The 405,676-nt window shown below is 37.7% G+C and overlaps 2 protein-coding genes and 2 long non-coding RNA genes across 7 annotated transcripts; 2 read left to right on the top strand and 2 right to left on the bottom strand.

Moving 5' to 3' along the window:
• Window positions 1-6,440: 6,440 nt before the first annotated feature.
• DACH2 (dachshund family transcription factor 2) lies at window positions 6,441-296,016 on the bottom strand. 2 transcript variants are annotated; one of them, XM_040572461.1, is made up of 12 exons: window positions 295,447-296,016; window positions 146,783-146,898; window positions 100,098-100,229; window positions 71,558-71,713; window positions 68,554-68,726; window positions 57,223-57,358; window positions 55,287-55,367; window positions 23,202-23,347; window positions 22,525-22,672; window positions 20,529-20,648; window positions 17,408-17,473; window positions 6,441-7,415 (listed from the first exon to the last, which is right to left on the bottom strand). In XM_040572461.1, the coding sequence occupies exons 1-12, from the start codon at window positions 295,980-295,982 to the stop codon at window positions 7,378-7,380; spliced, it is 1,848 nt and encodes a 615-aa protein (XP_040428395.1). In that variant the 5' UTR covers window positions 295,983-296,016; the 3' UTR covers window positions 6,441-7,377. The 2 variants fall into 2 exon arrangements, with proteins under 2 accessions (XP_040428395.1, XP_040428394.1); XM_040572460.1 differs by having other exon boundaries at window positions 6,444-7,415; window positions 20,505-20,648.
• On the bottom strand, window positions 178,131-182,946 carry LOC121077310. The gene is made up of 3 exons (XR_005823978.1): window positions 182,471-182,946; window positions 180,921-181,046; window positions 178,131-178,889 (listed from the first exon to the last, which is right to left on the bottom strand). It is a non-coding gene; the product is annotated as an uncharacterized LOC121077310 (long non-coding RNA).
• A 232-nt stretch (window positions 296,017-296,248) lies between the features above and the next one.
• Window positions 296,249-310,692, top strand: LOC121077482. 3 transcript variants are annotated; one of them, XR_005824082.1, is made up of 3 exons: window positions 296,249-296,293; window positions 301,727-301,817; window positions 308,094-310,692. It is a non-coding gene; the product is annotated as an uncharacterized LOC121077482 (long non-coding RNA). The 3 variants fall into 3 exon arrangements; XR_005824081.1 differs by lacking the exon at window positions 296,249-296,293 and adding an exon at window positions 296,547-296,657; XR_005824080.1 differs by lacking the exon at window positions 296,249-296,293 and adding an exon at window positions 298,422-299,963.
• Window positions 310,693-314,429: 3,737 nt separating this feature from the next.
• On the top strand, window positions 314,430-377,768 carry CHM (CHM Rab escort protein). The gene is given in 16 exon segments (XM_040572555.1): window positions 314,430-314,552; window positions 326,726-326,792; window positions 334,512-334,584; window positions 335,715-335,839; window positions 339,260-339,635; window positions 340,837-340,953; window positions 341,626-341,746; window positions 343,292-343,402; window positions 343,405-343,516; window positions 356,035-356,112; window positions 361,017-361,121; window positions 361,982-362,045; window positions 363,161-363,257; window positions 367,056-367,154; window positions 370,457-370,623; window positions 375,660-377,768. Coding segments are annotated over 16 exon segments (1,965 nt in total). The 5' UTR covers window positions 314,430-314,503; the 3' UTR covers window positions 375,864-377,768.
• The last annotated feature ends 27,908 nt before the right edge of the window (window positions 377,769-405,676 follow it).

The following is a 405,676-nucleotide window of genomic DNA, read 5'->3' as shown; positions in this document are numbered from 1 at the left end:
TATCAATAGGTGCCAGCGAAAGGCCACTACAATTGATCTCAAAAATGTGGGCCCCGTGACAATCAAACACTTGTAACCTTGAAAATCTTGCAATCTAGTGCTGAAGTAATTTTTTTCCCAGGTTATGTTCCGCTGGATTATGTTACGATGTGTAATGTAAAGTAACGTGACAAGACTAGACATGGGTCATTCAGTCTGTCAGTAATTCAGAGCTCGGCAAATTGGCCCTCCCTCTTCACCAGTCCATGAACTTCACAGATACTTAACTTATTCATGCTACACTAGCTACCACATTATTTTAGCTGGAAAAGCCACTGTGATGTGCAAAATCTGAGACGCTTTTCTTTTTGAGATTGGGCTGGTACCAGATGAGCAAACGGTGTTATTTTCATTAAGCTATCACATCCTGTCAACACAGCATTGGCAATTACATTTCAAATAATCGCATAGTTGACAAATGTATAGCATCATTTAGACTATCATCCTTTGACTGTGTTCACGATATTTCTTTCTGGGCTTGATTTCCTGGGGTAGGGAAGGGTTTTAAATTCTTTTTAAAAACATAGATCTCCTTTAACTTTTTATGCTCATACATGATATTGCTGACATTCCCCCCCCCCCCCCCCCCCCCCCAACTATTTTAATAATTCTAGAACTGAGAAGTCCACCACATTCCAGAAGGTATTAAACTGATCCATCCCTTTCTCACGTGGATTCCGAACAGAGTGTATTTCTACCTAATCCCAAAACAGTGTAAGAGAGATACCAAGGCTTTAGGGTTTCTTGGAGGTTTTCTTTGAAGAAGCCACAAATAATTTCAGCTAAAACAGAACTTTCATTTGTTGAAAATTTCTGTTTATTTGAAAAACTATTAACTATCAAAAATATGCAATTTACTTACCAGCTCTGTTAGAAATCAAGAGTCTTAGTCCTGCAGTGTTTCTCATCACTATAGCAGACTTCTCATTTTCCTGTGACTCCTTGCAATATTATGAGCATGGCCTGGTTTTGATTTGGTTTCAGAGCCAGTGTCTGTGAATCAGCTCTGTGAATTAAACACAACTGCTTTTCTTTTTTTCTTTCCTTTTTTTTTTTTTTCAAGTTAATGTGAGCAGAACATAATAAATATTAGAAGAAATACAGAATTACAATAAGGGTGTGAGGAATTCATTTGTTCCTTTGGAATGTAATCTCGTTATTAAACTACCAGGAAAAAGCTATGAAAGGAATCAGTGATTTTTCCACTGCTTTGCACATTGTAGAGTCATTTCAACATGTGTAATATGGGTGTCAAATGCTAATAAATCAGCTGTCAAATGCTATCAAATACTTGCACAGGTGTAAATGATCACATAAAATGCTGATCTGACACCAAAAATGTCTGATTACCATTCCTGTTCATCGGTTCTATAGAACTATTAAAAAAACCCAAAAAACAACAAAAAGAAACAGTCCAGTCAGGACAACAGGGAGGTTTTTGGGTTTTTTTTTGGTCTGTTTTCCTACTTTTAGATTTTTTTCCCTATCTGACATCAAGGGAGAGAATGCAACAATTTAAATGGCAATGCTTTGGACTGGTCTACTAAGAAAAACATTGTGTTTTGTAATAGTAAGAATGAGAAAACATTTTTTCCTGCCAAAACGTCTCTGTAAGTGCCCCAGCATCATCAACTGATGGCAGCACAGCTCTGGGAATAAACAGACTTCAACTAATGGCAGGAATCAACAGGGGAAACATGAAACAGGTATTTCCTCCTCATACACAGTGAAACAAGGTTAAAGTTTATTCTTTGTTTCTGTTTATTCTTTCTTCTCAACAAACTCATCGTTTCATGAAAAAAAAAAAAAAAAGATTTCCTTTGTATTTGGCCACTTCGGTGGGAGTCAGGGGCACATTGATTTTCACCCTGTGGCCTTTCAGTCCTAAGACGAAGGTTTCAGGCCAAGGCCAGGTGCTGCAATGAGACTGGCGCGAGCTCTGCAGGCTGCCTGTGTGCAGCCCCCGATGCCAGGTGGGCAGCGTGCTTCAGTCCCCAGCAGCGCATGTGACACCGTGGCATGGGTGCGCACATAACAAGCAACGTGCTGTGTTTACATACGGCTGCATGTTCAGAAAGCACCCAATACTCCAATAGATTCTACATTGCAATATTTATTATGAAGGAACTGTAATGCAGACTTCGTTAGGAAGAAACCATGCATTCACCGAACAATTCAAAATGACTAAGTTTCCACACATTGTCTTATTTCAGACCTTTAGGAAAACTAAATATGTGTACATCAGTTAGGCTGGCTGGAGGACAGAATACGAAATTAGAGATTGGCTGGTTTTGTATAGCTCAAAATGAACTTGCCACTTCTCTAGATGTTTTGTCTCCACCATCCCTCTGATGCAAGGCCTTATCCAACCGAGCTTGTTTTTTAACATTTCACATTTTAAGATAATGGCCTTAAACACTGTTTCTTCATAGAGCTGGATTTGTCTTAGAGGTAAGATCTGCAATTAGCTGGGCAGGTACACTCATCACAGAGAGCACACCAGCAAGTTGTGAAGTCCATTATAACTCTGAAACAGCATGAAGAGCAATTCTATTTCAGGGACAGCAAAAACTTTTCCCACAACTAGCCCCTCTTGTAGACAACCAAAGCAAAGAGCTGTTATATAGTGAAAGGGATCCACTACTCAGTGAATACATATTTTGGCGTCACTTTTGTGCAACTGATGCATGTATTTTCAAAGAAAGCGCCAAATGTCTTTCTAAAAAGTTGAAGTACTATAAAAGATTTTGATTTTTTTTTTTTTGGTATTTGGTATCAGTTATCATAAGAGCATTTTAATATATGGTTCTGTGTTCATGTTCATAATTTTGGATTATGTCAACAGTCACATAATGAAGATATAGTAGAATCTTACTGTATTGTTGAATGGAATTCAGAATAATAGTACTTCTTTATTTTAAAAAATGAGCTCCAATAAGATTTTTTTCCCTTCCGTAGATTACCACACTCCAATTTTCATGCAAAAGATGATCTATTAAGAACAGTGTTAGCTGGCAAAAAGAAGCAGAAGTGGATGATATAATACAGAGGGAACAAGTCGCAGTGTTTGTGCTGTGCTGACACTGAATTTGTTCATTTCAATTGATTTTTTGAGGTACAAGTGTAAAAGTATAGCGATTCGTGTCATCTATAGATTCAGAATTTAAAAAAAATACTTGTTTTTCCTCTCCTTTTGTCCCAACTTCCAACAGTCAAAGATGCCCTTATTTGCAGACAGAACTAAAGTCAAAATTTTTCTTAACAGTGATTTTTACAAGGCCCTAAACATTTGTGGTGCACATAACAAATAATTACAGCACATGGCCTGGCTTTAAAAAAATAAATGGCAAAACACCCTGCAAATCCCTTTCCATCTCCATGCCTCCCCATGGCAGCAGGGGACAGGAGCACGGGCAGGATGCTGCGGTGCGGCGGCAGGAAGCAGCAGTGGGAGAGCAGCAGGAAGCCTGGGGGTCAGGACTGCTGCCAGAGGTAACGGAGCTCCAGCCCAGGGCCAGCGGGACTGGGTGCACGCCCGTGGAGCCCAGAGCCCAGACACAGCAGCGGTTGTGGAGCTCGGCTGAGGCTATGAAGGAAATGTGTAACAATTTGGGTTAGCCCACATTTTGTCATGTTACCAGAAATATTTTGTAAATAAATATATTAATGGGCCACTTACTTGTAGATAGCAATTACTTAAGCCAGCATTCAGCTTTTAATGCACTGCCATGCATTTATAACGCAGAGCGTTCTCGCTGTGTAGTACTATAGATCCAGATTTTAAATTGAGATTGGTCACTATTGATTCCGTTAGTTTATTATGATAGCAGTCCGCATTACACAGGATTCATAAAATTGCTGAAATACATCGTCCATTAACTTGCCTGCATTTAGCCCAGATCACCTTGTGCCCAGCTACCACCACCTTCCTTGGCACAACGCCATCTCGGAGGCAATCCCCGACCAAGGATCTGCTTTGTAGGGAACTGCAGCAGCTGTGGATGCAGGGGGCACCCCCCTGCCAGCTGGCTGTCCCCTGGCCTGTGCCCCACAGCCTCACCTGCTCTGCTCACGGCGCCAAGTGCATGGGCATGGCCATGGCCCAGGCTCCCGTCAAGCATTTGCAGAGTCTCTCTTGGCAATACCCCTTGGGCTGCCAGGTCAGTGGCTGTAGCCAGCAGGGGCTGCTCAGCTCAAAGCGAGCTGGAGGGGTGAAGGCAGAATTTCCTGCTGCCCTGGGCATGCTCTGCCCCGGCTGGAGGATGTGGTTCCCCCTGAACAGCCCCGCTCAGCTTGTTCCACTGCTTAAAAGAAAAGGATGAGCAAGGAGGGTGCTCACTGTAGCCAGATATGAAATTAAGGCCATGAGAAATTTAAGCTGAACATTGCCTGCGTTTGCTGTTCTGTATCACCATGCAGCAATGAGCACGTGGGGTAACACAGCGTGCTGAAAACTGCACGTGCTGGCCTGTACTGGACACAGAACCACCCCGGACAGGGAACGGTTACTTTCCTGCTCTTTGCAGCTTATATCTACACATAAAAGGTAATTACTTCTCCCCCAATCTTGTCTTTGAGTAAACAACCCCATCTCATTCCACCGTTTAATGACAAGAGAGACCTGGAAGATAGGACATGAAAGCAATTTCCTCCTTGCATCCCTTTTTGTGCTCAGTTGCAGTGCCTGGAACCAGCCAAAGTCTACACAGAGGCATTTTACACTGCATGAAGGACAAGAAGACACGTGCCGTGTCGGTCCCGTTCCCCAGACCTCTGCATGTCCGGTGCAAAGGACGTTACAGAGCTGCAGCTTACGAGGGCTCGACGTGGCCTGATGGCAGGCTGGGAGCAGCTCCTCAGCTGTACGCGGCCTCACAGCAGCAACCACAGCCTGGGCAGGCTGCGCCAGGCCAAACACCGACGTGGAAGTCCTAGGGTCAGTGCAAGGCTCAGCTAGGGCCCTGTGCAGGAGGGTGTCACTGGGAGTATTACCAAAGAGACGACAGGAAGTAAAATGAAAGAAAGAAAATTTGCAATCGCCACTTTTTTTTATGTAAAGCTCAGAGTCTTGGTTTGTCAATATTTACCAGGGGCTACCTAATAAGGACTTAACAAGAGATTCAGTCTCTGAAGTTTATCAGTTCCCTAAATCTCATTTGCCAGTACTTTGACATTTAAAACTGTTCTGGGAAGGGCAAATTAGAAATCAATGAAATCATCAACCCAGCATCAATGCAGCTTTAAGAAATGTAGATCAGCCACTCAGGGAAAAAATGCTAAAATTGCCTTTATGGAGACTAAAGAAAAATGTGAAAAATGCTAACAGTTCAAAGACTGAAAAATTTAATTACATTAAATCTTTCTAAAAAAAAATGCAAGATAGTGGGAACTTGTCAAAGAGCTATCTTCAAAATCTGCAATTCCTCAGAGCAATACCAGTGTTCATTCAGTCAATCAATCAGAAACATTCCAGTATCCCAAGGACTGTTTTAAGTCCTTTTAAAAAAATAAGATATCGAAATAGGGCCTAACCCTCATCTCAGAGAATCCTGATGGAGTAGAAACTAAAATTAATAAGTAATCATAGAATTTAATTTCAGGTGCTGCAGCACACTTACTCACGAGCTTTTATTAAGCGTGTGGCAGCACTCACAGTTCGCAGCACTGTTTCTTCATATCATTCAATTTTTGGTCATTTAATCACTAGCAGTGTGATTAATGCAGTTATTAGAGTGCTTGCAATACAACTAACAGGGAATAAACCGTGTTTGTACATTGTGAGGTGTGGTGAACTATTCTGATAATTAGCTTGATCACCTGTAAAATGGCGACCAGCATGTTTTCTTTAACTAATGCCTAGCTAATCTAAAAGGTTTTAGGAAGGAAAAACCAGATGATTTTCTTTCTGTTGTATTATTATATAATGGTTTGAAATTACACTTTTAAAGTTAGGTAAAGTCTGTTAAACGAGACATATAGAAAAAAATAGTGATAAAAATAGAATTTTGAACAATATACACATGTACAGTAGCATGCATCTTTATAGGAAATACATTCCCCACAGATCTATTTAAAGGTGTTTGTTCATTTGTTTTGCTTTAAGCAATAGTGATTTAATTCAGGGTATGTGCATATAAATATAAGCATGCACATACAAACTTGAGTTTATAAGCATTGTGCCTTTGACTCATGAATGAGAGTAGAGAGTGACCAGGTGATTACTTAATTCCACTTGACTCAAACCAACTTTCAGTCACCTATCTTGAGAAAGGAATCATAGAATGTTCCTGTTAATTGCAAAGTTTGGAATTTGTAACATAAAATAATTAGGAAAATGTTTGATACCAACCCACCCTCTTTATTAAGTAATTTCTTCAAGTATTTTTAATAGTGCAAAATATTGTTTTGCATTAGTACAATAACTATGGGAATTCACAGTCAAAAAAAATTCTTAAAAGATTTCCAAAGTCAAACAAAAAAATTTTAATACTGTATTTTTAGCAAGAACATTTTTAACAAAGAATGTGTACTTTAACTTAATATGGTACAACAGAGAAACCATACTTAAAAGTTTCCATTATCTAACACTCTACTGCATATTCATTTTTTCATCTTAAAAGACCAAAAGCCAAGCTGAACTGAGCATAAAAAAAGCATCAATTATAATCCTCGTATTACGTCAGCTATTAGGGTTTAGCTCACACTTTTGAATTGGTCATCTAATGAAAGGACAATTTTTACATCATTCTTTTAAAAAATGTACACACATTTCTTTTTAAAACGTAATATATATCGAGTATCTGCTTCAGTAAACAAAGCTTAATTTATAAACACAATCGAAACAGCTCCATGTTGAACAGTTTCAGTGATAAACTGGACTTGTATGATGTACAGCCAGTGAGGACCTTTGTGGCTTAAAATCATTGTGCCATTGCTTTACAGTAATAGCTACCTCCTTAGGAAAAAACAAAAACAACAAAAAAGAGTTCTTTTGGGGGGGAGGGCGGGGGGGGGGGGGCGGGGGGGGGGGATAATTCCTGTATGTGCTTAAAAATACTAAAACTCCTTTCTATCTCCAGGGACCTAAAAATGATCTGTTGCAACAGGCTTGGTTTGGTATGGTAAGCTTGTAAAAAGTCTCAATATTTCTTAATGACAATACGGCAGTTTTCGATGCAGCAACAGTAAATTGCTTGAAATTGTCCTTCAAGTTTCATGCTACAAATCCTGTTCTTCACACAGTACTGAAGGCATCAAAGGTTGGAAGGGACGTTTTTCATGAACTATATAGTCTTCAAATAGTGATCATTATACATTTTTCAACAATAGGTGTTTCCTTCAGTACATAATAGTAGGTTTGATGTATGTTCTGTTTTCTGGAGGAAAAAAAGAAAAAGAAGAAAAAAGGTCAATTACAGAGTTACACATTTTAGAATTATTTGAAACGTGGGTGGGGTTCCTTCATTTGTTTGTGGAAGATTTTTGTTTGTTTGTTTGTTTTTCTTAAGGCAAATTATCAGATCTACAAGTGATATAAACGGAGTTTACGACAACTTTTTGCATTGGAAAAATAGGCACCTGCTGACAAAGCCTTGCAAAGCCCTCGGTAAGTGAGGTTTGTGTTACACCGGCAAATGAGCCTGTCTCAGTGCACTGGCACTTCTGTCCCAATGGCACAGGTACAGGCACTCAGCTGGGCTGAACTTACAGTAGTTTCTTGCATCAATAAATATTTAAAGGATCGTGTGACAGTAGTTTTCCAAGAACTGATGTCATCCTTATCCCTGCTTTGTGTGTGGCTCAGTACCTGCCCCCGGGGCACTCCTGGGTGCCTCCCAGCCCCGAACCACCCGCTTCCAACAGTGCCAGCCAGCCGGCAGTTGCCGAGCAGAGGCTGCAGATATTTTGATTTGCATTTCCCTCCTTTGTGACATTTGTTTTTGAACTGAGGGCAGCCTGCGTTGCATCACACGCCTCCGTAAGACAGAGTTAACACGGCATCAGCTTTACAGCACGCCGTCATTACATGCGCAACCCCTTCTAGAGAACTGTGCATTAAAATAAAACTGCACTGTGTTAAAAAATGTAATAGAAGTAAATCAATATCTGCTTTTTGTAAGACTCTTCTTTCATTCAGAAACCTATGCATTGCTTTTTAAATTATTTTTCTTTATTTAGGGAAATAAATAGAAAGCCACTTACTTCCTTTATCAAAATATTCCTGGTTATACTACCCATCAACTGTGATTTTTCACATTAAGAAACGCTATGCCCAGAGAAAAAATAAATATTAAAATGCCCACAGAAACTAAAGCTAACAAGAATCCATATTCTTGTTCATTATACAATGAATCACGAATTCACCCAGCTAAACCCACAAGTGCTGATCTTGAAGATGATAGCAAAATGATAATATTGAGAAGCATTTTGTATAATGTTGACATCTATCCCATTACTGTTTTACATATGCCAATACTGAACACTCATAAGGAAAGAACAAGTATTGACCTGCTAACTGACACTGATCCTTGGAGCAATCTCAAAGTTTGCCACATTTCAATTTCAAAATGCATTTCAGCTATAATATGAGTGATTTATCATTTAGCAGTAGCTGTCAAAGTAACCTCCTAGATAAAACAAAAACATCTGGAACCATAAACAGAGGAGTGCAGTAGCTGAATTTTAATCCAAATCCGACATGTTCACTTCATTAGAAACAGGAAACAGCTAATTAGTAATTGAATGTTTCATGGTTTTAAGGAGGCTCAGACTCTCCAAACAGAGATGATTTAATATGTATTTTGGATGTAAACAAGAATAAAGATCGGAAGAGCCAGGGACAGAACATCTCCGAAGGAATGTTTGGGAGCCTGGGAACCTCCAAAGAAGTGACTAAAATTAGTTTCAGGCCTTTGGCTGATTAAAATTATTGTCTTAAGATTTACTGTTGCAAATATTAAAGCCTGGGGAGGGGGGTAAGCAGAAATACAAATATCGAACATTGTTGTGTTTTTGTTTTGTTTTGTTTTTCTTCTTCTGGTTATTAGGAAGTTGCACACAATTTTTTCCCATAGCAGGCTATATATAGGTGATCTAGCCTACAGTAATACTGTACTTCTAAAAATATAAGGTAGCCACTGGCAAAATCTGCAGGTCAACATGTTTGCCCTCAAAAAGTCATAGAAATACTCTACCGGCAATCCAAAGGCTGAAATTCTGCTGAGTGTGCTTTCCTGTGAGTCAGTAACACACCAGTTCTGCATGCTGCACAGAAGCAGCCAAAGCATTACAGGCCCTGAGCATCTTACGCCTGCAAGTGTACGCTCTTTGAGGGTGTGGGCTCAGGACCCAGATGCACAAAAGTGCCTTTTTGCCACCTACAGTGGATGGGATCTAGAGGCATGCTTAGTGAAGTACTGCACGTAATACTGACGGACATCAGCAGAAATTAGGTACATAACTCACTATTTAAGTGTTCACTAGGCATCAGCTGCATTTTCTACTACTGTGTTTGATGTTTGATGTTTGTACAAGCAAGACGGTGATAGAGACCACATATGTGTGCACATTTATGTTGTTCCTTTTGGTGACAAGGACCCTCTGCAAAGATGAGGGGAGGGGTCCACATGTACATTCAAAGTAAGAGTGGATTTATTGGAAGTGGGATCAGTAAGGGAGGATAGGATGAAATTGCCTCTTTTCCTGCCTACAAACATTTTATATATGACATTTATATATTATAATATTTTATATTGTAATATATAAAATATTATATATTATAATATTTATATTTTATTTTATAATAAAAAAACAAGTTTCACAACCATGAAATCATCTTTCATCTAAGGGAGCAAACTCACAATTGTTAAAAAGCCCTACATCTTTATTCAGCCACGTGAAATGATACATAAAGTGATAGGATTTAAAATACAACTCTTTGTGATTCTTTCCTCCAATACTTTACAAATACTTTGAGTATTTAATCTCTGCCAAATACAGTATATTTGGAGACTGAAATTAATACAGATTCAGCTAGTTCTTCTCAAACATTTACAGGGAGGGGAAGATATGAAGCAGCTGATACAATGCTCAGCTGGATGGCTGGGTCAGCAAAACCACCTGTTGGTTATTGATCTTTATACACTTTAATAGTTACAGTTCATCAGGTTCAATTAGCTCATATATAGTTCATATAGTTCAATTAGCTCGAGGAACCCCCAATGCAGCAGTTTTGTTTACTGCTGTCTGGCTCGGCTCCTTGTCTCTTTCTCTCTCTTGCATGCACGCACGCACCTCCCTTGCTGCCCCAAGTGATGGAAAGTCCTCCTGCCTCGGCCGTGTCTGGCATCTCACTTGTACTTGCTGATGAAGACGAAGTTACAGTGAGAGATTTGAATTTGTAAAGAAGCTATGGAGTATTTGGAGTAAGATCGTTTACCTGGCTTATGATATCAAACCTGAAGCTTAAAAATTAGCTAAAACCACAGTTAAATTTTTCTAATATATATATACATGTATATATATATATAAATTGTTGATATTTCATAATATTTTATTTTTAAACTTATTCCTCCAACTAAGGTAAGAAGTGGTCATTGAGGTTACTGTGGGTCAATGGACTGACTATTTAAACTCTGGAACAAGTTTCAGTTTTTCATTCCTACTCCCTTTATTTCTTAAGGAAAGCTCAATCTGTAACAGTTGTAAGAGAGAAGGCAAATGCCAGTGCTCAAGCCACACAGATATTAGTGATTAGTAAACAGAAAGTACATAGTTAAATATTTCCCTTTTTATAAGGCTCTCAACTATTTGCCGGAAATCAAAATACATTTTTGTTGCTGTGCAATAAACTTAACTCTATAGCAGTAACAACGTCATGCAGCAACCACCAATGAGGAATTAAAGTATTAGGAACATCCGTGCTACCACTTATACATGAATGACAATGTGGTGTTGTCAAATTCATTTTTTTGAAGAATATTCACAATCTCCTCTTTGTAGCTGACTGCGTGCTACATACCATTTTATAGCATTTTACTGTATTATATAGCAAAGATTTGAATAAATCTGTGTGCAATAAATGTATTCTTTTATTAGGTTTATCCCTTAATCAAATATTCATTTATGTGAGCTTCATTCTATTAAAAAATGAAATTATACAAAGGTGAGCAAAAGTGTAGATTTACAGTAGTTTAAAGCCTAATCTCATTCTCTAGGGGTAATATTGACAATATAAAAACTGTATAAATGATATTCCCTAACACTAAAATATGCTTATGAGCCCCCTGTGCATGTTATACTGCTTTACAACCTACAGTGAAATGCATGACTGGCTTAATAAGCAAGACATTTAGAAAGGATTTTTTTCCACTTCACAATGTATAACACGAGTAAAGATCTCACCATCTCCCTGTATGCCAGAGCCTGTGTTAATAATTGTAATTCCCCTCAGGATGAGGTTGTCTTCCCTGAGTTGTTAGTCCAGAGTGTACATGCATCTCTTGCACTTTCTTTTAGAAACAATATCAACATTTGTCTCTGTGAAGGTTTTAATGTCTGTATAACAGGACAAATCCAAAGCAATAATTGCCATCTCCCTATTTATTCACATCTTTCTTCTCTTCTCTTCTCAGATTATTTTTTCCCCTTGCTCTCAGGACAATCTGCATTCATCTTTGAATTTTCTGAATGCTTGTAAGGCTTTGTTTGTGTTATCTTTAAGTTAGTAATTCAGCTGTATTTCCATAGAAGTACTTCAAAACAAAATTTCCATGTGTACCCTCACAACTTGCATAAAGAAATGTGGCCTGGTAGTGTTGGTGTGGAAATCCAGGCCAGGAAGGGGAGCAGCGATGTAGCCAGCTTGCTGTGATTAAACAACACAGCTAAAATTTGGGATTGTTCAGATAATTTTAGCATACTGCAAATTGGAGGAAAAGTCATTGGATGAAGGAAATTCACGGTCTGCTCCATAATGAGAGAACAAGGATAAATGTGTTGTATCAGTAATTATAAATGCTACTTAAGAAACAAAACCCAGCACTACGTGTTGCTGAGAATATGGGTTGCAGAGATGAACTAATAAACTCAAAATCCCACTTTGCCAATTTAGACCAAGAAGGAGTGGGGAGAGCTGCTAAAATAAAGGTTAGGTGGAACTGAGACGTGGTTGTGTTTCTTCAGATGCAGACAGTAGAGCAGCAGGAGGGAAGGGCGCAGCCACGTGCCAGACCCACACGCTCCCAGAAGCTTTGCACAACTCTCCTCAAGGGGCTGAACCAGTCTTTGATGATACCATAAGTATATTGGACACAAGCTGATCTCTTCACCCTTCCTAGGCTATCTAAGTGGGGTCACCATTTTGGTTAGATTAGAGCCAGGCTAAGCTTTGGATGCGGCAAAATAAAGAAAAGACAATACTGTAACAATAAATCTAACAGACAAAGATGGGGCTGTTTAGTTTGAATCAGTCTGTCATTAAAAAAATGTATCAGAGAACACAGCTTGCGTTATGCTCTATTATTGATGAAATCCCTCAAAAAAAGCCTTTCCCAAAACCTCTTAGCAAAGCGTGTTGACTAGCTTGGAAGGAGGCTGCATCCAGGCCCCCGATAGTGGGATAAGGACCACAGCAGTTAGAAAAAACATAGAAATGGATCCTTTCACTAACACACACACAAAAAAAAAAAAAAGACCAGGCCTGCAGCTGGTTCTCATGTTTTTGGGCTAGTCATTCAGCAGACTAACAACAGTGAGTGAAGATGACTTCTTTGCTTGCTTTGCTAGTTCTCCAGCAACACTTTTCTCTTCCATTTATCTGTAAATACTTTCCAAATTGAGCAGCGAAAGAGGAAAGATAGCACACTGTAAGCAGGGTATGGTTCCTGCCAGACTCACGAAAGAGCATGAACGAGTGCTTCTGTAAGCAGCAGTACGAATGAAGCTCTGTTCTCTTTCTATTAATCTCTCGCTCCTTCCGATCGCCCCTCTGCCACAGGCGTGCTCTCTGCTGTCCTATGTGCAGCTGATGTGCTGCTGCCGCTGGGAGCACTGCCAGGCCTAGGCCTGGGTGCCTGGTGCTGCGCTGTTACACGCTCATAGACGTGTGCCATTTGGTTTTCTGCCCCACTTACTTTGTGCTTAGGACTATTCACTTGACTCTGTCAAGTATTTCCACGTCTATGTTAAAAGACCTAAAAACTTGTACAGAAAATAGGAATTATAATGAGTAACAATAGCCAAGGACAAGAGTATGTTCACTGAATACTAACTACGCAGATGCTGGATTGCCATTGTCAGCTTGAGTAGGAAGGGAGTTAACATAGTGGTTCCTGCTGAGGAAATACTGACACTGAATTATTGAATTAATGTTTGAGCCCTTTGTAAGAATAGAAAGGTATGGACCTTCACATTCAAGAGTCTCCTGGGGGAACCTTTCCCCACCTTTTGTTTTCAGTAAATCACAAAATCTCAGCTTCCTCCATTTTGTGTGTGGTTACAGAGACAGAGATTCAGAAAAATATTCTGTACCAAAAGCACAAATAACACTGAGATCAAGATCAATGACACCATTATTTTTAAAGCCCTGCATTTGAACACCAGAAGGAGAGCTATGTAGTCAGTGACTACTGTAATCTCATGAGCCGCCTTTTGGTTAGCAGCTAATGAGACAGCTTTCACTAGTGCATTGCCATATCACAGATATGAGAGTCTACTTAGTTGCACATTAATTATTTCAGGAGGTGGGGGTAGGTCAAAAGATTTTTTCTAAAAACACTGCAAAATGGTGCAGCACAAGACAGCTACTAGAGGTTTACTAAGTCAGAGCAGCCAGAGTAGGACATGCATTAGAGACAGCATGGTTTGGACAGGAGAATGAAGAAAAGACCTGAGACTCAAATGAAGCAGACAGTGAAGGACTTGCTCACAGGGAATATATCAGGCCTCTTTAGTTTAATCTCAGATTTTCTAATCACAGGGTTCTGGCCTGTTCTCATGTTAAACTCTAAGTGCTTGAACATTTTTTTCAGTGAAAGGAAGACCAGGACAATAGCACTGTAATTTCTGTGACGTTGAATTTATCTCCTGCAATTGAAGACTACTCTGAAATTCCCTAGCATGGTTGGTTTCAGAGGATTGCAGCATCTGGAGGTATAATTTGATAGAATAACAAAGAAATTAAACTTCTTAAAAAACACTACACCTCCCCCCCCCTCTTTTTTATTGTAGGCTGGATTTAAAAATAAGCAGGTTATATCAGAATATTGAAAAAATATAGCCTGTTTTTCTAAATAAGAAAAAATAAAATATGTCCCAAATGTCAACAGTCCTTCATCTTTGGCAAACAGATAAAAATAAGAAGTTATTCATGGTTACTGACAGTTTCTGTGCTAAATCTCTGCCAGGTTATTTCACAAACAAAAGCAGCAGCAGCCCCATTTGACTCTCCCATTGCATGTACAGTGAACTACATTACCTCTGAAACAAGTTTTCACCTCAGGAAAGTCTGTACGCCTATGCTGTTGCCTCGTTCTTGAAATTTAGAGTCTTTTATTTTTTGTGAATTGTTATCACCAAGTATTATGGTAGCATCTATTTTTTTAAAATTTTAAGATAACATTGCTTTGCTGATTGTTCCAATATCCCCTAACAATGAAATATAGTAATACAAAAGTTAACTAAGGTATAAACATGCAAAAGGAGAAGTCTCCCTGCGATCATAAAATGATGTTATTTTCTGTTCAGCAGTTCATGTTACTGCTGTTCATGCTAATTAATTAAAGGAGCTGTTGCTGTAATGTGCAAACAGGGAATCTGAGAAACTGAGAGGGCTTTTAGGTCTCGGAGTGAAGTTAAGTCAATCTGGGCGCGGGCAATCAAATGTAATGAAATCACTTGTCAGTGCTAAGCTTGCAAAAACTGTGAAGTTTGACTAGGGAGTAAAAGGATTATAATTAGATTTCCAATAGGATAATAACTAAATGGCAGAAAGCAGTAAAGAGAAAATATTACTTTGTTAGCTAATGGTGCTGCTGTTCAGTTTTAGTTTTTATCAGCACACTTGTAGTTGTGCTAATTTAATTTGCTTTTATCAGCAAAAATGCACTACTCGAATGGTACTTGAATGTCATTTGCAAAAATCATTGATCTGAAGGTGCACTTAATGACACCCAGTATGTTTATTTTATGTGAAACGGAGATTAGTTGATAAAATGGCTGATGTACTATCTTGCCCAAGAGTGAGTTATGGAAGCAAGACCAGAAGGGTATCTGTGTGCATGCATCACCCTCTCCTACACCACTTGGCTATGCAGGGGTCTTCATAACTACAGGATCTATTACTTATCTATTTTCTCAGCTAAAAAACTTCTCTCAGGCTAAGCTATGCTGGACTAGAAGATCAGGTGTATAGAGGATGGAAGTATTAGACTGTAAAGTTCAAAAAAGTTTTAGTCTTGTCAACACAAAATTTCAGTTCAATTAATATACAAAGCATAGAGAAAATGACTCTACTAAATGGAAGAGATTTATAATGCATATCAGAATCCCAGTAAATGAACAGCTTGTGTTAATAAAATCATTTTAAGAAATGAGCATAAAATATGATATGACTTAATCACTGTGAAAGATGGCTGTGCCGTATTTTTGCAATTTTCCTTTAAGCCATCTTAAGGAGATACTGGCAGTGAAACTAATTGAATTTCAAAGGAAAAGCACTGTGTGAATGATAGATTTCTGTCCAGCAGAGCTATTGACAACAGAAAAAGGTCTGCATTGATGCTAAAGCTTTTTTCTGTGCACAAGAGAGAGATTTTGGATGCTTGGAAACAGTGTTAGGGACACGTGTTTTGACCCTTCCTGCTCCCAGGGCCCAAAAAAACAAAAGGCAGCAAATGAAGGGGGCAATGGAGGGAGTGTGCTCAAATTGTTAGAGCGCAGTGTAAGAGTAGCTGACAAGTTTTAGAAACTGTAATCAAAGGAAAATAGAATAAAAAGATACTACAGTATCAGCAGAAATAAAAAGGGAGGAGATGGTGCTACCGAATAGAAACACTTTGTAACCTGAACATGCTCTATAGAGTTCTTCAGAAATCTTTTTGATCAGCTGAGAGTGCATAGTGAAAAAAATGGATAAACTCATCACACATTTACATATGAACAGGATTACCACACTGAAATTGTCAGAGAAGCCAATGTGTGCTGTCATTCATTATTGTGGCGAAGACAAGAATTGACATATTCTGCTTTCACAGAGGGGTACCAAATTCAGCGATACTGAATATAATCAGTGAATATACAGATCTCCCTTGGTTCAGGCTTTTAACCCGAACAAAAACTTTGTGACCCAAAGCCTTTTAGAATTGAAGAATGACATAGTTGGGATGAGATTAAAAAAAAATCTGAAATAAAAATCATAAAATCACAGGGCATTCTTTCATCAGTAGACTATGGGAAGTTTAAGGAAGTTCTTCTAATAGGTAAATGGTTATTGGAAGTTGCAATGCATCACTCTCGCCACAGCTGTTTATATTCATTTTTGATGGAAAGTCAGATTTGAGCTAACTGTATTTTTTTCTTCAGTTAAATACAGAAATTAACTTCCTTTTTTTCCACTAGATTCTGTCCAGATGCACCTTTGACTCACAGAATGTCATTGGAAGAGCACTGAGCGCTTATCTCAGCAGATATCATAAGCAGAATTATAAACAGTACGAATAATCTGCTTGTCAAATTTAAATACACATCCCAACTGCTTATCCAATATTTTGACTATTTCAGGCAGAAACAAATTTCGAACTGCAATGTTTAGTGCACAACTCCAATCATACACACACACACATATACAGACGTATTATATATGTATATATATGCATATATAAAAATGAAGTTGTAACTCTCTTTCTTTGTAATGCATAGCATATGAACCGAAAATCACAAAAAGAGACAGTAAAAATATTTGAAAGCTTTCCTATATAGATGACAGATGGACGACAGATGCGTACCAGAGGTATGCAAAGTCAAGCCTTTAACAGTTGAGAAACTGTAGAAGTTATGTTTCTATCTCTAACTGTACTGGTTCTGGCAATACCTAAGATAGAATTCTCTAGAACTCAGATGTTCTTGTAATTCCCTTCGGTATGTGCACATTTATTTAAGATTAATATTTAAGATTTATTTGAAGACCTCTGGAACTTTTGTCTTGCTACCTGTGTAGCAGTAGTAGTTTGTCTTGCTATCCTGTGTAAAATCAGTTTTGGACTAAGCCCATATATCTGACAGCTAAATGTGAGAGTTTCCCACACCTCTATTTAAACAAATAAAATTCCTGATCTCAAAAAGTAATGATGGGAGGAGGTACATACTGCACCTTGCATTGCTGCACTGTCGTGTTGGGTTCCGTTGTGTTCTATTTCCATATCTGGGATTCCAGCATCTGAAAGATGTGACACCAAAGATTAATGCATTCCCCTTTGTCCTTCTCTCATGCATCTTTAGAAAAATATTTATAGCAAACTAGGGTGATCACCAAGTTGCACGGCCTTGCATAAAACATTTGGTCTTCATAGAATTTTCAGTAGTAAATCGTTTTCAAAATGTGCAAACATTGAATTATTTTTAATGTGCTTCACATTTGTCTGATGATCAGATAATAATCAACACATGATAATCTGTCTGTAAAATTCTCTTGGAGAATGAGGGCATCTGACATATGAAAAATAAAAGTGGAAATTAAACTGTGATAATATTAAACCAAATTGGCTTTCCCAGGCATATACCTGCAAAGTAGAGAATTAGAGAATACAGCCAGTACCAGTCAGCATGTGTGTACATGTGTGTATGTGTGAGCGTATGTTATAGATAGGGACTGTTGCAATATTTCATTTAAAAGACTTAGCTCGGGATATTGTAAGAATGTTCCATCACCCAAAGCAAAATTACGTGTGATTTTTGTGAAACATTTCCAGATTTATGAGAGGAGCCTTCCAAAATGGACTGTGCTGTTTTTTACAAGTTGAGAAAATGTCATAATGACATGCAGTTTTGAACTATTTAATTTTGTCTTGATATACCTCTGTATGCACAGTCCTTTGGGGTGGGGCTGAGGGCTCAAACACCCCAGGGTGTTATGATAACAGATGCCATTATCCACCTTGTGCCAACAAGGATTAGCGTGAAGGGTATGTGATTTGAATCCATGGTACCTCGAATCCTGGAGAAACATCTGCTTCCCTTATAATACAGCACTTAGAAATTACAGCAGGAAAGGAAAAAAAAAGGAAAGAAAAAAAAAACTGAAAGGGAGACGTGTACAGTTTTAAAGTTTTTCCGTGTAGAAGCCTGTTCTTGACATTCTCAAGTAGAGAATAACTGTACTGGTGCCTTCTCAGGTCGCTCTAGTTGGACTTGTCAGTGCCTATTGCAAAGATGACATTTTGCTGGTCACTGTGCAGCCTGACCAAACCCTTGTGTCAAAGCAGGGCAACTGATTAAAGTACATGTAAGAGTACTATAAGTAGTATGACTAGTATATCTAGTCATATATGTTTATATGAAATATGTGATATGTGTATATGTAGCCCTGTAAATATTTACAAGCACATAAGTAATACTTCCATGTATATATTTTTTTCTTATAAAATTACAGGTGACTCATTACATAGGGTTCCCCTTATTCAGGTTCTTTTTTGCAAGGAGAGTTCAGGGCACTGGACTATTAATCTCAAAAGGTTCTCTCTTTTCAAACCTTTTAGAGAATAATTCGTATATACGTAAAATGACAAAGTCATCTGTAACTAATAACAGCATCTGTTAAATGAGACAGACCGTCAGAGTTAAATTAAAAATATTCAGAATAGCCCTTCACATTTTGTTGCCATAAAATTGTACCTGCAATTAAATTGTGGATTAAGATGCTAATGAGCTACCTGATTTGCATGTGCAATCAGATTAGCATGTAAATATCAGCTTCTTGCAGGCACTAACATACATATGACTACCTGAGCGTGCCTGCAAATCAAAATGTTAGCAGGCAGGCCCACAATAGCAGATGTAAAGATCTGTTAATCACATTGCTGGCGTGTTGGTACCCTTTAATTTGTGGCTTCCAGAACTGCTGAGTACTCCTAACTGTAGTGCGATTGGCAGGTGCTTACCAGCAATGACAGAATGTGGGTGAATGACCTTACTGGATAGGAGTATTTAGTTTTCATCTGACGTTCACCACAGGGTGCTGGCTATGCCTGTGGGATCTGATCTGGGCTTTTTTCTGATCCAGTAGGGGTGGTAGAAAAGGTCTCTTCTGGCTATGTCCGCTCACTCTACCTTGGGAGACTTTCCCTTATCATGGCGCAACTATCATGCTGTATATCCATGCCTGAATCACCACCGTTCACTGTCAGTACATCAGAAAAACCAACCAGTTCCTGGTTGCAGTGATATGCTGGACTATAAAACCCAGCAGATGAGAATGCCTCTGAAACATGTTGCTCTCATAGTTAAAGAGTTTATATCTCTTAGGTGCTGCAGATAAATCACAACTCACGGTCCATTGCAGAGTGTTGCAATGGCAGTTCATGTAGACAGGCTTGCCCTAGCTTTAAAAAACAGCTTGGGTGCACCTCACAACTGAGAACAAAGGACAGGTTAAACTGATTATTTTCACTCAGCAGTTCTGGCAGTTTTCAGAGTCCGCTTATGTTATTATGGCTCAGTTGCTAGCAGTAGCCGAAGTAGGCAGCACAAAGTTAACATGAAGACTACATGACACACAAAAGCAGCAGAGACTGAATATAACACTGATTTATGAGCCTCTGCAGAGACTTCAGGATAAGCATGCACAGACTAAACCTTTGCTGCAGAACCTGAAATTACTTAAAACTCAGGTAGGTTCATTCTCAAAGATTCAAACCAACATTGTACAATTTGATCAGAACCACATTAAACAGGAGAAGTGAATACTCCCACTACCTGGAACATAATCACCCTGTTTATCAAATTAACTGATTTGATTTTGTTTTTTAAGACTATTTGGGAAGCATTCAAAAACCTAGTCAGCTCATAAAGCTGATACATATTTAACAAACTTAATAGATCCTGAGGCTAAGGAAACTTCAGCCAAACAGCTTTTAAAATGAAGCTCAGCAGTTCTAAAATTGAATCTCCTGGGACAGAAGAGTTCAGAGAACCTTATAGGAACCAAATTTCACATTGTCTTAGCTGGCACTGTAACAGATTTCTCTGGTAATATATTCAGCATTTCTTGTCATGCCTGTGTAAACTGCTCTGTTTCTCTAGTTGCAGACTTTTCTTGTTTTAATTCATGACCCAAAGCACATGGTCCGAAATAGGTTTTTAATTATTTCAGGAAATGATTGTGTATTTTATTCTGGAATTTGCTTTATGCAGCTTTTCACTTAATTAAACATCATTTTAAGTTAACTGTGAAAGGCCAACTAAGACATTACCATTTAACATCCTGAGACCGTCACCTGATGTGGCCTGTTTAAGCGCCTGTTCCACTTGTTCTCTTCTCTTTGATTCAAATTCCAAAGCTTCCTGCAATTTTCTCTTCGCCTTTTTTTCTTTCTTCAAGCGTTTCTGAATTGTTGCTGGAATGCAAATATACTGTAAGAATGGCTGTTAAAGCACAATTAATACATAATGGAAAAGTGATGGCACTAGAAAAGGTAGGTAAAACTAACAGACTAAAAAGAATTTGAGCTCCGTCATGAATGCCATGCTTAACTTACAGTCTATTTCAGAGTCTGCTAGTGTATACACTGTCGCAAACGTTGTTCCAAAATATTGTTAAAATTATAGGTAAATTTACCCTTGCAATATTTTGCAATCCATTTTATTTGTTTGCTTCTCCTGTATATTAGACAAATGTGAATTTCAAATCAACGATATTGTTAGAAAAATTACTAAAAATATGGAAAGAATTCTGGGAAAATCAACAGCATTTACATAACTTTTTGTGACCACTTGTTCATCTGCATTCTCATCAACTTTTACAGATCTGTCTGGATTTGTGAGTGCTCAAGTCAGGGGAATAAAAGGATACCATTGCATGGGCAATCTCTGAGAGGCTTAATAAATTATTAATGCCAGAATGTGATCTGGAAACATAACTTTGAAAAATTGAGTAAACCATGTGGAAAAGCCTCTCTCTGACTTTCTATAATAATGAAGATGTGGATGTGGTGATGACTTAAAAGACAAACAATTCTGAGGATATTGATTATTAGAGAAATTCTCCTTTGAGCCAGAAGCCAACAAAGTTTGTGAATGACTTAAGGTTTTTGTTGACTTAAATGTGACTCAGGAGGTACATAGTGTGCTGTCTGCTTACACTGAGATTAAGTTTTGTTTTATAGAAATACAACAGTCTCATCTACACTTACACTGGGGTGATGCAATGATTTTGAACACCCACTGCAATTGAACAACTTCAATAGTATTTACTGATCCTCCACAATTCGACTTAGAAGTGTCCTTCTTTGTCGTCTCTTACTGAGCCTTGGTGCTGTAGACAGGTCTGTTCCCCACACCTAATTTCAATTCAAAATGCACAGGCAGATAGTACTTGGCATTTATGTTTGTGGTCTTATCTAGCTTTATCTTTCTGATTTCATGGATGTAATCTAGAAGTAGCTTTTGGCACATAAAAAAAATATTTCTCGCCTTTAGATGAAGATTTGAATTTTAAAAAGAAGACTGCCTGCTTTGCAGTATCACAGCGAAAAATTAGATTTACCAATTTAATTGCCTATTATTATCAAAAGCTTCTAAACAGTCATGGTTTTCTTAGAAGGCCCCATATTGGGAGTGCTTTTGTATCTCACTCTTCTGATGGAAAATAAATTATCTAGGGTTATTTGTTTCAGATCTTGCACTTGGGTAGGCAACTTCTTGTACTTCATCTATTTTGTTGCACTGAAGCTATCCACAAGAAAAATTAACTGACTAATACCTAAACTACAGAAATCTCCATTACTCAGGAAGTGTAGGCTAGGTAAGTGGTAAGATGATGAAAAAAAATCACCTAAATACCCAAATTACAGACATATTATCTTTCTCAAAATAAGACTGATCCTCAATGCTTGGAGGATAATAGCAGGAAACAAAAGAAATTAAAGCTGTCAAATGAAGAAATCAGGCTGGGAATACACAGGCAGAGTGGTAATAATGCATGTGAAAGCCATGAAACTGAATCAGCCTTCCTCCACAGAACCAGCCAAAACACTCTGCGGCCAGTTGCCCTCCAGGAAATAATCCTTCAGTCACTGTTCTGTCTGCTTACAGAAAAGTGTGCTTCATTCTGTTTTTATTAAATTTAAATCTTTCATTACCAGTGCTAGTCCACTGCTGCATTACACTGAAGTATGAATGTCAGTTAACTCCGAGTCCTCAATAGCTCCAGCTGGAAATGCCAAAGGGTTATACATTTAATAGATATCTAAACTCCATTTTTCATTCACTCACCTCTGCTTTGCAGCTCAGCTGTAAGTTGCCTTTCCAAGCTCTCTCTTAGTTCTCTCTCTCTACAAAGCTCCATCTTTAACTCTTTCTTTTCCTGCTGTATCTGCTTTTCCTGGACTCTGGCATTGTCCACAGCCACTTTCAGAAGGCCCTAAAACACATGCAAATGTAAGAGCTGAAAATAACGTTTTGTTTCAGCAGTGACGAAATTCATCCATTTGTTTCTTTTACTTCCTCTAGGAAAAATAAAATAATATCAGGAACCTATAGACCTGGAATGCAACTGTGCATTTAAAGTAGCTAAATGTTAGATAAGAGCAAATTTCTGGCATGGTATCATTCAGTATAGCGTTTGCACATTCATCCTACTGATACAGTTTATTGCAAATGAAGTGCCATATCATTGCTGACCTTGGTCAACTGCAGGGAGAAGCAAAGGAGGAATAATGAGACTGGTGAATTTTAATATGACCATTATTGCCGACTATTAAGTCAAATAGACAATGCATAAAACTCTTTCATAATCAATAATGCCAGACAGTGAAAACCTAAGCATTACATTAAATAAAAGAAATTAGAATTGCAGATACAAAATAGTTTCTGAAACTTTTTTAAGAGACTGAAAAAGAAATACATTTTATCTGTCATGACATAGCCTGGCCCTATAGAGAACAATTTACCTGAATGTTGGTTAATAGTGTTTCTACTGATGAAAGACCATCAGCAAAAAGAAATGGCGCAGGAAATCCAGGAGGCAAGGCCTGTCCAGCCAGTTGGACTTTATCTAAGGTTGGTTTCATTATTGGAATGGCAATTTGGACCTCTTCTGTAAAGATAGGTTTAAAAGCAACATCAGAAAGCATTGGAAATATAGGTAAATGTCATTTCTAGAAACTGTTTCCCTGGAAGTCAAAATACAAGCATATTAGCAAAATTGACATTGTTTCAGTCTTTGGGCAGCCATGGCTGTTGCTAAGGCAAGTTTGCAAAATAATTCAGAGCAATAATAAATATACTGAAGACTATAACGTAGCTCTAATAGAGTATAGACTATTATATCTCAAATTCTACAGAATTATACTACAGAATTATAACAGTATTACGCAGTTCATTAAACCTGAACGACTTTTCTTCATTCTATCATGTTTGCTATTCTGCGACGAGCATTTTTTGTTGCTATAACCTTGAAAAAATTCTAATCAAGAAATGTATCACATCTCTTTACCCCTTTAGCATTATCCTTCCCGTACTCAGCAGTAAATAATCTCCACTGAGTCATCCCCTCCTGCTTAGCTAGCACCAACTCCAGGCTGTCAGTAAAGCGTCAGCACAGGCTTTCTTAACAAGTGCCTTGCTATGGTCAGCCTTTCTAGTCACGGGCAGTAGCCAAACATGCTTTGCTGAGTTATCTCTACCGAAGGGGTAAAGCTGGGCGGTGGGGGGTCACAGGAGCGGCCAGGGAGGAGAGGGCACTCCGGCACTGGGCCCTGCTCCTGCGATTTACTGCACAGAGCTAGATTGATGCATCTCTTATAAATTGTAGAATTGGGGCCTGGTAACTTCCCCTCTGCTTGTTGTTTCAGTTAGATCAAGTTGCTATAGATCAAGCTGTGCACAGACAATAGAAATGTGTACACAGAAATAAACAATGATATTAGTAATTATTTTTCAAAAATCTTTCAGATTTTGTGATGAATCTGTACTATCACCAACAAACTCACATTTCTGAATAGACAATTTAATGATATTTTAGGATAATAATAGATATATCTCCTTCTCTCAGATCCCTTTGTGTACTACTTCTCCCAGTATTCGTTTTAAACATCGAGTTTATTGCTGAAAATCATAAAATTAAAATCTGCTAGCAGGCTTTAAAGACAAACTCTGCACACTTGTTTTTCTCTGAAATGTTAAAAATATTGGCGTAACATTCTAGGGAAATCCAGTCCATATATAATACACTCCTCTAATCTCCTTGGCACTTGCAGAAATCATGAATAGCTTCTCAGCAATTGCATTTAGTAAAGTTTGAAACTAATATATTGTCCATAAGTTCATGATGCATGTGTTTTCTAATGGCAACTGCACAGGCAGTCCTGATAGTTTCATTTGTCAAGTGTCTTGGTCATATTAATTCCAGGATTTACAATTGGACCACACTGTATCCAAAAGGCCTCCCTTCTCCCACTTCTCTTATTAATAAATAAATAAATAAATAAATCAGAAGGAATCTGACCACAACAAATTAAACCACAGTGTCTCTGCAGCAGTACTGTTATCTAGTTTAACAACCTCCAGGAGCACCTATTGAGCAGCAAGCGCTTTTTGCTGTTTCTAAAACACACCTACTGACAACCAAGCCAGAAGCATTAGCAGATTTCAAGTATTCTTTGAAATCTCTATTGAGGGAGTATTTTGTTTTCACTGTGTGAGTTCATTAAATGGAACATCTTCATAATGACTCTTCAGGACTAATAACAACAAAAGCCAGTAACCTCTTCACATCTTCATAGCTATCATTTTAGAGCTGTGTTCGTGTAATTTAAACGATCCATTTCTTGAACAAACAAACAAAAACCCCTCTGGTAACAGACTCAGACACAGAATTTGTGCTGATTCAGATACACTGTTTCTCATATTTAAGTATTTTCTATCAGTGACAGTTTTTAAAATGAACTGATTAGTTGTTGCATGTGTTGCTACACAGAAATAATATCTAAGTCACAAAATACTAAACAGAAGTGGCATTTGAAAAATAAAGTAATACATGAAGTATGCATAACAGAAGACTATAGCGGCTTTAAAATCTCTAGAAATCTCTCCTATTTGGAGATGAAAGTAATAACATTAAATTGGATGAAAGGAAAATTACTATTGACTGTGAAGACAGGTTGCATGGTCTATGGTTTGTAATGTTACTGTACAGCAGATTGAAGTTTCAAAATAGTATTACTCTTCTTTAAAGAGATAGACACAGCTAAATTAGGTGCTGCTTGCTGCAGTGAGGATCAAATGCAAAAAGAATCATATTTCATCAGACCTAGTCAACACCAGGAAAATAAATAGAAATATAAGAGGTATGCAGGCAATGATTCATTTTGATAATCTGGCCCAAGAGAGACACATAGAGACAGCACACAGATCTAAGCTTCTACCAAAAGACAAATAGGACACAGAGGGTGGGAATTGGGATGACAGTGTAGCAGAGGTCACATCGATTTTCAGCAGCAGTTTTCACACAGATGAGATAACCCTGGACTCTATTTGGCCCATTGTTCATATCCTACCTGTCCCACAAGCAATAAATTTCCAAGTCCCAGAAAAAGGGCAGTAAAGAAGAAGGATTCTACTTATGACTTCTTATGATTAAGTTTTTGTGCTAACCAAACATGCTTTGCAGACCAAGGTCACATTGCATGTTAAAGTCTGTAATAGCTGAAAACTAGAAGAAGCATATTATGTTTTAGCGTATATGGGTGGAAACTGTCAAACCATTCATCATTTTTTTTCTGATTGAAATCACACTCTGCAAAGATGAATGATAAATGCATTAGAAATCTATTTCAATCTTGTAATAGGTCTTCACATTTGAATGGTGTCTACATCTTGTCCATATTCTGAGTAAGTGCACAGTTTGGCAGAAATTTATTAGCTAGGCTTAAGAAATCCTTATTGGTAAAGCAATTAAAAATGGCATGTGTTGGAAGCATTTTTTGCAGATTGTCTCAAATGCATCACTTTAAAAGAAAAAAAAAAGATGTTGATTTCAGCATTTTGATTTTAAAGAAAACTGAAGATATAAATGCTAAAAGCAGCACTCGCACATACAGTACAACAGAATACACAAGAAATAAAGCTAGGACAAATACTATCTAACCAAGGACACAACCAACCTTCCTATTTATTGAACAAAGTGGGAACTACTTTTATTAAGCTTGTTTGTTAAACCTGCCATGCTTTATAATAGCATTCAGGAATCCATTTAGAGGGCAGTCTTTTTATTTTAATTTCTAGCTGGCATCCAGGTGAATAGACGAAAGCAAAAAGTGTATTTCAGAGGAAAGAAATACAGAGTAAATACTAACAGTGAATTGAATTATTATCCCAGGAAAGCACGTGGAAAGGTGCTAGAAAGTTTCTTGTTGTTAATGCAATATACTGAAGTATTTCATCTTCCATCTTCTGCCTAAATTGCAGAAATCTGGATTGGAAAATTAAGCATCAAGCTATGGACTAAATGCAGCACTGGGAACATGAGTAACACAAATTGCTCCCTGCATGACAGTGCACAGCCCAAACCAACAGGCAATTTTGTTTACCGGCTGGTTTATGTTCTTTCAAAAGGTATGCTTTTAAATCCATCATTCATATACCTGGTATACTTGACACGTCACATCCCTCTCAAAACAAGTTAGAAATATTAAAGCTAAAATTTACAAACTACCTAGCAGTAGTTAGATTATCAAGTTATTTACTCACATATACTTCAAAACTTACCTGTTTGGAGGCATTACATGTAAGCCTCACCTCAAATAGTTTAGACAACATAAGTTATAATGCATTAAATAAATACGTGACATGTAGAGAAAAGCATTAAAAAAATCATACAGAATTTATAGCTATTAATCTGTTACTAACTAAGACATTCGATCTTAGAAAACCTTCAGCCAGCATTAATAATACGGTTTTGGACATAGATGGCACTGGGGTCATTCCTGTTCTCTGCCTATGGCATACAACTTAGAAAGCTAGGGACTAAAATGGTTTATCATAATTATAATTCTTTAAGCTTCATATTTGAATGATGAGGATTACATTTAATGGTCCACAGTTAGAAAAGAACAGCCTAGGTGCTCTAATGCACTGTTTTGACCTTTAATAAAACAAAACAGAGCATCTGCAACACCAGCTGAGTTGTATGTCCTACCCATCTTTGCAAGTAAGATATTATATTTTTATTTGAAATAGCATTATTTGCCAAATTATCCAAACCGATAACCCTTGACTTCCAGTTGTATTTCTAATTCACAAAGACAGTGATAAGCAGTGGTGACGAAAAATGGCTATTTTGGCAGAATTAGGGCTCAGATCCTAATTTTTGACAGCAAGAAGCAGTTTTCCAAAACAAGTGAGATTTCTTATTTGAATTTTAAACCTTGGCAACTTTTGTTTTGCTTAACTAGTAACTAGTAGTCTTTTTTTGTTGTTGGTTTTTTTTTTGTTGTTTTTTCTTTTACAAAAAGTATGTAAATCCTGTAATCTGAAGCACTGTTTATTTCAAATATTTTATATCTGTTGGTCTGCAAGGACAGGGTTGTCTGTCTTGTGTCTGAAAATCCTCCATAAACATCTGCCTGCCTTTCTCACCCTCACTCATTGCTTCTCTGCCAGGAGTTGAGCACTCCTCTTCATCAGTGAGGAGAAATACCTCCTTCTAACCTGGCCCCAACCAGACTTAGAAATTTACTGCTTTAACCTTGTGATTCAGGTGCCAAATTTAAAGTCACTGCTGTTTTTCTTAATTACAGTCCCTGAATGAACAGGGTCAATGAATGCGACTGGGGAGTATCTGATTAATCCACTGCACTAGCTTTAAATCAGACTTTACTTCATTTTCAAATGATTGATACAACTTGATAGCACACAAGCATGTTTCACTACTGAGCTTTGCCATAAAGAAACTTCACTTTAAAAATAGCATCTAATCATTATATATACATTTCCAGGCTGCCCTAAAAGCTTTTGGAAACTATAACAAAACAGTAACATCAACTATCCTCCGCTTCACAGTATCTGCTTCCCAGCTGGTTCTCACCCATGCAATCTGAAATCAATTGATTTTTGTCCTGAAGTGTTTTGTAAAATCTCTTCATTGTTTCCAACACAGGGGGAAAATGTAGAGCATGTCTGTTACATTTAAAGCAATGTGCTGGCTTAGGAAAAACTGAATATTACTGTAGTGAAAAATAGAAGGTGAGCTGCGCAAGCAATGCATAGACTACCCTTTCTATAGACCTGCTCTCAGGAAGTACGAGGGTGTGTTTTCCTGAAAGATGTCATAAAGAAGGCACTTAGTGTTAGAGTAGGAGAAGGAAGCAAAAAGCAGAGAAATGAAAATTTTGGCAGGAAACACTAAAATAAGAGTTTAAAAATTGTCTTTATCTGTGCACTCTTTAACAAGGGGCGCATAATTATACAGCTTTGACATTTTCATCAATGTACTCTCATTAATAAGACAGAAAATTATACCTATTTATAACTTCAACATATTTACAATATGCTCTGATGTTCACATGGCACTGACAGTAAAAGCACCTGAAAATATTTCATTAACTCCAACCTTAACAAGAAAAGGACCTAAGTTAGATGAGATTTGCATTTTACAGCATTAAAAAATTATATGGAGGAGTGCAGTAATTCACTGGGCAGATATCAGAAATAAAATGTTTCATTGCAAATAACTTCAGTCTGAAGTTCAATACATACAGATTAGGAAAAATACTACTGATGTCAATTGATTAAATTATGCTCATTATGAAAAAGTGTAAGTACAATTAATGCTACCAATAAGTGTATTAAAAGCCTTCCAAAGTACTATATTTTATCTGTGCAATAATTATTTACAATTAATTGTTTGTCTGTATTATTATTATACCTGCTTTATGATATGAACTGTTCCTCGGGGAGGTTTTGGTAATCTGGATTCCAAAACATTTGAGGTTGCTCTGTGCTTTATCTCCTAAATCTATGGAGAAGCTTAATTACTGTCAATCTGCATTTTCCATATGGCAATTTAAAGCAACTAGTAACTTTCAGCTAGTAATAGTAACTTGTCATTCCTCACACGGGCAAGAAGCATTATTTCTACTGACAGTAGAGAAAAGTGAAAATGTGAATTATTCAATAAAAGGCTAGTAACAAAATTGTGACATGGAAGAAAGGAAGATAATGAAACAACAAACGACATAAACAAAATCCTGCTCATGGCCATTATCAAGAAATCTTTTTTTTTTTTTTTCAGCTAACTCTCCTGTTAACATTCACAAAGGTTTTTTCATGGTGATTTTTAAGTATCACTGTAGTCTGACTACTCCTCTACTGAGATTTTAAACTGTCAGATGAGGATGGGTAGGAGGAACTTGCCAAGAAAAAAAAAAAAGATTCTTCAATTTTCTTGGCGGATTCAGCTTTTCCCTATTAATGTTGAGATTATTTCTTCAACTATTTTGTTGCAAATATTTATGACTCCATATGGAACAACAGATGTTGAAGGGAAGGGATAGCAGAAAAGACTTCATTTTCAGCAATTACCCTGCTACTTGTTGTCATACTGTAGGTGTTCTTAGTGCATCTATTTTACATACCACCCTGTCCTTTCACACACTGCAAAAATGTCAGTTTGGGTAATTAATGTAATAACTTCAGTCCCAATCATTTCCACAATATTCATTTATGAAAATAAAATAAATAAATAGGACAACAGGAGGAAGAAATCAGGAAGGAAGGAGCTAGACAGGAACTGCTCTTCCAGTCTTTCTGGAATATCTGATCAGGAATCAATTTCTCACAAAGCCACATTAGGTCCTTAGTACAAAACCTTTCCCTTTCTCTCTGAGACAGATTCCAACAATTGCTACCAAGAAGAAAAATCACACAAGAAACAGAAAAACAAATCTATCCAGTAAGCAGTGCAATAAACAAAATTATTGCATAATGCTGGTGTGGAAACATGGGCGGGGTGTGATGAGGATAGTTAGGAACAGGCTGAAGGCCAGCACAGCGGCCGGGCAGCCTGAGCTGGTCGGAGAGCACCAGTCCCCTGCAGGCAGAGGGGGACACCCGCTCGCAGAGAGTCGCGCCCCGCTGCGCCATGTCCACAGGCAGCACGTGCCAGCCAGCTCCTGGCCAAACACAGCCACGGTCAGCAAGGCATGGCACTCGCATTAATAAACTGCCTGAGCGTGCATCCAAGAGCCGTGATAACTCAATCCCAGCACCACAAAGTGCAGTGATGTGGCCTCTGGACAGGCGGCAGCTCGTGGCTGGTGCGGCCTGCAGGGTGGGCAGGCCAGGCTGGTGGCTGCCCGTGATGGCCACTGACACCGGCGGGCCTGAAGGCTGAGGTGTGCCCCGCGAGCAGGCCCCGTGCATGTCTGCTGGCCAGGACTGCACGAGAGCCCTGACAAGCCTGCTGACCAGCCAAAGGAAAGGCAGCCCGTGTCTCCGCAGTCAGCCACGCTCTTTCATGTCCCACTCATAATAAAAATATACAACGTGCTTTTAAATAATTTTCATCTTCTACTCCCTTTATTGCAGCATTTGGTAGTGTAATAAATAATTTGAAACAGATCTCATTAGCAAGATCCCATTTTTTCCTATTCACAAAACACACACAACCGTGTAAGTGCTTCCAGGGAGCTGTGATCAGTGGGACCAAATTTTCACCAGGATGGCAGCTCTGCTTGTATTCCCATTTCACACCTGAAAAGCTCCACCTGCCTGCTTAAGCTGCAAATGTGCCACCAGGAAAGGCTTTTTAACTTGTCTTCCTGGTCTAGGGAACTATTCACATGTCAACCATGCATATGTTAGGTACATGGCAAAGGACATACTTGAAATGGCATTCTTCCCTTCCAAAAGCCTGTGTTCCTAACCCAAGGCAAAACCAGGCTGGATTCAAGACACTCATTGCCTTCTGGGGTCCAGGCAGTAAATGTAGGTCCTGAGTGGCCAGAAGGAAATGTAAAGGCGCACAGAATGGTGCAATAAGGAGCGATGTTATTCCTCGACATCAACGCTTAGTGATCACCAGCAGAGCTGACTGGAAGCCAGGGAGCCAGCCATGGGTGCCATCCGAACACAGGCAAAAGAACTCTAAACCTCAAAGTTAATCAGTACAAATATTTTTGTGAAGTCTTCTGTTAATACTATAGAGAGATTATAAAGTTATGCATTATATGATTTATGTTAACATAGCAATTATAACAGCCAAGATAACCTCATCTCTCTTAATTTGTTTAAAAATAGTACCAACTTAGTATCAGTATTATTACTGTTAAGTTCAATTTCTTGAAGTACATGTGTAACTAGCAGTTAAATCCCTCAAATATTTGAAGCAGGCAGAGTACTCCATTTCCTATTTCTGGATAATTATTCCTGCTTTATTAAGGTTTATTTTACAGCTGTATAAAATAGGTTATAAAGGACAATTCTGCTATTATGTCCTCCCCTGCTTAGGCTTAATAAATATTATATTCCACACCATCCATTAAAGCCAAGTAGTGGAGAAAATAGGAGTGGTAGTAATCTCCTCCACAGATGTAAAATACCTTTAATAAAATAAGGGTGTATAACAGTCAGGAACAAATTACTGAGGTCTGCTTTAATAAAATAGTACCCTTAAAGAAGTATTACTCTTAAGGTACTGACATTCCCACTGGTGATGCAGTGTATCCTTTCAAAGCAGTATAGCTTGTTAAAATGGCAAGATATCTTTTTGCAATAGAGTGTTTGTGTCCAAGCAGATACAAGGTTTGTATAGAATGCATCCAGGGAGCCATAAAACTGGTGGGAAACATATTTCTCCATGGTATTTTAGTACTTCGAAAAATTCAATCACTGGGAAAAAATGTTTTGCTGTAAACATCTGAAGAGCCTTATAAAAGCAATGGCTTCCCACAGCACCTGCTTAAATAATTTTAAGAGGGAGTATGTCTTTGCTCATCTTCTAAAACTTGTAGAAACCTTCGCCTATTAATTTCCCTGGTGCTGTAAGGCCAAGGCACTTTTAATCAGAAATAATTATGACTGCAGTTAGGGGATGTTCACCAGCATTATTTTTGCTCTGTAGAAATAAGACAACTTTCAAAACTGATTGCTTGGAGAAATATGACTGCTTTAATAGGAAAATATACATAGAAAGATGAACACCTTAAAGTTCCTTTTGAATTAATTATGACATTCTTCAGATGTCAGAGAAGTACCCTGTTTATATATCCTAGCATTTCAACTCAGTTCAGTTACACGTTGATTTTATAAACCCTGATTATCAAGAAACATGAGAAATTCATCCTTTTTAAATCTACCTTTTCACTGTTTTAATTCTATAGGTGAGTAGCACTTCCGTGCCGTGGCTGTTACCAGTATAATTCCTGACACAGTCCTTACGTAGTCTTCCAAATAAAACTTTAGTCTCACACCAGCTCCTCAGACCTCCCGTGCTGCACAGCACACATCCTTCAGTCCCACAGCACAGGCAGAGGGGACCAGCTGTGGCATGGCCCTGCCTCCCAGCCCAGCTCCTGCTGCAGAAACCAGGCTCCTGCGCAGAACAAGACTGACACCCTTTTCCCCCTGGAGGGTTCGTCCAGCCCCTGGTGTGCAGCAGCACTCGTAAGTGCTGCTGTTTCAATAGCACCATATCTCCTGCAGGTATTGGAGGTCACAGAACTGAATCTAATGTCCCTCTCGGGCTAAGAAACAGTCAGAATTTGGCTTATCCCAGTCCTCCCCTCTTCGACTAAGAGGGCAAGTAATAGGCCCTCTGATAGAAATGTTGTCCTGGTGTATCGATATTACATCTTAGTGACAGAATGATTAGAGTCACATATATCAGTATTACAGCAGCTCTCGGAGTGGAGAGCTGCATGTCCATAGCAACGTAGCACAACTCTTTGCCAACAAATAATTACATGATGCTCTGGGGAAAGACAAGTTTTCCTAGCACACAGCCAATCTATCAAAAGGGAAAACTCTTTCTGACCCAAATGGCAGCTACGATCACAGCATAAATGTAAGCTAACCACCACGTAGTCCTCATCCACTACTTTGCAACCTAATAACTGTTAAGTCTACTGCTGTCACTTATCCTGAGCTCTTTTGAAAGATCAAATACTGAGGAAAGCAAAGAAAGTGGAAAACTTTCTGCAGAAAGGAGCAGCTATCTGACATTTATCTACTGTATCCTCCCTTCAGATCAGCCTGAGTGTTGAGTGTGGCTCCTGGGGAGGCCGAAACCTGTGCTGCCACACGCTGCAGGTTCACTTCACAGAGCATATTCAGTGACCACCTCGCTACTGCAACTCCCAGTTACATACCCGAGACAAAACATCACTTGCAACAACAACAAAAAAGTGTTAAATAAAGTATTTAAATTACAAGTAGCTAAATCCAGGGTCCTATGCTTTCCTCTACTAGGCTACTAGTACAGTCCAAGAGTACAGTTCCCAGAAGCTGGCCAGCTTTTTTCCCTCTATTCTCTCTGCCCAAGACTTCGGTCACTTCTGCTATCCACCTGAAACAGCAAGACACATGAAGTCATGCTCTGCTATGGTATGTGGCATAAAGCAAAGTTTGGCAATAAAGTCCCGATGTTTAGGCTAATTTCTTTAATAAAATCCTAATATCCATTCATGCCAAAGCACAAAAACCTGAGCACCAAGCAAATGTAGATATATTTATTTTTTCATAGAGCTATGTGCATGTACAATACTGTTCTTTTATTGATTTGGGATTGCAAACCAATCACTCCAGGAAAATTTTCAGAAACTTCACAAATCTTCTGCTTTTAAATCACTATAAGTTCTAGTCGACTTTAAGACAAAAAAATGCCACTAGTGTTATCATAACTAAATACAAATCTACTAGGCAGATTTTTGGATAAATCTCTTGGACTTGCATGCTTCCTAACTGAAAACAAAATACGAACTAAAACGAAATACAAACTCAAACAAATTATGCAGAAAACCAGTACTCTACACCTCTCACTCATTCACAAACAGGCTTCAAACGATCCTTGGACTAGGTTGGATTGCTGAAAAGCCCAGCCTCACAGGCATGCCACTTTCTGCAGCCTCTGGATTTGGCAGCCGAAACCTGGAGAGGTGGTGAAGTGCCAGGGCAAGCTCTGCAGCTGGCTCCCAAGTAAACACGGAGGGGAGAGAAAATAGCTGCTTTGGCAACCGCCTGCTGCAAATACGTAAGTTGACAAAGCAACTGTGACTGAAACAAAACGCACCTTGCCCCTATTCAGTAAAAAAAAAAAAAAAAAAAGAATAACTAAGAAGTATCAAATGGAATTCTGCATATTTTTTTTCAAAATGACAGAAATAAAGGCTGTGAACTCCATTAGTGCATCTGCCATTCCAGTGGGATTTCTACCAGGTCAGCTGGGAGCATGAACTTATTGACGTTTTAAGTTGTATCAAAAAGTCTATAAGCATAAATTCTTTTTAAAATGATTATGTTTTGATTATTGCTACCGTGACTTATGGGTTTGAGTAACCAGAGCATTTTTCTATTAAGACTGGCTTACGCCCTTTGCAGGGCACACTGTATTTTCACTTTGGTTTATTCTACCTCCTTGCTTTGAAACTGTGCATTACTTGAGAGAGTAGCTGACAAACCCATTTATGATAGTGCACAAAATGAAGCTTAATGAATCCCAAATGGAATGTACTTCATGTGCTAAAATCAATGTACATTGCCTGCTACAGTATCTCCCTGTGAAATTGAGGCATTTGCTCAGAAATTTCTCTCTCAACAGGGTCTTTTCTTTTTTTTTGTAGCGCTTAACTGCCTTTTGTCTGCTCTTGTCTCCCTCCAGTGTTGCTCAGATGGCAATCTTTTATTCCTTGTGCAAACTCATTTGGAAAATGCTGGATGGGCTACAGCTGTGTACTGCTACATAAGGTCTAATACATGTCAAGCAGTGCTTTCTATGTGCTGAATAAACACAATGAAACAATGTTTTAATTGATTATTAAAACGGCAGAGTTCTAGACTGAAAGTAGTATTTAAATCAGCTTTAATCAGCTAGTTTTGTAAAATTCGGAAAGGTATCGATGCTGTATAGTCATATCATGCCATTCGAGCACATAAGTTTTCATAAAGGTTATTGCAACCCAAGGTGATAAAGCTATTTCTGGGTGATTTATGCAACCACATAAAGGTAATGAAGAACAAACGGGATCAAAATATTACTGAAGCATGAACCTTACCTGGGAAGGTATTTTCATACATATCTTCTAAGAAATCAAATAAAATATATGGTTTTCAAGAGCCAACCTCTGTCCAGGTACTGTGGAACCTTTGCAGTTCAGTCATTCTCAAACAATAAAATGTGCTCTTGCTTTTATGATGTGTGGTGTCTGAATTTATACTCTCTAATAATAAATACTGACTTAAAATCAACCTGCATTACTTCTGACAAAAGGTATTTAAGTTGGAGGATATACAGTCTAGAACAAGCAAAAATATCTGTATGATTTGTTTAAACCAACAACTATTAGACTGTGTAACTATTTTTTTTTTCAAAGTAAGAATATATATATAAAAAAAAAAGTAAACAGTAATCCAAATAATTATGGATCCCAAAGAGGTGCCTTGACTCTCCTCAGGACACTACCTGGGGAGTCATACATTTTTGAAGGCCTATTTCAAAATCTGGGCAATGATCAGTCAGAAATGAAGCCCACAGACTAAATTCTTCTTTATACCATTAAGTGTATTCCACTAACTATATTTCTCTGCGGGTCCTGAGTGACTCCCTAGGACTCCATGTGAAGAATGCACTGGGAGGTAACCAACTTTTTTTTTTTTAATTCTTCCTTCAAACAAAAAATTCTAACCTTGTCCAGAAATTTAGGTAATAAAAACTGGTAACTTCTGTTAAGTATCAGCATGACATGGATTATCAATCAAACAAGAAACAAGCATGGAGCAGATAAAAATGGCAAACTGCTATAATTACAAATGACATTTTGTGCATGACTGTGTCTCAAGAATTGTTATAGAACGCTGTGAAAAGAAAAAAAATCATTTATATCCACAGTCCAGAATAATATGGTCCATTACAATGATGTACTTTGGGGCAGAAATGTCATTTGTTATGTCTCATATTGTTTCTGTTCTATCCACTGAATTTATATTTAGTTTTATTTTTTAAAAAGGATGAATTCACTTTAGAGAACTGACAGCTTATATGAATATTTTAGTTTTGCTTGCAAGTACCAGAAAAAAAAAATGGAATAAAACTCAAGCTCCATGTTCCTCAGAATGCCTACTGAGAATAAATTCTATGTTTATTTGTATTTCATTTTGAACAACCGCTTTTCCCTTGAGTATTTATTAAAAGCATAAAAAGAATGAGCCAAATTCACTTCTCAATAACATCCATTCAGCATTGTTGAAGCTTGTAAAATTGCAATAGGCTAGCCAAGGGGAAAATTTTACTTACTATTTAGTAAATATATATAATTTTTTCTGGTTGAGAAGATGTATTGTTTTATTTCCAAATTCTGTCTGCTCCTGCTCATCAAAGAAGAAAAAGCAGCCATTTTGTTATACGTTCATCACCTCAGAAAGGAACGGAAATGATGTGCATTCCCTCATTTGGTTGTTTGTTACTTGGGGTCCAATCCTATACATGGCTTTTCCCATCAAACTTCCTGAAGACTTAAGCAAAGTGTCCATCTACTCTGCTACATAAAGAACTAGTTACATTTTTTTTCCTGTATGTGCTCAAAGGTTCCCATAAATGATCTTCGACCTATGTTCCAAAATACACAGATTGAGGAAGTGTTAGTTAGATTGCCCCTAAGTGGATTCAGCCACTGGGAAGGGCTATTCTCAACGCAAGGCTGGAGAAGCGTTTTTATACTGCATGACAGAGACACCTAGTTTTGTTGCAACTAAACCAGGAAAATCCACAACAATTGCAATGAAACAGAAGCTACCATAGTTGGTCTATGACCACACCTCACAATGCAGCAGCCAAATTGTCTCTGAGCCGTGCTCCTCACACCTCCTGCACCAAGTTTCCATGAGGCCAGGCTGAGCTGCCCCAGGTCACTCTCACCTGCCAGATTAGGTGTCTTAAAACCGTCTCGATACCATACAAAATGAAAAATACAATTACCATTACATAAAATGACTTCTTCCAGTGCAGTTGACCATCACTGTGTTTTTAGTACAGTTTGATGATGTCTTTTTCAACAAATCTTGCAGGAAAAGTCATTCAACACTAACAATGTAGCATGCAGCTACCACTCCTAAATGGTGAACGTGGCCAAGAGCTGGGGTTGGTGTTTCTTGTCCGCTATTCCCCAAGAAATTAAAGTTTATAGCTTGTTAGTGGAAAAATGATGTCTTTAAGATCTAAGCCAATGTTTTCAGAAATATCACGGATTGTCTTTATTGCTGGCATAACAAACCCCCAAAATATAATAGCAAGTAATGTGACCATTGCCCTTGGCAGCACCATTAAACTGGGCAGTGAACTACTTCAAATGGCTGCGAGTGTTAAACATTAGTTCTGCCTTAAGTAGGTTGATTTTAACAGTCAAACATGCACTGCAGTCTATCTGAACATTAAAAGCACCTTTCAAACTTAATTTTACAGAAATGTTAATGACCAGAACAAACTACTGAAGGCAAAAAAGAAAAGTAATTATTTCAACAGATGAAAGGAAGCAGTAAATTAACACTCCTGTTTTAAAAGGGGGCTCAGTAACTTATCTGCTTTAAGGAAATACCATTAACTGAAGCCACTATGGATATTTCACTTAATGTGTTTATGGTTTGGGGTTTCTTTTCTCTTTTGGCCTTTAAAAATGAGGTTTGAGGCAAAAGGAGAACTGTAAATCTTTAATCAAAATACAACAAAAGCCAGAAATGCTTTATCAAAATCATAGCAACTGAATTGGTACGTAAATATCTATGTTACAGGCCATGTATACACACGTATGCTTGGTGAGAGAAAGGAGAAAAAAAAAAAGAACATCTTCAACAGCTTTGACCTGTATGTCCATAGAGGCTTCTAAGAACTAAAGAAAGCAGTAAGAACTAGAAAGACTCAGAAGTATTCCTAACATACCACCAGTGCCTACGTACATTATATAAAAAGAGAAAGAAAAATTAGGGGTAGTCAAACTAATCCTATTATTACATTAAAAAAAATTTAGGAAGAAATTTGTCAAAGTTTAGAAAATGTTAAGCTGCTTGTTATAAAATACAAAACATACCAGTTTTTGTACACAAGCTATTATTTGGGGCAATTTTGAAAACTGTTTAAAAATAGTAATTGTCTTGAAAGTACGATTTTTGTACCATATGCGTTGCAATATTGAAGCAGACTGTAGAAATTTCCAAAAGGAAAAAATATATATATTTTAAAAATCTTTATAGCAAAATTTAGATGATTTCCCCCCCCCCCCCCGTGGACATGCATTTTCCACACAATAAAAAATATATAAATGTGGGTTTTGAAAATAATTTATTTAGCATTATCTGCATAGCTACATATGTTTTTCATTCCAAAATCAGCCATTTGCAGACTTCAAATGATGAAATGGTAATAATTCTTGTGATTTATATATGTCCACTTTGAAATATGGCTGAATGTAAGGTTTATTCAGCAAAGCCACACTGCTGATTAAAGTGGCTTTAATCTTGCTTTTTAATTAATAGTCTTTCATAAAGGATACTTTAGTATATAAAGATATGATATTGTATTGCATATATCATGTTGCAAGTGTTCATGCTTATTTCTATAGATACTTACTGTTATATATATACACACACATATACAATCTAAACATATCAGAGGTAAAGAAAGAACTGCATTCAGAATACAGCAACAGTAAAGTAAATGGAGAGTCAGAAGGCCAGGAAAAACTGATGATGTAGTCTCAAAAAACACTGGCTTTGACAGTAAAGCCAATTTAAGTAGTTCCCACGCCCTGTAACACAGCTCATCAGCCCCTTCTGCGAAAATCCTTTGAATGCCTATTTATAATCTGCATCATATAAATAGAGTCTCTTAACTAACACCTCTGGGTGATGTAGGATTATTATTTTGGGCAGACATTTATTTGCTTAAGGTATTTTGATGTGAAAATAGACACAATTTGGTTTATTCTTAAACGTTACTTGTATCATGGCAGTTGATGTCATTTCACACAAAATAGGAAGTGAGAGTTGTTCATAGTGCTGAACAAAATACATTATTTTGTCCAGTGAAAAGAAGAAATTGAGGGAAGACTGGAGAAGCATATTTTAGAGTCTAATGTTTGATATTGGTAGGTGACATCTTGGGGCTTCACCCTGGTGACAGTCAGAAAAGAACCTGCTCTGGAGCTAGCCAGCAGGCTGAATGCAGTGGCTGGAAGCAACGGTACAACGTGACCCAAGACTTCCCAAAGCAGAAAGGCAAGCGTGATGGCAAGTCACTGCAACAAGGCCATGTCAGGAGAGCGGAACATCATGTGGAAGATTATCAGCATCACAGAATGGCTGAGGTTGGAATGGACACCTGGAGGTCATCTTGTCCAAGCCCCCTACTCAAGGAGAGCCACCTAGAGCCAGTTGCCCAGGTCTCTGAAAAATCCAACTGGTTGAGAAGCTAGGGTGGATTTCAAACACAGAACAGTGATGACTGGTTACCAAGAAATAAGGTAAGGCTAGCAGTTTAGCAGCATGAAAGCAGAAAGAGTCTACTCTGCAGATCAGCTCTGCCTTTAATAGCTTCTGTCTATTTGGAGGTATTAAGGGGACAATTCTAGGATAAGCAATAGCTGAAGACAACCTCTTGAGGTGGCATTATACAGTAGAAGCCCTTTCACCTTTGTAGTGGACCCACTCAGAAACTGCCGGAGACACTACCCAAATCATACTGCAGCCTGCCATCTCTATTGATCACCTGCATGTCAGATCACTCATTATTTGGTATTGAGTTGTGATAACTACCACTGTGCTCAAGCCTTCAAGCAATAACTCCTAGTTCTCCAAATACAATATGACAATGCTGTTTCTATAAAAACATCTGCATCAAATATTAGGGTATTTGTGAACCAGCAGTCTAAAATCATACGTGTTAACTGCACGCAGCAAGGTATACACTTATTTAAAAATAAATGTGAAATTCACTCTTCCACAAAAGAAGCAGTGTCATGAGAAAACTTGGGCTTTAAGTTTTGTAAACGCTGCATTTTCAATATTAGAGTGTCAGTCTTCATTCACTCTCTGACAAGGTTGTCAATCAAACAGCAATCTAGTTTTGTAAGACTTTAACCAAAGATCAAAGTAATGATACTGCTGAGTTCACATTACCTTCCCCGAGATAACTACTTGAACACTTTCATAGCGCTGCATCGATATTAACTTTGCACCATTCCTTCCAAGCAAATAAAACAGTACAAAGTTTGACAGCCCTCCTGGCTTCTGCTCTCAGCCCTGATCTGAACAGAATCCCAGTCCCTGTCCCCTCTACCCCTCTGTAACTGCCACCTGGATATTGAAGTTGAGAATTGCAGGACTTGCATTCAGTTAAACTTCCATCAATTAAAAAGAAAATGAAATGTGCTTTCTGTCTCCTTTGGGAAACACGCTGAATGTCTTTTACTCAATAACAATAGTTGGGCAATAAAAAGATGAGTGAGCAAAATGTGGTATATCATCGTTTTGCTTTTGACTTCAGCCCAATGGCAAATGAAAGGCATCCAAAATCAATTTCAAGAAGCTAATAAATTCAGTATGTGAAAGCAGAGAAAATATAACTTTTGCAGCCTCATCATCAAGCTGATTTGTAAGCAAAGCTGGGCCCAGTTCCCGACCACTAAGTCACCCATATTTTCCATATTTTCAGCTTCATGCAGGTAATATACCATTTCTCCAGAGTTTATATTCTAAGGATAAACATATATATATATATATATATCTGTTCTTTCCACAAACATACGTCCTGGTAATATCATAATAAAAATCTGAATGTACTATGCCCAGGAAATCATGTCGATCACTATCAGTTACCTCCTCCAGTAACAGTGAAAGGAAGGTGAAGGCTAATGCTGCACACAAGGGCATGCTCAAAGCAGAACGACTGCTTTCCACAGCTCCGCGTTACTTTCAGCCCAGACCTCTTTATGGCAGCACGGGGAGGGGCTGTTGGGATTTTTATTTGCTTGTTAACTGACTGAGAAGCTTGCCAGACCATGTCCATCTAGAGGCAAGTTTCCAAAGGGAAATGAATTAATGGTAATTACAACATAATTTAAAGTACTCCTTGAGCAATGCTGAATACCTACAATGTACAGCTTCTGATCTCGCTGGGCAATAATACAGGGGCTTCCACTTACTCCAAGCAATTATTTCAAATTTCCATGAGAAGAAAATTTGATCCACAGTTTCCACCATGACACAAGAAACCTTGAGGCATGGTCAAGCTCCTCCCAAAGGATTCAGTGTCCACTGCTCTTAGAGCAGACCGGGCTTTACCAGGGGGCTTTGTACCAGATATGATTTTCCACTGCAATTACGAATAAACTACCTGACAAAAGGAGGCAGCACGGATCTACCCTGAGTGGCTTGGAAGGCCAGGACTAAATCCTTCAACAGCGGTTATGATACACCACCTTTGGTTACATGCTGGACTTGAATGTGCAGCTTTAAAAATGGTCAACAAACAGCAAGTCAAGGAATGGAAACAAACAGATGTACAGCAGCCCTGGGATCTGCAGGTCTACACTGGAAAAAAATCAACATTACTGGGAGCAAAAGTTCCTGTTTCTGACATAGCCATGTTATGTGATGCCTTCTGAAAGTTTTGTTTTGACCCAAGAGCAGGCAGTGACATCACAGAAGGCTGATTACACTTATCTAGGTTACATGGAAGTCATTAGCGGTGATCTTTTTTTTCCCTTGGGATGTCGTATTAATTAAAAAAAAAAAAAAAAGACACGTTAATTTTTTTCTTGAAACATGGTACTTATTGAAAAAAAAAACACAACCAAACCAACCAAACAAAACAGACAAACACGTTTGTGACCCTGGAAATTTCTGCGTCAAGATTATGGATTTTTTTGTTTTCTGTGACAAAAGACAGAAAGAGAGAGAGAGAAGAAGGAAAGAATAAGGCAGGCACGCAGGAAGGAAAGCAAGCTGGGTGCTGGATGGAGCTTGAATTGTCAGTGTAAAACATGGCTAGAGAATGTAACTGAATAATGATGGTATTTGTAGACTGGGGACGTGCAAATCCTAGAAAACAGCAGGTGGAGAAAACTGTGGGATAGAATTATATTTAAAGGGGAAATGTTCGAGCTAGGTGAGAACACTAAAGAGATCACACTCAGAGTGTAAAACACTGCTTTTGTCACTTAGTTCATACTGCGAACATGTCCAGGTTTTTCATTCCAAAGGCAGAAGCAATGGGGAGGCTGTTCTTTCTTATGCTCTTTCTTCACCACAGCACTGTCCTATCAGGTGGCGGTGGCTTTTTGTAGTCTAGTCTGTTAACATGGGGCCTGGGAGAACTCTTTCCTCACACTGCAGAAAACTCAATGCTATTTTTATGTTAGAAATAGCAGAACTTGTTTCCTCTGTCTTTACTTTCGGATTTTAATGACCAGATGAGAATGAGTGACTAAAAAACCTAACCTGAATGTGAATCACACTGTAAATCCCTTTTTCTTTCCTATTTGTCATATCTATTTTACGAGCAAGAAGAAAACCTTTTTTAGTCTCAAAGACTGTTTCTCAAGCTGAAGACAGTCTGTGCTATGCCAGCTCTCCACACTTTCAGCTTTTTAACACACCTCCAGCAAAACCAGAGAATCTAAGAGATTATGTTACTGATATTACTGTAGCACAAACACATCTCCTTTGCTGATAAAGCAGGTTACAAAGTGTGTGTGTTTACCTGCAAGTCACCTTAAAAATAACAATGCCTCAATGCATGTGTAACAGTCACTGGCACTGTCTGAGCTCTCTTTTCATGCTTGTGTCTTCTTGCCTTTCTGAGAGATCAGCTGCACCGCTTTCCACTTTGTTTAGTAGAAACCTACAGACCTGTGATCATACACTGGTTGGTGGTCGGGATTTCAGCAGAATGCAGAAGTAAGCAAAACATACATATGTTTTTATGTGAAAAGAAGTTAAACTGTGAATGCAAGGCATCACCCTGCAACAAGGAGCTATAGTAGAAGCGAGTCCTGTCTACCTTAGCTGACCCTGCGCGTGGCATCTGTGCAACCTCGCGTGCAAGCACAAGGGGTACTGGATGAGCTGGGGTGATCTCTGTTCTCTGGGGACTCCTACACTTGCAAAGCACAACTTTCCTCCGTATACCAGTCTGGAGCAACATATGGCTAAGATTTGTTGCCTACTATAAGCCTAGTGAACTATCAGGAACATTGCAAAATCCCCTCTTTGATGTTAATGTGTTCAAATAGCACTATATTTAAAGAATATGTTTAAAAAGCATATTTAAATTGTTTCTATTTCTGAGCACCCTTAATGCTATGGGGTACTATTCCTTTTCAGACTTGCCAGACTTTGCTCAGCATACAATGATTTTACATATTTTTAAGCACGAATTACCTACACAGTCAGTCCTTCATTCCCATGAGATTTTCAATCCAATTTCAAAATGCAAAGTTTAAGCCATAAACTTTTCTGCATTTCCTTTTATCTTCAATAATTCCACACAAAAAATGTTTCTCCTGAATTCTTCTCCTGTACTGACAGTAATTGCTTCGAGTATTTATAGAGACAGAACTTTTATCAAAACACTTAAAAAAATGGAATATACTTAAAAATAAAACTGCCTAACTGTATCCATAACTAACTCTTCATTTAGTTATAAAGTTTTGATATTATCTCTATTACTTATTCTTCAAAGGAGAATAATAATTAGAAAAGTTCTGCAAATTTGCACTAATGAAGCAGAGAAATCTACTATGAATTTTATTAATTACCATGTACGCAAATAAATACAAAACATAAAAAAATGCAAGTATACCTAGCCCCTTCTTTTTATGATTTTGATTGCAGTTTATTTAAGATTACTTACAGGTTATTCCTAAGTCTTCATAAAAACTTGAGTTGGGAATAATAATTTTGCCACAAATTTGTATTTTCATAGATGAATTTACATTCCACAAATGTTGAAAAAGAGAAGTCAATTAAATATGCAGCAAAATTACATACTGAAAAAATCAAATAGAGGACAGGGAGAATAAAAAGTGTATACAATAAGACAGTAGTACACAGAGGAAAAAAAAAAATGAAGAGATTTCATACCATACATTATGGCCACTGCTTAAACCAACGTAAGATTTAAGATAGTCATTCGGTTCTGATGCACAGGATCAGAAGCACCAGTTTTTCAAAATATGGATGTCTTAATTGCATAGGAGTAACAAACTATGGTGCTAATCCCGAAGTGCAGTGGGAGGGGGGAGGGTCAGTACTGTGCTGTTTTTTTCAGAGCTCCCCCATGCTGCAGCAGATGAATGCTGGTCCAGCCCAAGCAGTATTCCAGGTTGTCTTAAGCTACTAGTAACCCTCCAACAGTCTCTCTTTTGACCCAGGACTTGTGCTTGAATCAAGCACTGAAGACACACCTCTTATCCTCTAATATGTCATCAGTGTCACAGCTGCCAAGATTAAAATGGCTGAGAGCAATAGGTGATTTTGTGTCACTGGGGAAATCCCTGCCTCTTTACACTGTCTTCTGTCCCATGGAGTGCAACACTGTCAACACAGGAGTGTAGCCATGAATATTTAAACTGGAGAGCAAAACATGGTTCATGGACTAAAACTAATTAATCATCAGTCCAAGAAACCAAGATGCATTCAGTGGAGTTCAAAACCCACAACTGAAGTCAAAACAATGTGAGATCTTACCACAGGTGAATACTGTCGAATCTTAAGAGGAATGTGCAACAGTGCTAGGATTTGAGTGTGACCTACAGGATACAGGGATTAGGGAATCTATTAACCAAAAATTGGTGCGGTCTCATTCTAACTGTGAATCCACATCAATACCTCTTTCTGGTTTTTGATCTTTATCAATTGGCACTTGAAAGGAAACCCCAACTCCTTTTTTGATTACATCTTTCTTCCTTCCCCTACATCCAGCATCTCTTCTTACAGTTCTCTTGAAATCTCTCTAAATCCAAGGGAAAAAAGGATGCCGTTAAAAATCGCCTTACTACAGTCTGTGTTAGCACCATTATATGAAATAATTGCGCTTTGGGAGATTCGAGACAGTCAATTAACCCCCAATTCACAACTCAAGTGGCAGAGCAGACACTCAATGAATAGAGGGTAGGGGTTCAATTCTCAATTAGGATGAAATTTTTTCCTTAATAGTTTAATCTTGCGGTCAATTAAATCTCCTAGCGTTGTATTAATTATTATATGAATTCTAGGCAACTTCTAATTTAAAGGTTAGTCATGGTGTACTGTAACTGGACCAGAGTCCTGGACTTAAATTTTTCAAAGCTAAAAGCCTATTCTATCTTAAGGGGAAAAATATTCTCTTTTGTAAAAAAGACAAGAAAATATCCATATACTGTGCTTTCTTAATTTGGGATAATTTAAACATCTCCTGTATTTCTATGCCAGAAATAAGATTGCAGTTATGTCTTACATCGTTAGAAATAAATTTACTGCTGCATCAAATATTCATATCACTAGCGATATTAAAAAGTATTTCTAAGCAGACTTTTAAGAATTAATCTCATCTCTGATTGCTGAGCTTTTTTCCTATATTGTTTGGCATAGCTGCTTGGAATAGTAGCTCAGTTTTCCATCTGTTAGACATACAGAGACTATCAGTTTGTGAAGTACTGTCTCGGTACTCTTTTTGGTAGAATAAAGTCCTGGATTTCCTCGGGGAAGCAAAGGACATATGCTGATGCTCTATGGTTTCTGAGTTGCTGCAGAGATGAATTCTTCTTGGCCAGCTTTCTGTTGAGTAGGTGCTGGAATCATATAAAACAGCCACTTGCAAAAAGAAGAAGTAAAATGGTGAGTTCCCCGGCCAAATTAGTGATCTTTTTTCAACTAATTATTTTTCTAGCTCAAAATGAAGACAGTTTGTCTTTGAAAAGACTGTCTATCATTAAAAAAGAAAACTATTGAAAAGTTTTTGAAACAACTATAACAGATGTCATAGTAGTTGAAAGTACAATTAGAAAGCACAACGCCGCAGAAATAAAACTTCAAACAAAAGCGGAACGAGTTCTTTGTGCACATCAATAATTTAGACTGATTTAAGAACTGTTTTATAGATGCAAGTGGAGCTCTTTCTGTCTATATATAAATTGAATGTGGTCTTTATAGGCAAACAAAAAGGGGATACAATCCTTTTAAATTATTTTTAGGATAATTGTTTCCGCAACAAACATCATTATTTATCAGTTTTGAAAAGAAGCCAACTGCTAACATTTGAAACGCACAAATCTTGGCACACAACATAGAAAATGGTAATCTCACCCCTTTTCAAAACCAGTTTTGCATTTATTTTACACATTTGTCAAGTTCTTATCTCAAAGCCCGTGCAGTGTTACCTATTGCTATCAGAAATCATTGTATTTTATTTCTAATCACCTTCCCATAACTAATTTGGTAACTCAGGAAAGGAAACATTTATTGCTACCAGATGCTGTTACTTTCCTGCTCACTTATATATTACTATAAATTGATTCAACAGCCTGGAAAACAAGGTTTAATATTTATTATTTTGCATTCTGGATTTCTTCTGTTATAATCTTTCTTTTTAGATAAACAGTCCCATTTTAGTGATGCAAACGTTCTAAATTATGCTCCAGCTACCGATCAGCCTGGATATGTAAATATTATACAATGCAGGGTCATATAAAAAGACGTGAGATAGTCTGCATGCTAGAAGCAGGTTAGCCACACTAGCAATCAGGCTCCCACAGAGGCATAGCCAATTTCTGATGTATTATTTCCTCCAGGAGCACACTGTGCTCAGCCAGGCTGCACTACCGCAGTTCTTTTGCTTGGGGTAATTTCTTTAGGGTACATGGTGCACGGTGGGCACTACCAATGAACCTGCTTCTCTGAGGGCTGAGACATAAAATGCCCAGATCACCTTCTTTGAGACACTTAAATCTTTTTCTTTCTTTCTTTATTTTTTTTAAAAGGAAAGCTGGAATAGCCCATGGGGGATGCTGTAGAGTCTGTTATGAACCTGATGATCTCTGTTTGTATATTTTTCTATATCTTTATTTCCATCTGTAAACTTTATTAAGAAAGCAAGTTATCTATACTGTATTTGAAACTAACTGCATTGTTTTTCTGAGTTCTCATTCTCTCTGCATAAAACCCCTGTATACTAAAATGAGATTTTGATGGATAGTTCTGTATACAGAGGGATGAGTTTTTCCTTTTCAGATGAGAAGGAAGATATGGGAATAAATGACAGTCCTTGAAGCTGTAAACTTTCTTATGAGAAAATGGGAACAGATGGTTTTGTAGAGTCACGAAGAAAAGAAGCCAGTTCCTCAACAGCTTCCACCTATACCTTTGAGAATCAGAACACAACTGCACTCAAGCCAACCAGGATACAAAAGAGAAGGCCCCAACCCAGCTATGTCGCTGCTCCTGCAGTGCACGAGACACTGTGTGCTGCCCGTGCAGAGAACACTGACATGAAGAAATCTAGAAAAAATACAGATGTCTAACCTTGAGACTTCAGTTAACTATCCCCAACATTTGCTAGCCCACACATCTACACAGGTTAGCTCTCACCGCTGAAAAAAGAACAAACAAACAAACAAAAACACAAGAACCACTGTTAATTTAGCTACAACTATTACAGAATGATAATTGCGCTTTTCAGATACTGGGGACCATTTAACTGCAGCTTTTTCTGGGATTGATGACACATGAGCTGCTAGTTCTGCAAAATTAAAACTCCAGCCTGATTTGTATTATACTTAATATATGCTATACAGGCGGTGACGCTTACAAAATACAAATCCTAAAATAGGGTGCTGAAAAATTATCTAGTATATAATTCTTATTATAAATAAGACCATAACCTAGAAGTGCCCAACTTCTTTTCTGCTGAGATTTCAATGTGTGTATATAGAGAGATTAGTAACTAATTAGTTCCTGAAACAATAAAACCTTCTCAGTAACTCACTGAATAGTTTTTGAATATTGGTGTTGGTTTTTTTTTCATATTAAGAAGCTTTGCACAAAGAAATAAAGGAATTAAGGCACTATGGGATTATTATTATTGTTCTTATTACTGTTTTTGTGTTTTCATTTTGCAACAACATTATGCTTTCCTTAAAATATGCCAGTTTAAAGAAAAATCAGTGAAAATACACTTTTTTAGAGTAATTTCACAGTTCTCCTTTCCATCTAAATCTCTTCTGCCTGTAATGCCCTAGGCTAAGTAACAGTAATGTCAAAAGTCAAACAGCAATTCTAGTGACTCCTCGTTTAATATGTGAATTTCGCCATGCTTTTGCCTGGAGGGCACCTTCATTGCAAACCCTTTCTAGATTTTAAGATGAACAAAAAACAACAGAACAATAATAAATACACTCCAATCTCCTAATTGACAGCAATTATATGTCTCCAAAGGTTACAGGTGTAGAGTTTACATGTTATTTTCTGAGCAATCCGTATTTTCTGACCTCTGTGAATACATGTGTACGCACACATATTCCATTTTCTGCTCCAGCTCAGCCAGCCACCAGGGATGTTCCTTCATCCCATATACCCTACATCAAAAAGGCATCTCCAACCACACCAGAAGAGGCACTCCACTGAACTGTCATTAAAAATCTTACAGCCATACATCCTTCCACTGACAGCCCTCACGCAAATAAGCCATGGGATATGTAAGCAAATTCACACAAGCCAGATCTAGCTATCAAAGTGTTGCAGTCCAGGTGATGGTTAAAATAGACAGATTCAAAACTATACAATGTTTTATAGATTAGAACATCTCAAAATACAACTGGAAGCAGAATTTTATTTATTAAACTATCTGTATATCCTGTCATGTTCTGTAAACTAGACGAAAAATCTGCCTTGGAAACTACTGTCACACTGACTACAAAATAAAAGAAGAAAATAAATCAGTTGGTATTTTCTGAGCAACATGCAATGGTCCAGCATGACTGAAGGAGCATGCCTGGAGATTCTTGTATTGGATTAGTCACTGCCTTTTTAGCTTAGTGCCCACTTGCTTTGAATTTCAAACTTCTAGCAGATTAAAAAAAAATAAAATTATAAGTGAGTCTGTGTACTCGCAATCAAACTTTTGGGGAAAATTATGTATTTTAACATATTCATTGATAGGACAAAGTATTGAAAACATGTCACAAATTAACAAAATTCCAATATGACTTAGGAATCCAACTCATAGTTTCAAACGTGACTGAGATACTGAGGGCCTGATTTTTAACAGGTATTCAGGCAAAATACAGTTACAGAGACAAAAGTGATGTCTCAAACTCCTAGAAGTCTGGTCCATCTAGCAGAAGCTACAAAGGCTGGCCTAATACTGGGCACAGGTGTGCCAAAGAAGCATTGATGAGTTACTTAAAAACACCAACAGCCAACCTCACAGCTGCCTTTAGTGTGCTAAATTTATTCCCAAGATGTCTCTGTGAAACTTAACCTGGATCCTATTATATTGATTGCTTATTACTGTAGTGGTCCACTCTTTCAGGTATACTGCTTCATTTCCAAAGTAAAGCAGATAATATGAAAAAAGCTACTAACAGAAGTCCGCCAGTGCTATAAAGGCTGGGTTTGCTCTCCGACAGCAGGAGCACACATTGCTGTCGTAATCCAGATTGGTTTTGGTCCTTTCTGTTCTTGACTGAAACAAAGGCTCTGGAGCCAGGACCATGGCTGTGACTGCGTCACTCAGTATTTCAACCAAATATAACATATCTCTATGGGTAACATGGCAAACTCTAAAACTTAGCTCACAATCAGTAACCCTTAGAAATTAAACCTATTTTTTATACAGTGCAGTTTCTATGAGTATCTTGAAGCTCATTCTCAGACACAAATATTGCAAATCTGTCACAATAAACAGTAAGTTTTGTTATTAATTTAAATTTGTATCAGTTTGTATCACTTACTTTGGCTTAAATCAAATGCATGAAACATGCCAAAATTTTCTTTTTTTTTATAAGAGAAACCTGTACTGAAAGCAGCAATTGCTGGCTTCTAAGCAGTTTCCCAGTGAACAAGTGTTTGATCACACAGTCTTTGTTGTCCTTCCTAGAAATGACATGTTTTTCAGTAACATGTACTGTTTGTGCAAGCCAAAATTTCAAGCGGTGACAGTCTAAGACTACTTACTGGATGAATTCACACTGAGAAGAACCTATTCCTTCCCTACACGTACACATGGTTACACACTTGGGCACTCAAATGCACAAACACAATTTCTCAGGAGCAGGTTTGGTACCTATGGCAGGGTCAGAGCACAGGCAGGTGGAGGCTGAGCCTGCATCAGTACATTCCCACAGATCTCAAGGACCTCTGAAACATAAGAAAACCTCTCAGCAATCTTTCAGGATGCATATTTTTTGTATCTTACTGCTCTTAATGAGGACTGAAGGCAAACTTATTAAATAACTCATGTCGATTAAGAATGTCATCAATTGCAGTTAATGACTTTGAATCAGAGGTATTATGAACCAGAGAATTCAAAGGGTCAGTTTTAATGTGAGCATTAACTGTAAGGAAAAGATTACTGGGCCCAATCCAAAAGCCACTAGGTGCCATTCAGCAATTTCCCCCCCTTCCATTTTTATGCCTTTCAAATCTGCTATAGCTCAGTAAGATGGACCTATAGAAAACTCAATTCACAGCATTCAAGGAAAAGTGGAAGTGGTTAACCTGGAGAGACAACCTGACTTTGGAGAGAAGCAACCTTTAGCAAACTTTCAAGACCAGGTTAGATGAGGCCCTGGGCAACCTGATCTAGTGGGTGGTGTCCCTGCCTATGGCAGGGGTGCTGGAACTAGGTGATCTTTGAGGTCCCTTCCAACCCAAGCCATTCTATGATTCTACGTAATACCACATATCTGTCTCGTTTCGTTCTCATTTATCCATTTTATGCCATGAGCTTATACAAATTGCTAAAAAAAAATTTGGTCCGAAGCCTTCTGAGTAAAGAGAATTTCGTATTTCAGCATATTTACCTAGGCTCACCATAGTGTTTAGACAGTAATATACTAAAGCCATAGAAATTTAATAAATAAGACATATTAATAAATTATATATCAATGTAAAAAACTGTCTTGGTCCGTATGCCAAGATAATTACAAAGCAGGTATTTTACTCCAGACAAATGGCATTGTTAAATTGATTTTGAAAATGAAGTGAATTTATTTACTTACAACAACCACTATAAACTTAAAGTAAAAGATGTGACCTTGGAATATTTCATTTATTTATTTATTTCAATTCAATTATTTATTTATCAATTTATCAAATATAAATAATTTATCAATTATTTATTTTGAAGTCTGAAGAAACTAGTCACTTATGAAATTTTCCCACGAATTTTTACTCTGGTTCAGTTAAGGTGGGGTGCAGCTCCAGCTCCCCAGACATCCATGTAAAGGCCCCGTTAAAGCATGTCATGGTTCCCCGGGGACCCTTAGGTCCTGCTTGCGTCCTGCTAAACTCACAGCAGAGGGGCAGGGCTGGCATATGCCTGCATCTCACCAGGGTCAGGGCATGCCACTGGCCCAGGAGGTACAACACTCACACAGCCTGGCAGTATATACCACTCCTGTCTGGAATAACGTAGCTGGGGGAGCTATTGTTCAAAATACTAGGCTCTGGCCAAACTCTGTTCCCATTGAAGACATCACAATCCCTCCCATTGACTTCCACTATGGAAAGAGTTATGCTAGTGTCTTTTATTATTCCATCCTACATGAGGAGTTTGAAATATTTTTTGCCATACAGTCACGTGGAATAATTGTACTTGCAATTAAATCCCACTGGCAGGTATGGCTAAAGACTTTTCTGGCTAATGTAAGATTTCATTAGTATATTTCCATAAAGCCTATGTCTAACAAAATCCTTTCCCATACAATAGAGATTTTTTTCCATGATAAATACAGAAGCAGGCAAATTTAAAATTTTAGTTATTGTGCAATTGTGCAGCTAAAATGTTAGTGTTTAAAAACAGAAATAGCAGGTAAGCACAAGCAGGAAGAACTTGTGTTTAAGTCTCTGTGAACATTTGGGGCTATGTTTTGTGGGGAATTTTCTAACTCTGTTTCCTTTCATTAGCAATTTTAAAATAAAGTACACATTACCTTTCATATGGTTTTCACTCGCACCCTGACACGGATGCACAGGCAGAATGCTCGTGCACCATACTGGTTAAAGATGTTTGCCCAGAATATAATAATATAAAATATTTTGTATAAAATATAAAACGGCTGACCTATAAAGATGTTTGATTTAGTTGTCTTCTAATATTGAGCCTGACTGTACTTCCTAAAAAGATGATGAAAGGATGTGGAGTAATTGAGATTTAATGGCATTGCTCCTTCAACAAGCTTAAACGTATGGTCTGTAACCAGCCTCTAACCCCTCTGCACTGAGACAGCCATTAATTCTGTAAATTTTGTCGCTTCAACATATGCAAACAGCTCAGTATAACTGGAATAACTTCTTATTAACTGTCTTTTTTTAGAAAAACCATTAAGCTATATGCTCTTCTGCCCTGATTATCGTGAAATTACTTTGATGAGAACAAACTGACACATTTTTGTATGATGCTGAGATCACTTTCAATGGGAGATGGAAAACAAAACTGTGTCCTGAGGTCACAGTATTTGCTTACAATACACTAAGTTTTATTGCTCTTCACGCTACACTTTCACATGAGTAGTACTACTGTGAAATTTTAGTTAATTCATTTTCATTTGTTGCTATCTTAATTGTTACAGAGTGCTCAGATATGTAAAGATATAACAAGGTGTGTAACAAAAACATGCTCAATATACACCTTCAATAATTTCTTTGTTGTTTGAAAACTTCCAACTTACAGCAAAGCTGGCATTTTATGGCCTGCAGAGCTATAAATCATTTTTAAAATCATGATGATATTACTCAAAGCAGATGTGAAAACATATGTTTGCCATGGTTGTATAAACCGCTTACTTGTCATACTTAATAAATGTTGATACTTTTATTTTAACTACATTCCTTCTTAATAACTTTGAAAATCTTTTCCATGGTAAATATATTTTGCCTTAGTAAAAGTAATGGCAGGTTTTGAAAAACAAAGCTTGTTCTGTGTTCAAGTTATATGGATATTTTCTGCTGAGCAACCCAGCACACATCACACTCTTCAGTGACTGTCCACATCTGAAAATGAAAATTGTTCAACACATATGCGGGGCAACAGAGCCCAAAATGATTATACAGAGGAGAATACTACTACTATTAGGAACAAAGAATGTATTTTGGACTGATAAAAACCACAGAGGAATAATAACAGCTTGTATGGGTTGACAGGCTGGGGATTTTCAGAAGCAGAATACTGACTGTGTCTTACTGGCGCAGTCCATCATTACAGGGTGCTTGCATCCTATAAACCAGAGGCTCCTAAAGGAGATAAAATATAGGTCTACCTCAATGCTTAACGTGAACTCAGCTTGAAATTGTTGGATATACGCTGTAGATGGATATATGCTGTTGATGCTTTTAAAATTTCAGCATATGTCCCATGATAATGCAGTCATAAGATGCCCAGTAAGATGGTCATCCTTTTCATGAATATGCCCAAATAATTTTTTAGAACTCTGGAACCACAGTGCACATGGAGCCTTCAAATTCTTTTTTTTGAGTAGCTCATACAATTGCTTATAGTTATAGTAAATTGCATTTAAGTTTGCTCAGAAAATAAACAGAGAGTGCAATCATTTACATAGGCCTAAGGATTTGAGTTTGTCTGATTTTATTAGATAATCTAAAATTCCCTCAGCCAAAATAAAAATCAGTTTGCATTTTCATTTATGATAAAATATTCCTATTTTCAGTAGACTTATATAACTACATTTAGCTTATGTTGTCTCCTCTTTCGGACACTTCTCTTACTTTTCTTTCCCATCTTTTGCCTTAAAATCTTAGTATCTTCTTTGGTATATGCTTTTGAAGCACATTTTCTAGTATTCACTTCACACTTACCTTCAGCTTTCTTTCATTTCTTCAGCTATACGTCATCTTGTTTTTGCAGACACTCAGTTTGTATGGTGCTCTCTGTATGTACTGCCAGAATAAGCTTTGTCTACTAATATGATTGATATATTTTTTTGTATTTCTAAGGAAACAAAATGCCTTCTTCCTCTTCTACATGCAGCTGCAGATGCCACAGCTCTGTCTGTGACAGTGACACCTCCCCAGGGCTTACCTGCATACACCAACATACTCATTTTCACCAGCTCCCAACAATCACTGCAAGGAGAAATGAGCAGACGAGGCACTTCCCTGCCTACTGGACAAACTCTATAGGTCAAGCTTCACCTCTTCCCTTGCTGCCTCTCACTTGTGAGCTGATGTAATATTATTAGACGTGAAAAATGTCTAATATTTCCCTCACCTATGTACCAGCATTACAGTAGCTTGCACACACATCCACTGGAGGAAAAGAAACAACACTCTGTGACTAATCAAAGAGTTGCTAGGGAGTTCATAAATAATTGAGTCAAAAGACCAGCAAGGTATTACTCCCATATGGTATAAATAGAGGGAAGCAAAGATATGATTGTTAACACTTCCTAAGAAGAATGTTCCTAAGAAAATTCACCGGATACGTTATTCATTGCAATTAGGCACGTAGTTTTCTTAGATTTATGGTATTATATCACTGCATATGCGGAATACTAGAGAAAGGAATACAACATGTAAGTGCAATTAAATGCCTGAGATGGAAAACAGTTTAATTTTACCTTTCTCCTTTTGCATTTTTTTTAGGCTTGTCCCAGTTTCTTGATCAATGAGTTCTCCTTCCCTGCTGTTGGTCAACATAGCTAAAAAAATCAGAGTGCACAGCTATATAACACTGTCAGTAAAGAAATGTCAGAAAAGAGGAAAATATTAAATTATACCTTTTTCTCAATAGTTTGATTTTTTAGCATTTATTTATACTGTGTAATTTCTAAATCAACTGACCATTTTCACTGTCCATAAATCTCCTAATTCAGCAGTTAGAGACAAACATGTAGCAAAAGCAAATTTGCTCAAGTTGATTAAAATAAGATACCAGGACGGAACTAAAATTATTACTGTGAGGAATCTGATTTCTTATAAAATGTTCAAATTAACAATTTAGAAAAGTACTTCTCAGAAATAATTGTGGGGAAAAATGCATTTAGTAAAACAAAGAATTTAGGTTTTAGCAAGTACCTATAAAGCAGCAAGCTTAATAAAGAAATACAGATACAGAGATAGTAACCCACAGATGAACTGAAATAAAAACATACTCCATGGTGCTAAAAATTTCCTCACTTAAAATTTTCAAAATCAAAGAGACATTAAGTTTATGATTTCAGGATGCTTATTTTTTTTGTTCTTATTTGATTAAAACATTTCCTTTTCTGCAATTACAGAATTTAAAGTCATTCCAGTGAGGAGACTTTTTAAAAAATTGCAAAAATTGTAAGAGTAAAAAAAGCCACATATTTATATGAAGTATATGTACATATCTCCATAACAATAAGCATTAGACTTCAATACAGAGAAATGTGTGGTTCAACATAAATAAAACCTAGCTTTCTTTAAAAAAACTTTTAGCACTATTTCTGGAGCTCAGAGGATTGCAGTATGTGCAAGTTACATATAGCAAGTTACATATAGCAAGTTACAGTAGCTTTCAAAAGCTATAATAAGGTAAAAAAGTCCCGTTTTTCATTGTTGCTAAGGGAAGTTACATTTCTTGTCCTGTATATTTCTAGCCCTATTTTAAATATATGAAAGCTGAAGGGAATCTACTTTCTAGTCCTTGCCCTGGGTATGCAGATGTTAAGGAAAATAGCTCAGTTTCTATTCACTAGTTTTTGTGTATTGCCAACTGTGCTATGTAGTGCAATGGTGCTGTATCATGGACCATAGTCAAAATTCCCAAATCCCAGCAAGCAGCTGAGTAGTTATTTGATGGGAGAGAAGACTACAATGACTTCCATGAGCTGCACTGTTTTTTGCAGTTTAAATCTAGCTTAGCAATGCCTGCATGGGCAGCAGTCACTGTGAAGACAACAGTGTTGACATACACTGACGTGAAAAGATGTTAATTGACTTGCCCTAGATCCCTCCTGGAAGCACCAAGAATAGGATCCAAACTTCCTCCAATCCAGATCTGCATTTTAAACACAAGATCAATAATGCACAGACTGTGAAAACTGTTGTTGAGAGACCCAAAAAAATCAAAAGGCCTCACCTTCATTGCAATGAGGAAACATCTGGGCAAGAGGAGGTTTTTGGAGTCTAAAACTCATAATATAATCTGAGAGTTTTCTGACATGCATTCAAATTAAAACATTTCTTGTTCTTTTACAACTCCAGGTGCTTTCAGAGGCACTTTCTCATGCCAGCATGCAAGATTTAGTCAGTCATACCAAAGAAGGGGCAGTGTCTTCTGTGCATAGATGGATACAGGCACAGAATGAGTCTGAGGGGCTGGTCTCTGCATAGTGATGAACCTAATTAAACAAACTGTAGCAATGAACTTTCTGGCTATTGGGGGGGGAGTGTTTGGTTGGTCCTTTGTTTTTTTAATAAAGCGAGGTCTTTCCTGAGATTCCCAGTAAATAAATATTTGCTTCAATAACCTGATAAAATTCTTAAGGTCAGTAGTTGTCAAGGGGTGTGAGGCTGCAAAGCACTAACCAATTCTGTCTGGGGTGTTGTCCAGCTGGGAGGGTGAGCTGGACACGCTGCTGCTCTGATGGGAGGAAGCGTGGCTCCCAGGCCGCTGACTGTCTTCTAGAGACGGAGCTGGAGAAGGGCTGTCTTGAATCCTTTCCTTGAAACAGAAATAAGACAAGGTCTGTGCAATGTGATTAATGAGCATCAGTGAAGTTCAATCAGAAAATGAAAGTGGCTAAAATAGCAATAACAAATAGTCTTTCCAAGATAAACAGTGAACAGAATTCACATCAAAAGAGCGGTACAGCCTTCTATACTCAAAAGCAGTGGAGTCTTCTACATGCAATGCATCTAGGCACAGTTTTTCATCCTTAGTGTCATGACACAGCACTTAACACCTTTTTTTTCCTTGATAAATCTTTATTTTCTAACTTTTTCACACATAGGAATATAAAGCATGTTTTTACATGCAGTTTGTAGAAACTAATTTTTATGTACAGACATTAAAATCGGCATGTATGAGTTACATTTCAAATAAACAATTCAGATTTGGACTAACTGGCACAAAACACCGTCAAATTTGTAAGCTCCCAAGAAAAACTACTTCTGTGCCTGAAACATTACATCATCTTCTCAGGGTAGCACGCAGACCAATTTTAAAAGTTGTGGTACTGATAAGACAAATTCACTTTTGGATGGAAAGCATCACTGGCTAACAAAAATAAGACTGCTTGCAAATTCTTATGTGCATATTTGCACACAAAATCCTGAGATTAACTTCTAATTTAAATATACCTAGTACTTTAGGGAAAGGAGAAAAAAGAGGTAAGAAATTGTAAAATTTAGCAAAATGAAATTCTTCAGATCTGTGAATCTAAACTTGCAGATTGCATGGAGATATGGAATTTCCACCAGGAAAAATCTTTAGTAACAGGTTAGACAAGCAATAATTCATCTTGTCTTGAGAAATGTGATTGATTATATGATCACTTGAGATCCTTTCCAACCCAGTGATTCCTCATGCATTATTCTTCTGAATTGATTCAAAATTCTAGTCCCCTTCATTCCTGTTCCCAGGACCAACAAAAAAAATGAGAATTTTCTAAAAGGGGCAGATCATGGCCTGAGATGCTCTAGGTACTCTTATTTTAAAACCTCTTCTCTATGTTTTAAATCCTCTGTTACAGCTAATAAAGTCCTTAAAGGTATAGTTCCACTGGAGAGACACTAACAAGTAGATGTTTAATTTACAGAAGTCCAGAAACTGCATCTTTGCAGTTGCTCTCATCTCCTCATCTAGGGCAGTCAGCTGTTCCCTGTAGAAACCTGTGGAAACACAGGACTGAAATATTCCTCCCCCCACCCCCTTTTTTTTAAAGGGAGATCCTCTGCCTCCACCTCGTTAAAAATCACAACTACAGGGTAATCTGGGGAAGTTGTCTCCAAGGAATCTTGCAAATTTTCTTCCTTTCTAACCTACTCTCAAAAGATTTTTCATTAAGAAGTATATGTTCTGGCTACTTGGTGGCAATTTTCCATGTGTTTTTGAAAATAAGCTCAACAGCATCCAAATTTTTAGTGCAGTTTTTGCTAGACTATGCTAAATCAATAATACAGCTTTAGGAACAGAACACTAGATTCTAATAGTTTATCCATTATAAATAGCTAGCATAATAGCTTCTGCTAATAACCTATCTAAGAAATTCATTAATAACACTTGCAGTAAGATCAACATTTTAAGAATATCCTGTTACCCATTAAAGCCATCTCTCTAAAACACACCCATCTTCATATTTACAGACTCATTTCAGAATGATGCACAGGGAATATGAGAACAGATCCTCCTAATAGCAAGGGGTTGTATTTGTCTATTCCAATCACACCAGCCAAAAACGTAGCATTGAATGTGTCTTTAATAGGATAGTTATTGTACATTAAATAACAACTGAGCCTCAAAATCATGTAACAGATGTGTATCTATTACATAGCTGTTAATCCTCAATGGATTCTTCAATTATCTGTTATTTAATGAACACACAATAACTAATAAATCTTACAGGAAGACTTTTAATTGCAGTATTTTTTTAATGATAATTAAAAAAGGTTAGTAAGTTTTAAAAAATGAATCTACTATGTTGAGTCAGAAGATCTTCAAGTTTTTAAAAATGAATGATTTTAAAGAAATTCTCAAATTCTGGGGAAAAAAAAGTTTAAGCTACTGATCTTCAAATGGCCATTGTTTTCTTCTTGGTCTCAAAAGACTGATTTTAAAGATTGCTGAGATGAGTAGAAGAATAAAAGAGTTGCGACTTATTCTGGGGATGGTCTATTTAGTAAACCACATTTATAGGGTCACCCCAAAAATATTCTTCTATATATATGAATAATAATATATATGCAACTGTTGTCATCTACTTCGTCTTGTGCAGGCATTTGACACTGTCCTACACAACTTCCTTGTCTCTAAATTGGAGAGACGGATTTGATGGATGGACCACTCAGTGGATTAGGAATTGGCCGGATGGTTGCATTCAAAGAGTTGCAGTCAACAGCTCGATGTTCAGGTGGAGACCTGTGACAAGTGGTCAGGAGTCCTCAGGAGTCGGTATTGAGACTGATACTATTTAAGATCTTTGTTGGTGACATGGACAGTGGTATTGAGTGCATCCTCAGCAAGTTTGCTGACAACACCAAGCTGTGTGGTGCAGTTGACACTTTGGAGGGAAGGAATGGCATCCAGAGGGATCTTGACAGGCTTAAGAGGTGGGCCTGTGAAAACGTCATGAAGTTTGGCAAGGTTAAGTGCAAGGTTCTGCATCTGGGTGGGTGCAATCTCAAGCACTAGTACAGGCTGGGTGATGAGTGGATTGAGAGCAGCCCCAAGGAGGACTTGGGGGTGTTGGTGGATGAAAATCTCAATGTGAGATGGCAACGGGTGCTTGCAGCCCAGAAAGCCAGCCATATCCAAGGCTGTCCATCAAAAGAAGTGCAGCCAGTAGGTTGAAGAGGGTGATTGTCTGCCTCTCCTCTGCTCTTGTGAGATGCTACCTGGAATGCTGTCCTCAGCTCTAGGGCCTTGAGCATAAAAGGACACGTAGCTGTTGGAGTGAGTCCAGAGGAGGGTCACAAAAACAGCAAGAGGGCTGGATTACCTCTCCTACAATGACGCGGTGAGGGAATTGGGGTTGTTCAGCCTAGAGTAGGAAAGGCTCAGGAGACCTTATAGCAGCCTTCCTATACTTAAGAGGGGCCTACAAGAAAGATGGGGAGAGACGATTTATCAGGGTGTGTAGCGATAGGTAATGGTTTTAAACTAAGAGGGCAGATTTAGATTAGACATTAGACAGAAATTCTTTACTATGAGGCTGGTGAGGAACTGGAGCAGACTGCCCAGAGAAGCTGTGGATGCCCCATCCCTGGAAGTGTTCAAGGCCAGGCTGGATGGGGCCTTGGGCAGCCTGGACCAGTGGGAGGTGTCCCTGCCCATGGCAGGGGGCTTAGAACTGGGTGGTCTTTAAGGTCCCTTCCAACCCAAACCATTCTATGATTCTGTACAACCCTGAGCTTATATATACTGTCTTTTACATTTGTGTAAATAATAGCTTTGTGTAAATAATAGGTTACAGCTAACAGGCTACCACTCTGACTGTAATGCTATTTGTCTGGATTTTAGTTTTAACAGTTCTCTTTGGCACTACTTATTCCCTTTTTATCACAACGAGTACTCAATTTACAATTAGATACAATTTTGAAATGATTAATTTTACAGAAGAGTGCATAGTTTAAGTAAACTTCATTGTCTATTGCAACTACGAAAATGAATAGCCAAGGAGAGGACATGCCAACTGTTCTGCAAAAAAAAAACAAAAAAAAAAACCACAACAACTATGAACTAATATGACGATGAATTAACACTTAGATATCACAAAAACAGACATATATGTCACCTTAAATGGGAGTTATTTGAGTAATTCAAAAGCTGATGATTTGGAAAAGCAAAGTATTCAAGCTCCTTCTGGTAACTGTACTTCCCATTGTCTCTTGCTATAAAATAATCTCTTCTTCAAGTAATTTGCCTTCAAACTCAGGGTCTTAGTTTGAAATGTTCAGGCAGAAATAAATGTGTCAAATAATAATGTCATTCTTAATCACACAGTGAATCATTTTCTAAGAGAATTACTTGATTATGTCATCTAACGTCTTTCTGGTTACAAAAATTTACATATACAGCGAAGATGTAGCTTTCCCTATAGGTAACAAAGGAGCTGAAATTTTCCCTATATTTTATGTACTACAAATAAGGATAGAGTACCGTCATGTAAGACTGCATGTGGATAGAGAAACTGTCTATTTCTAAATGTTTGTGTGGAAATGTAATGCAGAATTTCCTCTACTATAATGAATAACACTACGAACAGACTCTTTTTTTGCAAGTAAACAGATCCATTTTTCAGTCCTGTAATCAGTATGCATCTATTTAGCTACTTAACAGCAATGTGCTCTGGTTCATTAGGTAGCTACTGTTGTGTCTCAGCCTAGTTAAAATTTCACAGCAAGTTAATCTATTTTATTACAAATGAGAACACAAGTGATAATGTCCTCACCATTTTCCAAACACAGGGTTAACAGTATTTGTAACAAATCAATGAGGGCATTTAAATAGGAAAATTGCAAATCTAAAACCTTAACATTTTTTACACATTGATGACTTCATTTTATTTGTCATTTATATATTTTACAACCTTGTTACTTTTCATATATTTTATTTTTTTCTTCTTGAAATAGCTCAGTTCCCACCGGCACACTGCAGTGCAGCTTGGTTCTGCAGTAAGTACACTTACAGTAATAGAGAAGTATTCCTAAATAAAGTAATATTTTCTCCATTTGAATTTCTTCATATTTTATAAATCTGCAAGATTCATAATCCATGTTATAATGTAATGAATTATATATATATAATTTACAGATTGTGAGAATTTTATGAAAAATGAAAACATTTCTCAAGATCTCACCTATTTATCTAACTATAGTACCTACTTCATCTTATCTTTTCTCTTCCCTTTACAGAGCTGTACCATAAATTCTCAAAAAAGACTTTTGCAGTATTTAATCCTTTTGAAGGGTAATATATTTCTGTCTTACTAAAGAACAGTGTCTTGCTTTAGCTTAGAAAATGTAGCTACAAAGCCTGACATTGTTAATTTTAGTTGTGATTTAGGTTAACAGCACTGAAGTCATCCACTCATCCAATTTCTAGATATATCCTTGATTTCACCTCAATATTCCTCTTCTAACCCCTGTGAGGTAGTATTCCACACAAATAATATGAAACACTACATAACAGTTTTATCCACGCTAGTTTTATTAGAAATATATATGAACAGCTTACCTATTTTTGACATTATCATCTTGACCTTAATTCCTTATCTCTGATTTTTTTATGGTATTGATCTTCATTTTGTGTCAAGAATTTAGAGGAATGATGCTACTAGATTTCCCATTATTTTTCTTTATTCTTAGTACTAATGTAGCTGTAATTACTGTTCCAAATGTTAATCTATTAATGAGTTCCTAGAGGATTTAATGGCATTTCGCTGCTGACAAGCAGGTTTTGGAAGTTTGTCTGAGTCCTGGATATTTTATTCAGACATTTATCTTGATATTTCATATTTAATTGAGGTGCTTCTTCTGCAGTGGCAGGAGAGCTGGAATTCAGATCTCACTAATGAAACTGAGAGGAAGGAAAAACGGGGATTCTACTGTATGTATTTAGGTCTAGATTAGAGTTTTCAACTCTCGTAACAAAAAATCATACCTGATCACCATGCTGGTAGAATAAATTTTCTGACATTAATTTGCTCACTAGTTCCCCACTGGAAAATGCATTGTGTCACACCTGATCTTACAGCGCTTGCCAAATCACCACTGAGATTCTCAAAATGGACCACATTGTTAAGCTGAACATGCAAGATGACTAAAAAAATCAAGAAACCAGAGTGTCTCATTTCTCTGAAGAGGTCTATACTGTGGAGTCGAAAGCAGTCAACCAGCAGACTGACTGCAGATGTCCTCACCCCCTATCCAAAACTACCATGACTTTGTGCCTGTGAAGTACCACTGCTCCTATCTATGTGGCTGAAGTCTGTTCTTAATAAGAAAGAAGAAAAAGAAAGAAAGAAATTTTGGTTAGCAAAGAACTGAATTGCTACCTTTTATTTTTAGTTAATACTAAGTATTTCTTTCCATTTGACCTTAGTTAAAACTAACTGAATTCAATTATCAAACACAATTTTAATAGTGTTTACTGTCCCTAACTAATGCATTAGGCTGAAAAACAACACATAATTGGTATTTAGGCTTTTCAAAGAAAAAGAATAATCTTGACACAGTAAGCAAGAGCTATGTTAAATCTGAGATTATGTTGGTCAGATTAAATATGATAGACCACAAGAAATATGATGGTAGAGTTACTGTTTCTGTGCATGAGAACAGTAGTTAGGTATATTTTCTGAGTTATCGGAGTCTGGAAATGGACACATGCAGAGTATGGTCAACTTGTTGGTCTTCTGAGCTAGTTATATCATCTCCAACTGCTGTAAGAATTGGAGAAGAACAACAGAAACAGGTGGTCTAAAAACTAAGATAGGATATGTATGTCTGAAAGCCAGCTGGATCCCATTCATCTTTTGCAGTGTATCAGGAAGTCGTTCACTTTAAAATATATACTCTGCCATGTGAAATGCAATTTTTTTCACTGTGTACATATAGTTTCTTCAGTCATAGTCAACTGGCATTTGTTTTCCCACCAAATTTAAGAAATCATAAAAGCTCTTCTGTTTACTGATTTTTAATACCAGATGTTCACTTGCTAATTCCATTACCTTGTGACTACTTCCTATAATTCATTAATTGCCAGCTGCTCAGCCAAACAGAAAACCACAGCTAATCAGATGGTATTGGTAAACAGCCAAACAAAAGCTTCCTTCTTCACCATTTCTTAAATTAGCAATCACTGAGAAAGCTATGGCAACCTTCACTGGTATATTAAGATTTTACCTTCACATTTTACTTCGAATCTTAAAATATAATACTGACTAAAATTGGACAGACCCTTGCAGTGGAAACTTCCTACTTGAACCCCTCCCATGAATTGCTTCATCCAGTGCTGCTACCAGATGAAAGAAAGGTACTCCCACGACTAATGATGGTAATGCTCTATAGAATCTATGTTACAGCTGTATCAGTTATTAAGTACAAATGCAAATGTTTAAGGCAATACTAAAAGGATCTGAGCCAGAACTAAAAGCTAGTATGTGCTTGGTGTAACAATATTCCCTTGTGAGCTTTGCAAAAAAAGAGATATACTTGGTTTTTACTGTTTTTTTTTTCCCTCCACTGGCAAGTTTAAAATAAGTATTCACTGATTATTCTTTAAACTAGCAACTAGTGTTAACAAGCAAGGCATTCTTCGCATCACAGGGAGAGGAACATGCCTCCCTTCATAGGAGGGGAGACGAAAAGGCTATTTAATGCAATTTGTAGGGACCTGAACATCTCCCAACATAGTAGTTTCTCTGTCAGTGAATAAAAAGATACAAACCTGCACACACAGTTCTTTGCTACAGATAGTCATAAAAATTAGCCTTATAAGAAATAAGCAAACTATGCTGTCTCACACATCGCTCCCCTAATGTATTCTAGTACCCATTTTAGCAATACGCTGCCAACAATGAACACACGCTATGAAACGGGACAGAATAAATCTAATAGAGAAAAGTATCATAAATTTTACAAAAGTTTTGTTTTATAAATCTTGTAATATTCTGCAAACATTTCAGAATGAATTGAATGCACAGAGATATGAAATTAAATATGTTATAAATTCTGTAACTAGAAATGCTTTTATACTGAGAAGAATTGTTTCAGAGTATTCTGAGATGGCCACATTTTTCAGGCTGTCAGGTAAATTTTATGAATGCGAGTTGTATAGCACATAGAAAATAGCACCTCTCAGCAATAATTACACAGCCCATCTGTATTGTCTTTAGGGAATTTAAAATCATGTCATATACGTCCTTTACAAATGCTTTAAGAATCCCACAAAATCAGGAGAAGAACAGAACACAAAGAAAAGGAGATTCAAAAATCTCTACTGCATGTGTAGATCACACGATAGAAATAATGCTTTGTTCTGCTTATCAGTAGACCAAAAAATTCAGATGGAAATCGTGTAGGGTTGATGTGAAATACAAGATTTCAGTTCCTGGGCAAAACATAACATTGCATTTCACCCAAAATGTCAATTTTTTTCGGGGGATTTGATTTGTTTATAAAGTATCTGTAGGTAAAATTCTGAAAGAAATGATTTCAGAGTAAAAAAATGCTTTGAGGTTTTCTGAAACAAAGCATTTAAATTGCATTTTAACTTTTTTCTTTGGGTTTTCCAAATGCATTCAACAGATGTGCCATTTATTCCTAATTGGGACCTGGCTAACATCAGAAAGAGTAAGGTTTCTCCTTTTCCAATGTCTGCCTCAAGCCCCAGACACAGCAAGAGGAGGCCAGCATGTCTCCAAGCAATGACTAATTATTTCAAGACAAGTCAAATCCACACCATGCTTCCACTTCAGTCCCCTCAAGACTAATAGACTCTTCTTCCCCAGGCTTTCTCCTTGCCAGTCTCCTGCCCCTCACTCTCCCCCCACAGACACCCCAAATCTACCAGGTAACAAGTTAGCTCTTGCTCAGTGCAGGTCTATCCAGCATCTTCCTCTCCTTGCCCACAACTTTATGGTTAAAATTGTGTCAGCTAGCATGTTTTTTAGTCACATATGCCCCTTCTGACTTAATCTGTATAAATAAAGACTTTAGGCTTGATGACGCTCCTGATATCATACACAGCCTGAGAATATCCCCAGCTCAAGGCCTCATTCCACTATGGGCAGAGAGTGGTCGTATAATCTGATTATGAAGTTCCAAAGTGCTGTCAGCAAAGAGAAGAGCTATTCTCATTCTTGCTGGGACAGCTCTTTGTTTATTTGCCATCCACATATGTGCTGTAAGGTCTCAACTCCTTCAGACCCAATTCAGTTTACATGAGCTGTTAAGACTCAGACATGTTTTCAGAACTCTATTCAATTTGTGTTCTCAGCACACATCATGATCCTTAATGACAAACTGTATGCTGCAAATGCATATTAATAGTCGTATTCATTTGTTGCATAATTATTTTAGTTTATACCATTTAAATATGACATAAATATCATATTGTGTTCATTACAGGCGTACCATAAGATAAAATTCTAAACATTATGTAGCTATAGCTCTGTGGAGTCGAGTTGTTCTATAAACTTCAGTTAAAAATTTTGTATGGCCCATCCAAACTTCAGTTCTGATGACCTGAAAATATCGCCACTGAGTAGATTTTTCTGAGTTTCAGGACCAACACTTTTGGATGACAATAAACAACTACATTTACTCACTACTTTTTTTTTTAAGCCTACACAATGAATCAAGTATACTTCTGCTAAGTTCCAACCCAGACTAGTTCTCTGCTGGCTGGCAAACCATTTTATACCTAGTCCAGTAACTGGATTGCAGGCTTCATCCAGCTCAAGAACAGCTCTGGGGGAGGGGGAAAAAGAAAAGAAAAAAAAAAAAAAAAGGGAGAAAGAAGGTGGTAAAGTCATCGATGCTGTATTCTCCCCTTCATCTCCTTATCCCATGCTGCACCCTTATTTATGCAGATTCTTCAGAACCATTTGAGCCAAGTTTCAAATGGAGCAAGCACTTTCAGATGAGCAGTAAATCCCTGAAAGCCTGGATTTATAACAGGGGCACTGTCAGAACCATTGCAATAGCACTGCTAGCGGGTGCTGCAATAATCACATCAGATCATATTATAGATGGCTAAGAAGGTTTTTTGAGCCTGGCCGTTGTGCCTGCCTAATTTATAGTGTTCCTGTCAGGAGGAAATCAAGTTTCATAGTTATGACATTTCTTTCTAGAGCACTAAATGTTAACTTTGCTGATCACGCATATTTTGGTAGAACAGCTTATTTCTAAATGGCAAATGTGATATAAAAAGCATAATGACTTCATTCAAAACCTTTATAGAGCAGCTGATTCTCACACCTATAGAAAACAGACTAAGTGGTATTTTAGTCATCAGAGTATAGAAATAGATACACACTCGGTATATTCAATTCATTTTTCCCATTTTAAGTAACGTCATGTTGCCATAATTGCAGTCTATCTAAAACTAGTTATTTTTTGTACTTCTAATAGGAACTTAAACAATGTTGTCATATAATAAAAATCATATTACTGATGGATAACAACCACAGAAATCCTTTTACATATTTCATTTTGTACAAGGATTTCATCTTAATTGATAGTCATTCAGAGCTAGATGATTGTATGTAAGGAAAGGAAAGGACAAAGGGAGTCTCATACTGTAATAAAATTCATCTACAGTCTCAGCACTCAGAACAAATGAGAGAAAGATGCAGCATCACTTGACGGATGAGAGTAACACCACAATGGATGCATGCGTTACCTCTATCATATTAGCTACTGGTGTATTTTCCTCTACATCATGTAGAGGAAATAATTCCCTCTAGGGTGCTGGTGAGACCTACTGTTGGCTGTGGACATATTGCGTATCCCCTAGTGCAGGTGCTGGGGAAAAATCGCTGCAAATGAGTAACATCAACAAAGACCTGCTAAAGAGCCTCCTTAAAATCTAACTGCTTGCAAAAACTGTAGTATATATTAGGACAAACTAGTATTGTTTACAAATACATATCTAATCTTCATTTTGACATACTGGTAGCATTTAAATTATAATCAAAGCTTATGCAGTCTACTTGCTGCTATAAATATTTTACTGCCATATTTAAGTTACCGTTTCCTCAAGAGGTCTCCTGAACACTTAAAGTAAAGGTTACTAAGTGAAACAAATGGAACCTCAATTAATTTCTAACAATTCGGTGACTTGCATTAACTACTTGGCAGCTGGACATGAGAAATACCATGTTTCCCCCACCCAGTCAACAACTGTGCAGACACACAGATGATAAGGAGAAGTTCTTATAGATCTAAACTAGACTAGATCTAATCTAACACTATTGAGTGCTAATATCTGTTTTTAATTATATTACAGATTTGTAGATAAAGCAGAGCATCTTATTTCTTTAACTTCTTGCCTGTACTTTCCTCAAACAGAAGCACTATCAGGACCAAGTGTGTCATATGCAGTATAAGCTCACTGCCTGTTAGGTACTTTCCTTAAAAACTTGCTATGAATGTTTTTCCTAGGAACAAAAATCTAGTCTCGTAGATGACTCTTACCTTTATAACAGAGGCCCCTGCCCTGGAAAGAGGACTGTGCATTTGGGCTGCTGCAGCCATATTAGCTATTGTATTGAGGTGGTTCATCTGATTCATTGCCATTGCAACCGAAGCAGGAGGTAGGCTGACGGGTAGCAGAGGGTGGGGCATCATCATAAACGGCAGGTCTATCCCTAAAAGAGAGCAAGGGCATGTTACGTGTGTCAGTCCCTCATTTTATAACCCTACCCATTATTTTTTAATGTCTATATTCTACAGCATATTGACTAGTCAAACACATTACTATTGTGTGTTAGTAATTTTGAAGTTACATAGTGAATAACAAAATTAATATACAACAGTGCACAAGTTCAGTGATGTCTTTATTGATAGCAATAAAACAAAAACCACAAAACATGCAGATATTTGCATGTTTTCCCAATACAACAGAAGAATATTCATTCATGATTTTATCTGACAATATACTCTACAAAGCCCTCAAGTTCTCTTACTATTATTAGTTTACCTACACAGCAATCTGAGACTTCTATATGAGGACTATTGCTTGACTATAGGAAGCTGTGGATTGGACTATACAACACTACTGTACTACCATACAAGTCTGTCAACTGGAATATGGAATGAGAGCTCGAAATGTGAGATAAGAAAATGTTACAAGTTTTTACAAGTTTTGTTACAAGTTGTTACAAGTGTTTTTCATTTCCAAAAAAGTCACTTTAAATTTTCATCTACTAAGGACATAAAAAAACTCAAGAAGGTGTGAAATGTGTTTGCACGCATTTGCAGACCTTGACATTGCTAGAAAGGTGATGTTACCGCTAAAAAGAACTGGATTTTTATATTTCATTACCAGCTATTCCAGCATGCATATTACTTGTATTTCGTAATGGCTACAATACAACACACCAATCCACTGAAAAACTTTCAGGTTCTTTTGTATTTAAGAGTTCTTCAGAGGGACCACTTGAAGATCTCCACCTTTGGGCATCCAAAATTCTTTTTCCAGAAAAAATAGGACACATTCTGCTACACAAAATGTCTTATAATTTTTCTAAGTGAAATTTTGATTAGAAGTTCTCACAAAAAAAAAAGAAAAAACCCTTCAGGTACATGAAGTAAATAAAAATCATGTAACTAGTTATAACCACGTGCTATTCACATTATTTATTTCTAAAAGATTTTAACTTTTGCCTCTATCTTCATGACTTTAAATCAGAGGGCTAGTCACCATTTTGCTGTATGACAGAACACACAATAAAACTATCATTGACTGATATAGCTTGTTATTTCAGTATAATTTGACCATAGCAATAAAAAGACACCACTGTGTCTACCACAAAAGGCAGAATTGTTTATACTCGAGTTCCCACACTATCTGTTTAGCTTGAGCAAATCATGATCAACTACGATGTCTTATGATTCACTGTGTTTTGTTTATAAGATGATCCATGCCAATATTAATTATGACACGTAATAAGCCATGCCCACATATATCTCCTTTCACTTTAAACCATACTGACAATCCCCTTCACTGCTTACATCCATAAGCCTTTGTTCCCCTGCATATCTCCCTTAACAGCCCAATAATCTCTCCTCATACTCTATAGAGTTCCAAAACTCCCAGACACCATCTGGCCACATTGAGTTGTATGTCTACTTAAAGTCCAATTGACATGCAAACTAAATGCAAACTACAAACAGAATTTAACAGCACATCACCAGTTTTAAGACACAATCCGTCAAACATTTCAGAGGACTATGAAGAAAATATATCTTACACTTGCAAATCATTGGACATAATGTCTGACATTCAATAAACCCTTTAATAGCCTATAGACATTTGCCTACTACAATATCTATTGGAAAATAACTAGAAAGTTTTCTTTAACAGCAAAGAACACAATATCCCTCATGCAAAACATGTACAGATACTGAATTATGCAAGAATATAAAATGAAAGAATAAACCATGGTGAATGAGTCCTATAACCTGGTGATTCTTAATTACTGACACTTAACCAGATGCCCATAATGCTCAGGCTCCTGCCTTCCCATGAACAAAGCAAACATATATTGTAGAAGCCATTTAAATAGTCTGGATTTCTTCAAGTCTGTGGCACTATATAGGTAGCAAGGAAGCATCTGCTCCTACAATTTCATAAAAAGCCAGAAATGCCATTCAACCATTAAAACTAACAGGGAAAATCAACTTTCAAAACTTTGAGGATGAAGAATTTAAACAAATAACGAGGATTCATAAATAATAAGATTTTAATTCTTCATCCATCATCACCTTTCAGAATTACTCTCAGATTACTCCTTACTACTTCTTAAAATATATTTTTGTTGTTTTCTGACTATTTCTTTGAATAATTTGCTAGTACCTCCCCTTTGGGTGTAAAGGAGGAGGGAAACTCCAAGCTTCCCACCTAGCCCCCTCCTAGAGGAAGGAAAAGAGATGGATTTGAAGTGAAGTTTAAGTTCCAAATCCAAACTTTAACTGTGTCATTTTGTTCCAGTTGCTTTGGATAGCTGCATTGAAGAGATGACCTTGCCCACACCTGGCAGGTACAAGGCATGACCAGGCAGAAGAATTGCTTCTACTCACTTTTACCTAGCCATTTTCACCTATGCTTTGCCCTCTTGTATTTATTCAGTGGTCAGCATTTTCAACTGGAAGAGAATTTACTCATATAGCTAAAATTTTAAGCAATAGTATGATTTTTTTTCCCTTCAGCCCAGGCCATGGCATTGTTGACTGGGACTGATATTCCTTAATCCAGCAATGGGTGGCTATTCAAGAGAGTGGCTGTATCCAGTGGGCAGCTCGGTCATGATGCACAAGTGCAGTACACAGCGGAAGGACTGGCCCTTGTGTACCACATGCTTCGATCATCCACTCCCCCAACTTCCAGAAGGATGGGAAGGAGTACAAGCATGGCCTTCAAGCAGAGCTCTATGTACTTTTTTTTAATTTTTTTCCCCGTAATGGCAAGGATACATACTGTTGGTAAGCAGGTGATTCTGCTGGAGAGGACTGAGTGGGTGTGCGCTTCCAAGGCTTGACTGTCCCGACAGTGTGGGATGACCAATGCTGTGCTGGGATCCTGTTGTAATGGGAGACTGAAGCTTGTCTTTATCCCAGGAGGATTCACTCCCACCTGCAAAACAGGGTGCAAAGGGACCATAAGTGGCATACGCTTTTCTTAAAAAGACATTTTGCTTGGTTATCAACAAACTAATAGTCTTTAGCAGAGCTACACACTGCTAGCACAAACACAGCACACACAAATACAAAGAGAAAAATTAAGAAATATGCATCAGACAAAAGGTATGTTTAGAAACTATCAGCATCACCTACCTTCATAACAATAGTCTCTGGAAACAGAAAAAGCTAAAATGAATATCTGTTTGGTCTGAAGCTACTGTGTTCTGCAACAATTGTACAGATTGCAGTTTTCTTTAGCATTACATTTATACACATGAATAACACGTTCCTTTTAAACAGCAGTTAAGTAGATTATGAGAGTGAATTCTGAAATACAAACCTGGTCCACAAAACAAATCACCTTAAAACTTAGGCCGAACATTTCTAAGTAAAAAGCTATTTTATGTACAATCCTTTCTCAGGTATATCCCATGTTTTTAATTAGATTATTGATTGTTATGAAAATATGTAACTGCAGTATTGACTTTGTTTTGATTTTCCGAAGAAGAATTTCAGTTAGAATAAGTGATAGATTACTATGATTAAAGCAAACAGAGGCAGCAAGCAAAAAACATTTTAACTGACGATGAAAGTAACAGAAAAATTCCACTTTTTACAACAACACTTAACTAATAAACATGATTAACACTGCTAAATGCAAAAGTTTGAAAGATCAATGATTGAGAAAAAAGGAAATCACTTCATCATTTTAGCACTATGTATGAATTACTTCCCATAAAAGATCTGTAATTTGTAAAATGATGAGTAATAATTGACAAAGAAAGATACAGTAAATTATGCCATGTGATATAATATAACGTGGCATAGTGTGGTAATTAGAAGCACTACTGCAGTTAAGACCCTGTCAGCATTTTCGCTATTTAATATACAATATTGCAGCTCTTTAAATAACATTTGACTGATATTCAGTGTAGAAGTTGTTCACTTTGACTTGTGATCCAGAGGTATTATTTTTTGGTAAAGTATTTCTCAGGTTAAAGCTGTAATTAATATATGTATATATAGGAGGAAATGATTAGTATTTGATTTTACCAAATAAATTTTATTTTTTTCCATATGCTTTTTGGAAAAGTTAACATTTATACTGTGTTCTTCCTCAAAAAAAACACACAGCATGTAACATGACATAATTTTTTTTCTTATAAACTGATTTTTTACATTTAACTTCACATATCAGGGCAGTGGCCATGAAGACTGTGCACAAGACAGTTTGCTAGAGACTTCTGAATGAAGAGAAAAAATTGCACTCTTCATCTAAAAGTTTCCTTATCCCACTTTTTTTTTTTTTTCCCAACGCTTCCAATCCCAGGAATAGATGGTCAAAACTCTTGGCTCATTTACTTATTTTTGGAAGAATTTACCTCGTCTTTCCAAAGCCTCGTGCTTCCACCCGCCATACTTCTGTGGGCCTGAAGCTGTAGTATCAGAGTACTACTGGCCTCAGCTGTATGTTCTATGTTCCTAAGTGCAATTATTCCTATTTTACAGACAGAGAATTGCACTGGGGAATGTGAAGAAAAGTGACTTTCTTAAGGAAATACAAGAAGCCTGCACTGGAACAGGAAACTGAATTTAAGTTCTGTCACACACTCCAAATCACCAGACCAGTCTTCCTTACCAATGGAGACAATAATAACTTTTCTTCCCGCAAATTCCACTTGTAAATCTGCTCCTGTATTCGGTGCCAGCAACACAAGAATAAATTGTAATACACTTATATCTACAGACCATTCCTGTATTCTTGTTCTGTATCACTTTTCCTTAGACAAAGAAAGAAACATATTGCTGAGAGCATGATGTACTTAAGTGCATCTCAAACGAAACGTACTCTACAGTATGCAATACACCACACAGATAACAGCGATAACAGCTCCACCACTTAATCAGGGCTCCATTATACTACGCAGTAGCAAGTCACTTAAAATGAAAGTACTAAGTAGAATTACCTCTTACCTAGAACTGTTCAATAGTGAAGTGTTTTATATGGTCAGTATGCTTAATTGTCTCCTACTTCTAAGTGGGCAAGCTGAGGTGCAGAACTGCGAAGCAACTTCTGCCAGGTTACCTGGCAGATTAATGGCGAAACTGGAAGAGAAGTCAGGTCTCATGGGTCCTACTCTTATTTCCTACAGGGGCTTTCAACTCAACTCACCCACAGCTAAAGATTTTTACCCTTTGCATAGCTAAAGATAACAGTTTTAAAAGAAAACTTGCATCCTTCCCTGCAGTACCTACTCTCATATAGTAAAAAAAATTATATATAAGTTAATTGAAAGCTAGAAATAGATTCATATTATAAACCAAACATGTTAAATGTGAACCTTCATTAATACACTTTGTCCTTTTAATTTCAAGCAATTAAAAAAAGAATTACTGTTTTCTGAGCATACACATTTTCTTATTTAATGACAATGTCAGCATGTTATATGAGCAAATACATATTTGACATCAATATGTATTTTTGAATTCTGCTTCCATAACTATTAGAAGTTGATTTATCTATAAAAAGTAAATCCTCTTTAATATCTGAAATTTAAATTTAGCCACAACTTTTCAGATTTTTGTTCATAATCATTTTTTGTCCAAATACTTGCCATTAATAAGGCAAAGATGTCATGTGTTGATTCTAAATCCTCTCTTTGGTAATGATGACCTTACAGGTGAAACTAAAAATTAAACTTTACAGTATGAACCATGCATACAATACAGAGTAACAAATTTATGGAAGCCAGAAAAGTTTGTGTTTTTTTTTCCTATCATTATATTCAAAAGGTTTGGTCTTTCAAGAAATTTGTACTGGGAAAAATAATAATTTATTTGTCCGTACTAGGCTAGTGAAGGTTCTCATTCTTTAATATAGCAAATAAGGAGCCTAAAGTTAAACAATGACTCATACTATTGTATATAGAAAGATGGACTTCAAGGAGTTTCTTTCAGATGTATCTGAACCAGGAGCAGAAAAATACTTGAGAAAGAAAGCAAACATACAACAGAGTAAGGAAAAACAGAAACAAAACACCAATGGGACTTATTTTACTTCTTGTGTTTGAAAGGAAACACAACTTTTATTTACTTTAAATGAGAAAGAATATTTCATTTGAAAGCATTAGTAACGTGATTCATAAGTGTCACGAGAACATTAACTGAGCCTTCAGAAGTCTGCTGATTTGATAAATGCCAATACATCATTTCTACACTTTACAAAAAGCTTTACATTTAACACTATTACCACTACCCATATGATCTCCTCTACAACAGATAAAACCAAAGGACAAAAAGGTAATTTTTCCTTATCTTGTTTGCATTCTAGTCGATCTTGTCCCAGAACAGATTGTACTCAGCATTGAAAAAGGGCAAGAGAGGCAAGAACCTCCATCTTCCAGAGCTCCGGACGCTTATCAGAAACAAGCACAGAGCCTGCAGTTTCCTTAAACATAGCTACACCAAAGTGGAAAGAAAAAGGCAGAGGCATTGGCTGTCCAGCCATCCTAAAAGATTGCAGAATGCAGCGACTAGTGTCAGAAGAAGCTAAAAAAGATCTGATCTGCTCCCACCATCCAGTTCAGGCCACACAGAAAATCTGATGCATGGTTCTTACTACTTCTTTCAGATTTGCAGCTAAATGCTCAATATCGATGAAAAAAAAAAAAAAAGAAAAGAAAAGGCCTGATTGTCGACATTGCACACAATCATCTACAAAGAAATACAGAGCAAGTTTCACAGAGTACAGATAAAGACAGAAACTAAATGGATTTGGTAAGAGAAAGAGTTATTTACAATACATTTACTAACTCAAGTCTGCTATTCACCAGTCTTAACACGTTGAGAGAACTTACTTATCAGTGCATGAATTGCACTTATGTTCAACTAAGCAAAAATAAAACTAATGCAACAAATCCCAGTCCATTCTCTTCAAAATTAAAATGTGGTAAGAGGTAAGCATTCCCCTTAATACCATTTTACAGCCCAGTGGCCAAATTCTTTATGTCTCTGTTCCCGAATCCCTCTCAACAGGGAATGCAGATGAGTTCAGATGCGTAGGGATTCAAATCACAGATAACACAAACAAATATGGGAAACCAGCCTAAGCAATACACACTCATACTGTTTATTCCATACACTGTACTCACAGATCTACCAGACACTGCATGGTTACTTGCAGACACATACAGATCTGTAAGCAAAGAGCCTCTGTTTCAGTTTCATTTTGTTTAGTTGAAGGAAATGCAAGTGATAAGCTCAGCTTCATTTTCCTGAAAATGCTGCTTCTCACCCTTCTTTGATTTTAGTAATTTTATAAAATAACTATTTAAACTATATCTTTTCTAGTAATCAACCTCCCCATTTCAAAACAAAAACTAAATTTTTGGGGGCGGTGGGGTGCGAAGATATATTTGTGAAAATTAAATTAGCGTCTTAGCTTTAGGAATTGAAAGATCTCCAGAAAGTAATCAAAGTTCAATTTGGTGACAGTTACTTTTCATTTGGTTTCAAATTCATTTTATCAGCCTTAAAACTGTACGGTCTACCTAAATGAAATCCATTCTGTCAGAGGTACCTTTGAATTGAACAATCACACTGTTTCAATCTATGTCTGTCATTTTATTTTTTGTTGTGATACATTTCTGAAAAATTGAACTCAAATTGTTAAAAGCAATACCACTTTCACTGTCCAATTTTATTCTAAAACTATTTTTAAGCACATTTTTCATGCTATTGGGCATATTAAACATAAGATCAGCTGCAAAGAAGTAATATTCAGTGCATTGCTATTTCGGCACCGATAATTTCAAAGTGTTTATCACCACTGATTTTGTAAGTGTCCAACAAACAGTAGTCCTCTGAAATTTTTTGGCTTATCTAGAAACTCAGTATCCCTAAACTAACATGGGCCTATTTGCCAATACTCATAGCTCCAGTGTTTTCACATGTCCCAGGCTATTTGATTTTACCAACATCCTAATCTCATCTCGATACTGGAAAAGACAGTCAAGTTTTTGGCCTACAAAGAATATCCTCAGCTGAAAACCCTTCAGCCTGCAAACTTTTTGTGAACTCTTTCCATGGTTTCCAGCATCCACTTGAATGTCTGAGGAAGAGAAGATTATGTTGAAGAAGAGTTTTTCAACATCACCCTATAGAACAGCAGATCTCAACATCAACTGGAGGCTCAGCAGAGCCTGTAAATGTCTCAACAATATATAATAATCTTCAGAATGGAAAATACAGCTGATAGCTCTAATAGTTTCATTATAGACATAAGACTTTCATTTGCCAACAGAAGATCACATGCCAGTACAAGTGTCGTTTTTAGACTCTATCCAGTTAGGAATCCACTTTGCCAATAGTAAAAAAATCATGGCACCAAACTACTATGTATTCCCTGCCTGAAAATAACCTTTTGAATAATCATGACCGAAACTAGAAGTCCACATGTCAGTCAGTTGTTGGCTAGATTCATTGATCAATAAATAATTGAGTAGTATGAATCAAGACATGTCCCACAGAGCTTCATCTATCTAAAACATCTGCAAATTTAACTTGCCAAAGTAGAGTGAAACTCAGATTTCATTCCCTGAAGATAATACTTAAAAAACAAAACAAAACAAACAAAAACCAACAACAACACAGAGAGACACACTGGCCTGATAAAATTAATTTGTTCCAAAAGTAGACTGAAATTTGGCCTTTTTGGAGGAATCAAAACTTTCAGAATTCAGATCGTTGAATGTGGAAAATGAAGAGAAGTCATAATTTATAAACTGGGAATCTCCCTAGATTAAGGATAGGAAGGTACCATTTACGCTACATTCCTGATAAACTGTCACTTTTCTGTCAGAAAAATGTAAGACTGTTTTGGGTCTGGATTATGACCTATTTAGCCCTATATTCTGTCCTTCACAGTGGCAGTGGAAGATGTTACTCATGAAGACTACATAAGTCTGTCCACTTTCTGAGGTCCCTTATTACCCCCAAATAAATTTTCATATTTTCAAAAGGGAATGAGATTTGTTTGTTTAGATCACTCTCGAATGTTGGGTGATAAACCAGCCCCTAAAAGCATGGCATCCATCTGAAAATCTAAAGGAAAGATTTGCAGTGCATTTTAAGCTTTAATGCACTGATTTGTTTAGCTGTGTGTATTTGGCTGTATCAACTTCTGGATCATGCCCTAGAAGAAAGCCATGAAAGTGTATAGGGTAAGATATTAAAACTCAAGAAATCCAGTGATGGCTTTACTGGTCTACTTCCAAAAACTTATCAAGTGGTTCAGCAGATGTAATTACTGATTAGCCCTGCCAAAGCTTTGAAATGTGCCCATTAATTCAGCAATTCCCAATCTGTCCATCAGTCAGTCATACTTAAAAAATATGTCTGTCACAACTTAGGTGAAGTAATCTGTTGATAATTATACAATAAGAAGTCATCTGAAATTTGAATATGATTTCTAAACTTTCTGAAAAGTCTTAATGACAGCAAAATCAAAGTTTATTTCACAACCACAAGGATACAAAAGATAACTTAGAATATCAGAGTATTTAGTGGCAATTGACTTAAAGAGAATAATTCAATTAAGTCCACAAAGGTACTTTTTTAGAAGATAAAAGCACAGATGCAGTATTCAGTGACCTAACCATCTCCCCCAGACCATCAATTCCCTCCCTTTAAAATGAGCAAAGAAAAAGAAGAGTGTGGTAAATGCAACAACTTTTAAAGTTCCCAAATGGCAATATATTCATTTAAACATGAAATACCAAACATATCTCAATGTGTCAGCTGATGCACCACAAAAGCATCCCATCAAAGTTAGATTTAGCAAGCTGAAGATTATATTTTTAGAAGTCTTGATACAAACTATCATACTAAATTCCATAAAAATATGCTAACATTCAAAAGCACAAAGTTAGCTACCTGTTCCCATTCTTCTCATTTCTTTTGCTGATTTGGTCATGCATAAATATCAATCAAAACAATTCACTTCTTGCCCATAAAGGAATGTGACAAAATCGCTGATAATTAATGAATGAAGTCTTTGCTTCTTTGTTGCCTGCTATTTAACTGTGAGATAATACAATAAAGGGAAAACAAACAAACAAAGTAAACCGACAAAGAAAGAAAGAAAACCAATAATAAGCCTGTAAACTTTACATCAATAGTTAGATACTTATGGCTTCCTAAATGGAAATCAGTCATGGTATTTCAGGAGGGAGGGACAATATAAATAAAGGAATAATGAGCATCAGAATGCATATAAACACAGTAACAGCTGCAGTCCATCTAGCTTAATACCTTGTCTCTGACAAAGCCAAAAGCAATACTTACTGAATGAATTTAAGTGCAGAGAAGCCTAGTGACAATTTCCCAGAATATTCTCCATCAATTTGTTCATTATGAACTTCCTGAAACAGAGGTACTTTCCTTAAATTTAATAACCTTTACTAGATTTTTCTTCCACTTAATTAAACTGCTGCCAATTTTCTGCATCAACTGTAGTATCCTGTAGCAAGGAGTTCCATAGCTTGACTACGCACTTCCTGAAAAGCTACCTCATGTTACCGGGGCAGGGGGTAACCTGGTATTTGTTGCCTTGCTCTGATGTCTTCTAGCTTTTCTAGTGTATGCAATAATGAACAATAAATGCTTTTATTCTGTTACTTCTATACAGTTTGTAGTATTATTCTTGGAATTAGGGAGTTGAAAGTTAAAACCTAAACATTCTTTTGGATCTATATCAATGTCAAAAGCGTGTGCAAACTCCTTCCTCAGAGCTATTAAGTGACCTCTGTTCTCTGTCGCTCACTTTTTGCATGAACCTCAGCAAGTTTGAGCTACTGGCCAGACAATATGCTTGCATTCTTATTGGAAAGTTGGTTCAGGGAGGCTTCTGACAGCTTACCAAAAATGCTTTTGATATAAGAGGGCTTCCAAAAATCTGCACATATCATTATTCCAACAGACATGATGTTGGTAAACCCAAGAGAGGACAAGCTTTAAATGTTCAATACTACCCTGAAATGTAACCACAGGATTATGGTTCATTCTTGCACAAATGATCCTTGTGCATTCAGAATGATAATTGCTAACATTTTCAGTGATACATGAGTCATTTTATTGCTTTTTATTTTTCTACAGAAAGGTAACGATACTGTACTAGAACGTATCTCTTCTGGTTTATGACCATCAAGAAAAAAAATGAAGTGCTTCCTACTGAAGGACCAAAGTCTGTCTTCAGAAACACGTGTATTTCACAGATGGAAATACGGCCAAATTTGGTCTGTCATGTTTTTATTACAGTCGATGATGCACAAGCCAGAAATAAAACAGCTTAACTTTCAGATCTTGAACACAGTTCGTAGGGCTAGCTGCCACAAAGAATAAAATATACATTCCTCTAAACTCAACTGCAGCCAGCAAGCAAGGAACTAGGATTCATATTACAGTGATGACAATCATTGACACCTTCAGTCATCACAAACCAAGCACTTTGGGGTTGCTTTTTTAATTGTTTAATATTTTTGCATATTTGAAAACTTACTGAAACAATCACAGAGCTACAGGTACTATGTATTTTTAATGTAAGTGCAACTAGCCGGAGAGTTTGGTTTGATTTTAGAGGCTTTGAGAACGTCTTGATCTCCACAGCACACAGGTAGCAGTACTATGGTTCAAGATCAGATCATTGAAGTTTCAACCATTTATGAACAACTCAAGTTAACGATTGTGATATGCTGAGTTACTTTGTAATGACATAAGCAAATTATGTATTTACAATCATTTCAGTAGGAGAGTAGTATTCTAATGCTAGAGGAACTCTGTAATATAAAGTATGGCTTTAAAGAATTAAATGCAGTCTGTGGTACTTCATACTTAAATATTTGTTCAATCTTCCAAACCCCTACCAACTTAATGTCTACACAGAACTCAACAACACTGAAGATTTCACTAGAGAATGGGAGGTTGCAAAAGGGATCATCATTTCATATTGAAGATGGATGACTGTAGAAGTTTTCCGGTGAGATTTACTGCCAGAATCCTGTTTCCATGAAGAATCAGTAAGTATAGACACTTGCTCTTGCACAGCCTCAACAGTTGTGTCAGCATGGGGAACACTGGGAAGGTATATACTAGTTCTGAAGATGCGCAATTTCTTTTCTATCTGGCATTTGATTCCTTGCACTAACTTACTACAGACTTCCAAAAAATTTACATTGCTGCCAAAACCAGGAGAGCCTGTAAGTAAACCTAATTCACATAAAAGGTCAGCAGTGAAATCCATGGTGTTTCATTTAATGTCAGTCTATAAATAACAAGCAAAAAAAATCTTGAACTTCATTAATAGCCAAGCCTGTGCTTCCTTAAGAACTCACTTTCGTTTTTGCTTATAATAATAGCTGAATATATACCTACCACAGCATATAGACATCTTATATGTTCAATCAATCTTTGATTTTCAGACTTCTCATTCATCAAACCTAGCTACTAGGTGCTCTCAGCTAATCTCTAATGCAATTCTCCTCAATGATATGTGAGAGCTTTGCATTACTTTCTCAAAGGAGCAGGATCAAAACCCTAGAAATGACCAACTGTGCCAAAAAAACTATTCAAAAATACATCCTAAATTTGTTGCTGTGTAAGGGATACTCTAGGTCTTCAAATGAGTATTTTTCTGAGATATACAAAGCTATTAACTATCATCAGCACAAACATCATTAAAATGCTGATATTAATACTAGATAAAGTGAAAATATTTCTTTAGAGGAAAAAGTGAGAGGCTTTAGCAACAATATATAATAGCACAGTGCCAAGCTGAACTTAACTAAGCTTGAGGTTTTGGACAGGATTCATTTCTGCTTATAATATAAGTATGCACCACCTTGATTATCATTTAAAAAAATATTGACAGCTTGCCTTCTCATACCAATGCCTAGTAACAAATTCCAAATGTTTTGTCACATTTCTTGTGAGCAATGCCATCTGCCAGAGGTGGCATTTCATGGCTGTTTACCCTGACTCCCTCCAAGAATTCATCTGCCACTATCTAATGCTGCCTGAATAAAGGGGATTAAGACTCTGATGCAACAGAGACTATTGATAATTTGGTATAATTGGGAAGAAATGAAGATAAATGAGGTTGAGGATGGAGAGGCAATTAGTTGAGCTGCCTGTACAGCTGTGTTCTCGGCCTAGCTCCCCTGGCCTTTTCTTTGGTGAGGTATGTGCAAATTAAACATAATGACAAATACACTCTTCCCAGAGCTCTTTAGTTTGGAAAGCTTGAAGATATGATTTTCACTTCTGAGATTCAAGGCAGTTTTCAGTTTAAAAAAAAGTCCTATTCACTGTTGAGCTTTTTAAAGAGAACGCAGTCTCTAACGGCACACCTACAGCACAGTACCTGTTACTTCAAAACACAGCTCTTCAACTGGGAGTAGTACTGAGTACTTTTGCTGTTATTGTGGTTTTGACCAGAAAGATGAAGGCTTCTACCTTCCTCAGTGTCACAGAGAGCCTTGATCACTACACAGCTCGAAACATCTTTGATACTGAAATTTGGCATCTCAATCTGTAAATATCTATCCATTTAATTGGCCAAACAATAGCCCCAAAGCATGATTCCCCTGATATGCGTATTCTTTAAAGTCTAGCTCCAAATATTGCAGCTGGATCTCCATTTTTTAATGTGCTGCCTTTTAAAAGTACTGGTGAAAATGCCTCAAGTGAAATGTCTACAATACACATTTTATTCTATGAAAGACCGGAAGAGTGATAGATTTGTAGTCATGAATATAATAGGAAGACAGCTACCCAGATATTAGCCTTACTTCTAGGCTATATTATCCAGGTAAAGCCAATAATCAAGCCTGAATACCTTGAAAGGTGTGAATGTGGTCACACTACAAAGCTCCAAATTAGAAGGAACAAATCTGTCATAGTATGTAATTAGTTCTTTCAAATATACTGAGATCCATTCATACATATACATAAATATCTAAAAATATGCACTTGTATGGTTTAACATAAAAAAGTACAAAATATACATTTGCCACAAGAAATGCCACTTTTTTTCACGTAAGATTCTAACATAGTTCTTCATAAATGACAAATAAAATCATGTAAGATCCTCTTTAGAAAGAAGACCAGTATTTAGAGGCAGTTTTGCCTTACAGACCTGTTTCCCTAACTACAAGACATATATGAATTTTCTGTTTTCATATATAGGTGGTTCTAACAGAATTAGGTCTTAGATGAAAGACTCTTCATATAAATTGCACTTTCTCCCACATCCATATTGAATTCAACTCTTCTAAAAATTATTTTAGAGATTACTTGAACAATGCTCCTTACATAAAGACACAGCCAAGATCCTGCACATTGAAGGAATTCTGGTGAATTTTAAAAGAAAAATGTTAAATATTTTAAAAGAAAAACAATGGAATAGATTTGTTTTGAAGCATAAATTTTAACATAGTTCCTCTGTACTGTAGAGCACAGTTCTTTGGCATATTTTCAAAGCTGAATTTGGCCCTTTTAGAATTCACAGAACTTCTGCAAAGTACAGCGTCTCCTCCTGTTTTTTCATATCTGCAAAACCTTTCTCAGTCTCAACACTGCACTCCTTCCCACTACCCAGAGGTCAACTGCAATTTCAGTTTAGCCTTATCTAATGTACTTTTTCATTTTGGATTAGATTTCTACAAAAGACTAAAAATAGTTCACTTTTTTTGTGTGGCAAACATGCCAGCAGAAAAGGAGAACATAACAAGTAGTTTGTAATTAAGTTAAATCTACATTTAGTCTTACAGAAGCTGAAAATTTGGCTGAGGTAACTGTTCCTTTTTATAACCAAAGTTTTTAACATATAGTGCAGAATAGTGATTTTTTTTAATTACTCTTCAATATTCTAATTGCATAGATTACACCTTTAGTCCTTTACTGAAACCCTCTTCTCATTAACATTGTAAATGAGCAAAATTATTTGCTGCTCATCTTCTGGCTTGACACTTTATCAGAGTATTCCAAGTTAATCTTTAATCTTGTCATTGACCGTGTACAGTGCACACATTACATACGTCACATGGAGCAGAGCTTAGGCTTTCCACTGGGAACAAATGCCCCTGTCCAGGGTGGAGAGACGGCAGCAGCTCTTTCCAGCTCTGCTCTGCTTTCTCACACCTGCACCACAGCTGTACACACTTACCGCCACTCGTGTTGGCAGCCTTCATCTCCTGGGATCATACAGGGTTGAGTGCTCTCAAACAAAGCAAAAATACGTGTCTCTGTGGGTGCCCCCGACGTGTGTCAGCACTGCTGTAGTCAACAATGCGCAATCCAGCATTTTCTTTTTATTTTGCACTTGAGACAACTGGTGCAAGACTTGCCTGATCTCTTTCTTTGCACCTTGCATGCCCCTCGTCCTTCACCCCCAGCGGCGGCGCCCGCTGCCCTGTGAGGAACAGCTGCTGGCTGAGGGCCACGCGTCCCGGCCAGGCAGCAGGGGAAAGGCTGGGCGGGGGGCTTCAGAAAGGGCAGATGCTGCAACACAGTGGGGAGACCGAAACCTGGAAAGTGATACACCTAAGCACAGGCAAAAGGAGAACGAGGATCAGAACTGTTCCCTGACTTCAGTAGGTTATGGGATACAGAAAACACGGCACTTTCAGTAACACGCCCTTAACCTAAAACGTAGCAAAAGGCAGCTTCTGAGCAAGCAAGCTAGGAAACTAAGGAAAGGCAAGTGGTAAAACAGAAAGAATCAGAAGAAAAATTTTATCCTGTCATGAATAGGAGAAGGAGTTGAAAATGTAATATTCTATTTCCCATGTCCATTGTACTCTGTTTTCCCACTTCCATGATAAAACATTCATTTATGTCCCTCTTCCCTCCCTTTCATGTAGATATTCCTCAGAGGTGGGTGCTAATTATCTGTCTATTAACATCCTCTCCCAAAATCATCACACGTGAGACTCACTGTTACTGCAAGGGTTAAGTGAACCCCTTCCTGAGCAAATACTTTGTGTTTTTATAGAATCCCCTCTTGCTGTTTTTCAAATGCCTCAGCGTTATAGATGTATTACAAGGCTAAATATGAATTCTGCTCCACCTCTTCTCAATTTAAAAACTCAGACACAAAAAAAATGAAAAAAAAACCATCTCTTTCAACTGCTAGAGTTATTTATTTTATTTTATAGTTATTTATAGTTATTTTATTTTTATTTTACCCTACTTTTAAGTGTTTGCTCATTTTCCTATTTCATAATGGTACTCTGCAGCAGTATTATATAATATTTCTAAAACAATGCCATTATGATAAAGTTAACTGTGATTTCTCAAAAATGAAACTGGAAAGCAACAACAAGTATGAGAAAAGTACTTCTACAATTAGTATCTTAGCCTACTAAAATGTTATCAAAAATATTAATTGGTGCTCTTCATGTAAGCTTTTTAAAAATGGGTGTTGAAATTGTATATACCTGAAAATTGACACATAGGAAGTGGCTGGTAATGCTGTTCAAGGACCATCTAAAAACCACAGAAAGTTCTTATTGGGAAAAAAAAATTATATATATATATATATATATATATATATATAAAATCTGAGTAAAAGCTGTTCCAGTCTATAAAAGTGACTTGAAAAGATGGAATCTGTGACTTCCTCTAGTGTTTGCATAAAGAACTAACACACGGCTATAACTGATAATCGAGGAAAAAAGCCACAGATTTCAACAGATCTTCAGAGCTCCATGGTATTAAATGCTGAGAACAACAATATCAAAAGGATCCTCTCTCCAGCACTACTGGTGTCAAGGTTAATGAGCTAAAACTTGTTAAATTGATATTACCAAACTAATGACTTTTTTATAGTATATTGCATGGATTTTAACAGACAGGCTAATGTGGAATATTGCTAGTCTTAATTGAATTAGAAGTTATTGCACGTGTACAATTAAGATAACTAAAAATGGAGGAGCTGGAGCTGTAAGGCAATTGTCTATTTAGTCCATGCAACCGTCACATACCTTGTGTACTGCCACAAATACAATTAAAATTTCAAATTCAGTCACTGAATTCAGAACACATTCGACTGCTAACATACAGAGAAGAGGAAATATTAGCATCTGCAAAGATAGTCTATTGACTGTCAGTAACACTTAAAAGTCATTAATCTTGATCCCCGTAAGTTCCCTCTTTACTGATTCAAACACTGAATCAGAAAAACTCATGTAAACTACAGAGCCTCAGTTCTCGATGATGGAGCAAAGGACAAGCTCAACAGCAGAAAGGGAAAGTGCCTTGTTCCGATACTGCTGTGACTCAGAGCAATTCAATAGTTGCAGTCAATCAGAGAGTAAATACAGACACTTTCTGCCAAGGTATCTTCTTCTATCAGTATCCCTCCTCTGCTGGCAAGTGGAAATGTACAGCTTTTTACCAGCTGCAAAAACTTCTACTGTGTGCTAGAGGAACGCCTATCTACAGGAGGATTTTCTATGTGTGTTGTAAATAGAAGGATACTGAGGATAAGGATTTTCTTGCAATATAAAAAGCAAACAAACAAACAAAAAAAACAGCTTCAGTGAAAATTCCAGGACAAATCTGTAAAAAGTGGATTAGAGAAGAATGGTTCTCCAATTTCAAATGCAACTTTTAAACTAATAATTAAGTATTTAAAGTACTTAAATACTTTTATACCAACCACACCATACATTAAGACAAGAGTAAATAAATGCCTGGAATCTACATTCAAAACAGATAAACAAACAGCAAGAAAAAAAAAGATTTAATGAATGATGTTAAAAAGGAAGGAGCTGATGGAAAATAAATGGCATTTGTAGATGATTAAATTTTGAAGGTGAAACATTGTGTAACTGCACCAACCATTTATTTCAGTGCCACAACTGCATCTAATAAATAAAATATATTTTTAATCCAAACTGAAGATGGAACTATCTGATGACTTGGATTTTGCATTCATGTAGTACAGGGGCAGGGTTTAGGCTATAATTATTTAAGGCAGTTTCAAAGAATGAGGAGCTGTTAGTAAGTTGGATAGAAAATGAGCATCAGTCGCTAACAATAGAACAATGCAAATATTTCTTCTACAGACAGAATCATAGAGTTTAAATTCATTGAGGATCTTTAGAAATTATCTTTCTAAATATCAGATGCCTACAAGTTTGTCCCAAATGCCCTTCTGTTTACTTAATATTTTTCTATTAAAGTTCAATCTCTAACATAGAAATGTTGTTTAATGTACAGTGTATAAATCCAGATACATTCGGTATTTATAAAAAATAAATTAAAAAAAAATAGTTATACTAGGTACTCTAGCATTTCTAAAGGACTATTCTCCTTGGACCTAGAATTTTACAAAGAAGTGGAATTGAGTTGGATTCAACTTCCAAAAAATACCTACTTTGTCAAAATCAAGAATAAAAATAGAAGACATGCAGCAAATGAGGGGGAATATTTCTCAAGGATGAAATGCCAAAATCTCCCTTACATCAAATTCTTTGATAGAGTCAATCAAAAAACACGTCCATAAGAACAGTCTATCCTGCAGATACTTCTACCTACTACCTTTCCAATTTCCATCTGAAATATGAGAAAATAAATCACAGTTTTACTAATATTATCTGCCTTACAGGCAAAGGGCAAAATACAGCCTGTCCTGTCCCACGATACTGGTAACTGAATACAGAGATCAAACACAGACATGCTGGAAGTTTCACAAGTCCCACAGATTATCTTTGTTTCCATCCTTACAGTAGCCTGAGCATCTCCTTATAAAGAAGGAATCTAGTCTCATTTTTACATTGTACAGATACAGAACAGACACAACAAAACAAGTCCTTCAGTTTTCTAGGTTTTAAATATCAATGCATGCCTGATCTTAAAGGCAAGCTCAACATTTATGTCTTGTCTTGGTGATGAAGTTCATGAATTTATAATGAGAGCAGAACAACTCTGCCACTGATTAAATGTCAAAAAAGGTTTTATTGTCAAATATACTGTAAATACAGAAGATATACAACAAAGACTATTAATTGCAGATAGCTCTGTACAGCTCAAAAAATGCACATGATCTAAACAGGAAATGTTGATTTTCATAGTTTCAACTATCACTTTTAATTTACCTTCAGAACCTACCTTCAATCAACCATTATAGCATGAAATGGCCATTATAGCTATAAAATGACCAAACTCTGCTGAATGAAATACTTCACATTCAAGGGCAGATGGAGCCTATACCATGAGCATGCATGGCATTATTAATCTACCTACCCAACACTCTGGACCTTTATTAAAATTTATTTTAACTTTAAGCCAGAGGAGTGTGATGAGAACTGACCAGGGACCTAGAAAATTATCAGGATGAGGCACGTTCAGAAGAGCAGGTTGTTTAATGTAGGGAGGGGATGAGGACAGATAGCAGGCTCACTAATGGTCTTCACTAGATAGAAGACATGATGATACAAGGGAGAAAGCTGTTCTCCATACCTCCAGTGTACAGGACAAGAAGCAGCAAGGTTGAGCCTGTAACAAGGAAGACTCAATATTTAGAAAAACGGCCACGACTGGTAATACTATGTAGTTTCTAAAATAAAGCTGGACAACCACCTCTGTCAGAACTCTTGCTTCATTGGGAAAGTGGATAAGGAAACAAGCCTGAAAGTCCTGTTTTCCTGTGGCATTGAACACTACAAACGGCAGTACAGACACCAGGTCCAGGGGCGGCGTCAAACTGCACGGTGGAACGGCCCATCCTGAATTCACCCTGCCACAGCTAAGCTGCACCTACCACCTGAGCTGGATCTGCATGCCACAACATAACCTACCCCACAGCCTAGTCCCACAGCCCAGAAATCCTACATAGGGTCCCCTCTTCAGCTACAGGAACGGTTCAGGGAAAGCCCTAGCTATTCCTCTCTTCAGAAGCATTGCAGTTAGAAGAGAGAGAACCATTCTAAAATCATTAGGTGCATGCTTGCTGTGCTCGTGAAGATGAAACGTCTGGAAAAAAACAATACACAAACCGGCCATCTTAAAATACATACTAGTTACTTACCAGATAACGTAATATTGGTCACATCTCCAAGATAATAAACACCTGAAGACAACATTTGTAACATGGTAAAAATCCATAGCATTTTCCCTTTATATCATGAACAAATGAGTAGTTTCAAGTGTGCAATACCAACACTTTATTTTTCTCAATGACTAAATGAACCAGGTTTTAATATTTTTCAGTGATCTAATTAATACAGATTATGCTCTTAAGAAATTAAGAATAAGAATTTAATTTGAGAAAAAGATGTTGCAGCCACAGAAGTTAAAGATTGCTAACATGCTCTGGTGACAAAAGTACATTTATTTTTGGTCAGACAAAACATCGCTGGTCTTCCATACTTATAACTAGGATGATCTGATAAATTCTTGCTGATTGTATACAGTGAGAGGGTTGGTGTGGTTTTTGTTTGTTTGTTTTTGATGTGGTTTTTTTGTTGTGGTGGTTTGTATTTTATTTTTTTTCTTAAAAGAGCTGAAAACACGGACTACCCACCTGTATCTATTTTTAATTTGGTAATGTCTGTACTTGCTAAAATTCTACCAAAATGTCACTCACAGTTTTAGATTCCACCTTTTTTTAAACAGAATATGGAGCAGAAAGCATAACCTATTATGCAAAACTGTCATATGCTTACTTTTAAAATCACAGAAATAAATGCATTATCCCAACTTCCTTATGAATCAGGACTTTAATAAAGGAAAACAAAACTTGAATAGAACTATTTAAAATAGCCAAGGTATTCTATAAAAAGTAATAAGGTTTTGATCTGTGTATGTCCTGTTCACCCATACAGTCCCTACTCCAGAACTAAGGAATGCCTCTCACTTTATGGGTAAAGGCAGAATTACTTGAAACCACTGTGACTTCTGTCTCATCAAATTCACAAATCAGCTAGACATTTAAACAGCACCAACTGTTGCAAGTAAAACTGCTAACGAATCTCAGCTGCAAAAATGTCAGTTCAGGGCACTCTGCAAAAATCTAGTGCTGAATCCTTAACTAAAAAAAAACCACAATTTAAAAAATGTTTTTGGATTAATGCTACTCTTTCGAGTGAGAAAATATTCCAAATGATCCCATTTCTTACCTCAAACATAAATTGAATGTATGTTAGGGGATTATTTTTTATTTTTTTTAATCTGATTAAAATTGTAATTCATGAGACTCCTGCTGTTGGCAGCTGCATCACTATCAATGACATCCTTTGGGGGACTCTCAGCATGTGGCCTGCATCAAAGGTAATATCCCAGTTTTCATCCTAACTTACACATGCCTTAACAAGAACAAGAATATTCCAGACTTTAAAATGTAATTAAAATATTAAAGTACTTTTTATTGTTAAAATATCATTGATGTGAGATTGTAGTTCAGTCTCTAATATTAATACGGGTAATTATCATCAACATTTACTTTTCCTATAATACTGTAATTCCTTACATACTGGATTCCTTGCATCCTTATGTACTGAAACTGGAAATTAAAATGCATTGATTAAGCATATTAACAAACCATAGCATTTAAACAAGTATGTTGCATTGTGCAAAATGATAGACAAAATTTTACTGAAAGAGTACACACAAGGCCTCCAACTCCCCGGTAAAATTAAAAAATAAGCTGTATCTGACATACGGTACTTTACTGTTATTGTTTGGTAGCACTACAGAAAATCTGAGGAGAAACAGGCACACTTAGCATTTTTTGGCCTCCAAAATTACCCAAGTTCAGCTGATCACCAGTTGATGGTTCCTGCTCTCAGGGCCAGTTTTAGTTTTATCCAACAATGATTTACAAAAAGGCATTTTAGAGAGGTAGATCTGGAACCACATTTTTCTTTTTCCTTCCTTTTCCCACTGCACCAAGAGCAGAAAGGCCTGGAGATGCCCCCTCACCCTAAGCCTGCCCATAGAGAGAGCAGCTCTGCTTCCAACAGGCGGGATGGAACTCTTCACACCAGCCTGTCCTTCGGCACACACAGGGACCTCCTAAAATGTCTAAACTGGAATGCTTTTTCCTTTTAAAGTGCAGTGCATCCGGTCTGTATTGATCTCAATACAAATTTCTACTGAAAGTCCCAAACTTGGTACATTTGCTTGGTTAAGCATTGCTCCCCACAGTGCTGTGGAAGTTCCTTTGCCTTGCAGAGAAATGAGACCTTGTCATAACGAGAGCCATTTGAGCAACCTGCTTTCCTTCTGCAGGTTGATATTAACGACGAATACCCACTACTACTAACAAATGTGAAAATTATAACCAAGGAAAAGATGTGGCCTTGACTCTAGAGTGGCCAAAATGATTTATGACATCAAGACCCAGTGAAGAAGACTAATGCTCTGGAGAGAGTGTGAGAGCTCAGCCTGCACTCACATGTTCTGTGCCCACTCCTAATTACTTCATTTGTGACTGTAAAAGTGTTTTAACAGACAAAATTAATTATTTTGGATAATCCTTCTGAAATATGATATGCATTTTAATTGTATGCACCCTGTCATTAATTAAAGTTCTCTACCTTTTGGTGCATTAATTCAAAGATCGTATCAGTGACAAAGCAACAATAAGATTGTTTACCAAAATTAAAAATGAAGTGAAAAGGTTAATGTACTCTTGTGATATACTTAAAGTAATGCTAAAATGTTTTCATTTGAGCTTTTACTAGAAATTATTTTTCCACTCTTTAAAATCAATCTCTTTGTTCCAGGAACACATTTCCTGTCAATAAAATGAAAAATGATATAGATTTAGGAGGATAGTGGTCTCAGCGTAGCATCTCTCATATTATTATTCCAGTATCATCTGTTACAAAGTAAGACCAATTCCCACATCTAATTACAAACAGGATTTCAGAGTCATTAAACAAAATACATTTCCATTAGTGCTGCTGTAAGAAGATAGGGGAAAAAATGAAGATTAGTTCATGCTGCACCTCTGTTTTTCAAGCTTTGAAGATTTAGACCTCTGCACTCTCAGACTATAAATTTGTAAAGGATCTGAAAGGTGACAGACATGTGAAAGCTCTCAATTCCATGCAGTTTGGCCATAACATTTGCATTTTGTCATTAGTTTATCTTTTGCTGCACTTAGTTCCGATCACAGATATGGCAGGAATCTAGAGAGGTTACGCTGTGTGCAGCCAGAGGTATTTTACTCAGGGTTAGGAAGCTTTTTGAATAGATATGAATCTTGATTTCTATATTAAGTTTGTTCCAGCAAAACTTAAAAACCATTGTAAGTCATTCTGTCTTTATAGAAGAAAAAAAAAAGTACTTTATGCTCTGAATAAAAGGAACAGCAGTTCTTAGGCTTCAAATAAGATAACAGCCAAAATATACTGAGGAAGCAGACTGTGTGATATGTTTAACTGTTGAAATATAAGCTTACAAGTATATATATTCTCCATTCATAACCATTTAGCAACATCTACTTGTAATGCATCTATGGAAAATATACCCTTGAGAATTACCCACTCAAAAAGCATTCACACAACCCAGAGCTTAGACATTCAGTAAGAACTTTTCTAAAAAGAAGCCTACACAACACCAAAATTTGCTTGACCTTTAGGATGGTTTACATTAGCTGATTTGGTTAAAAGTTTATATAAAATACCAATTACTTTTATCATGTGTAAAATAAGCATCAAAAATCTGAAAAAAATACTCTCAAAGAAGAAGATGCATCAGTTACAGAGAAAAACACAGAGAATGTCATTTTCAAAAGCTGTTCAAAGCTGTATTTATTATTTTTAAAACTACAGCCAGAATGACTTCGCATTTCTCAGAGTTGGGTGTCAGTCAATCTAAAGATATAAATATTAGCCGATGAATCGGCATTTGTGTGAATTATTTATATATCTATTATGAAATATTTAAATTTATTTTTAAATGGATAAGAATACTCTTTTAAAAGTCAGTTAAAGTACTCATATGCATTCAATACGTAACTGCTTAAGAATCTATCTGAAACAGGACCTTAAAACAGTCTACAAGCAAGAAACAAATTCATTTTTGCACTCCACTGAAACTGTGGTTCGTTAAAGCCTCCTAAAATTCTTGGTATGAAATCCTGTCCAGTGGTCACAAAAAGAAAAAAAAAAAAAAACAACCTTGCCAAGGAAATAGACGCATGCATCTTTTTTCCAGACTTCACATAAAGTGACTGGGGGCTCAGGATAGCTAAGAGGGCTCAGGAAAGCGGCACCATTAGGAAGAAATGGAATAGAACACAGCAAAATACGAACAAGGTACAATTGAACCCAGAAAACAGGTTATCACTTCCCAGCTAATATTGAGGAGCTGTATCTTAAAACAGAAAACAGCACAACTAGCTTTTCGTCCCAAGTTATCAGTCTCTGGCTCCAGGAAGGTTCCACTCAGATTTCCTGCTGGGAATTAATTGCTCTGTACCAGTCAGCAGCCACGGGCATTTTCTGACAAGCAGCAAATTGGTAAAGCTTTTCGAGCCCTCAGTACTATGTCAGCGTTTGAGCTCCTTCACTCCATTTTCACTGGAAAAAGAAAGCCTACAACTTCTTAAATACTACTTGCAAGTGAGTTCAGGAAACTTCCAAGAAGCTTGTATCTCCAAACCAGTGTGTGGAAGAGCATCCTGAAAGCCACTTGGTTTCATTGATATGTGAATTTTACTTCAAATACTATGGCCTTAGGATAAACATTCTTAGGCAGAGCTTGTCCCCACAACCACTCACCTACGGGGCCATATGTGCCTTCATTAGACAGAGAAGCCTCATCCACACGTCAGCCTGCCACACACCAAGAGCTAGTCCTGAACAAGCAATGCTGCGTTCAGGGGCTTCACAAGGTGTTCGCATGAGTGTGGAGGTCCTGCTGCAACCTCCAGCCTCCCCCAGAGAAACAACCCCAAACAGCGAGCTGAACAGGAGCCGTGATGCACTTTGTGCTCCCTCCTGATCTTTGGGAAAGCTCCTGATCTGTCTCAGCACGGCACTGAGCACCACTGCCCATCTCCCAGCCTGCTCCCAGCAGCTGTGTAACAACACACGCCATGCCACGAGCCATTCTCACGCGCATCTTAAGGAAAAAGGCACATCAAAAAATGTCATCCCCTCTCGGTACCTACCCTACCCATCCCAGTGCTTGACCCATTTGTGATCAATGGCCTGGGACTGGCAGCTCACTTCACTGCTCAGGGCTAGGCAGACCTATTGGTTCGCTACATGCTATTCCCAATGTCCAGCACGAGAAGCAAGCATCCTCACACTTCACACAAAGCAGGTATGTGTCTAAAGAAATAGCACGGATGTCTCCATTTGTAGGATGAAATGGTTTAATATATCTGCTGCGTCTGGAGTTGAATAGCTTTTGGATGAGAAGGTACAGAAAACAAAATGTGTTAACTCTTGTTTATTTCAAAACTGTATATACTCCTCCTGGCAAAAGGGCAATTAAAGAAAATGAAATGTGTGCTTGACAAGCTTTTCATCCAATTCTAAAAATATTAATAGTAGTTTTGACTGGTTATATTTTTAAAATGGCACGAACGTTTTGTGTTCTTTAAATAAAATGATCATCTTTGAAACAATAGCTCTCTGCTCATGTTACACAAACGATACTTGCTTTAACAACAGGAGAAATGACTTTATGAAGTCTGCACAGCATTCAAGGATTAAAAAATCTGTTCTCTGGTCTTGTCATTTTTACTCTTACAATAAAATAACAGCCTCGGCATCCTGCTTTTTAGAATAAAAGACCTACCTCTTTTGACTTTTCAAGCACTTGAAAATTTTAAAAGAGGAAAACTAAAAAAATGCTGACCATGTAATAGCTGGGTATTCATGGTGGGTGGAGAACATGAAAGGTTACAATATGGATCTGTGCCTACGCGTTTCTTTTCAACTTGAGCAGCATCCTCCTGCTTCTGCTAACTCGGCAATCATACAGCTGACAGATTTCTGGGTTTTCTAAATAATGCATGGGATTTTCTTTTAACATGTCAGTGCAAAAGTATCAATTCTGCCCCTGTGTCGTTTGTGATGCTGATTTTCCTTGACAGCATTCCATTAAACCAATGAGTTTTTTCCCTCCTGATGGTTCCTTAAATATTCCTCTGAGTGATGTATTTGTGGTTTTTTAAACAGATTGTGAAGGATGTTTGCATTTATGAGAAAACTGCATGGCAGGTACTGAAGGGAAAAAGGATAAAAAGATAACACTTTTTTTTTTCTATGAAGAGTTTTTTCTCTGATCCTCATATGCCAAAAGCTAGGGTGTTTTTCCTTTCTTTTCTGCCTAACTTAGCTCCTTGTCTGAAAATTAAGCAACAACACTCTACATACAGAATAACATTTTGACTTCCTAAGGAAATACCGCTGAAACACTTAGTACTGTTTGATATCTCTCTTGGGAAAGCAAAACACATTTATTAAATCATGCATGTTAACTCCAAAAGCCAACAGAAGGAAACAACTGCTTTATTCTTTGCATTGAGGTTTTGTACAAACACGTACTGTCACGGATTACTTTGCACTGATCCTTCTTTGCTTATGCAGCTGGGTAACACAGTGTTGAAGGATGTTCAGGTGATATCACCAATACTGTACTTTGAAATCTGTCTTTCACATTCCTGTTCTACCGCACACTTGTACAAATTACCTGTGACCATGATATTAAAAAAAAAAAAAAAAAAAAGGAAGAAGGAAAAAAAGAGCCCTGCTCTGATTACAAATAAGTTTCAAATTTCCCCAGGCAATTATGTGCTCGTTTCCAGAATCCACTCCACCTAATATTAGTACTGCACGATGATGAAACAGATGATCTTTATAAACACTTCTGTGCAACCAGACAGGTTTTGTTTTGTTCATCTTATTTCTGTAGAACAAGAAAATTGATTGCGTGGCTGGGCTTTGAGCAATCTGCAGACACATCCAGCTACCTGGCTTCAGCTGCCAGCTTCAGACTCCTGATCTCACTCATTTTCCAAAGAGAAATATGAAAGCCACACCACTCTGGCATGTATTATCAGGCAGGCTTCACAGCACGACTTGCCTTAGCTATGGCAATCCCCTGGCCTCAAGGCAGTCTCCAGCTGTGCAGTGAGTGCCATCAGCAGACGGTCTCACCTCTGAGGACTTACATGGAGTAACCAAAAAGGAGGAACAGGATTATGAATGGCCACCGGGAATTTGAGATTTCAGAGGGAATCTTCAAATCTTCCAGAGACCCGACTACTTCCACGTCCCCAACGACAGGGCTCTCTCAGGTCAGCCTTCTTCCACAGATTCTACACGGAGAGAGACGCCCAGCCACGACGAACAGCTACCACAGATCAGCTGGACTGCGGGGCCGCAGAACCTACGGTGCCGGATTAAACATGAGACTTCTTCAGCTGCCTGAGAAGTTTGTTTCAACACTTCATATGATGAGTAGGAAGGTGCAAAAAATCTCTCTTCTGAAGAGAGAGGGGAAGGAGGACATTAATGTTCAAATGTCTAACAACGTTCTTCACAGCCCTGAACTAACGAATTAGTTCAAATAAAAAAATGAGGTAAAATGTATTATTTTGGAGGTACATTTTTTCTGTTGTATCTTGCAGCGCTTTTTTGTTTGTTTTGTTTGTTTTGTTTTAAATCACTTATTTACAGTACAAACCTCCACTATTATCAAGATTACTGCAATATCAGAAAAGGAGGTAGGACCTGATGGCAAAAACATACCAGCTGGACTAGGAGCAAAAATGTGGCACATTTGCTCCACACTTCCTTAAACACTTTTAAGATCCAGTTCCACACCTGTATCTGCTAGAGGACAATACAATAGCTGAAAGATTATAGTCAGTGATCCTGAGTTAGAGTTCAGATTTTAAATTGATAGCTTGAATTCTGGTTTCAGATACAGAGAGTCTTTTGTCAGATACAGAAAATTTCTATCATAAGCACACAAAGAGAGAATGAAACTGCCAAGTGACATTCTAGGCATTATTAAAGACACACATTCAAAATGATCTCATACTGACTTCAAGAGATGCAGATGGGGATTGAAATGAATATGACAAGAAGTTCTCACCACTTTTTGATTATACTAATGACCTGTATACAATGACATACTTCTGAAATATCAGTCAATGAAGTTTCAGTACTTATTACTAAACAATTACATTGTTTATCAAAAGAAAAAAAAAACACAGCAAAACACCAGCAAAACAGACTATTCCACTCATCTATCAGACTATTGGATAGAAGAGGTAGGCACACATCCTGAAGTGAAATATTTAGTGCTGCTTTATCTTACTCTCTCCAAAGGAAGTCAACGTGTAACTCTGAGGTAAAAAAATAAATTAAAAAAAAATATCTTTATAGTTGTTTTTTAAAGTAAACCCACAACCCTTCAAGTCTTTGTTACAGTAAAAAGAAAAAAAAAAATCAAAGCAAAGCAAAGGTCTCCTGTTCTGTATAACTATATTTCTGATTTGACAGCTACAATTATAATCATTCAGACATCTATTTCCCACAAACTCTCCACAACCATAACCTTTAGTGATTAATTATAAAGTTCCAGGAGCAACAGTACACAGACTAATTTCCTAAAACAATAAAAGACAGAATTTCTCATTTGGAGCTAAATGAAACACGAACAGGTTGTTATTCATGCTGAAATCTAGATGCAGAGTCATGTTGCAGCCATTACAGAAGCTATTAAACACAACCTCAAATCAAAGAAACTGTAGGACTCTCTCCTAAAATAAAATGTTTTCCTCACTTATGAGGCTTCTGACTCCTTTGTTCTGTTTCTTTTTTCCTCTTCTTAGTAACAAAAATTTCAAAATTCAATTTTCTTTCTCATTCTGCATTCCCATTTTGTTTTTAATAGTCATTTAAACTGTAACAGTCTAGAGCAAAACAAACATTTGGTAAAGCTTTCATGCACACAGAATTACCAGGCTGTTCTCTTCACAATGAATCAAAGTTTTGAAGTGTATATCAACTTCTAAACAGAATGCCGACCCTCTTCGGGCCCTACCCTATTCTCCAATGAGTTTCTACAGTGAATATTTGATAATTCCTCAGTTATTCTGTACAGTGAAATAAGATTAATTTAGTTAAGCTGTACGTTTATTTATTTATGGTTTTCCTTTTTGACAAGTCCTACTGTACCTACTGTACTGTACCTACTAAGTACCTACTGTACTGTAAAAGATTAGTGTAAATCTTTTTTTTTTTTTAAAAAAGACCTTCCAAAGAAAAAGATAAACTAAGCATCACAAAAATGATCCTACTGCATTGCAGATAATAAAAAACAGAAAAACGATAATAGGTATATTAGCAGTAGTCATTTTTGTCAAGGACTTATTTCTCCTCCTGCAAGCAATACTGGGACTTGATCCAGAGAATCTGCTCTTGGTAGTTTTACTGAATTAGGCAATGAAAAAGGTAAGGAATTGGGAAAAGATCTCTACAAAACTGATATCATATCTATATCCTTGTGTCCCAATGTAACTTCAGTTAAAGTCAGTGGGAATTTTTCCAAATATTTAAATTGGTATTGAGTCAGTTCTGTAACTCATTGAATTGCTAAACTGCAGAGAACTTCAATTTAATATGCATGCTCTTGATGTATTTTAGAAAGGCTGGTCTGATACTCCCCATAAAACCTGTCAATGTACCTAAAATAATATTATTACTGTACTGCAGACTCTCCCCATAATAAGAAAACAGATTTTGCCATAACAGAAAACACACCAAAAACCATGAACATTGAAATTAGCGAGCTTTGTACAGCAGCTTTAAAAAACCTTCATACTAATTCTGCATTTTTTCCATTTGAAGCCTCCTTGCTTTTCAGTAGGAATTCTATCTTCAGTCATAATTCTTAGCATTCAGTGAAACTTCATAATTTCTTTTGAACTATACACAAACTACAAGAGTAATAAGAACTAAATATGCTTTTTCAGTGTTATTTTTCTGAATTCAATATGCACTAATTGATTAGGGTCTGAGAGGTGAATAAGAAATATGTATTCTACATAATAGAAAGCTGGGGAAGGGTTTAATGCATGAATTAGAAGCCAGATTTCTTCAATACAGATGAGTACACAAAATTAGCAAAAGGCAATACCACTTTTGGAAAGACTGCTTTGTGCATAATTTGTCATGAATTCAAAGTTATTCCTTTAGAAAATGAGTCTAAGACCTCCCAGCTGCTGCTTTATTGGTCTAATAAATTACCATTTTGATGGTACAATGCATATACACTATACACCATCCAACCAAGCAAACTGTTCGAGTGCCTTCGTCTTTAGAGACACGTGTGATTTCAGATATGTGTGAATGCTGATGGGAGATCTGAATGCAATGAGGGATCAGACAATGCCTCTGTTGTTGAATCGGTAATGAAAACAAAGGATGTGTGCAAGTTTCCAAAACGTAAAGAGTGTATTGTAGGATTATTTGTGTCAAAAAGAGCAAGTCCAGCTGAACCTGCCCTTATTGTAATAGGTATCCAGCAGCTTCCTGACACAAAACAGCTCTATGTTATTCGAGGTTCTCTACACTATCCAAGTAAAATCTCTTCTATTCACCTGAAAAGGACATTAGAGTAAACAAAGAAGATATCCTCTTCAAAGGATCCATTTCTGACTTAAAAGTTTAACCTTATTCTTGCAGAGCTGGGCCTCAGGGAGCATAGTCCAAGTCCATGCTGATATTTCTAACAGCATAGACTAAACTTGTGTTTAGTGTCAGTGCCTTCTTCCCAAGGTCACTCAAGCCAGGTAGGCCATAACAAATGTTTATCATGACTCCTTCATAGCTGTAGTTGCAAATATCCATTCAAGGAAAGAACAAAATGCAGAAAAGCCAGAAAGCTCGTAATTTAGCATTCCCTACTTCACCTTCCTCCAGTGAACTGTGGTGACTCATACTCAGCTCCAACAACCTGATATTTTGGAAACTTTCCATAATTTACAGGAAAACACTAGGCTCAACTGTATTATTGCCAAAAGAGGAACATTTTGTTACTACAAATATATTTAGAGAACAGTTTAAAATGCCTGTATCCTTACCTAGCAATCTCTCGCCACTATTATTCCAAAAAACTAATGAAGATGGCTGTTAGGAGGAAAATTGGAGGAATAGGAACCGTGATTTTGATTTGATACTGGCAGAGGAAAGTTTACAAAATAAAAGAACACAAGCATTTGAGATAGATTTTGATTTTGTTTCCAATGGATAAGAACAGGTTAGACCTCCCCTACAGTTCACGTGCACAGGATTACTTACCTGCATTAGAGTTGAGTTCTTCATTTTCTGATTCTGTTCCATTTTGACTTCCACTTCCATGGAGGCTATTCATTGCCATTAGTTTCATTTTCTGTAACTTCATAGCCTCTGCCATGGCAGCTGCTGTCAGTCCTGGAAAAATAAAAATAAATAAAATGCAGTATCCAATGGTACAATGCAGCACTGAAAAATATGAAGAAGACGACGACAGTTCCTTTCATTAAGTCACAATTTCAATACATGAACATTATTTCCAAGTCATTTGGGTTATTCCAGTACAGCATTCTAAAGATTTTTTCCCTTATTCTTTTGTGTTTCTCTTTCTTTTTTCACATGTATAGTGTAAAGAAATATTTATTTAATGTTATTCCTTTTGATTATACTTTTAAATATCATTTCCTGTCACTTTGATCACTTTGTCACTTTGATCACTGTCTGTTTGACTTAGCTGCTAAAAATTTCCAAGTATACTAGCAAGATACCAGTATTTCTTAATTTCAACAGCTGGAAGCCAATTAATGTGGAAAAAATCAATGTTCTACTATTCTATATAAAAATATTTGTCTGATTTTTTTTTGATTCAGATTAACATTATCGCTACTGGAAAATATGACACTGGAAATGCTGCTACAAAAGTACAATATAGGTAATTACAAACCCAATCCCACCTTAAAGAGACCATTAACACCATCACAAATATACAGAATTAATAGGGGTAGTGGTGGGAGATTTTCAAGTGACTAAAAACCAATTAACTTCCAATAGTAAAAGAGAAGGAGTACAGTCAGGTTACAGGCTACCATCACCATTACCATGTAATTGTTTTTCTTTTCTTTCTTTTTTTTTTTAATTTAGATCTTCCCATATCTTTATTTCATGACAGTAAACTTTTCAAATTTCATCATTTTGAATTGGTCAATTAAGAGATCAAATGTTCTTCCAGACAGTATCAAATGCCTTTTAGTCTGGGCAAGATGTCCCTGAAAATCTCTTATATGAAGATCATCTGTCCCACAGAAAAATACAGGGGAAAAAGACATGTAAACCCAAAAGATCTCTACAGGTGTAATTGTTTATTCATTCAGTTATGGATTAAACAGGTTTTACTATCTTCCTCTCAGTAAATAATGACTTGCTTTTTCATTTCCTACAAAGGAAGCTAAATGCTTCATATCAGCTATCTTGTAATTGACTGTGCGATAGGTCCACAAACACACTGAATTGCATTTACCAAAAACCATAATTTTTTTGGTTGGTAGTGCATGTTGTATTTACCCACTAACATATATATCAAAACAGAATTTAATAATCTGCTATTTATGAAAAGTATTGCTGAGACATTAGATACCGATTAAAGTGAACTAATAGTTTTCATATCCTCTACCGCCACACATCCATAAATGAAAATATTTTATTTTAAAAGCTACTACAAATTTGACATTTAGATTAGCTGTGCTGCTGCTATAATAGGCTTCACAAAAGTTCTCATTATTTTAATATGACTTAAGTGAGCAAGCAATCAAAAGACTCCAAATGCATGGGAGGGAGGTGTATGTATTATCATCATACACGGCTACAGCAATCCTGTAAACTTCAGTGAAGATATCCCTCATTAATATCAGTAAGTTGGAGATGATAGGTTATGAGATGGAAGTAATACAAGCCGTCCAGTCCTTCTGTCCTCCTCCTTCCATCTCGACTAAGTCTCAACATTCACAACAATAACCTGCAGTTGTACACTCCTGTAATCCAAAAGCACTGGTGCCAGATCTAGTAAGTATTACCTACACTAACTATGCATTCGTTTCACTGTTCTGTCGCTGATACATTCAAAATTATATTGATTTCATTTTTAATATGCACTACCTACAAACATACAAAAGCAGAGTCCAGAAAACAACATCAACAGTTTCCTTTCTTAGATCATTTAAGCCCTCACTTCATGCAGAGGATTGCCATACCAGAACAGTACTCCCGTTTTTCTTTAAAAATAATTTTTTTGGAACACCCTTTGAAGCTCTTTCGCAAATGCTACAGGCTTCTTATCAGGCAAATATCAAACCCTGATGTTTAAACTTCTGTTTTTACAAATTCTCTGATGGACGCCACTTACATTTAATCCATCAAAGAAATAATACATCTTAAATGATAAAACCGTTGGCACTTTCAGAAGAAGATGAAATAGTCTATATGCTTTTCCACCTTTTTTCTAGTGAAAGGAAGTGGGATGGATCTTTGAGTGGTTTTTAAATTATTTTCAGGAAGTTCAAGAAACAAGTATCATTACAAGTCTTCTGAGGAATTTACAATTTTCAGGATTTCCAGGAGCCTGCACCATTTGCATGCCTACCTGCACTTATCCCAATTCCAAGTTTTGAGGTACAGCCATCACCAAAGCATTTTCAGAACTTATACCCACTCACAGCCTGGTTTCTTTTCACTTTATACTTCCAATCCACTTGCAAAGAATTCACATTTATTTTAAAGGTTACAAAAATAAAGAGTCTGAACATGGATTTTTTTTTTATCATAACATTTTATCACTTATATGTGATATATATCCACTCACATAGATGAACCAACAGTCCAGTAAATATTTTCATCTGGGTCAGTATTTATACAGATTCTCGATACTGTAAGTCACAAAACTCTACTTAATTAAAATACAGAAATGAATACAGAAACTATTCATAAGGACATAAACAGGGAACAGAAAGTGATTTCAGGCCTTTAATACAGTGTCCAGTGAAAAGATATGGCAAAAAAATTATCCAGGGCCCTGTAGAAAAAAAAAATTATTCTGAACAGTTGCATCAGAAGCATAATGAAGACAGAAAGGGTAGTGAGGAACAAACAGAAAGGAATAAACACAGTCCCAAAATCACCACAATGCTGCCTGCAGAAATTAAAAGTAATTATTGTCAGGCATTTTTGAGCTCCCTAACCAGACACAGCTGCCATAAGGACAAAAGCCAAAAAACAGTGATGTCTCAGAAATCTATGCTGTGCCATCTGCCACACCAAAGTCACTCTACTTCAGCATTAAAAGTTTAAAGAGTAAAGCACAGTCCTGATGTACGGAGCATGACAGCCCAAAGATCCTGAGCAGGTGGGCATACCGTTAAAGCAGATACGGGTAATATTATCTCTAAGCTCAGTACCAGCAAGGTCTTTACGTTACCATTCACTGTTCCCCAGTCTGTGTCATTTTGTGTTTGAATTGTGATATAGTAAAAGCCCCAGAATCTTACCGTATGAGGCACTAAAAGCACTGTACTATTTCTTCAACATGTCTGACAGCTAATAAAACTGAGACTAAAGCAAATGGTTTCAGCAGTAAGGGTGTACTACTGACTGAAAGGATGGAAGAAAACGTACAGCAAGTAACCAAGTAAGCATAATCTTCAATTAAGACGACTGCTGAGGCTAACGTTACTGAAGCTACTATTTAATTTAACTATTAATAAAACCCCGTTCTATAATTGACTCAGCTCCAGCTAGCTGTGGCAAAGAGGGTTATTCTTCAACCGACTTATCTAAAGATCTACAAAGAACTGAAGAATCATTTCCATCCTGTTGGATGAATCATTATCAGCAGCAGAATCTCACTTGGAGTACCTCACTTTGAAAAATGGACCTGGAAACTGCTGCAATGTATACATCTATCCCTCTACTTTCACCTTAAAAAAGGATCACTAGGAAAACTGACATGCTGGATTACATACTTCAAAGATTTCAGTTTTTTCTCTCCATTTACGCTTGAAATTTCTCTTCCTTTAGCTGTCTTCTCCCAGCTGTGATCAATCACTAAACACCCAGGAAATAAACTGTGTACCACTTATTGTCAAATACATACGGCTCCTACAATGCTAACAAAAAATAAAAATAAAATAAAAAAAAAAGCACGAGTCTCACCGCAGTTGCAATGATTTGTTTTCAAACTTCCAGCAACCACGTGGCTGCTGGAGCTGCTCCTGCCAGCAGTGGCCCGCAGCCTGCCCGCTGCCTGGGCCGAAGGGCAGCGGCTCCTTGAGGAGCTGGTGGGGATCTCAGAGCCATCACCACTGCTGCAGACATCTCAGAGCCACGTTCTGGGTCAGCCCTCTATATATGAATCTTGATTACAACTGCATAACAGATTGTGGTGGTGTGCGCTCAGGTACACCTGCATCGTGCATATGGCAAAACAACCAACTGCCATTAGTAATCTTCAGTCTGTAATTTCGGTTTTGTCAGGACACGCTGTACTCTCCCTTTGACAAGTCTGCGTAACTCTGCAGTACAACACACGAATTTAGCCCTGAAATAACCCTTCAAGGACATGCAAACCAGCAGAGTTTATGCTCCGGCTGCAATGAAGGAAGACTGCAATTGCATTCTGAGCCGGACTCGCTGAAGACAGCCTTCCTGGGGCACTGAGAGGGCATGCAGACCACGGGGGGTTCTCCGTCCCTTCTCTGCTATTAAAGCTAGTGCGTAACTGTTTACTCAAATACACAGGCACAAAGACTACTGAAGCTTATTCCTCCATGAAGTCTTTGGAATTATTCCAGCAAAAACGCATTTTTCCTGCATGGCCTGAAGATCACAACTGCAAGGTCTTTTGCAGCCTTCCCCCAAAGCGAGCCTCCCGGTGCAGGGCAGCGCTGATCTCGCCCACGCTCCTAGCACTGGGGGACAAGGGGACAGCGCCTCATGCCCTGAGTCAGCAGCACAATTTACTGATTAGCAAACATCTTCCTGCAGACATAAGAAACCAAAACTCAATTACATTCCTGCACTGATGTACCCAGGGTATCCTTCTTGTAAGTGAATCCTCCATGTTTAACTTACGTCCAGTCATTGAAAATTAGATTTTGGCGGTAAACACAAGGACTCTGAGCATTTTAACACGACCCTGGGTATCTGCTAATCTTGTACTCTAGCTACAAGATTTTCAGTCTATTTTTCAGTTCCCTAATTAGTTAGACGGTGCCCCTCCTTCATATTAGTTTGAAAGCTTTTCTGTCAAAACTGTGAACAAGTAAATTAACTGAAGGAGAACTATGAGTAATCAAATCTTGAGGTTTGCAATTAATTAAATGAAACGGTGAGTCAATGAACTGAAGAATGGTCTTATATTAAAACAAAACATTTAATTAAATTAACAGTCAACACACTGCGATTAATAATATCCAAAAGAAAAAAACGAAAACCAGTTTAACATTGCCATATTATTTCCGTCTAACAGTCAAGCATTGTGCATCAGCTTGTTTGTTATTTGCATTCAAAGCTGCTATGGGTCAAATATGATGTGCTAAAACGGGAATAATGAAACATCTGGTAGTATGAAATGTTAATGTGAGATACCATATTGCAAACAGTGAAAACAATTTTGAAACATCCAATAAATTAGGCCTTTGAAGACTGAAAAGGATATGCTTTCTTTCCCACTTTCTTCAATAGGAAAATTAATAAATACATATAATGTACTTTACATTTTCAAAATGCTTGCAAAAATGTACTAATTAACTTGAACATTCATATTAGAAAGTAGAGGCTTCTATATAGCTGAAATTAATTATCCTTAGTTAGTGATTGCAAGAGATAAAACGCAGCTACTAACACAAATGGCTGTTAAACCTGCCTTGAATAAGAACATCAAAATTACCACCATGTTAGGGCAGACTGGAGTCAGGTCCAAACACACAAGTCTTCTTATGGCAGATTTTTTCCGTTTCTGTAAACCAACTCAACGAGAAACTGTAGGAAGGTTTTAGCTCTAGCACACTGCTCTGTTTTCAGTAGCTGTTCAAAGATATCCTGGCTACCATTTCAGATAGGTCATAATAATCCATCAATGTGAAACATTTGAGAGACTGTAAGGAAAGAACTTAGTGAGTAATTGGCCACTGCGGGCACAGGATGGGATTTCAGTGTAAGCGCTGTAGTGCAAAGCTTTATCATGGGCTAAGTTGTGTGACTATTCACCCTAGGCCCTGGGAGGACACTTTGGAGCCCAGACCCAGATCCATGCTACAACCATTTGACATTGCCAAGCTGAAATGTAGTCAACAGCCAAGAAACATATTACAGCAGTTGAGTTTCTCTCATCTATTCTGATACCTGCAAGCCTTTTGTTCTGCTACAACAATATTTTTTAAATGTTTCTCTCTCCTATTTTGTAACAAAAAAGCCACGACAAACAACAGGAAAAATGATTTTTAGAGTACAAAATTTAAAATCAGTTATACAGAATATGCTGTTATGTGCTCCAAGTGAAAAAGAAAATTAAGACTAATACTCTAAACCCGTTCAGTTAATGAAACTTAGAGAATATTGAAGATCATCCTCAGCAAAACATCCCAGACAACAGTTAAGATTTTTGACTGGCCTAATTCCTAAACATCACCTCTTTAGAGCATAAAGAAATTATGCTATGGCAAAAGAACCTTACTGAGAGGAAAAAAAAAACAAAAACTCACAATGCAAATATTATGCATATTTTTCAGGAATTAATCTTTCACATTCAGGCTCGGTGAACTTGCTTCTGCAATGCACTGTTATACAGGTTTTACTTGAGAGACCTTATTCTTTGCCTTTGTGCAGCCCCTGCCTCTTGCCTACAGAGCTTCCACTTCTGTAGGAGATAGGTAGGGACAGACCTACCAACAGCTCTCTTAATCAAACAGCCATGCTTCACCGACAGGTCAATTGATTCTCTATCATTAACCAGTTATGCTGGGTAAAAGACAGTATGCGATAATGTAATTTAAAGACTTTGCCAAATGCTTAGGGGATCAGAGTTAGGGGTTGTACAAATGTTTCTGATTTTTTGATGGCTTGATTTTGCAATCCTGGTAATTTTTGATTAACACTATGCACTTGCTCACCTTATTTTAATTCTAAAATATAACCTCAGGCATCAATTCATGAGTATAAACAAGATTAAAACCTGTACACACCCAAATGCCCCTACCACTCTATGGAATAATCCAAGTGGTTGTTGAATTTCACACGTTTTGCAACAGTCCTGATATTTACAGATTTGGGTGTTCACTTTAAAATACAGTTTGCTCACCAGATGCTTTCATCCCAGGTCTGTACCAATCATGTGTCAATCCATTCAAAATTTTCATTCCAGCTCACTCATTTTCTCACAAAATCAGTCACTGCCTCTGTCCTTTAGCATTCTCACCATAATTTCAACCTGTGTTTTGTAACTCCTTACAAAACTTATCCTCCCTGATACCGACCTAAAAGATGGGAAACATTTTTAACATGAACATCTTCAGTGTCATCTTCTCCTTACCTGAGATATTAATAATGATCAAGGATATGAAACATGCGATGACCAAGGACCTGTCAGGTATCTTTTCTAAACCCAAGGGGCTCAGTTTGAAATATATACAAACTTTAATTCCAAATTATGGTTATGTGCGGTAATGTTCATAATGCCTAAACCTACACGAACACAACCATTCATGTTGAAGCTGATACACAGCAATACCTGTATATACTACATATTTTACAGATGGCTTCATATCCCAAAAGGTAGCTTGTACCTCAAGACAAACCAAACTGCATCTTACCTTATTGGAGGGAAACAGAAAAATCAGATCTACAAAGAGCACTGAGAGGGCTACATTATTTTTTCCTTCATTCTAACAGCGTGTCTCATGAGAATTGATTAATTTCGTGACATTTTCTGCTCTTTTTTACAATCTATGCCATGAGAATGATTTGTCAAGACTGTTAGGCGTAATACTTTTAGTGTGCTGCACTACTATGACCTTTACCTTCTTCTATATATTTGATTGACTGACCATCCCACTTTGATCTACAGGTTTCAGAACAAGTAAAAATACACGGGACAGATATATCAGCCATTGAATTATTGTTGAAAAGATCATGATCACTTTATACAGATAATTTGTATGCTCTTCTGTGAATAGTTAATGCAATTTTAGTGATGTCATTTAAATTTTTCAGCATAAAATGAAAACTCTTTTATTATGTATGCTGTATACTCAAAAACTGTGTTTTCATACATAAAAAGAGTGACAAATCCAAGCACTAGGACTTAGATTTCAGTCAGGATAAGACAAATTACACTAATGCTCATAATCATCCAAATTCTGAAACTATCAGTTTATGCTTTTCTTAATGCTGCCATAGACTAAAAATTACAATTCCCTGAGATGAACACCTGAAAAATTAAAAAGGCCTTACAACCTGCACAGCAGGAGTGCACCAGTAACTTCAGTAATTCTTCTGGTATGAAGAGAAATACAGATGGTGGCATGCACTGGCATTCGGACACTGCAGTACACTGTCACCTTGTAAGATGCCGGATGAGCAATGTCAGATCTATTTGGTTCAAATTCAAAACAATTCGGACTGCCCAACGGTGTGGAAAGCTCCAGGCTACACAAACAGGTCTTAAGGACCACCTTCTTGTGGGCTTCAGAGCTCACTGCATTTCCCTTTGATTGCAGGACTCAGGTATCCATTTTAGAATACATTTGGGTTCACAAGAACCTAAAATAGTCATAAATAAATTCCATCATAATAGCCCTCACGCTCACGCTCACCAGAAGTTACACATTCTCTAACTTTGCTATCCTCATTGAAGTCTGCCATGGTACATGCACTGCCACCTGAAATTAGAATTAGCTGTTACTAATTTTTTTTCTCCACCTTTCTTTCTTTCCTCTTAAATCAATTTCTGTGGGTTTAAAGCACTTCTCCATAAGCGATAATCATGAGGAAATTGCTAAAGTTTTTGGAGGTCCTTTCAGTTAAGTACCAAAATGTCTGAAAGCTTATCTGGAGTTGGCACAAATCTCTAGAGTTTGTAAAATTAATTGGGTTGGAAAGTCTTCTGAGAATAAGAATGTCTTTGTGAGTGATTTCAAGCTACTTCCTACTTGCGACTAGAAAATACTATACAAATATATATTTTTTTCAATCAGATGGCACAGCTCATCTATGTCCCAGCTGTCTCGAATCATGATTAAAAAATTAGATATTTTAAGTGAATACGGAGTTCCCTAAATTCATTGTACTATCGTATTTCAGATGAAACCTTAATATATCGTCAAGGTCCCTTCTTCTCGGAATTGTTGTTAGAAGCTGAATTGTTAAAATATTCCATCTGGTTGCCACTGTTCACTTCAGCTGGACAAGCCTGACCAACAGTAAGGGCTTTTGAGGATTGTACTGTGCAGATCCTTTATGCAACCCTTCCTAGAAGCTGAAGTGTTATAGAGGAGAAATGTTACTCCAACCTCTCCTCAGATGTTTGCACTGAACCGAAGCCAAGCAATTATTAATTTCACATTTTCACTGGCCAAGCTATGAACAGCAGCAGTGAGCTCCCTGTTTACTTAAGAAGGCAACACCACCACAGAAACTTTGCTTGCAAATGAACAGTAAAAATACTGCAACAATAAACTGTTCTCTACTATGGTTGGCACTGGCAGGAAGGAAGACATTTCATATTCATCAAACTCAAACTAGCTTAAATTGGAAGCACAGACAAAGTATTCAACCAAGGATACAACTCTGTCTTCTTCATAGGAATCATAATCCCGCAATGCTGCAGCAATCCATCTGCAATCAACTTAAAACCAGCAGGATTACTTGCAAGCATTAGATTCTTCTTACCAAAATCACTGGATACAGACCATCAGTTGGGCTGACAACTTGTGCCAGTTCATATTACAAAATTTATGCTCGGTTCTTCCACTTAAGTAACTTTGTAGAATCATCCCCTATATATTATTTGTTCCATATAAGCAATTTTTCCAAGACCTCTGCCAGAGCAGGAACGGAATGCCACGGCAAAATAGCTACCACTGCTCTTACTTAAGGTTGAGACATTTGTAGCCATTTCACATTTCACAACACACAAAAATATTGTGCTCATTTGAAGCACTAACCTAAGCGATGAGAAGAGGGAGTCCATGCTCCACCTCAAAGACACAAGCTCAAAAGCAGCATCACTTAAGAATTAAAAAAAATGTGAAATATTCTTCTGAGACTTATACTCACTTTCCAGTTCTGGCTGTTGAATAAAAGTGAAATGTTAGCACTTTATGATCATTTGAAATACCACAGCTTATTCGCAGTGAAAAATAGTTTTGGATGGTATCTAGACTAGTAAAGCAATAATGTCTCTGGCAAGAAAGGAAAAGAATCCAGTGAAAATTCAGGAAATTAGTGACCCAGGCTCCAAGCAGCTCTCCAGCTTTAAGGTAGAATCTACCACATTCGCAATTACTATTGATTCGACAAAGAACATAGTGCAGAAATGTTACTGAAACTTTCTGGGAAAGGATGATTCATAATTCTTCCAGCTAAATTTTCCATTAATTGTTTGATGTAAAATAAAGTAACACGTGAGGGAGCATGGAGTAGACTGAAAACTCCACCAGCTATTACTTTATCATCTCTTTCTCCCTACAGTTTTGACATAACGAAGCCTGACTTTATCTATCTATTTATTTTTATTTTTTTTTAATTCAGGGAGTGGACAAAAGCATCCGTCCCAAACAGTTACAACTCAATGCTTCACGCAGTCAGCAGGAATTTTTTGTCACCAATGTCACATTCTATCAGTGATGATTGTAAGCGGGCTTCTGTGGTGAGTTTGCATTGGTGGTGTGCCATGGCATACACATTTTGGCTAGTAACCTGCCTAAGAAGAAAATGAGCTATTTTAGATTCATTTACTTCAATTTCAGCAGTGTTTCAACAGCAATCCAATTCGCCATACTTGGGAAAGGACAAGCTTTCATGCAACTTTCCAGCACATTTCTGTGAGATGAGACCAAGCACGTCAGGTAGCGAATACTGCCCAACAGTTCCTCAGGTCAAAGCCGAGCCGCTGCTGGGGCACCTTCTGTACATAGTTGATGGATTTGTGAATTTCTAGCACTGCGAAGGAAGAATAGGAGGCAGCCCACAGGCTGGAGCTAACCAGATTTAACTTTTAGCTATGTTTGCACCACAGGTAAAGAAACACAAAGAGCAATGTTTTCCCCTGGGGCATAAATTAATGACTATTGATCACACAACCAGAGAGTGTATGAGTGTATGGAACATGATTACAGAGGAGTGTGTACCTTTATACCTTTACTTACTTCCTTTTCTTAGCTTTTTTTTTTTTTTTTTTTTTTTTTTTTTTTTTTTTTACTTCTGATTGTTCTGATCTTCCTGTTTTAACTTATTTCAACATAGTTTTGCTGAAGCTTACTCAGGCACATTTACTTACACAAACAACACAGGAGACAAATAATTTAGTCCCAATGGGCTAATATCTTCTTTGTTTATGAAGTTATGCCAGAATAGCTATTTCTATTTTATGCTATGAAAGGTAAAGACCATTTTTCAAAGTTGAGAAACTGACTGGAAGCCTATTTTCTTGTTCCAGTTTGTGAATAAAACTAACACACAGAAGATGAACTACACCATTTTCAAAATCTTAAAGGATATGTCTCCACTCATTGGTCAAGCTGAATTAACTTGCAGCCTCTGAGCCAAATGAAGGCTTAAGAAGGAGAGGAATAATCTAGTCAGTGAACTGAAACACTTAGTAATCTAAAATTATGCAAATATTCTCTTTGCCCTTGCAAATCTTTCCAGATAAACTCTAGTGGTCTTACTCCTGAGTTTGCATCAGTAAAGCAGTTTCACTTATAAAACTATGGCATCAACCATTTTAGCTTAAGTTTTGTTCAACAATTTCAATAGCCAAAGTACAGTCAGATCTTAAAATACATTCTCAGATGTTATAAGTCAAATTAAATAAATTTGTTTTAAAATTTAAAATATCTTAAATATAAATTATGCCCAAGATGTATTGAGTTTTGTTTTTAGCAATTGAGAAAAATACTGCACATATCTATTAATCTTGTTTTTCTGTAAATTGACATAATATATCACCCCTTGCAATTGTTCCCTCTACAATTATTATACTTTGCAGTCCTCAGCTTTTTATTGATATTAATACTGTGCTCTTTGCAGCTATGTTTTTAGAGCTGAGAGTCTACCTTAAGGCTTTTTCCCACATTGAGAAATTGAGTATCATATATTATTACAAACATACCTAGGTAATATTCCAGTGTGTTTCCAGTAAGCATTTAACTCTAGTTTCAGAAGTTTAATATGTGATACCTTTGAAAATAGTTTAATAAAAAGATACATTTTGTTTGTTCTGTAGATACCGCTTTTAAATAAATGTTTTCAGTATTCTTCTACAATATCCTTTAATTGAGATTTCAAAAACTGTGACACTATATTGATGAGAGTAGCTTGAATAGGACAGTTATTGTGGATGAATTAATAAACGACCATTAGCCAAGTCAGTTCACCATGTTAAATGTAAATCTTAACTGTAATTTTATTCCTCCATATAGTTTTAGGAACCAGTGACCTACTCACTTCACCTACATGGAGAAGTGAATTGGAGACAGTTCCTGAATTCCTTATCTGTAGGAACTTACATACGACCAAAAATATCTTAACAGTTCTATTCAGGAAATATAGGATGTAATATCCACTCTCCTATCTGTCCCTACTTCTTTGAAAAAGCCACTAAATTTCTCATACCTGAGAAGAAAATCAACCTTTTTGCTGATGAATCAGTAGGCAGCTTTGACTGGTGAAGAGAAAATTGTATTACAAATGAACAGCTACCTGTTATCAAATTACAAGGCATTTTCATCAAAGGACCAAAAAATGCAGCACACTGACCAGTTAACATGTTTCCACTGACCTGGGGGGATTTTTCCAGTTAACAGCTTCTGAAGAATGCTTCCTTTTGATTCTTGTCTCTGACACAAAAATGATTGTCCCATTTAACCACTGTTCTATCACATACATCAGAGAATCCTATTTACTCACACACTACTGGAACATTAAAACACAATAGTGTGATTGTCTCTGGAAGAAAATTTTAAAGATTGACTTTTTTTCTTTTTTCTAAAAAAGGGAGTAAGATCAAAAGCTAACTTTAATAGATGTTTGACTAAGGTCATACTCCTAGGAAATGGAACACTGAAGATGAAAGAGAACAAATAGATTTGGCTTTTGATCTCAGCCAAATGCATTTGGCATTGTTTAGCTTTTATAAAATACTTCAACTTTAGGCAATATCATGACTAAAATGAATTGGTTGAAGTCCTGAGGTTTTAATAGTTCAGTAATACTTTAACATGTACCGACATTTGGAAAAACTTCTCCTTTCTGAAGTATTTGGCTAGACTTCTTTCTTACTGGAACAAAGTCAGGTCACACCTACTTATTGGTGCTAATGCTAGATACGTATAAACAATTTTAAGATTATACTTCCCTAACGAGATGAATTTAAGAGTTGTTATCCAACAGGGATGTTAAGTCAGAGCCGCTAGTATTCAAAGCAAGAGATTTTAGGGGAAAGTGCAGACTATTGAGGAAAGGTACTGGAATTTAAAAAAAAACAAACACCCAAATTCCTGTATCCATAGCCAAGACCCCATATCAGGCCATTTTACCGAATTATTTCATAGTTATAATCCTCCTAGAAGTGTAGTGGACATCAAAATTTGGAAACTAAATAGTAGTAAGGGAGGAATGGATTACAATCTACGAACTATTACTTTCAATTTCCTCAGTAGTAATGTTTCCAGGCTTATGACAACTTGGTTAATTAAGGAAAAAGATGGGATAACATTAATTAAAACAGCATGCTTAAATTACTACTATTGTTAGAAAATATTAATTATCATTAGCCATTAGAAGCAGTGCAAAAACCTATAAACCACTTAAGCAGGCTACACAGTCAAAACTTACAAAGGAGTTTCATCAGCCCAGCCAGCTCATCCCTGTGATAAACAACTGTGATAACAGGAAGTGCACCAGCCTCAAGCTTCAAACTACATTTTTTAAGTTTTGATAAGAATTAATTATTTATATTATAAAACATACTACAACAGAAGATATTGTATCTGTACCACACAAGCATTTGGCCTTAGGAACTATACAGAAATTATACACAAGTGAAGACCTTCCTGATCTCACTTTCGTATTATTATATTGTATTACTGCATTATAATAATGGTACAGAACTTATGAAGAGCTGAGAAATTGTGAAAACAAAAAGTCAGGTATTTATCATCATTAAAAGAGACGTATCTGACCACAAACCCAAAAAGTTACCCAGGGAAGGAAGAGGAGATTTCCCATGAACTTCTCTACTCATCGCAGTACCTTTTTCAAGGGACACTTAAAACAAAAAGGCACAAGAAGCCTCAGCCATTTGCTCTCCAAATTCTAGCCGCAAATTCAACCACATGGAGCAATAATTCATTCCTTCTTTACACTGTTTATGTCTTAAAAAGTGAAAATATCACAGTCTTTTTTTTTTAAGGACACGGTTTGTCACTCCTTTTTATATTATTTATTACTTTACATAAGATATTTCTGCTGCTGAGGCAATACATATGATTTGCTGAACCCACCTGGATACTGAAGATCTCTGCAGACTAGAAAACCCAATAAACTTGGATCTGACACTTCCAGGTACAGAACACCTGCACCCAGCAATATTTTAACTGTGTTGTTCTCAAATATTACAAGTATGCACCTCCCTTTATGTACTAAATATACTTGCGAGACCCTGGCATCCATCAAAAATAAAGCTTTTCTTGTTTCTTAGTGCCTGTCGTTTCTGTTTGTTGCGACAGAAAGACTTGCACCTTCAGCCAAACCAGAGCTTAATCATTTATATTCTACCCAACTTCAAATGCAAGCCAGTATTAATCTATCCTGTTGTAAACGTGATGCATAAAATCCCTGCCTTACAACTGAAGGATTAGTAATCAGAAAAAAAATGAATAAATCACAGCATCATTTAGGTTGGAAAAGACGTTTAAGAATGTGGAATCTATTCCCTGTTTCTCTTCTTAGTTACATTTCTTCAGGCATTGAAAACTTACTATTCTTGAAACTACGACTCTTTACTTCTCTAGCCTTAAAACATGAAGCCTGCAGAACCTCAATAGATAATTTCCTTTGTTTCAGGAGCTGGACGCTTGCTATTCTGTTGCACTTGTTTTTGTTGAAGGATACAGATATTTATAACATTAACTATACAGCAGATTTAGCTATCACTGCGGTAGGTCTTGGTCTCATCCATGTTACTGTCCAGCAGCAAAAATCTACATCTTACTTTTTATACATTTCAAGAAGATATAGTTTACCTGCAGATTCAAGTATGGGATTTGTTGTTACTGGAATTTCTGAAAAGAAAAGCTCAGGTTCAGAAAGGATGACTTTTTTATGGAATATATAGAGTTAGAATCATGTAGGTTGGAAAAGACCCTTACAGTCATCAAGTCCAACCATCATCTAACACTACCATGTCCACCACTAAACCATGTCCCTAAGCACTACATGCACACATACAAAAACATAGAATCATTTAGGTTGGAAAAGACCATTAAGTAACTTCTTCAATGACCACAAAAATAGGGGAATTATACTGCTTAATTAAATACCAAAAAATATTTCAGATGTATGATAAACGAAGTTACCAGCTGTAACTTGGAGTTACAGTTTTGAGTTCCAACTGTTGTGCTGTTGGTCTCAAGTTTCAAAAACATCCTGCTTCTTAAATAATGAAAAAAGCAAACACACTCTTCACAATCCTCTGTGTCTGGTTCTATGCAAGAAAATCATTATGTATTTTAAAAAACATGAGTGTATTTATGGATGAAAAAAGAACTTCTACCAAGTAAAATACACAAGAATATACGGCAAAAATTAACTAAAATAGTAGCTGATTAATTTTGTCCTTGGTAACCATGTATAAGGTCCAGCCTTATCTGTTGGAACATATCAAAAGAGAGATTTATATTACGAATATTGAACTATTGAGATATATGCTTATATATCAGATTGTATAAGAGGCATTGCGGGATCACACCATATGGTATGGAGACATCAATAACTCTACCTTGTAAAAAGTAACAGCCAGAGCCCCAAAGTGATCACGAGATTTTCTTTTGTTTTCTTTTTAACCAGGGAAATTTTCCAGAGAGAAACAGCAGCATAGAAAGGTGCGACAGAACTAAATCCAGGCCGTACCAGCAGCACCCACTCCACGAGGGCAGCCCAGGGCTCTCGGGGTTCCAACCTCAGCCCAAGTCTCGCTGCCGGTGCGCAGACCTTGCACTAACAGGCGAGGGCAGACAGAGAATTACTGTGCTGCTGTAATGCTCCGTATGAAATGCCGGTCTTCTTAAAAGAGTAATTTGCACCACATAACGTAATCGACAAAAACAATAAAATAAAATGTTAACTCTCTCCACAATGAAAATAGAACCCTTCCCTCCAAAATAACATATGAACCAGAGGATCATACGCTGCTGTATTTTGCTTATTTATTGCTGGAAGAAATCCAGAACACTGAAAAGATACACTCTCACAGCCACTATATGCATGTCTAGATATAAACTGAATTTGATTTTCAGGATATTCCATATTCAGCAGCACTCAAAACTGCGGTGATGAAAAATAACTGCATCCAATGAATTTCACCACTGTTCTTAGGTGCTTAGCAGGAACACCTCTATAAACTACACGCCTGCATTATGATGACGTATGTGTGACGAAAGCAGCATTCACAAACTTTTCCCAATTCTTCAGACACTGAATTTGACTGGTAGCTTTAGAGCTGCCAAGCCTCTGGAAGTAGGACTGAGAGTCAGGCCAGCCTCAGGGAGGAAGGTTGCTCTTCTACCCGACATCTGCGAGACCCTTTAGGCCAAAACAGAGTGAGAAAGAAAAAGCATCCATGCCAAGTTCATATGTAACTTTTGCCGCCACAAGCAAACCCTTATAATTAAATAAAAATATTAACTCTAACTATTTTAACATACGTCCAAATTATTATTTACTACAGACAGCATTTAAGGTACTCTGCTGTGGATTCAAAGAGTGGACAAGGCTCCCAGCTAGGAAAAAGAGGGACCCTGAGCAATTCTAACCCTGGGTAAACAAATATTCCTATGCACAGAGTAACAAAATTAGATTTTGTTCTATTATACCTGTGATAGCTTCCCAGATTTACTGAAGATAGCATTACATTAATTTTGCCCAGAAGATTAAATATTTTTGTTTTTGAGCAAAAATATTTAGTGTCTTATTGTGAGTGCAGAAAATAAACTCTCTCCAGGCAGAGTTATTTTTCCCTTCGTGGAAGAGCTCATAATATGATGAGTGTAACATCTCCAATAACGAGATGAAATGGTATTGTAAACCACTGTAGAAATAACAAATCTATTATGAATAATTCTCACCAGAAATCTTGGAAACCGGACAACTTACCGTCTGTTCTTATTTTATTTAGTCAAAACAGAAAAATGAGAGGGAGATCTGTACAACTGGATTTCAATTGGCTTTAGTCACAACTTCCAGTTGCATTCACTCACAGATGACTAATTGTTGTCTTCTGTTCTCGTCTTTCCTATTTGGCCAAACTGAACAGAAGGCAAAGATGCCTACTGTCCCCTGACACATTAGTATTCATTATGGTGAAAAGTAAATGAGAACTATTTCATCTTCAGAGCACTATCCTAAGACATTAACATCTAATAACAATATTAAAGTCACATTACAGGTCTTTAATCCATGGCAGTAATAATGCTGTCTAGTTTAATAAAAATACACATTAAAATAAATATTTTGGTTATTTACTTTTCGGATTTTGCAAACAATATTTTTTGCCAATTTGAAGAGACTTCAGGGGAGCCGGAACTAAATTTTGAGCGAGAAGCACTGTTGTAGTTTTAACAGTTCAATTTCTTTTCCCTTGCTTGCCCATACTCTCAAACAGAAAACTGAAAGTTGTTTTATCAGTATTTCTCATGTTAATGTTCTTAAAAAGAAGGGAATCAACAAACAAAATGGCTGTCACGGATTTTGAAATTAGTAACTAAGAAAATATTCGTAATGAACCAAAGATCAGGAATCCTGCATACCTCCTGCATGTTATCTGCAGCACAGTCAGTGCATTGCTTACTCCTGAGAAATTCCTTACCAAATTTTATTGCAATTTCACAAGAGGGACTAACTCTAAGAAAGAGCTTTTCATGCAACTTAGCAATCTTTAATATGGTAATTTTTGTTTAACCAGGAAAGTAACCTTTGAAGAAGGTGTCATCCATGTAAAAGATTCCTGCCCAAAACAGACTGAACTGATTATTTCTTACCAAATCATCTGGCACAATTAGAGCTACCCTGAATACATAGCCATGTTTCATGATATAATCCACTGGTGAGTATATATAAAGGTTAGTAAATAATTTTCATGGCTGTAAAAGCTGATCTTTTAATTTTCTAGGGACTTGAAAATATATCATATTAAGTTCTTACTGTTTTACATTTACAACATTCAGTGTCAGCTTCAAAGTTTTTGGTGCTCTAACGGTCAAACATTAACAAATTCACTTGTAATGCTGCAGGCATAGCATTAGCCAATGAGATATTCATTAATTAAGCCATTTACCAAAACTAAGAAACAAATAAGCATATTCATGCTACTGGCTTCGCACAAAATGCAATCAGCGTTTTCAGTTCGCAAGGTGGTCTCTCTTTGGTTTTGGCTGCCTGATGACATTCCACCGCCAATAATGTGTTAATGCTCGCTCTTCACCCACCCCACCCCAACCCCCCCAAAATTTCTAGATTGAAATAATTGAAAGGCTTCTACAAAATATTTCAGCATTCCCTTAACAACACATGAAACAATTCCCCTAATTTTATTTTATAAGCTATATTTACACACACGCCCTTTTTTTTTCCCCAGCTACTCTCATACTATGTATTGCTTAGATACAGTGGCATACGACAAGCTAGCTAATATCAATTCCAACTGATGGCAGATGAGGTGAGCCACTACAAAGAAGAATGTCTTCCATTTGAAATTTCTGCTCTTTATCTTTCTTGGAGAGATCATTCCCGTTGGCCTGGACTTGTGCATTTGATGAATGGGTCAGCAGCTAGAATCCGTATGAGCAAATGAATAAGATGCACATCTCATCCCTCAAACCATAATGAAAATCTTTATGAGATTGGATTCATGCATTGAGATGACCTAAGAATATGTTCCTGCTTTTTTTACGTATTACAATTTAGTTCTCAAGCGACAGCATGAAGACCAACCAGCACCAACCATTCCTGAATGCTGGGAAAGAAACTCCTACGTGGGTGGATCTACTATAAGCAGACATTAAATATCAAATTAATCCAAAAAATACGTAAGACAGCAGTAAGACAGACTTTTTCTCACCATGTATGTTTTAATCACCTTTTAGAAAGAATACAACAATGCAGAAAAACTTTCTAAAATGCCAAGAGTTGCTCAATCCCATCTTTTTTTTAATTAGCACATAATAAGATTACTGAACTAAACTACAAGAATATAAGCATTTATGCTAAAGGAAGGTATTATTTATGCTTAAACATAATACATACATATTTGGACCTATCTACATATCCAGACCTTTGTGTTGTCAGAATGAGCACATTCCAGTAGGTAGTTTATTTTTCCTCTAGATTTCACTGCTACAAACTTTCTATTAATTGTAAATTTTAGTCATCGTCTGCACACTCGAATACTAGTCACCCTGAAGTTATCCCAAAGGATGCAGACACTCCTTCACACCCTGGGAAAAGCACCAAGGTAGGACTTAAAAACCTCTCCTGTTAAAGATGCCATATAAGTTCCCCTCACCAAAAGCTTCCATTTTCACCAAAACAAAAGTATTTCAGAAATTCCTGGCCAGTTTTTCATAGAGGTTTACTATCTCTGGAAGCTGCTACTTGATGATTTAGTAACATAAACTAAAAATTATTCAAGAAAACAATTCACTGTCTTTGCTCAACCCACATCAACTTTACTCAAGCTTGTGTTTCCTCAGCAAGGCCATTAACCGATATAAATGATATTTAGCAGGTGGAGATTCATTCCTTCATTCTCCCTCTTTCCTGATGGAGAAAGATTGAATTTTCTTTCAATTATTAAAAGCCAAGAATAATGATACCCTAAAGTAGGTGAAAAAGTACAACAAAAATATATATCAACTGTTACAGTCTGGACAATGAAATACCAAAATATGATGAAGAATATCCACAATCAGCACATAATTTATTGATTGCCCTTTCTCAAATGGAGGGCCATCAGCTAGTTTAAAAGTAAAATTACATACTAAAATAACAGCAGAGAGAGATAAAAATTATGAGGGTCATGCAAGGGGAAAAAGATGTATTTTCAGCAAAGATTTTTAAATGAGATGGAGAGTCAATGAGGCAAAGAGATACAGGAAAGCCCTTCCGTGCCAGAAAGAATTGCAGAAAAGAAGGCTCTTTTAGCATTAGCTGTGAAGTGTTGAGTGGCAGCATGGGAAACAGAACTAAAAAAGCAAAGTAGACAATCTTGAAATAAACTGCTGTTATACTGTTTTTTAGAATGTATATTAATTACATTAGCATAATAGAACTTGTCTGAAAGGCCAGACAAACTGGGAAGAAGAACATAACTGACTTGCTAAAAATGTGCTAACAAGTTATATGACTGTAAACATGAGCCTAAATCCTATATAAATCACGAATTGCATCACCTAGTTCTCTCCTGAACCTGGAGCTTTGAAATCCTCCCTCTCACCGCCAATCCCAACGCCTGCCCCCACTGTCTGCAGCTATCTTCCACATCACTCCTGTTACAAAAATTACTGATCTAATTCTCTCTGTCAGGGACCCTCACTTTCCCGGGCTCTCAGTACATCTGCTACCAGCTCACTGAATTCAGGGTGGAGGGAGGGGAAAAAGGCAACAAGAAAAACAGCGAGCACTTGAACATGTAGATGAAGTGCCATGAATATGCAGCAACAGGCAGAAAGTCTGACATAAACTGGGAAAAATGGTCAACTTATAACAGTACAAATAAATTACCCACTGGGACTATTTACTGGGGCATGGGACAAGATGTGCTACTAACTGGATGTGACACTGTTCTAGTTTAGCTAGAAACTGTGGGTTTACAAAGGAATAGCATGATGAAGTTTCCTAACTCAGATTATGGAAGTGGCCTACACAGATTATCAGGATGGTGCTCCAACACCTTACTATTTATTCAAGCAGGCAATCGAGGAGCACTCCAGGGCCACGAGCTGCTGCTTGCACTGCCGATTTACCCCACTGAGCGCATTCCTCGTGGAAGAGTCAGGACCACTGAAAATGGTGACCTCTTCAGAATATGGCATAATTTCATTTCTGTGTACCACAGGTTAAACACACTGTTTGCACTCAGAAATTGTGTACACAGGCTATTAGTTTGTTTTTCAAATATCTTGGTGAAATTCAAACTTAAGAAAAAATTCTCTAATATCTTATTGGTTTTAGTTGTCTATGTCATCACCAAATGCATCTGTTCTTTGGAAATGCTCATTTACAACAGGCAAGAAGAGCTGGTCAAAACCTGTGCCCCTGATAGCTGTGTTTTTCACATCTCTCCCTGACGATTAACAAGCTTAACCATGCCTCATATGGAAATTAAGTCGTGTCCTTGAGGTTATTTTACTTTACCTTGAGACTGACTGCTCTCTACAGCTGGCAAACAACAAGCGTTATGTTTGTATTTTGTACACAGGCTTGTTCTTTGGCTCTTGTTCCACACTTCAGGCACCCGTGTGGAGGACGCGGCTGCGGCACATGCTCTCACCACGGTGTTGAGCCGAGTCCTGCACAACCCAGCGGTGCTCCCGGGAGCGCTGCTCAGCCCCGCTGCCCGCTCAGCCCCAAAACTCATCCCCAGGGCCGTGCCCCTGAGCACCTCCTGTGCTCCTCCGCCTGCGGAAACCAGATCCTTCCTGCTGAGCAGATGCTGCCTCTCGGGCTCTTGCCATAGCATGTCAGGGCTATGCAGAATAGGACTCCTCTTGGAACGCATCAGAATCATACTAACACTGTCACCTCACACATTCCTATGGGCACTTCTCGTCCTGCGCTAACTTGCCTGATTCAGCAGTTAGTGAAAAGGAGAGCTGGTACTACTGGAGGATTATCAACCACAACAGCTCTTTTAGGGTCCGTTTATTTTAATCCATCAACCTGTAAATTACAGCATTTCTGAAGTGGACACACGACGCTTTTGGCCATCTCTGCACAACAGGCAGCACCCACGGCTCGGGAGCCTGCTTCCTCCTTCAGCTCTCCACTGTCAGACACACAAGGCAACACCCTGAGTCTTCCCAGCAGTACTCAGCCCTTCAGAATTATTCCCCACACAGTCTAGCTGAAATCTTAATTCAGATCAAGCTGCTGTACTAGAATTGCTCAAAGTCTGCCCCAACTCTGCTATGGCTCACATAAGCATGGAAACAATGACTGCAATGAAAGCATGGAGGACTGCATTAGCAAGGATGAGCAGCTGATGAGGTGTGCTAACTCATTTCTAGGTCTATCTAGTTTGAGCATCTGCAAAGATTGGACTTCAATCCTTGACCTACAGAATTTTAAGGATCACTTCACTTATACTAGGGATTTTGTGTATAGACAAAATACACGTGTGTACATAAATGAAGTGAGATTGGGTAGCACAGCTTAAGCGTAGTTATAGTCAGACACCAACAGTTTCTCTTAAGAGTCCGTATTACTGCTTTCACAGAGAAAAAATGATCATTTCACACATTCAATCTACTCCTCGCTATCATATTTCATTCAGTTAACAGCTCTTACCTTGTCTTATTTGATGGAAAATGCCTGAAAGAAGAACCTCAAAACAACAAATTTTCACTAGATTAAGGAGAAATTCCAGTGCATTATGAAGTATCAGAAAACAGAGAGGGTTGGAAAGGATCTCTGAAGATTGTGTATGTCAACACCCCCCCCACCCCCAGTTCACTGTGCAGCACCAAGAGGAACCCGGCTGTCTTTTTTACTCCCCCACCACCTGTCTTCCCACATGGCTGAGATGCCCACTTGAACCTTTGCTACTCAAGGCTGAAGAGTCCCAGCACTCTCTGCCTATCTTCATAGGGCAGGTGTTTTAGTGCCTTAATCACCTTCATAGTAATTAAGCATATTTTTGACAAAAAGAGTATGAATAAAGATGTATTGCATTACAGTAGTTTTAGGATGGGAGTTTATACACCCTCTAGGCTCCCCACAGAGGCCTCAAATACTTGCTTTCTATTCACTTTCAGTTTGTCTGAGGTGGATCACCCATGAATGCTGCTGAATATGCAGAGTCCCCTACCATATCTCATGCATTCTAAAAGCATAATTCAGTTCTAAACATCCATCTGCCTCTGCACTAGACCGAGGAAATTCCAGCTTCTTGAAGAACATGTGGGAAGCAATACAGTATCTGTAGCTGAACTATGGCTATGGTCACTGTCTTCATTTTTGTCACCAACTCTGACACATTTACAAAGGTGTGAGCACACAGTACTCGAACCTTTGTATTTTCAATGTTAGCCTTTGAAGTTAATTCTTTCTCTGGTTAGAATAATTAAAAATCTCCACAATTAAAACCTCAGTTGTAGTTGTTTGCAATTGCTATCCAGTGGAGCACATCCCAGCAGGCAAAAGTTTATTTGTGAGAAACCCATCAAAGCCCCAGAAGGAACCTTCTCAAATACATCAATATTGTAAACAAATGTTTTAGGCGATAGCAGAAAATCAAAACCACTCACCCCTTGTTAATAACCAATGGGTTAAAATAATGCCATACATTTCTTATTTCAAGTACCAGTATTTATATGATAAAGTAGGTCATTTAATTTCCTGCACTTAAGTTAAATTATGATTACAGTGTACCAACTTATCCTTACTATGACATCCCTATATCAGTGACAATGGAAAAATGCTAAGAACACATCATGCAGGCAGACCAAGGAGTCTACCAGATACTCAGAAACCAAACTAAGAACGTGGGAATACTTAAATACAGCTCGAGCTCCCTAGTGGTGGGTTGTCGTGATTGCTCACAAGCAAATCAAAATAATTATCAGAATGTATTCTCCTGGGATCGATTGGGAAAACGCATAATAAAACATGTTACATATATTCATATACACGGATGTTTGTATATATGTATGTATACATGTATGAATATACAAAATCTGATCCTTGGTTTTAACCTCATGAAGAGAAAAGAAAGGAAAACAGACTTCAACACAGCTGAGGTCAAAAAAGCCACACTGAATTTATGATGCCAGTATGATATTTCAGGTCAAGAGTACCAAACTTTGTATTTAATTTGCATGACAGAGAAAATAATAAAACCAAATCCACACAGGCTCACTAGAAGTTGAAACAACCAGCAGACCTGTTTGTAACCTGTATCCTATAGCCTCCCCAGTGCATTTATTAGACAGAACTTTCTGTAGTGGAATAACCTGGGTTTATGAAAGGCACACCTGGTTGTTAGAACTGGGGGCAGCAATTAGACGTGCTTATTTCTAGCGAAATTGTACCTCCAGTCTGTTTAGCAATATACATGATTGTTGCAGTTTCAAGATTTCATGTTACATCTTTAATTGTGGGCATTTAGCAGACTGCCTCTTATTATTAAGATACTGCTGACTTTTATTGTCAATGTGGCTGCAGGACAAGGCTAATAATTACTAGCACCAGAAGCAGCTTGTGGTTTTATATTACATTGAGGTAAATTACACTGGAATTAGAGTGGATTACTTTTATCAAATGGGGAATAAGCTGTTAATTAACTCCCCGCTGTAGCAATCTTTTTCTGAGCTTGCAACTGTTATTAGCTCTAGATTAAACTGTTGAATTAATTTCCCACTTACTTACTATTTCAAGAGTTTTTAATTTACCTGGCAGCAGTTTTAATGGGAAATTGTATTAGTGAGCATAAATTGTTTTTGGGAAGGGTAAACAGTTTGTGATAATGTTTATTAAGTCGTTTTGTTTGAGCAAAAATATAATTGCAGTTTTAATTAGTGCATGGTTGTTGGAGTATTAGGTTTGAGATTACATTATGGCATTCTGAGAAAACAATCGCCCAGGTAATCCCAGCATTTAGAAGTGATAGCAAATAGAAAAGCTGTGTCAATGCTGCTGCGACTTGCGTGTGCTTACACACGCGCCCAAGCACAGACATGCATGCTTGTATGCTCGCCCACCCACCCACCGGCATGCTTAGAAAAGGGAAGGACAGCATGTTCGGGGAAGACAGAACACGCCATGCCTTTTGCAGTTAGGTGAAGGCATACGGAGCGCTGCGCTCTGTGTGAACGGATGAGAGAAAAATGTCCGTAAGTTTTGGGTACCCTAGCTGAGCACGTCTCTGACTCTTCAGATTTAAAACGTGAAGAGTTTAGATCTTTTAACAGGGCAAAACTTGCCTTAAATACACTGTATTTTCTAGCCTGGGACTGCTGTGTCAATGGCAAGCCTACCAGATGGCACGAAGTCACCAGAAGATTTATTTTTTTAAAAAAGAAATGCAAAACAATTAATCCACTACAATAAATTGCTACAGATCATTTAATTTGTTACGTATTGGCTGAATCTATGGCAGCTCATTTACTGTAGTTTGCTGTTTTCTGATGTTTGTAAAGTGCTGGAAGGTTCTACCTGCCCTGTGGGATGTCCCAGACAGCAAAGGGCAGCACAAGCAGGACTGGGTACCCACTGTCGGGAAACATGCAACCCCACAAGTGCAACAAAGGCAACACAGCCGCACTCAAATACACCCAAACTGGAGAGTACAGACTGGTTTTAAAACTTAGAGCTTAAATTTCCAGCCTCAGTGTTTCTGGCTGGGGAAGTACCCACCTTGATACCCATCAGGTACATATCAACTTCTGTATGACATTGTCATCGGATGTGTCAGCTGTGGTACTTCTGCGGTTGCTCTGTAACTTATCTAAAAACATGTTAAACTGTTAAACTAACTTGACTGAAATGGGTTATGAAAGAGTGACCCTAGCCACTCAGCCTGGGGACAAGAGAGGGGACCACTGCTCTCCGTAGGAGGGCAGGCAGTAATGAGGACTGCATGCAGATACACCCATTAACTTCTAATGACCCACCGAGAAAACAGACTGCGACCAAGCTCATAAGCTCCAGGTCTGTGAACCTTTCACAGTGCTTGCTAGCATGTAACGGAAGCTGCTCTTGCTTCTGGACTTTTATATAAAAGAGTGGTATGTAGACAATCAAATACAGAGAGTTAAACTTAATTTCAGCCAAAAATTCCAAGAGTTGGAGAAAAATTGGCAGAGTTGCCAACCTTTTTTTTCCAAACCCTTACAAAGCATATATATTTTCTTGTAAAATTTAGAGCAGATGTGAAAACAAAACTGGACCTCCCACTTTTAGGCAACACAGATTCCGATCTTTACAATCAGGATATTCTTCAACTTAACCTCGAGACTGGGTCATCAAGACATGAGCCCACGAGGTTCTTACATGCCCCCAAAGTCAAACGGGGTGGGAACATGATAATACTTAACAGGATTAGACATCATGTTTCACCATTTCCTGTAAACATTGACCACTGCAGCAAAAAAAATTCTTACTTTGTGCCATGACCCCAATTGTTACTGGTTTTCAAAAGCCTAATGGAGATCAATTGAAATGCGAAGACAGCTGCAAAAAAGTACCTCACCCTCAAAAGGAGAGCAAACTCCACAGGGTTTGTATCTGTTTACCTTGGCATCTGATATGGACAGGAATTCACAGATGTAAACATGCAGTAAACTACTTAACAGTTTCACAAGTCCCAGCATCACTTTAAAATGTAACTGAGCAAAAAGCTGGTCAAAGCATCACACAGTGATACAAAAGGATTTCATGATCACCAATTATTTGGTAGCTTTAAATATATATTTGTATTGATCTACAGAATAAAGTAAATTCAAAGATCAGATCATTCAATTTGCCATATGAATTTCCTGATTTTTTATCTCGTAATTCAGTTTAACAAAAGATCTGTGAATGGAAACCTTTTACCTATGTTTTCAGAAATCTTTTAAGCGCTTTGAGAAATGGCACTAATGCATTTTATGCCTTGCTGAGGCCTAGTCTTCAAGTCAGAAATGTCAGGAATCAGTTTTAATGAATTTTAGTACTTTAGAATTCAGTTGTTAATAATATTTTTTTTGCTATAAGCAGTTGTTCTATTTATATTAATATACGTACAAGGAAATACATTGTTTATATAACAATATCCTGGATTTACTGATAGCTTCTAAATTTGTTGCTACAGTCATTTATGCTTTTAAGTTGATGTTAGATTTCCTGAAAATCATAAAACTCATGGAAATTATAGATAAGATGATGAATACTTTAAAAGAACATTTTTCTTCCATTAGAAACAATTAGTTTAATTAGAGACAAATAGATAACATATTTGATATTGCATGTCCTTTAATTAATACCCTTTGGTTATTTTTTGACTTATGGCCAAATGGCTACATTGCAGAGGTTTTCAACTGAAGTTAAGAAAAACGAAGGCATATTCAGAGTTTGCCGTCTATTAACAACAGAGATGCACTAGAAAGGGTAAATAGTACTTAAGCCTCAGTATTGCTTCAGAAACTATAGGAAATGTCGCTTCTAGCTCAGGGACTGAAAAAAAAAAAAAAGATGCTCAGCTCTATCTATACCCAGTATTACAGCACAGGCTTCCCTTGAAACACACATGCCAGCATAGACACACACTATTAATACACCCAGAGTAAGAACTAACTGTTTAGAAAAAACAACCAACCAAAAAAAAACTAAAACCAACACCACACAAGCAACCAATTCCATTTGCAATCCATTTTCATCTACAGATTCTTTTTCCTCTTTTGGTTTCCTGGCCAGGTATACTGCAGTCTGTACTTATGCACATTTCTCCTTCCTAGCCGCCACATTCTGTAGTTACCTTTATTGAATTTCACCTTACCAGTCTCAAGTCACCTCTTCAATTTATCACGATCATTTTGAATTCTGAACCTCCCTTCCCAAGTTCTCAGTTGCTGTCAATCTGCACATGCTGGAAGCAGACGCTAGAGCATCATTCAAGTTATTGATGAAGATACCGCACAGAAGACAACCCTGAGGAGAATCTGGAGGATGGCTAGGGGGAAGGCAACTCCTGTTGAGCATTCATTCACAGTTCACCAGCACACTGAAGTCACAATACATAGGTGGGAGAGAATTCACCCAAAAGCCAAAACCACAACCAAGCCAACCACAGGTTATTTGCCTAAAGCTAGGAGCACCTGTGCAGCAGCAGCATGCTCTCCTGCTCCGGTCTCACCACCGCCTTCTCTGTTCGCCGAGTTCCCTGCGTTACCAATGTAATGCAAAGCCCCAGTTTGTGAGGCGGTTCTAGGAACCAGGCAAGAAACCAATTCAGCTTAAAAGTGACCTAGCAAGAAATGTTACCTGCGCCAAGCCCGTAATCTATTTCTCCAAGTAGCCCTACATGCTGAACTGGTGCAACTCACTGGCTGTCCAGGCTGATAAAAGTTGTAGCTGATAATGGCTCTTTATTGGATGGAGAACTATGATCTAGCAATAGATCTGGGTGTTAATAACTGTATTACTGCTGTAAACACAGCTGTAAATCATACAATACTAATTAACATTTGGTCTTGGTTTTTGTTTTTCTCCATCAGCACTTTCTTCCTGTACTGCACTCGAGGTGTGGTCAATGTCGGAAACCATTAAATGATACTTTAAAAGTCTACAACATGCTTTTTTCAATTCGAACAGAAACCTTCAAATGTTCAGCTGAAGTTTATTCAATTAATTTTAGTTCACAATTTATAAAGATTTTACTATTCATGCAAAGGAAAATGAGAATTAAGATGTAATGTGCTGACATCCACTGTAGTTTTACAGCCTTTTTAATACAAAAGTAATTTTAAAAATAATGGGCTTAAAATAGTAAAAAGAAAAAAATAACAAAAAACCACCAACAACAAACACCACAACAACAACTAAAACTAATAGTTTTGCTAAATTACCTTTTTATTACATGGTTTCAATTATCATTCCCTCATCCTCCCTCCCAACATGAAGATTGTTCTCTCTTTTCTCTGGAGGGAATTATGAGATGATAGAAGTACAGAATAGACTTCAACCAAATGTTGGAACCTCAATTGAAAACACAAGTATAAGATATTCCCAGAATGATTTGTTGCAGCAAATTCTATAAAAGTTAACAGTTCTTAAAGACTTATATAACTTATGAAGCATGTTTCTTGCATATGGTAATAGTGATTATTCTACTAAACTCATCAGTTATTACATTTAATATGCACTAAGCTAAAAATTACAAACAATAAAATGCTTTCAACCTGAATGTGGTTTTTGATTTCTTTGAAGTCATTAGAAAGCTTCCGTGGTTTTAGTTAAGGTATTACGCTGTAGCATGAGGAAAATGTTATACTACAGGTGCAGAGAAGATCTAATCCATATGCTGCACGGTTACATATGGGTATAAACAACAGATTAATCCTCAGTTCCCTTCAATTTTGGCTCTTACAGGTCAGAAGAAGAATGGCCTAATTCTGAAATGATATGGTATTGTCAGCACCTTTTATTTCATGTACAGAAGGTTTTGTGACACAGACCCTAATTGATTATAATTTCATCATCATTTAGAAAACTAAAGATCTCAAAATAAGTAGAAATGCCCATATGGAGAGAAAGAAAAGAGGTCACGTATTAGAGGCAAGCCCAGTACCATAAAAACCACTTGGCCATGTCTACTACTGTAACAACACTGGGTATACCAACCACAACTAAATTTAAGTTAGGTATTTGAGTCAGGTATTCAGATACACATATGAACGGTATCACAGAGCTCAGACTCACAGCCTATTCAAAGAATGCTGTGAATACCTGAGATCAAATTGCAGCATGTTCTAATAAGACCAAATGTAATACGTGCTTGGGTACAGAAGGTATTAATTCTCTTCCCTGACTTAATGAGCAAAGCTTTTAATGCTCAAGGTTCTGTAGGAAAAGTTTGTATTTAGAAATTCCAAATGCCTTTCCAGTATTTTTTAAATTATAATTCACCTCTTTAGGAATAAATATTTTACACTAATAAAATCAGTCCTATTTCCAAAGAGAGTGTATCATAAGCACACTGCTACATAAAATGTGGAGCTTGAGCATTCCACAAAAAAATCTGTTTGTTGCTTCTTGTTCAGTCTTCTCCCTTAAACAAAAAAGGACAGCTATGCTAAAGAGTACTCAGAAAAGTTGGTTTATGACTACTATATGCAAAACTGAGAACTAATTCCTAAAGTCAGCTTGGTAAGGGACTCAATCTGTGCAACTATTAAACACGTGTTTTGTTCTGTTCTGTTTGTTTTAAAGAAAATTAGAACAAATATCTTAATGCTTTCTTTGGAGAATATCGCATTTAGCTATCAAGAACATATATCGTTCACACTATCCTCATATTTTATTCCCTATTATGCCATTATTTACAAAGTATATTAGTCAGATACAAAAATACCATGAGGCTACAGTAGATCTGTGTTAAGGCTAGCTCTCTACCTGATACCAGATTCATCAACCTGAATCTGCTGGACATATCTATTACAGACATAGGTTAAGAACACAAGCAGGTTCAGTCACTTTGTTTAGCATATAAAACCGGCGCTAAAGATAAAAAATAATAAATTATTTTTTAAATAAAGGTTTTTTTTTAGTAACTGCATAGAATAGAATAGAAATCTACTGAGAGATTTATGGAAATCTGCAGGGACCAGTTTGATGTGATGTTTATTGGGTATGTACAAACACACATCAATGGAAATCAGTGCATCTTCTTACTAACATGGACAGCAGTTTTACAGTTGTTTGCCATATATCTAAAAGCAGCAAATTTACACACCTCCATGAAATAATGGATAAACACAATTTAAAGCCAGAACCAAATACAGACATTCATTCACATGAGATATTAATAGTAGTAAACACCTTGGATTTGAAGAGCCTTGAGCTTTGCAAACTTTATCTGGGTTTCATCAGGAAAAAACAAAGTTCTTACATCTGGAAAAAAAGAACACTATTAAAAGCACGTATGTTATTAACACTTAATTTCATCCTTTCTAACAGTACAAACTTCTATTTACTGCTACATGGAAGAAGAGTGATCAGCAGTATAAGAGTTCTAATAAAGGTTAACAAGCAACAAAAGTTCAAAAGGGCTTCTGTAAGTTCCTCCATGTAAGTGCGAGCTCTGTCTGCGTATAACATTGTCTTCACACGTTTAACAGTTGCAACTGTCTCTAGGTTGCAGTTTGAAGCGCAGGAATATTATGTGCAGGAGCCTGCATTCTCCAAGGTATGATAGCAAAGGTGCAGCACCGTGTGAGTATCCACCTCCTCTGAAGGACAGCTGGGAATCAGTGTAACTAAGACTCCCGGTGACAAGTCATCGCAACGCGGAGCCAATACCTCCCAACTTAGCTCAGTACTAGCTCTGTTGTGTCTGAGTCAGGTACGCTGTAAAATTTCAATGATGCCTTTAAATTCTAATGGTTTCAAGCTGCTGTAAACTTCTGCAGCAATCAAAAATAATCTGTCATGGGACTAAGGGGTATGAACATCATGTCATTGCCACTCTGCTGTTAGATTTATTGGAGGGTAAAGCATGTCATTTATGCATCAACTCACAGGAGAAAAAAGCAATCCCTATGAAGTTAATCTAATAATAGACTGGAAAGCAATGATTACTGTTTCATGTGCAGTAGCTATTTGTAGCAGTGGTTGGCCTAATTCAGCAGGCCTTGCCTGTCAGAGCTCTGGGATTAGCAAGTGTTTAGATGAAAATCTATCGGGAAACATCAAGAAATGGTTTAATGAGGAACAAAAGTCTTCATTGTTACATTTAATATTTGCCGAAACTTTTCCATTTGTACCACCACATTTTTAAAAAGCTTACTGGAACTGCCATCCCAAATAGAATGCAAATGTTGATGGACTGTAATTAAAATTAATCTACAATAGTTCACCACAATTTCAACATAAAAGTCTGCTCTCACTATTCTCATGCAGGCAGAATGCCCTGAAATTGAGTGCAAGATTGTTTAAAGACACGACTAATAACCATGGCCTTACTGAAGTATACACATTTTCCATCAACAAAATAACTCATAGATCTTGGCTGATCAACCTCCTCGCTCCCCACATGATACAAGCCAACTGTTGGCATCATTTTAGAGGAGGGGAAGTAAGAAGTAGATCGTCACATGCAGCAAAATGGTACAATGGAGACTGGACGCCAGAAGGCCCTGAGTTAGTCCCCAGACCTATTCTCATGCCAGGAACCATGCACGTCCCAATAGGGGTGCCTTAAGCATCTCTCAATTCTTAAAATGATTTAAACAAACAAACAAACAAACAAACAAACAAGTCAAATCCCTTAATTAGGTTCAAGTTCTAATGTTTAAGAGCCCTGGGAAAGATGTTGCCTTTTATCTTCCTTCACTCACTAAGCAAAATCAAGACTAAGCTTGGGAAGATATTTATATAACCTTTTGCTCATAGATATTATTCGCTGTAAATCAGAAATAATTAAACTAAGAAGCAACGCATTCCTAGCAAAAGGAGAAAGCAGAAACTAACCTGATTAATATATACATTACATAGCTAATTCTCACAAATAGAATTCTCAACAAAGAATGAAGGAAATTATACAGGGAAAAAAGAATTCTCTAAATATGGGGGAAAAAGCACCCCATGTGTACTTCCATGTGCATGTAAGAGACAAATGGTAGTTGGAGGCAGTGGTAACACAAGGAAACTTTTATGCATCCGCAGGTCCTCCTGTTTGAAGACGTGCAGTCATTTCCACTCCCTCTACTAGAAAACGAACTAATCAGCATAACCTTCCTTCAGATAACCATCAGTGGATACGAAAGATCTAGATTAAAACTGTTACTATAGCCAAGCTGTCCCCTTCTCACATGATGCTATATAAAAGAGGAAATACTGTGGACTGGAAAATCAGAACACACATCAAGTCCCTGCTCCATCCTTCACACTTCACTTCCACGCTCTGTCCATGTCCAGCCACCAGCATCAGCCACTGCAGACTACCAGTCTTGACCATTGATTTATGAGAAAGCAACCTCTTTGATTCTATGAAATCAAATATAAAAACTGCATACAGTTGCAGAAAAAAAAAATGTGGCTGAAGCAACTTTATTTTTTTCTGAGCACATTCTGAAAGAGATGCCTGTAGCCCCTTAGCTGATATTTGTGAAAAATGATTTCACCAAGCTATTGATTGCAATTGAATGGCATCCCACAAAATCCACTGCAAAATTGCCACTTGTTATTTCACAGGAGAGGTATAGAAGGAGAATTTGGTGATGCAGAAGATACAAGCATGGGAGTTATATCACTGACTGTCATCTAGCAAAAATTCATGTGGCAAGTGAGTGATAACAGTACGTGTCACAGTTCACCCATTCTTTTAAAGACCAGTATGACCTTCTTGGGCTAGAAAACAGGAAAACAAACAAAACTAACTCACTACCAAAACTAGTTAGCAGATCTATTAACAAAGTGGCTAATTACTTTAGCATTTAAAAATACAGAGGTAGCAAATCTTAAAACTAAGTAGTAATTTTCTATCTAGTAAACCACTTCTATCTTATTATTTTTATTGTATCAGCACAGAAAGCCTTGAGAGCTGCTACATAAACACACATTTTGACCATGGTTGCTCTATGAACATGTCTTTTATGATGACAACACAAACTGTCCTCATCTCCGTCTGGCCACAAGCCAAATATACTTCCCACCTAGCCATTAGATACCAAGGTTTTCTGCTGCCAGTGCAGAAGTCAGACCATAGAATAAATTCCAAAGCAGAACAGGGACATTGAAGGAAAACTGGCCAACACAGCCTTCCATACACAGGGTATGGCATGCAACCATGCGTAGCTGTAGGAGAACTCGCACAAACAGGGTTTGGGGGTTTCTGTCAGAAACCCTGAATGCGCTAAGTCCAGCCGCTCTAATACCTGCCATATCTAAGGTCAAACACGAAGGCTGCCTAACCTGCTCTCTGCCCATTATTTGTCAAATTCCTGTGCTTGATCCCTGGCAGCCATCTTTTGGATCCTGAGAGGTTTGTTGAACTTTCAGGGATAAGATTTATCTCTCTCATCCAAACCTTTCCTAATCCTCCTCTTTTTGCAGATGGCACAGACACTGCAGGCATGAGCACAGGAAACCTACCAGAAGTGCTCCTATGATTTATTGCTTCTGATTTCTATCTCTTTTGTATCACTCCTTCTCTTTATTGCCTGGAAATAAACACTAACTTGTAAGGAAAAGAAAAATGGTCACAGAACAGTTTCTAGGATGCTCTGCTTTTCAAATAAGAAGCACGTTGCAGAGGATTTTGGTGTGGGCCATGCTACTGAAATGGCTCAGCTAATTGAGGGCAACCTCAAGGTCAACACAAATTGTAGTGTAGACATAAAAGTCAAGGACAAAAAAATAAAGAGGAAAGGCAGAGTAATATGATGCAATGAAAAATGGAGATCAAGAGAGACACATCAGAAAAGGAAGGACATGGTCATATCAATGAGCAAAAAAAACTATTCTCGGGATGTTTTCCTATGCACAATGTACACTGAAGACATTCCATCAAAGAATACAAATTCTAAGTAGGATTAGGACTCAGACAATATATAGGATTAATAAACTACTACGAAGAAATATTACCTGTAACTAAAAATGGTAATGAAGAAGCTCCAAAACAGGAAGGCAAAAACAACTTTGGTTCATTTCTATTTTGGTTTTAAGGTTTAAAAAGGAGATTCTGAGGACAAGTGTTCAACAATCTAACCAGCTGCAAGCACGAAATAGCTTTCTGAAGCCTTATACAGACTAAGTTAATACATTTCAGGAAAAAAAAAAAAAAGAGATCGATATATCCATATGTCATATGAGACTACACAGAACACTTTTGTGCTAGGAAATACCGAAACCACTATCTAAATGGCAAAGCCCTCTGAATTGCCATTGAAAGATGGCATGGCTTTCTGGGTCAGCTAAATTTGAATAATAGGGTGTTCTTAGCCCAAATAACCTATTGACTTCCATATATAACAAAATAGAGAGACTCTTTCAAGTGTCTCCTAGATTTAGCAGCTGTTGGTCTGACATTGTCAGCAATGCATCCATCTTAATCACAGTATGATCCTTTCAACTTTTCTTTTTGAGGCTCTGCTTACCTCCTTCCACCCTTCAAGTCCCCTCATCTGCCCAAAACATACATCAGCTCAAAGCACTGGATGAATATGAGTTAAAACAATGTATCTGGTTTCTGCTGAACCATGTCTCTTTGTTTTAGCACATTTTATACATGTGTTTGTGTATAAATATACATATATGTATGTATTTTTAAACTTATGGACAAAGGAAACCTGTATTTAGATGCTTTACAGAAGACACCTTCTGGTTACTTCTGTTTTTCTGTTCTGACACAGTCTGCCGTAGGAACTCCCCTCTAACTTCCCTTGCCCATCACCATGGGCATTTTACTTTTTATTCTCATTATTCTTTTCGATTTTTCTTTGCTTGAAATAAAAGACTCCATATGTCTTGCTCTTCTTTTACTGGAAGATATTAATGCTGTGTACTAGAGGGCACAGTCAAATGAGAGATTGCCATTTGGACAAAATTACATACACAAGTAGTGCCTGGGGTATATCACCTGTATGAGCACTTGAAGCAGATCATAGCTTTCTTTCTTGCAGAATTTAAGGCAATATTGTAATGCTGTAAACAACATTCCATGTTTTTGAATTGTCTGGTTAAGCTTCTTCAAATTAAATGATACTTAATGGCCCACAATTCATAGTGTATGTTTCTAGTTCTTAAAATGAGCCACCTGAATTATAAAAGAAAGCTCAGCTATAAGCACTTTTAGTTAATTTTACATCACATTAAACTCTTCTCCACATTTGAGTCTCATCTGAAAAAGTGAAATATTCCTTTTAACTGTATGGGTCATAACAGGGTTGGGAGTTCCTTAAAAGGAGAGCAGTCCTCGTATTTCACCACTAAAGCATGAGAAGGCTGCACATCTGAAAGAGCTCTGGTATGCTGGGTAACTCACGTTCACTAAGTGGATTAGCTGAAATAAGCATAATAAATGAAAGAGAATAAAATAAAAAACAATTTCACACTAAGTGAAGGCTTGACTTATAGGAAGTGGCAGCTCTGATGGCCCAAGGCATAGAATTAGTTTTGCCACTCGATAATTTGACTGATTCACTCGAGTGGCCAGAAGAGGACATTTTCTGCCTGATTTCAGTGTAATCAAGTCACCTGCTCTACGATTGCCAGGGCCAAGTCAACTGCACTCTGCTGCACCCCGCCTGCATGCCGTGAGTAGCAAGAACAGCGTTTTCTGCATATGTGTGCCGAACTACTGAGCTGTTAATGATAGAGAGGTTAAACAGCATCTGTACGTTAGTGTGTTTTCATTTGAAACCATACATACAATATGCAAATAATCTACCCCATTAACTCCTTTATTTACTGAAAGTTTGGGGCTGCTAATGGGATGTTCTCTTACTTCTGTTACATATACCAGCAAAAAACTTATGCATTACTTTTACCTTTTTTTAAAAAAACTTATTTTTGACAGATGCAAATACAGGGGGAAAAAAAAATAATTCCTAGAGACTGGAAATATAAATGACATTTTCTGTCTTAATTAGACATGACTATGAAATTATTTATAAACAATTACAGCAATGTGTTAAATTCATGTAACACCTTTTAAATATAATTTTCCTTTTCATATATCTATATAAAGACTATAACATACACAGAGAGATTTTGAAAGGCATATGAGAAACTTGGGTGACATGATGTTAGTTTTATTCCTGCCTTGCTGAACGGCGGTCAGACTGGTAAATGCAATATATGTGCTCATCTTTAAGCACATGACCAGTTTCACTGGTTATTATTTATAGCTAACCTTTCAAAGTAATGATTGCATACTGTATGTCAAAAGAACAGTATTTTATATTACTGTGGAAAAGAATATTTTCTTCCCTTTATGCAAATATTAGATCAAGATTCCACCAGTCAGGAGAGATAATCCACTTAGAAATATTATTATTATTAACAAACATCCAATCAATATGCAAATGCGGAAAACAGTAATTAAGCACCAGTGAAAAACAAAATTATAAGGTGTATTGAAATTATTTCACATTTTTACAACTTATTTTCTACTTGACATGTTACTCTATGGTTCATCCACATTTTTCACAACCAAAGTCCATGATCTGGCAAACCTAATCTGTTAATAAAATGAAAAGGTGACCTTGCTTAATTTAATAAGTCTGTGTAGAAATACTCTTTCAACATGTTAAGGAATTACAAAAAGGTTATCATAGCTCGCTTTCATGGGAGAGTACTCTACCTTTTCCAGCTCATTTCTCAGGCTCTTACTGTAATTCATTAGATTACATAAAAACAATGTAGATCATTATATTTTAATAAAGGCTTTCCTTTCCTAATAAAATGTCTGTCATTTACATTCAGGCATGTATTATATAAAATACTTCTCTTTCTGAAGTAAAGCTTTTCATATTCAAGTCACAGGAGGTTGGTAGCTCTAGGGATTATTCTTCTTTTGCAAAGGATTTTTAGGATGAATTCAGATTCTAGACTGAATCCTCCACAGCTATGGTCCCACATTTATCTTTAAAATAGGAACCATACGATAGCAGCAATTCCAGTTGCTACCAGTATGCTTCCCTGTGAACTGAAGAGGTCTCTCTCTTCAGCAAGAGGACAGGGTGTAATACTAGGCTCAATGACAGTTTGTTTTTCTTTACACCTATTAATTTTGACTGTGATAAAATAGTTTATACAACACAAATACATTTCCAGTGAAATCTTAATATGGACCCAGTCTCTTATCGAGAACAATCAGACAGTGAAATCTATTTCAGTTATGCTATCTTAATAAAAAAGTGTGCCTCCCCAAAATGCTCCGTAAGCATCGTTTTCTTTTCATCACGAACCCTAATTTGTGGCGAGCACTTGGCCTCATGTTACACTAGTTGGGGAGGCCTGAAAGACGAGCACATTCTTCTCGCACAGGCGGAAAGGCCCAGTGTGGCCACTGCAGCCGCTGCGTCGCAGAGGCCTGCTCCCCGGCGAGCAGCCATGCAAGCCGCTTCTCCAGGAGGGACAGTGAAGGCCTTCATTGCTAAGCTTCTTTCTCTCAGTTTTCTGCACACACACAGACATTATGCCAAAATCTTCTCCCCCAGATTACCAGGGCAGTTTATGCCTACTTTGCATACCCAGCTAGTCCCCTCTTACTGACTCACCGCAGACTTGGCCTTGTTTGAACATATTTGCCCTCTTGCTTTCAGCATGCCAAGCTCTGCTCTCTGCAAACCCATGCAAAGGCTAATCCAGAAATCATCATCAGCAAACGAAAAACTTCTACTTTTGGTTGTCAGTGCCTTGCACCGGGATAAATACTTCCAAGAGAAGGGAGAACTAGAAGTCGTGCTTTGCAAACCGTCATCCTCAGACAAGCAAGACCTCCATCCATCACCTTGGGCACTGAGCGCCAGCCACTCCCTTAACTCTGAGCTCTTCAGTGTGGCCAGGAAAGAACAAATTAACATCACCTGACAGCAACCACTTGGCTAAATTCTTTTCCAACTTTTTTTTCAAACTGTATGTTGCTTCTTTTCACGATCCCTAGTCCACACAAGACAATAGAAGGACAAAGAACACTAGGACAATCAAAAGGGAATATTGGTTTAACATACAGGTACTTAATGAATTCACAGTTTTGTGGAAGAATCCTTATAGAACGTGATCTCCAGAATATCATAGTAAGCAGCAAAACACTTAGGCACTTGTTAAAGCAAACAACTAATCCAATCCAAATCAATGGGATTACTTGTGTGCTTAATATTAAAAACATACTTAAGTATTTTGCTTGTTTAGGACTCCAGAGGTCTGTATGACAAGGACTGAAGCACTACAGCTGTTAGATTACATTGAAATTACTTAATCCCTAACCAAAATTATAACGATGGAAATACTTAGATTTAAGTATAGCACATGTTTACTTTCCAATCCAGTGAGATTTATTCCTTGTCTAATTTTTCTGAACAACTTGCAATAGTGTTGTTTTACCAAGAATTTTGCCAAAATCCAGCTTTAGGAAGTTTCCCTATGGTAAACTGCACTGCTCAAATCTAATTTCTATCTGAATGCTGCATTTTGAGAGAATATTACTTAGGTAAACATAGCACATTTTAGCACTGTAAATAGGTGATGGATCAACATTTTTCTGCAACCAGAGATGCATCATCTATCTAGTTACAATTGCATCTTTTTAAATGGATCCTACAAATAAATTTTAGTTTCCATCCTCTCATAGACATTACCTCTCAAGTCAAAGGAATAAAACTGTAAGTGTGTGCAAGAATCCAGAGCTTAACAGGCCTTCTGAAATACTGCAGGATATATCTAAAGCAAAGCAGAGGATCAGTAAGGATCTACATGCTCCTTGTCTCTGATGTTGTATTCCATAATATTTAGAGTTCTGCTGTTAGCACAAAATATGCTTCTTCTAAAATGAAGAATCACGACTGAGGCCTTATGTCACCCAAAGTAACAGTCCCGAATCTGAAAATGTTTGATTTGCCTACCAGAGGATTATCACCCACAGTGCATTGAGGAGCCTTATAAACAGCTAAATCAATAAGCCATTCTCTGCTACCATTCATGTAAAACTTATTCAATGACAATACAAATTTTGCTAATGAAAAAGAAAACCAGCTTCCTATATTAAAATGTAAGAGTGTATAATATATGCAGTCAGTCTGGGATTCTTACACAAGCATTCTTAATGCGTTTAAATACATTTGCTGTGATACTGGTTAAAGCTACCAAAAGGAAAACGTTTCAGAATACATTTGTTCAACATAATCATACAACTGTATAGAAAAATAAAACCTAAGAAAAAATAACAATAGTCGTGTTATTATTGTCAAATCAGTCCTCTGGACAACAGAGAGAGTTAAAGAAAACAAATCTTTCATACCTCCCAATACCATATTTGACTGTAAGACATTTCTTAGTGATGATGTAAAAAAGCTAAAATAGCTTTAAAGGCAGTTATAGATGTGATGGAGGGAGGCAGACATATTAGGATCATTACAGACCTCAATGCCATCAGACACCAGGCTAACAAAAAGCTGTTGGGAAAGAACGTCACAGATTATAAAAACAGAGAGATGAAAACTTACTGATTCTGTTAGCTATGTGATACTTAGGTCAGCTTTTTCAAATGGTTCCCTTCCATAGGCAAATCAAGACAAATTCAGAGCAGACCTGCCCTAAGTGGCAAGAGAATAGAGTCTTAATTCTCTCACTGCGAACATTTTGGTTGAACTTTGTCATCTGAAAAGATGTAGGAACTCAGCAGGATCAAGTTTTTAAAATTTTTTTTCGCAAACGCTTATAAATGAAAGTACATTACTGAGTTTCACACTTCTTGGACAATAATTAGTAGCTGAGGCTATGTGTAAATTACATTTACAACAAGGTTAACCATTCAGTAAATTCTCAACAGATTTAAGTATTCATTTGTCAAAACTGTAATGTCCCACACAGATAAAGTAGACACTAAAATGGATCCCTAAAGAAAGATAACATTAAAAGAGAGAAGGAAAGAGGAATCGAGTGACTCATGGTCACTAGGTATAGTTTTTCAGATTATCAGAACTCTACTAAATGGCTGTATTTTAAGGAGCAATGATATGATCCTGCATTCGTCATTCACTCAAATTCATGCTCCCTTCAGCACAGAAATTTGCCAGCATGAGATGGGGTGGTACTCAATCATGCGGCATACGTGGTCTTTAATTTTAAAATCCAGTTAAATAGATGTTCTAACATCATTTTTTATCTAAGAACATTTCACGATAAAATAAAAGAGTGAGCATGTAACTTATTTGTCAGCTTTACTGTGCAGTGGATAACTTTCCTCTGTTACTCACATGAGTTTTCATTTCCCAAAGCTATATGCATTCATTACGACAGTAAAAATGAAGAGTTGCTAAAGAGATATATGCATTTTTATTATTGTTTGAAAAAACAGATCTTTCTACAGTCCTTTGAGCTTCTGAGTGTGTGATTTGTATAAAATATTTCTCATTTTGGGGACACACCAGATGGAGTGCAGGGCACTGTGGGATATGCCATTTATCACAATGACAGTGCGTAGGTAGCACTGATCCTCTCACCACAGGGGGAAGCTAGAGCTGCAAATGTGGAGCAGCATTAAAAGCCTGACGAGCGGAGTTTGGCAACACTTGTACTACTCATTAACTTAATCATATTAATTTATTAGCCATATATATCAAAGTAATTCACTACTGAATTGTCACCAAGAACAATTTATAAACTGTTAACGTTCCCCATCGGCAGAGAAGTGCTGCGGCATCCTTAATCAGTATGTCTGCCTTTGATTAAAAATAATAATTTCTACCAAGCCAGGTAATGCCAACAATGACAAAGTTGTACATATGTTTCTCATTATAAATGGAACTTTAAAGTGACATCTATGACAACTGAAGAAAAAAAGGATAACCATAAACAGTGAAATGAGCCACAGAAATAGGATGTAAACATACAAAAATGCTCAGTTAAGCATTTTGAGAAAGGAAAGGGTTCTTTTAACCTTAAGATCATCTGCTCCGTGCTCTCAGAGGTTCCAGGACTGCTGCCAGCCACGGCAGCCCTACATCTAACACCCCAAGCGGTAAAATCGATCAGATGTTCTGTAAAGTGACCCTGAATGAATGCTTATTCTTCAAATAACTCTTTCTTAAAAGGAGGCTTCACAGTACAGTACAAACACGGAAACCTTCAGAGCCTGGTTCTGGCAATCCCGGTCTCTGAGCCAACGCTGCACATGGAGCAGATTTGCTATCTCCAGCCCTGCTGCACCCCTCCATAAGGGACAGCCCCGCTGCCCCGCTCTTCAGACCCAGGGCACCTCTTACAGGTCCTCAGCCAGGACACCCTGGAGGGCACCGGAGCAGCACCAGTTCCAGAGGGAAACAAGGCGAAGATCCGTGGAGTCGATGGCACTGGGGAGTTCCCACAGGCAGTGGGGCCGTGCTGCCTGACCAGAAGCCCACATTCATAAAGAGCAGCTGGACACCAAAGATGTTGAAAGCCTCTAGTCTCTCTCGTTCCTCTGAAACAGGTACACCAAATAAAAATGCTTAAAGACTACAGCAAATACTATCGTATCCTCTCTGTTCCATGGAAAGACGAAGTGACTGCTAAATAGCACTGCTGAACTCAAGTAACACATGAAGCTACCATACTCCTCTAAGTTACTTTTTATCTTTTTCACTTTTTTTGTCCACTTTTTTCTTTTTTTCCTAAGTCACAATGCTATTATTTGGTATATCTATTGAAATATTAATTTCACTAAAATATTAAATACATTAAACTCTTCAGTTCACAAGTTCTTAACTATTAATAAGCCAAAACTACACATGAAAAATTATTCATGTCTATACAAACAAGTCGATGTTTTAATTATTACATTCTTACAAACACTAGACAAACAGCTAGTGAGACAGATAATGTCTATTTTAACTGTCTGCTTATGAAATAAATGCCTATGAGATAAAAAATGATCACTTCAAGGGAGATTAATCTAATCCAGCTGATAATGAAAATAGCAGTGTATTTTACACACTTGGAAATGGAGATGGTTTGCTTCCGCCACCTGGGCAGAGCACTGCAAGAAAACAGAGGGGACCTGATGATAGCAGTGGGTTTGATCAGGAGGTATTAGCACTGGGGGGGGCTCAGACATCCCACCCCCTCATGGCAGTGCCAGCTACAGTGCCCGCACCCAGGACACAGCAGGAAGTTTCCCCTACCAGACAGACACACACCAGCTGGGGGCCAACACCTGTCTAACCTTTAAACTTCTAAAGCTGCCTGTCTCCTCCCCAGCAGGGTGGAGCATGTATCTGAACATGCCTCGTTTTCCTTTCCTAACACGCCTGGCCAGGCTCCGGCCCACCTCAGGCACTGAGTGCCCGCAGCCCCCAGCCCCAAGCTCATGGCGGTCGGCCTGCTGGTGCAGCACATCAGGCCTGCCAGGCCACGCAGCTCTGGACAGCAAACCTCAGGAAGATAAAATGGCAAGAGACATGTTTTAACAGGGCTCGCATCCATCTTCCTGGCCCACAGTGCCTCATCAGCCTCTGCTGTGGGATGCCTAGCCCAAAGGCAGGCAGAGTGGCCTGCCCTGCCCCTGAAAGCGGCTTTGTGCCCTGCACTGCAGAGTAACCACCTTCTAGAGGCATGATGATTTCTTCCATAAGCCACCCCCTCCGCTACCTTGAAAAGAGTGGAGCTAGATCACAAGTAGGAGGGCTGAAGTCAGCATGTGTAACTATCAAAAGATCCAGCTGCTCTTTCAGCTTCACTCCATATCAAGTTTTCTAATCTACGGGTTTAAATTACATAAAGGATTTCAGCTTCTCTCCACACTGTATGCCACTGCTTCAGAGCCTAAACGTTACAAAAAATCTATTCCATAAGTAAGTCCCAACTGTCTCGTTAAGATACACTGATGACAAAGTCTTGTACGTTAATAGGAGATGAAGTGTTTTTTTTGGTTACTGCCACTTCATCCCCCTGCACTCTTTGAAGAACAGAGCCTTTGATGACTGTCGCTCGCTGACATACGGGACTTTTCCTTTGCCCTCACAGCAGGCAAGGGCAACACGCTGATTTCCATGTTTCCTGCAAGAATACAAGAAGCAAAACACTTTCTCCTAAACTAATGCATAATGGGCAGTACTTAAATATCAGCTCTTGGGCATGGTTATCGTGCTGTTTGCTCAAGCCCTTCCCGGTGGCACGCATCCCAGGCACACCACCTCATCTTTCTCAATCACAGCAGCTTTAAGCGCCCTGCTGCTCCAGTCTCATCGTAAGTCAAACATTCCCATTTCCCAAAGGTGGAAGGTATCTGCAAATATTTTAAAATGTAGACACTTCACTTACAGCTCCTTCACAAATTACTTATAGGTAAACATGGCTGTAGTCCACTTTGCCAAGATGTAAAAAAAAAAAAATTACACTCTGCGCTGGGAAATGCAGTATGCCTAATTTAACTACCTGTTTATTATGTGAAAATGACCATGTAAACTGAGCTGACACAAACCAAATGGGTGATGAAAATAACAGCACATTTCAAGGAGCCGAAACACAGACGGCTCACTCAGGTCTGCAGGAAGTTACTAATCATCGCTCTGTAATACCCTCTACAGACGGATCGGGGTGCTCTGTGGCCAGAACAGCAACTTCAAGAGACCTCCATCTAACCAACTGCAAGAATGGACACAAACTCCTTCACTTGATCGTCAGAAGACTAAAGAGGAGGGGTAACCAGAGCAAAGCAACCAGTAATTAAGTGTAAATAGATATAAATAAAGCTAGTGGAAGCTTCATATCCCAGGTGCTCCATCAAGTTTGCAACATCTTAAGAAGAATTTACAAGGGGCTCTTGTGGCACCTTTCCTTATCCAGTGCTTACCCCAACTTTCGTTACACTGTTTTTTCTTCATGAACAAGATGAAACAAGAACTCAGGAGCTCCGATTCCTGAGCGATGAGACTACAAAGCCAATGGTGTGGAGCTGCTTTGTCACAGGCTGGTGATACAGACCCACCTCATTTGGGCCCTCAACAACTCTGTCACGCTGTGGAAACAAGCATTTTCTCCCGCCTACAAGCTACCCGCAAAACTCCCTTTCAGCAGCTCGAGGCATATTGTCTGCGACTCTTGGCATTCAGTCACACGAAGGTTTTCATACAGGGCTCACAAGGTCAGAAAGGCAGCCACCCTGCGCCTCGGCTGAAGGGCAGCCCCCGGCCCCGGGGGCCAATCTCCTTACACAATCCTCCACAAGTTAAATGAGGTGGGATACATCCCAGTCATCACTTCAGCCTCCAAACAACATAAAACAGTCTAGATATTAAATTTCAACATTTTTTACTCAAATGCTGTGATACTTAAAATATGTGGGACACTGTATGTGTCTATGACTCTATTTTACTATACATATTCAACGCACTGAGATCGAAAATATTTCCCAATTTAAAGAAATGCAATAATCTGCATAATTTGATGTCCTATTTGCAAAAAAAAAAAACGGGGTGGAAAAGTAATACTCAATATTCTGGATTTCTGACAAGAAATTATCAATACAAGGCAGCTTTTGTCCCTTCCTGTCTGTTGGTAATAACACAATACCAAATCCATGACCTTCCTGGGCCAAGAACATAAGCTACTAAAAACCTCATTTGTTAACTGCTCACAAGAGTAAACAGACAATTGTAAATCCCTGCTACACGTATTTACAGTATGTGAAGTTGCACTAGCTTGACTGTGGCATCTAAGTGTAGTAAAACGCTTTATACTTATACTAACCACTACAGCTTAAGAATATTTATTTCTACTTCCACAGTGATAAGAGCTATTGGTTCACTGTGAAATCTTCATGACACTTGGATTTGTTGGAGAAGTTCAAGATCTCAGCTTTGTTACGTCCCTGAACACTGGGACCCACTGAGGCACTTAGTCCCAGTGCAACAAGCTTAGCAAGCAGAGTAATCTGCAAGATCAAGACCAGAATCACTATTCCCCTGAAAATCACTTATTTAATTCTATTTTTCCAGTAAGTTGCTCTGTGACTTTGTATTCTGCTAAATACTTTAATAAGTTTGGTTATTATGGAGATACAATATATTTAGACTGGACTTTGACAGTAATCCTAAAATTGCTAAGCCTCTTGAATATTTAAATAATTACTTTTAGGAATATAGTTAGCTAATACAGCTGTATCCTATTGATTTTATTACCAAAATAAACTTACTTGTCTTTGGCACACATCAATTAATAAAAAATTAAAACACTCATCAAGATAGCACAAGATTTAATTTAAACTCTACTAATAAATTAATGAAGTGGAATAAAATATATGCATTAAATTATGTTCAGGGATTGCTTATTATTTCACATGTTTTTCTGCTGTTTTTCATATTAAAATATTTAATGCAGATTATTAAAATAGAATCCACTGTGGCAATGTGAACTTATCTGCTTTTTGAATGTTTCTTCTACAATTCATACAAGCATTTTGCTATCTTCCCAGCATACATTAATGATGTTACAATACAATACACATTAGCCACACTGTTCATATCCCATGAGAACTAAAATACACATGCATTTGAAAGGAAGAAATGCATGCTATGGGGCTCTCTGAGACAATAGTTCATTTTATCAGGTTTTTTTCTTTTACTAAAATAACACATTTAATGGAATTTCCTGTAAGGAAATTACAATTAATAAAGGACTAAATTACAAATCCATTAGATTTCAGTCACTGCAGCAACAAAACAGAATTTTCATGAACACTCAAAAAATCCAATAATGTAACCTCTGGTAAAGCTTGAAAAAGCCCTGAAGGACAAGGCAGTTAGATCAATATTAGTTTATTTTAACTGCTGTGCAGTATGAAGAGATGAGGCTGATCATCTGATGGATTTTATTACCTGTCGGAGAGATAAGTCCTGGTGATAAGAGACCTGGAACTCCATGGGGCAGAAGACGTGCATTTTCTTGTATCGCAACTCCTAGGGAACGCTTGGGGGGTCTTCCTGGTCGTGAGCTGATAAAATAAGAACATAAATGAAAACACATTTTATTTTTGAAATATTTGCTTACTACGCATGGTATTGATTTATATAACATATGAACATCAACAATACACAAAAATACATTAGAAATTCTTGCCTAGGAAAAAATAAAAATAAGCCAGTCAATTAAGTGAACAACAAGAACTGTACAGATTTCAAATGAACTATCAGTAAACTGCTGAAAACCACCTGTAGTTTACATAATCATGGTTCGGAGTCACACAAACGACTAGAAAACATTTATTTTACCAGCACTAAAACACCAAAAACAAAGCAATCCGTATTTCTAGTCCCACAATGCCACTGCTTTGGTAATTAATATTTGTTTCTTAATATTCCTGCCTGCAAAATGGAGCTCAAGAAATTCACGTGCACATTGGTGAACTCTTGAAAATGCAACTAGATGCATTACTCATCTCACAAACTGTGGTTTATAGGGGTTGTAGATTAATGATGCAATGACTAGAGGGACACCAGAGCTATTCAGATTGGGTCCACCAGAATTTATGTGCTCAGGCTCACATGAATGTAGCCGTGCTCTTTCCAGCAACTGCTATGGGCCAGCTCAGGGCTGACCAGGCATCTCAGCCTGCCCGTCCAGGCTGGCCTCAAGGAGGCACACCTACAGGCACCTCTACAATCCATACACTGGCCAAGCTTTTCCTTTATCCAGGGCTTCCCACTTCTTACAGGTCATGAATGGAGAGGGGTCTCAGTAGTAACTGCTCTGAAGCCATGCACCTGCAGTATCCAAGACCGAAAAGTTACACGGCCTAACGATGAGGAGTGGAAACCTACAATACAACACCATCTTTATGATAATAATTTCCACCTTCTGAATCACGGCAGGTAACAGTCTATTTCTGAAGATGCAGTAGTAATTTAACAGTCAACTTTCCCAACCCTGACTATTTATGTTCTTGGATTGACTTGTGTTTCTGATTACTACAGAAAGGTTAAACCAAGGATGTTAGCCCAACCCAGCAAAAACTCAGCATGCCTTGACCATCTTACGAATTATGATTCTGATTTTTAATCCAAAATGTTAAAGATCTTTATATTCACATTACATTTATGTATTTTCAGCTATCACATTTATCCCTTAAATCAGTATGCATACATGAAATCATCCTGTACAGCTGCCATCATAATACAGATTTACGGAGCAAAGAACCATTTGAATCAACTTTCCCAAGCCAAGTAATAAAAATAACAGCCTCCTAGTGTTTGTAAAAGTATTGCAGCTTCTCTTTGATCAAAACAAATTTTACTTTGTTGAATAATAGAGGATTTGACAAAATACAGTGAAACATTGTGTAAAATAACTATGCTGCAACAATGAATGAGGTTTGAATAGAGAGCATTTCCAAAATGACTTCAAGTCCACAAAGAAATTTCAGTTAAACCTCACTCTATCAACTCACAGTGGCAAAGCCCTCCATCAATGTAAGACAAACTCTGTGTTTAAATGAAGACAACTTCCAGCAACACTACACAGAGGTACCATTAACCTGTTCATTTTTCACACAGTGTGCTAGTGTTATTTTGTTTTACTGTACATCAAAGTAGCACAAAATCATTTTTTTCAGTTTATTATTTTGTCTCTATGAAACTATTCCATCCTTTTTTTTTTTAATCTTCAAGTTAGTCCATTTTGTATTTCATTTTATTCAGTACTTTTTTTCATTTTTCTTTTTTATGCTAAGTTGTTTATCATACTATGATGGCTATGCAGTACAGCCTCCTACAGAAGCCCAGACTCACTAGGCTGTAACAAGGTAAACCTAAAATAAGAGTACATGAGTTTCACGGGAAGTTAGATGCACATATGGGTTCTCTATTAAAATCACCTGCTGAAATCATTCACTTACTTCATAAGAATATTGCCTAGCAGATACTATTAGGCTTGTCTACGGAGCCTTTAAATAAAAAAGAATTGTTACAATTTCGATTTACAGAAGACTGTGCACACACATGCATCTGGAACTGCTTAGTTGGCACTTAATGAATTTGCAAAAAAGTACAAAGGTAAAACACCTGAAGTTAGCAGCCTTCTCCAGGAGAAGAGCTCAACCCAGAAAACTACAAAGCATTCCCTTCTCAAGCTCAAATATCAACAACTCTTTTGCAGAAACCTCTGCATCTTGATATTAAGCTAAAAAATAAGATTTAAAAAAAATAAATCTAAAAATCAAACAGTTTTAAAAGAATTGACGAAGAAACACGTCATTTATAATTTGGGTTTTCAGAGGGAGAGGAGGGGAGACAAGGAGTTTCACTCCCGGTTATGCCACTGTGCGGACGGCTGTTTCCTTCGACGACTCTCGTGACTCTGAGCAGACCATCAGAGCACGCAGCTTCACCGCATCAGGTCTTTAAATTTTTCCCAGCACACACTACAAGCAGAAGTGAAACTCACCAACCTGTGATTATGTACTGAACTGTATGCATTGTCCAGAACTGAAAAAGTTTTACAGGACAGCTAGAGAGAAGTTCAGCCCAGGCCTGACCAGGCCCTTCAGAGCCCTGCCCGACCACACGTCCATCCGGCCTACACACCACAGCACGGCGAGCACCGCTGCAACAAGACAGAGCCGTTTTGACAGGCTCTGGACAAAATGCTTACGTCTAACCTGGTCACACCCCTTTAGCAAATACTTCTATAACACAGCAGCTATCTGGGCCCAGATTCTGATCTTAAATTTACAGTCGTGTACACAATAATTTGAACTTAATTGTTCCCAGCTGAACCTGTTCAAACAAAATCAAAATCCTCTGTCTCTAACTTAAGGCTAGCTTTTAAACCAAGACCTCAAGGCTGGGTGCTACTTACAGCTGACTGACTCTCATTCACATAAAATTGTGGTTTCTTCTTTACTTTTTCCTTTATCTCATTCAAGAAAGCTATATATAGTGAAGAAATGCAGTTTTCCTCATTGGTAACAAAGGAAGCAGAAATCTGAACGATAAGCTTCAAACAATTTCTAAAATTCCTACATAAATATTACATTTGCCATATATATTTGCCTTTAGGAATGGAAAACGACTTAATCCTCAATTAAGATTAGTTAGAAACTGCTAGTTTATAGGTATCACTTAAAAATATTTTAGTGTTAAAGTAGAATAGTTATTGTCACAAGTCAAGACCATGAAGTCTAAAAGAGAATACCATCTCCATTAGCATATTTGGTAATCATATTATTTTTATAACATAAAGACTAATTAGACCAGCTCAAGGTCTATACCGATAAAAATTCTACTACTATCTCTAAAAAATAAAAACACCACAAAAAAAAAAACCTTGTGTCTTTCCTAGAGATGACTGGAAGTTTGGGGTTTTAACCTGTGTTCAGGCTATGGTTATTTAGTTTTTGTCATCCTCCCTCCCCTGCCAAAAAGGCGCTAAATCTGAAAGAGAACAATGAACTACTGGGACAACATGATCTGAATATTGCTCATTTCTGATTTGTGCTTGGAATGAAATTTGTCAGAGAATAAATTACATTTTAACCAGTATATTTGACAGTTAAATATATATAAAGTAAAACGATGAGAAATCATTTATTAGTGTCTGTTTCTTCCTTTAGTTTCCACGCCTGTTGAGATCCAACGTTATTGGTTTTCCTCTCAAAGGTTTATATATACCTTAAACATCCCAAGGATTTTTAGTTTGTACCAAAACACAGAATAAGGTTATCTTTGTGATTTTCTTAAAGTTACTGATCAGCTCCATCTCTCATAACTCTATTTTACTCTCATTATAGACAACTATATTTTTAAAATGCACAAATTGATCAACACTTTGTAAAATATAATTAATCAGTGGAAACATAGAGCACATCACTGTTGATGTATGACAGTACTTTACTTTTGTGCTTCCAAACAGAGGAGATTTACTAGAATCAGAAGTGAATTTGCATATTAATCAAGACAAATAAACATGTGGTGATTTAACTAGGAAACTGTTATTTGGATGACAATTTAATCAGCACAGGTTGAAAGGTCCATCACTGCAGCATCCTGTTTCTGCTAAAATATTGATTGCGTTACTGATTTCAGTAATGCTTTATTTTACAGGGCACAAATAACCATGTAATTACTCTTTAATTGAATGGTAATTGCTTGCTGGCAATTATTTGTTAAGTTTTGGAGTTTAATTACTAGGTTATTTGTGTTTTGTGAAATAAAATGTTATGTATTAGTAGCCCTAAATATTTTCTGTATGAATGGTCTGTCACAACTGAAAAACTAAATTGTGATGGTATGAGTTTGACAAATAACACTATAACATTAAAACTATTATTAAAAGAATCAGATGAATCTTTGAATGCTTTCCCTTTACAAAATTAACATTAGATGTAACATTTGTAAGATAAATGGAGGAATACTGTACCACAGAAGCATGATTTCCTCTGGGGTCTAGTCCACCATTTAGCATAATTTATCCTGATGTTCTGCTTTTCATTCTCCGGGCTTCTTTAGAGGAACTGAAATAGTATCCTATCCTCTTGAGAGCAAAGAATAAACCAAGTAGAAATATATTTCAACAGTACTTCATATTTCTGCAACTGAAGTGGATTACCACCAGCACATTATCTTAGCAGCCTATAAACTTTGTAGAGTTGGCAGTTAGCTAGATAACAAGGGAAAGCATTATGTCTTGCAGTGTCAATGAGATATGACACATTCTGTGATATATTTATTCCAAGTTGTGATAGATGAGGTACCCAATACTTTGATCGTTAAGATTTGAATTTTACCATTACACTTTTCATTTTTGTCATCAACTACTTATGAATTGGCAGTACACAGTTCAGCAAGGACTGCTGATTTTGTTTTTTCAAAAGATATCCTGTTAATAAATTAATTATTGATTCCATGAGACTTGAGCTATTTGGTATAAAAATATGCTACGCTAGCTCTCATCACACATTTCTTCAATAGCAACGTATTTTATCAGGTTTAAAGGAGAAATACAGAAGTACTGTATCACGCATTGTGTAAATTGCCCCGATAATAGTGGCAGTAACTGATGCAAGTGCTTACAAGTAAACCAAAAACCAAACAACCTTAGTTGCCTTTTTGAAATTCAAACAGGAACCACAAATTACAACTTTGCTTTCCTCAAAGACTGTGAAAGGTACTCTTTGAAGTCTTTATCAATAAACATAACATTCTTGATAATTTGAGTTTAAGTTATTTCCTTTTATTACCGTAAGATTTTACTTGTAGCATGGATTAAAAATAATCTCCTTGCTTTGGCGTTTATTACAACATTTCAAAGATGCCAATGGTAGTTAAACTCTACTTGACCTTTCAGTGTTTAAGAGGAGAAGCAAACTCTGACCTCGCAGCAACCTGATTCTGTCTCCTCTCAGCGCTGGCAAACTGATCACTTGTCTAACCATTGCAGGACATTGGATCGCCAGCCACATCAAAGGCAACAAGAGCCAATTCAGCAGGAGGAAAAAAGTCATCCATGCAAAATGGGCAATTAACATTAATCATACATGAAGTTGTTCGAGCTGATAACTAGAACCTGGTCCTCTCATAAAACAGTACCCACGCTGGCACGAGGCGAGCCGCCGCTCATCTCCCAAGGGGCTCAGCGCGCTCCTTTCTCCCTTCAGCAGACAGAAGGAAACTGGGGAGTTTCATATCATTATGAATTGGTGTTACATGTTACAAAAAGAAAAAAAGATTCCTTTATGCCACTGAATTTTTTAGAGACGGGATTAAAGTGGAATATTGCATTTTTATCAACTTTACCATTAACAATGTAAAGTAGCACAGTATCATCGAGTACTTCCTAAAAATCACAGTTTAGAGAAAATCCAACATAGATCTGAGTAATCTCGGAGGCAATTCCCTTGCCAAGAAGGGATGCTGGAGAATACAACACGGCAGAAACAAACTAAACCACCACACATCCAGCTGGATATCTTTTTTTTTTTTCTTTTTGCTAAATACATCAATTCGGCAGTTATACATTGCTGTAAAGCACTGGGATATGACAGAAGCCATCAGTCAGACTCTGCAGACTATGAGGCAACAGCGAAATGCAAGAGAAGTGGCACCAGCCTTTGGGGTGTCAGTATTGCTGGGTTCACTCAAAGACTCATAAAGCTGAAATAGGCCTCAGGAGGTCACCTGCTCTCTCTACCTCTGCCCCAAGGCAGGATCAAGAACACTCAAATCATTCCTGACAAATGCTGGTCTAGCCTGCCTCTGCAAACACTCGGTGCTGGAGGTTTCATGACATCCCTAGGCAATCCACGCCAGTGCTCAGGCCAGCCTTCCTATCAGGACAGCTTTGTGGGGGGAAAGGAGGGTGACATCTACCCCTAGTTTTCCTTTGTTTCATTTGAGCAAGGTACTTTTTGTTATCAGCTCAGCAGACATAGACGCACTTTGTATTTTTGAGGACTTGTTATATTTTGCCATTGTGAGGTTTTCATACATACTGATGGAATTTATAAAATTAGTGTTTATACCTTCATGATCTTCACTCCCTAAGCATATTATACAGATAACACAGGTACATGGCTAATACCCAAATTATAATTAAAAACAGTATAACTTGACCCTCTTTAGGGTGCATTTGTCCTTATTGAACTGAAACATTTAAGAGAACCTTTACATTTTCTCAATATCACTTTGCATCCTAATGCTGCTCTCCAGTGTGCTTGAAAACCCTGCCACCTTGGTGCTCTCTTTAAGATTAATAACCATATATATATATTCATCAAACAAACAGTTACTGAAGCCCTAGAAGCAGACTGAAAGCAGCCCCCATACTTCCAGTTTGATCTGAACTCACAGCAAACATCTTCTCAGCATGGTTTTTCAGTACGGTTGTTTTTTAAATCGCATTTTCATGAGAAGCATGTTCTTTTAGTTTGCTTAAGAGAAAGTCAAGTGACACTGTTTAATAATAATAATAATAAACAGCTTACTGAATTCAACTTGGTCAGTTCCTGTCAATACGAGTCAGGTAGGATGTACTGGTTAGAAATGGCATGGTCAAGTTCAATGCACTTGACACGGAGCCCTCCAAACCCAACGTTATTAATATTATCTATAAAGATGCAGAAAATTGCTCTAAATTATTTACCACAAGTGAGACAAAAACAAAATGTACCTCATGCCATAACCAAGGAACGACACTTGCTTCCAAAACTCCAAAAAGAGAAGCACACTGTCTTGGTTAATAGGTCATATTATGCAATAAGGTGTTTTAAAATGAGAGTTGTAAATGTGGGACGGGCACCCACAGGCTGTGACGAACAGCTCAGGGCACTGCCTCCACACCTTCCACACGAGGTATGGTAAGGCAGAGTGCAGGGGGGGCAGGCTGCTCATCCCAACATTTCCATGTCTGTGATGCTCTAAAACTTGGAAAGGACTTACAGACAGTATTATGCTTGGCAGATACATACATGCAATCAAGGTGAGACACCAAACAGCAGCAAGTTGGTGCCCCTGGAAAACAAGCCAGGTGACTGGCAAACCAAGTCCCTTTACCCTGCGCCTCCCTCAAGTGCTTCTGGGGAGCAGAGAAACCTTCTGTTCCAAAACCTAAAATCTGGCTTTATACTTACTTAGTAGATGCCAAGCTACACCTCGCACCTCCTGGGAGCACTGGCTTCCCTAACAAGCCTGAGAAAGCCACCTGCCCAGGAGAGGAGATGCAATGCGTTGTGCTTTATTCTGCCTTTTTTAGCCCACAGCAAATTCTTGGTGTCTGCATTTTCCACAAGTGAGTCCATATATATCTCCAATTATTAATACCAGTGTTGACATTTTCTTGATAAAGATTCATTAAATTTTTTCTTTGTCAAAGAGAGAAAGGTGATGGAACAGACAATTTAAGGGTTGACTACTCACCTGACAGAAAGTATAACTGTGAAGCTATTTTATACTTCATTTACTTGACCTAGTTACAGTACTTCTAACCCCAAATGTTCACAAACCATGACCTTGCAATCAATGAGAATAAATAAAATTTTAATGTTTTCTAAGTTCCATTTTGCACACTTTTTTTTCTTTTGTAATCTTAATTTTCTAAAATCACACTTCTAAGCTTTTCTTTACTAGAAAGGGCCAGGAAAGACTGAAGAGTGTTGGTTTGTTGGGTTTTTGTTTGTTTGTTTCTCCCCTAAGTTTCACAGCTGACTGCTGCTGAGATTCTCCAATGAGTTGACATCTAAATTTCCCATAAATAAGTAACTGAGTACTAACTATTTTGAGAAGTGCAAAAGCAGAAGTCCCCTCCTGCAGTAAATGTGAATGAGAATTATCATTAGCACTTATCTTTGGCTTTTAGTTTAGTTACAGTATGAGACAGGACAGGCATTTCTTTGCCTACGACATTAAGGGGTCTTCAGGTACAGAATAAATACAAGATTTCAATTTTATTTTAAAAAACAAATATGGGTCTGATCCACAAAAACATCCTCAATAAAGCTATTTGGAAAAATACTGGATGAGCATAGAGAAATATAAATTGATCTAATCTTTAGTTGAACTATTTTTTTGCAAAACATCATCGTCTCTTCAAATATCTCAATGTAGTCTATTATGTACCACTTAAGAAAAGATCACAAATTCAGGACTACCTGTTTTTAACTGTATTACATTTAAATATAGAATTTAAATGAGCACCCTATAACTTTCTAACTAGATATATTTAAAAACCCTGCTAGAGAACTTTCCTAAAAATATAAGACTGAAAGAGTCAATACCTTGATAACATTCTTTGTAAAGCTATTCCAAGTCTTATCCCCACCATGGTCTACAGGACTTTTTGGTTATTTACTGATTACGTTATTTAAAACTTCTGTTTAGGTCTACAGCAGAACATTTATCTTAATTCCTAGTATTCAAATGCTATTATTTTTCAGCTGTATTAGAGAACAGGTGATTAGTTCTTACTTCAGAAATAAGCAGTTAAACTTTTTCTTAAGTCAGGCATTTCAAAGTTTTAAGCCAAAAAGGATATTTGGTTCTTTCGGATTTAAAACTTTGAGTAACTCTTTCTGAATTACTTATGACTGTGCCTGAAGATATAAAAAGTGCTTCAACATTCCTGCTGTTAATTTTTCCCTGTCCAATAACACTTGTCACATGAAAACGGGGAATAAATCACCAAATCTCAAAACTGTGGTGATTCACAGCTGTACACAAGATGGAAGGCCTATAACACACCGCACCAGCTCAATTAAAGGGTATGTCAGTAACGAAATTGAAAGCGTGACTACAGCACATGTACGTATACACACACTAATTTAATATAAATACATTAAATTAGTAACTGTATCAGTCAAGATGCAGTGCACAGACAAACTACAGTTCACTTCGCAACTTGAGATCATATCCAGTGGGACAAAGTTCCTGCTGCTGTGTTTTTTTTACTGCTACTGTTGCCCTCTCTTGCTAGACTAAGCCTAGCAGGAGAGAGCCTGTCTATGCTGAAATCGTGCCACAAACTATATACCCAGAACCACAAATTTAAATTCCAGATTTGTTTTCAAAACAATACTCACCCAAGATGTCCAGCTAAACCAAATGTGAAAGTGCCAGATACCTCATAGATATTGCCAAGTACATAATGATAATGAGCTTTGCAAACCTCAACCTAGCTACTCAGCTAATACTAGTGTATTTTGATCCAGTGAAAGCTGTGAACCACTGGAAATTATAGGCATTATTAGTATGCAATTTACATTCTGTAAGAGGAAGCCCCCTTAAAAACGTGTTTACAATTATTTCAGCTGTAGGTTGGAAGCCCAGCACTGATGTGAATGGACGTCAAGGCAGGAAATGAGGACCGCATGGGAGCAAACGCAGCTCCACTCCAACCAGCCCACATTTTATGTCAGCAAAGGCATGGACAGAATAAAGGTTTTACTTGGCCAAGCCCTTAATGGCTTACTTTCCTCAAAGAGCTACAGAAAATGTTAGCAATCCTCTTTCAGTAACCCTCAATTCCAGCATATGGACAAACGGACAGGACCACATAGGCCTCTGCTACCTGCCACTATTTACTGCGTGTCTGTTCAGAGCCTGATGGGCTTCCTTCCCCAGCTGGCAGCTCAATTTCTGGGCCATCAGCAAGCTCTGCCCGGGGCTGAGGCCATCGCTCAGCCCAGCCATCGCTCCCTGAAGACACAGGTCCCGAAACCAGGACTGCGGGACTGAATCACCAACTGTCTCTTGGGATAAGCAACGTGTGAGGACTGCACGGTGACAACAAACAGTCTCAATCTCACCTACAAAGGAAATACTTGAATGAGAAAATTATCTGCATTAAAAATTCAGGATTTACCTCAGAGACTAAAAAAAAAATAAATATTGAAGTGAAAAGTGAATGATAAAGGGCAAGAGGAAACTCACTTTCACTGATGAAGCCGAACATATACTGTGGTGCACAGTCCGACCCAGTACAAAGATATGCCTTTACACTCAGGAGCTATAAATCCGCTTTCATCTGAGTTAATTTAGCGCCAATTTTTTCAAGCACTACACTATAGTTTCTACATACATACTACTACAACTATTTGCAAGGATACTTTCAAAGCAAGGAATCATCATCTATTACAAACACTCATGATTTGTCATATATGCCTGAATTATATCAGATCCTTACAAGTTTTACTTTTGACCTGTATCTGAATGCAATGCCAATTTAGGGGAACATTATAAAGAAAGGTTTTTGAAATACTGCTGTTTTCCACTAAGCTGTATCTCCTTAAGATTCAATTCAATAAAGCTTGTAAAAAATGTGACTGTTTAAGCCCATTATCTATAGACAAAAATCTAATAGGAAGCACTTGACATATTTACAGCACTCTGTAACAAATAACCCACATAAGATGATAGCTAATTCCATAACAGTGGTATATTGTAGTGCAGCAGAACAATATTTTCATAGCAATTCAACTCTGATGCAATGGGAAACTACTCTTCCTTTAACTGTTTTTAATCTCTGCATTACAAGGTTCAGTGTGCTCACAATTTTGCAAAGACTCTTCAAACTTTAGGCTTAGAAAATAGAAATTCATCTTTCAAAGAATAACAAATGAAAGAACATCGAAACAGTCCTCTACAGCACCCTTTGCACCTATATCGATGTTGAAAAGAAGAATTGTTCACAGCAATCAAAACGAGCCTCTGTGATTATATCCAGAAGGAAACATCTGAAGGTTAACCTTTACAACATGGAAAATCTCCTTTAGTTAGCTGGTGGTCCCGGAACAGTGTGAAATTAAACAGGCAATATAGGTAAGTACCACATTGCTTCACATTTCCAGATTTTGTGGCCATATTCAATTAACTTGCAGGCTACTGAGATAAACAAGGTTACTATTTCTACTGCAAACGTACAAAAGAAAAAGTATTTTTAATCAACAAAACACAAACCTTTAGGACCATGAAAATACATAAAGGGCAGAAACAAAATTTTCAAAACTCACATTTATCTTTATAATCTCCCTGTTATCATAAGGATATCGTAAGATGCTACCAGGACCAGCCCTGTATACTGAGCCCCGTTTGAACAGCCCTGCTCACACGAGCCCTACCTGACCATAAAACCCTCAAAGCACAGGGGGAAGGCGCTGCCAGGATGACCCCAGGATGCAACCACACTGGGTTCTGTGCTCCTTCTGTATCTGCACACACGAAATGCTGTTCCTTCAGTTCAAGGTAGAACTATGCATAGCTTCCTACGTACAGGCACCTGGCGAGGTCTCCAGACACAGAAGTACCTGCTCACATCTGAAGGACAATCCTTGCTACTGTGTGAATTCGTGGGGATGTTCTCAGAACCCGGCTACCTCTCCTTGTGCCCCTTCACATGCCTGCAGAAGGCGTTTTGGTGGATAGCTCTGTGGCAACAACGACCCACACCAGTGTAATTCCCCTCTCAGATCTTCCAGACAATTCTTAGCCACGATTCTCTTTTTGTTTTCAGAGACTTACAAGGACTTCTCTCCTGTGAGCTAAAATCATAAACCCTGTCCTTCTTGAGAGTGCAATCCTGATTCAGGCTCTCACTTTGAGGACTAACTACAGCGTAAGTCTCAGAGGGCCATCTAGTTTTCATTTTAAGGCCTCAAGTGACGGATTATCCACTGCATTATTATTTTTTCTAATAATCGATCATGCAATGACTTTTTCTACTACCAAAAATCGGCCGTCATTGCTGTATCACCAAGGTTCTTTTTCAGCCACCACGTACTGCTTGCCTTTTCCCCCTGTTGTGAAGAACTCACTCAACAGAAAATTTCTCCACATGCATGGAGTCAGACCAAACAAATAACATCTTTAGAAATCAGTAAATTCTGCAGCTAGTCCATCAAATGTTCACATCACATGTCATGGAAGTGACTTAAAAACTATCACTAAGGTACACAGTAATGCCTCTGCTTGTATTAGGGATATTCAAATGTGATTCTCAAATAAATACGCTGACCAACCAACCAAAAACAACTCTAAAGAGAAGATCTTCATGTGTCTTTTCAAATTTTAATGTGGCAATTAATTTAAGGAAAGTACCTGTAATGATTGTTTTCTGGATGGAAAAGTTCTTAATATAATTATTACAAAGTAAATGCCTGAACAATGCAGAATAAAAGAGAAGCTTTTTAAAGCAGTAACAGGATAGTTAAGAAATGCTATGATGGTGGCTGGTAGGTATTATCTCAGTAAGTCTCTGGACTTCAAAGGTTCTGACTTTAGGAACAAGTTTAGGAACAGAGCCTGAAGTCTGAAAAATAGCCCCTGAAGTTAAAAACTCCCCAAAAGAGGTCAGGAACCTTGCCCTCCAAGGTGATTTTTAAACTGCCAAAACCCTGATTAAAATAATATGCTAGTAAACTTCATTTGCACCATTTATCTCAATAATGCCACGTGGCTAGTGAAGAAGCTCGGAACTTTCTCGAAGAAGATGCCACCAGGACTGCAGCTGCTGTAACAGCATGTGGGTCAGCAAAGGGGCTGAGCAGAGGCAGGAGAGGAGTATACATATACACACCTTCATATACAACAGCTTTATCACTGAATTTCCTCTGTTACCTCAAAAAAAAAATACAGTAATATCAATTATGTTAAGCAAGACTTACCCTGCAGTAATGCTAGAAATTTGCCGTATTTTGCATGTGTGCATGTGCACACACACAGACACACACACAAACACACACAAACTTTACCTGATTAAAACTCTTTATAATAGCAGATGATTGAAATGATTGTGAAAACCATGCTGCACCCTACGATTCTGAGTCAGGCCAGGCTCAGAGTTCATTATATGGCAAGGAGCACATTTCAGCTAGAATCTGTAACTCAGCTGGGCACCAAAAACACGGACTCAGTAAAGTCACTGGTTTCTTGACAGGGGATTCCTGCCCGACCTCTCCATGCCGCGCTGTGTAAGCAGCGGGTCTCGCTCCCTCCCTGACATTGCAGCCTCGCTCCTTCCCTTTTGCCAACGTTCCCTCCGCTCCACCAGGAGCATTTACCCTTTTTCTCCCAGGTGGTCTAACAGATGCATATCTAATCTGAGTGAGAATAATTATTCTCGGCTCGTAGTTAGCTTTGAATAATACTGATTTGGCTACGCGACTTGAAGAAGTACTTTTGTGACCAAAAGCTTGTCTGCTTTTCTATTGACGGCTCCCCAGAGACGTAACCCACACCCACGACCCTTTTCACCACAGCTGCAGCTGTTTTGCCACTGACAGAGAAACACAATGTCATTTTGCAAATGCACCTTCGGAAATCATCCAGGCCGTGTCGTACATGATGAGAAAATCTGCAAGAAACGAACTACAGGAAAAGCCACAGTAAGTTCAGGGCACTGAAAAGGCACATAAGTTATTCACAGGTTCAGGGATTTCCTGAAATAAAATATTTCCTAGATTAGATACAGTCGTTTATCACAGAAGTCATACCTGCTGTTGATTTTTTAAAACGATCTCCCTTCAGACTGAGCAGTTTGTCTCTGCCCCAAAGTATGCACTATATTAACCTACTAGCATCCACTTCCTCCTCCCTCAGCACAAACAAACAACATCTAGCTTGGCTTCAAGAAGACAGAAAATATGAAATGTGTGTTGGTTTGTATGGCAAGAGACTGTATAAGTACAGTCCCACTCCTACTACAAGCAAATATAGTCTTGCCACCGACTTCAATAGAACAAACATACATCATCTGCTCAATTCACTGTTCCTTAGTAAAAATGTTTTTTTAAAAAGCTGTTGAAAAAGACTGAAAGAATTCAAGTAAAAGAGTGTTTGTAACCAGATTTCCTGGAGATAAATGAAAGACATACGTTTCCATGGCTGCCAGCCTACTAAATTTTGCAAGCATAAATATTTACCTAGGACTAGGGGGTGGGGAAATCAGGAAGAAAACCACCATCTAGCCCCTTCAAAGTTTAAATACTGTAACACAGAGGTCATTATTTATAAATAGAAATAGGGAGCACATCTTTTCTGTGTATATTTCTATCATGCTTTTCATCCACCCCATGTGCCTTCTATTATTACCATTCTTACACCAGGAAAAAAAAATTCTATGTCACTTGCTCACACTATATGCATTAATTTTCTTTAGGCTTTCTTGTGGTTATTGATTTCCTGCTTTGTTGAAGTGGCTTTGTTTCTTTCTCAGCAGGCTATCCATTTTAAAACAACAGTTGTTCAACAAATAAAAAAAATATTCTAAAATTAAATTAGTTTTATCTTCATTTATTTTTATCTGAGTTAAATGCTTGTGACACATTTCCCCTAATAAAAAGGAAATACTTAATGCCTCCCAGCATGCAGAGCACACCAAGTAAAATTTTTCTTTTCTAATAACACAAATCTATTTTTATGATTGGAAACATGAAAGAAAAAGTAAAGTATAAATAAAGCTTCTTTTGTATTCGTATGTTGTAATCATTGCTGTGGCCAGTGTTTTAACATCACCAAAATTATCTGGTCCAGAGCCAAATTCAACCCTATCTTGCTACACTTGAAATCATTAAAAGAATCCCCCCTTTTTTTTTCTTTCAGTGCAAGTGGGATCATGCATTAGCACTGCAATCATTTATCCCGCTAAGCAGAGTAAGTTTGTTAGCCTTTTCCACAGGACCAGTCCCAGAGATCTTATGCACAGATCTTATGTGGTAACAAGGATGCAGATGAATACAACTTTTATTTAATCAACTGAAAAAAAAAAGGCATTTTTTTCAAAAGGTGACGGGTCTGACATGTGCTAAATGTTGTTTCTACGCTGTATGTTTGACAAGTGCCAGTTCCAGCGTTCTGAGGCTTGTTTTCTCCCGCTGCCCTCCAATGTGCTTATTCACTGACTGAAATCTGGCGAACTACGGAAAAAAAAAATAGGAAACCTGTAGCCTGTATTAAGACACAATTTGTCAAATTTCCTGCTAAACGCATACAATGAAGTGCCAACTATTAGGGCCCCAAAAGCTCCTCTACATTTTCCTCTCCACATTCTGTAATAGATCCTCCTTTGTCAATGGCAGGAATTTGCTGTCCTAGCATCTTCCTTATCATCGTGTCTTTAAGAAAAAGCTTGTATACTACTGCTCATGCATGAGAGTTCTTTCCAAAAGCACTGGGTTTTACATACTTCATCAACCATGTATTAAAGAAAAAAACACACTACATCTCTCACATTGAATACACTGTTCCTTTAGGGATGGGCCATTTTTCTAAAAGATTCACGGAATAATTATGTTGCCAAACAACAGATATGGGATTCTTCAGAAATACATTTAAGTTAGGTGGACACAGATGTGGGACTGCATTTTCCACGGCCAACATGGCGCAGGAACTGCTGGTACCACGACAGTCGAAGATCCAGGTGCACCCTTCGTGCTGGGACTGCACAGGCACATACCTCAAAATTATCGTGTGTGGGCGATAACGAAAGCCATTTACAACTTCCCCTCTTTTTATTTCTACAGCCATGCAAGCAGAGAACAGAAACAGTGGTAAGCAACCAAAACAGCCGTGTACAGCCATACACCGAGCACCGCTGCCCACAGCTTAGGAGCCCTGCATACCTCCCGTTGGTTTGCATGAAACGTGGTTCGCCAGATTTCAGTCAGTGAATAAGCACATTGGAGGACGGAGGGAGAAAACAAGCCTCAGAACGCTGTCAGCAATCCTCAAACCTAAGTGATTCGCAGGAGAGCTGTGATGTAACTTATCCTTGCAGCAGATAAATAATAGTAATAATCTGATTTATGGTAATTTCACCTGTAGAGCTCAAAGTATTTTCTAGAGATCGTTGTCATTACAGACAGATAAATCGAGCCCAACAGGGTGGAAATCACCCTGAACTGCAGGTAGGAATTGTAATCCTGAACCCCCCGTGTTTGCCACTTACAAAGCAGTCACGAAGTCCACCTGATCGCAGTTCTGATACCTGCACGCTGTCTAGGAGACCAAACACAAGCTTGGATCCCTCCCAGAGTCCTAAACCCCCTTGCAAGGATAAGTACCATCAGAAACATTTACAGCAGGGTAAAATGCAGTGCCCAAGGGGCACCCGCTTATGGCACTCCGTAGAGTAACTGGTGATAAGTTTACAAAACTACAGAGGAAAAAAAATGATTTAGAAGTATGCAGACTAAATTTAAAAAGGAAATAGTTTTTGAAAAAGTTTGCAGGACATGGGAAATGGAAAGAAAAAATGTTTTCATTCAGTTTCCTGTTTAGATGTATGGATAGATTTGACTTCAAATAGATGAGCCACACAGAAGTTTAGTTTATAAGGGTCAGACGGTAACAGTTTCTGTTTAATCCTTGATTTACATTAACTTACAGGAAAATTAATGATTTTAAACAGGCATCAAAGTGAGGCTGTTTTTTGCATTTTGCTAACTTTGTTTGAGGAACAATTGTTTCCTTTATCTGGCTTCTACAAAGTTAGCGATTGTGTTTAAATTAAACTACTCATTTAGCCTTCAGGCACAGCATATTATGAGTTGCCTTTAAATGAACATTAGCCCCTTAAGAGTGCAAACTCTTTGACAGCTCTTTTAGATTCTTGCGCTTACCTGAGCAATCACAAAACCACTCTTCGCAACTGCACACATTATAATTTACACATTAAAACAGCAGGTTTTCACCTTAGGTCTGTTACCAAGAATAATCTTTCCAAATCTTTTTGTAAGAATATAATTATAAATGTGTAATTAACATCAAAAGAAAGGTCCTTAAGAAAACTGTAAGAGTAACATTGCCTATTTTAATGCCTCGACCAGATGGTGGTTTAAAGAAAGTGATTTAAAGAAAATAAAAAGTCACATTTTCAGCCTGGAATGATGTGTCAAGTGGAAAATTTGAGATATAAAAGTGAGGGTTTTACAGGTCTGTCTAACCATCCAAAGTGCACTCAGTTCTTTTATTTTGCTGCTGGACAGACAAAGGAGCTGTAAACATCATTACTGATATGCATCAGTACAAAAACATGGAGATACCATGTGCAAAAAGAACTATTTGTTGCATTTTTTCCCGTGAACTGATCCCATCCAGTGACCGATTTTCCCCAAGGATGAATAATATGCTCATTTTTGTCTTTTGTTACGACTTAAATTTGTACAGTCTAATCCTGGAGTCTCTTCCTTTAAAAATACAGGTGCTTCCCTTTTACTAATTAAACGTGAGTTCTGTGTAATTGTTGACATTCTCAAATTGGTGTAATCGCCTTGGAATAAATGGCTGACAGAATTTCCAACTTAGCTTTATTCCAGAAAACACTAAGGTATTTTTTAAAGCTGTAGAAAAATTAGCTAAGAAGTCTCCACTATGTGAAAATGAACCAGCTGCATTATCGGACACCCAGGCTGTAGTACTATAAAGTAGTTGTATTTCTAGTAGTATTCTCTGCTTGAGAATAATTAACTCATGACAATTACCAAATATCACATAATAGACTGTCAAATTTGACAATACACTCAGCTGCTTAACTTAATTCCACAATGATGGTCACCTGGACTGCTATTGTTCACATGGTTTAAATCACGTGTCCCACTATTACCAATTTCTATTATTTTAGATATACATTTCTTCCCTTGAAATTTAAGCGTTTTAAGAGTTAGGTTTTTGGTTTTTTGTTTTTGTTTGTTTGTTTTAGTAACTTTCAGAAGATAAGCAATAGCTATCTTTCCTCTGTGTTACTAGAAAAAGTAGTATCAGCAACTTTCAGAATCAGAACAGAGTCTGGAACAATCAGAACAGAGTCTGGAACACCAGAAACTTAATTGCCACTTACTCTCTTACAGACACCAAAGTAACGCAGGTTTTTAGTTAGCATTTTCTGACATTATGACCTCACAAAACTAAGTTGGAAAGCATTGTTTCTAGTCAAGAGGTGTTTGGATCATCTTTTAAAGCCTGTGTTGCAGAGACTTGCGAACAGACAAATAACTACGAACAGAAAAATTCACTCTGCTGCAACTTAGATCATGAGGGGACAACTTTAATTCCCATCAACAATACAGAAAAACAAATCTATCCCCTTAGTGCAAAACTCAACAGCCGCAAGATTTTTTTCCCCTAATTAGTCTTTTTAACTGATGATTTCATAATAAAATAAATGGATATTTTAGTTAAAGCAATGTAATTAGTTCACAGGTCAATTAATTCTTTTTCCTTAATTTTAAAAATAGCTTTTAATGAAATATATATACATAAATATATATATATACTTCTAAAGGAATCCAGATAAGGTAGCATGAAAATCTGTTCTGTTAGTGTCCCAGTCTAAGCACCAGGAAGTTTCCAACCTGAAGAAGTAACTTCTGCTTCCGATAAACAGTTAAAAAGTAAGAAGAGAATGATCTCAAGCTGCTGACAGCACACAGTTGCATTGCCATTAAGCAGAATAAAATCTTTCTGCAAAGACAGACTTGTAGAATTAATTGATGTATGGGAGAAAAAAGAAGATTCAATACATTTAGACTATAATTTAAAAAGAAAAAACAACTAATAGAGTGTCTTGCTCTAATAAAAGATTAGTATGGATGTGAGCACTCATGGACTGAAATGGAGTGAACGATGATACAGAGAGGAGCTACCTTGAAGATTCAGCAATAAATTGATTTGGCTCTAACTCAATCTAATACTATCATAAACAATCCAAATGGAAAGCAGAAAACTTAAAAAAAAAACTCACAGAAGAGACGTCACTGACAGGAAAATGGAAATATTAGAGAAGCTTTCAAAGAGATGTGAATGAATAAAAACCTTTAAATGGATTCAATTTTATTTTTAAAAAAGCAAAATTAATGAAAATGTAGCTCTCCAAAAGAGAGGCAACATCTGTAATGGTAATAAGCTGAGGGACGTTTAAGAGATTGCAAATTAGGCAGATGTGATATAGCAAGGAAAACATCCAACTTTGTGCTGGGCTGCATGCCTGGAAGCATCATGTCAGAAAAGGAAGAAATTGCCCTAACTCATCTGCTCTTGTATGGTTATACCTGGAACTGCATGTGTATTTCTAAACAACCTAATTACAAGAAAGATTACCAAGCTAGAGAGAATTGAAAACGCAGCCATCAAAATGATTAAGTCTAAGAAAGAGGTGATTTAAAATGACAGATTAAGAATTACATTTCTGTATTCTATCTATGTGGTAAACAGGAGACAAGAAAAGAACGTTCAAAATAAAAGAATAAAATTTAGCAGTTTTGGAATATATCAGCAAAAATGCACAACTTTCCTTTTTGCACTGGTCCAGTGGCACTCTGAAGATCAACTTACTTCTTTTAAATCAGAAATGGTATAAAGGCAGAGGATGTCCCAGATCCCCACAGGCCTCTTCTAGGGCTGAGCTTGGCAAGTGAAATGAAGAGGCTACGATTTCACTGCCCTGATCACGCAGCTTTGAAAAAACAGCCTTTGGGGAGATTTCACCACTCCGTACTTGTGGCCAGTATTTCAGAGTACCTGAAGAGGTATTTTAGCTTTAAAACTTGTGTGGTCTGGATTTTTGCACAGGACACAGTATTTTATAATGACGTTATGACAAATTTGGTTTCCCTTCTCAGAACGTTCTGAGAAGAGCAATGCTAGAATACTTGCCGATTTCTCCTTCAGTATCGCTCACTACTGCTTCCTAGCTTTGATTGTACAGCTTTTCCTAAAGCAAATATTAACAACAGAATAAATTTCTTAGCTAAGTGAAAAGGTTATTTTCCAGTGATACTTAAAAGAGCACAGTCATTCTAAAGCATTACTCTACCATGACTAACTGACATTAGAAGAAGTGTAAAGTACACAACCTGATTCTTTTTCAAATACATCAGAAGCCATTTATTTTCAAATCACATAAAATCTGTCTAGGATGAAATTCTGCTTAGGTTGCACCGTTGTAATCTCAAGGGAAAAAGTACAAGAACATTTTTTCAGTAATTCATTGTAAGCCCAATTTTTTTTCATAACATCTCAAAGTTTGGTGCTTGGTAAGCATGTTCTCATCGTGTTTATTTACCCATTGATTTTTATTGTCATTGGACAGAGACGTTTTCTAGGAAAAACAAAGAAGAAAAATTATGAAGCCTTGAGAATTTTTCCTATTTTCATTTCTTAGCACACGCTTTCCTAAATAAGTGGAAAGGACTTCATTTTTATTATTATATTACTTCCCTACAGCATGCTCATTTTTAACTTTGGAACAGCCTTAAGTGCTTTCCAACAGTGTACGAATCATACCTTTTCAATTAGTCAATAGTGTTCAATTAGAGTTTGATTGTGATCACGCACTTCGAAAACAGAGCTCTTCCATCGTATCCCAAATGCTGCTCTCTCTTAATCCCCACTAAAGCACAGCTCTCTACGGTTTGACAGAAATGTTATCATTTACTTGAACATGACTGACCCCATAAAATGCTGTAACCCTCAAAGCTCCTGGGAGTAAGACACAGATTCTTTTTACAGGTCTGTGCACCAAGGAAGAACTCCAAGATTATCCTTGTGTGCATTTCTTAATGGAATTAAACTTTGGACCATCATAAATTATTCAAGTAGACCTAACTGCAGTACATGCATACTGCCTTATAAATTGATGCTGAGATTGAATCAGTTAAACATATTAGACCTCCGTTTCTGAAAGTCTTTGGGAGAGAGAAGCACTTGTGCCTGCACTCTTTATTATGAGCTTTATCCACATACTATATAAATATCAGAAAAGGAAAGACAAGGGCATCTGAGAATGACATAAAACAAGCAAAATGAAACTGGACATCAATTCAACCTCTACAGCCAAATAATACACAATGGATGACTGATGGGCACACTCAAGTCCAAACAATTTTGCCATATATTTTTAAGATTTGCATTTTTAGTAGATATTTTGACCTATCATATTGTACAGGAGCCTAAAATTTCCATTAATTATCAGGATTCAACGTTACCGAGAGCTTCACAAAGAAGCGATCCTCTTACACAAACCATTTCCAAACTTTGTCCAAGACATTGGACAAAATTAAAAATGAGAGAATCAACACAAAGCTGTTCAGAAAAAAAAATGCAATGGCCTTTTCTCTTTTCTATATTTGAATTTTGTTTATATATATAAGATAAAGATTTTATATATATATATATATATATATATATTTACATTTATATTTTCCACCAATATCACCTTCTGTGTTTTGGGGTTATTTTTTTCTGGACTTTTTCAATCTCCTGATTTAAAATAGCTCTTGATCTACAACAACATTTTGGTTTTAGAAAAATGTCCAGAAAGAAATGGAATTCAGTACTACACTGTTATCTATACAGACATTTTAATCAGAATTTTAGTATCAAAGTTTTAAAAGTTGGAGTTTTAAATGCAGACATAATTACAGGAAACATTAATCTAGTGGAACAGGTCAACATAATTAAATAATGCTGTAATAAACCAACTAACTAACATTATTCAACCGTGTCCAAATGTAAGACATTTGATGATGTAAAGAAAATAATTTGCCTTCAGCTAATCCCCCCAGATTCTACCATGTAAGGGAGATATTGTGAAATATAGGAGGCCCAGAAGGATGCAACAGAGGCTGCAAAAGAAGAGTGACAATTATCACAAAGGCCCACCTACCAAAATCAAAAATTTAAACAATGGTTAAACTTTGGCATTACACCACCTGATGAAACTATTCCTCAAACTCTTGAACTCCTTCCAAGCGCACTTCTGATCCCTGACTAGGGTGACATTTCTCTTCAGCAAGTTTTTTCTTAAAAGAGGGAAATATCGTTATTGGATACCAGAAACCTTACCGAACCGCAGAAATCTCTCTCACTGTTGCTTGCAGTCACTACACCCCTTCCAAAAAATTCTTGGTCCGTAAGTCTCAATACTACAGAAGCCCCATAGAGAGAGATTTTGTTTACTTATTGCCATTAAAAAATATTGCAATTACAGCAACTGTAAATTCGTTCTGTCATCTGTTATCATGGTTTACACAACAGCCAACGCTTTCAGATAGTAAGCTCTAATACAGATAACAAAAATCATTCCAACCGTCATGCACAGAACACAGGCGCGCAGGAACACAGTTGACCAGAGGCTGCAGCTCAGTACTTGCGCCAAAAATCAAAAAACACAGCATGCCTGAGCTGTGCAGAATTTAGGAAAGTGACCTATTTTAAACTTGACCTACACTAGGAGTGAAGAGTAAAGTCGTGTAGCTAAAACCAAAGTTATTTCCAACAAAAACCCTGCATAATACATGGCTAAAATTAAATTTTCCACATTAGCCTTTCTACCCAGCATCTATGCTGACTGATCAGTATTCCACAACTATTTGCCTCAAAATACCTCCCCCAAGAAAGCTCCTGCTCTTTCTTTTACCTGGTTCTTGCCAGAAAGAGCACCAGCACCTTCTTGCTACCCCAAAAAACTCTCTCACAGGAACTGATGGAGAAAAAGACAATTTGGCTCTACCCCTGCACCAGCACCAGGGACCTGCGCAGAAGGTGATGCAGGTGACAAATTCAAAGAGTTCCTGACCCAAAACAGAGATCTGGAACCTCTGGTCTCATTGCAAGGATCCAACCTGCGCCGTGAGGGTAGTGCGCAGAGAACATTTCAGAAACTGGAAATGCTAGATGAATTTTGAGTACCTAAGGAGCATCACACTTGTTGAAAAAAAATATTTTTAGTATAACTTAGAAAATAAATATGTATCTATCTTATTTCCAAATTATCTGCTTTTCCTTTTGTGTGTTTACAGACAAGATATAGAAAAACTGTGTTTGAATCTGAAAAGTGGAAGGGCGCACAAGAAATTTCTCTGCTGTGATGAACCATAATTTCATTTCCTGCATTAATTACCGCTACTGACCATCCCTAGCACACAGCAGGGAAGTCTCAGGTGTATCAAATGTTCTGCCTTCCTTCCCTGCCCTGCCTTCCACAGTGCTACTGGGCCTTCCTAGGCACAATGTGGATAAGAGCATTTTTAATGAATATGTTTAATTCAGAAACGGATCGAAGTACCATGAAAAACAAAACATTTTTAAAACTGTTTAGCAAAACGTCAATCATAAGTACATAGATTTTCACCTGTTTCGAGCAGTGTTTCAGGACATGATTCTACAAATTCATGCTGACATTTGTTATTTACCATGGCTTTCCTTGTTTAAATGAAAGCTCTTCATGAAGGGGTAACATCATTTTGTGCTTTATCATTTTAGACAGTTGATCAAGGTAGAGGGAGTAGTTATTTTGCTTAGCTTAATTGCCTCTTTTTAAAAAGAATTTTAAAAAGAATTTTAAGTCAATGTCACTTTTAAGGTCTAAGTATGCCTTTTCCACACATTTGAATTCCACGCAAAAATCTCTTGCTCTCTTCTGTCATCCTCTTCCCATCACATCGGTTTTGCTTCTTTCAGACGACACGGAAACACAGGCTGAGCTAGCGCTACCTGCACTTCTGCGGACATCAGTCGAATTGCTCCTGTCTGCAACTTCAGCAACCAATTGGCCGAAGCCATTTGCTGGGGCCAGGCCTGCGTAACCTGCCCTTTCGAGGACCAGTGCCTTAGGCATGTGCTATTTATGCTCCAGTACCTCCAAGTGCCCAATCTACGTAGCTAATCCGCAGCTGCCACAAACTTGCTGAGGCAGCCACGCTACGGACTTGGCTCTAACTGCCCTAAAAAGACAGGGTAACTCTAAAAGCCTGGGGTAACAATACAGCAAAGGTAACTTAAAATGCAAATACTTGTTTTCAGCAGTTTAAGGTACCTCTGGAATTTGAAATATTAAACTAAGCATTTACACAGGCTTTTACTTGGACGCTTGCTCATTTTAAGCAGAAAGGAACGAGTGAATTAGTTGCATTAATTATTTTAACTCAGCCAAATCGCATGGCACTTGTATTTGGTAATAGCCATATTTATCTACGGGTCCCTAAAATATACACATCAACATATATCGCTTTTGTTCAACAATGATTCATTAGGAAAACAATAAATAATATGCTTAAATTTTGGATTTCGTCCCTTCCTCAACTCTCATAGACACAGCAGCCAAAAACCTGAATAAGTCAGGGTGCCTTTGAAGATATTTAATTAAAATCTAATCCCACATTCTTAAAGGCTCACATAAATTAAGCTGTCATTCAGGAGATTTATGCATTCACATTTGCATATTACACACAATTCATCAATTACTCATGTTTGAAAGCGATGCCTTTCGCGGGCGCGGGGCTGCCAGCAGCGCCCCACCGGTACCTCGGAGGAGGCCGCGTCCATATGGCCGGGCCTCCTGCACGCCGCCCCGGGCGCGCCTGCGAGCAGCCGGCTTTCGCAGGACGCCTTCCTTCCAGCGCAGCGCGCCAGCTCAAGGCGGACGCCTTGGTCAGCCTTCAAGCAAGCAGCTCAGAGGGCCAACGGCCTCCGTAGCACGGAGGGAAGTTTCGCAGAGCAGCCAGAAAGTCGCCAGTTCTGCGGGGGAAGCCGAGCCCCTCTCCTGGGTTTCCTCAGAAAGCAGCACACTCAGAACTAGGACATTTCCCCAGTATTTTTGACAGCTTTTTAATATACTCTTAATTAAGCCTGGCTCGCACACGTCCTAAACATTGTGTTTTAAAGGCATCATTACTGCTGCCATCTAAGTAAGAATGTATTTATAACAGCCTATATCTACCAGCAGTGTCCACCCGCACCGCCACCAGCACTGGAGCCCAGTTGGCACACCAAAGTGCCCCGCCATGCGCCTGGCACGGCCCGGCCTCTCGGAATTGCACTCCCTCACCCCTGCAGCTGCTTTCGTATGGCTGCCTATACATCGCAGCCCACGATCAGCTCCCTTCTTCATATATATGCAGTCACACAAAAACGGGACGATCAGAGCCTTAACAGAATTTTCCTCTGAGAAGCCACAGGAAGACAACCTGCACGCAAGTCAATCTCTCAGAAACTACAAGAAAAAAAACAACACAAAACAAAACAAAACATTAAACCCACTACTGACTTATATAACCTTCTTCTAAATCAGTTTTATACTTTTTTTTTTTTTTGGGGGGGGGGGGGAGGGGCTTAATCCATGACCATTGAGCATCCAAAACTGCCAACACAAGGTAGCTTATGACCTGGAAAACAATCTCTGAAACATATTCATGCAAGGCTTTTTAAGCAACTGGTTAAATATACACATTTTTAATTAGGTTAGTTTTCTTTACTGTTTGTCATAATGGTGGGTGAAGTTTGAATAAAACCTCCATTCTGCACTTATTCTGTTCAGCCAAGGTTTTGGATCACCGTGCTCTTTGTAATCACAGTCTTTGCATCGAGCCTCCCTGCCAGCCACTTGTTGACAGCTCCCTGCACACCCCACACACTGGCAGCGGCTTCAGGTATGAGCAACAGCAAAACCTAACGCCCCTCCTCTGGCTGTGTTTTTTGTTTGGTTTGGTTTTTGTTAACTTCCTGATTACAAATGCACCAAAGGACAAAACTGACAAGAGAAGAAGGCATTTTGTAAGGCTCTCAGCGCAGCTCTGGCAACTGAGCACTGACCTGCAATATATCTGCTAGCCCAGCCTGAGACCTTTTAGAGCAAACACTCATAATTGCAGCAAGTAAAATGCATGAAACCACTCCACTTCATTAACTGCAGCCTCAACCGGGTCTTAAATTCAAATCTCAAAAGGTGAAAGGCTAATGCAATAACCACTTGTTACCCTGTCTTGTTACCAAGACACAGCTCACATCTTACAGTCATGCTATATATGTTATTAAAACCGGTCTATTATTTACATTCTTCCACCAAATGTTTTATACAATTGCTTTAAACAATTCGTTTCCATCTAGCTATTAGCTTCTATATAGCAATTATAGCAATTGCAGAACATATAAATGCATAAGAATAAGTTGTGAATAGCTGATGTAAAATGAGTTAATGGAGCACAGGATAAATACCACAGCTGATGGTAATGCAGGATCCTTGACGCCTCCCTTTCTGACCACCAAGAAGCGACCCGGCTGTAGCACTGCTCTGAACCCCTGTGCTGACCAGGTAAAGGCATGGAGGCGACCATGGAGAGTGATGCCGTCCACTCATGAACTTGCCTTCAGTAACACAACACGTCAGCGTACTTCCAGCATCCTTCACAAGCATTAAATTCACTGGTACAATGCAAAGAAAATTTCATCTACCTTATGATTTGAGCTATTTCTCAAAATGCAAAGAAAGTAACCTCGCCACAACCGATTGGGAAAAGTTCACACTTTTCAGCAGCCTTGATTTAACTTTCTCTCTCTACTCTATTCTCTTTAAACTTGCATTTTAGTGAAGCTGTTGGGTGGGAACGAAAAGTAGTTGTTTCAACATCAGTCATCAACTCCAATTCAAAATTATAAAGATAACATCTCAGCAAAGTAAAAAAAAAAAATACGTATTTGTATGGTACAATGCAAGAGAAAAGTCTGGAAAAAAAATACGAGATGTTAAACCCATTACAACAAACGGTTTTAAAGCAACTAGTTGAGCTCCACACACGACCAAGAATCTCCCTCTCGTGCCATACCCCGGGGCGAGGAGCACCTTCGCCACGCGACCTCCTCCCATCCACTCCTCGGGTGCGTTCAGCGCCCCACACCGCGCATCGTCGCCAGCCCACCCATTTCAGTGCGTTATGTCACTGCGCCGTTGATTGACTGACACTTTTTCTTTAGCAGTGTTTTATAAACAGAATATATAATAATGGCGTTTCACGCGGGGCGGGGCATTTATCCGTGCTTGTTACGTGATGGCTTGTCACAACACATGAGCAGCACAGTCGCTCACACTGTACGCGACGACATCCTCCCCTACCCCTCGAGAAAGCTTCAGTTCCCATGTGATATTCATATACTGCTCCGTGGCTTACATAACAGCTGCACTTGGCGGAAAAACTGAAGAATGCGGAATGGAAAAATATTTTTTTTTAACAAATTGACATTATTCATTTGTAAAACTAGGGAAATCTAATTCTATATACAAGGAAGAAGACAAAATATATTCTAAATTGCATCCGTAAGGTGATCAGTATACAGAGGCTACAAATACACTAGAGGCAAAAACAGCATTAAAAGCTACGTGACTTTATGCGTTAATTGAATTAATAATATTGACACTCCTGAAAACCTCCCTATCTTGCTGTTGTTCAGTTTATTGCAAAAAAATCTCATGAACATCTGTCCTGCAGTAGCTACTAACTAATTAGTTTATTTTAATTAAAGTTTGATATAGTTTATAAAGTTGGCATCCCCTGGCTTTTGTGTGTGTGCACATGGTAAACTGGTTGACAGTTTCGTTCATCGTGCACAAACTACCAAAATTCTGTAAATCGTGCATGCAGCTGAACAGGAAAGAGCTGAAAAAGCCTCAAGTTCTCAAGAGTTCTCAAAGGAGGGTAAAGATGAAACCGGGCGGAGCGTCACAGCCCCACCAGCATTACACCCAGGCGTTACAGCCTGCCCCGGAATTTCACTTCCACTGGAAGTACCAGCAGGAAACCCTCAAAATGTTCATGTCTTCCCTTCTTCCTAGCCACAAATAATGACTTCATGGGAATTCACTGTCTTTCCTAACTCTAATGAACATAACCTGTGCTTTTGCTTGCCATTCAGAGTTGCTAAATAGCAGGCAGTTTTATCTGATGTTTTAAAAACAGCATCACTCAGACTATCTTAACAATACCTGTTTGTCTTAAATTCTTTTAAGAAGCTGCAGTATGAGCAAATGCCACTGATATTTCTCATTCATCAAATATGTCCATGTGTTGCAGGCCTTTGGGAATTGATTTTTCTTCACATGAAGTTAGGGAGTGTAAAAGAGGGGGGAGAAAGCCATTTAAGCACTCATTAGATTGGAAGGTGACACCAACAAACATCTGGCTTCAAACCAGAAAATAAAAACTGTTCTAAATTAATAGCTTTCCATACTTTAATGCATCTTGCCTTTTACTATATGAACATTAAGCTGAAGTTTTTAAAATTTAAACAATGTTAAACCACACCTACATATTCCTTCTGATAGCTCTAACAGACAGATGGTTCAAGCCACAACTTCTGAGCAGAAGACAGCTCCTCTGGTTCCTAAAGTACCTCATCTTGGAGCTTCTGTCATGAAAATCCTTGCTGTTTTTCACGTTCAGTATTTCTCTCAGGAAAAAAAAATATGCTACTAATGGTCAACCCCTCGGGCATCCTTCAAAGTAACCCTCCAAACTAAGATGTCCAAACTTGTCACTAAATGGGGTTTCTTTTATAGCAACACCGATTATTTGTAGAAAGCACCGTGTCGTTTTACCCGTATGAGCCTAACAAGAAAGGTACATTTGTATGTATTTCAGTTTTCTCTACATTCAAACAAATTACATTTTACATTTTAATTTTCGTTTTTCAATTAAAGACTAAAGCCAAAGCCAGCTATAGATTTCCACCGAGAATTTGAGTTGGCTGGCTGCCAGTTCAAGCCATCAGTATTCCTTTCTGCTGAAGAAAAACCCTATGCAGTAATCTTTAGAACAATGTCTACTTTTGTAATGTTTAATGCACGCAACGGATATAACATACAAAGTAATCAGAAGACGCAGTAGAACTTCACACTCACGGCTATCCATTTATTTTACATATTCCTTTAGCTGAGAAAACTAAAGAAATTAATCTTTATCATCTTCCAAGAATTACTGACTATCTGCTCTCTATAATTAAGTGAAACTAAGTGCAACAGGAAGCTACTGCTCAGGTGGGATTTTAGATATCAAATTCCCTTTTTCCCTTAAAGAAAGGTTAAGCTTTCAGGATTGTTCACACATGCATGCTAAAAATGAACTCCCACCATTTTTCTGCATTGTAAGTAGTAAAAACTTAGTAGTAGAAATGGCCAAACACCAAAAAATATTGCTTCTGTCATATGCAGTAGGCTTTATCTTTTACCCAAATTACTCAAAAAAGAGTGAAATGAGTGAACTAGACACTGAAGGCAAGCAGGGCACCAAATGCTTATAAAAGACAATGTCCAAATAAGAATATGCATTTTTCACTGAACCTGACTGCACGGATGCCATACAGTTGCAATAGCTCTTTTCTCCTTTCTGATTATTCCACTTTCTGCCCCATGTAAGTCCGATGTCTATGTGCTGCACTAAAAAACATCAGAGCTTTCTTGGTAAGGGGTATTGTAATCAGGACAAAATAGAGCCTGCAGTGAAAAGCAGGGTTATTAAGAGAAAACTAAAAAAAAGCCCGAGGTAGTTACTATTACAGCATGTGTGTCTGTACATACATACATAAAATATAAGACCAGGTGGCAAAATCATTCTTAAATCTCTGTACCCATATTTTAAATGAAAGTTCAAAGAGCCATGGAAGTGAGCGTTCTGCTCATGTCCACATCCTGAAGACATCTGGAAGCAGAAAATTGTTTGGACTCTACTTCAGCTTCCCTAATTTCCTCATTTTGCAGACATGCAAAGCTCCTCATATCAGAACACCGGTAGGAGTGGTTTTGTGTGCGCGCTTTTGTTTTGGCTGTTTTCTGTTTTGCTGTTTCAGAAGTGAATTTTTAAGAGAAATTCTTGAAGCTGCAGCTGAAAATATTACAGGCATGTGCAGCTCTCATACTTAGCAAATACAGTACCAAGGAATGAACAGAAAAACTACTGGTTTGTATCTGTGGCCTACAGGCCTCAGTCTCTTTGCTTTTCTATTAACAGCGCAGCCTTCTCCGTACTGTGAGAGCACAGAAAACTGTAACTGCCAATTAAGTGGATGATATTTGCATGTTCCTTACCCCATGAAATACCCCTACTCTGCACGTGCAAGGATACAGCCGTAGCATGGTGAGGCCATGTTAAAAATACTAGCATGAACTCATACTCTCTGCTTAACTTCCAGCTTCAGGACTTACTGCATTTAGGGTGATAACCACATGCTAGATTACCATTTAATTATGATGAAAAAGTAAATTTACTCAGAAATCTAAGTTAGTTTGAAACGAAGGAAGTTTACAAATGAGTAAGACAGGCTGCTTTTCTTGCAGCTCACTGATCACATACCTGACACAAACATATTTACTTGAACTTCAGCAATCTTCCTTCCCTTCACTCCGTGTTTATGCAGACACACACACACACCTGCATGCAGAAGGAAATAATGGCCCCCACCTTTTCAGTGCTTCTTCCAAAAGCACTTAAGTACCTCTTACAATCATTTAAGTGCATCTGAAGTAATACTTTTCCAAATGGGGCACTGCGGTCATTAGGCATGTCAGCGTAACCTGAGTGCTTCCTGCTACCTGAGCAACGCTACTTGACACTTGGGCTTTTCGTAACAGCACGGTCTTGTTATTGCCTTCCGTATGTCAGAGCTTCCCCCCTTACCAGACAATGACAGCAACGAGTCATTAGTTACATTGCAGCACACTACAGCTAATACCGTGTCTCCAATGTTTTCAGTTTACGTGCATACCTACATCGTAAAATACATGATATGTGCATCTGCATACTTTTTCTGAAAATGCTGAAGGGCTCACAGGAACAACAACAACAGAAGGCCAGGAATGGCTGGATCAGATCACAATCAATACTTGCTGATTTGACTACAGCTTCCGTGCTGTAGCATCTGAAATTTGTCCTGTAGCATCTGAAAATGCATTAGCATAGAGTATTTGATTTTTCTCTCCTTCAGATTCATTTTTATCTCCCATTTTAGATATTAAATTTTTCAATCATCTTCCTTTGATGTCTGCTTAGTTCAATTTAAAAGCAATACAAACATGTCTGATTTACAAGATTTTTATTACCACAGTATCTTATCACCTTATTACAGCAATTTGTAAAGGCTTTTGTCCAAGTGGATACCAGAGCAGATTATATTTTCACCTTCACATTCTTTTTTTTTTTTTCTTCTTTCTTTCTTTCACAATATGTTTGTGAGCTGTAGTACCTTGTCTTCGGTTACTGTGGGAAGGTCTTGGCAAAGATACAAGTTTTGCAACACTATAAAAACCGTCAGGCTTGGGCTCAGACTCTCCTTGGCTGTTGACCAAAAATGTTTTTATCTCCAGCTCTCACGAACTTCCTTTGGAGCACATTGAGCAGCATTGTTCACGAGGATTACAGCTGTTTTGGTTGGTTATGAATGAAGAAGGGCCCTGCCTGGGCCCTAAGACCTTAGATGGTTTGCACTGAACTGGGTTGAGAAGCAAACTGGGAACCGCATGCACATGAACACACATGTATGCCCATAATCAATTGGTGATATTTATTTTTTCCTTCAAATTCTGGTGGCTGATCAAATCTGCCATGAAGGACATACAAAAGTGGACGTCTGCTGCAAATCTGATGGCTGATGTGAGCAGTACCTGGTTCACTAGCCAAAAAATCTCTCATCATTATCAGGCAAGGAGGTCCACTTATTCGACACTCAAGCGCGATGCAGATGAACTCTGAAGTATGTGGAGAAGAAGCCTAGCCAAACTATTGGTGATTACTGCCACCCTATGTTTTTAATGCTATCCAGGAATCAGCAGGTCTTTAACCTAGATTCTTTATTCTAAAGCAAAACAGAAGACTTACCTAGCATTAAAACAACACGAATTTATCACAGCAAATGCATGGCCACAGACTAAAAGAAAGGTTCTCCATATTTCTTCTCAGGGATGAAATAACGAACAAAAATTTTCTTGTTGTAAACTTGCTAAGGAGCCAGGACATTATTTGTATCTAAAAACCCACCAAAACCACCAAGAACTAAAAAATGCAGGGCATGATGATGCTACAGGCTCGCAATTTTGTGCAGGATGCCCAATGACCACTTAAAGGTTGCTGAGCCTCACTAGCTACTGTGCAAGGCCCCAGGGCATTTGGAGGGCTCTAGAAATGCCAAAAGTCACAGGTTTCCTTGACCCCCAGGATCCTGGCAAAATATATGATAGTAATAAAGAGTATCAAAAACATGAACCAAAAAATCAATTGCTCAGAAGGATTCCAGTTGAATCTACTCCCAAATACTTTTAAATTAAATTTATAAAAATAAAAATGAGAAATGTGGCATTGGCATAAGGTTAACAAGTCAACACCTTAAGGAAACTTCTGGTGACAGTGCACACATACCACCAGCTTTGTTTTCATACAATCTGCATTCTTCAGAGTAGTTTCAGGTCAACGGAACCTCAACTTCTTTCCAGCTCTTCTGATGAATGGAGCTGTTTGAATAAAGCCAGTTTATCCAGACTCTGGTTAATTTTCTATTACTTTTTTCATCCAAATTAATAACATTCTTCTGAGAAATGAAATAGGGATTTTTTTTAATAGGTGAGGGAAAAACTATTTTCCAGTGTGAAAGAAACCAATGGTAAAAACATAGTATGTCAAGACAAATCTTGATCCTCCTCCCCCGCTTCATGGCATGATCTCCAAGAAAAATCATATAATACTTCTATGAATTTGTAATTTCATCCCAAAAAGCAAAGATCTTAAGATAAACATTTTCTGTTTGTTTTTCACTTTCACAGTAACACCATCCTTACTTGCTTCTAGATGGTCACATTTTGCTGACATTTACAAACATTTCATGTTGATCTTACATGGGTCACATCAATCATCTATACAGTTTCAATGACACTTTGTTAAATAAACTGTCATGAAAGATTTATAGAGAATTTGATAAAAGTAAAGAAGATGTAGTTTAGCTTTTAAAGATGCATTACCCCTTTTCTGAGGTGTAATATCAGGTCTAAAATACCATTAAGTTTTTCTGGCAGGAGATGAAGTGAGAAAATAAAACATACTCTTTCATCAGCACTCACTTATTTGCATCTCTTGTGCTTCCACAAAAGACTATGAGAACAGATCACCTGCAGCTTTCCCGGAGGAAAAGGGAACCTCAGTCCCATTTTGGCTGTTATGTCGGTCTGTGCCAACGCAGAAGCTACTGATGTTCTTAACTCATTATCTGAGCAAAGATGACCTCCAGATTACGAAAAAGAAAATTGTACTTCAGACCAATGTCTGTTTGAAGGTAAACTGATAGTCTCAGGATAGAAATATGGACAATGGCAAAGTCATATAACTACATTTGGTACATTTTAATTCATTTACCATGACATACTCAAGTACACACACAGCTGCCTCCATGTTTATGACAGTACCCTGTTGAGATTGTCTGAACGCTGTGCATAACCCCCAGTACTCTACAAACAAAATTATTCACGTCACTATTTCCTATTATCTTTTTTAGGCAACCTGGTTTTAAAGACTTAAGCAGTTTTTGAGTTTTCATTGGAGAAATAAAAATAACTCCTTTCTAATTAGTTACTGAGCATAAAAAGCAATGCAGGACTGTGCAACTGGCTTTGCAGAGATACCAAGAAATAGTTCTGCAATGCCCTTGTCTTCATCTCTGCCATGAGATGCCTGCAATTCCTGCACTGCACCATAACACAGTTTGTGGATGCCAGACACTTCATTTTACCCACCTTGGCCCACTGGAAGCTGCCATAAAGGGGAATTATTCAGCTCCCTATTTCAGTACCCTGTATTACTGACAGAGCAAAGCTGGCTGAGCCGCTGAAGCTGACTGGAAGCAGTTCCTGCTCCACTTCCTTAGAAACGAAAAAAACAGATTCTCATCTGAGCTACACAGTGAAGGATGTGGCAACGAGCCACAAGGAGAGCACGGCAAAGAACTTCATAAAAAATAAACAACAACGAATTTTAGATCAGCTACTAATCACAGTCAAGTTCATTGTTCAAGTGGCAAAAACAGCACGGGGAGGTATTGTATGCCGATAGCAAAAGTTGTTTTGGCCCAGAAAACTACAGCTACTGGGAAAGGATTTCAGTTCATTGTACAGTGCTGCACTCAAACACAACTTCGCTTTCACTTGCTATCACACACCATCAAGTAAGGTTCTGATGACCTTACAGCTCAACATTATTACATCTATCACCAACACCAAGCTTTGTTCACAGGCTGTCGGTGCAGCCAAGTAACTCGCTTTCATTAAACACCCTTCTTAGGTAAATCAACTGACGTCAAAACAAAACAGCCCACTAAATGGCGCCTATAGCATGACTGCTAAGATGCAGGTACATTTTCAGACTTTAATGTCTGGTATCGATTTGGTACCTGGGAGTGGCCAACAGTGGTTTCACAGTTGGGGTGGGCCTTGATCACATGTAGCTCACTCAGAAGAATCCAAGTTTGTACACATCAAAAAACTCAGTTCACCGATTTCCACCGTTGACTGATCTAGTTACAAAATAAATGATTTATTACATCTTTCAGTTATCTGCAAAGCCAGCTATGTCTGCTACTCCGCAGCAGTTTGGCTTGCTACAAAACACAAGCAAGGAAGTGAACATAGAAAGGTTTTCTCCATTTTACCATTTAGTCCTGAAAAACTTGAAGTGATGAATCAACACTCCCAGTGAAAAACTGCAAGACAAAAACTCATCTCCCAAAGACCACTAATTTTTGTAACAAAGAGGACTGTAAGAGATACATATTAAAAAAAAACAAAAAACAAAAAACTGTAATTAGAGTCAGGTGCCTAACGACCAGGGCCACCACACCTGTGTCAGATTTTTTGCCTCCTCCCTTTGCAGGAGCTTCTGTCACCTCCCTGTAGTTAGCCTACCTCAAAAGTCTCACACAAAAGGTCAAAGAATAGTGGACAGATCTACCACTTAGGCAAATAATTCAAGAAAAAAAAGTATTATGTAGGCAATGAAAGATTCTACACAAGAAATAGCATTACAAAATCACGTTTGATTCAGTACAAATTATCTATGACCAGAGGAAAGCAGATGGAGGTTCAATGCTAGAAGGAACTCAGTAACAAGCCCTAGCAAATCAATCTCTCACCGGTCTGTGAGAATCATTTCCATAAATATAACGCAGTTACTTGGAAGGTTTTCTTCTATACTGCTTTTCTCCTCCCTACAATTTTGGTATAATTAGCATACATATAAAATACTTCTGCATCCAGCTGGACTAGACGTAAACCATAAAATCATCAGTTACCATTATGACTTTACTGTCGGTGTTCCTGGGACCTTTCCCGTAGATATCTTTAACATCTGCCTCACAATAAGAAGACAAAATTGCATTCTTCTGCTAGCCTCACAAGGCTGACCTCATTGTGACCAAACATCCTCTGCTGCTGTGTGTCTTCAGTCCGTTACGCCCTCCACCAGACCCACCATCACCCCCTGAAGCTGGGTGATGGACCCGATTCGCAGGCTGCGTGTCAGCTTCTTGCATCACCGGCAGGGTCCTCAGACGAACACTCCGATTTTCTCTCTGCAGTCGTTATGGGGACCAGCACCTTGATGTTTGACTTCATTAATTACTTTTTAAAAAAGAAACAAGCAAAAGATGCTCCATGTGTGTTCAGAGCTTTATACAGAGAACGAGCTGTGAGATGCCTACTTACATCAATCACAGCTAACACCTCTGACGGGTACAAACCACCCAAACCAACTCTCTTTGTAAGGGGAACACTAGGGATCTGACTTCCCCATCATTTACTGAACTGATTTTACTCACAGTAACAGCTTATTCAGGGTGAATTTGAATCAGTGTTTTAAAAAAAAAAATCCTAACCTGCAGCAATAATCACAGTAATAAGTCGCATATCAACAACATTCATTTGTAGATATTACAGCTACTACATTATCAGTGGTGTTTCTAGGTATTGTGAACTTAAAAAAATGGCTAGGAGTTTAAAGGCAGCAATTTACTCAGTTATTCAACACATCTGTCAAATATATTACTGAGTGGTAAATGAATAAATATTGGATTTCAATTGTTATGACTAGAAATAAATGGCTAGCCATTTTCCAAGCAGCAGCATTGAGCTACAGATTTTCAGTGTAGGCTTATTTAAAGAAAAAACAGAGTGATTAAAGTAATTCCTGTATTCTGAAAAAAAATCGGCTTGTGTTTGATAGATTAGATTGTTACAACAGAATTGCCTCCCTTTCACCACATCATGTGCTCTTCAGAAAACGAACAAAAAAAGAAAGAAAAAAAAGAAAAAAGACCAGCGCTGTGAAACCATTCCTACTGGGTATCCCGAAGAGATCCTAACTGAATTATTCCAAACACCTGGCATCCAAAGACACATTCCATTTTGAAATGATCATTCCAAATGTTTACAAATATTGTGAAAATAAATGTTTAGATTAGGTATCTAGCACAGTAAGCAACCATTCGGATTAAATTCTATCCTGCATAAGAATTTAATAATTTTTCTGTGAAAATTAGTTAAGCCAAACTTGTGCCTATTGAAGATTAAGTAGAAAAATATTAGCTATCAAAGAAGAACTATGGTTAAGAATATGAAAAGATAAGAAGAGAGCCCAGTGCTTTTGATTGTCCTGCCACGTTCCCATAAGTATTTTCTCATAGAAAAGCACTGAAATACATAGGCAGATAAAGAGAAATGAGTGTCTCCTGCATTGACAATGAGTTCATACTCTCTTGCTGGTGTTTCACTCAGATTTGCAAGAGTTAAAAAAAAAATCATCACAGGCTCTGAAAGAGGGAAAGCACTCGAATCACTCAAATTTTAAAGAAGCGCAGCAAAGTCACAATACAAGTGCAGGAACATCCTCAACTTCACCAGATGGAACTAAAACTTCTATCTCCATTTTAGCAGACGCTGTGGATATGCTTTAAACCATCCTCAAGTGACGTGACTCTATTGGGAAGTACTGCTGCAAAGCGGCAGACAGTATTAGCTCAAAAAAGCAGCTGCCGCCTCCTCCTCATGATGGTAACAAAGATGATTAACAGTACGGGTACTCAGCTGGCTCTGGAGTCCTAGCTGCAAGCGGAGGGCAGCAGTGCGAGTCGAGGCTCTGCCTCTGAAACAAACTTCCCAGCCTGATGCGCGAGAGCTCTCCCGCACTCACAGCGCGTGCACAGGAGGTGGCTGAAGTCATCCCTTCCGCAGGCAAACAGCAGCCAGAGGGGAATTCCGACAACAGCGCGCATCTTTCAGCCCCAAAACATCGTTTCGGTTTAGATCCAGAAGTTAAATACTCTGCTGATGTGTTACTGCTATGCCCTTACGGTCAAGATGATCAGAGTGGTCTCTTAATTTGACATTTTGGATTTTCCCAGTCTTTATCAACGTGTGTTACAGACTGTTGAGGGAACTACATAACAGGATTAACTAATGGCAATAACCCTCTTTTGTCAGAGAGGATTACTGTCATTCAGCACTAGGGGAAACTGAAAACCAGGAGTTCCTTTTGTGGTATTCATTTAATATTCCACTCTGTAATCTGTTTGCAACAGTATTAGTGCAAAATGTCATGGGAAGATGTAAACACTCACCAGATTCCTTTTTGTACCTACAAACAAACCAAATGAAAAACAAAAAACAGTTTGTTTCCTGTCGCTCAAACTGTTCCAAGATCCTGATGCTCTATGTTATTTAACGTTTCAGCTGACTTTGGGGACATTGTAGACTGCTCTGATGAGGCATGTTCTAGTGTCAGCCAACAGTTTATCCCTGGCACGCTTGTCAATCAAAATAAAACTAACAGACGGCTTTCTTTGTTTCAAATGAGTTTCCCCTCGTCATTAAAATTCACTTTTTATTACAGAAACTACCATTTGGAGAGAGCAAATTGAAATGTTTACGGTTCCTACTGAATCACCTTCTACTAAAGTTGACCATTGCAAAAAGAATTTGGAGAATATCAGAAACATTTCACTGCCTGCCTGCTACCTATTACTGGTCTCACTATAACCTGTGGCCTACAGAACGGGCATTTCATACAAAAGCCCGTAACCGACATTTTAACAACAGGACGGCATGATTTTCTTTTAGCGTTTTCAGCAGCAACATATAAAAATCTAGACAATTAAAATTCTCATAGGACTGAGCAGCAGGAGTTGAGATTTATCTCTTCAGAATGCATAAAATACATGTTATTCCTCAAGTGTGTGCTTTTCAGAAAGTACTGGTTTTCTTTTTCTAGATATAGAGGAATTAATGTTCTCTTAGATTTGGAAGCTTTTGGCGAAAGCACACAACTCTACAGAAAATTAGATCTAGAATATGTATTCTGGGCAAAATTAAAAAAGCGTGCAAGTTTCTAGCACACACCAACTTCATTTCTGGGATATGTATCAAGAAGCTATCCAAATATATCCTGACAAAACATCACGATTTCCAACAAGCCTTTGTGAAACAGACTGCAACATGATGATTTGTAATAATGTACAAATCATGTAAAGGAAGCCACTATTTTATCTGAAGTTCCCACATGAGTAAAAGTAGAAGCTGCTGCACATACCAGATTTCCTTTTCCTTTTTAATAAAAGTATATTAAAAAACAATAACAACAACAAAAACCCCTAACAAACAAGGTTTCCAAATCATTATCTTTCTTCTCTACAGGGAAATTGTGCATATAGCCTCTAATTATGCCAATTATGAACACGTGGGATTATAGTTATTATAAACACACTTTCCTTCCACTGACAGTGATTCAAATCCCATCCTACAGATTGATTTGCAGCCCTTAAAATCAGACCCTTTCTTTTGTTAACAAGCACCATCCCTTTGCAACTGCCATTGGAATAAGATGGCAAAATTGAAAAAGAGTATCTCCTCTTTTTACATTTTCTACAGACTATACGTTAAACACAGGATGTAATTAGTGTAAAAAAAATGAAATAGTCTAAGATACTGTCCTGGGCAGGGCAGCACAATATAAGCTAAAAATATTAACTACAATTGGGAGGAAAATAAGACAGGAAATAAATGTCCAAAACTTACCCCAAATTCTGTGCATGCATTCTAATCCTTAGGTCACAACTTAATCCTGCAGTAACTGGTAGCAATTGCCCATGAGAAGCAAAAGCCCAGACATTTTACCCAGGAGCTCTAATTTAAGTAGCTTTCCTTTTCCAAAGCCAACACGCTTTTATCACATCTCTGCGAACAGTAATTTTTTGGATATAAACCCAGCATGCTATCCTGTCTTAACCACTATTGCCACTACTCTCTCCTTCATACTGCAGATTCATATTCATTTATGTCCTAATAATAATATTTATGAAATGTAACACTTGGCATATACAGAAAAATGTAACTTGGCTGCTAGAATTCATAATTTTAGAATGCAAATAATTAGAATTAATTACTGTTAGGCAGCCGCACGCAACATTCCTGACACACCAGTAGGGAAGCACACCTGATGTCTCCCCAGGTTTTACGACTGACGTGCGTCTGGATCAAACTCATAGGGATAAATTCCTCCTCATCCCAGTTGCTTTCATGAAAATTGACCTAGCAAAGAAAGAGTCCCTTAAACTTCAATCTATACCCAGTCCTCCCTAGAGATAAAAACTTGTCATATTAAGGCAAGAATAAATTGTCTTTTTATGTTATTAAAAATCTCTATTAAGTGGAGTGACCCCTCTCGAGTATTTTGCAACACAATTAGTCAAGAGAATTTTTTTTAAAAGGGTCTTAAAGGATGCATTGTTTTAGCAATTTGATTGAGCTGTATTCTCTGAATAGAACTTCCAGAAAGAACAAACACTGCTGGTTTTCCTGAGATTCTCTTTAACACAAAAAGCCTGAACTTGCCTTGTACTGCATGGTGAAGCCTGAAGTGTCAGGAAGAAGGCAGTGTGTGTGTGCATCTCTTTTCTCAACCCTCTCACTGGTAAAAGCAAATCCAAGAACAGTTTGAGAAATCATGAGAAACCCACATCCTTAGGGCAAGAGGAATGAATCCCCATTCTGACAACCAGAGTTAAAATGGCCATAAGGAGATAAACTGTGATGAAAGAGTATCATATCCTCTTTGTTACAGAGAGTAAAGGAACAGAAAATAATGAAATAATAACATTAATACTACAGTTTCAACCTGCTGTGTTCCCAATTTTTCTCTTGCTTTTGATTTTGAAAAGAACTGATAAATACTCTCCAAATACAATTTTCAAAGCAGTTTTGCATCTATCCGTATTAGTTTAATCTAGACCATGTTCTTCTCATTGGTTTATGATAATGGTACCTAAGACACGACCAGAAATCTTCCTAACATGAAGACACGTGACATCTACTGCTCCACCTTTGTCCTGTATGGACTGTTATTCTGTTATATAAGGAAATCGGATTAGTTTGACATAACTTGCTCTTGACAAATCCATGTTGTCTGTTATCTTCTGAGCACTTACAGTTTATTTATTAGTCACAGTATTTTTCTAGTTGATCTGAAGTCAACTGGTCTACAATTTCCAAGCAATTTCACCTCTTTCCTCCTTTCCAGTCTTCTGATACCTCACTCATCCCCCCATGACTTTTCAAAATTAGCCATTAATCACACAGACATCTCATCCACCATTATTTAACTACTTTAAAACCAAGGTCCTCAGACCCAGCTGATTTCAAAACATCTAATCTAAATAAGTTCCCTGTCCACCTGTTGCAACCTTTCCCTTTGCATGCATTGCAGGGCATCAACCCTTTCTTTGCTCTGCCCAAGGTGGACGTGTAGACCAATTTCCTGTTACTCTGGAAAGCATCTGCCAATTGCATCTCATTTTTTTCTTCGGCCTTTCTGACACTGTCCCCACATGCTTATTCTATAATGTTTAGATTAACCGAACTGCCTTCACTGCTCCCCCTAGTTGGAAAGGTGCTTCTCATAATCATCATGGCAAGATTGCTAATTCAGCAAACCTGACCTCTTCCTACAGTTGCTACCTTTCATCTGTGATTGAATTGTTTGTATTTATGCCCTCTTTGTATTTATTTATTTATTTTAAACTAAAACAACTGAAAGGTTTCTTGAAAATTTTGCCCTTCCACTACTGTGGAGTTCTTACTTCCCAATCTGAATACATCAGCATGTTTTCTTTTAAAGCACTACTTTCTTTATATATTATTGTTTTTGCTTCTTGTCAGATGGCTTGTAAACACTATCATTTCATAGCCTCTCTCACTCCACTTACATTAAACTTGGACATTCTTAAATAGTTTTTCTTTCTGGATTAGACCCAAGTTTAGAACTTCTCCTTTAAAGCTGCTTTCTCTATCCAATACACAAAAAAGCTTCAAGCATTCCAGACCATACTGGTTGTATGTCTGGATTGGGAAAAATTCCTATTAGCACAAAGTCCTGTGCTTCCCGTGAGTCTACATGGTAACACAAAGCTCCACCCACATGGATCCCTCCTGCCTCAGTGGCCTTCACGAGCTGGCTGCCATCATATCCAGTGCTATCTCCCTGTACAGGCTGCACCCCTGAGCAAGTGCATGCCATGTTTTGAAAGGCAACATCTCTCCTTTTTAGTTGCTTTTGCTTCCTGAACAAGCAATATCCTTCACAGTAATAATCTAGCTGTGTGAATTATCTGATTAACTCTCTTTAATAACAGCTATAAATCATGATCATATATCAAGATTTTTTTTCTTATTTACTTCCCTGTTTCTTGGATTAGAATACACCTTTAAGGTGATCTGGAAGCAATCCATCAGCCTGTATCTTGTACCAGCTTTAAACACATGAACAACCACTTCATACTTCTGGTTTTGTAAATGCTCGACTAGTTGTAGCTATCTGTATTAACCTCGAAGTTTTTCCTATCCCCCTCTAATTCCAATTTAAAATCTTTGTGACCATATTAGCAAGTTAGTATGTAAACATGCACATCAACTTTTTCAAGAGGTGTGTTCTAGTGAACACATTTAGTCACCTCTCATATTACCACTTGCACTTGTTAAGAAGAAATTGGATGAGGAAGAAAACAGCAGAACAAACAAGTAGTTCCTAAATGATACTGTCAGGAGAGTTCCACTAACTGATGTGGGCTGGTCCAATTACCCTGTTTCTTGCACTAGTAACAAACTGGGCAAAGTCTAACTCTACCTGGAAATGTAGCAAAATCCAGTGGATTCAGAGGTATGACAACCTTATCTACATTGTGCTAAAAATCTCTAGATGCTATGATATAATCGAAAATGTAAAAGCAGTACTACCTTTTCCTACCTTGCTTCTCAAAGACTCAATGTTCTTATTTTCTTATACACAAATCTCTCATCCACCCTTTTTCATTTTCATTCAGTACTTCTACTGCAGATTATTATCTGGCTGTTTGTAGTATCAGCTCTGCATTTCCAGAGAAACAAATCTGGAAGTTTTATACAGCTCTCTTTCACAGCCCAAAATGACATAATATAATATTGATCCAGGAACACTGCTGCTGTCATGCAGCTGACACTGTGATAAAGTAGTAAAAGTCATCAAGGGTATACCAAAAATTGTGTGGCAGCATGTCTGCAATGCAGCTGCGAAAGAACTGATGCAGCAGTAGATATATGTGGAGTAAGAGTCTTTGTCAGAAAACACCAAAAAAGTTCTGCTGATTCCAATGCGCAGTAATGTCAATATCAATGACGATATTTAAAAAAACTCCTCCTTACCCCCTTTTTGCTCAGTTACTACCATACCACATAATTCTACTTGTTTTAAATGGAATTAGAAGTTTGTGTCGTGTTTCATTACAGCCACTGACACAAGGAGCTTCTCTTAACTAATGATTTACATTTTCAGGCCACACTAAACTTACACTTGGCTAAAATAGAAACATAAGTTTTATTTAAATAACAAACAGATGAGAGACAAAGTGTTATGTTGAAAGATTTTTCTCTGATGTCACATATATTTTCCTAAAAATTGAGTTAATTCTGCATCTTCTCCAAAAATCTCAGGATGTATCTATGAATTCTTTTAAAAAACAGGGACATTTATAATAGCTAATATTTTCTTATCCATAGAGCTTAGTCTTTGACTTGGAATACAAGTTATTTCACTTGTGAAGTAATAATGGTATACTATACAATGTTACTATTATAACAAGACCAAGCAATAAATATTTGTATATTCCAGAAATTTACCCTGGGCAGGCTTGGTTGCTGTATCTCTTATCAAAATTATATGAATGCAAAATGTAAGACCTCATTGAACCAACTTGAGTACTTGCTCAAGTACTCTCTGAAGACAAGTGCAGCTTCGTATTTCCGCTGCAGCCATTATCAATGAAAAGCACTGCCAAAGGTGCACACCTTGATTCAATTCTGGCTCCTAGAGGAGACTGCATCATGCTCTGGCTACAGTTACTCCATCAGTCCACATGGTAGAGGTCTGGGCAGTCCAGTAGCTCTATGACCCGTAAGGGTGACACTGGCTGCAGATGGCAGAAGTTCTGTGGATTTTGTTTACATTTCTAAAAACCCTACGTAATTACACATACACGCAGTTAATGTTTAAAGAACACCACTGAGACAACACCAGCACCCCAAAATTATGCGAGTCCAGAATGCAGGTTGCTTTATGCAACTGGAGTCCTGCTGTCATGTCACAGCCCATCATCGCCAGCCCAAAGGAGCACAGTCCCGGTGAAGTACACAGAATGCACTACAAAGTAAGTGAATGTCTGAGCACGTAAAGGATCATTTCATAACTCCTTCATTGAAAAACACACATAGCTATACAGTCTTCAAAGTAAAATGTGCCAGTAAGCATAAGATAGATGGGGCAAGGAGCTAAAAGGAAGAAGTCTGGCAAGATAAGATGCAACAGATGTTGGATAAAGTTTCAGATTCAAATATTAAAAAAAATATTACAGAGAACATGAAAAAATGCTCATTTGGTAGTATAATTCATACCAACATTTTAAAGTAAAATCAGGAGACGTTAAAAAAAAGTCAGAACTGTTTTTGTACGTTCTCTGATGCTGCCTCAGCTCAAGCTCTGTCCCTTCACTCACCCCCATGGCATCAGCAGGATAGCAGGGGTGGGATGGAGTGAGCGAGAAGGCTTGTGAAATTTTTATTACAGCTCTGTTGTAAACCACCAGAAGACAAAATAGACAGTTCCAACTAGGAACAGCTGTTATTTTCCAATTAAAAATCACAAGACCAAAATATTAATTTTTCAAGCAAGTGTTCAGTTTGAGGAGCCACAACTACATTTCCTAGCAATATATTATTTTATTTTTTATTTTTTTTAAGATAGGCTGCTGAGATGTGTCTGGCAGAAATAAATTAATGTAGCAAAACAGTTTATTGTCTGCTGCTGATATGCAAACAACTCCATTCCATATTGTGAAATATTGTCTCAATATGTAATGAACTGTAAAGGATTTTCCTTTGGAGGGGGAAAACGATTTGTTGACACTTTTCCAAATGTTTTATGTAGTAAAGTATTAGCTCTGTTAGACTTTGAGAAAGATTATCTTTTGCTATCATAGAAGCAAGTTAATAAAGAGACAATAACAAACTGATGTATCTGTCAAAGTTTATAGATAAGGATGTCAAGCTATAGGTTATCAGCCTACAGTACTGACAGTGTTCATACATCATAGCCCCCCAACACACACACTGTCAGCATTGTTTATTTTCAGTCAGGAGTTAAATAATGACCATGTACTAAAAATGCCTTTGGGAACTGCTTTGTCTTACATACTGTTCACCTGTTTACTTCAGAGTAAGTTTTGAGTTGCTTTTGTTTAATTTTCTGTTTGAACAGCTGGTATTTATCAACTTCAAATGGACTTCAGGTCAATACACAGCAAAAAATTTTGCTGCAATTTCTACACTTGTTACACACACACAGCTTGTAAAATGCTAATGAGAACACCTTCAGCACAGCATCCAGACTCAGAGGAACACAAAAGATACCAACAATGTTGAAAGTACATCAATACCGAAAAAAGGAAAAGAACATATAAAATAAAAGAGGTCTTATGTTTATTGTAAAGGATCCAGCAACAGAAATTATAACCATTTTGTACTGTGCTCAGCAAACAACAGCATTTATTACTTGCCTTCTTACTCTTCGTATTTTCATTACAGTATTCAAACCTGGTTATTCACAAAAAGGTGGATGTTATGGGGTGGTGACTGGGATTTTTCTGTTTGTTTTGGAGCAAGGCAGAGAAAGGACTGGAGCAAGTTCTTCTGAAGCAAAAAGTAAGGCTGCAAGGAAGACAGCCATTAAAAAAAAAAAAAACTTGTTTTATCTTGAAATCACCATTTTTTTTTCTCATACATAATAATAAAATTAAAAGACTCCTATGAAAACTATTTCATAAGAAGTTCTATGACAAGAAACAAGTTACACTAAACACTGGAAAAATACATCAAAATGTGAACAGGTAAGTTCACAATGCTTAGATGTAACCAGGAACAACATAATGGGTTTCCATCTATTTATTCTTTTTTCTCTATATACCAGGCAAGGTGACAAAGATAACATTCTACCAGAAATCTCGTTCTGGAACTGACAGCTCTAATTGTCATATTTGACTAAGTAAAAAAGGAATGGGAAAGATCATGAACTCTTAATTCAAACAAGTTCCTATTACTTTTTTTGGAATTGTTGTCTGAGTAAGAATCTCAGGATATAGGATGAAATTTAACATAACAGTTCGAGAACCTTTTTTCTAATCAGTGGATTTTTTCCTACTACAGTGTTTTAAAAAATTGACTGAAATAAAAAGGGTATATTTGGAATCTCCATTTAATAATGAAAGGGGAGGGGAAGGAATTATAACAACTACAAAAAGAAAAAAAACAGTTTTTCCTCCCTTAACACTAAATTGAGCTTTTTAAGTATGAAATTTAGCAGAACTTTAGCATGAGGGTTTTTGTGCCTTATACTCCCCTGCAAAAGAGCAAATACTATGAACGTGAAACAAATGATAAAAATTAATTTGACACCACCTAGTACTACATGGCCTTCAACCAAGAAGACCACACATCCCAATTCTCCTGAACTTGACTTTGTGAGTAGAGCCGTATCAGTTAGAAAAGCAAGTAATCTGAAAGACTTGAAGCTTTTTTTAAGAAGCATTAGTTTCTCATGAAGGACACAGATACACTGAACCATGAGGCACCTAAATATACATGACCATAAATAAAAGTTTTTTTGTAGTCACTGAAATTACAAGCCAATGAAACATCATTTATTCTATGATATTCAGTTTAACTTAGATACCAATATGCAAAAAATGGGTTGATTTATGTAAGCAATATTTTTCAATCTAAGTATTACACAAAGGACTCTGAAAAGCCAGCTAAACAGCCCAGATTTGTGTCACAGCTTCCAATCCAACTTGAAGTGAATAAAAATTACACAGTTTCTTTAAAAGGTTTTTATCAAAACCACCCTATTTCAACTATGATTTACATAGCTTTTACAAAAGATACTTCAACCATTTAATCCGTACGCTGACTGCAAAAATCTCTGCAATGTTTGTGAAATTCATTTAATACGACCAAATGGAGTAGGAAGCTAACAGACCTCCTGAGCTTCACGTTGGAAACTTTTTCACAGGAGCCTAAGTCTATTGTATAAGAGAAGCCAAGGGGTGCCGAAGGAGTTGGTTGCTATGGTGGCATCTCATAAATCATCAATTATTGTCTGTTATTATGGAGGTGACAGCCTCATAAAGAGATTTGCATTTTCGGCTAATTTTAAGATTTTTTCTGCAGACATCATTTGCTTTGTAAAAGAAATGTCATGACAACCATAGAACACTTAAGCTTGTTATCGGGTAGTCAGGCATTCACTTGGCCCCCGTCACTTTGGCATTTGAGCATCGTAGCCTCTTTTGCATTATTGAGTAGTTTATCTTTACAGTTCATAAATATATTTCTAAACACGGGGACGGCATAATAGGAGAATGGCGGCAAAAGCAATGGAGGGCTCCTGGTTGCCATGGCAACCTAAACTGATCAATTCCCTGTCACTGTTTTAAAAGAGGCACCACTCTCCTGTGGCCCGAAATACTAATTACAAATGCAGGCCCTTCGCTAGCATGTTCAGCTTACAGATTAAAGCAGTTCATGCCTAATTTATCATTTAACATGTCCTCCCACATTTGTAGTGCCGTGCAGAATGAATAATAACTTCACTTGTTTACAGCATTTTCAACTTAATTTCACTAATTAGTTTTGCAGTTGCAGGAATTTTCAAGGCTGCGAACCCTGACTGCCGTGCGCAGGCCCCGTGCAGGCCCCACAGGCCCCGCGTGCAGGCCCCACACACCCCACAGGCAGGCCCCACAACAATCGATACACATCCCATAGGGATGTCCCCCTTTTTTCAAAAACGTTGCTTTTTAAGTGACTGGGATTTATTTTTAATGGGAATAGAAAGGAAATGATGGAAAATCTGATGCAGTTCTATAGCATAACAATTCATATTGTACTGTCTGACACAAAGACAAAATACTGTGCCTTGCCCCTGCAAAATGGGTGTAAATGATGACACTCACCAAGCCTTTGACACTGCACTTCCAGTCAAGCTTCTGAAGCAAAATTTGGATAACATCTGATCATTTTCCTTCTACTGAACTTTAACTATACATACACACATCTATACGTGTACGCATCCATGTGTGCATACTTTTAGTGCATGCGCATGAGCTTCAACACAGTATTTACAAAATCCCAAGCACCACCACCCTGTCCACTCACTCAGATCTTCCTGACAAGCACCTGCAGATGTCCTGAAAAAAACCTTTTCCGCTCTCTGCAATCTAAAACAATACAGGACAGAAAATGAAGTCTTTACAAGGGAAGCCAAACTTGTTGCACCCAAAATGCTTTCAGTTATTATTCTAACATTTATGAAACAGAGCCTACTTAAGACAGTAATTATGAGATCGGAGATTTGACATTCTAATATTGGGAATATTCTCTGATGTTTCTGCTCCAAATAATATTATAAGTGTGCATACTCCAAGACCCTCTGTCGTTTGAAATGGCAAAAAAAGGCACGACCTGTAAGATTCCTCTCTAGTAATACGAACGGTTTTGTGTTTGAACACTGCCGCCCCTGGGGAGCTCAGGGAGAGGGAAGGGATTTTTGGTTCCTTGGTAATATTTGTACTATCAGAGTCACAAAGGAGATCATTTGACAGCCTCTGCCCCAGGCAGCTCCTCCCTGTCATCAGTTTTACAAAAGGGCTCCTTCCCAGAACTCCTGTTAATCAACAAAAATTATACATCCAAAGAAAGTTAAAACCCTTTAGTGGCTCTCAGGGGACTTCACAAGAGGGAGCGACGAAGCGCTTCCAACTGCTGCTCAGCCCGGCAGCTGCAGCCTCTGCACTCCAGGGGCCCCCAATCCAGTCCAACAGCCTGTGCTCACAGGTGCTGCGAGCCTTCCCGCACCAGCTCGGTGGCTGTGCAGCAGGATTTCTGCATTACCGCAGTGTCAAGGTTAAAGCTCCAGTGCCCTTATTTCAAAGGGAAATATGGTCAGCTCGAAGCCATGAAAACTAATCTGCGAACAAGCAGCCGTCGATCAGGAACACTCGCTGAACAGCGCACGGGCTGGAATAGAAGTTTACGCCAAGGTGGTTTTTAATGAAACTCTGCTTCTGCCTTCCACAGTGTTTAGTCGTGTTTCATATAGTCCCGTTCCACAAATCATATTCTAACAAAAGAGCCAGTGGAGGGGGGGGGACAGGAGGAGTACATGTATGCATAAATGAGTCCATAACACAGCCAAGGCAATGCCTGCTAATAGAAATTTGTTTAAAAAAATCAGCAACAACAGAACTTTTTTTCACGTATAATCTACATTCTCTGTGATTTGCATTTGTTTGGTCTTCTATTATTTAGCTCCTAGCACCTGAAGTGGATACTAAAGAGAGCATTAAGCACAACTGAATTTTACGAACATAATCTGAGAAACAGGAGAAACAGCAATTAGGGGCATAAAACTGAAGGGACAGCACATGCCAGCTTAGAAGAAGGACAGGCTGGGCGTCAGTAAGGAGCAAGCACAACGTGCTGCTGCTTCAGAAACAGACGCCCTCGTGGACAGATGCAGGAGACTACAGTAGAGTATTGGCCTACCTTCCCTCTAGGCTCTTAATTCCTGAGGAAACACTTCTCTTTTAAGGAACATCCTTCTCTGACTGCTGTAATACAGCAAAACTTTTATTTAGCCCATTCAATGATAGGTTGCACCCTCTTTCTGCAGAGCATCCTTAATGTTAACACCCACTTCTAAAGACCTTTACGGACAGTCTCCTCGCCCAACCCCTCTCTACAAATAAAGCCAATTCCAACAAAGGCAATTGCATGAAGGTGACACACAAGTGATGGTAAAGAGAAAGTCAGAGCACAAGCATTCATGTCAGTGCAAGCCAACATGAACTCTAGACTCCTTACTCCAGTGCTGCTGCTTGTTTGTACACAATCATACACTAGCAGTCCATGCTAGCTTTTCATGTCCAACTTTTTCATAGTTTGTTGTATACTTACATTGTTCTCCAGTCCTCCAAAAATCAAACTGTAGACATTAAGCAGAATTGAACTACACAATAATAGTTATCAAAAAAGCAGTTCCTATGTGAGTGAACGTAATCTCCCACAGAACTGACCATTCTATCTGCTAGTCTCATTAAAATGCTAATTCAAAACTTAACTTTCAAACAATACTAAAATAAACCGAATTATTCATCTGTGCTCTTGAATCCATCTATTATTGTCTATCTATTATTGTTGGCCATTGACCATAAAACCGTACAGCCCAGGCAACAAGGCTGTGGCCTGGCAGGTGCTGGAGAACAATCTGGACTCCCAAGTAGTAAAAGGCAAATAGCTACTGACTGTACTTGGGTTCTGCCTAAACTGAACTCTTTCAGCTGCTAAGTTGTGTGATACTTAGGTCAAATGTGTTTAAGGCATGCAGTAGACTGTGCACTACTAAGTGCTACTGAAATAAAAACCACCTATACTAAGAAAGATCATTCTATTTTCAGAAAATAATTATGATCAGTGCTCATGATTTGCCTACTGTGATTACATACACATTCAAGATCTTGCTTCTTATTCTGGTTGAACACATAAGGCTGGTGCAATGAGTATTGGCAAACAGGTAGGATCGCTTGACTATTTAAAGAAAAAGTTGTTCAAGTCCTGCAGTATTTAACACTTCTGTATGTTTGCCGTGACACTGTATGTTTTAATTACCATCTCATCCCTACCGTTCCTCTTATTTCATGGACTTTAGCTTTCATCACCTGAAGAAACCCTTGGTCCAGAACATCCATTAGAGTTCACGGAGATGCCAGTCCAGTCACTTTAGGTTTTTGCCTGTCAAACTGTACTTTTAAAAGAAGATGGTATACTGTTAGCAACATTATGCATCAAGGATCTACATCGACACAGAATTTCTCCTGACCCAAACCAAATCTGTTGGTTTTCCGCTGAAAATAACTAAAAGATCCCTGAGAGTTAATATAGTACCTTCACATTATTAAATGTAACATGCAGAACATTACATTATTATGCTACACATGGCTAAGGAATTTTAGTATTCACAGGATTATGGTAATTAAGTCTTCCTTCACTTTGGGTGATGTGACACTTGCTTGACTATAATGTCACTCCACTTAAAGTCTGTGTAAACAACATTATCTTAGTCACTCTGCATTACATTTCCAACTGTGAGCAAAATTACAAGGTCAGAGTGGACAAGAATGTAGGTAATCCCAAGGAAATATCATGTAAATGACTAGCTCAAGGTTCAAGCTGGGTTTTCAAGGGTGGTAAAAGGCTTATGTACTACACCAATATTTTAGTATTGTTTTGTAGAAGGTACTAGCAAAATGCGCTTCTATTTGTAGGGACAGTTAGTCAGTCAGAACACTGCAAACTTTCTTTTGCCAGTAAGGACTCAGCTGTCAAAGATATGCAAGGAGTAAAAGAACTGATTCTGCACAAAAAAAAAAAACCTGTATGAAACTAGCAGATTATTAATTAAATCTGTAAGTGACAGATGCAAACAAAGAAATATATATTTCAACGCCATCCTTAACATAACATAATAAAATCTCCATTAAACTGTCAGTCAGGCAGCTGGGAAAAAAATATTAACCTCATTGTTAAGACCAATTTGTCTAATTCACATAGTTGAATTTGCTTTTGCTTTGAATATCAAATAGGAAAGCATTTACAGTCTTTTTTTTGTGTGATTTTTAACTGTCAAGCAGACAAACGTGCAACTGAATCTCTTTTACCCTAACAACACACAGGCATTTCTCAATCTATATACATTTTGAAAAGAACACTGCTGAAGGGCAAAACGATGCATCGCGTGGCATGGCCAGTTAAGCTGAGGCTGCTGAAGCTACCAGTTACAGTGGCAGCCTCCCTTCAGTAACGCTTATTTGCTTAGCCTAGTTAGTACGCTTTTTAGCCTTAAACTGGATAAACTACCTAAGTTTAAAAGTTGCAATCCTACAATCAGCAGATAATAGCTTTCAAGTCTATTACCTACACGGGTTTGGAAACGTACCAGTTAACCTCTTGTAAGTATCATAAAATTAACTAAACAGAGAAAGTCTTGTTAGCAGGTAAAAATTGCATAAATTGTTCAAACACTGTAAATACACAAGCATTCAAGCCTATATACTTGGAGGCCTAACAAAAACCAGGCTGGGCTGGGATTTAGCTAGCCACATCCATACTGGGGCTGCAATAATTTCTGGGAATTCCACCGGCACAGAAGTGGTACCCAGGGAAATGTCACTGACATATCAGACACTCTGAAATGTCACTTCAGTCATTTCTATCTTAAACAGGAGCTGTGGGAAATTTAATTAATGACAAAACTGAACTGTTTCAAGTTCTCTCAGGTAGGAATTATGTTCGTAAGTTCACTGATAAAAACAGGTCTTTGCCAAAAATCCTACAGGAGTAAAATCTATCCATGCCTACTTTTAAATCGCTACTGTTAAGAAAGTGGATTGCCAGGAAGACCAAAGAGCCTTCCCCAGGCTCACTCCTGATTTTACGCTGCAGACTCACTAGTTTTGGTAAGACTACAAGACAAAGTCCATAACCTGATCAGTGGCCACTCAGCCTGCATTCTTCTTAAAGTTTAAAAAATAATCTCTTTCCACCGCTTTCCGCTCTACTTGCACGATGTACAAATTTGGCTCTTTCTTCTTTGCTGACGTTATCAGAATGGCCATACTGTCAGAGCGGGGTTGGCATCTCACTGAAAGCACAAAGTTGTGCATTTACCTGGCTGCTTTTGGAGCAAGTTCCAGTGGAACCGGTGACAAAGCTCCCTTTTGTAAATTCATGGAGGGCTTTGAAGATAAGACACAGAGACTGCTTCCCTGTCAAACCTACACTAAAAGAGCGTAACTCAATTATACCACAGATTATACATTATGAATTATTTGCAGCTTTTTAAAAGTTGTTTGCAGATCAATACAGTGCTCAAACTTAAGATCCAGAAGCATACATCCTGTCACTAAGGCCAAAATCAAAGTACAGTGCCTGGTGTGAAGGAAACAAGGTGTCTCCCAGCTGGGACTGCTTGGAGATCTACGGACAGGAAAGGATGTGCACGTACAAAAAGCAGCAGTTCTGCTCTTGGGAGCCGATGGCACGGAGAGAGCAAGGGGAAGCAGTGGGAAGGAGATGGTACCGGTTGGTTCAAAGCAGTCCAGAATTCCACGTCATCTGGTAACCCCGTTTGGTACAAAGTCCATAGGGCTCCCAAGGCTTGAAATGTGGGTTGAACAGAAGGGCTGACAGCCGAAACCACAGGCTGAACTGACAGAAAGCTCTGGTGAGTTGAGCGTGTCCATTACGACACCGGAACAGAGCAAGAGATGCTCTCAGTGTCTTCTGATGTCTTTGAAGACTTCTGTCATTTTAGCCCATTGATATAATTAGTTATAACCAGTATATCATTCCATAGATGAAATATTTCAGTATTAATTTACAAATCATACTTGTTATTTATGGTGCATATTAATGGTACTTGTCATATACATTTATAATGTATTCTTACTACAGGATTTAATAGAAAAACAAATAAAAATGAAGTGCATATAATATTACTAACACAAACAGGCAAAATATAGGGATCAGTGACTTGGTGTCTACTTTGGCAGGAGCTGAATTTGGTCTAATGACTTATGGTTCTGATTTAGTGAGGGTTCCCTGTCACGTACGACTTTGTGGCTTCTTTAGTATGTTTTCTTTAAAAAGTAAAGGTTTTTTGTATGAGATTGGAATTTAATTGTTTCCTTTTTAGACAAATATGCTTTTGGATGGATGCTGATGGAAAGGGCAATCAGATGTCAGAAGGGCAGCAGTACAGTGAGATTACGTGCTGAGGTCTAGGGCAGGACAGGCAAACAAGGGGGGGATTTCGGATCACTTGAGCAGATCCTTATAAATAAAATCTCAGATAACACACTGTTTATCCTGCATAAATGTGTATCAGCAGGTCAAATCAACTTCTGTTATGTTAACTACTTAAGTTACTTTCTTATTAACAAATACGCCTGATAACATAACAGAACTCTCATCTGTGAGCATCTGGAATGCAATTTAAAAAAAAATAAGTAATTAGGAATGCGATGTCCTGCATCTAGAAGCAATGAACTGTCCTCTTCCCATTTGGGAAAAAGAATAAAATAAACGGCAGCAAGAGAGCGCTTGTGTGGCAGACAGTCAGCAATGCTCCTATCTCATGGCACAGAAACTAGAAAAGAAACTGTCAATGCTAAGCATGCAAAGAACGTCCTGCTTTGCAGAATGCCGCACTGTTGAATTAGACATATTAGACATTACATATTTCAGTTTCCAAAACATTGCTGAGGCTATTTAGAATGAGAAATATTTGAAATCTCTTTTTAGACTTGATAGCCATGTATGTGACGATGGCACTTTTTCTGTACCCATTAACAAAGCACTCCCAAACATGATCATTAAAATTGTTACTAAATAAAGCTGAAATAGAAAAACACATGAAAGCTTTTGATTCATTCGCCAAATCTCTCCCCCCAAATCAAATCTGTTGTCATCCCCCACCGCCCACCCTGCACAAGCATGAATACCTGAAGGGGGAGCAGGTAAAGATTCCTTCAGGAAAAGACAAAGCAAAACACTCACTTCTCACTGACAAGATTCACACTGATGTACCGATGCCCTATCAAAATGATTAGTTTTGGAAAATTTGACAAACACTGCTGTGATATGGTTCCTTCTCTAACAACCTGATAACGGTCTTAGAAAAAAAAACAACACCCCCCACACCATACACCCGCCCACACACTGCCGAGCAGCAGCTCTCCATAGGCAGCTCTCCCCTCAGACGCCACGAAACTAACGCTGAGCTTCCCACGGCTGCTGCTCATCGCGCTGCTCCCCTGCCCCTCGGACGTCTACGGGTGGATGCTGTGGCCAAGGCCGCTCACGCACGCTTCGGCTGTCCTTGGCCACGGGCACCACGCTGCACGCAGCCGCCCGAGGTGCCCTTGGGCCGCCCGATGGCACCCAGGTGTCAGGGCCGAGCTGGTCCCAGAAGCAGGGAGCCACTGTAACTTCTCTGCGGAGGGTTCCCAGCTCACCGGGGCACCCCTGCAACGCAGAGACTGGCCGGGAGGGCCCCTCTGTTCTGTTTGCAGCACATCTGTTCATTACGCGCTGCACGTTTTCTATCTGGCACATACCAATAACAAAAAAATAACAACAGCAAGCATTGTCTTTAACTGCGTAATGAGGTGTTTTCCGAAAATACGTCCTTCAAGCATATTACCTCCTCTGGCAGCAGAAGTAACTCGAAAGGCAGACATTTTAACATGCAATCCTGGTAGCACACACTAACATCCTCCTTCCCCTGTATTGCAACAGAGGTCTAAGAGGTGTTAAAAGGCTTCAACGTGCCTGAAGCACACTACATTGCTGAACAGACATAAATTTGAAGCATCTGAAAAACAAGCAAGTCCTACTAAGACTGCATTTCTTTACATCGCCTGCCCAATTCTATGTAAGGTAACAGAACCCTGCTTTTTTAGTATTTAGTATCTCTATTTCCAGTGGTTTAATGAATTTAAAGATTCATTCTTTGCGACATTAACCCCCTAGCGGTAGGAGTGCTCCCTCATCATAAGAGTTATTCAAAATCCACCCTTCTACGCCAAGAACATTTCCCTAGGAATTGATGGGACTCTAAGGACCTTCTACTTTTTGAAAAGCTTCAAACTAAGTCCAAATCCCATTAAATCCAATGATATTCCTTTTCACCCTGTACAGTTACCCTGAGACCACCACCCAGTAGCTCACTATTCCTTTTACCTTGCTTTTTGATTTCTTCTTCCTCTGTATGTAGCCTTCCTTAAACAACGTGGAGATTCACCACTTTTACTCCTCAATTTTCTAATAATTTCGTACTGCTTTTATTACAGTCATGCTGCCATCATTACTAAATTTATTTCCTTTTCACATACGCTTGAAGAGATCCTTATGTAAGACTTGTTTGATTCAATGCTCACTACAAAAAATTGAAAGAAATGTAGGAAAGCGGAATTGAGTTTGTTTTGCCAAGTAACACCCCACCCTAAGTCACGCCACTTGGTGTAGGAAACTCGAACAGAGTACCACTCTACCTGCTATGTGCTCAGAGGACTAACTCAGATGACAAAAAAAGAAACCCAGAACTTTTATCTTGCTAGAAAACATGAGTATTTTAGCTCACTGCAATGCAAAGTGACCACACGTGAAGCGATGCCTCCTCCAAACCCCTCTGGGATCCGTTTCCCTGTGCCACTCAGCAGTCCCGCACGCAGACTGCAGCGCATTTCGTTCCGATACCGCACTTCACCAAAGCAGCTCCCCCAGAGATGTGCACTTCAGTTATTCCAAACATCTGGGGGGAGGAAGGGGCAGATTCGAGTCTTCAGCAGCAGAAACTTGTAACAAAAACAAAGATAACGCTATTATAGATGAATTCAGTGTCCATCATGGCAGGCATACAAAATACCATTTTTATGCGTTTCAAAGCACACAGTCCCTGGATTCTCTCTGAATTGACTGACTATAAGTATCGCAATGCAAACAGCAGTCTTAAATATTTTTAGAACTCAGGGTTAGACATTTTTTCCACTTTTTTTTTAAGTTGAAGTAATACATTTTTCAAAAGCAGAAAATATTTCACTGCATTCTCATTTAAACAAAATTTGGGAGCACGTTTTAGAGGTAGTAGAAGGAAAAATGGACATTTAATTTCTTTTCTCCATCTTCTGCACTTCAGTAATATTTTCACTTTTTTTTTTTCGAAGAACTTCTGTTCCAGAATGACAGAAAATAGAAAAACAGATAAATATTTTAAACTTTGAAGTATTCCAAGCTTAATATAATACTATACAAAATGATAACTTCCTCAGCACGTTGTGATACTGAACTGTTTCTCTTCTGTACAGTGTTTCTGAATTATTCAGGGACTACATTCTACAAATGCATCTGCGCGAGTACCAGTGTGAGTCAGTTCCATCTATTTGATTCTTCTACACGTAGTACTTCCCTGGTGGTTATCTAATGAAAGTGATGCTGAGCAGAAATCACTGCTGAACACAACTGGGTGTAATGGGAAAGTCTGGTGGGTTTGAATAACTCCTTTTAACTTTTTTTTTTAACCTCATCCACTTCTGGTGTAAATTGCCGTCTTTATGACTGCTAAGCTCTCTTTTGTGCCTTTCCAATTTCTGGTCCTGAATCGTACATTAAATACATGTCTATGCTGGAAGTCAGAATAAACAGGACAATGAGTGACAGGTGTAAGATATCAGCCCTCCGCGCTGAGTGTTATAGAATGGAAGGTGTAGTCATACATCTGAACTCTGAATACTATTACAAAACATCTGAACAGGACTAAGAACACTAAAACAGCCTTAAACATTCAGGTCACGAGACCCTCCGTTTTGTCCCCAGCACCAGGCACAGCCGGGTGCCTAGGGAAGGATAAGACCTGGGCAATGATGTGCATGATTCCTGCCCCAAAGCTCCCTGAGCCGCTGTGGTTGGGCTGTCTGCTAAGTCCCTGTGCACCTCTGCTCTACGTCCTTGCCCTTCAACATCCTTCAGCAAGGAGTTGTGCAGGTCAGCTACCCAGCTCGTGAAGCGCCATCCTGTTTGTCTGCGTAACAGAGTTTTAAGTGCACTTTGCAAACAAAATAGCAAAGATTTCTGCTTGGAAAGAGTATTAACTTTTATATATCTATTTCATTATGTATAACACCACTTAAAATAAAAAAAAAAAAAGTCAAGTGCAAAAGAGAATTGACAGTAAGCCTGCAGGCCAAAGTACAATGGGTTGGATATCTCTGAAGACCTAAATACTACAACAGTAGTAAATCTGCAAGCTATTCTCCTTCATAGAGTGCTACAGCAATTATGAATGCCTTTCACGGAAGAGAACAAAAAGTGTTGTATTCTTAAGATAATGTCATTTTTCCATTCTTCCTGAGACTGAAATTATATCTAACAGACATAACTTAAAGATCATAAATAAGGCCAAAAGGAAGAGTTTGCAGTGATTGAAACACCATCGAACAGCACTGTTCACTCAGGGGACCTAAATAAAAATCCACATTCATTATTCAGGCTGTTACACAAATCAATTCAGATCTTTAAGTATCTATGTACTCCTCTGGTGGACAAGTTTCTAGCTACTGCATTGCTGAGTTTACTAGTCTTACCTTTAAATAGGTTATGGGTGGTCACAACTTCTTCCTATTTCTCTTGGAAGCAGATTTCATAGCTCCAGGTATGCATGGTAATAGTTTGGACCACAGACAAAAGTAACAAACTTGCAAATACTCCAAGCATAAGCTTCTTCCTTCCATGCTCCGTGAAATGAAATGGGCTGGATATAATAATTATAAGCAGCTCTGTATCACTTACGAGAACATTATACAATCATTTCAGTGGTTTGCACAGTCCTGGAGGGTGTTTACGGACTTTCCTACATATTTTAACAGGTAATTCTCTTCATTTCAAATTCTAAAAATTGTTACAGTTCTTGCAAACCTACTTCCATTCTAAGAATCCAAACCCTCTGACTTGCAGTGCTTTGTCACTGAAAAATACATGAAAACTTCCTTTATTGTGGCAGTACACATTCTTACTAGTTACTTAAGTCTGGCTCAAGCAACTCTAGAAAGAGTTTCTTTTCTGATTTTCAACCTTCTTTTCCACAAGAACAATACAGGAACCAAAAGAATTTAGAACTGCAAATATTTCCAACACTTCTGTTGAGAATTGCTGCTATTTGCCTTCATTTTAACCAGCTTGGATGGGTTCTCCTTTTCCTTGAGGATACTTCACTACTGCCCACAAAGGAAATACACATACATTCCGCTAAGTAGGTGAGCTACATTTATGCTTCTATTGGTGTTATATGCCACAGCTACTGATAACAAAAAGTTGTTTATGTACTCGTACAAGAAAGCCAAAATTGACTTGAAAGGAATCTGATGAGTCTTAATGCAAATAATACTCGCAGACCCAGCCTGCGAAGGCTTCAAAAAGCTTAATGATTTTCTCAGATGTGCTGTAACAACAAAGAATCTCATGGTTCAGTGTCAAATGTCTGCTAGAAGCCAATGTTCATCACTACCAGAATGACTTGTTCATCATAGATTCCATCAATAATTGCTTCAGTATGTGAATGTGATCAATGGAGCTCTCATCAAGTATAAATCAAGCTATGTATTTTCTAATGGGACCTTCACCATTCTCATGGATCCTATTCAACAGTACGATGCAATCGATACAGCAGCTCAAGTGACCAGATAGCTTTCTCAAAATGGCAGTTGTTTACAAATACAAAACAAGAAAAACATCCTAACGTTCTTGGCGTAGGACTCTTAAATAACGTGCTGGCACACTGAAAGAGACGTGTAAGAAAGCACCTGCTTAGCACTAGATTGCATTAGGCCTGCACTTAAAAGCTGCACAAAGTAAACGTAAATGTTTAAATTATCTCTAAACAGTGATGTCAGTGGCAAAACTCTAATGGATCAAGACTACAAGATACGGTATTAATCAAAGATAAAGGGAAGTATCAAGTGACCTACTAGAGCTCTTCATTTCCTAGAAAATTGATTTCATTTCTAAAAGCTGACAGCAAACTTAAGCAGGTTCAGGTGGGTTTTTTGGTGTCACTGGCTGAGCAAAGCCTGCCAAACCAAAGGGTAAGAGATACTGCTGCTTTTTATCTCCCTTTTACCAGTTTCTTGTTTTTACTACGCATTTTAAAACATGGTTGTTGGACGATCTGCCATAGATGGATGCAGACTGACCTGCACCTGTGCATTTTACCACAAAGATTGTTTCTTTTGGTAAAACACAAAGTATGCTTTTTAAGTAAGTTCAAAATCTCAAGCTAGACCTTTATATGTCAAACGTGCGGCCATAAATGCATCTTATTTTCTTGAGTATATTAGTTTTTAAAAAATCAGGCATCTGGAATTTTACCAGACTGTCTTTTTATGTTCATATTTTCAGTAACTAAATAAAGCTAAAATATTATATAATTAGGCAAAATATTTTTGAACAGTGTAATTTTAAGACTCATCTAGTCATATCATCTCTTTTTAAGAGCCTATTTACATGAGTTTAAATTGAATGCTATATTTTGGTAATTCCAGATGAGTTTTATGCTAAGACAGCGCTGCAAAGCTTTTGGCCAGATCTGGCTCATTTGCCACTGCTATTTCAGAAGGAAAATTCCATCTGAACAGTCAGACGCAGCAAGACGCGTACCATCAGAAAAGCAGCAGAAGAGGCAAGGGCCAAAACCCAAGCTAAAAAGTTCCAGTCTCGGACCCTGGCTGCACACTGCAGACGGTTTACCTGACTGAAGTGCTCTGCTCATGCTCTGAGAAACCTGCTGAAGATGGGACACGTCATTTCCATGCGCACACCTGCACGCACCATGACCAACAGTTCCTAACACTGACAGAAGTCTTTCTTTAAAAAGACTAAATATCCATAAGTCTTCTCTGATTTGAAGTTACAATCTAGAAAATTTTAGACATTTAATCCGATTTTGGGAGAAGGGGAGAATGAGATGTCACAGAGCACGTGTACAATGCCAGCCAGCCCAGCGGGTTGAGCAGCGCGCCCTGCACACTGCGAATCCCAAATACTTTCAGGCATGAAGTAAAAGCCAAGCTGCTCAGCCATGCCAAAATGTCAGAAGCTGCAGTAAAATCTCAGGCATCCTCGTAACAATTCCACAGGCAAAAGCTGAGGTGTGCAGAGCGAGGCATCTGAGCTGAGAGGCACGCTGCAGGACCCAGTTATTCAGCAGGCAGGGAACCCCCTCTGCCGAAGGAACTGGTCCCAGCCACATCCTGCAGGCTCTCCCAGTACCTCCACGTCCCCTGGCACTGGTGTGGTCTGTCCCCATGGCGTGGGTGTGCGTACTTCAAAAAGGCCACACGACTATAACCCAAGGCACGCTCCGAAAAACCCCCACAACACTCCTCAGTGACAATCAGTAAGACCGTCTGAATATTGGAGAATAATTTCAGATTTTTTCCCCCATGTTCATCAACACATTTTTACATTGCTAAAATTACCAGAACAGTGCTGATCTGGAAAAGTGAACAGGGAACCTGCTTGTTTTGTGCTTGTTAGACCTTGTGCTTGATAGAGAAAGGCAAAAGAAGCAAGCACACAGAATTGCTCAGTTACTTGCTCAACTGACATATAGTCCTCTTTTTATAATAATTTCTGATATAAAAGAAATAGAGTTATATATTGATATATAATTCAGGAGATTTTATATTTTTCAATTAAATGCCTTTCAACCTTTGCTCTTTAAAGGTTATAGAAATTCATGATTTTAGCCTCTCTTCAGAGTTCCTATCTTTAGTCATAAGGTCAATCAAATTCCCCTTTTCAAATGTTACATCTTTAAAAATATGGTAACCAGAACAAAAACAATATCCTAAGTGAGGTCAGGAGATTTCCTAACCTTCACATATATTCCTTGCATTCTTATTCCATTACTTATTAATGTACCTTTCTTCCCATTTTTCCCCCTCTACGATTCATTTGTGTTTTCAGTGATTTCACTGATGCCTCTACAGGTTTGTAATTATAAATAGATCCAAATCACTTCAGCTCTTTTGGGGGCTGCTTCTTTGCTACAAAAATTTGCAGAAGAATTTGCAGGCTTGCCTGTCTTGCCTTACTCTATAAATACTGCTCATGAAATACTACACTGCTTGATGTTTCAAAGCTATCGTACGTTCACTTTCAGAGGTGATTACACTAAAACACAAACTTTATAAACTTGCATGAGTTACACATGCAATTGTTTTCAAGTTACATATATCGAATTCAGCTGCTCCACTAAAATTTGACTATTTATTTAAAGAAATTCAATCATGCAACTGCTCAAAAAAACAAAAGCAACAACAAAAAACCACCAACTACTGCAAAGCTGCATTGTGTTTCCCTGTTTCAATGAAGACACAGCTAACTGCAGGAAATATTAAAAGTTTCAAAACTTTTTAAGATGTTTCATATTGCTGTGTAGAAGAACAGAAAACTAGATGGTAAACATTATATATAATCCAAATAAAAGAAGTCACCTGAACAAAAATATTTGTTAAGCCGAACTGAACTTTCTTTCCTTTCTCTTCTGATTTCAGTTCAGTTAGAGCTAAATTGGCAGGTCTTCAAAATTGTTAGAAGAAATGTAGGCATTAATTTACAGCCTAAGGAATTCATATAGAACTGAGTCCCACTGTGGTCAGTATCACAGATACTCAACGCCCATGATCTCAGGCAGAAGAATGTAGGGTCAGTTTTGCGAAGCTACGAGACCTTTAACACGTAGTACAGCAAAAGGACAACGTTTATCCAATTGTATGCTGCATATCGTTTTGTGCGATTCAAAGTTAATGAAACGATTTTTCCTCTAAAACAGGAATCAGCATTGCAAAGGCTGCTCAGTTTTCTCATCTTTAATGTTGGCTTATTGCACAACGCAAGCATCTGTAGCAGTGCTCCCCCTCTCACCACTCCCCCACAGGACAAAGGTTTATATTAAAGCTAACAATTCCTTCCCAGAGAACGACTATTGCTGGGGTTGTTTAGTCCAAACACATTAATGCAGTAATAATTTAATTACTAATACTACAGGGTCAGTGCTGGTCGTGGGTCTGGGCCATCTCAAAACAAATGACTCACCAACTCTGCCATTTAAGAAAACGTTTCTCCCACGAGGGCTTTGCGAGCCACAGAAGTATTGCTGCGCGTGGTGCCTCCCCTACCACTGATGTCTAATTTTCTAATCTGGTTAACATATTTTGCTGTCAGGGTTAAGATAAACCATCTGGACAATTTTGCCACTAATTCTTTCTTGGCTAAATGTAGTTTTTATTGTAATTTGCCTCATTTCCCCCTAATACAACAACAGAATGTTGCTCGTGGAGACGCTCTGCTGCCCCGACAGACCTTTGTATCAACTTCAAAATGTCTCCCCACACACCATTTCTTTGTTTCAACGTTATCGGTTTCTTCTTCGGTATCTTCTTATAAACGTGATTCTGGACCCAGCCGCTATGCCAATCCCATCGATGTCCTGCAACAACGAATTCAGACTGTACTTCAGTGGCTTCACTGAATGCTGTACGCTCACTGCCATATTCACCTGTACGATCGGACAAGCATTTCTATCTCTAGGAGCACCTATTGTAACCAAATATTCTAACAGAACAAACAGATCCACACACTACAAATAAAGAGCACACCTTTCACGATACTCTTTGGCTATTTCTTACTAAGCATCTCCTGAAACATGTTTAAATTAGCATAAAGCCAAGGGAACATGGCAACGGGGAAAGCCAAGTTTGATATTCCCCCCATTCTTCTTTTCTGAAAAATTTTATCAATTCTGTGACTCCTGGTCCTTCCAAGACTGCTTCTGTCACCATTTGTCATTAGCTGCTAGATTCACTAACCATATTGCGAGGTTTATTTCTCAGATGCTCTTTTAATTTTGCACTAAATCAACTTATATTCCTCATAATTAAGTGAAAATGCCCTTTTTGTCAAGGAGCTCTGTAATCAAAACTTTCCGATTTCTAAAAGTAATTTAATTCCACTAAATATCGCCTAATGTACACAAGCAGCTCAAATTCTGACATTACTGGTACCACATTACTCTGCACTGTCAGGCATCAGTTTTGAGTTTAAAAGATTACACCCTAAATCCAATTTCTCTTGGGTTTCCTGTCTTGGTTAGTTATAGCTGTTCTTTTCATGAAAAGCCATTTGTCAGAGGAGACTTCAACATTCGTCGCAGTATTCCTCCTGCTCTTCAGGTGAATACAAGATGCCACAGAAGTGGTCAGACTGGAGACTAAATAGAAAATACCACAGAAGCAGCCATGGCACGTGCTTCCATACCACACAGCAGCAAACTGCCTCAGCTCCAGGTTTTGGAGAGACCACCACCAAAGCACTGATGTCTAATTACAAACATGTGGTCCAGAAATGCAAAATGTGGCAGTCTGTTTGGGGACAGAGAAGGAAGGGTTCCGAAATTTGATTTCGTGACTCAAATGCAGCACACTTCTTGTCCATTCTTTCTTTCTTTCTGGAGATTTCAGTTGCTGTCCTTTCTCTTTACTGCTACTATCTTTTATGTGGTATTTGCTGCTATTCTGCCTTGCGCTGTCTAGGCACAGTTTCTTTATTTTTTTGTTACTAAAGTATTTCTGTGATTCCTTATATGTATTTTCCTAGCTGTAATGACTTAAAATGCTATTCTTACAATATTAGTGTATTTCTCATTCCAGGTGAAGATTATGTTCAAAACATGCCCTGCACTCCTTTTTCCCATTAAAGCCTTGTCCACAAGTAGACTGTGGGACTTGAGTTCCTTCCATCAACCTCCGAGCACTGCCACTCACCCCAACGCTACCAACTCTGACAGCCTCAGCTGCCTCACGGGGCCACCACTTCAGCCTGCTTCAAAGTCCAATGCTTATTCAAATCATTTCTTACTCAGTTTTTAAACCCTGAATTCACATTATTCACTGCCAGCCACTTTCTAAGAATCAACTTTAAGTATTCTCAGAGGCATTTGTCAGTCTGCTGTGCCCTCCTTGAAAGCAACTTCTTCAAGGAAGCCAAAGAACACCAAGAAAGTGACAGGAAGAGATTTGTTTGGCTTTTTCACAGATCACAACTGTTCTCTTTTACATCCTCAGCCAGAACCCCAGTCTTTCACATAAAACCGAAAAGGCAATTAATAGCCATGTCACCAACACAGCAAGATGCCCCCCACTGAACTCCACACATCAGAGCAAGGTGAAGGCACAGCGGTGCTGAGGAGAGGAAGGAGCACTGCTTCACCCGGCACAGAACCTCTCCCAGCAGCTCGTGCATTTCTCTAAAAGGCTTTTAAAGATTTTTCTTACTTGCATGATGAAGAGTCAAGTATAACTTCAAGACATTGCCTATAACTTAAAAAAAAATAGGGATTATTCATTTTAACCACATAAAAAATTATAGGGGGTCCCTTCGCACCTGATAGCACATTGAAATCCAATTAACTGCACATCTGATGGTTCAAAAAATTCACTTGCCTGTGTCTGTTCTAGTCCAATATTTTTGTTATTCTTCAATTAAAATATTTCCTGGAACTGAGTTGAAATTTAAACTGGAAGGGACATTCTATGAAAAATAAATTAACAGAATCCTATATACAGCTGTATATAGGATTAGAGTTGTATAAACTAGGCTGTTTTGCTCCATTCTCCCCTCCAGAAAGGCCGGTTTCGCACCACCCGAGTTCTTTCCTGCCGCGGGGAGCCCTCTGTGGTCAGGGCTCACAGTCCTAAAGATGAAAGCAGGCAGTTCTGTGGTCTGCGTAGACGTAATAAGGAAAACCTGACAGGATTGAGTCTCATGAAGATAGCCTCTGAGGTGAACACTCACTGTAGCAGGAACTTGACTAGATCTTGCATTTGATTTATAAACTCACAATTTAGTAAACAAAGACATCTGTGTCTAATAGACAAACGCATGCAATCTTTTGTCAACACATGCATCAGCAAGGACTAGATATTGATAAATTTGTATAAACACTGAAATTGTACTGTATGAAATCTCTTCTGTCTGAACTTTGTTCAAAGGCTTCTTCCAACCAAAAACTCAGCAAGCTTATTTACCCTTCATTTTGAGGAAACAAGCACTGCTGAGCATTTCGGAATTATTTCCCTGTCCCAGGCTGTAAGAAGGCCCAGTTAAAATCCATTTGCACAAAGGGTCACAAAAAGACAAAACAGATGTTAGGACACCGAGTCTTTTTCAAAAATAAATGAATCAATCAATAAATCCCATCTTGCTGAATGTTGTGGGTTGTTTGTTTTTTTTTTCTAAGCAGTGTTAAAACTGCTTGTTTCTTCTAACACAAACCAAATTCATGGATCAGAAAACAATACATAAATAAATAAATAAATAAGATGTTTAATTAGCTAAAGACTGAAAATCACCTTTTTCCCTATAATTGCTAGGCAGATCAAATTTCCTTCTAAAATGCAAATCCATTTCATAATATAAAAATGAATACATAGAGGCAGAAAGGTTTACATGTCAAATGGCAGTTTTCCTCAATGGTTCACACTTTAACTTTTCTTTTTTCCTATCTTTGCCATGACAAAAGATTTAATGGCCATCATCACTCAGATGTTTTGTCAGCATCTCAAGACGAACGCACCCTCCCCACGCGTTACTCAGTTCCCCCCCAAGACTTCTCTTCAGTGTAACATTACCACCACCTCTCGCAGTTAACAATTTGATCCATCACACATTTGACTAATGTCACCCATTAGAGTTCTGTGCGAAGACTGCTTGATTCAGGGAAAGGTACCGATTTAAATAAAATATATCTCTGCCTCTTAAAAATCTATTTTCTTTAATTACTAATATACATTCAACCAGAACAATCCATTACTGTAGGTATCCCATAAGCTGTCCATAAAGGCAAGTGTAAGGAGAACATATAATCAATTAATTATAACCACCCTCGTCCACCTGTGGAACAGTGCTACCTCCTCCCTGAAAATCTCTCCTCAGAACAAAAGAAAGCAATTGTTAACGAAACAACACAAAAGCCAAAGTACTTGGGCTCGGGTCCAGGGTGCGGTGAACGCGTGAGGAGAAGCTGCAGGATTGTGGGGCTGGGGGCAGGTGATACACACTGCCCAAGTCCAGCCTTAACCCATCCGAGCTCAACAGGACATGGATGGAACAGTGGGAATCGTTAGACAACACTACCCCCATCCTTGTCATTGCTTCCCCTCTCCTTTTCCGCCTTGCTTTGAGGAAAGATGCCAGTGGGCAGTGCCACGCAGCCTGCCGGCTCGCCTCCCTGGCGGCTCCCTCCTGCAGCGCCATCCCCTCGCCTCATCAAAACCCTCGCTTTGTCGTCCTCCCTCATGTTTTCCCCTTCTGGCTCCGCAACCTCTTGCTTGCCCCTCCAACCCCACAGATCGAGCCCTAACCCTGAGCATTAGAGGAGGAATGGGGGCGCTACCGCTCCAAGTCAGCACCACGAGCCTGGGAGTTCCTCAGGGCCGAGACCTGGGCTCACCAGCGGCTGCCTGGCACCAAGGTCACTGCTGTGCCAAACGTAACCGTACCCAGGGTCAGGCAGTACAGGAGCGTGTACTCGGAAAGCTCAAAGACCAAGTCCGAATGAAATAAACCAGCACCGAAACCTCGAGCATCGCCGTCAAGGTTACGCTGCAGGGCGGATGGCACATGCGGCTGCAGCACCGAGTGACAAGCGGGCATCCCTACACGCTACAGCCCCGAACCTACCACGGTTTCCTTTCCAAAAATTCCTTTCTGCTTAAAAACCGAAACTAGTAATAGAAATTAGAACACGCATTGGATGCTTGTTCAACTATGGATTGACTTTTCAAGTAAAGTCCCAGTTGACTGTGGGAAATCAATATGGATTTTTAATGGCACCTATAAATCTTGCTGTATTTGACATAACTTGCAAACAAATAGAAAGAATCATCAGGAAACTATTTTGTCTGGTTACAAAGGAGATAAAATAGACAAATATTGACTATTTAGACATCTTTACCATTATGCTCTACACTCAACTGAAAGCATCAACCACGCTAAGAAAATTATTTATAAAATTGTTTAGGATCTTTCATTTGTTTGTTGTTTTGTTTCGTTTTACTGAACTTAGGCAATGGATCTACAAACAAATAAGCTGTTTTCTCTATTCAAAACAATTATCATAGGTTTTATTTATATTTCTTTCCAGAAATGTTTGCATCATGATTTTTTTCAAAGGGTCTTCAGAGGTTAAGACTGTATTAATTGACCTGAACTGCATAAAACTGTCTGAATACGCTAGAATTTACAGTGTTTAGAAAAAAAAAAAAAAACATTTTTCATATTCTGATATATACATCTTTGTTTTCTGACACACACACCAGTATCACAATACCTTTACATGAAACTACTTTGAGAAATGGGTTCTTAGCTTGAGTTCAACTCTCCTTCAAAAATACACTTTTAATTGCAGTTAACATTTTACTTGCACAATAATAATAAAAAGTTCATATTCCCTAGAAATCTCAATGCACTATTTTCCAATATCTGTAATTAAAGATTATAGCATTGAAGCACTGACCATCTATGTTTTCTCCTGTACTTTAAAGTACAAAGTGTTTATTTTCCCTTTCTGTCCTACAAGAATTATTTGAACAATTAAGTCTCACCCAGATCAGCAAAAACTGCTTGTACAAATGCCACAAGCTAGAGAAGAGATTTGGTTTTGAAAAATCCAGCTCATTACATCTGCAAAAAAATGTTTGACTGTTTTTTATATATAGGTGAGGACATCAGTCATTCCATATGAATGAAAACAAACAGACACATGATATATTGCACTACACGAAGACATGAACAAAGCAGGCAAATTAAACCTATTCCAGACAATCACTTAATGAGCTGAATTCCTTCCATGTCACAGATAAGATAAAACCTTCTTTTTATATGTATTAGCATTATTATTCGACTAGAGAGAAAACCAGATGAACTAGTTATACCGAGTTCTTCATTTAGTATATTTGCTTACAGCTTTTCCATGGTTTACTCGTTGCAGTCTGTATGCAATTTTTAAAAGCAAAGGAATTATTCAAGACTAATTTTTGCAGGCAGGCCCCGTTTTTACTGACAGTCTTTATAGTGAAGTGTGGTAGGACATAAATCCTTTCCGGTTCACCATCTGAAAGCAATCAATGGCATGGGACAGAAAATACACATTTTGGTGAAGAATGTATCCTTTCACATTTTGATTTTGAACCCTGATGTAGAGTTCTACAGCAGAGATGTGAGGCCTTTCCCATAGGGGATCAATTAAGTAATTACATAATGACTATGGCTCTAGAGTAAGAAAAACTCGGGCTATATTTTTATTATAAGGGGAAAGGCTGTAAAAAAAAGGGAAAAAAATCCACTCACTGCCACACTCTGATGTGTGTGACAAACTGGATTAATTTACACGTGTCGACATTCATTTCAAACCATACCTCAAAGCAAGAAGTCCATTTTCAAAAGGAGACAGCTGTCTGTAGCCACATCCCGCAGAAACCTGCCTGTCATAAACACTGTACCACAGCCCAACAACCAGAAAAGCGGCTCGGAAGTATGAAAACGGAGTAAGGTTGATCATGAGAAAAAAAAACAAAACAGAATTTAAAAGCTTAGGAAATACCTTTTTTTTTTTTTTTTGCTTTCAGAGTTTGTACCTATGTGGTGTGACTACTTAGCACAAACAAGAATATTTATCCTGAGAACTGCAGACACAGGAACACTTTATGAGAACCATACAGACTCTGAACTCGTTTCTAGACTGCAACTTTCTTTATAGAACTGCCTTCTATACTGAAGAAAAAGATGGGTGTGAAATGTTACAAAAAAAAAAAAAAAAGAAGAAATCCACTTGTTTAGACCTCTGGAGCACTGTGCTGCAACTCTTGTTTGGGGTTTTTGCACTTCCCTCTCTGGGCAAGGCGCTGTGTCTCCACAGGGAAAGATCAATGGGGCTAAGGGGAGCTGTGTTTAAGTGGTTTTCTTCTGAATTTTTTAACAAAGATTCCAGGAGCAGGGAAGCATTTAGTTATCTGCACAGATCAGCATCGATTGCTTCATGCCGAACCAAAAAGCAGACATTTTAACGTGGTATCTTCTTACACCAAAATCCTGTACCAATGGATTTTTTTTTCCCTTTAAGAAAACAAAACAAAACACAATGCCTGTCCTGCGGCCCATGGCATGCTGCACGGCTCCGTTACGCAGGAACAGGCAGAACCGTGGCACAGAAGCGCTGTGTGTGTCAGCTGGGACTTGGGTCCCTGCCACTCCTGTGCCCAGAGCCGAGCGGAGGGACGCGGGACCAGCCCGCGGGCAGAAGCCCCGTAAGAAGCCTCCTCGCCACCGCACTTTCACGTGGCATCGGTGCCAGAGCTGCCCTGGCAGGCTGCGTGGCAGAGGCATGGGGAACGGATGAGCGGTTTCTTCCATGCTCCGAAGAGCTCCTAAATATTCTTTACAATAACTTCACTGAGGAGCTCTCGCTGAATTTAAATAATATCAAGTGCAGGGGCTCCTGCAGTTGCCATCGGATCTGCAGGATTCGGCTGGATTTGTACCCACGACAGAGCTGCGCCCATGAGAGCCGGCACCACAGCTCCTGGCCTGATCCTGAACTGAATCCCCTGCCTTGGCCTGTGAGCCATTCATCTGTCTGCAGTTCATTTATAACCAAACTTAGCACAGGAAAAGGACACTTCAAAGAAACTACACCAAGTATTGCAAAACATTTTAAGGGGTTTAGGGCATTTAGGGAAGAATAATTCAAATCTACTAAATAGGAATATCATTTCGACCTACGTGTGCTTTGTTCAGCTGTCACTGATTTTCTCGACTGTGAAATCTCTACAAACGCAAGATATTACATATATCTCCTCTGCCCATTTTGCATTTCTGTATAGTTCAACAGGCTTGTAATTAACAGTCCCAGGAAAAGCCAGCCCAAGAAATTAAGTGGCAGAAAGCGAGGTTTGTTTGAAACAAAAATACCTATGCGAAGCACAGCGTGATTTACACAGCTTAGCGCATACTTGTTGCAATCTAAAAAAATACTGCAGCCATGAAATCTATGATGAGAATGCTTCATATGAAAACCACCACAGGATTAAGTTCAAGAAAGGAATTTCTCATGCAAACTTTGCACTCCAATCTGAACTTTTACTGTAAGCATTCAGTTTCAGTTCAATTATATTTCAGGGGATATTTAGCCAGATACTCTGGAAAATTTGACTTGCTCTTGTCTACTTTAGGAATTAGAGGAGACCAGAGATCACAGCTGTCTGGAACAAGATTATGTTTGTAAAGTACAAAAATATTAAAGATGGGAATACTTTTAAAATAAACAAACATAAAAATCTCAAAGCAAACACAGATATCTTTCATCTTATTAAGAAAACACATGACTATTTCCTTTTTCATTCTGCACGAAAGAGTCTTATTCAATTGTACAAAAAACTCTCACAAATTCAGCTAGGCTTTCTTCTTCCACATGATTACAAAATTGTTTTGAAATTTAAGTTGTGCAGCAAAAAATGTTTGCTGAATAAATGATGCCTTGGCAAAATAAGATGCACAGATTCCTGCAAAGCGAGGTCTTTAAAGAACTCCAAGATTAAAGGAACATAAAATATGAATTACCCTTTTTCACCTCTCAAGAGACTAATCCTACAGGTCGGCTTTGAGGTACAGATGAAACAAGTGGTAAACTGTTTGGTAAACAGAAGGATTTTTCAGCAGCCCCTTTTAAAGGAATCATGGGAAAGTTTAGATCTAATCACAGCACAAAGATAAGTTCAAATTAAGGTTGGATCTTTTTTACACATCCTGCCTATAAAGCACACAACATGGAAAAACCAGGGGCTCCAGGGGACCCAATTCACATCAGTGTCCTACCAGTTCTGCTTTTGCTTTTATAATGTGCTTTCCTTTTTTTTTAGAAACAACTTTAACATACCGCACACTAGTGCTACGTTCCACTGTCACTTCGAAGAAGAAGAAGAAAAAAAATCCAAATGTACCAAAACCCTCACGAAGCTTTTGTCGCTTCCATGCGTTTCCAGCCCGCGAGGAGCAGGGGTCCTGCTGCTGGCACTGCCCGGAGAAGCCTCCACGCACGAGCCCCAGCCAGGAGGCAGGCAGATGGGGGGCGAAAGCTGCTATTATCAGTACAGGCACAGCTACTGGCAAAATAATTCCAACGGCTTCTGTTCCTTATCGCTCGATAGACAATTCAGAGTGAAATACCAGGTTTATGCACTTAAGGAAGAAGTTATTCCTGAACTGGAACGCAAGACTTGGAAATTCTCCGGACTCAAAACCAGCCAGAGCTTACTCACCCCCTTCCTCCTAAGCAAGCAGAAAGGAGGTTTTATTTTGTTTGTTTTTTAAATATTAACACGGGAGATGTGATCCTTCAAGGGGCTGCGAGTGTATCTGTGGAGCGACTGTATCACTCCCAGCACTGAAGAAAAACATTCCACCTAAGCTTAAAACAAAAATGCTGAACTCTCAGCTGCAAGTAACAGCATTTGTATTTATCTGGAAAGGGATGGCAAGTCTTTAATTATTAAACCAATTGCATTTAGCAGATGGTCAAAGAAAAGTACTTTTAAAAAGTTGCCCAGAGGGTTATAAAAATGAACAAGCTAAAACAGCTGCCAGCTGGTGCGTGAAATCAATAATGAGAAAACGAGTTCTACTGTATCTTTGTTTTCATTGTCTGGCTGAAGACAGTGAGGACAAGGGAAGGAGAACTTCACAAACCGGGTGAATGGATTACGTGCATCTGATTAGAAAAAGACAAACATCTGAAGTTAGGCTGCAACGGGAGAGATCGTGCGAGCGCGTCTGTGTGCCGGGGATGAAGGGGATGGAGCAGGAGGCTGTTACGAGTCCTAAATGTACGCCTTGTTTTTTGCACTGGCTGATTCATCACTTGTTTCAAGAGCCTGGGAAAATTCAAAATGCATTTAAGCAGCACAAGCACTTTGAGGCCAAAAAAGCAGACTTAGGCAAATATGTGAAATGTTTGCATGACTTTCTTGAATTGGTATTCATCTTAAAAAGTAAGGAAAATGCACAAAATTGATGAGCACACTAAAAACTTAGGTTAAAGCTTCCCATATGTAATGACATGAAAGTGCCATGTAGCTAAAGGCATAAATTAATGTTACATCTTAATCTCCCAAGACCAGCGACCTGGTTATCGCTAACTTTTTTTCTCCAAACTGCACTTCAGGCCCTGTGTTTAGATGTTGAGAACGTTTGGGCCTTTCATCAGCTTTAAAATAATGGTAAGTCTCTACAGTAAGACGTCAAGACCTCAGACAAAAATCTAGAGGATAATAAACATTTCCAAGAAAGTGAAAGATTAATTTTTCTGATGAATTTGGTTCAATTTCAAAATAATTTTAGAAGACATAACTTTTGTCACTGCATTGCACAGGAACCTGACTACCTTGTATATAGAAACAATAAAGTCAATAAATAGATCATTTATTAGCAGATAAATCATTAGCTGAACACCGTATCTCATGGCCAGAGGCTGTCCCTGACCCAGCTGAAGCCATCGGTTTGGTTCCAGAAGCAAGCAGGCATTTTTAAGGTTCCCCCCAGAGAATGACCAGTTACTTGATGAAGGAAGGGGGTCAAAGAGGAAAGCAGCCACATGCAGAAGTAAAGAAAACAAGAACTGAGAAAAGCACGTTAAGTAAAATGTCAGCTGCAGATTACAGAGGTATTGCAGTTGCTGAATGCTTAAAACAGACGACCCTATCACTTAAAGACTTAGGTCCATCAAATCACAGAATCTTACTGACTTGCCACATTTTTTTTTTCCATTGAAGATCCATTGATAAAAAGAAAGAGACTAAGAAAGGTGGAATAAATTATTAATTGCTGATCAAGACAGCTAAATAACTCAACACAAAAGCATTCCAAATGTTATTTTTAGCATATAAATAGTACACTCTGTTTTAACTTACATCAGCTGTTTTCTTTATCAGATTTTTATCTTAAGATGGAAACAGTACACAGTGCTCTAACCCCCATCAGCTGTTCTATTTTGTAGAATTTTATCTAGGCAACTGAATAGCACCCTGTGCCTGATCTCACATCAGCTGTTTTTGTAGTTACTATTGACGCGACATATTGAAAAGTTTTCTTGTGCACACAAAGACCCTGTGCCTGTATTAATGCATGGAAGTGATACTTCCTGGGGACATCCGGATGCAGACAAGGTAATTAGCATTATACTATTTGGTTTATGCAATGGAATGCTTCTTTTTGCAAATAAAATTTGGCTTTATTCCCATTCATGAGACAGACAAGCCTTTAAAAACCAGCAACAGTATGTGCAGGTTGGTAGTGGTCTTGCATGCACTGCACAAACACAATTGCATCCATTCTGACACGTAGCTGATTAAAAGGAGGAGGGATGGCTTCTTTGACGTTCTTGGAACTAGAATTTCATAGTCATCGTGGCTTAGTTTGTGTTTAAAAAGAAGAAAAAAGATAGGAAAAAATAGAAAACCACCTGGATTTGTAAACAATGTTTATTTTCAGGAGCTCAGTTTATTTTGTTATCATATAAATTCTGTACAAACAAAGTACAACCATCATTTTTCTTTTCTGCTGCTCACTAAGGCTTACTTTCAATCACACAATATATAAAATGTAGATTGCTAGCACTGGGCATTAATTTTGTCTGTTCATTTATTTAGGAATCCTGAAATAAGCTCCTGAAACATTGCTTACAGCAGAACTGTAAACTAAAAGGCACTGGAATAATAAAGATAAGGCTGTCCCATTTAGAAAGGGAAATTTCTACATTCTTGGGTAAACAGAGTGCTCTCATAAATCGAGCAATGCCTTTTAGTGCTGTCAATGTGACTTGAGTCTAGATGGCCCATTGTGTTCCCTAAGAAACTTAATTAAAATATTTACTGTAGAATTGTTTTAGTAAGAATGATGGATAAATTTAACTCTTTTTAACAAAATATTTTGTTAAAAAGTATGTTTTTCACAAAGTTCCTTTTAATATCTGGATAAACACATGGCTTGTAAGGCAACTGAATCACTGTTTCCAGACTATTTAAATATGTGTACAGAGATCACAAAAATCGTTCCCTAACACTATGATATTTATACAGATCACAATCAAAATTCGCAACGTGCAACTTCCCATCCTCTTCTCAGGCTGGAAATGTTTTGCCGTTCGTAGGCCTAAGAACATTCACCAGTCCGCAATAAAAATTTACATTAAAAAGAGATTATATTCTGTTGTATCTTCTTTTATGTTTATATACACATTTACTTTTCGACACCTGTTTTCTTCTCATGAAACACCATGTCAAAAACAAACAAGACAATACAAGCCTGCCATCTGCATGCTGAACTTCTAATGGTATTACAGATGTACAGATCACACACACAGCATCACACAGAGCCAGGGTTTCAGGAATAAGATGAATTAAGAAGGTAATGGAGAAAGTACTGACCCAAGCAGCAAAAAGCAAGAGCAAAGATCATGAGATCATTTTAAGTCAGCCTCCGTTGTAGGTACAGGTCTGTGGTAATTTTTTTTAAGCCATCTGACAGATGTTTGACGACCAATGAAAAACTCATCAGCGATGTCAGTCCAGCCCCGAGCGAACACAACAGCCCATCAGAAGCAGCCCAGCCATGACCAGCACGCTCCTTGGCAGACTCATTAGAGATTAAGCACTGCAGAGGCACAACAGAAAAATTCATTCTCACTCCTGGAATCGTTCACACGAAGTATCTCGAGTGTGGATAAAACATCACTACTGCTGGTAGCTGGGTGTGTTTTGCTGGTGACGGCAGCCTACAGATGTATTAATTCCACCTTCACAAACATTTAGTTAACTTTTACAGAAAAAATATATTTACAGTAAACCTTCAAAGCTTTATATTTTAAAACACTGAATACACAAGACTAGTCTTTGAAAGGTGATATAATCTGATCAGCGTTTTCTCCAAAGCTAGCACGAACAGCACACTCTTATCAATGCACCGGTTTTAACCATTTACCTCCTACTCAAATTACTAATTTGACTAAAAAAAACCTATCAACTTACACTTAAATGTGTGTGCATAACTATAAACTTCTCAAGGGTCATCTTCTCCCCTTCTGTTTTTATTGCACAAAAGCGAGTAGTTGTGTTTGTGCAAAATCTGTTCTGTGTTAGAAAAAGGAATTTTCAACTTTATCAACATCAGTTACATTCAGCATAGCTAAATAAAGGTATTTAAAACTCGTACATTTAGGTTGTTTTACAATACAAAATGCTACTTCTCAAGTGAATTAAAATGTTGTTTTGAAAATGAATTTTTAAAATTAAATGCCGTATTAGAAAAAAGTTCTAACTAGGCAATTTGCAACAGCTGGTTATGGCATAACATGTTATGATGGTCAGGGGTGAATGGTAAAAGGACAGTGATGTGCGATAATTTCTATTTTTATTTTTTAATTCCTTCTGAGAAAGATTGGCAGAAAGGAATTTAAATGTGAATAACCTGCTCTGTGATGAACAAGGCTACTCTTCTCCACTGTAATTATAAAAAATATAGCTTGGCATGAACTCAGTGACCTCTGTCACCTTAAGTTCACTAGCAACCACCTACTGTGTTATTTCTTAAGGACGAATATAGGTAATTACAGAAATACATGGCACATACTAGCCAAAATGAGAGACCAAAAATAGCATATGATAAAGCTAAAAAGTGGGAATCTTTATCAACAACTTAAAACTTGTTAGAAAAAAAAGTTACAAATATGAAATATTTACCCTAAAAGTGCTATAACAACAGTCCTCAAGGGACTATATGCAACAACTGAGCATCTGACAAATGCAATGAATTTTATGACAATGGTCTAAAAGAAATATTTTAAACCTTAACTCTTTTTTTTGTCACAGAGCAAGTACTGAGGCCCATCATGGCACGCTGAGTCCAAAGAGCTTGCCTTTCTTTTTCTTAACTTGTTTTGTTTTTTTTATAACTTGATTTCTTCAATGACTTCACAGGGGCGTAAAAGGTCAGGAGGTAGAAATTTGGGTGGACCTTTTAAATCCACCTGATGTTGGATGAATTCTTTTCCTAAGAGAGGATTTATACACCGTTCTTCAGTCTTGGCTATGACTAGTTTCAATGGCAGCAGATTGGTTTTCTTTCAAAAATCCAAGCCTCCCTGGGGCAACTTTTGCCTTCTGACTCAAATTCAGCTTCGACAAGTAAAGGCCAGAACTCTGTCATCTGCTGACAATTGTTTGGAGCTATTGTAAAACTACCAGGAATTTAGTCCAACCCTATGTCACAACTCCTGCTGCTCTTGTAACGGGCACTCAGCATGACTCTCGAGTTGCAGAAGAGATAAATGATCTGATAATATATAGTAAAAAGGGGGAAGCATAAGAGGTTCTGTCCCTTTCCTGAGCACAAGAACATTAGCTCTACCTCAGTGCGGAACAAAGAAATGACAGCTTGTTTTGGAAGAGTATAATGCACAGAAGACAGCGTAGGAGTTGCCCACATAAACATGGAAGACGCAACTCAAGTAAAATACACTCTCCAGGACGGACTGGGACTAGCACAAAGCCTCTGAGCAATGTTCACCTTGATTTTCCTTCAGCTCATGTCCACAGCATTAAGGCTCCTTCGCCTGCCCACAGAGCAGTCCTTGCAGAAGGGCTGATGGCACATCCCAGGCGATCGTTACATGCAGCTGATGCTACCTCCATGCCACAGCTGAACGGCCTTCCCAACTCTACAAGGTAGCACGGTAAAAAACTGCACTTCTGCTGCATGTAAGTTCTCCATGGTTCGACCTCAAACAAACAAAATAAAACCCACAACTCACTAGCAAAGCTGGGTATTTTTAAAATATTAAGTTCCTTTCCGTCAGTGAAGTAGTGAATTTCTAAAAGGAATTATGCCCGTGAGAAGGTCTGGAGCTAAAATAACGTTAATTTTGTTCTTCGGGAATGAATTTCAAGAAGGCGGGAGTTTAAACTACAAAGGCGGAGAAAAGTAAGGGTGGCAACAGTCATCCCTACGTCAGTGATCTCAACTTGACAAGGCCACGCCGAAGTCAGCAATAAGTAGACCACGTTCTGGTTTTATCATCAGTATTCACGTTGCAATTTAAAACCTTTCTAAAACTGGAGATTCTTGCTAGGTCTCAGAAGAGACAGCCTGCCTGACATTACACACGTGATCTTTTAATGTAAGGTTCATATATTATTATTTTTTAACATGGAAATTCAAAGTTATGTGGCTTGCTTTCTGCAGCTTTTCTACCAAAACAATGGGCACAGCACAGCTCTACTGAAAACTGGCTTGCTAGGCATTTCATGCAAACTTCCAGTAAAATCGGTGACATTTGAATAGAGGTCCGTGCTCTGTGATGAATTCTATGATGAATCAGTACATTTTTAAAATAAAGTTTCCACTGGATGCTTCTACAGTTCACAGCACTGATCTACTGTTCTTGCCGCAGCACTGAACATACTCTCTACTACCTCCTTATCCCTATGAAGCTATTTCAGACGTTTGCAAACTTTGAGATATTCTCTTCATACATGCTCTACACATAATTTCAGATTAACTGTTCAGAGTTTACTAGTTTCTAACTTGTTAATTTGTTTTTGACCAGAATCCAACAGACAAATGTACTGGAGCTGCTTCCATTAATGAGCTCAAGATTCTTTGATAATAGTGACACCGTTATTTGGTAATAGCGACACCATTACGGAGAACAATAGACAGAAAGACCAAACTAATTCCTCTAACATGGAGTTGAATCATCTCCTTTTTTCTCTCACCTTCTTGAAAAATCAAGGTCTATACTAGTGTAATATTTTATTTTATCTTAAAACATACTTGGATTAAATGCAAATTATTTCTACATCCTCTTCTATTATTCTTAATTAGTCTAAATGTTCACAATTTATTGAATGGCAGTACAAAATAATTGTTCATTTATATAGAAGTTGTTTAAACCTCCCATATCTTTAGAAGGTTTGATTGTTTCGCCCCCAGTTTCCCACTACAAGCATCCAAGAAAGAACATCCAACAAAAGCCCTTGCAGAGAATGAAAATGGGGGGTAGTGGAAAATAAATGGCAATTGCTACACCTTGTGAAAAGCAAACCACGTGCCTTGACCTTTAAGTGGAGTTAACTTTCCAGATGCCAACTCCATCATTGTATTCCTCGATTTACCTGCACTAGACTGTGCCCTCAAAATACTTGTCCAAAGAAGGGCAAACTCATGACGGACAAGTTTCTGATTCACAGCCTATGACATCAGGCACAATACCATTCCTTACAGAGTGTCTTTCACATCATCTAATAGGAGCAAAAACCTCAATGAAATATTGTAAAACTCATTTTAAATAAGCAGTATCCCACCCTTACAGCAGGGTAACAGGTGGGAAATCAGTGTGCCAGGAGGTCAAGGCTACTGCAATTACACTGCTTCCAATACCCAAATACATCACTTAAAGATAGAAAAAGGATCTATCCCTAACCTAGACTTTTTAATTGACTTACTTGGTAAATGTCTTCCCAAAATATTCACATCTCCAATGACAATTGCTGGTACCCATAACTAAATGAAATGGATCAAGAGTTTTCAGGCAGGAACCCAAAATACTATAAATAAATTAAAAACAATCACACAGAGACTTGTGGACTCAATGCCAGATCTCACCTTCTGACTTACTGTAGCCTCTATTACCAAATAATTTCTAAGTAAAAATCGGGACCTTTCAACCTGCTACTACAAGCTCTAAGAATACACACTTACAACAATAAGCACGATACTAACCCTGGCTACTCCTACAAAAGAGTTGCTTTCCCTGTACTTTCAGATCCATTAAAGTAAGAGGAGGCAGCCAAAAATATTTCTGAACCCATGGGTCTGACATGTATCGCTGAGCTATAAATATTTTCCACGCACTCGGCTGCAGCAGCAGTAGTTCATAATAAAAAGCTACATTCCCAACTGCATTCTAATGGCATCTCCAAACTTCACTGCTGTTGATGGGCTATCATCACATGAAAGTCCCATAACATGAACTAAAACAACATGATGGGTTGCCATTGTCCTTGAAACCTGCCTCCTCTTCTGTTCTTCTTTGTAAGCGGGCGCTCACAGAGCCACGCACAGCCCTCTATCCATCCACAACTGCATTCAGAGCTCACCAATACTCATATGCAGCAAGGTCAGAATTTTTTTTTTTAACATTCTTTGATTAATGCTGAGAGCTGCAGCATGTTTAGACAGGGTCATGACCCCAGGCATCCATTTAATCAAATTTCTCTGCTGCTTGTCCCAGTGGAGCCATCGCAACAAGAAACTCTCTCAATGAAAAAAAAAAAGGAAAAGAAAAAGAAAAGGAAAAAAATGCACACTTCACATCTCACATTGTTTACACGCTGTTAAGTAATTATTTCACTCTTCGACCCCCACTGGCCATCAACAGACAAGTCACCTCCTTGGAGATTCTGAAAAGCTTATTCAGCTGTATATAATTCATTTTGTTTCTTTCCTTCATTGTGAAGCTAACTGCTTAGCTTAAAGACTTCTTTGTGAATACTTAAGTACATGGTGTCCATGCTAATGATTCCACTAATTATAAGCGTATTTCATATACAAAGTGTTCTCAGCTATTCTTTCCTAAAGCCATCTTATTTCAACTGTGCCATGCTAGCAGTTTCTCACAGCGTATTTACCCAAATAAATGGACAGCACTCACACGGGCACATCGCCTTTCCATGAAATTCTGTCATTACCTGAGTAACCCAGCAAGTTGCTCAATATTTGCTCAGGAGTTTTCAATAACACTCTGATCTTTTATGCAGCTCTTCTCCAGGGCAAAGTGCAGAAATGAGCCAGGCAGGTAATAAAGAATTACAGTTTGCCTTTATCTAATAGCTCCATCAGTCAGAGTAATAGAGTTGGATAAAATGGTAACCTATTCACCCAGTTCTTCTTAATTGCTATCCTAGAAAGCAAAAAGGAAAGTAGGGGCAAGAAAAAAGTTTATTTCTAATTGCAGTTCAGAAATTAGAGGTGAATGACTTAAGCAAAACCTTAAAGCTAAGCAAAACCATAAAACACCCCCATTTTTTAACTCAAATGAAAACTGACTGGAGACTGCATCACAATCACGAAATGAAAAGTCTGGGAAAAAAAAGTGGGAGCAGTGTTGTTTTGGGGAAACAAAGGGGATGGTGGTTTTACATTCTGCCTTTTTGATTATTTTACTTTAATTATGTCTTTCTCCTTCCAGAAATCAAGATACTCAGATTATTTTATAGTTATTTTGTTTCCCTGGGAAAAAGATGGTTGTATCAGTTTTAATTCTTACTGTGGTCCCTCAACATTTCTAAAAACTAAAGCTGCAAAGGGAACACGAAGTGTTAAGCCTCACATTCAGGAATTAAGGCTTTCAGTTTTATTCTCTCTGGCTTACGTGCGATTTCACCAGTATTTATTTCACCAGCCACAGAAGCCAAGCATGTCTCCATTATCTGCACGGTCCTCACTGATGGGTTCTACATCCTTTCAGTGTATTGCAAGGACTAGACTTTTCACACTACAATCAAAACTTGTTCCCTAAATAAAGAACTATCCAGATCAAAGAGGAAAGGAAAAAAGGGAAATGAAACAAGCAAAATAATAAAACAATAACAAAAAAAAAAAGAAGTGGATCCTGGAAGATTAAGATCAGATGGAAAGGAATGTAGGTAGCAAGGATAAAGTAAGTAACAAGCAGAAAAACGGTTTTACAATAAGAACTGTTTGTTTTTCCTTCTTCCACCCCCCCACCTCCCACCCCCACCCCAAGGAAAGCAATATAGTAAAAGAACAGCACGAAGCAGACTTAATTCAAACTTACTTTGTCAAAGGTTTTTTCCCTTCCCTCCCCCACAAACCTCGTAGGAAAAATTCCACTTCATCTAAAGCTGGCTCGTGAACACAGCACAAGCCATGTCAGGAGCCCAGCGGTTTCAACCAGCAGGAACAGAAGAAGCACGTTGGTGATCCAAGAACAAGCTTACATGCAAGGACAACAGTTAAAATAAGAATTTTTTTTTTCAATAAAAGCAGAGAAAGTTTGCTGTTAGAAAACACACACATATATAAGTCATGAATCGAGATCATTAAGATCTTATATCATAAATGGTTTCATCACCATCTTGAACAGAAAAAAAAGGACACTCCATGGTCCACATTATACATGCACATATTTGAACTCAAGACAAGGAGAACTAAGAGTTTAACACCCACTGACTTCAGAAGCCTCATAAAACTTTGGACACAAACATCCTGTTTCTCCCCTGCAATGGAATTCTTGTATCTGTAGATTTAGATACGCAGCAATACATCAAGTCCTCTGTACATTTATAGAGAAATAGTTCTGAGCAAGATAGGTTGATTTCTCTCCAGTATGAAATAAAAGTGTTTAAAACACATCAAATGTATTTTCTGAAAGCTAATCCCACAATTAAAATCAAAACACACCCATATAAAGTCCTCAAAAGCCGCATTGTACAGGAAAAAACTGGGAGGAAAAACATCACTAAACGCCTATACATGCATCTGACCTTTGATTTCTTCAGAGCTTACAAAAATATGCTTACTGAAATTTGGGTGAAGTTTTCTGTTTATCTGCCTTTGACATGCTCTCTTACAAAACATTCTGAGTACGGTAGTTATCTTAAATCTTTCTTGCAAAGTTGCTTTAAACTGCTAACTGCTTTTCTTGTGAAATTGAAGAATTGCAGTAATACCTCTGTGTAAATGCAGCAAAACATTACCTTCCTTAAAAAAAAAAAAGACACTTTAAATGTGAACAAGACACTACCCACTCAGCTGGTGGCTGAATGACCTGTACAAAGAGGGATCTGGATGAAAGTGCAAGTTGTGACTCACCCTGCGTGAGGTGGGAATGATGCTGACTGGGGGAGGCACTCAGTAACAGCAGCCTTTTAATCTGCCACCTTCCTTGTGTAATCATGGTACCTCTGGAAAGCTGATGTTTAAAGCTATATATACTATATATAGCGTGTGTGTGTATATGTATTTGTGTGCGTACCCACACACACCAAAAATACACTGGAATACACTGGTGAATCGGACTGTAATATTTATTTGTTTTTATATATGGCTGTAAGCAATTAACCACAACGCTTATTAATGAAGTTTCAGGTTCGGGATCTCTCTGTTCCAGGCGGATGCCTGCTTTCACAGATTTTGTTATTATAGGGGAATTCTGTATCCCCATTTCAGGATGGCTATCTTTTCCAACCCACGACACCCTGGCAGACAAAACCATCCCCTGCTGTAGCAGACTCCATGCAGCACATGGGCTTCTTGCCGACTCCAGGCTAAGCTACATGTGGAGACACCAGCCACCAGCCAGCGCAAATTAAAGGAAGACTTCGTCTGTAGGGCCAACGACAGAAGTGCTGCTGAACACCCATGACCACAGACATTAAGACCAAGGAAAACCATTATGATTATCTGGTCTAGTGTACTGAATAATGCAGTCTTAGAATATAACCTAAAATTATAATCATTTTATAAATTGTTCAGCTAAATATTATGGGATTTATCAGCTAACTTACTCTTTACAACTTATGCAACTATTCCACACTAAATCTTGTAATTTCTATAATGTTATCTAATAAAAAAATGCTTTTGTTAAAAAAAAGTCGTATTTGTTTCTTCTCTGAAAGACTATTCATGAGAAAGTGCCCAGCTACAAGAAACAAAACTTACGTTATCAGATGAACAGAAAAATTCCCCCTCAAAATACTCAGCCCTAATTATGACAAGTATGGGGAGGTGTAAGTTTTGGCTCATTTCTGGGTTTGCTTGTTTCAACTTTTGATGGTGGGTTTGTGTTTTTGTTTTTGTGTTTTTTGTTTGGTTTGAGGGGAGACCAGGGGTGTTTGTTTAAGTAGAGTACAAAACCCAAAACACCTTCATCCTTTCTATACGACAGTCAGTAATTCATTCCCAACCAAATTTTATAATCCAGTTGTTGGACTCTACTTTCTTTACAAAGGACAGAGCAAGAATCACCTACAAACAAAACACTTTCTGTCACAGTAAAGGCTATCCTCTGGGGGTCGTTTCTGTTCTTGAGGCATAATATATTACCCCCTTTCAGAAGGAAAGAAATCATAAAAGAGTTTTCAGAAAGAAAAACACTAAGGAAAAATTTTGTTTAAGTATTACATACTATTTACAGACTGCTTGCAAATACACAAAAAAAACTAAGCAATTCATTGTTTCCTGGCTACTGCCACTCTGCATTTCTGCTTAGTATTGGAAAATCTCAAACTCTTAACACTAAGGGGCAAGCCACTTCTTCCCAGCACACAGATGGTGATCTTTCTTAAGCATACCCAAGAGGTGACATAGCTTACAAGGCATAAAGGGAATAGCACGGGACAGATGCCACTGAAAAAACGGTCTGCTCAAAACACAGAACAGGAAGGAACAAACTAAATTTCTGTGTCTGGAGCAGAATTAACTTTCAAACAGGCTACATGTTCATTGCAAAAGCTTTTCTGTTATTACATACAGCTTGGTAGTGGCATTGGCATAACATCTTTACCTGAAATAATGATAATAAGATCCTGTTGTTTTCTGCTTCCATAAAGATAAAATATCATATAGCTGTTATTTTACATCCTTGCAAAAATATTAATAATTGAAATCAAAATTCTCAACATTTGGTATGTGCTTCCATCTTAAATTTATGGTGGAATTAGGGAAAAGCTGGTTATTTTTCAAATATTAATAAAATGTAAGCCTTTCATTGCAAAGCTTTGGCCTCTCCACATACTAAAGAAAGGGTTGAACATTTTGAAGAAACTTATTTTTGATACTGTAAAGATTTTTTAAAAGATCTTTACTCCTCCTCTGCAAGTTCACCAAATGTGATCAAATTTCTTAAGCATTTTAGTAATCTGATGTTGTATATGCTAATCATGACAACTACATTATCAAAATTCTCTACGTGATAGAACCCAGCTTGTATTTTCCTTGCTAAGTTACATAAATTAAGACAAAAGCGAACAACAGACAAAAAGAGCACACCCGAGTTACAGTAGGCTTTCCAGGGAGTCCTGGATTCCGAGGAACAGGAGCAGATTTCCGTGTCCCGTTACGGGACACTGGTACCTCCTCTGCCACTTCCTTCCAAGGAGGTTCCAAAGGGAACTCCAACCAAAGGAAAAAGCATTATTTCTGGATTTCTCTCAGCATTACAGGGCAACACGGAGCGTACCCTAGGCTTTTATTTACTTATGTTTTATGCAAGTGTACAAAGAGAAAAGATATATCTATGTTCTGCCTGAAACATGAAATAATCTAAAGGGCAGAACGATTTTACATCTGTCACCATAGATCTGCGTTACAAAATTAAAGATGAAGGTACAATTGGAGATAAATTGATGATTGGGCAAAACTTAAAGATATTCAAATAGATTAACATTGCAGATATAGACAACGAAAATGATTTGAAAGCCACTCATGGCTGAAAAGGAGTTGCATAAGCAGCAGTAAATAACAATTAGCATTGGACATCAATGCACACAAGTTTAGATGTTGGTATCTAAGGACTACACTAATACATACATGCCTTCTGTTTACAAACAGTATTTGTAAATAACCTGGTCCCTTCTTGGCCTTACTTCTGCTTTCCAAAGATGTTCTCTCTCTAGATGTCAGAAAATCTTTTCTCTCTCTCTGCATAAAGTCTGAATATAAAATATATTTTCTATCAAAACTGAGGAACAAAACTCAGAATCCTATTAAAATATTTCATTAAACAGTACTCAACAACTTATTTCCTACCAATTTAAGTTCCTGCACAGTCTGGGAGGAACCAATCCACAGCAGCACTGAACAGAACACCACTGAACGAAGAACCATGGCATCTACAGCATCGCTCACCTTTCCAGGACCAACCATTTAATTTATCTAGTCTATGGCTAGAAGAAATTATTGTACCATTAACAGTATAGATTACATCTTCCTCAGCTTGACTGAGGAAGCTGAACAAGGCTCCTTTTTAATAAACTGTGTGCCCATGAAGTTAGGAGTGCCAGCAACATGACTGGCTCTCATGAAAATATTCTCCAGCACTTAAAGAAGATTGTCAGTCCTTTGGTGTAAAACGTGCTTTGCGCAGAGCTCCCTAACAGCACTGATGAAGCTATGGCCAGGGGGAGAAAGCAAACCTGGACAAGCAGCAGAAGAAATTAAGGGTGAGGGCAGAACTGAAGCAAGAATTGACACAAGTCACATCCATCAAAGAACAACTGTAGGTCATGAGAACTGGTGGTGTTTTCACGCTGCTGGAAAAAAAAAATAAAATAAGGAAAGAGACTGGACACAAAGTCACATAAAGCGTCATCCACAAAAGCAGAAGTTGGAGCTAAAAGCACCTGGAAACAAATCCATTGTCAGGACAATGCTCTTCTCCGTAGTCTGGAAGAGATGAAGAGCCCTACAGCCTGCAGCACCGCGTTCAGTTGGTCGCCACAACCAGTTATGAAAACGTGGACAAAATAACAAACAAGCCAACAGCTCCGATGAACTTTTCAGAAAAGCAAAGGACAAAGTGAACTTGTCCCTACTGCAACAATCAGCTTGAAAGTGTACAAGAAGTTTATTAATTTTAAGCTGACAGAGATTTGTCAGCATTATGCCAGAAAAAGCTGCATTACCTCTGGAAGGTGCCATTATCACTGCCAGTGGACACATGGGTGAGACTCAATGCTTACAGAGGTAATTCCATCACCACTAAAGGCACAGACAAACTAAACCTACAGGTAAATACTGAATTGAAAAATAGTGGATTTGTATCAGCATCAAAAATTTAGCAGTTTCTCAATCCCATCCTCCTTCCCTGGTCCTGTCCACAGGTGCTTTCCCTAGCTCTAAGGCAAAGCTTTAGAGAAGATCTGAATAAAAAAATGCTGTGAAGTTCCTGATTTATGTCGGAGTGAACATTTATTGTCTGATGGATACGGGGAGCAGCACTGGTTCGTGGGGTAACGTCTTAGATCAGCCGAGACTGCTCTGTAAGTTCGCTTAAGTAAAATGAGACAATTCATTTAACTCCATTCTCAGTGTGGTAGTGGGAAACACAACAGTACCACGAGCTGTCCCTTCTCCACACTGATCTACAGGGTACACCTTAAGCCTGAATCTTTGTGTGTTTTAAGTTTCTTTTTATGAACTGAGGAGCAACAATTTCTGAGTTCATGACTAATTCATTCAGCTTTTTTTTATCCAATACTACATCTGATAAAAGACATTAAATTTTCTTTAGGGCTACGGCTAAAAATGAATCCTAACAATTATATTCAAGTACAAAATTCTTCAATTTCATTATTATTTTTATTATTTTAATCTATAAAAGTAAAGAACAAGTCTTGTCTTAAAGTCTCATTTACAGTAGTTACTCGAACTGCTCAGGCTTTCACAAATTTCAGAAGCCGTTGCATGCGTGTGCTACATTGGGAAAATTTAATACAGTGTAAGATATGCAGATAAAATATGAATTCCAGCCATGTAACAAAAATGCCGTTGACAACATGTATATTATGCAATTATGACTGTCATTTTATTACTGTTATTAATTTATTAGTATAATTGCAATTTTTTTCAATGTCATAATGTGATAATAAAGGACTTGTCATTACTACGTTAACCTCGGAACATCTCTGACCTCAGGGGAGGTAGCTGTACGCTTTCAGTCCAAAATGAGCTGTCAGTTACCACAACGAGATTTTGATGACTACATTATCTTGTAATTAAATGTCTCAACAAACTTCTCCTTTTGATTGACAGGTAGTTAAGACTATCTTTGACCACAGGGCAGTTTCTTTATTTTTCAAGAATAATTTTTCAGCAGTGAAGAAGAAAGACTAGAGTTTAAAAATTAAAGTGTTTTGAACTATATATTAATCTATATTTGGTACTTATAAGACAGTGAAAATTCTGCCAAATTGCATTATCCCCTGCCCAAGCTAGTGCATTTAAATGACAACTTTGATTGATTAAAGGAGTTTATGCTGTTCTTTATTAGCGTTTAGGTCTCTAAAGAAAATAAATTGGTTTGGTTTTACATTTTTCCCCGTTCATGTTCATTTTTTATTTGTAAAACAGCAAAAATGCTTAGATTCAATACTGGTAACTGTAACGAGATCCCACAGGAAAGTAGGTTTAAGCAGATATTCATAAGGGTCCATTTCTGGCCCATCTGGGACCAGTTTGGACAATCTAGCAGAAGACTCAACAGAAGCTCTCCTTAAAACAGATTTAGAAGAACATGCAACTTAAATTACCATCTATCTAACCACACATCTTAAACACGATTTTTTTTGAGTTGGCAAATATACAGCAAAACTGAGGCTGGAGGGGGATCAGTACACGCCCATCCCCAAAACATACTAAGATGAGAAGTGAGACGAGACGCAGAGCAGGAACGCTTGCCTCGTCACCAAAGGTGAGCTTTTTCTGAAAGACAAAAGGTGGAACAACCTTTTGCAGACAATCCTCCATAAACAGTTGCAGCTGTTAGCTGTCAGGAGTACAATGACCACAGCAGTCATTGAAAGCTTGGCCTTCCCATGGAATACTGCAATAGGACAGACCAATCTGACTTCATCCTTCCCCAACCTGGCTACCTTTGCTGTAGCTTAGGAGGACAAAGGAACCAAAGGGAGGATTACAGGTGGCCAACAGACATTTTTACTTCTCTTTGAGTGGGATGTTATCCGCAGAAAGTCTGTTTTAAAGGTCAACAATGAAAGGACAAACCAACAGGTTTTACAAAAACAAATTTGACAATAACAACATATTCTTCAAATATATATATTCTTCAAATTTCAGTAAAACATAAGTCCTTTGAAATGCAAACATTTATATCAATAGTGAAATACAACGAGCAACTTAGTGATAAGAAAACAAAACAAAACAAGGACTTCCTGTGGCAAGTTAAAAGTCCCGCAAATGTGGTATATCTGAAGCACCTCTCAAACAGAGCTCATTGCCACATAACTTCTTACCTGCTTGTGCTAGAATTAATACTGAATTACTCAATGGGACTGGGCAACATTTAAGAATCTTTCAGTAGTCATACATAATTGTCACTTAAACTGCAGATCCTGTGGCTTAATCTTTCAGGAAGAATCCAATGAGTCAGACGTTGAGACAATAACATATGGTCAACAAGGGCAAACAGAAGGTTGTGCTCATCTGCTAATACACTCTGGTTTCAGTATTTCCCCATTTCCCCCTATGGGTATAATGTTACAATCCAAATCTCATAAGAGTTCGGTTACCAATGTTCAGTTTTTTTCATAGATTTCACAGTACGCAGTGTTTCATTAAAAGATCCAAACTCAAAGCATAATGTATTTGTATATGAACCAATTTTCATTTCAAAGAATAAAAACACAAAAGGCTGAAGGCAAATAACACTATCACTGATAACAAAATGCATGCATTTTGAAAGCTGTGTTAATTTATTTGCTGATACCAATTCTTTTTATGTTCCTCTCCTCTCCCGTTTTTCTCATTTTAGCAATACACCTTCCTGTACACTGCTGTGCTGAACCCCAAGATACTGGATTTAGATAACGAGGACATTTTTTAAATGGCCCAGTGAAAACTAGGAAAAAAAATCCAGGAAGCTAGAAAAATGTTGCCCGAAGTATTATAGTCATATATATGGAATGAGGTTCCTTTATACTGTGTATGCAATTCCACTGAACTCCTCAAAACAAGATAATGATAACGGCTATGCTCACTCAAGTTTTCAAACTGAAAAACATTTGCCACCAGGACAACTGGATTTCTTGAAACGTGTTCCACGCTTCTAATAAATTTTAAAAATGTTTTACCTTTACCTGTACCTGTTCTCACACATATGATGTTAAAAAACTACGGAAATTTGTTACTTCTCAAATACTGCGGCTGCAATCGTCTCGCTATTAATTAAATAGTGACATGGTAGCTGAGAGCTTAGTGTAAAAAATGAAAAACTTTGACAAAAGAGAATGAGTGAAGATGATGTTGACAAGTTAAAGAGGAACTTTCCAAATTTACAACATATCAGAATGAAATGATGTAAGATAGGAAAGTAACATAAATCAAAAGTAGAGTGGAGCAACAAGAATGTTAAAAGTTTATTTTTCCCTAGACAATAAAGTGAGTGCAATGTATCTGATTATATCAGCAGACTGACTAATTTTATGGTTGAGATAAAGTTGAGACGTCTTGTGCTGTATTTCGTTCAACCACTGAAGCAACACAAAAGCTAAATTATGCAATTAATTCTGCAATACACTAAAAAGCAGTAAATTTGCTGTTAAAATTTCAGTTTAGGTTTAGAAAATGGACATCGGGAACCTAAAAGCTACCTTCATGTATGTAAATATGACAGGAAGTCTGAATAGAAAAGCATAAACTTTATTTCACCTTATCTATGCTAAAATGTACCACCAATTGGAGGATGCTACTGCACTTTCTTACGCGCAGGCAAAATGAAGCCTACAGAGTTTAAGTCGTCCGTACAGTTTCATACAAGATTGGAGCCAGAAATACCACATACACTAATTAATAAAAACACCTGAGTTCCAAGACATTACAGACTGCCACTGCTTGAAGTTCAGGGTAGTGTCACCACAATTTTTTAATGAGTCCATTGTTGTGGCAAACACAACTCTTAACATTCTTTAACAATGAAACCACTAGTTCCTATTAAAGTCTGTCACCAAACAATTTGTGGAAATGTTCAGAAAACCATTATATGCCTAACATTCAAACTAAATTTCAAAATTTTGGCCACAAGACTTAGTTCGGTCTATACCTGGCAATACATTTACACAACGTTTTCACTTGCATTAAAAAAGAAAAAGGCAAGCTTACTATAATGATATCAGAAAAGACCCCAAAAGTTGAATACTATATAATATACGTATAGTATACAGCTATTGATTCTAGACCAGATAAACATCAATTTGAACCTCCTGATACTGGCTATATTAAAACTGCAGCAGTTGTCTGAGTTATCCCACACAGGTTTTCAGAAATCATTTTAAAACAGATTTTCAGGAAGGTAACATTTTAATTTGAACTTCTATGTAAGTGCACTTCACTGTGTATGTATTCTAATTATCAAATTTAATTTTAAAATACTGTAAAAATTACAGGATAATGTGCCTCACGTGACATTCCAAAATGAAGTTTTTAAGAGCATTTAATTCTGAAACGGTTTTAAAAGAGTACTACATCAAAATATATTTTAAAAATCCCTTGAACTTGCAGAGAAGTCCAAATCCTGATATGTTACACTGCTTGCCTATATAAAAGGCTATCAGGTAAAATACATAGCTACAACATGAGATTCTCTATTCTACCCCTCTGGTGATCTCAAGCTGACCTTTGCAGATCATATTCTTTGGAACAGTGCTGGAATATTTGCAAAGCCAAATATCTCATTTAGTTTCACTATACCCTACTGTGCGGGTTTTGAAGTGTTCTGTAAGAGGATTACTTCCAGCCTTCAAAATATTTTTAGCGAAGAAGATTCTGCATTGTTTACAGCCTGGCATGTTTGTGTATTCTCCTGTGACTGGAAGTCGGGAAGAGCAGTATATTGAGGAAATTTGCCTTTGAATATTAAGACTGAGTACTCTCACTGCAGCCTCACAGATACTCTCCATCAAAGAACTACTGACGCTTTCGGTGACTGCTACCGATTAGTTCAAGTTAGTGAGAATGATTTTATCATAAATGTGTTTCTATCTAGCCAGTATGCAAGGGACAGGATTTTCATATGAAAAAGAATGGAAGCTTTGCTCCCGGTTACAGGTCCGATGCATCAAATTCAGACATTCACTTCTGTACTGCCTTCCTTGAAGTCTGAGAACAGTTTCTACTCAGTTATTCAAGACTGTATCAGTCAACACGCATGATACTATGTGCTGCCTCTGTCTAGAATATGTTTCCTTCATTTAGGAAAGTGCAGTAATTCATCAGTGATTTAACCTATAGACATTTGAAGGTTGGAGAGCACCTCAGAGGGGCTGTTGACCTTCAGCAACAGAAAGAATTGAAGCTCCAGCCTTAGTCAATATATATTTATCTTTCTGTTGGGACTATTACAACTGTTCAAGTAATGCTGACCTTGAAACTTCTGCACACGATGCACTAGAATAATGATCCCTGAAGGAAGAGTATAAAAATACCTAAATAGGATATCTAAATCCAAAATGCACATAAAGATAAAAGAAAGCATTTCAAAATGTGAAGTCACTTAGGAAGAGGTAATATTATTGAGGCTCCTATTAATTATAATTTGAATAACACTACTAAATACCATAATTACACATTTCCAAATATTTTAATGATAGGATATAATTTATGTCAAAGACCTTGTTTATTTCATTGTGAAATCTTCGCCTATTTGTAATTAATTTAATGTCTGACTGACAGCCTTACAAATTGAAATCATCTACGTCTCTAACTTGCTCTGCACAACTGCAAAAGCTGAGTCTTTGCCTTATTTCTTGTGCTTTTCTTCTTTGCTGCATAGAAATCTTCGAGAAATAAAATGGTCGGTTTCATGTAATGTCACAGTTAATTGTTTCCTCGCATTTGACACAAATTTTTTACTCAAACTTGAAATTCAAGAAGCAGCCAGGATGAATTCCATTCATAGAAAATATTATGGTATCAGAGGTACTGATAAAATTAATATACCCTTCACTGCACCTCTTTCCAGGCAGCCCTCTCTCTCACAGCACCAAGCTTGCCTACACCTCCCGTGGACAAGCTGGGCAGCGCTGCCTGGCAGCTGGGCTCCACCTGCCTCCCAGGTCCCCTCCTTTCTGAACCCCTAACATCTAGACTGGGACAGCCGCGAAGTCTTCTCCAAGTAAAACCCACTTGTGGGGCCCGTTTCTCGGAACAGGTAACAAAAACTCCTTCTGACAGCAGTCAAAGTAAGGCAATGTGCCCTAGAGGCAGCTTCTTTAACTAAGGTTCGCAGGTGAAACCCAAGTGCTTCGCCTCACAGCATTGATTTAAACTGTATGAGTAGCTGTTTTCAAGTCCAACGAGGCCCCTAACAGCCTCCTCTTCCCCACTATCCCCCCAGTAGTATCTAAGAATCGACAGCTGCAAACTTACCCATTCTCCAAATTCCTGAAGGATGTTTCAGGGATCTCAGATTCCCATCCTCAAACATGTAGGTTCTGCAAGACAGCCACCCACATGCAGTGAACCTTATCCTAGCCTCGGGACCGTAGGCAGCAAGAGAACTAGAAGCCACGAGACAGAGAGCACAACAGTGGGAGGTGGCTGGAGTGAAGAGAAAGATCATCAGAAGTAAGCTGCCATGGAGATGAGGATCCTGCTTTGGTCATGGAACGCAGTGGCTTAGTTTTACATGCATTCTTCAAGCGACAGTACTCCGTAAGATTATACGCCAAAAAAATTACTTTAATCCATCTATCTATATATATACATATACGCACACGAAAAATATACCCCATGATTTTGAGATGGCTGTCTGACTTCTCTGCAGGCTACCCGCGACTTCTCTTAACAGTAACATAAAACGCTTCAAATTCAAATCAAACTGCAGTTTGCAAACTGCTTTTTGATACATACTCTCCATAAATGCCTGACCTGAGCTATTTACAATCTTTTAACAAAAGAATTATCTTTAAAAAAATCACAGCAAGGATAGCCCTATAGATTTTATATACACTATGCTCGTCCCTCAGTCTCCTGAGGTTCTTCTCTTCTCTGGGGTGCCCAGGGCATTACCACAATGCCAGCCAGCGGCAGCAGACAGAGACATCAGCGCTCAAGGAAGACCCAAAAACACGGCTATCAAGCAATTAGTTTGTTTGCTTACTGGCACAGGGTCATTCTCATGCCCTCCCTTTGGATTTCTCCTCTCACTTCAAAAGACCCGATAACTATTTGAAGAAGAAAACAGGCTCTCATCTATACTTGTTAACACATAGCAACTTATTCTCTAGTGCAAATGTGACTTGAATCAGTCACCAAATGCATAAAGTAATTAAACACGTCCATGTCTTGCAGTTGCTGTCCCGACCTCACTGCAGGTTTCACAATGCTGTCTAGAATTTTCTATCTTCTAAAAGGTTTTTTTAAAAATACGACTTTATTTCATCTTCCCTGTACTGCTGACACATTCTGAAAGAAATTTCCGAAAATCCCTCTGTAATTAATGAAATTAAGTATAAAATTAAAGCAGCCTTGTACTAGTCACAGTTTACATCTAGAAACTAACATTCTACATGAGCTATGGAAAACAAGGACGTTAAATTAAAAGCACAAAGAAGAGATTTTTTTCACTGCTGAGTAGAAATACAGTCCAAAAGACTGCCTTGAGACCTACAGCAATACTGCAGTATTATGGCCTTTTACCTGAGAAAAAAAAAAAGTTATGAAAGAAAAGCAAAAAGAAATAAAAGCACGGAAATCACAGTACTCATACACGTACACCACCTGCAGAGCAGAACAGAAATAAGAACTAGCAGGGTTTAAGTCTAGGGACCCGAATACGTGAAGCCTGAATCAACAGAATTAGTATTCTGATTTAGAAATGATCCTATAAGGTCTTGCTATTCAAGAGGGAGAAGCAAATCACACTCAAACTCCTGCTCTAATTCAGAGACTTGGAATTTGGGATATTTTTAATCTGCTCCCAGCAGCTGTCAGGCTACAACAGGAAAAGAAAAATGCTACAAAGCAGCAATTTTGAGTCTTTTCGTAGCCCAACTTGTGACAGTCTGCCAGGACCTGTGCCTTAGCACCTGCAGCCCCGCAGGCTCCTCGCGACTCCAATGCAGCACCCGAGGAAAAGCCCAGCTGAACGTCCCTGGTCCCCCTGAGACAGCTCCCACACTGCTCCCACAGAGCCTTCCCTGCTGCACCTTGAGATTTTCCAGTTCTTTTCCACATTGATTTGGAAGGTACCTTACCTTTCACTATTTAGGTCTTGCCCCTACTGATCCCTCTAAGCAGGTACACTTGCCCGTGGCAGCCAATAAAAACCTATCTTAAAAAACAGAAGGAAAAAAAGTAAAAATTACACCTCCATAATGAAATTCAACGTGGCACACAGGGTTTTATTTCATCTATATATTGCATACTAAAACGAAGTTTCACAACGTTTACTGCTATATTAACTCTTTTTCATCAGGCCCACTAGATTAAGACTGCAATATTTTAAAATGAATCCTGCTGGTTTGGGAAAAACTACACTCAAACGGGGACAGAACTTCTTCAGCTTTTGGTAACTAGAGCTCACTGTTAAACCTGTTTAGTGAACTAGTCACTCATGTCTGAAGACTGGTTGGGACAAAGAGGGCCAAGACTTTTGGACACCTTCTGCCCTACAGCATAACCATAAATCTTGCCTCCAGGAGACCACACAACTCTGAAATCCAGAAAAAGATGCACACGGGTACTGCTTTACAGAAGGGTATCTCCCTGATAGCCTGGGGAGACCTACTTCAAAGTCACCTCTTCCTGAGAGAGCATTACGATTACTGACTTAGCAGTATGCCACGGAGCTCGGCAGACCTGGATGCACAAGGAGACCAAATCTGACAGATTCTGTCCAGCTTATTCAGAATTTACACAGACAGAACCAGTGCTAACCCAGGGCTTTTGCAGGCAGTCCCAGAAGAGAGAGGTACAAGAGGACAGCTACAGGCATCTGACGAATTAAGCTTTTACTTCCAGCAGGGAAATCACTCACACTCAGGCTATGGAAAGAATTCTTGAACATTAGTTTTCTCAGAAGAGACAAAAATTATTTCTTGATGCCACATTTGGAAAACATTAAACTGACTTCCTAGACTCGTTCAGCACATTACCAGAAGATGACCGACATTTATTTGTTAAGCCAGGTCACAAGCCCCATTTTTTTTCCAACATGTAATTCTCACATCTTTCATGTATAATTTAAATCAGAAGGTGAACAACAAGGAAGCCCTCTTAAAAATTCTAGAAGTAACAACCTTTTTCTATTTAGCCTGCAGAACATCTCTGTACTGTTCTGTTCTTTATTTTAGCTTGGGTAGCAGAGGAAGATAATAAAATTTAATGGGTACTATTATTTAGTTACTCAAAATTCAAGGTCACTGGGACGTTGGGGACCAGGGGAAAAAAACTGCTGATTGGAGAAACAAGTACATAAACAATTTAATTGTTTTTCTTTTATTATATATGCAGTTGTATTAGAATTTGATGCAAAAATGTTGACTCGGAGAGCTAAATATATCAGAAGCGATTTTACAGTCAGCCAGCATAACATATTTTGATATCGTACACAGAATGCCTGAAGCATTCTTAATTTGATAATACTGTTCTCCCTATATACTGTACATTATATGTGTATTATATATACTGTAATTACTGGTGGCATAGATGGTACAGCTATAGGTGGGATAGTAAGTCACGCTTTGCCCATTTTCATTTCTCCAAGATAATAACTAAACCTGTACAAACATATCAACTATGCTACACTAAGTTTATGACTAGCAAAGCAGGTGACGAAGAGGATTAACCACTGCATCCGGGCCTGTCAAACTGCTCTAACCCCATGGTATGATCTATTTATTATGTAGAAACAGCTACAACATATGAAATTTACAGGGTATGATGCAAGAAGTTCCTTAATCAGCAATTCTTTGGCTAAAGAAATGTCTTTAAATACCAGGAAGCAAGTAGCAGTACTGAACTTCAGGCAGCACAGACCTGTTCAAGACGTACCAGAAGCACAGCATCAAGTACGGCTGCTAAAGAATTCATTATTTCTGCCGGGGTCTAGCTCCAACCATGGGTAGAGACAAGCATTTATAACCGGTTCTGTCCTTGGACTGGAATAACTTACACACACTGATTGCCCCAAAGTGATTATTTGAATTTAACAAGCATCTTTTGCAAATGAAATTAGAATGTTTTTTGAAAGAAAATTTCAATTAATACTGCTCAAAAACTCATTCACAAAATCACTTTCCAAAAACAAACACTGAATGGATTCAAACAAGTTCTTTTTTTTTCATTTGAATACATATTACTGATTTGGGGAGGGGGGGTTCTTAGAGCATGGGTGGGATATTTGCCTACCTTTAGTGTCAAGTAAGAGCTACAGAGCAGCTAGGCAGGGGAGCACATCAAACAGTGACGGGCGCTTCCTTGCCAGTTAGAGAGAAGTGTTCCTAAGAACACGGTGTCTTTCCAGGAAGAGACCGTATCGAAGCTATTCTGCAATTGCACAGAATACTGTTTGTCTGCACATGCTCTGGAAACAAAAGAACAACAAGCATTCCAGGCAGTTCCTCAGGGCTGGTACTAAAAGACAGCCCTCCTGCCCTCTCATCACAGCAGACACTGAGGCCACTTCTCCTAAAACACACCAACTTTGATGGACATTGTTTCCCTAAACACACAACTCAAATCAAGACGAGCAGCTTCATTACAAAGAATAATTTAAAAATGCAGTTATATAACTAGCGTATGAAAAGAAAGGGTCATGTTTCCCAAATCTGGCATTTGCCCAGTTACTAAGAGCTTTACTTTCCAACCTTAATATTATGTTACTAGAGATAATTTTTTTTAATTGGGAAGATGGAATATTATCTCTGTTGAACTCCAAATGGCTCTGGAACATAATGTTTTTAAACAAGCTTCCAACCAACATCGTACAGATGGAACACAGCCTCTCCACCCTTACTACAACAAATAAAAATGATGTGCAGTATACTGAGGAGTTATTCAGCAAGCAATTCCCAGGGATCACCTTTACTGCAGATACTGAAAGGCATCTAGAACTCTTTATGTGATGCTGGAGGTTTACTCAAAAGCAACAACACAGTAGACGCAACAGCTCACAGTTATAAAAAGGATCAGCCTGTAAACAGACGTATGTTAGACCTGCACACAGCAAGTCAAGCAAAAAACCTCATGACCAGTATTTTCTACACTGCACTTTGACACTGCTGTAATTGGTCCTCCTACCATCACACCATGCTAAGATTTTTTTTTTTATTTTTTACAGGCACAGAAGAAAAAAAATAACAGATGTGATATCTACCATCCCTCTCCTCCCTTATATAGAAATTATTCTTATTTCGTTCTACTGTTAATTACGCACACTTAGCTGGCTGTAAAACGTCAGCTATGTCAGTGAAGCTATTCACTGTTTGTCTCCCCTCAACCGTGCTTTCTGCTCTCAGAAGACCAGTAAACCCTTCCTTTTATACCCTTCAGTAGGATTCCCCACCACAACACACACACATTTACCACTCACAAGCCTCCTGTTCTCCTTCTAAACACTTAGGAGTTTAATGGTCAGGATACCCATCTTTCCGCTTTTTTCTACCAACTGTCCCCTCCTGCTCTTCATCCTGATTAAAGCTTCGCAGGGTGGAGTATGGCTCCTCTACTCCGTACCTGCATCCTGCATCCCTATAGACTGGGGTAAAATTGCAGCAGCAGACAGCTCTCCGTGCCTACACACAGGAACAACATGCAGCGTGCACAAGCAAAACAGAAGTGACCTATAAGCGGCCTTGCAAAACTAAAAGCTAAAATTGCTATTGTGTATGTCTATATATAAATATATATAAGCTACGTGGTATGCTCCAAGTCCAGGACCAGGAGGAGACAATTAGATACACAGGCATCAATCTTTATCAAAGCCCTTAAGTTTCTCAGTTAAAGCAGTAACCAGAGGCTACATTAAGAGTACTGTACAAAACTCTAGGGCATTTAATTTTTGGAGAAGAAACAGGCTGTATATCTCACATCAATCTCTATAGCTGTATCACTTCAAAACGAACTTTTGAAGATAGTCAAAACAGAGTGGACTTTTCTCCATCAAAATACATATAGTCTAAATACTACTCTTATAGGCAGATGGAACAAATTATCTTCTGTAGACTCTGGTGGAGAATTAAAAAGTCAAGGTTACACTGACATACCATGGTAGAAGAACATCCTTACCGGGAAATAATATTAATTGGCTCTTTTATAAATGATACAGCATGTTTTTGGCATACAGAATATGTTTAGCCTCAGGAAAGAAGCAGAAAAAAGCAGCACTTCAAATGAAAATCACATTCAGAAACCATACAGAACTGGCGCCCCCAATTAAGCTGTGTGTTTCTACTTCATCTGTGCCACAAACCTGAATACTAAGGTACTTCATCCTTGATTGCTATACCTAGAAACTTTCAGGGAGGAGAGAGGACTGAAAAGAGAAGAAACTATTTGGTTTGGAGGCGTCCCTTCAGTGTCTCCTGGGAGTCGTGGGTCAGCCTCAGGAAAGGAATCAGAGTGCTGTGGTTTATCCTCAGGAAAAAGGCTGCACTGAGCCGCACGCCCCCAGCTCGCACCACCGCAGGCGCTGAAATCACAAGACTCCACCTCTAAGGAGAACAACATGATTCTGCAGGTATGCTACAAAAACTCAAAAGAAGAGTTTCAGTATTTTTTTTTCCCCAAAGCAAATATAAAATAAGTAATACAAAACAATATAAGCAGTTTATTGGGCACAGATGCATCAAAATTTTGTTAAATTGGTGCAAAAATGCCATGCCAGACAGACGAGTCTGTTTCTCAAATACATACAAGAAAAAACACATCTAGACTCTGATAACAGATGAAAAACAACGTTTGCACTGTAAGAAAAAAAAGGTATAGAAAAGTTTTATTACTCTCAGGCTTTCTCACTTGAGACAAATATTTCTTTCAGTTAATCCTCTGCTAGTCAATCACTTAAAAATACTAGCAAAGCACAAAGCATGGCAGCCAGCACACCGAGACCGACTTTGCAAACTACGCTGGAGCTGACGGTTTGGGATGAGGGACGACATGATGCACCTTGGGCCTTTCACCGCGGCCCAGCACTTTAAACAGAAAATTTGGGCAAGCTTCCCCAAAGACAGCTGCGCTTCTGTATGGCTTCACACAGAATTGGTGCGTCTTCTTCCGGGGTGGTAAAAAATCCATCTAAAAGCCAATGAGATCTGACACTGTTAATGAACCCTTAGGAACAAGATTTACTAGCATCAAGTAAGCTTTTGATTTAATCTCTTCATTTTGCCATCTCAGGCATCAAGGTGCAGGAAGAACGGTTCATTTGGGTGGTCTCAGGAATCGGGCTCTCTCAGGAACAGCCTCGCACTTCACAGCATCAACCCAAGGGCAGCCAGGCTGTTTCCTCCAGTGGTTACGACTGACCCCTTGTCAGAGCCAGCTTCATGCCACCAAGCCCGCGCTTTTTCCTCACGTATAAGGTACACGATAGCAGACGATCAAGTCGTCTTTGACACCATTTTCTGCTCTGGCATAATGAGATTGATTTCCCTTGCTGCCTTCTGCCTGTAGAAAACAGAGACTGCAACCGCTGCCGCTCAGAAGAGGCAAAGGACCAGGGAGGTTTGACTCAAATGTTGTTTTGGTTTTTGGCGAGTGTTTTTTGCTTTTTGTTTCAATGTTTTAATTGCCTCCTTTATTCAACGCAAAACATTCTGTGATGTGTAGAAATTTATTAGCACACAAGTTTTGTCTCTTGATCAAATAATAAACACACATCTGCAAAGGGGAATCGGTTCCCAGAACAGAACTTTCCACTTTTTTTTTTAATCCATCTTCCTTATTTTTCTCCTTTAAAAAGTGTTCAATATTAAAAAAAAAAAAGTCACTGAGAATGGAGAGCAGGAAAAAAGTGGCTCCACATCCATTAATTCACAGAACATTTCAACTTTATTATTACTTTGATTCCTAAATGGCAACAGTGGCTAGTAAACTACCAGAAAACCATTTTCCCAGTAATTTTGGTATTTTTATAAACAGAGAGTCCAAGCAGAACACTTTGATCCTGCCTGATGTAAGAAATACAGACGAAATCATTTTGAACTCGTATTTCTAAGATTCTACTTATAGAACCTTCTCTAATTTTATGGTATTTAAATGTCAAGAAAAAAACATACCTATCTCAGAAGCCACATATGTATTCTTTCTTCCTAATGGATGGTAAGTCCAGGAACGGTTTTCTCCATAATTAGAAGTGCCATATTAAGATCATGCATGTGTGTGATCAATCAGTTATATAATTCTGCCCAATTAGGAACACTACCAGTTGGAATTCGTTTCACTTCCAAATATGAATTTAGGGAAAAAAAAAATCAAATTCTGTCAAAGAACATTTTTCAGTGTTAAAACTTGGAAACTGCCTCACTTAGAAATGCTACAATCCTTTTCGCTAGGGACTAGAACTTTACATCTGGAAACGGTTTTGCACTGGACTTGAATTGGGTCAGATGACAGATCTTTGTCAGATGGCAAATACTCAAACCCAAAGCCGCTGTTCGCATGAGGTTACGAACTGTAAGAAATTCAGGATTGCTCAAGTGCATAGGAAAACGTCTGGAAATCCCATCTCCCCTGAGCACGCCTAGGCTCCCCATACCTGCTCGTGTTGCTCCTGAACAAGCAGCATCCGCCCCCAGAGCCAAACACTGAATAGTGCTTCTTCCCGAGCATCCCATCGTGGCATCCCATCGCGACGTGCCCAGCAGCTGCCAGCCCCCAGCCCAAGGGACAGAGCTCTGCGTTACCGGAGCTGCCGGCAGCCTCGCGCCTGTGCTCAGGCAGGGAGGAGTGCGGTGTCTCCACAAGGCGCTTTCAGGGCAAGAATAAGAACAAGAACATGGCCTCACTGCTTACCGCTCCGTGCCTCCTGATACCTGACAGGCTACTCACTGCACAGACAGCAACTGCAGAACCAAGAAAGTGATTTTTTGCTAAACTAGGATTAACAAGTCCCTGAAACTGCATATATAGCTGACATTTCTATGGACACTTAGAGAAAATAAAATCCCTAAGCCCTACCATCTTGTCAGACTCCTCATGGCCTCTGTTTTATACTTTGAAAGTGATCCAGAGCTCGTAACACAGACTCACTTCAATTATTCTTGACCATGCAATTATTTATATAGTTTAAGACAGACACTTCTGCAATATATTTTAATCTCGTATTTTTTAAAGCTATTTGAGATAAGGTCTCTTTTAAAATCACTGGTTCTTTAGGTGTTAAACCCAAGTAGTAAATCCACTTTGTCAAATTGCCTCATTTATAATATTTAATCTTCCTTCTGTAATCAGGAGAGCTGAAGTACACATTCAGAGTTGCTTTCCTTTGACACAGTTCTTTTATTACTGTCTCTTTTCCTCACATAATGTCCCACAGCAGCTGTGCCATTATGATGATGCCTTTTTTTTTTTTTTTTTTTTAAACAGCCTCTCTAGCACAAATAATTAAAACATGTATTTACCTTCCATCGCTTGGCTGAGACTACATGCATATTTTGGGGGGAAGGGGGGAAGTTGTTTGTTTCTTTTTATTTTATTTCTGAGCAGTGACATATTGATGTTTCAGATAATAAATCATTCCAATTTGTTCATCCCTGCCAACAATGGTTTTAATCTTCATTTACGACTTGCAAAGTCCGTTTTGTTGGAAGCGTTTGATAAAATACTCAATTACCATTTTTTTTGCACTGCAGTTCAACTGCTGTGCTGATAAAAGGCTCTAGCTCAGAAGATAAACTGCAAATAATTCCTGAAGAACAAATGTCAGAGGCAGTTTACAATGAATGGGATTTTTTTTGAGCAGATTATTCTCCCACCAAAGTGACAGGGCAGCTCAATATTTATTTTGTTGAGAATGTCATTTAAATATTGTTTGACACCTGCTCCCTGCAGTCAGCTACTCAGGGCATTACACTTTCAAGGGGCTTAGAAAGTGAGGTTCCAGCGCTGCGCATCTACACACATATTCCAGGAACTCAGTTTAAAAAGCAGAAATAGCTAATTCAATTGGCACGATTTTGTAACCCTTTCCAGGAAGAAAGGAAATGGAAATAATACCGAAGTGTGTGTGCTTGCAGACATCGGAACACCCAGAACTGAAGTGTGACAAAATGTGTGGACCTGAGAAGAAGTCTAAAGTTTTCAACCTGTCCCCATGTAGCTTCCTCAACATTTCATCAGAAAAACAGATCATTTTGCCTTCTTCCACCTCTATGCAAAGGAAAGAAGGTATCCGAGGTTTCTGTTTGAATCCCCCCCAGGGGCACACCCTAGATGGCACTGCTCAGTGACCCGAGACAGCTCGCGCTGCTACAGCTCCTCGCAGGCAAATGCGGCGTCCCCATCCCCACCAGCCTCTGCCAAAATTTTGGAGTTAAAAAACTTCAGGCCGACAGTGGTTATTTCTCCTTCGCCTAGCTACCTTAAAATAAAGGGATTATTCATACGCTATTTTCACCCAATCAGCGGCTCTTTTGAGTCATTTAATATCAAAGTATTCTTCCCCAAACGATCTAATGAAGCATCAGGTTCCTGAGTTTACCTGGAAGGGTGGCAAGGATGCTGCAGCACGCCCTGAGAGAGCCCAGGAATGCACCTTGAACAATCCCAGGGAAAAGGTCCTTATCTTTCCAAAAAGGGACTAATAATATGCTGTTTAACTTAATGAATTAAAGGAGTAATTATGTCCTTTGTTTCAGGTTCTTAATCTGTTTTCACCTACCCTGGTTTATTTGCTTCAATCATCATCTTTTCCATAGTAACACGCTGTTCATCTACAGGGATTCCCCAAGCAAGGAACTACTTCTCCCCACAGAATCTGGAGCAAGAAAACAAACCTGTTTTAAAACCTGGCATGGAGAAACAGCAGCTTTTGGGGGTAGTCCCTGTAATTCCAAACCCTGAAGTCCCACCTGCAACAGACTGAATAAAAATAAATCCAGCCTTCAGCTCCACGTCCTCTCAGCGGTTGCTCTGAAGCCCTGCTGCAGAACGTTCCTGTGCAGCCACCGCCACCTCTTCTCTCCACGATCAAGTCCCTCATTCTTTGGCTACACCAGCTAACAGGTTAAGAGCTCCTGAAACAAAACTGTGGCAAAAGAATCTGGGGTCTATGTATGTACTGAATAAAATGAACTGTATTTTAATTCAACACTGCTCAAACTGTATCATCTGCTTAAAGGCCAAAGCCTGCTAAATCAGGTCAAAGATTACCTTCACTTCAGAAAGCTTTACACTTTCACACAACTGGAAGCAAGGAAATGTAACTAATATTAATGTGTTTAGTAATTTGTAAGATCAAATATGTCTGTGAGCTTAAGTAGTTACAAACCTAACTATATTTACAAAGTACTTCCTCTACCAATTTCTATATCCATGCATCTGTAATAGCTGTTTATAAAATAAAGTAACACGGCAGCATGCAGGGAGTTTTCTGAAGTTCTTATCTTACCTATGAATACTTCAGTATTCCTGTCAATAGAGGGGACAAAAAGTTATGTGGCAAAAAAAAGATTTTTTTTTTTTTTTTTTTTTTACAGATAACATGGTATTCCTTAAATTCCTTTTTAGAATTATCAAAATATTGGAGCTGCACTGTAAAATAAACGGAGAAAATGCAAACAAGTGTTTTGACCACAAGAAGTAGATATATCAACTTGAAAAAGCCAACAGACATAACCTTAATGTTAAGCACACGTTCACATCTCTGAGAAACAGACAATCGTGGGAGCTGTGCAGTAAGATCCCTGGGATGAAGGGACAGTGACTGGTCTCCTGACTGTCAGGGTTAACACAACTGGGCACAAACTGTCATCTAATGACAGATAATAAGCATTATTCCAGAGGCAAGATGGAGTATCCAACAAAGCATGTACGCGTATAAGCATGTGTACACATGTACATGCGCCTCTCTATATGTGCTTCAGAAACCTATCATTGCTTTTCGCTAGCCTCTTAAAAACTATTGAGGTTAATGAATCATTGCATTTCAAAATCTCTCATTTTTCCTCTTCGCTTTCTGTAGCTCGATACAGACATCATTACTTCTCCGCCAGTACAGTGATTCTGTTCGTCATGCCTGAAACAACTACAGCGCAGAGATTAAATACAATCTATATCCACATAAATCATTGAATAAATGAATCATGAAATTAATATGTAAATTGTGTGTTTAACCTCTATTTATACAGCACTGTCTGTCACCATGTAGTAAATCTAAAACTAATTGCAAATTCACAACTCTGCAAAAAGAACACCATGGTAAAAGCTTGACATATTTATTAACTAAATGGTGAACTACATTGAGTAAGTAATTAACAGTCATGCCAGAACAGGGAGAGGAAATTATATTTAAGCACAGATGTCACCTGTATGAAATGGCTAAAACTATTTTAGATTAGATTTTGATATTAATCAAAGAATACTCCTATTTAATTTTTGACAGACAAATCTGTTTCCATTTATTCATGATTCCATTAAACACTCTGTTTTTAAACCTGAATGTCATGTCCATTCTCATTCTGATATGTTCCTTTTAATGTCCTTTAAAAGAAAACGCACAGAAGAAAAGACTCAAAAGGTAAGGTTAAATGGTAATAAAATCTTCCTACAGTCTAGACAAAAGCCTTCAATAGACCAGGAAAATAATTTTATATTAGGTTAAATTCTGTGATTAAGTTGACACACAAAAAAATTGAATATAAGTCTTAAAATACTATATCTAGTTTCATTCCTACACATTCCTAGTCCTTTCCAACAAACAAAATGCATCCCTAATTGGAGGATCACGGAAGTTCTGTAGCTGCTGGCACCAGCACAGAGATCTTCCCCACGTTTAATTTTGTCCTAAACTTGGAATTATTATGCAGGTTCACGTATTTAAAAGGCAACAAAACAGGTGGTATATGAAAGCACATGCCCATGCGGCTGTTTGCAGCTTCCAACAGACCAGGCAATAAGGTACGAACAAAGAACAAAACAGAAGGGAGACATTTTACGTTCAGGCAGTTAAGACATATTGATTGCATGGCACAAGGTCAGTAATGCTCGTCAGGAATACCTGTTGCTGCCAAACCTGTACCTTATCATGAAACTTGCAACATTAAACCTTTTCTCTTAAAATCCTCAGGTGCTGGAACAGAGCAAATTCCGTAAGAATCAACAAAACCCAAGCAAGCTCTACTTGCCTAAGAGCTATGATTGGCTGTATTTCATCTGCCCTGGCTTTTCCTCTTAAATTTAAAACCTTCAACATGTAAACAGAGGTAGTCCACGCACACAGTTCCCATACAGGATGGGAGCATAAGACAGGTTTGTAAGTAGAAAAACAAACCCTTGCTGAAAATTAGAACAGCGAAGTAAAACTGATTAGACAATAAATATGTAGTTTAAAACAGCAACTGGCCTATTGGGCAAACCTGCGTTCTTAACAAGTGCTGTGAATTTGAAAAATACACCACGGAAATTTGAGTGGATTAAAATGGAAAGCGCATACTGCAAGAGAAGTGAGTGTCCAATTCCAGGGGTAGGAAAAGGGTGAGATCCTGTAATAGCCAAGACTGATGAGAAAGCTCACACAATTTTATGCGCTTCTGTTTCCAGGCTTCCAGTATAGACAAACTCAGGTAAGCAGATAAATTCCACTTCATACGGAATTTATAGACTTCAGCTGTCCCCTCACGGCAAATTTATTTTGTACACAGCGCTTCCCACTCTGCTCCTGATGAAGCTCTGCGAGCATCGGTACACCCATTTCACAACCCGCACACGAGAGGCACGCGGAGGCTGGGTGGCTCGTTCAAGGTCACGACAGGAATCGTTCACGGGGCCAGCAGCGAGACGGAGGCTCCTCCGCTCCTGGTCTGGCAACCAGACCATGATGCCTTTAACTGTATTACAGCAAACTACTCCCCGTGTCATCAATCTCGGATCCAGAAACGCTTTAAATCACTCAAGGATTATGACATTTTTATGGGAGGACAACACTTCATTACTAACCCGGAAACTTGGGGAAGAACAGGAAAACCTCCCGAAGCTGGCGAGGACGGCGCAGCGCAGAGGAAGGCTGATCGCGTACAGCGAGGCAGGGGCTGGCAGACAGCCGCGCATAAAACAGCCCAGATCTCCTTTCCCAAGGAGAACATTGCTTTCCTTCCCGAGTGTTTGAACAACCACCAGCTGTTTGGAAATCTCTGAAGTTACATTAACACTTGTAAAACAGTCGTCTAAAGGGAGAAAATATGAAAACTGCTATTTACTATTCGCTATTTCTTATTCACTTACTCATCTGCTATTGCCAGTTTTAACAGTTTCAGGCACACGGAGAAGAAAAGAAAAATAAACAGCCTGTGGCCTATGCACTACAGATTTAAGAAGGAAAAGCGGCCAGAGAACAGCCAGAAGGGACAGTACGCAGGCAGCTCGGACACAGAAAGCTTCTTCGGACTACTCCAATGGTTTCGAAAAACACCACTGCTGGTGGAATCGAGACTTTCACAAGTCGACTCTTCTTAAATAAATTAAATAGATATTCATGTATTTTCATAGCAAATGATTTCATATAATTTAGAACACAGAATACTGCAAGAAAACAACACGTGTACAGACCCTCAGTCACAAAAAAAAAATAGTCTTACAGGGTTTTTTGTTGTTGCTGTTTTGTTTTCCTTTGGTCCATTTTATTTTTGCCCTTTTTTTTTTAGTAGTTATTTTTAAAGCCAATTGCAAAGTGAATTTGATCAAGGATAGGTTTGCAACCAAGAGAAGTTGTACAAACCATTAAAAATTTTAACTTCAAAACACAGAACCAATACACTTCAGTGTAATTATTCCCTGAAAATATGAAAAAAGGTAACAAGGGAAAAGAACCACACCAAATATAATTCTAGATAACGAGAATTATCTAGATAGGATTAGAGTGGAACTTCCTATAAAAACAACTATTAATGCTCTTGTTCAGGACGTTTGCCAGACCCTACCTGGAACAACTTAAATTACCCAAGTTTAACAGGAATGGATTCACTCTCTCACTTGTCTGTACCACCTCTCTCTCAGGGTCTTGCGTAGTCCCTCTCTTTTCCAACTGTATCGTGTGGCCTAGTGTCTCAGGCTGAGCGTTCCTCTTAAGTGAGTTATTGGCCTCAATCTACTGATTTTCATCCCGTTTCTATTACTCCAGTCCTTCACATCACCACGCTGTCTTTTTAAAATCTCCTATATATTGACAGTATCTCCTTACATTTGTCATCAGCAAATTGCATTACCACACTCCCAGTCTTTGTGCCAAGGTGATCATTAAAAATATTAAAGATCAGCCACCAAACAATCCTTGAAAACTCAATCGGTAACCTCCCTTAAGCCTGATCATACCAAATTATATTTTATATCTCCAAGCCATTTAACTCACCTTACACTTCCTCCACGAGTTCCTCCTTTTTACCAGCTTCTCCTGCAATTTCCCATTCTACATGCTCTACAGAAGTCCAGCTAGGAAACACAGCCTTTCCTATGCCTAGAAAACCAGTAATTTTATAAAACATAACTATCCAATCATCTTAGCATGATCTACCCATGGATAACCACATTTTATTGTCTCTACCAATCCACTTTTCTGTCTGGTTTGAATTATATTTAAAAAAAAAAAAAGTTTCACATTTCCCTTGCAAGCTGGATGAACAATTACATCTACATTTCTGTTTCCTTTTATGAAATTTATACTGATAAACTACCTGAGCTTAATCAAAGCTTATATAAATTTGCCAAGATTAATTATGTTTTTTTGTGTGTATCTATTTATTTAGGAATATGAAGGATCTAAAGTACTTGCTTACTAGCAAAAAACCTTGCAGTTCACCTGTTTTGTCACCATCTCTCAGAAAACAGAACCGTAAGCATTATTTTCAAGACTACCAGAGCATTTAGAGCAAACTCAGAAGGATGCAAGGCAAGCCCTGTTATAAAGCTTCCTCGCACCAAACACAAGATGAAACCAAGTTACACAAAGGATGCAAAAAGGGCAGTAAAAAAAAGAGAAAAAAAAAAGTTTTCTCACATTCACACCTAGCTTTTATAGGCACCCCTGTATTTCCCAAGGACATCAAGCCAGACAAGCAAGAGCTGCAGGAAGCGCTGGCTAACGACACGCGGTCGATTCCTTATTCCGATCTTCGGGAAATAAACACATCTCCTCTTCCCAGCTTCTCATTGCAGCATGGATGGCAGCTCCCTCAGCTGTCACCACCTCGGACCTCACTTTCCACGCAGAAATTTAGAGCAGTCCATCGCTACTGCACCTAGATTAAACGCACACAGGAAGGGAGAGGGAAGATGCCATAACACGGCTTGTTACTTTCCCCACGCAGGGAGAAGATTGGCATAGCGCTGTTTTTCAAATCACTAATGGGTCTGATACTGTTTCCACAAGAGATTTATGTTAAAAAGATAACTTTCCTCACTTTTCGTTTTCATTTCTGTTCCTTTCTCTATCCGACATTTCATTCTAGGAAGGAGAAAGAGCTGCTCATTTCTGTGGCAGGAAAGAACAATCTTAGATTTATAACGCGTGAGGAACCCATCACCGTGATAGAGCAATCTTTCCACCAGACATCTCTCCATTACTGAAGCTGATGTCTCCCTGCCCTGATGCCACTTCTGGACTGATCTGTCAGCCCCAACAGGGGGGCTAACAGCACGCCATCTCGCACACGCATTTTTCATCTTTATCTTAGCCAGCTCTGCAGCTCCTCTTAAACAAACTCTCCAAAGGCAGTTTCACCATTTTTTGAACAAATACATTTGAATGAAACTGCGTGTTTTCAACAGCGCATCTTCTGTGACTTTATTTTCCATCTTATTTTATGATGAAGTTATTTTAGTTTTTATGAAAAGAAATAATGGGTAGAGATGAAGGCTTCATTCCACTGTGCTGACAACATACTGGTTGGAGAAATGGTGCAGTTAATAATGTAAACTTGATGTATGTAAGCACAGCTGGTTTGGGAGCATCTTTTCAGTAGCGCTAATTTATACTTTTGCCTTTATTTTGTGTTTTGGTTTATGATTTTGATTAGCCACTAGAATAAGCTCTCTTAATTGCTTCCTGCTAAACTGGTTAAAAGAAAAAAAAGCTGTATCATGTGACCTTTATTAGTTTATTAGACTTTACTACGTTAATATATTAAAAAAAATCAACACCCAGCCCTAACTGGTTGTCAGGTACCTTCAAAGACTCCAAAGGCAGTTGGGAACGGGGTTAAGAAATGAGGGAAAATCACGCTCCCCCACCCCCCTGTGAGGGAAACCAAACACCCCCCCCGGATCTGTTCATTAGCCATATTCAAATTGTGCATCATGCTAATTTCTTCCCTTGATCTAGTTTGCTTTTTGCATCTCAGTTCAAGGTCTTCTGTACAAAATACATACCGCCACCAGTAATAATTGTCAGGTCTCTTTACTTCCTGCCCTGACAGCACTCCCTAAATTCATTACATGTTTACTTATCAAAAAAAATGGGAGTTGGGGTGGGGGGGAAAGGCAAATACAGCAGGAGAAAAAAAGAAAAATAGCGTAAGTGGGAGATGCCTTTGCGAATCATATGCTACCTCGCAGTATTCACATTCCTGAACAGAAACCACACAAACCTGGTATTAACCTCTTCCCTTGAAATTGCTTTAGAACTGTTTTCTCAAACTTCTTAGACTTCAAATTTAAATCCGATTGCCAGGAAAGGCTTTCAGATTTTTTTGGATTTTTTTTTTAAAAGCATAGCAATCAAAAATAGGATGCACATGCAAATCCTTGTTTTTGTTGAAATCCACATTTAAAAAAATATGAAAAACAATTAAGAAAGCATGGGAACCTACTACCAAAGTCAAAACAATCATTTCCAAATTAGAAAGATACAGTTAAGCTAAAACAAAGGTTTCTACCCACAAACAGTATTTGTATGCACACAGACACACCTCTTACAGCACTGGAAACAGGTCCTATTTCAGAACTTACCTTCTCAACACTTTTTCCCTAAACATGCTAAACTTGAAAAGGTGACGATGGTATTAGTGTATCTCGTCCTTCACAAAAGGGATCGGTGGCAGCCTGTGATATTTCCATGTCAGTTTTCTACAGAGATGACACCAAAAAGATTTCTAAATATAAAATCCAAAATTATTTCTATTCCTATTCCTATGCACTTCAAATGTATTTTCTGAAAATGGTTTCGAACACAACATGACACCTTAGAAAAGAGCAGGATATTCATCATAGGAAAACACTGGAGAAATCCTCAGCAATCAGGAATTTCAGGTCATCACAGACAAACTCCCACTGTGTGGCCAAAGTAGAACCTTGCGAATCTGCCCTCTGTTGAAACTCAGTGGAAAGCTCTCCCTGCTTCGGCACAGATAAGCAAGTTAATCACCTGATTTAAAGGTAGGCTGCTCTTTATATCAACTCTGAAGTAAACTGACGGCCGTTAGGCTTTTACGGTGACAATGTCATGATCAACGGTGCCGTCTCAGGTGTTAATGCTTCATTTACCTTTAAAAGCAAATGTAATAACCCAGAAAGATCAATATTATAAGTTCTTTATTCCATGTTAAATTACTGTGAATTCATTGTGTTACTACAGAATCTCAGTGACATTAACCATAGCCTTAAAATGTTAATGCAAAACAGTGCATCACAGTCGTCCTTATCAGCTCTCAAGCTCCTACAAAAAATATGGAGGAACTACAAAACCACATCTGAAGGTATTTTGGTAATACTGCTCTTGTCTATGCAAAATTCAACAACAAAATAGCTGGAAAGCCTGAATGAAGGATAACTGCATGAGTATCCAAAGTATAAGAAGAAAACAAACAGGACGAGGTAGACACCTTAAGCCATGTACTACTAGTGTTTTTCCCAAAAAGCTTTACTTAATGGAAATAAAAGTATCAGCTTCAGAACAATGCTACACTACAGAATGGTACCACTAACTGTAGTATACCATAGTACTAGCTGCTGATGGTCCGTAGAAGTCTGATTCCTTTTTATTTTATTTTTTTAACACACGAACACGAAGGGGTTCCACTCTCCACCACCAGACAGTCAGAAGCCCAGCAACGACTTTCAGCTGCAACGACAACTGGAAGGCAACGGTCTGGCCCAAAGGGCCCAACGCTGACCGCTCAGGGAGAATCAGGCGGAGCTACTGTTCCGATTTGCACCACCACTCAGTATTTGTCACAGCCCCCAGAGCCACAGTTAAGCCTCTTAAAAATATAGTCTAGTACGGCATTCTTGTCATAACTAAGTAATCTTAAGAGGGTTTGCATGTGCTGTCAGATCAGAGGGATTCTCCTCCCCCCCCTTTTTTTTTTATTATTAAAGAATACGGCTTTTTTTTTTTTTTTTAAGGGAACAAATATACATTTTAATCCAATTATCTGTTTTGCAGCCAACGCAACAAACTTCTGCAAGGAAAACATTATGAAAAAGCAAAGAGCACCTTACATTTTGATTAATTTGATGCTATTATGCATAGAGCCACTCATACATTATGTCCTGCAAACTATTCTTATCCAAGAACAAATATAGAGTGAAGCAGTGAAAATTTTTATTAAAGTAAACACAATCCCAATGTAACATGCTTGTTATGGAAGTAATACTAGCAGGCAGCTAAAAAAAAAAAGGGATCATTCTAGATGGAATGTAATAAATATTTGCATGGACACACATCTACTCTATGCTGAAAGTTTTGAGTGCTTGACTATAAAAAGCTTGTCTTGGTGTCTGCATAAGCAGATGTCAGTCACCTACCAATTTTTAGGCATTTAAAAAGCTTCCCAAGTAGGAAACATGAATGCTACTATTCATCAATGGTAGCAAGCATGCCTGTGGGCTTCTTATCAACCAAACACAAAGCCAATTGCTATTTTGGTTCTCACATTCTGGTACTTCCTATTTAAGGTAAAGCATTTGCAAATAAAACCTTGCATATTAACGTATCAGGAAAGGAAACAACTACAAACAATGCCAAGTGCAGCAGGGCTCTTGAATGATAGATGGGCAACACGGAACTGCAATTTCATAGCAAGTCACAGGGTAGGAATTAATTCATTTCCTAAAACTGACGGATGAAATTCCTTAATATGAATGCTTCTTTCTTTCTTAAGTTGTGCAACAGTTTCATGCTTACAAAACATTCAGGCTACAATTAAGATTTCTGCTTTTAGTATAAAAAAAAAGTGAATAAAATGAAAACCCAGCACTACACTGAAAGTCAGCTGAGTTACCTCAACAGCCAAGGGTGGTTGGTGTCGTCCGCTCTAGGGTTGAAGTCCAGCCACAGAAGGCTCCGTGGAAGCTGGCTCGGGCGCATCTGCAAACAGGGAGCGAAGCAGGAGCACGGCAGAGCGGAGCACAGAGGCACCCCGCCGGTTCTGGGGCAGCACAGCTAGATCCAGCCACCTTTACAGCCTCTGGCACAGCAAGTACTAAAGCTGCAGGTAGAGAAGCATCTTTGGAGCAGAGACACAACACTTTGTTCTGGGACAGATAAGGACCAACAAGGAGCCGCAGACATACCACCTCGTCAGGGAAAGCTAGGGAGAGAGCTGGACTTAGCATTGCCAATCTCTTGTGGAAAAAACTACGAAAATGTCCAAGAACTGTTTTAAAAAAATCCCCCAAATGAGCTTCCCACACTCTGGGCTTTGCTCAACTGAGTGGCAATAAAACCAATACTGCTAATAAACTTTTTTTATTTGGAAAATAACCAAATTTTGTACTCTTCAACTCTTAAAAATCTTTCACTTTTTATTAACTCATAATATTCTAAATTCTCTTCCATTTAGTTTATATTCTTATGCTAATGTTTTAGCTTCCCCACCTCCCCTCCAAAAACACAATACAGATCTTTCACATAACATTAACTAAGTACTAGCAATCACCCGCTGCCATTTTTATGTAATCGAAAAGCTAGGCACGTTACTAACTTTAAAGATGCATCATGTATCTTTTTTGGTTCTAAATATGTTTACAGTAGTACATGTATGTATACGCATGCACACAGTCAAAATGACCTCATTCTTTCATGGAAGTATCTGACCCTTCTTTACCCGGATTTTTGCAAATGCTGCCTTTGTGAAAAATGTATAAGAGTAATGAAATTCCTGGCTGAGGCTTTAATCTCTAGTCACTTCTATAACAGAGGGGTGGATCAGAGAGTATAATTTGCCCTTATCGTTCTGCTCATCTCCTGTGTTGACAATAGAAATCCTCCTGTTAGTTTTTCTTAGACAAACGTGACCCCAACCTGATATGACACTTTATTTTTTCAGCTGTGTAACAACAGTCTCAAACCAGGTGCTTTTTAAGCTGCATTATCCCATTTTGGGAAACTTTTGTGCTGCTATCAGCAAGCTAACACATTTCCAAAAAATAAAATAAAATAAATTCTATTTTGGCTAAATTTGTAAGTACATAAACAAAATACTATACAGTAACTCGACATTTTGACATTAATAAAAATATTTGACTATTTCAGGTTTTTACCCCATTTCAATTCTGGAGTATGGATTTTCAGACTTTGAGGAAATATCAGCAACATCCCGGCATTAATCAGATGCATTAATGTGTTTAAAATACTTGTTTGCCGTTTTGAAAAACCTGATCATTAGCGTTCTCTGGAGGTTTTCTCATAGGGAATGTATACGTTTTCTTGTTTTTATGTCTGCATATTCATCAGTTTAAAACAATTTTAGACCCCAGCCTCTTCGGTATTGTGCTTTAGTACTTGCTGGCACTAGGATTTTGCACCATAGCCCTCGATTTATAGCCCTCATTTAGCCATCATGCTATTCAAAACCCCGACTTTAAATATCCGCCACACAGATATGAGTAACAAAAAGAGACAGAGTATAGCTATTGTGCCTTCAAAGAAAAGCAATAAACCATTCTGCTTGCTCTCCTTCATGTTCTTTAATTCATTTCATTTCATTTTAACTACCCAGAACAATTTCACCAGCCATTAGCCTGGAATGAAACCTTACAAAGGCTGATTGTTGTTGTAAAGATGGGTCCCAGCACTCCCTCCCCCTCCTTTTCATAAGTTTTAGGACAAATAGGCTACTTCATAGCTACAGCTTTGTTTTTTAAAAGAGAATTCTTGCGCAGCAAAGGACAGACAAACTGCTTCACATTCACATTCAAAGGACTCCAAAACCTCCACACAGAGTTGGTGGGGCTCAAAATCGAGAGTCGGACCGCGGGGATGTGAGGGGCTGCGGGGGGCTGGCAGCAACCCGGTGTGCCCCCTGCCATGTCCCTGCCAGCCATGGGGAAGCACCACGCACTCAGCCACCCTGCGTCCCATCAAACTCCCAAAATGGGGAAAAAAAAAAAAAAACACATCAATTTTATGGACGTTTTTATGTTTTGCTCACATAAACCTTCATGGGTGTCAGTTCTAACAGCCTACATCACAAGAAAAAATGGCAAGTTTGTCTTCACTGCATCCGTGTTTTCAAAACAACCAAAAAAAGGAAAAAAAACATACTATTTTCAAATTTGAAAGGCCCTGTGCACCTTACAGCTTACCATATTCATGGAAAGCTGTGAAATGAGAGAGAGATTCATTCCAAAAAGTGCTTAAATGTTGGATTCTGCTTCTTCTAACCAGCTAGTTGCATTTATTCATCAGGGCTGGAAGTCTGTCTGCTCGCACCTAGGCCCTGAACGTGCCACAACCGTGCCGCGACTGACAAACCCTGCACTGCAGCAACAGAGCGCTCAAAACGCTGCGGAATTCAAATCTATTTTCATTTGATCCTACCCAACAAGCAGATCAGAGAAATCTTTTCCAACAAAGTGTCAACAAACTGTCTGCACAGACACCTCCCTCCTCAGTGGGTATACCGTGTGGTTTGTATTATTTTTACTCCTCGGTTAAGTGTCACACTTGTCGACAGAGCGAACACCACTCTTCCACAGCAACACGGCTTTGTGATGAAAGTTGTGAAACCTTCAAGCCTCCCAGCTCCTTCCACAAATTCCCAGTACCTGCTCAGGCGCTAACAGCAGGAGCACGGCGGCCGGCCGAGCTCCTTCCTCGAGCTCGAGGCCAAGCTGGAGAGGAGAGGACAGCAGGAAGGCCGAGGCAGTGCCTCACCAACAGAGCTGGACTGCAGTTCTCACTCATGCCTACAAATACCTGAAAGGAAGGGTGCAAAAGGACGGAGCCAGGCTCTGTTCTGTGGTGCCTGGAGCCAGGAGAAGTGGCATTGGGCAAAACCGGAGCACAGGAGGTTCCCCTGGCCCTCAGGGGGCACCTGTGGGTGCCCAGGGCAGGGCCAGGAGCTGGGCCCCGAGGGCCCTGCCTGCCCCAGCACGCGGTGGTGCATCAAAGCAATGCCTTTCTGGGACTTCTTGTCCTGAATGCTATCGAAAACCACTTCCAAAATTTGGGCTTTTTTTTTCTTCTTCCAAAAACAAGCTTCAACTATTCAACCAGTACTTGTTTCATCATACCACAGGAGTGGAGAAAAAAAAAAAGGAGACTTAAAAGAAATTCAAAGTAATGATACAAGCCAAAAATGACTTTTCATGTAGTGACAAAAAACTTGGAACATAATCTTATGTTGAGTGTGAGGGTGTCTATAAACAGAGCTGCTTTACCCCATCTGAGCTGTTATTGGTGATGCCAATAATTGGAGTATTTTAAAGATCTGCTCTGCAAAATTGCATATTTTACTATTCACTTCTAGATTATGTAAATGAACGCCACATGAAACTATATAATTTTAGAGGTATGCTTGGTAAAACAGACTGATAAATAAATCCTGCCACAATACAGACTCATTTTTATATGATAGAAAATGATAGAAATCTATCAAAACTAAATAAACATTCCTGCTTCTGTTTGTCTTTTAAGTACATATCTTTTACAGATGCCATAAACAGAATTAAACAACCTCTAACCCAATTATGCCACACATTTGTGTTCAGTTACAGCGCTTCTTGCCACGTTTTTTCTCCTCCCTAAGAGTTTTGACATTATTAATTTCAAACTGAACTTGAACTTGGATTTTCTTAAATATGAATTTCTAGGATATCTCACTAGGCTGTGACTTGCACTACAATGGCATTATTGATGCTTGACAATAGAACAATCTATTGCGTGAAAAACTACACACACTGAATCCATGTAAGCTTAAATGAAGTCAGCTATGTACACAAAACCTATGAATAAATGCAAGCTTCGTGTAGGAAAAAGACATATCACAATGGCAAGCACACAGGCACCCACCGTCTCTAGATTGTTTCTTTATGTCCCTCAACATTAATTTCATGTCACTAAGGCACAGCTTGCTTGTTTGTTCTAAATACAAAGACATTTGAAAGTAGAAGTCATCTGGTATACCTTCTACACCAATACAGCATCAAGAGAAACCACTAACTGCAGGTCTCTGCCTCTGTGGAAGGTATGTGAACGAAATCTCTGTGGCATGTAAGAACAGACACCCCATGCTGCCAGCACGGGTAAAACATGAAGAAGAGAACTAGAGAACTGCGAAGTCAAGAAAAAGTTTACCTTCCCCTTCAACAGAAGCAACAAGGGAGCTCAAACCTGAGTGCCAATACACAAGTACTTGTACAGAGCCACATTTTTTTTGTACAGAGACACATTTGATGAAATTCCATTTCCACAAGCAGTGGTTACTCATTTATTTTATATGGGACCGTCTCTATTCAGCCTAAACAATACTATAATTACTTGTTCTGTTGCAGGTAAGTCAGAAGCTGCAAACAGAAGCATGTACTGCTTCTTAGTTTAAGATCAAAAACATATCACTGCCGCAACCCCGCTCCTCTTCCTACACTTGGCAAGGCCACCATTCCCTTTGGACAATAAAAATCTCATCTTGTAACGATGAACAAACTACAATAAAATTTTTCACATTTAACATTGTGATGACTGACACAAAATTTAGGTAAGCAGAATGTATCTCTTTTTATTAACTGTGCAAATGAAAAGTATTCTGGAGTTTACAAAACAGTGATCCACAGGACAATAAAACATGACAGGACATCAGGCATTGCTAGAAAGCAGCAATTCTGCTTTAATACTTTTCTGATTCTACCATTCACAAAAGTTTCCAGAAATCAGGACCAAAACACTAAAGACTAGTTTTATTGTATTAACAACACAACTCACCCTTGCTCTGTTCTGCACAACTGTGAATTTAATAAACCACCAGCAACTCCAGCATCATATCAGACCCAGTTTTGTGTGCGACTGGGAGGACAGGTCAGCTCGTCTGTCTGGGAGCATGTTCAGAGCACTCAGCACCTTTCAGGTACTGTCACACAGAATTAAAATGTCTTGTAACATCATATGATAAAGCGGTTAACACTGCAAGATTAAGATATTTTTCTAAGGAAATATTGCTATATACATTTTTAAAAGCACACTTAGTCCTTCATCTGATACTTAAGTACCAACTCTTCACCTTTCATGCACATCGCGTCTTGCAGCCTCCCTGCTTTGCACTACATCATTAGGTATCTCGATTAAGCAGGACCCATACTTTTTATTGCAACTACCTTAAACCATCATCTCTCTTTCACCTGGAGAAAATACTGTTTACTACCAGTTTTTGTACAGTTTCACTGAAAACTGTTAAATCAAAATACCATTCCATCCCAGATTAAGGGATCACCAGGAATACCTCTCCCTTGAACCAGCCTGGCTGTTTACATTTAAATAGCATCGTGCAATCCGTCAGATGTTAATAATTAAATACACTTGAATATCACTGGTTTTGACACACTTTACATGTCCCCATTTCTATTTGGGTCTTCCACATTAATTACAACAAATGCAATAGCTCACTCCAACGGCTGTACGTTACTGGCTCAGACACAAACAGGTTGGTTATCTGTCTTGTACCGGGCATTTGTGAATTAAACATTCAAAAAAGTGCAAAGACTTTCTTCTCTAGATTGCTTTAAGTATATATGATTGCATATAAACATTAAAAAAAATAATCTAATAAAATACAATAGAATACACGTCCAAATCAATTAGGAAGCCAGAAACATTTTAAAAATAATGACCATAATTAACAGAATCCTTAGGGCCATTTGTAGACTCTCTTCAAGTAAGATGGTGGTACTGAGACAGTAATATTCTAGGTCATTTTGATTATCTGCCTCACAGACGCACTATTGTGGCTGTTACATCCTGCACGGTGTCACACAGTAACAGCAGAACACAATTCCAGTATGTGCATTTAACAGAAAAACATGTCTCCGCACCACCCAGTAAATAGAGAACTCACTATACATACACCTACACCTAAAAAGGTCAACCTATAAAGAAAAGAGGGGTTTAGCACTTCAGTGTACAGTATTTTTTTTGTGTGGGAGAAAACGTGGGGTTTACTTCACCAGAAGTCAAACCCAGGTGCGCAGAAGAGCACACTCTGTTAGAGGGTTGCCAGGAAATTTCAGTGGCAAGCAGTAACATGCGGCCATCTCAGCTCCACCACCCCCAAAAAAGCAGTCATTATACAGACACTCCAAGCCAGATCCGAGTTTGTACTTCTTTCTTGCAAGACAGCTTCTCATCACACCCCATCGAGTGGCCAGGAAGTTTTGGTCCATGCCGACGGCGCCGTTAAATCCCGACAACGAAGCTGGAAGTATTAACTGCTAATCGCAAAGCAGCCCCACAGGGATGAAAGCACCAGCTCTGGAACACAGGCATTGACAGAGCAGAACAGCTTTTAAAGAAGAGTGTGTGGAAATAGGGAAAACGTTGGCTAATTTACAAGGCCCACGTTTTAAGTTATTTTCATGCACACAGCTAAGGCAGAACTCCGCCTGTAAGAGCAAGAAGAAATGCAGAAGCAGACTGTAACCCTAGAGTAAAAACTACATTAATTACCCATAAGAAGAAGAGATTAAAAAAAAAGTTCTCAACAAGCAAAGTTGCTATACAACAGGTTATTTGTCCTTTCCATCCTTGCCACTTCCAGTGACACAAAACATGGACTGGCACTCAGGGAAAGCAGCAGTAAGGAATGTGTCTTCTGGAGCATTGTTTCCTAGTTCAGCCTAGTCCCACAGAAGCTGTAAAAACTTCCAAGTCTGATAATTTTGTTATATTTATTCTGCATATTAAGATGCTACACAAGAAGTGCTTTTAAAAAAAATGTTATAGATAGCATAGCAATTGCTCAAAATTGTGGGATGTAGTTATCTCCTGTTGCCACCAATAACAAATATCGATCGACTTCAGCAGGCGCAGGTCCCCTACCTGAAATAGAACAGAAATGTTACATCTAACTAGGGGCTCCGCCTCTTGAGCCTGTACCTACCACTTCACCTAACCTTAAGGTCACCTTGTGAGCTCTCGACTATGCTGCAGAATGTAAAGGCTGGAAGACACCTGATACAGGGACAGAGAAATACAACCCAGCTTTATTCAGTAATAATATTAAAATGCCAAGTTGAGCTAGGTATGTCAGGAAACTGAAATGGGACCACAAACACTGCAGGTTTGCGATTAATGCAGTCTTTATTAACCCTCTGTTAGAGCACTAATGACAGTTATCTACAAGTGTTGGCACTCACTGAGAACCTAACTGGATTGTACTAACGCCAGCGTATTAGGCATGAACCTCTGCCGTTGAATAGACTACCCAAATAAAAGGAAAGGCACAACAACGCTTCTGCTGTGACCCTCCTATTGTCCAAGTTCACTCTTTAAGCTGTTGCATAAACCTGAAATCTGGCATTTGCACTGGCAAAATAGGCTGGCACGTTTCCATACGCGAAGAAGTCTCTGACCGCAATGAAACTGGAGGCAGGTTTTGGTTGTTATTTACACAAATATTCAGTTTTGCAGGTGCTGAAGTAACAGTTTTAAAAACACATTGGTTTTATAAAAAAAATACATAAAAACAGTAAATGCATAGAAACAATAAAGCATTATTTAATACTTTTATTAACAGCAGCTTGTTTAATTTTGATATTTAAGTCATGAGTATACCTAAAATTGTCAAATCCATTTAATTGAAATACTATCCCTAGAGCTAAACACTGCATTTTTATAATAAGGTATATGTCATTCATGAATAGCTAACTGTTCCCCCTTCATGGAAAAAAAAAAAAAAAAAAGACGAAGAAGTAGTAGTGAGGGACCAATGGGAGGAAAAGAGAGCAAAACTAGAGAACAGGGCGGCAGGGGGAGAGGTGCTTGCTTTGAGGGGTGTTGGTTTTTGGTTTGCTTTTGTTCATTTGTTTTGCTGTGCATTTAGTGAAATTATCTTTGCTTCTCTTTTTCCCCAGTTATCTCAAAATGTCAGTCTTCATTTAAAAAATGAAGAACTATTCTTCCTAGTTCTCCTCACCTTCCCTCCATCTCCACTTCGAATGTGTTTTTAATTAATACACAAAGTTCAAACAAAATCCAATCAAGTCCAAGAAAGACTAAAAAGCAAACAAAAGGACTTCATAAAAAGCAGATACTTTAAAACAAACTCTTATTATTGGACTCAGTTTCATTACTTTCAGGGTTGATAATGCTTTATTCCAGCCTACTTTACTGCCTAGCAATCTCTTCCTGGTTCTTACTACAAGACTCTCAGAGATTCTTAGCAGCGTAGAAGTTGTGGAAGCCCAGCTATTATTAGCTGCCCATTAGTGCATGCTGCAGAGCTATTTTCCCATTTCTTACTCATATCTCATAAAGTTCTGAATAATTGGCATTTATTTGCTAAAGAGTTTCCCCTCGGGTCAGAATAGACGTTATGGCCATCTGCCACCACCTCTCCCGCTAGCCCAGGGATCCCTTCCTCCATTCCACGAAAATAACACCTATGCAGTCTGAACAGACTTTGGTGCCAGCGGGTCAAATGAGTGATGGCATGTGGCTAGGTAAGTCTCTTCACTGCGTGAGGAGAAGCTTCTCTGCTGTGAGGGTTCCTGAGCACTGAGCAGGTTGCCCAGAGGGGCTGCGGAGGCTCCTTCCCTGGAGACGGCCCAGCAGTGCCTGGTCACAGCGCCGGGCCATGTGCCGCAGGGCACCCTGCTTGCCAGGGGGCCGCACCAGATGTTTCCTGAGGTCCCTTCCAACCTCAGCCATTCTGCGGTTCTGTCATTTCCAGAAACTGCACTGAATGGAAATATTAAGTTAACAACTTTCTCCATATTAAATGAACTATTGTTGACAGTAAAACCATTTCTGGATAATACCACTTTTGTTGGGATGCTCACAAAAGAAAAAAGAAAAAATCTTCTACCTCCCTGACTCAGCACCTCCCTCTCCCTGGCACATTGTCAGGTTATTGTATGCATTCACTGAAACATCACCTACAAAATTTTGGGTCAGAGTGGTTTCCTATTTAGCGTGTTTGTTGTTTTGCCTTTTTTTTTTTTAAATTTACTTAAGAGTAAACAGTACCTAAAAACCAGTAAACACCTACAGTACCTACGCACTAGTTCTGCCGCAGTTTAGACAGAAACTGCTGTGATTTACCCTGATGTTAATATCTGCAACTTGCAACTGCAGTACAGCAATCAGAGCAAAAGCACAAAAAATAACATTAGAATGTTACTGCATGTACAATTCAAAAAGAAAAGTCTATTCTACAGAATAAATTTTAAAACAGTGTATAAAAATAACAAGTATACCAGTAACGTTCTGCCCAACAAAAAGGTACATCTTGGTAAAAAATTATCCTGAGACAGATACTGTTTAAAATACTGAAGGCAATAAATTTACTTGTAAACAAGAAAACTGAAAGTTTTTTATTTTATTTTATTTTTATTTTAAGATTTTTTGCCCCTCTTGGTGGTCTGTAAGGAAAACCAGAACAGCAGTAGTAAGATATCCTGTATCAGGTATGCAGCCAGAAGGCTGAGCAACCCAGTAACATATACTTGGATGATTTGACTTCCTGCTCTTTACCTTAAGTTCCACTCAACATATTCTTGTTAGCAACTCTGCACCAAAATTAGTCACTCTCAAGTAGCAAGCGTAGCACACACAGCAATCTCAATGAAAGAGGCAATTAACAACTGCTACAAAAATAATTATATATAAAGATGGTTTGAAAGACAATACTGTATCTAAAATGACCTCGCTGTATTCATAACACTGATAAAACAGTTTTCCTTTAAAAAAAATGCTGCTTTTTTTATTCATCAAAAGAGAAAAGCCCCAAGGTCACCTGTCAATAACAGAACAAACCCTCAGTAAATCACAGTGCTTCACAAATAAATTCCTCATCAGTAATTAAAACCAGGCCTCTCTGGCCCTGTGTTATCAGCTCATCAAATTCATTGCTCATCTAGAATAACAGATCCACATCTGCAGTCATTACAGCACGCCAGATAAATCAATCCTCTCAATGATGCTTTGAGCCATCTCTGCTCCCTTTTAACCAGCCCGATATTTATTTCCCCCTGACACTTCTGACATTCTATTTACTGTAGGCAAATGGAACTCATACGGCACCTTGTAATGGCTTTACCAAACCCCATTGTGGGGCATATCTTCGAAGACTGATGGTCGCAATAAACAAGGTTTTATGGTGTAAGTGTGAGCTTCCAACTTTTTTTTTTTTTTTTCCCCAGGAATTTGACTTCTGCAGTGAAGAAGGTTTATTACATTTGATTGCAGGTGGAAAAGCTATATCCACTTGGAGTCCTGATGGCTAAAAGCATGCAGAAAACTTCTGAAATAATACTATTTGCGTAATTTTATTTTCGCATTGGTAACAATACAGAATAAAGCATCTCCCTGTCAGGGCTCGGAGAGAAAGCCCATAGTTTATCACTCCACCTCCAGCACCTCCCAACCAAATCAAACACGGTCTCCTCCAGTAAACTTCAAAAGCCAAACAACAGCAATATATAATCGCTGCCTATGTACTCAGCACGTACCAGAAGCCTCCTAACAAATACTGTTATTTTCATTCAAATGTTTACGTAGATCCATGCAGATTAACATATGGAATAAGTTACCGTTACTGGAGCATCTGCGCCCAGTGAAAAACACAGGCTTCATCACTTTTCCTGCAGAAACCAAAACTTTTCACTGTTTGGTTACTGGAGAACACACAAGTCTTAGGCTGTTTCCTTGAGAATGAAACAAAGAGCACAAAAATTACTTTTCAATATAAATTCTGATTGTTTGTACACTATCACAGCTGCTCTATTTAATCAAATTGAGTGAAAATCTGTTCAAATGAGAAGAAAAACAATTTATGAAGTCTGAAAGAGCTTCCCAGAATGTAACATGCATTAAAAGGCTCTGAGAAGTTCAGCAGTTTCTAGAATTTGAGCAGATATACCCCTTCTTATGTGAGGGTGGCACACTTGCATGTAGAAAAGCATATTTATACAGCATATGCCTGAAAGCATATGTTATCCATCCAGTAGCTTAACTTTTGTACTGTAAATCTGTAGTTTCTGCGCTGTAACAAAGAGAATTATACTAACTATAATTTGACTACCAAACGAAATTTGCAGCGTAGCAGAGAAGCCAGTGAAGAAAGGCAATCCAGCTCCCAGGACTAAAGCCTACCCTAGCTAGCCAACTGCACCGCTGCTGGGCCTGTCGCTTTACGCAGGCCATCCTTAAGGATGAGCAGTGCTCCACATCACGCCTCTAATTATGCATGGCTCAAAATTGACTTGCATTAAATTACTGTCACAGTGTTAGTGGATCTCTCCTTTAGCATATATTAAAATTTTATTTCTATGTGTCAGCGATGCCACACTCACCGTAACATGAAAAGGCTGTTAAGCCCTTTTCTTGCAGCAAAAATAAAGTTAAAACCTATAGGAGGCTATGAATTCTCAGATCCTCTTTTGAACACTGATTCAAACATGACAGGATATAGTCTTTTCCTTAATGAAAAATCTATATTTATCACTCTATTGTTCTTGTGTACTGATCCTACTGCTCTCTGAGGCCAAAGTTTGAATATATTGGATTTTGAAATAATAGCCCAAGGCTCTGAGACGCTGGGTCATGATACATAAATGATGAGAGGGCTGTTGCCGATTTCTCTGTTTCTCACCACAAAAAAGAAAATACAAATTCTAGGTTGAAAATCATTAGAAGTCTACATTATCTATGGAGCACAAAATTACACCGGGATATTCACGGAACTACAAACAATAAAATCAGAATGTTCTGAGAAAAAATTATCTACCTATTCTACAAATGAATTGCTAATTTGTTCCTTTAAAATCAAGGTGAAATCCCATTTCTACATAGCCATAGATTTGGCCTACATAGCCATAGATTTGGCAAGTTCAATTTGTCTGGCTTTTTATTTTAATTCTATTTGAGTTTGCTCATAATGAAGAAGCAAAATATTTAAAAACACCAACTAATTCAGGAGGAAAATTTAGGGACTGGATGTACTAATTTACTATACTTCACACTTAGATTCTTAGATAAAGCAGAGATTGAAAAAGGAAATTAAAAAAAGATACAGTTCCATACTTCCAGAAAAGTAGAGATTTTTTTCTTTTTAATTTATTTATTTATGGTAAAATTTAAGGCTACTGTTACCATGAAAACACAAGGGGCAGAATCTGGAGAAAATGACAGGTACTTTTCACCTTCAGCCCATAATAACACAAAGCTCCTATTCTATAGATTTCTACAAAGTTGGAGCTATATTTTCAGCATATGAAAAAGAAATGCATCTAGATTTTGTTTCTTGAATGCAACAAACTTTCCTTTGACCTTAAGTGACCCAGACTTAAATTTTCAAAACTAGCAACTGAAGTACCTATCCTGCGTGAATATCCAACAGAATTTCACAGGAACCTGGGGATATCTGATCACGCCTTTTGTCAAGTATCTGAGAAATATCATCTGAAACTCCTGAACCACTTCAGCAGTTTAACATACAGTGCTGCGTGAGGATTAACATCTCAGGGAAATCCTGAAATTATTAAAACGTTAGGTGTCACCAAAATGCAAATAAAATTGTTAGGCTTAATGAAAAATCTTTTTAAAATTTGTTAAATTTATATCATGTATGACATATATAAATGTATGTTTGCGTATATATGTATATTATACACACATAAATAAAAAGAATCATGTATCACGCAACAATCCATGCTATGCCATTTTGCCTACGCATACCAGGCTTCTGTTAAGGTATACAAAGTTCTTTGCTTGCCAGAATCAAATGCAACCTCAGTTTTGCAAACCTTAAAGCAGATACTCCCATCAGCTGCATTCCAGAGCATTCAGCAAGACTGATTCCACATCGATTCAAACAAACCAACAAAAAATTGCTCCCTCCTGCAGGGCACAGCACCTTCTTACAGGGTTTCTAACCAAGAATCAAACTAGCTCATGCTTGATTAGGTGTGAGTTGATGACCAAACGTAATGACACAAGGTTGATGAGCATACATAGGTGCCTCCTGTGCACCCCAACCCCATAGGTCTTCTGAATTCTGGGTTCAAAGACCCAGCATCCAGAACGTGCTTGTGCAGCAGACACAAGGCTGTTGTGCCCTGACATGGACAGGACAGCTGCTCGACAAGTAAAGGAGTCCAGGAATGTACTCCTTGCTCCACCAATTACGTATTTTACATCAAATATTTACATCTTTATCTCTGACACAGTGGATCACTCCATATTCCACAAAAAGCAGTATTTACTTGAACAGAAAGTTTGACACGTTCTCCACCAGTAAAAATGCCTGACAGGTCACAGCCTGCCGGCGGCACAGCCCTGGCAATACCTCCGTGCCCGAGTTCCTCGAGAGTCAGGCACACAACACAGAAGACAAGGCCATGCCGGCACCTTCTCCAGGAAGGTGTGTCATTCTGAGGCACTGATGTCCTTCCCCTTTCTGTTTCAGTAAAGCCAGGAACTCCATTCGAGAGACTTCAACTGCAGAACCAGGGTGGCAGGTGACACCACTGAGCTCAGTCAGCTAATTAAGACCTGCAGACACCCCCTGTCTTCAGCACGCCCTGCCCTCTACGTTAAGTGGCTTCCACTCTGGTTCTGGTTTTGTGGGTCCAGTTCTGAAGAATTAGTTTTCCTGCTACTGCCGTGTCCATGTGTGTCGAATCTACCCAAGCTGTGGCTGGAGCACCCCAAAGCGAAGCCTTTAAGGCCTGCTTTCAGCAGCCCTGTGCAGAGCTGAACCTCCCTGACTTGCAAGAAGATCAAACACCCGGGCAGCCTACGAGAGCGATCAGGCTCTTCTTCCAGCGCTGACCTTGGAAACACACTGCCTCATTAGTCACCATTATGATGGCAACCCTGTGCTAATAAGTATTATTTGTAATGAATACATGATCAGGAAGTCCACCAAGGAGCTAAAGAAAGAAGATGACATTCCCTTTAACTGTCTACAGTAAAATAAATGATCTGAAAAATTTTTAAAGTGTTATGCAAAACCACTGTTTAGATATTTTATTTAATTTCCAAATGCTCAGTACAGAACCTTTTAAAGTTCCCTTTAAAGCTTGTATGTCACCATATAGAACAAATGGTCCGTTCATAAAAATTGATTTTTTTTAAATCTAAACTGGGTTATGAGCAACTCTCCAGCATCAAAATACTGCATTAGAGAAGACACGCATTACCCTTCCAGACTATTACATGTGTACACTATTATACAGATACATGATAAATGTACAATTTTTATCATATATATCACCCTTAGTTCAATGATTAAAAAACATGCATTATCCCATTAAGGGGAATTTTTCAGTGTTGGCAAGAACAAATAAAGATCAAATTGTCAATGCTCTTTTTAAACTTTTCCTTACTGTAGCACCAAAGTAATTTGCTTTTTCTCTTCATTCCCCACTTTTTATCATTCACATATGCATTATGAACCTAAAAATGAGTTTTATTTTTATTCACCTGATTTGCCTTGCCACTGCTAAACTGTAATCATGTCTGTTCAAATAAAATTGATAATTCACTCAAGGACTGAAGAATCTGGAGGAAACCATGATCCCTAACCACTATCCCCCTTTCTTTGCCAACAGAACTGAGAAAGCTGTAAGGTTTTCTAACCCAGGAGAGCTTCACAAGGCATCCCAACACTCCAGTTCTCCCTAACTGCCCAGCAGGTGCTTCTTTGTCTCCGTAAATCAAAAGATGAGATCAAAAACCTTCCCATTATTCAAAAAATTGGTATTACTACTACTTGTTTGAGGTAACATCAGCATTGCATTCCTAATTCCTACTATTGATAACTGATATATCACAGGTGATACATCTTAAAATTTACAGTATTTTCATTCAATAAAACGTGATCTCTTGTTAAAGCCAAACAGAGGCTGTGGCTAGCAAGTGCTGTTACATAAAACACAAGAGAAAGCAAATTAAATATAGGAATGAAAGGAACTCCTAAGAGCTGGCATCGTGTATTTCACTTACAGAACAGTTATTTACCAGTTACTGAGCTAACAACTACATCTATTTATCAAAGTCTTACAACTTTATTTATAAACCAAAAGCCTGAAAAAGAAAGATTACATATGCTGTTAAGTATAGCATTTATCATCCAACAAATTAGTAGGTGAACATGACTTCTTCAGCTTATTTTCTTCCACGACTGTTTTTAATCCTGCCACAGTCATTTTCGAGGATGACCTGCTGGGTATCTACAATGACCACAAACAGCCAGCGTCTCTTCAATTTGGAAGTAAGGGTGGTTTGCAAAGACTTTCAGCCAAATTAGGCCTCCATTCAGCACAACACTAACATGTAATCAGACTTCTTGAAATAAGCAATACTATTCACAGACTTTAAAAATAACGTCAGTGGACTGCTAGATTGGTACCATCAAGAGCAACTGACCACATATGCGTACATAGCACCGCTCGCCATGCACTTCTCTCTGCAGGCTTCAGGTGTTCAGAGAATTTCCCAGTCAACTAACTTCCTACTTTCTTACAGTTTTATTTCTAATTTGCTAAATATTTCAATACAATTATCCTAGTTTAAACCTTCTAGTCCTCTTCACAAGTCCCTCCACAGTTTTCACAAATACATCACAATTAGTAACTAGAAGCAATCCAGAAGACGTGACTCCTTAAAGAAGCAAATATGCATCCCTCTCCCTTCCTTTTCAGTTAAAGGCAGCTGTCAGCAGATGTCCTGAGAAGAACAAGAACTCGATAAGCATTTGGTAACACCTCCTCAGGACACTTACCTGCACTGAGTAACTGGAAATTTTTGATCAGAAGCAGTATCTGTGTACAATACCCTCTCATAGATTTTTTGTTGTGCTAACTTGTCCAGCCTCTGAAATCCACGCACATTCAAGCATTCACAGCATCCAGCAGTAAAAAAAAACAAGTCTGAAAGTTTACTGTATTTGAAGAACCACCTGCTTCTGTTTGTTTTGAATTTAACATCTGTTAACGTCACCTGTCTTCTAATTCTTGCATTAGCACCAACAATGAGCAACGGCTCCCTGTTCACCTTTTCCATGCCCCTTGTGATTTCACACAGCTTTACGCCACCCTGAGCCATGCACATGGAAGCTGCTCTTTACCCATCACCCTCACCATTTTTCTGTTTTTCCTCTGATTTTTTTTTTTTCCAGTATCCTTTGGGAGCTAGCTGGAAGGAGACCAGAACTGCACTATATTCAAGATGAAAGAGTGCTTTGAATCTACACAAGCATTTGCCGATGTTTTCTGTTTGTTCTCTACACTTTTCCAAATAATTCCTAACAATCACTTGCTTTTGTCTGCTCCATGTTATGAAATGCTAAAGCAGATAATTAGCGGAGGTCCTTGCTAACTAGGTAACTATTCAGATGCCTAATTTAACAGGCAAGCTGCCTATACAGACTTAAAAATACAGGGACACAACTCTGATCTCAAAGAGACAAGATCCTGTTGTGATACATCAGATACCAGTATTTTCTGAATAAAAATAAGTACATGAAGAGCCCTCGGGCAGTCTGTGTATATTTAAATTGACTTAAAATTGATGTTCTCCATTACTATTTCATCCTATTTACTGGCAGAGGGTTGGAAGGTTTAGCAACCGACTAAATAAGACACATGTACCAGCATGATCTATAAAGGTGAATATGACTTAAGCAGCCCCCTACTGCCCCTGAACAATCACTGTCCGCTGCCAAAATTAGCTATTCATTTCCTGCGATATTAATAGCAACACCAAACGACTTCTGTACATGCAGAGAACCATTACAATGCACCAATTTAGAAACAGACCAACGCCTTCACTTGAAAAATACCACTTTCCCAATCTCTGCTTTACGTTATATATGGCTAATACACATATGGCACGCGAAGTATAGTACTTCACTAAGAAACCTAATGTAGCAAGCATTAATCTGTACAAGGTAAAGATAAAACACTGCACAAATTCTTCAAAGAGCTTTTGGAATCCTCCTTATGAAGGACTTCTTTTGCCCACTTCCTGTCATGTCCGGATCCACTGCTAAGCTTGCTTGGATGCTCCTCCACTACTGATATATTATGTTAACATAAAATGTACATTAACATGCATGAAGAACGTTTTGTACTAATGAACTTGAATTAAATCACTGTTTTGCTTACTCTTTCTTGCACCTTTTCTCTTTTTCTTTAAAAAGACCAACGCTGATGAATTTATTAACAGCAAATTTAACAGTACAGCTTCCTTCCTACAGGTACGATCAAATTAAAATTGTAGAGCCCTAGTCACGGATCAGATCCCAGCTGAATCATACAAAGTATAATAGAGCAAAAATACACTCCCTTCTACAAAGAATTTACAACCTAAACATCTGACACAGGACAGGAAATAGAAAAAAAATACAAACAGGACAATAGATAAACCATCATGCAGCTTGATAGCTACTGATTTTTAAAGTTTTTTAAAACACTAAGCACCGTCAAGATTTTTAGTCCTCATAACAACAGGCATAAAAGACGACACAAACAGCTCTGTGGATGCTTCTGACGATGCCTGCTGAAACATAATGAACAACATGGATGAAATCGTACAACAAAAATCTGTGAAGTCCACCAGGGAGGTCTGTGCTGTCTGTGAAGCAAAGTCAGGAAATAAAACCAATAGAGAGGACAGGCAGGAAAGGAGCATAACATGAGAGGCAGCAGCTTACCCTGGACACAACAAAAAAGAACAGCAAGCAGAGGGATTCTGAGTGATGCGAACATAGGCAAAGGGGTATCACAGGAAAGTGGCTCTGAAACAATATGCCGAATGGCTACTAACAAGGGCTTGTGAACACCGAAGTCTAATAAGGCATTGCAGAAACCAGAATGATTCCTAGAAACATATTAACATGCATATCTATACAGCTATGAAATTCTACCTTTGCCTTCTTATGCTCCACTGGTTATTTTGATGATTGTTTCTCCCAACTCTTAAAACATACAAAATACAACCAAAAGAGATATATATATTCTGCTAAATTAATGTATGTACAGACACACACCTCTACCTCAAAGGGTAACCTACACACAGCATCTACAGTTTAAAGAGAACACGCATATCCTTCCAAAAGTTCCCACTGTTGTTTTTTTCCCCTCCACCTTCCCATTACATTTTCATAAGGCTGCATTTGAAAGCTATTCCATCTCCTGCCTTGAACAACACTGAGTCACAGCTAGCTAGCTACAGGTCCACAGTAAATCAAGTTGACATCTTTAATGTGAGTCATTAAAAAGTAGAACTTGAGCAATTTCTGGAAAACTAAGAAACTCAAAGCTACGGAACTGTATTAATATGATTACACAAATGTGCTTAACACGTCATTCCATGCTCCTTATCTGCTATTAACTTCTGGAAAGAGATAAAGCAGCATGCATGAGACTGCTACAGGAAGCATGAGAACGTATTGCTTTCAGTATATCAAACTGGAGTTTCACCAATATGGGTGAAGATGGATTGGTCCGTTACAGTAGCTAATTGCTAATGGTATTTGTGTGAATAAAAGGAAGCATCAAGAACATGGTTTTGTACCATACTATTGACAATTCCAGAAACTTCACACTTTTTACACATTAACGGTCTTGAAACATGAATATTTATATGTTCTCCTGTTTCTCAATCTTTGCCCAAAATCTCAATGACAGAATTATATATTTCTTTAAAAATATGGTATCACCCCAACCCACAAGACGACCACAGAAGGGAACACATTTGGATTTCTAAACTAATCTGAAGTTAGCAGACAAATCAGTAACTTATTCAAGACAACCCCCTGCAAGAATTCTCATTGCTCCTAAATAAACGTCACAATTGGCTTAGAACTCACCACAGACAATGTGTTCTCTCAAAATCGTATTAGTGAAGCTTCATAGTGGCTTAGTGTTTTGTGCAGTAATTTAATATGTAACTCAAATTTGATTAATATTGAAATAGCCTTTACCTTAACCACTGAAAAGATTATTTTATCTACCTAACTGCTACTATTTGGGACTCCATTAGTATGAAAAATATTAATAGCTATTGAATAGCACTGTAAGTGCACAAGTCTCAAGGACAAGTGAAAAATATTTTTATCAGTTGTTCTATTAAAGCATTCAAGGAGCTACAGACAGTGCACAAAGAAACCTCTTTCCCAGGCTAGTGAATTTGTGTTGCAGCTTCCTTCTTCCCCTGAACAGTCACCTAAAAACTACTGCCTTGGGAAAGATGACCCATCTTCTCATTAACATTCAGAACCACTGCCACAGAATTAAGATTTAAAAAAAAAAAAAAAATCAAGATGAGAACTCTGAAACTAAGTGCCATGCAATGGACACTCCCCCCCAAAAGTTCATCCCTCACACAAACTGCATGCTAACTGCAGGTGTCCCATTTTTCAGCACTGAAACAGTTTAATTAGGGTTATTCTATGTAATTCCTACTAAACAGAGGGAAAAAAAAAAGGGAGCAGGTATCACATTTCCTCCCTTTTACACAGGTATAATTATTTAATTTCTCAAGTATAGGACCAATTTGTAATTCTAATAGCTGAAACACATGCATCTCTACTTTTCTAAATATGCCATGCACAGGCAGTAAGCAGTTTTGAAATACACAGATAGGTCAAGATTGGCCAAAAAAAAAACCCCTCACATCTGGAAGACCTGACAATTCAATAAGGTCTTACCATATGTCATTGAGTTATGAAAGATGACAGTGACTGAAAAATCTAATAGCCTATCTCAGCACAGAGAATTAACTGCTCTAAAGTAAGCCTTATAATTAACCCACAAAGAGGTAGAACTCAAGGAAATGTACTTAAATGATTTAATACAAACATACAAAGAAAAATCATGAGATAGCTCTACTACTACATCTATCTTTTGTGAAGGGTACAGAATTACAAGGATTAATTCTTTCCTGTCCAGATTCTTGCAAGATCAACAACTTAAATCATAAAATGGTTCAAGATCTACTGTCTATCACCAGATGTAATTGCTCAATGAAAACTGGCCAGTACAGAGATTTAAAAAAAAAAAAATCTGAATGAACAACTGAATAAAGACTTGAGCATGCCTGGACACAAAAAACTAAAAAGATATCTTAATCCTTATTGCACACCACCTTCCTCCAATTTGCCTGTATGTCACAGTCAGTAAATTCAAACTATTGATGACACTTTTTTTTTTTTGATTCCCTGCTGATGCTAAAACCTCAAAATTAGCATTCAGAGATGGTACTTTGTACCAGTTGCAATGAGTTATCTCAGTAGATGCCCATGTAAGATGTCCTGACCTCCGTATTAGTCCTACCATACTACAGCACATCAGCAAAAAGCCATCAGCATTAGGAAATTCAACTGCACGAAGAATGGCAGCTGGATGTTTGTCCCCCACTCTCTCCATTGATTTCTCACACGGGATCAAGATAAGTACAAGGCCTCTATTGTTATCTCTATGGTGGTAAATATCTGGATCCAGCAAATCTAAAGGAAAAAAAAATAACTAAGTCTGGGATTATTTGCTCCTTCAGTATCATAGAATCTCCTACCCTAAGAGGAAAAACGTTTTGCTTAAATTGCCATGAGAGCTTCATCTGTTAAGCCTCAAATGAGCCCCACCACCTTCTAATCCAAAAATAACAACTTCCCACCGAGTCCCCTATAATTCTGGTAATACTTAGCTGCATGTACTAAAATTACTTCCAAAATATTTGTATGTTAAGACATCTTCAGCAAGGTTTTCTCATCTGTCCTTCTGTGAAGAATTTTGGAGTGATAATGATGAACACAAAGACAAATTTAAATTGATCAAGAAAATTCAATCATATTGCTGGAGGGTAGAGAAAGAAATGCAGCCTCCCCATCCATAACATGCTTATGAAAACATTCCACCAGTAATTTATGTCTGTGACAAAAAAATGAAAGCAATGTCAGAACTTGCGTTCTTTGCACCCAAAAACTACACAGAAAAGCCAGATACTTTCTCTTCCCATTCTCGTTTAAACAAGTGACTGAATTCTTGAGCCTTAATAATTGAATTTTAAAGATAATGTGGAAAATTATGAGGAACAAAGAGCCAATAGAATTATGTTCGTAAGAAAAACATTGCTAAACCAAGACCAAAAATAGCACAACAAGCCTTTATTATTGCTTTTTGAACAAATACACAGATTCTTCTTCTACAACTACAGTACCTTCAGCAGTTTCATTGTCAGGTCCCATTTTCTGCTTCCTCCATTCTCCCCTTCTCCTGATTCAAAACCATCCCTTTAACACATCATTCCTAATTAGATGATTAGTGCTTGGAAGGGCAGGAGATAAGTCATTTGCATAATTTAATCATAAAAAGAAGTTAAAGATACAGATTTTGCTGTTCGTTTGTACAATTATCTTCACCGGCCTGGGGGGCTGAGATATTAATGTGATTAAACAGTATTTCTGCAAACAGGCAACTGTGTGTCCTCTATTAAAGCAGAGCTGGAGGCAAATGAAAAATTAATTTTAGAAGACAATCAATTTTATTCTACATGACTGTAATAAATAACAGCCCATCTGCAGACAAGTCATTAGGCCCTGGGAGGCTACATGTGTCACAAAGTCTAAATGACATACAAGGCCGAGTTTTCCACCAAAAACCAAATGAGTAATAAGTGGTCCACCAATTGCCATGTGAGTTCAGAAAATGCATAAGATCTCCCAGAAAATCACTGACCACGATTTAAGCTTGTACAGTATTCAGAAATACAGGTACTTGGTGGTTTACCATTCATGTTTCAGTCTCAGCTTAAGAAGACTAAGGTTTTTCCATGGATATTAGTGAATACCTGCAATGAACAATCCCTTGTATTCTGTAAAATAGCTACTGCTTTGAACACAGAATTGATAGATCTTGAAGAAGACTGAAGATTCTTAGACATCTGATTTCCAAAAAAGCGTATCTGCTAATTTTCAAGTAAACAGTTATAGAAAAAAAAACACTGTTCTGAACACGTCCAGGAACTTGAACCAATGGCTACCAAAAATCAAAACTTTGTTAAATTCTACTTGCAAGAACAAATCAAGAGTTTGCTAAACAGCCGGGATGCTGCCTATGATACTGAAAACATTATGAAATGCATGTTCTTATGTTCTTAAGAAGTACACATAATTCCATTTTCTACTTTTTAACTGTTAAGATGCAGAGTAAGTTATTTTTCCCACCACGCTTTACATGCAGTTCCCTTCACTTAGAATTAAACATCCCTCCCTTGGTTAAAAATAAAATATGATAATGCTCAATCTCCATTAGGTATTTGACACCTCAAGTTAAGGATCTATGAATAACAGCAACATTCAACTTACACATGAGAACAAGCTTATAGTAACCAACCTGTACATGAAAGCTGTATAAATGCTTTTTCTTCCCCAACTACAAAAGAAAAAAAAAAAAGAAATGCCAGATTAGTGTGGTGATCTGTTATCTAGCACTTGGAATTTGTGTACAAAAATGTTGAACATCATTGTCGATGCTTAATTAGAACATAAAGACCTTTTGCATATTTCTTGCATTGTACACTGTTAGTCAAGTACATGCATGACTTAAAATTAATGCAATTTGTTGGCATATAATTTAGCATCTCTCCATTAGTTCTGTAGTACAGAGATGCTGTGTTTGAGTTAAAAAATTAAATATATAAACTGAAAAGAAAACATTGTTTAAATTAAAAACCATTCGTGATGGAGTTTGAGTCTCATCAAACCTACAAAAACTTTTCCAAGTATTATTTTCATACTGCAGGTAATATTTAAGGTAGTGAAGGAACGATTGTAGGCATATTTCATTAAGATAGTCCATTTTGCCATAAAAACTCAAATTGGTAATTTCCTGCATGTAGCTCAAGATATACCTCCTTCTGCTGAAGGAAAAATAAATACTCAAAAACTAACACACAATTTATATAAATTATCCTGGTTCAGCAGATCATCTGCAGTAGCTGGCACACAGTAAAAACAGTCAGTAGACTGCCTCCAAAGAAAGCAAATCTCTTGACTGTGGTGCAGCCAGCAATTTGCAAATTTAAAAGTTGCTTTCCACCAATATTTTTTAATATTCTTTCAGGCTTCAAAACTTCCAGAACTACTTTAACTATGAAATTCGTGTTAGAAAGTTTAAAGAAAACTGTTAGAAATGAAAAATTAAAGAGGAATCCCTTCAGTAGCACAAAAATGCAACCACTCTATGGAAAATATATTAATCACACGCTTTCTACAACATGAAAAGTAGAAATTCCAATAAAAGTTTGCATGAACACCCAATAATCAGTAATCCCCTAATCTTGGCAGCAGTTCACCAAGTAATGCGATCATACATTTATTGAGCCTTACTACCTCTTGCCCACGTAGTGTCTTTCATCAGAAGTATTCCAAAACACAGAAATGTTTTGGGGTTCCACTAGTACTTTATGTTTCTGTATCAGTGTATGGGACTTAAAGAGTAATTAACATTACCTGAATATGAGATCTACTAAATATGCCGGGGATATTACTGACTACTAAGGGATTATTTAATTATTGTACTTCAGAATTTGTGTAAGAACTCTCCTGGTGTGGGACAAAGTGACTTAGAGATTAGCTTATGGATATGCATTTAGTTTTGACTGCCTTTTATGCTCCTGATCTGAAATCCACTGAAATCAATTGAAAGATTCTGGTTCTGCAACAGCTCCATTGCAGAATTTTAGCAGCAGTACAGTCAAAAGGAGCATAGCAATCTCTTCCTTCCAATAAGAAGGAAAGCCTTCATGTTCACTCAGTCTCACAGTTGCTCACTCCTGTTGGATGAAAAGCTTATAGCCAAATACTAACATACTCCTTAGCACTTAAGTGTTAAGAATTCAGTTAAATCTCCCATGCATTTGTCTTGCTATCCACACACCCACCCACCACCAACTGTCCATGTTTTAAGACTCTTTAACAGCGTCACTTCAACCCACAGGGTAAACTGAAAACAAAAACTATCTGCTCTGACAAAAGGGCAGGTTAAAACCATTTCTTTGACAACAGGGCATTATGAAAATCAACAACAGAAAAATTAAGTTTCCAATTTTGCTCACAGTCATGTAACAACTAAGCAGTCATCCTAAGTATTTAACTAAAAATGTGCTTTGCCCCCTTATTGTTGGTTGATTTGTTTACCATCACTCAAATTCTCATAGCACAGCAGGTCAAAGGGGATTATTTTGGAAACAATGTGACATCATCAGATAAGCTACTCTGTATGCATAAGATGTTGGAAAAGAGCCGTTCATCAGAAAGCAGAAGAATGAACATCAGCATGAAAAAACATCCCCCTCCTCCCAGTGTAACGTTTAGAGGTTAAAAAGAAGTTCACGAGTCTGAAACATTCGCCACAGGTAACTTGAAAGAAACAATTCAATAACCACCGATACATCACAGAGTATGTGCAGCAATAAATTCAATGTATTATTATGCATGTAATGCACAGATCATCAGATTTCTTGCAGGAATTCTACCGTGGTCTGACCATACCAGCCTGCTGCACACGCCGCACAGCAGCTTCAGCCTGTCTTGGATCCCCCTGCCTGCCTGTGCAGGTGCTAAAGGACGGAATTCCTCAAGCACGCTGGCTGCAGCCCAGAGCTTCCAGCCCCAGGAATCCAGACATACGGCAGCCACCAACTCAGCCTCCCTCTGCCTTCTTTCTTCTCCCTGTAAATCAGAAACCGACTCCTGGTAAGAGTTTGCACTTTGTGAGGCAACTTCACTGCGAGCCAGAAGTCGGTGGGCATCAGATGTGGTGCGTGATGGCCTTTTCTCCTTCCTTTCTTTCCCTAGAAAGCAGACACGTGGAGCACCTATTACTACCTACTGTGGCATGACAGTAACTTATAGACAATCACGATTCCTTTTAAAAGCATCCACTCATCTCAGGGAATTGAGAGACGTCTGCATTGATCATCCGGGCACTGGGAGGGCCGGCTGCATTCACTTACCTTTTGTAGCACACAGGTAGAGACAACCAGCACAGACAAGGTTTGTATTTTTGTCTGACTGACAAACATTAGAAAAGGAGTTACACTGAAAAAGATAAACATGCTGTAGGTTAGGAGAAGCCAAAGCAACAAGGTTCATCCTATCTACACTTGGAGATGAAATATAAAAGCACAAACCACTCAGACCCTAATACAACGCACTATTTAAATCAAATGCAGTACTGGTTCAATCAGTCCCTAACCTACCTGGCTTTAATGCCTGACAGGGCTGATTACATAACTTTTTTATTAAAACCTAAGTTTGGAATAGGGAACAAGAATGTGGATTTCACAGTATCATGAATTAATGAAATAAAAATCTAGGTGTCTTTCTGAAAAACGTTTTTACAGAAAGTTTCTACCTGCATCAAAATACGCGAGCAGAAGAACTCGGACGCTTGGCTTATCTTCATCTTCCTTCACAGATGAACAAAGCCAAATCTTTTCTGAGGCCTCCTTCTGAAAGATGCACCACGGCTGCAAAGGCAGGCAGCAACGCCTCGCCCCTTCCGCTCAGGTAGAGCCCAGAGCCAGCAGCACGGCGCGCTGCTGTGCTACAAATCTGTGCAATGCGGAGGGGGAGCAAGAAGTGTGGCGTATTTAGCAAGCCTCACAACGAAGAGTACCAAATACACTGACAGATCACTCTATTATGTATCTTGGTTCTCTGCAAAACAGTCAGAACAACCACCCAGCTGGTAAAAATGATTTCTTAATGACAGCATGCTCAACTCAAGGTATTTCTGTATCAGATGCATGAAGTACTGCATACAAAGACTAAATAAAGCCCCACAAGCTTACAAAAAATAGCTACAAAGACATATTTCAATAATAAGCTCATTCAACAGAGAAAAAACGTTATCTGAGCTCATTACCTTAGGTCTTGTTTCAGAAGACAGCAAAATATCCATGCTAACTGCCAGCATTTTGACCATAACTAGCTTTTTCTGGTTTTGTGAGCATTTGTTTTTTAAGATACGTATTTTAAATCTCATTGGAAAGAACTCTGCATTTTTTCCTACTTCTATTTTTCAGTATTATCTCAGAATCTCGAGAGAACTGCTTTCCTTCAGCATAAGACAAAGTTCAAAGTACGAGGACAAGAGGCAGCTCCAGAGACACGCAGCAGCAGAGCCAGGTTCCTTCATCAGCTTTGCAAAAAGCAACCGAGAGAACATTTCCCTGACACAGGACCTTTTCTTATTAACTGTTATAAAAACAGGCCATCAGCTATCACGTGTAACATGCACTAGCTAAAAACAACTGATACATGCCTAAGAAAAAACATAGCACACAGCATTTTAAATGTCCTGCTCAGGAGTACATTTAACAGTTTTTCTTTAAATGAGCATGATCTTCTTAATTAGCAACTCTTAGGTTACTGTAACACTCAGGTAACTAAATCCCCCTACTGGCACAATGTCTGCACTAAGAGCTTTATTACTGCCATCCCAATTTTGTATTGCAAATTAAAAAAAAAAAAAACAAAAAAACTCCTTTGGTAGCACCAGGGAATATGACAAGTCAACTCATCAGCACACGCACGTAGGATTTCAGGAAATAATTTTTGAGACAGAGCAAGCACAATCTAAATGTGACAGGGATGATTCACAGGTTACAACTCACATTCTGCTCCCGCAAGGCCAGGTACGATGGCAGTGTGTCCGTATCCGCCCGCTCGAGTGACGAGCCACTCGGTCAGGCACCGTCTCAGCGGCTTGCTGCGATGTGCGTGCCCAGCTTCAACAACTCCCATGTAATCCAATAAAAGGCTTTCTTCCGCATCATAATTATTTCATTTCTGTAAAGGGGCTGCTCAGAAAGGCTGTGGAGTCTCCATCCTTGGACATACTCAGAACCTGCCCTGACCTGGACAACCTGCTCTAGCTGACCCTGCTCGAGCACAGGAGCTGGACGAGATCTCAAGAGGTCCCTGCCAACCTCTACAGCCCTACGACTCCACTACGTACAACGGCTTTGGAACTCTCTAGAGTTATGCTGCAGAATAATTTTGATTAACTTTATGAATAGAGCATTCTGCTTTAATTTCACTGTCTGCGTACAGGCTTTGAAGCAGCAGAACGAAATGACTCAATGTGCTGCTGACTGAAAGCGGCACAAGGGCATCCTAAGCTAAATGTTATTTTGCTACAGACTGGACAGAATTCCAAATGAAATTACATGCTGAGAATTTCGTGCACTTAATATGGCTGTGGAAAGTATCATAAAATTAAGGACTTTTAGAAATCCATGCAAGTATGCGTAGGAAATTTAGTTCGCGTCTGCAGCAAATAGAATTAAAACTAAGTTTCTGAAGTATTCCCAAGCCTCTCTTCCACATCCTGGAAATCACTCCTAATTTTTGAAAAATTCTATATATACAGAAAGGTGGATATATACCAGCTACGTTGGTCCCATATTAAAATCTAATTTCTACCTCTGCTTACAGGGCAGTTGAAACGTGGTATCACAAGAGGACTGCGATGAGAAGGGCCTAAGGCTGGGACCAGTAGCGAGGACCACTACTAACGGTGAGTGCAAAACAGCGGGGATCAAGAGCATCAAGATTGTTTAAACTGAAACCAGAACTACCTCTGCCCAAAACACTCTTAGGAATTAACAGGGTTCATCCTGTGAGACAGCAAAATGCAGAGGTGGCATTTGAAAGAATACGTGCAACCTTCTGGCATGAAGAACATTTATTTTTCTTCGCACAGGAAACCCTTAGCAGTCCTGCAAGCTGGTGAGGTGTATCAGGTTGAGTCTTGAATAGAAAAACTGAAAGGAAAGTGCACTGATGATGCAAAGCGTGACATATTTCAGTACTTTCTAGTCATAAACAGACTAGACTGCACATACTTTTAGACCAAATAAAATAGGTAACATCTTAATTCTAAAAACACACTTTTCACTCAAAGCCCCCTAAGTAATTTTTCCTTTGTTCTCCTTATTCAATCATCAGGTATTTAATCAAAATAATCTGTTTCACAGAAACAGCACAAACAAAAAAAGGCAGACCACCAGCATTATACATGGTGACCACAAAATTCTAGATCCACCTTACACTTTATATGTCACATGTAACTAGACACAGTGCTGAGGGCAGCTGAACTTGTGAACTGAAGTGGAAAAAGATTTCTAAATATTTAAGATTTTTCACCTGCTTCACTGATATAATACACCACAGAAAGGACCTGCTAAAGGTCAGAAAATTAGTTGAATTGCTAGGAAAATGTGAAGGAACATATATCAAAGATCTTTTCAATACTTATTGTATATTATAAAATTATGTTTCATTTCAGTACTTCGATGTCTATATGCCAAATATGTGTCCTGCTATCCTTAACTAATGCTGTCACCAGAAACCTTCAATTAATGACAATACTAATGGAGCTTTATGTAGCATTGATAAGAGACTGCATCCATACTATAGCTAGATACCTCAAGTTGGTGGTGTTTTTTCTTTTTTTTTTTAAATACGTTACAGCTAAAAAGCCCATTAATAAAGAACAACCTAACAAAAGCAATGTTTGTGATGGTATTACCATACTTTTTAGTATAAGCAAAAATAATCTCCCTTCTACACAACTACTAAATGCTTAGGGTTCTAACATATTGCTGCAAGCTATAATGGTTATAACTGTTAATCCAATACACCTTTTATACAAACCCATAAACACATGAGTGGAAAAATAGCACAGATGTTCATCTCTAATGCAATTTCCATTCAATTTCCTAAGTGCAGTCCCTGTGTGCAAACTAGCTTAACGTTATGTTTAGCTTGCAAATTCTTTTAATAAATAATGAATGCAATAAAACTGGTAGATCAATGGCAAGCTGAGAAATCATAAAAAAAAGCCTTTTGTGCTCATGCTGTTGCCGATTTCAAACTTTAATCCAGCGACAGATCGATACTACTTTTTCTTTTTAACCCATCACATAAATAGCAGATAGACTAGATGTAGGTTAAATGCTGTTACCAGATATCAATTTCCAGAAGCTTGATAAGATCGTCAGACACAATTGCAATTGAACATTTTATACCTTAACATACACATAACAACATACACTGCTAAACAATCTGGTTTAAGACACCGCGTGGGAATAAAGCAAGCGCTATTCATTTGTTTGGGTTCTTACTTTTTGGGAAGTGGTATTTTTAACCAAGTCAATAAAGGCTCTGACACAATATATTTTAATGAGCAAAATGGGCTTAGCAGGTCAAGATGTACTGACAAGGAAATATAAGCTCCCCACACTTATTAGTGACAATAAACTTGCTCTGTGCACACGAACAACATAGCTGTGCTACCAGAAAGAAAGAAAGAAAGGAAAACAAACAAATTTAAGTTTTACAGAATTTGGATATCAGAGCTTTCGGGGCAGGTATCAAAGTACTTAAACTAACAGGGATCGGTGCTTCTTGCAGGCTGCAGAGTGGGGAGGGAGGGCGAACCCCATCACAGCCACTTTGGATACCACGCTTTACGAAGAGGCAACAAAGATCAAAAGCGTGTAGCCCCAAGGGACAGCGCTAGCATCAAGCAGGCTAAACCTAAATCACTACAAATTATTACTAACTAATGTACCTGTGCACAGTAAAACATTTAATCATGGCACACATCTTACCTTAGCTTACACCAAGAACACATCACAGGCTGCGGTACCCTAACTACTTGTCTTTTTTGCTATTTGTGTTGCTCACATTTTTAATACCCTTAAAATACTGCATTTCCATACACTTACAGGGCTTTATTACAGATAATCACATAACTTTCAGAAGGTTGCATCTATTTTCTTTTACAGATATTTTACATGAAGGATTTGGATGGTTTTGTTCATAACTTCAGAAAACTCAAAATTACAGTCTCTAGAACGTGCAGAGGAAAGATAAAAGATCCTACGTTCACCAAGAACAGGATTAGGCCAAAAAAACAGTGCCTGCAAAAATGCCAAATCTGCATACTTCTTTCATTGGTATTTAATAGACCAAATAAACGGAAGGAAATAAATGCAAGTTTTAGGCAAAAGCATCCCACCTTTGACGAGAAGGGCACATATCCTGAACTACTTCCAAGTTCTTTGCCCTTGTTCAGGCAAACTTTTATTGGTAGGAAAATGAGGTTGGCCTCAGCACAGTCAGAAGGGATTTCTCCAGCCCGGATTTCAAGAGCTTTTTAACGCTGATACTGACAAACAGCTCTTACGCAATTCTAGTCTGCTATCAATGACAAGAGCAAGATGCAATTTCATAAACTACCTCTGAATGCTCACTTTGGTAATCCTGCAGAAAATATTTAAGGTAGGAAGATACGAGCTTCTTACTCTAAGGCCGCTGCCCTACAACCAGCCACGATTTTCCAACTCCGTGATCTCTGCAGCGCTCCTCGGTTCTACCAAAGTTCCTTTTCGCCTACCTTGAAAACGAACGCGCAGACACAAACAGGCTGCGTGTCCAACAGCAGCCCAGCGTGAGAACGATTTCCCATCTACAGGGCTGGCCAGTTCTGGAAGCTTGCTAAGTATAATGCTATTGCCACACATTGATATATTGGCGAAAGAAAGGCAATTATAACAATGCTACAGCTTAAACTCATTTGAATAAACTGTGAATTTCTATTACATATATTGTTTCCTTTATCAAACTGGAACTACTGGAGCAAGAATACCAACATAAATCTAGATCTGTTACAGCCAGTTTCTCCACTTTATTCTCAGAAGCCTTAATGACAGCGAGTCAAAAGTTCTTCTGTTCTGGGGAGAGATCAGGGCGAGCAACGTTCTTGATAACTTTTAATGTCTTAAAAATAAAGCATCAGAGTAAGAAGTAAGGTTTAACAAACTGATGGAAACAAGTCACAAAGCACTATTCTACCTTCTAAAGAAAGGGAAGGAAGACCGCAAGTGTTTTAATAAACACTGAAGAATAAAAGGCAATAAAACCTGTGCGTAGCCTACTTGGGAAATAGATCTTCATTATTCATGGCAGAGTACTTTACACTTTGTGCAGTCTTCTCCAGAATTTAAAACCCTTCCACAAAGACACATTCCAGCCTCTTTTATGATTTGCGTTCCACAGGTTCTATCCAAGATAATGGCTACCAGACTATTCAGATCAGAAATTAATGGTGACCAACAACTTTCCTAATATATCTGGCACTAAACGGTAAGTCAGACTGGAAACACAATAAACTGGTTTTCCTATTTTGCATCTAACAGATGTTGAATCTAGATGCATTTAAGTCTAAAAGAAACAGTAAGTATAATAGTTCTTGGTTTTTGTTTTTTGGTGTTCTTTTGTTTTGTTAAAGAAAGCCTTGCTTCAGCCCGTAATCAATTTGGACACGGCGATATTCTATTTATAGTAACACTTTTAACATGTTCTAGTCTTATATTATTTATTCGGATCATTCCTATTGCAATGAAATATTAATGTCGAGAAAGTGGTTACTCTATTAAGGAGCTACCTATGTTTAGATTTTAATATTGATCTCCGCTATTTTGGAATAATTAATCATTCTACGTGAGTCTGTATTTGCGTGACTTTGTGTTGTAATACTGTCCGAAGTTTAGCATCTTCCCCACAATAATGTCACAATTAAATTTATATTCTGCCCTACTCCTAAAGGCGACTTAGCTATTCTAACAGAAGGGGGAAAAGGGGATACCGCCACTTTAAAAGCTTCAATCTCTTTGACATTGCTGGCAGTGTATGGGAACATTAATGCATCTGTCATGATAACAAGCTAAGAATAACATCTAGACATCAAACCGAGCAGAGAATCCATCTGAAGTGATTCATTCAGATCTGTCTCATTGATTTATTAAACACAGGGCAACATCTGCAGCCTCACAGAGCCGCTTGGCAAAATTAATGCAAGATCAATTCAAATGGAAAAAAGTGCAAAAGAGATAAATCAAAACACAATTTGCATGCAGTTCCACAATCAGGCTTATTGGGTGCAAATGCTCAATTTCCCTCCCAAAGCAAATGAGTTTAAATGTTGTTTTATCTTTGTAGAATTGTGTGATTTGAAGTGACAGTGAAGAGTTCTGCAGGTTGAAATGGTGAAAAGAAAAAAAGGAGAAGAAATGCTTGCAAAGACCTTTTGAATATGCAACAAGAATATCATTAATACCTAATTGTTTGGCTTTTTTGTCTTTGCTACAAAAACACAGTATTTTTCAGTTGTACAAGTCTCAGTAGAAAATTACATATGTATTATGCATATACACATGCAGGAAACATACAAATACTCCATCTTGGAGGAAAAGCATGTTACACTTCAAATGGGAAGCTCTATTGCCATGAAAAGAGAAGGGAACGTTAATCAAGGTTTCTCCAGATTAGATATGCTTCTGATGAAAACGTTCAAGTATTTTAGTACTTTTGAAGAAGCGCAGACATGCAATATGTCCAAAAAGAACTTGGGGTGTTTTTCTAAAAGTATAATTAGTTCACTTAGAGAGCGGAAAAATTCACTTCTGCCTCTCTTTACAGAATCCACTATGCTGGTGCTAACTCTCAAGAGCGTGCTTTAAGTAAATCTCTCCTCAGAGGAAGAAAAAGGAAAGGGAAATTGATCATTTCTTATTTCAATATGCCACTACTTCCAAAATCCACTAGTTTGGCTGAGTCCAAATGCACGCTAAATATTTACTTAGGCAAAGAAGTTTATGTAATCAGATGTCCACATTTAAAAATCAATACACACAGGAGCTCTGTGTGGTGGTACATGACTAGATTGCATTAATTATAATCTTGACATCATTCTCCTTATAAAAGACTGAGCATTGCTGACTGTTGGGTAGCTTTTAATAGACAACACAACTAGACCCTCATTAGCTCATAAAATGCCTGCATTTCCTGCTTAACTTCATTTCTAAAACCTTTTCTTATTTGTGAAAAGTCAAAGTAATTCAAAATATTAGCTGACCTGGACACTGTAAATCGTAACAAAAAATAAGCCATGTACTAAAATGCTGCTTTCTGGGAAGTATTCTCTCTCGTGTACTGTTTTACTTACTATTCAATGAACAAACCAGACCGACGTTGCCTTTTTCAGCAGACAACAGCCGTCAAATACAGAAGCCCTGCAGAAGACATTATGATCCTACTCATATTATTGTGATATTTAAGGACTGATATATTTACTGTCACAGATGTTCTCTCCAGTTATGTTTCGTTTTTAAAATGAAACTTGATTGTAGTCTTCTACTTTAAGTAAACCTAATACTTTACTACTAAAATTAAGCATTTGTTCCTCGATTTATGTAAATTTCCAAGATATTACAAATTAGTAACTAAATCCTGGAAGCATGTTGTATTCACCATGCACTTGAAGATGGTGCTTGCAGTGAAATGAATGGCTAGTTTCATTTTACAAACCTTGCTCCCAAGTTAGGTTACATGGCACTCATTAATGATGATCAAAGTTAGAAATATTTTGTTTACATGTGGATGCAAATTACACGCATGCTGTTTACGAAATACAAAGGTCAAAGATGGCAGACACAGGTAACTAGCGTTACAAACATGGAACATACGGAAACTTTGGCTTACACGTATTTCTCTGCATTTCTGAAGAGCTCTGTAGAAAAGCTCAACTAAAAAAATAATCCAATAGACTAAGCAGAACTAAAATCTCTTTTTTCAATTATACATTAATTGATGGTTTGCATTCCAACTAAAAAACAAAAGTGTACACCAATGTAAGAGATAGTGATTCTTAAGATAAGAGTCAGCTAACATACAAAACAACCATAGCCAAAGTTTCTCATTGCTTTTTCCGACAGTTTTTGAGTTTAAAACCACGCTTCTACAGCGTTCTAATTATACATTCATTCATATCAATTAGCAGCAAAAACAGAGATTACAAGAGCAATGCACAATATTCTCAGTTCAAATTAATTCTTGAGTTATGCAGTAGAACAACACATATCTAAAGGTTTGTTGTTGTTGTTGTTTTTCTCTAAAAGACAACATTTTTGCAATACTTTACTTCCCAGATCCAGAATCTAACTAGTGCATACACAGTCAATAGCAGTCCCATCCCACTTTATTAGTTAGGTACGGTACCACGCGCCGCAGTGGTTCCCAGGTCAGCTCACAGCAAATGAGAATTGGATCACATGTATTAAGCTATTTTTATCCAACTTTCTCTACCATGAAATATGGGCTGTTCAAAGAAAAAAAAAATCTTTAAATAAAATGACGAGCTATGCATGGTAGAATACAATTAACATTGTTAGTTACAATACTTGAGAAAAGTTTTTGTATGCGCTGATAACATTTATCATACATTACATCTAAAACCATGAAGGCAGTAATACATTGGTATCAGTAGGTCATTCTAATTAGGGGCATTTTCAAGAGATACAAGCAAAGGTGGAGCGATGTTTCAATAAGCGAGAAACACTCGAGGAAACGTAAAGGGATCTGCTGCTCCTGAACAGGTAGAAATCAGTAGTGCTTTCGTAACTGGGCACGAAGAGCTTGTGCTTACATACATGTGTCGAACGTCTGTCTTGAGCAGAGAGCTTTGAATGCGATCAGACCGATTTCTGCCCCGTCTGACTGATTTCTGCCCCGTGTGACCCCCCCGACAGCGCTCCCACCACATCTTCAGCCTCTGCCTGGGCGCTGGTGGCACCGGCTGCTCCGCAGAGCCCCCACCGCAGCACCAGCTCCTACTCCCCGGCCTCACTTCTCAGCCGCTCTCTGCTTTTTCCTAGCGCGGTCAGAAGTCTTGGCCAAAGGAAAAAAAAAAAAAAAAGTCGTGAAACACACGCTTTAAGCACTTAACGCTCCAGCACTTCTTGATCTCTAAACACCAGCTGTAAGGGAGCAGAAGGCTGCATCGCCAAATCGGGTCCCCTATTTCCCTGAGGAAAAACTTTGGTCAAAGACATTTATCGGTGAGCTTCTTTACCAGCCAACTTGCACGCCAGTCAGGTCTCAGACGCGTTTCGGAGCGGCTCTGGGATGTCGGGGAGCCCCTCGGGGAGGCCGGCAGCGGCTGGCCCCGTCCCGGCTCCCAGCGACGGCCGCGCGGTGCGGGTGCGGTGCGGGTGTCGCGGCGGGGCACGGCGGCACCACCACGGCACCAGGAGGCGTTACGGGCACAGAGGAGCGCAGGGGGGCACCCCTGAGGCGCCCCCGTTAATTAGGGCTAATTAGCGGGGCCGCTGTCCCGGCCGCTGCTCGGAGCCCGCTGAGGGAGCGGCCGGGATCGGGCCCGGAGCCGCTGCCCAGAGCCCGACGGCACCCGGCGGCGGGGGCACCCGGGGGGCCCGGGGGGTTGCGGGGGGCCCGGGGGGGTGCTGGGGGACGTGAAGCTGGCGGCCGGGCCCCCTCATAGCCGGAGCTGGAAACTGCGGCGGTGTAACGGGCACAGGGCGGAGGAACTTCGAGGGAAAGGAGGAGAAAGGGGGGGGGGGGGGGGGAGCGCCCGACGTACCGCGAGGGGAAAAGTTTGGTCGGGGCCGGCCGCAGCCCCCCAGCCCCGCGGCGCTCACCTGGCGTTGGTGCAGTCGTTGTACAAAGTTTCGAAGTCCTTCCTGGTGATGAGCTTGCAGCGGTTGACGCCGGGCTGGATGGCGCCCAGCCCGCGCAGGATGCGGACCTGCTCCACCGTGCACACCACGGGCGATATATCCAGGCGCTTCAGCTTGGTGTACACCGTGTGCAGCCCCCCCACCAGGTGCTTCAGGAAGAGGTCGAAGACCTGCGGCAGGCAGATCAGCTCCTGCCCCTCCACCAGGAACGAGGCCACCTTCACCCCGTGCAGGTCGACCATCTTACACTCGTTGCCGCCGCCGCCCGCCCCGGCCCCACCGCCGCCGCCGCCGCCGCCGCCGCCGCCGCCTCCTCCTCCTCCTCCTCCTCCTCCTCCTCCTCCGCCGCCGCCGAGGAAAGAGTTGACGAGGCTGTTGGTGAGGCGCGGGGAGTCCGCGGGGCTGGAGTACAGCGGGTCCGCCCGGAACAAGCCGCCCGAGCCCCCCGCGCCGCCGCTGGAAGTGGCGGCGATGACGGGCGGCGCGGACACCGCCATGGCCAGCCCGGCGCCCGCCGCAGCCCCTCGCCCCCGGCGGCACCGCTCCGCTCCGAGCCGCGCCGCGCGCACCGCCCGCCTGCCGCGCGCCCGGACCCTCCCCAGCGCCGCCGGGGGGCGGGCGGGGCGCCTGACGGACGGCGCCCCCCAGCCAATGCGCGCCGCTCGCCTCCGGCCCGGCCGCCGCGAGTGGCTGCCGTCCGGCGGGGCGGGGCGGGCCCGGGCGGGGCAGCGCCGGCCGCTGCACCTGGGCCGGGGGCGCGAGGCGGGAGTCGGGGGGGGGGCCGGGGCTGAGGCGGCGCCGCGGGCGGGTGCGTGAGGAGGGGACGGAGCGGGCGGGGGGGCCGGGAGGGGCGGCCGCTGCCCCGCGCCGCTCCCGCAAAGTCCCGGTTCGCCCTCGGTGGTGCTCGGAAAGTTTGGCCGGGCCGGGAGGGGCGGCCCCGAGGGGACGGGGAGGGCGAGGCGGGGCGCCGCAGGTGGTCCCCGGGCTCCCCGAGCGGGGCGGCACCTGGGGGCGGCGGGGCGGGGGGAGGGCTCCGTAGCGCTGCCGGGGCCGGCGGGACGAGGCGCGGCGCGGTTCCCGTTGCGGGTCCGCCCGGGGGAGGCCGGCCGGGACGCGCCGTGCGAACGGCGCCTGAGGGCTCCCGGCCCGGCCCTGGGCCCGGCCCGCAGCAGGTCAGTCGGCAGGGGGCTGCCGGGCGCCCCCCCCCCCCAGCGAGCGGCCCCAGGAGGTGCCCATAAAAGCGTCAGAGCGGGGCGCTCAGCCTGACACACACCTGGCAGCCGGGGCAGGGCACAGCGCTAAGCAGCTTTTCCCGCTGCACCTAGGTTAGACCGCTCCTCCCGCTCGTCCTTTGTACCAGCATCCTTGCTTCCTGCTCGTTTGCACGTTTTCTCACTCTTTTTTCATCTTCCCTTCTTCCCTACTCCTTCAACTTCTCCCTCTTTTTTTTTTTTCTTCCTCTCCCTCTTTTTTTTTTTTCTTCCTCCTAAAGCATTCCGTAAGCAAAGCAAGCAGGAAAGTAGAAACACAGCTTACAAGTGGGTGCCAGCAGAGCATTGCAACTATTTCCAGGACCAGGCAATGCTTGTATGTGCCATCTTCTCCCTCCTTTTGTTGTGCCTGCTCATTTAGGCAACCCTTTGTGCAAAAACTTAACGTTTTTGCGTTATGAGTAATCCCATTTTAGATGAAGGGAGATGACTGCATGCTAAGTTGCTATATTTGTTAAGTGATCTCTCTGGAGAAACCTCATTTTCTCCCCATCGATGGTACGTGCATTCGAGGAAGAGCCCCTGCCCGTTTTAGGCCCCTCGTCTAGCTGGCTGAGACTAAGGCAGAATTTTCACATAACCTAGGGTGAAATGAAAAACTTCAAATAAAATGAATACCTTTCAGTGAGAATACTCAAGATTTCGTAACTTTCTAGGATCAGAACCTTAGATTGAAAGCTCTGTGAGGCAGGGGCTATCTACTTGGGCAAAAAGTTTGGTGTGATTTAGCCCTGAACTTATCTGGGATTTTTACATACCAGAAATGATAGAAATAGCAACTGACTTAAATAGAAACTTTGGGGGCTTAATTTACAGGGCATAATTGCCATTAGGAGATTTAATAAATCAGGTTGAAGCGTTTCTCATTGGCTTTGCCCTTTTGAAGACATTTTTTACTTTTGAGATTAATGTGACAATCAAATTCCACTGTGAGAATTCTTTTTCCTTTTTGACTTTAATGTCTTCCATAAGCTAAACATATTTCTAAATAAGACTGAATTTTTGCAAGGCCAGAGGAAGCCTTGCGCATCAGCACCCAGCAAGTTGGAGTGGCATGAAGCAATATAAAATCATAAAGGCTGTAGTAAAAACAGTACCCTTGAGAGGTGACTATCCATGGAGAGAAGAACTGCTCTTAAACTAAGAAAATGCTCAAGGTTTGAGAATTAATACCAGACAGCTGTCCAGTTCAGCTAAGCATATACAAATCAACTACATCATTGAATATTTTTATTTCACTGTAATTTTATTTCAGAACAAGGGAAAGTTACTAAAGCCTAACAATCATACAGTAATATCTTGTCATTTATAAAGTATCCAGATGGTTTATTTGAATGGAGTCCAGCAGTATGTAATTCGATTGTACGTCTCCCTATAGCTTAAATAAGTATTTTAGAATAATTCTTTAAACTTAAACTTTAAATATTTTTGTTGATTTTAGACTGGTGTGCAACATAGTTTTTTAACTCCGTCAGCCGTAGAAATATTAACGTATTTTATATTATCTGCAAAAATTGGCCATGTACATATGGCAAAATATCGAGCAAAGGTTCTATTTGTTTGCTTTTGTTTTTATCATCATTACATATGCCCCATTGGATTGAAATGTTAGAGAGCTCTTTTTTCTGACGCTACAGAAGAGAGAAAAGCCTCAGTCCTTCCAGATAGGGCCAGTCAACAGCTTTCTGTAAATTACTTGTTGCCAGCTGGCAGAAATGTGGCTAGTGGCTCATGTTGATCCTGTAGGTGAAGAGATGGGTGATGCAACTGACTAGAAGACAATGATGAAAAATAAAGGGCAGTTTTTGAAGTAAAATAATAAGGAAATAACTAAAAATAATAATTTTGTTTCTAGAAGACTGGAAGGCTCAGTAGTAATGTTTGTCTTGCATCTCAGTTTGCTGTAGCCAAAGCTGAGGCAGGAAAATTTAAAAATGAATTCTGTAGATTTATTAGGTTAACATAAATGGTGATCTCTCTCTCTTGTTTTCCCTCTCCTTCTCTTCCTCTTTCTCCCTCTTTCTCTCTCCTTCTCTCCCTCCCCCCTTTTTTTTGTATAAAGAAGTTTTGCAGACTTGATAGAGGCATGTGCAGCGTGAGATTATCGAGAAAATGATAGTTTTTAGCAAAGATCTTGGATCTCCCCCTTGTACCCCAAGGTTTCTGAGACGTAAATGTGAATGTAGACTTAGCAGGGTCAGAGGCAACTGGGGACCCAAAATGAAGGACAAAAAAAAAAAGAAAAATGTGAAAGATTTATTTACAGTTCTCCCAAACCATAATGAAATGAAACACCGTTTTTGAGAGTTGTGGCCTGACTGGAGCCCTAGTGATGATGATACTCTCTTAGTCCTGAACAAAAAAAAATTGCTTGGGGCCTGATCTAAGGCAATCTTTGAGTTTCTATCATGAACATGCAAGCGACTTATGTAGCTAATTCTGAGCACAGCTTTAAAAAGGAGGAGAAAGCGTTTTGTTTTGCTAGATTAGTGTTTAATGCCCTTGGTTTTCAAGGGAAAGAGTAACCATGATTATATGAACAAACGTAGGCCACTGATACAAAAAAATGAAGGGATTGAAATTAGTATGTCATTTTTATTACCCACATTTTTCTAGATGCACTGGTACTTGGCACTTGTATTCAATTTATTTCTGACATTTCAGTCGAGTTTTTTTTGGAAGTGTGGATTAAAACTTCCCACCTAAACATCAAGGATTTTAAATGAAACTGATGAGTCTAAATGTCTTAAGCATCAATAGAAAAATGATCCCTTCTCTTATATAATTAAATGTATTGTATTAATGTGTGCATAATGCAGAATCAATAAATAATGAATTACCACTGATTGTAATTGAATGTTTTCATAATTTTATTGTCAGCCATGATAAATAATCAGTACATTTATACTGCATTAAATTAATTAGTGTGTCATTTCTATTACATACATCAGCAGTGAAGTAATGCAGTGACATCTGTTTCTAATGTTTTAAAGATGTGGTATTCCTTATTAAGTAAAAGGAAGAGTTATTAGAGGTATTTCCTGTGATTGGCAGTTATACTGGTACAATTGAAAGAGATCAAATAAAGGAACTTGCACTCTTGGCACATGCTGGATTTCAACCCCCTAATGGCAGAGAGCAACAATGATTGGAGTGAATTTTGCTTCTCTGGGCTTTTAGGAAGTCCTGCCTGCCTTGTTACAGAAGGTAGGAGTGGGTCTTCTCTCACTGGTGCAGTCAGGGCAGGCTCCAACATGCAAAATAATTAACGCCTTATAGAATAACCAAGCATCCACGTTCGTTTCTGTTATCCGTTTTTCTGCCTTGCTCCTCTGCATTTGCAAAGGAAATGCCCTTACCAGGCACTCATTAAAGAGTAACAGCTTAAGCCTGTTTTCAGCAGTGGACGCTCTTACGTGGAAGCATCTGGGCTTTTGGGTCCGTGTCTTTGCTTGGGAAAAACACTCATTTGGCATATCTCAGCACTTTGACACTACTCGTGCTGATGTACGTTATTTGCAGAGGAAATAGAAAACTGAGTAGTTATTGCAAAGATGAGAACTGAAAAGTAACAGAGTAGAATATGAGGAAGGGAATAAATGCAAAGAAACATACAGAAAAAAATATGTTTTTTTAATGACCCTAGGTATTATCAGTTGGGTAATCACCTAGAAGCAGGGTGATGTGAAGTAAAATCCACTAAGTAACAACAGTTATGGGCTGCAGAATAGGTCTGAGATTCTTCTTAACGCTGCCTTTTCCAAGATAGTAATGGACATCCTTATTTTTTCTTTACCATTACATCATCTTTAAAAAGAACAGTTGGAAAGCCTAATGCTAGGGCTTATCTTGCCCTACGTTCTTAATCCATGAAACAGCTTTTAATTTTTTATACTATGTCATATTTTATACTATGCACAACAAAATATCTAAGGAAAATTAAAACAATTCAGAATCATTTCAATCAGTGCAAGTCTTGCGAACTGCTTTCAACAGGAAACTCAAAAGCAAAATCAGAAATCACTGTCTACCTTTATACAAATTTGAGAGCCACCATGTGCGTGCAGCAATTTGTCCATGTGGGTTGCTGTGTACGCACTAAACTCTAGGCTTGGTGTGTGCTGCCTTTCTGGGTGTGACTGACAGCAAGCTAGCTCACTGGCAACGTTTATACATCTAATACTCTGAACGCTCTAACATTAATGTTTCAGCAGTGGGTGAGTCTGCACCTGCAGGCTTGCTCTCTGCGCCATGGTTGGGTGTGATTTTGAGCCTGCTCTTTTGGACAGTCCTCAGCAGACACAGCCCTAGAGGTGAGCACTCCAGGTCACAGTCTGAACTGAACTCGAGAGTTCAAGCTTCACTTGACACATAAAGAATTTGACCATTTACTAGAGGAACTTAAGAAAATTAAAACACAAAAATACCCTCTCAAACCAGATTCTATCTACTCTTCCTATTCGTTAAAATTGTACTTGACTTTTATAATGGAAGAGGTGTGCCCGTTGATGCTTAGACAGTAACTTTTTGTCTAAAAGATGTGTAAATACTGCTCTCCATGAGAGCAAGTAGTATGTTTGTTGTATCAAAACATGGGTAGTACTTTAAGATAATTCAACTGAAATAAAAGATTCAGTTGTTAATGATTTGCTACTTTAATCTGGATTTTGTTTTTGATTGAGGATAGAGGACAGTAAAACTGCAAAGCCAGGACCTTTAATATAATAAGGCTGTTTTATGTGAGATACAATCATCATTAAAGTTTAATATTGTTTGCACCTTTTCTTCTTCAGGGAGAAAAATTAATGCCATTAGATGTATACTGAAGTTAAAACACACTTTAAAACAAAATGTACTATGAACACAATAATACGTACTCAAATATATTTAGTAAGTCATTATACCTGAATGCTTGTTAATGTCCCCAGAGGAACAAGATTAACCTCATCTCTCATTCTCTACACTTGCAGGTCAGCTAAAGAAAGCAAAAATTTTCTGGCACCGTCTGTTCAAGTATCGCAACCCTAATCTGAAGGCACCACCATCTAGTGGGATAAGAAGGTATTTGATTTTTCTTTACATTTTTTTGGCATTATTAAACATGGACATTGCATTCTACCTCAAGCAACAATTAAAAAAATACATTATTATTATTATTATTATTATTATTATTATTATTATTTAAACTTACAAGGCTTCTGTGGACATTTCATTAGTTCTCATATCTTCTGCCCAACAGCAAAGTACTTTCCAATAAAGATCTTAAGAGCTGTTTCCATGAAAATAGGTTTTCATAAACAAAATTTCATCAATGAGAAAATAATTTATAGCTATCCAGACTCAATCAGAAGTGTAATTGATTTATTGAATAAATATTTTTAGTATTTTATTGAATCTACTTTGTGGAAATCCAATTGACAGAATTATTAATATTGTGTAAGTAATTATCTTGAGCTCATCTTAGTAAAGGTATGTAGTTGCAGTTTTCCATAGAGCCATTAAATATACAGCATTTGGTTGAAAGTGTACTCTGACCATTAAGTCCCATCAAGAACAAATTTCAAAGCCGAATGCAGAGCATTCATTTGGTCTTAGCTCTAAGAGTGACCATTTAGTGTACTTTGCCTGTACTGATATATGGACTGCTACCTGTCCTTATTTGTTGTGGTGGTCTGGTTTGGTTTGGTTTTGTTTTTCATGCACTTAACAGTTGGAAAGAATAATGGCAGGGATTTAGGGGGGCAGGGGAAGGGCAAAACATAAAAGGTGAGCAGTGTGTATTCATTTGTTTTGTTTTTCCAGAGAATGCATGCATCTGCAGCTGTTATCCTAAGATGCCTCCTTGTGTTCAGGTCTCATTGATCTTTTTACAGCATTTCACACGTACAGGGATAATTGATCTACATCACTCTAGACTACATATCTTTTATAAATGTGAGAGTAAACATTAAGAAATTACCATATTTAAAAAAAACATAGATATTTCAATATTTTTTATGTCTAAAACTTAATGAGATAATGAAGATTTAAATACTTAACAACATATATAAGATTTTAGTATTCAAAATTTGGGCCTGCTTCTGTATTTCTGCATGTATTTTTACCACACATACTACCAGACATTTCAAAGTTCTGCTCTTCTCAAACTAATAGAAATCTTGTTGCTGGAAATGGCCATCAATGGGCATTTTGCATTGTACAAAATTTCTGTTTACTGGCTTCATGAATACTACATTTCTTCTGAAAGCCATGCAGTAGCCTCAATCTATGTTGCCAGTTCTTACTGAAATCGATAAGAAGTTTTGAGTAAAAATCAATGGAACTGGTCCAAACTGGTTGAGGTGGTAGATGTCATTTTCACCCTTCAATCCCTAAAACACAAGCTCAGGAATGTTAGAGACATTCCATTTAGAATGCAAATTAACAAATTTATGAATACTCTCATTTGGAATACTGTTAGTAGTTGATAAAGTCCAGGACGTTCTACCTTCTGCTTCTTCTTTAGAAGAACACAAATCCTAAATACGTCTGTAGAAGACAGTCTAGGGTGTACAGAGCAAAGAGCAAAATTAAGGCCAGTAATCTGTAGGACTAGCGACTCCTAATTTCCCATAGATTTTTTAAAAGTCTTTCCTTCAGTATTCTGATCTATTTTTCAAGCTCCATAAGGAGTGAGCCTGGTCCTGAAACCTTTTTGCCACTTTGAGATAGCTCTTCGTCATACTTTTTCATAAAAAGTGTTATCATGTCATGAATTTTAGGGTATCTTGCACCCAGGAAGACTGTAAAACAAATAAATTTCTTCAGAATTTTTCTAGAGAGAGGTGCTGTAATATGATTAAATTATACCCATCATTAGTTTAAACATACTATTATTTTATATATTATTATTATTTTAAATGACAAGTTCTTTGTATTTTTTCACAACGACTATAGCTATAGAATAGAGCATATTTTAATATAGACCTTGGGATTTGAATAACTTTTTTCATAAAATGTAAATGTAGGATATAGATTTAAATCTGGCCTGGCGCATGGGACCCACAGGAGTACAAATCGCTAGTGGACACCAGTGTGCAGTGTACCCTAATGCCATCAGACTACCAAGGGGCAGAACCTATCCATATTTCGTACACATAATGGTACACCCTGGACATTAATGTAGGTTATTTAATGTTGCATCCAATTCTATTGTTTAGCTACAGCCTTTTTACGACCTCCCAAGAAAGATGTACTCAGTACATAAACAACTGTATAAGGGAAGCTTAAGTTCCTGATATTATAGAGTTATCTGCCACTGTAAACTTTGTGCCTCATTACAGGACAGCATAAAGTAAAACGTTAGCTTCCAGTTTATGTATGTACACGGAGCCAACTACACATCGTTGGTCTTCTACTTTGTGGTAGGGAGATAAGTGATTTTTAGTTCAGAAGAATTATTTTCTCTTTATGTTGATAATAGATTCCATTAAAAGTTTGGAGAGTCAAGGAACCAAATAAAATGAATTAACACTAAAGTTTAAATTATGGGAAAACCAAGTCCTCATTTATGAAAGATGCCAAGCATCAAGAATTCTAGCTGTCATGTCAGCTGTGATGATCCTCTGTTGCGAAATGCATTCTTCTAATTGCAATTTCAGAGTTACCAGGCAAACAGCAACTACAAAACTTTTATTTGTATTACTAAGCACAGTATAAGGTCTTTGTAGTCTTGATTGCTCCTCTGTGTTTTGATGTGATATAAACTCAGTAAGAACGAAACTGCTTTCACCTACACATTTTGTTGATCTGAACCATTCATAATTGTCAATACTGATAAACTCACACAATATAGATCTACTGGTGGAAGACATGCTTTTCACTGTAGTAACAATAACATGGAATACATAATTAAATACCACCTCTATCAATAAGTGCATAATTTAAATAGGAAAAAATATTAGTAACTTTGTGTATCTCTAGGAACACAAGATCTACATGCAGTTCCAATTTATTAACGAACTTTTTGAATGGTATCTTTGTCTGAATGCCCTACCACTTAACTAATTTGCACATAACTAACCCTATTTAAAATCCTATATCTGGTCAAGCAGGCCAGACTCAGGTAGAACATTACTGTTCAGAAACTCTTAGGAGCATTTTGAAGTGCAATCACACAGAATCAGTTTACCCTTTTTTTCTGTACAATTTGATTATATTTTATTGAAAAATTAAATGAGCATATGCAATACTTCTTGATTTGACTTCTTTTGAAACATCTTTCCACCTTTTAAAAAGATTACAATAGCTTCCATGAAAAGTTCAGACTGAAAAAAGCAAATGAAAAACCCTAAGCGCTAAAGCACAAAACAGAAAAGAATTGCACTGACATGTGAAATGTGTTAAAATTCTTCTTTGAATCAGTCATTTAGACATACAAAGATAATGATGATGATTATGATGACAATAATTATAATCAACTAAAATTTAAATTCATCCATTTTCTTCTATGCAAATACCAATTATATTTCCTTTCTTTAAAATGAATGTGACCATTTTAAGTAGTTACTCTTGCAAATTTTCCTAATAATCTGCCTCAACATTTACAACTGCATAGCGTTCATCTGGGGGGGTGGATCTGACTCTTCTGGCTTAACTAAGGGGCCAATATAAGGGTCTATATAAGCCATATAGAATTAGTATTCATCTAGCACCTTCAGAATCTGAAGAGATATGACCTATTCTTTCCTTTTATTTACTTTATCAAACAGAGGAGGCAGTGCCACTCAGAAGGTGCTAAGTAGGTACAAAAACAGGGAGTGAACATCATGTTCCCATTAGTTCTGCTTTAGAGTTTCTGAGTCATTTTCGGTGCACAGCAGAATTAAACAAGTATAATGGCTCAAAGTCTCCCTCCCCTTAGAGAGTCTGTGATAGAAAATTGCTCTGAGAGGTATGGTTATATTTCTAGGAATAGTCAGAAGTTGGGGAACAATTAGTAATTATGCTATTGCGGAAATTAACTTATCAAAGAACTGCTACTGTATTGAATGGATCTATGATGTAACCATCCACTAGGACTGACAACCACCAAGCCTAGATCTTACCCCCCAAAAAATTATGCTAAAACTAAAAAGGAAAAAAAAATTAAAAAGGGCTTCTAATTAGTACTATGTATTATGATTTGTTGCATTCCAATGTATAATTTTTTACTCAGACTACAACCAGATTTGACTGCGCCTGTTTTAGCTTTACACATTATCATTGTCTCTATATAAGTGCATGAACTGGAGAACGTGCTTATCGTGGTCATGGTGTTGAAATTCAGGTTTCAAATATTTTATAATACTCAGTTGCATCATCTCCTGAAGACAAATTAAAATGCAAACATCTAATAAAAAACATTAAGTACTTTAATATTGGTGACCCACATAATGTTTACAGTATAAACATTCTTTTCCTAGACACATACAGCTTAATTAAAGTTTAATAAGTGCAGTGTGGATGTCTTAATTTCTGCACAAAAAAAGCTAGCATTTAAGTAGCGTATACTGTGTTTGGATGAATGAAAAATGGATGTTAAATCATAACTGTCCTTTCTGAATTCTCAAAAGCATCACTACGCGTTGTCTGGCACCAGTTTAAAATTTCTGAAAGAAAAAGAAGATCTGCTCTCAGAGGCAAGCTGAGCAAAACTTAATTTCAAATTTCTTACCAGTGAACCACTATTTCTACTCTCTGGCTTCAAAATCCCAAACAGATTTTTTTAATTATAAAACTTCATTTAATTCTAATGTTGTGGGGGAAATGTTTTAAAAGGAGGCATTTCCTGTGTATGGCTTTAGTAAATGTACTTACTAAAAATAAGAGGTGATCACACCTCTTTCTTACAAAGAAGACTGACGGATGGCTGTAGAAGTTGATGACTTTCTTTTTAGTCACAGTCCTTTTAATACTACAAAAATTCTCCCCAAATCACCTTCGTACAAGTGACAGCTATTTTTATATACGTTCTTTCAGGGGCGAATAGAGTAGGAGGGTCTGGCAGCTCCTCTTGTCCGTATCTACCCTCAGACAGGTTAAGAAGTTTTCATCACTGCAGCTGTAAAGCCTGAACCAAATCGCTGCTCTCACTGCAGAGCCCTAAGTGCAACACCAACAGACCCCACACATTTAAACAGAGGCAAATTCAACCTCAAACACTGATTTTCATCGTTTTTATTCATCTGCTTTCATCATTTCATAGTTATCGTTTACTTCATTTTTTTAACTTACTGATACAACTGATAGCTTGCTTTACTAGCAAATTGGTCCCTCTCTGTTATTCATTCCTAACTTGCAGGTGTCTCTTGGATACGTTTTCATGTTTGAGTCCTTAGTGATAAGTGTGTCTTTACAAGAATCCAAGCCTGCAAGAACTCATTTTATCTGAGGCCTTTATAGTCTTTTGTTTATGGTTTCTCTGGTGAAGTCTAAGTAAAAATACTGCATATGAGACACATCAATTCACTTAGCTTTATGGACTACTTTAAACCCTTTTAATTATATGATAATATTTATGGTGAGTTTCCTAAGGGAGCCTTTTCAGTTTCAGAACTTAAAGTCTTGTTTTATACTCTCTTTTCTTTTCAGCCATGTCCCATTTATGATTTTCAAGACTGGAGAAGAATACTGTTTAAAAAAGATACTCAAAGATCTTTTACTTTTTTTATTCTCCTTAAATGAGGAACTAGAGCTTTGCACTCTGTGGGTTGTAGGGTTTTTTGTTGTCTTTTTTTTTTTTTGTGATATGGCATGTTATCTCCCAGACCAACTAATGTTTTCTTCATTATTTGCGTGCACACTTTTAAAAAACATATATACAGTGAGATAACTACTCCTATCTCATGTTCAAAGCAATAAACATTTCATCTCTGTTTTGTTTATCAATTAGAAGAGACCGTGATGTAAGAGGCTGAACTTTGCATGATAAAACTTGTGTTGACTGTAAGGAAGTAAAAAGTATGCCCTAATGGCTAAAGAGTTCGTATTCATAAATTGGCAGCAAGCCTAAAGAAATGAATAAAAGAAATTAATAAATAACAGGAATATTTACAGAGAAAAGAGGTTAGTTTTTCAAATGAGCTACAGTCTCCAGAGTGCTGGAAAAGGCACATTTTTCCTAAACCCTGAGAACACAAGTCTGAAAACCTCTTACTATGCAATAATAGCTGCTTCAAGTAATATTGCAAATGAAACAAGGCAGTAACTGAATACCACTAGACACACGCATTTACTACTCTTGATTTATTGCACCACTTTATATATTCTTTGTAGGGCTATATATCCAATCAGTTTCTTTTTGTCTGCTGTTTACAGGCTATTTCTGAAACACCATGATTGACCAAGATGTTAGAAGCTGGAATATACAAACAGTGGAGTTGCTAGGACGGAAAGCACCAAACTCTGCTTTGTAACATCCTGTTTTATAATTGCATAATTACAGTAATTCTTACCAATTCATGATGTTATTGATACTGAATTTTGTTGTCATTTTCAGCAGATGAAAAGAAACAGAAGGCATTAGTTATTAAAAGAATGATTGAAAAATGCAAAGTCAACACTTAGAATATGTAAAGAAGCTGTAAAAACAATTTGTTACATATACAAAATGCATATATTCTGCAAGAGTTTATAATTTAATTCCTTACTAGCATAGATACGTTAGTAAGTATGTTAACAACTGTGTATGTTTGAATATATTTAACTTCTATTGTTTGCTTTCTCTTCTAATTTATCCTTCATTAGTCAAAAACAGTTCTTCAAATTACCCTTGTAGAAAAATGGCTTACTTCGTAAAAATCCCTTACACTTGTCAGGGATCCTCCTCAAGTTTATTCAGTGGCAGGCAGGCTCTGTTGGTTTAATCCTCTGCTGCAGTTTCTGTGAAGAAGCCTTATGGAACTTCTTCACAGATTTTCTCCAGGTTTCCTCCATGTAACTTGCTAGCTCTCTACTGCATTCTCAAGCTGACCACTAATTTTTCTAGTTTTTGATCAAGGCCCAGAATCTTTAAAACTTGCAATAAACTGAGTGAAAACTTTTAAGTTTAAGTCCTTGTGACTCATCTTCCCGTATGGGGACAGCCGTGTACTTTTCAGTCGCAGAAGTGGTCATGTGTTGGCGGAGGAACTACCATTTCTTAGGTTTAATTTCAGTACTGCTTTTTCTTTGGTTTCAAGCACATATATGTTATAGTATCTGCATTATTTCTGCAGATGAAAAAAAATCTTCCAGCAAACCTGTCTGTTTCTGAATTTATTAGGGGATTGTTCATACGAGGATACCACATTTTTCCAGTTTTGCTGGAGTCATTTCCAAGTTGATGATTTTTCTATCTAACAGCCTACACATTTGATGAAGAATACACAGGGTTTGGCTTATTTCACGTTTGGCAATTGAGAAATCTGTTTTAAGTGAGGAAAACAGAATTGCAACTCATGTCTACATAAATCAATATGATTTACGTGGCTGTGGTTAGACAGTTTCCTTACATCTTTTGTGGTTCAACTGCCATGATGCTTAATCCTAATTAAAAATCCACAGTATTTCCAGAATACATTTTTGGCTTTTACATCAGCCTCTTCTCTAATGCTAGGCAGGAACGGCCTGCTGCACAGTCCTATATATGCAGTGTGGATATTCCACACTTCAAAATTATCTTGACATCAGTGTAGGAAAACTGATTTTGCCATTTTATTGACCGGTCTTAACTTGGGAGTTCTAGTAACGTTGAACACATTTACAGAATCATGACACAATGGTAAGTAGCATTTTTTTTTTATTCATTTGAATAGGAAGAACTGGTAAGCCATATACAGTGTAAAGTCTGAAATAAAAAGGTTAAAAAGTGATGTGCAAACTTCTGCCAGAAACACCACCTTGTCAAGGTAGTCTCAACAACCTCTTACATATGTTAAAGAACATTTCACCAGGGAAATTAAGGAAACTTCTGGAGAGGAATACATTGCTTTAAGAAATTACACGGTATAAACCCAAAACACTGTCACAAACTCCTGATTATTTTTTCATTGACATGTCCAAAAAAAATTTAGTCGTTTGCTTAAGTATATTGAGATTATTTCAGTTTCAATAATAGTTTACACCATTCTGTCTCTATCTTGGTAGTACTACAAAATACATATTTTTTATCAAGAGAAAAGATGCAGAATGAAGATTAGGAAGGTAAAAGGGTGTTTTACAAACATGCCTAAATGATTAAAAAAACAAACAAACCACAAACACTAAAAGAGAAGCAGCAATATTAATTCACATGCCATACCAAATGACTTAAGTCACTGTTAAAGAGCACTGAGAGAAGTAATCTAACGAAATCAAAAACTGAACTGACACCACATACCGCATATAAATGCACTAACAGCATGCTTTTAGGGTAATGTAAATCAAGATACAGTCTGATTCTACTACCAGTAGTTTACTAAATCTCCAATTCCTAAAGAAAGTTTCCTCCGTGTCTCTAAGAGACAAGCAGTAAAAACTGCAGCGTGTGAGTCACCATCCTAGGTTCATCAGCTATTTCAAGCATGAAAGAATAACCTGTGGCAAAAACATTAACTGAACTTTTCAGCCATTGCATAGACCATCTCCTTTATCCTGCATACTGGTAGTTTTAGGACTCCTTAAAAATCCTTAATGAAGCTGTAGTGGAGCCTTTTTTGCATATTCTGCCAGTTGTGCTGGACAAAGCAGACTGATCAAAGCTATGATCCTGTTTCTTTCTCCTCTGTACTCAGTTTGTACAAGAATGTTTTGACTGCAATGAGAGACTGACAGAATTCTTGAAGAATGTTGTTAATTAACAAATTGGCAAAAGAGACTTGTTGCTTTGCATGCTTACAGAAGTAGAGCAAATCTAATTCTCCTTTCCCATCTCTGAAAAAAATATAATTTACTCCTATTTTAGTAATCAAAGTGGAAACTTAATAATTAATTTCAGTGCTCCCTAGTTTGAGAAGGTGGGTTTCATTTATATATGTGTATATATATTCATATTTTGTTCACTGGCCTACCAAGGCCAAGATTACTGTATCAAAGGAATTCATATCAATGGGAATTTGGTATCTACATCTGAATGAGAATTTGCAGTTTAGGGTCTAATCCCAATTCTGTTAAATGACAGGATTCATATGACTGCAATGGAGATTAGATCAGGCCCAGTGTGCTAACACCACTGTACTATCTGTGAAGTGTGGACAGCCTTGCAAGATCGTTATGAGGACAACAAAATGAAACAGACTGTATGATGACTGGCTAAATTACACTTTATTATTATAATTATTTATTATAAATTAACCTCTGATTAAAATAAGACCATTAAATAGCTATCTGAATTTTCAGTTGCATTATCTGTAAAATTTAAGGAGCAGAATCTGTTGATACAAATTATGAGGTTGTAACTATTGTTCTCAGCGTTTATTTTACACACCAGAACTCCTCTAGATTAATTAAACAAAATAAAAAGAAGGAAATAGAAGAGTTTTGACGTGCCGAATAACATTCCCAATTCAATGCCCTTTGCTAAACATATACAAGAGTGTTCACCCAGAGCTGAACAATTTATATAATTCCAAGAAAAAGGAGTACAGCATTGAGTACAATTTGCTCTTACAACTCCCCAAATTATGAATAGCACATCTCTTCCTAAGGAAGTTTAGTGTGACAAAGCAAAGGCAGGTTATCTGTCCTTCTGTGGATTTGATAGTCAAATGATCATTTAGCAAGTATGAAGTCCGAAATCTATAATGTGAATTAGAACAGTGCATGATCAGAACAGTGTCTAATTGTAGAATGTAAGGAATAAAACACAGATAAAGTGTTTTGTGGGCATAATTAGGAGCAAAGACAGACCATTGCAAGCTGTGTTAGGGACAAAGAAAAATTCAGATAGTGGTAACAAAGAAGAAATGTGTATCAGAGTTTAAAAGAAATTTGTAAACAAATATATTTTCCCAAACATGCTTGAATGTAGAGTGGCTGTTCCTGTAGTTAATGAACAATCTAGTTTGTGCATGCTTGAGTGACTGACAGTTGCATAACAGCAAACTCTATATGACAACCATGCATAACTTCAGCAACACACAAACATTTTCTTGCTGCCTGAACTAATGAGCCATTTAGTTGGATAAATCAGGTTATTCAATAGATGTTTCAAGCAGCTAATAGGCCCGATCCTGCTGCTGCTCCTTATTCAAACTGGTACTCAAGGAGAATTAAATTCTATATCCACCGAGTGAATAATAAAAGAAAGAGTGAGATTTCACACATGAAGTCGCTGCAAGATAAAGACACGTAATTAAAATAAATAAATAAATAATCATACTGTGAAGTATTTGCTTTTTGCTTTTAGAGAAGGAAATACTTGATCTGAGAACAGATTTTGAGACAACTACAAACTCCATAGTTCTAATACTGATTCTTCTTGCTTTTTTTCTATGTCCTTGGGCTTCAGTGTTTCTATTTAGAAAACTAAAAACTCATAGTTTATGAGTTTTTTGATAAGATTACTATATTTCAAAAAAGCATTTTGGTAAAGTTAGATATTAACTACACAGACTTTGAAATAAATAAGGTAGCTCTATGAGTAAGTGAAAATCCAAAATAAAAGTTAGGAAGCAAAAATCCAGGTTTTTATAAGGTAGGCGTTTTGCTTGAAAGCAAAGCAAGAAAAGTTGTTTACAGGAAAAATACTTAAAACTACTAAATGAGGTATCTTAAACTGATCATCACTTTCCAGTATAGGATTGTGAATTATTTCATAAAACAGAAAAACATTTAATACAAATGGTTAAAAAATAAATTTAGTCTGATCAGTGTGCATTCTTCAATGCGTTTGGTGACTAATTGATGAGGCCTAGTTTTATAAAATATAGGGAAATTCTGCAATCAGACCACAGGATGTGCAGTTTAATTATGTTGGTGTGCATTTCTATTTGTTTCTAATGTAGAGGATCTATTGGTAAAATGAATGCCCATTTTGTGGTCTGTTATGCAGAAAATGTTTAATCCAGTGTTTGATTTACTCTGTTAAATCTTCTTTATTGAATGTGCTTATTCATCCATGCAGAATTGGGTATGCTGCTTTCTGTTACTATGACATTGCAATTAAATAGCTAAAGAGAAAAACATGGCAAGACATTTTCTCAAGGTCCGTGAAATTCTCATAAAAATTATTCATACTTACATATTTTACTTTTACGTTTGCTGATATTAAAAATGGAAGGCGCAGGAAAATATTGCTGTGTTTTGTGGGCTGACAAACCTTGCAGTTAAATATCCTGAATAATCCATTTTGTCAAATAAATAGTACTAAGAAGAATTTCTGGTCCAGTGGATAATGATTGTCATCATGAAATAGGATCGTACTGATTGCATCTTATGAATGAAGCTAACAGGAATTCACAGAACCAAACAACAGCATTGTGGTGGAATAAATACTTAAGAGCTTGAGAAACAGTAAGACATTGACAGTGAAATAACTCAGTTCTAGTGCAGTCCTAGAATTACACTAAACAATAAAAAAAGGTTTTCACAATGAAATTATATTTTCATGAGTGTTCCTTCTCAGTAAGGAATGGATGTGAAAGGAGAATTTGTCTTATCTGAACTAACCAATGTAGCGATGCTTTGTTCTTCGACTCCAGACATCCAGGTCGGGATGATACAACACTGCAAGAGTTCTGGGGCTAAATAATTTGTAACAGGTTAAAAGGTAGACGTAGCAGCCCCGTTAACAGACTTGGACTACAGAAGCTGCAAAATGGATTTTTTTTTAACATTTGTGTGGGACAGTTGAAAGCATAAATATAAGGAATGTAAGTTTTGATCTTACTGCTTTCACATCTGAATCCATAACTACTAATTTCCTCTGTTATTTAATTCCTAGCATTGTAATCCGGTACCGATGTTTAAATCCGTATGTATATATATTATGTATATATATTTGTTCTTCTGTTGTTGAAACGTACTGCTGGAACGTTTTCTGTCCTGTCCTGTGGCGTACGTCTGGCAGTACCACAGGGGGCGGGGGGCTCTGGTTTCCATTAGCCGCTTTATGCCGTTCTCCCTATTCTTTCCCTACACAAACAAGGAGCTTGTAATAAGGTGTTAACAGGCTGCTAGCTGGTTTATTGTTATTATTGATTTAAGGTGCTAAGACTTGAATATAATCATACACAGTGAATAATAATAAGAGATTAGTTTAAACCCATGGAAGTCATTAAATGCAAAATTAAAACTTTCTAGAAATTTCTAGCGGGCTGACATAGCTGTTCCATGCAAGGTCAATCTGCTTACATTGTTCATCTACATGTGGGTTTTTTAAGCATGTCTTTTTATTTTTGGTATTGTGTGTCACAGAATACTCCTGTGTCCTTTGCCCTGATCTCCCTATCTTCCCAAGGGGAAGGAAGAGGGAAAGCAACACCGAACGCCTCAGAGGGAGAGAAAAAAGTTAATGTTAATCGATGGGCTGAGGAAAACGGTGAGGTTTCCGAATGCAGCAGAGACCAGGGTACAGCCCAACGTGTAACGTGGCTGTTAATTAACAAGGAACGCCCGGGGCCGGGTGCCACACACACCGCGTTACGAGGCCTGCCAGCCCCGGCAGGACTACAGCCACCGGCTGCCCCCGCGCGCCGCAGCCGGAAGTCCCCGCTGGCGGCGGCCTCCGCTTCCCGCCGCGGCGGGCACGTGAGGGTGCCGCTCCCAAGATGGCGGACAACCTGCCGGCAGAGTTTGACGTGGTGGTGGTGGGCACCGGTACGGGCCGGGCGCGGCGGGGCCGGGCCGGGCAGGGGCAGCCGGGGGGTGCCCGGGGGGAGCGCTCGGGGCCGGCCGCCCTCCTGCCGGGAGCGGCGTCCTGCCGGCCTTGGGGGCAGGGGTTCCGTGCGCTGACAGCGGCTCTGAGGGGCTGAGCTGGGCGTTGCGGGGCGAGGTGGGCTATGTGCTGTGCTCTGTGTCGTGCCTCGTTACACGAGGACTAAATTCTCTAAAGTTTTCTCTAATCTCTACGTTTGCCTACAAATAACCCCAAACGTCCCCTTTTTGGGTACTTCTCGTTAAAGCGTATTACTCAATATCCAATAGACCGTAAGGTTGCCTCACGGCGCCTGTCAGGCGTGGCCGTGACCTCTCTGAAGCTGCACACGCCTTGTGTACACTGTACGAGATACCCCGTTGCAGAGCGTCGTGATGGCCATCTTCAGCGTCTCACCGAAACATTCCACGACGTTGTAACTACAGTCAAAATATAACATCAAAATAAATTTTTAAATCATAACTGCAGATTAAGAGATCCCCTCTGTGTTCTTACTCCTGTTCTATGGAGTGGTAGCCTTAGTAACAAACCTGATGTTTTCCTCTATGTTCAGATTTGTGAATGGTATGAGTGTAAGACAAGAATAGTAAAGAACGAGTGGCTAAAATGCCAAACCAAAAGGGTGAAATACAGAAAATTGCCTATCTTCTGTGATTTAGGATGGTGTTTTGGTGTTTATAGCCGTGAAAAAGATATCTGTGTAATGATGTAGGAATTTAAAGGAAACTCAGAGCTTCATAAAATTGATATTGATGTTGGGTTTGTTAGGTATGCCAGCTACTGAGGAAACCAGAAGGTGAGTAGTAATAGTGGGAGAAGCTGTCTAGCTACTAAGCAAGCTAGTGCAGGTGGTGTATCTTCGATAAAACTATAATTTACCTAAATAACATTTCATCTTTCATGAGTCCTATGGAAAAGTAAAAACCCGCTGCCACACTTTTCTTCTGGAGACTTAATAATTTTTGTTCAAGGTAGAGCGTAGTCCCGTTCGCTCTGGCAGCCCTGGTGCTGAGGGGCCGCGCAGTCAAGGTGGGCTGAGTGGCTCCGGCAGCAGCACCCGTGGCCGTGTGCTGATGTTCACGTCCCCCGTTGTGGTTGCGTTGTGTGACACTGCGATAGCGGGCTGCTCCTGGGGCAGGCGGCTGGCAGTAGCGTGTTGTGGCGGCAGCGTGTCGCAGACAGACAGGATCGCGCGCTCCTAGCCCTGTGCTTCTCAGCGTTCACCTGAGGCAAAGTCACTTCTGGCTGAGCTTCGCGGCACCACGTCAGCAGCACGTCGCTGCCCATCCGGTGAGATCTTCCCTGCTGTGGGAATCCCTTGTCGCATCAGAGCTCTGATGCTGGGGGAGAAAATCCTTTGAGCTAAATTCTTCCTCGGAAGTGTTGCCGTATTTGGTGGTGCTGCTGAGGATTTGTGTTAGAGGATGCCTTTTTCAGACGTTTGCCCACCCGTAGGAGTACTGCTAGAACTAATAGGAAGATTTTCAGAATTTTACATTTCAGGAATTATTTTGACTTTTCTTGGCATTTCTTTTCACTAAAGACATATGTAAACGATGTCCAGCAGTGCCGATTGTCTGTATTAAATTACCCATATGGGATGTGAGTCAAAGTAGAACTTTCATCTTCTAGGAAATGATTTCTGAAGGAATAGCTTAAAGTCCTCAGCGCTCTCTTTTTGAATGCTCTAGCCAGTGCTGAGTGTACACGTGGATATTTAATTGTGACACTGTAATAACTGTAATGCTGGTGTTAAGTGCACAGTAGTAATTGCATTCTTTTCTGCATGCGTGGCCTTTGTCTGGTTTTATAATTTGTGCGTTTGTTAATTTTAGTAATTAGATTGAGTGGTATTATTGGATTTGAATTTGTTTTTATTTCAGGGTCATTTAACTGTTTCCTTGGAGTGAAACCAGGAACCTCACACTGAATTTTTGTCATCAGTGGTGCATTTAATGCTTAGGTTCAATTACTTTATCAATATTTCTATGGTAAAAGCAAATTCACTTATTGAAGAGACTGCTTTAACTCAGAGAGAACATTGCCTTGCACAGCCAACTGTAGAACAAGCTGGATGTGTAGTACAGAAATACCCTGGTGGGTTCATTAGCAAAATATCATTCCTATGGTGGAATTTATATCCGTAGTTCTTAAGAAAATTAGATTATCACATGGCATGAACTGGCGGGCACGTATCTTGAGGTTTTCCATGACAGCACAACATGAGAATTAAAGCTGTTATGACCTTCTTTTATTCTGCCCCCACCCATTTTTTGTAGTGTTGATTTTTTTTTTTTACTTCATTTTATTCTTTTCCCCTCATTAAGGCTCTTGTATCCCAATTTCCCTATTTTCTGATTATATGATTATAGCATTCTGCTCAAGCTATCCAATAACCGCATAGAAATGGCTTCATTGGGTGACTTTCTGCCAAACCAGATACAGCATCATCAATCCTCAAAGTAGTTCTGGTATTTTGGAAATTTATATTCAGTGATTTTTATTTATCTTAAGGTCTGTACCGTCTAGTTTTGGACAGCTGATGTTCTAAGTGCTTGCTTGAGGACTTCTGGCTGGGCAGTAGTCGTGTTTGTTACTGCCAACCCTTTGTGGGGCCAACTTTTACATTAGAGCAGGCATAGTAAGGGTATGCCTCAGAGGAGGATATGTCATGAGTTGTTCGATAAGTATGTTAAAAAAACATCCATTTGAGAGAATGACACAGTTGTAGAAGTCAGCGGCAGGGGTTTTATGTTTAAACAATTGCCAAAAAGGAAGACTCATAGGCAGAACATTGAGCACTGTCGAAATCATGCCAGAAATCAGTGTAAATGCTAAGATTTGCAACATGGCTGCTGCAAACAGCCATAACTGAAATATTTATTTAAGTGGTATGGATGGGGATGCAGGGTCACCCTTACCTTTGAATTTCTTCAGTTGATTGGATTATATTCAGTCGTAACTTCTTAAACTTGTCTCTGATACCGCAGGAGGCCTGTATTAACTGCTGCTGAAGTTATACAATAAAAGGTATTACTCTTTAAGAGGCAGGTGTATTCACAAGTTTGCCAGTAATTCTAATTTTTTTTCCTAAAAAGGAGTTATTCTTTATAAAAGCAGTCACAGTAAATTTTCTAGTTCTATGCAATTTTCTTTCCATTCTGGTTTTCAGTGGTTATAAATAACACATGAAATGACTTTCAAGGTAGAAAGCAGGAATCCATTTTGAAATATTCTATAAAATAAAGAGTGATTTATGGTTTCATATGATTTTGGCTGAAAGCACTCGGGCTTTGCCAGGTCATCAAAGTCCTGTCAGGCGAATCTATTATTTATTGTTCGATATGCTGGGAGTGGTGTAAGTACTTTATGTTTATCTTATGTAAGTATAGTGTTAGGAAAAATCACTTCCAGATACTAAGACAATTTTAAAAGTACGTCATGAAAAACTAACCTAAATACTACTGTGTGGGTGATGAAGTTAGCATTGGAGAATGATTTAAAAAATAAACTTTGGAAAAATGAATTATTGCTAATGCTTTTATGGATGCAGGGTATTTTTAGGATGTGACCAAAATGTTTTCTAACACGTTCTGGGTTGGTATTTTGGTTATTTTACTTTATGTATGCACACAGTCTTTATTTCACATCAGCACCTACTTAGAGTTGTGCAACAGAAACTAAAAGGAAAGCCAGCTGAAGATGGATGGTTTTAATGCCCGTGGTCATTGTGGACTAATACAGTGGCACAGACTTGTAATGTTAATGTTTCTGAGGAGGAAATAGGCCCGTTTTATTATTATTGTTTGCTAATAAGTTGTTACCTGTCCGTGTAAGTGTCAAACAAAATGAACACTGGCATAGTGTTCTCATTTCCGCTTCTTTTTTTTTTCTTTAAACATACCTTTATCTTCCTACTGACTTCTTTTAATCTGACTAAAATTGATTCTTTTTTTTTCTGGCATGCTTTCTGTTCTGAATGTTCTTGTAGAGCAGAGCTGCTATGACAGCCTTCCAGCCTTCTCAGAGGCTTGGACTCCCACTGAAATCTCAAATGGGATTCTTTCCCAGATACTGTGAAACGTCCCTTGCTGCTCTTGTAAGAAAATTCATTATTTTGTGAATATTTTACTGTCCTTTTCAGCCTGTAACTTTTTCAGATTTTTCAGATTATATTGCTGATCTTACAAAAGTAAGAATCATGAGTAATCAAAGAGAGTCAGAACTAATCGAGAACCGTTTTTTCTGTCTCCAACAGCAAATATCATTCTCCTGGTTAAATTATTAGCTTTGTGACTACTCTCCAGTCTAAGAACCTAGGTTTTTCAAGGCACTGGTGCACTGGGGTTGCCTTGAAACCAACCAAAGCATTTTGTAATAGTCTTTGTTGGTACACAGGTAACTATATGGAATTGCTAATTTAGGAAAATAAACTTTTCACTTTTCAAGTTGCCTTTTATGAAAAGTTCAAAAGTGTCGGTATACAGAGAAAGGAGAGTAGGCTTTCTTCCTGCAGGGAGGTAGAAAAGGAAGTGAAAGATCAAGGTATTAGAAGACTAGAATAAAAATAGAAGTTTTAACATGTGTCTTACTATGCTCATCTCTTAATGTATGTGCTTTTTTATATATATATTTTTAATCCACTGCTTTTGGCTGTAAACTAAAGGTTAGACTCAGCTGTAGTGTCTGCTATAAAATCTACTTACAATTTAATACAACTTTACTTTTTTCTGTAAGAGACAAGTCTTCGGGGTTTCGCCTGCGTTCTTCGATACTGCCCCTCGCAGCGTCCTGCTGGCCAAACGTCCAGCTGGGAGATGAGCAGGCTCGCGGCGCGCTGGGCGATGAGCAGCAGGGCTCCGAGGGGTGCAGTGGACGGTACAGCTGGCCGGCAGCTGGGCGCCAGCCGTGTCTCCCCGGCCTCGGTCCTAGGGCCAGTCCCGCCTACGACGTTTATCAGTGATCTGAGGGCAGGAGTGCAGCGCATCCTCTGCACGTTTGCGGTCCCAGGAGGTGCTGTTGTTGGGTTCAGGGATCTTGGGAGGCTCCTTCCAACTGAACTGTTCTACTTCTTTCTTAATAGATTTGGGTTAAGGGGAGTATGTATATATCCTGATGTGCTTATCTGTATCATAATTGCTTGTATCAAAGTACACAGATTTGATATTTCTTCAAAAATTATCCTTCTGTTGGAAGTAAACCTCTAATTGTGAAAAACAAAGCTGCTGTTCCGTTCAAGTAAACAGTTTGTCGCCTTGCAGTAAGCTGTTTTCACCTGTAGTTCAAAAACTGGTCTGCCAAATTGCATAGTGGTTTTTTAATCTATTACCTTGATTGTGTTTCTTAGACATCCCATGATACAGTGTAGAATAAGAAACTTTTTACTTGAGGCTCCTTACTCGACCAGTTATCATTGCTTATTTGTCTTAGTGGGCTGTCATTTCTGTGACATTACTATATGCTGTGATGAAAAACCATTTTCTGATATTATTCTGCAATATGGACAGAAAATAAAATTAATCAAAACTATTATTAATTTCAATAGGCTACCTTTAACTTTAAAAAATGTTACATGCAATAAGTAACTTAACTTTGCCAAAAAATTTAAAAGTTCCATTTAAAACATTGCATGAAAATTCAGTGAGCTTCTTCACAATCAGCCGCTCGTCTCTTAGCAGTTCACATACAAACAGAATTTATTGCAGTTGGTCAGCTGTCTGACTCCAGAAGATTGTTTTGAAATTGTCTCTGTCCCAGCATTTCGAATATATTTCCCTTCAACGTTTGATATTATGAAAGAGCCACTTGTGATTTATTTAGTAGATACAGTGAAGCAAATTAAACATTTAAACCTTTTCAAAAGGAAGCTTGTGTAATTCTGTAAAAGCTTACCAGCTGGATGACTGGAAAAAAGTTTTCAATAAAAAACTCCGGAACTGAGATGCTTCCACGTATATGCAGCTGTTCCGTTTATAAACTGCTTGGGGCAGTGAATTTATCCATTTGAAGTCACTTGAAGACACAGTGCTTCTCTGCAGTGTTATGTAGAGCTGCTAATCCTAAGAGACAAATGTGTAGTCCTGAAAATTAGATTTTGACTACACAGAGGTGAATTATTACTTCCAGTTTATTTTGTAGAGTTTTTAAAATCAACTGGCTTTTAAAACTGAAGAAAGGAGCTTTCTAGTTCAGCAGTCATTTCTAGTTTTTATGTTGCTGTGTTGAAGTCAAAAATAGAATTGATATCATAACTGTATGTGCAGCTAGTTCTCTATTTTGTATTTACTTACAAAACATATCATTCATGAAAATGAAAGTATAGCTGAGTTTGTTCCATAGACAAGGTCCAAAAACTTGTAATAGAGACTATCTTGATCAGAGGTTGCAGGAATCAAGTGGATGTAGGCTTCAAGGTCAGCTTGCAACAGCCACATCTGTAAGATTTATTGAGATTAATCTGCCTCTGAGGTGTCCAAGAAGGTTATACTTGACATCGTGGTTAGACAGCTGGCAGTGAAAACTAGTGCTGTGAAAAGTGGACTTTATTCTTCATCATAAGCTTGTCATGAGCCTAGTGTTTATACTGTCTGCTTTCTGGATTACTTTATTCTGGTGCTGCAACTGCTTCTGACAGTCCTGCAATCTCTTGCAGCAGTTTTCAGCGCATCATGCAAATACCTGGAGAACCAGAAAGATTTGTAGGACCAACTTCAGTTATGCGTGCTGAAGTGAGCTGTGTTACTGTGCTTGTCAGTTAATCAGAGCCAGCTTGTTGCAGTTCTGGCTGCTTGCATTTTTTTCCCAGTGTCCTTCCAACAAGATGGAAGAAGTCCAAGCACGGAAGGGCAAGTATGTAGTCAGCAGTCAGCTCAGACCAGTGCAAGGAAGGCTTAGAAGTTGGTTTGGTTTGATTTTGCATTTGTATTTCAGTGAGGCAGCGTCACTGACCCATGTGAATGTATCGCCGTCTGGATAGGTGTTGAGAGGTACCTATGGAGTTCTACCTGTCAGAACACACTAGTGACACAGAGGTCACTGATGAGTAAAATCCCTAATTTTTTTTACTTATTTTTGTATCTGTCTGCAGATGTAATGTCCTGCTTTAGTGAAATCTTAAAACATTGTTTCCTCGAGAAAGCTGGAGAGGCTAACTTCCCTACTGCTGCGGCTGAGAAATGGGGGCGAGTAAGTGGGGAGAGAAGGCAATGACATTAAGAAATGATGATGTAGATTTCAACTGGTACTAAGCAGTTGTCCTTCAGGAAGGAAAACTCTGTTTTTCCTGGTGAGAAGAATGCAGCACAGGACTGTTTAACAAATATTAAATGAGTCACAGGACTGTTTATGCAAATATTTCAAGTGTAATCATTCTAAAATATGAAACGGCCAGGAAGCACAGAATGTCTTTATGCATCTTGATAACAAGCACTGCTATTTCTGTATTGATTCTGCCTGAAATACGAAGAACGTCTGAGTCAGCATATTAAATTTATACTCTAAAGAATTGTGTGGACTCCTTATTCCTCCAGGTAAGTCCCTCTTATGCTGCCAGATGTTTATGTATCAAATACTGAGGTCTGGATCTGTTGCTGCTTGCTTGTCGTTGGATCATGCAGTTACTCTTCAGACTTCTTATGTCATGCTAATACCGCCAGAAAGCTAAGAATTACTGGGATTTGGAACCTTATTTGAGAAAGTATTGTTTTGTAATAGCCCTTTTCATTTCAGGTAAAATAAAATGAAATGTGTGCTGTGTTTCACAGTAACTAATATGCCTAGTAGCATAGTAGGAAAGGACTGGTTACTATTAATTATACATGAGGGCAGAGTTCTCTGACCCAGTAATTTGATTACTGATTTGATTGCAGTACAATCTTCTTCTTTTTTTTTTTTAATCTAAAAGGAAATGTAGGTTCTCGTTTAGATCTTGGTGCGTTTTGATGCAAATTGTTGGATGCAAATCATTACTCAGCTATCTGTTCAAAAACATTAGACATCATGAGCGACACAGGTATTAACACCATGTCCTTCATCCCTTAAGCTAGCAAAACCAGAAGCTGACTGTTCCCCAAGAGGGATGAATGGCAGGAAGTGTTAAAAGTAGTCTTGTATGAGGAAAACCAGCTCAGAGATACCCAGCTTTATTTACTCACTAAGCATAAGTGAAACTTGAGAATCGTTGCTAGGGATATAGCCTTGTTCCTGCAGTCACTTGAATCTTGTAGTGAACTGTTACATTAAAACCGAGCTGGGAACAAGAGATTTGGAGTTTGCTCTGCCCTGTAGCTTGGGCATTTCAAAATTTGAATGTAATTCAGCTTAAAGTTCTTGGAGAGTCAAAGTGCAGAAGAGGAAACCATTTCCAGATGAGAACAATTATTTTTCTGTTACTGAATAATCTGAACGGAGCCTATTTTGCTCAGCCATGTGAGCATCCTGTCGAAGACAGTTCGGCTTCATGTGCCGTAAAGAAACAAATCTCTGCCATTTCTCTGAGGAGGCTTTCCCAAGAGTAGTTATTTTTTCTTAAGTAGAGAGGGGCTGCGTGTAACTGTGCTGTAGTGGTCTGTTTACCAGAGCCTTCTTCCTGGGAAAGAGCTTTTGTGAAGTAACCATCATACAGTCCTGACCGTGTGGAGCAGGAACTTGCATTTGACAGAGCTCCCTGATTTCTGTGGAGCTTTATTTCTGTTAGAGAATAGGATTCAGAAACTGGTGCCCAAGGCACAGTCTGAACTTCTTTGGTTTACTGAGGTTTTGTCACTTAAGAATAAATGGTGTCTTGCTCCATCACATTGTTCTAAGAGCCTCTCCAAAAGCTAAAATGCATGGGCTTTGCCTTTCCTACACTTTCTCATTCTGTTGCCAGTGGGTACTCAGGAGGCCCCAGTATCTTAGAAGCAAAGTGTTGGTGAAGAAAATTGATGCCAGCTTTCAAGAGCAAGGAAGCTAATTCAGGGAACAATTTCATCCAAGGTTAATGGAAGAACAGACCTCCAACACAGTATCAATTGGATCAAGCTTAAAGCAATCAGTTATGCCCTAGTAGCTATAACTCCAGTCCTGGTCAGCCAGGCAGCACTTGGTGATGTTTTACAACACTTTCTCAGTGGCTTTTATCAATAAGGAAGGAGAAACAAGTTTTTCAGTTCCATTGAGTAATATTCTCTGTGCCCAAATGAGGGGAGGAAAACCTTTTCAGAAGCTACAAACAAAACACTAGTAGTGGATTCTGTTCCAGGTAGTTGATAGATGGAGAGAAATGAAACGTGTAATCTATGTATATGTAGAAATGCTTTGGGAGGGCAGCTGAATGTAGAGGTGCTTTTCCATAATACGGCTTTGTGCGTGGAGGGGCTTGTGACAGTCCTGAAGCGTGTGCTACAGCTAAATGTTTTCTTCTTGTCTGTTTGTTCAGAATAGTCTGTATACTGAATTCTTAATTTAAAAAACTCGTTATCAAGGCATTTCATAGGTCTCTTCAATTATTGATGTAGGTTCTCTTCACCCAAATGTTAGGTAGGCTTATTGTTCGTACTCCTGTCAGAAATGACGTGTGCTGTTTAAGTAGAGCGTAGCATAAGCACCTGGTGCCATGCAGGTTATATTGGGAGTAGCTTGTAATGCTGGAAGTGTCTTCAGTTCCGTGGTTAGTCTGTATATTCAGAGTTTGTAAAGTGAATCTGTGTTGTCAAAGGATGTTGTGTTCAAAATATAAGATACAGGTGATAATCTGAATGTGCTGATTTCGAAATCTTGGTGTTGCGTTTAGCGCTTCAGGCTTCCTAAAGTGGCGTAGGTATCAAATAGCGTATGCTGCAGGTATTGCTTCTGAAACGAGGCCGTCGGAGCAGCTCGTGATGCGTCACTGCAAGTGCATTGGTTCAGAGTAGCAAAACCGCATCCCACCATTTTGAAGTGACTGATACCTGTCAGACTTTTACGTTGTAAAGTGAATGTCCCAGGAACCGATGCAGCTCACCTGTTTGTTCCTCTTTCTTCCTCCAGAGCTTAATTCCACAAGAAGACTTGCTGTGGAAGATCAGCAATGCAAACTGTTGTTATTTTTGTCAGTTTTATCAGTTCAGAAAGAGTGTTTTTTTTTTTTTCTGTTGTTTTAAATCCATCAGAATAGTGTTAAAAATAGAAAATTTTAGGGAAATTATAGCCATTTTCCTGGTAACTTTGCCTTGCCTGTCTTAAACATCCTTCTTGGCGCTGGTGCAAGCATTGGTACTTCTGCACGGAGCGCTGTCATGGCACAGGTCTGTTGAAATCCAAATTTACTTTGCATGGCAGGAGGGCCAGGAGTGGCCAAAGATCAGGGGTAGGGACGTGAACTTTTTTATTTGGATGGTCGTGATTGCCTTTGCTGGCTTAAAGAGTTTGTGACACTGTGGTCTCGTCTGTCTAAGTCCTGCTAGATGTTTTCTAGACGGCTTTTCAGGTTCTAGAGTCAATAAAGACTCAACCATTTGCAGTGGTTTAAACCTGTGAGGGTGTTAAATTGTACATTGCACTTAAGTCTAACAGCTTCTTACTCCAGAGAGCAGTAAGAACAGTCCGTTAACATATTGCATAGTGTATTTTAAATGAATCGTCAGATTGGCAGCATGCTGACCATTCATTCTTCGGTGAAGGCACTAGTCTTTTTTTCTGGAGAGAGAGACGACTGCAGGCCTGAAATTCTCGCCAAGATGTTGTTCGGCACGCAGCTAGCCAAAGTTGTTTGTGCCCTGCCACACCTGCTGTTCCCACTTGCAGTTCTGCCTCGCATCACTTGTACTAGTACAGCTGCTTCGGGAGCTGCCCTGTAAATCAGATCATTTCTTCCACTTATTTTTAATCTCATTCCCTTAATTGAATACGTACCGTAAGTGTCTCCTAATACCAGTCCTGTAGAATGTTAATCACTTTTACTGAATTACCTGTTTAAACAGCCAATAGATCATTTAAAAAGAGGTTTTAGATAGGGAGCTATACTTCTTTGAATCTAGCTATAAGTGCAAGTTATCTAACTGCATCTAAATATCTAGTGAAGGGGAATAGAAGTTAGAAAACTGTCTAGTTTATTTATTAAACGTCCAGTTTAACCACCACACCATGTCATTCCAGGTGGGCATTGCTAGTGGAAAAATATCATTAGATATTTTCTTTATTTTGCTACTTTTCTAAATATAGTGAAAACAGATTTTCTAGAGCGTAACTGCGTGACACGGGAGACTTTGATAGAGATAGCCCTTTAAGGATGTCCGTCTGACACTCACTCTGTCCCTAACATTACCCCTTTGAAATGTGAAGTGAAAGTACGCCTGCGCTGTCAGTTGAGCTTTTCTGTTTACACTCAAGTCTTGGTCTGCATGCAGAATTTTGGGTGTGCTCCTTGGCGCTCTCTCTTACGGAGCAAACCAATCAGTTCCATCTCGGACGAAGTGCAAATATAATTCTGAGACCTGTTCACACTAGGTATGTTTGCCAACAGGCAGTACGGAGGAGAAAGCACCGTGCAGGACACCGGCTACCTTTAAACATTAAACAGTTGTTTAATGCCTTAATAGCATCTTTATACCCTCACACCCTCCAGTGGGGAACAAACCGGGGCATGCAACATCTACCATAAGCTTAGTAATTTAAAAACACTATTTTAACGGGTTATGACACAGTCATCGCATTGTCAGGCACTTTGAAGTGAACAAAAGTACACAAAATGCCCTCGGATAATACAAGTCCGTATCAAAGGGGACACAATTACATTAAACTTTAGGTATCGTTATGCTGGCAAGTGCTCAATCTGCTTATGGCAACAAGACATCTAGAGATGAAATTGGTAACAAGCTTTAACTCTGAGGTAGTAGTGTTTGTAAGTGATATGTGCCTACTATTATTAAAAATAAAAAGGAAAAATTAAAATTTGCATTCAGTAGGGTGATGTTAATAGGCAAGATGTTAATGATCACAGAAGTGTTCATTATTTTAGTTGCATAAGAGTATTAAAAAAATTCAGTGACTCACTAAATTATTTTTGAATTGCCTGTTGCTGACTAATTTATACTTTTATCTCATTTTTAATGTATCTTAACATACTAAGATCTAGAAATTGCATGTGTCGTTTCAGGTTTGCCTGAGTCTATTATTGCAGCAGCATGTGCCAGAAGTGGCCAGAGAGTTCTTCATGTTGATTCGTAAGTTACTCCAATAGTTTTCCTTTTTAAGAGTTAAACTGGTTAGAAGTGTATCTGTGTCTAGGTCAGTGTGTCCTTCAGGACTTGTATTTTGTGTTCACCTGGTGTTAAAATTATTAAAAAAAATAAAAAAAATAATGTTAAACTTCAGATAAGCTGTGGTAAATATTTGTGCATGCGACCAAAGTGGATAATCTGGTAAAGTTTGACCTGAAGTGGAAAAAAAATCTTACACATTTAACTGTAAAATCGTAACTCTATTAATAACCAGTAAAAGCCTGGTACTTCTTCTCTAGCAGGTTCCTGCTGGATTTCAGCAGAGAGTGACAGGTAGCTTTGGGGTGGTGGTAGCAGCAAGTGAGCTCAGATGCTCTCACTGTTAGTTGTTTGCCAAAAATGACAAGGTTGTCAGAGTGTTCCATTTTTATGTCATTCTTGAAAGAACTCAAGACTTTCCACTAAACTTCCTGTAATATGCACCTGCGTACCCAGCATCCAGGTTTAGAGGCTTTTCCTATGGATGGTATGCATGTTTTCAGTTTTCCTTGTGTTTCACACCAAGAGCTTCTCCTCTTCATTTTCTCTAAACCATATTGGTTCAAGATTAAACTTCTGTAATCTCTTTTGCCTACAGCCCTTGAAAGGACCTAGGAATTTATTGTACATTTGTTTCTGATTTCAATTCATACATAAGCTCAAAATTTGTAAGGTTAGCTCACTATATTGGTTGCATAAAATGCCAATTTGCAATTGCTCACTTGGTTGTTAATCTGTCCACAGCCTCTGGCTTCCTGTCTTGGACTGGAGTGAGGACAGGTGATGCACTTCAGAGTCAGTAGTTTTTACCCAAAGGAAGGAGTTTGGGTTAAGAGCTCAGCATAATGAGTCTTCAGGATCCCTGGACTAAACACTCAGATCCGAGGGAAAAACATCCAAAACTGTAAAGAAAAAAGTTATGAAATGGGCTAGTATTTTACATCACAATGGGATAATGCACAGCAAGGCAGTACTCGATGCTCCATATTTAATGTAATTAATGATTCAGTTGAAAGAAAGCTCTCAGGATTGTAATAATTTTAAGGAAAATATGCATCTACCTCATATCTGTTGCGTTTTCTAGCATTTCACTGTTCTGCCATAGTAACAAAAAGAATGCTTAGATGCAAGTCAAGAAGATCTTACAGAAGTAATTCTAAAGACATCACATGCAGCATAAGCGTATGTTAGTTTTGAACATTTTGGTACTGTAATTCTTAAAATTAGCTCTAAGATTACGTATCAAAATGTTAAAAACCTTAGCTTAGAGTAAGCAGATGCCAAAGGTTGTTTGGACGTTATGCTTAATGCATATATTAACAGTAGACTACTTTGTTTTTGTTAAATGAATCAGTTCTTTTATTTCAATTTTCATATTAATTGGTTATCGAAGTCTGTAGTAATAGTCAGCCACTGGAACTTCTTATTTTGTCTCTGAATGTTTTTAGCCAGGATGAAGAGTCTTTCAAAAAACCTCACAGAACTGTGGAATACAGATTTAGTTTATTACTGTCTGTTTATTACTTAAACATGTTCATTTACATTCACACGTGTTCTTCTTTTTATGATGGGAGTGAAGGCTTCTACATTTGATTCCTTTCTCCCGTGGAGTTATTGTTCAACTCTTATGCAGGCCGTAAGCTTTTTAGGTCGGAAGAAGGTGTTCCTAATAAAGGTGGTTTTCACTCATAGGAGTAGTTGCCGCTGTAGTTGGTGCATCTGCTCACTTAATGACGGTCAAGAATCCACATCTTGGCAAAAAAATACAGTTTTGTACTGTACAACCTCCCATAAATAGGGAAGCATTTCGAGCCATTTGCTTTTCATGTTTGAGTAAGCTAGTACTCTTGGAAAAATAAAAAAAGACAAAAAACACAACTGATGCAATTTGAATTTCAAGTGAAAACCTGGACCTCTGGCAAGCTTTCTAAGACTTCATCGGAATTACAACATTTTAATTTTATCTACTATATGTCTAGTTTAATAAATCATTTCTAGGTAAATTTTCAGGTTTCATTTAACTGAGATAACAGTATAATTGAAAGTTGATGAACAAAAAAAAGCTTGTTTATATTCAGAATATCACTTTCTATAATATTGCAGACTACATTGTTCCCATCTTGCAGGATCATCAGGTTAAATTGTTTTCAGACTGTAAGAAAATAAGGTTTGGGGTTACTGAAATACTTGCTTGTGTTAGGTGTACTACTTGGATTAATTTCTATCTCATGTTCTCTACAAAGGTCTGAGTTAGGTTAAGTACAAGGTTTAGAAAACATATATGAATGAAGTCTTTGTTTACAGTTTGCTTGCATTCGTTACCTTGTATAGATCATTTTATTACTTTTAATCTCCAGCCTTGTTTGCGTTTATCATAATATACTGCATAGGTGATCATGGTAGATAGTTTTGAAGTGGCCTATTATAAAATACTAAGTTCTAAGTTTGATTTATAAATACTGTCCAAGCATTGCCATCAACAGTAGCTAATCTTATTCAAAATAGTCACTTCACTGCAGTGTTGCCATAAATTCCTGTAGACGGATTTTAAACTAAAGTTAGCTTCTGCCAAATAGTAATTGAAGGAGCTCTATTTCTCTGTGCCAGCTATCTGTCTCAATAAACGTAAAATCTGTGGTTCTTTTTAGAGAGCTACATTTACCGTAGATATTAATGAGCTGTTGACATGTGAAATTTCAAGGATAGATATTAAGTGATTTAGAGAAGTAATTTGCAATTTAAAATGCGGAGATTGGCACCTATTTTAAACTCAAAGTTGCTGAAGGAAGGCGGATCAAGACTGAAAGTTGGTTACTTCAAGTGAATGTACCTCCCACAGTAATTGTTCATATGCATAGGATTTTCTCCTGGTGGTTTGCTATCTTTTCTAATTTTGGTCCTTTGCCTGTTTTCTTCTATACATATATAATTGTGTAGTGGTTTGGTTATTGAGGATGAGGGATTAGAGGTGAAGCACGTTTAGCTACATTTTGTATTTGATTTCCAGCATCTAGAATATAACATTTGTAGATGGTAAACTTGCTCTGTATGTCATTCTTTGCTGACTTATCTTTCCATGTAGAATTTAACTGGAAGACAAAGGAGGACTGTCAAGGTGCAGGATTTTAACTTCTCTCTTGTGCTCAGTTTGCTCTGTCTACTTCTGTGTTTCTGCATCTTGTGACCTCTTGTCTTTTGACCTCTCTTTGCATATGGAGTACTGAAAAGTTCCTGGAGTCCAAAATTGTTTTATCTGAGCATTGAAAAACATCACTACATCTGTGTAGTATGTTCCACTTCATGCTATGGCTGTCTCATTTTTTCACGACTTGTAAAGTACATAATGTAATACAACTCATGCCTTCATATAGCCTTCTTTTTGATCTTTAGCTTCTGTAAAGTGAGATAGCTGTATAAGCGCAGCAAGCAGAGAGGGAAAAGGTTGCTTCTCAAAGCAAGTCATTTTTTTCCAAGAAAAAAAGATGAATTATTTAACTTCCAAAAGGAAACCTAGGCAAAAAAAAATTCTTAATTCAGGTTAACCCTTTTTTTGGAAAAGCTGTTGTTAAATTTGTTTAGGATGTGAAATTATAGCAGAGGTGCTACAGTGTAAAACTGTCTCAAGTGGTCTGTGATGATTACCCTTGCTATTTTCGTTACCGTAGGATGTAACATAATTAATGTAGTACCGGTGGCTACCATCATCCCCCTTTTGTTGAGCTGGAGGATCTCAAGCTATGTTTAGGTTAACTGTTTCTCTTGAAATGCATGGAAACTTTTCATGCTCCAAAACACAGTTACTATGGCAGAATGGGAATTTCAAAGAAGTATCTGTGTTCTTAATAGGTAGCACATGAAACTTTATGGGTTTGAAGCAGAGGTCATTTTGTTTTCAGATCCTTAAAATCGATGTGGCAGTAACTTCCTGTGCAAAAGACAGCTACTCTGATGGCAGGAGACTCCTTTCTGAAAGATCGAATGCAGGACAGACAAATAGAGGCAGCTCTTGGGAGCGATCATGAGGCATCAGCAGCTTTTTTTCAGACATCACCAGTTTTGACTGTTACACCATGGCTGTAGGGACATGGCATTCAGAGGGGCAGTCTTCGTTACAGGAGTAGTCCATGAAATACCTTTTCTGCTCTTACTCATGTTTTACTTGTGTAATTCATGCTTTTGAAAGTCCTGGGTTTCTGAAATTGCAGTCTGTCTTCAAAAAGTACTGTTAGGTATTCTCTTGGTTCAGATTCCAAGAATGTTAAGTAGATGGAAATAATTTTTAGTTTCACTGTTCCAGGCAGGGATTTCCTAATGCTTTCAAAGTATTTGTAGAAAAAATTGTCTTAATAACTGAGGAAAAAAAATCACAAACTAATGTAGAAGTGAGAATTAAGCTTTTTGTAGTGGTACTGCAGCTACATTTCCAAAACTTAGCAAAATAGCATAAGCAATTTTGACATTACCTCTAAAATACAGATTCCTGATTTGAAAAATCTGAACTAAAAGGCGAGTATTTTAATCCATACGAACAATCCATATGATACAGGAGATTTGAACAACTAGCATTTAGGAAATGATTTATGCTACATAAAGAAAACTTGCATTCTCTAACTTGTCAGAAAAAAATATTTTCTAACTGTATTATTATTTCTTCAAAACGTGTTTTCACAGAATTGTGTTTGCAATGTTTCATGTTCTTATCTAGAGGATAATTGAATTATAACCCTAAGAAAAGGAAAATCTGTCTTTGTAGTTAGCTAATGTAGCAAGAGAAGGAAGATATTTAGTGATGTTGGGACAATATTTTAGCTTTAATTAGGCTTTGATCTTGACTATTACTTTAAAGAATTCCTTGTTTTAGCCCATCTTTGGGTAATTATAACAAAAATGCCGGTTTACAAATGAGTCCAAATTGTAAAACCCTAAGTCAATTCTTTTCTTTCTACTTCAAAACTTTTCCAAAAAAAACTTTCCTCATTATCACAATAATTATGCCTTGTCTACCTTCTTACTGTGGTGTTTTCAGATGGGAAAATTAAGCAATCCTGATTCATCATGTAATGTAGGGTGAGATAATTAAAATTCCGACGCAAAAAAATCTGAAAGTTGATGCTTCCAGAGAAGATTAATACTGGAGGTTGTGTCCCGTAACTTGGGAATGGTGCTCAGATGCCAGAAGAGAGGAAAGACAGCTGTGATTCATTTTTCGTTTGAGAAAGACCATACCATCTTCTCAGAACTGATTGAGCTTCAGAACAGAATTACGTGGTGCTTTGTTAAAAAGATTGATTCGCATCAGTGGTGGTTAAAAAGGAAAGCAGTTTCAAAGGAAAATCCACCTGATGAACAGAGGAATGTTTACATCAAAGATGTCTGGCAGCTCACAAACAAACTTTCATAACTTTCTATGAAAGTAACGTATCAATTTCTCTTACTGAAAGTTTTAATTCTAAATATGCTTGAATTTTTATTGGTATAGTTTCAAGAAACGCAGTCCTAATTTTAGGCAGGTGTTTTCTGCGGTTTCTGTGATCAATGGCCTTGCTTGTTCTGACAGCCAGATTGTATTCCATATTCAAGGAAACTTGGAACTAAAGCAGCAGATTCCCTGAAAAATAAATCTTTGTGGCTGTGGGTTTTTTGGAAGTCCCGGAAGCGACAGATAATATATGGGCATTGAACTTCTTATTCAGTGGAATTTTGGGAAGGAGGAAGAAATTGACCTGCGCTATTGACAGTTAAAACTAAGCTGACGATTATCAGGCCAAGCAACAGCAAGTTGCTGTTACACAGACTGAAATCTGGCGGAATCAGGCATTTTGTAATACACTTAATCTTCGTCACTTTGTAATCAAAATGATACCAAACAAAACTACTTCTTAAGCCTTGCCCACATCATTCACGTAAAGAGGTAAGTACGAACTCATTTCTGTAGATGATTAGAGTTTCTGGTTGGTAACAGATCTGCAGATGAAGCTGTTGTTCTTGGAATAACCAAATCGCGGGATAAACAACTTGGGTATCCATAAAGTACAGAGTGAGTCCTCCCTGAGTCCTCCCCGTTCACAGCCTTAAACAGTTGAAGCCATCCTTATTCAGTGAATGCTGCATTTTGTTGTCTTTTCAAAAGATGCCCTATTTATGTTCTTCACTATTGCCTTGCAGTGGCTGAAAGACTTTTTTAGGTCAGTTTCTAGTCAGGAACAATTAGGCATTGTTTAGCAGACATCTGTCTTTCATATGCTAAGTAAGCAACATAGTATAGAGCATCACCCTCTGGTGCTGTAAAGGGGCTGACGCTCTTAATGAAGCCTTTGTCGGTACAGATAAGCCTTGTCAAAAACAATAGAATCAACCCCAAATTTAAGTTTTCGTTTTTATCGTATGTATTTCTACAATCCAGAAATGGAGGTGGTTGTGATAAGATTTTAAGTTTGTTGGGTTTACCAGTCTGCGTTATTCTGTAAAACACAAAACTACCTTCCTTCCTAAATGTTTCTTTTTAGCGTATGCAGTAACACTAGATGGCCATTCAGGAGGGCAGTTTTGGTACACTACACTCTCCTGAAGTGCCAGCAACAGTGCCAGAGAACAGAGTTAAATCCTAAAGTGACCATTTTATTTTGTAAGACCTATTGATTTTATCAAATGCAGTTGCTCCAATTGCAATTTTTCCTAAGTTGTTAAATATTTAAGATCTGATATGCATGGTAACAAAAGTTAATTCATCCAGACGGCCAATGTTTAGAGAAATACTGGTAGAAAAAAAAAATTAAAAGGGAGTGCAGAAACTCATTAACAGCAGAACTATTGATTTCCTTTGATTTAAAGCAGGTAAACCAATATTTTCAAGGCAGAAGGTGATATATATAAACTGAAAAATAGTCAAGGAGATAGGATCATTTTCTACAAATCAGTTCCTTTGGCTCCACCTACAGTATATGCAGCTTAATGATGATTTTGCCAGAGAATCTTAACAGTCTGTTGTAATCTGTTCTGTAAACAGTAGATAAACAATAGAGTGAACTTTCTGTTACTTGACATAATGGGTAAGGGAGATGTGGGTTCTACTGTCTGCACCCAAGATGAATTTACTTAACCTTTTTGCCTATCCACCTCAGGGACGACTGCTAGTTTAGAGGTGGCGTGCAGTGCTATTGTGTTAGCTTTCAGATCAGCTTCAGTCAGAAGCTGTATGGCTGGGTTCCTGTGTCAAAGCTGGTAAGTTCCACAAGAACTTGAAACTGTTGAGTATAAAACCTTAACTGGCTTTTCTGAGGGCAAAATTGAAACTGGCGGACTAGTTAGTTTCACTCCACAGTAAGTAAAGATAACTATAGCGATGTACATATTTGAGTTAGAGTGTTGGCCAAAAAAGCAGTATTATCTATATTTTTCTTTACTTGCAGCATCCTGTGTGCTTTTCTCAGCATTATTTAATTTACCATCTGAATAATCTGATACTGGACTACAGTTTATTTGGTCAGAGATGAACAGAAATAAATGAAAACAGAAATTTTACATCTGATCAAGGATTTTGAAATATTATACCAACTTGTGTACACTGCACCTGTAAAATCTGTCATCAAAAATATTTTGAGTGTCTCAAAACTTGGTTGGTTTACTTTAAATCTGAAAAAGCTGTGTTTTCTGTCAATTTTCACTGTTGTTTTTTCCTTGCAGGAGAAATTACTATGGTGGAAACTGGGCCAGTTTTAGCTTTTCAGGATTATTGTCCTGGATTAAAGAAAATCAGGTAAAAAATTCTCAGATTACTTCTTTTAATGTTTTTTAATGTTCAATCCCAGTTGTTTGCATAATTTATTATAAAACAGATTATCACAGTGTTCTTTCTCTTTGGTAATTTTACAAATCCAGTAAGTTTCTACTTACCAGCTTCCCTGGTTAAAACTCATCCATATGGCCTAGTACGCTAAGACTGATAACACCTGGTAAATTGCCATCTGAGACCAAACAGTCTAGTGCTGAGTTGTACTTTTGGGGTTCTTGAATTTATGTAGGAGCAACTATACCGTAGTTTTGATTCCTTTCTGAGCACCTTCTGCAAATTTCCTACACTGATGTTTCAACATCTTTTGTTTTTCTTTTGTGCTTTCAGCTGATTCTTCTTAACTGTAAGAAAGGTAGTTACTGGATCCTTCCATTGAAATGTTCTGTAAGCAGGACAAAAAGATGAATCTTGATAGTGTATTTTTCAATTACCAAAGTTTGTCTAATTCATGACAGTCTACTAGAAATCTTTTGAAGATGATATTTATTTAGGCAGTGAGCACTTAGACTGTATTAGCAAGTGGCTGGTTGCGTTATTTACTGAAGCATTATGAGCTTGTTGGTCTGTACAAGATGGGACTTTTTCAGTTCAGTCTCATGCCTGATATTACATGGTGCTACCTTCTGGCGTAATCAGGGGAGTTGCTCAGTCTCAGAACTTTAATATTCTCAGTTTTCTGTTATATGATTTAGAGATTCCTGTTTAGACAAATTAATAACTTTTTTTTTTTACATTCAAAGAGTTTTGTATGAAAATTTGGAAATAACTTGGGTGCAACAGATCTGTCTTTTATAAGATTGTATTCAAACTTACGTTCAAATCTCTACTAAAAGTTGCATTTCATTTACCATTATTTTCAGACCACTAGGGCTAGTAATGTAATACAAATGTTAGCATGCTATAATAAAGCAACCAGCTCTATTTTAATTCCAAAAATCTGTATGGAAAGGACATTAAAACAGTAAAAACAATTCTTCATATATTTTTTTTAACATATACGGAGGTACAACAGATTGTTTGAGAATACAAAGATTTATATAGATTAATAGCAGACAGACAATACAAAAAGTAATTGTATAATTGTTTTTCCTAAGGAAAAGTCAGATATCAGTGAGGAATGTGAAGACTGGAGAAAACTGATCCTTGAGAATGAAGAAGTTATCTCTCTTAACAAGAAGGATAAAACTATTGAACATGTAGAAGCTTTCTGTTTTGGCGAGTAAGTATAAATAAGAAAATCTACAAATTATTTTGTATACCCCCAGTAAATGATTATATTGTGCTTTTGGTTTTAAGCATTTCACCTTGAGTAGTTGAGTAGTGCATAGCCATAGTAATAGTAAAGGGAAATTGGGGGGGGGCCTCAGCTGAAAACGGAACTTCGTATTCATTATTTTTATCTTTGGAGTTTTGCACTGAACTGAACACTATGCAGAATTCCTCAAAGGTTCTTTAGGAGAAATATTTAAGTTTAACCTTGAATCCTCTAGCTAACATCATAGGTAGCTGGAGGAAACACTGACACATACTCGTATAGAAACACATATTTATTTCTGTAATCATCACAGTTTAAAATAAACAAACAAAAAATGAATATTTTGCAATCTGAAGGTCACAGGTACAGAATATTCCAGAGTTCTTTATTGCACAGTAATGGCTGTTAAACCTTACAGCAGGTAAAATGTTATGCTTGTTTTAAAGCTGTATCAATTGAATATTTTAATTGTAATCATATTGATATATTAAATACTGTTCAGAGCCAATGTTAGATTACGTTTCTTAGTCTCTTAACTTTACATATGATTTTTCTAAGAAGATGTGCTATTGATTGATAGCTGGCTCAAAAGTAAGTTCCCTAGCCCTAAGACTTCACAGTTTGTTGAACTGAGCATTATACTCAAGTCTTCCATTTTGTCCTGGATCTACTTTTAAGCCTTTAACTTAGTCTGGCAGTACCATGCTGTCTGTCTTCATCATCACCAAAACCAAAAAGAAAACACCCCCCTCTCTCTCCCCGCAACACACAGGGGGTAGATATATAAACCTAACAAAGAAAAAGGTTTTCAAAATAACACAAAACTTTCCAAGAGAGTCAATTATTGTGTTTCTGACAATCTACACATTCTGGCTAGATTCTGTTGTTTTTGCTTAACTTTTATAACTCCTATGAAGTAACCATTAAACATTTATTTTGAAAGTATAAACAGCTGGGTAGCAGTATAATATACACAGTGCAAATCTGAAATGAATGGCCTTAGAACAAAGTGCATCCATCAAAGGAAAAGAATACTGTGTCTACAACAAGCTGTATTGAAAAAAGGCAAATGGCTGAAAAATAAATAGTGAACACCTGTGCTGAATAAATTAACCAGCTGGTTGGCAATTTTTCATTTGACCTATCTGAAGGGGTTGCTGTTACAAGGCATTAATAAGACACATTCATTTTAAGATATTCCTTTGTTAGTACCATTAATTGATGAATGGTAGAAGATAATATTCTAAATTTACACAACAATTTGTCTGCAGATGTATTATTTTTTTCTGAATTAGGAGAATAATTGTTGGTACAAAAGTTCAATTTGAGTGATTTTTATAGACAGTTTTTACATTATTCAGGGATATTTCTTCCTATAGGAAGAATGTCATGAATTTAGATTATATACAGGTTTTACTCGTTCATTATGAAATGCGTAGAGATGCAAATCATACAAATGTACGTATTCATTAAGATGGAATTGAATAGAGTTAAAATATGTAAATACAACATTTGTTAAACTGCTTTTCAGTAATACTAAAAAGACAACGTATTGTGAATCCAAATTTTATTTTGATTTTTTTTTTTAATAACAATGCAGTTTAGTCACATTTTAAACGTGCTGTTACATTGAACTTGGGAGAAGATAGAATTTTCTCTGAATTTTTGCGTTACAGAAAACTGTAGGATGGGTTGAATAAAAAAATACTATCCTTCCTTATTGCATTAACACATCTTCATTAACACCATATTCCAAAATTCTTAAAATAAGTACAGTAAGTAAATAAAACCAAACAGAACCCCAAAATTGAATTGACCTTCATTTGTAGTTCTAATAGAGATTACTTTTTAAAAACACTTGACAAAGTACTTTGTCTTTTATATTTTATAGTTATTTAATGCTTGCAGTATAAAGCAAGAAGACAAAAAATCAATGTACAGAAACAGACTTCTTTCATTAGTGCTTCCTTGTATCCATTTCTGTATTTCCCAGGGCAATATTTTACCCCATTCACAGATACGTACTTCCTGGTGGCTGTGCACAAGCTGAGGTGCACCAGACTCTTACTTGCATCAGCCCATACAAGCTCCCTGAGTTCAAAAGGAGATAAGCAAGGAAGAACTTCTAAAGGAGAGGATTTGTCTTTCCCATTTTTATTTTTGACTTGAACAGAAATTGTGCCTCTTCCTTCCATCTCTAAGTCTACAGATACGTGAAGGAGCATTTTTATGTGTACTGAATAATTCCTTGGTGTTTGGTGAATTTTAACCATCCTGATAGTAACTGAAATTTTGTACTGTACGTTTGCAGGTCACCTTTAAAATCGTAGTTCATTAGTTTTCAGCCAAGATTAAATTGTTTATTCAGTGCATTAATGGCTTGTGGTATAAAGATAAAAAGATAGTGTAAAATTATTGCTGAACTCCTTTCACTTACAATGACATTGATTTGATTCATCTCAGCTGGTAGTATAAACTAAACTTCTAAGTTCAAAAGTACCAGTTTCTAAGGTAGATGTCATTGAAGTTCAAGATAAAACGAATAGATATGATTAAAAGTGTGGGTCTGCTTTGTAAGAGGAATTTTAAAGAATTGTGTTGTGAAAAGGAAATGGACTAGATAGCACTTGTGTGGTCATTTCCATCCTTTTAACTGCCTGTCTGCATCATACGCATATTAGAAATTCATCAGAACAATGAACAAATTTGTAACATGCAAAACAATAACATAGCCATGTGAGGGAACTTTGTTCTATATGGCCATTATTTGAGCAGCTAAACTGAATGCAAGATAAGAGCAGAAAAAAGTAATCAAAATTTCAATGTAAACTTCAGTTCAAAATTCCGTGCTGCTCTTAAGGACTTGTTAAAATAATAGATGGAAAGTAGTCTTAGTTATATAAAGCACTTGTATTTTCTTCTGCAAGTTTCATTTTTAACATATCCAAGCTTAATGACTTTAATGCCTTTTTTGCATTTTGATTTTAGAGGGCTTTTATCCTTAGGAAAAGCTTAGGTTGCATTACTCCGTTTTTAAAAATATATTTATTTTGTTCATGTAGATGTGTACTGTGTATCACCAGTGGAGCTTTGATTTTCATGTTAAGCTCGTTCAATCTTTTGAGTTCGCTGAATAAGAACACAAAAGTGTTTTCTTGCGTTTTTCCCCAGTAAAAGTACTCCTCTTGAATGATTTTCAGTCAAAGAAGCAGAATTCTTTAGTGGGTGTGATACACCCCATTTGGCCAGGATAAAGCAACTAATGCTTTTTAAGAAGGGCTTGAGCTTTCCATTCCTGGCACAGACTCAAAACTTTAAACAAGATTTAAAGACTCTTAAAGACTTTTTTCCCCCCCTCCTTTTTCCCCTTGTGTTTTTAATCAGTCAGGATTCAGCCAAAGATGTTGAAGAAGCCGGTGCATTGCCAAAGCTGCCTGTATTTGGAGCCTCTGGTGCTGAGGGGGTTGCTCAGGACCCAAACAAAGAGCGCCCACCACTGGAGAGTGCCGTAGCAAGGGCTGAGAGCTGGGAACCAGAAAAGGCTGCAAGTGTGGATCCTGCAAGTACAGCGGAAGGGAATGATACAGAAGTAAACTGTGAGAATGAAAGTTCTCATAGTCTGTCTTCAGGCGAGTCCGCTCCGGATTTGGGAAAAGCTGAAGCTGCACCATCAGAAGTTTCTGTCCAAGAACCAAAGAAAATTATGTATTCCCAAATTGTTAGGGAAGGCAGAAGGTTTAATATTGATTTAGTTTCCAAGGTAGGAACTTACTGACAGAGTACATTTGCTTTGCTTGATATGATGAGATTAAAACAAACAAACAAACAAACCGCAACTTTTTAAAGAGGTCTGATACAGTACCTTTGAAGCAAAAAATACATTCTCTGGAGAAGTAAACAAGCATTAGTGTACTATGATAACAAAGAGAAGCAATTTCGTATGTTGCTCTTCAATGTTTGTTTATGACCAAAGAGACTATAAAGCATAGGTCAGAAAACTATCCATAAAAGCAGCTATTTCCTGAAATTTAGCATTTAGGTAGTATCTACAAAGCTGCTCTTTTTAAATGCTACCATTAAAAAAATAAAAAAAGGAAAATCAATCTAAATGGGGGTGTTTGATATTTTAAAAATGAAAAATAGTTCTTCCCACCCCCCCCGGCTCTCTGGCAAAATTTGCATTGGTCTCTCTCTGGCACTTGGACACAGACCTTCTGCTAGTGTCCTAGGGAGTGTTCCTGTAAACCTTTATCTTAAATTCCTGTGTGATCTTGCAGATCTGTGTGATCAGTTATTCAGGGCCACAAGACTTGCAGTGTGTTTTAAACTAATCTCCAATGGATTGAGAGTGCTTTTAAATTCAGACATATGTCTTCTGTTAATAGTTACACTTCTGTCCTTTCAGTATTTCATAATATATTTGTAGTTTATAGAAAGTAAAGGTAGACATATTATGAAGCAATAGAATAAAATTAAACCTTAACTGAGGGTTTGAGTAATTTGCATTTAGAAAACGCAACATGATTGTTTCAGGTAATTTAAGAAACAGACAGGGATAATTTACTTAGGCAGGGGCACGTGCATTACTGATACTTGGAAGTGATGGTTGTAAAGTACAGTGATCAAGGATATATAGTGTACAATTCAGAAAATCATCCAAGATGATTCTCTTAAGCTACGATCCCCAGAATTAAAACTGAATGAGCAGTAAGCTGAAACCTTCTCCCCTTCTCTCCTATGGACTGCTTTCCTGCCTGCCTCTGTGTAATCACTTCAATTTATTTAATATTCTTTTGCACCTATTACATCTTTATATGCTTTTATGGAGACTTCACTTTACTGTGTGTACTTAAGAAGAGTTACAGAAAATATCTTACAAATGAGTACTATTGATGTCACTATTTTCTTTTGATGTAAGCATTTTCTCTTTACTCACCATATTTTTTTTGTTCATTGTGCAGCTGCTTTACTCCCGAGGTCTGTTAATTGACCTTCTGATTAAGTCGAACGTTAGCAGATATGCAGAGTTTAAAAATGCTACAAGAATTCTTGCTTTTCGAGAAGGAAAAGTAGAACAGGTATCGTAGAATAATATACTGTGTGTGTTTAATCTCATCTTTTTAAAGTCAAAAAGCTTGACATTGTTTTCATGAGAGTTTTGTAACAAGCTACTAATTAAAAATCATCTGATATTTATTTCATTCCCGGAATGAGAAGGGTTTGTAAATGTTATATCTAAATACTAAAAAAAAATAAAAATTAAATATGCAGTTCAGTAAAGTATTCTCATGAATCTTTGTCTAATCAAATACTTAGACCTTGGTCTGACTCAGCAGTTAATTCTTAAAGATTCACAGGTAGTAGATTTTCAAATACCTGGCAGAGATTTGATTTGTCTCTCTGTTACTGAGGAGAGAAATCATTGGTCTGATAATGGCAACAGGAGGTATATGGCATAGTTAATTAATGGAAGCTGTTTTCATTAAAACTGCAGTCAGAGGAGATGCAAGTGAAATTGAAGAGAAATTAAAAGGAAAAGAGGAGGAAAAAGATTTTAGAATATCTTTATGGAAAACGGATAACTTTTCTTGTTGTTATAATAGAAAATGGAAATAAATATATAAGAAAATACTATAATAGAAGATAGGACTTTAAAATATCTGTAAGGTAATTAGCTATTGTGTTGTTTCATGCTTTTCCTACTCAGAATATGGACAATATCTGAAATTATAAAAAAAAATGTTTTCCAGGTACCCTGTTCTAGAGCAGATGTCTTCAACAGCAGACAGCTCACTATGGTGGAAAAGCGAATGCTAATGAAATTTTTGACATTTTGTTTGGACTATGAACAACACCCTGATGAATTTCAAGGTAGGGTTTCATTGAACAGTCTAACACCCTTGTCGTCTTCTGAGTTCACTCAGTTGTCCACAATATTGATAGCTCTCCTGTATTTTCACTTTGTTTATTTTTATGGATTCATTTTCAAAGTATACTCTGACCTTTTCCAGACCATCAATGTTAAATTCCAGACCAATTCAATTTGAATTCTTCTATTTAAGCCTCATCCAAAGCAGAGAGTGGGAGTCTATCACCTTCCTTCCGTTAGTCAATTTTCCTCTTCAACCTCATGTACCTAAATGACATTAAATTTATTTTACTTCCAGAGATAGTTAAACACATTTTGTTCCTACACTTTAAAGTAACCTGAGAAGTAACTTGGAGTATTTTGAGTCAGGTTAGTCTAATGTAAAGACTTCAGAATTTTAAAATTGCTCCTGCTGAGATCATTACATACATTGAAAGGCACACTTTAATAGGAAGAGTTCATGATAGTTAAAATATTTTTAAAGCTTTTTTTGATATAATTTGGAGTTACGTAAGAAGATTAATATGATAAAAACTTGAGAACTTTTTTAGAAAGTTAAAAAAAAACTTGTCATTTTATGCTTTTGCATTGCTGTACAATAGGTAGTAAAATACATTTATAATATAACTGGTTGAATCTTAAACACAATACATGGCCTGATAATAAACACTAGGCACAGCATTGATGGAAGTGCTTCTGACTCGTGAATTTTCACATAATTGAAAAGAGCTTAAGAACAGAACTCTGAATGGTATTGAAGCATGCTATTGCCTAAATGCAAGTCATTTACTGAAAAAAAAAATCAAGTTTCATTAAAGTTACTGAAGGGTTTTAGAGATGTATAAGCAACATGCAATGCTTGTATTACGTATTCCCTGAAAGACCTGCATTTCTTTGAATTTAAAAATGTGTCAGCAACAGTATTAATTTGAAGGGGAAATGTGCTTCCTCATCCCTGGCTGCTGTGTGTGTCATCTATACTTGTTTGTTGTGAGCAAATCGGCAATTTCAAATATTTGAAATAAACACTGCCCCTTCTCATTTAAAAAAAAAAAATTAATTACTTCTGTACACTTTAATATCTGCCTCAGCATAGATTCAGCAGTACTCTTCTTGAATGGGTGTACTGCAGGAGATCTGAGTAATTTAGCATCCTCAGGCTCTTGGAAACCAGTGGGTTTTGTCCATAGCTTCTCGTATTTCTCAAAAATGAGAATTGGATTTAGATCATTGTAACGTAATAAACAGAGGAAGCTGTATTTAGATGTTGCTGTCTAGAAGGTTTGAGTCTCATGCAGTTGGTTTGTGTTATTCTGAAATATTTGAATGGAATGGCATTTCTGTCTTCTGAGAAAACTAAATTTATGGAAGTAATTAAAATTCCATTAATTTTGATAATCCGTTTTGAGCAATGTTGTTGAAAAACACATTGCTTTTGAGATTTATGTTTGTGTATTTAAATAAAAAAGTTTTTTCTTTAAGTTGAAGTACATGAGAAAATGCAGGTGGCACGCTATATCCTTTACCTGATTTTACTTTTTTCTCAGACTACAAGAACAGTACGTTTGCTCAGTTCTTAAGAACACGGAAAGTTAACACCTAGCTTGCAGCACTTCATTCTTCATTCATTGCAATGGTTTCGGAGACTGATTGCAGCACTCTGAAGGTCTTCAGGCAACAAGAAAATTTCTTCAGTGCCTTGGCCGCTATGGCAATACACCATTTTTGTTTCCTCTATATGGTCAAGGCGAGATTCCACAGTGCTTTTGCAGGTAGGCCCTACTGTTTTTAGTACATTTCTTCAAAACAGGAAGTACTCAGTAACCTAATGCTGATGGAGGTCATTCAATAGAAATCATTCTACTAGCAATTTCTTGTTGGTTTTATTTGCTTTATATTTTCATTGGCTACAAAATTCTCAAAAAAAGGTGCACATTTTAGGAGAAAAAGAAATCTTCTTGTAGGATGGTGGAGCACCAAGCTGATGAGACCAGGAAACTAGATTTTGAAGAGTTTCATTCAGAAAAGCAGAAGTGTTGTAATTTATGCTATTTTAATACTTTGGAACAATTTTCATTCTGTTACAAATAGAAGTAGCAATGGGTGGTGGTTGTGATGGCTGCATTTGGTAATAAGTGCTAGGAAGTGGATAGGATAATTTAAAACATTGCTATCCCTTTTTAAAACTGGCAGAGGAGACTTGGAGCAGTGTCTGTCCAAAAGGATGACTGTGCATATTGGTTAGGTTGAGAAAATGTGTCTTTCAGTCTTCCCGAAGTTAAAAGGGGAGGTATGTTACCAGTTTGTGTTGCTAATTCCTGCTGACAGTGCATTTGGTGTTAGAAAGTTTTTTGTCCTTTCATAGGTTTGTATTTAATAGTGAACTGGATTTTTCTGAAAGAAGCAAAGTAGTGCCATGTGTCCGGTTTATTACTAAGCAAAAAACTATGCAATGCTGACACCCTTGTTGTATCACAGACTTAACCACTCAGGTCAACTGATGTGAAATCATACACTTGCTCTTGGCATCATTTTATAGATCTGTGCCTATAGACCACAAGCTTCCATCTGTGACTTGACCAGCATATAAGACATCCTAAAGCCCTGAGCCATCTGAGCCGTACTGCGCCATACTGCAGTTTTACATTCCAGCATCTTAAACAGCCATATGTTCTCTACTACAACATCCACTTCAGCCCCTTCACTTGAACTGTGGGCATGATGTGTATTCTTCAGTGTGACTCCAGAGGTGTGCGGGGGTCATAGGTCTTGTAGGGGAGTTGTTGACTGGTGCTCTGGGGGGCCATCGAGAAATACATGTGCAGAGAGTGGGTAGTTTTAATTTTTAGTTGTTTCCAACAGTTCAGCTGGCTTTTTAAAAGGCTGAGTTCTTTTTTTTTTTTCTTTTCATTTGCTGGCAAGCAGCCTTTCCATCTGCTCTATGTGGGTTTTTAATGTAGTAACCTGTAGGTCTGAAGTAAACATTAGCTCTATTTAAAAACTGGTATTGCACTGTGAGGCCGTTTTGTTGTCTGTGAGTGATGCATTCATATATCATTCCGTTAAATATCAGTGCAAAGTCCCTACTTTGTTCTTTGATGGACAAATTCTGCTTTTTCTATGTGTGCTGCAATTAAGAAATTCTGTTTATAGCATGCCATTGGATGTTATCTCCCTGACTCGTCTGCATGATAGATTGTGTTCTGCTTTATAACAGTACTTAAGCTACTGCTAGAAGAATGGCCTTAGTGGTTGAGCCTATGTCGCAGTATATAGGATGGATGCATTTCTATGTTGTTAGAAGTATTCTGGAATAATTACTGTACTTCATGGAGGGTGTCTGTAAAGTAGGTGGTTGGCACCAGCAGCTGGCCGTATCGTGGAAGGTCTTACTTGGCCTCAGCAACTAGCGAAGGCCATGCAGAACTGTCCGATATGATGTTTCAGTATTATCTATATAATTACCTAATGGTTCCTTTAGTTCACTGAGTAATTAGGGATTCTTCTGTACTGTAATGAATAGAAATGTTATTTGGTAGCTTTTTCAATAGACTTTCATCTGTGACTTAAACTGTATTTGTATAGAGATTATTTTTTTTAAGTGGGATTATGTAATTAAGCACTCAGATTTTGTGAAAAAGATTTTTATTTTTTTCCTCACGTAAGGACTCTGAACATAGTCATGCAACAGAACTAGTGTTTATGGACATTATGGATGTTTTTCTATTTTTTAGGACTTCATGCATCACTAGATACCAGTACCTGACCAACAGATACCAACAGATTGATAAATCAGAAGATAATCAGAGATACTACAGAAGCACAAGTTTTGCAGTCTGTCCTCACTAGACCTTCATATACCTTGAAAAAATAATTAAATTTAGTAACTACAACTTAGAATTTCAGTTAAATTTCTTCCTAGGTAGATTCTTTTCAAAATAGTTTGTTCTTGCATTCTGGAAAGCTCTTTGGCTTCATTTTGTTTGATAGCCAGCACTGCCAATTTTCTTGTCTATAACAGCAATATATTTCAAGAGTTAGCAATAATGGTGTCTAGAAGTTTTTAAAATTTTCTTATCAGAAGGCTTCCATGGTCACAGGAATATGAATTGAACTTCCTAGTTATACCCATTGCTTAGTGCATTTAGGTTTGTTTTAGTTGGTTGGTTTTGTTGAATACTAAGTCTTACGAGTACGATAAGGAGAGTGTTTAAATTGTTGAAGCAAACCACTCTGTCAAAACAAGAAGTAATTATGTTTAAAAAAAAAAATTACATAACATTCCAGTAAAAAATAAAGAAGTTAAAGTGTCTTTTTTGTAAACAAACAAACAGTTTAGGAGGCAGTCACAATTTTGTAAATTAATTGCAATTACTTTATCTGGTCTGCCTTGGGCATTATGTCTTGATACAACTGAGGAATCCTGTTCAGACTGTATAGTAAAGTGGTAATGCACAACCTATACATCATACCCTACAGTTTTTATCACCAGGTTATCAGAGTAAGGTGTCACCTGTTCTGTGATTTCTAACCACCGTTCTATATTCTGTTTTAATGTAAACCTCTTAAGCATTTCTTGCAGCCAGTTACACTGTGTGTTCTCATCAAGGCTACTGTTATAAATGCATACATGCCATATTTATGTGAATGAGTCAAGACATTTGTAAGTCACATCTTGCATTCCAAATGAATTCTGCATAAACAGTACAACATTTTATAACTACTGATGACACTTGAGTGAGGAAAAGCAGTGTTAGTTCTTTATTGGTTTAAACAGTATGGTTTAGGAGAGAAAATTAAACTTTTATATCACTGTATGTCCTCCAATATGTCGAGGTACAGATGTGAGATTTCTGTCTCCATAAATTGGATTCGTGGTACAAGGAAGGTCGTTGGAAGCCTCGTGTTATTCTAAGCTGATAAGCAGCAGAACTTTTGTTAGCCTGTATATGAAGCAGCTTCCTTTTGGTTCAAACTTACGGATGTGAAACTCTTATCTTCTTTCTCTTCTAATGAAGTAACAGTGTTATGCTTAGTAAAAATAAATAAAATAACATCTTATTCTTGGGGAAAAACGTTTTCATTTGGTACAGTAAGCATAGGACACCAAAGCTTCACTGAAATACGGGAAGGCAGCTATCGAAATCAGTGTGTTGTGCAGTTCACTGCTAACGTGTTTGTTGCAAATCTGCAATGCAACTTTCATTTTCTTGAAAAATGTCTCTGAAGAAAAATTACAGTAGGCATCATTGTAAGCTCTAAAGCCTCACTGATGCAACATTTGGATTGTTTAAGTACTTTTAGTATTTCTTTCCTGCTTTTAGAAAACATTAGGAAATGCCCCAAGTATTTCCTGATACAGGAGGTAAATCTTACAATTGTCAACTTACAATTTTCCTTTGTACTAGGGGTGAAATAAGACAGCTTAGTTTACTGTAGATTTTTGTTGTTAGTTTGCCAAATACTAGGTTTATCTACTTTTCTGTTTTTCAGAAGCAAGCATTTTATTTTATTTTTAAACGGTTTTGAGGAGTGTTTGGAAGCGCTGCTTTAGAAATATTGTAAATAGTTGACTTCTGTGTTTCTTGTCAGTGAAATATGCATCTTATTTTCAGTTTTGTTGAGAAGAAGTTTCCTGGAAGTTTTCAGTGGTGATTCTCTTGATCCATGGCCAGTGCGGTTTGAATAGGGTGAATGCTAGCTGAGAAGTCAGTTGCAGGCTGTGACCTCCCTTCTGTTATTTTTATCAGGGCTTGCTTTGTGAACACTCCAAATTCTGGGCAAGTCTTTGTCTAATTTCTCTTCAATTTGTTTTCAGATTCTTTTTTCTGGACACTTGCAAATACAAGCATCCAAATGGAAATACTGTCTAAGCAGTAGTTCAGTTATTTTCCTAGTTGAAGTTTTAGAGGGAATTAGAGTCTGTACACCATCTGTCATCTCGTAAAGGCTCGGAGGGGTTACGCATCCTGTATTTATTTTTCTTTGTTAGAAGTCATCCAAGAATTGACAGATGTGGTCATGGTAATAGGTGGTCTGCTGCTGCTTTGCCATAGGAGCTACAGTGATTCACTGACTTGTATGGGTATTCAATTAACAGCTTGCATTTCCTATAAATAGGCTGTGAACTTTTACATTGTGTATGCATTTGGTGGGCGATACAACCTTTAAGTAGTTGTTACAGGTTCTAGCTGAAATTAGTCATTTTGTGTCAGAGCCAGTGGCAGTAGTAATTTTGTGATAGAGGAAATATCTGGTTGAGATGGGTCATCCCTTTCAATCCCTGTATTTACAAGAAGATTAAGAGTCCAGGCTGAGATATGATGGATTCTGTGATTGATTTGGAAGGTTCCTGTATGTATTTCAAAAATGAGCAATCAGTTTTTACCCATATATTTGGGCTATTAACTGCTACAAATGTTGAATCTTAGAAGGCTGTCCCAGGTACTTAATATTTCCAATTATGTCCATGTTAAGTTCTCTAGGAAGCTTTTAGTGTTCTAGAATCAAGACTAGACCTTAAGAAACCTGAATGTAATATGCATTTAGAATTGATATATAAAGTTCAGCATAACGTCCTTTACATTTGAATCTACAAATAGGTATTAATTCTCTACATGTAAGCAATATGCATAACTTTTCTGTATTTTGATTAAATGATGTGGCGTCTTAAAGAAAAATCAAACAGTGTTTATTTTTTTGACAATGAGATATGACATATTTGAGTCTTAGGAAAACTGCAATTCTATGGAAGTATGAAAGAATCAGAGCTGATTTTAAAATACAAGCTGTATCTGAGAGAGAAGTTTTTAATTTCAAAACAAATCATTTTCATATTTATGTATCTCTTATCACTTAAGATAATTCGCTTACTTTGGACCAGAACATTTGTTTTGAAATTACTAACAACTTGCCAGTAGTATTTGGTCTTGATTAAAATGACAACTAGTAAGAGTAGCTGCTGTGCTGCTTTCTTCTTAATTGTTTTTGTATGCATTTCAATGAAATGATAAAACTTTCTGTGCGGTTTGTCTTTTAAAGGCAAACTTGATATATTTCTCTTCAGTTACTTGGTAGCTGAATGCAAATGGACAAGTGTGTTTAGCATGATTGTTTGTAGGATCAGTTGTTTGTTTTTCCCCCTAAGGAGAAACTCTCGGGATAAACATCAGGGAAGTGCAACAATCCATCATACTGAAACCTGTTCTCTAGTGATGGATGGATGGATTGGTAAAGTAACTCAATAATCTTCATTTTTTTCGGGTTATTCACAGATCAGTGAGCATTGTCGTTAATAAAGCTATAGAATGCTTTTGTGTCCTTGCCCACATTATTTCTCGGGATTTGACAGAAAAAGACTTCTAATTTGGAAATAACCTTTGCTGGGAAATGTGTTCTAAGTGTATGAGACTTGGAAAATACCTTGCCATTTTAGATTTTATCTTCTCAGTGAGATGTTTGGTTGCAAATTATTTACAAATATGAACCCTTTTCTGATCCTTACTGTTCCACTGACTGACTAGGAGTATAGTGGTCTTCAAAAGTTTATGCCTCCTAAAAACCTCCAGCCAATATTAGGATGTGTTACATAGAATACTCTGAACCATAAGAATGCTGACAGAGTGTGTGGGTCTTAGATCCTTAAGTAGGCATGGAAAACTTTTCAGTCAAGAAATTGTTTATATTACAGGGGTTGGAATATACCCTGTGGTATGGGAAAAGCAAATGTAACTTTACATATATTAAAAAATAACTCACGTTATCCACTCTCAGATAAGTCTTTCTTCATTTTACAAACCTATTTGGAACACAAAGTGCAAAATACAAATGCTTTAATGGAGATGCTATTTTAGTATTGATTTTCTTTGATAATTAAGACAAAGAGAATAATATGAAGGAAGTGTATCTAATACATTATTTGATACTATCTCTCAGTAGTCTCCTAACAAGCCAATTACTCTCTGCTTGTGTGGGTAAGTGCAGATTATGGCTCATATTACAGAATATGGACTCAGACATCTGCATACAGTACAGCGTTATGAGCAGATCTGTGGAAACAACATGAATGTTTTCTCTATTGCAAATCTGTAGTAAATGTAAATGTAGTTTAGCATTAGTTTCATTAAACTAAAAGACAAAGAAAAGGTAACCTCCAAAACATTACTGAATTAGTAAAATACTCTTTGAATTTCATTGCGGGTTAAGATATCTAGAATTTTTATGTCTTTTCTGGAGGCAGAGAGCACATAAATGCATTTTATAGATGACCTAATGCTCAGTGACTGGTTTCTGCAGTTGCTCATTTTTGTGTCTGTGCCCTCTGGTCCTGATCTCACAAGCTCCTCTTTGAGGACAGAACTGTTGTATAATTGCAGATGAAGGACTTTGTGTGAGGAACGGCTTCTTTTACAAGCTTGATAGAACTTACAGGCAGGCAGGTCTCACGCTTCTACACGCCATAGAGATTAGTCTTCAGGGTGCATTTGTAGTTAACTGCTATCACAGAAGCACAAAAAATACTGAACTTTTTTTTTTCCCTTGTTTTTTCTCCTTTTAATTTCTGAGAAATTGCTGCAGTGCTTTGGACTTAATTTCTAGGATACTTGCTAGTTAAATAGTTGAATGTTTGGGTAAACAGAATTGAGAGCTTGATTCTGTACGAGAATCTTGCTTTGGCAACAACATTGGCTTGCCAAACCCTAAAATTGTGCATCACACAATAGGAAGTCAAATTTTAAAACTTTTGAAATAGTTGCATTTCAGTGCAGATTTGACCACTCAGACATCATGAACTATAAACACTAATCCTTGCCAGGCAGTGAGATAAACTTAAATTATACCTATTGTGTAGCTGTGGAAAAAGTGCGTAGAGGTTTTGATGTACTTTTGGATAAGTGATAACTGGATATGTTACTCAGATTCTTGAGTTTTCTGCTCTAAAGCAGAATCAAGTAAACCAGCTTTTATCGTTACCCATTTTACTGTCAAATACTGTACGTTATGCTACAACTCTTCACACTATTGAATACATATTTCTCTGTAGCATTCTGGTTCCTGCAGAAACTTTCTGATGGTTTTAAAACTGTCATTTTGTTAATTGCAATTATAAACTAGGATAATTATAAAATCTATCTGGACATTTTTAAAACTTTACAGGAATGCTGAACACAGTCTCCAGGAAAAGATCTAAGTAGTTGACACTTCCTTCATTTGCTTGCCTAAAAATTTATTGTAATGTATTTTCCAATAGTTTTCTAAATGCCAGGACAGTTCTAGGTGACAGGAGATTGTCATCAGTATTCCGTTGGTGCTGGTTTTTACATTTTTACATGTTTTTTTTTTAATCTTAACCCAGGTGGTCACTGCACATACTGAGACTTGTTTTTTCTATGGGAACTCTGTTTGGGAAAATGAATTCTGTTTTTTTGAACTACAGTCACTAATTATTTGATTTGTCTGTGTTCTACCTATTAATGTTTTTAGAACATAAAACATTATTATAGGAAATGCTGAAGTTCTCTAGGGACCTTCAGGAAACAGAATTTCACCTAAGAACCAGGATACTGCTTGCTCCGTGTATGCAAATAAATAAATTGAAAGAGGACAATTTATTAATTCAGCCTTTCACATGTTTTTCTTTGATATTTCTCCAAAACTGTTCATGCAGTATTCATCATTAAGAAAATATTTTTTCATATAGAAGTTACACAGTTGGCACAACTATTTCTCAATTAATCCCTCCATGCCTTTATAAAACAGAAGGCAGGATATATGCTAGAAGTAAAAACTATTTTTGCGTGTGTGAAACTATACTTTGGGATACGGTTTTCCAGTTCTTTTGTGCAGTTTCTGAATGAATTAATGGTGGTCTGTAAGTTAAGGGTGTTTGATATCTGTGTGAAAATCAAGATGTCAGGTGGAGAGGCATTCTATTTTTGTTCAATTAATATCGGAGAGCGTTACATCAAAGTGGTAAACTCCTCCTGTAGCAACAGATGCAGCAGCCCTGAAGCCTTTTTTCTCTCTTGTTACATTAGTGTTTAATTAAAGAAAACAACTAGTTGGAGGCAGTTACTTTCTGTGAAATGTAATGAAGATTTATTTTGTAAGTGACCTTCACTGTATTAGCTGAATCAGTAATCAGAAAAATTAATAGAATAATCAAATTATATACAAACTCATAAATCATCATGAATATGCTGTCAAAAAATCCACTTTTAATATGTCCAATTGTTTCACAGCTGTATTAAAAATTACAACTGCTGATTCCTGCCTTGATGGGAACTGAAATGGCATTTAAAGGCTGTGCATGATGGAGGGCTACCGGGCCAAAATTTTCACAACTGTTAATTTAGTTGTAATATTTGATGTCACCAGGGCAAAGTTGAAGTAGAGTACAGTGTTGTTGCTATCTTTCAGCAAAACTTGAATTATTGGTGTAGGCAGTAGCCAGTTAATTAGAGTAATATCGGTTTAAATGTCTGTCATTTAGGGTTAATGGTATCAAAGAGTTGTCTTGTACTTGAAGTGCAGTCACATTATCTGGAATAGCCTGTTGTATGAAAGTGATGTTAGCACAGTGATTTTACTTCTGTCATAAATTATTGGGATGCTTTGTAGTTTAATATTTCAATTTCTGTATTTAAATAATTTCAGCAAGTTCTTCCTAATCATGTCATTTTTCAAGCTGGGCTGTTTTAGTAGTTTTTTTGGCTCTTTACAGTTGTTTAACACAATGCAATCGAAATTACTTCCTATTTTCATTTAAACATAAAAGTTTTCTTCTGGCCTACTGTGAAAACAGGGCATGCCCTCCTCCATCGGATAGCAGACTACTCTTGAAAATAAGTAAGTCACATTTTTGTGCAGCCAAGCAGCAAAATTCTTTCAAAGCTGCTGGAAAAATGAAGTGCATTTATCAAAAAACAAACAACAAATAAGAAATAAATAAAAAAAAAACTTGACTGTGGATGTATTAACTACTATTTTTTATGTCATGCCACATGAAGTACATTCATCTGAGTTGGTTTGAAAGATCCTTACACATGCTTTATCAGCCTAAAAGTCATTGATTGCAGCATTAGAGATAGTAAGCCCGTTTCTCAAGGCTCTGTTATAATTCTTCAGTGGATGTTTAACCTTTGTGTCATGTTCAGCAATCTTGAGACAACCAAAGGTGGGATGATTCAATGTGGTGCATCTTCTCCCTGCTTTTGCATGGGCAGAGGTGGCCTGGGGTACCGGCTCTTCTGCTTTGGCCCGTAGTTAGTAATACCGTTGGTATTTCCTTAGACTGCTGTGCTTTAGAGTACAATTCAGAAGAGCTGTGAGTTGGTAACACATCAGCTGTTCGCCGTGCCACATCATTCATGCAGTTTGAAAGGTGTTGTGGTATTAACTGTCTGTGAGCTATCTAACGTGAGTTTTGAATGCCAGTATGGTTTCCATTGTAGGCAGATTGGCAACATCCAAATTTTCGTTTCTTTCAAGTGCATCATCTGTGGAGGCTGCACATGTGATATTATTGCCTCCTGTTCTTGTATGTGGTGTCAGCGGTGAAGAAGGCACAAATGTTCTACAGCACTACGGTATTGTGGGTGTTATGGACACAATCTTTTTTTAAATACAACACCTAGGCAGACTCTGTTAATGAAATGGCAGGTACCATTTCTAATTTTATGCCCTCCCAGTCTGGGCTCTGTCTATTCACTTGTGAGCTGAACATCAAATGGCTGGGTCACACCAAAGCTTAGCTGAGTAACAGGAACTTGGAAAACTCACGGTATCCTTCTCCGGTATGGCAAAATGGAACAGTGTGTCACTGCATTGAATGTGCTGCACACTGGTTCATGATTTCTTTTAAGTGGCTGTTTACTTTTGAATAATAGGTATCACAAAAGCACACAGTTGTGTTTAACTTGTAGGGCAAAGGATAATTGTCAAATGTCACTGGATAGCATTTGACGGTTGTCCCATCAGTTCTCTCTGAGAAAAGGATATTCCGGTAATGACAATACGCGGATTATGTTCCGCATATATGAGAAGAGGTCAGTGATAGCTGATTGATCTGAATGAACCACTGGGGGGAAAAAAGCAGTTAAAGATTCCCAAGATGAATCAGACAGTGCAGACCGTCCAAACCTGAAACTGTATTGTAAGGAATCGGGTAGATCTCCCCCTTTTTTTTTCTTTACTTTGTTCCACTAGATAATTTTCATGCTGGCTGGAAACGTTAAAGATTATTTCTCTTTTAAAATATTGGAAAAATGTTTTTAAATGTTCTTACTGTTTTACCTTTTGCCATACTGAGTTCTAGAGAACTTCATTCTCTGAGTTTTGTCTTACTCCTGTAGTAACAATGCCCTGAAACAGTGCACCGTGAACAAAAAGTAAGGACGGAAGTTTATCCTGATTCACCAAACTTGAATTCACAATTAATCATGAAGCTTTATCTTTGCGAATGCCTAACATATATTCTGTTTCAGTAAGATTACAAATTTCTCTGCATTATTGTGCTCTTACAAAAAGTTCATAGAGTTTCTTTTTAGATACATTTCAAAAGGCAGTTTGGTTGTTGATACTTGCTTGGTGCTATTTTCAAGAGTGTCTGTTTATATTAAAAGTTTTTAAGAGCTGGGATTAAAACATTTTCAAGCTAGTAATATTGCAGCCATTTTAATGTCAAGTGAGCTCAGTAAAAATTGTAGGTATCGCTTGCGGGAAAAACTTTTATGTGTTGTTAATTAATTTGTCACAAAATCTACAGAAAGGTAATCCCCAGAGGTTAAGCCTGGTTTATAGCAGATTTAGGAAGTTAGGATAAGGGGATTTCTCTTCACCAAACCAACTTTAACTGTGCTGCTTTACAGGAGAGAGGTTTTGCACTTTGTGCGTAGGATGTTCCTCTGGTGAAGAGTTTTGTTGAGAGATGCCCCAGGGGCTGGGGGGGACACAGCCTGGCAAGTGACGAACTCTTGCAGGGGGCTGACTTCACGCGGGGGCCCAGGATTCAGGCAGGTGCCGTCAAACTAGACTGTCTGCAAATGGAAAGAAGAAAATGGTTCGCTGACCATTTAAAAAGTGGGAAATCTAAGTATGATTCAGCAGGGCAGTCTCTGGCACAGAGACTGGCTTAGTTACAGGCAGTCAGCAGTGAAACGCGGAGGGGAGCCGAAGGCAGCTGTCTCGAGGAGATGCCGCGTCAGGCAGCAGTGCATGTACGGTGGAGCAGCAGGTTGCTTCTTATGATCAGCCATGGTACGTGGTGTCATAAAACGTACTCATCCCACAGAGATCTCTTCCGTTCACTGTTCAATACTGAGTTGGATTTGTTGACCCTTGCTGCAGCAGTGTCATTCTCAACTGTATGCATCTCAGTGCATCAGAGCAAAGTAGAGAAGCACGACCAGATTGTTACAGAATCTCTTAAAAAAAAGCTGTTTTCTGTAAAAGTTGTTACAAACACATACAAAAGTAATTTCCTCATATTTAGCTGTCATAATTTAGTTTATTTAAACTGTCTCCTTATAGTGTAAAAACAGATAAGTTGTAATTTTGGTTTAATGTTTTGGTAATTTATTTTATTTTGAGTATTGAGATTTCTTTGTAAGTGGAAAACAACTTAGTATGTTTTACCTATTGAATTTTCTTAGGTTTCTTTTTCTCTTTAGAATATTTTTTATCATTATTCCATACAAAGAGTATCTTAAACAACTGTATCTTAATATAGGCGGAACTTAGAGGAATCGCTACTTGCAAGAGGTCACCCTAAGACCACAAGAGGTACCCTATTCTGTTGGGGTACTTCTCAACGCCCTTAAAATTTAAGCTGCTCATAGCTAGTAAAGTTCCCACGCTACAGTTCATAGAAGTAGAGAAATAAGTTCTGAATCACACTTGAAATTCTAGTAGAAGTGTGGTTGTTGTGTGGTCTTACGTTCTCACTCTATACCATCTGCAGTGTAGCATGCTCAGTAGATATCCTGTCTTGAGTAAATAAGTGCTTTTCCATCCTGAATGACTGAGGATGGTAACAGGAGTGTTCAAGCTAATGTAACAATTAAGAGGACTATGATAAATGCTAATTAAAAAAAAGTTAACAAATCTTTTACAAAACTATATGACAGACATGCTTTATTTTTTTTTTTTGATTGTCTGATTCAGAGATTAAGGCTTGTCATTAAAAATGTTGTACTACAGTATGCACAATACTTTGCCTTGCTTAACATAAGTGCTCACATTGCTTACAATTAGTCATGATACGTGTAACCTTTATTTTTTATGTTTCTAGGATGTGTGCAGTATTTGGTGGTATCTATTGTCTTCGCCATTCTGTGCAGTGCCTTGTAGTGGACAAAGAATCTGGACGGTAAGGGTAATATAAGTAACCTTCTGTTTATATACAAAATACAGATGAAAAATGCGTAAAGTCAATTTAAAAAAAATGATTCTTCAAAGATCCTCCTCAGTATTAATAACACATCAACCTTGATTAAAAGTAATTTGTGTATAGGTCCTCCAGAACAAGGAAAGTGGGTCTAGAATATAGAAACTAAATTAATTTCCCTGTGATATTACTACAGCTCCTGATCACCCAAGCTTGGAAGACAAATCATTTCAGCTGCCGGGGGGCTGGTGATGAGTGATGTTAGTTTTCCTTGTGGCCTTACCTACTCTAATTGATTTTCATCAGATGACAACAAAGCCCTCTGTTATTGCATTTTTAAAAATGGAGCTCACCTAAAGACTCATCAGATTAATCTTTGCTGATAATGCATGTCACTCCAAGAGAAAAGACTTTAATGAGTTTTTAGGTAGATTGTTGTCATAAACTATGCTGCCCTCTTATCCTAGGATAAATTCTTTTACAATATCAGGCCTGTAGGCAGGTATAAAGTTGGAAAAGGCAACCCATAGTTTTTTCCATAGTGGCATTTTTTTCATACCTCTGTAGTTTGTCATGGTTTCTGTTGCATACATTTTATCAGTTACTACTTACTCTACCTGCAGACTTTAGCTCTTAGGAGTTTTTGTTTTTTTTTTTTTCCAGCTGTAATTGAAAACATTCTTCAGCAAATACTGGAAAATAAGCTATAAGATATGTAGGAACATTTTATTAGGAATATTAGTAATTAAATGATCAGTGCAGTATGTTTGCTTTCCAGTTTCACTGCATATTTGATTCTTTGAGAGCATGGTACTAGTAGCTAAAACAAAGTATTTTCAGCAACAGGATCATATAACTTTTTTTTTTCCTAATCATTCAAAAAGTCTTAAACATCCTCTTCACCATAGTAAAAATGTTACTCAAAAGCCAAGTTTCTTGAATTAACTGTATTTTGTTATCCAGATATTCATAAGGGATATTTTCTCTTTATTTTCTATTTTCTCTCACCTCAGTACTCAGTACTGCTGTTTACTTGTGAAAAGTCTCTTCCTTAGTGTTACATAGTAAACTAACCAGTTCTCTTGCTAAGATCATCACTATTTCCTTTCCCTTCTTTCTCTTTCTCCATGTTATCTCTTTCCTTACTGTGCATTCCCTTCTTGTGCCAGCTCTGTTTCCTCTTGACTTCAGGCTGCAGTGTTTTGCCTACTAGAAATCATCGATCAGATTGTTAATGAGGGTATTCATGAGTTACTGAGCTTTTGAGTCAACAGGCCATTAATAGTAGTTGTTAATAGGCAAATTCATATCTTCTTGTTACCACAGCTGTCCCTGTAGTTTGAGACAGCTTATCTTGACTGCAAGAAGGTTAAACTCAGAACAATAGACATAGTTAAATTACGCAATGTTCATCACTGTTTTATAAAGATCTCCCATAGGCTTCCAAATTTCATCAGTATCTTCATGCAGTTAGTTTTTTAGTATCTTTAATGTATGTGCTTTAATACAAGTAGGGAAAAAATATAAATACAGTCTTGATTTTCTTCTCAAACTTCTTGTTGTTCATTTAGAGTTTTGGTTTAACCCTAAATGTTACCATAGGTCATTTCAGCTCTTTTCCAGACTTGGCTAACATTATGTCCAGCTCAAGAAAAGTAAGAACCAATTCAATAACTAGTTGAACTGCTTTTTATTTTTTTTACTACACGTAATTGTATATAGGAGAGCAGTAGATTTTTTTGTCCTGAGCCACCCAATTATTTTAATCACCTTGCCATAGCCCTTTTTTTAAAGTTCATGAAAGTAAGATTCAGGGAAGACAACATGAAAGTATGCAAACTTTTAGACATACTTGTTTTAAAGTTTCATTAAGTCACTTGAAAATTTCTATTTTTTTAGGTATCATATCAGATTAGGTCTGGTGTTCTAATACATAAGCAGAACATCCTGTACTCTTGATAGAACTCTGATGCTTCGTTAGAAAATAAAAATACATCATGTTGATTAGATTGAGGAAAAAGCAAATTGAATGTATTCATGGTTATTGTTTTCTTTTTTGTTATTTTCTCATTTTTATTGTACATCATTTATTTGACTTTATCTGATAAATTTTAGATTATTTTAAATTACATGGGTTGCATTAATACTAATGGTAGACATTTTATATTGATCACTTTTTAAATACATTTCCAATTAAATAATTCTGTCTCAAAAATGGAAAAGGTATGATAAATGGAAATTTATATGTCTGTAATAAAAAGATATAGCAAACACATAGTCATTTACATATCTGTCTTGAAATATTGCATACTGGCTTTGTCAGTGCTGGTAAGTCCATTTCAAGGATGTCGCCCTTAGTCCATTAGTTTGGATAATGAGCCCTATAAAGTACATTTATAACTCGTGGCACTGCAAGGAGATGGATTCTAATTTTCATCCTTTTATCTAGACACATTGAAAGAAGGTCAATGGAGGGTTCTGTATGATTCATTGTCCCAACACATATCAGATGACAGAGACCTGATAATGTCAGTGCATAAGTGTCTTCCATATTTGGAAGCAGTACTTGAAAGAAATTTTCTCAGCATCATCCTTTGAAGTAAAGTGGAGACTGATATTAAAAGCATTATCTCTTTTTCTGTTTAAAATCTTATCAAGTGTATGACCCGATAGCTATTCCTGAACAAAGGAGAGGAAACAACACTTAGCAGGAAAATAAAAAGCGTGTAGTTGCTTTTGCTGGCTTTGAGTGATATAACATGACATTTAATCAACCTTTCCCCTTCGATAATGTTTAGGGGGGTGGCAGGGGAAATTGTTTCATAAACAATAAGAAAGGTTATAATTAGATATGAACTGTAGCGGCTTGACTTCCTTGTTTATTTGCAGTATTCAAATGAGTGCTTGAGAAAGAAATCAGGTTAACGTTAAGAAAAAACTTCTTAAAGTTGCAAGAGAAACACAAACACATGTTGAACAGAATGCGATTTGAAGTGTACAAAAAGTACGGCATGTTTCCAGTTAAACAATACTTGTACCATTAGACTTTTAATTACTGCTTTGCAAGTTACCTGCTGCATTTGAATGTCGGTATATTATGTAGCATCCAGGTTCCTACGAAATAGGCATTAGAAGTTTTATACAACTCTCCTTACTTGTTATTAACTTCTTACATTTTCGCATAAGCATAGCCTGCACCCTTCTTCAGTTCTCATTTTTGACTAGAAGAAGCAACGGTGAAATCCTAACGCTGCTAAAGCTAGTGACGACTGGCTGCTGTTACTTACTTAGGTTTCGTTCTCATCTTCTGTAGTTGTATAGACCGTTCTGAGCACAGAGGCTAATGAGTAACTTGAAGCTACAAAAGTCTTGTTTATTTGTAAGGCATAACTTGCATGTCAGATAATTACTTATACAGGAATTGTGCTGCAATAAAACATTTAAATCTTTTAAGGGATCTCCGTTAGGCATCCTGCTGATGTTTTACATGTTGCTCATGCATGTGTATGTACGTGTGTAAAAAAATTGAGATGCTGGTTCAGAAGTATTTAATTAAAACACCACAGTAACTCACATATCAAGCAACTGTTAGGTAAAGCTAATTCACTCTATTTTTACAGTAAATTTTCTGAAGTTATAGAAAAATCTTAAAATCTTGTTTTAGAAATCAGTATTAAGCCTTAAAGACCTTTAGAAGATGGATACAAGTTATAAAGAAAGAAATTGTAGTGAACATATTTTACTTACACTTCAGATAGTAAAACACATTCATTAAAATAGGTGCTATTTAAACCTGCAGGGGTTTCTCAAAATGTTTGCAACTCTCAGTTTGAGGAAAACAGCTACAATTAAACAGATTACAAATCAAAGTGTAACCTTGAGTAATGAATATAACAAGAATACAGTTATCCGTAGAGGAATCAGCAGTAGAGGCTGGTTTTAGTTAGTACCTCTATGCAATTCCCCATTAAAATCTGGAATTTGCATCCTGTTCTCAGTTTAAGCTCTCTGAATAATTTGTTTCCTATGGTTGGCATTTCTGTACCATTTATTAATGTTAATCTGTTTTATGTACACTTGTCTCTTGAAAATTTATATACTAATGTCACAACATATAATTGTTCTCGTATCATTTTGACCTGCATACATTCAGAGGGGCTTTTTTTGGTGGGTGGTTGTTTTTGACTTTTCAAGTGTTGTCTGAGGCAAATGAATGAATACATTTGCAATACAATCAAACAGTATCTATTACGAACGTTTATGCTGCTCTTAAAGCAGTTACCCTTTTTGTTTGTAACTTAGAGATAAATGTTATATTTAACCACAAATAATACAATCTTAGAAGCTTAGAAAAGTTCTCCTGGAAAGTCTGATGCAAACATTTCTCATAGATCTTTTCTTACATCTCTTAAATTAATTTACCATTTTATTTGTCAATTATTAGGAAATAAACTTGCCTTTGGTAAAGGTTGCTGGGGTGGGGGCAAGAAATAACACCGTGTTAGAGTAACACCTACAAAATTATTAAGAGTATGACTTTTCCATGCTTTCTGAACTGTGAAACTTGACGCCATTTTCACATACAAGCAAATAGCAGTGTTACTAGCTTACGTTTTGTTTTCCTTAAAAAGCGGCTACTTTATTAATGTTCTAATATTATTGTTTAATGAAATTGTATGTAAAAAATGTCATATATACCATGTAGAATGTATAAATATATGATTTCTTTATCAATTTCAGATGTGTATTTAGAGGTTCACATGGTAAATGTGTACAGATCATTTGACCCACATAAATGATGTTGTATATAACTCAAAATTGAAAAATGTGTATACTTTTGTTACTTTATATCTGAGTTTATTAGTTTGGTTCAAATTTTTTAACAGATGCAAAGCAATTATTGATCATTTTGGACAAAGAATAAGTGCCAACTATTTTATTGTGGAAGACAGTTACCTTTCAGAGAGCGTATGCAGAAATGTGTGTTACAGGTATGTAGTAAAACAGTAAACGTACTACGTCTCTTAAAACAAAAGAGCACAGCGCAAATTAAAGAGATTGTTTCCTGCTTAATCTTTGCAGCATAGCTTAGTTCTGTGCATAGTTTTTCGTCTTCCTTGCATATACTTGAGAGTATAATGTATTTTCTATGTTTATGTTTCCTTAAAGGCTCGTCTAAATCATATTTTCCTTTTCCTTTTAAAAAATCCAGTAGGTCTAAGTGCATTAGGGGTTTCACGTTTGTTAAAAAGTGCTTAGAGGGTGCAGGTGCTTTTGCTCTTCTTTCTTTAAATTTGTTCAGGTATAAAGAAAAGTAGAAAGTCCTTGTTTTCTCTTTTTGTTGTTGTTGCCAAAAGCATTGGACATATAGTGCCTTCCTCAAAATACTGCAGATATGAAAATAAAGCTATAGTAATAGGTGCAATGCAGAAATAATTATAGGCCATGAAAGAGTAGAGATTTGAATTCACGAACCCCACTGTAGTATATTTCCCATTAGTCCAAAATGTCCTGTGCTGTTTGGAACATAAAAAGTCTTCTAACATGCTGCTACTAATCTTCATAAAATAAATTTTTAAATCGGAAGGATATTCATGCTGCTTTATATAATGGCACTGACTCATTAATTCATCATCTATTTTTGTCAATTAAAATAGTATGTTAATGTTCCAGATGTGGTCCTACTTTATCAACAGGCAAAATGTCTCACCAGTAATCATACTAGTAAAGATTGTATGCTTAAATAACATTCCCACAGTATTATGCATAATTTGGAATTGCCAAAACTCTGAATCCAAATTGCAATTTTTTATGTTTCAATACCACAATTTTATTTATTTTTTAATTGTAGGCAGATCTCCAGAGCAGTGCTCATTACAGATCAATCTGTACTAAAGACAGATTCAGAGCAGCAGGTATATACCAATTTTGTATCACTTACTTCTTTATGAATTGTATGTATTGATATTTAAACCGTTGTTTAAGTGTTATGAATTAGTTTATGGATTGGTTTCTGCTTGAATCAAGCTTTTTGGTCAGCCATCTCTACTGATAATTATTTAATTCATTAGTTTCTCTAAAACTGCTCGTAATTTTACTCTATTGTAGTTTAATGACTTGGATTTCTCTGTTGTTTGACACTATGGTAATTAACACAGTTTCTTGTCTAAGCTTTGTTCGAACATTTTTGTTTTATAACATTCGCTTTTATAGCTTGAGATTCCTTTCATACATATTCAGATCCTTCTTCAAATGTTTCTGCTTTGTCAATCTTTAATACCCTTTAGAATTAAGGCCTGCAGTTTGTGTTGTGGTTTTTTTTTTTCAGTACACTGCCTGTGTGCTTCCATTAATTTTTACAGGTTAAATACTATCTACAGAATAAGAATACAGATGAGAAGCCTGTCCTTCCTAAATCTTGTTACTAGTAGTCTTGCGTTAAAGTACTCTCATTCTCACATACCAATGCTCTTGCCAACAGGGTTTTCTGTTTCGTAAAAGAAACACATGCATCATGGGTTGTATATATGGGAATAACAACTGTTCCTCGAGAGCTTTTTATATGTGTTGCAGAAATACATTTATGGGATTGATAAACTTTTGCAGGTGACTGAGCACATACACAGGTTTCTGTGACCATACATATACCTAGGTATGAATTTGTTGGTGAATATGTGTGAGGCTTAGATAATCTTTTTATTTTTGCAAAAACATAAAGATTTTTAAACTTAATAGGTTTATCTTTCAGTAACTTTCCACAAATCAATGTATATGTTTGTATACATAGGTCTGGGTATCATAAATCTTTTATATTCCAAACTGTGCTACATGGCTATTGGTCTAATAATTACCTATGGTATTCTTAATACTGTGTTTTACTTGCAGTACAGTGCATAGCCATTTTTAATTAAGCAGTTCATAGGATATTAGAGTTGCAGTTTGTAACATTTCAGTGTAGGTTAATACAGCATAGATGACATTACATTTAAAATTAGTGTGATATTCAGAATTTTCTCTTTCTGCTTGGCAGGTTTCCATTTTGACAGTGCCTCCAGTGGATCTAGGACAACCAGCGGTCTGTGTCATTGAGTTGTGTTCCTCAACTATGACATGCATGAAGGACACTTGTAAGTATGGGATATGTTCTCTTAACTGTATTACTTCCTACTAGACTAGTATATTTATTTTCACTTATACAATAATAAATCTTTCCATTAAAAATAGTAATAATTTAAAGCACATGAATCTTACTGATGACATGTCCTTAGAGTTTGTTTGAAAATGGACTACCTTAGCTGAAGTACCTAAGTACGCTACGTTTTGGGGCTTTTTACTTTCTGAAAGGTTTAGCAGAGGTAAGATTATGTCTACGCTTACACTCTCTGTCTTGCACTCTATGTATCATGATTTGTTTGAGGAAAAGATACAAAAATGTATTTAAGAAATTTATTATTGTTTAATTCTGCATTGGATTTTCTAATTCTATCTAAGAAATGACCTTTTTGAAGGGATATTCCCAGTATTTCCATTAAGAGTTTTATAAGTACAGAGCTTTATGACTTTTGTTGGTATTTTGTGTGAACTTCAAATAGATGAGATAAGCAACAAAATAGTCATATGGGGTGCTTATTTTTCTTTCCAAACTATTTTTTTTTGCTTTCCGTTACTCAGATTACAAGACTGGGGCACTCTGGAATATAGATAGAATTAGACATCATCTGACTAACACTTTTTAACAACAACAACAAAGTAATGAATTGTAATAATGACCAATTTATTTTACTGGTACCCAGGCCTGAACTCAGGTATTTGCATATGAAAGAAGAGTGAACTAAATGATTAAGTCACTCAAAGTTATATTTCTTACTTGTGATAAAGTGATAAATCTGCAATTAAGAAATTCAGTGCCTTAAAGCATAATGTTAATATTTAGTCCTTTAAATAGCAGGTTTACTTTTTTTAAGGGTTTATACAACGCATATACCAGGATGTGAAACTAAAGGATTCATGCTAAACAGATGTAATTATTAGTTTCGTGAGAATTTTTGTAATGCTGAAAAATTAAGTTTCTATGTTACTTAATTTTCTCCATTTTCCTTCAGTTTCATAAAAAACGTATTACATTCTTTAATGAAATTTGTCTTCATGTATATAAATGAAATAGTTGTTATTTAGTAAAGGGCACTATTTCATAAATCTATATAAATATATTTTTTAAAATTTACATCATTATCTGTAAATAGGTTTTAACCTGACTGATTTCTCTTTCAAACAATTATTTAAGATAAGTATACAAATACATCTGCGCTTTGATCACACTGCATAAATGACAGGCACATAATCTGTATTGCCAGTTGAGTGGAACCAAACTCCTTCACTTGCCCTAAAAATTGAGACTGTAATGATGAAATCATGAACTAAACTCATCGTTCTTCTTGCTAGAAGAATTACTTGAAGACAAATGTTGGCAACCACTGTAACTAATGCAGTTATACCTGAGTAAATCAAATATAATCAAAATATATACTGATGACTGTAACTCATAGCCATAACCTTAAAGGTAATAAAAAGATTTTATAGGAAGTAAATCATGTGAACTTTAGTGATTTATAGCGGTTCTTTTTTTTTTTGAGGAAAGAATAGGTTGTATTACAGTGTTTGGAGTTGTAAACATTTAGTTAACAATACAGGGAGAGTTTCATTATCACCACCTGTTTTTATTTGCCTTTGTTGGTTTTTTTTTAGCACATGCGCCTTTTAGATACAAAGTTTGATTTTGGTTAAATTCAAAAATGAGTATCAATGTTTGAAGGTGATTTTGTGTGTGTTAGCGTACAATCCAAAGGAAGAGCAGGAAGGGTTAAAATTCTGACCCTCTTGGAGTCCTTGTCAAACTTTGTAGCATAACTGGGGCCAAAAAAATCATTCAAGACATTTCTGGTGTACTTGTGAATGAAATAATGAAACAAATGCCGCTGGGTTTCAGAGTGAAAAAGAAAATGTCATATTCATTTGAAGTAACATCGTAGCTATACTTCGCTATGAAATTGATCAAAAATATATTGTGATGAAAACAAATGAATCCGTGATTTTGTACAAAGATAGGCTCAACATCATGATGCTCCGACAGATACTTCACTACTGATGAGTTTCCAGGTAATTGTTCAGTAGTAAATGAGTACAATTAGGTGGGTTTATAAACTTTAAAATGTGTCTTTTGAATATCTGAATTAACGGATGTAAATTCAGGTGGGATAATGTAGCAGAGCTCTATCTCGTGAGAGACCATTGGGACAGAAGAGGTCAAACTACACTGAGTGATCATCTTATCTAAGAGTCAGCAACTTCACTAGTTTGCAAAACAGGACAAATAAAGGAATAGTGTGCTCCATGAAGAAGCTGTTCAGCAGTTTATTTTCACAAAAACTCAGACATGAGCAAGAAATCCAAATATCAAAACTGTATTGTTTAAGCAAAATTGTGAATCGTCACAAATACAAAATTCACTTTAGCGACACTGATTTATCCATGCTGTAAGTTGATTTTTGATTAGTTACACAGTTCCACAAGTATCTTATGGTCCAAAACCTTTTCATGTCATCTTTTCCAATATGGGATTGCTGGGCCTTGTGATTTTTTATGTGTACAGAGCACCACTTGAAATCAAGTATGTAATACCAGTTTTGCAAGTTACAAGTTATTACTTGTCCACCTAGCATAAATTCACCCTTACCTAAACACAAAACTCTTCTGCTATTCTGTAAAAAGGTAGACAAAAAAATGTTGTAGAGCTTCTTTGTTATGTTGTAGCAAGGGATTGTGTGTGTTACAACTTCCATCACAGAGCAGTTCTCTGATGCTCAGCAGTGCTTATCTTTAAATTCAGTCTGGCTTACCAAAACATGACTCTGTTCCCAATGTTTTTTGTTGTCCTTATGGCTGGAGGGAAATAGTGAAGTACCAGCCCACTTGAAAAGTAAATTAAAATATGCGTTTATTCACTTCATCTCCTATTTACTGTTTAGTACAATAGAAGAAATGGAAGTCTTGCTCAGACTTTTTCCTTCAGTGAAGAAAGATAGTGCACCCAGAAGTAAGCTTGAGTAGCCTAAGCAGGCACAGAATCAAAATTCCAAATTTCTGCTCAGTCCCAATTCAGTTGTTATTGGAGGGTGTTGATGAAAGAACTGATATTTGTGGGTTTACTACGTTGTTGAACTATTGGACTGTCAAGGATTATGGAATGTACTCAAGAATATTCTTGGGGTTTCTAGAGATCCTTAACTGATGTTTGTTCATCCAGACTCCTGCTTCTGCTTTTCCTGGTATCAGTAGTCATCTATTCATAGAACAATATTCTCTTTGTCTGCACTGCTGATGTTAAATTATACTTTCATCTTACTGGTTCATATGGAGGAGAGAGATATTTGTGAGATTCATGTGTGAAAGACAGTTATTGGGACACGGATCCCTTGTGTACTCAAGAACTCAGAAGAAGAATGAATAGATTCTGTTGGAATTAATATAATTCGTGTGTTGTATGGAGGATGAGAGCATACGGGATTCGTGTTTTGTTGGCTTTTTGTTTGTTTTGAAGTAATTTGGCAACATTTCTTTGGAACGGGAGTTAGTATTTTAAGTATGTGGACAAGAGCTAAAATGTAGTACCTGTTTTAAAATGTGTCATCCTGCAGATTTCGTTCCTTTTTAGGTTTCTGCAAAGGTTCACCAATAAAGTTCTTAAAAACTATATATGTATGGTGTATATCTGTATTTCCATAATAGAGCCCTAATCTGGTTTAAAGGAAGTGATTTATATGAAGAGCAGTGACTTCTAAAAGCCTTCTGTGCCTTTTAAAAAATGTTAAGTGACATCTGTATATCTGCGTACTGGTGATTGTAGTTAATTTTGTTCTCTTTTACAGATTTAGTCCATTTAACGTGTCCATCAAGTAAAACTGCTAGGGAAGATTTAGAGCCTGTTGTACAGAAGTTATTCCATCTAAATACTGAAATAGGAAAAGGTAAAAATAAATATATTTTATATAAAAAATAGAGCTTGCCATTTTATCTAAAGTATCTGTTACTGAACGTCTGAGTCCGTCACCTGGATGAGCATATGTGGTAAGCTGCTACTTAGATGACAGCATTTCAGAGTGAAGGAATCTGTGTTCAGAGGGGGATCACAATTAGGCAGATGTCAGGTTTCTTGTATTTCATGATCTAATGCTTCAAGTGTTCTTCAGCTGTAGTTTAACTTCAGTGTACAAGGACTGTAGATTTAAGTGTCTAGAACCTTTTTAAATTTTAGCTCTTTTTTAGCACATGGAAACATATTTGCTCCTCGGCATGTTTTTCAGTAGAGAAATGAAGTATCGTTTCCTTTTTTTTTTTTTTTTTTTACATTATCCTGGTTTCTTCACAAAAACCCACAAAAGTTAGGGGTTAATTAAATCACAAACCCCCAAACGTTAGGGGTCTGCTTTTTCTTCCAGCTGCCAGATTAGGCAGAATTTATTTGCCTTCTCCTGTTCTAAAGCTGTTACTCATCCTTTCTGTCTTCAAGTGCTTCCTTGCTTGCTGCTTTTGAAATTCTCGGGATTCTGCTTTAAGCAGTGGAAGCGTAAAGACTTTGTTCACTGTGGTGTTACTGGGAAGACAGATTTCCAGTTGTTTCCAGTAATTAATTGTTTGATCCTACATTTAAGAAACTTTGCCAGCTACTTCCATGGACCTCAAGATGGACAGTTTCACAGAGTTGTTGTTGACAAAGCAGTTGTCCCTGAGCTAGTTTCTTTGAGCTAGTTTCACAGAAACACTTGAAATTAAATCACAAGATCTTGAATTTAATTGTATTTTTGATAGATGCTCATATAACAGATAATGTGCACACTGAAGCTGCTGCTATATTCTAACTCTGGCAAAGCATTTTTTTAAATAGTGTGCTTATACTTAAATGCAGTAAACAGTAGTTCTACTATGAGAAACCAATGCTCAGCTGTCGGTGGAAGTGTTTGTATATACACAAATTAGTAAGTTTTGGATATATTTTAAAACACAATCGGTTTGCTTATAGTAGTTGCTCTTAAGTTTCACTCCTAACTTTGTGTATTCAGGTAGAATTTCCTCATGTTAAAAAAAAAAAAAAGGCAGTCTTTTATGTACACAGTCTTTGTTTTTCCTCTCAGGTCTCTGTAACCAAGAAAATGTTTCATAAAAGGATGGTTTCTGCTTCTCGCAATTTTGTTTTCCTATGTTTTTTCCCATTTAAAAATTTTTTTTCTTCTACCCTTTAATGAAAAAGAAAATATCTTATTGTTTTATTAGACAGCAAACTGCTTTAAATAGAAAGTAAAAGATTAAATAAAATGCATTTTCTTAACTTCTCTGCTTACAGGAAAGGGAAGCTTTATTTTGATGTCCCAAAAATGTATTTTTTAATCAGTTTGTCTTTACAAAACGAATACGTTGTTTACAAGTAGAAAATAGAAAACATTTTGCAAATGAAAACATTATTAGATTGGAATGCTGCAAACACTTTTCATGCTTGTATTTGTTAATTTAAAGCCTGCTAATTTCCAAACATTAACCTTTAAAGTATATCTTAAATTTTCAACACAGTGCCAAGTGTTTTGAAGACTCAGTTGATGAAGAAAAGATTAGCTTGCAGTTTAGCGTCTTCTAGTCATTGGGGGAGGGGAGATGGCATAATCTTAATAAGTTTAAAGTGATCCAGTTCTGAAATGATATATTGTTTAGAACCTGACTGAAATTCTTCTGTAGAAACTCCGTGATCATAGGGGTCCTCAGGTGCACTGAGGCACTGAAAAGCTAGTTTTCACTGACACATAGGCCTTTTTATCATCAGGATGAGGTAGTGGTCGTATTTTAATTAAAATGTCAGAACAAATACTGTTGGAGTTATTGAAAATGAATCACCAGATAAAGTGAGCACTGGGCCATGGCAGGTCAAAGAGGCAAAGTCACCTGGAGAAGAGGACTCCATTCATTTTCCTGCCTAAATGAGGAAGAAGTAACTTTTATGAGCAATGTGAACTTTTAAATATATTAAAGAGCATCTTGCCCTGTATTAAGGCTCAGACTTTCACAGGCTGATGAATTTAATTTATATTTCAAATTGTTCAAGATGGTTAGCACCTATTTTTTAAAGTATTTGACAGTTATAAAAAGATACTGAAGAAATAGCATAGATTTATCTTTTTTTCTAATTCAGCTGTTTTAAAATACTGTTTTGAATGTCGTTACCTAGTAGTTTCTTCCTTGGACAGAAGTAAATCTCACAAGGTCTTTTACAGGCTTCATTTATTTTAGAGGAGCTAAAATACCAAAAAGGGGACAGCAAATATGCCAAACAAATAGTATCTATTAAGCTCAGAATCTATGTTGTGTATTCCTCCATTGCATTCTGCACTGTTAAAAAGTGACCTTCATCTTCCGAGCTTTTCTTTGCCTATGTGAGAGGGATTATATCAATGTGCAAAGTAACTATAAGAATATATAAATGATGAACAAGCACAATGTAGCTAATGGTCATTTGTGTTTGTAATGACTTGTACTGTGTTACAATACACCTCAACAAGTGTAGGTAAATTAACCAATTATTTTCATTCAGCAGTGTTTCCAAAGTATAGGGATTTTACATACTACTTACCTCAAATAGCATGCCTCTGTTTTTAGCTAATTCTTTATCTACAGTTAGTAAGGGAGAGTGGGGTGATATTACTTTTTTTTTTTTTCCTTAAACAATGCCTTTGATTTAAGCCATGAGCCTTGTTGAGTCTCCTTATATTGGCTTGAAGATGCCCAACCTTTGAAGCATACAAAGGTCCATTGTGGAAGGAGTTCCCATACGAAGATAAACTATTAAATGAGGGGGAAAAAATACGCATGAAAAAAAAAAAGTCTTTGCATACGGAATGCAGTTCTGAGTTGGTTCGACCCATGGAGGACTTATTTAACCCATCATACGCACATGGAGTCTTTCCTGAGTAAACTAGATAACACAAAGTGAAAAGTGGTTAAATTTAGACCCGAGCTTCTTGGTACTCTTTCTTTATGTGATAAGGCATTCTCTGTGGCATACCATGTACAGAATAAGTAGAGTTTACATAATTATGGAAAACAGAATTATGATGAAAGAGTACCTCAGAAAAGAATGGAAAGTAAAATTAAATAATTTGAAAATACATGTTTATTAATGTAATTTCCTGTTAACAAATTGACTTCTAGTATGCTAGATTATGTTTTTATTTTATTACATATAAACATTGATTATGGGAAACACTTTTTTTTTTAATCTTTCTAGAGACTGAAAATGAAGAATTGGAAAAACCCAGAGTCCTCTGGGCAGTATACTTCAACATGAGAGATTCTTCAGGAATCGACAGAAATTCATACAGCAGCTTACCCTCAAATGTGTATGTCTGTTCTGGCCCAGACTCTGCTTTAGGAAATGACTGTGCTGTCAAACAGGTTAGTCAGACCAATTTTTTTTGGTTGCAGAATTTCAGGTTTAAATACAGTCCATGCTTTTGTTCTGGGTTATTCTGCTTTATGGTAGGTAATCAATACTAATACAGCTATAAAGCTTCGCTGTTGGACACACAAAATTCTTACTCAACAAGCAAAGTGAATGTCAGTGGAATTGAGAATGGAAGAAACTTCAGAAAAGGACAGTTAGTGTAGTAACATTAGGAGTAGTAGATGGTTAATCTGAAAAGGTAAAGGGCGTTTATAAGGCAGCAGTACCTGAAAATGATGATGTTGGGAGAATGGTTCCTTTAACACTGTAGAAAGGAAAAACTGTCAATTCAGAAGTACAGAAGATAACTCCCCAAAATGTATAGTCTTTTGTCTGTAAGGTTAAAGAAGTGATAAATTAGTAGAGAAACAGTATAAATTAAAGGTCGATCAGAACAGCCTGTCTACCGTTCATCTTGGAAAAATTGTCAAAGTAGTGCAATACCTGCAGGAGACAGCCACAAACCCAAAACGTATTGGAAGAAAAAAAAAGGGGGAAAAAAAACCAACATAATTACTAGTCTCGCTTGTTAAGCTACCTGTTAAGCTTACCTTCCCTCTGCTTTAGTACCAGTGCATTAAAAATTTATGGTGTAATTGTGTCTCTGAAGTCATTGAGGGGAATTTCACTCAGCTCATCATCTTGAGGTAGTGTTTGGCACCAAATCACATTCAGTTTTGACTTTAAGTTCTCAGTGTCTATGTATGTAGTTCCAGCTAAGTGGAATCCTGAACTGAGACCTACTTGCAACTTGCCTGGTAGTAGGCATAACAGACCAGTACTCACTTTGAGACACGGTACAAGTGCTCTGAAAGAGCAAGTGAAGAAGCTCCCTAGGCAAAGAGTAAATGGAGAAGTGCTGAAGTAGCTGCCTTCTCTCTTGGCAGTAGACAGAGTACTCAGGAACACCAGATCATCAAGTGTAGTTATATAGAAATTGTCAAGGAACTGCACATTAAATATCTCTTTGTGCCCCCACTACTGAGCAGAAGACAACAATATCTTGAGAATACGCAGTTTATGACTTGTTCAACACAAGAAGAGTACAGGAATGCTTCTCCTTTGCTCTTCCATTCAAAGGTGTGCTTTGATAAGGAAGGTATAAATTCTTAGGCAAATGTACCACAGCAGTCACTGCGATGTCAAGGTACTTTCAAACCTAATGTATGAGAACAATTTTACATCTTTGTAGGATTAACTGGCACTACTCATTTTTAAAGCTGTTTTTTTAATGGCCCTCTTCAGAGAATGTGCATCCCATCTTCTAACTAGTTGCAAGATTTTTTATGAGTAAGTCATAAACCTCTTAAAATAAGGGTTTAAAATGTAAAGGCTGACATAGCCTGAACTGTAGGGTCAGAACAGTGTAATTAAGGGCTAATAGTACCCTTCATTTTCCTTTACTAGGAAACCATTTGCTTCCCGATAGGACAAAAGGATTGTCAAGACAAAAAATAATGCAAGACAATTATTATGGTAGCAGTTTTAAATTGTAAATGAATTCTTTTTTTAAAGAGACTTTTTCAACAGTTACTTGAAACACTGCAAGTTAAAAGCTGTTTAAATTTGTTTTAAAACGGCCTATTTCTAATTCAGACAGCCACCCTTTCTAGTATTCAGCTTTGTTTTTTCTGCATTAAGAGGTCCTATTATTACCAATGGGTGAGGAGTGGTATTATAGATCAAGCTGTATGTACACAATCGAAGTACTGTAGTTTGCCTTCATGTGAAATCTGTTGGCAATCAGTGAGGTAGATGTTAACTGGACATATCTCAGAGGAGAAGCAATTGAAAGAGCCTGACAGTGGTTTTCAGGAAGAGTAGGAGTTACATTTTTTTTAACCTGTTTTGAATTTCGAAATTCATGGTCACTATTTAGAGTGAAAAATATTTTAGTGTAAACATGTTATAATTAAAAGTCATGAAGAAAAAAACCAACATGGAGTGTATGTGAGGACCAAATAGGGACTGGGCTGAAAATAAAGCAGAACTCAGAGTTAGGACACACCCTTCCCAATTAGTGTACAGGTACTTTCCAGACAATTGGAGAAAACAAATGTAAGTTGGTGTGCCCTCTACCCCCAAATCTCTTTTATCTTCCTAGCAACGGGTGAAAATCTCTAAACGTGAGATAATTACAAATTCATGGATGAGAAAGCTATTAATAACTACAAAAAAAAAAAAAAAAAAAAAACTATGTGTATTACTCTTGGGATTGCTTGGAAAATTGAATATAAGTTCTCTAATCACTTCTGCTTACTGTTTAGTGATAATTCCTATGATTTATGTTTTCATTACCATTAGTATTTCTAATTCCTCTGTTATGCTCTTTGATTGTATTGGTGATACGTTACTTAGAAGGTGAGGTATCACAACTTAACAGCTGATTATCTCAGTATACAGATGACTTAATTCTTGTTTTATTTAATTTAGTTTTCTAAATTCTAGTATAATATTGATTAAAATTTTAATGTCTGCATTTATTTGCCCTGAGGATAGGCTTAATCAAGTGTAAAGTCCTGTTTATGATTCCTTCAAATTCTGTACGTACAGATTTCTTCCAGATTGCTTCCAGTTTTCTATTTTTTGCTCTCTACAACCTGACATGAATTATCACGTACTGAATTAGTATGCAATGTTCCCTGAGTTATTTCAGATTTGAGACATCTTCGTGTTTATAAGAAAGCATTACGATGTCATGCCAATATTTGTGCTTTAACCTGTTTCCTTTTTTTTTTTCTTTATCTGGAAGGATTTCATAGTTTTTAAAGTGTGCTGTATTTCCAAGCTCTGTTAGTTTGGTAGTGTTCTCTGTAAATGTTGCTACGAAAGCCCATACAATTACTCTATGTGCCATCAAAACATAGTAACAACAAAACATAGTTTTGTTCAACTTTAAGTAGTTTAACAGTTATAAATTAGAATATCTAATTGCAAATGCTTTGCATGCTTATGTCTTAATGCTTAATTCAAACATACACACTTGGTACAGCTCTGGTACACTTAAATTGTTGCTTCAATATTTAGTAGTTACTAACTTAATTACAATAAATATCAATGTGCTGTAATGAAGGAGATGTTAAATTATTATTGGTTATTCTGCATGACTTCAACTGTGTAAGGTTAACTTAAAAAATTGTTAGACCTGAAAGCACGCTATACCATTAAATTGTTCAATTATAATCAATGTCATGATGTCCTACATAGATGAGATACTGAGAATTTCTTTCCATGTTCAACCTCATAATTACTTGACTGTTTTTGGTCACTGCCTAATTGGAGGCTGAAAAATTGTTCAGAAATGCAGCATGGAGTGTTTGTTCTATTTTTTCATATGTTTAGTGCAAAATATGGCACTTTTCTTCATGCGTATTCTATTACATACAGTAATTCAAATATGTTTTTGGAATGTCAAGGGCAAGTGCAAACTTGAAATCAAAAGTCTTTTTCTTACCTTCAACAACTTAGCTTGTAAACCTTTTGTAGGATATTTCCATCCCCTTGTCCTCCAGACTTACTTATTAGTCAGGGTTTTGAAATTACAGACTCATCTTTTTGCAGTAGGTAATAGATTTATATATATATTTCTTCATATACTAATATAAATAGTTCTAAAATGATTTTAAATGGGTAAGGAAAAGTGAAATTTAGGAAGCAGAGTGAAAAATTAAATTGAACCGAGAGTAGACAAGGTCATTTGAGCAGTTAATAATGGAGCCCTACATCCATGTGCAGGTGATACAAATCCACTGCTGGTGCGCAGTGAGGTTTATCACAGAAAGCTGTTTGGTACATACTCAATGATGTATTAATCTGAAAACAATTCCCCCTTGTCCAGGAATCCGCATCATGTAATCAGCCTTTGCAGTTGGCATTAACTGACCCTACTGTCAGCTTTTTCAGTGTAGTGTCTGGTAAAAATATCAATATAAAGGTGAACTGTTCTTTCCTACGTGGGAGCTCTTATCATGGGTCATCCTCAGGGCATAAGTTTCCTAAATAGACAAAATTGGGCGGCAATATTCCTTTCACTCTGAAGAAACCCAAAACATAACCGGGATCTGTGTCAGTTGTCTCCATTTGCCATGGAAGTTTAGGGGCTTGGAAAAGAAAACCTTTATGGACGTTGTGGTGGTTTAACACCAGTAGGGAGCTCAGCACCAGGGAGAGAAAAGTTGATGAAAAAAGCTCATAGGTTGAAATAAGGATGGGGAGACCACTCGCCAGTTACCGTCATGGGCAAAACAGAGTCAGTGTAAGGGAAAGTAATGTAATCTACCACTAACAGACTAAAGCTATGAGAACTAAAAGCAAAACTAAAAACACCTTTATCCCATCCACCCTCTTCTACTCCCCTGGGGTCTGCAGTCGGTCCATAACGCTTCATCCCCGCTGCTCCTTCACGGTCACTCTCTGCCCCTGCTCCAGTGTGGGGTCCCAGGGGACAGCCAGCTCCACCACGGGCCTCGGGAACTGCTGCTCCGTGCCTGGAGCACCTCCTGCCCTCCTGCTGCACTGCTCCGGGGGCTGCAGGGCTGCTTCTCGCTCCTCTCTTCCAGCTGCTGCACACAGCAGTTTTTTTCCTTTCCTAAATCTGCTTTCAGAGGCACAACCAGTGATGCTCAGTGGCTCAGCTCTGGGCAGCAGCGGGTCGCTTTGTGTGTTACCTGGAGCTGGCTCTTGCCTGACATGGCAAGATCCTTCCCATACAGCTCTTCGTGTTTGACTGGAGCTAGAGATATTTTTGTAGTAGTGGAAAAAGATTTTTGTAGTGGAAAAGATTTTTTTGGAGAACTGCAAGAAGGTCTGGCAATTCCTATGTGTTTACAAAAGGCCAAAGTATTAAATCAATATTGATCTGAAAGAACAGATGTTAAATCAATATTGATCTGAAAGAACAGATGTTAATCTTAAATATCTACGAAATACTGCTGTAAGGTATTACATTTCAAAGTGAAGTTTATTTTGTGTTTATTTTTCTTAATAGGCTGAAACTATTTTCCAAGAAATGTTTCCTACAGAGGAATTTTGCCCACCACCGCCAAATCCAGAAGATATTATTTATGATGAAGATGAGATTGCATCAGAAGAGTCTGGACTCAGTAATTCACCAGAGACAAAACCTGAACCCTCCCCTGAGGAAAGCAGTAGCAGAGGTAGTTCTGCTGTTAAAGAACATAGTGAAGAATGAATTAGCTCTCTTCTCTTTGTAGACAAGGCAGTTGAAAGAAATGAAAATTTTAGAGAGGAAGGATAAGAAAAAGAGGTTTAAAAAGCCCATAACTACTATTTGTGATTGCCTTATTTCCTTAGCTTGAATAATGTTTCTTATTCAAATAGTTTCATTCATAGCTAAGATATTTCTAAATAAAGTCATAGGTCCACCAGATCCAGGGGTATTTAAAGCTTAAAAAAAATAAATAAATATATAGAACAAAACATTTGAATTTAAAATGTTAAAATTGACTCATTTGTGAGAGAGTTTGGTTTTGGTTTACATCTTGGAAAGACATCTTTTAAACAGGCAAGTCAAAACTGATGTAAATAACATGCAATTTTGCTTACCAGTCAGAAGACCATCATCTGTTTCAAAGTATGACATTTCTACTGAAAGTCACTGTGTCTATGCTAAAAACAGTTGTATGTACACTTCATCATCTGTCCTTCAGAGTGCTTTTTAGGAATGTAACCTAAAGGCAATAGTATTAACAGCTCTGGGATGGCTTTAGAATACAAAAGACATCATTTAATTTGTATCGTGAAAAAAATCTTGTATGGTTTTGAAGCTGATGCCATAATTTAGAAGGAAGTATCCAATGGGTGTTCTTCACAGGAAACTGTTTTACATTCAGAATGTTTTATGGTTTTGTTTTTTTTTTTAATAAGATTTAACAGTTGTGTGATCAGACATTTTTTTACCAGTGACTTAGTTTACTGTAGTCAGGAAAATAGCACAGTTTAAGCTTAATGCTAGACTTCCTAACAAAACCAAAAATCATATACTAAACATAACTGTTGTCACATTTCTTTGGATTTTTTGCAGCTTTGGACCTCTAATAAGCCAATAATTATTTTTTTTGCAAGTATGGTATCTGAGAAGTTTAGATGATGTTTGAGGTTTTCCATGCTGAGAAGAAGGTTCAATTTAGAATTCGAAGGTTTATATTGATCCCAGTTAATAGGATTAAAACTAGTGCGATAGGTGTACATGATGCGTTTTGTAATGGTAATCATAAAACATTTATACAGTAAAATTTATTGAACTATTTATAAGTTTAGTTTGTATGAAGAATTACAAAATGAGAACGCTGTTGTAAATGACCAGGATAGACTTGCATTTCTTCTGAACAATTCTTCAAATCAGATGATGAAAAGTATTTAGCATTTACTTTAGGATTTACCTTAAAATGTACACCCAACATATCAACAGTGTGTCTAAATATATAGATCAGTGAATTTTGATGAGCTTTAAACTTGTATGTGAACTTAGTTACAGTTCTAGCAGTACTTAAATACTGTGTGTAAATAAAAATGCCATAAAATTATGAATATTCAGCACTGTCTGGACTTGACACAAAAACTTCTGTACAGTTTTGCAGTGCATGTTCCTGCCTTTAAAATGGCTTTGTGCCATAAAGGTTAATTTATTTATTTTTTTACAGCATGACCGATACGGTTAACTTCATTTTGTCTTGCATCATAATACATTGTCCAGTTTGCAATTCAGAAATGAATTTATTGGTGCTTACATTCTTTGTCTGTTGGATAGGCACCATTGTGTGTATAATCTCAAAGTCCTTAGAAAAATGTCGTTGAAATGTTTCCAATATTAAACAACAGTTACTCGCGGATGCTTGTGGTTGAGCAGTTATATATATTATGTATTAAGCAGACTTTGTTTAGCTGTAATTTCGTGCCTATTGGAAAGCATGAGTATCTGGTAATTGTATTTAACCATCTGCAAATCTGTAAAAGAACTAAGCGGAGGACATAGTACCTGTTCGTCTTTCAGTAATGGGGATCATAGTTGAATTTTTCATCTTCTATGTTTACAAGGAAATCATCAATGAAAATTAAAGGTTTGCTTGCAAGTGCATTTTTGTGTGTTTTCTTTCAATTAATCAAGAAAAGCAGTTCATTCGTTAGCGGAGACTTTCTGATAATTCTGTTCTTCACCTTCAGCATGTTGACATCTGTAATAAGATTGGAGTTTAATATGTGTGACATTATGTTTACATAAGATAGCAAGTAGTTTGTGTAAAGCTTCATGTCCATATGAAGCAACATTTGATAATCCTGCAAATGTGATTTTAGATAAAACAGAATAATCTACAAGTTGTAGGCTATGACTTCACACTACATTGATTGCTTAAAAATGTTTTTCATGTCTTGTTCATATGGCAAATGGAAACATAAAATGCTTTTCCTATGGTACTTGAGTACCCAATAGCTTACTTGCAATAGCAGTAGATAAGACTGTTGATCTTTTATTTTACGGAAATCATGCATTGAACTGCATTTTGTTCCTGCTTTAAATGATTTAAGCATACAAAGTGAGGGTTAGGCTTATTTGAAGTAGTTTTTAAGGCTTGTCATACAGGATGTATTCAAAAGATAACATGACTTTTTAAAAACTGGCAATTTATCTGTAGGATTATTAATAAATCAAGTTAAAGAAAGATAAGGTTAATTGAATTTTTAAACAAGTAGCTGTATTATCCTTCAAGCACCTTGGAGCTCATACAATATTCACACCTTTTTTTTTTTTGAAGGAGTGCTTTGATATGTTTGAATTCCTTTTTTAATGAGTATTTCTTTTTAACTTGGTTAATTGAATTAACCCTTAATATTCAAACACTTTTATGCCACTTTCCCTTCTGGTATTGCATTGCCTTATCTGTATGACTGCAATTAGTTACCCTTCCTTTGGAAGTATTTTCAGCCATGAAGCTGCTACGTCTGCTTTTTCTAGCGATGATGATGCTTAGGGCCATTTGACAGGTAATCATTAGAACTTAGATCCTTGCAGGCTATGGGGTCTTTTCTCCTATCATTGCAGGGGGATTTATGTAGGTAACTCCTATTAATGTTAATGGGACTTGCATGTGTAAATCCTCCTTGCATCAATGGGAAAATTGACCCCTGGAAAAAAAATCTTCGTGTTAGACTTGCTGATTCAGAAATGAGGCACTACCAGCTCTTGTGTGGAAATGTGAAGAGTGGGGCACATGCCAGCTTGCCTTTTGATGTCTCACTGAAATGCTCTGAAGAGGACTTGTGGAATTTATTTATTTATTTTAATATTGTGATTTAATATTTCCATACACTTGCTAATCTTGTCCAAGTTCCTGTAACAATCCTATAGCACTTTTATAGCTCCGGTATCATTGGTGTCTGGTATCATCTGGTTTCATTTTTTTGTACTCAGGAGGTTGCATGGTTCCTCTTGCTTTGTCCTTCATTGTATTTTACACCCCTCTCTTTCCCCTCCAAATCTGTGTACATCAGCAATGTGAGTTGCAACAGCTTAATTTCAAGTTCAATTTGCTAGTAGTCTATTGATTAATGACAAGTAGGAAGTATTAAAATACTGTTTTCACACAATAAGAGAATGGATCACTTAAAATCTAATCTCAGCTGATGAAAGGATAAAATGACTGTCCTCAACACTTTTCCAGGCTATGAGTGGGAAAATGTGAACTGCCCATTTTCCACGCGTGGTAGAAAGAAGGAAGAGGTGAACAGATGGAAATAGCTAAAATAGGATTGTTGTAGTGGAAGGGGGAGGATAACATGGGGGCACTGTCATACCCTTTGTGCTCTGAGATCAGCTGTCTTGCACTTTTACTTTCCCTTTCTGCTGTTTGAGATTTCTACACAATTTCTGAGATTTCTACACCATTTGCTGTTGATGTACCCTGGGGGTGTAAGGGTGGGTGGGGATGGCACTGCATGTGCTTTTGGGAATGAGGCAACAAGTAGCCATGAATACCTATAAATGGAGTAATACCAGCTCATGCACTGAGGAGTTTACAGTACAACTGAGAGTATTATGTTTTGTCTACTTGTGGTTATATTTGTCTATCCTTTATTGTGCATTTTGTTGATCAGTCACTGTTGTAGGTCTTCTGTATAAGCCTCTGCAGTACATTTTAGGTTTTCGCTCTGACATAATTTTTTAGCAACAGCAAACTTTCTCATCCCTTTTCTTAAAATCATTCTTGAATATATTCAGCAACACAGATTTGAGACAAATCCTATCTTTTTTTAACTAGCTGTCAATCAATAGTAGCTACATTTTTCTCTGATGGTTAGGTTTGATGTTTTTCAAGAGTTTCTGAGGGATCACGTTGGAAGTTCCAGGGAGGGCTAGCATCACCATAGCCTGCCTATTCTTCAGCCATCAAATTAGACTCCTCAAAAACTGTTGGGGATTTTTGAGGCACAGCTTTTCGCTATGAAAGCCTTGTTAACTTTTTCACAATATTGTGATCATTTGTATCTACTTTCTTTACAATAGTTTTTATCAATTTGCATGACAGGGAAATTAGACTTTGCTCAGTGGTAATCGTAAAGCAACTTCCTTGAAAAATGAATAAAACCTCCCTTAAGGAAAAGTTCCAGCTCATCACCTTATAAAGTAAATTCTGGTGTCGGAACTACCCTCTACTGCTCCATTGCTTTGAATATTAATTCAGACATCTCTCCTGGCTTTTCTGCCATAATGAATGTTCTGTTCACTCATTAATTATCAATAAACTCTGCAGATTCTGGTGGGCTATCTGCTGTTGATGGTCTTTTTTATTTTTCCTTAGGATTCTGTGACTTTCTGTTTATTTGTTTAATTTCAGATCAGCTGTTCTGGCAGCTGAAGTTCATAAAATATAAGTGTTTTGAATTTATGAATACTATTCCTATATGATAAGAGCAGTTGCTAAATTTCTAAGTAAGGGAGCAAGTTACTGAAGTCACATCTTAAAACTTATTTGATTTTTTGTGTGTGCATACAATTCTTAGCAGATTTTTTTCAAATAGTATTATCACTGTGTGTTTGTGTGTATATACATATAGCACTACTATGGCAAAGTGATTAACTCATAAAGCTTATCATTTAAACCTTTGCAGAAATCAACCGCTATGCAATGTTCAAAACTTAGAATTACGTGCTATTACCCAAACTGTCAAAAATCTGGAAGAGTGGTAGTGGAGGTGGAGTCGCTTGCATTCCTCAGGTAAGTAGGACCATGAAGTATCTTTGGTAAGATTTAAAAGTAACACTGCAAGTTTGAGACACCTACCTTAAATGTTCATTTATTGCAACCCACTTTAGTAGTAAGATTACTTCAATACTCAGATGGAAACCTTAACTTAGTTGTGTATGATTTCAAGTGTAACTTTTTTAATGTGACAAAAGTTACTGTAGGTGGATACTTGGAGCTGCAGAGGTAAGTAGTAGGAAGTGGTCAACCACGTGGAATCCATCATGTCAGCCACTTGCCAACCAAAAAAATTACTTTTGGTGTAAATAGAGCTTATTAGCAATTCCACCATTATTTTTATTTACAGGCTGCCAGTTTCTGTTCATAGCAGTGACTGGTTCTTCAAAGTCTGGATGGGGAGCCAGGCAGGAATGTTGTAAATCTCAATGACATTTGAGATTTAGAAAGTTGACAGTGAAGTATCAGGAAGATGCATTTGTTGACTGCATGGGAGTTCTGATCAGAGGAGACTTTAATAGAAAATACTCCTCCTGTCACAATTCTAACAGACAATATATTTTACACTACTTGCATACATTGACAAAAAAGATGAAAGGTATCAACCTGAATGTATATCAAGCCCCAGATGTATTTGAGTAAACAATGGTTGGGTAGACAATGGCTGACTCCCAGTGTATATAATGCTGCTCAAGTGGCAGTTTATCTACATAAAACTTCTCAGTTTTAGGGAGAAGCTTCTTTGAGAGTGTTGCAAGTTTGTTTGTTTGTTTTTAATCTGGCAAATATATAGAATTCAGTAGTATACTGTCTTCACCTGAATTTAGTTTTTCCTATTAACTGTCAGGATTTTGGATTGTTTTTGTTTTTTACTCTAAAACGTTTAAGCATTTTAAATACTTTTAGTGACAGTCTAATCTTTTGATTACCACAAGAGGTGTGTTGCAAACAAGTTGTGCTGTTAGCATGGATAATGCTGATTTTTAGGAAATCTCAGAACATCCACGTTTTTAGGTACAAATTTTCAGGATCTCCTACTTCCTTCTGAAGTGATACCCTCTAGCTGATAGTACATCTGGGTCTCTGGAGACAGCTTTAGTGCTGTTCCACTATTCTTCACGGTTAACACTTCAGTAAGTGGGGCATGCCAAAGGCTGTGGACACTCCATCTGTCTTTTTAAACAGAGTTGCTTCTTTTCTGAGGTGTTACTGCATGATAGCAATCACCATTTGTGGCTAACAAATGTGGCTTCAGCTTGTATGGCTGCTTTTTAGCTGCTCCAACTTCAGGAAGATCATTCTCTATTTGAATATTGGTAGCTTTATCTCATTCCTTTTTTTTTGCTTTAAGCACAGAGCTGGACCAAGAAATGGTTCTCCATTGAAAGTGATTGTTGTATTGATCCTCAGGCTGTTACGTTAACAAGTCTAAAGCAGCACAATGATAAAACATCAGGATAATAACATCCTTGTCTGCAATTTTTTGATATTTCAAAGCCTAGGTTAGAAGCCACAAAACCAATGTGGTGGTTGCTGGTAAGCTGGTATTCTGAGTTGAATGGCCAGGCTGAGGAACAAGTTTCATTACTGGCTAACATCATCCTAGAAACTTGAGATCTAGAAAAGTATAGCTTAAAGGATTCTTCTCTCTTAATTAATTAATTAAAACATCCCTGTGCTATGTTTTAGACCACGCTGGTAAGAAACTTTGTAATGGCCAGTGTGGAATTTTGAATCTGCTCTGTTTCAAACCCAAGCATATTTTTGGAGCTCACCCAAGGGAAAGCCATTTAATCATGATGAGAGACCAGCTGTCAGACCAATGTAACGAAACATTTCTCTGCTCTGGGAACTTCTCAGTAGCGTGAAAATCACTGCTAGTCATGGTTGAGTTCTTTGTTGTGAATAAATTATCCAGTAAATTCAGTCTTTTTTCCTATTCAGAAACTTGTGTAAGCCCTAGCTAAGTACGTTCAGTGAATAATTTTTAATCTTTAGATTATTCAGAGATAATCTACTATATGATTATTACTGCAGCTTAAGTTGCAAGTATTTTTCCTGCTCCATATTTGGATGCTGAAATAATACACAAAACTTAATTTTAAAAATGACATATTCATTTTCTTTCATATATTTTAAGATATAAAATGCTATTATGAAAAACAAAATAAAATCTATTAAGGCAGTCTTTGTAAAATTACTTGCTTTGGTGACACTTGTACATTTATGCCTGCATTTTCTTTCCGTAGAAGTTTTAAGCCAGGAGACGTTAGATTATTTTCCAGCCTCCCAGTCTGAATCTAAAATGAAGATGTAAGCCCAATAAAAGCTAATAGCCCTCTCACTTATATTTTAAGTACATTTTTGGCTCTTCCAAGATGTCACTTGAAATGCACACTGCATAGAGTATACATTTAAAATCTTGATTGACATCAGATCTCTTCAGATGGTCTATTCCAGTGTCATCTCTGAAATGATGTCAGAAAATTCATGCACATGCACAAGTAAAAGTGGGCACAAAGCAATACTCAAATAAGAGTAGCACCAAGCAGTGAATAATGTACCAACTTGGGATTCAAGGGAAATGGGTTCTTTTCTTGGCTCTGGCACTGGCTTCTTGAATGAACTTGGTTGAGTAATTTCCCTTTAATGTCATAGTAAAAAGATGTAAAATGGTGACAGATATTTTCTGAAGCTTTTTGAGAGGTCAGTAAAATATAAAAGTAATATATGCCTTTTAGAAGGAAAAGGAACAGTGTTAATGGTAACTGTAAAAATGGATATCAGTAATACTGAGTAGAGACGCAATAATTTTCCAATAGAAAAATATAACTATTAAATGATGGAATAGCAGATTTTTTTTGGTAGCCATCAGTGTGACATTATCTGTGTTTCGCAAATAAGATTTCACCAATGAGCACAAACTTTATTTACGATTAATAATGTAAAGTGATACTTTTTTGAAATACTTTTGCTTGCCCATATTTTGCTGGCAGATTGTAATGCATATTGTTTCTTTGTTTAATTAGGACTTAATGCTAATGTCATTAACATTCTGTGTGATAATTCAGTAGGTTGCCTATTTATAGACATAATGAAAGCCATAATTTGTTTGAACTAAAGTGCTTTGACTGTGCTATTAAATGACAAATAATATTAAATTTACTCTAACCTGATGTTAGCTTTGTTTGGTTGTCAGTAGTCCAGTGAATCTGAAAAATGCCACTATACACGCTAAACATATATATTTTAATTTTTTTTTACTTTTGTATAGAGCCTAACTCATTCTTTCCTTTGAAAAAGAAAAATCGTCTGAATTAAGCAGTAATCTCAGAAAACTGAGATCTCAAGTTTGAAATACTGTCCTGCTTGAAGACTATTTAGTGTTAAAACACTAACTTTAAGGAATCAGAATTTTTTATCTTCATTTTGTTCTATGGTACTGCTTATAACCCAGATAATTACACAGCATTTTCGGTTTCTTACCGCATATATGGATGTGGTTACAAAGTGCAAAATATTTGCTGAATTTTGTACCCCGTGTCATCTCTTTAGTATGGGCAATGAATTCTGTGGATTTCTTCTTATCCAGCCTATTTCTAAGCATTTATAGTATCTAATTGGCGTAAATGATCTCCTGTTCTAGGAAGGTTTTTAAATAAAAGCAATGGGATACCACTAACAAAAATCAATAAGCACAAATTTCTGAATAAATTATACTTCAAAGGACTCCTAATAAAATTATGTTATTGCCCTATTTTGCATAGTATTTCACCTGATGCTCTTTTGTACTTAACCTGTAAATACAGTGTATACATACAGTGATCATACCATGTGCATTCGGATTTAATTCACCATTTTACAGCTTGAATTATGCTTTCCTGTTGGACTCTATTTCTACACTCTGTAACATCTCGGTTTTAATTAAACTTTTCATTGTGTGCTCTACACTCTTTAATCTTTGAGTCAAACAGATGATCTAGGAGGTTGTTTAATGATGCCAGGACAATGAATAACACTTGAGTAATAAATTGGAAGCAACAGAAGTTAAGGAAAATACATTTCTGCTCGTTCTGCTGGTACTGCTGGTTCCCTACCTCCATTACATATACATAGGGTGTTCTTGGTGGGAGGTGATAAAATAGCTCATCCTTTAAGGGCATGGAGGACTTGTGGGGAGGCTGTGGTGTGTCCCCAGTGAGGCTGACGGCAGGTGCTCACCAGATGGAGGTGGAGGCCAGCACTGCCGGTGGCCTGTCACCTCACTGGCCTGGGTTGTGGTGCCAGCAGCAGGAGGCCTGGACTGGCACGACTTGGCAGTGAGGGAGAGGGTAGCCCTTGTGAGGTATACTCTTTCTCCTGTACATACTTGGTTACTCCCAAGGGAGAAATAATCCCTCTTCTTCCTATGTGATTACACTTCACCGTGTCACTTCCATCTTGAGAGAATATAACGTAAACAAAATTTGTGGGGAAGTGCAGCACAGGATGGCACTAGAGGAGGCCTCTTTCTGGTTGTGTGGCTCTTCTGAATCTCTCGGAGCTTTGCAGTTGCTACGTAGCGGCCTCGCCCTGACCACGGATAGCGGGCCGAGCTGCCATGGACCAAGCCGTTAGGCCTCAGCGTTCGGCCTGTGCTTGCTGCTTTCAGCTCCTCGGGAGCGGGAGTGGTGAACCAGCCTTGACCAGATCTTCTGCACAGGGAAAACCGAATGCAACTCTGGACATAAATCTAGGCATTTTTTGGAGTTTTGGAGGAATCTGAGGTAAGTTTTGAGTTTCTTCTAGAATCTTCTGTGGCTGCCGTCCTTGGTTATTTCGAAAAGGCAACTCTAAACTAAATAGCTGAGAAAGATGTTGTCTAAACTTGAAGTCTCCTCAGTGTTGTGCTATTCCTCCAGGAAAGTTCATACTGCACCGTTCTCTGAAGGAGCTTTCTTTACAGCATTGAGTCTAGGTGCTGTTATGGAGGCTACAGTAGCCTCACACTGCAGGGCTTAAACTTATTGAAATCGATAGATATTTTTCTTATAAAGCCACATGGAAAGGTTTCTGAAGGCTTACTGGAACTTTTGGATTACTACAGATGAATTCATTCTTTTTCACCGAATTGAATTACAGCATCATATCTGTTGCTAGTATATTAATAAAATGTATGAAGCCAGCCTTAAAATGTAGTTCCTTTGTGAAGAGACTTTTTTTTTTTTTAAAGAATAAGCAGGAAGGATTTTTCAAAGATGCATATTTTTCTCAGAGTAATGTTGCATACAGACTGGAGATTGCTTCTTCTATTGAATTGCATAATGAAAAATCAATCAGTTTAATGGTTGACAAACTTTGACATTCAAATAAAAATGTTGCTGGTATTTTCATAAAGACCTGTAGGCAGAACTAGATTCAGTGACTTTAATTTATGCAATAGTAAATGTCTGCCAAAACATTGTACAAATGACTGTATAATGAGGCAGTAATAACTATGAGGAACGGAAGGAAAGCAAACAGAGGCCAAATTTCTCAGTTTTTGCTGATTATATGGTTTTGCAAAGCCTTTCAATGTAAAGCATGTTTTCTACAGCGTCTTTTCAACAACATGTTTTGTTTTGAAAACAATAACTCAAAATCATCAAAACACATTTATCTGAAACTAATGCATAGTATTGGATTAAAATGTTTAATTTCTCTACATGTTCTAACCAGACTGCATTTGCTTCTTGACCACTCCACAACTTGCTATATACTCAACAAAAACTAAGCCTTATTAATAGTGACTGTGTTAGATTTTTCATATGCCTGTGAGCAAAAGAAGGGATGGGAGAAGTCCTTTGCTGAAAGAGGGGGGGAAAAAAAAAAGCAAAAGGCTTGACAAGCTGCTGTGTCTTCATGTATATTGGTTGTGGTTTTTATTTTTCTTTTCTTTACTTCAAAAGGGAAAGAAATCCCAATAAGGGAAGAGGACACCTTAGTTTATTATTCATGTATGCTTTTAATGTATGTTTGAACACAGAATTCAGACCAAGAGCAAAGAGAGTGCTGAGCCATACTACCACTTCCAGCCTTTAGGCACTCCCATCCTAGATCCCAATAGGAAAGGCAACATACTGGATTAATAAATCCCATTAGCCTCTGTTCTTGCTCAAGCATTGTCTAGCTACAATCTTTTCAGTGTCATTTGGCCTGATATATTCACTCTTCCTTTAAACATCTTTACTTTGCTTTTTTCTTGCCCTATTCCCACACACTTCTTAGAAATGTCCCCTCCCAGCCTTGGATATACTTCAAGGACCTCTAGTTGTATGGATGACCTCTAATTGTATGAAGAGATCTCAAACTGGGAGACTGAGGGACACAAAAGATTGAATTAGAGAACTGGTGTCTTGGAGGTCCTACCATCGACTGAGACTTAATACAGTCAAAGTAGGATTCCTTTTACTACAGCTATTCATTTTCCACCCACAGCCTTTCATGTCTACATGTGGCTGTCTGTTTTACAGACTCTAGCCCATATAGATGGTGGTGGGTTGTGCTGGCAACTGGGAGGGAGGTGGGGTCTTGTTTGGCTCTCTTGGACCACTTTTTGAGTGCTTCATTAATGTCAACAACAGTGACTGGGGAGTTTTGCGTTGCTTTCTTCTCTTACCCTGTTAGCTACTTAATTCTTTTAGGCTTTGTACAACTTCCTTTCAACACCCTCCATTCCCTACATGCTCTGGGTGTTTTCATTCTTTCTACCTGTAATTACAGCACTGTAATCCAATTTGGTCCTTTTTTCTGTTTTTCTTTTCATGCGTTATTCTGAGCTTTGAATACCCTTTTAAAACTGACTTACAAGATTACTAAACGTTTTAGCACAATTATGTGACTGCATACAATATATTAACCTAACCTAATGTAAATTTTATTGTGCTGTCTACTGGGAAAAAAAATACTCCTGTGTTGCATTCTGCGTTGCACGTGTTTGCTGGTGTGCTTTGACTTCTTTTCTCAAAGGAAATAACTCCTTTCATTTTTGTTCATGAAGTATTCCCTTTTCATTCCATGAGATTAATAATGATAATTATACTACTTATCTGTCTTATCATTTTTCTGATCTTTCTCTTGATATAATGGGTGATTTTTATTATCTGTTTTAGAACTGGCAAAAACAAGTTGAAGTTAATTGATTTCCCTAAGGCCATGGAAGGTTCATGTGGCAGACCCCAGATTAAAGCATCACTCCCATTTTTTCCTTCAAGCTAAAATTAGAGATGAGTTAACTCTATACCTTTATTTCTAGAGTAATTTGTGTGGTGTCTAGCATTTCTCTGGTTAAGGAGAAGTCTTTAGTATGTTTTATTCAAGTGCTTCTGTTACCATTGATGTTAATGCCTAGATGGAAGCATGTGTGAAGCTAGTATGGTAAACGTTCTCCAAGGTAGAAAGTTTCGTGATTTTTTAATAGACCAGCTGTAGTGTTACTTCTACACGAATGTTTAATTATTTTTAGGGGGGAAATCTAAGCTGTTCTCACACTTCAGAAAGCTGTGGCAAGGAGAGAAATACAGCCACTCCTCCAAGTTGTGTGGCAAGTGTATGAACAAGGACACCGTTCTTCTTCGCAGTAAGGTTCTGGGAATTTCAGTTTTGTTCTTTAAGCAGCATGTGATAGGATGTGGAATTACTGAAAAAATGAGGTAAGCCTGGTTAGCGGTCCTGTTGTCGATCATAAGCAAGGGCTTGCATGTATATACTCAGTTATTTCTTTTTCTGTCATAGATCTGAACGAACTCTCAAGGTATCTTTTTTTTTTTTTTTTTTGGGTGCTTAAATGCTTAAAGAATTACTCATGAAGAGACATGTTTTTTGTCACTGTTTGGGAGCTTTGTCTCCTGTCGACACTTGCAGCATGAAAGGAGCATGCATGTTGCAGCTATAGAGCAATACTTGATATTTAGTGTAAGATGAAAATGTACATTAAAAACTCGAAAATAGAAACTTGAAGAGGCAGTAAACTGATTGACATCTGTGGAAGTCATTTTTCTGTTGTGATTCTGGCATTTTCATGCACTGCTAAATGTCATCCACAGCTATCTTCTGTATGTGTCAGTAAAAGATACCATATGACAGCTGCTCTTCAGCGTTAACATAGCATCAGTTCACTCAGTAATAAGCTTCCACATGTTTTTCTCTTTGTTGTCTCTTTCTTAACTGTTTAAAATAACTTTAAATGAAAATACATAGTGATTACAATCGACACTGAATTCTCCTCAGTGCCAAGGTCATGACTAAGCAGCCCTATGGACTAAATAAATTACTAACGATAGGTCTTCTCCCTCTTCTTGGTGTGATGTTATTGAATGTGTGCATTCAATACATGAATGCACATAGTGCCTCTCAACACTATCACATTATGCAGGCTTCAGCATGTAAGCACTGTCGTTCTGAACATTGCTTATTCTTCTCGCCAACATTACATATAATTTTTAGAACTTTTTTTGTTGTTAATGGGTAACACTGTATTCTGTACATAATAGATTTAGAATAGATACATGGATAGAAATGCTGTTTTCCTATTCTGAAGTTCACCTTTTTTACTGGTGGTGTATAGTTTGGAGCATATATAACGAGCATAGATGAAACTGAGTTTTTAGCTAAGACCTCTTCTTACATGTGACTACTTGCATATCTGACTGATTTTAGCAAAATAACATTTATTAATTTTGTGTCAGGAAATATGGCAAAATCATGTACTCCTTACTGAAATCTCTTCATAAGACATTGCTGTAATAGTGTATTTTACAGCGATTCTATGCAATTGTCAGTAATAGGCTTTATTGGTTTTTTATAGTTGGTATAGCTATATTAAGCAATATTAGGCTCAGTAATATAATATGTAAACACATACGAGATTTTTTCCAAGTTCTAATTTAGAATAGGTGCCTGACTTAAATCAGAGGAGACGCTGATGTCAATGCTCGCTTCTGCCTTTGAAAACTTAGCCCTAAAACTATTCTGGTAAACGAAGTGATATGCATAGTATATATTCTTGCTTTTTTTGGAATGACTCAGCTGTTCAGTTGCAGCAGATGTGCTGCTGCTGACAGTTACTGGAAATAGTCTTTCAGATCTAATGGCAGAGGCCTGTGATTTTTGAGCCAGAAGGGCTGAATTCTGTCACTTTACTGCTCTGAAGTTCTGAGTACCTTCATTTTTGCAGACATTTATGTATTTAAATTTGTAGGTGATACAAGATTGGCTGAGGTCATTATTTAAAATATATTTGTCATAACTTGAACAATATGGGAGCCAATATCCACAGAACTTGAACGTGCTGATCAAAGAGGCCTAACTTCTTGAACATAATGATTTGCATGGTCATGTAATTTAACTAAAAATCAACTGATGTATGAGTTATTTAATAAACTAAGAAATAAGACTGATACTGCTGATCTATAAAAACGAGTCTGTTTCATAAAAGTTATGCCAGAGATTACTGAACTGAGACAGCTGTTGGCTTCAAATTTGTATAATGCCCAATACACCAATAAGCAAGCAGCGGATATTTCAGATGTTAGATGAGTAGTTAATATTTATTTCTCCTTACAGTGATGTAGTTCTAGATGTACTCAATAAACTTTCAGTAAGGTCAGATAATGCTTATTTATGTGAAAAGGGATCCATAGTGGGTTTATTGCATACTACCGTTGTTCGTTGCCAAAATGTAAATCTACCATTTAGAAGCAACCTTGCAGGGTAATTATAATGAAAAGGAAGGTTGGGAAACACTGAGTTCCGTGATGGCAATGTTTTTTAGAGTCTAGTTCCGTGTTTTTTAGAGTGTAGTTTATCTCCTGCTAAATTGAACAGGAGTCACATCAGGTAGGGTTTTCCAGGTTAGTTGGTGTATCATTTGATTGTCATGAGAAAAAGAAGACCTTTCCTGTAAAGAGTTGCTTGATATTTATTTCAATTGTATTTCAGCTAAAATTATTATTTTAGACATACTTAAAAAACAGGGAATTCATGGACTTGTCCAGGAAGGAGTCTAGCTTAAAACATTTCTGAAACTGTGCAAAAAGAAGTATTTAGCCCTTTGTGTCTGAGTTAAAGTGAACAGCTTTGGAAACAGTATGTTTTTTTAAACCTTTCTTCAGTTTCAGTAAGCCATCCTAGATTCCTCTGGTAGTGACGAAGTTGGAGATTCATAGCTAAATAACTATCAGCACTCTAGTATGTGGATACATCTCAAGTAATTAAAACACCAAAACTTTACCTTACTTCTTCCTGATGAAAGCATGCTTTCTCAGCAGTAGAACTAAACAGTTTGCTAACCTCCAGCGCTTGTCAGCAGCAAAATTGAAAGTAGTTTTTGTCACCTGCATTGCTGCCAGCAGGGGGAAAAAAAAAAAAAAAAAAAAAAAGGTAGAGGAACATAATTTCAGCACTAACATAAGTATCAGAATGATTTACCTGTCTGTTCTGCTTTACTTTCATCTCAGCTTTCAGGGCTTCATTCATCAATCTTTTATTTACACACGCATATCTCATTTTTACACAATTTCTTTCTCCCTGACCAGATGGCTGCGTTGTCTGCTCGGTGTTCATCAAAGAGAATGAGAAAATACATGGATGCGTAGTGTCATCTGGGTAGAATTTAGCTAACTCTGTTTTCAGCAGCAATTTTGTAAGTATTCAGATAATGAAAAAGAACACTTAGATGTTTAAGAAAAATGCCACAAAATTGTCAAAATTTCATACATTACTTATTTTTATCTATCTGAAAATACTATATCTCAGCCTGTGCACTGGGTTTGTTTCATCGCACACAGCCATTTAAGTGGCAGTATTTTAGTAGGATTAATATAAAAAGGAAAGCTGGTCAAAAGAAAGATACATTTTAAAAGTGAAGAATTCTTTTAGTATTTTTTTAATTATTAATATTAATTTGAATAGCATATACAAATGCTGCAGTCATTCAATTTATATTTTATCTATAGTACCTATTTTGTCTATATGTAATTCTATGTTTAGAACAAGCCTAGCGTTTGCTTCCAATGAGCTTTTCTTGAAACGTGTAGATTTTTTTTGAAGAAGAAGCCTGTTCTACTCTTAAAATGCTTATAAATCTTACTCTGCTATTTTTTTTTGCAAAATTATTTATACTTAATTTTAAATAATATGGCTTGTCAGCAGTTTGTGACAAGTTTTTTAATTGTTGCCTTTCTCATCTCTTAAGTGCTATTTACATACTAATTTAGCTTCAATATGACACATTCATTATTGAATCTTGTTTGAAATTCAATATATATATACATTAGAAATAAATGTTAGTCATTTTACTTCCAAATTTTATCAGTTCCATCTGTTGTAAATTAGATATTTTTCAAGTGCTCATTTGATCTTTTTCTACCAGACTGAATTTCTAGTTTTTGTTTGATACTAGAGTTCATGATTGATTTGGAGCTACTTTGAGGTTGCTTAACCTAAGTAATCCCAGGCAAAAAATGGAAAAGCAAAAGTTTGTATGGAATTCCATTCCATTCCTTTTGACAGTCAGCAATATTTTATGGATGACAAGTATCATTAGACTAAAATTTATATAATTCTTTGGGATTAATGTTGAATAGGTATTTGAACAGATGTAATAAATACAGATTTTAGAGGAAAATTGTTGTCCTTGCTAGAACACAATAAATTACCAGAGTATTATGGATAGTACACATGGATTATCAGAGTATTATGAATAGTGCACGTGGATATAAAACAGTTAAGAGACCTCAAAAACAAGATAACAATGGGAAATAGTCTTTGAAAGGCAGCATTTCTGGCAGGGTAGAAGAGTATTATGCTCTTCAATATTCTTATCAATAATGTAACATAAATATTATACTACCACTCAGAACATTTGCCACTGACAAAATGATTATGACTTAATAAGCATTGACAAGGACAGAGCCATTATGCATAGTAATATGGCTTGTAATGGTAAGCATCAGCCATTATAATAAAACACATGGTAATGCTGCCATAGTCAAATGAACTCTTGTAGAGCAGGGAAAATAGTGTCCATTCTGTAGTTATAACCTATGTCCACGAAGGAAGTGACTTTGAAAAGGCTTTAAAGATAATAGTGGTAAGTGGCTCAGTAGAAATTCCCAGCAAATGCTATGTAAAATAGGATATACCAAATCTTAACTAATCGCATAAAAATGACTGTGTGCTGCCGAGGGTATTATGTTTTTATTTTTGATTCTGTAGTACGTTCTCATTATATTCCAGTATTTTAATTGTAAACAGTGTTGAAGAACTTACAGAATGTAGAGAGAAGCTTAAAACATGAGTCAGGCTAGAGATGCACTTGCAAATTAGAGCCTTTGAGGCTGGCTTGCTAAGCTATTCCAAAAGAACTTAGCAGGATAACTGTTGGTATAGGAGTACCTTCATTGGATCAAGATTTGTTTACTAAATTCTCTTTAATGCAAACATAGCAAGGGCTAGAACTTGTAGCAAAGTAAACTTATAATTCAAAACTGTTAAAGAAGCAACCTGAGAAACTGATGGCTTTTCTTTCTCAAAAAGTCTCCAGTAAGGCAGTTCAGTCTCCATCAACGTGAGCATAAAAGGCATCTAACACATGGCTGGAATAAATGGCTGAAATTCTGTGACTATGACACGGAAAATCAGAATATCTCATTTAATGATAATTTCTGCCCTTGAAGTTTAAAATATGTGGTAACTTCTGAATATTATTGTCCTGGTTACAGAAATGTGTTTTAATGTATGAAATTATTGAAAACATATCCTGGAAAATAGGTGGTCAAAACCAGTGCCTCAAGAGAGCAGTCTCTCAGGAGAAATTTGAGGAGTAGAAATGTAAATGCCCAAACTATTTGCTGTGATGATATAAGTTCTTCTACAACAATCTACAAAACTGTTTTACTTGGTGGGAAATAGCATATGGACAGAAGAGTGCAAGAAACTGAATGGAATTGAAAGAGATTTTCTGTTAGATAAAAAAACAGTGGTCACTGAAGTGAAACTAAACTGAAACATAGCTCTCGTCTCTCCTTTTATTCTTTCCATTGAGGCTGCCTCAAGAAGTAAGCTGTGCCTAAACTGGAATGTAAAAGAAAAAAAAAAAAGCCTTTTAATACTTTCAGAATTTTTATATCTACTGCTGAAGATGACTTTATGACTTTTGGCTCTGAGGGCTACTGTGTCATTTTATACCACTTAATGTAATATTTCCAGAGGAAAAAAAATACAAATGCTGAAATGTAGTCAGACTTCAAGCTGGATACATACAAAATTATGGCTCAGGGCTGAAACTGAGAAATAAATAAAAAGTTCACTGAATATGAAACAATGGGGGATAGAGATTGCAGTTGGCCACTGTCACAGTTCCTCCATTTTGCTTTCAAACTCTCCATACTCTCTTTTGGTCTTTCTCACCGAAAACAAAATATAATGCAAGAACCCAAGACTCTTTGTCTGTCTCTTCTGTGCAACCACTTCAAAGTTCAGAATTCTAGTAAAACTGCTGCAGCTCCAGCTGTAAATAGTCATAAGATCTATCTGTGGTATTTATTTTAACTACATGTGCCAGTTCACATTATTGCTGTGGAAGGAATGTTAAAATTAAATCTGTTGCAAAAACAAACAAACAAAACTAGTTTTCTTAATCAGTGTCAGAGTTGAATTTTTCCTTCATGCTTCTGCAGAACCTGGGTAGTTATAATACATAAGTGAAGGTATAGGAATTTTAATCATTTTTAAAGACACTTTCTATGAGTAGAAATTTAACAGACTATTTTAGAGTCATTTCTGCGCTGTATGTAGAGAACACTGCCATCTGGAGAGAAAACGAAGAGAATTGTCTCACACTTGATGGCAGCAGACAACTCAAAATTCAGGGTTCAGGAGCACTAAGTGACGTGGGACACATTTTGTTGGAGCAATCTAATAGGCTGCGAGGCCAGCAGGGCATCACTTACACAGGAGCAGGACAACTGTGATTTTGGTGATGGAGTGTCCTCAGCAGGGCAGCTCAGTTTTCAGGAATGGTCCATGCTAACAATAACTATCTTTCTGAAGCTGTGAACTGCCCTGAAAATGAATATGAGCCCTTGCAGCATAGAAATGAGGAACTCCAATTTCTGCTGAATCATTTTTCTATGTCCTAGAAGAGAGTAGCCATGACAGATGTAATGCAGTGAAAGAAGAGGAGCTTCTGGAAGTTCCATGCATATCAACAAGTTTTGAAACTGCAATCCCTCCATCTCTATTATGATATAAAAGCTATCAAAATCCAAATACCTCCTCTCCCACCTCCTTTCAACATTATGGAGCTTAAGACATGGCATAATTTGTTAGTTTTGGTAGCATTTTTGTAATACGGTTGTTAGCACATGTCTGTGGGATGATTCACACTTGCAAACCTCATAAATACGGCTGATATCATCCCCATTTTACAGACCAGAAAACTCGAGAAGGAGGTTGTAACCTCCACAGAATCGCATGATATTTAGATATCTTAAGAAGCTAGTTTTGTTTACAGATGCATATCCCATAAAATTAAGGGTTTTTAATTTAAGGGAAAAAAAATGAAGTAAAACTGTATGCGGGAGTGAAAATAACTTCAAAAAATGCTCAGGGTGGCAATTGTAACTCAGTTCTAAGCAGTCAAGACAAAGGTTATGGTATTTCTTTGAAAATGTCACTTCAGTGCTGCTGCTATGCATGCCCAGGGGTCACTCGTAAGGAGAAAATGGAAAACACAAAAGGAAAACACCCTTCTGCCTTTTTTAAGGCAGTTACTGTCTGCATGGCAGACACCTTTCAGTGAAAGGTCTCATTAGTTAAGAAGTTCACATACATCTCAGCTCAGAAATACCCTTACTTCCAAAAGCATTTTGAAAAATTGGGAAAGCCGCAAGAAGGCAGTGAAATCCTCAGCAATATGGGGCAGGTTCCTCACAAGGATGGACTGAACAGGTCAGAATTCTGCGCTTGCAGAAGAAATGCAGACCTGTAACATCGTGAGCAGTTCAGAACAGATGTTTAGAGAACAATTGCTAGTTATTGTTCATTGCACAAGACGTAACAATGTGCCAAGGGATTATCAGGTGTGAAAGAGGTTAATATCTCTAGGCGTGGAGGGTCTCTTTTTTATTATTATTATTTATTGTCTTTTCTTTCCAATTGATTTTTAAGAGAAGTGGTTATTAATTGGTCAGAGAAATGGAACAATTTTGAGGGTCTGCTCAGGAGGATGCACACAGACAATCAGTTTGAAGCTCTTTCTGGTTCTTTCATTTCGTTTTGAAGCTCACAATAGAATTTAAAAAATTTTTAGCAGTGTAGATACATTTTTTCCATTCATCGGTGACTGCTAAGAATGTTATTGCTTTGAATGTTGATTGTAGACCCAGATTCTACATTTCTTAACAGTTTTTTGTTTTGGTTTGTTTTTTTTTGGTTGGCTGGTTTGTTTTTTTTCAGACGTTTTCACTTAGTTTACAAATGGCATTTGCTAAGCCTTCTGTGTTAGATCAAAGCTCTTAGGATGTAGTAATATACATAGTTTAAGAAAGATAGCTAGCTAATCAGTATGGTATTTTCTGTTATCAAATTTTTGACAGCTACAGTGTTCTTAACTACTAATTCAGGAAAAGGGAAAAAAAAAAAACAGACCACAATATATAATTATGGTAAGTATCTGTTAACTATCAATCTGTACTAGTATACAGTAATGCAATATGTTTTGTGTGGATGTGCTGATTATGACCACATGATTTTGGGGCAAATTGCTTATGATCAATGCTTTTCCAGTAGCTTCAAGCACACTGCCACTATTGCTGTATTGAACTAAGCAATGAAAGGATTTGTTCTGAAGTTGCCTTTTCTCTCATGAGAGGCATGTGGTCTTCCACATAAGCAAAACCTCAGTGTGTGTTCTTGGGATTCTTAAGCTTTTTAGTTACTATAGGAGTAGAGTGATTTTTTAGCGTAACTTTAGATTTAGTGACATCTTTACAGAAGATTAAAACTTTGTTTTGGTTCAGATCTCCATCTTTTTTAAAGTACATGTGAGTGGATGAAGGGATGCTGAAAGCTGTGGTTTATAAAAAGATGGAGTATGTCAACTCACAATCTGTGCCTTGAAACTGCCATGTATCAGGCATAAGGACTGTTGACAGGTCTTGATGGAAATGTGTTATATCAGGTTATAAACTAGCCTAGCCGACCCTAACTTCTTTGACCTTAAAGACAAGTCCAAAAGAGAGTGTTTTCTGGTTACCTTGAAGGTTAAATAAATAAATAATTTTGTATTAGGCAGAGCATTTTCAGTGAAAATTGGAAAACAGAATGAAGATTTGCTAGAAGTAGGGAGGGGAAAATATGCAATAATGAAGCCACTATTAAAAACAAACAAACAAACAAACAAAACAGGAATACAAACTGCAATTTTATGCCTCTTTGTCCTTTTATTATGAGAGTAAATAGAAACTGTTAACTTGCCTTCTTTAAACATTTACTATCTTATCTCTTTACCTTCTCTTATTCATATCAACTTTAAAGAAAAAATCCTGTTTTTCAGTCTCCTGTTAGATTTTTTTCATATCTTTGATCATTTTTATTGCTCTTCTCTGGAGCCCTTTAGTCTGTTCTGTATACTTTTGGTTTGGTTTGGTTTGGGATGTTTTTTGTTTGTTTTGTTTTGAAAAGAGTGGGACCAGAACTGAAGACAATTACTGAGGGAGGAAGCTGTTACAGATTTATAATATTTGGTTTACCCCAACTTCATCCTTACGCTTTTCTTCATCCTGCTCACTATCCATTTGGATTAGGATTTTCCAAGGATTTAAAGGACTGTGGACATTTAAAGGACATAGGACCTTTTTCCTATGGAATTTCAAAACTCCACTAGATTCTTTTGTAAAGTCGATTATTATTGAAATACATTTTCCTATTTATCTATATATGTTTAGAGAGCTCTTTAGATTTGAAAGAAATAATGTAAACAACTGATTCTTTTAAGGATTCATTTGGGATTTGAGCTCCTACCTATATGTACGTCTAGATATGTATTTTATCTCCAAACCACCACTTATAAATGGAAGAATTTCTTCCTAATTTGCATAATTATTTTTTTAATTTTGCACATTAAAGGTTGTGAACACTGAACTTGTTAAGTGTGCAAGCATGGTAGTTGTGTCTAGAAGAATTACCTAAAACCTCCACCTGAGTACAGAAAATTTTTCGCACTAATTTTTTAAATCATTACCTACAAATATTTTTTTAAAAATTCTTACTCAGGTTAGTGTCATGAAAATATATTTGAACGTGTTCCTGTTGTGTTTTATACTGCTATATATTTCTCATCTTCTCTTTTATCAAGAGAAGACTTCAGGTGCTGTGTCTCTATAAAAGAACTCTGTTCTGTTCATCTTGTCTATATTCATAGTTTTTTCTCAACTGGATAAGAAATAAATATAAAATTCCCATAAATATTGTATCCAAATGACCTGATGGAAGGGAAAAAAAAAAAAAGAAGAAAGGATTTCTGATTATAAACCAAGGCCAGTTAGGTATGCAAGAGCGCATCTAATTTATGCATGCAGTTGCCATGACTATGTATGCACACTGGATAATTGCTAGCACAAATGACTGCTGGCATTTGCACACACATTTATCCAATTAGTATGTGCAATCAAAGTAATTTCATGCGCAAATTAGCTGCACAATTGTGCATGCCTTCTGCACATGTAATTGTATGCCTAATTGGTCTGAAAGTCTTGTTCACAATGTGTGTCTTGATTTTATTGCAATATAACATTAAAAAGTGAATTTTATATGCAGAAATGCAAATTTTACATAATATTAGCATTTAGAAATAATTCCAAACTCTTTTTATTAGATTTCACAAAGCAAACATTTCTCTGCATCCTACCTGTAGGCAATGTGAGCTCTCATTCCATAAATTAAATGACAACTGAAAACTCAGCTTGCCTTGAGTGGAAATAAGGTCCCAAAGTTTCACCATTTCTGTTCCTTATATGCTACATATAATGCTAGAAAATACTACATTATTATGAACGCTTGCATACAAAGGATGTTCAAAACACTGTCCTGGATTCATATTAAAAGAGGATGTATTAAGCACTATATTTAGTTAATATAAGCGTGAAAGTCCTTTAGGAAAAATAAAAACGTCAAAATTCTGTTTGATGTAATTTTTACCCATTTGATCGTATGCCTGAACTAGAGACTCTTTAAAAGTGAGTTTCTTTGTTTTGTAGTCATATTTGTTGGCATAAATTTTTAACGTTTTGATTCGAAGAAACAGGGAACTGTATTTTTATTTGAAAATATCATACCGGGCTCTGTAGAGTAAGCTGTTATCACGGAAAAACTTCCTGAATATCTATAATGTTTTTTTTGTTTTGTTTTGTTTTTTACTATTCAGAATTCATTTAATTTGCAAAAGTTTTGGCATTGTTTTTAGCATTTCAAATAGTGAGGTACAGTATCTTCTGTGCTTTCTCATCTGGCATTAAGTGAGAGCTTACGAATTGTGTCTTGGAAATGTTAAAAAATGACAGAAACTATCTGCCATTGGATTTCCCTTTATTATTTTTGAGATGTTTTCCTTGGCCTGGCAGTTCTAAAAGTAGTTTTCCAAAAACTAGCCCAGGTACAAAAGAAAGGTAAAGTAAGGGAAGAGTGCATATAGTTGCTTTTCAAAGAAGAGGAGCTTTTATTTAGGCATCCAGTATCAGGGAGAGATAATATGCCATTAGGCATTTATTGGCAGATAAGGGAAGCTGATAGTAATCTTCAGGGCTTTCCGATGTGAAAGAGCTATTCTTATCTACCTTTGTGCCCTAACCTGAAGGCCATTCTGGTGAGAAAAATGTAGGGAGATGCATCTTGCTTTTTTGTTAAAAGACAATTTATGCCACTCCCACATTGTTCAGTGTACTTCTGATAGCATAGCAAAATTCCTCAGCCATTCTCCACATGGTTGGTCTGCCAGGCAGCATAGCAGCATGCGGTAAAGCACCTCTCCAAGCACCTCTTGGAGAAAGAGAGAATCCAGTTGTTGACTTTAACCCCTGGAGCTACGAGAGAGCGCGAAGCAGCTGCAGCAGTGCTGCCCAGAGGGAGCCCTCTCGCACGGCCCCAGCAGCCGGTCTCCTGGCTCCCTACGTGCTAGATGGATCTGGACTGTCCTGGCTGTGGCTGTCCTCATTTCTCAAAAGTAAGATTAAAACACCTAAAGCAGGGGCAAATGCAAATGGTAACATGCGACTAAGCGTGTTAATGCTGTATATATCAAGCAATGTTTGTGTTCCGCAGTGTGCAGAACTTGTTAGGCTGTTGTTAATCAGTGCCTCATGTCCATTGTGTGAACTTGTTAATGTTTAAGAGGATGGGACATGCCCCATCCAAAGAACACCCTACGTGTAGCAGAAAACATGCCACAGCTTGGGCTTTGGCTGTGCTTTAACGTGAGGTTGTTCAGGCATCCCCCTTTAGCATCTGAACAAATACGTTGAAGTTAGCTTTTGTTGCTTCCAGTGTAGCAGAGCTAGTGATGTGCATTGGTGGTGGCTTCAGCTTGGTGTTTTCAGATTCAAATCCTGATGAGGATGCTTTATTCAAAGGACTTTAATTGTACTTTTGTTTTTTTATTAAATTAAAAAACAATAGTAAAGATAATCCAATGTATTAGAAAGCTGAGTCAAAGAGTTCAGTGTTGGTTACTTGGGAATTGTTTGCATAAGGATTTTTTCTTCTGTTAATACATGATATGTAAAGATTATAGTAATTGTGTAGCACAGCGCCTCTTCGGTCTGTGTGCAGGTAACCAGCTTTCAGAGCCGGACTGAGGTTTATGCTGTGAGCTTGTTGCATGTCAGGGCAGCTCTCTATTTACACTGGAAGTGGCCAGTGCACTAAACAAACCAAATAAAAATAACAAACCAGAGGACTGTAAGAGAAGTCAGTCATGTCCTCTCCTTGTCAAGGACTTCTCTAAGGGTACCCAGCAAACATTTCAAATGAAATTTTGGCACGTTGTCACCTAGAAAAAGAGCAGTCCAAGTCGAGGTCCTTTGAGATGCACAGTCCTAGATTTTTAGGGCTGCCAGTGAACTTAGTATGAGCTGTGAAAACTTGCTCCTCTTGGTAAAGAGACAAACATAAACATGGCTCCCGGTTCCACTTTTCCAGCAATTCATTGTGTTTTGGGGTGCGTCACTGTCTCAGTTTGTCAAAACAGGATTTATAATGTAATTTTATGTTCTGGGAGAACTGCATGTGTAAGGTAATTAGTACTTGCAAGAAAACTTAGCAATAAGTTCCAAATACTATGGTTCTATACTCAGTTTTTGGATGGAGTAAATAAAGTAGACTGTAGCACACAGAGCTACAAAGATTAAGAGAAATACCGAGTATTTGCATGTGCTGAGCACTCCTAATCTTCCACACTAAATAAGGGGTAAATTACGTGGTTGCGTAATTAACCATGGACTGATGGTGTCTACACGCACGAAAGTCAAATTAAGGTTGCTGGCACAGCATTATTCTGCTGCTTATGTTTCTTCTTTGAACGATTTCTACTCTTTACATTACGAGCACTACATCGAAATGTTGCCATGCCTGCGAGCGGGATTTGGTCTCTGACTGGTGCTTTTGGAGGAATTATGAGAAAAGGCACAAATGCCAGTGACGTAAGCTACAAACGTAGCAGCAGAACATTTAGCTCCTTGTAAAATAAGATTAAACAGCGTGTGACATTTATCACCGTTCTATACCACTCAGTGGTATTATAACATTATTTATGTTATAATATATAATCACATATATATAATGTATATATAATTATATATATAATATATAATGTTATAATAACATTTAACATTATTTTCTGTTTGCTTTATTAAATATTGTGTACTAGTGATGATAATTGTGACCTGCAAGCGATAAGTTTGATGTATTTCAGTAGGCAGAGGATGAAGAACTTCCTTTGACACCAAATTTTGGGGCTATGTGATTTTACGGTGGTTGGCTTCTTAAAAATATAGAAGTAAATGAGTTTAAGAAAACGTAGTACCTTGGGCTTTCTTTAGCTTTCAGGTGAGCTGGATGCATTCTGGCTGAAATGGTTTAGGTGTTACTTAGCTGGCCCTGGTAGTTAAGTTTTTTTTTTTCTTTTTTTCCCCTGTAACAGAGTTTCAAATTAATTTGCAACAGTTTAAATAACTTGCTGAAAGACCAAGTATAGATGAGATTAAAATTTCCCTTTGATATTCGTAGATAAGAGAGTTGAAAAATGTACACTGCATATACCTACCTTGTACAGAAATAATGATAAATATCTAATGAGGAAATTAGTTCCATAGTCTGTTGACTGGAAGGGGTCAAGTAAGAATGGATTTTTGGAACAAAATTAACAAAACAACATCAGTTCCCATCATTTCAGGAAAAGGTTTTGTGTTGCATTATGGACTACAAGTACTAAGGTCATTATACACACGTACCTCTAAAAATATTTTTTTTTCCATGGAAAAGCTTAGTAGCAAAGAGAAGGGAGATATGGTAACTGTCTATAAAATGAAGAAGGAATTGAAAATAAATTCAGAATGCTTATTCACTGTTTTGCTTAAGCCCCCCAAAGTGGTTAATTGTCAGAGTGCTGTTTTAAAACAAGCAAAAGGAAGTAAGGAAGTACTTTTCCACAAACCTTAGAACTTTTAGAACAGAGTGATTAAGGTCAAAAGGATAAAAAGGATCTAAAGAGATTGAGAAAATTAATGAAGCCGGAGTTTATCAGTTGCTACAAAACACAACAGCCTAGATTAAATCTTGGTCCCAAACTCCTGGCTATCAGAAGCGAGGGCAGAGTATCTGAGGAAGGATCACTCTGTCTAACCTGCTTCTTACACTCTTTCCCTAAGGGTTTGCTACCAGACATGATAAAGACGGGATGCTCAGGGCCAGTGTGGCAGTTCTGTGTCCTTATTTGATTGATTACGCTGGCTTCTGGAGCTTAAGTCTTGGCACTTGGAATGTAGCTTTCAGGGGCTTGGGATGCAGGTGGCTGGCTGACCCCTAAGGTCTAAAGCCTGAACGTAGACATGGTCGGAATAGAAATAAGTGCTTGTTTCTTTCTTTCTTTTTCTTTTTTTTAGTACCTAAGAAAATTGGAACAGTCTATCCCTGAAGTACTAACCCAAGCTGAATATTGCCTGTTTCACCTGAGTGTCTCATGCCCAGATTATGCTAGATCTGCTCAGTCCAAATACATGTGACAGTACGCCCACTGGGATGCCTGTCTGTTCTTTTCTGCCTCTCTTCCTTTCCCAGACTACATGCTTCCCTTTGAATATAGTTTACAATCCTCTCTCTCATGTTTTGCTGAGCCAGAGGTTAGTAGACTTAGTGGTTTGCTTTTAGGGAAAAAAAAAAAAAAGGCAACATGAAAAATACATTTTTTTCCTATGTTAAATATATTTTTCTATTTTCAGCTTTTGATCTAAAATGACTTAAGTAGCATTTTTTTACAAGAAAGGAACAGTAGAGGGAGGTGTTCTCTAACTTTCTTACCGTCAGCTCTTCTAAAGTATGTATTGAAAATCAATTTTGCCATGTGATTTGACTGACATCTGAATACAACAAGTATTACATTGCATTTTAAATATTCTGTGACTGAAAATAGAAGTTGAAAGACTGTTGAAAGTGTCCAAGATACTTGGCATATGCTCTGGGACTGAAATTGGATATGTTTATTCAGACACTTACAAGGCTTTATATACATTTGAAGGCAGACAATTCTGGTTCCATAAATTCAAAAATCGTACCAAGTCTGCCTTTAAGACATTCATTTTAATGAAACATATTTTAACCTGTTTTATGAATTTTGCATCTCTGGAAAAATGTGATCACTGTGATTATTTTTAAATTTATTTTTGATGCTCAAATTCTTTTTTTTTTTTTTTTTAAATAATTCCCAATTTTGGCTTCCTTGCAGCTTCTTAGGGGGAGTTTCTGTATACTTGTCAGACATCTCAGCTGCTGACATACGCATCTGCAATTCTCTCCCCTCATTACTGTCCTTCTCTGCTTCCTTCCTCTTTCCTTGTCCAGCAATCCAGTGCAGCCTCTTTTTTTCCCCTCCCCGTCTTTTCCTTCCCCATGCCCGTGAACTGCTTCATCCCACAAAGTTCCTGCATTCATCTGATTCAATTTGATAATCTCTTATCCACCACTTTTGTGTTCAGATTCTTGTTCCCCTCTCTACCATCTTGTTGCTCTATTTCCTACCAGCAGGTTTGTTCCCGTTCAGCCTTGAGGGAAATAGCATCACGTCGTTGAAAGGTGTGTGGTCATAATCCCAAAGAAAATAGGAGGAAAGAGAGCCATACTGAGTGAAATGTTCACAGAAACCCTGTAATAGTTTGTGATAGGCTAAATATTTACACTGAGGCTGGTGATAAAAGTGTAAGTGTCTGCATGCCTTGCAAAGCCAGCAGCATACATTTGGATTAGTTTTTTTCTGAGTGTCAGTTAAGTGGATGAAAATAGGTTTTGTCATAACAGACATATGGATTCCTTCCCAGCTATTTCCAAAAGGGTTCTTGTGCAACCTCTTACTAACCTCATTTGTAAAATGGGGGAACAATACCTGCTGCCTTCGTATGGTTTTGCTCAATAATTGGGTCTTTGAAGCATGGGCTTTTGGCTTCCATCCCAGTGCACCTGTCCCTCGGTGAAAGGGTATTTGATGGGGCTGTTTGTCTCTGTCTCTCAAATTGCTGATACGTTGGTCAGACACTCTCCCAGCTGGGGAGCCATATGTCGCAATTGCTTATGTTCAGTGGCTTTGATTAGGCATTTTTCTTTCAATTAAATAAAAATTGTCAGATTTTAAACAGAAGTGTTAAGAGTGGCCATTTGTAGATAAAAGGTGAAGTCTGTGGGAGCAGTAAAGTAACTAAGCAGGACAAGTTTCCGTAAAATGGAGACAAAATTTGAGGCCCAGCAGTCCTTGTGAGAAGTGTCGCTGTGGATAATGGAATGGAATTACATACCCATTACGGGAACTACAATGGAATTTGGTAGATTAGTGAATTACAATATTTGGTCTGCTTTTTCAGGAGATAGAAGAAAGTATTTGTTCACTTTGTCTATTCTTCAAACTATGAGTTGTTTTATACACAAATTATAAAGTGACATTTTTCCTCAAGAGTCAATTATTTTCTCTATGTGCATTTTTACCCAAAGATAGCTAGAACACATTCTCTATTAATTTGGGGGTATGGAAGTACAAAAACTGTTGGTACATGTTGGAACCTTTATCTCTATAAATGTATATATCAAATACTGTCAAATTAGCATTTCTCTTCCAGTCTTTGCTCACATTTAAATGATTTCTGCTGTATTGTTCTCAGTGATGTTCAGCTGGTGGTGTTGGTGAGCGCAGCTACCTGAAGCAAACTTCCACCCCTTTTTTGCAAGAAAAAGAAGTTTAGAGGAATGCATTTGGCAGCATTATATGGAATTTTCCACTGCATCTATCCAGTTACGGATTGTAAGTCATGTTATTGCATTATACAGATACATCTCTACAAACAATTTTTATTTGTGTCCAGAAAGAAAATGCCATTTTAGAAAATAATTTTAGATCAGCTGTTTCTGCAGTTCTTCCTAACACCTAACTGGCATTTCACTAGTGTGGAAAATCCAATAGTGAAAATAGAAGCATCAGTTTGAACTTAAAATCCGCCCCCATTAGAATGAGTAG

The sequence above is a fragment of the Cygnus olor genome, chromosome 13, assembly GCF_009769625.2.
Source record: "Cygnus olor isolate bCygOlo1 chromosome 13, bCygOlo1.pri.v2, whole genome shotgun sequence".
Lineage (NCBI taxonomy): Eukaryota > Metazoa > Chordata > Aves > Anseriformes > Anatidae > Cygnus > Cygnus olor.
Note: the sequence above shows the minus strand (reverse complement) of the source record. Positions and strands in the feature narration are given on the sequence as shown.

What these genes read in the sequence shown, in the direction of transcription:
- DACH2 (XM_040572460.1), bottom strand. Translation starts at nt 295,982, where the DNA reads ATGGCGGTGTCCGCGCCGCCCGTCATCGCCGCCACTTCCAGCGGCGGC. An exon ending in AACGACTGCACCAACGCCAG is followed by an intron (nt 146,899 to 295,446) that starts GTGAGCGCCGCG and finishes TTATTTTATCAG; the next exon opens with CTCACGACCAGGAAGACCCC. An exon ending in CAACACCCCAGACAGAATTG is followed by an intron (nt 55,368 to 57,222) that starts GTTAGTGCTTTG and finishes TGATTTTTTTAG; the next exon opens with CTATGTTGACCAACAGCAGG.